The 568,029-nt window shown below is 44.1% G+C and overlaps 19 protein-coding genes across 60 annotated transcripts in view; 11 read left to right on the top strand and 8 right to left on the bottom strand.

Moving 5' to 3' along the window:
* TMEM240 (transmembrane protein 240) overlaps positions 1-18,342 on the top strand; it is a 20,722-nt gene extending 2,380 nt beyond the window's left edge. For all 5 annotated transcript variants that reach the window (XM_042794235.1, XM_042794239.1, XM_042794237.1 and 2 more), the window contains 2 exons: positions 11,387-11,595; positions 14,690-18,342. In XM_042794235.1, the coding sequence (XP_042650169.1) occupies positions 11,387-11,595; positions 14,690-14,838 (358 nt within the window). In that variant the 3' untranslated portion in view covers positions 14,839-18,342. The remainder of the gene's footprint in view (positions 1-11,386; positions 11,596-14,689) is intronic.
* Positions 18,343-28,442: 10,100 nt separating this feature from the next.
* LOC104365575 (ATPase family AAA domain containing 3A) lies at positions 28,443-58,823 on the bottom strand. 2 transcript variants are annotated; one of them, XR_004409232.2, is made up of 17 exons: positions 58,535-58,823; positions 58,199-58,275; positions 57,459-57,560; positions 55,851-55,910; positions 55,412-55,481; positions 53,726-53,891; positions 52,956-53,025; positions 48,895-49,050; positions 48,608-48,664; positions 47,573-47,698; positions 45,137-45,261; positions 42,760-42,811; positions 41,776-41,846; positions 37,332-37,499; positions 36,645-36,753; positions 29,114-29,254; positions 28,749-28,858 (listed from the first exon to the last, which is right to left on the bottom strand). XR_004409232.2 is itself a non-coding variant. In XM_033007540.2 (16 exons), exons 1-16 carry the CDS (start codon positions 58,755-58,757, stop codon positions 28,679-28,681), a joined length of 1,812 nt encoding a protein of 603 aa, XP_032863431.2. In that variant the 5' UTR covers positions 58,758-58,821; the 3' UTR covers positions 28,443-28,678. The 2 variants fall into 2 exon arrangements, 1 of the variants encoding a protein (XP_032863431.2); XM_033007540.2 differs by lacking the exon at positions 29,114-29,254 and having other exon boundaries at positions 28,443-28,858; positions 58,535-58,821.
* A 2,037-nt stretch (positions 58,824-60,860) lies between these two features.
* Positions 60,861-95,106, bottom strand: VWA1 (von Willebrand factor A domain containing 1). 2 transcript variants are annotated; one of them, XM_033007664.2, is made up of 7 exons: positions 94,714-95,106; positions 81,066-81,186; positions 72,254-72,817; positions 66,204-66,482; positions 64,876-65,148; positions 63,861-64,130; positions 60,861-63,188 (listed from the first exon to the last, which is right to left on the bottom strand). In XM_033007664.2, exons 1-7 carry the CDS (start codon positions 94,726-94,728, stop codon positions 63,154-63,156), a joined length of 1,557 nt encoding a protein of 518 aa, XP_032863555.2. In that variant the 5' UTR covers positions 94,729-95,106; the 3' UTR covers positions 60,861-63,153. The 2 variants fall into 2 exon arrangements, with proteins under 2 accessions (XP_032863555.2, XP_032863553.2); XM_033007662.2 differs by having other exon boundaries at positions 60,861-63,194; positions 94,714-95,103.
* A 15,183-nt stretch (positions 95,107-110,289) lies between these two features.
* On the bottom strand, positions 110,290-115,606 carry TMEM88B (transmembrane protein 88B). Its single transcript, XM_009969907.3, has 2 exons — positions 114,535-115,606; positions 110,290-110,903 (listed from the first exon to the last, which is right to left on the bottom strand). The coding sequence occupies exons 1-2, from the start codon at positions 114,802-114,804 to the stop codon at positions 110,634-110,636; spliced, it is 540 nt and encodes a 179-aa protein (XP_009968209.3). The 5' UTR covers positions 114,805-115,606; the 3' UTR covers positions 110,290-110,633.
* A 9,753-nt stretch (positions 115,607-125,359) lies between these two features.
* On the top strand, positions 125,360-129,416 carry MRPL20 (mitochondrial ribosomal protein L20). Its single transcript, XM_042795022.1, has 4 exons — positions 125,360-125,671; positions 126,831-126,941; positions 127,228-127,305; positions 128,890-129,416. Exons 1-4 carry the CDS (start codon positions 125,585-125,587, stop codon positions 129,061-129,063), a joined length of 450 nt encoding a protein of 149 aa, XP_042650956.1. The 5' UTR covers positions 125,360-125,584; the 3' UTR covers positions 129,064-129,416.
* Positions 129,417-129,777: 361 nt separating this feature from the next.
* CCNL2 (cyclin L2) lies at positions 129,778-140,370 on the top strand. 9 transcript variants are annotated; one of them, XM_042794660.1, is made up of 11 exons: positions 129,778-130,153; positions 131,043-131,117; positions 131,391-131,500; positions 131,784-131,904; positions 133,161-133,225; positions 136,048-136,147; positions 136,228-136,332; positions 136,562-136,703; positions 137,441-137,558; positions 137,641-137,733; positions 138,995-140,370. In XM_042794660.1, the coding sequence occupies exons 1-11, from the start codon at positions 129,830-129,832 to the stop codon at positions 139,347-139,349; spliced, it is 1,608 nt and encodes a 535-aa protein (XP_042650594.1). In that variant the 5' UTR covers positions 129,778-129,829; the 3' UTR covers positions 139,350-140,370. The 9 variants fall into 9 exon arrangements, with proteins under 9 accessions (XP_042650594.1, XP_032863525.1, XP_032863526.1 ...); XM_033007634.2 differs by lacking the exon at positions 129,778-130,153 and having other exon boundaries at positions 131,391-131,504; XM_033007635.2 differs by lacking the exons at positions 129,778-130,153; positions 131,043-131,117; positions 131,391-131,500; positions 131,784-131,904; positions 133,161-133,225 and adding an exon at positions 133,975-134,078 and having other exon boundaries at positions 134,336-136,147.
* Positions 140,371-151,167: 10,797 nt separating this feature from the next.
* On the top strand, positions 151,168-162,174 carry LOC104356999 (C-factor). Of its 2 annotated transcripts, none has more exons than XM_042794987.1 (6): positions 151,168-151,413; positions 159,151-159,202; positions 159,493-159,680; positions 160,122-160,277; positions 161,105-161,215; positions 161,428-162,174. In XM_042794987.1, exons 1-6 carry the CDS (start codon positions 151,273-151,275, stop codon positions 161,539-161,541), a joined length of 762 nt encoding a protein of 253 aa, XP_042650921.1. In that variant the 5' UTR covers positions 151,168-151,272; the 3' UTR covers positions 161,542-162,174. The 2 variants fall into 2 exon arrangements, with proteins under 2 accessions (XP_042650921.1, XP_042650920.1); XM_042794986.1 differs by lacking the exon at positions 151,168-151,413 and adding an exon at positions 155,617-155,982.
* A 1,261-nt stretch (positions 162,175-163,435) lies between these two features.
* AURKAIP1 (aurora kinase A interacting protein 1) lies at positions 163,436-166,807 on the top strand. Of its 5 annotated transcripts, none has more exons than XM_042794319.1 (4): positions 163,436-163,502; positions 163,972-164,063; positions 164,543-164,991; positions 165,907-166,807. In XM_042794319.1, exons 2-4 carry the CDS (start codon positions 164,012-164,014, stop codon positions 166,012-166,014), a joined length of 609 nt encoding a protein of 202 aa, XP_042650253.1. In that variant the 5' UTR covers positions 163,436-163,502; positions 163,972-164,011; the 3' UTR covers positions 166,015-166,807. The 5 variants fall into 5 exon arrangements, with proteins under 5 accessions (XP_042650253.1, XP_042650252.1, XP_032863537.1 ...); XM_042794318.1 differs by having other exon boundaries at positions 163,438-163,529; XM_033007646.2 differs by having other exon boundaries at positions 163,438-163,685.
* An 18,539-nt stretch (positions 166,808-185,346) lies between these two features.
* MXRA8 (matrix remodeling associated 8) lies at positions 185,347-204,765 on the top strand. Of its 2 annotated transcripts, XM_009963710.3 has the most exons (10): positions 185,480-185,917; positions 193,184-193,204; positions 193,641-193,949; positions 194,526-194,627; positions 195,891-196,349; positions 200,599-200,757; positions 201,856-201,886; positions 202,874-202,950; positions 203,419-203,496; positions 204,384-204,765. In XM_009963710.3, exons 1-10 carry the CDS (start codon positions 185,869-185,871, stop codon positions 204,407-204,409), a joined length of 1,311 nt encoding a protein of 436 aa, XP_009962012.2. In that variant the 5' UTR covers positions 185,480-185,868; the 3' UTR covers positions 204,410-204,765. The 2 variants fall into 2 exon arrangements, with proteins under 2 accessions (XP_032863543.1, XP_009962012.2); XM_033007652.2 differs by lacking the exon at positions 194,526-194,627 and having other exon boundaries at positions 185,347-185,917.
* An 11,013-nt stretch (positions 204,766-215,778) lies between these two features.
* Positions 215,779-321,501, top strand: DVL1 (dishevelled segment polarity protein 1). Of its 3 annotated transcripts, XM_042794490.1 has the most exons (16): positions 215,780-216,254; positions 254,444-254,513; positions 271,727-271,848; positions 276,787-276,899; positions 293,890-294,028; positions 300,331-300,424; positions 301,413-301,482; positions 302,261-302,400; positions 302,726-302,802; positions 303,278-303,345; positions 304,860-305,009; positions 309,849-309,980; positions 310,961-311,128; positions 311,607-311,813; positions 313,199-313,245; positions 316,885-316,992. In XM_042794490.1, the coding sequence occupies exons 1-15, from the start codon at positions 216,085-216,087 to the stop codon at positions 313,207-313,209; spliced, it is 1,731 nt and encodes a 576-aa protein (XP_042650424.1). In that variant the 5' UTR covers positions 215,780-216,084; the 3' UTR covers positions 313,210-313,245; positions 316,885-316,992. The 3 variants fall into 3 exon arrangements, with proteins under 3 accessions (XP_042650422.1, XP_032863469.2, XP_042650424.1); XM_042794488.1 differs by lacking the exon at positions 313,199-313,245 and having other exon boundaries at positions 215,779-216,254; positions 304,860-304,937; positions 316,885-321,501; XM_033007578.2 differs by lacking the exon at positions 313,199-313,245 and having other exon boundaries at positions 215,779-216,254; positions 316,885-321,501.
* Positions 321,502-327,751: 6,250 nt separating this feature from the next.
* Positions 327,752-333,417, bottom strand: TAS1R3 (taste 1 receptor member 3). The gene is made up of 6 exons (XM_009971075.2): positions 333,239-333,417; positions 331,819-332,119; positions 330,294-331,073; positions 329,679-329,882; positions 329,246-329,366; positions 327,752-328,686 (listed from the first exon to the last, which is right to left on the bottom strand). The coding sequence occupies exons 1-6, from the start codon at positions 333,415-333,417 to the stop codon at positions 327,752-327,754; spliced, it is 2,520 nt and encodes an 839-aa protein (XP_009969377.2).
* A 2,638-nt stretch (positions 333,418-336,055) lies between these two features.
* On the bottom strand, positions 336,056-338,010 carry LOC116965264 (ceramide-1-phosphate transfer protein). Its single transcript, XM_033007597.2, has 2 exons — positions 337,872-338,010; positions 336,056-337,790 (listed from the first exon to the last, which is right to left on the bottom strand). Exons 1-2 carry the CDS (start codon positions 337,982-337,984, stop codon positions 337,268-337,270), a joined length of 636 nt encoding a protein of 211 aa, XP_032863488.2. The 5' UTR covers positions 337,985-338,010; the 3' UTR covers positions 336,056-337,267.
* Positions 337,968-351,012, top strand: INTS11 (integrator complex subunit 11). Of its 2 annotated transcripts, none has more exons than XM_042794162.1 (18): positions 337,968-338,070; positions 338,465-338,642; positions 339,534-339,631; positions 340,580-340,653; positions 340,870-341,098; positions 341,215-341,313; positions 341,399-341,433; positions 342,134-342,272; positions 343,913-343,977; positions 344,626-344,815; positions 345,509-345,592; positions 346,115-346,204; positions 346,765-346,927; positions 347,711-347,818; positions 348,441-348,502; positions 349,367-349,509; positions 349,844-349,973; positions 350,840-351,012. In XM_042794162.1, exons 2-18 carry the CDS (start codon positions 338,615-338,617, stop codon positions 350,903-350,905), a joined length of 1,803 nt encoding a protein of 600 aa, XP_042650096.1. In that variant the 5' UTR covers positions 337,968-338,070; positions 338,465-338,614; the 3' UTR covers positions 350,906-351,012. The 2 variants fall into 2 exon arrangements, with proteins under 2 accessions (XP_042650096.1, XP_032863409.1); XM_033007518.2 differs by lacking the exon at positions 337,968-338,070 and adding an exon at positions 338,095-338,273.
* LOC104366382 (lysophosphatidic acid receptor 6-like) lies at positions 350,924-359,267 on the bottom strand. 5 transcript variants are annotated; one of them, XM_033007519.2, is made up of 7 exons: positions 358,526-359,267; positions 358,234-358,355; positions 357,988-358,130; positions 357,360-357,508; positions 355,398-355,518; positions 353,332-354,599; positions 350,924-352,590 (listed from the first exon to the last, which is right to left on the bottom strand). In XM_033007519.2, the coding sequence occupies exon 6, from the start codon at positions 354,401-354,403 to the stop codon at positions 353,342-353,344; it is 1,062 nt and encodes a 353-aa protein (XP_032863410.1). In that variant the 5' UTR covers positions 354,404-354,599; positions 355,398-355,518; positions 357,360-357,508; positions 357,988-358,130; positions 358,234-358,355; positions 358,526-359,267; the 3' UTR covers positions 350,924-352,590; positions 353,332-353,341. The 5 variants fall into 5 exon arrangements, with proteins under 5 accessions (XP_032863410.1, XP_009971607.2, XP_032863411.1 ...); XM_009973305.3 differs by lacking the exon at positions 355,398-355,518; XM_033007521.2 differs by lacking the exon at positions 350,924-352,590 and adding an exon at positions 352,597-352,885 and having other exon boundaries at positions 353,332-355,518.
* Positions 359,268-359,376: 109 nt separating this feature from the next.
* PUSL1 (pseudouridine synthase like 1) lies at positions 359,377-387,482 on the bottom strand. 7 transcript variants are annotated; one of them, XM_033007525.2, is made up of 8 exons: positions 387,278-387,482; positions 386,018-386,075; positions 378,599-378,786; positions 371,395-371,544; positions 369,017-369,190; positions 364,282-364,336; positions 360,168-360,330; positions 359,377-359,527 (listed from the first exon to the last, which is right to left on the bottom strand). In XM_033007525.2, exons 1-8 carry the CDS (start codon positions 387,334-387,336, stop codon positions 359,496-359,498), a joined length of 879 nt encoding a protein of 292 aa, XP_032863416.1. In that variant the 5' UTR covers positions 387,337-387,482; the 3' UTR covers positions 359,377-359,495. The 7 variants fall into 7 exon arrangements, with proteins under 7 accessions (XP_032863416.1, XP_032863415.1, XP_032863417.1 ...); XM_033007524.2 differs by lacking the exon at positions 359,377-359,527 and adding an exon at positions 361,968-362,140 and having other exon boundaries at positions 360,181-360,330; XM_033007526.2 differs by lacking the exon at positions 359,377-359,527 and adding an exon at positions 361,968-362,140 and having other exon boundaries at positions 360,181-360,330; positions 378,599-378,783.
* Positions 387,483-389,892: 2,410 nt separating this feature from the next.
* On the top strand, positions 389,893-490,994 carry ACAP3 (ArfGAP with coiled-coil, ankyrin repeat and PH domains 3). Of its 6 annotated transcripts, none has more exons than XM_033007505.2 (26): positions 389,897-390,331; positions 432,526-432,583; positions 436,294-436,413; positions 436,926-436,979; positions 449,509-449,567; positions 452,343-452,526; positions 456,733-456,777; positions 457,229-457,324; positions 457,666-457,740; positions 459,042-459,053; positions 467,145-467,257; positions 471,777-471,828; positions 472,299-472,399; positions 472,795-472,906; positions 473,488-473,696; positions 473,986-474,055; positions 474,189-474,283; positions 474,826-475,040; positions 475,650-475,754; positions 476,168-476,269; positions 478,482-478,574; positions 478,708-478,928; positions 479,091-479,200; positions 479,575-479,685; positions 479,793-479,854; positions 489,687-490,994. In XM_033007505.2, the coding sequence occupies exons 1-26, from the start codon at positions 390,285-390,287 to the stop codon at positions 489,791-489,793; spliced, it is 2,628 nt and encodes an 875-aa protein (XP_032863396.2). In that variant the 5' UTR covers positions 389,897-390,284; the 3' UTR covers positions 489,794-490,994. The 6 variants fall into 6 exon arrangements, with proteins under 6 accessions (XP_032863397.2, XP_032863396.2, XP_032863399.2 ...); XM_033007508.2 differs by lacking the exon at positions 489,687-490,994 and adding an exon at positions 486,593-486,871 and having other exon boundaries at positions 389,899-390,331; XM_033007506.2 differs by lacking the exon at positions 459,042-459,053 and having other exon boundaries at positions 389,893-390,331.
* A 3,116-nt stretch (positions 490,995-494,110) lies between these two features.
* On the bottom strand, positions 494,111-512,939 carry SCNN1D (sodium channel epithelial 1 subunit delta). Of its 4 annotated transcripts, XM_033007484.2 has the most exons (14): positions 511,723-511,874; positions 508,228-508,372; positions 504,771-505,099; positions 503,654-503,906; positions 502,013-502,206; positions 499,554-499,657; positions 498,974-499,137; positions 498,289-498,387; positions 497,553-497,670; positions 496,911-496,989; positions 496,215-496,272; positions 495,407-495,462; positions 494,987-495,062; positions 494,111-494,713 (listed from the first exon to the last, which is right to left on the bottom strand). In XM_033007484.2, exons 3-14 carry the CDS (start codon positions 505,082-505,084, stop codon positions 494,300-494,302), a joined length of 1,929 nt encoding a protein of 642 aa, XP_032863375.1. In that variant the 5' UTR covers positions 505,085-505,099; positions 508,228-508,372; positions 511,723-511,874; the 3' UTR covers positions 494,111-494,299. The 4 variants fall into 4 exon arrangements, with proteins under 4 accessions (XP_032863375.1, XP_032863377.1, XP_032863374.1 ...); XM_033007486.2 differs by lacking the exons at positions 508,228-508,372; positions 511,723-511,874 and adding an exon at positions 512,889-512,939; XM_033007483.2 differs by lacking the exon at positions 508,228-508,372.
* Positions 512,940-523,398: 10,459 nt separating this feature from the next.
* On the top strand, positions 523,399-532,887 carry UBE2J2 (ubiquitin conjugating enzyme E2 J2). Its single transcript, XM_033007640.2, has 7 exons — positions 523,399-523,621; positions 525,430-525,560; positions 525,784-525,824; positions 526,616-526,718; positions 526,832-526,970; positions 527,453-527,533; positions 529,446-532,887. The coding sequence occupies exons 2-7, from the start codon at positions 525,430-525,432 to the stop codon at positions 529,728-529,730; spliced, it is 780 nt and encodes a 259-aa protein (XP_032863531.1). The 5' UTR covers positions 523,399-523,621; the 3' UTR covers positions 529,731-532,887.
* A 4,011-nt stretch (positions 532,888-536,898) lies between these two features.
* Positions 536,899-563,572, top strand: C1QTNF12 (C1q and TNF related 12). Its single transcript, XM_009964659.3, has 9 exons — positions 536,899-537,015; positions 537,991-538,250; positions 547,994-548,113; positions 549,290-549,401; positions 549,650-549,831; positions 554,457-554,565; positions 556,128-556,218; positions 560,475-560,553; positions 561,157-563,572. The coding sequence occupies exons 2-9, from the start codon at positions 538,080-538,082 to the stop codon at positions 561,253-561,255; spliced, it is 963 nt and encodes a 320-aa protein (XP_009962961.1). The 5' UTR covers positions 536,899-537,015; positions 537,991-538,079; the 3' UTR covers positions 561,256-563,572.
* The last annotated feature ends 4,457 nt before the right edge of the window (positions 563,573-568,029 follow it).

Below are 568,029 nucleotides of genomic sequence, written 5' to 3'. Positions count from 1 at the left end.
ATTCTGGCTGTGTCTCACCTTCCTCAGCAGCTCCTGCATGAGCACGGGGGGGAGGGGGTGTTTGGTTTTCTGGAAGAAGAGTTTTCTGTGGGCCTGGAAGTCCATTTTCTTTTATGTGCATGCTTGTGTATATGCATCTGTGAGCCCTGGGAAAGCAAGAAACTTTCATTTAAACACTTATTATTTTGCCTTTGTTGTCACTGGACTGTGTTGTTTCTCAGTGTGCTTGTGGTCTGGGTGTTGCAGTTGGTGGTTGTGTGGCTTAAACGAAATGGGGTTTGGAGAACAGAGAGGACCTGTGTCCAGGAAGGAGTGCTGCTGTCTAGGACAGTTTCGCGTTGAGGCTTTATGATCTTTGATCAGCTTTTAATGCTCCGTGGTTTTTCTCCTGAGAGTTGTAAGGGTGCTGGACAGAGGACACTGAGGTAGCTGGTCTGTGCTTTTGTGGAGCGTTTAGTAAGCTGAGAGCGTCGGGGTGGATTCTATGCCAGGAAAAATGCCTTTGCTGTGTACAAGTTTATGACTGGACAAATACCTACCTCTCTTCGTGGCTCTTTGGCGATGCTTAATTCTCCTAAACAACTCAGAGCTTCTCATGTCATGTGTAATTGCCGAGGTGCCCAGCTTGCAACTGGGCTTTGGCTGCTCTCTGTGTTAGAGCCTGGGGGACTGAGTTTTAGGAAGCTGAATTTCTCTCTTCTCTACAGGACTGTTGTCAGGGATCCTTATCCTGCATTCCTGGAGGCCTCGTTTCCCCCCCCCCCCCCAGCCCCCCCCCCCCAGCCTGGTTACTCACTGCTTGCTGGAGAGTTTCTTGTCTGTGGGGGAGTAAAGCAGCACAAGGCTGTGCCAGCTAAAGGACATGCTGGGGGAGCCCTCTCCTGCCCCAGCCAACATTTAGATTGGGCTTTACTCCTCTTTGAGCTTCCTCTGGACCCAGCTGCATCCTGGCTCCCAGGCATCACATCCCTCTGGTGTGGAAGCTGAGCTGGAACTGGGATGTGCATGGCTGAATCAAAGGGAAACAGCTTTGCCCTTCCACTCTGCTTCACTCACCGAAGGTGATCGTTACCTTTCTCTCCACAGTTCCTCCCCAGACTCCTGTGGCAGAACAGCAGTGAAGCTACAAGCAGCACCTCGAGGGCCAAATGCAGCCAGGCCCTGAGCAACCCAGTAAGCAGACCCTAACTACCCGCTCTGTGGGCACTTCAGGCACCTCTGTGTTAAGGCTGATTGGGAAGACTGTGGGCAAGAAATGTCCACAGTGTCTTTGACTTTTTTTTGGCTGGGATTGGATTTTTCTTAGGCAATTTTTTGGAGTTGTCTTGATGTGTTTCACTAGTTTGAGAGTTTTCCTCTGCCCCTTCAACCAATTTATCTTTCTACTTGTCACAGCTGTGTTCAGTGGTGGTGAAAATTGGCTGCTGGTAATAGACTTTAACGTTGTCTTGAGTGACTGAGGGGTGTCAGGTCTCACTGGTGCTGTTGGCAGTGTCCCTTCTGCCCGAGTCGGGGAAGGTGGCAGGGGCACTCCTCTCTTCTCTAACTGTATGTCTGTGGAGATGCTGTTGAGGCAGATAAATTAGCCGTGGCACTCTCCCCAAACATAGTTAGGTCATTTCTTAGAAAGTGCACAAATCAGCTTCCAAATTGTCAAGCATGGATCTGAGGGGAGTCAAAAAGCAGAAGTTTAACAGTTGCCTTTGGTATGTAGAAGCAATGGCTCTTGCCAACAGAAAGAGCGTACTGGTCTCTGCTCCTGGGCATGGGCTCGTTGTGCATGAGCATTGGTTTCAACATGTTCATGTTCTGATGTAGGAGACACTTGCACAAAGCATCCCTAGACTGTGGGACTTTGTGTGGCCTTATGCTAAGGGCTGGTCTGTGATCCTCACCCGTTCTCTGTGAGTTCTGACCTGCTGCCTGAATACTAGTGTTTCAAGCTCTCTGATTTAAAAGGCAGGTGATGCTGAATGTGCCTTGTCCTTTTTGTCAGGTCTCCAAGTGCTCTGCATGCAGGCCTTGAGTACACAGAGCATGAGCCATAAGCAATTCTGCCTTGCACTAGGCAAGGCTGCATCCTGGAGCTTGTTGTGAACAGCGGCACCAGGGACTGATAAAGGCCTCTTAATTTGCCAATAACCAAAGGGAGTCCTTGGTGGAGGGAACTGGCTGCAGTTCAGTGTCTTGTGGGGAGGAATGGTGAAAATGAGTAAATGTTGCAGAAATGGAAGGAAAGGAGGAAATGGAATAAATGAATATTAATGTGTGATAAGCTGAGCTGCTGTGATGATTTTTTCCCTCCTGTCCCAGCCTAGGTTGTAGTGTCAGTTGTCACACCAACTAATTCATTCAGAAATGTTTTCCTTCCACTCTCCTATCCTGGTTATATTCTTCCTCGGGGTATCAGAGTGGAACCCCTCCCCAGGAATGGGCTACCATGTCCAAGCACCCCAGGCTGGACTGTGAGTACCCTAGTCTTGGGCATCCAGGGAACAGCAGGATGTGGTCTCCAGAAGGAATCAGCATCTGCACCGAGCTGACGTCGGTGTGAGGGGCTGGGAACTGTTGCCTTGCTGCTGGTGGCTGTGGACAGCGCGGGCTGACTGTGGGTGTCTCAGGTGCCAGCTCCGTGCTCTGTCCCTCCCAAACCTCTGTCCCACCTCACCCCTGCAAGGCTCCAGGGGAAAAGCCCAGACTTCAGCCTGTGGCTCTCCCTGCTGCTCTTTGATGCCAGATTGCCCTTCCCAGCCAGAAGACTGGGAAGACTGCAGGCAGCCCTGGGCATTTGGCTCCTGGCTCAGAACGCAGCAAGCAGGAGGACCAAAGGCAGATGTGTGTCATTAGTGCATCAGCAGCCCGGATCTCCACCCCCTTGGCAGTGGGATGGGGGCCTGACCATCTTTCCAGCTCTCTCTCCTCACTTGTTTCTCTCTGCACTTTCTGCTCCCTGGGAAGGGTCAGCTGGGACATGGTGAGTCTCCCTCCAGCTCTGGTCTCTGGTGGGAGGCTGGCAGGCAGCAGCATGAGCCATATCCAGGGGTGCCCCAGGATCTGCCCAGATTTTGGTGGCCCTAGGATCATTAGAATCGCCCAGGTGCATGGCTATCAGGGCAGAGTGTTCCTCAAAGAGCTCTTCAGTTTGCATGGAGGCTGTTGCTGGGGTCTCTCCCCACAGGCCACGATGTGTCTTTCCCTGGACTCTGCCTGTTCCCCTCTCCATGGGGGACTGGGCCTAGCAAGAAGGTCTGAGGACAAGTGAAAGGGAGTTCCAGCTTATGGCTCCCTGCCCACTTCTTCCTGAAATGCCTTCTGCCAACCCTTGCCTCGTAGCGAGGGCCTCATTTCCTGCAGTTGGGGACTATACTTGGATTTTTTTCCCCTGTTCCTAAGCGCTCAGTGTGTTAGCAGTGACTGGGGAGAGTCACTGGGGTCAAGACATTTGGGGAAGAAAACCAGACCCATCTTCATGCGCGGCTGCACGCTGGACACTTGGCACTACTAGGGCTGATCTCCACCCTTGCTGTGCACATCCCTGCGGGGTCAGGGTCACCGGGACTGTCTGAGGCTGAAGCTGATGCCTGTCGCTTTACACCAGAAGCAAGGCAGCAATTTGTTGAGACAAGAGTGACCTCGCTCTGCTGGGCCCAGGCAGGTGCTTTTTGGGTGTGTGGTGTCAGAAGGGAGTTGTGGCTTCTTGATGGACACAGGAGAACTGAGGGGGTGCTTGTGAAGGCTGTGCTGTGGGAAGTTTTCAGTGGCTGCAGACACTGGGCCCCACGGCTGGCTGGCTGTGTGGTGCTGGCAGGTAATGTGTCTGGAGTCGCACAGGCAAGCTGTCCTTCTCTCCCGCCCAGTGCAAAGAAACAGGCTGTCGAGGCTGATGCATATTTGCAGTCTAAGTGGCAACGTCCACCGAGCTACTTTTTTCAGTTTGAGTGAGCCTGGGCTGGACAGTCCCTTTGCCACGGGAGCAGTCCTGCTCTGAGAGCTGATATGGACAGTCCTCTGGGGGGTGAGGGGGAGCAGATGTGCTCATCTGTGCAGGCTGGGGGGTCGCTGCCAGGCTGGACTGGCGCTTTCCCACTCATCTGCCCTGCTGACTGCACTAGAGCCAAGGAGGGCAAAGCTGCCAGAACCCCTGAGGCCAGTCAAAGTGCATCTACAGCTGTTTAGTGGGAAAACAGTCCTGCCAGTTGCCTGGGGAGGGAAGCTGGTGTAGTGATGGTGCGCGGAGTGAGAACACCAGCAGAGAGACAGGGCTGGCCCTGGCACCTAGTGCTGATACTGAGCCTGCACAGGCACGCCTGGTATGACAGGGACTGTTCCTCTCTTAACATCTGCCTTCTTGCTGGAGGAAGAAGGGGTGACAGCCACATTTACACTCCTGCTGGCTCCTGTCGATGCCATGCAGGGATGTGCCTGCTGGAGCAGATCCCTGGGGGAGCTTGGCACTTTCTGTCCTCAGCATGTGGAGATATTCAGGCTGTCCAAATTACTACGCTGGGGCCTGCCTGCCTGCAGGCAGCCCAGCCCCTCTGGTCCTGCCTCCTCGGGGTGTACCTGTTCCCAGGAGAGAGCAGGTCTATGGAGGACAGCACAAGTGTGGCACTGCCCCAGTCCGAATGTCTCTGTCCCAGCCAGTAAAGGGTCTTCTCTGGAAGCAGAGAGCTGGCAGCAGCTCAGGAGCTGGGTGATGTCATGCAAAGGAAAATCACCAAAGGGCATCCGTGGAGGCAGGGTGAGTTGGAGAGAACAGATGACACCTGCATGGAGCAAGGACCCGTCAAAACAGCCCGGGGGGGCTTGGAAGTTCCCTGTCTGGGAACAGACAGGGACCTTGGGAGCTCTGGCATGCGTTCTCCTTGCCACTGACCTTCTGAATGACCTTGGGTGAGTCTTCCCCTCCCAGGCAAAGTCTCCCTGTGAGCGGAGTTGGAAAGGACTGAGAGGATTGTCAGCCTTACCTGGATGCCAATACCCTGCAAGCAGAGCTGCGGGCCTGGCCAGCCCTCAAGTCAGTTCTTCCTCTCTGAGGGATATTTGTCCTCACTAGGCTCTGATCCAGCAGGGAAAGGCTCAGGGAAAGGCTTTGCTGGACCTCTCCTGAGCGACTGGTGTGCATGGAGACCTGCAGCGCAATCGGCTGCTTCCCAGGAGAGTGGCTGGGCATGGGGTGGAAACGTGTGAGGTGGCTGCTGGTTGGGGCTCTGCCCTGGTGCTGGGATCACTGGCAGCACCAGTGACTGGGAAAGGGATGGCTGGTGGTGCTGGAGCAGTGTTGTCTTGCGGCAGCATGGGTTTGAATAATGCTGCTCCTTGGACTCTGTCAGAGGGGCCAAACGCTTCCCTCCGTGCCCAGAGGAGGGACAGGCCAATGCTTGTCCCACGCTAGCAGCACTGCTCTCAGGAGATACACAGAAAGTACATTTTTGCTCTGTTTCCTCCTTTCCCAGCCACTCTGGAAATGTCATTGAACCTCTCTGTCCCCAGAGCCTCTGCGGTTGTGCTGGGAGTGCTCATTGCTGGAGGCCTCCAGGCCTTTCCTGGGCTTCTGGCAGCTGCTACAGTGTGAGGGGGCCCAGGCAGATGTCTTCACCTCTGCAGTGGTGCCACCCGCACTGGTCTGCAGACTGGCTTTGCTGGGAATGGTGCTGGGAGGCGCTGGGCTGTTTGGGGAGAGGCTGCAAGGTCAGACAGGGCTGCAGAACAGGGAGGCTCTGCTTGCAGCCCCTGTGTGGGGCATGCCTTGGGGGCTGGCCAGCAAGGCAGGGTAAGCCATGTTCTTCCCTGTTCCCCCCCCCCCCCCCCCCCAAATCCTGCTGCAGCTGGAGATACGGGGAATGGGTCAGTCCAGCCTGGTTGTGGGAGCTGCGACGTGAGCCCGGGAGATGTGACATGTCTGCGACCGACAAAGACTGACACCTTGCCCGGGAGGGAGCTGAGCCGAGCCAGAGCATCGGCACGCAGACATCCCCGGCGAGGGGCGAGTGTAGAGGTGGTGACGGGCTCTTTGCGTTTCAGATGGCAGATCTGTGGCGCTTTTTTAAAGGCTCCCGTGCTGTGCTTTGGCTGCAGCAGCCAGCGCGCACACAAGGTCACTGGAAGGGACAATAGCGCTTCGGGCAGCTCTGTAGAGAAACTTCCTAGCCATGCTGGCCAAGGCTCTGCTCCAGCCACTGCACTGCTTCCCCCGGGAGGGAGGAGAGGAAGTCTTCTCCCTTTATTGCAAAGATTGGGAAAGGGGACAGGGATGCTACAGCTCAACCACACGTGCACAGACACAAACACTGTGCTCCCTTTGCCCAGCAGCTTCAGTTTCTCACCTGAGCCGAGTGCTGTTTATCTGGGGCTGGATCAGCAAATCCAGCTCTCACTTACTTCAGGAGAGCATCTGCTGACAATCGCCAGATCCTCCTGCTTTTGAGGGTGTTTCTGGCCTGAAGCGTGGTTGCATTTCTTTTCCTACAATTACATCTGCTTCCTGTGGAAGCTCCACCACGTCAAGGGTGGTCATGGCTGTTAGGTGTGACTGAATGTGCATGGCACATGAAAGGAGGTGGTGCATGATTAACCTAGTAGGAACAATTTGGCCTGGATCTGTTGTGACAACTGATCCCATCTTGAACTGCCAAGAAATTGGCCCTCAAGTTACTTGGTACATCTTTTTTCTTGTCAATAAACACTGTCAGGACATGGGTTTACCTTTTGAGGACTGCATGTACTTTGTGACAGCTCTCTCACAGCCAAGGGTGCTGTGAACCCCTGAGTCCTCACACCCACGTCAGTTGTTTGACGGCTGGCTAAGGTGATGTAAGGCTGAAGGAGATTTTCGTCTTTTCTCACAGGTCTTTGATGAAACGGGCCCTGTCTGGAGGGTTATGTCAGCCCCTGGAGGGCCACATTTCTGAAAACAAGGTTTGGCCAAAAGCATTTGCTCTGAGGAGCTGCCTGGCCTCCAGCGCTGTCTGCCCTCCCTGGAAGTGCACTGGTGTGGGGATGGTGGTGGTTTGCTGCACCCACATTATGCTCAGCTTAGAGGTGATCCGTTACCTCACTGGATCCAGCCCCCAGAGCCATCCAGGCCACGTTCCAGTTTCCAATTCCCTCGATATGCGGTGGGGACCCTGGACCTTTGTGCACTATTAATAACGTGCTGTGCTGATGTGCCAGTGTCTCCAAATCACTCCTGTAACATCCCCAAGGACTTGAGCTGCAACAGAAAACTTCTGGGGGTCTGTCCCTGTTCTCTTCCCCATCTCAGTGGCACTACTCAGTCCGGCTAAACCAAAACAAAGCATAAAAATCCCTGCAGCCCAGATCTTCCAACTGTTGCAATACCAGGAAAAATTAATCTTCCCTGAGCCTTGCTAAACCTTTTCCAGAAAACTCTGTGGAGTGGAAACCTAGCACTGGCATCTCCGCTGCACAGGAACTACTCAGGTAACTTAGGGTTCCCAAAAGCTGTCTGGAAGGTATCAGTGCAGGGCCTCGGGTGCTTTCTGGTTTCTTTTAAGGAAATTTGCACCTGGGATCCAACTTTGATTTCTAATACTTGGAAAATTAAGTTGCCGAATCCAGATAGGTCAAAGTTTTTGCTCTCTGTTGAATTTTGCCTCACATGAATCACCTTTGGACTTCTTGATGGCTCACTGTACACCAGGACTGACTCCCTTCTCTGAGCATGACCAGCCCACAAGCTGTAGAGGCAAAGGGCTGGCATAGGGATACTGAGGGGACTGAATCCCTCCTTATGGAATGCTGGAAGCCAATGGTCACTTTGACCCACACACAAACAGTGAGAAAGGGTCAACCAGCCACCCTTTCCTGGAGCTTTCTCCCTCCGTTATCTGTCTGAGATGTGCCTTATGGCTTATGGGTATGCAGAGATGTTGCTCCAGTCACGTTAGAGTGGTTGTGTTGAAAACAGTTGTTGACAACTTCAGTTGCATCCCAGAGCTGGTTGTGTTGCCTTTCTGTCTGCTCCACTCCCTCCACAGCCTCTAGTTCTAAATCTAGAGGTCCTTTCCAACCTCAACTGTTCTGTGATTCTGTGGTTTTATGAAAGCTGCAGGGCAGAAATAGGGACTTCACCTCTGAGTCTGGACTCAGGGGACAGTCCCCTGCACATAAAAAGGGAGCTGCAACACAAAAGGAGTGTCAGACCCTTACTGCTACCCCAAGGTGCTGGTCAGCCCTGTGATGGCTACAGGAAGCTGGGAGAGCTGGAGGAGGTCCCACTCCAGCGTGCAGAGTCAGCCAGCACTGAGGAGAGGGACAAGGCAGGGAAGAGGTGACTGTGTCCCTTCCCTCAAGGCTCTGCAAGCAGAGAACAAGAGCTGTGAAGAAAACAGACTGTGTGGTAGGAAAAACCGCTGGTGTGTTGTGTGTGTGTGCACGTGCGAGTGCTACAGGCACATCCCTGCTCCTGAGTCCTGGGGGAAGTTTGGCAGTGGAGGAGTGTACTCCAGGACCCTCTTCTAGTACAGGGCTGAGACTCTCTGCAAAAACCACCTCGTGTGTGGAGACAGGTGTGCACTCACTTCCTAGAAATGGGTCTGACTTTGATGTGTTGGGAAGTTTTGCTTCTCTCGGCCCCAGAAGTGGCTGCGTGTTAGTGATGCTCTGCACGGGGAGGCTTTGGATAGCCCTGTGGGATGTGACACAACGATGCAGAGGAGATACCTACCAGGTCCTGCTGAGGCACTCAAGTTCTTGATCATTTCAAGGAGTTTAGGTTTCTGGAGGTGTTTCTGGACTCAGCCCTTAGGCTGTTTCTGTACTGCAAGAAGCAAAAGGGAGTAAATTAAGGGCCTGCCAGGTAGCCCTGGCAGTGATGAGGAGAGCATGACACATGGGAAGTATGTGTGAGGCTTGCCTTTTCCCCTTCTGCAGAGCTCCTTGGATGTGTTCTTTAAATTAGTGGGAGCCCTCCCATTCATGAATAAGAACTCCCTTTTTGGGACCCCTCCCTCACACACCCTCTACCTTCTAGATTTTCCCTAGCCAAATGAGGGGAAAAAAGAAACCCATCTCTGGTTACAAACCCACCAGTAAAAGGAGGCAAGGTTACTCTGAGCTGCCATCAGAGCTGGCCTGGATGCAGCTCCTTTCTGCTACCCAGCCCGGTTTCATCCCTAGGACTGGGGCCTTTGCTGGGTGCAGATGGGAGCAGTCCTAGAGAGCAGGAGCATGGTTAGATGGGCTTCTCAGCCACACAGCCTTTTCCACCCCCCACATGCCATGGCACCAGGTTGTACACCAGCCCCACATGCCTTGATCTGCCGGGAGCTGGTGCCTCTGGTGCAGGTGGCCTCCATTAAGTCATTGCTGAGATTAGGGCTGTTTTCAGTAGGTTCTTTTGAGTGGAGGTTTGTTTGTGTAAATATTTGGACGTTTCTCAGGCATGATTATTGAGCAACCTGCACCTCATGCATATTCAGAGGCCTCCAGCGATTGCCTCCTCTCCTGCCTGTCGGAGCAGGGCTGGGTCCATGGATGTGGGAGGGCCATGAGTGCTGGTGATGCTGGTGGGGGGAGATGCTGGGGAGATCCCATGCAACTGGGCCCTGACCTTGAGCTGGGAGCACTGGTGATACGTCTGTGCTGCAGTGCCAGGACTGTTGTGGTGGTCTGATTCGTGCCACCTTAGCGGTGCTGGCAGGCACGGTGGGCTGCTGAGCACACCTCGCCGGGGCTGCCTGACCCTTCCTGGGCTCCCCAGCAGCAGTGACAGCGCCAGCCCAGGCAGCTCCTGCTTCTAAATCAGGCAGCGGGAGGAGGTGGGATGGCTAAGCACAGAGCTTGGGCAGCCTCATGGCTCCTGGCTGCTCTCAGGGAAAGTTAAGAGCCATTTAAAGCAGATGCAGAGGCTCCAGGGCAGCTTGCTTCCAGTTTTGCTTTGCATCCTGCATGCCCTGTCACCTGGGATCCTCCTATCCCACATGCTCAGCAAACCTGTCACAGCTGGTCCCCTCCCATTCAGCCCCCACAGACCTGCCTTATTTTTTTCCTACTCTACAACTCCCTCACTCCATCCCTGCCATTTCCCTGCTTTTCCCAAGTTAACCAGGGTCTTTCAAGCAGTTCAGCATCATCCCGTGCTTGATCTCTATCACCTCATTGCACAAATGAACCTAATCGTCTGTCTGGCAGACGGCATGGGGACAGCCTCTCCAGGATCCCTGAGAGACACCGAAGTCTCTGAAAGCTCAAGTCCATGCTTTGCCCCTAAGGACCCCGGCAGCCTGTGGCACACCAGCCCTCCCCGCTGCATGCCGCCGCGCGTGTTGGCAGGCAGGGCATCCGCTGCCCTTCTGTGCTGTGCTGTTTGGGGACAGCATGAAGCTGAGGGCTTTTATTTTTTTTTTTTTTTGGAGACTGGCTACGACACAAAGTCAGGCCAAGCCTCTGGCCGTGTCCCCAGGAAGAGATGAAGGGTGGGATGAGCTGCAGGGTCAGGCCAGGAGCCCTCGCTGAGCCAGGATGCTGCAGGAGGGATTCAGCTGGAGCTGCGTTTATCCCAGGTGGCGTTCGGGGCACTAAAGGCAGGCTTGCTGGCTGCTCCTGTGCTGAGAGAGATTTCTTACTGTCTGCTACAGGCAGTAATTGCTGCCTGTTCCTTGAGGAGGATGAGGGAGACCCTGCTTCCCAAACCACCCCAGTCATGCAGCAGGAGAACCTGAGATGGTTTTAGAGCTTGCATGACTTCTCCAGAAGTGATAGGTTGCAGGGTCTCTGCCTGAGGATGAATTCAAGGCATGCTGTCAGGTACTTCCTCCGTGGTGGTAAACATGTGCTGCTCTAATATGGGATGGGTATGATTCTCATTTCACTCGGAGAGGTGGGGCACCAGGCAGCACGGCACACCTCTGGAGAAGCACCGCGGAGCTGCTAGCAGTGGCAGTGCTGCGGAGCAGAGGACGGCTCTAACGTTCTCTAGGTTATGTTTGCATTTGCAGGGCTGCACAGCCGCCCTCTCAGACTGTGTGTACTCACTGGAGCAGTGTTATTGACCTCTGCCTGTGAACATGAATGCAGTAGTGCCCTTTACATCTCTGGGGGGGTGACCACTCCAACCTCATGCTGTCCTTAATATTATCTTTCAGTTTACAGATGACAAACTTAGGCACATTCCTGGGTCAGGAACATGACACAAGTTCCAGGCGTGGGTTCAGGTTTCTATACTTTTTTACCTCATGCTCTGCCAATTCCTCTGCTGACGAGCTCAAAAAGCCAAGACAGCACTTCTGCTCCCAGGAATGTGGGTAGAAACTTGAAGGAATGGTGTTAAACCAGCCCCTGGCCACAGGAGCCGGTGCTGGGTGGAAATGGTACTCTGCTCTTCTCCACTGATGCTTTTCCTTGTTTCTGTTCTCTGCAACAGGCATCATGTCCATTATGTTATTCCATATGATGGGGATCAGTCAGTGGTGGACTCCTCGGAGAATTACTTTGTGACTGACAATGTAACCAAGCAAGAGATTGATCTGATGCTGGGACTTTTGCTGGGCTTTTGTATAAGCTGGTTTCTGGTGTGGATGGATGGGGTTCTCCATTATGCAGTGCGAGCCTGGAGAACTAGCCGACGGTATGGTAAGTGCAGCCTCACGGGCTCCCTTCTCCTTCCTCAACCCCTTGCCCTATCCTGCGAGGCTGGTGTGGAGGCAGGAGGGCAACAGCCTTGCAGCATTTGGCCCATGTGGATTTGGCACCGGCCTGACCAGCCCTACCCTAGCCCTGGTTATACAATCAGGAACGTTTGCATGGAGGGAGCCAGCTGAGGAGCCTTGAGGGCTCTGCTTTGGAAAGTGTAAAGTATGTGTTGGTGCAAAGGGGTGTTTGATGGAAAGCAACATGTTTACCCGTAGGCAGGCTGGCAGATGGTGGTTGTATGTCTGCACATGTGGGCAGGATATTTTCAGGCCAGACAAAACTTCCCTGAAATCTGGATTTTTTTTAATTTTTTTTTTTTTTTTTTGTGCATATAATTTGCAGCCAGGCACATGCTTATGGAGTGCAGGTCTCTTGTTGGTTGTATAAACTTGTGACAATGTGATGACTATGACAGATGTTTCTATGTTGTGTCGGAGATGCAGCAGCTGAGGTTTCCCCATCCTCATTGCTGTTCCAGATGTGCCAAGATTTTTTCAGTATTGACATCAGCCCCACAGAGAAAAGTGTTAGCCATATGAGTTAGTCTTTGGGCCAGCTAGCTTTGCATCCTGAACTAGCATCCTGAGAGTGACCAAAAGACTTTCCTTCAGAGGGCCTCTCTGCCCCTCTTTGATCTCTCAGCACGGGTATCCCATGGACTTTAATTGTTGGAAGGGGAAAAAAGACAGAAAAGCTATTAAAATATTGAATGATTTGAAATTCCATAACACTGTACCTATAAATCTCAGTCTCTCTAACTCTGACTGATGGTGTCTGTTAAATTACAACTCAGAGGAAGAGGAGAAATGAGCAAGAGAAAGATTTATCTGTAAACCTGCAAGAAATTCTAATTAGGGAAGTGAACTATCTCTTTCTAAAAACTCAAATCAAGATATTAATTTCTTATTAGTCTTCCTAAATCCCCAGCAGCCTGCTTCAGCAGTTTCTGAATCAGGACTCTCTTGAGGCTCTGTTGCTGTCATTTCCCAAGCAGCAGGCTAATCGTCAGAGTTTCCAGTGAGATCGAAGGTAGGAGCCAGTCTGGAGGCTGTGACACCTGGTTTTGATGAGACCACCCGGGGCTGGGATCGCGTTGGTGCTCACGAAGGCAGCGGGGCTGGCAGGAGCCATCCTTGGGCGAGGTGCTAGGGAGAGTACAGCGATATGGTTCTACAGAGCTGCTGCCTTTCTTTATGGAGCCATGAGCTACAGACAGGTTATCTCCACCTAACCTGCCTTCCTCTGAAGGGATACTGCATAGATTTTTATTTGTAGTAATTAAGGCTAATGCTGGTAATTAATTTAGTATTTAAGCCGAACCATCTTTTTTCTTTTTCTTTTTAAAAATTTTTTCCTCCCTGTGTATGCATATTCTAAGGCTTTAAGAAGGGGCTGGCCAATGGTGTAATAGACCGTGCAGATACATTTTTCCTGAAAATGAACGCAGAATTACTTTGCACCCAGTTTTTCCTTCCCATTGCAAGCCCACTGGCAGTGCCCCTTTTGTGATGCAGACAGCTGACACCCTCTTTGGCCTGAGACATGGCCCCTTAGTGCTGTCTTCGCGGTGTTGCACCAGCGACACGGGTCCTGTCTGCTCTTAAACCAGGTTGGCTGTTCCATAGCTGTGTGCTTGCCCTGTTCCTGGATCTGTTAACAAGCACCCTGTGTCCCCACAATCAAATGTGTGGTAGAAGAGACCTTGGAAGCCTCCTTGTCTAATCCAGAGATGAGGTTTCCAGTGTATACTGTGCAATGGGACATGAGGTCTCTTTACTGGAAAGGTTTTGATGTGCACTGAACTGTTCCGTCCAAGGAGAAAACAGTGTGCTTGTGTGCTGTGCTGAGCACATTTCACTAAAGGCAGGCTGGAAAATCATTGGGGGATTTGGAGCAAAATAACGGATGTTGAGCTTCTAGGTATTCCCTGTTCATTTAAATCAACTATGCAAAACTAGTCATTTTAAAGACAGTAAGCAGAAAGGGTACCTATTTCTTTGTTGAACCAGAACCTAAGCTTAAATTTCCTTCTAAGAAAGAAATGGTGCCTATGACTGTGAGAGATAGGGGTAATACAAAACGCTATACTGGTACACAATGTAGAGCTCTCCCTGAAATACGTAAGCACCACTTAACAATGACTCAATGTCACACTGAGGCATGATCAGCTTAAATTTGGGTCTGCTAGAATACCCTATAGCTCCTTTCTCATGGAAGGGATTTCTTAAAATAGAAAATATTCTATAGACACTCAGACATCAGATTGAGATTCACAGTAGCTGCAGTGCTGGTCAGAGCAGTCACGTACCACCTCACACTAGCTGCAACAGTTAATCTGCCGTTCTCTGGGCCTTTCAAATTCTCCTTTGTGGGGTTGGGCAATGTGTATTCCTGGGTGGAATGGCCCAAAGCTCTCACGAAACTGACTGGCAGCTGGAAGATTGCTACAGGGAAAGGTTCATGGGCTGAGATACTGGATACAAAAAATGCCATTGTCCAGCCTGCACTGGCTGTGGGGCAGAAAGGGGCTTGTGCTGATGTTACGTGAAGTTGGCCAGGGTTTCAGAAGACAAGAAAGGAGCCGGGGTTGAACAGGGACTGTACGTGTGCGGCGGCAGTGTGCTGCTGTTTCCCTGGCAGCCCGGTCCCCAGAGCAGCTCCCTGCCAGCTACAGCGATTAGCAGAGATCAGCGTGAGGCTCCTGCTTTTGCTGAATCTTGCCCGTGCTGCTGGCCTGGCATTCAGAGGGCGAGTAAGGCACGAGGAGGTGGTCTGGAGCATGGCACTCATCACAAGGAGCTGGTTCCTACCAAGGGGGAGAAAGGTGGAGTTTACTGGAAGAGGAGTGGTCAGTGCTGGGGCTAAGGCTGGGGAACGTGTGGTCTGAAGGGGAGCCCCAGGGTAGCCTTGCCAAGGCTATTATTAGTGCCTGATTTCTGTGGGGCAGGCCAGGAACAGGGCTAGGCAAGGCAGGAGAACGTGGGTCTCACCATTCCTATAATATCTCATCTTCCTTCTCCTTTCTGCCTTCCAGACAATTCGTGGTCATGGATTCCAAAATTTTGTAACTTAAAGGAGTTCAGAAAACGTCATCACAGGCAGTATGAGGAGGCGACTGGGAACATGGTGCACATCAAACAGAAGCTGTACCATAACGGGCACCCTAGCCCGCGGCACCTCTGAGGAATGCCTTCCCCTCCAGAGACTGCAGTGAGGTTTTAAAAAAGACTTTGCTCTTCTTCCAGGGGAACAGCTACTAGTTTGCTCCTCTGTGGAAGCCAGCCGAGGACACAATTTTACTTATCCATCCTGTGTGTCCCTGTGGCACACCATGATGCACAACTAAGCCAGTCCTGGATGCTACGCAGCCAAGACATTGCACTGTGTTCCACATTTTATTGTCAGACTTGTGTATATATGTAAAAAGCAGACAAACAAAAACGAGAAAAGAGATTTGCATTATACTTTCAACAACACACCCACCCCCCCACCCCCCCCCTTTTTCCTGGCATTCACGGCTGTCCTGCACATCCAGCTACCCTACAGGGAGTGTTGGCCAAGGGTATGGAGGTGGGACAACATGAAGAAGATGCAGTTTTTCATCCAGGAGCTCGAGTCCCTTGTTTCTTTGGTCCCTTGGCTTGGTTTTGCTCTGCTCTGTTCCTTCCGCTGCTAGAATGGTTTGGCTGGTCACAGGTTTGGCTGGGGACTGCTGCCAGCTGGTTGTGAAGGCACAGTGCCCCTTTTGCTTTGGTTCATGTTTTTGGGAGTTGCTGTGGGGGAAGGAAGTCCTGGGAATATGTAACTGATTTGTTGTTTGCATTGCTATACACTGAAACCTGCCTTAAGCAATCCAAGAAATCTTAGTACCAGGGGAACAGTACCATAAGGTATCAGTCCATTTAACAGGTCTGGTGCTGCCTGGTTTACACCACTTTTATACTGGTGGTACCTTGCTGATGTCAGTGCTGTTATTCTTCCCTAATGCTAGAGAGGAGTTGCTCCTGATACGTGGGGAGAAGTGTATCGAGTTGAATGGTGTTAGATCTGACTTGCACCCTGATCATACCCCTCTGCTGCATAAACACCACCCACCCCTTGCCTGGGAGGAAGGGAGCTGCTCTCCCCCTTCTCAGAGGGCGAGCCTGAGGCCCTGATTAATACCCCCTGAGAAACACTGACAACGCAGTGAGAGGGTCCTGTTAACAGTCTCACTCTTCCTGCCCATGAACAGCCACCTCTCTTCTTCTGTTACTGCTCCGAGCTGAAATAGCACTTCAGCAGCAGCCTGGGCTTGGCTTGAGGACCACAGAGAGATGTGGGCCTGAAGCCAAACTCATCTACAGAGTCCAATGTCCCAATAATGGGTTGAATCAAAGTATGAGGATGCCCTAACATGGTTTTGCCTTTGCTTCCCCTGGTCACAGCTTAGGTGTGGGTTTCAGGGTAGCTACCAAGTGTCTGAAACCAACCTCCACACCCAGACACCACCTCCACTTCCAGGCAGAGTTGCCTGAAGGAGTTGATAAAGCCCGTGGTGCACCTGGACAGTGCAGTGGGATCCTGTTCCTCTGGCAGTCATTTTCTGCTGGGGGAGAGAAGCAAATGTGCACAGACTGCCTTGCTTTTGCACATGCTGGGCAGCAGTCAGCAGTGGCCCAAGAGAGACTTCTACTGAGAGGAGTAAGGGAGGGAGATGCTAGCCCCAAGGATTCAAGGTGGTAGCCCTGAAACTCAATCATTTCTCCTTCATTCATCATTTTGTACTGAGTGGGCTTGTGCTTAAATGAGGAAAACATCCAGAACAAAAGGATGATGAATATTATCAGAAACTGCTATTTTCTTCTATGACTTACTTGATTCTGTCAATGGCCTCCAATTGTTTGATCACAATGTCTGTGAAGGGAAAAGGACATCATGATTCCCTGCTCTTCTCCTTCCCCATTCAGCTTTTGTGTCTTAGTTTGTTTTTTTTTTTTCATTGTTTCCTATGCCCAGGATCAGTTCAGTTATTGACAAACCCCAAAGCTGCCCAGAAGCCAAACCTACCCGTTTCTCTGCCATTCCTACCTTTGCTCTTCCCTAGTGCCTCTTGTCTTGGAGCCCCAGTTTCTGCCTGGGCCTAAATACTTGCCCGGTCTATACTTATGTCTGTCTGCTTGACTGTCTGTCATTCAGGACTTCCTATGGTTGTAATGTCTGCAGCCACCTGTTAGTATCTAAAGAAAGACTTTTCCTTAAGCAGCTCCTTTCCAAGCCACATGGCTTTGCAGCCTCCCTCCCTGTATGAGCTTTGGGTGTTTGACTGTGTGGACTCATCCTCAGGCTGCTCACTTCAGAGGAGTCTTACTCTGAGAGCGCCCGATGAGCTCTGGCCAAGCCACAGTTGGGGTTGCCCTTGGGTGACAGCACACCCTTAACTGGCAGCAAGGAATAGGTACCGTGGTGTAAAACAGGTACATGTCATGGACATGTCTTCAGCTGGGACAACATTTTGCAGGGGAGAAAATTCCATCATGATAAGGACAAAGACTGAGTTGCTGGAACTAGTTATGGGAAAAAAAGCACTTTAAATAATCTTTCCACTTGGAACCTGTCACAAGAGAGACTAAAGGCAGTGACCTAAACTCAGACTGAATTGAAAGTCTGGTTCTGCCCTGCTCTAGCAACTGACCTTAGTTGAAATATCATTAAATATGAACCTTACAGCTGCAAAGAGGGAAGTGATGGCTCACATTGATTAAGTCTGATTCACACCAGAATTTCAGAAAAATCTGAGGCTCTGGAAGAGCAAAAAAAAAATTCCTACTTGGTACATAGCCCCATTGTTTAAGAACAGACTTTTCTTTAATCTGCTGTGTCTGCAGCTATTACCTTGTGAGCCTAGCTCTTGTTAACACTTAGTCAAAAATTAAGACAAAATGCATTCTCAGTGCAATTAAATTTATGAGGAATAACTCACTGGTCTTAAATCCAAGGAAACCAGGAATACCCTCATAGAGCAATGTTTGTCCCAGCACACGCTAAACCAGTGGGATTAATCCTGGGGAACTGACTAGGCCTTTATTAAGGATGAGAATTAACTAAGGGGCAAAGTTCCTTCCCATGCAGTAAGGCCAGGTCCTATTCCTGACCCATGAGATCTGGTGCATCCTCTGTGCAGGGGTGATTTCAACGACTGTTTTTCCCAACAGCCAAATGTCTGCCACATCTCCTCTTTGGGGGAATGAGATTACAAGCCCCCACAGAGAAGCAGAAGGTCAAAGAGGCAGCTGGGTGTTGAGTATGGCAGAACCCCAGTACCAGCGATGTCTTGCCCCACGCAGCACATGCTCTCTCTGCTTGACAGCGACACTCCTGTCCCTGTCCCGTCCCCTCAGCTGGCTCTGCTCGAGGTGTGAGCCTTACCAACAATGTCTGACTTCGTGGTCTCTTGTTCCTCTGTCCAAGTGAGGTTGCTCCTGTTGCTCGCAGCTCAGTTGTCTGTAAAGTCTGCTGTTGCACTGTCTTCTTCTCCTGTGCATGTGTTCGTTTTGCTTTTGTCTAGTTGTGAGGGTGTTTTCTCCTTGTTTAATTGTCTGAGATGTACTAGTGTTGACTTGTCTGTTGTTCTCTTGCCTCTGATCCAGTCTTCACACACAAAACAAAACAAAACAAAACAAAACAGAAAAACAACAGATCCAAACAACAACACCACAACCCAAACCCAGCAACAACCCCAAACAAAGAGGGTTCAGTTAGGAGAAAGTGACTTTGGCATCAGGGATTTGACACAACAAGGTCAGGGCTAGGCAGGATGCTGGTCAGAACCTGGGGAAGAGAAAACATGGGGTTGCAAAGCTTACAGCTGGCAGCTGTGTCTGTAATGGCAGCTCTGTAGGGACAAAGGAGGGGGAAGTGTGCACCATGTCTTAGCACTCATCCACCAGATGCTTTGAGGGAGGCTTCTGCAGAATTAGATAGTGGGGGGAATTTTGTGCTGCCTCAGGAGGGGCTATTTTTAGAGCAGACACAGAGCTTAAAACTGTATGTGCCAATTCTTCAGAGCTGGGATTAGCACTGGAAACACTCTCCTGCAGTTTTGGTGCGAGGAGCCTAGGTTTGGCTGCCTGCACACTGAATGGGTATGTGCTGGTGGTTGGGACCCGCTGCAAAGGAGAGGTGTGGAAAGACAGCTGGAGAAAAGCAGAGGCTGATGGAATCCATTGTATCAACCAGTAGCTCCTTCTTAAATTCAAGCTGCCGCTTACCAGCACTGCTGAATAAACCCCTTGCCAGGCAGCGAGATCCCTGAGGCAGCGTAAAGCTAAACCCATTCTCTGCCAACCCTCTTTCCACTTTCTTTCTTCTCCAGAGAGCCACACACTAAACAGCAGGCCTGTCAGATTGGTTGTCTCCTCCAAGTTGTGTCCTAGCTGACATCTGTCCTTCCACCACAGTCAGTGGCTTACAACAGGATGGGTGTGTGGAAGGAAGGGATGAGAAAAGGCCCAATGCACCACAGGTGGAAGTGGTGCTGTGCCAGGGAGGAGCTAGCAGAGCTGCACATCGCTTCGCTTCAGGAATGAGAGGAAAGGAAGAGCCCAAAGCCACCACACACAGGACTTCAGGTGTAGCCCAGAGTAGACGCAGATACTACGCATGCCTTCTTGGGCCTGCTGCTCTGACACAACGAGAAGGATCCTTCTCCTTTGAGGACCAGGTTGGGAAGGTGTCTGCTGTGATTCCATCCATCCATCCCACCTTCCATCCTTCTTTCCTTCCTTCCTTCCTTCCATCCATCCATCCATCCATCCATCCATCCATCCATCCATCCATCCATCCATCCATCCATCCATCCATCCATCCATCCATCCATCCATCCATCCATCCATCCATCCATCCATCCATCCATCCATCCATCCACCGTGCCCTCTCACTGCTCAGCTGGCCCTTGAGCCAGCCAGGGACACATCAACTGGCCCATCCTGGCTGAGGTATCTGGCAGCACCAATCAATAAACAGTAAAAACCCAGAAGAGAGCCCAGAACGCATGTCCCAGACATTCGCAGCACGGTGGGGTGGTTTTAGTTACTCTCATGCTACTCTCTACCTCATTTTCCAGTTGTACTCAGCTGTGAGAAGAGAATCCCTGATAAAAAGGGATACTAAAAAGAGCCACTAAAATGATTAAGGAACTATGAGGAAAGGTTGAGAGCTCTGGAACTATTCAGTCTAGAGAAGAGAAAGTTCAGGGGGAATCAATGTATATAAATACCTGAAAGAAAGGTGCAAAGAAGATGGAGCCAGGCTCTTTTCAGTGATGTCCAGTGACAGGACCAGAGGCAATGAGCACACACTAAAACATGGGAGGTTTTGCTTGAACATCAGGAAACACTTTTTTACTGTGAGGGTGATCGAGAACTTGGACAGGTTGTCAGAATTGTGGAGTCTCCATCCTTGGAGATAGTTAGAAGCCAGCTGGATGTGGTTCTGTGCAGCCTGTTCTAGGTGGCCGTGCTTGAGCAAAGGGGTTGGACCTGGTGACCTCCAGAGGTCCTTCCCAATCTCAACCATTCTGTGAAAAACAAAATGCCGTGCAAATGGTGTCAAGTGAGCTGAAGCCCACTGGCTTTGCAAGAGACCAAGAGTTGCTACTTCAAGACCGCAGTGGGCAGCGCAGCCCAACCATCAGTAGCCTTTGCTTACCTTGGGTAAGGTCCAGGTGAGCCCAGGCAGGAGAAAGCCCCAGGGGAACCAGTGTGAGAAGTCCTGCTCCAAGGGCACTCCCCAGCTCAGGAGAAAGCACGCTGTAAAAGAAACATCTCACTTGTACTGGCTCCCCTGGGAAAGGAAGGGCAATATTCACCTTCCACATTCCCTGGTATGAAGGCTGGAGGCTTGCAGGCGCTAAACGACACAGGGAACCTCCATCTCATGTCAAATTCCACTTTGAGACAGCTTCACAGCAGCAGTGTAACACTCTGTGTGGCATTGATGAAGAGTGTCTGTGTGGGGGTGAGCATGGAGGTAACGAAGGCCCCTTCTGCATTCAGGTGGCTTTGAAGGTAGAAGTAGCCAACAGAAGCACCCAGAGCACCTCTGGATGTGAAAGAATAGAAGTACTTCTATTACTAGAGTACAAACAGAAAGACATCTGGAGCAAATGCAGGGGAAGCAGAGGAGTTGGGAAATACAGGCTGGTGTGAGGAGGAGCTCTGCAGCCTGGCCAGGTGCTCAGGATACTCTTCCAGTTGTATGCGTGTGCGTGCTGGTGTGCGTCTGTGTGGGTACAGCTGTGTGCCATCATGTGTTCACTGCATGGAGCCTATTCCTCTTCTTGAGTACCTCCCATTCATTTGCACACATTTCTTTTCCAGTGGGGTTGCTAGTTTTAGTCCCCTCTTCAAGCTGAGCCCTGGGATTTCCACGGAGGGGTGACACCAGGAGGATGGCTCAATCCTGCGAGGCGCTTAGCACCCTCAGCTCACAATGACTAAGGCAGTGGAAACCCTTGCAGGACAGAGCACAGACTTTAGGAAGATTTTTTTTCAACAATGCTCTGCAGTGAGAATACAAGAACAAAACTTGGAGTGCTGTTTTCCCTGATTGTTAATCCTTCTTTTCTTTTTTCTGCACTCACCCCAGTTTTGCATGCATCAGACAGGAAGAGGTACAACACACGTTGATACTAACAGAGAGAAAGAGATTATACTCTGTTCTGAGTCTAATCATAGAATAATCTCTACTGTGGTTGAAAAGCAATAATGGCTAATTTTTTTATTAAATACACTTGCACAGGCAAATGTCACCTACAGTTTGTGTTCTCCAGCGGCCGTGCTGGGAGCGGTGACAATGCTGTGCTGAAGCTAAGGGGAGCAGCTGAAGGCCGCAGAGAGCTTGGGGGTGGGGGAGGCAATAGAAAAAGCACACTGTGATTTTATTTGGGTCAACGAGTGAGTGTATTTCAGCCATTCCTTCCCTTTCAATACTATGTTTGTATAATAGATAACCAGTTCAGCTCCTGAAACTAAGCCCGTCCTTTGCTGTTTGTCAGTAAAATAGTTTTTTGCATGTTTTGCATCTGAGTGTTTTTTCCAACCTTTTGAACCAAATGATACTCCTGGGGTCAGAGGCAGGGGGCCTGCCAGGGGCAATGTCAGGTCACCAGCTTACAGGCAGGGGTTTAAGGGAGGGAGGTACAAATCCAGCTTGGACAGTGGGGGAAAAAGCTGCACCCAGCCTTGAGCCATGCAGGAGGGCTGTGCAATGTCCCCAAGGTTATCTGACATTATGGGACAGTGTCCCAGATTTTAGCCTGCTGGCCTCCCACTCCCTGGGAACCTCTCAGGTCCAAAACTGATTTAAAAAGATAAATATTCTACAGTTAAAACCAAATTCTGGGTGCAAGCTTCCTCCAGAGAGGAGTGTGAGCCTCTCTTGCCTACTGCCTGCAAGGGCAAGCACGAAAAGCGAGGTGCAGGAAACCCAGGGCTTTGGCAGGGGCAGGGAGAGCTGTGCTCATTTCCCATCCTAGCAGTACCAAAAGCTGGCGCCATGAACCAGTCTTTTAACATGCTGCATTCTGCTCTTTTTCTCTCCTGGAACAGGACCACACATACACAAACAGAGCAAGTCTGACACTGAGTGGGACTTCAGTCCTTATGCGCAAAGATGCTGATGCACGAGTTGTTCTACGAGTCTGGGCAAATCTGGGCACATCTTACTCAGGCTTGGTGGAGACACTACGTGACAGCAGAGCAGCAGTGAAAAAAAAAACCTCAACACCCAAGCAAAGAAACCCCCACAACAAGAATAAAACCCACAGCAGCAGGAGAGAGAGGAAAAAACCAACCAGGCAGCAAGGCAGAGAGAGCTGTTGTCATGGAACTGACTGACAGTTGCAGGCAATGGCATCTCAAATTATGTCTGGGGGTAAAAAATGGCCAGCAACAGAGAGCTGACCTGAGTTCTGTTGAGGTGAGAACAATTAGAGACAGGGCAAGAGCTGGAGAACTGCCTGGGGACTTCTCCGAGCTACCCATGCGCTGCTCCTCTTTGCCAGTCTTACAAAAATAATAATGTCATGTAGCCTGGTAATGCTGCTAGAGCTTCATTCCAGGAGATGCCGTATATCAGAATATATCACCAAGATTTGGTAAGGCTGTGCTACCTCAAGGAATCAGGGGAAAGAGGAGAAAAACCAGCTGGTAAGAAAACAATGTCCCAGGTCATTCAAAGCAAGATCTGACCCATACCTGTCCTTCACCAGGTACCCAACCTCTGCTGTCGGAACTTGGGAGGAAGAGATGATGAGTAAAGCAGCCTGGTGGCACTTACTGAGTATTTAGTTGATTGAAGTCCTTTGGTTCCTCTTTTACTGCAACTCAGATGGGCAAACTTTGCCTTATCCCAGTGCTCGAGTTGGTTGATGTCTGTGGGAGAGATGCTGGCTGAATGACAAGGTCCAGCAGTGTACCAGGAGTCTGAGAGCACTGGCTCAGGGATGCACACCATGCATAGCCTGGAAGTTGCAAGAGAAGCAGGATGGAGAGGTAACCATTGGAAAAAGGCTTTCCTATTGTCATTCTTGGCTTGTGAAATTCTTGTGGGACAGCTGACTCACACTTAGCCATTCAACTCCTAGCTCCTTGCTCCTCAAGGGATGCAGTTACACAGCTGTCCTGCCTCTCAAGACAGGGCAGGACCACATCTGCGTTACCTGCCAACAGCTGACCCGCAGCAGCTGTACTGCCCACACATGCCCCTTTGCTGCTGCAACACCCCCCCTGTTTGTGCAGGGCTGACTAGTAACCCCTGCTCTTGTTGCAGCCACGCGATCTTCCAGCTCCTCACCTGCAGGTGGGTTTGCTCTGGACAATCTCCTGGGTTTGCTCTGGTTTCTTTTGTGAGTCTAGGCTGTAGAGCTGCACTGGCACTGAAGAGCTGCGCATGGCTGAGACGGACCCAAGAGGAGAAAGTGCAGACCTGGCAGGCTGCACACCAGGTGAGCAGAGAGACAAGCCAGACGTTGCAAACTCTGGCATGTTTTTGTCAGGATCCCTCCAACAGATCCCCATTACTTACGTCCACGTGCCAACAGCACTCAGTCACTGGCTGCAGAAGACGGGCTGCTTTCCACAAGTAAAGAACATCCTGGAGCATCAAGGCTTCGCAGGGCAGGCCAGTGACCCGCAGTATAGGCTGGGAGAATTAATCACATTTGCCACTTTTAAAAAAAACAAAAACAAAAAAACAAAAACAAAAACAAACCATAAAGGGAAAATAATAATGTTGCAATAAAATGTAAGCAGCTACAGATAACAGATTATAAGAGTCTCAGTGGTTTCTCCCCCTTCAAAACACAGAGGTTGGCAGAGAAATACTTCCCAGAGAGACTCCTGCCTCCCGTAAGTCTTACAGCACAGGACACACACTGGTGAGAAAGCACATGGCGCTCGCACCCTTGTACTGGCACAGTGGAACTTTTCTCCCAGTGTATCACATTCAAAAGTAAATAATTTAATGGATGGCAACTGAGGACAGATAGATGACCACATTATAAATCTGTCTCCCAGCTGCAACGCTGAAGCACAGAGAAGGCGTTTCAGCTGGCAGTGGCAACGATGGGGAGTGATGGATTGCTTGCTAATCCATCTGCTCTTAGATTTGCTCTCCAATACAAAATACTATTTTAATAAAGTGCTATTAGCTCATAACTCACTCGGTGTCATGGAGAGGAGATAACCTCAGCCTGGGGTTGCCATCCTATATCCCTGCACGGAGTGTTAACAAATAGCTAGCTGGGTGCTACCTCCACAGGGACATCATTCATCCTATGAGCTGACAGCAAACCAAACCCACTGATGAGGCTGGCAGGGGTGACAGAGGCCCTGCATTTAAATCTTTGATGAGGCAGGAGTCGAACAAGGGCTTTTTTTTCGCCTTTCCTGTTGCATTCCACATGAGCAGCAGCAGTGACAGCGACTGGCATGGCTATTCAGCAGGCAGTAGGACGTGTAGTCACCTGGCTGGTGGCTAGGAGCGATGTGCATAGCAAGAGGGACAAGGAATCTCTTTTCAAAGGCAGGATTTAGAGAACTGGTCGCAAGTGTCTGGCACGCATTGAGAGAGCGGGCTCCATCAGTCCAACAGCCCCTGGCATGTGATGCAAAGGAAAGAAGAGTCGTGTGCAAGTGTGAGAGAATGGATGGAGAACTTTATTTCCTGTGGAAATAAAAAATGACACGTCAGCACTGGGAAAAGCATCACCTTCAAGCCCAACAGCTACAGTCGTTCCAGGTTGTGCTAGGACTGGCCAGGTGCAGAACTGCAGGGTGATCCCCATGCCACCACCCAGAACACAAGGGTGTTAAGCTCAAACAATGGGATGATTTAGCTGGAACCTACACCACCAGCTCTCAAAACACTGTCAGGGAAGAACAAACGGCACCAGCTTGTACAAGTAGAAGGCCATGTTGCTCTTTCAATGCGGTGGGAAGAGATGAAAACAAGTGGGTTGGAAGATTGGACTCAAGCAAAACAAGTTGTCCACATCACCTCTGCCACTCCTTACCCACCTTACCTGACAGATGTAGCACCCCCAGGCTCCTCAACCCTGTTGAATCAGGCTCATCTCTGGCTTTTCTGCTCGACCTCCTCAGTTTTTCCCAGCCTGGGTGCCACCTCCCTCTCTTCTTCACAGGTGGGAAGCAAAACATCTACCATTCAGCCAGAGTTTGATAAATGATGTATCCATACTGCTGGGCTGGGTGTAAACAGTCCCTGCTGCCAAGGGTATAAGTGACTGTGGACTTTCAGGCATTGTATTACTAGGGATTTCTCAGAAGAGGACTGGGGTGACGTGCCTGCTCTGGCCAGAGCCACAACTTCTCTGGAAAGGATGATGAAAACTCACTGCGACTTTCAGCCACAGGGATTCTGTCACAACCCCCAGGTAGGGGCTGTGGAGGGAGGTTGTAAACAGAGAGAAGAGAACTAGTGAGCCCTGAAGCCCTCCACTAGCACCAGGGCTGCACAAGAGCCTGCACCACACTGCTAACAAGGCATGAAAAGCACGGATGTGCAAAGCCAACTGAGGATTTTTAAGGGTGAAAGGAGGTTGAGACACACAGGACAAGTTCCATCTGAGTCCTGTTTCTGTATATTGAAATGTCTCTACTAACCTCTCCCCCATGTTTCAAAGGAAAATAAAGAAAACAGATTTCCTTTAGCAGAGAGAACATCATCTTATGGGCTGCCCAAGAAGGGGAAAGAACTCTGCCCCTTGGGATACAAGCAGCACCAGCCTGAGTCACACAACAGCAGTAGCTCAACGCACACCAGGAAGGTGAATTTGTGGTGTCCCACGTGTGTCTGCCCTCCAGCCAGTCCCTTCCATCCGTATGAAGCCGAGGCAACAAAGCTCAGGGAAGGCCTCGTGGCATCCATCACCGAGTGGTCACTGACAGACCTTAAAGACTCACTGAAAAGCACGTCTGTACTCAGGCAAACCCCAGAACCCTTAGGTTAGCCTATGCTTCCCACTGCCTTCCCTGCCACAGCAAGAGGCTACTTCTGGCTAATTGTTCTCCCAAACTGCAATTAATCACTGTTGCATAGCAGAGAGGCAGGGCTCACAGCTGCATTACAAGCACTGTGCTCCCTCTGCTTCCATGTAGAGACCTGATGCAACGTGAAGGAGGAATCGCATGAAACAGCTGAGACAGCAACTGCTGTGCCTTTCACGAGGCTTTACAGCAGGATTCTCTTCCCAGCCATCAGTATCAGCAAAAGTGCAGTCAGGCAGCATAAGGACAAGACAGAAAACCTTTCCCCTCACCCCAGCTCCTTCTGCGCTTCATGGAGATGATTATGGAAGAGAAGGGAAAATTATTGAAGGTGTATGTCACAATGAGAGATTTTAATCACATATCATCACTGTTACCTCACATAACTCATTAGAAAGGGTTTTTTAGCAGAGTCGCTCTGCTTAGCTCCCTTGCATCTCTTGGGACTCAGAAATATAATTCTAGTAAAAATCTAAATAGGAAGGGAAGAGCTGGAAGAGCTAATTCTCTAGTAAATCAGTGAACTAAAGGACATCTGCATCTAGGCTGAAGGAGAAAAAAAGATGGCATTCAAATTTATTTCAGTCATTCCGAAGTTTATACAGCCATTCCTCCCTTTCCTCAACAGCATGCCTCCCCCAGCAACGCACCTTGCAACAAGTGTTAGTGGGGCACACAGGTCTGGGCACACGCTACTGCCGTGGGACACCCGTCCTTAACAGAGGAGCAGCTTCTAAAATGCACCTCCAGACCCTCTCCCTTGGCATCCAGGGGAAAATACCAGAGAACTATCTAGAGAGAAGATGGCAGCAGCCAGGACAGTGAAGGCTTGCAGCCTCAGGAACTACTTCTTCCCTGGTGTCCCCCAGGGCTGCCTGTTGCAGACCCTGGTGAGCAGCCCTGTTCCACTCCCCGGCTCACAAGCTCTTGCCAGGGTGCATCCCTCAAAGCCCAGCAACCACCACCAGTAAAACGGCCAAAGCAGAGACTGCTGTCAGTTCCTGTCGGACAAGAACATCTCAGCAGGGTACTCAAGGGCACGGATTTAGGTCAGGCAAATGTGCTTGCACAGTGTAGTTACAGAAGGGGATTCGGAGCAGAACGCAGAGTTCAAATCCAGTTCAAACTCAGAAATAAAAACCAAGAGATTTTCTGACCTGTCTTTTATATGCACGCAGACAGAACAAATGTCATCTGATCAAGACAGGCTTGTGTTCATGACTTGACAATGAAACATTTCTCAGTTGTTCCAGAAATGCAGCGGAAGACTCATGTAGCAAGAGCAGCTTGATGGCAGCAGCCAGCAGCAAACAAGCCCCACTCATCTCTCTCTTCAGACCTTGCTGGACACCTGTATGCCAGACAGACTTACTGAGCCTTGCCTACTCGCCTCCTTACAGAGAGATCATTTACTTGGGAGGGGAAAAAAATACCTATCTAGGCCTGCTCCCAGACTAGCTGTAGCAGCAAGTACCTGGCTGGAGAAAGCAAACAAAGCACTGTGGTCAGTACAGTCAGAACAGATGCGGCAGAACCTGGGAAGCGGCAGTTCCTGCTGCAGCTCAGCAGTGCCTGAAGCGCTGCCTCGTGCCCCGAGTGCTGCCATAAGGAAGTGCCAGTTGCTTCACTGCAGTTCAAATAACCTTTTGTGATCCAGGGAGCGTGTGCAGTTATTCTACAGCGCTGCACTGGAGGGGCACAAAAGCTCTCGGGCTCGGAACAGACGAGTCACCCTCCAGATCTTTTAGTCCCTTGCAGTGTGGCACTGCAGGCTGGCTCTGCAACCAAGCGCAGAGAAGACAAAAGGCAGCAGCCAGGCACTAGCAGGTGTAGCCACATCCCAGTGCTTATCAGCCAACCCACTGCACAGCTGTAGATTGTCCTCTGTGTTGACCCCAAGTTAACCAGGTGCAGCTGTGAACCACATCAAATACACCTCTGTAAGACAAAGTCTACCCTGAGTCTGTGAAGAGGCGACAACAAGAGGAAGGAGTGATGCCAGACAGAGATCTGAGCAAGGAGGTATATCATGGGCAGGATCTGTGGAAAAAACAGATGAGAAGTATCTCTGCTGGAGCGTAAACCCTACAAAGTTAAATATATGGGAGCAGCAGCCTTAGACAGGCCCTGGGTTCCCATGTCACTGGGACACACCAGAACAGTGTCAAATAGCTGAAAAGGATTTGGAGTTTGGGCCTCTCTAGCAGGACAGGCCATACAGACTAACAGAGCCAGTGGTATTTTAGCAAGGGGGTCCTTTAATACAGTTGCTTCTGCCTTATTTAAAACATTTTGTTTTCCAGTGCACTTTAAAAACATGAAAACAAAGGCAGACTGAGGCCATACCCCCTCCCCTTGCACCAATGGACACATTTCTCTCAACACATGATTCCACCAAACATTTGCCCAAAAGACCCTCCCAGCTTTGTCCCACACCCAATTCCCCACATTCTGGTCTGAAGCCTGCAGACTTCTCACACTGGTGTTCCTTTGGGGAAAGGCAGGAGGGGGTTTCTGCCAGTCCCTTTGCTTGCTTCAGCACCCTCTGTTTTCAGCCACTCCATCTTCTGTTTGTGTTGCTGCACAGCATCTGCTACCCGGGCATCGATCATGGCCTCTGTAAGAACACCGTCCTCTGAGGCGTAAGCTGCAGCCTGGAGAGGCAAAGGCAGGAGAGACATACATTAGTGATGGCAATTCCTGGGATCAGTGTTTCTTCTCCAAGCACCTTTGCCCCCACGCTACCTAGCACAACACCCAGCCTTGTTCTAAGTCAGTGGTGGTACCCAGAGCGTATCGCCTGCATACAGGTTTTCCTTGTACCAGGGCCTGAAATACATCAACTGCCCAAGCACAGAGAAACAGTCACAGCTACACTAAAGTCTTTGTCTCTGAGCTACTTTGCCTACCTGCCTCTGGATTTCCTGGGAGGCAAGATCTTTGCCTTCGGAAGAGCCAAGGCCACCGGTTCGTAAAGCTGCACACAGCCAGTATGGTAAGGCTGCAGTCACACTTGGCTTGTTTAAATTTCCTCTCCTGCTTTAAAAGCCCTGCACATATGAAGCCAATAAAGTAGAGAGTAATAGATGCACATGGTGATTGAATTATTCCATTCAAGACAACAGAAAAATGTTTTAAACACTTACACAGGAGAGTTAACATCAGTGCTAGGGTGAATACGGGCAGTGTGGCACCTCTAAAATGATGTCTGATGTGCACTAATCTTGCTTTCCTCGTGTGTTCTGCTAGGAATCTCCCCTGCACCACTTTGGTGCTGTGTCAGCTCCCACCCCATCTGCCCATGGGACCTTCCTTTTTCTCCTCCTTCCACTCATACTCCAGTTCCTGTCTCCAATTCTGCTTGGTTCATTAACATTTGGTCCTGTTGCTACTTCAATAAGCAATACAAATTTGACCATATTTCCTTGCAGAAAGGACTGAAAACTACTGAAATCCTTGCCAACCAGCCCACAATATTCCCAGTGGCAGCTTAGGGGAAACAGGACTGCGTGCCACTTCCCTTCAGCTGCAGCAAAAGGACCGTCACTTTTCTCCAAACATGCAGGACAGCTAGGACTGCGCTCATGGCCATTTTGCAGATGACAACACAAGCAGCCATACCCTCCAAGGAAGGGAAGGCTGCTCAGGCTGTTAGCTGTACCCATCTCCAAGGTAACAAAGCAACTCCAAGCTACAGATTTCTAAATCTGGTTACTCCCTGTGCAAGTGCTCCTGCAAGCAACTCAGCACTGTGGTTCCCTGAGCAGCTATGCTAGCGAGGGAGCTTGACACCCATTAGTGACACTTCCAGCTTCTCACATCCATGCTGCCTGCCCCAAATTGCCCCAAACTTCTGTCCACAACTCTCCTTCCACAGAGCTGCCACCTGCCAACCCTTCTGTCTTCAGGGCGTTCCCCAAAATCCCAGCTAAGAATATAAAATTTGGCTCTCGTGACAGGCTGAAGCGTGCTTCTAAGGTACCACATACAGGCTCCATAAACCAGTAATGGTGCAAAACATCAATTATATCAAGCAATGAGTTTTACTGCAAAAGCACCACAGAAAGAAATTACAGTGTGACCATTTTATGCATGCACTGTCCAAAGATGGAGATGGAAGAGAAGACAAACCCCAGTACAGTGGATTATACCTGCCTATTAGATTACTGCTGCCTCACTGCAGGAGGAATATTATTTCAAGAAATGAGCAAAAGGTGACCCAAGCTGGTTTTCAGCCTCTAGCCTACTTTCCAGCCCTTACTTTGTAGCCCTTTTTGGGGAACTGGTTAGATCACAAGAGGTCTCATTGCACAAACCAAACGTAACCATCGAGCTGGCAGGTGCTGGTTTTTGCTGCACAAAGCACCAAAACAGATCCTTCCCTGTGCAAAACCCTTGTAATCCTTCCTTAAGGCAGAAGTGACAAGTTTGGCTAATGCTCACACTTCAAGTCAGGAGTAAACACCGGCCGCAGGCAAGGAGTGCAGAGAAATAGAAGGTCTGCAAATAGAGAAATCTCTTTGCATAAAGGGACTTGTCCTCTGTATTCAGCAGCAGAGCAGGAGGCATCCTGAACACAACGAGGCCGTTACTCCCCACAAGCACCAGAGGAGCAACAGTTTCCATAACCCACCTGCTGCCAAAAATATTTATACAACATGTATCACAACATGGCCTGTCTTCTCTCCCTGCTGTATCAGGGGCACGGTGGAAAGGTTCTGTTCAGTTGAAGTCTGCTCTCCCACTCACCCCCATAACCGCCCGCCTCCCCCCCCCCCCCCCCCCCCCCGATTTATTTCTTTATTTTAGGACATGACTGGGGACTTAAAGCTAAAAGGAGCCAGCACCTTTTTGTCAACGCAGCCCTCCAGCCAGGAAGATTTGGGGTTTTAAAATGGAATAAGTGCTTTCCTAGGATGTGCGTTATGTGCCTCCACAGAAGAGAGGATGCCTTCCCTTCCTCCCTGCCACTGCACAGACCATAAATTCAACTGTGGAAACTCCTGCAAAGCTGTGCAGTTCACGCTCTGTTGATTTTCTCAATGACTTTCTATTTATAGAAAGCCTCAGGCCCTAGCTGTCAAGAAAGCAAATGGGAGAAGCAGCTGTCCCTTCTGGGAGTAGCTTGCACACACACACAAAAATGGTACTGAGCTTCATTTGTATTCATACCTCTGCCTTCTGCATGGGCAAATTTTAACCCATTTTCTCCAGTGCAACTATTCATGTTTTGTAACTCAAATCCAATTGTGAAATAATCTGAAAACAAAGTGTTGGAGGAGGATGGGGAGGTAGAGGGATGGAGCACAGATGAAAATGCAGCCTAGGTGACCTACTGTTTCATTTCAGCCAAGAACCATGAGTTATTTTAACTTGGCCAAACTAATCTGTATCCTTTGAATCACATTTATAATGAAACCAGCCTGCCTCAAAAACCCCTGAAACACAAGGAACCCACCCCCACCTACTTCTATCCTTCATCTCAGGCCACTGTAAACATTAAATTCTTCCCATAACGTGGTCAGGCAGATGATTTTTTCTTAAATATAAACAAGGTTCAGGGAGCAAAAAGGTGTTTATGTCAGTGGCACAAAAGGCAAGGAAATGACAGGAAGCTCACCTCTGTTAACACTGGGACATAAAACTCCTGGGAATTCTCTTGAAGTGTTGCCAAAACAATTTTCCAGAGATTACACTTGGAATAGTGAAAGGTTGCTTTTTTGACATCTAAAGCGTATCAATAGGTTTAAGTACAGGATGCAGAACTAGAAAGTCTGCACATTATTATAAACAGATCTGAAGGGAATCTTTAAGTGTGTAAATGCATCTAATCCATGCTATAGTCATAAAGGATTAGATATGGGGAATGAAAAAGCACAAGGACAAAAGGGAATGCTCAGTCTTCCGCAGAAGAGATTAAAATGGATTTCTAGCATGCAGACTATTAGCTGTGCCAGACAGCAATATTTTTCCCAGCGCTAGAGGTTATACCCTCTGCTTTTCTGCATTTTATTTTTTCTGTTTGATAAATTCAGGACAAACTGAGCGAGACTGAAACAACAATGAGCTACAACTTCATGTAAATGACAGCAAATCAACTTCAAGCCTGGCTTATAGTGGAATTAAGTCTATGAAAGCTGCAGCTATTGCTCAAGTTTCTAGTTTAACTGAGATGTTTTTGTTAAAAGCAATATTGGTAGAGCACTCCAAAAACATCTTAATGGGAAATGACTGCGAGGCCCCGGACAGTGTGGCCACGTGCTGCCGTTGTGGGTTACTCTCAGTAACAGCTGACAGCCACGATGGTTTCTCTTCCTACTGCTTCAGAACTTCACTTTTTCCCCAAACGACCTCTGACTTTCCATTCTGGGCATGAGCGATGACCCCAGGCAAGCTAAGCAGAGCTGGTGAGAAGCATAGCATCTCAAAAGTCCATCAAGTCCAAGACAAACACCTCCCTGTGCTCCCTGTCCATTTCCTCCAGCACTCTGGCAGATTCAGGAATAGGAGCAGAAGTAGCAATGCAGATTCCTCACTGCCTTTCCTAGTACCACCCAGGCTTCATGAGTGATGTGATTAGGTTTCATCACATAGAGGGGTCAGGACTAGAATTGCAAGCAACAAGGCTTCAGGCAGCTTGAGGCAGTAGGACAGGCCCTGTGGAACTGAGTAGCACTTCCCCATAGATTAAGCTTGCCCATTCTGCTCCCTCTGCATTTGTGTCTGTTGTCCAGACACTGGTTGAAGTTTTGTTCCAAGATTTGTCTAGAGATTTAATGCATACAGGCAGCAACACTGCAAATGACTGCTGGAGGAATAAACTAATTAAGAAAATATATATACCAAGCTGAGGTGAATTAAGTGACAGGCATGTTGCAATTAAGCCTACACTTTCAGGATTAGCTTCAAGTCACATCAGGGCACTATGCGAAATAGCTGAAAACAAAATGCAAACAAAATGCTCCCATCCAGCTCTGTGCTCCAGCAACCAGCCATTTTCACTAGGGCTTTGTGCTGTATTCTTCCCCAGAATGGGTCAACTGAATTTATTTATTTAAACAGAGACTTCTGGAATATTGCATTTCAGCAGCTGTTGTGATGAGCCTATCTAGAGAAGTATTGGAAGCTTAAATGCCTTGAGACAAAGTTGTTTCAAGTCTGCTTTGAGGACTTCTAAAGAGCACTAGGTTCACCATGTCTGCTGTTTACCAGCTCTGTAAGGTGTTACTAAGATCAGGAACAGAACTGTTAGGAGAAATACCTTGTTTTTTCCCTTTTCTTGGCTCTTCCTGCCCTTCATCTTCAACTCGTACATCATCTCAAACCCTTCCTGCCTGTGTTAACTTGACATAATGCTTTGGGTGGAGAGAGGGGCAAAAACCAAACCAAACCAAAACTGCAAGTAGGGAACTGAGTAGAAAATCCAGACAATCACTTTAACTATAGTTAGAGAAGATGCTCCCCCTAAATCCTCAGGTTAAGACCTTTTGTAGCTTCCTTATAGCTCTGCACATCTAAGGTGGACAAAACTGTAGCTTGCAAACTGATTAAAATTCAAGTGTGCATTCATAAAGGTTATTTCCCACATCAGCCATCTTTGGCATGCAGCATCTTGAATCAAAAGTTCAGCCATACAGGAGTTTAAAAGCCCAACAGATCAAGAGTTAGCAGTCCTGCCTGTGGTATATGACCATCTTATAGCTGTTGCAGCATTTTCTTGAGCCAGTTATGCTGGTTCACGTAGCCCCTACCTACCCGGATCCACTCCCCGAGATGTGGCAGGACAACAGCGTAGCTACGCAGTTAACTTGTCTTGCCAAGCTATTTTTAATTCTGATCAGCTCCCTGACCCAGTTCATAGTACCGCCGTGCAAAGAGGTGTACCAGCACAACGGAAAGAGCAGCAGAAAGGCAGGAATACGAGGCTAACATTGCCAGAAATGCTTGTCAAAGTGCAGCCTTATTCCTTCCCTGATAGGAGAGAACACTCTATCAGCTACAGAGCTACCTATAATAAGCTTGACCCAGTGCCGACCCAGGCTCAACTAACAAGCCAGTTAGCGTCAACCCAGGCCCCAAAACACTGATACCATTCAAGAGATCAACTCAGGTTAAGAGTACTTAAACACCCACTTACAGCGAGGCTTTTAACTGCAGCTGCTGAAGTGCTATACCCTTAACACTTTACATAGGCAAAACCAAAGGCAGGTATTAGCAAGTCTTGCTGCTGTCAAAAGTCAGTGGGCCAAGCCCGGCATAAATAGAGCCTTCTGTAAAGCTCTAGTTCCAGCTCCAAATTCCTTGACCCAATGACTGAAAAAGAACCCTATGGTAGCATTTTGGTTCAACAGCTCTGGCAGGCAGCTCCCAGGGCAGTGTTCAATACAGAAATCTTACCCCTTTTTGGATGTCCTCACAGCCCTGCTAGTGGATGGTGTCTACCCACTCATCTCCTGAGGAAAGAAGTCCACACGTCTGGCTACCAGCTACAAAAAGTCTGCACTAGTTTAACACTGACCTGTGACACATCACACTGCCTTTCTTAATCAACAAGGGATCAGATATGAAGTCCCTTGTTCCAGGACACCAGCAACTTTGGTTTTGATAGAGATGAAGCTTCTTGCAGCACCTACATCAAAACAATTAATATCTTTTTGTTGACCCACTCCTGCATTATTTTTTTTTTTTTAAACCCTTTGACTGATTTACGACAGCAGAGAAGAATGTAGCCTCCTGGTACAATTTTACATAGAACTGTGTTAATAGTTCTGGTGCTATGAGATACATTTTCAAAAGTGATCAGGACCACAACACTAAGGAATTAGTCACCTTCACCTTTCCCTTCTTTCAAGATCACTTTAAGGATAAATGATAAAACCTGAGGTCATTCCTGGGGAGTAATGACAAGCTAGGAGATAAGGGGTGATAAAAAGCAACGCTGATAAAAAGCAAAGGATCATTTATCACAACTTTTTATTACAGGAAATGCCTGGCAGCAAAGCCTTTCACAGACATGGGTAAAGGGGTTCTCTTCTAAATGAAAAGAAATAAATTCTACAATTAGTGGTCTGCTTTCTCTCCTACATCACCGTCACTCAGCTTACGACAAAACACCCTAGGTCTTCATCCTGGCTCTCAAAATCAGAAGACCATAAAGAGCACAGCTGTACTTGAAAAAGCAAAGCCATGACCTGTGAAAGGCAGAACACCCCAAGATTCTGGTCTTTCCTTCAACCTGTCAGCTCTCCAGAACAGTGTCTGAACACATGCTAATTGCACACCAGTGCAGATCATCTAACACCAGCAGCACCCACTACCTCTCTCGGAATCTCAAAGACTTGCCAAGCACCTTGCTAAGCTTCTTGACTGACCTGATTACTAACAACCTGGTATGTTTTCAGGCAGTTAGAAACAAATTAAAAATAAAGATTTATATACATTTTCAGATGACAGCACACATTTTAAAGTAGGTTTCAATAATACAAAGTTCACACAGTAAAATTAACCAGCTGCCTGCTAACATACAAAGAATAAAATAAGGACCAAGAGCACTCAAATGGCTGCTCTGGACCTCAGCTCATGACTACTGCAGTTAAATGGATTAGAAAGGATAAATACTTTCTGCATCTTAAAAGGCGGAAACAGTAGGAGGAGGAATAAAACGCACAAACTTTGTAAAATAAAATGTCTGTGAACTGCTAAACTAAATTTAAAAAAAGCAACTTTGTTTTTACAATACCTGAAAGGAAGCTGCCATTTGTAAGTAACATGACATATAATTTGCAGCATATTCCTTAAATTGGTATTACTAGGTTAGTTTATAAAAATACACAATCCAGTAAGACACTGGCAGCTGTGACAAAGCAAGGTCAAAGTCTGACCTAAAAAAGTGCTTAAGGTTGTTGAGCATGTGAACAATTGGACTCAAAGTGATTGTATTTCTTTTTTCTATATAGGTACCATGCACGTAAAAGTACCTAGCCTTTTCAGTAACATTTTCCAGTTAGTTTTATACCTTCAATTACTCAAGTTGCACTAAAAATGTGTTTAGAACAAAGTAGGGCACAAGGATGTTTTAGTGTCCTAGTGCTGTCATACCTTTGGGCACCAGCATTAAGCATCTTTTCTGCTGAGCTTCTTGAGCTGGAATGTGCATAATGGCCAGCATGATTTGCCCAAACCCATTCCCAACTCACTTGCTTTACGTCAACTCAGTAAGGGATTTCCCATTTGTGATTATAAAAACCGTGCCTATTTATGAGCTGAGGAATTATGCCAATTTCTGACACCCACCCCAGAGCTAGCAGCACTCTACTACTACCGTATGGATGTAACGAAACTTCCAAAGTGAAACAAGATCTGAGACTCCAACATCGAACACTCAAACCTTCCAGAAAGAGAAAATGAACCAAGAAGCCCTGTGATAAAAGCCCTACTTACCTGCCATGCCACAGCAAGCTGAGAGATCTCTCGGCCAGACATGCCCTCTGTCAACCTGGCAATCTCTGAGCACTTCTTCCCATAGTCAAACTGGGCCAGCTTCAAACGTCTAAAAAGCAGAAGGGCAATGTTTGCATGTAGCCATGTGACAGGACAGGAAGGTGAGGGAGTCAGAGGTAGGCTCTGTAAAGAGCAACACTTACAATGAAATCAAAGATCAGATCGGATCAATCTTTCTACAAAGATCCAGCCTGAGTACAGAAGTTGTTCTCCTGGGCAGACAAAGCCCCATTTTGTGTCACAAAGAAACATGCGTACCTGGATCAAGACCAAAAAAGTGCAAGACTGCACAGCACAGAGGGAAACGAGTCACTTGGTATGATTTGTCTCTGTTAAGCCAAGCAAAGACAAGTGCTTGGATATGAGGAGTTCCAGCAGTGTTCCTACTTGAATTATTGTCTCCTGTGCAGTAACTAGTCTCCTAGATTTTAAGGGCACAACAAACCATGGCATGAAATTCTAGGACGGCATCTCATAATAGCAAGAGGCATCTCTCCAACTCTTTCTGTACTACTTTTTAAAATGGGTTTATAGATAGCGTGACAGAATACACAGAAAACGGGATGAAGAAAAACAATAAAAGAAAGGAAATCCTATACGGTGGGAGAGTTCTGCAGGGATACTCACTGTTTACCCTCTGTGGCTGGCTTCAAGACATGCCTATCAAAGTACATTCTCACAAGCCGCTCCCGTTCTTCTAGCTGGGGCAGATTGAAATTCACCATTTCATCTATTCGGTCATTGATAGCCCAGTCAAATTGCTCAGGCTGGTTGCTTGCTAAAACAAGCATAAACCTGGAAGTATGAAACAGAGGAAAGACTGAAAACCCCATAAAAATAAAAATTAACGAACCAGTCTGAACATTGGGAACTGTCATGGCCAGTATCAAAGACATTTCATCACCTGACATGTCTGAAGATTCCTTAGAAACAACTTTGTAACAGCATCTCAAGCTACATACTAAAATGCAGTGCAGTTTAAGCTATTTAGACCCAAAATGTGTTTAACTTGGTACTTAGCGTTCCAATCAATATGAGCCTTCCCCAGTCTGTCCTTGTCATAGGAGCCTAATTCATCACTTTACCCACAATCTCCCTCAAATTAGGAATATCACAAACATTTAACAAGAGTCCAGGGACCTCTAAGTCTGAAACCTTGGAACAAGGCTGGACAACATGGAGAGATGTTCTCTGGCACATACACACCTCCAGCTTAAATCCCAGTTTGGGGAACTGACTTCAAGCTGCTAACTGCACAGCACCCTAGAATCGTGTGGGGCTGCCTTAGTCCTGCTCTGAAGGTATGAATGGCTGCCAAACCGAAAGCCAACAGCATTCCTGAAACCTCAGCCAGCTCAAGGAGCTGCAGAGCATTGAATAGACTCATCCTGGCTTAAGAGGAGTGTACCACTGCTGGGTCTGTGCACAGGCAGGTCATTATTCACCAAAAGCTGACTTGTTTCCTTTAGGCAAAACTGACAACACATTCCTGCTACCATGTCTAATGCATGCAGAAAGAGAGGCATTCACAAGGGGTGCCATGAAACTAGGGTGGCTTGTTGCACCAAGCTTTGCTCCATGGTACAGATGTGCCAGCTTCCAGGTCCTGCTCTCTCCTGATGCATTCTGAAGCCAGAAGCCATTTCTTTTGCTCTGTAATGATGCTTCTTCCCCATGCCAATTCTACTTTAATGCTTTAATTGATGTTGCCAGTTTAATAGTCCATTATAATTTGAAATGGACTTTTAACCACAGCTATTGGAATATCGATGCTCTTGCAGTCTGTTTAAATCCTAGTCTGCAGGGCGCTATGTTCTTTGCTGTCATTTCTGAAGATAACTTCACCAGCCCAAGAGCCACACAGGCTTGAAACCTTTCGTCTTCTACCAACAAGGACTTCCCCCAAGCCCCTGCAGAAACACAGCTTGCATAAAGGACTGACCTGCGACCTGACATTTAGGCCCTGCTCATTTCTGTGGTGAAAGAGCAAGACATGCAGGCACTGTCAGCTACCCAGCAAGAAGCTGCAGAAAATTCTTTGGGAAGTTTAAGCCAGCAATTCGCAATACTTAGTGATGTTGGTGACAATTCACTGGTGAAATAACAGTACTCTTCAGGGTCTCACTGAAACAGCTAGATTTACATGCACTATTAGACTTACTCAAGTGAACTCCCATTCATGGATACAGGACTCCTCATTGCCCAAAGCAGCAATAAGGCTGTTCAGAAATAAAAAGCAGTGCATGAATCACAAGGACGTGTTCAGTCTCCTAGAATGGCTCACAGTTTAAATTAGGGTTGATTTCAACATCTGACAAAATGACAGCTTAACTGTTTTGAGTGGAGGCACAGCACCCACCTGCACTGAACAAGCATGCCCAGAGCTCTGCTAAGGCGATTTAACATCAAGAGAAAGAACTGTCCCCTTACCACCCCCTGCCAGTCACTGGCTTGCAGTGCAATTATAAATCTGGGCAAAAAGATAACTTTCCTGGATCCACAGCAATTAGACATCACAAGTCTGCAAAGGACTATTTCCTAGAAAAAGGGGGAACTATCTAAAGCTAAAATATACATGCTACTATTCTTAAAAGTTGTGCAGTTCCATCTAAACATCTTTATCATCTTTGTAGGTACAGGGCAAAAGACGTTTCTAGAGATCACCCAAGAGGCTCAGAGTGTCTATGGTTTTCACTTGGAAAACTATATTCCTATCTTAAGCACCATTTGCTCTGGGTCTTGCAGAACATACGCATTTTGCCAGTATATATTTATTCTTACAAACAGCAAGTACAACATCATTTAATAATAATTACACTCAACTCAGCATTTATAGAGCAATTCTGTGTATCATTTCAGAAGAGACTCACTATCCTCTCAGAGAGGAAACTAAGGATCTTGCAGAGTTCTTGCAGGCTCAACACTTTCCTTTCTAGCAATTTACTCGTTTTGGAAAGGCACACCTCAGAGACTACTTATAACTCCCCAAAATATGGGCTGAGAAAAACAGCCTGAGAAAGAGATAAGGGATGGGGGAGCAGAGGCCCTCTGAGCCAAGGAATGTCTCTAACACTCACAAGTAACAGAACTATAGTCACGAGGTGAATAATGCGGAGGCTGGAGCTGCTACGGCTGCCCAAATACAAGATGCAGCTGGAGGAGGGGGCCCTGTGGAGGCAGGATGGCTCTGCTTCGGTGCATCTGGTAAAGTTTCATGGGCCATCTGTCCAGTGAGTGACTTTTGCTGCATTATCCACAAAATGCATACTCAAGCTGACATCCCTGAATGTGCTAAATATTACCAAGCTCATGTTACTTACATCATCCCATGAAGCACCTTACTCCTCCCCATACATGTGATATGTAGGTATGTGGGTCGACCTGGGGGACAGACCCAAGGAAAGTGTGTATAAATTGAGGAGGGGGCAAGAAGTGAAATATAGAAAGAAAAAAAGATGTGAAGAAGTGAAGATGATGGATGCATCCCTGATGAACCCAGACTGGTGATGTCTATTCTCCCTCTATTTTCCCTTATTACCATTAAGCAATACAAGGCATACTATATCCCTTGCCATAATTTGTCATATACTTAGCCAATTATTGTGTATCCAGTTAGTACATTGTGGGAAATTAATAGATGTCTGTGCATGGACTTTGAGACTTGTCTCACCGTTTCCACTCTGCTGGGGATTTACGAACCTAAGACACTTGTCTGCCTTGCCTGAGCAGGATGTGACACCTTCCAGGGCGCCTCACTGTGACAGAGAAGGGTACAGAGGACCTACATACAAGCAATTATCAGTTAGAGCTGCACTGGATTTAACAAGTTCAAGAGAGACCCCGAGGACAGAAAATGCCCTCCTGTAGTCCTTAAACAGTGACTTTCTAGAATATTTATTTCAATGTCATGAGGTTACTAGAACAGGTGTTTCACTACAACCTTACTAAGGGACACTTAGAAACTAACCTTCCCACACAAGGGCAGAGACAACTTTTTTTGTTGGCTCAATTTCTTTGTAAGAGAAATTTAACAACTAAGTAAAGTTCACACACACACACACAAAAAGTCAAATCAAAGATTATTTCAAAAAGGTCAAGGAAAGATCATCTCTCTCTATTATGACAGCCAGGAATTGGCTCTCGTTAAACTAAGCAGTGCTCTGCAGAAGTTAGAATTAATTTGACAAAGTGAGCATGGATGGATTGGCAATGAAATTCGCACACATGCATACATCTGTCAAGTCAGCCCTGCAATCATCCATGTTTAGCAAATCTATTAGCAGCCATGGAGGAATCAGCTCTGGGATTCCTGCATTTATGTGCAACGTTGCACACAGACACAGTGAGCACACAGCTCAAGTGAAAGAACTGGGATCAGATTTAAACTCATTTGTCTCAAAGTTTCAAACCCACCCCCAGCACGCACACATGCACAGCATGGAAAGCCGCCACCAAAGCACTGGAGAGGAACAGCAGCTCAAGCAAGCACAAGCTAAAGCATTTTTGAAGAGATTATGAAACACCTAGCCACTGTCAACCCTGCATCCTCTCTTGTGGTATTGATATTCATGGGCCCAATATTGCCCTTGTTTAAACAACTGATCAAGAAAGAGAATGTAGTCATTAAGACAATCAAGATGTTCAAATATCACCCCTGTTTCAGGGAAGAATTTCCCTACAGTGCTGGGAATGAGCCACACAAAGTATGGATGAAACATGAAAGGGAACTGCTCACCACTACATACCATACACAGGGGAAGTCTTGTCCCGAAAGGCAGATCAAGGTCCCTTTTGCACATCTGCTAACACAGGGCAAATGAACACCCTTTTTTCAAACACTGATCTTTACCCTGTATACGGCCTTTCTGAGTACTAATTTCCAGGTCTGAGGAAGAGATAAAGGAGGAGCCATGCAGTATATAAGCTGAAAAGGGGGTACTCTGGGCAGATTTTTCTCAAGTAGCACAGAACATACATTTCCAACTTTCATTTGCACACCACGGGCTCTTTCCAGACTTTCCTCAATTCAGGGAAATATCAACTGCTGTAAGGGCTGAAACTGGATACTTACTTGTTACTGTGCTGCCCTGTTCTGTGCAGGAATGCATTTAAAGTTGCTCTGAGATCTTCACTGATTTTCTCCTGCAAAGATGAAATCCAAAGGAAGATCAACCACTTGGGCACCTAAGACAGGTCACAGCTTTAAGCTGCATTATTAAAAAAGTGAGTTCTGTCATTGTCAGGTATTTGCATTACAGTAGAATCCAAAGCACTGTTATACCTTAGAAAAAAAGGATCAATTTATATACCCAGGAAAAAGGTTAAGAATTAAAGCTTCCAGCAGAGAGATTAAATATTTACCCACAGTCATTCATTGATTCTCTTGATTTTAAACCCAGGTCTCTAACCATTGGCCCAGGTAGCTTTCCCTGCTGAACATGATTTTAACTGGGAAGTCCAATAAGATACTTACAGGAAAATAAGCCATTACAAAGAATTCACTTACACATTTTAAGTAATCTTCTAGTGCTAGCTCTTTTAAATAGACTGCTGGGGTTCAAGTAGCAGGTCCAGATTCAGTGTACAATACGGTGACTGACTTTGAAAACATAAATTGTTTGTACAGGGGAAGATGCTAGTGCAATTTTGTTAATGCAATGAAAAGCAGTTCTGTTATGAAAACCTTCCAAGATAAATATCTACTGGGACAAAACCCAAACTCTGCAGGGTACCAGTGCTGCAGCGTGAACAATCTTCTCTTGTTTTTAAGATACACCTCTTTCTTTCCGACTGCCCAGTTACCTGCAAAGCCTCTAAGATGATGTCACCCATCTTTTGCAAGGAGGAATTCTCAAGTCAGTCTTGAGATGTTCATTCCATTCAGCTGCCAGACACTAATTTAATCTCTCTGCATCACTTAATTAGGTGATTAGTAAGGCACCTGCCAGTTTTAATCTTTTGCCTGTTGAAGCTAGCTGATCAGGTTAAACAAAGCAGCTGCTGGCTGACTAACTCTGCAGCACACACAGATAACAGACATAGACAAAGTACTTACTGTCGCCCTCTTCCGCAGAAACGCATCTGCTTCATCCACAAATAGCAAGAGTCTGCAAAAGGAAAGCACTACACAGTAATAGGAGACAGGTAAGTGAGGCTCAAATGGCTCAAGGATTCTCCTCTCCCACTACCAGGCACCCATAACCAACCAGCTGTAAGCCCAAACGATTGCACAAGCAAATTTATTTCCTAAGGCAACATTTCCATTGCACACACCTGGCCCATCCCAACAGTTAAGAAAGAGGCATTAGCTTAAGAATCCTTAGGCCATAAATTTGACTCCAGGCCTCTGGAGTTTTGTTTCCTGCTGTTCAGAGGCAGACTGAACAGAAGCAATTCTAGGGCACACAACCTTAATCCCCTCCAAATTTTTCAATATAGGTGGGAGTTTTCATGGACATGGTTTGGCAATGGGCTTGTACTTATCAAGGCTGGTATGTTACTGCCATATTGCAGTAGATCTCCGAAATTTAGACCTGGCTCCCCAAGTATTTGTAAGTGCCTATTTTACCATTCCCTCCTATTCAGAGAAATCTGTGCAAGGGTACAAGATAGGCACACAAGCATACAATAAATCCTGGTGACAATGACATCTTCCTGACATTTTTTTTTCCTTATACCATTCTGAAAACCTGAACCCATGGTCCTCCCCTTCAACTTGCTTTGTTATTTTGTGGGGTTTTTCCTTTCCAAACCACACTAGCAATAATATAATGGTTTTACTACCTGTGGAGAAGTGAATTAATAAAGTCAATGAATAATTCACAAAAATAAAATTTATTTATAACCCAAGGCTAGCACTCCTCCCAAGAGACAAAGTGCATAAATATGTTTATCGATATCAAAAACAAGTTGCTCATAAAGCTGTCTCAGCTGGTATTACCTTCTTGCCTAGCTTCAAAACCAGCTTTATTTCAAGGGATTTCAGGGCCTATTAACATCTTTTACTCGACTCCAGTTTTTCTGAAAATATACTCAGCTGCAATCTCTGCAGAGAAGCATCTTCTGTCACAATGGCTTTCAGCTAACAAAGGCAACAGTACTAGCAGCTAACATTGTTGTATATCCAGAATAAAATCTGCTTAAATACTTTGATGTTACTTAGAATACTGATATAAATGGACACATATAACCTTAGCTATTTTATTAAAGTTTTGACCAATCCGAAGTGTATGAAGTTCAAATGCATGGAAGTTTTTATTAGGACAGAGAACAAACCCAGACCCAGGCAGTGCTGTAAAAGAAAATTCTTTAGTGGAAGCATCCAGCACATATCTCTTCTTCATATCTCTTCCAATTTCTTTTTCTAATCTCATTTAAATTCTTACACCTTTCCTTTTACAGCTCCTCAGGGTAGGAAAAGCTTAAAGAGTTTAAATCCTTAGTACATTTACTCTGCAATTTTCTGTGGGGTTTTTTTTTTTTTTTTAAGGGGAAATAGAACCATTTAGATGATGAATGCAACAAGGATTAAAACAGGCACTGCAAGATAATGTCTAGCTAAAGCAATTGGAGAATACATAAATCACCAGCTAGCCACATTTACAGATGACATGAAATCAAAACAGCACCAAAAAAACCCTAAACTGACACCCACTGCAAGTTTTCTATGGAATTTTAACATCCTGGCTGGACAAGCAACTTCTTAGCTACCTCTGGACTGCAAAAATCCATTTGCACTAGTATGGACAAATTAACCACATACTCTTATAAAATCAGGGTGTCAAGATTTAGCCTCAACATGAACGCTTTTCTGCACATAAGAGTTTGCTTTTAAAGGTGACTGAAAAAGCACAGCAGCTTTTCACTTTTACACCTGTCTAACATCAATGCCTTTCACATCTGTCTTCCCCTTATCTTTTATTTCTTATAATTTGCTACTTCTGCTTGAGACTCAAAAGTAAACAAGAAGCCAGATCCAAACACTATCAGAGTCTAAAATCTGAGCAACTGCAACAGGGAACATGATATCCAGAGTGTAAACACCTGGTTACACCTCCATTTGAGCTAAGTCTTCTAACTAATGTCATAAAACTAATCACTCTGAAAGACACACATCCCAGCCTTCAAGTGGGCAGTATCTCTCCATCTGCCTGGTGAGATCAGCAGAGTCAAGCTATGACTGATCTGGAAAATCTGAATTAAAGAAGGATTTGAGAGTAGAAGAGCAAAAGCCTTCAGCCTTTGAAATATTACTAAGCAGCAAGTATTCACTCATTCTAGGAAAACTTTAGGAGATGTTATGTCTGGTTCGTGTTACCTCATCTGTGCAAGAATATCATTCACTAACAGAATCTAGAGGTCCAAACTACATGACTGCATGAGTTTCTCTGAGCAAGAAACCAAATTCAGGATTCAGAGGAATCTCTACTTACCCTCTCCTACTGGTGTTTGCCCAGTCAAAGAGTTTATGCATGGCAGTAACTCCTTCCCGCCCCATGGGGGCAACATCGCCACCCGTCATGATGGCATAATCCATGCCTGAGTGCACAGCTAATTTCTGGAAGGAAACAAAAACCAGGGAGTTATGCACTTTCTTCCACTGCAAGTCCTTGGAAGATGAGGAGGGAAATAAAAGTAGTTTAGTCCTATCAACATGCTTATTTGCAGAGGGTAAGTATAGTCTTAGAGATGAGAACGCTTCTTTAGTCACTTTGGGGCAGCTTTTAGCATTGGTCTGAATGGGAACAAAAGACTGGCCTTATGGCAATGCACTTAATGCTAGAAGGCACTGCTCAGAGTGCTTAGACCTCCATCTTTACCTTGTGTATTGTTTATTTCTTCCACTGCTTTCTTCATGGTCTAGTTTATAACTTCCTCTGTGCAGCAGAACAGGATTCTATTCTCTACTAGATGCTTAACTAATACAACTCAAATAAAATTTAAAATCCTGGAATTGAATGGTCAGTGAACCCAATGAGTATGCAGGCAAAGTAACTGAATTTTCCCTTTGGGTTTTAAAGGCTGCCAGAACTCATTGGTCTGGTGGCTACTAAGCAAAGGGTTTTGATGAAGCTCCTGGGGCATGCTGGAAATACCTTCCAGATGCCTGAAGGTTAAAAAAATACTTTATGATTTTTTTGCTAGGACAGAAAATGCAAGTCTATCCATAAAGCAAGCTTGACAGGATATAGCCAATATTAACCGAGCACATCAGAAGAGCCTATGGCTTGCACTGACCAAAGTGTGCTTAGGCTGTCTTGTCACCGCAGGGCAGAATTACAGCCTTGCCAAAACATCCCTCTATTTCAGCCCAAACAGGACTACCAGGAGCTATATAACATTGTAATTAATCTCCCATCTTAAACCTGCTCTCCATCTCACTGCAACATCTCAGTGGAGAATTAGCCCACAAATGCCTGTATCTGAAAGAACAGGCTTTGCTAGGATTTTAACCCAGTTCCTCCCTCCACTTCAGAAAGCTGTTCACAAAGCAGGCACCAGCGGAGACCTGCTATGGTGACAGACAGCAGGCTGAGTTCACATACCATTAGCTGACCCAGACCTGGCTATCCAGTTCTGCTGAGTCAAGGAAAGTAATCTGAAGGTTAAAATGAACAAGTCAACCCAAGTACATCAGCAACAGCCCCAGCAAATCATGCTTAGCTGAATCCAACCAATTATATGCTGTGCAGCAGGAGGCAGAAAAAAGTTTTGCTCTACCCATTAAAATCACCCAGTTCCTGCTACTAATGCTTAGTGGTTTTTATCAGTCCAAAGCTGGAACTCTGACAGCTGCATCCAAGTGTGTTTACATCTGTCTCAAGAATCCTGCCACACAGCATTACTACTTACCACCAGAGACCCATATATGTCTTAGCTCTGCAGAACTCAGAGAAGGCCACCACACTACGACACGTTGCCTTTTTGGAACAGTAATAATAGCAAAGCGCATTGTCACTGACATTAGCTCAAGTGCAAAAGTCACAGCTCAGAAAACAGCTTCCCAGTGTAGCATTCTCTCCTCTCTAGGGCACAGAGGTCACACTCTTACATCCATCTTCCTTCTGATCAGCTCCAATCTTTTACAGCTACCATCACCATCCCCTTGGAGTTTTTATGCTATTGGGGAGACGTGTTAACATCTAACTTCTGGACTGTTTAATAAACGCCTTGTAAAAGAAGTGAGAAGTGATTGGCAGTGATACACTTCTCTCTTCTCCTTCTGCTGTTGTTGCCATTTCCTAGACCCGTTCCCCTCTAGTGGCTTTAAAAATCCAAACTAAGTGGCATACTGTCAGAGCAGGCAGCAAAAAACTACTGGGATATGGATTTAATGTATGGATAGAGAAAAAAAACAGCACATCGAATCTACCACTGTTAAACAAGTATATGAAGCCTCAGATCTAGTGGACAAGCACTGAAAAGCAAGTCAAATATCAAATCCTGACTCAAATTCATGCAAAAACCATCCTGGTAGTGCAGATACACAGTGAAGCTATACCTACCTCTGCTCTGGGATTAGTAAGCGACAGCAGGAAGGACCCTATTTAGACAACTACGTAAAATTAACAGAGGTGGAAATGAGGCAGCAGGCCAGTGTTGTGATTTCACAAGTCACAGTTGCCAAGTGCATTTTCTAGATGGAAAGGCTCTTCTGCCTACGCTTAGCACTAGAAACCAAGTGACTGTACTAATTTAGAGTTAAAGCAGGCTGGATGCCCTTTCCTCCCTTCCCAACAGGGACGCAAGAACCCAATGTTTATGCAATACTACAACAACAGATTTCAGAACAGGAAGGGTGCCTAGACCCTGAAGTTTTCAGAGCATCCGGCAACATGCAGGTTGTCAGAATCTTGGCAGAGTTTTACCTTGGCAAAGAGTGTCTTTCCAGTGCCAGGGGGACCGTACATAAGGATATTCCTGTATAGGCTTTTGTTCTTTTTTGTATTTCTTGTTGCTATGGCAATGTCTCTCACACGTGCTTCTAACTGTGGCTGCAAGAAAAGGGTTAAACTTAAGGAACAGAAAGTACCAAGAGACCTGCATCTATCAGCTTCACAGACCAGTACCAGCAAGAAGTAGGCAGCACTCCTACAGGCTCAAGCTTTTAAGCCTCAACTTCAGCTGCTTATTACTCAGGACCAGGGTCATTTCTCCTGCTATGTCAGGATTTACTCCATTTAACATTCTGTCCACTTGTCTACAATCCTTTTATAAGAAAAAGCAGCAGTGCAGGAAGCAGTGTGGTAACTACTCTAAGAACAGATAACACCTAAATACTAACTTCTGATTTGATGCCCTGGGAGGGATATGTCAAAATATAAGCAAGTCTTTGCAGTACTAATTCTTTCATGTGAGTCATAAACATTAATGTTCATACTTATTACCGCATTTGTAGAGCTACTGGGAGAAAGCTAATCCTGCAGGAGCATCTTCTCTCAGCAGCATCAAGCAGCACTTAAATTTGCCTGATATCCAGGAATCTAATTCAGAAGCAACCCTAATTAGCAAGTTAAGAACCATTCACGAGATGGGCAAATGCATATGCTTCTCTGGCTTTTTGGTCTACAAGCAGATCTTGGTTCAGTAATCCTTAACAGATTAGATGTGACAAGTGGAACTCTGCGTATTAACATGCCGACTATAGAGGAAAAACTGCAGCAGGGCAAGGACTGAACTAAGACTTCCAACTGCTTTGCAAAGAGGAAAAAAAGGTTAACATAGTGCTTAATGACTGTCACACTGAACACAGGAGCTTATTTATGGTCTCAGCGTCCCAAGGGTGCTATGTCTCCAGAATTACTGGAATTACAGCTTTTGAAGTGAGTGTAAGGAAACAGCCATTCTTATTTAGATTCTAAAGTCATCATTCACAGACCAAGACAGCAAAGTAGAGTACTCACACTGAGAACAACTCCTTCAAGAGCATCCTGAGCCTTGCTGGTAAGACGCTTACCAACCTAGAAAAGACAAATTCAATTACTGGCACGTAAAAATCAACTGCAGTTTTGACAACTCACCTGGACAAAAAGGTCATATGAAATGACAATGAGCTCAGCCCACCTAGGCTATCTCTAGCAGTATGTTTATTCACAAACCCATCAACAGCTCTCTGCCTGACACAAAGAGCTGCAAAAAGAGTTTTGCATCCTCATGGCTGAGTGCAACACAAAGCAAAGCTGAACTTTACCTTGATAGGATGCTTCAGTGCTTCTAGTACAGTAATGCGTGAGGTTTCTCTCACCAGGGAAGGTTTGCCCAAACGTGCTTCTATGTAACGCCCAGCTACTGCCGTGGCATTCTTGGCAGTGTAAACACCCACTGCCAGCAGGGTTAGGCCTGCCACCTGCAAAGAAAAGGGGGAAGGATTAGGAGAAACACTTGGCAAGGCAACGCTTTTTTGTGTAGCAAGCCCTGTGGTGAGGAATTAAGATTCAGGACAAATGCTGACCAATGGGGGTTTATTTGTGGTAAGATGTTTTATCCCTGTTCAGACAGTGAAGGTCCCACATTCCCTATTCACATGGCATTCAGGGCTCTCATAGCTTGCAGCATGAAAAGCAGAGGAAGCACAAGTAATGCATATAGTCACATATCCAGAAGTATGTTCTCCCTGCTCAAAATGTGTGGTTTTTCAGACTGTGTAATAGCACAAATAGTCAAGAAGCTTTGCTACAGGCCAGAGGTCTAAGTCTCCTGTGTAAAAACAGTATCTCCTATAATGCTGAAGTTTTAGCTTCCTGTGTTACAAACAAAACCACATTGGGTAAGTGGAATGGTTTGTGTTTTTTTTTCAGGTACACTGTGCAGGCAGTTAAGAATAAGCCCACATCAACGAGGTGCTGTCTGCTGGACTACCCCCTTCACCACAAGAGAAAACGTATGCCGAATTAAAGATCCCAAGACAAACATCTGAACTGTGGCTGCTACCAAGGCAGTACACACAGCAGGGAACAAAAAGGACTAGCCAGGGTACACCTGCTAAAGGTGAACAGTCATGCCAGACCCAACACAAGAGGAAAACAGGTATTCAAGAGGAACTTCAACACCAAGCCACCACCGTGGGAATTGCCATCACTGCATTAGAGACTGTTCTTTTACAAACTCCAGAACATGAGACGTTCCCATCAATTTGCCAGAGAATCAGAAAGACTCCAGAGCTCTCTGCAGTTTATGGCTGTTTCTCGGTTCAGCACTATGTTGGCTCATATTAAACCAAGAGCCCCGCAGGCAGCTTTTTCCACCACAGCCAGATGTCACAATAGCCAATGAGCTGTGCTGACAATGCTAAAGACAGTACAGGAGGTTGCTAAATAACATTTCAGGATAGGATTTGAAAGCAAGACTTTACAGAAATCTTTAGCATGTATAGGATTGTTTCCTTAATTATCAGAATCTGATAGCACAGGTAAGTAAAGTTTTATAAAACTTTTACAGAAGGTGCACAAACATAAGTCTCCAGTTCCATCTGCCTGAACATATGCAAGTGAGTCAGCTGATTTACCAAAAGTCCTATTCACCTGAAAATACAAGGGAACAAGGGGCATTATTTTTAAACTGAGATATGTTTGGGAAGCAGCCAACTGCTCCACAGTTGTGAAGACAAATAATGAGTTGTGTTCAGCTTACAGCTAGATGCCAATAACTCATATCAGAGCAAGCTCAGACAGACAAGAGCAAGCTGCAGGAGTTGCTTTTAAAGCGAGCAGACTTTTACTACAAGTACAGAACAAGGTCAAAAGCCTCAAAGATAACAAGGATGGTGTTTAATAAACCACGAGACGCCACCCGCTCAGTTTCACTCTGCTTAAATGTGTAACATCACCTTTGCTTTGGATGGAAACGTGAACAGTCCAGAACTGTGAATTCCAGGATGCAAAGAGTAAGATGACCTGATTCATCGCAGTTTACAGGGACTTTAGAACACTGAAGAGACTCCCATCTTTTTAGAAGCCTCTCTCTAAAAACAAGGTACGATGAGAAATGACCTCATGCACTCTTCCACCACCTGCTTTAGCAACAGCCAGTACTAAGCAAAGTTACAGGTTGATACATCAGATCCATACAGGCAGAGATAAGTATTTCAGACTTTTGGACTTCAGTGATGTTCATGTAGATACAGAGAAATACAGCTTTAAGACTGACAGCCCTGTATCAAAACAGCAAAATTACACAACTCTCACATTCACAGAACCCAATTACTATGCCAACTCCACAAATCAGTCTGATTACAGTGCCTATCTGTTTATCATGAAGTAGCTAGCAAAGGCATGAATCCCTGACTGATAAGCAATGTGAATTCCACTAAAAAACCAAAACAAAACAAAACAAAAAAAAACAAAACAAAACAAAAAACTTTGAGCAGAACATTTGGGGTTCTGCTTGGATGGGAATAGGTAGAAAAAGAGCAGTCTTTACAATAGGCAGGAAGAGCTGAAAATGCAGGACTAATTTAGAGTAACCCTAAAATAACTGGCTAATTCTTACCTTATAGTCATTTTTCAAAGCACAGAAAATATGAGTTCCAGCTGTGTTCTTCTTTCCAAAAATATACTTACTTTTTTTTTTTTTTAATCTAAATGTCCCAAATTCACAAGACAAGAGCTTGTCAGAAGCAAAAATGACCATAATGCAAGAAACCGGTATGTGGGTCAACAGACTATGTAGCTAAAAAGCACCAAGCACTAACCTGCAAAAGGCTCTGAATACTGCAGGCATTCCAGGTGCAGCCTACAGATTACAAGAGGATCCACTAAAAGCATGTCTTGCTCTCCCTAGGGCATTCAGGCAAAGTGTCTTTTGTATCAACCCATGTGAATAAAACCAGAGAGTGGAGCAGATGGTGGTGACTGACTTAAAGAAAAATGTCTGTTTTAACAAGTCACGCTACTAAAAATGTATTTTCACTGTAAAGTTTTGCTGTAAGTAGTACACTGAGAAACAACTTTATGTCCATAAGAAGCCACTGCCATGCTCTTTTGTCCTGTGAAAAGATGCTGGTCCAGCTTTTAGTCAACATCTTTAGCACACACAACAGTTCTCCAAGTGCTCTCTAGGCTACTTTAAGATTAGATATAAAGGTGTGAGATAAGCAAGTTTTTGATAATGTCCTGTAAATTCTTGAAGTTTCAGAGACCAGGAGTGCTCCTTTATAACTGAAAATGGTACCCTCAAAGTCCCTGACAGATTGCCATCCACAGGTAAATTCTCAGCAGCTAACTTGGTGGGAAAAATAGCAGCTCGGAGGCAGAATGTATGCAAAAGAGAAATACTGAATTTCTCTCTGTTGCATTAAAATCACGTACCTTAATATTATAAATTAAAAACAAAACAAGCTTTCATGATGCATCTCTTACTATCTTCTGGGGAAGCGGTCTCAGAAATGTTTTACTGTAAGAGGTACATGATCAAAATATTTGAGATCACTGATTTAGAGGGAACAAATCCTTTTTGTGTCCACCAGATCAACTATTACATGTCTCCACTATAATTTCCCTAATATTCCTAAAAAGATGTTTCCAGTTGGTAGTTTAACTGCAAACATATAAAAGACATCAGGGGTGGAGGGAAACGGGGATCAGATCCCTGTTCCCAAAGACCACCACTGGCAAAGAAGCCCTGTAACAGCAGTGTTAAACATTTCATAATACTCTGTTCACCTATATACACTTATAGATGTTCATGCAACGTGATAAGTACAATGAACATCAATCATTCAAAAGCTGAATGAAAACTTGTCAGCTCAGAGCTTTGTCAAACCAGAAATTGCATTCAAGATCTCAAAGGAAAAATCTGCATTTATCTCTAATTGGCTATTAGATAAAACCCTTACTCCCTACATATATGAGCCAGCAAATTCTAGAGCAGCATGTGGGGGAAAAAAAAAAAAAAAAAAATCTGTGAAAAAGACTCATCCACTTTTTTCACATCTGCATCTACTATTTGGGGTAGCTGGCAAGCTTTCAGGTTGTAAAGGTGATGGTGCCTCCAAAGACAATTATATGCTGTTGATCAAAGCCAGAACTTTTATGACCAATGAGAAGTGAATTATCTATATGGCGAAGACAAGAATTAATCTGAATAAAAATCTGAAGGACAGGATCTTCTTAAATGAGGACTGCAGAGAGCATCAAGTGAGCAGCGAATCCCCACCATGGTTTAGTTTGTAAGCAGATCAGAGCAAGGGGTTAGCTTAACACACATCTACAGACAGACTTTTCTGAGAGTTATTGATACATGCCACAATCTTACCGTGGCCGTAACTTTATCCCAGTCTGTTACGAAAGCACGGAATCCTTCCCCAAAGAGCATCCCAGCTGTCCTATGGTAAGCAAACAGCAAGGTAAGCAGAAGAGAAAAGGATTTCAAAGACTGAATTAAAACAATTTATAAGACAATTTCATAGTGATCTTCTTCAGAACCAGTCAAAGATAACTGAGGGCTCACCTGGGAACTGAAACATAAACAAGCATGGCAAATACATTTACAATTATGTGATGTCTACAGGTGATCTGGCATTAAATCCAGAAGAGCATTTGGCATTAAGATAATATCAATTTCTTTAATACATTATTGATGCCAAACTGTAGTAAAAGATATTTAATTCTAAAGCTTTTTTTAATTTAACATCTCACATATTTAAAATTAACAAATGACAAATCTAAATGCCCACCCCTTTGGAGACAGACTGCTTTATACCTTTATGGTATAAAGTTCAGAAACTGAAAGAACTCAGGAGTTTTCAGAGTAATGGAGTCTTAATCTTAGCAAATAAGGTTTAAAGTAATGTTAGAAAAATTGTATAAAATTCACAACTCTAGTTACCATTCAGATGACAATGTAGCAAAACAAGGGCAAGAGGGCTCTTCAACAGAATTCCTAGTGTTCAGAGTACAAGAAACGTACCATCTAACTTTTGATATTCCTCAGAGCTTTTAAGAATAAACAGCAAGATTTCCTACATGATAGGAGAGACCTGCAAAAGCAGCAAGGCAACCCACACCCTTCTGGCTTGCACATACTTGAGGGACTCCAACACAGTTTGGCGATGTTCAGCAGCTTTTAAGCGGATCTGCTCCCGAATGATGTCTGCGTTCTCCCGCTCAGCTTTGGCACGGGCTCTGGCCTCTGCCTCGACACGCAGCATTTCATTCTTATGCCGCAGCTCCATCTCTCGCTCTACAGTAGCTTTAAAAAGAAAAATTGAGAGGACAATCTTTTGGGTTGGCTCAATCCCAGGTAGCAGGCAGGTGAAAGAGATGCATTGCTCCACCCTGGCTTTACAACAGCTGTGCAGTCCCATAGCAGCAGACTTCAAGATCTTAATTCCCTCACACCCTCCCACAGAAGGCAGCAAACCAATACAGTATTACAGAAGATGGACAAGTAATTTTCCTTCTGTGCTCAAAGGGATCACACACCAAATAGGTGGCCTTCTGCAGGTGGCATGCTCTAAGAAAATAATCACACTTCAGTTCTGGAAATTTATTACCAGAAAAATTGCTCAGGAGAAACTTTAGTCAGAGACAAGCTAGACAATAAAGGATAAAGCAACAGAGAAGGAAAAACCACAGTGCTAGGCACTGCTGCTGGTCATCAACATCATTTCAGAGAGGAAGGGTGACACAGTACAGACAATGAAGGACAACCCTGGGCAAGTAACTAAACACAGCGTAACACACACTGCTTGTAAGGAAGAGAAGCAAAATGGAGTGGCCTGCAAAATGCTAACAGGATGTTGTCAGCTCTGTTGCTTCCGACACTGAGCTGTGACAGACATTAAGATTTACATGAATGGAGAATGAATGAGAAACCCAAGAACAGCCCAGGAGATGAGATGAGGACTTCAGAGCCAGCACCCTCTATCTTCAGCATCACTGCAAGAAATCCTGACTGGACCACCCAGCTACTTGATACCCATCCTGATACCTGAAAACTGGACAGGCTTCCTTGACAGTCGTATCTTGGTGCCTATGAGCAGGTGGATACTCCAAGAGTTAAACAACACCCTCCTTCAGGGTCTCACCACTGAGCTTTGTTATAGGTGGCTACAATACTTCCTTCAAAAAGATACCAACGAACACTGAGAATACACTAGATGGCAGCAAGGAACGGACAATAGAGCAGTCCACAGCTGTGTACGAAGCAAACCAGCCTTCAATCCCATCTGGTCATACACAACTTGCCTTACATTTCTGAGACTTGTGCCCTAGTGGAGTCTCACTGGAGCTCTGCAAACCCAGTGATTCTGGCAATTCCACAACAACAAAAAGAAACAAAGTAAGTTTCAGACTAAAACTTCATTAGTCAGCTTTTATTTTCTACAGAAAATAGTGAATGGAGACAGAGTGACACAAAATCAATTGCTCCTCACAGGAGCTATTTTGTTTCTCTCTCCTCCTCAAAACCAGTTCTATTTTAGACCGTTTCAGTATAATATCAGAATTTCAGTTACTATATCAGGAGATGCTGACAGCTCATTGGAAAATCCAAGTACAGGGCAGATGTTTAGGAGTGCAGCCACGTCAAAAACTAATCCTGGAAGCAATTGGTAGTTCTAGTACTACTTGGATTTATGCATTGCTTACCAATATGACATCAACACATGACCCTAATGGAGCATCAACCAATATGGACAAGGAGTTAAAGACAGAGAACTCATATGTCCACCCACTCCGTCACTAGCCTAAGAAAAATTACCAGCTTACCACGCCTCATGGCTTCCTGCTTCTGTACAGATTCTTCCTGCTTCCTCAGATTCTCTTCATTAGCAAGTTGCTACAGGCAGAGGTGAGAGCAGAAGATGCGTTAAAGTTGTAAGAACTCAGTCAAGTAGGTTATTTGTGTAAGCTTAAGTGCTACAAATGCTTTCAAGAAGCTAGTACTCAGATTGAAGTGCACTCTTCCTGTCCCCATCTCCCAGATCAATACTCTAAATCGCATGCTCCTAGCGGCTTTGTCCTAATTCCTGCCTTTTCACTTGCCTGGACAACACTGTTGCTGTCAAGCAAATAGTACAGATGAAGGCAACTGCGCCTAGCATCAGCCCTCTGGGCAGCACAATAGGGCACAGTTCCAGATCACCACTTTGACTTAAGAAAGCTACTACACAGTTCCCGGCCAGCTTAGAGAAGGAAGCTATCATACCTGCTGTCGCATCTGTTCATCATAGCGCTGCCTTGCCAATTTGTCTTGGTATTGGGCTCGCTTCAGAAAGAAAAAGAGCATTCAAAATATAAAAATTAAGCATTTAAGATCGAGCCTAGTCCTGAGGGCACTGAGATTTGGAACATGCAGGGGGAATAAACAAAAACAAAAAACCCCTAGAGGAAACAAAAATAAACCTGGGTTTGAATAGGAACAGGGCAAAGTCCAGGGCAGAACATCCTCAGCTAGCACCAAAAACCCCTCTACACTGAGAAATCTATACAGTCTGACTTCAATTTAAAGTATCATAGATATAAAAACAAAGAACAAGTGTTCCTTGGCCCAGAAAACGAGATTCACTTTACTGGGAAAAACATGTTTTTCATGTTTTAAGACTTATTACTTGGACTGGCGACTGAAAGCAATAGAACTGTCAAGATATGCTGCCTGTCAGATGAGCTCTGTTTCTGATTGATTTTATTGTTCCTCATTAATTTCTCTCAGTGATTTTCCACTGCAACTGGCAAACAAGCCCGTGTCACCTACACTGAACTGAAAGTGGTTTGAGGGCACTGTATCCATCAGCAAAGAAGACTGTACAAGGGATGATATTATTCCCTATTCTAAATACACAAACAGCAGAACAGCTTGTGAGTTATCCCCTCAGCAATCATAAAGCATGGCACTTCAGAAGTAAATCATGATGAAATTTGCTTTTGCTTCAAATGACGCCCTGTGAACTGCGAGAGTTCAAGAGCTAACTCCTGAACAGAGCAGATGACTGTGAAGCCTGCTTCCTGAGCCGGCCCCGTTCAAAGTCCAAACTCTGATGGGATAAAAAGCAACATGTGCCAAATAAGCAGTTTTATCTACCTCCCCAACCTAATCAATTAGAATTAATCAATCACCTATTTCCTGTGCTCTCAAAGTAAAAAGTCACCATATGTGAGCTACTAGCATAAAAGCTAGCTTACATTTCCCTGATTTCATTATTATTGCCACTTCAGTAACTCATGCTAAAACATACCAGAAGCACCAACACTGCTCACAACACAGCCTCTGGTAACTCAGGTTTGCATCACTTCTCCTCTTAAGGTATTTTTTCCTGTCTGAAAGATCAAACTTGGAAGAAACAGTGTTGCAGGCTACTTAGGACTGCAATCTAAATAAGTTACCAGATGTTTCATTGTCCAGGCTAACATATACACTTGATAAGCCAGTAGCCTTCAACCTTTTAACACCACCAGCTGTTAAGACACAAACAAGCATATCTCAGCATGTTCAACAGCACCTTCCTGAAAGCTTCTTTAGAAAAATTGCAAAGAGCACACAGGAAGAGTAACTGCTACTACTGGTTCCTGTGGACATTCAAGAATTTGGTAACAAAAGTTCAAGATAACAAAGCTGCATATAACTACAAATCAAATTCAACATTACAATGCCAGGATAGAAGACAGGCTCAGTCTGTGATTTGCCTGACGTCTATGGCTGCCCATGGTTCCCTTCCCTCTGCCCCCCAAAAGGGGCAATTAATGCATTGCTGTCTTTTCCATAAAGGAGGACACAAACAAGGTCTCCCAACACTTGGCTTCCTCCTTGTTCCCTTACTGCTTGATGTTGTTTCGTTTCTTCACTGAGTGTTTTTCGCCTCTCTTCTGCTTGTACCCGTATCTGCTCATTCTTCAGTTGTTCTATGGCAGCTTCATACTCCTATTAAGATAAAGAGACAATCATCACTAACGAGCTCAACACACTATCCTACAGAGAAATGCTAGTGACAATTTCAAGAAATCCATCTCCACCCTGCAAAGCTGACCAATGACATAAGAAAGCTAAAATATGATCACAAAATAGGATTTTTTAAAAAATCTCATAACTAGCCATTTGAGGATTATATGCCATTTATTTAGGTAATAAAACAAAAAAAAAAACACCAAACAAACCAACCAATACTCAAACAATCCCCAAATTCCTTTATAAAAGAAACGGAAGCCTATCTTTCACTCAACTACTTTACAGTTCCCTGAAGAAACCCCTTATCATTCCCTAAAAATGGTGGTGATATTCTAGGAGTTACAAAACCACTTGGGACATGCAAGCTATAAACAAAACCATAAAATACGCCTGAGAACAGGCGTGATCAGCTTGCACTTCACCTTCTCGAACGACTTTTTTTCTTTTAAAAAGAGAAAGAACTATTATTTGCTGAAGCTAGACAGCTAGGTGAAAAACTTAGCACCCTCTGCAGACTGCAAGAAAATGAGACTTCAGCTTACACCCCCCGCCCCAAAACCTGACAGTTGCCTGAGCTGGGCTGGGGGCACAACAGACGAGGAGTTCCAGCGTACCTTCAGTTTTGTTTGCTGTTCCAGCTGCAAGGTCTGTTCCTGCATCTGGGCAAGGCTAAGAGCATCTTTCGCGTGGCCTGAAACGGGCAGCGGGAAGCGGTTATCGACAGCACCAAGGGCCTTTCCTCCGTGAAGAAAACGCTCCGGCTCTTCCACCCGAGCTGGCGCAGCCCTGACGCCGTGCGCTCAGCCCTTCCTGCCGACGGTCGGGATTCCTCCCAGCACGCCCGTGAGCCGAAGCCAAGAGGCTCACCCCGCTGAGAAGCGGCTCCAGCGCCTCCCTCTCCCCTCCCAGCCCCCTCAGAGGAGGCGCGAACCCCCCAGCCCCTCACGCACGGGACGCGTCCAACTCCCGCGCCGCCTTGGCCGCCCGCTCCAGGCCCGTGGGGTCGAAGTTGCTCCATTTGTCCTTGGGCGGTTGGCGGTCCCCGCCGCTTCCTCCGCCGCCGCTGCCGCCTCCTCCCGGGGCCGGCGGGAGCGAGAGCCCGGCCGAACCCGGCGCCGCGTCCCCACCGCCCGCCGGGGCCGCGCCGCGGTTCAGACCGAACAGCCAGGACATGGCGGCGGACAGTGACGCCGCCGGCACCACGCGGGCGACGCGCCACGCCGCGCCGCGGCCCCCGCGACGAAGAGGAAGGGGCGGCTTCCCATTGGGCCGCCGGGCGGCCGAGGCACGGAGAGTGGGATACGATTGGCTGCGGAGTCAGCGAGTGGGCGGGACCGATGAGCTGGGGACGGCGAGCGGAGAGGGACAGAGAAGGGCGGGCGGAGCGCGACCGTAGCAACGGGGGGGGCGGGGACGGGGGGGGCGGTGTTGCTAAGGGAGAGGGCGGGAAAAAAGAAATCGCTGTGCTCGGGCGTGATCCAGAGCTGTATTTCACCGGCAAATCTGCTCCTAACCGAATTTATTATAACGCGAAAAACGGCGTGAAACAGTTGGAAAAGAGGAGTGGAGGAAAAAGGAAGGAAAGTAACTGTGAAAGGCAGAGACGCCGCTGAGCCTTGCGTGTAAAATCCCGCAGCCTAAAGTGCTGTAAAACGTCGAATACAGCCTAAATCATCTTCAACATTCAGAAGCAGCCCAGGGGCAGTCATTCAGGTGTTTGTTTTTCTTTAAATGTTCATGTTTCTTCCCAAACGCACACTTAGGTCTCTCAAAAAGTTCATTCTTTGGAAAACCAATGTAGTGGCAAAGTATTTAACGTCTGTTACAGGGTAATATCCCAAGCACTCCAGCCCCCCTATTCCTCAAAATAATTAATGCTATTTAATCTGCACTTTTCTAATTTACATTTTTAATTTTTCACCTTGGGTCAAAGACTATATATTGAATGTTTAATAAAGATTTGATTGCAGTACTGCTTAGTACAAAAAGACAAGCACTAAGCAAACATCTATAATTGCACTTGTATGCTATTTTCTGAGCGCATTTCACATCTAGAGCAGAGACTCCCCACTCAGCTTCTACAATGAGCACCAATTTTGTATCAAGTGGAATCTTTTCTTTCCTCTTGGTAGTGGTAAAACATTCCCTGAACCTTCATACCTTTGAGGTGTGTGCTGGCTCATATTTCTTAGTGAAGCTGTCAAAGTTAAGCCTGTTTGTACCAGGTAGTCATCTACTAGAGTAAATTAAATGCCCTTCTGGCTGACAGGAGCCAAGCGCAAATATAACCTCCACATTGCCTTGAGAAATTAGCTAGTGCATCCTAATTATAGTTGTACTTTGACATCTCAGTGAGCCTGGGATTATACAGGGGAAGTCTGCAAGTAGTACACACTTACGAGCAAGTTCCTTCCAAGTGAACAGAAACACTCTAGCAAAATTCTGGAACTGGGGAAGTATCCTGTTTTCCTTCAGAAAAGAACTAGGTGTCTAGATAACAGATTGGCTGAGTGGGATAACCACAACAGTTCCTGACAGATCAATGCCCTCCCAGAAGGTTGTGTTCAGAAAACCCATGGTGTCTTGATAAGGGATAGCAGGAGTCTTTGCGTTACTAAAGAACATGGGAACTGTCTCAGCAGGTCACATGAGCAACTCCAAGTTAAATTTTTAACTATGTAAATAGCCAACATCACATGCATCAGAAGGTGCGAGAGCTCTAAAGAAAACCTGGGAACAGCCCATCTACAAATGAAGCTCCTTATAGTCCCCATGCATGACTTGGCTCCTACTGGGAGCCCTGATGGTTTGTGCTCTCATCCTACATCGGTCTTTGTGTGTCATACCCATAATATTGGTACAGATGGGATGCTTTAATAGCCCTAGAAATCATTAGGCTGTAGTTACCAAAAAAAAAAAAAATTAATTGAACTTACCTGTCCAATTTAAAATTTTCATGTTCATGAGTACTACCAGTTCTGCCAAGATTTAAGGGACATTTACTTTTTGGCTCTTTGTAAAACAATTGTTACTGAATCTGGGAAATTATTCAAACAGATCTATTTCTACTTATATATTTCTGACACTTTTTTGGGGGGGTGGGGGTAAAGTTCCATGTAAACCAGACTATGAAGTCCTGGGTGGAATGATTACTTTTCAGTGATTTAAAATTGAGATGAATACCAGCTTCTCAACCCATACCTCTCATTAGAACAAAAGCTACACTTAGCAGATTTGCCCTTATTGCCATCAAGAATAAAGTAATCATTCAATAGCTCTTGTATTGTATATTTAATTGTCTTCAAAAGGATGCGTTACAATTGGGGGGGGGGGGGATGACACATTAATGTATTAGTAAACTATGCAAGGAGTTGTGCAAAATTAATTTCTGTTCTACAGCAATAATGAACAAGATTATCTTATTGTATGAGAGATTCCAGAGGCTTTATCCTCCCCTCAGCACAGAGTCTCCATTAAGATTAATCAGTCACAAATGCACATTCCAAAGGAGAACACAAATCATATGAAATCTTATTGAGTTAATGAATGACTCATGTCCCTCATTTCCCTTCCTCCTGTACAAGAAGACAGCCCAAGGCAAATTCTCCATAAACCTAGACAAATGCAGCACTCAGGAGACAAGGTCAGTGACAGTGTTCCTCTCGGCTCTGAAAAGAACTGTTTTAAGAAGTCCATAAGCAGAGCTAATGGAGGGTTTGCAGGATGAGTGACACTTTAAGGGGGCCCTCCAACACACACAGCACAGTTTTAAAAAAAAGTTCCACATGTAGGACAAATAAGCAATAAATTTAAAATAGGGGAAGGTGTTCCCACTGATGCTGGGTTTTCTTACCAGAAAAGTATATACATTTCTTTACAGCCCTAAGCCCTGAATTTTGGAACCATGCTTCTCCAATGGCTTTGTCACTAGGCATTAAAATTGTCTGGGGTTTTTGGGTTGTTTTTTTTTTTTTTTTTTGGCAGCTCCCCTTACCAAAGAGTAGCTTAGTGACAGCAAATTCAAGCCTGGGAGCAAAGGGAAGGAATCAAATTTACTCTTCTCCCCTAAAAATCTGATTTTCAAGTGTAGCTCAAGCGTTAGCACTGGGTGAAAGCCCAGGACAAGACACTAAAAATGTGCTATGTGTCTCCAGAGGATAGAGTCTGTAATGATAGTGCTGAAGACTTACTGTCCATAATTAGTCGCAGAAGGGGCTAATTAGTCTCCATATAGCAGCTCTGACAGCAGGACTCACATCCAGTTTGGTGAAACTGATTGCAGGTGTGCCACAGTAATTCAGTGCTCATGATCCAGGCAGTAATACACTGTTGTTGAGAGGGGCATATTTGAATGAGAAACAAAAATAACTGCTTTAGATGGTCTTGCTGTCTGGCTTTTCTTGACTCACTGCTGCTCCTCGAGCTCAGCTGAGGGCTGAGAGCTCTAGAGTAGAGTAAACTGCTGGGGAAACAAATTCTCAAGTTTTTGAGTTTCTTGCTCTCTCAGACTGATACCAAATATCAAGGCAAATGACTTGGGGGAACTGAACCCTTCAAAGTCCATCTAGGATCTGTATGTCATTGCAGCAGATGGATTTAATACCAGTGTCAGTGAGAATGGAACTGTGTTGATGAGACTGAAGAATTCAGTAGGCAGACAGTGAGCAAACTTTTCTTCTAGAGCACTCTGACAGTGCTCATCAGCCCTGGCATGGCATGGCCCTATCATTCCATTTCTCAGAGTCCACCAACCAAGTTCTGCCATAAACCAAAGACCATCTGGGAACACTAAACTGTCTTTGCACTTTATAAAAGGCAGGACGTCTTTTATGAAGTGTCTCTATGTCCTGGCCAAAGGCCAAGTGGATTAACAACCTCTTTTCTTCCTCTTCTCAGAAATCCTGGTGGCTTTAACCTGATCTCCTCTGCGTACTGTACATTTTTGTATTACGTTATTCTTCTTTCTCTTAATGCTTCTCCCTTCCAACCCTGAGATGCTATACTTTTGGGATGCCTGATTTGTGCTACCTGTTGAGGACACTGGACGAGTCGGAGAAAAGCTGCTCTTTGCCAGGTGTGGCAGTTCCAATGGCTGTTGACAGCAGGAATGGATTTGGACACATGCAATCTTTCTCTGAGTGTGGGTGCCCAGATTGAAAGGCCAGGGCAGTAAATAGCCAAGTCTTGAACATGCTCATAAGCTGCAAAAATAAAACTGTATCAACATTTAATAAATAAAGAACAGGCAGTAAGCAAGCAATAGTGAGGATTCATCACTTTGCCTTTTGTTTGTTATTTGTCAGGCATATTTATATAAAAGAGGGTACAGATTTGGGATCTATTAGTTGGATTGGTTGTTCCAGCCAGCCAAGCCAAACCTTTAAGCTTTGGGAGAACTTGGCTGAGGACAGCCTTTAGGCTTGACAACCAGGACACCTCAACAGACAGTGCAGGCTGGGAGATGATCTGTGAACTTTCCGGTTTCCTCCCCTGGCCCCTCCTTTTTGTCCAAGTCTTTGTCCAAGCAAGATTCCTTGCTTTGCCAGGAATCAGTTCACTCCAGAGTCTGTCATGCTCTCTGTCTGTGCTTATATCCTTGGGCCTCTGTAGCTGGGAAGAACACAAAAAGTACAATGTCAGATTTATCCATCCATTCTCCAAATTTGACTAAGACAGAGATCTCATCCCTGTGGTCATCTTCACTATCACTCCAGCCTCTTGCTGGGAAAAAGGCTGTGCTTCTGCACTGTCACACAGGTTTTTAGCTCTTGCTTCGCTTCAGCCTGTCAAAAATCCCTTTGTGTTTCCTGACAGTAATTGGCTTCTGGGTAGTGGAAGGAGGAAAGCAGATGTGTTGTGCCTTAGTAGCTGTGTTTAATAGTTAGCCTGCCCCTGCCACGTTGAAAAGTGAAGGGTAGCCAAGGGTTCAAATTACTTTTAAACAGTGCTTCCAATGCCCATGCCAGCTTTTAGCTGTCTTCCTGACCTTGTTATCCCAAAGTAGTTGCATGACTGTCTCCACCGTGCACTTGTTCTCCTGCCTGCAAACATAATGCCACTAGGAGGAGCATTGCCCTTAAAAATGGGGGGAAAAGCCCATCTTTGGACAATACCTTTTGGGCTGTGATGAAGCCCTATTTGGCAATCTAGCTGATGAGCACAGAGAATTTCAACCATGAGGGCTCCTCTGCGTTGGATCTCCAGCACCTCTGTGCCCCTCAGGACACCTTCTCTTGGCTAAAGTGCTCCACGGTTCTGCCTTGCACCCCAGCTCACCTGGCTGCATGTGCACCATGCGGCACAGCCCTTTGCCCGCCTGGTTCTTGTACATGGGCTTCACACACACTTTGTTAGTAGTGCCTGAAGCCAGGTCTGTGAGGAGCACGCTGTGGATCTGCGGCGAAACGCTGATGACAGATGAAGGGCCAGTTTGCCGCCGGCATCTGACTCTGTAACCAAGGACTTTCCCATCGGCAGAGTCCCAGGAGGCTTTTAGGGTGTTGGGGCCCATGTCTTCAAAGCGAAGGTGCCTCACTTTGGAGCCCTCTGGAGAAAGAAGATTCATGTTAATGTGGGCCATTTGTATGGAGCGGTCCTTACCACCCAGCCCCTTATTCCTCCCAAGGGGATTTTGAGAAAGGGTTGCCAAGCCAGCCTGGTCTTTCTCTGTTGCAGAGATGCAATAGGCTCTCACTCTACATCTCCACACTGGAGGAGCTCAGCCTAATTAGTCCTTAACTTTGTCCTGGTACTAACACAAAATACTTTTGTTGGCGCTGCTAGGCACTGCCTGGGCACCTCCCACACTCTCAGCTGCTGTCATTCTCTGAGCTCCTCACTCTTGAGTCCCACTAAGAGCTAGATTTTGCCTCCTGCAATGTTTTTACAGGTACCTCTTCAGAGCAGAAGCTTCTGCTGATTAAATTTCCACCCCTCTGATGCTACATCACACCAAAGAACAGATACTGAGGAGATAGGAGGGAAAGGCAGTTTTCTTTCTTCTTTCGGGAGATTCAGGGTTCTCCAAGTCTGTTCTGCTTGTGACTGAACCAGCCGCTTGGCAGTACTCACCCTGTAGTAGCAGTCATACTGTGCATGCCTGATTTTCTTTCAGACCTATGCCTTACACATCTGCTACATCCTAATGGCATATCATGTGCTCTTCACCAGTAGCTGCAGCTTTCCTCTTCTCTCATCCCTCCCCAGTAACTGGGCTGAGTTCTTTGGCTTCACCTAGAAGCAGATTATCTGTGCAAAGAAACAGGCACACTTCAGACTGCTGCTCACTCACCTTCCTGAGTGCATGCTTTAGCTGACAGGGATTTCTCCTTTCCAGATTTGTAGACTGCAGTCACTGTCACTAGGTAGGTCGTATTGGGTGCCAGATTCTCCACCACAGTGCTATTGTGCTTGCCATCCACCTCCAGCAGCTTCACTGAGTTCCCCGGGAGTGGTCCATACAGGATCTGATAGCCCATCACACTGTCCAGTATCGGAGCCCAACTAACATGGAAGCTGTGTGGTGCAGACTCTGAGATGAGAACCTCAGCTGGGCTTATTTCCTCTGAAAGCAATGTAAAAAGATGTGAATAAGTATGTAATTCAAGGCATAAGAATGCTGTCAGTGGAGCATAATTGACCTGCACCATACTTGGCTTCCAGGAGATGAAAGAAAATCCATCTAGCAAGTGGATGCTGATAGTCATCCAAGTCAGCACAACCCAGCTCGGCCCTAAGAAAGTGTTTTTTCTACCTGTGCGGCACAGAGCGGGCAAAACTACTCAGCCAAAACTGTCCTTGCAAGCAGAAAATTAATACTGGATTCAAGTTCATCTTGACTTTGTCACCTCTGCTCAGATTTTCCACTTGCCATTTTTTTGCATGTTGCTATCCAGCATAAATCTGAGTTATTCTTCTGGCCCAAATGACTAATCTGCACAGAGGGGCTAGCTTCTGCTCCAAGTGCTGCCCCTCTCCTTCCTCTTACACAGGGATTCCCCATCAGTGGATACACCTGCCTGGAGAAGCAGTGTGGACCTGTTTAAGAGCATTGCTCTCCCATAGCTGCACCTGCAGCATCAGGTAGGAGACAGGGATCTCCTCATTCCCAAAGGAGCTGCTCAATTTATGAATGTCAAAATAGCCTTCATTAAAAAAACCCCAACCATTTGGCAGTAACCCACAGCACTGCTTCTGCCTGACCCCCATACTGGGATAGGGAGTAAGTATGTGCAGCAGCCTGGGCTTTATCCCCAGTGGGCTCTACACCTCAGTCCTATTAAATACTTGCAAGCTGCAGCTCCTGCCACCTTCTCCCAGGGCAGTGGGCTCTGCTTTCCTCCAGATTCATAGATTTTTAAGGTTGGAAGGGCATCTGATGACCATCAGACCTGATCCCCTGTTTTGGGCAGTCCAGAACACCTCTCTAAGGAACGAGCTGCCAGCTGAGTGCCAGCATAAAGAAGCTCATTATGTTCTGTCCTGACCACAACCATCTGCCTCTTCTAATCAGACCATGAGGCTGTGGGATGAAGACCAAGGGCTCTCCTGTTTGCTTTATACATATGAGGCTCAGCACAGTGGCGACTTCCCCTTTGGTCACGATTGTGCAACTTTTACCTGCCAGTGTGGTAACCCTTGTTGTCTGGGGAGGGAAGTAGTGGATGTTGGATTCAGGAATGAGTGCCACCTCGTAAGTAGTTTCTGGTGCAAGGTTGCTTAGCATGTGGCTAGTGTGAGCCCCAGACACTTGCTTTGTCCTCTTCCTTGATAAATCATCTATTGGAGCATACTCTAGGGTGTAGTAGCCAGTTTCTTGGGAGAGGAGTTGAGGCCACATCAGACGGAAGCTGCTTGAGGTGATATCTACTGCATGGAGCCGATTTGCTTGGATAACATCTGGAAGAGAAACAGTAGCAAGAAATCACTACTGACATTAATACACAGAATGACACAGCTAAAATACAGGCCCTCCTGGATGGGAGATGTAGCCTACAACCCTGGATGACAGCTGAAGTCACCTTGGTGTGAAGCCCCCTTCATAGCAATTCAGGAGCACAAAACTAAATCCTTGAAGCCAAGTAGAAAGCTAAAAAATATATAAACCACTTGTCAACTGAGGCAGCAATATTTGGGTTTTCACACCACTCCTACCTCTCAGACAAGACCCTTTTGCTGAACAGAGCTTGCAAAGGAAATGTGTATATCCCAACCGCCATGAGGTGGCATTTTGGCTAAAGTAATTGCTCTTGTATGTCTGCACAACAGGCTTCAGCTCAAGAATACTACTACACCTCGCCTCCTAGGCATCTCCAGCCTCAGACCAGTTTGCCACAAGCCTCCAAGCTGCTCTATAAAGCCCCAGCTTTCCCCCTTCATTCCTTCTGCCTTGTCCTCTGCGCTAAGGCCAAACAGTGCTGGTGATCTGCCGTGACAGAGAGGCATGGCACAGCAAGAACCATGTCCCTGCCCATCCAAGCCTGTCTTGCACCACCAAGAATGAATCTGGAGCAGTCCAGCAAGTTCTGGGCAGCCACCACTGCCTGCCAGATGTGTGGGAGTTACTGTGCCTGGACAAACAGGCAGCTTCCCACAATCAGCAAGGCATTACCATGTACCCAACACAGTGAGCAGCACTGGCGCTGCCTGTGACAAAGCTGGAGACAAAATTTGGGCATCAAGATTCCAAAACTCCTGTGGCCAATTCATCTCGAGCTCCCTACAGAAATCACCTACTAGTGAAACCAAACCACTAAATTTTATCATGTATGTGAAGCAGCCCAGAGTGTGAAGAAATGCATTTCTCCCTGCTCTCTGCCTGTACCCAGTGGCCAAGAAGAAGGGGCAGCAACTGGGGACTGTCCAGCATTTGCTGAGCCAGCTGCATTCATCCCAGCTGAAGTCACTCCCTGCAGTATTTCACAGAGCTTCATTGTTTTGTGACATTCAACATTCAGAGCCACTCTTGTGCTATCTTGCCTCTCTCTCCCACTGCACAGAGGCTTCTCTTCAAGGCTTGTGCTACCTTTGAGTTCTAGACCCCAAATGCCAGACACAAATACCTCTTCTGACACTGCAGTTCCCCCAGCTTCCTCTGCCACCTGACCCTTCCAAAACGTGTGTGGCCTCCAAAGACTATCTTGGGCAGAATCCCACTACTCTGGTCTTTCAGAGGGGTGGAAACGCACAGGACTGTTTCTAGCTCCAAGGAAGTGGCATATGAAGACATAAAGATGCTCCTTTTTGTTTGTTTGGGTTTGTTTGTTTGGTTTTTTTTTTTAAGGATTTTAAAAAACATCCTGAGCCTTAAAGAAGTGCATTTTCTCTGCGCAGTGTCACTCCTGAAACTGTATGATAGCACCCTCCAGCTCAAACTTAAACACTTCACAGAGTACTGTAAGGAGCTCCCACTGGCTGCCCATTCTGTCCAGACCTGCAAGAAAATAGGGGAGTAGCCTTGCACTCTCAGACTTTAACTGAGAAATCAGCTCTCCTCCAAGCTATTCCGAGTCCCTGCCAGCTTCCCATACCAAATCAAGCAGCCTCAGTTTTTCCTCTGAGCTGTTCTTTGGCTCTCCCAGGCAGGCAGGCACATTTCCCTTCTCCATGCCCAGCCCGCTCCCGTCCACGCACGCTGCCAGCCAGCAGCACCAGTCGGAGCTTGGAGGAGGGAGAAGGTGGGAGGCAGCACCCGGGGACCTGGGGCACTGCACCCTTCTGTGAGACCCACAGCTACCAGTGGCCAGGCCACAAAGGAACAGGGAACAGAGGAAAGGCCTCAGTGCCAAAAGTCCTGCCAAGAGCTCAAGGAATGGAAATAAGTGAGTTTGGAAGCAGGGCCCAGGGACACTGTGAAGAAATCAGGCAGAGTGAAGTGACAGGGTGCAACACCTGAGGGACATGCTCATAGCAAATAGCTCTGCCCCTTGTTGCCAGATTACAGATACTTCAGTGTATAAGGAGGGCAATAAGCCCCAGAAAATAGATGTCCATGTTATGCTTCACAGCACCTCCCTGTTCCCAGAGGGAAGCAGCAAGTTATCTCTTGTACTGGTCCCAGGCTGTGCCTTCCTAGCAACACTCAGGCACAGCTTGTGACACACTTTCCCTCCATCTCCTGCCTCCTGGTGACTGGAAACACTGCTTTTCAGCCACAGGTTTGCTGGCATCCTATGAATGTTGCTGAGGTCAAGATTAGACCCGTAGGAATGCTGCTACTTTCTTGCTGTGTGTAAGAAATGCAGCCAGGCAGCAGATGAACCTGCCCTAGCCCTGGGTACATGATCCTCTCTCTGCTGAAGCTTCAGCTAGGACTTGGAACAAATCACTTCTGCTTCGTGCCTCTATTTCCCTACTTTGATACGGATGGAGGGAGGGTTCCGATTCTGGTAGTGGGGAACACACTTCTCCATTACCAGAATGAACATTCAGGGTCTGAGATCACTCCCCCTGGTCGCCTTCTTGCATTCAGTGCTAAGTGATAATGTCAGAGGACTCTAGGCTCGAAGCCTTTGCTGCAGCAGAAGTTATGCAGGACCTTGTTTCAGATCAGAAACGTCTTGCCTTGAAGATGCATGGGAACTGGTTGATGTTTTGTGACTGCTGGGCAGGCGGGCTCCTGCAGAGCTGGGCGCAGAAGACGGTGCCAAAGGATGAAACAAGTCAGCAGTTGTCAGTTCAACTGGCTGAGTGGAGAGCAAGTGGATGCTAGCACAGAACACGATGTCATCTCAAAGGAATGCCTTGGTTTACAAGATTCAAAGGTCCTTCCCCAGAAGGAGAGCACCAAATGCCATATATGGGGTACATAATAGATGAGATGCAATGGAAGAAGCCTGAGCTAGAGTCCCCTTTCCTTCACACTAGGAAAGGCAGAGGTATTTGCCGGGACCCAGCTGTGGCTGTGGCCATATCCAGGCTGGCTGGGAACTGTAGCCTGCTGCATTCTGCAGACTCATCATGTCGGGACCGTGTGCCAAGGAAAAAGAGGGGGAGTGATCATACACATCCATCCACAGTCCCTGTCTTGCACCTTCTGCGTAGTAGCGTTACTGGAACTATTTTGGGTCCACCATGTCTAAGCAGAAGCTGATCTTCTCTGCTCTGACACAGCCAGGTTTTTCAAAAAGGGAACTGAGGCAGAGACATTGCGTGCCTTGCCCTCAGCAGAGCCTGCAGCAGGACAGAAATGTAGTTTGGAAGAGTACAGCACCTTCCTCTTGTCTCCCTGTCCAAGTAGAGGCTGTCTAGGGCTGAAAACCCTTGCTGTGAACTCCAGACTCAGCCCTGACAGTTTGTTATCTTATCTGTCTGCTCAGATCTCTGTTCAAATTTCTGAAGGCAAAGAAAATGCAACTCCCACGTAAGGGTGTCTACCTTTGTATAGTGAGCTACAGTTCTGGAGATTGAACTGTTCCACGGAGGGTTCTCAGCCTACCTGAGACAATAGCAACTTGGTAGCCAGGCACCATTGTGTTGGAGTATCTATGGAGCTGGCATGAAACACCCCATTCCCGGATAGGAGGTGGAGGGAGGAGAGCAACTCTTGACAAAGCTTGTTTGTGCATCTACAAAAGGCTTTTAAAAAACAGTAGCAACAGATGAAGATAAGATAGCAGTGATAATAAAACCAGTCTGGGCCATTCCAGAGTTGGAAAGGCCTAATTTCTGCCTGCCAAGGATCCTGTCTGCCCCTGCTATCCCAGGAGCCAGAAGCAGCAAGGGTGATGATGAGGGCTGCCTCCTCCAAGAAGGGAAGAGTGCACGTATGTGGTTTTATTAAGGCTAACTCAGGTGATGTTACCAATGTCTGGTATTTTGCTTAAAGCACCAGCCCCTGAATTCATGTGGGAACCTCACTTTCCATTAAAATCCCAGGCTAGTAACTTTTAGACCTGGCGAATGCACAGAATACAGCCCTCAGGCACAGCAGAATATGTATTACCTTTGCAGATTTTACAATCGTCAAGATAATCTTGTGCTGCAAGGATATGCATGCGATTTCTCATTTTGGGATGCTATTTTATACCATCTGGATTCAGGATGCACTATAAGCTGAATCAGTTGGCATCTGGTACAGTAGGACTGCTGGTGCTGCCCCATACTCATACTGGAGAGAGGTGGATGATTGGAGGAGAACATAGTCCCTGTGTGTGACTTGTTAAATGATCATGGCTGGAAATAAGAAAGAAATTGCTACATACAGAGAATTCTGTGGAAAGAGTTACTTGGACACTCCAGAGCTAACCAATTCACATACCAGAAGCCAAATGAGGAACTAATACAGGATTTCCAATGGAGAGAGAACCTCCCCAAAATGAATGGAAAGTCTGCAAAGTCATAGTAACTCACTCAGCTTTCCAAACAAATCCAGAAGTATCTGGGAGGCTAAGGCAAATCCCCTGCTCTGCAATCACAGGCACTCCCACCGTGATGGTATTCAAGAGCTGCAAAAAGAACACGTATTGTGCGGTGCAGCGTGCAGATTAGCATGAGATATTCCTCCTGGCTTCCAAATGCCTGTGTTCTGGCCCAGATTATGGCTTTGGGTCTCCTCAGACCCTTTCCTGGATGCTTTAAAAAAACCAAGACTGCTGAAAAATCAAATCTGCTGTCTGTTCCTGCTCTCTGCACAGCAACCGCCACAACCACGCTAGCAACAAAGAGGCAGCAGTTGGCCTGCTAAGCCTAACAAGTTAAGGCTGGGATTTCCTTCCAAGGGCTGTGCTAGCCAAGCCGGGCTATAGATCTGGCAGATGCGGAACACGTTACAACAAGGGATTTATGGAAAAGAAACATTCCTCTCCTATAGTCTCAATGCTGATAGCAAGCACCATCCTTAATTGCTCTTCAGAGAACAGCAACTGCCAGCCTCTTGTAGGCAGGAGTTAGATATCGTGGTATGTACCAGCCACTGTGCCTGTGCATGATGGATGGTATATATAGGAAGTCAGATCTATTCTAGACAAGAGTTTGAGGGGGCTGACAGGGCCAAACCCTTCCCAGGCATACACGTCCTATTTTGTGTATGCAACATGTTCAACACATTTGTGTCCTCCACCTCCATCAGACGGCATGTAGCCAGGCAGCATTTTAGAGAACAAAACTCACCCTGAATGTGAAAATCAAGTTCAAGGGGCTTAGGCACCTTGTTCCCACTGTCAGCAGCCTCTTACTGTAGCTAAATCACTGCCTGTTCAGGAAGCCTTTGGTTAACAATTAACCTGTGGAGGTGGGGGCATTTTCATGATACACTTGAATTGTACGGATGTCTGTGACCTGCATGATTCATTTCAACGTCTTGTGGGTTTCTAAGGAACCCAGATAATATGGTGCCTGAGGCTTCTTCCTTCATTTACAACTGAATAACTCATTACAAACACAAGTTCATCTCACCAACAGGTCTGCAGAAGGGAATTTGTCCCAGTCAGTCATGGAACCTTACAGGGGGAACGGAGATATTTGTCCCAGACCTCATAAAAGCCTTGGTTTATACTTGGACCTATAGCAGTGTGGGACAAAGCACTTCAGTTTGCAAAGGCAGCAGCTGTGGGTCAGGAGGACCATTGGGTTTAGGGAATTCTCACCCTGTCTGCCCTACAGAGCCCAGCATTAACTCATATTCAGTCCTGTTGCCAACTCCCAGCGACCACAACCCAACCCCCCTGTACCTAGGATAGCATCTCGAAGTTCCTCTGTGATGATGGGTAGGTCATCAACATCCACAAAGTGCAGGTGCTTCTCAGGAGGCTGGCTGGCAGCAGCAGAGAGTTCCAGGTAATTCCCCCGTCCAGTGCTGACAATGAAGACTGTTACTCCCATGTCCTTCAGGAGCTGCATGGGTTCAGAGATGTCATCAGTGGAGAAACCATCCGTCACCCAAACCAGTACCTTGGGTACATCTGGCCGGGCACCAGCTTCATTGCTGAAGAGCTTCTCCTTGGCATAGGAGAGCGCTTTGCCTGTGTTAGTGTCGCCCATGAGCTGCTGAGTGTCCCGGATGGCTTTTTGCAGAGTCTCACTAGACAGGTACCGGTCAAATGGGAACTCCATGGTGGGCATCGTGCTGATGTGGATGATGCTGGTCTGGACATCTCTGGGGCCAAAGCTGAAAGGTTGTACAAGGTCCCACATGAATTCCTTGACCTTGGAAAACTCATAGTAGGAGACACTGCCAGAGCTGTCCAGCAGGAAGAGGAGGTCTCCCTCTGAATTGGAAATAGATGGCTGGGGACCTAGCAGGGGAAGAGAGACAGAGGTGCGTTAGTGGAATGATGCACAGGCATCTGCTAGGAAAGCTTGGTTATCTTGTGCCCAATCTCAGAATTCAGTAAGAATTTTGCTGGCTAGGGACCTCAGGATTTTCCTATTATTATTATTATTATTATTATTATTGTTATTGTTATTGTTATTGTTATTGTTATTGTTATTGTTATTTGCAACTAGTGTGAGGGCTCCTGGGCTTTATTTTCAGTCCTGCTGTCAACTGTCTAGGAATTTCTCACCCCATCTCCCTAGCACCCCGTCTTCCCTCACTGGACAGCTTTGCTTAGACTCATCTGTTTGATCACAACTGTCCTTTGCAAACACTTTGAGATGCTAACTCTGAAGTCATAGCCAGAGGTCTGCCTGTGATTGTTCACAGACTAAGTTCTCTTGGCACCTGTTGTTTTAAAGTACATTGCCAAAGAAGCTGCTTCTGTTGTGAACAGAATACTTGTTCCTAAGTATCTAGAGTCCAACAACCTGAATTGGTTACAGGATCACAAAGAGCAAGAGCAAAAAAGTTCATGAGATCCTGTACTGCCCCCCCACTGAATCGCAGGACTGTGACCTGTGTTGGGCGATTTGTCTCCCACTGCTTTCTTTGGGTTCAGTCTCACTTTGGGAGGTCTCAACCACCCAGTGGGATCTAGGCCTTGCCCAAAAGGGTCACAGCATGAACTCAAAGCTCTGTGGTGGAGCTGGAAAGACCTCTTGGAGGCACTGCAGGACAGCAGCCTAGTGCTGCTCTGCCAGGCCATGGGACTCTCTCAGCAGCACACTTCAAACACACCACCTACCCCCCACGTTGGCCAAGAAGGTATGAGAATGCAAAGGGACATTTGGAGCATCTCAGCAATACAGCAGCAGCAGCCCTCAGCACCAGTGGTGTGCTTGGTCCTTCGCTGTGAACAATGGCACGATATCCAAGCACACAAGCGTTGGAGCTGCCCTATTCCACGTACTTGGGTGGGCTGACAGGCAGCAGAGACTCACAGCAAACAGAGCCAACACACCTCGGCCCTGCTGCGTGCAGCTTGCCCTCTGGCTTCCAGAGGAGTTTGGCCTTTTGGAGCTCACTCCTTTTTACATGTTCTGCACCTCACCTCGATCAGCCACCATTCAACAGAGGTGAGGCTGGAGATGCAGCTCACCAGGCTTGCTGTGGTGAGCTATCCAGGAGCAGGAAGAGGAGCTCTCCCTGCCTGCATTGGCTCCCTACTCTCCAGGCTTTGTTGCAGAGTTTGTTTTAAAGTCATGTTTTACACAATTGCAAAGATAAAGACCAAGGAGGAGCAATAGTTACTTTTTTTTTTTTTTCCCATCCTTTCCATTCACATGCATGATCCCTACTGTTCAAGGAGCTCCTTGGACAGTCACAACAGACCCTGTGTCTCCGAGGGAAAAAGCCAGTTATGGGAGAGGAGAGGCAGGCCAAAAGACTGAAAAACTGGGATGAAATAGGCCTGAATTCAGCCGAGTGCCTGACCCCTGAGAAAATACAGCTCCTCATGGAACAAGGGCAGGATGAATGCCTGATATTCCTCTGGTCAGTCAAGATGCATTACAGGTGGGAGCAGAAAATGCCACTGCAGCAGTGAAGGGAAGTAATTTCCCAGAACACTAATCTCACCTCCTCATTCTTAGTCCTGCACAAGGACAGGGGGCTTGAACAGAGCAGGTAGCCAACACAGGCAGGGTACAGGAGATGCCCTAGACCTGACACTGCAGGAGCAACGGGAGCTTTGGCTCCTGAGCACACCCAGTACTTCCACACTGCACTCAGGCAGGATCTGCAAGCACTATGCAGACTTAGGAAACCTCATGACAGTCTTTCCAGTCACATAGTATTAACCCATTACAGATAAACTGAAAGGCCAGGGCAGTGGGAAGAGGCAGGAGCTCAGGCACAGGAATCAGGGCAGAGCTAAAAGTACAACCCTTGAGTCCCAGATCCTGCTCTCACTGCTGCAGAAGAAAATGCCTCCAAGCTACGTCAGCTTGCACTGACACCTCTTGTTACACAACACCAGGCTGATCCCGAGTACTTTCTCCTCCGAGCTGGAGGTGGATATGTTCCAGGAGCTGGGAACATTCCTCATCAGCCTGAACCAGCAGGTCAATCGTGCCCTGTGCCAGGGAGTAGCCTCTGCCATACAGAGCTGCTGCCCTGGGTTACTATGCAGCAGTCCCAGAGAAAGAAGCAAACTGCTGATCGCAAGATGGAGAGCAACTGCCAAGGTCAGGAGCAACCGTGGGGCCTAAAACTACGTACAGGTTTATCACATCTTATGATAATGGCAGTGCCTGGAAGAAAAATGAGCTGTATTTGGAAAAGAATGAAATGATAAAGAAACTTGATGAGAAGCACTGCTGGCTCTGCTGTCCCAGGAGAGGTGGCTTGTTGTCAGAACTGGCTGCCTCTTGATTCAAAGGCTACGGTCCACACCAGCCTGGCAGAAAGCTCCCTGATTTATACCACTTGTTGTCTGGGGTGGAGGGACTCCTCCCTGCATCACTTTTTAAAAGCTAGGCTAATTTGATGTTTTCTTGCTCTTCAGAATACATATTAACCTCCTTTCCCAAATAGTCTGAGGAGCAGCACCTCAAAGGGGCTCTGGAGCAAGATGTCTGGGAAAGGGCTGCACAGACCCATTTGTGCAGAAGAATGCAGTATGTGAGGAAGAACATGCTTCTGAGGGTGTGGCCTGGGATCCCACTCCATTTGACTCATTTTCTTACCATTTCAATTAAACTACTATGTGGGACACACAGATACATAGGGGACTCTTCCTTCTACCACTCTTAGAGCTTGGGAGATTTTCAACAGCTGGAATATTGATAATGAATTTGGAATTCTTTTAACTACCACCCTGCTTTCTGACAGCTTTTATGGTGCAAGAAAGGAGAAAAATCCTTGGACCAGATTTCTGCCTGCCCATTTCGGCTCCTCTATCAGTGAAGGGATCAGGAATGTGGGGTGGCCAAGCAGCTCAGGCTCTGGAGCACAGATTGACTTGGTGCAACACACAGTGCTTGAGTGCTGGAGCCATGTGTGGGAGCCAAAACCACAAGGCAGTAGACAACTGAATGGAAAGGCTCCTGTAAAATTAATTGCTCCGAGGAGACAGCTCATGCAAACAATTCTACCCCTGCAGAAAGCCATGTCAAGGCAGGCCCAGAGACAGCAAAGAGCCTGGCAGAGATGAACAGGGGTTTGCTGAGTCCGCACTGGGGCACTACTATGACAGGCAGATATGAGATGGCAAAAATCAAGAGGAGAGAAAGGACTAGGGCAGGGGAACAGTGAATGGGTACAAGGGGTCTATTACATGTCCTGACAGTGAAACCTAATGATCTGAGCACAGAAAAAATCACGAACCAGCAATAGCACAGGCATTCAGCATACAACACAGGAGGCTCAAGGGGGAAAACTGAAGGTGGAGAAGTGGTTCAGGCTTGAGCCACAGGGGACTTGATCCTCTTTGTCCAGTCTTCATTTGGACAGTCTTTACCCTGCTATTTATTTCCTTACTGAGTACCATTCAGCTGCCTGCCTGTGCAACCAGGGCACAAGTGCCTGTTTCTGTCCCATGGCAGGAGCGTTCATGTCCGTGTGCTCGGGAATGTCGGGGGGATGTAAACTGGAGAAAGGGCCAGGTGTGATGGGAATGCCCACAGGATGGGGGGTAGGAGTGACACGTGTGGGTCAGGACCACACTTATTGCCTGTGTTACACTATAGGTGTGGACTGGAAGAAAGCCAGAGTGCTTGCACACATGGTGCGTAAACATGCAAATAAACATGCTGCCTACAAGCCACTGTGCTGCTACAGAGATCAAGGCAGCACAGGAGCCACTCTACTGTAGTAGGTGCTGGCTGAGATGGCAGAAGCATACCAGATCTCCTGAAACAACAGGAGAAATCAGATGGAACCTTCAGAAATGGAGAACATTAAAGTTACTTGGAGGTGACTAAGCAGGAGATGTGAGGAGGCAGGAGTGGGACCTGCAACCTGCGTGGATTACAGCCAATTCTGCGTGAGCCAGCACAACAGCCCTGTGTTGCAGACACATACACACCCAGCAATGTGGCATTGGGAGCCGAGCAGAAAATAAAAGTGATGTCCAGTAAGCTTTCCTTCTTGCCCATACCAACATGCAATTACCACATCACCCGGTAGAGCTGAACCTGTGACCTACAGCTCCCTGCCACCGGTTCCTAGAGCTCCTTACCTCCTAACGCCGTTCCAGCAGGGCAGAGCAACAGGGGCTTTGTTCAGAGCCTCTGGCTGCATGAAGCAAGCCAAACACACGTAGCCACAGCTCCATGCTTTTGCCTCTACTGGAAGAAGTACAAGCCACTTACTTGGCTGGCAAGCCATAGTGAGAGACCTTGGCAATATGACTGCCACCTCCCAGGAGGAAGTCATTGTTTTTCCCCTCTGCTCCTCACCAGCTTGAGGAGTGTCACTGGTTCCCCAAATGTTGCAACAAACAGCTGTGAAAGTTTCTGACCCTGGCAGGGCAGGGATCAATGGCCAAAGGACATTGCTCACAAGTGGTAAACAAGGTCACATGCACTAGGACTCCGGGAGGGGAAATTCAGAATTCACTGCAAGGGAGCAGATGTAAGGAAAATCCCACTACTGCCAGAACTACCTGCATGAGGGAACACAAGGGGGAAAACCAGCGTGAATACCTGCTCGAATGAGAAGAACATCAGAGGAGAGTCAAGAGCCATGCCCCTGTCAAACTGCGCTCTTGGCTGTACCCTGCAGCTCTGGGGCACCAAGAGAGCCTGACATAATGTTAACATCCTTTAAACACTGGTTTGACCCATCATACTGGGAATATGCTGGAAATAGCTGTGTTAATTAGGAGGCTCTGCAGGAAGATCTTGACACCACAGTGTTCTCCCTGGAGGGTAGAAAGTGTAGGTTAACAACAATTGGTTAACAATTGGTTAACAAAACCAACAGTTACACTGATGAGCAGGTATATATTTTGGAGCTGAAGGGATCGTCTATGGGTGGAGCAGAAGGCTAATCCTTCATACAGGCAAATACCATTACAGTTACCTCTACTTAACACTCAGCCCTGCATAAGATGAAAACAAATTCCTCTCATTTAGATTTTATCCACAGAAAGGATCCATAAAAAAACCCAGACAGAGGATCTCACTACTTCAGGAGCGTGGCAAAGCTTATGCTTTTATGACTGAACACTCCATTGTCCTTCCCTTCAGGTTTAGGTTTTCAATTCCCTCATCTTTCTTCCCGTCTTTGTCCTTCATCCAACACAAACATGCCATCTGTGCCAGAGGTGGGGCTGTGGAGATTCGTTACCAGTAAATCCCTGCATTACGCAAGCGGCTGCTGTTTTCAAGCAGTTTCCTTGCTTCATGGCACAAGAAGCTTGGCTGTCTGGCAAGAGGCCAAATGAAGATTTCTCACTTTCTGTGCAATTCTGAGAGAAGTGGCATCCATCAGCACCTCCCTGCCTCCTCAAATGTCAGGCCTTTGCTTCCGAAGAGCTGAGGAATAACTTTGCAGACCTCATACTATTGCTTCTCCTGTGCTTTACTTAAGTCTAGGGAACAAGGGAGGAGAGATGGCAGGATGCTGTTGTCACTCTTTAGCAGATATGTGGTCAGTAGACACAGATCAGTCATGCAAAGAAGTGTTTGGAAGGGATTGATATGGGAGCAACATGTCACCATGGAGTGACAGGGCTGCCTATTTAAATGCTTGGCTTTTCCAGGAGAAAAACAGCTGGTCAGACTTCCCTGTCTTATACCGAGATGCTGACAGGAGACATCTGCTTCAAGAGTTCCCTGCGCTCTCAGCTGGGACCTGAACACAAACCACATGCCTGATTTACACGGGACTTGGAACTTGTAGAGCATAAAGGATTTAACAGCCAAAAAAGATCATGTCCTGTCTTGGTTAACTGTGCTTGAAATACCATGTTTGTCCTCCCTTCTCACTGTTTGGCCATGCAAGGGAAAAAGTTCTACTATGAGAGGAGCCAGGTTTGGAGGCTGAAGAACGCAGTCCGTGCTTCCCTGGGGCCCCTTGGGATCACAGTGAGAGGCAGGAGGAGAAAGGCACCGCCTCTCCCCGAAAGAGAGGTATCCCACCAAGCCAGCTAGGAGGTGTTTTACACTTAAAACCCTGTCAGAGAGAGGCCTGTGCCATGAGAGATGACTAAATCACCTGCCTAGTTAAGGAGCTGAGCCCCACCAAGGAAAATATACTTGTGTGACTAAAAGCCCAAACTGCCTATGCACGTTCCAGCTCGTCCATGCCACAGATTACAGGCTGTAGGTTGAGAAATGGCCCTTCAGACAAATTCCTCTGGCAGGAAGGAAGCTGGGTTGCCATCTCTTACGATCTTTTCAGGACTTTCACTATCTCTGCTGTTTTACTTAAAAACTCAGAAGTCCTGGAATTGTAGAGTTATGGCAGGTACTGAGCTGTGCTTCAGAGATCAGTAACTGCAGGGCCAGCTACAAAGTGCGTATGGATGGGTTGTGTCTATATTTTTCACTTGCTGCACCCACAGGGACGACAACATCCCCATCATTTTCTGCTGACGCTAGTCCAAGGTAACCAGGTTATAAAAACCTAAGTTTCATTTATCAAAGCCCAAACTATCAAACGGTTGGATTTTACACTGATGCAACAGAGATCTGAATCTGGACCCAAAGAGGAAATTGGTGGAACTGGTCATGCGATGCTCTGCCTTGACTTTGTGCCTTGGTGGACTAGGTCAATAGCCATTGCCTTGAAAAAGCTAATCTTTCCTGAGCATGTAGAAGCACCACTGGCCACCCAATAGCTTCCTCACTTTGTCCACTGCAGCTGAGAATAAAGCCACGATCATTCCCATTCAGTCAAATCTCCAGAAAACAGTCATGAACGTGCATCCCTACCTCTCAAACAGTTCCCCTTGCTGTGTGACCACGGCACTCTACCATAGCACCTCCAGACAAGAGCCCATGCCCAGGAGCCCTGCCAGACTGGCTGTTTGCTCCAGGCTGATTTAGGGAGCACTGGGGAGGAGCCTGGAGGCCCCCACATCAAAGCTGCCGGGGCATGGGCACCTCGCCTACGAGCAGGTTCATTTCCTCTCAGGGTGCTTGGCGGTCTGCAAGCCAAAGTCAGCACAGCAGCAATACAGCACGCACAACTTTGCCTCCGAAGCAAGACACAAACCTTCTGGAAAGCCACAGCTTGCTTTTTCACATGCTCTGAAGGTCTGTGCATTGTTTTTAGCCTGGGCTGGGGAATTGCCACATACACTCCCACAGCAGCAGAAATGCATGACAACAGGAATAACCGCTGCCTGTGTGGACACTGAGCATTGTGACAATGGCAGAGGCAGCAATACCATTCCTGAAACAGCCTGTGTCACGGAGGGACAGAATCCAGTACCCTGTATAAGGGGATCCAAACAATAGCCACAGTCTGAGTCTGAGGACCTCCTCTCTGGACAGACAAGAGGTTTACTTCTCCTTTCACACTGGATAACATTTCTCAGGTGCAGTGAAAACCAGACGCAGCCAGCAGTAGCCCTGGCAGTCAAAGAACAGAACCTTTTTCTAGTTGTGAGCACAAGGCAGAACAAAAGGAATTGCATCAGCTTATCCATCACGATGTGGGCTAAGTCTCCTGCCCAGCACAGCAGTGCAGGAACCAGAAATGAGACATTCATCTCCTCCGCGTCCCTTTCCCCGCTGCTGGCTCTGCGAGACTGACCCAAAATCATTTTCCCTGAACAGTATCCAAGAGAAAGCATTTTAAAGAGGAAATACAAGGATTGAATTACAGAGATTAGCAAGAGAACGAGACAGGTATGGTATCAATTGCTGGTTTTACTTCTCTTAATCAGTGTGCCTCAGTACATAGATAACAGTGAGGAGTCAGGATTTTTTCCATATGATTGCACTAAACTCTGGAAGTTTCTGAAACGGTTTCCTTTCTCCTGCTGGAAGCAAGCAAGATAAAATTTCTTTCTAATATGGAAATTTTAGAAAGGTTTTTTGTTTGGTTTGTCCTTCTGCCAGCAAAGTAATATACAAGTATAACTATACACCTAAAGCAGCAATATAACTTCAGCTTTTATTCTGAAAAGGTTTTATGAGAAGCTCTAAGGACCAAGAGGTATTAAATGGGGGAAAGTAGAAAGGGAACACCTTGCCTTTTCAGGCACTCACCTCTCTCAGGTGTGTTCTGTCCCGCAGCAAACTGCAGCCACAGACCAAGAGAAAGCACTGTCTTGGCCAACATAGCAAAGTCTGGTCCTGGGCAAGCTACCTTAAATCCAAAAGCTCGGCTCTGTGAAGGCAGATGAAAGGCTTAAGATCAGTCATATTACATGCAAGGATCCACCAGATCCCAGGGCGCCACTTTTATGCTGCTCATGCCTTGAGATCCGACTGCTTCTTTACGTGTGCTTTGCTGGGCTGTGGTGTAAGCTCTGGCTCCTGTAGGCAATTTTCCTTCCACCCCCCCCCAACTCCTTTTAAAGTCATAAATCCATCTTGACAGGAATAGCTGGAGGAGAGGCACAAACAGCACCCCTGCTGCTGTTCCTCTCCCGAGTTAAACTTGCCCCAGGAGTGTGGATTCAATTGCAGGCAGCCTGTGTGCAGCTGGGATGGTTTGAAAAATATATCCCTATAGATAAAACTTTGGCCTTGCAAGGTGCTGGCAGCAGTCCAACTACCAGGGGATAAAAAAAAAAAAAAGCAGCTCAGAGAAATCCAAAGCTGCTGTGCTCTGGAATGAACTAGAAGAAGGAAAAACACGTATGTAGAGGAAAGAAAAAGTAGAAAAGCTGGGGAGTGTGCCCTGCCCTGGGAATATTGGCTAATCTTCTGGGAGGAGGCAGGCTGAGCATTCCTCCAGGTCCTAGCGCTACCCAGTGTCCCTAACCCTGCGCTGCCCCACGGCTGGGGCCAAACACGAGGGGCACAAACAAATGCCATGCCTTGCTGCTGTAGCAGAGAGAAGAGCTGGTGCAGAAGTCCCCAAGAAACGCAGAGCCTGCGGGAAGCAGCAGCCACCGAGGCGAGGAGTGCCCGTGTGTACCGGAGGGCACGAAGCAATGTCGTCTGGTGCAGCTGGTACGTGCCCAGTGATTACCTCCCTTCAGTGTGGCGTTAAATACATTCCCAAGTCTGTGACTGCTGAGTCAAAGGGGACTCACATGCCCGAAGATAAACCTGTGACAAATAATTTACTGGATGGAGGGGCAGAACTTGGCGGAGAGCATATACCAAAGACCCCAGGTTCAACCTTCACTGCCATGCAGCCTCTTTATTTCCCTTGTATGCGGGAGACTTTTGCCAGAACAAAAAAATGGACCAGCCCTAGTTTCCCTTCTCATGGCTGTCCTGCTGCCCATGGATCTGCTCGTGGCTCCTACTGATCAGTTAGAGGTGACAACAGTCCCCTTCTCTTTTTTTCACTTCAGGTTTTAACATGTGCTACTTCTGGACAGATCCAATACATTACTAATAGAGAAAAGCTGAAAAGTTACACCCAGTCGTGAAGAGACCAATCAATCCTCATCTCCCTTAACATGCGGAGTGATCAACAAGGCAGGCTAAAACGTAGCAAAGGAGGGATGTTTAGAAGCCTGTGGGATTTATGAAACTGGGGAGCATATTTCCTCCAATTTGATTTTCTCTCTCCTGAGAACTGTAAAAAAGTGAACAGGATTTAGGAGCCAATGAGCTTTACAGGGTGGAAAAAAAGTTGTACCCAAACTCATCAACCAAATGGAAGGTCAAAACAGGCCCAAGAAATCAGATCCAATTGAGAAGCCATGGATTTAGGCAGCTAGTTAAACTTCTTGGGCACTTGTTTGTGTTTCCCCTCCCAGGTTGGGACCCAGCTGCATCTTGAAGGAGCTTTGCAATATCAGGTTATATGATACCTCAATCCCATGCAGCATAACTCTATATGAGTGCAGCCTCACCCGCTGATTCATGCAGGCTGGAATAAGCATTATCCCAGATACTCAAGAAAATTAGATACCCCTGCTCTCATACTGAGAACATGTAACTTGGGAGATCCCCTCGAAGATGGCATCTGGACCCTGGTGCAATAGCTATGGTGACCAAATACTGGTGCTAGCTGGTTTCCCTGACAGATAGAGTGGGGTTTCCTAATGTTACAGCCCACTGAAGTAAGTCTGGGTATTAGCAGCTGAGTTGTGTCTGACCATAAGCACAGCTGGCGTGATCACTGCCTCTTGAAATTAAGAGCAGACTTTTTCCTCCAACTCCCTGTGGTTTGGGCCTGCCCCTGTCAGAGTTGTGCTTATTTAACAGCGCTCATGGGGAAGTCAGTAGGAAGTGCAGGTACTCTAGCAGTGAAGCTGATGGTCTGTAGTCTCATTTGTCAAGCAAGCTTCTAGGGAAAAATTACACAGCAAAGCAAATCACACCATGGTCTAATTCACCGATCTGAGCCAATTCATCGATTCTCATTGCACAAATTCACATTCAATTCAGTTGCTGATGTATTTACCATGATGGCAGCCAAGAAGGCAAAAGGCTTTCCAAACCACTGTTAGGTACTTGTTCAGTCGCATCCTTGTTCTCTGCTGGTGAATACATTCTACTTGCTGTTCTCACACTGCTTGTATTCTGGACCTGGGACATGGAAAGGCTGGGCTGGAGGAAGCAAGTGTTGCCCCACTGCAAACCACCATCTACTTGTCATCAACGAACCTGGACATCCATCTGCTCCTGTCCTACTCTCCTTCTGCCTTATTGAGCTGCTCAGAGAAAACGACTGCAAAGACAGTGGGCTAGAAATGCTATGGGGCTGGTTCCCAGGGCTTCCAGATGCGTGTTCAGGGCCCCTTGACTAGGGCTGGTGGGTGTATGGAGAGTATTTCCTTTCATTACTCACTTCCCAAGGAAGTCTTTCCATGGAAGGGTTGCTCATCTTAGAAAAATTCCCTTTTTTGTCAGTTTATCAATGTTAATGCCATTTACTCTCACACCCTGCAGCCTAGAGAGATTTGAGCCTTTATCTCCCAAGTCCTGCTGGGATAGGTGGAAGCAGGAAAAAACAGCCTGGAAAATAATTAGATCCTACACAATTTTGTTTTATTTTTAAACTTTACTGTAATTGACAGATCCTGTTTCCAGTAAGACTGGTGCATGCGCATGCTGATTCTTTCCCAGTTGCATCCTGCACGCCAAAGCCAGCAGTATCACTCCAGATTTGCTCCTGTTTAAACGTGATCAGAACCCAGCTGCAGATCTCAGCTTAGACTCAGCTCTCTGCCAGTGCTAAACTCTTGTTCTCCACCTGTCATTGACCTTGACTGAAATTCCCTCAGGATGATCATCTTCTTACTAGGTTACAGGACAGCTCAGGAACAATCAGTGATTGTAAAAACAAACAAACAAAAAAAAATTAAAACCACCGCCAACCAATCTACCCCATTTTTATTGTGATATTACTGAGACTCAGACATGTACATGCATATGTCGTGCAGCACAGACCCTCAGTGCTACGATTCAGTGTTCTGCATGTGGGAAGGCTTTGGTGGCGTGCTGCAGCTTCTGTGACATTCTGGGGATGTAAACAATATGCAATTTCTGAAGAGATGCAATATCCTCTCTGAGACAAATTACTACAGCTGGAACAAACAAGCTTTTGGGAACACAGCCTTTTTTCAGCTCTACATAAAAGTTTTTGTTTGGAGGGTTATCTATATATGGCAATTTGGAAATTCCCCATTTGGAAAGGAAACAAAGCAGCTCTGCAGCACTGGAAGAACGACGTGAGGAAAAGCTCTCCCTGGAACTGCAGGAAAGGCTTGTGCAGCCCCACACGGGTGGGCAGCACCCAGAGTGCCCGTGATGCAACCTGACTGCATGGCCCAGGGTCTTGGGCTGAAAGGCAACAGCTCTGCCAGCCCACACTAGCCAGCAGCTCGATTCTGACACGGAGGATGCAGATAGCAACTGAATCACCAGCAACATTCCCAGCCAGCTCCAGGTTTTCCTCCAGACACTGGCCACGCATGGCTCACCTAACTGCCCCACTATGTCACGCACAACTTTTAAACATCTACAGGAGGCATGGCTGGTGGGCATGAACCTGAACTCTGCTGACTCCAGAAATGCCATTCTGACTTACAGCAGAGAGGATCAGGCCCTGCGTTGCCCGTTCTCAGTTAACAGTGTGTCATGCAGTTTCCAGCCTCAAGTCAGCTCTTATTTTTGTTTGACTTGGAAGACAAACTACAAAAATAGACATGTTTACTCCCTGCGTTCACCAGTTTTTTCTCAAAAGTTCCTCAGTGACTAGAAATGACTTCACAGTGAGGCAAGGTCTAGCTTATAGATGATCTCTTTCACCCTAAAGCATCCTAAAAAGTCACCCAGCACAAAAATACAGCCACTTCTGGTGTGAAGTGCAGTAGCTTTTCAAGTATGTGCAGCACTATTACACTAAAGCTTAGGATATGTGAAAAAGTTTGTAGGACAGATCTACTCTGGAATAATGCAACCACACAAATTAGTGTAGTGTTGGAACACTGGGAGAGGCTGCTTCCCATCCTAGCATTGAAGAACCGGTTGCAGTTATCAGGACTGCCTTAAAAATATTCTGGTAACATCCAGCAATAACAAAATACTTCTCCAGAAACAGTGCCATGGGTGGGCGCTCTTGCTGTTTCCCCTCCAGCACGGTATCACGCCAGGACACAGCGTCCTAGTTTTCTCTCACATACATTTGCAGCAGCCTGTATCAAAATGGAAGAATTTATGGAAATAACACACAGGTAGACACAAGCATGTCAGATGTCTAATGCAGAGAGGGGTGAGCTCCTCTGAGCAATTGCCTGCTTGTGCTAGAGGCTTCAGTTCCCTCTCCTCCCAAGCAGCACACAATTTGCTCCTCAGGTTTTATGAAATCTGGACAACGTGTGCTTGAGTGAGCTGTGAAGGAGTCAGCTTGTCACAAAGCATCAGCTCTCAGACACCAAAGTGACTTACAGCCCCCGGAATCCTTCTGAGTTGGGATGGGATGGACCAACAGCCTCAGTACCTCTCCAACTCTATATCCTGGGTTTCTCCTGGTCTCTCCACACACGTCTGCCTGGAGGAATTCCAGACAGTATTGCCACTAGTCAAGGGGCACTGGAAGCTGGACATCTGCCCAGAAAGGAAGACAACCTAGTCCTGAGGGGCCACAAGACAGCCTTCACCTCCTTTGAACTCCAGCTTCCCAGAGGAGTTCCTACAGCAAACCAGCCGCAGCACACCATGCCTCCAGACCTGCCATCCCTTGTGATTTCAAACCTGCATTGAATCTGTGGATAATTTTATTGCAGGCAAAAAATATCAGAGCAAAAGGAAATGGCAATTAATGCTGTTTCAAATTTATCCCAAGAATTAACATCAGTTAGATAAAACAAAGTGGGGAGGGAGCAGTTTGCTGAGCAGGATGCCAATTAGAATCCTGGGGACTGATCTGAGGTAAATTGTGTCTCCTCACTGCAGGTCATTAGTGCCAGGTTGCACCAGCTGTGCACTTGGCATCTCTCATGGGACTGAGTCCCATTTGTCTGGTCCCTTTCTACTTCTCCTGTGCACATTTTCGTCTATGGTTTTGTTCTGCTAATATTCTAGACAACTGTAACAGCACATCAGTTCTTTGCAATGGCATTTAGAAAGAGCATCACAGAGTGACTGAAAAGGCACACAGTTGTTTGAGTCATACCACAGCATTTCGGGGGTGGAGGAGCATTTGTAAGTGAAATGTCTTTTCATTTATAAAGGGCCATTTTTTCCACTTTTCAGTGAGATGATCTAGTGGCTGTCAGTGCTGGAACATGTGAGCAAGCTGCTGAAGAACATCTTGATGAAAAGAGCATCTTGACTGCAAGCAAGTTTTACAGCTAGGTGAGAGGGGGGTTGACACCAGCCAGCAGCAAGAAACTCATGGGTCAAAGTAAGGACAGTTTAATAAGTAAAGCAAAACCACATGCACAAGCAAAGCCAAATAAGGAACTTATTGACTACTTCCCATCAAGAAACAGATGTTTAGCCACTTCATGGAAAGCAGGGCCTCCACACGTGTAAAAGTTACTTGGGAAGACAGATGCTATGACCCCAGAAATCTCCAATTCCCCATTTTCCCTGAACTTTTCTTGCTGAGTACATCACATGTTAAGGAATATCCCTGTTGTTAATTTAGGCCAGATGTCCCAGCTACATCCCTCCCAACTTCTTGCATACTCCCAGCCTACTCAGTGGAGTGGCTAGTAGGCATAGATGGATAAAGAATGCCTCAACACTGTGCAAGCACAGCTCAGCAATAGCCAAAACATCAGTGCATTATCAGTGCTGTTTAAGTGACAGATCCAAAACACAGCACCATACAAGCTGCTGTGAAGAAAATTAACTCTGTTCCAGCCAGACCCAGCAGACTAGGGCAAATCAGGAGACTGCCAAGTGCAATAAAGAGCCTACGCAGGATGTTGAAGCAATGGAAGGTGACGCCTCTGCACCCTTTTCCTCACAGCATTCAGAAGCTGGACTTGGATTCCAAGGTGCCAGGCAGGAAGAGGAGGACTTCAGATCTTGTAACAGAGTAGTTCAGCAAGAAGACTGTCTTCAAGGCAAGTCCAGTGTCCAGAGGGACTGAGAAAGTGCTGGACTTGACCCTCCTCTGCCCATGCAGTCGCCTGCCCAGGAGCAAAGTGCTCTAGCTGCCTCAGAAATGGGCTTGTGACAGCATTGGCAAGGCAGTCCCAGAAGGCAGGTTGCAAATGCTACATGCATAGTGAGCACTGTTCCTTTATCACTGTTTTGGTTTGATCACGTTTAGTGGATATGAGCAAGAACCAGAGGGATAAAGGAGGACTGGAAGTAAGAGACAGGGCCAGCTTCAGCTGGTAGGCCTTGGTGCTGCTGCATTGCTTCAGAGCTGATGTAGAGTTGTGACTCTGCAAACTCCATCACCTGTGAAACCGTTCCAGCACAGCTTATGGAGCAAAGCTGCTGGTATCAAGCTGGTGTATCTGCATGCCAGCTCCCATCAGCAGTCAGTAAAATTGTCCCAGGCCTGAGAAAGTGTGCCCTAAATGAGTTGACCAGTCCAACATTTAGCTGCATCTGATGTAATCCATACATCAGGGCAAGAGATCACATAATTATACTGTAGGGTGTACAGGAACCATGTTTGAATGATATAATGCTCCTATTGTCTTCAGGACAACTGGCCCAGAGCTAACAGCAGCTGCTGCTTCTTTCACATTTGTAAAGGCATTTACAGTCCTTCAAGCAAAAACTGCAGTGATGGACTGGTATGGGGCTTTACACTGTTATTTTTGAGTCAGCCATAAAACCAGACTCGACTGTTGTTAAGAGCCAATACATACAGTTTCATTATGGGCTGAAAGGGATGATATTAGGAAAAGCAGACCTCTTTATGCAGCAGCACTTTGAGTAAGACATGTTTATGATGTAGCTGTGCAGCAGCCTGACTTTCTGAACTGCAGCTGGGCCAGTTTTGTTTACAAGCTCACAGAATTGAAGAGTTCAACCAGCTTCTTGCTTTCACCTTGCCTCAGGGTTCTAAAGTGTTTTAAATTTGTAGGAACAAATGAGATCATTTGCAGAGCTCCAGGAGCAGGTCAAAGAGCAACCTGATACAGAGGGGAAAAAAGCAGGAAGGCTGGATGCCAGGAGTGCAAAGCAGACCCATCTGGATTCAGGGTACCTCAGGCCCAGAGATTTCATTTGCTCCTTGCTCCTGCCTGGCACTATTATAATTCCTTTGATTTACCATAACTGCTCACAGCTAGAGTAGGCTACTCTGCACAGATATGTAGTAGTGAAGGGGTAAAACAGGAGAAACAGTGAAAGGCAATGGAAGTGGCTCATTGCTCACTCAGAGGCTTCTGGGTTTCTCCTTTTGTGAGGTAGATCAGAAATAGCTAACATCTCTGGCCCTGTCTGTCTCAGCTACTGTACAGGCTCCTCTTTTGTGCTCAGCAGGCTGAATTAATAACGGGTGGGTTGTCGTAATGCACCTTCCACCCCACTGCCGGAGATGCTAGTGGCTGTCCACATGCATCAACTTCCCTGCCAAGGAAGAGCTGACAGAGCTCTTCGCTTCACTGCTTCAGTCCTGTGCTTTCAGCTTAGACCAAGAGTAGGAAGAAGAACAGGTGAAGAAACACTAACCTGCCAAATAAATAGAAAAGACACAGGCTCAGCCATCCTCATGTGTACAAAACCACAGACTCCCCCAAAATACACATTGTCTGTGTAGTGATCAACATTAATACTAGGGGATGAAGACACAAAAGTGCAAAACCAATTGACTTCTGGAGCCTGAGTCTTTATAAGAACTGTGTTCTCAATCCCTGCTTTGCAATGACAGTGTTGCCATAATTAAGTGGGTAGAGTTACACATAAAGAGGTAACTCCACAGTGCCAAGAACTGCAAAGAAGTGAGGGTACAAACCTGGGTGGGCCGATGACAGTGCCTAGCAGAGACCCACCAGGTCCTTAGGGCTAGACTCTCTTTCCAAAGACTGGAAAACTTGTGTTATAAGCTTCAGAGCTGCTCAGTCACACAGAGGACTTACAGGAAGAGCGGCTGATTCAGACCACAGAGATTTCTAGATCCTTGCAGAAGCAGCTTCTCCATGCAGCTCATATGACTTCCTTGGACTTAGATGGGCACATGAGCTTAATGGCTCTGAAGAGGTGGGGAACCTTTCATATTTGTCCCCGAGAAACCATGGGCATTTATAAACAAAAAGGAGCAAATTCCTACGGGAGAAGTTATTGCATTCACTCCTGAGCTGCAGAGTCTGGCAAGGAAGTCCAATGTCAGCCTAATATCAGGGTGGAGAGCAGCCCCCATGCTATAGCTTAACCAGAACATGATGCTGCAGCTCTGCAGTGGACACCAATCCCACTGCAGGCCCTGCTCCAAAGCACTCCAACACCTGGCTTCAGCAGGCAGGAAAACACTGAAGGGTTTTCCCTGGAAGTGCCTTTCATTCCAGATCTGACATTTCCAGTCAGTGGTCCCTAAAGAATATAACATCCTTCATATTACTGTGAGATCTGTTCTTTCCCAAAGCCAGGCTGCACTGAAGCCCTTTGGTCAAATCCAAACCAGCATCCTTGCCACTGGGACACACTGGACAGAGAAGTGCAAACAGGACTTGTGGCTGGTTGTACAGGACTCACCAGTGTACTGGGTCATACTCTGCTTTGTATGTGGAATCAGAACCTGAGTGTGTCTAGCAGAGATTCTCTAAGACTTCAGATTTCTGTCTCATTTCCTTCACGAGTCAGGATTTTACTGCCTTTTTTCCCAGCTGGACCCAGACTGTAGTTTTATTTTGCTTGCCAGCAACCAGAGTAGCTCTGAAAATTGGACCCGCTTCTAAGCAGGACAAATGAGGTCTGGATGCAGTGGTCAATTTTTAACCAAAGGCTAATCTTTGGAGTGGATCGTTTTCCTTATTGCTTGACTTTTATCCCCTATGTCTATCCTGTTAGGAAAGCCCTGACAATTGAGAAATGCCAAATTTAAGAGGACCTCCTTAGAATCAGGTTTCCTGAGGAATTTCCAGCTATGCAATAAGTTGCTATTTCCCCTTGAACAGCAAGATCTCAGCCCTGAGAACTCTCAGCCACTCTCAATAATGGTATTCTCTTAACATGTCAGCCTGGGAGAGGGAAGACAATTTGGAGCGTCCTGCAAGGCACACACACACACGAGAGCAAGACATGGCAGAGAAAGCATTCTGCACGCCTCCATAGGAGGCAGGAGCATTTGGGCAGTGTTCCTGGGCTCATTAGTCTCAGGGTATCTAAGGGAGTAGCCAGTAAAGAAACAACCAAGCCAAAGGATATCAGCTTCTCTCCCTGAGGAGGCTGGATTGTTATCTATTTTGCTTATTTCAGCTTCTGTACCCAATTTCTTTGAATTGTACCAGTAATTGTTGAGACATTATTTATAGCCCAATACCCCATGCAGCTCTGCAGGCTCTGACAGACTGCTGTGTGGTTTCTGAAGGTCTGAGTTAACTCTATCATGACTTATAGCAGCTTACGTGGACAACAGCACTGTTCCATCCATCTCTGGCTCACATTTCTGACAGTGGCAAGTAGTGGTTGCATAAAAGCTATCAGGGCAGTAGTCCCCCCTGCACAAGCTCATCCCCCAGTGCTGCAACCCAGTCATGGCAGTGAGTAGAGCAAAAGAGCCGCACATGATAGGCTCTGTTCCTATCAGCAAAGTGGCTGTATTTCAGGTGTGCTCTATTTTTAGAGGTTTGTCTAAATCTACTGAGTTCTTAGCTTTGGGGGCTGGGGGGGGAAGCAGACAAAGACATTGATGAATGGGCCTCTGAGCACCCATCAGACCTGCATCCAGTCACAACAGGAAAGGGAAGCAGTATGTGGTTTGTGCGTTCCTATCGGGAGAGACCGCCTGGCCCCCACTTCAAGCACAGCTGTGTGAGTGCTGGCCAAGCGATGCTCTCTGCTCCCAGCCTGGAACTCAGGAGAGAATGAGGCTGATTTTCCATCAGCCTCAATACTTGGGTGACAGTTAGAACCTCTCCACTCCTAGTCCTGCAGGCCTCCTTTTCTGTTGGGGCAGGGGAGCAGAGGCGCTGGTCTTCTTATTTTTACCCTCATGCCAGCAGCCTTTGAGATGAGAGAAGCTTAGTTTCGGAATAAGGGTAGTCTGAAAACTGGCATCCTGGGATGGAACAGGGTCAGCACATGTGTGGGTAGAGCAGAGAAGCATAAACTGGACCAGTCTGGGATTTCCAGAGTCCCACTGCAAGGTCATTTCTTGGGTCGAGGCTGCCAGAACGGAGCTGACCTTCAGTTGCAGGATTTAGAGATTAGAGATTGCCTCTAAGGTAGGCTTTGCTGAGGGCTCAATTTTCATTTGAAGCTTTTCACCCCCTCTCAATAATAAGGCAAAAACAACTAAACAGGAACAAGGCTTCAGGCACAAAAAACAATCACCGTTTTTGTCTGAACCCAAGGCAGCTGGGGAGTGAGTGGGAGGAAAGGGAATGACTCTGCGCTGTCAGCGGGGCTCCTCCAGCCCAGCTGACCTTGGCTAGCTCGTTCTGTGCTCTTCTAACACTTGGAAACTTGTCCCCCCATTCTGGTTAGTGTCAGAGTGGGGATTTTTTCTCCAGCCTCCACACCAGCCCCTGAAAGCCCTTGGTTTATGACTATTCTCCCTGCATATACTCTGGTTCTCATTTTCACAAGGCATAGCACAGGATGAGCTCTGAGTTTCTCCTTCAGGGCACTGATTCTTCATTTTCCATATGTTCAGCAAGTTCTAGAGATGTAGATCTCTCGTGGATCCAGGCTTTGGTGCATACAAGCCACAGACAGGATAAGACAATTAACATAGCAAATACTGGAGAAAAGTACTACCTTCTGTCACATTAAAGCCACCACCACACTGAGCAGGTGGACATCAGAGTCAAGCATAAAACCACACAACAGGCTACCACCTTCCCCTACCCCATCGCCATCTCCCACAGGCTTTCCATGTGAGAGTCTGGCTTTTCTGGCACAAAAGAGCAGAGCCAGTCAGGCTTCTGGAGCAAAAGAAGGCGCTTGCAAGCTCAGCAGGGAAAGCATGGAGAGCAGCACACACTCTGCCCCCCGGGGCAAGGCTGCCATCCCCCACACAAACCAACACTCAGGAGCTGGCAAGTCTCACATGTCCTTTTTTTGCCACCACAGATTCAGTTTGAGGTCAGTCATTTTATAAGTTAAGAGGGCGGAAGAGGACGGCTGGGATTTCCAAGGTCTGCACGGTAGGTTTCCTTCTGCAGGCTGAAGGTAAACTTGCTGCTGAGAGTCAGAGACCATTTCCACCTGATGTAGGCAGAAACCTAACTGCATCTGACACAGCGTGGCAGTCAACATGTAGGGGCCTATAGGGGACATCAGCCTGTGTTATTCAACTTGAACTCACTGGAAAGAGCTATACTACAAGTAATGAGAGGGGTGGGGGGAAAAAATACTTCCTACCATCAGCGAGCTGCAGTTTACAGTTGAAAGAAGGCAGGTGGGGCATGGGGTCCTAGATTAGAAATCCTGTTGCATAAACAAGCCTGAAGGAAGCAGAGAGTTCAGCTGGGAAATGCTATGCCTGACAGCTATCCTTTCCTCACTGCAAGTCCTGCCAGCCTTATACGCCTCCCACATCAGACTGGGGAAATAACTGCAATTCCAGTAGTCCATAAAGAAAGAGGTCACTTGACGCATGCAAAGCAATCAAAACAATTCCCATCTATTTTGGGGATAAGAGACTTTTGTTCTAGAGCTGAGTGCTGTAATGCCTGACCCAATGATGAAAGAACAAGAACAAAAATATTTCCCTGCAAATAAGTGATACTATTAGACAGAAATATCCTCTCTCCTCTCCACCCTTCCATGGAGACACAGGCTCTCTCTGCAGAGATTAATTTGTTTCCTCAGTCAAGAAAGAAGAAAGGTGATGTGAATGCAGAGTCCCATCCAGCCATCCACCAATGGAAATATCATACAAGTTCTCTCTCTGCAAATATTTAACCAAAGCTTCTCTCGTTTAGCAAGCAAGCAGGCTCTATCCTTAGAGTTTCAGATCTCACACCCAGGCCTGGTCTCTGCTCTTTGGCTTCCCACAGCAGAGATGGTCAGCACAGAGGGCCGCACTGTGGGCTTCTCAGGAATACTCTCCATAAACCACCAGTTCTGTATATAGGTCTATTCATGCTTAATTTAAGGGCAGAGGATAATTGTCATTGTTCACCAGTTTTCTGATGACTTTCGGAAGCTTGTAAACACTTGGGCATACATCATGTAAACACTTGGATATCAAGCCCGTTGGAAGAACTAGAATTGGGATTGCAACCCAAGGCAGTGGAGTACTTTGCCAAGCTCGCTGCTCTCAGTTAAAAATGCTGGTAATTTATTTACATTTCCAGGGCTTTCTGGTTTAGTATTTCATATTGGTAGAATTATCCGGCCCTAGTCTATAATTAGATCTTGCATATAGTCAGCTTTAGCAGACAATGACCTAAAGCTCTGCCACTAGATAACACTATCTGCCATGCCTTGAAATCGGGACATGAAGAACTAGAAAAACACTGAAGATATGTCTCACTAGGCTAGTCAGTAAATATATGATCAGAGCCACCCCAAATTACCCTGAAATAAGTGTACTTATCTTAGCAGTCTCCCTGGGTGAGCACTGACTCACTCCTTTAGGCTTTTCAAATAAATACACCTTGCCTTCTACCCCATCACCTGCTCAAGTTACCCAAGGACAGCCCCCATCAGCTGTCTTTAGAAGGTAGTTCTTACCCGCATCTGTTTCAACAGATGCATGAAGCAGCATCAAGTAGGACTAAGTAACAGATTTATGCTGGTATCTGGATCTGTGACTACACTCCTCACTTTCCTACAGGAGAGGAAAGAGGAATCGATCAAATAAGAAGCATTACTCAAGTTGAAAAGGAAGTCCATTGTGGGGTTTCTAACCAGAGTAGCCTTGTGGAAATCTGCCGCTGCAGTAAATCCCTAGAGAACAGTCCTAAAAACTCCCCAATAACATGACAGGTCACTGGGAATGCTGCTAAACATTCAGAGAAATAGCACATCAGAAACAGGAACAGAGAAACAGCTAAACATACACTAACACAGACCTGCATCTCTATTAATGCTTATACTCAAATCCTGGTCTTTAGTGAAAATGTGAACATTTGCAGTTCAGGCTACTCCTCCCCTTCCCAGCTGCAGTACTAAACCAAATAAGAAATTAAGTAATACTTACCACTTCCACAGTCATTTTCACTCCCAGTTTTCAAAAGATGAGGATAACCAAAGCTGCATATATATAGATGGGACACAGGGCAGAAAAAAGGGAGGAAGTAATCACCCTGCACATCCAGCTGGTAATCTCAGGTGGTGCTACTGCTGTTCGAGAGAAGTGGCTGGGAAGCTTGGTTCAAATTGGGCTGCTCCAAGTGCGGGGCCTGCTCTAATCCCTTGTCCTGCCTGCATGTCTATCATGCAGAGGAAGTCCAGCAGATCCTGTTTAGCAGAGTTCTCCCACACATGGGGCTTTTTCTGCCTCTGCACCACTTCCTGGCACCTGCCAAGGATATTGCTGCTCTGATACTTTCCCCATGAAAGGCACTCAGAAGTCAGGCACTCAGAAGTCAGTTAGAGCTTTGCCTTTCAAGTGTTCTCTTTCCTCATCTCTGTGAGAGGCCATTGCAAGCTTCTCAGGAATGGAAATGATGCATGAAGCATGACAGAGAGGTTTCACAGAGGGGTAAACAAGAAAAACAGATGCAGAATGGAACTGTGAAACTGAAAAAAAAAAAAAAAAAAAAAAAGGCCTTTTGATTGCAGTCTTCCCTCGAGGTTGTTTATGTTATTGCTTGCATCATTATGCATGTGGGCTACCTAGACCTTTTCTCCTTGCACAGAATTGCCCACAAATCTCCAAAGCAGTGGTGAAATTCTGGGAGTTCTTCACTCTTCTCTCCTGGGCCTTCAGACTAGTCTATGGCTCGATGTAAGGAGACACCCATTGCCGCAGTTTTCAGCAGCCTTTGCTTGATGGAGAAGCCAGTAAAAATACAGTCATTTCACCCCTATACATTAGATGTCTGACCTTAACTAGAATCAAACATTTTCCATGATTTTAGATCAAAAAGGAGACACTCAGTTTTAGTGCAGTGATTCCTGGATTCTTTTTTGTTACAGTTGTTCATTAATCAGTGATGACAAGACTTTCCTGTGTTGCAGTTTTGGAAGGAACATGAAGGCTCGAGACTGAGCCTATGTCATGTATGCTGCAGTAAGTAACCCAAATCCTTTGTAGCAGACATAACCATGGTAAAGAGGATGCCAGCAGGAGTGCAAAGACGTGTGTCCTATGGTAGACGATGGTAAGGCACCCTGCACCTGAGGGGTCTTAAGCCCAAAGCTTTTCATTTCTGGTTGTGAATGATCTAGACAGTGGGAGGAACTCCAATAGTTACCTCACGGAAATGTCTTGTGCCAGAGAAACAATTGGCCAGGCTTTGGAGAGAATTTTTCTTGTCTCCAGAATGTTCACGGGGTTTTTCTGAACAGCCATATCCAGCAGGATTGACAGTGAGATGGTGCATCTGCTCTGAACAGCCACTGCCCTGGGGTACAGACAGTTACAGAGGAGAACAACCTCTACTGTCTGTGTCAGCCTCAGGCCCAATTGCTGCTGTATATCGTTCTAGTCTTTCTTGGGACAAGAAAGGGGACTTGCTGGTCTCAAGGTTTTCCTTCTAACCGTTGTTAGTTGGAGTCTGAGTTACTGTGAAATGGTTCAGAATATTGCTCTAGAGAAGCATTTCCTTCTTCTGGAATAGGAGTTGCTCTGTGCATAATAGCCATTGAAGTGCCAGCATCCACCCCAGCATCTTTCCCAATTCAGGTTCACAGTGGCAGGAGAATCTGCTGCTGTAGCACTCAGCATTTTTCGGTGATTGCAAAGCACTCAGCATGCTGTAAAATACAATGTACTGGTTCCAGACAAGATTGCAGTGTACGGTATCCTTCTGCTACCAACACCAACAGCCTATAAGGAGAGGCAGCTGGGGGCACCAATATTGTTGCCCTGGAATTTGACCTTTATTGAAGCCCACAAATCCAGTGTAAATATTCCCTTTTTTGCATTAAACTCCTGTGTTGAAAAGCTGGCAACTATGCTGGGATGAGGGTTAACTTTCCATCATTGACAACCATGGCCCAAAGTACTCTTTCTGGTGGAAATGAGGGAATTGTGCTGCTGCAACATTGGTACTCCAGGAAATCTCAAACTGTATTTTTCCAGCTCACATGCAATAACAAACCCTGTTCTTGATCACTGCTATCTTGATGAGACAACCCCAAAGATGCATCATATCCTTTGGCTACCACATTTGTGTGGATAAAATTATGGCAAGGAGCAACAAGAAGTTAAACAATCAAGGCAAACATCAAAAACCCCCATCAACAGAAGGCCCTTGATCAGAGAAACCAAGCAGTTGAGGCGAGTTCCACCCACAGTACCTTTGCAAATCCTGAGGAAACCTGATTTGCCAAGCACTAACAGGAATGGTCTAGTCCATGCAGACAGGCAGGCACGGAGCCATGCCTAGCTACTGAGAAGAAATGAGAAAAATAACAAAGTTTTCCACACGCTTACTCAACTGCACATCATCCTTAATTGCAACAAGGCAAAAGGGTTTTCTGTCTCACCCCTGCTCACTCTATTTATGTAGGATAATGGCGTATTGCATTATTAATAAGAAGGAAATCAGAAGGCTGAATGAACTCTTTCCCTGTAACCTGAACTAAAAACCTCTTGTGGTCTGAAGACGTCTGACTGATTTATTTCCTCTCTATGCTTCTTGTTTTTTTTTTTTTTTTTTTTTTCTCTGGATTTCTAAGTATCTGGAGTCCAGTTGTGACTAGAAAGCAAATGCCAGAATATCACAAGCAGAGTGTGTGCCTGGCGCATTTGGCTCAGATGGAGTCAGGGAGCAATAGCAAATTAAATGGCAACTCTGTCCAGCCGCAGTGTGAAGTGCAGCTGGTGCCTGCAAGAAATGTGGGCTTTGTAAAAGCATCTGCCCCCCAAAGCTGATAAAATTCCACCCTCCCCGTCCACAGGTCAAGACCTCTTGAGGGGCATGGTAGTGTGAGAAAGGAAAGCCATCTCCAAGATGAAATAAGAGCTATCCAAAAGCAGTCTGCAGAAAACTGGTTGCATCTCTTCCCCCCTTCCCATGTACTGTTGTGGTAAAGCCTGAGTCTGGCAGGAAAGCCAGTCCCTGCATGGGCTGCATGGCTGAGCTCATTTCAAGAGATAAGGACATTTATTTTCCAGCTGGACTCAGCTAACAGTAGCTCATTTGAAACAGTGAGTGCTGTGTGAGCAGAGGGACTCTGTTTACATCTCAGCAGCAGACTTAGCTTTTGCAGATGATTTAGGAAGGCTGAAGGATCCAGGATGGCTGAAAAGGTGGGACTCTGAATGTAGGGGCTGGTAGCCAACGTGGGAGCACAGTCACCAGAGCTAAAATAGAAACCAACATGCCAAAATCCCTCTGCTACCACTGGCCTCATGGACAGGCTGGGTCACAGCAGTCTGAGGGCTTCCTAAAGCGACTGGTGTGGGGGGGCTGAACTAGGCCCCCATTTCCTTTTTCATGGCAAGTATTTCTCCATTTTTACCAGCACTCCCTCTAAGCTCAGCCACTGACCAGCTGCAGTGGCCTTGAGGAAGTTTCCTCTGCGTCCTCCATGATGCAGAGCTCTTACAATTCTTTGCTCTCCACACGTGCAGTAAATATTGTTGCAGACCAGGGACTGTATTTTTTGCTGATAAACAAATGGGTCAAATCAAAACTGTATTGGGAAGAGTTAGTCATGCTGCTTGAATATCTCTCCCTCCATGTACATCCACACACACAGATCCACATGCAGCATGAGTGAGATATGCAGCCTCGAAGGAGCCCTGTTTAATGCTGGTGCACGTGGTACCACATTTCTAGGTAGGGACAGTGTCTTCAAACTGGATAATAAACGCTTCTGTAACTGCAGGAATGGGCTATGAACAGTCTACTCTGGAACACTGGCTCAGCAGGTCTTTCCAAAATATGCTAAGCAGACCCCCAGCCTCAGCATCGCAACTGGTGCTGAAACAGCCTGGATCAGTGCGCGGAAGCTAGTGAAGGAATCAGGAGGACTTTTCAGGAACCAGGCAGATATTCTTGGCTTTCAGCAACAAGAGGCTTATGTCAGGGAGGAAGTCTGCTCCCCTGGTTTCTATTTTTATTTCTGCTCATCTGTTTAGGGTCCAGGGCTTGGTTTCCTTAGCTCTATACTCCGCACTTGGGAAACAATGAAAGCAGGCACAAGTGAGACTGGCGGCATCTGAAGCAAACCAGACAGCACCACTGTTTTTCTGGTTGGTTTGTTTGGGATTTTTTTTTGCCTTGCTTCTTATCTCTCCCCGAGGTTCACACAAACCATTGAAAATCAGGTCCAGCCCTGCACATCCTGTCTGCTTGATACCTGCTGGAGGATTGCCCACTGAGTCTCAGGGGGCAGAAGCACGCCAGTATCTTCTGGTTGGACCCAGCGTACTTCCCAGTATGGTTTGCTTGACCTTTATGATGCTGAGCCCACCAGTTGTGCTGACAGTGGAACAAATTGCTTCATGCAGAGATGTGCTGTCTGACAAACAAGCCTCAGAGACAGGATGTCAAAACAAGCTCTAGCACCTAAAAGGGCTGGGCATGGCTTTTCAGCTCCCCGCTAAATATCCAGTAAGACAGCTTGTGTCAGTAGATCTGGTCAAAGGCTGAGGGTTCCAGAACTTGACAAGTATATGCTAAAACACCACAGGAAAAGAAAAAGGGCACATTCATTTCCCCTTCCTCCTCCCCAGATGTCTGTCACAAAAAGTTACCTTCAATGGTATTAAAGGTGGGCCACAGCTGCTCTGTGCCTATGGGAAATCCTCAACAGCCTTTAATTGTATTCTGCTCAGTCTCACGCCCTGGAGATGCCAGGGATTTGCTAAGCGCCCCTCTAGCAGCAAGGCTTTTATGAACATCAGATCCCAAGTGCAGATTGCATTCATAGTGACACCCACTAGAGCCAACTGTGTTCCCATGTTTTCTTCTGCAGACAAGGGACTCGGAGCCAGCTCCCTTCACACTCTTGGCCACCTGCCCTTTCAGTTCCCAAGCTGGGCCGGTTACTTTCTCATTACAGTTTTCACTGTGTTACCTAAAACCATCTTCCTTACGCAGGTTCTCCTTTACACTCATTGGAGGGAGACAAGATAGGTGCAGGGGCTGGGAAGTCGTGATTATCCCCTTGCACTGATAATCACATCAGCCGCCAGCCTGCGCAGATGGGCAGAACAATGTTATTGGGATTGCAACACTTCACAAAGGCTTTAACATACTTCAGCAGCCTCCTGCTTGGTGCCATGCAGATGAAAAAGTGTTGACAAAAGAGTACTTTTAGCACATTGGTTTATTAACCCAGCTACTGAAGAGCAGGAGCAGAGCAGTGCTTTCAGGTGAGCAGGAGGAATTTGCCTTCCTGTTCAGCGCCACATCCCTGCTGCCACGGAGTTACAGGCAGAGCCAGTGTCTTTGGAAGATGCATGATGGCTGGCTGGGTAGCTGCATACAACTCCTTAAATGCTCACCAGCTGGCATGGCTCAACAGGCAATTCAGAGTTAGGATGCTCTTTAAGAGCCAGAGCCCCTTTCAGGAGCTCTCAGTCATCTCACTGAATGCAGGGAATGTCCTAAGTAAACATCCTTTTGTTCCTCCTTGCAGTTGGCTCAGGAAAGAGGAGTCCTTAGGCCTGGGTTCAGGGAAGGAATCCAAGGACAGGTCCCCTGGGCAGCGCTGCCAGCAAACCAGCATTCCTGGAGCGCAGCTTTAGGTTCCACTTCATTTGGTGTCACTAGTGTAGATGCTGCGAGTGTCCCTCGTCCTTCCCTCCACAGTTACTCCTTACTGTGTGGCTTACACAGTTACTCCTTGCTGTGTGGCTAGGGAGGAGCTGGCTTAAAAAATTGCCTGGGTTTGAATTTCTTCTGGCATTCAAGTGCACCCACCCACAGCATGGTCTGGTCCCGCCACATTGCAGGCCGTCCCGCTTGCCCTCATCAACTGCCAGCATTTCCATGAACTCATGTACTGGCAGAGAGGATAAGTGCAAAGCAAAAACCGTGACAGTGTCAACAACCCTTGCAGTGCTGAGCATCCAGTGTGGACAATTCATGGCTCTTCTCATGAAAAGTGGCTCATTTTGTTGGTCGGATAAATGTCCCTATTTTTCCCACTGAGAGCAGGCCCCAGTCAAGGCTTGGAGAATGGGGTGTAGATCCTCTGCTTGGGTTGCCACCACACAACCCAGGAGCGTTGCCCAGCCTGCCTTTGCCTTGCTCTTTCACATGGGAATGATGGCAACCCCTAACAAACTTGCTGCCACAGATAGGCAGAGTGATTATTCCCATCAGCAGCTCTGTGGGAGTTGAATTCATATTCAGCCGCAGGAAGTGGTTAGGCCAAGGTCAAAGGGAAAGCAATGACGACTGGCTTGGGAAGTGACTGCTGGCAGTTACAGAAAATGTGTGTATTGTGCCAGGACACACTGATCCCCTTGAATTTTCTTTTGTGAAATGACACTAGTTTCCAGCAAAAGATCATAGGCTCATACCATCATATACTCCCTCCTCCTTCGCATTCTTCAGCTCTCACCAGCTAAGTAGGACCAGATCTGGCCAAAACTCCAGTGACAGACCCTGTTATCCAGAAATGGCCTTGCCTAGGCAGGAGGGATTCAACCCAGAACCAATGCCAAGGTGTGTGGAGCCTGCAAGATGGCCAAGGCTTGAACTGAAACACTGATCCAGCCTGCGTGCTCAGTGCCACTTTCCCATGGCTTTGTGGGTTCCCAGTCTGGACATAAATCACTATGAAACCGGTTGTGGCTTGGCTTCCTGGCATCCGTGGTGCTGGCTGTAGACACAGGTAGCAAACAGCACAGTGTCCAGGCCCTGCTCTCCCAAATCAAAAGGTCTCGCTCTGGTCTGGATGCACCAGAGAGCACTTGCCTGTTCCAGACTCAGCCCCACAGCACCATCTTGAGGCCTGGGCACACGAGACAACAGCAGCTCCTCTAGGCATAGAACAAGCTCCATCATGCAAACAATATATGAAATTAGGGGAAAGTCCATCCTGGAAGATAACACACAGCTAAAGGGGGACCAAAAATCCAGAGGGCAATCCATGAAGACTCAAATGGGTGAGAACTTCTGGTGCATAGAGGTGCCAGGCAAGATTCTAGAACACAGCAGAGACCTCCAGAACCCTTGGCATTTTCTGCACCCAGCCTGGCTGGGCCATGGGAACCTGGCTATTAACACTGTTCCTCAAGCAGGGAAACAAAGACACTGAGTTACTTGGGGCAATATTTTCTTGTACTTAATTCCCTGAAAAAAAGATTTGCTTTTCAGAAACACTTAGGTGTTGGTGATGCCCAGGTACTTCCTTTCTCTAGTCTGTCAGTTTTAAAGTTAAATCTTGATTTCTGGTCATCACAGAATCCAACAGCCTCTTTTAGACTTTTTTTCCAGTTTGTGTTTTTAATGTGCAGACCTCTGAACAGAGGTGAGTCATGGTAATTGGTAGGGTTTTTCTAAATTGCAACCTCTAAGCCTCAGAGACCTGGGAAGCACTATCTACAATGTCTAGTTGATGTACCCTTCCAGACTTTTTGTGTTACTATTGTTTTGGGTTTTTTGCATAAAGTTTATATATTTTCACATTCTTCTGTATCACTGAAAACAACAAGCCCTTTGGCAATGACAGATGGCTTCAGAGTGGTATTAGCATTTTAACAAACACTTGAAAACGTATATAGTTTCTCTGTTTCCTTCTGCCATTTAGAGCTTCCTGGGATGGGGAGAAACCCTGGGCATTTTTGCTGGGAGCAACTAGTTTGATGTAGGTGGCAGCATTGGTGTGCCAGAAACCCATATTAAATTATCATTTTAATTCTCACCTTTGCCCCTTTCATTTGCACAACAGCTCTCACAGTTGGCACCCAGGCAATCCCAGAGGAGTATTCCCAGGAGAGGGCTGCTGTCTGTGACCCATTCTGCAGACATTTATGTACTAGGAAGAGCAGCGGACAGTGAAGAAGCCCTTGGCAGACACACCCTGATTATTCTTTCTTTAATTGCTTCCATTCATTCTAACCAAATTTTCCAGCAGAGCTGGAAACAATCATCAGTGACTAGTTAGCTCAATGAGAGAGAAGGGAGGTGAAAGAGGACAATGGAAATTTCCCCAGAGACATTCAAGTTACAATTAAGCAGTTAGCAACACAAATATAGAGAGCAAAAGAAATTGTCCAGAACATATGTCACTGGAATTATATTACTATGCAGATCCCTGGCAAATTAGCCTAGAGAGTTATTCACAGAAAACTAAGCACATGGATTATTAAACTGCCTGTGGTGAGATTGAGAGCAATAGCCAATCTCCTAAGAACACTTTGCAAGAGACTAGTAAATGTTACTCTTACGAAGAACCAGAACCCCTCCGGGTGTGTGCTTGCAATTTGCACTGAATTTGGTTCCTTTTCACGCAGTTTGCTGTGCCCTGGGTGGGGAAGAACTATCCCCAGAAGAAACCCAGGGCCCCAGTCCCTTCCCTGCGTGACATGATGCATGGCTGTAACTGGGATCATTCTCACAGCTGGACTCACTGCCTGTGCCGCTCCCAGTGCTGGCAGAGCAGCTCTTGGGAGCAGGTAGGATGCTCACTTTGCAGCCTGACTCAGGCAATAGCACAGATGGGGCTGCAGCCAGGCAGCCGTAGCCTTACCCTGGGATCAACCAGTCTGCGGCCAGCTTCCTCTCATGGTACGTGCAGCAGGTTCCAGCTTCCTTTCTGCTAGCCTCCCCCAAAGGAGGAATTCAGCATCCTTCCAATAAATGCTATGTTGTCCTTGGCTCTGAAAGAAGATCCTCCCAATTTCAGCTCAGCTTGACAGATGGTTCTTATTTCCACTGCCCCCAGCTGAGTTCTCCAATAAGTGAAGGCATCAGAGGACCAGTACCCAGCTGAAAGCACTGGGAAATAGCTTAAACATTTCAACTAGAATTTTTGCTGGACTCAGAGGCTTCAGCTGGCAAATGCAGGGAGGCAAGGAACTGGTTATTCAGTTGCTGGTTTTCGCTTGCTTAGAATTTCCTCATGTTTAGTATAAGTTCTGCATTCCCTTGGGCTGAAGCATGCTCTCATTTACCCTGCTGCAAACTGGAGTGTCTCCGCTGATTTCAATAATGCTAGGCTAGATTTATGCTTGTGTGTGAGAAGAATTTGTTCTTTTTTTCAGGAGAGCCTCAACTTATTCATCACTAGCTCTTACACATGGTACAAATCAGAGAAATTCCTTAATAAGCTTGTATGTTGAGAGAAGCTCTTCCTCTTGCTGCTTGTGGAAACCTGCTAGCATTCACTTGTATTAAATCCATACATAATCTGTATATAAAGCTTCCATAAACATTTATCCACAGTGATGCTGAGTCCCATGACAAAGTCTGCCCATGGAAGTGGAGGGGTGAGGTACTCAGCTCAGCATTGTCAAGTTGGACAGACTGTAACACCACTGTCTCATGAGAAGGAAATTTTTACAAAGTAGGACTCATTCGCTCCCTTGCAGCTATATTGCCTTGCTCTTTTACCTTCCATAAAGATCACTTAAGGAAGCTGTCTCATATCATTCATACTAAGAATAAATTCTGCTATGGCTTAAGGTAAGTTGCCTGCTTGGCACCAACTGTCAGCCCTTGCAGTTCTTTCTGGCTGATTTTCTATCCTAGGAATTCACACTGCAGAAATTAAATGCTCCTGAGAATGTTGGTTCATTTTGCAAAGCACAGAGTAATGTTTTCAGCATGTCATTCCAGATATTTTTCATAGCCTTGAAGAGCTCTTCATATCATACCAGGCTGCCTGGGTCATACTCACAAGTGATGAAGAACTCACAAGATGATGTTCATATTTAAAAGGAGAAGTTTGTCCTAAGGACAGCAAATGACTTAATGACTGGAAGGCAGGGCAGGAGAGCTGTTTGCCCTTCAGCAATGGCCAATTCAAAAACTTTGGAGTCTCTTATCAGACCAGATGCATGATCAAAAAGGGAAAAAGAACATGAAAATCATGTGAATAGGAGTGGAAGGGACCTCAAGAGTCTGCTTCTCAACCCCAGAAGAAACCCAATGCCACCCACACATATGTACAATTAGTTCTTTAAAACACTGGTGGTCTTTCTAGGTAACTCCACCCTCCTCCCCATTCTCCAAGTGCACTGAGACTATTCTGGAGCACGAGAGGTTGCTGTCCCTGCAGCTGTGTGCCTGAGAGCATCCCAGCCTTGCGGCCTCCCTCATGCAAAGCCAGATCCAATATTATAGTAGGTGCATCTACTTTTAAAAGCGCTGCTACTGCACAGTACTGGCTGCAAATACCACTTTTGCCTAAAAATTAATGACATGTGCTCACAGCACTGCTCATTTACCAGGCCCTCATGCTATTTTCCAAGGGCTGCCCAGCAGTTAGGTGCCTGATGTTTGCCCAACACACTCAGGAACGCTGGCAAAGCCAGATGGGTGTGTGGGCTGATGAGGAAACCTGTATTGCTATAGCAGCTGGGCCCTGGGCTGCAGGACTCCTGAAACCTTGTCCAGGTGTATGAAAGCTGGTCCTTAGGTGCTCCAGCTGACTCTGTGGCAAAGCCATTTAGGAGCCGTGTGAGCAGTTGGTAACAAATTAAGATGAAAAGGATAATAAATGAAATATTCCATACTGGTAACCAAGAATACCTCTCTGTGTTGAAAAAGCCACCTGGAAGGGTGAAAGGGAGGCACATGAGCAGCATCAACAGTCCTAATGAACACCTTAGTCATATTAGCAACAAGAGACAGGTGAAAGCCTGTAAAAGGCCCCATATATTTTGCTCAGCTGCATGATTCTCCCTTGTGTACATTTTTGTGTGTGTGTGTGGATTTAGGAATCCAGCTCTGCATTAGCACCTGGTCTACCGCATGTTCCCAGGCACAGCATAGGAGCTGCCATGCAACTGTGCCTCTTCTATTTTCCCCTTTGCTAGAACAGCTTCTTCCATCCCTGATGTGAAGGACTAAGTCATAATTAATCCCACTGAGACATGGCATCTTTCTAGTGATTTCATCAGCTTTGGATCTGGACTGATCAGCGATGACAGAGGAGCAGCGAAGCACAAATAAACACTCTACCTGACCTAAGTCTTGTTGGATGGAAATACATTTTAGTGTCTTCTGAGGTACATCAGTACCAGGTTAGTGCCATGGCTTTGAATCATGCAGGGAAATTAAATGCATGCATAGCCAGACTTTAAAAAACCCAGTTAAAATACATTTCTTTCTGTCTTCCTTCAGCACCCTGCGAAGCAGAGCTCTGAACTCTGCACTGGGCTGGGCACTCACAAAACAAAGCCCTGTCTGAGCACTTAGAAGAAGCAGGCATCGCTTGGTAGCAGCCTTTCCCCCCGACATCTGTGAGTACAGCCCCTGCCTGGCACATCAGCCCTGCAGAAAGCAGGCTGGCACAGCTGCCCCCAGGCTTTGATCCAAGGCTGAGGATATTAAGGATGTCTCTGTACTCTCTACAGGAAATTTAGGATCAAACCAGTTTCGCATCAGAGCTACGGCCCTGCTTGCAATGCATTGTTGTGCTCTCCGCCCGTGCCAGGACACCGTGAGGTACAGCCTGAACCATCTGACTTGCTATCTGTTCTGCTACAGAGAGGAAGGGTGCTTTCAGGTAGATTAATTTCCTCTTTTTTATTAAAACTCTCTGTAAAGTAAAATACCAAATTAAATCAATTTTTGTTTTATTAGGAAGGCTGTTGCTAATAATTCTTAATTTTTTCTGCAGAGACAGCAATGGGAATGGTTTACTACAATACCTGCACCATAGCTAGGTTTAAGAATATGTTCCTAGTGAAAGCAGTTGGATTAAACAACAGGTAAGCAAAACGAACAACAGCTCGTATCAAATATCTGCACAGTCAGAAAACATTGTCTCCAGGTAAAACCTTGTTATGCTATAGCACAATACCGCCTTTTCATGAAACAGAACGTTCTTCTGGTTTTCCTCAGTCCTGTCAGAAACATGACTATTTCTCTTCTTTTAACTCTTCAAGAGACAGAGACTGACAGCAGAGTATAGGGAGGAAACTAAAGGTCACATCAAAAGGGAAGAAAGACAACGAACACAGTTGGCAGTATGATCAATTGCAATTTCTTTTTTTCTCTTTTGATGGATGTTTCCCTTCTCATGGGCTGAAGCACAACGAGAGATGATCATGTGTTCCTGACTCTAAGTTGGCTCTTTACTAGTTGAAGGACTGTTTTATTAGCCCTGTAGACCAGACCACATTGCTGATGCCTTCTCCATACTTTTCCCTCCTCTGTGTCTTTCCCACCATATTCCAAGTACATCAAAGGGGGAATACAGCTATCCTCCAGGATTCTGTCACTGCACAGATGTAAATGCACTGCAACCTGCTGTCAAAGCACTTTCTGAAAAAGCACCACTTAGAACACAGTTGCTCCTGTCACCCCTGGGGGGCAATCACAGCAGAAAGTGGTCCCAGGCAGATGAGGGCCTATCTATCAGATGGGCTGCAGGACACACAAAAGTCAGCAATGTTTATTTGAGCTTGGATCTTTAATTTTATGGAAGGATAATTAAGAGACAGAAAATTTAGTGTTTCAGGGATCTTTTAGGGGGTGGTATTTGTAAACACTGTACACAATAGTCTGCAAGATTCTCTAGGAAGACATACAGAGGCATGTGTCACCCTCATCATGTTTTACATTGGTTTTGCTAGGAGACAATCAGCTAATCCACTGCTATCTGCATCCCACAGTGAAGTGGGAATGTAGAATTACTGCCTTTGCCAGCCACTTAATCTGTCAGCTTCAGAGCACTGGCAGAAGATAAACTTTCTCTTCTTACTGCTTCAAAACACACAAAAATGTAACAGCAATCATGAAAGCCTGGTGCTTCAGAATAGACATCCTTTTAGGGAATGACAGAAGTCTCTAGTTTAAAGGGAAGAAGCTCAAACCAATTACTTGCTGCACTTTTATTTCCCTTTTCAAGGCAGGCAGTCCATTATACTCATACAACAGGCTAAGCAAATGCTAATGCATTCTTGCTCTCCTGAATGGCATCAGAACAATTTGGTCAGCACTTTCATCCTGGAAAATCTTAAGAGCACCGGAAAAGCATTAAAAAGCAAACTCTATATTCCTTCAACCATTCAGGTTCTGCAATGGAACAATCTTGTTCATTCTTCTTTGTTACACAGAAACATTAAGCAACAGCTAGAACTGTAAATGAAAATTATCAGATCAGTTGCACCTGAAGTATTGTGGAGGTGGTTTGTTGAGGCTTTGGTTTAATGCAACTGCCAAGATGGGATAAATAGCAATGAAGGCTGGCAGAATGACTCAGCCAAACACACACACGGAGCCAGTGAAGTGGATATATTGCACTGCTGCCCATCTGTTCGCAGCACAGAGCTGCCTGCTTCTGGAGTCCGAAGCTAAGACTGTGACCATCACAAGGTAATGTGATGGCCAAAGCCCAAACCAGTGGCTCCAGTCTCTCAAATCAAGGGGTCCAGCAACAGCGCTCTGCTTACCTCCAGCTGTCCCCGTGTTGTTCTTGTCTGTTTTAGTGGCTGGACTGAGTGTCCCACTGTCCACGTACTGTGTGTTTCCTGCCAATTCAACTCACCTTCACCCATAGCAACCACTGGTTATTCCTCTGGGTGGGACTAGGGCTCTGCAGGCTAGATAGACCAGAAAAAAAACAGTCCTCAAAAAAAAGAGAAATTACATTTTCACTTACAGTGATATGTACTGTGGTACCATGGCACCACATGCCTGTTTCTGATGCAGCCAGTGCTTTGAGACAGAACAGACAGAAACTCCCTCAGTGCAGATTTGGCATGATCTTTATTTATACGTAGCACTTGAAATGGTTATATTTGGGAAACAGGGGAACAACAGCCAGTGGGAGTACACAATTTGCAGTGATCCATACCACACAGACCCCACTGACTGAACACTACAGAGTTCCACAGTGATTTGAAAGGGAAGAATCATGCAACATGCTACCATGCTCCTCCCTACCTGCCATACATTCTCACATATGCTGTCCTTTTCACTCAGCTGCAATTTACAGCATGTCATATGACAGAAGATCTGTGGTATTACTGAAGTCGAGGGAGATCCAGTTGACTTAACTAAGCGTCAGTTCAGGCCCTGTGGGAGTTGTGCAGAATCACTAGAGGGAACACAGCCGGGGTTTCCCTTCGCTGCAGGTTTGGACACACAGCCCCTCTCTAGGGAGCAGGTTGCAGTTGCCCCACACACCGCTCTGGGTAGTGCAGATCCCATATTCAGCACATCAGGCTCCCCAGACACCATCTTGCTGCAATACTTGCATTTTCATGAGGGCCAGTCAGTCTCTAGCCCACTCAGTCCTTGTTTCATACAGAGAATAGAACACAGTGCCAGTGCTGAAATGGCTCCTAGGTCCTCCAGATGTCCAGCCTTATTGGAGCACCAAAAGATTCATAGCATCCAGCAGTCAGTTTGAGCCTTTCCTGTTCTCCACTCAACTGCAGCACTAGCCCTAAATCTAGGTATCTGTGACCCACAGAAAAGAAGACATTATATACTCTCCTTCGCAGGCCTAAGCTCTTGGCCCAGATCTGGGAGAACTTGTAGTGCTCAGCAGCCACCATAAGTCTTCAGCCCCTCCTGCCAGGAATCCTAAAACTGACCTGAGCCCTCAGCCAGATTTAGCCCCAGATGAAACAATCTGACCACAGGATAAAGGACAAGGAGCTATTTTCTGGTTAATAACCATCAGTCACTACCAGAGAAGCACATTTCAGATCAGCAGCTGGCCGGGAAAAGACACAAAGGTCAGCATTTGTTTCCATAGCCAACTCAGTGACCTGACTCAGGAACAATTAAAGGAACATAAACACTGCTACAGACTACAGGAAAGAGGGATTGCTAAATGGGGGAAGAATATCCGATGTATAGGAAAGTGGTGGCATCACAGGGGCAGTAACCTACAGACACCTTTGCAAGAGGTTAGAAACACTGGCAGTCCAACACTTGGGAAAACCACAGTTGCTTCCTCTTGGCTGGTTGCTTTGAAGGCTGCCTTTCCCAAAGAGACCTCTCCAAGGCAGGTAGCAAAATCAGCGGCCACTCCCACCAGTTTAATCTTCTACACAGGTACTCCGTGTCCCATTTGACAGCATGTTGTGCCTCACGACTGGAAACAGTGCTGTGCTCTGAATACAATGGGCACTGGGAGGAGTCTTGCAGAGCCGCGGAGGAATGACACGCCAAGATAGATTCAATGTGGGTGATAGAGCATCATATATTGTATCCCTTTATTGGTCCAGGGTACATATATTTATACAGACAACGATAATTATTATGCCTACTAGTCACTAGCTGGTTGGCTTAAGCTCTAAAGGTCGTATTCGCATGGTCCACCTACTTGCAGTTAGCTAACAGCACAAGCTTCTCATAACACTAAATTTCTCATGCCACGATTTCTAATTCCTCTTAACCTGTTTTCGACACACCACGGTACACAAGGCCGAAGCGTCCTTGACATTCTTCATGTATCAGCAGCTGCGAGCAGCTGCAGGCAAACCCTAGTGGGGCCTAGCATCAGCAAGGCCCAGCATCAGCCCCTAGAACAGGCTCTGATCATACAACTGCTCGATGGGCTCATGACCCTTGTCTCTGAGCCATTCTCCAACAGAGTCCCTGTTCTTTTCAGGGCTGAACGTTGTCTTTACCATCAAGGACTTGTGTTCTCTGTATTTCCTTCATGGTGGGCAGAATCCTACCCACTTACAAAGCTGTAGGAGATGGCTCCTTAACGCATCTTCCTTCCTCTCACACCTAGGTACTACACAGCCTTCATCTGCAGAGACCTCAGGATGGTGATTCTGGGAGGTGATGGTGGGGAGGGACAGGGCAAGGGGAAAAGGATGCTGGCTAGGGCAGGTCCCCTTGTGCTGCAAACTCACACCCAGGCCTTGACTTGAGTGTTCCACCCCTTGGCACAGCTGCACAGGCCTCCTTCCTCATACCAGCGCCACTTCACCCCCTTGTACACAGCCCTGCTGTATGGCTGGAAGCACATGAAGAGACGGAGCCTCCTTGCCAGGCTGCAGTAGATAGCCATGGCCACCACAATGAGAGGGGACATGATGACGAAGCCAAGGATAATGAGGGCAGAAGAGCTGTTGTCATCCAAGATGCTTTTGCAGTAACGGGCAGCTGAGTGCAACACCTGTGGGAAGAGTGAGATAGAGCTCGTCACAGACCTGGTGGTGGGTAGGAGTAGTGACCAAAGTACCCTTGAGTTTGTAGTGCTTTCACAGAATAACACACCTCTTCCCTCTCTCCGAGATGAGCTTGGAAATCTTCAGGCTACACTATATGAATGACAACGCATTTTAATCAAGCTTTCAATTGTTCCAGCATTACTGAGACAAGAGCACTGCACACTGATCCTGAAGCAGGAAATACAAATTTTTATTAAAGCATCAGAATAGTACAGTTTAGCGTTTGATAGTCAGAAGCCACATAAAAAGGCCTTCTGCTGCTACATCAATGTGGGTGGCACAGCACACTGGAAATTATAACAAAGTAAATAAAATACAGCAAGATGTTAGATTCTGCAGACAGAGGTTGGTCATTCCATAGCTACCCACCGGCTGGAGACTATCCAGATTCCTGCCCTGGAACAGACCCACTTATATTCTAGTCTGTCTTCTAAAGTACACACTGTACTCACTCCTGCCTCCTAGCATCTCTCTGCACTGCTAAGGCTGCCAGAAAAGCCCATTCACCCCATGTTGCTGCAAAGCATCCGGCACACTAACTGGGCCTTGCTGAGTGGTATTTCAAGCCCTCCTTTCATCCTGGTAGCAGGAGATCCAAATCAAGCCACTCAGTTCTGCATTAACAAATGCTACAGGCAATCTCCATGTCCCATAGCCTCCTTTTCTTTTTCTGTATTCCTTCAGCAGTACAAGAAACACAACCCATCAACCCACTAAAAAAAAAAAAAAAAAGAAAATCTATCTATCTAATGGATTTGCAGTGCAGAAATCAGCCTCTGGCTACTAGGAAGGCATTGAAAAGTAGTAGCCCAAAGACAAAGGACTGCTCTTGTCAAGATGTGCTGCTGCAATCCCTCTCTATGCCTATTAAAGTCTGTGTTAAAAGACTCCTTACAGACAACAGCAACACCATTGCTTTCACTTCTGATGCACTTAGTTGTACTCAAAAACTTCTTACATTTCCTCAAAACCTTCAACTGGAGAGCATGGCGTGTGCAGAGGAGAACAAAGGCTTTACAGGCAACCTAGTAAATCTACCCTGGAAAGCTTCATGCCTTACAGAATCAGTATCCACACTGCACTTGGAGGCAGAGGAATCATTTTACCAAAGCAATGGCCCACATAGCACTTCCTCCCAAAGCAAATTTATCAGGTTATTTCTTGTGAAGACGTACTCTTCAATAGAACAACAGTCATTCTATTCACCTGCCCTTTTGTATGTGAAAATCCTAACAGCCATGGACTGTAAGAGGAGTGCTGCAGCCCACAATGAAGCAGCACTGCATGATTATTCAAGTAGCCATTTTTTCTCTCTGCAGGCCCTCCAGAGGTTCACTCCAACTAGCAGCAGCACTTGTGTTTGCCCTGTTCTAACAAACAGTTACCATGACAGATGTCTCCCTGTTCATTAGTTTGCAGGATCAGGAAAAGCTTTTCAATAACAGCAGCTACAAGCAGTCATTATTTCAGGGCAGTAAAAATCAAAGCCAAACTCCACAGACCAGTAAATACATCAGTACTGAGAAAACAGGAACATCACAGTCCCTTTGTTGGGGAGCTTTGAGACAGGGAGCTGTGGGCTGACTACTCATGTTGGTGGGACGCCAGCTGAAAAATACAATGCAGTGGCTGTATTGGAAAGTTACAGCACATCCCCCAAAGCTATAAATGCTTGCAGTCAACAGCATGTCTTAGCATGCTGCTGTGTCCCACGGTTTAGATGCCTCAAGTGAGCAAACTAAGATTCCACCTACAGAACAAGCACCTTTACCACACATACACAGCTCCTCAGCGTAAATATCACTGGCATTAAAAGTGCTGTCAAAGGAGCAATTCTCCCAGAGCTGAGTGACTTCTGGGAAACATGATTTTACACTTCAGCTAGGCAGAGGGGGTCTCTCCTCCTTCACTGTGGAGGGAGACCCCCTATATCTATGAACAGGTCCAGAGAAGTCAGAAGAGCCTTACTGGGTTAAACTGGGCAAATGGCTGACCCCTGCTACACAGTTGGATCTCTTCCTACCACCCATGCTAGGATATGCTCACTCAGAAGTCCCAAGGACTTGGGTGATTAGATAGGATGCACAGATTTCATTAAAAGGAAGGGGAAAAGCTTTCTTCTTTTGATATTTCTCAGGTAAATACATCAGTTTGAGAATATTTAAATAATCTTCCCTTTAGATCAGATTCTGTGGAATGGGGACACCAAGCGCATCTGTATTTTCAGACAATTCTCCCTTCTGGGAGAAGGTGTGGGTTTTTTCCCCAAAGTAGAAAGTAAAGGAACTCTTCTAACTTAGGATAATCAGCAAGAGAAGTCATACTGAGCTGGACTAACAGTTACTGCCTGTGAGGAAAACAGGATAACTACTTTTTCACATCCATACTTAGTCAAGTGATTCTGAAAATATTTATAGAAATATACCAAGAAGAAATTTATAAGTACAGAAATGATGACATCCAGAGGACATCAACCAACTGGAACTGACATGCACACAGCCAGAGCCCTTACTGACAAAACAGACTAATTTCTTGGTGTGAGAAACTGTACAGCACATTTGGGAACACAACTGAATGTTAGATTGGCATAAGAAGGGGATTATATATTCTGTTAGACTTTATTAGTTCTATAATTAGTCATTAGACAGATCAAATATAACAAACACTGTAGAGGACTGACTTCAATGAAAAGTAACAAACCCTATCAGAGCCCACACAGGACTTGAGTGAAATACGGAAGAGTTTGGGTTGGCAGCACTCAGTAACAGAGGTCACAGAAAAGAGATAAATATTGTGACATTAAAATGCAAACAGCAACTCTGTCAAGCCAGGGAGTGTATTCACCTGACCTCACATAGCTGCTTGTTATTTTCATGGGAATACAGCTTTATTGCCCAATCAAGCTTTCATTTCTCACAATATTAGAAGAAGGAGTAAAAATGTATCTTGCTCATTCCTACCAGCACTCAGGCGTACCCACAAGATTGGCATCTCATGCAAGCTTGCTGTGAAATGCTGTAGATTTATCTCTGATCACTTTAAGCAACTGTACAAAGTGCAGTGCACAGGCAAACAAGACCACAGGGTCCCTTTCTATCTCAGTCCCCTGCACGTTCTGTCAGTGTTCTCCCTGACTCTCCAGTGAGCCTTTCTGTGCTAACCCACTGACACCGAATGTATGGGTGCCAACCAACTGCTTCAAGGCAGTAAGTCCAGAAACAATAAAGCCTGTACTTCTCTAGACAAATGCACATGCCAGCCTTGCCTACAGCTGTGCCACAGGCACCAAGGAGGGACCGCTCTGCTGTACAACCAAGAGCCTGCAGGTCAGCACAAACTGCCATAAACCTGTTCTTCTAAGCCCAGTCTATACACATACCTTATGAGAAAATCTCTCCCACACACCTTATGAGAAGATCTATACATGTACACATCCCTTATGAAAACAAAGCCAAAGACTGGGGAAGCTATCCTTGCCTTTACAGCCACTGTTCCCATGGGCTAAAATAAAACCCTTATGGATGGCCCTGCCTTAGAGGTGGCTGCTAGCAGCCAAATGCAGCAAGGCTTACTTACCCGAGAGTGGCACTGGAAGCCAAAGTAAACCACCACAATGGTAGGAAGCAGCACAATGGTGAAGATAACAAACAGCAGAAGCAAATTCGTTAAAAAAACCAGGGAGTTCATGGTGCCTACTACCAGGGTCCATGCCAAGCAGCACCAGGCACTCCGTGGCTCCCTGGGAAGGAGCTGGTCATCAATGTCATACGGTGGGAGGCTAGGAATCATCTGAGACTTCTCTGAGAGGTTTTCTGCTCCAAAGTCCTCAGTGTCCTGGCCAGACATTCTTCAAAATGATTGCTAATCAACCCACTCTCCTATCCAAAATAGGGTTTTTTTGCTTTTGGCAACAGAACTAAGTAATTTGCAGAGGCTTTTTCTGCCTCTTCCACACATGGACAAGAACACTTAACCAGAGATCATAATGAAGCAATATAGGAAAGGCCTCTTGTCCACCTGCTACCCCAGGACCTGGCCAGCACAGGTTGCTTCCTCTCAGAATGTTTTCCAGCAGTGTTCCAACCTCAGTTTCAAGGTATTCAAGGTAAATGTGGCTGCTCCAAGTCTGGCAATAGCTATTATTTTGCTTCTGAATCCATAGTACTCCTGAATTTGTTGTTCTTCCTAGGGTGATGATCCCACAAGGTCTCAAACAGTTGTTGTCTTCGCTTTGATAGGCTGCTAGGTTCCAGAGAGTGCCTAGCGTTAGTATCCTCCTGCACCTTTGAGTACTGTTGCTTGCTGAGGGTATCGGTCTTAGGCACTTTCAGGTAGTTCCTTGACTTCAAATCATCTTTCCATGCTCTTCACCTTGCACCCACGTAAATATTTCTGCTCAACTCTCATCCAAATGAAGCGACCAGTGAAGATAACGAAGAGCAGCTGTTTCTCCACTCTGCCTTGCTGGAGTTCTTGCCCACACCTTGCAGAGCTGGAAGCAAAGACTGGAGCAGCGTGTGGTTCCCCTGCTCTCAGCTGCCTGCAGTCACAGGCACTCAAATACAAGCAGTGTCTTCCTTTCTGAGCTGACTCTCAGAGCTTTGCAACACTGCTCTGTTTACAGAGTAGATTCTGAAGCTGCTTTCTGTGCTAGCCAATCCTTTACATCTGCCTCACTACTGAAATGATTTAGCACACAGCACCCAAGAGCCATGCTCAAACCATATATCCCCAGGCCAAGACAGTCCTTTTTCAATTTTAATTATTCTGCCTCTGATTAATTTTCTACAATTTCTCTCTAGATCAAAAAAACCTTAGAGAAACTGATAAAAACCACTATATACCTCAGAAATCTTTTGTTCTCTGCAGTCATCACTGTTATTGTTTGCAGAACATACTGATATTCTTGTAATGAAGGTACAGCAATTATTAATTATTTCATCTGCCTCATATTATCAATATTATTTAAGAATTTCAGTGATATCTGCACATTTATGTAGACTTTTACATACATTCATATATGCATGATCATAGTACTGCAGGAGGGAGAAAACTTCCTTAACTCCAGAGGAAACTGAGGTAGCACAGGTCTTACCAGAAGGCACAGCTCATCTATGGCACAAGTCAGGGAAAGAATCCATGAGTCCTGTGTTCCACATGATAATGTTTCTCTCAGAAAATTCTGCCCTAGAAAAAGGTTATCAGAAAAAAAGAGGTTCACACAATGCTAAGTGTAAAGTGATTTTGTAATACAGATGAGTGCTAGCTTTCCTTCATTAAATGCTTCTGTTACAAAAGAAAAGTGTATTTTGGGTGCCCATCCCCCTGCCATTGTTGGGTCTTTTGGTATGTTTATCTACCTTAGTTACTGGCCAGCTGTAGCAATATGTACAGCAGAATTAAAGCTAAGACAGTTTTCTCCAAGGACTAGGACAGACCTGCTCATGCAGCATTTACTGATGGCCCATTACAAGAGCTCTACCAGATGATAAGTTAGGGCTAGCAGACCTCGGGGCAGCTGCATCGCAAACGTACCATGGCTTAGCAGCTTCTCAAAGTCATGCCACAAGGAAAGGTGATGAAAGCAACACAAATGCAATATCCAGCCTCAGTATTCATCACTCACGGGTGAAGCACAGCTATCAATTCCTGGTATTGCTTTTAAGCGAAGTTAGGCTCCATCGTGCCAGGCACTCCATACACACTGACTGAGCGCACAGCATATCTCACTCTGCATATGTAGAGTAAAAGGGTTCCCCAGGCTTCTTTCAAAGCTTGAATTTGGATGTAGATTTTCAAGTCCCAGGCCACTATTTCGATGAGGAGGCACACAAATGTTACATTAGTAATTTTCCTGACTGCAGAAAGTAAAATATCACCCTACAAAGATACAAGCCCATGGAGCCAGAAGGATTGCCTTCTAATTGAAATAGAATACAACTGAGCAGAGTCTGTCCTCTTGCTGCTGAGAGGACCTTCTCACCCTGGGCTGGAAAAGTGTTACACACTTCTTGTAGAAAGCAAGCAGTGAGACAAATTGAGACTATCTGCAATCTGCCACATATAATCAATAACAAAACATAAGCTTTAAAATTTAAATTAGCTGAAGGGCTGTGATGAGCAATTCTGGTGAGAAGGAAGCCTTTTGAAACAAATAAGTAGTTTTTAAACAACCCAACAATGTCCGTACTTGTTATGCAGTTCCCCATCTATGAAAATTATTAGTTGCTCCACATTTACCATTTTTTTTCCTATGGCTCTTCTCGTAGAGCCTCTTAAGCATCCAAAAGGGTCTCACAAATTTCAGCTCTATCAGCATCAGGCAGTAAAATTTCATCTGGCTAACCTGTACCAGATCACAAGTCATTTGTATCACTCTCACTAACAGCAGAAATAACTCATAACTATGTGGGGCACTTAGTTCTGTGCTTACCATTGACAAATCCTAAAGCCCATCAGAAAAAATACAAAGTTTCAGACACAGGAGGCTGCTGGGAGCTTGGCAATAATTAAGTTCTTGCTGCTCCCTAAAGAGATAGGAGCCCACAGGACCCAACCAAGGTGAAAACAGTAGACTCAAGAGACAGTGGTCAGATGTAACTAAGATCCCAGATCTTCAGGAAAGTCCAAGGACAATCTAGAAAGTCAGTCTACAGATTTAAAAAAAAAACAAAACACCACAAACCCAACAGAACAAGGTCCAGAAGCTGCCTTGGCTATAACCCAGGCAGCCCCAGAAACAAGTACACCTACACCAGCAGCACAGGCAGAAGGATGCTCCCAGGCCTGATCTTAAATGGGCCCCAGGCAGAGGGTGTGGATGGAAACCTCAGCTGAGTCTTATCAGGACCCTAACACCCCACCTCCTCCCCAGCCCTTAGAGCCCACTTCCTTTTAAGAACCAAACCAGATGAATTAATCAAAAAAATTCTATTAATTTGCTGGAGACACACATCTTGCTTCTATTGTCAGCCAGCTCCCTGGGGAACCAGGCTATATAGCCAGAAAGCACACAGAGGTGTGGGAAGAGTTATGTCAATATTTTATTACAGTGCAGTGATCTGCTTAAGAGCCTAGGAAAGTTGCAAAACCAGGCTGGTATTCTGCAGCACTCAGAATTAATAGCTTTGCTGTGGAGATAATGGTGTCAGACTCTTAGTTTTTGAGCTGTGGCTCTCCTGCATTTCTGCTTTGAGTTGTGAAAGATCTTTTAAGACCAGATTGTGGCGATGATGATGAAAAGTTTATTATTTATGCAAAATTCAAGCTTCTTTGTGATGTTCCGGGAAGGAGAACATAAAAATGGGAGCCAGTATCTCTCATATAATTCTGTTTATTTACCTAGTGGCACAAGAGTAATTTTTTTTTTTTTAAATATGACAGAGAGCAAATAGCAAGAGGGTTTTTTTTTTTTTTGCACAAAAGGCTAGTCCCTTTGTAGCAAGCACTCTGCCCAAAAAGCTTCTCTCGAAGCTCTGCTCTCAGGGCTTTCTCCAGCTGTGTCTTTCACACTTCTTCCCTGAAGCACATTTTCTTAGGAATGTCTTCTGCATGTCTCCTAGGCACAATAGCCAGACAATAGCAAGGAAAATTTCTTTGCCTCTATTTTGAGTGAGAGCTATTGGTTTCACCTGACATTCATCCCAAATGGATAAATGGTGGCTATGCTCCTGGATATGTTTCATTGTTTGGTGTTTCCTGATTGTAGGGAAAAAGAAAATATGGTAGAGGGGAAAAACCCTCTCACCCAGGGATCAATAGAGGAGGGAGACAGCAGCACTCAGGAACTGGACAGACCCATTCTCCACCCAGAGCAGAGGGAAGCTGCACTTTTCCTCACCAGGGACTGGTGCTAATAACTTAAATTAGATTTCTCTTAAGTAACTTTATTTCCTCTAGCTCTAGCACTGAAGGTGACACTGAATTTAATTAATTTGTTTTGTTTCATATTATTTAGTCTTTCTGCTGAGTTCTCTCACAGTGAAGGGAAAAAAAAAAAAAAAAAAGCTGATGTGTTAACAGAGGAGAAGAAGGTTAAAAATAGACTCTGAGACTGCCAGCAGACTGTATCCTGATTTGTTCCAGAAGGAATATATTGGTAAATAAGAGAACACATTAATTTGTAGCACAGATGAAAGTCAACATCTGTCTGTATTGAACTCAGCTGCCCTTGAAGAAGCAGGGTAGGGAAAAGAAGTGTGGAATTCTGAGAGCAATTACCCTCTGTTGGGTAGCAGGCACACAGAGTTTCTGGTACTGGACTGACCAAAGCTCTTTGTCTGCTGCCAGTCTCCCAGCCACAGAGCAGAGTCCTGGACCCCCTGAGCCTCTCCACAGAGAACTGAACCCAGAAGCGCAGAATTGAGTAGGAGGGGTTGAAGGAGCCATGGCATATACTGAACTTCACCATAGAATACTGCCCTGAGGAATCCTATTTTCTTCCGTTGAAATACTATTCTTGTGTTTGGCTACCCCACCTAGCTAGAGTGATAAAGAACATCTTGGGTACCACAGTGTGCTGCATGCTCTCATCACAGGGAATAATGGGTTTCCTTGTTTTTCAAAGTGAAAAATAGATCTAAAACCTACTTCTTTAAACTGATTATAAATTAATTTGCCGCAGCTCTGCATTGTAAGTCAAAATGCAATAGATAACTGTCTCCTAAATACGAAGATATTCCTCTACTTTTTAATTTTTCAATGTCAAGCATCAAAATATTTTTGAAAGGTATACTAACTAACCCAAATGTTTAAAATTTATTTCAAAAGCACTTCAGCTGTCAGATCAATTTCAATTTTAACAAGACCATAAACCCCAGCAGTATCTCTGTTTGGACAGCCACTTTCCTGGCAGAGGGGGAACAAACTGTGAAAATTTGTTAGTAATAAATGCATGAGAGAGAGAGAGACATTAAAAAATACAGAGAGAGACAACCTTTAAAACAGTCATCAGAGTATGAAAAGTCCATTTTCATCTTGTTCCACCCATTTCCTTCACTGCACTCTCAGGCTGAATGGCTCCTAGGGGAGAATGCAGGGCAGCAGCCTTCCCTCAAGCTGCAAAATGTGAAATCTCTTCACAAATCTATCCAGACATCCAGAGGGAAATAACTATTAAATCCATCCTGCTTTCAGTTGTTGCACAGGCCAGCTACAGTGCCAATAAAGCCCTGAATCTGTGCAGGAAATCAGATGGCACTGGATGTAATAAATGTGACAAATGGCATGGAAGCTACTGAAAGGTTTCAGTATTTACTAGGCCTGTCTAAAAAACACTGATTTAAATATGGAATATTTTTCAAGCTTGACTTTTGCCTTGTAAGTGGAGAAAGAACAAGACATGAGCACACACACACACAAAAAAAAAAACAAAACCCCCCACAAAAAGACCCCAACAAACCCCAAAACTCTAAGAAGTAGAATCAATGTTAGGCTTAAATCAGGGAAAGATTGTGAACTCAGTGATGGGCAACTAAAAATTCAACCCCAAAATCACTTCAGCTGTGTTGTGCTTCCATAAATAACAGGGTTTGGCTGGTCTATGCAGCTTGCCATTCTGTAATTTTTTCCTCACACAGCATTGCATTTCTACCAGAGCCCAACAGAAGGATCACCTACAGACTGAATTTCTGTGCTGGCATTCAATCTACACAAGCCTGTTGCAGATGAAGCCAATCCTGATAATTTTCTAAGGGGGTGTGTGTGATTCTCAGACCTTGAAGAGCACAGAACAACCTGAACTCCATCCCTCCTGGCTGTATTTTGTCTACCTGTTCCCACAAAGCTTTGTCAAAGTCAGCCCTGGGGAGTGGAGCTTCCCTTTGGGAGTCAGGCGTGATGAAGCACATGTAGATGAAACCTCCTTCCCCACATCTGTGCTTTCCCATACAAAAATCATTCTTCAACATTAAACTCCCATTAAAACAAACAAACAAGAAAAACCCCAATGAAACTATCAATAATTCTGCTACTGAAAACAGCTTCGAATAGCTAGGCTGATAGAGTTATATGGATCCCAGGAATTTTTTACCACTTACATTCTTTTTAAGCATTTTCTAATATTCTTTTCAGATTCAGTATGATCTGTTTCATGATATTCAGAAGTTCTGCCAAGCTCACAGGCTTCCTGCTGATTTGTGTGACTGTTCCATCTTAAAGATACATGCTTCAGTTAGGAGAAGGGATAGGAAAAGGAAACTGAAACAGCTTGATATTTATTGAAACAATAAAATATTAAGTCTGCATTCCTTTCTCTTCCAGACGGCTTTTACATTCAAAAATTTTTAAAAATCTAGGTTTTGACTGCAAATATCAGTATAAAAACAAGCTGTGTGCCAAAATTCAAATTAGATTTTAGCAACAGCTTTTGGAATATTAATTTTAGAATAATACTCATTTATATGAAATCTAACAACAGTAAGAAGCATAAAAAGAATACTAGTACAGGCAGATATTCAGGTATTTGTGAGCGCTGATGTTACTAGAAGTTGCTGGAGAAGTTATAAATGATTAACTCTTCAGTAGCACTTTTTTCTGTAGAAGGCAGCTTGGACACATTATTTTACCATAGCTTCCCTAATGGAAAACTTCAAAAGCCCAACTGGCAATCAGTGGCAGCCTAAGCCTGAATTATACTCGGGGTGTGAATTGGTCAGAAAATAATGACTAGCTGGAGATCACAGGTTGTCAGTGCCTTTCATTCACGCAGTGAGGGCTCCTGAATGGATCTCTTATGGAACAAAAATAATCCATAGAAGACGAAAGGTTAGCAGCCAGCTGCTGGCTTCCATGGTTATAAAAGCCATCCAAAAGCTAAAAAAAATTTATCTCTTCTTCCACCAAAAAAGAAATTCATGTATTTAAGTGTCAACAAAGAAGACTTCAAGATCACTGCGCAGCCTGCTATAAATGGCTAGATTCAGAAAACGAGGCTAAAAAATGAAACATGCTGTTACAAAGCATAAAAATCTATTGCATTGCTTCCACTGAACACTTAAGTAAGGCATCATGATAAACAATCACATGTACCATTATCAATGTGTTCAGTTTTATCATCTTTTTTCTTATGTGGCCAAAATCTGACTTTATATACTTCAGAATAAATAAACTACCTAAAAAGATGGAGATTCACAGGAAGTAAATATAGTAGGTAAATAAGGAGTAAAAATTATATTGGGTAGAGCTGATCAATCCTCATTGCTTCATTAATAAATTTTTATCAGTGGTGTTTTTCATCTGTTGCTTTCCCAATACGGAACAGAAAACATTACTTGTACTACTAAAAGTGACAGGTCTTTTCAATATAACTGTTCAAAGTTGTTGGGTTTTTTCTAATTATTATAATTTAATAAAAGTAATGAAGGCATTGCTGAAGCTCTTAGGAGCTTCAAGCATGTCCTGCTCACTCCAGGCGAGTTGTCCTCACTCCCCTATTTTCAAAATCTGAACCCCAAATAACTTTCACACCGATCAAACTGCAGCACTTAGCACCAAATCTTAATTTGCGTTCACTGGTGAATGACCCAGCCCAACCCCACTCGTGGCCTGCCCTCACCCAGCCCCAGCCCCACGGGCACATGGCTCCTGCACGCTAGGTTCCCCTCCCAGGGGGCTCACAGCTTTGCACGGCAGCGCTGCTTCCCAGATGAAGCTCCCCAACCGCTGCCATCTGGCCGTACCCCGGTTTTATCAAGTCAGGGCTCAGCCCTGATGCCTGTGTCGCTTGCATCCCATCTCCTCTCCACAGCCCTAGACCAGGTCTCTCACCCCACTCTGCCACCGTCCTCCACACCAAGCCCATGGCTCATCTGCATTTTGGGGCACCGTGAAGCTCGCTGCAGGACAGGGGAAGGAGCCAGAAACAGCTCTGACAAGCACCGGAGGAGCTTGAATAAGGAGCTGTTCTAACAAGGTACGTCCCATCACCAGTCTTTGTCCTTGTGCCAGTTTTATTCCTTTGTAAATACAAAGGGGTTTTACCATCTGTTGGTGAGCACATGGTGGCGTGGTAAAAAACAAAGCTTAAGTAGTCATAAAAGTGCCATAAATTCCAAAAAGGCTCTGCTAAACCCAGTGAAACTCTCCAAAGTTCTTCTGCTATAATGAAAACACATTTTAATCTGTGGGAGGTATGAAAATTGTGTTCTTTAAATGTATTTTCCCACACATTCTAATGATTCTTCTAATAAGCAAGTGAACTTCATGTCAAACAAACCCCAGTGACAGTAAGAAAGATTCCCGAAGCCTCTGATTCTGTGAAATTTCCAGTTCCTTAACAAGTACCTGCCCATAAGTGAGAAAGATGTCTTGATTATGGTCCAAGTTATGGAGCAATTCTAAAAGAAGCATCATTGCTTTGAGATGCTGAAACTGGTCATGATTAAACACGATCAGGCAAATTCATTACTTCTCTGACAGCAGAGACTCTTGCTGCTAAGAAATAATTTTCCCACTGCCTATAATGACAGCACCATCTTGTGGTTTGTGACAGTTCATAAATTTTCATTTTACATCTCACAGTCTCTTACAGGAAGTACTGTAAGACATACCTACCCAGCATGGAACTCTTGCAGTCACTGAGAACAACATAAAAACTTTTCACACTGCTTTAGCATTGCTAGTTTCAGTACTGCTAGCAATACAGCCCAGTAGCACAGAGATGGATACCAAACTGTGACTGGAGTTGAGGCCCAGTGTTCACAGAACTTTATCAACAGCTCCAGTACGTCGCAGGACAAAGAACAGTGCAAAATAGCAAAGCTGTTCCCTCCTCCTGTCTCTACGGACACATGGATTATCATTTCACTGAAAGCACTTTACTGAGCAAACTTCGCTACCTGCCATGACTAAAGAATTAAAGGTTGAGCCTTTGAATACTAATAGCAGGTTACCACGGGATACCTGCAAACTAAGATTATTAGAAAATAGATATTTGTGGAATAGAATTATTAAGATCAATTTAAGATGCTTTAACCATTTAACAATTGTGCTGCAGAACAAATACTGATCTTTTGAGGAATACTTGGAATAACTGTAGGATAAGGCACTCATACGTAATCTTACTGGAGATGGTTTGGCCTTGTAGTGGCAGGTAACATAAAGAAGCTGCAAATTAGCAACAAAACCTGAGCAGGCCAGCCTTGAAGGACAAGATGTACGTGACCACAGGACTGAGTTTGCGCAGAAGTAAGGGTCAACTGGCGAACACAGTGGAGAAGACTACGAGCCTTCATCTTAAGACACCTGACGACCACCCGAAGACTCCAACTGACATGCACAAGAGACATTAACATATGCTAAATGAGTTCCCAGAAAAGTTATGAATATGATAAAAATGCAATGAATATGTATGATTAAGGTAGTATAAATGCTTGTTGATTTCACTCTCACACACACACATTAGGAGGCGCTCTCCCCTGTGTGTCCGGTGCTGTAACAAAGAATGCCTGCTTTCTAAAACTCCAAAATTGAGTCTTACAGAGTGAATTAATTACCACTTTCCAGTAACAGATGTAACAGTGTTTTAGGCTGCTGAGACAGGTCACTGATTATCACTATGCCTGCAGTTTAACAGGAACATCACCATAACCCTTCTTTGACTACAGCTCTTGCCTAGCATCATTTGGTCTGTTGCAGTTGCATTTACCTTTGAAAGCTTTCAGCACCTCACACCCAAGCCACCGATGGACTGAATCTGTTGTTATCTTTGACTGGGAAAGAGCTCTGGAGCTCAAGGCACCGAAGCCTGTTTCTCTGCCCAGCAGCTCTTGTAGTCGTGATTCTGCTGACAGCTGTCGCCCAGCTGAGGCTTTTGGCAGCGCTGTACAGGCAGGACCGCAGCCCACGTTACTGGGACACCGGGGCTCAAGGGAGCTCAGTGTCCCCCAAGAATGCAACCAGCACCCCGAGCTCCCTGGGTGCTGCCTAACACAAGCACCATCAACCAAGAGGCTGCTGCTGCTGCTGCACAGACCGGTGCCCTGGCCAGGATCCACCACGTGAAACAGCAACAGGGGATAACAGGTGAGCACTATGCAATTCACTGCTGAATTTCACCCCACTTCTCTTCCCCTGACCTACTCTCCTCTCTCCTTTCAGCGTTCCTGGCATCTCTGAATGGAAGGCTTCATTGCTGGTTTGCCCCCATGGGCAAAAATGTTTGGACACGGTGACACAACGCAACACAGAATGAATGCATCCCATCAGGTAAATTATCGGTGTGGCACGGCGCAGGGCAAGTGCCGCCAAGTCTGCTACACACCTCTTCACCGAGCTGGGTGGAATGGACAACTCCACGCAGCTCAGTTCCTTCTTATTCAGGGAACTTCGGCAAAAAGCGCCCTGAATACAACCCCATTACACCGTGTATCAACTAACCGCTTCCTTGCGGAGCTGCTCCTCCAGCGGGGTGCGGATCTGGCCCATTTTGAGCAGCTGCACCGCGGCCGGCTAAATAACCACGTTTGTAGTAATGTGACAGGGTTTACACCAGACGTGGGGAAGGCGGGGGGGGGCAGAAATACCCCAGCACGGCTCCCAAAACTGCGCGGGTCGGCCCAAGGACCGCGGAAGGGCTCCTGGTCCCCGCCCCGGAAGGCGCCGCGTTGCCGCGGAGCGGGCGCGGAAGATGGTGCTGCTGAGCGGGCCGCGCTGGATCCGCAGCCGCCTCACCGACCGCTTCTGGAGGGTGCAGGAGGTGCTTAAATATGCGCGGGTGAGTATGGCCGCTCCCCGCGGAGCCCGGGCCGCGGCGGCAGCTCCTTCCTCCGCCGCCGGGGGCGGGGGGCCGGGGCGGGGGGCCGCGGGGCCGCAGTCAAGCGGCGAGAGAAAGAGCGGCGGTGGGTCCTCGGAACGTGGAGGGTCGGTGGAGTTGTCTCACGTTAATTTAGCATTTTCCACGTATGTAAATTTGTCTGTATGTGATTAAAGCTGGGGGCCGTAAAACGCGCCTGGTTTTTGTGCCGTCATGCACATGTGTGCGTGTGGATGAGTATGAATAAAAGTGAGAAGCCTGTGGCGGAAGAAATAAAAGCACCGCGGGAGGAGCAGAGTGTAAATACAGCATGTTGCAGACTGGTGTTGGCGGTGGGGTTTTGTTGGTTTTTAACTGGGCAAAGGAGCGGGGGGTGGGGGGAAGACAATTAACCTTGCCCTTCAAGTGCATTTTAAAAGGTGAACGAAACTGCTCCACGACATGATTTCAACAGAAGTTCAAGCCATTGTACTTAGGCTCGGGAATAACCTTTTTCAAGGGCAGACTATTAGTATCCTGGGAGGTAGTACATCTTGCTGTAGTATTGAGATGGAAAATGTTGAAGTGACAGTATCTTGGTCTGCCCACAGTACCAGTAGAAGTTATGTTTTTCTCCAACTCTGCAACACTGGCTACTTCTTCACGTTAGATGGATGTCAGACCTCCTTCACTGTGCTTTCCGTTTGGGCAACTACAATGTTTTTGACATGCCAGAGGCTCCTGTCCCATCCCTGTATTCATACTGACAAAACTGAGAGGGCAGCTCAGGAAGGAGAATAAACGCATGAATTCAGGAGCTGGCTGAAAGCACTGAAGATGATTTTATGGTTGCCTTCCCTCTGGAACCACAGCCTAAAATGAGGTCTGGTTTTGGCTCCTTCCTGCTAGATTGAAATGTTTCAGCCTGCTCCTAACTTTTCAGCCTCAGATTTCCCATGCTGTAAAACAAGGAAAAAATATTTTCATTATATGCCAACTAAAGGCTTAGCTGATATTTGTAAAGCATTTTGTGATCTTTGTTATGAAGAGTTGTGAAATGCAAATGAGTATATATTAGTGTTACTGAAGGGTTTTGCAGCCTGAACGATAACTGAACAAGAACATCTTGGTTTTGTTTCAGCATTTTCGTGGAAGGAAGAACCGCTGCTATAAGCTGGCTGTACGAAGTGTTCGGAGAGCTTTTGTGAAGTCCACAAAGGCTAGAAGAGAGAAGAAGAGATTCCTAAGAGCGGTAAAGGGCAAAATGTTAGATGTAAACCTTAAAATGGGAGAAGAGCAGAACTGAAATAGCCATTTTCCTTACTGGGGGGTTCTCTCCAAATATTTTACCAGTGGGTAAAAAATATGAGTTTAAAGTAACCATAGTTGCTCACATTCTGAAGTTCATACATGTATATGTTGCACTGGGAAGACTGTAGGTCTGGAAATGTATTTACTAAATGTGAGCAGATCAGCATGACAAAAGGTTGACTTTTAAAGTATTTTATTGTCCAATATGTTAATTTTTACACTTTTAGCTTTGGATCACTAGGATTGAAGCAGCTTCTCTTGAACATGGTTTGAAATACCCAGCTTTCATAAGCAATCTACTTAAGGTAAGGATGCTGCTTGAAGAATAATTACTTTGAAACAATAAATTGGAGAAAATACCTGATAGAGGTCTTCTGAAATTCCAGGCAAATTAATTTCTTAAAACTCTGAAATCTTTCATGTAGTCTGACAAACACATCAAAGAGTTCCTGGTTACTATCTAAGAAAGCAACTGCAGGGAATTGAAGCTGCAGCCTCCACTGGCCAGTCTTTAAAGAATAATGGTGGGGACTTCTAAACTGGAGCCTGAGCAGGCAATAGTGGCACAGGGCGTGGTGGAGGCCTGAAAAGCTCCTTCTGTCAGACTGAACTTGGTCCAATACTGTCTTGCTTCCTAGTTCTAGTAATGAAAGGCCTTCTGCATATGAAAGGAGTTTGATTTACTTCAGGAACTAAGTCCTGCTTTAAACCTGTTTCTCTTCCTTGTATACATAATCCCCTTTTATCCTGGAGTATGTTTTTGCTCTATACCTCGTTCTGTCCCCAAAACTTTCACTGTGCATCTTAAGAACGTGACTTGTAAAATGGTTTTACACTTGTTGCTACTGCAGGTGTTAAGTGACGGCTGCCTTCCCTTTTATGTCAATAAATATACAAATACAAAGCTTGGATTAGCAAAAACAACCCTAAGAAACTCTTTTCATTACTAGATTTGTGTTTTGGTGAACATGGACAAGGCAGAGAGTTAGTGCTATTCCCCCTTGTTCTTAAACAAGCTGGAGAATTAGTTTTAATTTGTTGATACTAGAACTGTAAAATTAAAACTTCTTTCTCTTGGTTGTGATCATAATAAGAAGGTAGTGTTTCAGCTTCCTAAAGTGGAACTACATATAAATTTACAGCATATTTCAAAATATTTTATCTGGGTTTCAAATAAATAGATAACTTTCTAGGGTTTCTGACACATTTCCTGTAAAGTAATGGAGTTCCTGAAATGTATACGCTCTATCTCCTGGTTACTAATTTGCATACTGTAACCAAAACAATCAAGCTCTGCCTAAAAGCTAACTCTTTTTTCTTTTTTTTCTTTTTTTTTTGTCCCCATCAAGTTGCCTGTCCCTTTGATTCTTGTGTCAGAGCAGTATATTTTTGTAAGGTTCTCCGTTAAAAGATCCAAAAGCAGCAAACTGTTTTATATAATACCTCCCTATTAGAATATGCAGTTAACTATGCAATATCTAGCATTGTTAAGAGTAACCGATTCTTCAGACTTTCTTTCTGTATTCCAGGACAAATTTTAAAATACCAAACAGATTCTAGCACAACAGGTAAACTTGACTATGTCTGAGAACTGAAACAAATGCCATGGATTAATCTGTAACACGTGGCCTTCCATGAAATAAGAGATTCTTCTTCAGTTCTTGGTTTCTACCAGAAAGACTTTGAGAAAGTCAGTAAACACATTTTATACCATGGCTTAATGAGACAATCCATGACCAAGTAGTCATGTCTGACAGTTCTCTAATAGTTCCAAAATTGTACAGCATAGAAAGAAGGTAATTTGCATTAAGACCTCAGGGAATCATTAAGCATTGTAGTGTTGTTCCTAAAAATTACAGTACTTAACCAACAAATTTTCCTGCATTTAGTCCCAGGTGGAGCTGAATAGGAAAATGATTGCCGATTTGGCTATTTATGAGCCAAAGACATTTAAGTCCCTAGCTGCCTTAGCCCAGAGGAGGAGACAAGAAGGCTTCCTTGCTGCCCTGGGAGATGGAAAAGAACCAGAGGGGATATTTTCACGTATTGTACACCACTACTGATATTAAGACCCTGCAGATACGCATTATAAACCAGAACTTGTATTGCAAAGTAAACTCACATGCTGACTGCTGCTGAGATTGTAGCTGTGGAAAAAAATTCTCTAAGGATGGTTCTGGCAGGAAGAAGAGGTGGGTCGGGGCGCGAAGCTTGCGCCTTGATGACATTTTTTGTTCCCCTGTATTGTTGTAATGGAAAGACGTCGAGTTAGAAACTACAGTTTGCAGTTAGCAGTGGCACATCAGGCCTGTAGAAGTTCCAGTGTTAAAGACACCTACAGTACATACATGCTTTCTGTTCTCTTCAGGACTTTGTAATAAAGATCCTATTTTGGTAACTGCTACCGGAAAACCAATTTTGAGTGGTGACTTCTGGCGCTGAGGCGGGGGACCCAGGCTGGGGAGGATGTCGGCAACACCCAGCCCAGACCCAGCAGCTGCCCGGGGATGGGGTTGGGAGCGGGGCTGCCCCTCACGCCGAGGTGGGGTGGGCTGGGAGCGGCTCCCGCCTAGGTGCTGAGGGCGGCGGAAGTCCCGCCCCCCATCCTCCAACGCCCTGTTCAAATTCCCAACCGGTGCGTCACAGCCGCTCCGTTCAAGCCCCGGGGGGGGCGGGCCGGCGTCAGACGGAGCTGAGGCTGAGCCAATCGGCGGCCGCCGCTTCGGCGCGTCCCACCAATAGGGAGGGGAGGGAAAGGAGGGGGCGGTGTCGGCCGGTGGGGAAGGAGAGCTGAGGCAGGCCAGGCAACGGCGGCGGCACCTCCACAAAATGGCGGCGGGGTCGGGCAGCGCGGCGGCCGTGGGAGCGGTGGGAGGGAGCGGCCTGGCAGGGCCTCAGGCTGCTGGCGCTCCGGCGGCGGGATCGGTCCCGGCGGGGAGCGGGGCGCCGGTGCCGGGCCCCGGGGCGGTGCTGATCGGGGACCGCCTGTACTCGGGGGTGCTCATCACGCTGGAGAACTGCCTGCTGCCTGAGCACACGCTGCGTTTCACCCCGTCCATGAGCAGCGGCCTTGACCCGGACACCGAGACCGAGTTGCGCGTCACCGGCTGCGAGCTCATTCAGGCGGCTGGTATCCTGCTCCGTCTGCCGCAGGTGGGGCTGGGCCGCGGCCTGGCTGGGTGCGGGCCCGGGCCCGGGCCTTCTCGCTGCCCGCCGCCCGGGAGCCTTGTTGGCGGGGCCGCAGGCCGCTGGGCCGCCCTCCGGGGTTAGGGCTGTGGGGAGAACCGGGGAGCTGCTCCTTTCTGGCTGGGGCCTGGGCCGCGGGGCCTGCGGCCTTCCCCGCCCGGCCGGCAGCAGGAAACGGGTGATGTAACCGCCTGCCCCCGCCGCCTCTCCGGCCAGGGCGGGGGATAGCGCGCTCCTTTTCTATTTAGTTATTTATTTTCTTAAAGATCGGGGCTTGTGGAAAGAAGGATTTCTTAATTGTAGTGACCTCGGAAAGGTTTGGTTTCCTGGCGAGCTCAGATATAGCAAACAGTCTGGTCGTTCTCCAGGTGTAAAACTTTCCAGCCATCTTCTAGCAATCGGATCTCAGCTGCTCAAATTGTGCTATGCAGATCATAATATCATTAGATTCCCCCCTTCCTTCCTCCCCGAAAAAGTAAAATTTTTCTGGCATACTGTCATAACTTGCAGTTTTATTGGTTTCTAGTGTTTGGGTTGAGGTTTTTTAATTTTTTAATTTATTTTGGAGCATGCTTTTATGTCTCATAAAAGAAGATTGCGATTTAACATATGTATTTGGCTTGCAGGCAGTGATTGTGGTGTTGGTACAATTTTGGGCAATTTAAATTGTTACGGGTATTTGTTTAATTAGGTAGGGGTGCTTGGTTTTTTTAGCTACCCCTGAACTTACTCCCATACTTAAATATAGCTTAGCTAATCTTTTGGGTCTTAAATCTGTTGGAATAATTCTAGGTAATTTCTCTTTGAAACTGATAGTTGTTTTGTTAATAACTGTTGTGGTTATTTTTCTTTTTAGGTGGCTATGGCTACAGGACAGGTGCTATTTCAACGTTTTTTTTATACCAAGTCTTTTGTGAAGCATTCCATGGAGGTGAGAAAATATTAAAAGATGTATATAGCTATGAATGCTATTTGATCTGTTTTGGCAAGTTGTCATCTTAGATGTGATCAGAGTGTTAGTAACTATCCATTTTACTCATCAATCAACATAATTTTACAAAGCTACACAGTACTGATTTTGTCAGATTTTTAGTATTTTCTTGTTCTATCAGCATTTTCTCTTGTTACCCCTCCTTAAGCTGTTGGAGGAGATCAGTTCCTGATTTGAGCAAAACATCAGTATCTTGCAATACTTATATTTCAGCATGTGTCAATGGCCTGTGTTCATCTGGCATCCAAAATTGAAGAAGCCCCAAGACGCATAAGGGATGTAATTAATGTGTTCCATCGCCTTAGACATCTACGGGAAAAAAAGTAAGTTTAGACTTTGAAATAATCTGAAATATTAGTGTTGTATTTTAATTATTAAACTTCATGGGTCGATGATAGTATCATTCCCTGTTTCGTAAATCAGAATCAGGGAACATCTTGAAGAGATCTCGTGAAGGAGAAAAGTGAGTTGACCCGTTTTATTAAGTAAATATTTTTGGTGTTATAATTAGTGATGTCTTGTTTTTACACGAACGCAACTTAACCTGCATATGAGTACTCTTTGAGGTTAAGATTATCTTCTTCAGAATTTGAAATTGTCTTGCAGAAAACCTGTGCCTCTAATACTGGATCAGGAATATGTGAACTTGAAGAATCAAATTATTAAGGCAGAAAGAAGAGTGTTAAAGGAGTTGGGATTTTGTGTTCATGTAAAGCACCCTCATAAGGTTTGTACCCTATAAGTTAACTTTATCCTCAATGTTTTATACGCTGTAAATTCTTTGAGCAGACTGCCTAACTGCATGGAAGCTGTATGGTTTGAACATGATAACACTAGTTAATTCAGTGAAGCTGGCTTATTGTGATCCCAATGTCTTCTTTCTCATTTAAGAGATGCTTACTAGTTGGTCTTGTATCACTGCTGAATGACGACTGGAGGTGGATGCAGATGCTAAGTATTCCTTGAAGTCAAATTACATAAGTAGGTAGCTCTGGTGTTAGAAAATGTCAACTAAACAGAGATTCTTAAGCAGAAAGGAATTTGCAGACCTGAGGTTGTGATAGCCTGTTATCAGAAACAGTCATGATCATTCCTTGTGGAAACTTGCTGAGGTAATTAAACCCATATGAGCTAGTTAGCGATGTTACTTATGTTCTAAAAAGTACACTCAGATGTGAAGGGCTTGACTAGAAATGAGACAATTCTCAAATGTTTAAATATCACGTGTCAGGCTAAGATGATACTTGAAAGATGCAACTACTGCAAATGTTTAAGTTGTTGCTTTAGTACCATTAACTCTATGCCTTAAGTAGCTAAGTGCCGTAAAAGAACCTTCTACTTCTGTGCCAGCTGAACTTGGGATCTTGCTCTTTCTTCCTCTAAACTACTATTGTCTTAAAAGTCTTTTTTAAAGCCTGCTTGACTTTCGGAATTCACTCCTGTTATAAGTACCCTTGAGGGCAATTGTACTTGTTTGTTAATTGGTATGAAATTTTGCTATTAAGAGTAGTCTTTTTATCTGCATCCTTGTTTTCCTTTCAAACCTAAGAAAAAAATCCTAGAACTGAACAAACCAGCGACCCACAACATGTTAGATCTGTTCTCTGCAAGTCTTGTTATACTTCTGTTACTGCTTATCGCAGCTAGCAATGTTTTCTCCCAAGTTACAGCTAAAAGGAATCATGGGTTACATATAAGAAAATACCTAGCTTGAAAACAGTTGAAGACAAGACATCTAGATGAATAGCATGATGCCTGAGCTCAGAAGACGGAGAGCTAGGAAGGTCAGATCTGGTTGAGTGTCCTGCTTTTGCATTGGGGAGCAGAAGCTGTGTGGATATACACTGGGGATGTTACAAACACTCTCATGTGGAGTGTTTTAGAACTTGAAAGAGAATTACAGATGCCTCATGGATGTCCCTCTGAAATAAATAGGTGGCTCTCAAGATTCTTGTTAATAACTCAATAACCCGTATCTTCCAGATAATCGTTATGTACCTTCAGGTATTAGAATGTGAACGTAACCAACACCTGGTCCAGACTTCATGGTAAGTTGATTTTCTTTGTTATAAGAGACCAGCAGGGGCAGTAGCAGAAATATGTCACTTGAGGCACTCTGGGCAACATTGCTCAGAAATGATTGTGGGCCACACCAGAGAGCTCCAGTGTTCCTTGGCGTGCCCCAAACTACTACCCAAATGCCTCTTAAGTTAGAGGCACTGTTTTAATGGTAAGGTAGCTTTCCACCCTGACTTCTCACTTCCCTCCTCTCTGCTTTCACTTTTCAGCTGAAGGGAAAATGTTGAGTAGGTTATAGTGTTTCCTTGTTCTTTTGTTCTTCAGAGAAAACTATGTATAGTTAAAGTCTGTTACCAGTGCTGGGAAATGGCTTTTTCCCAGGGCTTGAACTTGATTACAGGTGTATCAAAAACTCAGCACAGATAAATTTCTTTTATCTGTATGGATAATACAAGATGTCAGCTTCTAAGACTGGATAAACTCAATGTTTTCACATTTGCCAAGAAATGTCCTCTGCCTTGTTGCTCTTATTACGATAAATACTTGCTTGGGGATGGGAAGCTTATGTAAAATTCCAGGTCTTAAACTTAACAAATAGATAATGCTTTTAAACAATAATGCTTTTGAACAATACTGTGGTTTACAAACCTTTAGTGAATCCAAAGATCATATTTCTGCTGACTGAACTGTCTGGTACTGTGACCTGTGTGTAGAGAACCAGTTTTGACTTTTCTTTTCTGTACTCTTTTAATCAAAGGGTAGCCTCTGAGGGTAAGTGACTAAGACTTCTCCTCTGCTGCCCAAGCGCTATGGTGCAGGGATAGCTGCCGTCTTCAGTCAAACCAAAGCAGGCTCTACAAAGAGAAGGCTGACTCTAGACAGGTGGTATATACATGATAGTATAGTAACTGGCCAACTGCTTCTTGTGCTTATACTTTTTGACTTTTATTTTCATTGTGCATTTTGACTGTTGTATATTTTATAACCTGACTGTTGAAGTCCTGAAAGATTTTTAAGGTTATATTTCTATAACTGTTAAAATGATGTATTCTTAAATGATAAAGCAAATTAAGGTGGGATTTAAGTCTTAAAGGGCTGAATTAACAAAAGCTGAAATCCAATTTCCATTTGTAAACTAGTTAGAAAACATTTGAGTACGTGTGTGAAGCTTGGAGTCAAATGTAATACTTGGAGGAACTTCCTGCTACCAGATTTCTCAGTACCATTGCATGAAGTACTCGAATGTGAGTTATGGACTACTCATTACCAGTTTTCTACTTGTTATGAAAGGAGGGGCAGGTGAGGAGGAGGGAGGAAATTACCCCCATTGAGAAATGGTTCAGATGTTAAAATAACATATTTGTGTGCTGATGCTTGTTGCTTCCAGTACCTGAAAAGTAGTGGATACCCAATATAATTGTTTTCTGAAATGTGTGTTTTTACAACATTACCTTTTTCTTAAAATACTGTGGCAAGGATTCATTTCCCCATGTGTCTGATTCTGAGCCCACAGGGAAAATATGCAGAGTCCAAACTTGGAAGCAGGAATGTTTTTCAGTTTGGCAAATTAGAAAAAGGCTGTATGACTTCCAGATGTTCGAAGTGCCCCTTTTCTTTATCACTACTTTTGCCAAAAGGTTTGTGCTCTCTTTGTGGTGGGACAAGAAAAGCAGATTTTGAAGTTCTGTTCTCCCAGAAAGAAGAGCTGATGTTTAACGTTGCCTCTCTGGGGTAACAGTTGCTCTATGTATAAACTGGAATGAAAGACAACAGGGGCAGGTGGGAGTTAAGTGCTTTTGGGATCCAAGTTCCTTTTGTCTGTCCTGTGTAAACTGGTTACAGGTGCCTTGACTGTGTTCTCTGGTTTGGATGTCTTGGGGGTTAGTGAATCCTTGTATGATGGGTACCCACGTGGTTAATTACTACTTTCAGAAAGCGTATTATTTTGAGAATTTTCTATTGAGTGTGGTTTTAGCCTTACTCTATCTAATGCTTTGCTTGACATATGTGCTCAAAATCTTTTAAGCACATCAGCTGGCAGATTCAGAGGAAGTTATTGTGTATATTTAAGATTTAGAAGAATAATGCTTAAGTGTACTGACTGGAATATATGTAATATTTTACAGTTTTCTCATTCTGTGAATATTCATTTTAAGCAACCTTACTGAAATGGGACAGTTTGGAAACCATATTTCATGTGCCAAAGAGGAGATCTGCCTGAATACTGAGTATTCTCCTGAATTGATGTTCCCAAACACCCCGATTTCTTCTATGGCTGCTTTTTGCATCAAAAAGAATTCTGGTCTGGATGGAAAGTAATGCTTCTGGAGGAAAAAGGACCCCTTAAATCTCTTGTGGAAGCTGATGCGTATGGAAGTGGACTGCATTTTCATGGGAGGACTACTACAGGAGCTGCACATTTCAGCAAACCATCTGGGTTCAGCCCTATTGCAGAGAAACATGTGAACCTAAAAGTCTATAACTGAGTATTTCAGATTATATTGTATGTTGTCTTGATGAAAATAACTTGTCTATTGCATGAGAGCAGGCCAGTAGAGATCCAGAAGGAAAAGTGAAGTTAAAATTGGTTCTCTTTTCACAACTGAATTTTCAGCAGCCAGTCAGTCAATCAAACTTAATTTCTGTCACACATCTCTCCCCTTGTGGGAATTTTTTTTTTTTTTTGTAGTAACATTATTCAACTTTCCTTTAGATTTACAGGAGTATAATGTTGAAGTCTAGTAACTGAATGCAGAAAGAAATAGTTCTTGTAGAAGTAAAAACAAAAACCCAAAAAACCACCGAACAACTTTGCAGTGCCATGTAACTTTGTTGATATCCTGTCTTTCAGGAATTACATGAATGATAGCTTGAGAACAGATGTCTTTGTAAGATTCCAGCCAGAGAGCATTGCTTGTGCATGTATTTACCTCGCAGCCAGGACGCTGGAGGTGAGCACACAGTTCCATTGATTGGAAGTTTGTTAGGTGTTCTAGTAGAAGCAGGAAACTGAACCTGTCTTCCTTTTCAGATTCCACTTCCTAATCGTCCACACTGGTTTTTACTCTTTGGTGCAACAGAGGAAGAAATTCAAGAAATCTGCTTAAAGATTTTGCAACTTTATACTCGGAAAAAGGTTTGCTGCTTTTTCATATTGTGAGCATTCATTAAAAGCTGCAGCTTAGAATGTGACTTGGAAAACCTTAGCCCGTTTGAAACTAGCTGCAAGCCTGCTACATTAAGTGGAACAGGATAGTAGTCACAGTGTCTGGCTCTCTAGATTTTTACTCCCCACCCCCTGTAAGGAGTAAGCAGAAATTCTAGTTTACTAAGTTTTGTGGTAAGCGATGCTCCTCTGTTCACAGGTTGATTTATCTGATCTGGAAAGTAAAGTAGAAAAGAAGAAATTAGCTATTGAAGAGGCAAAAGCACAAGCTAAAGGTCTGGTACCTGAGGGAGCACCAAGTTTAGATAACACATCAGGATTTTCCCCTATCCCAAAAAATGGTAAGTAGTGGATAACTTGTTTTTAACAAGTTTTTGTCTTTCTCATCTTAAATACATATTTACCCTTTTGGGATGCATATAGGGTGGTTTGGGTTTTGTTTTTTAAGATGGCTTGATGCAACTATTCAAAAGGCAGAGTTTGAATAGCATTGCAACTTTGTAATTTCTTGAAACAGAAAAAAGCTCAAATCAAATTAGTTTAAAATTAAGGCTAGTTTAAACTCATGTAGTACAGGAACTTGCTTTTATATGGTTTTGGCAATAAACTCGAACAAATATGTGTAGTTGACATGTTATGCTGAAGCAGTTTGAAAGCATAGGGATGCTTTTCATAGGAACTCTGTCAGGTGGAGTATTTTTGGGTGACAAGTGGGGAATATTTTCCTGCATAGTTGGTCAAAAGGCTCCAGTCTGGTGCATGTCTTGCCTAGAAAATGACATTTACCATATTCCTCACTTTATCTTGAAAAAGATGCTGAATATCTGGCAAGAAAAGGAAGTGGCTGTTCTGCCTTGGCAGAAGTGTTTCAGATCAGCTTCTAGTTTCTGTGAATTTCTTCAGCTCTGCTTCTTGTGGGTGGATGTGCATGCATGTGTGTGTGCACATACATGCAAACTACATGTATACAGTACTGATTATTACAAAGATAATGAAATAGGGTGACAGGAGAGTTTGGTCCTTCTTTCAGTCACTACCCATACTTTCAAAATAAGGTAACAAAGGTTTGTTTTTGTAGAGTCTCCAAAAGAGGTTAAAGGAAATAAACCTTCACCGCTACCTGTTCAGGCAATGAAGAATGCTAAAAGGAAAACAGAGGGAGCAAAAAGAATGAGTTCCAATAGTCCAGTAAATGGGTAAGGCTTTCATTAATAAAGAAGCTTATTTTTTTTCCCATGACTACAAGCAAAATAACTTACTGTTTATTGTCTCTTGCAGCATTCAGAAGGGAAGAGAAAGCAGAAGTCGAAGTGGAAGTCGAGATCAAAGTTATTCAAGATCACCATCCAGATCTGCATCCCCTAAGCACAGGTATATACTATTGTAAAAGAAGGGTATGCTGTGAGAAGCTCCCAGACCAAAATCTCACTGAGTAGGGCTTTGGTAGTTTCTCAACAAGAGGTGCTGTGAAATAACATAGCAGTATGTGCTACTAGTTAAAACTCCAGAAAGGTTATGGCTAAGAGTTGTACTCTCTTGGCTCAGGGGTGAAGGGGGTTGCAGTGCCTCACCTTGTCACACCTGTGCCAAATGGGCTGACAGGAGAGCGTCGGCATCTGGGGACACTTTGGAATGTCAGCCTGGTACCGGTGATAGAAGGCCCACCAAGCGGCAGGGTTGGTTTGTTGGTTTGAGCTTTTTATGTTTAAAGCTGGGTGCTTGGGACTACAACCTTTAATGAATTACATTTTTACTGAACTGTACTGGAGTAGTTAATCCATATTCTGCAACAGATGAACTCCTAACTCCAGCCTTAGTCTCACTGGCGATTGCTCCTGTAAAACCTTAATTTATGAAATACAAAATGATCCTGTTTTGTATCTAGTTGAGAGTAGTAGATTCATGCCCTGCAGTCAGCGTAAGCTTGACTTTTTACTCGGCAGCCTATCCCGTTGGGTTTGGGTGTGTACTGATATAAGTATGGCTTTGTATTACTGTGTATGTGTGATTAAAATTCTTCAGTGTTGAATTCCAAATTGCATTTTAGCAATTATCTGAATTTAATGAAACATCTTTAATATCTGCTTTCTGTACTGCCTCTGACTTTGAAGTTCAGCATACAAACGTGATACCCATGGAGGGGAAGTCAGACAGGAAGGGAACATTAACTCCAAACTTGGGTGTTTTGGTGACACTATTGCTGTAACTGAAGCAGAAGTATCTTTACCTTTGTCTTATTGCTGGCAGCACTGTGAATCTGGCAGTTACTCTTAGCTATTCATGCATGTTTTCCAAGTAGTGAAGGAAGAAATTCTAAAAGTGAAACATGACTACTATACATGGATATGAGCTTCTAAAAATCAGTATTTCTACAGTAACCAGATATGATCAAGTCTAAGACCTGAGATTAGTTTTCACGGGATACTGAACAAGAGAACATGGAATCAAGTGCCTGGTCTCAAACTGTGCTTGCACTCCTTGGCTCTATTACTGAGAAGCATTTGTCTATATGGTACTTTTTAAAGTGTGTATGTATGTATTGTGGCTACATTTGGGCTCTAACAGTAATGTAGAGTCATTCTATTTAATATTAAGAAAATCCTATGTTTTCTCTCCTTTTCTTTTTCCATAGGAAAAGTGAAAGTTACTCCACATCAAGCGGTTCCAAGTCCCACAGCCGTTCTAGGAGCCGCAGTGACTCTCCTCCAAGACAGTTCAACCACAGTTCTAGCTACAAAGGTTCCAAGGTGAGAAGTTACAAGAAATCAAAAGACTACAAATACTCAACACACAAACCACGGAAATCACGCAGCAGGAGTTCCTCACGTTCCAGGAGCCGATCCCGGGAGCGCTCTGACCATTCGGGGAAGTACAAGAAGAAGAGTCACTACTATAGAAATCACAGGCATGAGCGTTCGCGCTCCTATGAGCGGGCGAGTCATCGCTATGACCGAGACCATCCTGGCCACAGTAGACACAGGCGATGAATAAAGCAAAAAAGTTCTTTCCTTTGGAATTTAAGCAGTGGAGCTCCTTCCGCATTTGGTCTTTGCAGCATAGGGTTAACTCTGGCTTGTAAACCACCTAGCTTGAGTAATGTCCACTCTGCTGGCAATTCTGTACTTACTATCATGAATCCAAAGGAAAGATACTAACAGGACGGGATGATGTGAAAGCCTGAATCTGATAGATGTCTTGGTGACTGTTCTGCTGGAGGGTGGTCACCTAGTAACACTGCAGAACTTGTCTCTGGATGCTCCTATGCCTGCTCTTTAGTAATTTTGCGTACCGTAGTGCAGTGGAGTGGGACTTGGGACTTCCAGTTCTGCAAGCAGGATGTCCATTGCTCAGCCGCTGGCATACTGTGCTGAACAGTCCTTCCCTGTGGAACTAGAAGGCTCAAGACAGTTCATAAAACCCATTGGAGTGGCTTGGTGCTAACAAAGCTGTCTTTTCATACTGACTCAGACTATGTTGTACAAATGTAAGGTGACTTTTTTTAGAACTGTTGCCTATATTAGGTTATATATGTGTATATATATTTTGCAGTGTTACAGTACAGTATGGGAATACGGCCTTACTAGCCTTTACACTTTATCCACAATGTAAATAAGCATTTGTTTAATACAGTGGAAGATATATACAGAAAATTCAAAACTTGAATTCTATCAAAAGACTTGTGTAGAAAATTCTGATAAATGTGAAAGTATTTAGCTCTGTGTATTGAGAGTAGTATATTTTTATCTGTGCAATGCTGTGTGCAGGCCACCAGCTCATAAGACATTTCCTATATATACATTTTAAGTGGTTTGAAATTCTTTACTCAGGATCTTTGACACTCTGAAGAATTAGTAGTTTGTCAATCTGCATGCTTGTTGAAGAACAGAGCATTTAAAAAAAAAAAAATAGCAAAAACCCCACAGCCCAGTAGTATCAGTTCTAATGGTATATCTGAGCTGTTACTCTCATGCTCCCTAATTGCATTAAAGTATTTGATTTTCTATTACATTTACTTGAAAGTAGTTTCTTATGAGCTGTACCACTGTGCTTACTCATAAGGAAGGAAATTTGGTGCTGAATGAAGAGATTATCAAATTGTGGTAGATTGAAGAGTAGCCCAAGTTGTTATACCCTGAGTATACGTGTAGGAGATACACTGGGACCATCCTGGAAGAGCAGGCAGATGTACAGTGTGAAGTAGGGTGCTGTTTGTGAGCCTTTCAAGCTCTGGGAGTGGGTCTTACTAGAACCACTGCTAGTTAAACTCCCTCGGCCTGCTCTGGGGGAAGCAAGATGCATGAGGCTTTTTGTGGTCAGGCTTGTAGGTGCCACAGTGACTCTTACAACGCTGCTTCTAAATCCAAATCAATCTCATGGCAGTTTTCCTAAGTTTTAATATGGGGGCAAGGCAGCTGAAAGGATTTGCACTCAGCCTTCCTATAGCCAACCTCTAGTCTACCAATCTCCTGAGCTGGATGTTGTGTAGGATTAGTCTGTGTAATTACCAGTGGACGTATTTGTGAATTTGACTAATCTTAGTTTGAACTAAGTGCTGCTTTTGACCTCCAGCTCCCTCTGACATTCTGTTCCATAACAGGAAGTACATTACACAACATGGTTACCTGTTCTAAATGCATCATCACTGGATACTGGCAGTTGGTGCCCTTATTTCCTAGGTAGGGGGCAAGCTAGGTATTTCCTGGTCACCTTGCAGTAACCATCGTTGGTTTGTAGTTCTTTACCATATACCATAGTTCTGATTACATCTTGGACGAAAAAAAGACAACAGATAGAAGGAAGGTTCCTTGGAGCTTCAGCAGAGTACTGCTGGGGAATGTAAGTAAATCTGAATCAGCAACCTATTTGCCTTAACTTGACCTTTGCACACAGGTAGAACTAATTATTTCATACTCTGTGCTAAATAATTGAGTCAGAGTATGAAAGGAGCTCAGACATCACGTGATACAAAAAGAGACTGATCTACCTAACTGAACAACCTGAAGTCACACCATTGGCTAGAAAGTTCCCATTTTCAGTCTTTTTCATTTTTACTACCTCGATGTTACGTGGAGCAGGTCAACCTCACACACTTAGTAATTCCAGTTCTAAAAGGTAGTGTTTCTGAATCTCCCCTTTTTCAGTTTGTAACTGCTAACCCTTGTCCTATGCCCACCCCCCTGACCCAGAGTCCCTCCCCACCTTTCCTGTCCCCCCTTTAAGCCCTGGGAGGCCGCTCGAAGGTCTCCCCGGAACCTTCTCTTCTCCAGGCTGAACCCCCCCAACTCTCTCAGCCCGGCCTCCCAGGGGAGCTGCTCCAGCCCCCCCAGCATCTTCGTGGCCTCCTCTGGCCCCGCTCGAGCAGCTCCGTGTCCTTCTGCTGTTGGGGGCCCCGAGCTGGCCCCAGCACTGCAGGGGGGTCTCCCCAGAGCGGAGCAGAGGGGGAGAATCCCCTCCCTGGCCCTGCTGCCCCCCCCTGCTCTGGCTGCAGCCCAGGGCACGAGGGGGTTCTGGGCTGCGAGCGCACGGTGCTGGCTCACGGGCAGTTTTCCCCCCACCAGCACCCCCAGTCCCTCTCCTTGGGGCTGCTCTCCAGCCCCTCCTCGCCCAGCCTGGGTTTGCGCTGGGGATTGCCCCGGCCCCTGGGCAGGGCCTTGACCTTGGCCTTGTTGCACTCCATGAGGTTTGCCCGGGCCCCCCTCTCCAGCCTGCCCAGGTCCCTCGGGATGGCATCCCTGCCCTCCCGCGTGTCCCCGCACCACACAGCTCGGGGTCGTGGGTGAACTTGCTGAGGGTGCATCGATCCCACTGTCCGTGTCACCAACAAAGGTGTTAAACAGCGCCGGGCCCAGCCCCGGCCCCTGAGGAACGGCGCTCGTCACTGCTCTGCCCTTGGCCATCGAGCCGTTGACCACAAGTCTTTGAGTGTGACCATCCAGCCAATTCCTTCACCGAGTGTCCATCCATCAGATCCACGACTCTCCAATTTACAGACAAGGGTGTTGTGTGGAACAGTGTCAGATGCTTTGCACAAGCCCAGGCAGGTGAAGTCTGTTGCTCTTCTCTTACCCACCAGCGCTGTAACCCCATTGTAGAAGGGCACCAAATACATCAGGCACGATTTGACCTTGGTGAAGCCACGTTGGCCATCACCAATCACCTCATTTTCCATGTGCCCTAGCAGAGTTTCCAGGACTGGAGGAGATCTTTCATTCTGCTCTGGATGCTTCTGGAGTTGCCTCTTGTCCGGTTGCTGAGGTAAGCAGCACATGGGGAGGCCGGCTTCAAAGCTACACCCTCCCCCAGGAAGACGTTAAGAGGAATTACTTTAGTTAAGTCTCAGTTCTGCTGGCTACAGACATGACCTTCCTCCAGTGCAAGTAGCGTGGATAAGGATAAAGGTAAGACCCAGGCTATGTACATGTTTCTACAAGAACGTAATGTCCCTTGGCATAAAAATTGGCATCTGCGTTCGATAAACTGCTGTGCTTATGTACAGTGCTGAATAAATAGTAATCTCCTTTCTAGTACATTTGTTAAAATCTGGAGAGGAAAAAACAAGGGAGAAAGTGTGTATATTTTTACATTACAGTGTTTTGGTTCCAAAACTAAAGGAATTATATCACAGGATTAAAAGACATCCTGTTCTAGGAGAGAACAATCTGTCTTTACCAGCAAAAAGCCCAATACAGATAGCTGCACAGGATGTCTTGGCAGGGAGGTGGGTTTGGGAGATGCAGAGGAGCGAGAGGAAGCATAAGATCTGTTGAAACACGGGGGCTGATGCGCTGGGTGGGAGCAGCTGCCCCTCTGTTCAGCAGACGTGTGCCCCTGTGCAGGCAAGCCTCGTATTGTTTGACTTTGCTCAGAAAGTCCAAGATTAAAGAGTTATCACATGTAGTTGGTAACTCTGGGGGAATTTACAAACAAGTGGTTTCGCAGCATTTACTCTGCTAAGAAATGTGGTATCTGTCATAGTTCACAGCTAGCCATTACAGGGCTTAGTAACCTGTTCCAAATTTTACACAACCCCCAGCCATTCTTCAGCCAACGCAAGCAGCACTAGAAACAGAGGTGATTTTTGTGGTGGTGGGGGTTTTTTGATTTTGTTTGTTTGTTTGTTGGTTTGGTTTGGGGTGTTTTGTTTGTTACAATATATCTGTGCTAGGGGCTTGTCTTTAATTTTTGTGTGTATACCCAATAGTTTCCTTGTGCTTTGGGTACCAGCTGAATCTCGTGAACAGTGATGGCTCCGGTCCTCCTCACCCCTACAGTGATGAATGAGCCGCACAGGTAATGACTATGGCTGATCTCTGGGGGACGACAGAACTGCAGTTCCTGAGAACCTGGCCTCTTGGCACATGGAAAAGAGAAATATGCTACGTGTCAGTTCTTGAGGTGTGAAGATGTTTCAAAGTGGAAGAACATCTGTGATGGTTTTGATGTGAGCCAGCCACAGGGAACTGTTGAGACAACTCAGGGAAGTAAGCACTGACAACAAGCAAGCCAGAAGTCCCATTAATGGAGCTGACAGATTATTTTCTTCTCTTTTCTTGGCACCAGTTTGCATTTGTTCACTTAATCTTTTGTAAGCACAGCTCCTGTGGTAGGTGTCAAGTGGATGTGATTGGGCACAACACTGCAAGAGCCTGGCAAAAAAAGAAATCAGCCCAGTCTTTGGAGAAAATGTTAAGAAATACTGTCTCAAGCAATTCCTTCGTTCCTCACATATGCTTAGCGCCCTATTACAATGCAATTTTTTCTCTCTACATCTGATTAAGTGTCAGTTGCTTTTCCCAATGTTTCCTACAGAGCTGAAAGGAACAGGGCTGCTTTTTGTCTTACTAGAAAAACATCCTTCACCTTGGGGTCATCTGATGGGGTAGCAGTTGGAAACCACTGGTGTCTGGCACAACTGTGGTGGTTCATGTGAAATGATGTGATGAGACAGTCTGGACCGTCACCATGACTTGGAAAATCACCTGTCAGCCAGGCAGTCAGTCCTGTGCATGAGCTCTTGAGGAAGAGCTTGCTTTCTGAACCTTTTAGTTCTCTAATTTCTACTCCTTTTCATAAGAAGCGGAGCTGAATATATAATAAATGATGTATAATCCAGCTCAGACATTATTTCATTATTTCCTGAAGGATCAGCTGCTCTTTTCTAGATAGTAGGGTTTGATCTAGTGCCTATTTCAGGAGTCTGGAGAAGTGGTGCAGGCCTGCATTATGATTATCCTTGAATCCAGACACAGTCTAAGTCCTTGTAGTCAGAAAATATGACAACCTCTGACCTGACTATTTCCTCCAGCTGAAACCTGTGCATAGTAGTTTCATTGTATTCATAGTACTGAGACCCATCTTTCCTTCAGCTCCCGCCAGCTACCAACACTAGGGACTGTATCACAGATCATGCAATATTTAGAATTTGTTTCTAACCTGTAGTCCTACTGGGTAAGAAGTTGTGAGAGAATCTAAGTTTTCATTTTAAGAAAACAGAAAAAAATTTAGTTCTCATGGTTACAAAGATTACAAAAATCTGTGTGTAGCAGGCTGAGCAAACAGAAGACAAGGAGCTTAGGTTTACCTAAAATAAATTACAAGAGCATTTTTATGTACATCCATGCACATACAAGTCTCAGCTCTTAAGGTGAGTTATGACTTCTCTTTTCTGAATATCTGGAGACTGCAGCATGGCTCTCGCTGATCTGAACGTCTCTCAGGTTACTCCTCTGTGATCTCTCTGTATTTGGTGCTCACATGTAATTCCTTCTGCCTGGAGAGAGTTTCTCTCACTGGCTAGAAGCTTCCTGAAACCTCTGACTTAGAAGACACTACAGTCTTGGCCAGGCTATGGTTCTCTTGCCTCAGATAAAGCCTTCTCCCTGCTCTGGCAATGCAGCCTAGGCCTCCTTTCTTCATGGGAGACAATCCTCCAGGCTCCCTGGCTCATGTTTCCTCAACAATGGATTCCACAGCTATAAATCCAGTGTGCAGCTAGAAGGTCACACCTTCAGATCTCTATTTGCTCTGTATCAGCAGAGGGTCAGCCAACAAAGCTTTCCGTTATCGGGTGAAAGCCTAAAGAGTTATTTCCTCAAATACGGAACGTCATCTAGCTCCATGTGTGCCAGGGAGGTGGTGACCAAGAGGGAAAGATCCCCCCACATTGGGTGAGCCAGAGATAGGAAGCCAGTGGTTGACACAATCAAAGAATAACTGAATGAACAACAGAGCTTGGAATTTTTGAGATCAGATGAGAAAAGCAAGTTTCAAGTCCCTGTTAGACATTTGGAAGGAAGGATTTCATAGGGATTTACCATGAGCTTCAGTGTGGACATCGCCTCCACGCAGAACTGCGTGCTGGGCCCTTTGCACCTCTGGAAAATCAACGTGGTGGGAAAAGGGAGGGAGGTTCAACTTCTGTCAGAATCTGTCCACCTCCATTGCCAAGCTCACTCTGTGTGCCGTGGGAGTCCAGCCAGAAGTTTGGGAGTCCATTGCCACCTCTGAAGCCCGCTTCAGAAGATCTAAGAGGGCCAGGTCTTTAGTACCAGAACTGATCACGGCTTTGGTTTAGGGCAGAGTATTTTGCGCACCTCTGTTTGTGAAGGGTGGCTATTCTTTTCGTGTTTGACTTCCTAAAGTCTGCTCAAACTGACTTCTGCTGACCTGAAGGCTGCGGATTGGTGATTCAAAACCATTTAGTTAGAGGGAGTGTCTGTTTTAAACCTTATTTTGCTTGTTTTGCCTACAGATTATCACTCTATTAATGATTTATAGTTCCACAAACACTATAAATATCCTGATATTCTGATATATTCTTGAGTGGAAAAAGTGCCAGAGATCTGCAAAAAAAAAAAAATAATAGCCTTGCAGCATATCCTGCAGAAAGACAAACCTAAGCTAAAGAGGAGCTGAATGAATGGAGCTCACTTAAAAACAGAAACTGCAAGTAGCAATTATTTAAGAGTATTGCTTCATGCAAAATAAAAGGAGTATTTTCTCCATTGTCCTGCCACGTAATTCCGTAATTCCGCTCCAAGGGTTGCCAAGCAACCTTTGTTTTATTGTCTTTAAATGTGCATGAGAAATTACTAAGCAAAGCAGTTCTGCCTCTGGTGTACCCAACTCAACTCAGGGTGAGCTGAACAGCATAAAAAATTGCCTGATTAGACTGTGGTTAACAGTGTGCTGAAATCTGGACTTTACTTCAAGAGTTAGACAAAAGTAGGCCTGGAGGAACTAGCTGCTAGTACACAGAACTTGGTTAAAAGCTGCAACAAACAGAGCAGTAAGAGCTGGGAAGGCGATGACGGGGGCTGGTGGGAGAGAATCCTCTTCCACGAGACCCCGTTGCTGTTCGCCATCTCCAGCACAGCAGGGAGCTCTGGGCAATGTTTCTCTTGTACACGCCTTACGATGTCTTGTGACATCCTCCTCTAGCTAGACTGTTTCTTCCCCTTTGAGCAGTGCTCTGAATTCCAGACAAGACAAGTACCCTGTGCACCAAGTCCCAGCTGCGCTGTGCTGATGACGAGACTCCCTTTGACTTCAGCAGGATTTGATCCTTTTTGTTCTGCTCAGCACAAAAGCTGCTGCCAGAAAAATGCTCCAAATGGCTCAATAAAGAGGTGCTGCCACTGACAGGAGCCAGCCTAGAGGAGGAACCCAGTACGGAATACCGGAGAAATTGAAGTCAAATAGCGGTGAAATAGAGTTAAAAAGCAACAGTTATAGATTTAATCTGCAGTTGGCCACAATCACATTGGATGGCGAGTGCAGCACCTCGCAATAAAGCACCTCACGGGTGTCTCCAAGGTCTCAGGTCAGCAAAGTTGTGCTGTGATTACGTCAATCCCGACTGCAGCCCTCCCGCGCCGTGGCAGGGCTGCCACAGGCTCTTTGGCGCTTGTGGACCCGCATGTAGGCACCAACACACGCCCAGAGGCTGTTGCGCTGTGGGCTTCGCTCATGTGCAAAATTCCAGCTATGCCTGGCAGCACTGGTGCTCGTATGTGCTGACAGCAAGGACTGAATAAATTACAAGCACAAAGAGGTCGACGAAGCAGTCTTATGCCTGACAGGGATTTAAAAAAAAAAAAAAAAATTCTCCAAAACCAACAAAATGCTGTCTGTAATGCGCAAAGAGAATGGTTCTGAAATTAGCACAGTACACAGGGGAAGGAAGGTAATTGATTAAACCACTCGGAAGGGAGCGTTAGTGTTTGTGAGACACAGAGAGATTTCTGTGAATGAAGCTTTATTTGGAAAAAAGGAGAAAAACACAGGTATCACTATACAGGGCAACCTTACTGCTGGCTTGTTGCCACATCTGATCTTTGCACAAAGATGAGCTTTTCCCACTAGGTTTAGAGAACAGTAGAGTGTAATTCAGTGGATTCACTTTAAATAAAGGGTGATGGATCCACACATTCATTTTTACATACGGCAGAGCAATAATCAGACTTTTATTTGATCGTCTTTCTGCTCTGGAGCCCCTTGATATTAGCCACTGATTTCTGTGTATGTGTGTGAGCACTAACAGGTTATATGCATGGCTGAATATGTACTCCTTCCAAACACCCCCGGTGTGCGAAATCAGCCTCCTGCCTGCAAGGCAGAGCCAAGCTTTGGTGAGTGAGTGCCACCCATGGCTGTGGGGGCGACCAGCCCCCAGGCAATGCGATTTCCAAAGCTGCTGAACCTTGAGAGAATGGAGGGGTTGGAGGCCCTTCCTAAGGGCCCTGTTGTGGACTATCACTCACAGTTGATCCCTCCATGGCATGTGAGTTCCTTTCAGTTTTTAGAGCCCTTTTCCTTACAAAAACAATGCCACGGAGCCAGCGGAGGACATGATATGGAAATATCAAGAAGGATGTTCATACTGCTTGAGAACTTGGATACCAAAGCTGGGGAATTCCCTCCCTTTCCTGTAGAGCTGATGGGTAAAGACAGGCATTCAAATTCCAGTTAGAATTCTCCAAACCCTGCAGTGCACGAGTCTGTCTCTCTCAGAACTACACAGGAATAGCAGCTGCCCAAACCTAGGCAGTGTGAACACATTCTTGCTTGCTTTCCCAAGCTGACATAGTTGTAAAGCCAGGAGTTGAGGTATAATTCTCTATAAACACCGGAGCCTTGCTTGGGCCCTGGGAGAAACGGACTGGCCTGGTTATACTTCACAAGCAATAGGTGGCCCTTGTGTCCAGCGGTGCCTCCAGCCTCCTCTGCTCCCCCACTAACAGCTCGTAAGAAGCCAGTGTGACTTCAGAATGAATGCAGCTAACCCAGCCTCGAAGGACAGGGAGAATTTCTGCGGGAATAAGTCAGGGAGAGCATAGCGAAAGGCAACGACATTTTCAACATCTCAGCAGTCCTCAGGGAGCTGATGCAAAGCCTATTCAAAGCAGCAGAAATCTTTCCCTCACCTGCCTTACCTGTCCCTGTGATGGCACTCCTTGGCATTGTAGGACTTGGCTTCCCTTGGTGAGCAGGAAGGACGGCAGCCCCAAGTCCACGCTCTCCCCTCCAATGTGCTTTTCTTTCAGGTGGCCTCAGCAAGGTGTCACGCAACGCAGCTTCTCACTTTCACAGCAGGGAAAAAGGGCCAACCTGTCTGAGTCCTTCCGCAGGGAATACGTTAAACCCACCAGTTTGCACTCGGTAGCTGAGGGGTGGTGTTTGGCCGTGTGTGCGCTCTGCGCTCGTCGTAGATGCGATGTGAAACACGGCAGCTTAAACAAGAGACGTCTGTGCCAATGCATGCTATCTCCTGTTTGTCACAGGGAAGGAATATATTTATGGGCACTCACCACAGCCCTGGTGAAAAGCTGTAATAAATTGGTTGGAGCCCAGCGTGGAGACAATGGTCCTTGTTTCCAGGTGATGTATCACGCCTGCACAGGGCCGAGTGGGGCCGGGATGATTTTCACACAAAGGCCTGGCTGCTTGTCTGCAACTGCAAATGAGCAAAAAACTATTGGAAGACCGACGTGGCCTTTTCCTTTTTGGTGTGAGTCATACAGCAGGTGAAGTGCAATCACTGGGTGTTGTTCCCTGACCTACGGCTCAGTGGCCTCAAGACAAATCATTTCACCTCTGTTCCCCAGCAGTGAAGTGGAACCAGCTACTCTTGCCACTTCTGTTACATATTTTCAGACCTATCAGGGAAAGGAGCAATTTATGATGAATATTGCCTTTACAGTTTGTTTGCAAAGTGCTGTGTATGTTTATGATGCCATAAAAAGGCAACGTAACACACAATTAAACATGACATACTTTGTATTTAAAACTTTGGCAATGGGCAAACATGTTGTATCTGCTAAACCTTGGACTCAGCATCTGGCTGAATATTAAGAACCTACTGAAGCATTTGGCACTTGGGAGCAGGCCGGGGACTGTTCTGTGGATAGAGACTCAGCATATCAGAAATAAGCATCACAGTCACGACTTTCTACACAAAGATCATGACAAAAACACTGATCAAGATGCCACATCACTGGTCAGCGTTGCTTCCAGTCGACACTTTTTGTGTCTAAGGGTCTGAGATATGAGAAGTGACTGCAATTATCTTGTCTTCTTCATCTCGCCCTGGGAGTGTGATGTGGATGTCAAATCGTCTTTCGAGCGATCCAGCAGTAATGGATGTTTTCAGATATGCAGATCCTGTACAGTATTTGGAGCTACTGCAATTGTTTAGAAATAAAGAAGCCAACAAAAGGGCAATGGGGCAGACTCATCAGATGTTTAGGGCTTTTCCACAGAATTTGAACAGATTCCCAAATCTCTTTGCGCTTTAGTTTCCTGAATACAAGCAGAGAGGCTATTCTTGACCTAGGTCAGGATGAAGTTAATGTTTTAAAAGCTTACTGATCTTTTAATATAGAAAATAAATAGCAATATAGTACTAACAATTAAAATGCAACTAAAACCTTTATACCTACATATACAAATTTATGAGTGTGTGCAGATCAATAATTACCTGGGAAAGCACACACAAGCGCTACGGGTGGTATGTGTGAGGAGCAGCTAAAGCACAGAGGTCTGTAGCAATTTCCAGCAACAGGTCACCAACAACATGGGGTGAATAGTAAAGTAAAGCTCATAAGAGCCAAAAAAGGCAGCTTGATCTGCGCCTCTGGCAGCAACTTGGGGAGTCCAGAAATGTGGGTTCAGTTCCTGCCTCTGCTTCATCACCCTATTAAAGAAATTCTATCTTTTCTTCTACCCACTCCTAGATACTGGGGGGAGCAATTTCACCACTGTCCATTTATATCAGCCTTATGAATAAGAATTACTTCTCATGGGGCAGCCATGCGATGCCCAACTTACCTGTGCACAACTTTAGCCGTGCTCGGGGCAGTCAGAGGGTTCTGTTTTTTTCCCTGCAGCAGTTTGTGAAACAGGGCTTTCAGGTAACTGTACAGAGACCGAGTTAGCTTGTGATCCGGGTGAGAGAGGGAAAAACAAATTTCTCTTCCCCTGTTGCGAAGTCAATCGTTCTCTGACCACACTCTTCCGCGGGGCGGGAGCGGGGGGGACGCTACGGCCGCAAACTCGGGCAAACATCCCACCTCGGGCCGCTCCCGCCGGCCCAAAGCCCCGAGGAGCTGCCTCCCTCGATGGGCGCTTTCGGCTGCGGCCGCCGCTCCGTTTCCCCCCCAGTTCCCCTCCGCTGGAGCCGGGGCGGCTGCCCCGGGCCCCGCCGGGAGAGCGGGAGCCGAGCCCCCGGGCGGCGAGGGGCCGTGGGCGGCCGGGAGGTGCTTCGGCGGCGGCCAGAGGCAGCGGGGCCGGGCGGGGCGGCGGGGGCGGGATCGGGGCGGTGGTGGTGGTGCCGGCTCCTCGCCACGCAGGTTAAGAGCTTGCGTGGGGACCGCGGCGGGAGCAGAGCGAGGAGTGGGGAGCCGAGGCAGCATGGCCCAGCCGCGCTGCCGCTCCGTGCTCATCACCGGCTGCAGCCGCGGCATCGGGCTGGGGCTGGTGCGGGGGCTCGCAGCCGCCAGTCCCTCCCCGGATTTCGTCTTTGCGACCTGTCGATACCCCGAGAAGGCGCAGGTAAGCGGGCCGGGGGGGGGGGGGGGGGGGCGAGGGGGGCGTGCTGCCAGCCCCCTCCGCTCTGGGGGTGCCGGAGCTCTCCGTCCCCAAGCTCCTTTGGAGAGGAGCGTGGCTGGAGGTGCAGCGCGGAGCACGTGTCCTGGCAGTGCTAGCCCGGGGCGGGGAGCGGGGGGGGGAATGGAAAAGGCACTTTTGGAAGCGCAGAACAGGTCGAGCATCTCCACCACCAAGCGCTGGTGTCCCGGCAGCAAGTGCCGGGGGTGGGGTGGGAGCTGGGGGCTGAGCTCGGGCCCGGGCTGGGCGGCCGGCTCGGACAGAGCCGCTGCCCTGCGGGGCTGCGGGGCTAAAGGTGGGATGAGCAGGAGCTCTCGCTCTTCGGCTATTCCTGTGCTCTCCCGAGAGGCGAGCTGGGAGCTGCAGCATCTCCCGCGCTCCTGCCAGCCGCTTCCTCGAGTCCCCGAGTTTCTTGCTGGATTTGCAGCTGGAGATAAGGCTGTCCTGGCCTTCCCCGCAGGGGTAATCCAGCCCCCAGAAGCCTTCCCAGGGAAACCCAGTAAAACTTTCCTTATCTCTTCTACGTGGTGTGTCTGTCTCTTCCCTTTCTCTGCTGGACTTGTAGTAAGTGAGAAGGGCCAAATGAATGATGAATTAAACACTCTTCTTAGTGCCCTTATTGGCTGGGTAGGGAGCAGAGCCTTCTGCTGAAAACATAGTAGCTTTTGTTACATGCTGCTGGTGAATTCACTCGCAGCCCTTTCCCCTTTCAGCCAGCATTCCCACTGCTCCAGCGCTGCAGCAATGTGTTCTTTGGAGTTCTATCCCTGGACTGTTATAAATGACTGTCAGACAAATGAAAGTAACTCCCCAAGCCTTTGGGAGGCAAATCGATAATGAGGGTTATCACTCTGCTCACTTTGTGGCCACTGGTGTCCCCTGTTGCATCTCCAGTCTGATCCTGACCCCCCTCACCAAAGCAGAATGCTGCTGGGGCCGCACTGCAACACACGCAGGTATCGCCCTTTTCCTTTCCTAGGAAAGCTCTAGTGCTCCAGAGCTGCAAGAACCTGAGCTCTCGGATGACCATCTCAAATCCCTGTGTTTTTGCCACAGGCATTCGGTAGGAGAATTGATCACAAAAGCCCTACTTCTGCAGCTCCCCTATTTCAAGCACAGCACAAGGCTGCCTTAACAAAAGGCAAATTGCCTGGCATGGGCTGAGGTAAACAGAGCTTGTATGTCTCTTCTCTTATGGTGGTTTTTATTCTTTTCAGTGCAAACTGTGATCACACCATGCTAGTGATAAACAGAATGTAGCAACTTTTGTTTACTGCTTAGCTACACAAAAACTTTAAAAGATGGTGCTGAGACTCCCCCTTCGAGGCTGGGAGTACAGGCTTGGTCAGGGAACGCCTCCAGCCTGACCACGCGGTTCTCCAGTAGCACTGTGCTGTTCTGTAGGTACTTGCAAAACTGAAGGAAAACGTCTTAATTTTGTTTCTTGTTGTCAAAAAAATCTCTCCATCACAAAGGCACATTTAGGATATTTCTGAATCGAATTGCTGAGAAACAGTCCAGCAAGACTGAAATCTGGTGCACAGACTGCCTTTCAGAGCCACTGGTTCCTGCAGCTTCCCCCCTCAGCCCCCCTTCTGCACTGCATGAGCTCCTGAACAGGTATTCACTACCATTCTGTTTGCTTTTAACTCCTGTTACAAGATCTGGCATTCGTCCCAGATGTATTTCCTGTTAGTGATTGCACAACAGTTCGGTGTAGTAGTGGTACAGGAAACCAGCAGAGACATACGACCTGTTGTTAGATAGAAATCTCCCTGCTTAGTTGTTTGTTCTAAAGCTGCTTTAGCTGGTGCTGAGGGAGGTTCTCTTTTTCACTAATTGGCCCCTGTGTTCAGCAATGATTTCGCATTATAATGGTCTTGGATCAATTACATGGAGAAGCGAAATGGTTCCTTCAATAGGAAGAGCTTCCTAGGAAACATTACACGGGTGTATCTTAACACAACTTGTGAGGGTTTTTACATGGCCAGTACTTAAAAATCTTGAGCAAAAAGGCTGGTAAACCTGCACAAGAAGATGAAATAGCCTTCAAATAGTGCAGTGTGCCTGGGAAGAGGCTGGGTCACTCCTCGCTTGCAGCAGCAGAAACCTGGAAAGGCTGCTGGCACTCATGTAGGCAGGAAGCTGGCCCGGAGCCACATTCCAGTACCCCGAGTGGTGATCCTGCAGGCCACATGGGATGCATCCTAAGCTTTTTTTTTGCTTTTTTTTTTTTTTTTTTTTTTTTTTTTGGTGGGGGACACACACACACAAGATTTGTCCTTGGTGGATCAGGGTGGGTTTTTGTTCTTTGTAAGGACCTCTAGGCCATGTGCTGTGCTTTGGCAGTACATCAATAGAAACCTCTGCAGCCAGCTGAAAGCATATTTCTAACAGATGGGTTTGGAAACTCCACAAGGGAGGGAAATCTTTACCAAAGGTATTGTAGTCTCACTAGTATTATCTGACCCATCTGCAATGCATGAAGTTGGCACAAAACTTTGTGACCTTCTGAGGTGTGTTTCCACCACGCTGCTAGTCCTTCTGGCTGGCAGAGGGGCAAGCACCGACGTGCTGGAGCCTCTAGCAATGGGACTCAGCACCATATACAACTATCTCAAAGCTTGGATCCAACTTGGCAATGTTGCTTGAGTGTGGTATGGTAAGGAAAGGCAAAGGTTCAGTGATTTTTTTTTTTTTTTTTTTTTCCCCAGAGAGAAAACTTTGCCTTCACTGACTTTCCAGTCAAATCTTGAAAACCCAGAGTTCAGGTTCCTGCACTCCATAGGCTGGCACCGCAGACTTGTCTTAGTGCATATGAAAGGGCTCTGCCCATCTAAGACCTGTTTGTTGACCATGCAGACTGAGCTGTAAAGTTGAGTGACTTGTTCTTTCTCTGCACACCTGAGGTGTCAGTGCTTGTTTTTTCTCTTGACAGTGATTCAAGCGGTCTAATTTTGTTTCCTCCCGCTTTGCTTTGTGATACGTGACCGTATGAAAAATCTTGCTTAATATGAGTGCGCTGACCGCCCAATTCTTCTCTGGGATTACAGGATGAATTTGGAGAACAGCAACTTCAGACAGTTCTCTTAAATTCTGCTCTCATCTGGTTTGGTAGATTAGCATTTTCCTGCTGCAGAATGCAGAGAGGGGAAGAAGGATGGGAAGAGCTTAAATCAAAAGCCTTTTAAAAATAACCTTCCAGTTTTTAGAGGAAAAGTGATTAAATATGCTTAGCTACTGGCAAATTCAGCACCCATTTTGGGGACAATAGTCAGCAGCAATTCCCAGGTAGCTGAGAGTTATCCCGAGAATCTCTTGGCAGAGTATGCTGTTGTTACAGAGATGACTGCATACTTTGGAGTTCTCCAAACAACGGACAGACAAGAGCCCCTAAGGACCTGACTTTAGAAAGAGATGCCGGAGAACAGTCTGACTCTGCTTTCCTCTGCTTCCTACAGAAAGCAGCCCATCTCCCGTAACTTGCTAACCCTGGGATAATGCTGAACAGCTGCAAGCTTTTGCATGTGAGTCTGTGCTGGCAGAAGTTGTAATAACTTGAGTTCTTGTGTTGAATAGCTCCTAGGTGGCCTCCACAGAACATTTGCCTAACAAATGGCCTTTAGATCACATGATAACATGCAGCAGGCCTGCAGGCACATCTAGATAACCGCTGCCCCTCCTTGAAAAGTACCCTACTAGACTCCTTCAGCCACACTTTGATTCTGATCTGCCTTTGCTTGGGCTGCTCCAGCAATGGAAGAGAGTGGAAGCAGTTACAAATCTTTTGCAAAACAATCCTGACGTCCTGTCTTTGCGCTCCAGATGGACAAAACCACAGTACAGTTATTATGAGGCACCCTGTATGGCTCATGAACCCATCTGTAATTCTTCCCCCACCTCCTGCTTTTCTTTCTTGCTCTTTCTTACCCCGTCCTGCTTCCCCATAAAAGGGGAAAAAAACTCTGGCCTCAAGCCTAGGACTACACCTAATGATGGTGTAGCCCCTGTAGTCTGTCCTCTGACTCGCTGAGGTCTGGAAGGAAGAGATGGCTTTCTGGGGAAGTGAGGTAGCTGAAGGGATGCAAACAGCCACGGTGTAACTGTGTTCACAGTGCTCCCTGAACTCAGCGCAGCTCTCCTGGGCTGTGCGGAGAGCTGAATGTGGGACCTCAGGACAGGAGCATCTCTTGTTCCTCCTGCTTTCCACGCAAGCCCAAGTTTGTTCCCAGGTGAACAAGAAAGTGTTCAGTCCCTCGCTGCTCAAGAGTCCTCTGCGGGGCTCTGGAAGGCTTCCAGGGCTTAATGTGCTGGTTCCCTTCCTCTGAAGTAGGAGATAGTGTTACTAACAGTGCTGTGTCTGTTCCCTTGTCAGACACAGAGCTCTCACTGAAGTGCTTCTGCACACTGCCTCTGTCAGGTTTTGGTTTTGTTTTTTTTTTTCTCTGCTACATGCCACGTGGTCTGCTATTGGGAAGACCAGCTGGGCAATCTCTGGAGCAGTGCTCTAGCAAGGTAGGTGTGTTACATCAGGCAAAGGGGGCTTTCTTGAAGACTTTCTAATTTTGGGTTATTGCAGTGTTGGGTTTTTTTCTGCACTTACAGCATTAAGGGCTGGCTCTTCTTGAGTCAGAGAGGACTGTGGATTTGGGGCGGTCTGCAGCAGCTTGGTGTAAGCTATTACACAATCAAACAGTAAGTTGGCTGTACATTGTGATACTGAATAGCCTGTCTGAGAGACATGGGCAAATATGTTACATCTCTGACTTTGTCCTGAGTGCAAGCAGGATGATGTGAAAGGATACCCAAGCTGCCTTTGCCTGACAAAGCTGTCTACAGGCTATATTAGTTTGGCTTGATTGCTTCCAACTGGCCTAGTAAATCTTGCTAAAAGACAAAGACAACATAACTTTCCTGGTTGAAATCTAGCAATAAATATCCTGTGTACTGATGAATCCGTATCTGGAGACTTGAATGCCAGAGGATCTTGTTTAAATTGGAGTAGGCTGACTTTGTTAATCGTAATTAAAATCGGCAAGCTGGAAACAACAGATGCTAATCAGAGTTTAAATTTTTCTTGGAATCCCTAGGAGATGATTCTCAGGGGTAACTATTGAGGTGCGGAGCACTTCTAGAGCTACTATGCTGAACACAGTATTCGGGGGGTTGTGTTGTGGGGTTTTGTCGGTTTTCTTTGTCTTGTTTGTTTTAAAATTGGCTATCACAGTACTCGAACTAAAAATGACTTAGCCTGGGATATGTTGGCTGTACCTACTGTCTTTCAATGAAACCGTGTAAACTGAGAGTAAAATACAAGCTGCGCTTCGAACAGCAGTGCCAGTGAGCTCACTTGTTCTGGTGTACACACTGCCATCATGGGCTGCGCTGGCCCTGTGAGACTGTGCTCCGAGCTCTTGTCTTCCCATGGACTTAACCCATTTGTCCTGGGTGCAGTGCCTCTGCGTTAGCATGCTGACATTAAAAAAGTCAGCACAAGTCTGCTGCTGCAAAAAAAAACACCAGACAACTTCGGTGGTGTAGGTTTGGTTTTTCTGTTGTTTTGTTTTGGTGGAGGTTTTTTTGTTTTGTTTTTAATGGGGGAAGAACAAAGCGTTTGACAGATGACCACAGTGAGTTTCAGGAAAGCTTATCCCTTCAGCGGGGAGACAATAACTAGTATATGCATGCATTGCAGTAATACTTTCAGAGTTCTCTGGACACAGGCGGCTTTTGATCTCTTTAATCAAAACTACTTGAGGTGGGTGAAGCAGCATACATGGCTGGTGGCTTCAAACTGCTGTATCTGATTGCACTGCCATGAACTTGTCTCAGTCCTTCTCTCCACATGTTCCTTCTAGTCACAGCAGGGAAAAGAATAGGCTTTTCTGCATTTTTAGGTTTACTAACTAGATTTTTCAGCTTGTGTTTATATTAGGTGGAGTAACATTCTTGAAGACCAAAGCTGTCTAAGTTAGCTTTGTGCCTGGAAGTTGCTTATGAGAAACTTAAACCACTGAAGTGGGAGTCACTTGTTAACTAAGTAATTAACTAAATGGAAAACCCATTGAATTTTAAATCTGATTTGCATGCAGTAATTGTCATTTTATACTGTTTACGTTCTGGAGAAGGCTTAATGCTACAGTGTTTGTAGTTCTTAATTGAACATATTGCTTACTCATTTCAGAAGCCTCCCAGTTGCTGTCACAACACAAAACATCTCTGGCCTTTCAGCAAAAGTTAGTAGCTTGTTTCTGTCAGAGAGTAAAGCAATCTGACTATAAATAAATGAATAAACCTTGAGAAGCCAGAACACTTCTGGAGTTTATTATCAAGTAAGTGATGCTGTCAAACTAAAGTCCAGTAGATGGTCCAAAGCCACATAATTATTGCAGGCCTTGACATGGCAGAACTATTTCTGACTATCAGTAAACAAGATAGCATGTTCTGGGCCTTTAATCTGTTGAAACCTGTCCCATTAAGCCCTATCCAAGGAAAGGAATGTCTTCTGATTTTGTGCTTCTGACTTCTTCCCCATCCTTCCCCCTCCCCTTAATAGCCTTAACTGCAGTTGTAGACTGTCCTCAGTGGGAGAACAAATTTTCTAAACAAGCCTGAAGAGAATCCTGCAGAGTATGAACTGAGATAAAAGATGTAATATATTATAGTTTTGACAGAGGACATGAAGTCCCTAAGTGTCTCCAAGTGGCAAAGAAGTACTCTTTCAAAATCAGCCCTCCTGACCTCTATTCCCAAAGGGTTCCTAAAGAATTGGATTTGCTTGAGCTGGAACATTTGGCCAGGGTTGCTCAGTCTCCTAAACGTGGCTGGGAGTATGTAATCCATCTGTTACATTTGGCCACACTTCCCACTTGGCTACATGGCACAGAAACCTCAGTATTCCAGCTGGGCCTATAAATCCAATTTGGACACCTTTTGTCCAGCACCGTCACCAGTATAGTACTGATTTTCTCCAAGAACACTAGTCATTCCTCTACTGAGAGGTAGTAGACAGGTGACTGAATTACAGCTCTCTAGCAGAGAGAGAATTGTTCTTGTGGACAGTTGTTGTGTATGTAACAACTTCATGTGTGCTTTACCTTCAGTTACAAGAATTGAAGCTAATGAGTGCTGAGAAACAGAATTTCCACAAGAAAATTGCTAGGAAACTTCTCCTGCAAACAGTAATTCCAAATAGCTTTTCTTAGGCATTCCCATTGCCCTGAACTGATGTCTAGCACTAGCTGAGCTTCAGGAGAATTTTCCTTTTCTTACGGAAGGGGGAATTACTGGCTTGGAATGCAGTCTGAGCACCAGGTCTGCTGTGGAACTGGCAGTGGTAGTCACTTGATGGAAGACCTTTGGTTCCCCTGCAAACACAGCCTCAAGTTGTACACACTGAGGACTAACTCTGTAATCTGGCCCGCTGGTATCTTAACTAGGCAGGTGAAGAGTCCAGTTTCTTGGAGAAGCTGATCTTGCTTTCAGGAAAGCTGCTCAGGAGGATGGAAAACAAAGTAGTATCACTGCCTTCAGTTCAATTACGAAAATAAATGGCAGTTACAGTTCTGGAGGTGCAGATCTCAAATTGTTTTATGTAATAGCCATGGAGATATATATATCTCCCTATACTTACCTGTATCTATATATATAAAAAAGATAACCCAAAGAATTTCTTCTTCCTAGGAACTCCAGCAGCTTAGCAAGCAATACAGCAATATCAAGCTCCTCCAACTGGGTGAGTAAAGGGCTTGTACAGAAGTATGTTCAACTAAATCAGGTGAGTGCATCTTAAGAAACTGGTCTCCTGGGTGATCAATAACTGTACATGAACTCTAGCAGCTGAAAACAATCACCCTTATCTTAAGATAACACTGGGGAAACATACTTCATGTAGTTTTCTGTGCATTGTCACCTCTGTGTGCTACGTGAATGTCCCCATTCAGACCAATGCCTTACCTTTGGTTTAGGATGTGTTGTATAGCGACAGACCAGTTCACTGTGGCTATTCTTGGCTCCTCTGCACAGATGTGGTCTGTGAAAACAGCATCAAGAAAGTAGTCAAGGAGGTGGAAGAAATCGTGGGAGACAAAGGTTTGAACTGCCTCATTAACAATGCTGGCATCAATGTACTTGCTTCCTTGGAAGAAGTCACAGCAGAGACAATGCTCACCATTTATGAAACCAATACAGTTGCCCAGCTGATGGTCACCAAGGTAGGAATTGGGAGGAATGTGCTTAATCTATGGTACTGTAAGATGATTTTCCACTAGTGATCTGGACATGTAACCCAAGTGTTTGTCACCTTGGGACTGCACAGATACAGGTCTGATATCTAACTGCATGCCTAGAGAGCAGCAAGAGATCCTTTCTATCAAGGATCTTCCTCTTTATTTAAATCCATCTGGTATAAGGTCAGTTTAGTGAACAGGCTGGGCTACGAGGTGGGCAGAAGAGACTGAAGGTCCTTGCTACTTACAGCTGGCTGTTATAGAAAGGTTTCCTATGGTCAGCTTGTCTGGGGAGCCATCACCATTCTGTGCCAGTGGCAGGGAGTTTTACTGCAGTTCTTCATACGGCAGAACCTGAGAGCCTGGCTTGCCTCGAATGGTCTAAGAGCAAGTTGACCAAATTAAAACAAACTCTTGTTTTCACAGGCATTTCTACCCCTTCTGAGGAAGGCAGCCCAGTTGAGCACAGGAATGGGCTGCCATAGAGCTGCAATTATCAATATGTCCTCTCTTGCTGCCTCCATGCAACTCGTCCAGGCAAATGAGATGTTCCTCAAGGTCTACCCTTACAGGATAGCAAAGGTTTGTAGGCTTCCCTGGGCTGTGCTCACCGGGTGAGGGCCGGTTGTGAGTCAAGGACCACTCTGAGCTTAAGACGATGATGTGAGGTGTGCAGCATGTCCTTGGACAGGCTGACACAGGAACTGTTCTTGTTCTTCATGTGTGTGGAAATGGGATCTGTGGAAGCTGTACATCTGGAGCAAGCATGCCCACTTTTTAAGAACAGGATCAGGAGTGCTCCATCACTACTCTGATGTACATCCATTTCAGAGGGACTTGGCATTCAGGGAAGAACTGATGCCATCAAGCATGTGTCTTATCAGCTGTGTTCCTCTTCAGGATATATACATGATAATGCTAGTTAGCGAGAGGTAGAGTTTTAAGTTTGTTACATCCCGAGACTGAGTTTGTATGAATAGTCAAGATTAGACATACAGTTTCTCCTACACCGCCTACTCATAAGCTGTCAATATACTTGTTTTCCATGTTCAGAATTAAAAAACTGAATGTTTGTGTACTGATTATTGCAGAAAAACAGAGTCCTTATGTCAATATTATCTTCCCCACAGCTCCTTAGGGATTTCAAATGCTACTTTATCTTCCTTCATAACTTAGTTTCATCTTTGGGCAGTGACCTTATGGCAACAGAGCTTTCACAATGCTTCTTTTAAGAGATATTTCTGAGAATGAGGCCTCACTAAGTCTGGATAAATTACTGTGACACTGTTACTGCCCCTTCTTTTGTCAAGAGACAGCATGGTGGAAGGGAAGTGCCAATTAGCTTGGCTTAAGGTCTCGCTCAAGGTCTGTAAAACTAGCACACTAATAGATGGTTTCCACTCTTGTAGACTGCACTGAATATGATCACCAGGTGTCTTGCTGCAGACTTGAAATCGGATGGAATTCTCTGTATTTCTCTGCATCCAGGATGGCTTCAGACAGACATGGGTGGAAACATGGTAAGTGACAGCTCTCTGAAAATGTCAAAGTATGACTCCCTTGTCCCAACCGTTGAGCAAGAACCCACTGTACAGTATACACTTCCATGTGTTGCAGAGGCACACTATGAAACATGAAAATACATCCCACTTGATTCTTGTAACTCCTTAAATGCATTTGATTCTCTTCTGTAGGATATTCTTAATAATAATCTAAGCTTGATTTGCTTTAGGCTCCCATGCAGGTGCAAGAGGCTATCCCAGGTATTCTCTCTGTTCTGGACCGTCTTGGTGAAAAAGAAAATGGTTCCTTCCTGGACTGGCAAGGGGAAACTCTACCATGGTAGAAGTGCACAGTATAGTACAGAAACAGCATGTCAGTCACTATTTAACTTGTGCCACTAATGTCTGTGTCTCTAGGGTTTTCTTACACGCTAGTCGAAATAGCCAGTCTGATATCCAGCCTCTCTCTAGGTGTATTTGAAAAGTGAGACGGCTGACTATTCTACTTGGTATTGCTACTGCTCTGTTCTAATGCTTCCTGCAAATACTACTGTGCCCTTAGTGATGGGCATCTCCTGGAACCATGTGAAATAGATTTAAAACTGCATGTTGAATCCAGGGGCTGGTTCCTCTTCACTTCCAAAACCAAAGTGGGCCTCACTCTCTGCAGAAGTAAATGAGCTGACCTCAGAGTAAGGCCAGTATAGGCTGTCAGATTCCAGTACATTCAATCTGCTGGAGAAATGTCTCTGGAAAAGATCCTTTGGTTTCATTCAATCCTAACTGAGCCACGGCTGAAATTACCCAGCTCTAAAATAGGTGAATTTGGTACTTCTGTAAATTCCTCCGCAACCTCTGAGTGTTCCCAGACACTTGCTTTGTTCCCAGTGGGTGACTAACATTCTGATATGGGGGTAGGAATGTTGTTTTGTACATAAACTTCTGAAGTGTCTTCAATAAAGTCTTGTTTAAACAAATAGCCTGTTTACTGAACTACTTCCATTTATTTCTCTGTATGTAGCTTTCTCTTCCCTGACCAGAGAACTGTGCTTCTACCTTGCAGGAAGAAACTTGAACCATTCCTGTCTCCTTTTGGCTAGATGGGTTTAACATGGTGGGGTGTACCTGAAACTGAGGCAGACCCTTGTTCTGGTCTGAAATACTAAAAGCAGCAAGTGAAAAGATCTCTGTGTTCTGGCTGAGGTAGGGATAAAAGCAAAAAGTTCTTTGAAGTCTGGGATTGGCTTCAACATTGCTCCCTCATGCCAGCTGATGCGGCACTTTCATGCTGTGCCAAGGCAGTGGGTTCCTGTACCAAGTAAGAAAAACGAACCAACAGCCGGGTAAGTGGGAGAGGCAGGTGTGGCTGTTCCTGGGCAGCAGCCACAGCAAGACCTGCCCTCGGCTGTAGCGGAGGGTGTGGGAGCACCCGGTGTCTCGCTGCCTTCTGTGGTCCCCACACGGGCAGGAGTATGAAGTTGCACGCTAACAACTGCTCATTACGCCATGCTTCTGTGATAAAAAGAAAACACAGGGCTTTGTGATGAGCTGAAAGCCACTGGCTTCCCATCTCAAACTGGCTGTGGGATCAGCACAAATCTGATAGTTGAGGGGCAAGCTCACTAGGTGAACTGTTTACTTTGAATCAGATGTTGGATGCTGGGTGGGGGAAATGGAGTTGGCGTGCGTTCTGCAGCCCTCTGCGGGGAGCGCTGATGGAAACAGTCCCTGCTCCGTGAGATGGGGGTAGCAGGAGAAAAACAGACGGCTGCAGGCGAGGAGAGGGCCTGTTTGCAAAAGACTGGAAAGCGCTTCACTTCCCGGCATGCACCGAAGCGGCTGGAGGCCACTGCCCGAGGCCTCGCTCCCGCCTGACCCGCTGTGAGGGCGCAGCGGGGGCCTGCGCCGCCTCCTCCGGCCGTGCCGCGGGCGAGTACCTTCACCCCACCAAACGCCCGCCCATGGCAAACCCTCCTCACGCTTTGCCGGGACAACCACCCTCTCCCGGAGCTCGCTTCCCACTCAGGGCCGGTTGCTAAAGGCGGCGGACCCCGGGCCAGGCCGCGGGGCAGGAGGAGACGGGAAATGGCGGGCGGGCGGGGGGGAGGAACGACAGCAGCGGCGGCAGCGCGGCCGGGCTTCACGGCGCATGCGTGGCCGCGCCGGCGGACGCCGATAGGGGGTGCCGCGCTGGGTGTTGGGGCGCCGGAAGTTCCGGCGGGAGGGGAGGGAGGGTGAGTGATGGCGGCAGCGAGCTCTAGGGCCGGGCCGGATCGGATCGGGTCTCCGTCCCCGTCAACGCCGTGTGGGCCGTGCTTCGGGCAGCGAGGCGGTGACCGGGCTGCGGAGAAGGAGAGGGGAGGAGAGAAAGGGGAGAAACTGCCCGCCGGCCCGCCTTGGCAACGGCGCGGCGTTAGGCCTGCGCGGCTGTTCCTCACGGCCTGAGGGCAGCGGGCGCCTTTTCTTGCGCTCCGGTTCTGTGGTGGCGGTAACGGCTTCGCGCGGGGCTGGGCAGAAGTGTGCTGGGGGGTCGGGCTGAAGTCGCCTTATTTTTAAACCTGCGATAGCCGGAGCTTTATTAATCACCTCTGCAACTCCGCTACCCCAGGGCTTGTGGGCCAGGCCCCTAGAGCACAGTCAGCCTGTTGGTAAAATGAAGAGGGTGCTTAGAGCGTCTCAGCCCATCTTTTGGGGGTTTTGGGTTAAATTTAGAAGTAGGTTTGTTTTTTTTTAGTGTAAACGTTTGCCTCATTGAATAAATGTTTTTATTTTAGCAGTCGTTACTGGCTCTGACAGTGAACAAAGCGAAACAATATGTTAATATCACAGCTGGCTTCCCAGTTATTGAAGGCTTCACGAATTGCAGGTAAACAGATGTGTGACCTGGGTTTTTCTTCTGGGGTAATCAGACTCCCAGAGATTTCTTTGTTCAGCAAGCAGTGCAAGAGTGGTGAGGCTGTTGTTGACTGAGCAGTTGTCAAATGATACTGTCTCTGATCTGTTCTGTCAGAATTGTGTAGCTCTGATTTGACCTTTTAAGCTTGAGAGGGGATTCCTTAGCAGCAGAAAAGCTTGATACAGCAAACAGTTCCTAGCCATTCCAAATTACACTTACATAGTTTACACAGTAAAATATAATTTTAGCTGATGGCATTACAGCAACATAGTTAAACTAAAATGTAAAAATATTTCCTTGATTTTGTGATGGGACTGTAACTTATAAGCAGCTTCCTTTTTAGATTATTCTGGCTACAGTTGTCTAGTGGTTTGAGAGCTGGGCAGAGCTGTTCTTAAGATACTGTTTGAAAATTCTGCCTCTGAAGTGAAATTCTTTTCTTTTCAAAGGCCACCTTTTGCCAAGGTCAGTGTCATCCTTTCTTTGCTGTCGTTCTACATCTGCACACTACAGCACACAGCCATCTAACAAGAGTGGAGCCCAGCCTCAGCAGTGGTATGCTCTGGACCCTGAACTGGAAGAGATGCTCATCCCCAGAAAACTTTCCATCAGCCCCTTAGAAAGCTGGCTGACGGTTAGATACTCCCTTCCTAAAGCAGAAGTCCTTAATGCTCAGGAAGAAGTGGGCTGTGAACCTCTCCAGCAATATGACTGTCCCCCGTCTGAGGGGGGAGCTGGTGTGGAGGAAGGAGAAGGAACATTTAGCAACACACTTCAGTGTAAGAACGTTCTGAAGATTCGCAGAAGGAAAATGAATCGGCACAAGTACAAAAAGCTGCTAAAGCGAAGAAAGTTTGTACGGAAGAGGATAAAAGAAGGTCGCAAGAAGAAACGTCAGGTAAGCTCAGGGTAGAGAGAGCTTGACATAAATATGCCCACTCAAACTGGCCTCTCAGGTATTGGATTGTGTTTTTAGGTGGATTTGATTTGGGGAAAAATGGCAGCAGATCGGAGAGCCTTAACAAATTCAGTATTTGCTGGTACAATAGCTTTTTCTGGTTTGTGTTTGACCTGTACATCTTCAGTTCTAATTTAGAATATTTCTATGGTTGTAAGCATATGTGTGGCATCATTTTTCTTGCGTGACAGTAACTTACATGGCTAATGGAGAAGAATTTTAGCATTTGTGTGAAAGATTAATTCATGTGTCTGTGTTACATCAGGGAGACTGGTTTAATTTCTTTCCTGTCTTGCCAATATCCTCAGGTGCTTTCTCTTGTATTTTTCTGTATAGAAACCTTTTAGTTTCCTTAATAGAAGGGGTGAGGGAAGATATTGGCCTTCATTCAAACTGTACGTGTTCTCATTCAGTGCTGCTTTTCAGTAGTCTGTTAGGTTTGCTATGATATAGTTTAGTTCATTCTTTGGTAATTTTCACCTTGCCTAGATGCAACCTGGGATTAATTGTAATTCCATTTCTTCAGATTTGTAGCAAGCAGTGTTGAACGCTTTCTGATGAGTAAATCCTCCTAATTTTCTTACAGTTTTGTTTTCTGTCTTCTCAGTTTTCCTCACACAGGACTTCATAAATAATGCTACCAAGATCTTGTGCATTTTAATGTATTTTCTGCAGTAACACTACTTATTTTGACATTTAGAACAAGCTGCCTACTTTAAAAGCATTTGTTTCCTTTATGTGTGCTATACCTAGATTCTCCTTGGGACACCTGGGTGGTGGCTGAATACTTGAGTGTTGCTTCTGAGCAATGTCACTTTTTTTTTTTTTTTTTTTTTTTTCTTTTTTCCATTTCAGATGAAATTTGAGAAAGATTTGGAGCGCATCTGGAAAAGAGCTGGTTTGAAAAATCCTCCTGCGGGATGGCAAACACCCAAGATATTTCTGAAAAGTTCAAAGCGATAAAAACACTTGTAATGAGTTTTAGCCTGTAATTGTAATAAAAAAAATATTTAAGTATGCCAATTACTTTTAACCTTTTTCTGAGTGGGATGAAATTAGTAGGAGAAAACTTTCAGTCTTGGTGAGCTTTTTTCCAAGGACAAACCTGACAGCAATGTGCTTTTCCTCCTTGAAAGAATGGTGTGAGCCCTTGGATAGTGATTTGGCACTGCCGTGCACAGCCCTGTGCTGCTGCTCCCAACCAGCAAAGGTGTCCTGGACTGCAGCTGCATTTCTGAAGTTACTATTTAAGGTTAGACTGAACTAACTGTATGAGAAGAACAATTGGTTGTGGGAGATGGGATAACTGAAAGAATTCTTCTGATTGCAAGTCTAACTATAGAAGACACAAGCATTTTGAAAAGTTCAAAATCGCATTCTTTCCTTGTCTTACTATAGAAGGGCTGGTGTTTACTAAGAGTTATGGTGAAATATGAATTGGATTGGAATTCCATAGAATACATCTGCAAAAGCTTTAATTCTCACTTACCTGAAGCCATACTGTTATCTGCAATAGGCATTGCATGAGTATCCTTAAAAGGCATACTTATTTTTTCTGTTCTGTTTTGTGCTAATAAAAAATGTGGGTTTTTTTTATTCTACAATTGACCCCTGTTCATACAGAACATCTAGGTATTGGTAACAGTAGAAGTTCAGAGCTAAATATTCATTAACTACAAAAACTGTTTTGTGCTTGAGACAACCTTGATGTAATTGGTTTTACATGATTGAAGAGTTGTGAAAGCTGTGAAAAATACAAATGTGTTTTGTTTTTTTTAAGACCCTGACAGAGGACTTTATATCTGAGTTCTGTTTTGGGTTCTGCTTTTGATTTTTCTGCTTGAGACAGTTAACTTCTGTTCTGTGTGATGTCATTCTTCAGTGTCTGTATTCCAGCAGATAGATGGGATGGACTGACCTCAGAAAAAGGAAGGGAAAAAAAATGAGCTTCCTTAGGCTCATCATTCTGCAGCTTACAGGGGAGCTACCCTGAAAATGCATTCTCTTTTGTCTGCTAGGAGCAGGACACTTGACTAAACCGAAAGACAAAAATCATCTGTGGAACTCATTGCTACAGGGTAATCTTGCTGCAGGAAGGACAGCTGACTCCTCACAGTGAACGTGTCCAAGGTTCTGTGCGTGGCTCTGCTGCTCTTGTCACTAGATGGCAGTAAATCCAAAGCCTCTGGAACTCTAGCCATTATGTAGAAGCTAGCTGGATCTTTATGTTGGTATTTTAAGGAAAGGGTACACCCACATTTAAAAATTGATTAATCATGCTAGAGAACTGTTGGCATTTTGAGAACTGTATTGAAGTCCTGTAGAAACATGTGGTTAGCACATTTCAATAGTTCTTTTTTCCAAACCATATTTTAACAGTAAGCAACTTTGATCAAATATTAAAAAGATGTTCCGTCCTTTTTATGCTTTAAATAGACACCAGTTGCTTTTAACTGAGACCAGTAGGACTCTTTCATTCAGCCCGTTGTCAGGATTTCAACAAAGAGGAGGATGTCTAGCCATGAGCCTTAGAAACTCGCCAAGCAACAGAAGATTGAGTGTTAATTCAGGCTTACAGGTTTGTTAAATATGCAGAGTGCATCTAGGCGTTTCTAAAATATCAATACGCATTCCCTGCACAAGGATGCATAGATAAAAGGCTGGGCATGGGAGGATTAGCACCTTTGAAGTTAGGTCCATGTCTTTTTTCCCCAGTCACATTTGTACTAAGAGTCTTTATGCCAGCATTGTTGGTCTCTGTCAGCCCTACAGCTTCTTTTACTGACTCTTAGTCCAAGCTTGCTTTTTTGTTTTTTTTTTTTTTTTTTGTCTGGGAAAAAATGATAATCAGTTTGCATATTTCTAGGAGATTGCTGGCTGCTGAAGAGTTGGGATATCTTTGGAATTGCACAGAGCAAAAGACTGTAAAAGACAGCAGTATCATGCCCTGCTCATTTACCAGTGTTGTACCTCTGATTCCAGTGTTGAGGTTTGTTCTTCCTCAATTTTGTCTTAATCCTATAACTTGTATTTTTGTTCTCTGTTGTAGTCTAAATCTATTAACTGACCAATGGTATGTTACCCATTTTTATCCTCTAATGGTTAGGTTGGTCTTATCTCTCCCTAGTTTGACATAAATCCTCTCTAGTTCTTGGGGAGCATCATGGTGGGGCTGTAGATCACAAACAAGCCAACTGTACTCATGTCTGCTGGGATCACGCAGGCAGAGAACTTTGTATGTTGTTCTCCTAGATCAGCACCACCACCTTGCTCTCTAACTTGTTTTTACATTGGGATAGTAACTAGAAAAGAGAAATACTGAAATAGTGGGAATTGCAAAGGATAATCATTTGGTACCTTCTGATGTTCCAGTGCAAGTGAGTTCTTGTACTATGGCAACATTCGTGTTATATTAGGGTACTTGGGTGGTGAATTGCAAGTCTCCACGGAGTAAAGTAGCTTATTAAATAGTATGCTCTCTGAGTAGTAGTCCAAATTGTAGTCTGCCAAGAGTAGTCATTAGTTTTACATCTATTAGACATAATTACACAACCATGTGTAGAAGTCTGGAACTACCATGTAATTTAGAAAAGTGTCTGTAAACCATCCACGGCAGTTACTGCCAGTCTTAGTCGTATAAATGCTATGTTCCTTTTTGTCATAGTACCTCAAAGCATGTCTCAGGATTTGTATTTTTTTTTGTGGCATATATTGCAAAGGCTCTGCCTTTTGTGGTACTAATCAGATAATTCATACCAGCGTTGTATCAACTTGCTTTAACTCTTTTGACTGCAGGATGCAATTTTAAATTTGCACTTTGCTAAACAGAGAATCAGATAGACAAAAGCTGCACCTACTTTTCTGTAGGGGGAGCATGAGTACATAATATACTATTCACAAAGCTTTACGATGAGTTGCTCTTCCTTTCCAAAATACATGCATACCAATGTACCTGCACACTTAGTAAATGTATATGTGTATATGTAGCTGTGTCAGCAAAAAAAAAAAAATAGGCTGCAAACAGGAAAGGTTTGACTTTTATAATTCTCAAAATATTTAAGACTTAAAGATTTCTCCTTTATCTCATTATTCTGCTGTTCTGAGAGGAAATGGCTGAAAGTCAGCAGGAGGTTGCTAGATGAATTCCTGTTCTTTATTACAGAGACTGGATTTACCCAGTGGGATAGTGATTTTTGTGTTTGAAACTGCCTGACAGTCACTGGTCTGGAAAGGTCCCTCAAAATTGGAATATAAAACCAATTCCACTCATGCTTACATCTCTAATTCTTGGATTTAATGCACTTAAATACAGACAGCAAGCTCAGTTAGCTGAACAGAACATCCAGTTTGGTAGTTTTATCACAGTGATCAGGTTTGAATTTTGTTCTGAATTTTGTTTCTCTTAGCCAAAGCATCATGTTGCAAACTCAGAGGGTGTTCTCCCTTTTGATAAGGTCAAAACCCAGCAGTGTGGTGGTAGTGGACTTCTGACATAGAAACAGTATTTCTGCCACATCTCTCTAATGCTAGCAAATAATGTCTGCTGGCAAACTTAAGATTTTTAGTTGTCTTCTTGACCTGGATAGCAAAGTTTCTTACTAGAGTAGGAATGAATTAATTTTTAGGAGTCTTCTCTAGAAAATGTGATGTTCAGTTGCATCAGTGTGGATTCTTCAAGTTTTTTAGAGGCTTCTGGACATAACAGTTCTGTCATCCACACAAATATTAATCCAATATAATTTACAAATAACTTACAGCTGAGAATCAGGCCTGATTGTATATGGGAAAGGGAGCAGTGCAGAAGAACTGCTTGCTGCACGTTTTCCTCAACTACTGTGTTGTCTAACAATCCCAGATAGGTTTGCTTGGCTCAGGGTTAGGAAAGGCTGGATCCACTGCCAGGACTCTGCATAGCTGGACAATTGCTTAGTGGTCCACAGTGGTAGAGATGAGGTATTGTCAGTGACAAGAGACTTTTAGAAATAATGTTGAAGCAGGAGATTTGTGATACTGATGGGGAGTAGAAAATTTATTTCAATTACCTTTTATAAAGATAGCAGCCACCCTATTTCAGTGCAAATGAGGAAGCCAAGAAGGTTGGTCCCTTTGGTAACAAGGATTGAATCCCCAAATGGGTGGAAAGTAGAAACATTTAAAGTGTGTCTAAATTGTGACAGTTTAGTAGTTCGGCTTTATCACTTCATGCACAAACAGCAGTTAACCACAGCACCTCTGATGGTCTGGAGTCTACAGAAGAGATTTGAGCTCTATGTGGCAGCCCCTTGCTCCAGTTCTCCGCAGGAACAGGCTTCTTGGTAATTGTCTGCTGTAGTTTTGGCTCACTTCGAATTGATTCTATTCAACTTTGAGTTTCTTGTAGGAAAAGGGAAGGTCCAGCTGTCAATGCAAGATGTTCCTTTCCTTTGGAAATCTTGTGCTTACCCTACAAAGCATGTTGGATAGTCTGCTAGCTCTTAAGGCAGCTCTGAGGTCATGCAATGAGTATGAGTGCATGGATGCCCCCTCCATGCTGTCCTTGGCACAGACAGAAGGACAGTCTGCTGGCTGTCTGGGAGGGAGTCATGTGGAGAGGAAATGGAGTGGAATGTAATGATGGCTTCTCCAGCTCCTGCTCGTGAGACCAGACCTGAAGCTGATTCAAACCAGGAGCTCCACAGGTTGTAACGGGACCAAAGACTTTACACTGAAGGAAACCACTGATCTGAATTGAGGGTGTTTGTAGACATGCAAAAGTTTTGAGTATCCTGAAATCCTAAAGCATGGGGAGCCTGGAAAAAAATTTATGTTGCTATTACCGAGACAGTCAGATTTTGTTAGGCTGATAGACTGTCACCTTGAAAAGGATCCAGGGTCCAGACTGAAATAGTTCATTCAGAGGGTTTTCAATTAGGATTTCATGGGAACAGGCACATGTGTGTTGAAGTCCTGAGGACAGGCTGTGGGTTGCTCAGTAAACCTGGCTGCACACAACTGTAGCAGCGAGTGTAAAGATTATATACTGTTGTATTGGCCCTTGACAGGTAGTGTGTCTAAGAACCTGTGTTTTTGGAGTTTTGTGGTTTTGGGGTTTTGTTTTGGTTTTTTTGGGGTGTCATTTTTTTTGTGGTGGTGTTGGTTTTGGGGTGGGCTTGTTAGTTTGATGGGTTTTGTGTTTGTTTTTTTTTTTGTTGTCGTTGTTTGGGTTTTTGGTTGTGTGGTGGTTTGGGTTTTTTTTGTTTGTTTGGTGGGTCTTTGTTTTAGTTTTTGGAGGTTTTTTTACATTAGAGGGAAGGGTTAGTGCCTTCTCCTTTGTTGCAGGAGGATTTATCTTTATACCATAACTCTGGCACTGGAAGCCCAAATTGATTTTCTGTTTGTATTGTGGGAACTGTTGTTCATTCTTCCATTAGTAAATTCAAGACCAATCTTAAAAGGAATACATGTTACCCCATGTCAGGGAACGTTTATGAGCAGCTGGTGTACAAAACACACATTTCAGGGGTTAATAGGACCTTGCTCCTGTTACCTGACTACCATTGCCCAATAATTCCTGAGCAGAAATAATGTGTACCTTTACTCTGGTGAGCTAGTACCCATATTAAATGGGACACTTTCATATTAAAAACTGTCAAAATGTTACCTAGGATAAGTTGGTGTATGTACATTGGCTTCAGTACCTCTGACTTGGTCCTTCTTAAAATATGAAGCCAGCTCTACTGCAGTGGGTGTGAACCTTAATCCATCTATTCCAATATTAATAAACCATACTTGTTTACACTAGCTGAAAATCTGGCTGAGGTCATTTTACTGATCTTGCAAACAGCACCTGTGGATAACTAAAATGACATCTTTTCTTTTCACCATTCATGCTGTTCTGCTGTTGGCATTTCTGTTTTGGACTGTGAAAACATCCTGGTTTGGGTTCGCTTGGGCTGAGCTTGGTTGATACTCTCCAAAAATAACAGCACTTTGTACTTAACCTGGAGCTTTGCATTTGTAGAACTTAAATGGTTTTGAAAAGTGGGTTTTGCTTTTCATACTGATTTTTAAATTAGAAAAAAAAAAAATCAGTAACTGTAGCTTTTGTAACATCTGAGCCAGCTTTAAGCAGTATGCTGGCTTTCCCATGGAAGTACCTATTCTTGCTTGCCTTTCCTTATAAAACAGAGGAACAAAACTGAAACAAGTAGTTCTGTGAGTTAGAGAATTTAAGACGACCATCTGATATGTCACTCCTGGGTCAATCTGCCAAAATAAGACTGAAATTTTAACTCTTGCTCACTGCACGGGCACTAATGCATCTTTCCTCTGTTACGCTAGTTAAAAAACTTGTAAGAACTATAAAACTGAGACTGCAGCTCTCAAATGCAGCTGAAATTGGCTATTGCATTTCAAAATAACAGGAAGAAGGAGGAGGTTGAATGGACAGTGGGATCATATAACTGCATGTGCCTTGTTTCCTTATAAAATGTGGCTAATATTTTCTTTAAAGTAGAAAAATAACATGAAATATTGGTCAAAAATGAGTTGTTTCACTTGTTCAATAAACAAGACTTGGTGTTGATGAGGCAGGTCTTGTGCTGAGGGAGTGTCATTGCCTTTGGTATATCTAGGTCTAGAGAAAACACTCCCAGAGCCTGTCAGCAGCTGCAAGCACTTCAGAGTCCTATAAGCACTTGCAAAGTGATTTTTGTTAAGGCAAGGATGTGGAGTCCTGAGCAAGGAGTCGGCACATCAGGTAAGATACTAATAGCTTGGAATATGTCAGGTTTATGTTAAGAGAATTAACAGTTCAGGGCAGGATGCTTCTGGCTGAGCTTTATCACCAACCATTGAGGAACTGGTTAAACTTGAAGAATGAGTAGTCATAGGAGAAAGCACCAAAGAGAAGAAACAGTAGAAGAAACTACAAGTTACAGTCAGCAATGTGACTATGTGTAAGCAGCACCACGTTACTCAGCAGCTCCATTCCCTGGGTGCTTTTGAGTCAGAGCCCTTTACTGACAGAGCAGCTAGTTGCTTATGGAACAGCCAGCTGGGCTCTGGCCAGCAGCAGGATCAGCAGGTACATCCTGAAGGCAGAAGCTGTGACTGGTCACCCAGGCTTAGCAGGCCTTGAGTTGGCTTCCCTGACCATTTGTATTGTTTCAGTTACTGTCCAGAAGATGTTGCTGCATATGAATTTTTCTGTTGATTTCCCTGGGTCTCAATGTGCACCCTCCAGAGAACTCTCAGTGCCGGATTTTCCTGTCTTCGTGATGCAGGAGAATGGCCCGTATTAGTACTGGCATCCTGCCACCTGTGAGAACTTCTGCTCCAGGCTCATCGGAAGGTAGGACAGAGCTAAAAGTGTCCTACTTTCTGATAACATCCATCCCTTGGGTTGGGTTGTAGCCCTCGGAAAGACAGGAAAGGCTTTCTCTCACAAGTAATTTATGCAAAAAACCTGGGACTGTGACAAGAAAGTGAGCGGAAAATAACAATCTTGCTATCTGCGCCCAGGGTGCAACACCTTTTCCTTGAGTGATTTCTAATTATGGAATGGAGCTGGGGAGCAGAAAGCAGAGCAAATAAAAATACATGCATGTAGCTTTCAGTATAGGGACAGCTGCTTCTGGAGTAGGGCTGCTCAGTTAAAGTAATTTGACCATTTCCACATCGTAGTGATGGAGCAATATGCATCACTGCATTTGGTGTCAGGGGGCTGCTCCCCAACTCGGAGTGGGAACTCTAAATGAGCTTTACAGGTTTTTTGGGTGGTTTTGTGTTTTATTTTCCCCCCTCTTCTTGAGATGATTTCTGCTACCTAAGCATATGCAGGCTGTTGAGGGGGCAACAGGTTCCAGGGCTCTGCAGAGCTCTACAAGCTTGTGCTGTTCTGCACAGCTGGGAGAAGCTGGACTGGGAGAGAGCAGTACAAAGCATGTATGCCATAAACTGGGCACTGGTACAAATCGGCTCCAGGCAAAGCTTTCTGTTGTGTGCCTGCCTGGGAATTAACGTTCGCAGTCAGATTTCAGGTAATTGCTTGGAGAGAGGAATGAGATCTGCTCTGCTGAGCCCAGGGGAAGCTGTGCTTTTCCATTCTGAAGGGCTACTGCAAAAAGCCTAAAGCCACTTTCTTTGCTGCATATTCCAGCCCTGGAATAGGTCAGAATCAGTTTACATGTGCTCATAACTTCAGCTGGATCCTCCTGAGCGATCATTTCTTAATGTAGCTCAGTGTCAGTGTGTCTCAGGGTCCTGTAAGCTGCACTGAAGGGGTGTGGTATGTTTGATGTCAGAAGCGTTTTTCCTTTTGTCTTGGGTGTTCAAGAGACTTAGCAATGTTCTTTAAAAAAGACAAAACCAAACAAGTGCAGTTTTCCCCTGTAAGTATCAGCTCTGTCACAATTAAGAAGGGAACTCGTGCAATGATGGAAGCTGTGACTTCTACTAAAGGGCAGAACTAGGTGCTTGAGTCTTTGGCAGTAATTGAGTAATTTGGGAGTAATTTCACAGTATCAGGTTAGAAGGGGTATGTGGAGCAGGGTCTCCACGTTTCTATCCTTTCTTTCCTCTGTCCTAAACTATTATATAGTGGATTTTGTTTTGTGAAGCACCTGCCATTTTCGTCTACATTTTTGTCATGGGTGAATGTGATAATTTTGAAGAGTGCTTTGGTGTTTTGGGTTAAGGCACTACGGAAATGTTCCTTCAGTTTCACTAGAAAGTGGTAATGGGTAATACTGGCTCCGAGTGCTTCGGAGGGACGCTTCTGCTTACTGTTCTGCACAGTATTCGGGATACTTGCCCCTCTACTCTCTTATTCAAGTACCATGTTATTTTATGAAGCCAAGTAGTACCAAAGGAGCCACCGCCTTTGCTGTGGTTCTGTCAAGAGCGCCTCATTATCTGTGACTATAAAGAGCCAAGTTTCTGTAAATTTACAGGATCTGTTTGTTGTTTTTTTTTTTTTTTTTTTTTTTTTTTTGTTTTGTTTTTGTTTTTGTTTTTTTTCAGCTAAACCATTCCCTCTGGAGCTGTCTGAAGGTAATTGTGCTAGAATCACCATGCTGGGGTATTGCACTCTTCCATAACTCCTCAAGGGCCACTTGGAGAGCCGGCAGTTTTTACAAGAAAAATTAGGCAGAGTTGCATGCTTTTCAAGCATTCTTCATAAATCACACTTTTCAGAGGATGCACTAACTTCAAAATACTGTTAATTTCTTCATTAATGGCTGGCTACTCTCTTAGTGTTTGATTAATGAGCAGGTAAAAAAGCACCTCAGAGCTATTGGCTGGTTTAATAGAAGAAAGGGGTAGTAATGATGCTTATTAGAGTAAGAAATCATCAGAGACTAGAGAACAATCTGGGATGATTTTTTTATTTAAGATAAACTAAAAAATGAGGCACCAGGAGCTTCTGAGCTCTGACATGTTTCCTTTGTGATGTTTGGCAAGAAACTAACAAATTTTGTTTCTCATTTCCTTCTCTTTCTTAAAGGGGATGAAGATCCTTTTCTACTCAAGAGGGTGGTAGAAAGTTAAATTTAGTACTGTAGTATAATATTCAGATCTCTGGATAGAAGAAGCAATGCTAGTTCAAGGAAATAGATTTGTATGCAGAAATAGAACACTTGATTTCTATAGGAGACAAAGCAAGCAGCACCCTGTTTTCTTTAGCTGAAGTTAGAGGGTTGCCAGAGTCCTCTTGGATTGATCTAGAGCAAATACACAATTCGCATAGGCTACCCTTAAAAGTTGGCCAGGCTTCATATTTGTGTGTCTAAATTTGGAAGCAGGATTATATTGCATTATACAAAGCAACCTCTTTTCAGCCAAAGTATTTTTATTTTAAATGAAATAGACTGCAAACCTGAGGTAAATAATAAAACTCTCTGGGAGTCAACCTTTGAGCACCCTTTTCAGAGCCAACCTATTAATTTTTCCACTCTTTCCCAGTCATTTCTGATCTCAAGATGCTGTGCCTGGAATCGCACTGCTTAATTATTTTAGGCGGGTGCAACAGCTGGGCTGCAATTAGTGTGAGGAATGGAGTTTCCCTTCAAAAGCACATAGTACCAGAACACTGTTGCCATGTACAGAGAGACCGAAAGATGTGGTTTGAGGCACAATGCTGATGGTCAGAAAGGGGACTCAAAATGTCATCTCAGCTAAATGTGCCTGTTCCCTGAGTACTCTCAGAACTTTTTGGTTCTTCGCAGAAATAAACAGTGCTGTGCACTTGTGGTTTAAGCTTTTCCCACGTTTGAAAACATGACCTAGTGCTGCCTGCCTGTGAGATTGCTGGAAAACTGCTCTGGACAAGGCTGTTTAGTCCTCTCCACTAGCACTGAATCAGTGCTGTTAGTGGGTGATTATTGCTTTTAACTTTGTTGTTCTGGCATGGAATCTTAGCAGGTTATTTGTGAGAAACAAACAGAAATAGGGAATTAGGCAGTAAAAATTATGGTGTCAAAGCCTGTTTAAGTATATGCGAATTTTCCTCCTCATTCCTTCAGAGTGCTTTTAGGTTCAGACCTGGATGTTCTTGCATCTGATAAGAGCGAGCAGACACACAGGGCTTCTTGGTGATGTATCTTGCAATCGGAGCCTAAAAGCGCTGTAAGTTCTGTAACCCTGCCAGCCTCGTGCTGATGAGTGTCCCATCACAACGTTTTGGCAGTACAGCCAGACTGCTCATATGTCACTCTACCCGTGGTCAGCATGCAAGGAGCGAGGTTCTGGTTGTGTTGTGTTCACAGCCAGCCAGGACTATGGTGTGGTCAGGCTGCTAGGCATGCTCAAGGGCCATGTGAGTCAGCAGGAGTACTGGACAGAGATGCAGAGTTTCTGGTTGCTGTTCTTCAGTGGCCCTTGGTCCAGCTACTTCCCTCTCATCCTCAGAACTGACCTGCCTTGTGTAGAATTAACAACTTCCATGTAAACTGCCTTGCAATCTGGAATGACAAAGTGCACAAAGTGTAGGCCTCTCTTTTCCAAAGGAGTGTTGCTGAACTGAAAGATGGGACCTAGGTCTGCCTGCCTGGTGCCTTTTTTCTGAAATTTAGTAAGTGGATGAGTAACAGCCAGGTGGAAAGTCACAGTTTGAGCTGCTGCCTTCTCTCACATTTCTTAAGACAAACACACTGGCTGAGTAAACGTTCAAAGTGATGATTTGATCCCTCAGTTATTTCCTCCTGAACCTCGGTGCTGTCTGTCGTCTGCCAAATTGGACCAATACGAGGTATCTATCCCCTAGAGCAGAGCCTGGTGGTTTCAGTGTGGATTTGAAAAACTAAAATGCTGTAGAACCACAGCTCCCATGGGAGTGAGTCAGTCCCCTGTCATAGGTTGGATGCCCTTCTGTCTCTTGATATTCAGGCACTGTTGATATTCAGAAGTTAATTTGGGGGGATCATTTGTCTGTATAGGTTTAGAAGTTTGGGGAGCACTCAGTTGCAAGTGGTAGCTTGTCAGGAGCCATGAAAGAAAGTCCCCTGCTTCCTAGCAGCACAGAGTTCCTGGCTGCTACTGTGAACCTGAGAGGAGGATTAACAGGTTCATAGACATGGATAGAGCCAACTCCTGAAGTTGTGATTGATAGGAACTCCGATTCAGATTTGCATAGTTTTCCCTCTCTTCAGGAACTTCTTGGTTCATGTAGTGATTTAGAGCTCATACCTGCTTTTTTTTTTTAAAAAAAAAAAAAAATTCTATGTGTTGAAGACACTGCTGGCTCTCAGAATAGACTAGAAGATAAACACTTAATATTTTAAGAAAAGTAAAATTTTAAAAATATAATTTCACTGTGGTCACCTGAAAAGAAGCAGCAGGTAGTAATGACTCTTGTTTGCCCTAGGGAATCAGAATACTAGAAAAATCTGAGGGGCAAGAAGTATGCACCAGGCCATGGTAAAGTTAAAAATCAGGGTTCTGTCCAAACAATGCCTGAGTTCCATGTATCCTTGAAGCTTTCCAGAGCTGAAAGACAGGAGAGAGATTTTGTCTAACTCTGCCCTTTGCTCTGCTTCCTTGTCAGTCTTACATACTCAGTGAGTCTTCACGCAGTGCCAGGGCTTCCTCGTCTCCCTGCGAGGACAGAGGCATCTTAGTCTAGGGAGTAAGGGACTACCGGGCTGACATGCAGCTGGGCTGGGCTGGATTCCTAATTCTGCCCCTGATCCACTGTGTAAATTCGGGTGAGTCATTTCCTTTGGTGTTTGTAAGTCTCCCTCCTGCTCCTGTCTGTTTAGACTACAAACTCTTCCTCTGAAAAGCTGCCTGTGCTGTATAAAAAGCCTGCCTATGTGGAACAAATAAACACAAGTGTGATACCTCCAATAAAAATACCCTTGCAAACGTGAATGAGGGACCAGGAAAAAACCCTCATTCAATGTGTTTTTAGGTTGGCAATTTTTAAAGACATGTTAATTGAAACAATCATGGCAAGATACTTAATTCTTTTTTTCTTCAACTAAAACTAAATTGTCTTGTAGAGAACTGACTTTCCAGATTTCCCTTTCTACAAGCTTTGTTTTATGCCAAAGATATTAAATTTTAATGTATTAAGAGAAAACTGTGATTTACACCTGCTTTGTGGATGTCAGTGAGATGCTTCTTTGTGTCTCTATTTCCATTCCTGATTTGCTTGCTGCTTGTTGTTTTCTCATTTCTCATTGGTCAGTTGTTTGTTTTTTTTTTTTTTTAGGGAGAGGACTTTGATTCTGCATGTACCTTCTCTACCAGAGAGATCTACCAGGGATTGTGATAATGGTTGGCGCCTATGGATGTAATGAAATACAGTAATAATTTTTTCCTAGATATCTGAGAAAATGCTGGCTACACATGTGGAACTCCCTCTCTCTGGCGAGCCTGGATATAAGATCACAGCCCATTATTACTGTCATCTAATGGAACTACTCCTCTAGCTGTAGTAGGAGGCACTGCTATAGTGCAGGGGAGTGTAGATTTAAACCCCAATTAAGATTTGTGAACTAAAAATGAGTTCAAAAGAAAGTAATAGAGGAGATAGAGGCTAGTACTCAAGTGTTCCCTTGATCAGATACCCTAGACAAAGTCTTTGCTTGCTGAAATTAAGGAGGTTGTGCTTAAATACCATTTAGACAAACAAAACAAGACAAAAACCACAAACAACCACCTCAGTGAGAACATTTATTGATCTATTAGGACTTAACCACCTTAACAGCCTCACTGCATCTGATTCAGGTACTTATTTGGAACCATGTGGAATTTTATGCTGATTTTAAAGAACTGTTCTTACTATCAAAAATATTTATTATTTATGGGGTTTTGACAGTGGTCTTCACAGGTTATCAATGGCATGATACATTATGTTTAGGCAAATCTGTTCAGTACCAGAAAAATTATCGGTGAAGCACAGCTGGGTGAGATCTACAGAAAAGACAATGTGAAGAGAAGGAGACTCTGTATTCTCTTTTAATAATAAAAAAAAAAAAAAAAAAAAAAGGGTAACTGAATTTCACCATTACCTAAAGCTCTCTAGTGGTAGGATTAATGATCTGATGGGTATTTGTGGAACACAAGGTTTTATGAGGAAGACTCTTAGCAAGTGTAAACTGACATAGGTCCATGGTAGTTAGTATAAGCTCGCTGATTTATACCTTCTAAGCATGCGCCTCTGATTTTTTTGGCACATAAATCCATTTGGCTTTTCTACCCACACTGAACCCAGCTTTTTGGATTTCATGTTGTGGAAAAATCACCAAAATGCATTTTTATCTTGGAAAAAATAATCTTCAGGCTTCAGTCTGGGAAAAAAAAAAAAACAAAAAAAAACCCAAACAAAACAACAAACCACCACCCTGTGTTGGTTTCCTGGGCAATTTCTCTGTTTTTGTAACTGGTTTCTATTAATGGTTTTGAGATGAATCCCAGGAATCTGAAGCTGATTGCTTTCCAACAAAAGGGGGTGTTTAAGTATAGTGCCATCCAAAGATGCTAGACGACAGGAACCACTGAGCTGTAGAGACGCCCTACGGCAAAAGATGCAGACAGAGATCTCTGACCTGTTACAAGCACAGCAGTGCTGGAAGAACACATAAACACACACATGCATGCATATTAATCGATTCAGTAAGACAGCAGTCTGCTTGGATGTTACAGTTTAGATCCTTTCTGCATTTCTAAGTCTTTGCTAGTCAAGCTGCAAAGCCCAGTGCGTTAGGTAGAAGATCAAGAACCTCTTAAGATTCCATCTAACTAAATATCTTGCATACCTGGACATTCATATTAATTAATTTATGCTCCAGTGCCTTTGGCCCATAGGGAAGTAGAGCTTTCCAGCGGGAGATCTGAGGCAGGAAGAAGTTGAGGAATTGCCTGCAGAGGACAGCCCCCAAGTGACACTCGCTGTTCTGGGCAACCCTCTTACTTTGCTTCAGGAGTGCTTGGGCATAGCACAGCTTAGACCATTGCTGTGACAACCACTGTGGTGTGGTTTTGTAGGCGACACCTTTCTCTTTGCTGGAAATGGGTTGTCCCAGGGGTATTATAAACTGTTGCTGTGATATTGGTTTATACATATGTAGCATAAAGGGTGTCAGAGATCTGTTATTCTCATATGCTAGGCATGTGTGTTTGCCTCAGCTGCTGGTTCGGTGACTGCATCACGGGCTGGGGTTCACAGTGGACTCCAATGAAATACAGCAAAGCAGAAAAACATCTGGCCAGACCCTCAACTTGTCTTCTGAATATGCTCTTCAGAGAAGGCAAATCAGGGGCTTTTATGGCTAGGGAACAAACATTGTAATGCTGGGCCTGTAAGAGGTACGTGGCTTGTTACATCACTGAAATAATGACAGGCTTCACTTGACACCCCTGTTATTGTGGTTGGGTTTCAGTTTTGTCCTTTTAGTTCACAGCTCTTACTGCAAGTTGGATTATTTCAGGCTTGCTTAGGGGATTCATTGCAGCTGAAAGATTTATTTTAATGAGAAAAGCTTTGCAACCAAATGAAGTCTCCTGGGAAACGCATACCCTCTGGTAATTCACATGGTTCTGTGTTACATTGCTCTTTTCTATCAGCAGGCAGCTCTGAAGGCTCTCCCTGCCCACACCAGACCTTCCTTAGAGAGGGGGAGTGAATATGGGTGTGTATTTATCCCTCTGAGTGTTACAGGTTGATCATAGTACTGGCCCAACAGGGGTTGTTTGAGCAATTCCCACTAGTAGGTAAATAGTGTCAGTGTACATGAACCCTGACCTGCAGTACTCCTGCCTTTCTCTTTTGCTGTTTCCATGCTTTGCATGGAAACATTGCTCTATTTCTGCTTATGTTTTTGGTTTTGCAGGATCCTTGCCACCTTTGCCACTGTACCTATGAAGTAGAGCTCTTTATTCCCAAGCTTTAGCATTCCCTACTACTCTTCAGTTCTAGGAATTATCCTTGCTTCTGCTCATGGGTAGGTATTTTCTCCTTTCCTTTGATCATGGCAGAGTGCTATGGGTCCTGTATTTAAAGATCTAAAAAACTTGTTGGTAATAAGCATGGAGTGTTGACAAGTCCTGTACATAAGGCCTTGTACTATAATTTGTGTCTCTGTGTCAACAGAATATTAATCCTGGCATTCCTTTTTAATATATTACATATATTTATAGCTGTGAAAATGGGGCAGAAGTGGCCACTTCCACTCCTGCTTCCCAGGGTTAATGGTTCTCTAAATTGTAATAAAAGGCTGGAGGGTACTTCTTAACATCAGACCTTCCTAATCTGATACTTGCTCAGTTTTTCTAGACTGGTGGTCTTCAATTTAGATTTATTGGGAGGTCTTTCAGTGCAGCCTGCAGCTATGAAAACCAAAATTGTTAAAATGGAAGAGAAGGGGAAGAAGAAACTTCCTGGCAGACATGGCTTGCCTATTATTGTTTCCCATGAGCCGGTTAATCTTGTGACCCCTGCCCTGTCTTTGGGCAGGGCTTTTTTCCACCTAAATCACTAGCATTTCATATCTAAAAACAGATAATAAATATCTATTTCATATTTTAAATAGGGGTGACTCTGGAAGCATGGGAGCCTTCATTCTCCCTGATAGCCTGATCTGTGATGAGGATGGCAGGTGCAGAGCTCCAGGAAGCCAAAGCACTTGTGTTGGTGCTGTAAAGTTCCTTTCCCTTGTGTGGATGAGGTTGCTTGCTTTGGACAGGATTTGTGATCAGGGTAGACAGCTGTATATGCCAGAGTGGGCAGCTAAGGGATGCTTCTTGTTTTGAGAGCCAATACCCAAAATACCTCTGGGGGCGAGGAAGGAGAAAGACTAGGGAACACTGGTCAGGTCAGCTTCCATGGAGAACAGTTAAAAATTCAGCTCCTGACCAGGTAAAGTGTTGACACAGCTGCCCTTCCAGGATCTCTTTGGACTAGCAAAGCTTTAGAAAGACAGGGCTGACTAGAGACTGTGCAGAATTAGAGTGAGGAAAAGGCAAGTATCTGTGAAATAGCCTCCTGTGTCCCATTCCTCCTCTCATTGTGTACCCCAGAGAAGCTGTTGCTCTTTCCTTCCAGTGGGTACTTTTCTTTAGCAGACTTCAGTGGGTTCAGCCTGAACTTGGCTTCTTTCAGTCAGGAAATAGCCAAATCATGACAGCAGCAACCACAGCAATCAGCATCCATCCCAGAAGTCATGCAAGAAACAGCCAGTAACCTCTTCAGTGCCAAAGCTAGGAGGCGGAAAGGTGGAAAAACAACCTGGAATTGCAGCCTGGAAGGTTCTGCCTGTGGTTGAGAGAAACCAAGGGAAGGAGAGGTTTCTGTTTTTGCTGTCTGCGCAATGGGAACAGCTTCTTGCCTCCCAGCCAAACATTTTCCAGACTCTGCTCTGATGACGCAGCTGAACAAAAGGCTGTCAGATTTGAGCCTTTTGTCTGGCTCCCTGGCCTGACAGAGACAGCAGGAAAGGCTCCTTCTTCCACTTGAGTTCTGGCTCAGCAACAGGCCAGCACCTCAGCTGCTGCAGATCAGCATTGTCTTTGTTGTGATGCCTGAGAATCTGGCAGCAGGTTTTCACTTTAGGGAGATGGTGTGGGGGGAGCTTTCGCTTGCAGGAAGGTGGTTATGGAATTGGGCTAATGCAAATATCTGAGGCTTGCAAAGACAACCTGATGCTTTTGCCTGAGGGTTACAGTTGGGCTGGACACGTGAGCATACAGGCTATCAACATAGCTCAGCTGATGAGTGTGGGAGCCTGGACTGTGAGTGACTGTATGTCTCTAATTACCCACAAACTTCCCCAAGTTTGCAGTGAAATTTTGTGTGGTTTTTATCGACAGATTATTTTAGAAATTTTCACTAGAAACAAACCAGCGGTTATCTGTATCTGTTTCGGACAGTGTGAAGACCTGCTGGAGTTAACTCAGCTTTTTTTTTCATGCTCAAATTATTTAATAATAGCTCCAGTTTCTTGGAATTTCTTTGGAAGTGTCTGGTTCTGGCTGCCGATGGAGACAGGATACTGAACTAGATGAAGGTCTGATTTGATTTAGTCTGGATGTTTCCAAAGTTTTCCTTGTTGCAGGGTATAATTATTTAGATGTTTATTTAGGTTTTGTTATAATGGCCTCTTCTTTCCTGAAACACAGGCCCCTCTGAGGCATAGGAAATCTATCTTCTGGTATACTAGATGGTACAGAAAAATGTCAGAAGGAAAAATTCAAGTGGGGCAATTAAGTTTATCTCCATGGATTGTCACGAGAAGGCTACTAGCTTGTATTTTTAAGCTCTGCTATGAGAATCCCATATATATTTAGCTCTGTTCTATAGATGGACATTTAAGAATTATAAATTTTAATTCCCTTTCACACATTTTCCACTTGATGACTAATTCATATTGTTAAATCCACTAAACACTGTTCACCATAAACAACAATAATCTAACAACAGGGTGCAAACAAACAGAAAGCTTTACCATATTTTCTTTTTTAACATAGATTAGCAGCAGGTACATTATTTCCTGACTTTATACTCAGGTAATTTTCCTGCAAGGCTTGTATTAAAAGACTTAATTCAATCACCTACATGGATTAGGTTGTTGGGCCTACCCAAGGCCAGATTCAGATGGAGCCGTGTTCCAAGTCTAAAGCAACATTTACACCTCCTGTACCCACAGCTGAAGGTGCTTTATGGAACAAGGTGTTGAATCCTCAGTCAGTGTCTTCTACCATCTCATCCCACTTGAAAATAAAATAAATGTTTTTCCTGGAAATTAATTGCTTTTTTCAGAACTCAGACTTGGATTAATGTGGAAGAAAAATGTCTTAATGGTTGTAGGGTCAGCAGAGGAGATTTAAACCAGTTTAGGCTCTGTTCTAAATGGTTCCCCCAGCAGTCTGATTAAACTGTTCCCACTACCTGTGAAGGTTTCTGCCCTCTTCAGGTTAGGATGCTAAAATTACAGCTGTTTAAAGGGTGGGATTAGGGCATGATTCATTCCATGCCTGGTTAGCCCTGCCATTTTAAGGAGTCTGTCCCCTCTGAACATCCTGCAGTATCTAAAGAAGTAATCCCGTAAACTGAAAAAAATTACTGTCTCTGTTCTGCAGATGCAAACCAAAGCAATCTGAACTTTAACTGGTCTGTGAGTGTGTACACAGAAAGGGTGTATGTAGATTTTTCTTTTGTGAAGCAGTGTTTGGAGTTTAAGAATTTAGTGCTTCTTTCTCTGCTGTTTGTCACTGTTTTCAGTAACTGCGTTAATACTCCCAACCATTATGGGACACAGTGAAGTGGGTTATATAAACACAGTTAAATACATCAGTAAAGGCTTTAGGAACTGGTTAATGTAATTTAATAGTCTTTCCCTTGAGCAAAGACTGCTGAAAGTTCAGTTGTTGCTTGATGTTGTTGCTGTGTCTTAGCACTGCTGTCAGGGCTGGTATTACCTTAGAGTATGCAAAGGAGAAGAGGAGCAGTGTAGCAGGTCTTCTGTGGTTGAGGTTACTGCAATGTGTTGGCTGTTTGTCTTGGTGCCAGCCAAGCAACTACGAGTTCAGTTCTTGTATGAAGGGCTGAAATCACAAGTTCTAAATCTGACCCAGCTTCTTATGTTCTGGCTTCTGTGATAGGGAAACCTGTTCCCCACATTGCAGTATTCTGGGGCTTTTACTTGCACTCTGGGCTCTTTTGCCTGCACTGCCCTAAGCTCCCACGTATTCAGTCGTTGTCATTATTACCCTTTTGCTAAGGTAGCTGCTATTAAGCCCTTGCTTACAAATCACAGGACAGAGTAAATATTGTTTTCTAGGTTGTATTTGGAGACTTGAGCTTCAAGTAAAACCATATGAGGAGACGAAGATCAAAAAAACACTGAAGGCAACAGAATAAATCCAGTCTCAAGCAGACAGCTGGATGAGTGTCAAACAAAGGAAGGAACAGCTGGATCAAGTAAAGCACAAGGAAAATTAGTTCCATCCCTAGGGGGAGGGAGAAAGATTGTTTCGCGAGACCAGAGCTGTGTGGGACCAACTTTACCCGATAAAACTTTTACATCAAAGTCAGGGGCAGATCAGAAGGTCCCAGAGGGAGGGGAAAGAAAAGAGTGGGTGTTCGTAGTAATTGTGCAGAAAGCGTTAGGGAAAGGAGGGAGGTGGAGTGTGAGTGCAGGGGGGAGAGCAGAGTGGGGAGGTGGGGGATTGGCAGACGTAGGTGGAGTAATTCTGCAGAATATGAGCTGCTGTCCACAGCTTTCTGGATGTAAATTGATGAGGTCATAGTGTTTTCCAGCTAAAAAAAAAAAAGTTAAAAAAAAAAGTCTTCAACTTGTTTTTCAAGAGAGACGAAAACACGGAGAAGCTGAAGAAATGGAGCAACTAGCAAAACTCCTTCTGTGGCAAATTTTGCTTCAGCAAAGTAAGCTCCTAGCTGATCGGCATGTTACTTGTTTTTATTTCAGCAGCAGAGGATGGGGCTGGAGGTTAGCTAGAAGATTTTGAGCTGTTACCTTTGTAAGATTTTGTTCGGATTCCTAAGTTAGCTGTGTTTTCGTCTGTGAGGGGAGGGAATCATGGATTTCTTATGCTTTTTGGAGAGGAAAAGGGAAAGAATGGAGAAATGTTTGAGGTTGTTTAAGTGATACTCTATTCAGCATGTTTGTGCAATCTATTTTTTCCTACCAGTTACCTTGACCAGCAAATTCATAAACAATAAGCTTGAATGTGAGAACAGTGAAGCTTGCATAGTTACATTTACATGTTTCAAGGTTATTTTATACTTTTGGAGATGCAGAAATAGCTGGTAAGTGTGTGTGTGTGTGAGAGTGTTCAGGATCGAGGAAAAAAATCAAGTGTGGTTTGTTGGGTTGTGGTTTGGTGTTTTTTTTTTTTTTTTTCTGTCAGCATAAAGACATAGGAATTCAGTTTTAAGTAAGGTGCAAGAAAAGGATGAGGACAAGTCTGATGAGTTTACAATAAGAGAACAGCTTGTACCTTTCCCTTGACCACAGAGCTTTCTGTAAGAGCTGAAAACAGATTCAGGGTCCTGAGAGCCTGGACCCAAGCTAAGCGGAGAAACCCCAGTAAGGCTTGGATGGCAGGAGAAGATTTGAGGATTAATTGCAAAACCCCAGCAAATCCACACGTAGCAGCACTTTGGGCTCTAAGGAAGGCACCTGTGAGCAAAGGACCAATTACAGTTCTAAGAACAGTATGGAGAGACTTCATTCAGGGTGCTGACAGTAGGAAGTGAGGAGCATGAGTGTTTTGGGGACTGGTGACCCCCTTGCTCTTCACAGCTCTGTTAATGAAAGGCTGTGGCTGGCCACCTGAGCCTCTCAAAATTCCTTAGTATGTAGATGGAGCAAGCTGAGAAGTTCTCAGTTTGGTCCCTAATTAATCTGGTTCCCATGTCACCATGTCATCTCCAGTTTTGCAATGCCTTAAGGCAAGGTTTAGGAATTGGCAACATATGGGATCAGTCATAGGGGAAGAAGGGTTAAAGTGGCTCAGAAAACTAGTGTGTGGGAGTGGGTTAATCCTGGAGAAGGAGGAGAGGCCATATATTGTATTTCAGAAGCAGCAACCAGTCCAGCTACTCCCCAGTGTGGTTTAGCATGTTGGTAGAGCTTGGGGGAGCACCCAGGGCAGGAATAGCAGGTTGGGTTGCTTTAGAGCAGTGGGGGAGCTTCGTAGAGACAACAGTGTCCCATCTATGGATGGATGATCTCTGACAGACTTTTTTCAGGTGTATTTTGGAGCCCTGATGCTTGAGTCCTGCTATGCCCACACAAATCAGGTTCTAACATGATGAGTGAAGATGGGAAGGGGAGAAGGGAGGAAATCTGTGCCGTTCTGTATTTGCTGAAATGATCCCTTCTGGAGAGGAACCCCACCCTCAAGTGTTAATGTCTTGCAGGGAGGAACAGCACTGTGTTTGGAATGGCTCTACAAACTATTCTGTGGGCCTAGAGCCAGCATGAAGTACACAAAGCAGAGAAGGGTTTCTAAAACTGAGCTAATATCTGAGCTGTCTGTGAGAAAGTTAGGGCAAATCTGAGGGATCCTGATTGTGCAGTGGCCAAGATGGCGATTACTTTTTAGTACAGACAGAAGGCTTTTTCCTTTCTGCCAAGGCAGCACATTCTTGCTTTTCACCCATCCAGGGGCATGTTCCTACCTGCAGTGAGGTGTTGGAATTGTTGGGACTAGAAGGGTAGTTAAGGGCTCTCCAGTCCTGACATCCTTTTTGAAAGCAGAAGACTGCTGTTGAGAGTTGGCCCAGGAAGTCTTTAAAAATAAACAAACATAGAGACTTAGATAAAAGCTCAGTTCAGAGCCTGGCTGGACCCTCAGTTGGCTTTGTAAGGGAAGCCTTGTTTTACTGAAAAGCTTAGTCTTGCAGTCCTAGGCCAGCAGGGGCAGTTGGTGAGTAGGAGATGTCTAGGTGGAACTGTATCGCTCACTATCTCCCTCCTTTGCCTCTTCAAGATGGGCCCAGATGTTATTCCTGATTACTGGTCAGTGGCTTTTAAAATAATGTCTACCAGAAGAAAGCTGAGGTCATTTGTGTAGCAGTCACCGTGATGTTACTGCATCCTAAACCCTTATGGCCTCTTTGAGGCTGGGTCAGCTCCCTAAAGAGTCAGGACGGAGCCACTGCCATTCTCCAGAAGGATTTGGAAACAGCTTGGTAGCACAGGCTGCTGTTTTTACAGTAATTGTGTAATGGCTCTACAGAGACCATTAAATCTGCTGCACAGACAATGGGATTTATGGGAGAAATAAGGAATCTGACATATACGGATTTTGTGATGAACATGTCCTTTCTCTAGGACTAGACCACCCCTCTGTGTCCCTAACATAAAGGTGATGTCGCTTCCTTTTTCAAAAGAAAAAAGAAGCTGAGACTGACCAAGAGTTATCAGGGAAGGTCTGCAAAGGAATAATGAGCTGAGCTTACTTAGGGAAGCAGAGTGTCAACCTCACAGGCTGTTGTTTCAACCCACACACCTGGTGGGTTATGACACTCGTTTCTCCAGTGACTTTATAGTTTTTCTTTCCTGCTCACCACTACAACCTGGACTTCAGTGATGCTTACTTCCTGGTAAGACACTACTCCAGGCAGCTTATCCTTGCTCTGCTGACATCAATGGCAAGGCTCATCCTGAGTTCAGCAGAAGCACTGCAGGTAGAGCTGGTGTTGTCATGTCCTGTGGAGCGTATATGCCACTTGGTACTCAGGCTACCACTTACGATGTTTGCAGTTTCCTTTTCTGCTCTGGTAGTCTTTCATCCTCCAGTATGAGACAGGAACTTCGTGGGTTTATTAGTTCATGCATCTACCTGTGACACAGATCCTCCACCAGCAGCTACCTCCAGGAGGAGAGAAATGGTGTTACTGTTCAGGGAAGACTCAAAGGACAGTTTTCTGTTTGACCTGCTCCAAAGACACTGCCTAGAGAGCTCTGAGTATGTAAGATGTCTTTCAGAGCCTGAAGTTTTTACTTCTAGTTTGCCTGCAGTTTTTCTGGCTTAATTCTTTACTTGAAAAGTGGATGGGATTCAAGAAGTAAGAGCTGGCTCTGCCTTTTACAAGGGATTAGGAAATGCTTTTGCAGACTGCTTTCCTATTCCTGTGTTGTGGGACCAGCAGAATACCTCTGGGGTCCTGCTGAGAGGCATGCTGAGTCTGCAGAGAACGTTCCAGGGGACAGCGCATAGATGTCTTTTTGTTGTTTTTTTGTGGGTACATCACACAGAGAGGACAAAGTGATTATCCATTACATGGAATTTGAAATCTTAAAAGGAAAGCTACAGTGAGTTCTGTGTTGACAACTGTTAAGGTATTTGGTGGTTTTGAAGCTCCAGATCCTGAAGTCCTGTGATTACAAAAGTGAGAGCTTTCACTAGCAGGTTGGAAAGTGTGACTCGCCAAAATAACTGCCTCCAGTTTGCCCCAATCCTGTAGTTTGTAAGCTGTCAATTTTGCTGGGTTATGGATATATCTGCCTTTGTTCAGTAGCTGCCATGTTATACAAACAGTAACTTTAAAGAGCATGGCTGGGGGACATCTCTTGTTTGCTCTGCTTGTCTTGCATAGCAGAGCTAGGTCTCCTAGAGGGAGAAGACTGAAAAGAGAAAAAGGCTTATTCCTTCGTTAACTACTGCTCTGTGTTCAGGTTATTGAAGGTCAGTTGTTTTAAATTCCATTTTCTCCAGGCATACAAGAGATCAGAGACATTCCAGGCTCCTTAGATTTCTAAGTGATCTCATTTACAGCCATGTCAAATAAGTTTGAGTCTTATCCATGATCTGATGTATGTGTGCAGACTTCCAGTATTGCTGGTATCTTACCTTAGGGCAGGCTTCAGACCCAAAGCTTCTGTCCAGAATCTGTGTGTGTGCATGTGAGTGTGCACAGACATGCAGTGAAAAACCCTTTCTCTTCCACTTCTTGTCTCTGTGCAGAACTCCAACACAGTACTTGACTGCCTTCATCTTGGATGGGTTTTGTTCTCGTGCATAATGTCACTGTAATCCTGGGCTGTTCAGCTTTGTGTGGCAACACTCAGCCAGTCAAGCAGAAGCTTTAAGAGTGAAGGAAAAAATAATCTGTCAAAACCCATAAGACATCATATTTTTTAATCTAAAATCTGTGACATTGCAGACAGCTTCACCGCTTCTGTGTTTTACAGAGTGTTTGGATGTGTGCTGGAGCAATGCGTGTAGCTGGCTGCTGGGGCTGCAGCAGCTTTGCCTGGCAAAAGGCCCCTGTGGGTGGGATGGAAAGTTAGGACCTGGGTGGTCCCTACCATGCTCATAGGGCCAGCTAAAAGACACAAAAACAGGGGTTAGTGCTATTGTCTGTCAGTTTAGGGCTGCAACAGGCAGCTGAGCAGACCATATTGGAAGGCTTAGGTGGATACTGTTGTCAGTTATTAGATTTATGATGCTGCATTTGGGCTCAGTGTTTTTTACATTAACTTGCAAGAGGAAAAGATAAAAGTACATGCATTCCTCTTGCTGAGCCAGGAGAGGATGTTTCTGCAGCACCAAATCAATTTGCTGTTAATGAGCAGTAATGCAAGACTCTGAAAGCACTGGCTGTGCAGCGGGCCAGCTCACAGGCACCACTCCCTAGCCTGCGAGCCGCTGCTCCTGTCGTGCCACTGTTGTTCCCTGACCACAGGGCTAACGCCCCCAGTTCGGACACGCGGGCATTGCTTTGTCACACTGATACAAGTGGATGCTTCTGTGCTGAGCGCTGGTTGTCCTGTTGCAAGTGGGACTGATTTCTCTTAGAGAAGGTTGGTTTGGTGCTGTAGAAGAGCTTTGTATCATTCCTTTGCTGTCCTAAGATAAATCTAAGTCCTGGCTTCTAGAGACAGAGCCTGGCATTAACATATTTAACCATCAGGCATTTTGCAGCCTGTTAGGATGGAAAATGATGGAATTACAGTGTCTTGTGTATGATGTCTCTTTCTTCTATCCAGAGCAGTACAGACTGTCCAAGATTTTTTTTTTTCTTTGTAATGCTGAGGTTATAAGTGTAGAAGAAATAACTTACATTCGGAGTGTCTTTGAGCTGGCAGTTCAACAGCCAGTGCTGCTCATTTTTGTTCTTCGTGTCACTGCCCAGTGTTTTTTGATAGGAAAAGGAAAGGAAGCAGAGTTTATTCTCAGCCCGTGCACTGGGGGTGTAGTTAAAATAGCCCCGGTCTGGTGTTAATTTATTCTCTTTTGAAATGCATAAATTCCAGTGCTGAAAAAAAATATAGCCTTTGTTTGGAGGGCATTGTGCCTATGACATTAGCAGGACAAAGCATCTAATGATCTTGCTGGAACCCACTTGGGCTTGACTGGTTAGAGAAATGAATTATGTCATTGTGTTGGGAATCTGAATCGTGCTCTCAAACCATGATGCCAGGAGACCTCCTTAGACCCCTCCTACACAAAAAACAGGAGGGGTTGGACCAGAGAAATGCAGAAATAAAGTCATTAGTTCATTTCTTGCAAAGTTCTTCCTGCATAGATCTGAGTCACATGTGTCAGAGAGAGTTGCAGCTGCATCTAGAGGATTACAGTGTTAACTGTGCAGACCAGGAATGTGAGCAGGAGGGAGTGTGGGGGGTGCACGGTCCCAAAGCCAGGATGTGTTTGACAACAGCATGTGTCACGAGTGTGAAGCGGTGCAGCCAAGTCATATCACTCCGCATTTGACAGGTAGACCAGCATACTTCAGAGTTCCAGAATTCCCTCAATGCATTCATCCCACCATCAATTTTATAGGAGTTTGATTTGGAGTCTTGGAAATGAAAGTTACCTTTTGGCCCTCAATCTAGTGCATCAGCAGTGTGGATCCACTTCCCTCTACTCGGGCAGCTCTAACCTCCAGCAGATGAGCTGGGGTCAGCTCTGCCTCCAAGTCTATTCAGGCCTTTGCCCTAGCAGAGAAAGCTGACAGAGATGTGGGTGTCTTCTGGGGAAGAGATGGAAATGAAATGGTCACATTCATTTCACAATGGTCAAACAGCATAAAAATGAACATGGTTTTAACTGGTCACATCTGGGTAGTAGCCCTCTACTCCGCTCTGGTGAGACCTCACCTGTACTGTGTCCAGCTCTGGAGTCCTCGGCATAGGAAAGACAGGGACCTGTTGGAGTGGGGCCAGAGGAGGCCACAAAATTTCTCAGAGGGATGGAACACCTCTCCTGAGAGGACAGGCTGAGAAAGTTGGGGTTGTTCAGCCAGGAGAAGAGAAGGCTCTGGGGACACCTTCTTGTGGCCTTTCAATACTTATAAGAAAGATGGGGACAGACTTTTTAGTAGGGCTTGCTTTGATAGGATAAGGGGTAATGGTTTTAAACTAAAAGGAGATAGATTCAGACTAGGTAGAACGAAGAAATTTTTTACACTGAGGGTGGTAAAACATCAGCACAGGTTGCCCAGAGAGTCGATAGATGCCCCATCCCTGGAAACACTGAAGGCCAGGTTGGACGGGGCTCTGAGCACCCCGATCTAGTTGAAGATGTCCCTGCTCATTGCAGGGGCGGTGGACTAGATGATCTTTAAAGGTCTCTTCCAACCCAAACTATTCTATGATTCTGTGAACTGTTCTTACCCTGTTGTTTCTGCTGGTGCCTTGTTATTTATGCAGGACCAATATCAGATCCTAAGATAATACTGGTGCCTCCCTTCCCCCCTGACTGCTCCTGCCTCCTTGGGTTCTTGTTTTTGTCTTACACAACATTTGTTAAATAGTTTCCTCTTGGGCAGAAGAGGCCTTTCATACAGTTCTGGTGGGTGATGGATTGACAGGTACCTTTGATGTAACATTTGAATAGCATGGTGGGGAAAACTCTGTGGCTATAGATGGTATGAAATAAAGACATGGGCTGTATGAAATTCAGTTGCAGGCTAAGCATATCCCACGTTGCTTTTAAGCTTAAGTTTGCTGGGTCAGGCACTGTCTTTTGCTGTAAGTGTACAGTGTCTGCTGCAGCACGGACCAACCAAGGTCTGAGCCTCTGGGCTTAACCACAATACACATATTTAATAAGTATATTAACAGGGAGGGGAGGAATTAATGGAATAATGACAGAGGAGGTAGCTGAGCATATTTGTAGTTTTTGCTTCCTTTTGTTGTCAGTAACAGTTGTTTTTTTTTTTCTCATTTGACAGGTTCTGTTTATTTATATTCAGGTGAGTGACATCTCTGTAATCTGCCTGTTTTTGTGATCATGAGAAGAAACGAGATGTACCCTATTTTCTGTGACGTGCAATGGGGGTTTCATTTCTAACTTCCATGGGCGTGAACCATACATCCCATGAACTAGTGTCTCTACATTTTGATTAAACTGGGGGTTAAGCTTAGGAGGGGTATGTAGGACAGATCAAATCTACAATCCTGATAACAGACATCATAGACATTGCTTTCACTGAATGAAATCACTGTTTTGAAGTGGCTTTCTGTTGTATTTTTCCATTAGAGAGCTTTGTGTTGATCTCGAAGGTTACTTTCTTTTGTGTGGAAGGTGTGCAGAGATTCTAGGACAGGTGTGAGTTCTACTCTAGTGTCGTCTTCCCATGCCATTAATCTGGTAACTCTATTTTTTGTTCTTTTTCTCCTGGCTCTCAGTCCCAGCTGATGCCTCAAACCCAGACAGCGTTGTAGTGTCAGTGTTAAATATCAGTGCTACATTGGGGTCACAGGCTGTTCTGCCCTGCAAGAGTTACCGCATGGTGTGGACCCAGGACCGTCTGAATGACCGCCAGCGTGTGGTCCACTGGGATGTGTACAGCAACTACTACGGAGATAACAAGATGGAGAGGCTATGTGACATGTACTCAGCTGGAGATCAACGTGTGTACAGCTTCTACAACCAAGGGAGGATATTCATGCCCCAGAATGCATTTACAGATGGCAACTTCTCCTTGGTGATCAAAGGTACTAATCAGCACCTTTTCTTCCTATGCTGTCTGCAGAATGGAGGATTCATGATTAAACTAACTTTGTGTTTTTCAGTGAAAATGACTATTTTGCAAAGCATTTCCCATAAATAAATAAATATCGGTCTAATTAGGTTCTCTGAAGCACTGGAAAAGTGTTTTATTTCCCTTTGTAAGAGTCCCATTTGAAAAGAGAATTGGTAACAGCTCATTGCCTGAAAGCCACTTGGGCTTCTTGTGGGCCTCTGACTGTATTTCAGTTCCTGAACTATAAGCCCAAGATTGTCATTCTTCCTATGCCTGCTCTTAGCTAAACGTAAATTAGCTTTCTCTTTCCATCTGTTAATACAAATACATCCCACACAAGAGCAAATAAACGGAACAATTTATTATATTAGGTGAAATGATTCTTCTCTGTTTATCTCACCCTGGTGATAAGGGTGAGTTGGAAATAAGCAATATAGAGGTCCTTTTGCAACCATACAAGCATCTGGGAAACAGTGTAAATGACAAAAGTAATTACTGCCTCAGTATAAAACATTCAACTCTTCCCCTCTCTTCCCTGTTGTATTAGATGTTGCAGAGAGTGATGAAGGCACATATTCTTGTAATCTTCACCATCACTACTGCCACTTATACGAAACTGTGAAAATCCAACTAGCTATCACCAAGAAAGGTAGGTGTGGCAGACAGCTTGGTGTTCCTTTCTGCAAGGGACCTGGGCTGGCAACTGGAGTCCAGTGACCTCCAGGACTTTGTTGAATTCACAGTGGGGCTTGTGTGCTGCTTCACGGTAGGCCTTACATGCTGTTTTGCTAGTGTCAGAGAAGAGTAGTGTGGATACAGGGCTTTGTCCATGCCTTCTCAGTTGCAGGGTCAGGGCACAGATGCCACAAAAGGCTTGGAAAGCATCGGGAGACAGGGATGTTCACTATTCTGTTTGGTATCAGATTAGATTCCCTGTGTTTCATAAATTTTATTCAATGTGTGTATGTCTGAACCTCTCTCCTTTCTTGTCATGTGCCAAACAATGCATGGAGCCTGTAAAGTTCAATGTTTAATCTAGGCAGCCTGATTAGCTAACTGTCCTGTTACTGCTCCAGCAGAACATCCCTAGTAACAATCCTTCACGTAGGTTAACCACAAAGATGTGCCTTGTACATTGGTCAGTGAGCTTACCATGAGAGGTCTGTAGTTAAAAAGCCTCCTCAAGTTACCACACCTTAACTGCAGCTCTAAAAGCAAACTTCTAAGGGCTGTTGGTAACTGCAGTGTGTGCCACACATGCATCACTGCCATGTCAACCTTTGTATAATGCTCAAGTCAAACTACTGGGGCTGACTGTGCTGGGAAGTTGCTGAAGTGCTGATGGGATAGTAGAGAACTATTCTGCTGCTGTTCTCACAGCTTCTATGCAACAAAAACACCCAGGCAGGCCTGTAAGCCCCAGTCTGCTCATCTGTGTTTTGGTTCTTCTGTTATTTCTTTTCAAGAACGAAATACAAAATAATGCTTCTTGAACTGCTTCAGTAATTAGTGCATTTATGGATAGAAAAGCATTTCCTGCTTGGAGAACTGGGATACAGCATATTGGAGATGAAATCTGTTATTCTCGTTCCATTCTTAGTCTGTAGAGAGAATATACTTCCTGCTTTCTGAAACAAGAGATTAACTCAGTTATAAGAAGAAGGAAGTGGTCTTGCTTAATGCACTGACTTAGAATGTAGAAGATAAAGGCGCATTTCTTTACTAACTGCTGAAGTAAGTGTGAACGAGGTGCACATACTACCCCTGTGGCACTTCAAGATCTTTGGAGGGGGTGCATTATAGGATTGCAGGGTCTGAAAGCAATCTTAGGTGTGCCTAGCTTTCCTTAAGAATAGGACAAGTGTGTAAAGATGCACGTACCAAGGTTACACAACCTGTGTTGTCTCCACAGCTGAGGATGCAAACCAGTACTGGGATGGGGAAAAACCTGTGATTGTTGCCCTAGAAGGCAGCACGGTGATGCTCCCCTGTGTGAACCATAACCACATCTGGACCGAACGGCACAGTGAAGAGGAACAACAAGTGGTCCACTGGGACAGGCAGCCCCCCGGGGTTCCCCACGACCGGGCTGACCGCCTCATTGACCTGTACGCCTCTGGTGAGCGCCGTTCTTACGGACCTCTCTTCATCCGTCAGAAGATGAACATCACTGACACAGCCTTCGCCCTGGGTGACTTTTCCCTGCGGATTTCAGAGCTGGAAAGTGCAGATGAAGGCACTTACTCCTGCCACCTACACCATCACTACTGTGGCCTGCATGAGCGCAGGATCTACCAAGTCTTTGTGACGGAACCAGTGAGAGAGAAGAAGGTGGTGAACCTCACAACTCACAACATTGCCCCAGCCATAGGTAAGTGGCCTCTGGAAGTAGCTCTCCTGATTGAGCAAGAGACAAGTATCTACAGTTGCACCTTTGAGCTCTAAAGAGCTCAGTAAGCCACAGGACAGGAATATAACACATTACTTACTCCTCATCATCACCATCTCAGGAGGCCTTTGCTCCAAATGCCAGAATGTCCTTGCCTTTCCTGTCCCTCCACATCTTGATGCCAGCAGGAGGGAACATGGTCAAGGCAAACCTGCACCCCGCAGAAGTACGGTAGACACCACCGAAGTGAAGGTGTCCCCTGGAGCAACACTGAGGTTTCCTTTATGAAGGTTTCTCATGTTTGAGCCAGGGGTTATTCCTGCCTTTAGGGTTAGAAGAATAGAGGAGGTCTTGCCTCCCTCCTACAAGTATATGGCTCTGGTGTATGGGCTTGGCTGTTTCTGAGCTATTTCCATTTCAGTGGTATACCCGGAACTGCCGCTTTAGCAATACTAGTGAGGATCTAGTAGAGCTGCTTTAACCTTGTGCTGACCAAAAGTAGAGTGTCCCACCCATCAGGGTTAATCACCCTGCTTGCAGTTCTGTAGTAATATCATCTCCAGCTTCTGTTTTCTTTGCTCCGGGGCAATTTTGCAGCCTGTTCTGCTCTGCAATGCTGACATGCCCTGAGGCAAACAAGCTGTTTTTCTAACAGGCTCACTTTCTTGATTGCTTTTATGGAACAGGAGAAAGTGTGGGGCTTGGGTTGATTCTGCTCTGCCTTTGCTGTTACATGTCACTATTCTCACTGGTGTAGATCATAAGTCTTTCTCTCCCATTTGCAAAGGGGTTTGGACTGTGCAAGATGCCAGACTGTGCAGAATCAAGCACCAGGAATTTTCCTCCACCCTTCAGCTTTTTTCTTTTTTTTTTTTTTCTTAAAGCAATTTTCATATTTTCCGCTGTAGTGAGCAGTGATCTGACAGCCTGTCCAAACTCAAAACCATCATACTTAGTTCAGGCAAAGACTTAAAATAAAAATCCCAAGTTTAATATTTTTTTAAGTCTTTTGGGCATAGTTCATTATTAACATTTTAAAATATTCATTGTGGTTTAATATTTATTGGCTGCTTAATACAGAATTTTGACAGGCTTCATACATTTTTAAATAGGTCTATTCTTCTCTACCAATTGGCTTTTTCAAGTCACAGAAACCTAAACCTCCCCCCTGGGACTGAGGTTGGTGTCCAGAAAACCCCGGCAGTACTAAGGAGAGGTGGCTGTTGGGGCTGAGGTGACATGGGGGCCAGGACATATAAATATCAGTCTCCCTGCCTGCATCCCTCCTGCTGCCCTTGAGCCCCATCCAGATCACATTGTGCAGATGGAAACTGGATCTTGTTTTCAGAGTTGCCCACCCAGGAGTTTATTCTTCTCTTTCCTGGATGTTGTCCTGCATGTTGCTGGATAGTTACCTACCTGCTCAGAAGTTACAGAGAACCTACAAGTAATTTAACCTGCCAGGGCTGTCTTAGTTTGGCAGTAGTGCCCTCAGTGCAGGAGGAACTTGCCTTCCTGAGAAAAGTTATTTCCATTGTCAAAAAAAAAAGGCCTTAGAAGATCTTTGTCCCCTATGGGCAGTGAATGCTCAGCTGGTCTGAGAGAACCACACAGAAAAATGTGCTGAGTCGATGAGAATGTGAAAGAAGCTGAGACATCCGGAGTGCCTTTTTCAAACCCACTGCTGATGAGGAGCCTGCTGGGACATGCCCTATTTGTGTACAGCAGGAAAGGCTGAGATACTGCCCCATTCCGTGAAAAACTGTGTAGAGCTCTTCTGGGGATATAACATAAAGCCAAAATGAAGCATCAAGAGATAACAAAAGCAAAACAATGAGCTTTTTCAGCAGGCAGCTATAGTTTCTGGCATAGCTCCAAGGCCCGGAGCCATTTCCAGACAGGAAACTTCATCCTGTTTTGAATATAAGCATAAGCTCAATTTTGCTCTCAGTCCCAGCAGCCGTAAATGTGGTGTATATGTGTACTAATCCAGTGCATTTTCACTCTGCATTTGCTTTGAAGTAAGTGATTGGAGAATGTCATCTGTTGTGTCTTGTGCTTATTGCTAAACTGTGCTCAATCCTTTGCCAGCCTTGAAAAGAAAATGGGCCACATAGCCAGCATTTGTGAGCTCACATGGTGGAGAGCTCTCCATTTTTCCCAGGAGAAGAATCTGACCCTTGACACTTTGGTAAACTAATGTAAAGGCACCTCTGTTGTAACTTTTTTTCCCCCCTCACCATTAGCACTTCTTTTCCAGTAGTTAAACCAGATCACGTGAGTGAATTGGAGGCAGATGGGTATGTCCTGTTGAGATGCACTGCAAGATCAGATCTTGGTTATGGAATAAATCTTCATCACCTCAGCTTAAATTCCAGTATAACACTAGGATGAGGAGGAGAGTCTGCATTACCTTGGTGATACTATTCTAGGCACTGACATTCATCTCCTGGGTGTGACCGAGTCAGCTGTTACTCTGAGCCTCAGTTTCCCCAATAATAAAATGGGAGATATTCTACCACCTTCCTGGTGATGCACTTTGAAGTCCACCAGTGATGATTTGTCAAAACACTAGTATGACAACTATTTTTTAGTATTACTTGATTAAGTCAAGGGGGCCCAAAGTTACTGAATCTCTGTTTCCACTGTTTGTGTTACAGTGGCCTCTCCAATGTTGACTGATGTTTAACTCAGCTCCTACCCTATCTAGCAGTATTGTGGGAAAGCAAAAATCCAGGAATAGAATGCATTTCTGTTTGCTGACTTCTGGCTCAACAGCAAATTATGGCTACTGTCTCATTATGGCAGCTGCTGGAGAAGCCTTTCATGATCCAGAGATTTGTTAGAGTAGAACTGTCATGGATACTGTTTGCAGCTTTGCAAGTGGGTTTTCTGGTTTGGTATTTTTTAACTCAGCAGTGGTGAAAAACACATGCTAGTTTTCAGCACTAGAGCCAGCAAGCACACGGCATCTAGCAATGCCAGTAAAAAGTGGAGTGTTGCTGGAGTGGAGGGCTGGGCTGCACCAACAGAGTGCATGGTAAAACCTCTCAATTTTCTAGGACTGCTCTTAGCATTAGCAGACGATTGTCTCTGGTTTCAAAGTGTTTATTTCAATCCACTGTCGTTTTACTTCATTTTATTGTTGCTGAGTCAGTGCTTTTAAATACTGGAAACAAGCTACCTGACAAACTGGAACCAGTCACTATGCCAGCAGTTCCGAAAATGTCAACATTTCTCACATTAGAACACATCTGTGAAATGGTACTGTGGCTTTTGGGATATTTTCCCCCATCTTTCCCCTTATTCCCTCTGACTGATTTACAGGGTTAAACACCCAAGAGAATAGTAGGCCAGAACCCCATACTGGTTCTTGCCTGGTGCTCTGTGAATGTTCCCTGTGAGGGGGAGAAGGTGTCACCTTCAGCTCTGTTTTGAAGAGAAAAGCCTCCCCCAGCACAGTGTGTCTTATGGGTTTTGCTGTCTGTGCCTTGGCTGGATTTGTCCACTTCTCTGACTATTGCAAGCAGTGAATTCGCTTCCTCTTCGTATGTGTAAAACATTGACCTATTTATTTGAGAGCTACAAAAATGTTCCACGTCAAAGTTTTGAGTTACCCTTCTCTGTGCTACGGAACTGAAATGCTGCTGCACCCACAAATGGAATGGAATCTTGGCTTTTCTTTGTGGGTTTTTATTTTATTTATTTTATTGATTTTTATTTTATTTAAAAGGAAACTCATTCTTTGGCATTGAAAATTCCTTCCACTCTGTAAATTATAACCCTTGGCAGGGATGGACTGCTTCATATTTTAGCTGTCTGGAGCTGAAGCAACGTGGTGTGTGTGTTGTAAGGGACCCAGAGGAGGGTTGTGTTACCCTACAGAAAGACTTGGGGCTGCCTACTGTGGCGGCTTTGTGGACTTCCCCTCTGCAATAAACAGGAACACACTGATAGCCCCACAGCTGGAAGGGAATGGGCAGCAGTCACTGTTAATACTTCATGCTCCAGGGAAGTATAATGGTCTTGTGAAGAGCACAAGCATCTTCCATCTGACAAAGGTGCAGTATGTTGTAAATTAGGCAGCTGTTTTCTGTTTACTTCATGTAGTTCAGAAGAGTTTCTCACTGAACGTGCTTTTTGGGTCCCCATACGGGCCCATGTGTGAACGTGCTTTGCTTTGGATGCCAATTACAATTATCAGTCTGTTTTCCTTCTCCTCTGTCATCAGATCCAAATGTTGTCAGGGGCCACAATGTAATAAATGTCATCATCCCTGAGAGCCGGGTGCACTTCTTCCAGCAGCTGGGCTACATCCTGGCAACTCTGCTGCTCTTCATTGTCCTCCTCATCATTGTGGTCCTCGTCACCCGCAAGCACCGGCAGAGAGGTAAGTGCTAGAAAAGACCAGCCCTGTAGTGCTTATAAGGATATCTTATGACAGCAGAGCTGATTCTGCAAATAATTACTGCAAAGCACGATGCTGAAGGCAGTCATCCTCTTCTGGAAAACCAGCAACCTACACAGTGGGGAGTCTTTGCAGGTGCTGATGCCAAGAGAGATTCATTAGTGTCGTATAAAAATTTCCAGGCCTTGATTTGCTGAGTTGCTCGGTTGTAAGGGAGAAGAAAATTAGAACTGCTAGATAGCTGTTCTTTACAAGTGGAATTTATTTAAAGCAGAAAGCTCACATGCATCCCTTAGGAACCAAGATGTCTAAGTCCTTGCTGGATTCCCTGTGCTGGGTGACTCTCTGTGTGTAATTAGATAAATGGACACTGAGATCTTTTGGTGACTTCCACACAAATAGTTTTGGATGACACACAAAAAAGCAAATACCAGGGAATGTCTGTCTTCTGGTATGTTCCTTGCAGTATCACATTCATCCTTGTTTATATGTCAGGAGGTTAGCACCAGTACAAAATGGGGTTTGTGTAACTCCATTGACTAAAGTGGAGTTACTCTGCAATCAGAGAGGGGACAGAGTCCTGGCCCTTGAATAGAAAAGAAGAGCCTGAAATCATCACTCCTTGCAGGTTGGGATGAGACAGGAGTGTTGTTAGATACCTGGCATGTGAGAAGCTGTTGAAAACCAGCATCTGGAGGATGTGGTGGATGCAGGCCTAGGCAATGAGCTGGGAATGGGCAAGTCCAGCACCAGCACACAAGATGACAGGCTTGCTTAATATTTTTGTAATAAATGGGAGCTGGAAATTAATGAAATACGGCGATGCCTGTATTTTCTCATGGCTGGCCATCCACAGACTTGGGAAAACGACTGGGAAGCTGGTGAGTAAAGGAAAGGGAAGCTCCTTGTGTCAGTGGAACACCCATGAATTCTCATGTATTGGAGGGACTGTGAAAGGGACCATTGTAAGCATTGCAAATGAGGAGCACTGCAAATAAGCACTAGGTGTTAGCACTGTTATCTGGGAGGGCTTGGCTGGACTGGGTATGACTGCTCATTCTGTTTCTTCTCCCTGTTTAGGTTATGAATACAATGTGAAGAAATATGGAGAGTAAGTATAATTTTAGGGTCTATTATCTAGGATTAGAATGCATACAAATAAACTTACGGGCCCCAACCCTCAGCTCTCATTGAGAGCCTAAAACAGCTGAGGATCTGGTTAATAAGAGTCTAGCTATGTGAAGCATAGGCTGTTTGACAGACTGAATTCATTGCTCTCCACCAATTCTTTTGCAGCTTTACGCTCTAGTCATTATTAGTTCAGTGTGCCCAAGAGTATACACTTGCATAACGATTGCATTTCAGGGAGCAACTTCCATGCTGTCAAAGTATGGAAGGAGAGATTGGTTTGTAGGGCTGATTTGGCACTTGCATTTCCTCTTGTTATACTTTGGGATCTGATTCACAGAACATGTTTCTTTGAGATGTCATTAGGAGTTAGCGGTAATACACAGATCTACTGTAAACCCTGCTGTGAGATGAGGCCAAGATTGTGTAGCTGGGTTTCTTTATGTTTTATTATATATTATTAAAGTGAAAGAGACGGGGAAGTTCCGGTACAGATTGACTTCGCATTCTTCTAAGCTCTGGACAAACCTGTGGGGAAAAAAGAACCAACTAGCCAGAGATCTCAAGGTCTTAATAGAAAAGACAGTAAAAGGAAAAGAGAGGAGAACTGCATTCACTAGTAAGCAGTATGACCTTCTGAATTCTGCTTAATAGTTCAGGGGCAAAGACAGGAAAAGCACCAATGTACCATGGCTGCCAATGCTGTTATCTATCCGTCATGCTTTCTCCAGGGAAGCCTTGTAGAAGCTGGATAGGATTCTGTAAGGATTGCTGTGAAAATCACCAGTACTTAGTAGGGAATTAAATCTTCCATGGATTTTTTTCAACTTTTCTCCAGGTATATATCAAATAAACACTGTAAATTAAATGCTCTGAAGTAACATTAGAAAAGCTATTGTGAAAAAGTATGAAGGGAACCAGTTGTTAATGTGTGTGACAATACCATTTTTCCCTGTTATTCCTTTTTCAGGAAGGATGTAAATCTTAAAGAATTTACAGTTGACACAACAGATCTGACTCAATATAAAAGTGAAGACATCAGGCTGGGTATGCATCAACTAGCAACCATTCTCCAAACCAGGTCAAAACTTGTTATAACTGAGGGTTTTCTAATGGCATTTAGCTGCCCATTTTGAAGTGACTTAACCTCCTGATTTTAAATGACAGCTTTGAGAATCTCAGCCCACAGGTCAGTGCAGGCAGGGCAACTGCAGCTGGAGAGGGCAGAGCTCACTTTTGAGTTTAACTAGAGGCTGATTGATGAGGTTGGTCAGTAAGTAGCTTAGGGGCAAAGACAGGAGAAGCACCCATGTACCATGGCTGCCAATGCTGTTATCTATAGTCATGCTTTCTCTGGGGAACTCCAGTAACTCTGTAAGTTACTCCTAGAGATCTGGAGATGCCAGACCTAGAGTACTTCAAGCAAGGACTGATCACATGTCCACCTTGCCTGTAAAGCTTTGTTTTCTTTTAATGTTCTAATGGCTGTCCAAATCATACTCCTCCCTTACACAGATTACAAAAACAACATCCTGAAGGAGAAGGCTGAGCAAGCCAGAAGCTTCCCAGCAAAGAACATTGATTTAGACAAAGGTAATAATGACTTGCTTCACCCTAATTGGTGGCTGTAAGAACCTTCTGATGGGTTGAAGGAGGGAGGAGGGAAGAACACAGTTCTGAGCTAACCAAGCCACAGCTGAATGAGGAATGATAAACATCATGACAACTGACAGCAGGAATAAGAAGCTAGTTCCCTTCCTATCCTTTCATCATGGAGCCACAAGATGCAAGCAGTGATTAGGCTTTTAAAAACTTTTGGCATGGCACAAGTAGAATTTTTCTTTATTGGAAAAAGAATGCCTTGCAGGGCTGGAATAGTGCATTCTGTACTGTAACCTCAGAGGGAGATGTATCTCAAAAATGTCCTGGCATGGTGTTTGAGAAGAAAACACTGTGCAAAATAGAGTATTTAGAATTGAATTAATTTATGGGTAATGGGCAGTCACTTACTTCATCCAACTAAAGCAAACAACTCTCCCTCCCTAGGGGCTGAATCTCCTTTTGCTTATCCAGTATTAATCCTGAGTATTACACTTCAGTTTGTAGAGTCACACTTATGTCAGGCAGTGCTTGTGAAAAGTTGTTAGGTTTTGTGACTCCTTTCCGATGAATTTAGAATATAATAAATGTGACTGAAAGGAAATCAAGAAGGGAATGGTCTGGAGACTCTGAGTTGCCTTAGACCTGCTATTCTTGATGGAGTTCTCATGGTATTTTTGCTTACATTCAGCAGAGGTGATCTGTGCAATAATTTATACACAGTGTATCTCACTGTGGGCTTTGTGAAGAGGGTATTGGGGAAGTGGTTGACTGAAAACGGTCACTTGTCACTGTATAGCTAAGTCCATATTACAGCATGCTGCTCTGGGTGGTTTGAAATCTTGCTTCAGGTACTGACCTCTGTTTCAATTTGCTTTCAGATTTCAGGAAGGAATATTGTAAATGAAGACACTCCCAAGCTGCTGGCTGGACCAGAAGCTTCAATCAAAGATAGATAAATGGAAGAGATGCCTTTTCTTAATATCATGTTCCTCCAGTTACCATAGATTTTGTCACATAGACTTTGTCCCCAGTGAGCACAAGGGTATTTGCAAATGCTTCTTGAAAGAGTTAGACCGACTGTCCTGTGTGTACTTTTGGTGGGTTTGGGTTGCCTTTTCTTCTTCTGTCTCCCAATCCTTCATTTCCCTTTTCTTTCTTGATATTATTGTTGGGTTTATGCATCAATGAATTTTATGAGCTGAATCAGCAGACCTTTTGCTTTGATGTTACTGCCTTAAATAAACCAACCTGCATCACTAATCTTGAGCCATCATTATATCAGGCATTTTCCCATGTACTGTATTCATCAGAAAAATAATAGCAAAGCCTGATTGTGATCTCTCATTGGCTGGCATAAGTCAGTGTCACATAGCACTTTACATATTCCAGGTGAAGTAGAAAGAGTACACCCCTTCACAAATGACAATGTAAATACCTCATTTTATGAGTGGGGAAATGTCAATATGCTCATTTTACAGGGGAAAGGGAGGCACACAAATGCCCAAGGGCAGGGTTGGGATCAGGTCCAATGAGCTCTGGAAGTCTAACGTTGTATTTCTCACTCTAAGCTTGTTTGTTGATTGTTTTGTTTGTTTGTTTCAGTGCAGACCAAATCATATTTGGCATGAAAAGACACTTTCAGCTGAAGTTGATGGAGTTACAGTGCTGTAATACCAGTCTCAGTTAGAGCAGAACCAGAAATATTATGGAGAGGGCTAAACTCCTGTGTGGAATCTGGAATGTGTTTTTCCTGCAGTCCTTGGGTGGATCCAGGCCACACAGAACTTGTGTGTGCATCAAAACGAAGGTATGATTACAGCACAGGTAGACAGATTGTTAAAAGGAATAGTTTCTCATGAGCAGCCTATGAGGAACAAGAGTAACAACATATTCAACTAAATAGCCTGTCAGGAATTTTCATGGGCCAGAGTCTCGGAAGGGAGAAAAAGAGGGAGATAAGCCTATTCTTGTGCATTTCGGCATCGTTTTGGGGAGCAGATACCTGAGATAGTGGGGCTGTGGGCTGAAGGGGAGTTGTACATATGAATGGTGTGTCAGGTGGGAATGTAAAAAAATTGGAAGTCAGTAATTCAGTGTTGTAATCCAAGTAAATTAAAGCATCAGGAAAGCTGGAGAATGTTAACAGTTCTACACAGCTCCTGACTACTTGGGCTATTCTGTGGCACTATTCCCAAACTAGGCACACCTGTGGACCTTCTGGCACAGAAAAGGTCTTTCCTACTGTTGTGAGCGTGACAACAGTGGCTTGTGTTCTTGTTGAGTGAGGGTGAAGGTGGCCAAGGATTGCCAGCTTACTCACTGGTGATCTGAAGAGAATAGCAGAGGGAGGGATTGCGCATGGGCTTGGTGACCAAATGGAAGTGGGATAGGTTCTCCAGGATGTTGCAGGTGGTGGATGTGTGAAGAAGAGCTTGTGTGGAACTACTGTGAGGGTGAGAGAGGATGTGAGGGTGGTGTGGTTTCAGTCTTGAAGTAGCGCTCTGCTTACAACTGGTATCTCAGTGTGGATTTCTTCCTGCGGCTGGAGAATCCTGAGGTCTCTTCAGGTGGTGAAGTAGCTGTGGTCCAAGGAAAGCATCTCAGTCTACCAGCTAAACAATTGGGAATGTGACCTGCTGCCTGGTATGGTATATGTCTTGGCTGTTGTTTTGGACACCCTCGCCACTTATCCAGGAACATGTCAGTGCTGTCTAATAGGGGCACAAGCTTGGTCAGTCTGGAAAGAGATGTTGTTGTGGCTGGGTGAAGCTGCCCACTGCAGGAGCACACGTACTGTGAAGGTCCAGTGCTGTTTTGGGAACTATCCAATGCTATGGGCTTCCCTCCTGTAGGAATCAAGGTCACGTCCTATACCTGCCCCTTTCTTTCCACCCCTACCAACTTGGGTGTCTTGTCTGACTGATGCCAATATTCTTTGATGTCTCAATCCCATTTCAGACCCCCTCTCCCTCCTTTCACAAACACCACTGACCTCTGCTGTTGTGTGACAGCACTCAGTAACACTCTCAGAGGTATATTACACTGGGTGTGATGGTTGCTGAGTTGCAGCTACTTACACTGAAGCTGAGCTCAGCTCCATAGTTCTGCCAAAAGTGTGGTGGGTGAGGCCTCCTGTGTCCCAGAAGGAGCTGTATTGTTTATTCAGAAGCTAGGATGTCAGCACTTCAGTGCACATTTTTTATAGGAGTGGAAAGCGGACCCTGTCAATTTTTATAGATATTAATACTTCTCATTGTTAATGATGACCATGTTAAAGTATAAATACATTTGGGACCCTTATTTTTAATGCCTTCAAATATTAAAAATACTAATAATAGAATATAACAGCAGAGGTGGAGGCGAGCCTTCCCAAGCTGCAGCTGGGCAGTTCCTTATCTTTTAGTTTGCTTAGCGTTTCCACTGCTCTCTAGACAGTTTTTGTGCCTGTGATTAACTGCTTTTATCTTCACTTAAGATTCACCCCTACAAAAGTGCTCAGATTGGGCAGAGCCATGACTCGTGGAGCGGAGGGTCTGGGCTTGGGCCCAGGTCCCTGTTTGCCTGCCTTTCCCCCAGAGTAGGCTGCCTTTGGCTGGACCTGATTGAAACTCAAGCTGCATTCCTGCAGGTGTGCAAGGCTGCACTGGTTATTCCATCAGGGTGGCACAGCATCAAGTAATTGTCATTAATGTCTTTCTCCCTCCCTTTCATGTCTGAGTCAAAGGTTGGAGATCTTTACTTGCCAGTTCAAATGGCTTAGCACAGCTCATATAGACACCAGCTCAAAGTGGGGTTACTCATAAACTCCAGAGGCATTTCAATATTTTATTTGACTTCTAGGCTGCAAAATAGCTTAAGGGAAAAAAATTAATACGTTCTCTAAAACAGGCACTAGGAAGAGCTTTATGAGTTCCTCATCCTTGCTTTGATCGCTAATTTGAATTTGGATAATGGTCAGACATGCCACTACAACTACACTGATCAAGATGGGAGTCTAAAATAAGATTATGGCCCTTTTTTTTCAGGAGAGGCATATGTTGTGTGATTGGACTGATTATCGGAACAGTGGCTTTCAAAAGCAGCTTGCATCCAGTGTGTAATTTAGTACGTTAAAATACTGGAAGAAAGAAATCCAGACAAGACTACTGCATAACCAGTTGTATTTTCAAATTGTTGAAAAAAGAGAGAAAGAAAACTGAATGCTAAACTGAAGAGTTTTGCTTGTTTATTTCTTAATACAGAGGAATTATCAAAGGCTATTTGCCCTTAAATACTGTTGAGAAGCCATTTAGGTTCTTTACATATGCATTTTGTACTCTGTCAGTCTTTGGCATTGGCATGAAGTCTATGTAGCTGATGTTGCACATGAAAATTAGAAGGTTCAACTTGCAATTAACCACGTGGCTGGGGCAGGACCACTGTCTTCTGTTGCCACTCTGCCGTGGACTCAGTGCAATTCTAGACAGGTTGATTTTCTCTCTTTTTCTCATCTCAGCCTTTCTTTCACTAAGATGTGACAGTAACTTGCCTCTCACGGAGAAACAAATTTTTAATGTGTGTAGCACTTTGGTAAATGTGCTTTGCCCGAGTTACTCAAAGTTCTCATTATACTAATAGAACGCTGCATCTTGATAGATTTCTTTAGCTGTCACTTTCCAGGCTCTTGGCAGGCTTTGCTTCATAGTCATCTTGGTTTCCTGAGACAGGCATTTGATATTCAGTTAGTTAAAATAATAATAATTACTAATATTTTTATATAGCAATAACTCTAGCTCAATGAGGGCAGAGAAATTAAAGTCGCTTTTAGGGTGATTTATGGACTGTAAGCCCTTGTTGTGGAACAAGGAAAGGGTGCATGGCAGTGACCTTAAAAGAGGTTAAAACTGAGACTAGAACTAGAGCCCCCTCTTTTCAGCTCTGTGCACACTCTGCTTCCTCTCCAGACTGAGAGGAGGATTTGTTCCATAAAGCTTGTTTTTTTCTTTGTTGTTACAGAATTTTCATTATTATCATTGTTACTTAACTTTTACCATTTATCATTGTTGTGTAACTCTCCTAACATTTAAGAAATAAAGGAGAATATAATGGAGTTTCAAGTTAAGGTTGATTTTATTTCCTGTTCTTTGGAGATGCTATTTAAGCTATTAGCCAGCATTAGCTAATTCTTCCCAATAACTGTGCAGTGTGTTTCTTCTCTGAGCATCCTAAAGTGCTTGAAAAAGTGCAGATTGGATGCAATAAGTTATTCCAGTGATTTCAATATGGTTTCCACATGGGACATCATCATTTGACTTGGTCATGGGGCCCACAGACAGATTTTAGCTCTCCAAAAGTGTTGTATAATGAACAGATCTGCAGCTGTAGATGGAGTTCAAACCATCTATGAGAGATGAAGGCTGGCAGCTCCTTCATAGTACATAATTGTGCAGGTTCAGAGGGGAAGATAACATATCCTGCTGGAATATTTAACTGCACAGTTTTATACTTCACTCCCAGCCTAAATTCCTATTTTCCTTGCAGAACTAACACCTTACAAAGTTCCTGCTGCGCATTCTGCTCTTGGAGGGCTTCCACCCACTGAGTAGTATCCCAGCTGGCATGACAGAGTTCTTCCAGGGACACTGATGGAAACAGCTTGTATTGCTCCTTGGATGGACAGTGCAGGTGCAAGAATTTGAAGGATCAAAGCAGGATATGAAACTAAAAAGTGGCAAAGTAGTACATTTAGCAAACTAAGATTATTGACCCTCTTGTCTAGCTCTGGTGAAACTATTATCTTCTCTCTTACCTGGTTGGAAATTATACTACAGCCAGTCTCCTGCCATTTCATACCACTTCTTCACCAGGGTGAATAGCCCTGTGATGACTGCTTCTGCTTTCTCAAATAACCAGAGGGAAAAAAACAAAACAAAACAAACAAACAAAAAAACCCTACCAAACCCCAAAAAACAGGTTAAAAGGGTTGGGAGTTGAAGATAGCAGGAAGTGGATGGGGAGTAGTTCCTTCTCATTGGGCTCTGCTGTTGCTGAGAATGAATGAGGAGTTCTTGCCACGTACAATAAAGATGTTGTCCAAAGTACCCTTTCTGGTACTGTTATGGGACTTTACTGATCAGCCATTGCTATAACCTGTAAGTGAGATTCTTCATGGTGAGGAGAAGCCAAACAAGAACTACTGAAAAAGATATACTTTGGGCAAAGTGAGATCATCCTGGAGCTGATGCCAGTCCTACTGGGAACATCTGAGTCAACAGCATTTTTCTAAGATTGAAAAGTACCTTTTATTTATTTATTTATTTTTTAAATGCCACAGGCAAACTAGTGTACCGCACTGTAACAAAAAAAAAAAAAAAAATCAAATTATACTGTTGATGTTGGGAGCCAGAGATGCCACTGTTTTGCTGGACTGAAGTGACACATGTTGGATTGGATTTCTGTATTTGTTCTTTGTTGGGGGAATATGAAGCTTGAGTGGAGCTTTTTTGAGAGCTTTGGAAATACAAATCCCGTGTTTGCAAGCCTGCTTATTTCTACTTGCCTGACACTATGCATGTATAAATTGCCTGGTTCCCTTTTGAACCCAGTGTGGCTTTTTTTTTTTTTTTTTTTAACACGTGGGGGAAGCTGCAAAAAAGACAGCTGCAATTATCTGGAAGAGTGAGGTCTTACTGCATAGCCTTAGCTAGCGCTGGGCATCATTAATGCTTTAAGCCCTGTTCCTTTCTGCTGGCACACTGGGTCTCTGCTGGCAGGCTACAGCCCAGGCACTGCTGGTTATTTGTTGCTGGGCATCTTGTTACTTTTCTGTCTCTGTAGGCAATGGATCTGATTTTCCAGGAAAGCATCTGGGAACAAGGAAAAGCTAATTTAGCAACCACAGGGCCTGCTTTGCAGACCACTGAAATTAAATATTTTCATTGTCTTCAACTTGTCTGAAATGAAGTCCAGATTGTGCCTGTTTCTTCTCTGCCTCCCAGTCCGGGGAGAGTCTTACCAGTAGAGAGGGACTTGTTAGTCATTAACAGAACAAATTTATGGAAGCAGCACTTGGGGATCTGAGAGAAGTAGGATGAAGATCCAGATAGACATTCCCAAGCAAAAAACTCCACTGTTTCCTTGAGGTCAAATATTTAAATGTGTATGTGGCCCTCTGCAGATCAGCTGCTCTGAAGACAATTGCTGCAGGGAAATTTTTCAAGTGTGGCTCTCCCCTTTTTATAAAAAGTGCTGCAGCTCTTAAGAAGAGGTAGGGGAACCAGAAAATGACTGAGGAAAGAAAATAGGTTGAGTCATGATGAATAGGAGCTGGGATCAACCCACTGAACTCATTGATGAGGTGGGCATTGCATGAAAGTGTTTGAAAATGCTTGAGACTGCCAAAAGCATACGTGTGCAGTAGTGGCTGGTTCTTCATGATTGGCACTAAGAAGGCTCCAAAAAAAGTGTGGGAGTGCTGAGTTTTCATAGCTGGAGCACTGGTGTTCTAACCCACAGCATTTTGTGTATGTGGTTCAGCAGCAAGAGAGGTCTCACCTGGAAAGCATCACTTCCTCCTTTCGCGGTCAGAGCTTTTTGCCCAGACACCAGTGTCTTGTGAAAATTTCCCTCTGAAGACCCATCTACAGCAAACGTGATGAAGGAAAAGGTACTTCATCAAAACCAGCTTGATGTCACTCAGTGCTTTGAAGTGCTCGACCTGTTGCCTTTTGCAAATAACGTTTCACATCTTTCCAGACTCATCTCCACTGTTTTGATTGTTGCTTTAAAGTGCAGTTGAGTTCCCAGACAGAAGTTGGCAGCATTTTTGCAGCAGGGGTAGGGAGGTTGATGCCATTCTGTACAAGTATCTGATTTCCACTTGAGGTTTGCTGTTGCTGGGAGACCTTGAAAGGACAGGAAGTAGTATGTTCAGTGTGATAATTCTTCCAGCACTACAGGATCCCACTGTAACAGAACTGAGCTGCATCAGACTTTCAGTGGCAGTAATTGAATAGTCATTAATAGACTCAAGTTAGATGAAACAGAGACTGAAATTGGAGGAGACACTCTTAATTCCTGTGAATCCCATAAGCTGTGTGCATCGCTAACAACATTGGTTAATGTTTTCCATTACATTCTTCTAATTTCTTTTTAGCAGTCCCTGTGGAGCACCAACATGACCGTTGTCCTCTATTCTCTTTTCCCCTCCCATGTGAAGTACACAGTGCCTCATCTTATAGACCTGTAGGGCAATCCTCCTCCATAACACACATTCCTTGATCAAGACGGTTTTTGGAAATGTCACTGAAAATGTCCTCTGTCATTTCCCCCCAGGTTTATTTGTATTTGAATCCAGTGGCAATGAATGCCCCGGGGAGCCTTGCCCAGGAGGCTGGAGAGCAGATGGCTGGACTGCAAGTCTTTTGCTTCCCTCTAGCGTTTAATGCCTTTATTTTCTTGTAAACTCTCAGGACTGATTTCTGCCATGACCTGACTGCCCAGGGTCTGCTGCACATAGAGGAAGAATAAAAGGGGGGAAAAAAAAAAAAAAAAAAAGGCAACTCTTTTAGTGTAAACCGATTTGGATTGCATCCTGCTGATGTATACCAGCTTGGTCCAAAATCCATTTCTCCTTTTATTTTTAAACAATTTTGGAGAAAATACTTTAGAATAGGAATATAAGGGTTTGTCCTACTGATGGGACTCTAGCAACCCAGATTTTGTGTCCCTAGGTCACTACTGTGATTCCAGTCTGGAAGGAATCTTCCCTGGCTAATGGGTGGTGTCAGTTTAGTTTCTAATATGTCTGTACCACTGGCCTCCTTGTAGGTACCATCAGTCCTACAAGTGGCATGGGTAGCTGGCAGCAAAGGCTGGGAAGCTTGCAGTGATGCCAGCCACATTGGTCCTGCTGTGTTGCTGAAACAAATGAAAACAGAAGTCTTAATTTCCCAGGGTTGGGTATCAAAATAAAAGTACTCGTAGTGAAACCCGTTTTCACTGACATGAATGGCAAAATTTCTAGAAACTGACTCTTGAGAAGAAGAAATTCTCCAAGTGAAAGATGATTTTGTTCTTTTACAAATAAATTCTTGCAGTTGGATAAAAAATACCCATGAAAACTCAAAGTGGGTCCCAAGTCACAGCTTTGATTAGTGTCAGAGTACGCAGAGCTTTGTTTTTTGTCATATCTCTTTAAACAAATACTTATTTGCTAAGCACCCAGAGTGTGATGAGCTTTTTGAATTCACCGAGACAAGTAACAACCATCACTATAATTCAAGGGATGGCTTTAAAAAAGTGTTTGCTTATTCTTTGTGTGGTAATGAAGTACACTGCTATATAAATGAAGGAAAAGGTGAGTGGTTTTTATGCCTCAGGACACTATCTGCTCCCTGCAGGGGTCAGCAAGACTATTTGCTCTATCACAGAGAACACAGCACTAATAGCAAGAGATTTTATGCCTTATATTTATTTTCCATTGAAGTGTTAAGGTCCGAGCTCTGCAAGAAGCAAGATATTAGCCCTGATGGACTAGTGGTTTGCTAAGGTGGTATATTCTGCATTCCTATGTCCCTTCTTTAATTGGATTAGCTTGTGGTTTGTCTATAACATGAAAGTGGTTATCTCCTCTCCTGTGCTTTACGGGGACACAGAAAGCTTTTTGTGAGTCATAGATCTAGTCTTATCATGTCTGTTCCAAGGTAGTCATCTGACAAATATACAACTCTTTGTATTTTCAGTTGTCAAAAGTAAAAGCAAAGCTAACCAAGCAAGGACATAGCTTTTTTCAGATTTAGTCTTTGTGTGGATACCACCTGGGTCTCAGGAATTCAGGAGGTCATTACGTATGAACTGAAGAGACCAAAGGGTTGGATGCTAATATTTTGCCTGAGTTTTATACTGCAAAAACTCAGTATCACAGAAAATATAGTTTGTAATAGAGTTATCTTACAGACCTGCTAAAGGAAGCCTTCCTCATTCTTGCACAGAGATTCTTGTGTGTGGTAGAACTGATGGATTCATGGCATACTTTCCATGCCAAGAATACTCTCAGGTGCTTGCAGAACCACAGCATGTGTCTACATGTGCAGGCAGGACAGAAAGTTGGATGCATAGTTTTACAGAAATCTTCAGTACTTTATGCCTTACCCTTTCAATTTTGCAATTCTGATGGAGAAATGACTAATCATCAGTAGCTACCACTCTCGGAAAGTACTCTTTGAAGTGTACTAAGTTGCTCATTCCAGACTTAAGACAGTACCAAATCATTTGCTACATGGTGGAGACTAAGGCCATACATTTACTTTGCTGTTTATCTTATGTTTTTTGGTGATCATTCAGTTTTTAGCAGTGGTGAGTGGTATGAATGTCAGCAGATGAGCAATGCCACTGGAGTCGGAGAGTCCCAGTGAATGTGATTTTGTAATTGCTTCACTATACCAGAAATGACAGCAGATAATTGATGATGTTTTGTTTTTTCAATATTGTTAAATCTGACAGAGTTGTGGATTAACCGTGTTTTTGGTGGAGAGGTACTCAGATCTGGCTCTGCATAGGAGAATTTGGCTCTGGAAGTGGTATTGCAGCATTCATGTGGTAGTGTGCTGGTAGGATCTGAGAACTGGTAATGATTAAACTTTCAGAAAATTGAAAATAATAAGCAGCAGCAATGTTAACAGACCTTTTGGCAGCCTCTAATGCAGTTGGCTCCTCTGTTTCATGCGGGTAGAAGAATCATTCTACTGCCACAGGTAATTCAGTCACTGAGCTGTGATTTACCCATTCACAGAAAGCAGCTGACTATTCTGAGAAGTGAATGTCCTTTCTTTGAAAAAGGAAAAAGAGAGAATGTCATTAGCTTGGGATTTTCCTGAAGAAGTATTTTTTAATGAACAAAAGATTCCTTGAGACCTAAGCACACTGTTCGGAAATCTTCATTTTCTGGCTGTCATTTCTGGGGATTTCTAGCAATAAAGGTGACCGCTTCCCAAATATGTTACCTGCAAAATATGGCACTCTAAAGATTATTCTCTGGACTCTGTGCTCCAAAATGTGCCTATCTCACCTGGCAGCATTGAACAGTGACTCTTGCTGTTCTGTGAAATTCAAAAGATGATAGGTGTAAAGCTTGCTCTGTGCCAAGCACCTCCATGGGCTCTGTGCCCAACAGGCTTCCACTGAAGCAGCTATTAAAAGCAATTTCTCCTGAGCCACGAATGTGTCTCTGCTCTCTTATTAGCATAAGCTGCGGAGAAGCCAACTGCACTGTGGAAAATTTCATGATCTGCAGAGAATCCATGAGCTCATTTCTTAAACAGAACCCATATCTATTCTCATGAAACACAAAAGGCATCGACCTGCTTTGGGAAGGTAGTCTGAATTCTTGAGATACCTGACATACAGTTGTCTGCCTGCCAGTATAATGCTGTGAGTAGTTGGTCAGTTCTCTGCCTTGCTTGTGTCTCATACAAATACACTGGAGAGGATGTCTTGCATCCTATGAAGGCTGCTGGGTTAGAAGAGAAAGCTTTACTAACTGAGTATACATATAGTAAGGTACCTCCCTTTTCCTGCTGTCATGTGAATAAGGATACTGACCCCCTCTGTACAGTGCCCAGGGGTCTGTACCTGGAAAGTGTTTGCTAATTCCTGGAAGGAGAAAATAAGGAGAGAGCTGCAAGGGAGCTAGCAGTGTTTATGTAACCCCTGGGTTTAGGGGGATGCCAAGTGTTTTTCTTAGCCAAGGACTGTGATGCTTATACAAACAGAGCATCTTGTGTGGGTTGCACCCGTGTAAATCACTGCCGACATCAAAAGTACCCAAAATGGTATTTGGGCACCTAAGCGGTTTGGGTGTGAAAGGTGATTTTTAGGGCAAGGAGCGAGCGCTTCACGCTTTCGCTCCTTCTCCTCCTTCCCTGGGACTGGATGGAACTGGTGCCACGAGGTGGTTTAAAATCAGCCCCGCCGGGTTTCCCGGAGCGGCGTGAGGCAGAGGGGCCGGTGCTCCCCGCCCGCCGCTGTAACCGAGCCTCACCAGGGCCCGGCCCTGTCTCACCGGGACTCCGCCGTTCCTCCCCGGGGCCCTGTGGTGCCTCACCGCGACCTCCCCGGGGCCCTGCGGTGCCTCCCCGGGCCCGGCCGCGTCTCCCCGGTGAGGCACGGTGGTGGTGCGTTGCCGCCGCGCCGACAGAGGGCGCTGTGCGGGAGCACGGCGGGCAGAGCGGCGGTGGCGGGAGGAGGAGGAGGAGGAGGAGGAGGAAGAGGGCGGACAGGCCCGGCCGCCCCGCGCCCCCTCTGCCCCCCCCCCCCCCCCCCCCCCCCGCCGCCATCCCGGGGCCGGGGCCCCGCTGCCCATGCTGCTCGGCGGGGGGCGGCCAGTGGCGGCCGGAGGATGCAGGCGGGGCGGGAGGCGGCGGGCTGCCGTTCCCGGGTCGGGCAGCTAGAGAGCAGTGCAGGGAGCGGAATCCCGGCCGAGGAGCCCCTGCGCGGCAGCGGAGCTCCCTTCCTGTCGGGGGCGGCTCTGGGCTGGAGGCCGTGAGAGGAGCCGAGCGGCGGCGGAGGCCCGGGCCGGCTCCCCTCCGCTCCCTCTCTCCCATGGCGGAGACTAAAATCATCTACCACATAGACGAGGAGGAGACCCCTTATCTGGTGAAGCTGCCCGTCCCGCCGGAAAAAGTCACTCTGGCCGATTTCAAAAATGTCCTCAGCAACCGGCCCGTGCACAGCTACAAGTTCTTCTTCAAGTCTATGGACCAGGATTTCGGGTGAGCGGCTGCGGGGCGGGGGGTTAACCCAGGGCGGTGGCGGTCCCTGCCCCTCCTCTCCTCCCCGCGCCCCTTCCCGCTGGCTGAGGGGAGGGCTTCCAGCTTGCCCCGGCCCCGGCCGGCAGACACCTGCTCGGCTGCCGGTGCCGCCTGCCCGGGGGCTCCGCCGCGGTTCCCCCCCGCTCCCGCAGCCTGTGAAGGGGCCGGGGCGTTGGGCAGCGCGGCGGCGTGCGGCGCGGCCCGCCCGGCGTTAGGCACCGGGGAGGGGGGGGGGGGAAGCCGCCGGTACCGCCGCTAACATGGCGGCCCGGCGAGCACCGGGTGCTGCCGCCGCCTTCCTCGCTCGGCCCGGGGGAGCTGACAGCCCCGGGCCGAGGCGGCCTCTCGGTTTGTGTTTGGGTGATTTCCCCCTTGGCTCCCCTGGCGCTCTGGGCGATGACTGGGGGCTCCCTCGGTCGCTCCCGGAGCCCTGTCACCGGGCGGGGGGACACACCGGCAGCCACCGGCCGTAGCTGTCACCGTGTCGGGGCGAGGCTTGTGGCAGGAGCGCTTGGGCAGGGCGGAGATTTCTGAGGAGGCAAGGAGGGTCAGGCTGCAGATGTGCTGGAAGAAAGGTGAAGCCTTGGGCGAGCAGAGAAAATGGGCTGAAAATGGGGCTGCGGTTCTGGGGCTGCGTTCGGACGGCGGGTGTCAAACGGTCGGTGGTCGGAGGGGCCGCTTCTCCAAAGGGCCTGTGCCCTGCTCACCGGTGCTAACACGTCCCGCTGACTGGGAGTGTGGGAGGAGGCAGTGGCCAGCCTTCCGAGCAACCTTTGTGATCGGGTAGGCCAGGTTTCCGACCGGAGCCAGGAGATATTTGACGTCGTTCTGGTCTCTGCACACAAATGTGCATTGCATGCCACCAGGCTTATTTACAGCCATAATAAAAGGAACAAATAAAAATCTGTTTGACAGTTTGCCAAACAGTAACTTTCAAAATGTATTAATCCTTTTGCAGCAAATCACTTCTCTTTGTACTCACATCTGTCACTGGCAAGACAATTTTACATATTCAAGTGTCTTGCCAGTAAAAAAGCAGGTTTGTGGGAAACTAATATGGACCTGCCTCTGAAATAACACCATGGTTGAGGTGCAAATTTCACATTTGGTGAGATATATCATCCCAAGCATCCTTTTACATATTGCATAGCCTCTTTCTTATCCATGAGACCTGAAGCCTTTAATGTTAATTGTGTTTTTATCCATGTTGGAATGTGGATATTGTTTGTTGACACGTATTTCTTATGTGGCGAGTTGTTAGTATTGGCGTGTTACTGTAGGAGGGTTCGTGTATTGACTTCTTGTTTTTCTGGATTGTGAAAACATTTTTTTTGGGAAACAACTATGCAAACTGTTTTCAAAATAAGGTCTTTGAAATTGTCTATTCATAAATTTTTCTCCTTCACCCTCAAATGATGGGGGCATGTCCCCTGCAGTTGTATAAATTCAAGCTCGTAAGTTTTTGTGGTGCAACCTCAATAAAGGATGTTGGATTTGTTGAGACAGCATGTGCGTTCATTCCCACTGCTACAGAAATTTAGTACTAGAAAACGTAAACTGTGCTGAGGCATGTTGAGCATACTAGGAAGATCTCTAACATGTTTGGACTGTTCTTGATCTTTGACTGAGTAACTGTAACATAAACCCTACATGGATTCTCTTACTAGTCTCGAAACTGTAAATTCTGTCTCTCTCATCTAAACAATAGTCTCAAATATGACTGAATGCATTAGGGTGGCAATCCATTGTTTTGAGGCAACTAGAAGTAACTCTATAGATAGTGACTCTTGTAAGCCAATAAGCTGTCAGTCAGATTTTTGTTTGCCTTTGTTTTGGCAACCAAATTTTTGTTCCTCTCTGAATTTGAAATACTTATGAAAAATAGGGATTTAGAAGAAAACTTCTATGAATTTTGGCTGTCTTAGCAAGTGTTAATAGTAAATAGGGGATTTTTTTCATCATCTTGTTTTCAGACTTTTTTTAATTGTTGTTGTGAATAGGTAATTATAGATGCAGTTGCCACTAACCATAACAAAATTGTGTATCTAATTTCTACCTTATGTGCTTGAAAATGTCCTCCAAATAAATTCTTTTCTGTGTGTTCTGTAAGTGGTACTTAGACTTAAACTACAGTACCATTTTGGTTTTAAATGTAGTGTTCTACAGTTCTAGTCTTCTGTTCTTCACATTGCTGCTCGATGGCTGCGTGGAGCTGTGATTTGGCATGGTGACCGCCGCTTGGCAGGGCGGTTTGTAAATCCCAATGTGGAGTGAAAAGTACTTCTTGTGTTGGGAAAGCAAATGTTTTCCTGGAGAAGTGGAGCCTCCTTGAGAAGCCAGCGATCAAGAACTGACTTCGCAATACTGCACATGTTGTTGTAATTAAGGCACGGCCTTTCCTGGATCCTGAAATAATGTAATAAATAATTGTGTTCAGAAACAGTGGATGTGTAGAATTGTTTCCAACCGTGAAAGATAGAGTTGCTGAGGATTGGAATAGAGCTGGGTTGGGGACATTGGAGCCATGTCAAGCTGTGTTATGAAATTAAGCAGTTATGTGCTTTGGGTACCTGTGCTGAGTTACCAGCCTGCTTTCAGCTTTGCTTCTTGGAAGGTGCAGGAGAAGAAAAGTGTAGGAGTGGTGTATTTCCTTCTGAACTTTGGTTACAGTTTAATTTACTACTTTGCCTTTTAGTCTTATTGTTACACTATCAGTAAAGCCGTGGAAAACAGATACAATGTGGAAACTTCATCTTGATTTTCCTGACAGGGTTACTTTGACATAAAACCACTTTTCCCTGTGCCATTTCATTCTCAAGGGTGACTCCTGTGCTAACTCGCAATGGAATGGACCTGTCTTTATTCTGAAAGCCCAGGCTTTCCTGCTGACTCCATCTGTAGATATGATACTGTTTTTAAGATGCAGGCTGTCTACCTGTTCTGACTTTAAGACTCAAAACTTGGAAGTGCCTTGTAGCTTCTGTTTTTATTCTAGTTGGTGAGAAATTAAGCAGGGACATTACAGGATCTGACTTGTTGATGTGGTAGTATCTACCAGCAATGAAATTTAGAAAAGGTGAAATTTGTGACATGTGTTTTATAGACAAGGAGCTGTGTCATCAGCTTACTTAGTTGCGTACAGTGACTGAATCTTTCCTCTCAGGAGAAGAGCTCTGAGGTCACTTCCAATCACTGAAATTGTTGATTCTAAGGTTACAGCCACACACCCCCTTGCAGTAACGTATAATGCATTTTTGTTGAATCTTTGATGATTGAAAAATGACAAATAATGAATACATCTAAAAATAAAGCTATAATTTGTGATGTCTGGGCATCATGACTGAAACTCTGACAGCTGCATAAACGGTGCTCGATCCAAATGATTCATAATGAATCTGTTTGACAGATTTTGTAAGAGGAATTCCTATCTGTCTGCCCTTAAATATTGGGTATTTCCAGAGCTTTTCTTGTAAAATGCTATCACTAACTTCCCAAAATACTAAATTATAAATGTTTATGATCCAGACATTCCCATAAGTTATGTGTTTTTGTCATGTAATTATGCTCTACAATAACCTCCTTTGAGATTCCCTGTTACTCTTTCACCTCTGGTCAGGATAGGATGCTGTGCTGTGACATGATAATAGCAGGAGAGATTCAGAGGAAGAACGGTACCATCTTCACTATGCGGTCTGTACAAAAGCTCACACTAACAAATGTACTCTCTCCTGCACTGTTCTGGCTTCCTTTGCTCTGTTCCCTGAACATGTCACTGGGGCAGGAAGGGCTGATGGTGTCTGTCAGTACTGCAGGATAGGAAGAGCAAGCCAGTCTTCAGCTCTGCAATCTTCATCCATCGAATACCAGAGTGTGTCTGTTCTGCCATCCTTCTGGGTGAGGTTCAAGTCCTCATTCTTTCCATTGTGTGAACTAATACTCTTTTGATTATACTTCTTTAGGGAGTACTTTGAGGAGTGGCTTTTTAGGCATTCCTTTGGTATCAGCAAAAGAACTTCCTTTTAAACTGCACTTTTAGGTGCATCTGTTTCTTGAGCAGAAGTTGATTTTCTTGGTATTTGGTGTGTTGAAAACTAGCAAGCAATTGTGATTTAAAGCGGAAGGAATCTGGTTTGGGATTGGGATTATGATCTGAGCGGGGCAATTTTTGATAGAAGAGGAGCATGAGAAGCACTGTTTTGTGTCTTTTCTCATGGAAGCATTGTACCATTTCTGTTTTCAACCTTGCCCTAAGAGGTGTCCTACTGTAGAAACAGGAGTCCTAGTTGACAAATGTCTAGCTATGGAGATGCAGAATAATTTCATAATTGAGAAAATGACAAGATATTGAAAAAAAAAAAACACTCTAAAAATATTTTTATGGGGACAAATTAAAGTAGGAGTTGCTTATTTATCAATGAGTCTTAGACAACTGATGTTTAAAATTCCATTTGGACATTGGACATATATCATTTGGAAAACAGAAAGCTGATTTGTATGTCATATTTGCAGAATTTCAGGTTCATTGAATATAACTATGAAAGCTGTTGTAAAAATCCAGCAAACAAAGGAACATTGGACAAAACCATGGAAAGCTTATTTCTGCCTATTCTCCGTCAACCGGGTGCCACAGAGTTCTAGACTCGGAGCTAGCCAAATTCAAGAGAAAATTTTTGGGTTGAATTCTGTGCTTGGAAAACTGTTTCCATGCATATTCAGGCATAAGGCAGCATAGTGGACAAAAGTGCCTTGCAGGTGGACTCTGCTGTGCTATGTAGTAGTAAGAGCATAGTTTGGGGTTGTTTTTTTTCTTTTTTTTGGTAGTTATTGCAACAAAGATTTTAATGAGGTATTTTTGCTGGTGTTTTTAAGGAGATCCTCTCAAGACTAAAGAGCAACATGAAAGCATGCCTACCTCCATACTTGTTTGAAAACTGAACAAGCAGGTGACAGGCTGATATAGGTCAGTTACAGGTAGGAGTCTGTCTTTTTTGAAACAGAATGAAATGAAAGCAAGTGATTCATATTTGCATTAGAAAATACGGAGCTGGTAGAATCATGTGTAGAGGGGGCATGTACTAAAAATAACAGTTTAGGAAAATGATCTTTCCAGCTCTGTGACAGGGATTGATACCTCAGTGAGTCTGTATGGATCAGAACTAGGCAAGGGGATGTTGAGGCAACTACTATGATCAAAGCTCTGGTAACGATTTTAGCTGTATAAATGGAAAGTTTCAGAAATACTATGCAGACTGCAAGACCTAAATGTAGGTTGGATATGAGGGTCTAGAGAGCAGTCAGAGAATTGCAGTCAGAGAATTCAAGACAATATCCAGGTTACTGGCCTGAATGATGGGCAGGTAGATGAGCAGATAAGAGGTGTGCCATATAACTTTTGGCCTTGAAATATAAGCAAGATTATCTTTACAAAGCAACCATGTAGAATCTCCGAGTGCTTGTTTTCCCGCGTGCATCTCTGTCTCCTCCCTGTTTAGTCTATTCTACCCTCAGTGTTACAGAGGGAGCAGGGTGTTTTTAGGAGAGGCGAATGAGTAAGGAAGTAGTTCCATGGGGGTAGAACTAGCGAAAGCAGGCTTCCTGGAGATTTGTGTCCTTTCAGTGTTGACCCTCTGTATTGTATTTTCTCCTTATCTCAGGCTGCTTCAACAGTTAGTAGATATTCAGAGATCTGAGATACGATTAGACTGAGAAAAAAGCAGCAGTTTACTTGGATACAAGGTTAAAAAGGGTTGGGGCTTCAACTGGTAATGCAATCACATAATTTAGCATATAGATCTTTGCAAATGCCCATGGCATGTTTACAGAAAATATCTTTTGGATAGCGAGCATGGTTGAACAGATGGAGCAACAAATGGGTTTCTTTTAAAGATTTTTTTTTTTTTTTTTTTTTAAATCCTGTACCCTTTTTGGCCAGGTTTGCCTGTCTGTAGGCTAGAAAGGAATGATTGCATAATAGTCAAAGCTGTCTTCAGGTCAGGCTGGGACAGCTGTTCCCTGGGATGTAAACAGGCACGGCTGACCATGAAAATGAATGCAAGGCATGTTACAGCCCATGGCTGAGATTCATGACCCTTCTCTTCTGCTGCTGGAGCTTTGCTTTAGGATGCTATAGCAGGGTAGGTGGCAGCACTGAAGCTCTGTTTGGGACTGATCCAAAGCCTGGTGAAGTCACCAAGAGTCTTTCTCTGACATGCACTGAATTTTGAGCCAGTTTCCAGATGAACTATTCTGTCCCGTGAACAATAGTGATTCAAATGTGTAACTTGCAGTGGGAGGAGAATGCTTTTTAATGAAGGCTTTCCTCAAAAAACCCCACAGGTGGTTAAGTAGATTGATTTGAGAAGGTACTTGGATTTTTATTAGTTCTTCCAGACAGGTAATAAAACTGAGTATGGTGGATCTGACTTTACAGTTCAGTGGGTTGGTCGTGGTTCCTTCCAGCTTTCATTCCACTCAGCATGGTCTGTTGCACACTTAAATGCTGTAAATATTGTAGAAGTCTTGGTCTGCTGTTGGTGGAGGAGCTCAAAATCGAAGGCCAAGTTTCAGCTTGGTTCAATCAGATAAATCTGGAATAACATTCTGAAAATAGGGATTACTAAGAGCAAGTCCTAGGTCTGGGTATCTGGATCAACAGCAACCACATAGAGGCCTTTGGGGGGAAGGACAATTCTTAAGACTGGAAGGGAGAGTTCATTAATACCTGCACAAGGTTCGAGTACTGTTACCTAGTGGAAGAAAATGGATAGTTGCATAGTTAAAGCACTGAATTGAGACTTGGGAAATAGAAAAAAAATTGTATTCAGCCACAGATTTAGGCTTGGACTCAGCAAAGTACTCAGACACGCTGAAGTGTAGTGCTGAATTGAGGCCTGTGTTAGCTGCTTGCTTAATGAGAATAGCCTTTATTTCTCCTAGCTTTTTCCCATTTTCTCTGCTGAAATGTATAAACTTTCTGGAGACTGTGCATCTTACTACTAATGTTTATACAGCATCTAGCACTGGTGCTTTTCTGTTTGCTGACATCAGAAAGCACTATTGTAGTACAAATAATAAAAATATGTATAAGAAAACCAGCCTAACAGACCTCGAAGCTCATACTTTTTAACCACGCTAGGTTAGCTTACACATATTTTGCCAAGCTGATTCTGATAGCTGTCTACAGTACAAGTCACTGCTTATTTTAACATCCCAACTGTAATATAATCTAAATATTTAAAACAACCACTTTTTCTACTGGAACCTGAGGACTGCTCAGTTCTGAGGGTGGAGTATGTTATATTTATTAAAAGCTAATGCTATGAAAACATGCTAAAGGGATACATCAGGTTTGGTCTGCTTCCTGTGGCTAGTGATCTGCAGTGGGACAAGTTAGAAAAACAAGTTTACTACTGTTCATTTAATGAACACCTCCACATAGTGTATGCACAGTTTTGTTTCTTTTTTTTTTTTTTTTCCAGGTAGACTTGTTTTGGCTTAAGAATACACACAGAGGCTGTACAGCTGTTGGAAATATTAACCATCTCTATAGGATTCAAGTTCAGCAACTTATCTGTGGGCTTGCTGTATCTCTAATTAAAATTTGCCTGTGAAGTAGGTTGAATTAAATGGGCTTTATTTAATAATAATTTTTGAAAGTTTATCACCATTCTAGCCTGCCACAGGAGAGTGAAACAGGAGGAGATCCAGATGCACCGGGAGGAGATCCACATTCAGTGCTCTGAAACCAACCATAAATAGTGATGGAATAGTTTAAAATTTTGAATTAAGGAATTCATTTGCATACAGTATTAAAGCCTGTCAAGATCTCCATGTTATATTTGAGAGTAGTGCAGCAGGCTCCCTCCACTTGGATTCTGCTTTCCTTCAAGCACGAGTCTGGCATTTTCAAAAATAGCCTTGTTCACACTTGCATTTCAGATTCCACTTTAAATGCAGCCTGATAGGTGTTGCTGTGACTGTGTGCAACCTGGTCAGTTTTCCATCTCATTAGTACTTTCAGAGAATTGTTCAGGAGCACCAACCATTTATTTCAGCTGTTGTGCCACAGTGTTAGGTGGAAAGGTTGACAAGGTGGTGTTCATGAAACAGTGATTTTTCTGTAAATGGCATCACTGCTAGAATTGTCTCCCTGTTCTTCTGGTCTTTATTTTCTTTAGGAATCATGACATATTTCAGTTTGGATGTCTTGATAATTAATTACTTTGTTTCTCTTTTTTCACAACAGTTTGGGTTTGTGTCTATTTGACTGATTAGGTACGTTGTTGTGCTTGATATGATCAACACTAGATTTTCTGCCTTCATCTCTATATGAAATTCTTTGAAATGGTGTTTTTTTCCCCCTTAAGTTCTGGCTAATTCTCATTGTCTGTTCTTTGTTACTGTCATTCTTTCCTTGTAAATAGACATGGAGAAAGGGTATCCATCAGTGTCTTTATGCAGCTGATACTTGCCTTGAGACTACTACACTAGACCTCAAGTAACTTGCAGTATATTATAGTCTCCCCATTGCTATCTTGACTGCTTTGTGATTGGTAGGGATCTGATTTGCTATTAGAATTTCTTTGCAAGGGCTCAGTTTTTTAATGTTTCTGTTGATTGAGTAGCTAGCCCACTGTCTTCATTGCTACTTGGTCCAATTTTAACATCTCCAGGGTAAATGTGTAGGATGATTACTTGCAATTACAGGAGTGAGCTGTGTTTACAGCCCCTTTGAAATAGGGAAGGTTCAAGTTTCTATTCCACCTTTGGTCATGTTAAATCACAATATGGATATCAGCTGGTGTTTGCAAAGTGGCAAGCCTTTTTTATTTTAAATTTACTTAAAAATTCTACAACACAGAGGTTGATTTTTATTTCTGTGTTTATGGTAAGCTAAAAAGGAGCAGCATTACCCTTGAAACTTTCAGCAGTGTTGTAGTCCAGCCCTATATAAAGCCAGTTGAGATCAAGTATCTTAAAGCCATTAAACCCTGATCTTAGCAGGTATGTACCGCTCAAAGTGCTTCACATTATGGGAAGGAAAATTCAATAGAATCAGCTGATTGTTCCAATTAATGATGCTGACTCAATATAACTCTTTACATATGTAATATTGCAGTTCATTCTGTCTATCTTTTTGGTTCCTTAAAATGCTGCGAATTCTGGATTTTATCTGGAAAGAAATGAAGAGAGAGAAAGCAAAGTGACAAGTATTAAACTTACCGAGTAAAGGCAGTATCTATAAGAGTTTTATTGATGTTTTCAGTCTGTGTGGGAAAAGGAAGATGGTTTGGTATTTCTGTGTGACTTGACCATCTCTTTTGCGAGTGCTGGAGGTATAGTCAGCCTTTGTCCTTCCTGCATTCACCAGATAATCCTGAGGTGAGTGAGTAAGTTCTGAGTCTTTCTTTTGCTGACATCTATGGTAACTGAAGCAGCACTGAATACTACACGCTGAGACACCCAAAGAGAACTTGAGAAGAAGGCTCAAAAACGTGTCAATGTGCTTTCAGTGACTGGCTGCTACAGGTAGACTTAAATTATTCTTTGCTCCTTGAAATCTGGCTTGTACTATCAGGACTCATCCTGTTGTATAAGGAGCAAGCTGTGCTGTTGCCGATCCCTTGTTTGAATGTTTTGGATAGCTTGACCATACTGAATAATGGAGATAAGGTGAATGGCCTCCGATAAAAACGGACACAGCGCTGAGTTGAGACAGATTAGTATTACTTGATTGTATAGTTACTTTTTTTAAAAGACTTGCTCATGACTCATGGTTACTCTCTATTTATCCTATTGTTTGCATTAAGGATTTCCCTGTAGTTTTCTAAAGCTGAAGTCTCTATATTACATTGTACTGAGCAGAAATCCTTTCAGATGCAGTTTAATGGCTAATTACTTATGATATCTGGGATTGAATCTTTTCTTTGGCTATGTTATGTATAAAGAAAACAGGTGCCTCATCTTTTGCTAAATATCTGCTTTATGTGCTCTAATTGTGTCATTACATGGCAGTAATTAACATAGTCCTGCAAGGGATGCTTATGTGAGTTGCAGATGAATCCTCTTCTCTGGTAGTCTTGAGTAAGTGTCAGAGTACTGTGGCCTTCAGTAGCCAGTATTTGAAATCCCTCTACGTGCAGCTAATGAGAAAAACACATGTAAATTCATTTATAGTGCAGCAATTTGTTAAGAGTTTTGCAAAATATAGTATATGCAACCCTAGTTCCAAAGAACTGACTGTTTTCAGACAAGATAAAATGTGTAGGTGGATTGGAAAAATTACAAGGGGGAGGAAAGCATTCCTGGCAATCTTTAATATCAGTTTTACTGTTGTTTAATCTGCTTTTATTCACTTGGTTGGGGTGCTGAATCTGGACAGACGATTAAACTCATCTGTTTTTCTTGTCCCAGCAAAATGTGTTGTTTTTTCATAATCATTTAGGGTAGGTCTAATTCTACTTCCAGTGAAGCTAGAGGAAAACCACTTCTGAAAATCTCACCATTAGTGTTCAGAAGTGCAGCCTTGCTTTGCTTATCCAAGAATTGCAAGAAGGGAGGGGGGGTTTGCCTTATTTTTCTTCTGTTTAAAGATTTAGCAGTGAATGCAGGCAATGTTGCTTTTAAATTGGTCTGCATTGTTAGTTTAGCTCACAAGATTAGTATTGCTGTTGGAAGCCTAATAGTAATTGAATCAAAATGTCTGTATAAGAGCATGTTGCTGACAGTAAAATATATGACAGTTGTAAAAATGTCCTTTCTCAATAGAACAGTGCTCGATCTGTCTTGGTCTTCAGTTCTCTAAGCATATACCTGTATTGTCCAAAGTAGTCTTGTGGCGGTTGCCTTGAAGGGGTACCACGTAAGCATTCTCTGGAATTGTGGTATGGTTCTTTCCCTGATACAATGGATCCTGTGAAAAAGCAGGACTGAAAAAGAATCAGCCCTACGTTAGCATGACTGTAAGTGTAAGCCTTTCCTTCTGCATGCTGCAATGCCATGATACAGAGACTTCCCTTAGGTTAGCTTCAAACACGCTGAAATCTCCTACGTGGTACAGAACTGTGTTAGATGTAGTCCATCAATAGCTGGTTAAAGTACTTTGGAAGGTATTTTCTCATAATGATTTTAGCTGGCCTAAAAATCAATGTGTTAAAAAAGGCAAACTCATAAGAGAGATTCTCAAGTTGATAGTAACATCTGATTATTTTTTTTCCCCTTCAGTTCATGGCAGCTCCTACTGTTTTCTGACCCTCTTTTACTTTGAGAGTATATAAAAAAGAGAATTCCTCTCCTCACACACCCTCCAAAAATTGGCAGATAGATGATACTGTTCTGGAGGAAAAAATGAAGAGGTCATGACTGCTTTCCAGAAAACCTACAAATCTGAGAGCTGCATCCAGATGTCTCCTGTGAAAATCCTTTTAAGTATTAAATTTTGCTTGTTTTCCCAAACATGATAATAACCTCGAGGTGAAAGATACTGCTTAGGCTGACACCTGCATCCGTTTGTGGATGGGTAACTGTCTTTTCTAGCAGAAATACAGTGTCTTATGAAAATGGATAAGCCATTTTTTGGTCATCCTTGTTTCTACAGGGAAGAAAGGAGTATCTGTAATCATCTTTATTTTTGCAGGATGTTTTTGTCTGATTGCTTTGTCCTCTACATGTGTGTTTGTGTGAGAACACAATGTAGTGAAAATACACTCCTGTCTGAGCTGAAAAATACAGAGGTTCTAGCCTTTTATGTCTCCAGCTTATAGCAGAGATCATAGAGGTGAACTCGTTTGTCATCTTGGGGCTTTCTTTCAAGGAGTCTGTTAATTTTACTGCTACTGTTTCATCTGTTTTTTGTCTTTTGGCAATAACAGAAATACTTGTGTGTTTTGGAGCCTGGTGGTCGTCTTCATGGAACTCTGAGTGAATGTCTCTGTGGCCAAGTAGGTGATGGGAGTGGGGCTGTTCCTGTGGCCGGGTTGCTGTGGTACCCAGGCATCAGTTCATACAGCACATGGAAACTGATGACACACAGAGCTTTTAAGCCCTGATTTAGTCAAACACTTGAATGCTTATTATTTTAAGTTAAATCTCAGAAGAAAATCCATTCATATGTAGTAATGTGCTTACACAGGTGTTCATTACTGTTTGTCTTGCTCATAGGTCCCAACAGGGGCCTGATTCAAACCCCTTAATGGTACCTAGAAATAGTTAATAGTTAATTCTGATGGGCTTTGGGACAGACTCTTCTGACCAATATATTTTTCCAGGTTTTCTTGGATACTAAAAGCTGTTTGGGTGGAATTGCTTCCATAGGTTCCCTTTTGTGGGATTGCAAGTACTCCTGAAAACAATTTGAGATGCTCTAAGCTCTAAGGCCCTAGAGTTTGGGTATAAATATGTATAGTATATAAATGACCCCATATTTGGAAGCTTTTCTTTGCAAGAAGAAAATGCCTGGTTAGAGAAGATGGAATGCTGAGAATGCATGTGTTTAAGGGAAGAATGGTTGGTCATGGCCAGTTCAGTGCAGCTGGCTCTTTGGAGCTGAGTTTTAGAATCAATAAAGAACAGTGAGCTGGGTCTTGAAAACACTGCTTCAGAAGTACAGTCTTCCTGTTCTGTTGACTTAAGGAAAAAATATATCTGCACCTAAGCCAGCTTTCTTCTGTCAGCTCCACTAACGTGGCTGGGTGAGTTCTTCCACATTGAGTATCACTGTTAAAGTAGTGAGCAGTGGGGATATGGTATGAACATAAAGCGCTCTGGATCTTCTGTTAGCCTTCAACTGTGTTTCAGCATCAGTCAGAGCTAAGAGAAGATTTTAAGTGTACATCATATGTGCAGGAAAAGCTTTGATGTACAGACTCTGCTTTTTCCATCTTATTACTGCTTGCCTTTTAGCAAAGGACGTTTGGATTGGCCTGTTGCTAGAATGCCATTTTCTAAAGGAATTAAGCATCAATTCATGGTTTAATGAGCGTGTTGGGGAAGGGGGAGGATGTCACTGGTGATTTTGCTGATGCTGTTTTGGGGTCCCAGTTCTCAGAGATGACAACTGGAGGCTTGTCCTCCAATTTCTGCTGTAGAGTTTAATCAGTTGAGACAAGTTGCTGAGCAAATACAGAGGAATTTACAGTGCTTGAGGAAGGAACGACCTAAATAGTTGCCCTGTGATTCTGTTGTGGCTTATTTCCATGTGAAATGTAAGTAACTGAGGGAATAATGATAATTTTTGGATATTTCAGTGGCCGTGGTAAGATAAAGTATGAAAAGCATTTGGGAGGATATTCAAAGCACACAAAACATGATATTCTGCATTCAGTTATTGGAGTGGAACACTTGAGGATAAGAGAGCCCCTTCACCTTATACCATTGAGTTGCTATGGATCATTTGGCTATTGGGTTTATTTTTACCTGTTTCATCATTTCTGAAGAAGTTAACATCTCCTTTTTGAACAGTACTCTAGCTCTTTTTTAATCAAGCAGGTGAAGTGAGGATCAACATTCTTGGCTTTGGCAATAATACAGTTGGTGAAGACCATGCATGCCTAATCAGTATGAGGGTTTCTGATTTGGTTGGGGGGTGTGCATGTGTCTGCTGCAGGCAGAGGGTGACTGTGATGCTGAAAGGGAATCAGCTGGTTACTAAGTGGAATGTGCCTGATGGCTCTCTTCACAGGACTGTGATATGGGAGGTAGATACTGAGGCCCCTCAAGTTTTGTAAGGATGGCATTTTCACAGCAACTTGCAGTCTCAGTTGCAATGACTGAGGTATGGAGTCTGTCCAGTGTTCTGGAAAGCTGCTAGGTTTGCATAATTCTGTTTTTAAGATATTTCTGATTTTGGGAGAAGTGTTCTGTAGAGGTAGTTCAGCAATTTGTGAGGAGCCGTCCTAAAAGGGAGCCTCCAGATTTTTTTTCATTTATTTATTTTTAACATGCCTTTGCATTTCTGAGTTCTGAGGTGTAGATGTGAGACGTAGATGCATTTGGAAAGTTCTCAGTAAGTGTGCAAATACTGTTTGTTAACAGCTGTCTTACTATGGGGAACTGGGACAAGAGCTTGTGTTTTAACAACTGTTGGGCTGTTGAAACCGAACATTCATCACATAAAGTTTAAGAGGAACAGATTTGAAAATTGTCTCAAAATAAGAGTCTTTTTAGTTGTATCTATCTGAAACCTGCAATATTTAAATGACTAATCTCCGCCTTCCGTCTGGAATGTGAAGAGAAGAATGACTGTGTGGGTTGAGGCACTGGTTTGGGATTTGAGGTCTGAGTTCAATTTTCCCTCTTCCAGCTACTCTGTATTTGACCTTGAGTAAGTGATGTAGACCCTGATATTACAACCAGTTAAACTTGTGCCTAGCTTAATTTATGTACATGAGTTGTGCCTTTGGAGGATCCTGTAAACATGTTAAAATTACATGCCTAGAAAACTTGTAAATAGGGGCTTTTATTTTGAGGTTTCAGTTCTGATTTGTAAAAACTTCTAAATCAGAGTAAAGCCCTAGCTTGCTGCAGACTAGCATAAATGTTGAGAGTTTGCATTTGCCACGAATTTGCACTGGTATACTTCTGTATCTTATCAGATTTCTCTTTCCTTTTGTTTTGCTGAGTTGCACAGAGATTCTTTCTCCCCTCCCTGCCCATTACTTTTTGGCAGTCACTGTAGTAGAAGTTTCTTGCAATGACCAGCTTCAGTGATTGTTTCATTTGTACCCACGTAATATTTTTCCACTGAATTTACTATTATGGTTGAATTATTAAAATTATATAAATAAATAAAAATAATTTGCCAGTGAAGAAGGAATGTAACTACTAAAAGAGTGGGTTTGCAAGACTTTTTGGGGCTGCTTTTTAAATATATTTATTTCCAGTTGTGATTTATGACCTATTTTAACTATAGACCAAAATTGAAAAAAGGTATAGTAAATGGAATAAAACTAATTGAGCCAGAGACTTTCCTGGTACAGAGATGAGGAGGGAGTGAGGATGCATGACAAACTTTTTCTTTATTTGAAACAGAATATGCAAAGTGTCTGACACTAATTATATTTTGCTCTTTCTGAGGAAGAAATCTGCACAGTGGTAGCAAGTGATGGCAAGATATGAGTGCTGCAGAAAACATGAATATTTAGGAATCTCTAGACCAACCACATTGCTTCTAACTAGAGGTACTAGTTAAACTGTTGAATTCAAGGGAGAGGTTGGATTTCTGATGTCATGGGGAAAAGTGGAGATAGTTAGTCATTAGAGATTGTTGAGTAAGTGCAATTCTTGCTGACATGCTTGACAAGTTCCTTATTTCAGTCTGCAGTGGTTTAACCCCAGCTGGCAACAGCCCCACGCAGCAGCTCGCTTACTTCCCCATGGGTGGGATGGGGAAGAGAACAGAAAGGGTAAAAGTGAGAAAACGTGTGGGTTGAGATAAAGTCAGTTTAATAGGTAAAGCAGAAGCTGCACACAGAAGCAAAGCAAAACCAGGAATTAATTTCCCACTCCCCCTGGGCAGGCAGGGGCTCAGCCATCCCCAGGCCAGCCGGGCTCCATCACACGTCACAGTGACTCGGGCAGACAAACGCCATCACTCCGAATGTCCCCCCCTTCCTTCTTCCTCCCCTGAGTTTATAGCTGAGCATGATGTCCTATGGCATGGGATATCCCTGGGGTCAGCTGTCCCAGCCATGTCCCCTCCCAACCCCTTGTGTCCCCCCAGCCTGCTCGCTGGTGGGGTGGGGTGAGGAGCAGAAAAGGCCTTGATTCTGTGTAAGCACTACTCAGCAATAACTGAAACATCCCTGTGTTATCAACACTGTTTCCAGCACAAATCTAAAACACAGCCCCCTACTAGCAACTAGGAAGAAAATTAACTCTACCCCAGTCAAAACCAGCACATGCAAAAATCCTCACAGGCTTCAATGGTACTGGAAACTAATCCTGAAATGGTACAGAATGTGCTGTTCAAAGAGTTCTGATGATTTGGAATAAAGGTAAACTAAATAATGGTCCTGGAGCCGGTGTGAATGTGGAGCTGGAGCATGGGTAAGAGCTCTTCAGTGCTTTACTTGCTTCTTGATGACTCTTGCACAGCATGTCCTGATCAACTTTGAGTGCAGATAGCAAAAGTTTTCAATGCAGAGTGAATTTATTTGTTGTTCTTAGTGCTGTTTCAGGTCTCTGGCTTGTAAGAATTACCTATGGGGTAAATGGAAATCCTGTTCCTCATGTGATATTAGATAGATGCATCTGAAGTAGAGCAATCAAATAGTTAATGTTAAAAAGCCTGCCTCTCCTGTCTCTGAAATTGTCCCAGCAGGGGTGCATTTCATGGTTGACATTAGCCATGCTGTTCCAGCTCCTGCTTCTTTCACATCCTACCTTTCATCCCCCCTCCCTCCTTACTTTTTTTAAATACATCTCTTATTCAACGTGGTTAATAAGCAAATTTGTCATTTGCTTATTTTTGTCTTTGCTAACAGTCCCTCCAGCCTCCCGTTTGGACCAAATTAACAGTAAGCCAGTGAATTGAAGATAATGCTACTGTGAATTATCATTTGCTGCAGGGCAGCTTTGCATTTGTAGTGCCAAGCTGACTTTAGTTTGTGTGACTAAAACCAGGCAGTGCAAGAAGAACTGGGATTTTCATTCCTGACAGGAGGGGCTCATGTGTGCTGAAGGGTAGTGACGGAGCTTTAGGAGGCGTCTCCTTGACAGATTCCTTTTGTGGGGACATCCTCGGCTGGTCTGTCCTGGCCTTGTCCTGTGGGTTGCTGCACGAACTGCACTTGCTCTTTACATTGGTAAAAAGGCAGCTGAGACAAATACAGCACAGTTACTTATTGTTGCTTGTACAGTGAGGGATCCTTTGTGAAGATGGGTGTTGTTTTGTGTAAGTTCCTAGTAAGAAAGCAGTCCTTGTTCTGAAGAATTTACATTGCAGCTAAGCAAAAAGAAATAAGCATAAAACCAGGCAGCACTGGAGCGTTTTTTATGGGTTTTTTTTTTTTGTTTTTTTTTTTTTTTTTGAATGAGATGATCATGGTACAGTAAATAATGGGTTTAAAGTAAAACTTGTTGAAAAGAGAGAGGTTTGATTCCCACCTTTGCATATTTTGTATGCACACAGATTATCTCTCTTTAGGAGGGGAAAAAAGGGGTGAATATTCCTATTATCCTAGTGGCATAACATGAGCTTTCTTTAGAAGAATCACTTCTGAGGTGGCTGAGCAGGCTCCATGAGCACCAGCCCTTACAAATGTAGCAGTCCTTCCAGCTATGTTTTCTGTATTTGGATTATTCAGCATAAACCATTCTGCTAGAGCAGTGGCTGCTCTCTGGGTCCATGAGGTTTTTTGACTCATTCTTTTTGTAGAGGCCGTAGCCATGTATAGATCTTAGATGCACAAAGAGAAGAGAAGTAGGTTTGTGTTTGTCTCTCAGGCTCTGTGAATCAGACACTCTGAGAGATGTCAAATTGTGAGCTGTGCAGGTTCAGCTGTTCTGTTGTACTTTGCTTGCATTCCTACCCCTGACAGCTAGAGAGAAAGGGAAGTGTTAGGTAGAACTTCTTCCAATGCTTGGCAAATTGGCTTCTATTGACTAAAAGCTTTTTCAGACTGTCTTAATTATCATGTTGAGACAAATGCGATAGGTGTGATCATATAAATAAAGCAGTTGGAGTAAACACTCTAGTTTTTTCATCCAGTCAGTAAAGAAGTTCCATTGTGCTATGGTTCCCACTGTTAATTACTGAGCACCAGTAAAGCTTTTCAGCTGGGTGAGGGCAGTCTAGAGAATCAAGACCAAAGTACAGTCTACTGTATTTAGGAGCAAGGGTATCTGGATAATATCCCAGTCATGTCTCTGGAATATTAAAAGTTTTTTCAATCTGGCTAAATATTGATGTACTAAACTGAAATACATCCCCTCCTCACACAAATAAAATAACAAAATGTCAGAAAGGAGAGAAATCCATTACAGTATAACACATGTATCCTTTTTAAGACCTCTATCTTTTTAACAGAGCTATCATTTTTCTTTACATGAAATAAAAGTTAAAGTAATAGAAAATGAGTGAGTAGAAATTATAATCGCTCTCTGTGCCCAAGGTCTAGGACCGTGGCCTGGGACACACTGGATAGAAGAACAAATTCAGGACATAATTATCTAGCCAAGCCTGGCAAACTGACTAAAGGTTGATTCCAACGATTGCTTCTGGATGCAATTGGTTTTGACAACCTTGAGTCTATCATTGTCATTCCAATAAAATGCGTTGCTTCAAATTAAGCAAAATAAGACCTTTCTTCTTTTTTATAGTGCTAGAAACTCTTGGGTCTTATTGTTCCTTTCTCCTTTTATCCTGAGAGATTCTAGGAGCAATAGCAGTGGTGATTTGTCTCTGGATTTCAAGCTGACAAGAAGCTTTACAATGTGTCAGTTAATAATCGGGGCACTGTGAACTCTCAGCAGCAGATTGAATATCATAATCAGAGCTCTATATGTCTGATTTCTTTGGAGTAATGTCATACAAATCAGGAAATGGCTTTATAACTCTACACAAATGGGACATTCTTGAGAGCATTCATGACCTTAGGGAACTGCTAATGTTGAGTGATGGTGGCTTTTTGAGTGGGCTTCTATGTTGGAAAATAATGCTATGGATGTTGGATTGCGGGAGCAGTTGGTTCAACTTCCAATGCCTCTGAGTTTAGTAGGAGACAGATCACTGCTTTCCTTTGCCCTGTTGTTGGTAGCCTCAACAGACAGGCAGAGGTTGAATCTGTCTCTGAAAATGTGTCTATTTGCAATGAGAGGTTCCTCTGGGGATTGAAGGATTGAAGTGTATCATCTGTACTTGCTTGCTGGGTGAGTGGAAGGTTTCATTCTCCAGGGTTAGGAGTCTGTTTAAACTTTGAGTTGGTAGTTTTCTTCTTCCTGGAAAGTCTCCTCTCATTCACTCCAGTCAGTATCTCTTTGCTGTTTTGTCCTTATAGGACACAGGATGTCACATTGTCCTCATTTCAGCAGTGTCCCATGCATCTAAAAAAGGGTATGTGAGACAGACATGTCCAGTGCTGCATGTGTTGAATAAATGTCTTTCTGATTTTCAGTACTTATTTTAAGAGATTGGCTCAGATATTTCCTTCTTTACAATTTGATTTTGTTCCTTAAATCTTAAGCATTTGAGTGTAAGTTGTAGATGCTTGTGAAGCCAACGGCACTGCTGGCAAGTAGTTGAGACCTTTACTCTATTAGAGGCACAGTACTAAATGTTACCAACTCTCTCCAGTTCATGGAAACCTGTCTTTTAAAAATGGCATTTGCTCTTAAAAACCTATTTTAAGTAGTCACAGAACTATCTTGACTTTTCCTTCTCAAGACTGCCGATTTCTCTCATTCGTATATTTTTGTTCTTTAAAATATTTTCTTTTTACTTACAGCAGCCAGGCACAATAAATAAAAACAATAGAGACATGCACATCTGTCAGATCATGAACTCTTAAAACATTATTTTCTCTAAGGATAGTAAGTATAGAAATCTAAATGCAAAACAAAAACAGCTCTTGAAAATATATTATTCCTTTCCTAATATGATTCACTCTCCTGAGTGTTAAACTGTAGGTGCAGATGTCAGACAGCACTCCAAAACGTGTTCTATGGAGACAGTGTACAAAAGATGAACTTTTATTAAACCTGTGTTATCAAAAGAAGCTGCGTCTCTAGGGGTGGAGGCACAGTGCTACTGGCGAACAGTGTCTGCTGGGGCAAAGTAAAGTAACTATAATTTTTGAGAATCTGACAGTACCTCCTTTTGTTACCGTGTTTTCTTATGGACAGATTTCCTTTTGAATATAGTGACTCAGGACATGGTCAGAAGGTAATGTCTGTGTGAAAAAGTTGTAACTGAGGTATTGCCAAGGTATCTTAAACTGTTAGCCCTCTTTAAGATTCTGTAAAAGAGATAGTTGTTTAATGTGTATTTCTGATTTCTCCACCAGAGAGATTGACTTTTAAAAGGATTTTTGGTGGCTTATTGGACACTTTTTTTAAAAACCACAGTTAGACCTTTACCTGTGGATAAGGTACTCAGCATGTTTTTGGGCATATTTAAACAACCTGTCTATGTTTCAAAGTTTAATTCCCATCCCCACCTCCCCCTGCTTCTCATCCATGCTGTCTCCTTTTAATAGCTTCTTTTTCTTTCTTTAGGCTCCAGGGATCACTAATTAAGAAATCAGCCTTTAGTTGGTAGGATACCCATTGGCAACTGCGGCAGTTACAGAGCTGCTAGTCTTCCCGAGTCTCTGACAAAAAATGAATAAAGATAGGAATGCAGCTGTAACAGAAGAATGGACAGATTACAAAACCACTGGGATTGGGTCTCTTCTTATCTGTCTCTGCCAAACAGCAGGATATATGTCTCAGTGAAATCAGAATTAGGAAATGACAAAGTAGAGTTTTACTCTTGAGAGATGCTATCAGTATCCTTCTGCAAAGATAGGGTTTGGGAAGTTGAAGAAGCTATTCAGGGTTTATGGTGTGGATTGGTTGAGTTGGAGCTGTTCAACCACTTTTTACTGTGTTTGTAACAAAACCAGCAACAACATCAAACTTTACATATTCCCATGTTATTATCTGTTGATTGTTGAGTCAACTGAAAGTCTGACCTGTGAAAAACTGCTTTGACTCTTGAATTGTTGCTCAGTTGGCATATATGATTTTGGTGCTTGTGAACACTATGATGTGAATTTGAGCTCTTCTCGTTAGTTTGAACTTGATATGGCAAACAGCTTTTGCTTCTCTAATAAGATTTGGAAGAAATCTTTTGCAGTCCTGCTCTGTGTCTCAAGCTGAGTGTCATGCAGCCTGATACAAATACATAGGCTGGCTGCATCTGCCTTTTCAACAAAGGTTGTTCCTGGTGCTCTGCCTGTTCTCTAGGGAGAGGGTAGCAATCCCAGCTAAGCAAGTGGGGCCAGTGCATGCCTTTTTGTAGTCAGAGGCCCAATGGCTTATGAAGTTCCCATGACAAAAAAATATTGAGTTTGATGAAAGATGGGTGAAGCAATTCTAACAACTAGTAATAGGGAGAACTTAAAATTTCTTCCCAATTTCAAACCCAGCCTTTTTCTTGGAGTGATGAATGCATTCATCAAACATTTCCTAGCGATGCAGCACGTCATTTCTCAGTGCATGCAGCTAGTCAAAATGGATTCTAGACACCATTTGAGCATGGTGAAGAAGCTATGCTCTGCACCCAGAGGTGGCTTTCCAGTGTTTATGCTCGTAGTTCCCTAGGAAGGTAGGTTATACTGGCTTGTGATTTATATTAGTAAATTAGAAAGGCTGTCAGTTATGTTGTTTGTGGCTCCATCTCAGGCATACTGTCCAGTGTCAGTATGTACAAACCTGCAAGGTTCAGGATGTTTCCTTTAAAAGATGGGGCTACCCGGGGCAATATCTGTTGATCTAAAATCTGTGGGACATTCAGATTTCCCTGTGATGTGTTCCCCAGCCAAAGCAGATAATAACTCAGAGCTCTGTTAGTTCCCTCAAGAGCTGTGTTGCCACCGGCAGTACCACAAGTCGCTAAAGAGAACCAGAGGGGTGTTTGTGTGTGTATCTTCCAGTCTGGACAAACGAATCACTGAATCCAGAAGGAACCAACAGACTGTCAAAGTGCACTTTGCAAATACTGTAACAATCTTCTCAGTGAAGCTTGTAAAATTAAGGCAATAAAGGCAAGGGGGACTGCTTGTTACAAATTGAAAATATTAATTTCCTCTGAATAGACATTGCTTGCATTTTGTTTCTCTTTTAGTTCCTGGTGAAATGCCATGCTCGTAAGAGTGACAGAGTCTCTTTAGAAGGCTGACTGTGGCTAAGGTGATTACCTAGCACTTGGAAGACCTGGGTTCAGTTGTCAACCCTGCCACACAGTTTTCTGCCTCATCTTACCATCTGCCAGAAAAGATGCAATAAGTCTTTCATCTTGTGTTTTAGATGATAGTTTTCCCTGCAGAAGGCTTATCTCATTCTGTATGGTGTCAGGATAATGAGGGTCTGCTTTCTGTTTCAGAGGGATTTAAATGTTGCTTAATTAAAAAAAAAAATTAAAAGTAGTAATTGGGCCCTGTGTTTCCCCCCTCTCTTCCACACTAATGCACTGGTAAATTAAGACAGAGGTTCTGTTGGATTCTGTACTTAAATCTACAAATACTCATTTAGAAGTCAAATGCACTTGAGCTTGTGCAGGTTTGGAATGACAGGTTTGCATTTTGCTTGCTCTTCCTTTGCATATGGAAAAAGTTCATTTCTCTCCCTGTGATGCATAAAACCTGAGCACCTTTTATCTGAACTCTTTCTCTGAGCAGCCTCTTAGGTTGCTGAAATGACTCTTAAAGAGTGGGAGGTGGGAAACCAAACAGGCAGAGCTAGGCAGGTAAAAAGCTTATACCGCCTATGTTAATAGGGGCCCCTCCCGGAACAATCTGCCTTTGTGCTTTACCAGCTGCTAAGTAATAGTTATATAAGTGCAGTATTTGGAGGAGCACCATTTCTTAGTGCATGCATGTCAGCTCTTGGCAAGCCCGCTCCCTGTCTTTTGAAGAGTACTTTGGCTGAATGGTTCAGTGCTTTAGACCTACCCAATTTTTATTTTTCTTAAATGGACGGCCTTAAGAGCTCTTGGCAAATGCTTCTTGCTGTACTTGTGAGGAGCAAGGACTTGGTCATCTGATGGGAAAGCCTGTGTTGCACCTGGAGAAATAGTGAAATACAGCATTGTGGGCACTTTTTGTTGCAGATTTTTTTTTTTTCTTTTCTTAAATCTATGTCCTTCAGTACTGCTATACAGTCTCATAAGGATGCATGGAACAACAATAGTTGGAACAAATATTTCTTTATAAAGAACTCAAAAGCCTGTGTCAATACTAATGTGAGTCCCTGAGCACTGCAACTTTCTTTTTGCTTGTGGTTCTTCAGTAGAGTAGTAAATAAACAACCATATCTCTCTTCCCCTTACCAGTATCTTCCAGTTCTAATCTGAAGGGGCCACTCAGGAAATGAGGGAGGTTCATTTAGTGATGTTTATACAGACAGCTGTCTTTTACTGGAGGACTTCAGTTTTCCCAAAGCAACACTTCTCTTAATTTGGTTTTACAAGGATATTGAATACATCAGTCCATGCAATTAGTGCTATCACTCTGCTATTTTTCTAAATTACATAGTATATAGTTCTGTAAAATGCATTATAGTGTAGCTTGGAATAGCGAACTCATGTCTAAATATTAACATGGGGCTGGGGGGTTGCGCATGCTATCAACAACTTGTTTCACTTCTCCGCTGGAATACTTTTCTGATGGTGAAAACAAAAATTTTTGACTTATAGTGAAAATCTCTAAAGAGGGATCTCATCCCATAAGGGTTTGAATCCAAAGACCACCTGTTTCTTAATTTGTATCTGATTTGGGATTTTGTGGCAAGCTGGAGATCTCTCTTTCAGTGCCTAAGCAAACTTGTAGGTCCAGTTATACTTTGAAGTTGAAGTGTGGGTGGAATTTATTACTAGGTCTGAATGCAAGAGGTCTGAACCCAGCTTTTCATTATGTTAGAAGTTTGTCTTGCAGTGTTGCTATCCCAGGGAAATGGTAGAGGGCTGTACCTGTACTTTCCCTACACCAGTAGCATGTTGTTCCTCCTGGGAGACTGAACTTCGAAGGGGTGTAGACAAGGACAATTTTATCTTGTGATCTGGATTTCAAAATACTTTGTCCACAGAGACTGTCCAGGCTGTGTGCTGAACAGCTGAAGCAGCCATGAAGTGGATTCACGTTACACCCCTCCTGGGTTGTCTGTGAGACTTGATGAAGATTCCGGGAGCTGCATGTTAATCTCTGTATGATGCAGGACACTTTTTAAGCCTGTACAAAGAACTGTGTAGGGAAGGCTTCTGGTGGCTTCCCACAGAAAAAAAGGGATACGTGGTCTTTTAGGATTTTCTATGTAAATCTGTGGGAGAGTTGATATTTTGCATGTGCTTTGAAAGTAGACAGAGATGGTAGTCTCCACCTCTGTGCCTGTGTTTTATATGGGTCTCGAGGCAACAGGCGCTATCACATTCATTACAACATACATCTAACTTGTCATGGGCTGTGAATTATACTTCTGGAAGCTGGAGTAGTATAGACCAAAAGACCTTATTAAAATAAACTAAATAATTTTCACCACATCAGTGACCAGAATTATGCCATTTAATTAAAATATGTCTAGACAAATAACCTAAGGGGAGAGAGATATTATCTGTAATAAGTGTTTGAGGTTTCTGCATAGGGACCATACTAAATAAATTTATGAATAGCTTCTCTCCGAAGTATCTGCAGTCTTGTAGTGCTGTAGCCATTTCTGGATAATATGGTTGTTTCTCGTGTAACTAGATTGGCATTCATTTCTTTGTTAGCAATTATTTTAAGCCATCTGTAAATAATATTTCTGCGAGGTATTGATTAATACTTGTGGCTATTTTTTAACCTAGCTTTATTATTATAATGAAGTACTTTTAAGAGAACACAAAAGGAACATTTCGCAGAGGAGTAAGAATTGATTCTTATCATGACTGCTCTAGTGTATGTTTAGCTTTTCTTGTTTTGTGTTGTTTGGCAGCTGATACTGTATCTGTCATGGTTGTGTGACACCTGTATTGAAAATGAATTGAATAGTTGTAATAAGAGGTCTGGCACTGCTACCATATCCAGTAGTTACTTAGAATGGTAGAAATAAACTCACTTTACTTCTGGTTCATTAGGAAGAATGCTCTACTTTCTAAGGCTGTATGTTGAACTTGTTTCTTTCATACTTTCATTGTGAAGGACTGAAAGTCATTCTGACCAAAAAGTGCAGAGGAAGAACACATTTTCAGGCAGCTCATTCTCCTTCTGCTGTCTTTCAGAGAGTGATTTCAATGCGTGTAGCTAGTGGACCTCTCCAGAACAGTGCTTTGTTCCATACTGAGAGTCAGGGACTTGATGGAATATGTGTGATTAGGGTCACAGGCATAGTCCTTTGGCTTGCTCCTGGAATTTATTGCTCTTGAATTGATTTCTGAAGGACAACTTAGCCAAGGTCATCACTTTATTAGTTTGACATTGCATCTGCCCTTCACAATCTTAAAGGAAGATCTCTTCTTCTTCCTTGTTCTATCAGCAGAATGGGCACCGATTTCCTTAACATGGCATATGCTGAAGGTGGACATCTACATTTTTTGCAAAATTAATATACGCAGTTACTAATTTTCTAAAATGAGGACCTGACTGTATCTGGGATTTTTGTTATACCATGCATTGATATCCAGAGACTAGGTTTTTAGATGAAAATATTGTTATCTTTAAAATGGTGTTTGGGTGAAGACATGAAAAAGAAAAATTGATGTCACATTTTTAAGGACAGGTATTTTGCATGTTTTTTTACCACATGTTGTGAGATTGTGCTGGTGCCACTAATGCCAGAATAATTGCAGTGGAAAGACAGTTAAGCGGAATGCCTTGGTTTGTGTGTGATCGTGCCAGTATTATAGGTGACAGGAATTGGATTGTACTGAGATTAAAGTAACATGTTTCTGTACGTGGATATTTTTTTCCCTTTAGAATAGAAAATAGAATTAAAAGGTTACAATATATTATTGGTCATATTGCCTTTGAAAATGGCTTGCTTGACATCTAATGATGCAAATAAAGTGTGCTGGCAATAGTCTTTAGCTTGATAAGCTGTTTTTTCTGTTGAATTGTAAATGCGGTGTAAGAACATGTGACTTTGGGTTGCTTCAGCACAAAAACTCAATATGCTGTCTAGCATTAGTTGCCTCATTTATTTGCTTTTATAGATGCACGCATGTGATGGCGTTGGGGTTGTCATGTCTGCACGTTCTTTCAGTTGAGAGAAACAACGGCTGTTCTTGTGGTCCCTTCTTTCTGTGGCTGCAATGTGATGTATGTAAATGTCAGCCTTTCCACTGAAAATACTGAGGCCCTGAAGAGCTTACAAGTTGCAGATTTACTGGTAATCTTGCTATGAAACAAGGTCTTAACTCAGGGCAAAAATAACTGTCTGGGCACTTGGCCATTGTGAATTGTGTACAAATACACAAAGATAAGAGACATCTGCTCTCTGTGGGCTCAGTTCCTACTGGTGGTCAATATTTTGAATAAGAATAATGGGTTGTTGCATAGTAGTCTTATGGGATTTTGGAACAGGACCTATGACACAATGGTCTGGATATCACTCGTTATATTTTCATAACATCCTTCTGAAGTATTTACTGTTGCTGTCCTCCAAGTTGCCCCCCTTTGTCAGTTAGCTCTGCCTCCGTCAGATCCATCCCTGTGCTGAAGCTGATACGTCATTTAAGACTGAGTCAGGTGGAACGTGGTCTTTGTGCTTGTGTTTGACTCAGGAGTGAATTCCACCTTCAAAAGTTAGTGTTGGGAATTTGGGGATGTCATTTGCTAGAAACCCCATTGTATCAGACCCACAAGTGCCGCGAGGCAAGTTTGTTGGACTTTTTCTACTGGATGTGCAGGTGCATTGTCCTGTAATTCCATCCTTATTCTGAAATTGTTACCTTTCCACCCAGGTCCTTTCTGCTATTCAACTTGTCAGATGTCTTTTACTCAGCGTCTGCTTGAGTTACACACTTTTATAACCTCAGCAGCTACTGGCACTGGGTGCAGTGATTCCTTGGAGTGACCCGGTAACTGGCCCTCAATTCAGCTACTGAAATCAGTCAGCAGCAGGGACAGAGCTGTGCTGCTCCATCTGGCTGTAAGTCATGTCTCCTGCCCTCCCTCATCCGTCTGCGTGTTCAGACTGCCCTTTCTGCCTGACTGTTAGAGAAGAGTTTTCTATAGGTACGAGGCACGGGATGAGGGGCTGTCTGTGTGTCCTTTTGGATGTGTGCTAGCAAAGAGTGTATCTGTCTTGATTTGAATCCTGTTAGTGTGGGAAGACCTTGAAATAATTTGTGGCAGCATGGGCTTAAGTGTGGTCTGGCAGCCGGAGGAAGTACCAGAGTCCTCGTGTAATCTGTGGACTGTAATGAAGCTTGTGTAACTACAGTACTACTGTTGTCACTGCTTGAGCTAACTGTTAAAACTAACTTGGATTTAGTACCTTGAAATGCTTCTTTGTCCATTTTGATATTGAGCAGATGAATTTCAGGCGTAAGCTGATGCATCCACACTTCTGGCTGGAGGTTCAGGAACAGTGGCTGCAAAGTGATGCTTTTTGCATGTTGATGAATTAAAGTTATGTTATCCCAAAACATCCTTAGGAATGATGTGAAATCTTGGGCATTCACGGAGCTCTTAATGCTTCCCAAGTAACTTCAAAAGGACTGGAAGCATGGCTAAAAGGACATACTATTAGAGTCGATTTGTGCTGAGGGAGGCTATATTACCAAAATCAGTCTTCCCTTTGCAGAAAACCAGAGATTTTATTGATAGTATATGATAGGTGGAGTGGCCAGTAAAGTTACAGTTTCTGCAGCCTCTCTTGCTGTTTGTCAGCAGGGCTGGGAGCTGTTGATGATCAGCTAAAGGCGGCATGAACCTTGCCTTTCAATTCTCGGCTTCAGAACTGCCTTGGAGAATGGCACTTGGACTCTGTATTAGAAACCGCAACATCTCAATGAATTGGTATGTAGCTCTCCGTGTGCAAGGTCATGACCTGTCTTCAGCCTGCAGAGGCTTAGGTTTTCAACTGGCTGCATCTCTGCCTTGACTTTGTGTGAATGTCATCACTAAGTGCTATTTTGAGAGTGTCCTGCTCTGGAGTTTTGAAGATAATTGCACCCTGGGGAAAGCAAAATCAGAGCCAGCTGTTTCCAATGGACATTCCACAACCAACTTGCTGCTGGCAGTAGCTTCTCTTTTACAGTGTTTTTCCTAGGTTAAGAACTATTTAATTTTATGGGGGCTTGTTAATATTTATTGTTTTGTAACTAAGACATTGGACTGGGACCTGGAAATCTGGGTTCGGGTCATAATTATGCTGACCTGTCCCTTCGTATTGTGACTCCCTTTTCATGGCAGAGATGATAATATATGTCTGTCCCTTGGGACAGTTGCAAGAATAGATTCATTAACACCTGTGAGATTGTAATATAGTCACATAAATAATTTACTAAATAACATGGGGAGTGTATAGAGGACAAAGGGAAATAATAGAAAAGACAGAAGACAGTGTGGCTAAAATGCTTTACTTGTTATGGACAGTTTGGCCAATTCTATTTTAAGAGAGTAGATGGTTTTGATGAAAACAAATGGTAATAAGGTCTTAGGACTCCAAAAGTCAATGATTTGCTTGGCTTCTCTGTGCACATAATTAAGAGTAACCTTTTTTCTGCTAGGTTAGCTGATCATGGAGTGGAGGATAACACTATGCACAATTGGGGCTATTAACGCTAAAATCAAAATAGACTAATTTTTATAGATATCAACTTATAATGCCATAAATGCTTGTATTTTAGTGGGATTTTCACACCTTGAGCATCTGCACAGCCACTGGAATATTGATAATTAAGGAGTAGAGAAGCAAATTGTATTCCCTATATGCCATTGCTCTTTAAAATATTTATGACTGACTGTTAAAATACTTGATTGGAAGCCATTCCTCACAAAGTGCACTGTATTTGGAGACCCTTTCAAGATAATGGGTAGAAGTTCTGGCGAGGGTCTGTAGCCTGGCACAAGTCGGGCTGTGCTGCACTTAACTGAAATGGAAGGATGAGACAGATCTGGGCTGGGATCCCAAGTACCAGTTGGTTCAAAACACATGGAACCTTTTAGTATGAGTCACTGTGTGAGACTGTTGCACTTGGTAAGGACTGATAGGCTTTTAAAAGTGCTTTGAGTGTGATGCAAATGGCTAAATTGGTTTGCTGTAGATCAACATTTCCCTGGTTCACAGTCGAGGCAGCTGTAACGCAAGTAAACTCTGCTTTCCTCCCTCCCGCACATGCTCCCATTGTTCTTTTTGGATTCATGTTCAGGGATCTTGCTTAAGCAGAACTCTGGGCTTCTCTAACCAAGCAATGAGGCTTTCTGCTGCTCGAATGTCAAACTTAAATATCCGTCAAGGAACTTTCAAACATGAAGGTCCCATAATTCTTCTGTAGTAAGAGGGAGTGTAATAGGCCAAGTGACCTCCTCAGGGTCATACAGTGGGTTGGTGCCAGAGTGGAGCCTGAGCAAATTTAGTTGTCCTGGAGTCCCAACTTATTGCTGTAAAAAGTGAAGCTTTATGTTTGAATCGAAGGGCAGATTCAGGCTGATTCTCTCCTAGGGAATACAGTAGTTCTTACTTCATTCATGTGCTTAAGCTTAGGTCAGTATCTGGTGTAGGACCTAACTTTTACAGTATCTTGCAGTTCTCCTGAAAGGTGATAAATTATGCCCACTGTTGAAGAAGGCTGGCATGACAAACTACACGATGTGCCTTCAGGAATAAAGGTGGAGTGGAGAAAACAGGGAAGAGGCAGTTATGTGGGCAAAAGTGTTTAGTGTGGTGTTGAAGATCAGATGTGGCAGAGGATAACTGGTATATAAATACATGAATGCATTCACTGTTAATTGCAGGCAGAATCACTAAGACTGTGGGTTTAGATTTTTAAAAGTGTTAAGAATAGTGTGAGACAGAGTAACAGCTAATTACATCAATGAGGAAAAAGAGAGTGTTTCTTAATGCATTTATCATCTGTGCAAGAAGGGGTAATGTCCCTGACACCCATTGCACACAGTTTCTTGCTACAGCTCCTATAGAGTTTATAAGACAGAGATAATGTGTGTGGTGGAAGGACAGGAGATTAACCTCAAGCTGGGGAGCACTGTCACAAGAGCTGACTTTAGTAAATGGCTTTATGCAGAAAAGATGTTGAACTTGTGAAGCTGAGGCTCAGCTGTTTTGTTAAGAGAGCTCTCGCATGCATTGAAGCTAGATATCTTTGTTTGAAGAGGGTTTTGTTCCACAGTTGGGTGTGTCATATCATAACTGTGGGTAGCATGTTCGTATTCATTTTTGACAAATTTATGTAGGACTTGGCATACAAAAGTGCATATATGGAAAGGCAGAGCATTGCCAGTGTTGTTTATGAATAACAACCTAAAAAGGAGAACGCTGGTTCCACTCTGGCTCAGTGTTTTTTTGAGGAGTGATTGGCATGAGCCTTCCCTAGAGAAGCACTGTAGGTCTGCCTCAGAACACGGCACCACCGTTTGCTGCTCACTAGCTCAGTGGGGTGCAGACAAGATCTAAGGCTTTCATGCAGCACAGGCGGCTGCGGATCTTTTGTGTGAGCAGAGCCCTTCTGTGCTGCACTGCATTATGGTGTTTATCTGCTTGGCAAAAAGATTTCTCTTCTCCTCTCCTCTGTCTTGTTTCCAGAATAAACATTATATCCTGGCCAAGCCTCACCTGCAAATTCAGTGGCTGGCTTTATTTTCATTAATTTCTCAGAGTTGGAAAGCTGGCTAAAGGCTCTTTGTGTTGCGACCTCAGCTACAAAAGGCCTAAAGTTTTAATTCTGCATTAAAGATTCAAACTGAAATGTTAATCAACTTCAGAGAGACTATTTTTAGAGCTGCAGCCTTGGATTCCAGTTGAGTAGTTGCAATGTCATGTGATCAGAAGGGTGAGAGGTTTTTTTCTTTCTGTGCATGTCAGCTGTTTGTTGCTGGGTTTGCTGTGCACATTCTGCAATTTAAACTGCCCTTAAAGGTACCACATGTCTTTATTTATTTTAATTAGGTTTTCCTAAAAATGGCGGTCCTCTGTCAATTGCTTTTGTGTTGTAATAAACAAGTCTGATCTTCAGAGATGTTCATATTCTTCATGGAAGTTTGGCCTGATACTGCCAGGCAAAATGCAGGGGGTAGATGGACAAGTCTGAATCTTCTACGGAAAGGTCTTCTCTTGAAGAGCTTTAGAAATATTTTTTTATGGCTAGTGAAGTCAGAGAGTTTCTATGAAGCAGCTAGCTAGCATCAGAGATGTGTAACACTGCTGCAGTTCTGACTGCTACTCCAATGTGCAAATATCTGTTAAACCACATTAGAAGTTGGGAGCTTCCAAAGCAAAAGTTGCAGAAGCAGTTAGTAAAATCTTACAGATAGCTTCCCTTAGTGTTAAATCATTATAGATGTGGATTTATGATTACTTACGGTTTTACTGATTTCAACAGCTCTTTGGAAAACTGCTGCTTCATAAGTATAATCAAGTTGCACAAAGAGGCTGTGGAACCTCTGTCCTTGGAGATAATCGAAACTTGACTGGACAAGTCCCTGAGCAACCTAAACCTGATGGGAACAGGACGGTGGACTAGATGACCCCTGGATTTTTCTTCCAACCTACATGATTCTGTGAATCAAAACTGACATCTGAATGATCTCTCACCAGCCTTTGTGGTGACAGGAGTTTTTGAAGATATGTATAGAACAAATGGCTTAATTACTTTGCCTTCTCTCTAAGGATCTCCAAACAAGATATAAAAAGTAATGAATGAAGCTTCTCTCCCCTTTCTCCCAGCAGTAAAGGAGAATAAGAAAGAGTTAAGACTTGATTATGATCACAGTGACAGAATGGGATTAATCTGGTGATAAAGTATATTAGGATGTGCACTTTGTGGCATAGTACACATTAATTCAGAATGAATCTGTAGGGGCCATACTCAACCTGCATTTCCCCTCTGTGTGGCCTTGGAGGATTGGGCCTGCAACTGGTGAATCAAGCAAAGGAGAATTTCCTTCTTAACCTAATTTTTCTGAGTAGAAACAAAAAATCATCTAGCTAATTCTGGAGATTGTCTCTCGCAGGTGTGCATGATGCAATCAAAATGCAAGTGTATGCAACACTATCAAACCCAGTGTTTAATATCCAATTGCCTAAATGCTTATGAATCAGAGAGTCATTAGAGGTTTGTGGGGTTCACTTGGTATTCTTAATATGGAGTCAGCACATATTCTGAGGCACCAAACAGTTTGGAGAGGGATGAGAGTGAGGGTAACCCTAAACAACCCTTGGTCTTTGGGCTAAAATCCTCTCTGGAGGAAAACAAGAAGTCAGGATACTGGGAGGGTAACCGGGAGTGCAAACCTATGATAGAAACAGGTGAGAGGCGATCAAGACTGGTTTGGGTAAATGCACAAATACCTATTTGTGCAGAATAGGGCGGTAGCAAAGTCAGAGGATCCAGACACAATTCCAGGAAGCAAGAGGAAGGAGGGGCTGTTACCAGCAGTGATTGTTTCGTGTAGTAATTAGTTCTTAAATCTCCTCTAAGTCAAATAAAGCAGAGGATGTGAGCTTCTGAGAACTATTCTCCCCTCCCCTTCCCCGCACATCCACACCCTTTTTTGCACATACTCTTTCTAAGTGAAGATCATATTGATGTGAGATTGAATAGTGGGGAACTTGCTGACAATGCAGAGCAGCTTGGGGGTATTCAAGAGCGTGGGGTCTTTTTCATGATTTGTCACTGATGTACTGTGTGACTTTGGGTGAGTTGTTCCCCGTGTTCTTCTTTTATCATTCTTTTACCTGGTAGATGCATTTGAAGGGTGAACTAAAGGATCTAATATCTTGTGCATCTGGATTTTTCTGGAGTACGGTGAAGAGGAAAATATTACAAGTCTCTGAACACTGAAGAAAATTCTGTAGTTAAATTGTTGGTGTGCTGGCAGACTGTCCCTTCCCTCCCCTTTGCAAAGGAGAATTGTGTACAGCTGGAACACAGCGAGGCAATACGGGGTAGACCTGCTTCTGGGAGGTACTGTGACCCAGGTTACCTGGAATTGACTGGTTTGTTCTGTTACCATTTGGTGTTCGTTAAGTGGTAGGTTTGTAAATGGCTTTGTGAGTAGGTGTTTATTTGCTCTCTTCTCTCTGACCTGGAGTGGCTCATAACCTGGGTTAAGCGGAAGATTGTGTGTGCTGGAATAGAGACTGCATGCGTTCCAACCTTGCCAGCAATTACAGAGGCACAGTGTTGCCAGGAGACAGGATGTGACCTAGGAAACAAATATCCCCTCTTCTGAAGGGAAGCTTGAAGTCTGTGAGAGCAGGGAATGTGTTTCTTGCTATCAGATGGTCTTTGTTCTTATTACGAAACAGTAAGTCCGTTAAAAATTGTGTTTGAGAGCACTGATGTATCTCCACAGTGGACCACATCCAGTACCAACAGACTTTTCTTCACCTCAGCAGGAGGTCTCTGGCAAATCAAATGCATCACATCTTCTTCCTTTCCATGCTAGCTTGGTTTGGATCTAGGTTGTGAACCCATTACTTAGGGCCTTATCTACCCTGGCCTCAAGCTGTTGCGTATATTAGTTCCTGATGGACCGTGTGTGTTCCAAAAGCAGACAACAGCATGGATCTCCCTCTGCCCTTGCTTCTAAGTTCTAGTAGAGCAAAAGACGTCCTTTTGAATACAAAGTTGTCCTCAGACTGAAGCATGTGGCTGCAACCGTTCATATCCCTTTCTTGCCATTGCTTCTCCTTCCTGAGAATTGAAAGGAACTGCCTCTCACTACAAATAATGATTTGTAAAACAGTGATATTTTAAATTAGTGGCTGCTGCTGGCTTTGATGTTCTTGGCGCTGTTGATTTCTACCCAAAGCAAGCTGGGAATTACAGTCTGTTATTCTCTTGCCTCATAGCTCAAGGCTATATTTAGTAGTTCAAGTTGCAACAGATCTGGAAGTTGTTCCCTTTAGCTGCAGCAGAAGGCTAATGCTGTGATCGAGAGTGTTGTTTTGTAAGTGGTGACTTCAGTGTGCAAGTTTTCCGTCACGATCACAACTGAACCAGTCGGTGCAGTATTGCAGGGATATCTTGACTGTCACTGTATGTGTCAATTTTAGAAAGACCCCCAAGCCTTTTTGCTGGAGAGAACCTCACAATCTGTATGTTTTTAGTGCTTGACTTTTACCTGAATCTTAGATCTTGGTGCAGAACTTGTGCATGTGATTCCTGGGATGCAGTAAGTGGCATTTCCTTTTGGGGGGGAAGATACTGTCATTTAAAACATGCAGCTGTCAAGATAAAATTATTGCAGCACCTTTATTTGCTGATTCTGCAATTGGATCTTTGCTGAGTGTTCTCTCCAGGACTCTCTGAAATACAAAAGATAATGTCTGAATTTGTGTCAGGCCATTGGGGCTGGAGATCCATGCAAATGTTGAAATCTTCTGACTGCACACAGAGTTTGCAGCTCCAGAATTACAGGTCTGAGAGCTTCATTGAATTGTCAAAGGTTTTTAAAGCACTGAGGATCTGTTGATTTCAATGGAGTTGTCTCTTTAGAGTCTGGGTATAAATGACTGAAAATAATAATGAAATCATGAGATGTTTCCTATTGCTGAAAGGTGAAGGGAGGACAAATGCATCAGGAGTTAAATGAATATTTTAAATTTTTTTTCTTTCCAATCATAGGGAAGGGGTAAAGATTGCCTAATGTACTGCTAGCCATTGACAGTGCAAATAAATGTGGAGAAAGAAGAGAATGCTCACTCCTTCTTTAAAAAAATGTATTAAAATGTGAAAATGTAGGTAATAGTGGTGGTGTTATTTATTCCTAATTTTCCAAAAGTATGATGAAAAGAAACTCATTGTCCATTTGTTCTTTTGTTCTCCTCTCCTCTCTTCTCCTTCCTAACCATTTTTTTCCCCTCATAGTGTGATACTGTTTCATGTGTAGTCAGTTGCTTTGTGGCTATTGTGTTGGGTTTTTGTTTGTTTGTTTGTTTGTTTGTTTTGTTTGTTTTGTTTTTTTTTTTGTTTTTTGTTTTTTGTTTTTTTACACAGCAACAAGAAAGATGAAAACATAAATAAAGGAAAATGTGGTTGTGGAACCACAGATATTTATTGAATTTGACTGGACTTCAGGTTGGCTTTTTTGAAGCTTAGAGATTGTCAAAACCAAATTGTCTCTGTTCTCCTGTGTAGGGACTTGAGGCCAGAAATCTACTTCTGCTACAAATATACTGTTTGATTTGGTATAAACGTACCATCCTATCTCCCTCTGCCCCTATTTAGACAGTCCCCACTCTGAAGAGCTTTCCTGTGTGTTTGTATAGTGACTTGTTCAAAAGGTTCCCAATTTTGGTTGGACCCCTTTGGTAACAAAACGGATGTCTTGAGTATTCACATCCATATGTAGTAATAAATCCTTACATTTAGGACCAAACCTGGTGTTTTTGCAGCTGAGTGACTTTCTGTTAGTTAGCTCAGTTCCTTCAAGCTGTATGTTAAAAAAAATAAAAACCAAAGAAAAACCCCAGCCAATTCTCCCTGACCTGGACACCCACCTTTGTGAATATCCCTGGCTCTTCAGAATCATGAAACAAACCCTTTCTTGGACAAGTGACTCCCAGGACTCAGTAGAAATACTCTGTTGGTCTCGGCTGTCTTACAGCTTTAGTTTATTTGGGTCTAGGCAGAAATAGGAGAGCTCTGCATTTAAAGGAAGCCACTGGCATGTGAACGTTGATGCTATTCCTCTAACTCTGATAAATAGAGTACTAGGGATTAAGTGAATTAAGGTAAACTCTGTCCTGGACTACTTCTTTCTTGAAATAAGAGACTAAAATGGGTTGAAACGTCTTGCAAGCAAGCTGTGTTGTGTGGGAGTACTTCTGTACATGAGGCTGCCTGAAACAGGAATTTGACAAGTCCTGCATTTGAATGCTTGCATTTCAGCCCTATTTGAGCCTTTGCTTCTAGGATTAGAAGAATCCACAAGAATCTTGCTACAAGAAAGGCAGCAGTAGCATTTGAAGAGATGTTTGTGCAGGGCTTCAGGTTTCAATAATTGCTATATAAGATGTGTGGTATAGTCTGAGATTCTCGGTGCTGCTGGGCCTGGGGCTGCCTTGCTTCTGCCAGATGCTGGGCTTAGTGTGTGCTCCAATATGCAGATTAAAAAAAAAAAAAAAAGGCTCGAAAGGAAGCTTGTCCTTAAGGTCTACTCTCTAGGCAGCAGTCATTCATGTCCTATTGGGGAAGTGAGGAGATGAGAGTCCTTTATAATGGTGACTCTGTGGGCTCCTGTTTTGAAGAGTGATGTCATTCTTACTCTTAATCAGAGAAACCAACTGGGGAGATAACTGCTCTGCATTTCATGTGTATCTCCTTACTAGAGATAACCAGACCAAAGTGTTGTAATAGATAGCGGGGACCATTTCTGTCCTGTCTTGTGGGTCATCATCAACAAGAGAGAATCCATCACAGCACTGATTCAGAAGTGCTTCATTTTACACAGGAACTACTGAACTGTAACAATGAAGCAGCTCAGCTGCTTTACCAAATCCTATAGTCAGGTTTTCAGAATTAGCAGAGTTCAATGGTTCTGATTTAAAATTAAGTAATAAAGCACGTGTTGAAACTGAGGCACCACTCAGGCTGGTTTCTGAAACGGTGATTCTTTTAAAATTTCTCATTTGACGGTCTCTTCAGAAGCCACCAGCAATGTCTATTTCTTCTCTAAAGACAAAAAATGCTGTCTGAGTGACCGTGGCCTTGTATAAATGAGGGAGGTTTGCTAAGGAAGCTGATGCAAATGCAGGGTTTTCTTAATCTTTGCTGCTTTAAATTGAAACTCTCCAGCTTAAAGCAGTCCTAAAAAATACAGTTTAAAGTGCCTTGCTGAAAGATGACATTTGTAATTGGTTTGTAGAGTTAGAAGCTGCTCACTGGGGGCTTGTTGTGAAGAGTGCTTCAAGGGAGTAACTAATTACTCCCGGTAGTACTGAACCACTAGTTGGTTTTGAACCTGCTCTTTTCATCTGGATGAATCTAAAGGAAGAGACTCTGGTGTAGTCAACAGTGCCCTTGTTTCCAGATCCTGGATGGGATTGAGAGAGGCCGTCTAGAGTCCGCTCAGCTGTGCAGGCTACTTGGTCCAGGAGTTACACGAGAACTGGAGGCTTACCTGGCCTTCAGCAGACCTGATAAAGATCTTGCTGACTTAAAATGTGATTATTTTCTAAGAGGATGAGTGAGCACTAAATTGTTTGAAGAATTCAGAATATTTTTTTGTTGCTGGAAGTACATGTATGTGGTTATGACTGGCTAATTTGATGAATATGAGGTTGTTAAATGGGGGCTGTGTTGGTTGCTGTGCTAGTTAGAAGAACAGAAACATCTGAAGTAACTTCAGTTGCTGCTGAATTAGAAGCTTGGAATTAAGTCTAATGAAATGGGAACATTTCTGTTTTCTCAATAGTTGTGTCATTTATATTTGGCTATGACCAATCTTAAACTGCTGAAACAAATGCCGATTCTGAGATACTGAGTCACAGTGTCTTCAGAATTGAAAACCTTATGAAAACCCTTATGCTAGTAAAACAAATTGCTCATTTTATTCTCCTTAATTATAAGGGCTTGAAGCCTTCAGAACGGCTCCTAGCTGAATGCTCTATTGGCACGGCATCTGTTTAAAAAGGAATGGCTAAGTGGGGGGGACTTGAAGCCGGAGCTGCACCTCAGTATGTGGCCGTGTCAGCGCTTCCCCTGACAGGGGCCAGCCCTCAGCCTTGCTAACCAGTTTGAAACAGGGAGCAAGAGGGGTGTGTGGCTAGCGAGAGTGGGAAGAGAGCTTGAGTTAATGAAGCTTGAGATGCTTATCTGACATACAGGAGATGAGGGTTCAGTATGAAGCTTGACCACAATGCCTTGGGGGGAAGGTGCTGTGTCTGGGCTCCAAATCCAGTCTTGGAAATTGAGGTCATAGTCTTTTCTTTGCTGACATAGTAGCCTCAACTTGTGATCTCTGCCACAGAGATGGCACAGCACAGTAGGATTTTAATCACCATCAAATCTTTAAAAATTATGGTGAGGTGTAAAAAATTCTAGGTGAGATTGCGCCTACCAATTTGTTATGGTTGTTTGCAGAGGTACGGTTCTACCCTTTATTTTTACTTGCTCCCTTCATTCTAATAGTCACATATTCTTTAAACATAGAAGACTTACTGATACCAACATTTTAGTAAAAATTTGTATTTTTCCTGGACCATTTAAGAAAACCACTGTCCCTTGTGATCTGATATAATTTCAAACTCTTGATTTTTTTCCTATTGTTTGTTTGTTTGTTTTTTTTTTCCAGGGTGGTAAAGGAGGAGATCTCAGATGACAATGCAAAGCTACCTTGCTTCAATGGAAGAGTGGTGTCCTGGGTACGTTGGCTCATGTGTCTGTATGCATATGGTGTTTGATACAGCGGGCACAGTAGTTAGTACATGGATCCTGATTTTTGGAAGTGTCTTGAACTCAAATTACACAGAAGCAAAGGTTTCGTTTTTCATTATATCTGTAACATCCTGTTATTAAGAAATCTATTTTAAAAATTAGAGTGAAATCCACAAGGGTGTGCAGGGCCAAAAAGGTGGTTTAAACATGAAAACTTTAAAGTTAGTAACATGTTGTGTTGTATCTTCTTTCCCACTGTTGTCTCTCTTCCTTGCCTTCTAAGTTTTACTGAATCTGATGGAGGGCTCTCAATTAATGCTGTAAAACCTCACAAATAAGGCTAGACTTCTAAAAACATATACTTGCTTACATCTTGTTGAAACCTATAAGAGCCAAGCTCAAATAATTGTTTAAAAAAAAAAATTAAAAATTTGTCCCACAACATAGGGTTAAATGTAGCAGGCAGCTTGCTGTCAGTAGGAGGGTAGAAGCACACTTTTGTCTGTTACACAGTTAATAGTCTGAGTTCTGCCAAATCATTGAGTTTTAATACTGTCACTAAATAGCCAAACCAACTTATTCAAAACCAGCTAAACGTGATATTCTAGGGGATTTTGGTTATGTTATTTTAATTTCAATGTATCAGTATTGTGGTGGTGCCTAGAAGGTTTAAATGAGGTTTAAATCTCTGAGCTAAACATTGTGCCTGCATTCAGTAAAAAGACACAAAAATTTATAGCTGTAGAAAAATAAGCAGGGCAGAGGAATTTGGGCTGTAATTTGTCCAGTTATGGAAGAATTCACTGATCCAGCTGTTCATCCCTGTTACTGTGCTGCTCAGCAGGTCACATCTCCCTTATTCTTTCTCATGTCTGTTTTTCATATGTTTATTTCTCCAGTATGCCATAATATTTGTTTGTCACCTAACTACAGTTATTAATTACTCTCTCCTAACTGTTGCACAGCCCTTCAGGTTGCTTCCCATTTAATGAACAGGTGACCTGCACTCCATGCTGAGCTGAGTGCTGAACAGCAGCATACAGTTTGTGTTGTTACTCTAATAGTTGGTTGCTTCTCCACATGCCTAGTTCTTTAGCCATGTTATGATCTACTTAGTGGAGATGCCATAGAAGTCTGTTGCTCCCCAGGATTACTGTATGAAATATAGTAATTCCCATTTTCAGATTATGTTTGGGTCACAGATAAACCCAGAGATAAATTTGGTGTTTGGTCATTTCATGAACATATTTCTCTGCCTGGGAATAGGAGGTTTACCACTGTTAATGTTGATTAAAATGGTTGTGCAACTTTAGGCAGAAAAGAGGGCACTAGTACTTGGGAGCTTAAACCAAAAAAAGCGTTTGGGACATAGTCTGTGATTTTAATTAATACTCTTTCAAGCTGACCTTACCATCTTGGGTATCAGAAACACAATAGAAGACAAAGAGAATTGTCTGTTTCCTCCAGAATTCAGGTTTGTCTCGAGTATGAAATGACTTTTGTTAAGGGCTTGGCTTCAACAACTGATACAAGTAGGGTTAGAAATCATAATACCATGATGTGAGAACTCTGCTGAAGTAACTAGAGATGTTGGACAGCCTTTCAGCATCGGATATATGTTTGCAGTCTTCCTACTTCTGGTAGAATGAAGGTAAGCAAGAAAGTAGTAGTAGTTAAGTAGGTTTACAAGAGTTTTTTCCAACTGTACAGTTAGGACAACTGGGTCTACTTGGATTCTCAGCTGGAATGAACTGCCATGTTTCCCATCTATTTCTTCAGTCCTATGCTGATTTTAGGAGTTGAAGGTTTTGCATACATGTTTGCAACCAGTACCCCTAAAATAGTTACACAGAAGTTACACAGAATAAGGAAATTTGTCTGGGCCTTTCATATAATTGTGCTGGGTAGCTTAAAGTTTCCAAGCCTGGCTTCTTCCAAACAGGATTATGTGTGCTTCCACTAGAATCATAGAATTGTATAATGGTTTGTGTGGGAAAGGACCTTAAAGATGATCTAGTTCCAAACCCCTTGCCATGGATCCAGGATCTGCTTCATGATCTTGCTGGGCACAGAGGTGAGACTGACTGGCCTGTGGTTCCCTGGGTCTTCCTTTTTGCCCTTTTTAAAAAGGAGGTTATGCTTTCCCTTTCCCAGTCAGCAGGAACCTCACCGACTGTCACAGCTTCTCAAATATGATGGATAATGGCTTAGCCACTTCATCCGCCTGTTCCCTCAGGATCCATGGATGCATCATATCAGGTCCCATGAACTTGTGCACCTTCAGGTTCCTCAGATGGTTTCGAAATCAAATCTAGTATTGATTGCATGCTGTTGCCCACAGTAGAGTGCATGCACTCATTCTATTGTTGCGTAAGAAAAGTGTAATGTATCTTTTAAACATCATTGATCGGGAGATTGTTCTTAAGTAATGGTGCCTTGTGGTCTGTCAGATACAGCCCCTGTTGGGTTCTAAGCAGCTGAAGATGATCATTTGAGGGCAAGGGCTGGCAAATGAGTTAAGGTCAGCTGTATCATACAATATTATCACTTCTTTCTGCTCTGTTGATTGATTTTAATTTTAAGGTGCTCAGACTCTGGCAACTGTTTAGTCCCAACAGGTTCTTAGTATTAGGCAAGCAAAGCACATAGTTTTCTAATGCATGAACTTAACCTTAGTCCTCCTACACACCCAAATGTGTACAGAATATTAAGCGCTTACTTGATTCTGTATTAAAGTAAGGTATTAAAAATTGGAAGAATGTTCTTCCTTCAGTCTGTACTCTCTTAAAAGTTAGCTGTTTTGTCACTAGGAAATGCATTCAGAAGGAAAAGATACTTTTTTTTTGTAGGACCTCCATACCTTGTGTTTGGCCTTTGTGCTCCAACCTTTTGACTTGGCAGCAATACCTGAGTAATAACCAGTGTGACTTTCAAAGCTGTTTCTAGAATTTAGCCGCGTATTTCAACCCAGCAGTGGGTATTAGGCAACTAAATGCCTTGGCTTGAAAATCAATGAGTGTTTCAAAGCAAAGTTACGCTGATATAAACCTGCACTGCTGGGCCAGTGCTCAAGGGAAAGAAATGAGCACAACAGAGATCTGCCTTCTTGCCTTCACAAAGGAAGGAAGATCCCCATGTGTTGTGTTCCATGGAGGAATAAATTGGTTGTCAAAAGAAGCATTCGTTCTCCAGAATAAACCCACTGGCATTAGAGAATAAAATTAATATTTAAACAAACAAATAGGTCTTTGAGACCTGATGGTCTACCTAGAATACTGTGGGAGACAGCACGAGATTTTGTCTTAATGAGGTTGTTGGCCTTCATCCATTTTTTTGTGGGAACTGAACATATGATGGTGTTTTCTAAGTCATGGCTGAACATACGTGCTAATGGCCACTGGTGTGGTATGAAGTTCTTTTTTCTTTGAAGGGCTGGAGATGGCTGAAGGGCTCACTGCTGCTGAATATGCTACTTTCAGGATGCACTTGAGCTACGAATGTTGGTGGTGCTGTTTTTGTCTTCAGTCCAGGGATTACTGTGGGCTATATTATGGTGTTCTAACAGTATGGGAATAGATTGTACAAAAAGGGATTTCTTGTGTAATTGAGAAGTTGAAGAGAGCATCCTGAAAGCTTCAGATAAAAAAAGGCTATGAAAATGTCATTTTTGTTGCCATAACGTGAGAGCAGTGTCTGTTTTAAAAGCAAAGGGGTTAGAAATAAATAGTAGCTCTTATCAGGAGAGCAAATTAATCCTGAGAACCCCTTTTCTCCTTCTCAGTATGTAACATTTGCACTGTATTTACTCCTCAGTGTCATTTCCTCCCTGTTTTTTTCTCCTTTCTCCCATGCTGCTGAACTGATAAATATTAATTCAGACAACAGGCTGATATTCAGATTGCTCTCTGCATCACTGAATTGGGTTTCTTCTTCCCAGTACATTCAGGAGCATGGAAGTGTTTGTTTTATCTATGAGGTCTAGTTAAAGAATGTATCTTTTGCATTGGTGATTCAATACACTGATGATTCATTCTGAACATGTATACAGTATTCGGGCTCTTTTGTGCAGCAAAATATGACTGAGGTTGTTCCAACAAGGGCCAGCATTCTTGGAGTTTAAGTAAAAACAAACCCCCAACCCCAAACTATTCCACATGAATAAGCATGTGGATTATTTCATTCCCCCTTACATCCCAATTCTTTAACCTCTTCTTCCTTCCCTCTCCCAACCAAAAACCCAAGGGCATTTGATCTCAAGTTGAGACCTGAATTCTTTTCCCAGCTTCTTAAATAATATGAAATATGAAAATATATGCCTTTTCTGTTTTCCTGCTGATAAACAGGAGAATATGAAGAACAGTAAGATCAGAACAATATATATATGTACACACACTAGAGTTAAATGTTCTAATTCTGTGATTGTTACTCTTTTAATTTCAGAGAAACATTATAATTTCTGAAATGCATTTTAAGAATGAATTCAATTTATTGTGACTCCTGTTCCAGTATAAGTTGCTGGCTGCTTTCCAAACGTAGAAGAATACAGAATCCTTGCTCCAAGAATTTGTACCTTGTTTCAGATCTTCCCACCCATTCCTATTTTTTACATTACAGTTTTGCTTGGAGGCTGCAACCAAGACCAGTGTGTCCACTCTTGTCTTTCTCCTCGTGCCGTGCAATCTGCACGGGCATGGTGGGAGACATGGTTGCTGATCCAGGCACCTAAATGTTGTATTTTCTTTGTATTTGCTTCTTCCTTATTATGGGTGGGAACTGAGACACAGAAGTTTATGTGGGTTTTTTCTTCTCCTTCAAGGTCATGTAGAAAGTCTTCTGCAACTGGCAGCAGATATCTCTCATAGTCTGATTACTTCATCTTAAAATCTTCCTTCTTGCCAGTTTTTAAAAAGGAGTGTACAGACAAGTTTAAGTTGAAGGTAGCTTTTTAAAGAACGGAACATTTTATTTTCCTGAACCTTTGATGGTGGACAGCAAGTTGACTGTGAGCCAGCAATGGGCCTTTGCAGGAACGAAGGTGGGCAGCATCCCGCACTGCATCGGGAGGGGCATTGCCAGCATTGTGGCAGAGGTGATCCTTCCCCTCTAGTCAGCACTAGTGAGGACCCACCTGAAGTGCAGCGTCCAGGAGACCTGGACACCCTGGAACAAGTCTAGAAAAGGGCCTCGAAGATGGTTAAGGGACAAGAGCATCTTGTATACAAGGAGAGCTGGGACGAGCAGAGTTGGGACTGTTTAACCTCAAGAAGAGAAGACATGAGGAGATCTTATCAAAACCTGATGTGGGGAGTAAAGCAAATGGAGCTAGTCTTAACAGCACTAGGGTTAGGACAAGAGACAGTAGGCACAAGTTAAAATAAAGGAAATTCCATTCAAGCATAAACAACCCTTTTTTACTCTGAGGGTGGCAAACCACAGCTTGCCCAGAGATGTGCTGTCTTCATGCTTGGAGATACCTCAAACCTGACTGAACAAGGTCCTTAGCAGTTTGTTCTTGCTGACCCTGTGCTGAGCAGGGTGGTTGCACTAGACAGTCTCCAGAGGTCCATTGCAATGTCAACTGTTCGCTGAATGGATTTACTGCTTTTTCTCTAGCTTCTCTGATACTTGCATCATGCTCTTCAATGATAGGACTAAGGCAGTTTCCCATCTACCTTTAATAGACAATCTAAAGACAAATTTGGTTTTCCTAGGGCAGAACACAATCCCTCCTTCATTTCTTATATCTTTTCTTTGGGAGAAGAATGAGTTTAATTTGCCTTTCTTCCTTAGGTGAAATAACATTAGTTAGATGATAAGTAGTGAAATAGTTTTTCTTCTTAATACCAACCCGGGAACTTACCACACAAGAATCAGTTAGGTCTGAGTCAGTTGCCAAGTCTCTAATAGTGAGAATGGTGCTATTGCAAAGATCTAAAAGCAAAATTTAGATGTGTGGCTTAAATGAATCATTTCAGAGAATTGGTACTGTAGAGCCTTTTGTGAGTGCTGTGCCAGCATAGGCTCTTCACAGACTCCGCTGCTCAGCAGCAGATGACATAATGTGTTATAAACCTATCTCCTTCAGCTGAGGGAGAGACTGTTGCAGGTAGTATGGATAGATATATTGCTTCAAAAGAGTCTTTCCTCCCTTCCCACCCATCAGCTTCTTTCTAAATGTATATGCATATCCCACTAGTTTGGATTCAGTTCATAGCTCTTTCCTCAGAGATCATAGAGTGCACCTTTTGCAGATGATGTTGACAAGGGCTTCTGTTCAATCTGCTGAACAATCAGCTGAAACATCTGTGTCTGACCCACATTACGAATTGCAAATTACTTTTTCCACACTAACACCCATAAAATTGCAGTGCTTATCTGCCTCTATTTGCTGCTAATTACTGGAGGAGTTTTATGTAAATCTTACTGTAAGTTAATTGTTCACAGTTTTGAACCCTTTAATATCCTGTTCACTGGAATTTAACAGATAATTGCATACATATCTTTCAGGGCTAGCAAAGTTAGTTTTTACCTTTTGGAAAAAATGTGTTTTGGGCAGGGCTGTTTCCTTGTCTAGTTTTTAACGTAATGAGCCCGAGCTTTCTTTGTCTCCCCTGTTATAAAATGTGCATCAGCTGGTAACAGACGGTTTGGGATTACTTCCACAAAAGCATCTGTGATAATTGTTGTCCTCACTATAAATTACTGCAATGTATAGGTGTGTACTTTGTATTGAGACAACATATTTAAAGTTGGAACATTAAGTGCACACGATATAGTTTAGCTGTATCTTCCCCCACAAGTCCTCTCCTGCCTGATACTGTGGCTACTTTGAAGTTTACAAGATGACTGACATCTAGAAATTTGAGATTTTCACCTTTTATAGTAACATTTGAATCCTTCTGTTAGTCGTAGGTAGGAACTTTGATCTTGGTGTCATATGCAGGACTGATTTCCATAAGGGAAAATGTTCAAGGGAGGATCTGCAAGTCTTTAGTTGTTACTTACTTTTGCTGCCCTGAGAACTCAACATACAGCTAGATTAGTATTGAATTAGAAACACTGCTCCTAATTAGCTATTTAAAACTCCTCCCCACCCCTTCTGTGCCCTGCTTGTTTTTCTCCTCTGCATCTTAGATCTTGTCCTTTTGATTTCAGGGTGGTGTTTTCATTTTTGTTGTTGTTGTTGTTTTATTTTTTTTGTTTGGTTTTTTGTTTGTTTGGTTTGGTTTTGTGTGTGGGGGGGTGTTGTTTTTTTTTTTTTTTTAAAGACTAAATAATTTGGGACAGAGGGCTACTACTTACAGGATTCCTTTTCAGTGTCTGACCTTTTAGGATTTTCAACAGTATAGAGACTAACACTAATTGTATGGCAGAGTTCTTAATCTACTAGTTATTACTGTAAATGCATTTACACAAACACACCTTCTGCAAGAAATAGCTGACACATGCTTGCTCTGCTAACACATGTGGAAAAATAGCTTGTAGGGAAGAGAATACCTTACCTTCAGGCTTTTTGCAAAAGCTTAAAATGTTTTTCTGTTCTCTTTGCACGGTCCAGGGACAGCCTCCCAGTGGAAGCTGGGAACGTGGAAAGAATTGGCTTGTGGTTGCTGCCAGATTGGAGCCAGCCGAGTGGCCTCCGCCAGCAGTTTGCACAAAGTCGGTTGGCTGTTATCTGTGTTTTTTAGGAAGAGGTTTGCAACATCTGGGAACAATTCCCTGACTGGCTGTGGGGAATGTGCACTATTTCCTATTGGCTGGCAGTGATGTCATAGCCTTGTGTGAGTCTTTTTTTTGTTCTTTTTTTCCCCTATTATCAGGGTGCCAACAGATAATACTTGTCCTGTTTGTACATAAGCTTTTTGGACACTGTATTTGCGATTGCAATTAAAATTGTTGAGTAGAACCATTTAGTCTTCTACCATACAAGGCAACACAGGAGCTTCGGGATTGTTAAATGATCTTTGGCAAAGTTCATTGTTGCCTTTCGGCACAGAACTGAGGCAGTGAATGAAAATCCCCACAAGCAGATTCTTCTTGATTTCTTATATGTAAAATGACTGATTTCAGGACCTGCTTCTTCTCTTCACAGATACATATATTCTCATTCATCTGCTGATAGACTGAATTATCACAGAGGAAAAAAATAGAGCTTTGCATGAAATCTGACCCAAAGTGAAGACAATATTAAGAAATATTGTATCATCTTCCGTAATGTTTAGAGCTTATTTATAAGGGAGGTGGCATCACTGAAAGTGTTCCTCAGCTTTAAGGTACCTTATTGGGGAAGGATCCGTGGCAGTCTGATAAAGTCCCTGCTGACTGGAGAAGGGGAAATATAACCCCAATTTTTAAAAAGAAGAAAAAAGGAATACCCAGGGAACCATGGGCCAGTCAGTCTCACCTCTGTGCCCAGCAAGATCATGGAGTGGATCGTCCTGGAAACTCTGCTAGGGCACATGGAAAATGAGGTGATTGGTGATGGCCAACGTGGCTTCACCAAGGTCAAATCGTGCCTGATGTATTTGGTGCCCTTCTACAATGGGGTTACAGCGCTGGTGGGTAAGAGAAGAGCAACAGACTTCACCTGCCTGGGCTTGTGCAAAGCATCTGACGCTGTTCCACACAACACCCTGGTCTGTAAATTGGAGAGTCGTGGATCTGATGGATGGACACTCGGTGAAGGAATTGGCTGGATGGTCACACTCAAAGAGTTGTGGTCAACGGCTCGATGGCCAAGGGCAGAGCAGTGACGAGCGCCGTTCCTCAGGGGCCGGGGCTGGGCCCGGCGCTGTTTAACACCTTTGTTGGTGACACGGACAGTGGGATCGATGCACCCTCAGCAAGTTCACCCACGACCCCGAGCTTTGTGGTGCGGGGACACGCGGGAGGGCAGGGATGCCATCCCGAGGGACCTGGGCAGGCTGGAGAGGGGGGCCCGGGCAAACCTCATGGAGTGCAACAAGGCCAAGGGCAAGGCCCTGCCCAGGGGCCGGGGCAATCCCCAGCACAAACCCAGGCTGGGCGAGGAGCGGCTGGAGAGCAGCCCCAAGGAGAGGGACTGGGGGTGCTGGTGGGGGGAAAACTGCCCGTGAGCCAGCACCGTGCGCTCGCAGCCCAGAACCCACCCGTGCCCTGGGCTGCAGCCAGAGCAGGGGGGGCAGCAGGGCCAGGGAGGGGATTCTCCCCCTCTGCTCCGCTCTGGGGAGACCCCCCTGCAGTGCTGGGGCCAGCTCGGGGGCCCCCAACAGCAGAAGGACACAGGAGCTGCTCGAGCGGGGCCAGAGGAGGCCACGAAGATGCTGGGGGGGCTGGAGCAGCTCCCCTGGGAGGCCGGGCTGAGAGAGTTGGGGGGGTTCAGCCTGGAGAAGAGAAGGTTCCGGGGAGACCTTCGAGCGGCCTCCCAGGGCTTAAAGGGGGGACAGGAAAGGTGGGGGGGGACTCTGGATCAGGGGGTGGGGGTAGGACGAGGAGTGACAGGTTTAAACTGAAAGAGGGGAGATTTAGGTTAGATCTAAGGCAGAAATTGTTCCCTGTGTGTGGGGTGAGGCGCTGGCCCAGGGTGCCCAGAGCAGCTGTGGCTGCCCCCTCCCTGGAAGGGTTCAAGGCCAGGTTGGACGGGGCTGGGAGCCCCCTGGGCTGGGGGAAGGGGTCCCTGCCCGGGGCAGGGGGTTGGAACTACGTGGTCCCTTCCAACCCAACCCATTCTGTGATTCTATGATTTTATGATCAGAGTCCTTGTATGGGAGAACAAAATTCCTTTAAAGGGTGGCTGGTGCTGGAGTGCTAGGATCTCTATGAGAAAGAGATGGGGAAAAAGCAAACAGGTTAACATGAAGAAAAAGTAAAAGAATATGCTGAGTAAGGAAGCTTCAAGGCTCTACAGTCTTATGGGATTCTCTTTGCTAATTAATATTGGGTGGTTCTGGTCTGATACACACAAAAATCCTCAAGTTAGATTTAATCCAGGTTTGAATTGAAAGATGCTGTCATATTTCTAACTGCGATCAGCACCAGGCGGAGGAAAGGCCTGGAAGGAAATCTTACTTCCTCAGTCATGTGGCAGAAATAGTTGCTATCATTTGCAGAAACATCGGTACACTCTACTCGGGTCTCTGCATTGCTCTGATGTACACTGGTACCTGTCTTTAGCTGGGGTGAGAAATGTGTAAGCTCTCAGAGAAAGACACCAGCCTGCTGAAAAAATCTGGAAGAGTGAGACATGGAAATAGGATTATAGGATTGCAGATCCTTTTTTTCCCCTCCCATTCTTACTCCACGTGTTTTCCAAGAGGCAGGTAATCCTGTGTTTAAAGAGAACTTGGTGCTAAGTGTCAGACAGTGAAACTGAATTTGTTTTACAGCTAGCCTGCTGAACTGTGCCATAAACAAACACCTGAGATACTTAACAGAATCTGGGACTAATCTGAGATACTGTATTTCATGAAGATACAATATCTTAACAGAATCTGGGACTAATCTGAGATACTGTATTTCATGAAGATACAATATCTTCTTTAAATGACAGAAGGTGGCAGATGATAAAATCACAGAATTAGCAATTTTATTTTGAAACTCAGTCTGCATCTTTCTGGCTCTGAACACTGAAGAAGGTCACCCTTTACCTGGCAGCCACAGATTTCTTCAAGTTGTTCCTTTTAGCTTATTAACAGGTTCCAATTTCCAGGCTATATAAGCTTGATCCTGTGTTCTCTGAGTATCTGTGGTCCATGGTTGGAGCAAACCCCAAACAAATGTACTGTAGTTTTCAGGAGGAAAAGAGGGGGAAGCCTAATCTACCCGGCATAGACAATTTCTCATTACAAAAATAAACATCATGTTCCTGATAGGCTTTTGCAGGCCTTCTGGCAATGTGGAGTCCTGTTGCCTTTGACAGAATTCCTGGTGGAATAAAAGGCCTCATCAGTAAGTCCTTTTGTGCAATTGGTCCTTTGAGAGCTGCTTTCGTGTGGATAATGGGCCACGTCTCAGAAGCTTTGACTTGGGATTTGAGATGTCTGTGACTTTATAGGAAATAATTACTTTCAGCTCGTAGATGAATGTGGCTGTGCTGAAGTTGCTGTCAAAAATACAAATGGCTCGTTTGGGGTATTTCTTTAGTTACTGTTAGCAGTCCCTCACCTCTCCCTGAGCTAAGAGAAATACCAAGAGCTGCTGCTACTCTCAGTAATAGTGAGAATTTAAATATTGTAGTTTTCGTGCTGGTAGACTAATAAATATTTAGCCAGATGAGAATATGAGACCAGAGTTTACCAGCGTTTGCTCCTTACACTTCCCATAGTGGTTCTTGTTGTCTGGTGTCTTCAGCCATGAACGTTGAACAGACTGATTCCTTGAGCTGGCTTAATGCCTGTGTGTTTGTTAAGATGTCTGCTGATTGTTGAACTCTATAAAAGGCAGTGCTTGCCATAATTAAGTGAAAAACATAAGCAAGTGTGGTGGAGAGGAGGAAAAAGAGAAACCGAGCTACAGAGAGGGGAAGCAATTGATCCAAGGACTCCCTGAAATGGGAAGAAAATGAGGCTCTCCTGTTGCTGTAACCATTCACTGCTGGGTGTTACTGTTTGGCTCTGAGTGGGGAGCTCAAGTTTTGCTTGCATTTGAGTCCAGCCATCTTCCTATTAATTGCTCTTCAATCACTTGTTTACAACACGCAGAATGGACTGGTGTGAAGTTTGCTTTTGTGCCTGTACTGGGGCCTTTAGATTGCAAGTCTAGTTGCTGAAGTGAGCAGTGTTGATACAAACAGTGAACTGAACGCTTCTGCAAATGAGTTCCAAGATGATTGTTTCTTAGCAGATGTCTAGCAACGCTGGGTAACCTCCTCTAGCACAGAAAGAAACGTGCACATTTTGTCAGCATGAATAGGCTGCGTGTTTTGTTACTGCAGTGTAGAATAGTGAACTTGCACAGCACACTGTTATTTGTAGTCATGAATTGGAAGTGGCTGTGTGGGAATCACTGGGAATATCAGAAGAACATAAGAGTCTTTTCTAACATACCAGGGTCGATATGCTTTCTCCACTTCTGGGAAAGATTTAGTAGCGAGTGTGATGGTGGCACCTCAGTTGAAAAAACAAACAGCATTCAGTATGATGGAATGAACTGAATCAACAGTTGCAATTAGTTCCACACTTCTTTATTAACTTCCTCCATGTGCACGGCACAGAAGGCATCCACGTTTCACCCTGAAATGCCGTCCTTTGGGGTGGAACCCGACAACTGTTTTACAGCCCACAGGCATGCTCTTGAACAGCACACAGTACCAACACAGTGCAAGTAAAGAAATGGATTAAAATGCTACTGCCAGTCAAAACTGCAGGGGAAGCTTGATGGGTGAAATATAATTATCGGGGCTGGCTTCTGGCCAGGAAGCCGGGGTTAACACGGCTTTTCTTGCGGAAACACAGCGAGAAGTCTGTAATGTGGCAGTCCAATAGTGCATTACCTTCTCCGTTCAAAGTGATATAATCTTGGAGCATTTTATTCCTACCATAGGTTGTCAAAGAAAAGGACACAATTTATCCTAAAGCTGATAGGTTATTTAATGACTTAGAGAGTGTCACTCACTGTTGGAAGAAATGAGGAACTCCCATCAAGCACGGCAGAGCAGGGTGCAGCAATTCTGTATGTAGCCAGGGCAGTGACATGTGAATTCTGTTAACAAGTGTACACCCCCACAGAATTCTTCCCCTTCTGCAGTCACAGTCAAACCCTCATCAAATCAAAGGCATTTTGTGAGGTGCCTGGAAAGAGGTGGAGCTGCCAACTCACCCAGCTGAGTCCAGTATTCCATTGCGTTAGGTGTTACACTACCTTTCTGATCCTTTTGACATTTGGGAAAAATCAGCTAGACATTACAGTCTTAATAATCTTGCTGCATATGTCATCTTCTAGGGCAGATTTTCACTTCTAGCACAGCGAATGTTTTTCTAATGCTCTTTTGTGGTGTTTTTGTTAATTTGGTCTGCAGCGATCAATTTATGAAAGCTCTGATGGAGGGTGCTTCACTTGTAACCAGACAGAGATCTGGACAGTCTGTGTTTTGTTTTAACAACACAATTGCTTCAAGCTCTCTTGCTTAAATCCCTGAAGTCAGGAGCTCCCAGGTCCTGGTTATCATAAGAGTAAGATCATATTAGGCAACCTATTTAAACTGTAACACTCTTGGAGTTTATTTAGTTATTTGTTTGTTTGTTTATTTATTTATTATTCTTCAGGGGCAAAATTTCACCCCAACGATGTTTCTAAATGCCAGTAAGTGTAGTTTGTGTGGAAATGCCTGAGCCAGGCTACAACTAGCAGTACAGCCAGTGCAGTGGGGATCTTAACTTGGGAAGGTAAACGTGAGAAGTTCTGCACTGGCCATTGCGTTATCGTGGCAGTTGTGCTTATGATTTGCTACTTGAAATCTGAAAGACCTTTATCTAGGATTAAGAAGCTACTTGGAAACAGGAGATATTGCTACTATCTTTTATTGGGTTTGAATATATCTTGAGTTCACTATATCTGGTAGTGAACTGATTCGAGTTTAAAGTCGTGTATTTCCTGAATGCAGCCGCAAGATTAGTATGGGTAATTTCTGCAGCCCCCTTCCCTTTATAATGGTAATGGCATAGTCTGAGGCTGTTTGTGACTAATCCCACCGAAGGTCAATAAGAAGTGGGTATCCAGTGCTTTATCCTTCAGGAAATCACAGCCCAGGGGCGATATTCACAGAGTTACTTTGCTGCAGTGGATTTGCTTCTGCTCAGCAGCAGTCCCGAGATGATCTGCAACCTCGATCAGTACAGCGGGTTTGCCTTCATAGTGGGGCCTGCATTGCCAAGACTTCTTCCTCCAGGAGCAGGGAGATACTAAAGAACAAATATCCTGAAATATGGAAAGGATTTGTCTTGTTGGCTCATCTCTCTTTTTGCAGAAAGATCATCTTTGAGACAGGTGTTGCCATCAGCAGAAAGGCTTAAAGAAGGAATGTGTTTTCCTGCTTTCAGATAACTTAGGTCAGATGCTTATTTGCATAGCTTGATACAATTTAAAATGTGAAGGCTGAGGGGATGTATAGATCTTGCCTACACTAATTTTTTTTGTGGTTTTTTTTTTTCCCTCTTCTTTTTATCCCTTGATTTGATTTTGTTAGTGAAAGCACTTGCACAGAGATTCCTCAGGGCTGAGACATTCTTGCATCTCCATAATGCCAACATGCTTTCTAAACATCTCCCATTAACTTCCTCACCTGAAAGAAAGAAACCTTAATTATCAAGTTATTAGGAAAGCTCATGTTATTTTTCCCTTCAGTGTTTCCTCTGTTGCTATTGCTTTGGTGATAAGAGTTTAAATAATGCAGCTGACTCCATGTGGTGCTGGAGAACTGTTTTGTCTTCAGGCGGTTCCTTTTTGACAGTCTGTGTGTGTTTGCCTTCTCATATTTATGGTATGTGCTCCTAAGAGTAATACACTGCATTTCTGAATGCTAGTCCCCTCCTATCCTGTTCTCTCTCCTTCTCCATCCCCTTCTTTAGCAGCTAATGTCTGTCTGATGATTATATAGAATTAGTCCTTGATAAATTAACCAATTATAGCTGGAATTTCTTCTATAGGGCTAGTTCTTCCACAGCTAAAAATAGAAGGAAGCTGAGACCTTGTTGCCTCTTAGTGAAAGGTAATAATCTATATCGTTATTTGAGCATTTATTTAATTAAAGTCTGTAATAATATTGTTTAAAGAGACTAGGCAAAGTGATTAGATGGCTCAGGGGATTGGTAATAGGATATAAATCTTTTCTCTAGGTCACTAGTTCAAGTCTAACTTCTGTTGGCAGTGGCCAGAAAGTGTTGTGTGTGGTCTGTGGACTGTTGAAATACATGGATCGTTTTTAGCTTCCTTTCTGACTGGGAGGAGGTTTTTCCCTCCATTCTTGCAAAAACATTCAAAATATAGTAAGGAAAGTACGGAATTAGGTTAGGATTTGCTTTCAGGACTGCTGTAGACCGCCCGAATGAGGCGGAGCAAGTTCCTTCATTTTGCCTTGGTTTATTCTCAGTGCGGTGGTATCAGCGATGCTGCCTCCCTGCCTTTTTCTTGGCCTTGTCTGTCTGAAGTGTCGGCAGTCCTTGGTGGGGTTTGTCTGCACAGGATGCCCAGATGAATGGGAGATAAATTTTGGTACTAAAAATCTAAAACTTTTTGTACTAATCATCTAAAATACTGACCAAGTCTTTCAGTTCGTGGAATCCTGTTTTAGTTTTGGGCAAAACTTCTCATGTTGGTCATCTGCCTTCCTGGTTTGAATAGTAGAGGACTGGAATCTCTTTTTCCACTTAATCTAGCAAGTGAAGTTGAATTAGAACTGGAACTGCTGGTTGGCAATCACCACGCTGTGTTTGCAGAGATAAATTAAAGGAACCTTGGATCAGTGCATATTGTTTTTCTATAGTGGTGTTTTATCAAGTGCATGGTGGTTCTACCCTAGGTTTTAAGTTGCATATAAGCATGTTAATTATTTTAATCTCAGTTGTGCAAAATCAGTAGTATCCTGTCTTTCTGGGTTAAGAAACTGAAGCACAAATGCTCATTTTCTTAGAAAAGATTTGTTGAATCATTGGTAGAGAAGGGACCTGCTCTGTCTGGTTCCTGGGTGTACACTTCAGCCAGGAGTTTTTTCCAGCACTAGTAAGATTTAAAAAAAACCAAACCAAACCAATGTGGAAAGCCAGTTTCACTTAGATGTACAAAAGGATCCTTGAACAGAAAGCATCCATGTCTGTCTTTTTTTTTTTTTTTTAATACAGAAAAATAGAAACTAGGTAGATAAGTGGATAGAATCAGATCTTAGTTAAATATAGGATTTTCTGTCAATCCGTATATTACCAGGAGTGTGGGATAGGGAGAGAGACTTATTCTTCTTTTTCTTGTCTGTTTATTTGCTGATTAAAGATGTCACACTAGCTATACCGAATGGAGATAGTCTTTCTGTCGTGAATTTATTGGAAGTAAGATTGAGTATCGTAAGCCTCCTGTGTACCGTGACCATGCCTATGATCCGTTACCTGGGAGCATCCCTATTAATGATTGAGGATGTTGATAGGAAATAGAAATAATACATGCTAGTGTAAGTTGTTATATGGAGAATTTACACCCTGCCTTGTAACGGGACTGGAATATATAATTCCCAAACACACCAGGCTATGTATAGATGCTCGGTGTTTGTAATGAGAAGATTGATTATTGCAGCGTATCTTCTATTACCTATTTCCATGTGAGCGCTGTGTTGAGTGCTCTGCAGCCTTTCCTTCTACCCTGGTTGCCAGGTTGTCAAGCACCTTCAGCTTCTATGAATGTAAATGTCCCTGTCAGAGGAGTTTTGAAGGTAATTGTTACTACAGTGTAGTTTTGTAAAAGTTTTCGGGTCATTATGATTTATAGAAGAGTGCATACTGAATATCCTGGTTTTCATGGCATGATTGGAAAATTACTTTTCTTATCTCCATCTCTAACTTAAGGGAACATTAAGAAACAAAATGGGCACAAGAGATACCAGTATGATGAACATCAGGAATCTGGTCCTCCTCCTGAAGTATATGGCTGTTGAGATTCAGTGGATTTTGGTTTTAATTCAGACTCTTAATAGGGATGGCGGCAACTCTGAGGTTTGGTGATTGGTCCAGACCAGATCATAAATTTTCAGGGGTTTTGAAGGTCTTTGTATAAGAAGTTATACCGTGTGTGGTCTGTCATACTGTCAAGTTTCAGCATTTGCTTTTTATTTTTGTCATGACAAAACCAGACTGAGACTGCAGCCTTACAATGTGCGTGCATTTTGCAAGGAATGCTGACAACTTGCACGCTTAGGTGACTCAGAGAATGCTGTAACAACAAGTTACAAGAAAAATTGCACTCCCTGCCTGGTGTGCTTGTTTGTTCTGAGTTCAGAAAAATTCTGTGGTGCTTGCAGGAATTTTGTGCATATCCTAGCTGATGATGTTTTCATGTTGAGATTGAATGTAACCTGATTTAATGAACGTTTGGCAGGAATCCATGCACCTAGACACTAAGCACTTCCTTTCCTCTAGTTTCCCCTAGATCTCACAGAATATTTAGCAAAGCAGTGGTTGAAGACCTTGTGTCAGAGTGGAGAAATCTGTACAAGTGTATGTAATTCTCTTCTTTCTCTTGACAGCTGGTCCTGGCTGAAAGCTCCCACTCTGACACAGGCTCCCAGTGCACTGAGAGCCACACAGACCTTCCGCCGCCCATTGAGAGAACAGGCGGCATTGGAGACTCCCGGCCTCCATCATTCCAGTAAGAGCAAGTTGTCTTTTTTTTTTTTTTATTTTAAACAAAAAAATGCAATTCCTGATTGTTTCTTCCCCACACTTCTCCCTGCTGCTGCAAACGAGCTATTTATTGTTATTGTTAGAAAAATAATATACTTATTAGAACGGAGGAATTAAAAGGGGGATGGGAAGAAAAAACACCTGTCATTGTTAGAATGGAATATATGTCCTGCATATCTCATTTTGAAACCCACTCTAGAAGAGTTAAATAACAAGGGAGCCCAAAATGCTTTTGTTAGTGTACAGATGACAACTTTTTATTACTGAGTTATACATAATTATGTAGTATTCAGGGCCAGAAGAACAGTGATATCAAGAGCAAAAATTTCCATAAGGAATAATGCCTCCTCCATGCACACGCAGAGGCTAGTGGCTTGAAGTGTATATAGTCAGACTGGGAGTCATCTGGTTTAATGGTAGCCTTGTTATTACTATCATGTGTACAGAGCCAATGTATATCCTTAGAATACCTTCATTTTCCTGGAGGCTCTCTGATTTTACACAAGGAGGACTTAAAGCAGGACTTGGTTCTAGCTGTGATCTTACTATATGTTTGGAAAAGGAAATGTGGTCTTGATTTGCCCTGTGTCATGTGTTTCCATTGCTTTCTGGGATATCTATTGCCTGGAAGAGCCCTTAGTGTTGTGTATGTCTTTTACAGATAAATGCCTTCTAGAGGGGATAAGAAATTGTGGGAAATACTAACCCTGCCTGACTCTGTGTGTCTCGCAAGGGCTTTACTGCCCTCGTGTGTTTATGAATTGCTTTATGTTGGCTGGGAGAGGCCTGTATGAGTGCAGTCACGTGGCCTGCAAATATAACTAGTTCTTTGTCTTCCGGAGCTACACCTACATGTAATAGCTGCAAGATCAAACTTTATTTAAAAAAATAATTGCACTGTAAGTTAGGCACAAGTCTGTGTCTGGAACCACTGCTAATACCTGTATGTACTCAGACCGATGAAATGTAGGCTGTGCTCTGCTGATGCACCTGCCGTCTTCTATACTATTCTAAAAATCTTGTCTGTATCTTCATGCCATCAGTCAGCACACTGCTGCGACTGATGGTGTCTTTATATTACACAGCAACAGTGGAAATCCTCAGAGAGGTGAAGTAACTTCTGAGTCAGGAGCAGCAAGACGGGAGGTTGTTCTTTCTGGCCGTGTTCTTATTCCTAGATAAACCACCTTCCTTTTTTCTCTCTCCCTCACCCCTTTTTTCTTTCTTGTTTTAAACTGCAGTGGAGATTCTGGCCTGTGGGGAGGTCTTCTGGACTAAAACGTGTTCTCCCGTAATACCTTTTTTGAATTTCTTCACAATTGAATGTCTTAACAATTTGCAGTGGTTTTTGCTGTTGTGTTTTATTTTTTCAGTCCAGAAGAGAGCCTAATGATGACCTAGGTTTATTTCCATAAAACATGGCAGAATCTCAGTTATTTGGCTTGAAGCCCTTAATTCTGTTTTGCTATTAGAATTTAACTTTGAAACATACCCACTCCAGGTTTAAAGATTCCAAGTGATAAAGAATCCACTGTATTTTGAAATTACTTGTTTCGCTTGGATAAACTAAGTTGAGCTGCTCAAGTCTTTCATTGTAAGGCGTGGCTTCCAGAACTTGAATCATGACTGCAGTTCTCTTTTGATCACTTACAATTCTCCAGCAATTTTTGAAAATTGCGTTTCTTGTGATTTTTGGTGTTGTGATTCTGCAATAGTGTGTTCGGTGCCATTTCTTCATACCGTCTCCTTGAATAGTATTTCCATTTAAAAGATGAATAGTGCAACCCTGTAACTTTCACGACTGTAACTTCAGTATTGCTGTATACTCACATATTACCTCCCCTTCTGTAAGTGGGATTTAACATTCTTTGTTCTTAAATCCCTGAGATTTTTTAAAAATTCTTTTCAAACTACCAGAGATCTGTCATGTCCTGCCTTCCTTCTTCAGTGTTGATTGGGGCCTTATTTATATAAGAAGCCCCTGCTGAGCTGGGTGTTGTATAATTGTACAAACAGAAGCTGGACAACAAAGAATACAAGAAATGGGTGAAGCAGAGGAGTCAGCAGGCAACACCATCCAAGGGAATGAGATCCTTATCAGAGGTGAAGATGCTGCCTGACAGGATTGGTATTTCGCTTCGTCATTGATGAAATCCAAAGAAAACATATTTTTTCCTTCCCGGATGAGGATTCTGAAGTTCATCTTGTATTCCATGCTTTGCTGCTTCTGTTTAGTGGTTGCCAAATCCATGTTCATCTGAATGGGTGAGGCTCCTCCTGGTTTAGTGGTGGAGGTGCATGAGTTGAGATTAGTGACCTCAAAGCTACCTTTCTCACACAGCTCTTGGGTATGTGCACTGCAAATGGAATTGAATTTAATTGACTCAGCAATGAGAGAGGAAACAAGCCAGCAGTGAGGTTCCTTTTGCACCCTTTCTTAGGGTGTAAACCTGCTTTTGTAGGCGAGTTTAGCCTGGGAAGTGATCTAGAAGTGGAAAGAATCAGCAGGAGTCACTAGATGGTGCTGCTGAGATGTCCGAGAGCCTCACAGGGTGACCTTGGAACTGCCACCCTCTTTCCCTTTTCAGTAGTACTGGACTGAAACAAGAATTGCAAACGTACTTGTGACAACACTTAAATACACACTTGCATTTTGATAGCTTCTTTAGGGCTTAAAATGTCCAGGCAAAAGTCTTCTTGCGTAAGAACCTTGATTTCCTAATTTGTGCTGAGGGCATGTCAGTACATTTCATCAATGCAAAGAAAGTGTGTGGCTGTGCAGAAGGCTTTTCAGCAGTCCTCTTAAATGTAACACTATACAGATGTACTTACACATAGGCCAGTTCTGGGTCCAGCTCCCACAGAAGCCCATGGAACCAGTTGGTTAGATCATTGGTAGTTTAATTCCCTGTAAAAATGTGCATGGCAGTGTACTGCAGCCTCATGGAATTCTAGGAGAAATGGACTCTGATGCATTGCTGTAAGTACAGTAATGGCCATTATGCACTCTGTATGCATAAGTAGGACCTGTCAGGCATAAATAGCAGGTTCAAAGGGCAGATGTGAATTGGGACTCCTTTTTAAGTGGATGGTATTTATGGGACAGAGGAAGAGTATGACCAGTAACATCCTCAGTGAATTCTTTCACAGCAGAGCATTAGCTCATGTCAGATCATGCACTATTATATTTTCAGGAGCTTCAGATCAGTTTCCACAATTTAGTCCATTAAAATGAGCTATGGTTTTTGCCAGCACTCTAAGAGGCTTTTCTTATTTCCTTCCATGTGAACACTTCAAGGAAACTTATTAAATGTAAGAATAGCAGAGATACAGAAAACAGATTGACCTGAGGGGAAAAGTAAATAGCTAAGCTAGTTCTGTTCAGCAGGAGAAAAAAGAGCATTGCCATCTTCCCCTTTGCTCCAGCCAACTCTGCTTTAACATGACTGATTTTTTTTCCTCAGCAGAGATCTTAAAACAGATGGTTGCAAACAAGTGGGCTTACATATTCAGTGTTCTGTCTTACAGCCACTGCTCTTGGCTAGCTGCCTTGCCTTGTCTGTTGGAGTTAGAAGTGAAAGCCAGTCTGGTTTATATGAGCTGAGAAATGGTAATTCCTCAATGCTTGGAAGTTGGAACTGTCACTGCTGCTTGTTTAGATTCATCCCAGAAAGTGGCCCTAAACCATGGGCACAATTCTCTGTTGCTTCTTTGAAATCTTGTTCTGGCTAATTGTAGTAGTGTGAAAGTGACTCTCAGTAGAGCCCTCACAAAAGCAGTGTGGAAGAAATCTGACTACTGAGGTCGTCATCAAGTTTTTTCTGCTTTTTGCCCAAAGCTCACAGGCTCATAAGGGTCCTTCCCTGGGATTTACTAGATTAGTATTTTGCTGGTATATCTGTGTAGCTTTCAAACAGTTGAGTACATGAGGAAAGGACCTGGGGTCTATTTGTACATTTCACAGACATGCACTTAATTATTGTGAGCTTTGCTGTGACTTGCAAGACTTCAACCTTCAAGGTCAGTGCCCAATATTAAAAGTGGTCACAGTGAGCTACAGCTTCTGCCCTTTGGCTATCATCACGCTGCATATCGAGCTTGGGTTATTGTCAGGAAAACAAACCTGTTCAGGGTGAACAAGCACTTAAGGAAATGAGCTGAAACACTGGGTTTGGTTTAAAAAAATATATATTGGGATGTTGTAGAAAAGGTAACTTAATTCACAGGCTTGGGAATAATACCCAGATAGAGCATGTCATCTGTTGGCATTTCTAGAGGAGCTTATACATACTTGTATATATTTCTTGGATTTGTGATCTTCAGAATGAGCACAGGAGGGTTTGAGAGATGCATAGGAATCTGGAGGCAGAGATGAGTGTTAGGGCCAACAAGTTTAGTTCTTCCAAAAAACAGCATTACCTGTTTGTTCTTGTGTTCAGCAGGTATGCTGCAAATTTGTGATGTTAAAGCTTTCATGATGAGACTGTGCTAAAATCCTGTTTCCTTTGCAAGTGTGTTAGCAGCTAAAGCTCTCTTGTAGTCAGTTGTCATCTCAGCGCATGCTAAAATGATCCCGTTTCTTAGCACATCAGTAGACTTTTTTTTTTCCTATGGAGATTTCATGCGATAGTCCTGTGGCAGCTTTTTCCATGTCATGATGATATTACTTGTGCGAAGAGCACTGTGTCTCAGGGCATTGGTGCTGAACTGTCTTCACCCTTCAGGGTAGCTTTGGGGTGAGCAGAGCAGTCTGGGGGAGCTTGCAATGCTGCAGCAAAGCTGCTGCTAATCTGCCTAATAGTTTTCTGGCTTCTAAGCCAACATTCTCATGACTGCAACTGTTTTGATCAAAAAAGAAAAAAAGAGATGACTCCACTGTTTCTTCCCATTTGTTCTCTAACAGCCCAAATGCTGCCAGCAGCCGGGATGGCCTGGACAATGAAACAGGAACAGAGTCAGTTATTAGCCACCGGCGAGACAGACATCGACGGAGAAATAGAGAAGGGCATGAGGATGGTGAGTCCTATTTAATTTTTCCCCTTTTTCATTTAGAAAGAACAAATTTTCTGATAATCTTTCAGAGTAACAACTACTTTTGCATGAGTATTGCAGAAGAGAAGTGTGTCTGCCTTCTTGTGTGCTTTCAGGGGGGTATTATTATTTTAATGGAATAATTTGATAATTGCTTTGAAACTCTTTGAAGCTCAGCATTTTCTAAGAGATCTGGACAACCTACAGTAAAGTGGCAGATAGATTATTTTTGACAATATACAGAACTTTCTGTAGTATTAGAAGATGATTAACTTGGAGAGGAATAACAACACCCAGTGGTGAGCTCCGTACTGTCATGGCTAAGCTGCTTCCATTATTCAAGCTTGCTCATTTAAAGGTAGAACACGTTATCTGTGTGATATGCTGGGAGTTTGCAGTGTAGACAGTTTGAGAGTCTTGGGTTTTTAACATTGCAAGGTCTGAGCCAAAATTCTCTGAAATAATTTCTGTTGATTTCTCTAGGATTGGACAGTGGTAGTGTTTTATGCTGGTATAACTACAGCACATTGGCTCTGAAGATCTTTTTCTATACATAAATATACCCAAAATACACTTAAACTACAGAGCTTCATCTCTGGCCTCTAGTCTGTACATCAAAGTAAGCTTGTTTTTTCATTTGTTGCCAGACAAGAATTTCCAGGCTTAATTAGGAATTAATAGGTGCCACCCTTTGAGTTTAAAATGGTCCAGAATATGGAATACTTGGGCCCAAGAGATGCCATCACAGGCTTTATTCACAGCTCCACCCACTAAAATATTTGCCTCCAGTTAGAAAACCCTAAGTCATATATACACTGTGGGTTAGAAGCAGGTGCCTTTTTGCTCATTTAACCCTTCAAACTTGTAACTGACTCAGAGTGAATGAAAATTACTCAGTGGGTAGAGCAGAGAGCTATCTTTGTGTGATCCTGACAGCGAATGCCTTTGGGAAGTCCCAGAAAGAGGCAGAATTTTCTAGTAGTGTGGTGTTAGAAACTTGTTACAAGAAGAATGTTAAATGGTGATTTGTTTTTAACATTAAACTACTGCCAGTGCGTATTTTGCCATGGACATTTGTGGCAAAAGAGCCGGTGGTTGAATGGCTGGTCTAGGACCATGGTCTAGATTTCTCATATGATACTGTTCAAGCACAGGAGTTTCTGCCTTCTGGTGGTCTGAAACTACTTCATACTTTTCCCTTTAAATAAATGGGATAAAATGTCCTAATTCTCCTGTCAGTCTAGGTTGTGCTCAGGCAAGAACATACCTCTCAGTAACACAAACATTACTTGTTCTCAAAACAGTGTAGGCCTCCTATCTGAAATAGGCTATACATATGAGCAAGAGGTGTGTTTTGTTAACATGCATAAAGCAAGGACAACTGCTGTATCATTTTGGTCTCATGACATGTATTATTTTTAATGTCCACGGTGTTTCTGTGGTCATAATAATATTTTATTTAAAAACCCCAAACCACCAGCGTGTTATTTTCAGTTGAAAGCATGTCTCCAAAATGCACAGTTCAGCACTATATCCTGAACTGCCTCTTAAAAAGATTAAAGGAAGTGAAATTCCCTTATCCTGGAGAAGGATTTGAAGGCTTCTTCATAACAGCGATCACACATTAGCAGAGCAATTCTTTTGGATCTTCATGTCTACTTTGTCTGGACCACAGTGGGATGTAAAATGGGGGAGCAGTCATGGGAAAAGGGGGACGAAGGTGGAGGAAGGGCAGCAAGGTTGTGACACCTTGTTCACAGCTATTTCAAGGGCAGAAGCTGTGTGCTCGCTTGTCATTACGAAATAGTGGTAAATCCTCCTTTCCCTGCAGAAAGAAGGAAATGCAGTTAGAGTGTTTGATCTTATGCTGTAGAGACTTGTTTAAATAATACCAAAATTACAGCTCTAGTAGTTCGCAGAGAGACAGGATGAGGGATCCTCACCAGAGCACTGCATTACTCATAGGTTTGTTCCAGAGGTATTCTTATGCAGAGTATCCAAGACATACCCACAGTACTGACAGCTCACCAAGCTGTACAATAACACACACCATGTAGTGTTTGTAACTGTTTGAGCTCACCATTGCTGTAAAGTGAATGAAAGAGAATTACCCACACTGACAATATCCCTGGATACTCTGCAAAGGGAGAGAAGTGCTCATTCCACAAGAAAAAACAAACAGTGTATTATAGCCTTCATTTCAAACAAGGTGAAGTGAGAAAAAGTGCTAATGAGTCATTTGGGAACTGCACAGATGTAGACACATTGAGCTAAAGCCTGTACAGGTCGAGCAAGTTTATTCCACTGATCCCCGATCAATGTGGAACTGAGAGGTTCAACAGAGCGAGGTTCTCATTCTGATTTGGGAAAACCCCAGGGCAGGAAACAGAAGGGAAACAAGACAAAGATCTGTTGGGAATGTAGGTAAAATGAAAACATCCCAAAGTAAATGTAAGTAGAAAAGCAGAAATCTAACTGTCAGTCTGGCATTTGGGCACCACCACTGTTTTCAGAGTATACCAGAAACTTCCTTTTATGTTGGCCACTAGTTTTTACTTCAGTGCCCCCCAAGCCCTCATTGTACAGCTCCGTCATGAGTAGATGAGAATTTCATCTTAATCTCCCAAATGGATTTAAGTTTTAGCTTTTAGAAAGATTGAAATAATGCTCAGAAATGAGCTAAGTAGACACCATTAATTGTAGGCAACCTTTTATTCCTTCTTGTTAAGGGTTAAACCCACAAACCTGTCTTTGCTGCCCGGTCATTTTACATAGCAATGGAATCCTTAAAGCATAATCTTCCCTGTCTGTCTTACACCACAGGTTTTAATTCATAAAAAGACAAGTTTAATGCTCAAATAAAAATAAGTTCTCACACAGATCTGTGATCATTACTGGGAGTAACGGTGTGAGAAAGGGATAAGAATTAGTTGGCAGGAAGCCAAAGGGTTAAGCATTTTTGTGTGTCTGTGCATGAAGACAGTGTATGAATTAAAAAATGTTTATTGCCTGCTTGTTTCCTCTTTGTTTTGCAGTGACAGCTATTCAGAATGCTCACAGGGCAAAGTATTATATGGGGACCTCAGAACAGACAGATGCTTTGCCCTGAAAAGCCAGTAGTGGAGATATCTGAGACAAAAGCTGGCAGGGAAAACAGGCATGGGAAAAAGGGAGTTTTTCTCTCTAGTTACTGTTGATATTAGGAAAAAAATAAAAAGGTTTATAATTCCTTAAAGAATTAAAACAGCATCTTTGTCATTTCTGTCCTAATCTCCATTTTAATTTGTAAAAATTGTTTCCTAATTGTGCAACAGACTGGAAAACTTTGTCATAGTTCAGTTGACAGCCTGTGCTTGAACTGCAACAGGCTTCTTAGAGGCATTCAGTTTTGATTTAAAGAATCTAGGTGATGGTAAACTAACCAGATTAAAAGTGTGGTATCATGAGCAAATTGATCACATATGCTAGCCTGTATGCCTTACTTCATCATTGCAGGATTACTCATCATAGAAAAACTATTTCTGCTGAATTGCTAATGAGCAATTATAGACATACATACAGAGGCCCTTATAGGTATTGATGGCATACCAGAAGATGTGGGACACAGCTGTAATCTGACAAAGTTCTCACACTTCTTTCCATTGAGAAGGCAGAAAGATTTTGTAGCACAGAGTCTGTGATTTACTAAACCAGGGATTTACTCTGGTAACAACACAGGCTTGGGCATTTGCAAGCTCTTCAATTGATTTTCCTTGAATTATGCTATTTCAAGTGCGGAGGCAATGAATAGCCGTGGATGCTCTTGTGCTTGTATTTTCCCTGATTTCAAAAATATACCCACAATGAGAATGTGACAGGCTGAGTAACATAATGAAACTCCTTCGTTCATCAATGTGCATTTGAAGGTGTGTGACATTTCAGATACAAGCACTAAGAAAATCATGAGGGAAAATAATCTGGAAAATTTAAAGTGCATTTATACTTTTCTTGGTGAAATGTCTGCCAGAGATAGGGAGAAAAGTGAGAAGAGATGTATTTTCAAAGAGGAACTTTGTTACTGGTTTTAATCTATCCTACGCCAATATCTAGAAGCCTTTCTCTGGTAGCACTGTACAGCTGATGAAATCAGGAAACAGAAGTGACTCAACTGAACAAATTCTGCCTAGCATGAGTTTTCCTATTAAATGGAGAATGGGAAGAAAGCGAGCCAGAGGGGCAGTTTCCAATGCATTTGTAATTTCCTTCCTTACTTACTGTAGATGTCCAAACACGTAACATCAGCAGAGCCTGCTCCCAGCCTCATCAGCCACAGAATGCTCTTGGTTTTGTTGCTGGCCCTTTCATCACTTAGGCGCTTGCTTAACTTTAAGGAAGTATGCTTAAATCCAAGTGATTTTGGTCAACCTCAATTATGTGCTCAAATTCTGTGCTGAACTGAATGTCTTAGAGGTGCTGGGGGAAGCTGCTTTCTGGACTTTGCTCCTGGATGTGATTTACAGCTGTGTGAAATCCAAGGAAAGCTTTATCCTTACGTCATTCCTCTGCCAGAGCTTTGGTTGTTTGTGCACCAACCTGTTACCTGTAGCAAGAGCGCTTGTTTATGGGGTCTCCATCTTTTCATCTTACTGTGTTCCTTTTTAGTAATTATTAGTAGACCATTCTCTGCTAATGGGAGCCGGAATGGCGTATGGTGTCATATATGCAAAGCACATGCTAATTCTCATCCACGGATGCTCAGTAAAGCTGGGGAAACAATGAAGGATCAACAAGCAGAGATTAAATTTTTCTCCAGGGAATTGCCTGAGTTTAAATTTGCTGTATTATTCTCATGCTTCAAGTATGAGATTTCACATCAAGAGTGCAAGTGGCAAGACCTTTTGCTCTGATACTGCTGTTATGTTCTCAGTGAGGTTGATAAAGTGAACTAGCTGAGAAAGAGGAGACCTGTGAGTTGGGCATGGATACAGTTACCTTGTGTGTGTGTGTGTGTGTATTTTAAGGTATAATGTTTATTATATTGTGGAGGCTACATATGCAGAGAAATTATTTTTTTCTTGAAGAAGCTTTTGTATGAATTGGGGAATACATCTTTTCCTGATCACCTTTCACACTAATTGGTAGCAAATCTATCTCTGGTGTTAGCTTCATAGAAAATTAGTCTGGAAGAGTTGAGCTGTCAGTATGTCAGTGCTCCACTTTCCCTCTTAAAGCAACAAAAGTCCTTGATGCTTTGGAAAGCTGACAAAGTCCTATTAAGTGAAAGTAGAGTGAGGATCTTAATTAGAAATGTGGGAGGTCTGCCTGGCACATGTTCTTGGGACCCCTTGCTGTCTAGAACAAAGGTCCCATGTGTAATTTCCTGAGGAGGAGTGGGAAAGGGGACTGGAGGCTCTAATTAGGGAGGTAATTAAGGGACAAGTTTTCTTTGGCATCGGAGAATGTTTTATAGCTATTGCTCGGTTTCTGACAAGTCTGCAGATGTCAAGTGTTGACACTAGTGTTTCAACACTGAGTTTGCTGTGGGGTGAACTTAACTATTGTGCAGCCAGCTGAAAAATGCTGGATAATGACCTACACTCTGAGAAGCTCTTAATGTGGGCACACTTGTAGATCCTCAAGTGTTTGGGAAGAGGAGTTGTTGCAGATTTCCAGTCATTGCTGCAGTGTATGTATTCTTTACCACAGTGTGTGCCTAGGAATCTCAACAGTAAGGGCTGGGAGTACAAAACCATTGCAATGAGAACTTTAACAGTGGTAGCTGAACCCAGCGATTGTTGCTCTTTAAAGACTCTGTCATGTGTAAAGGACTATGAGGTGGCTGGTGAGCCCTGGAAGTTCTGAAGTGATGAGATGGCGGTGCGTGGGATACTGGCAGTGTAGGACTGTGGGCCTGGGAGAGCAGGAGCTTTGTTACTGGTTGTAATTTGTCCTATGGTGATGTCTAGAAGCTTTTCTCTGGTAGGACTGCAGAGTGATTAGAGAGGCTGTTTAAGGGTTCCAGAGGACTTCACACACAAGACAAGTCGGGGTGTGAGGATACAGCATGCAGATGGGTACAAGCATAAAGCAGGAGTGGACAATGTAGTACTCATCGTTCTACCCTACTTACATAGCAGAGACTGTAACCCCTGCATGTAGCAGTGAGCTGCAAAGGTGGGGTTGCAAGGCTTCACTGAAAAAGTGGTAACATATTTCCTGTTAATAATTGGGAAAGACTTTCTGCATTGGCGGGGATTGGAAGCTCTTGTTTTTTCTCTTAACTGGGAGCTTGGCTATGACTTCTTCCTGAGACACTCTCACTTTTGTTCTCTGCAGTGTCCCAGAACCCTCTTTGCAACTTCCTTGAGCAGATGCTGCTCTACTCTTTTCGGCTTTCAAGGCTTATTTGATTTAGTACTTTGATGTGCTTTTGTCCCTCAGGCAGGGTCTACGCTGCTGTTGATAAAAGTCAAGGAGGACATATTTTAACCTCCGAGGCTATGCTTTATTCTAATCTCTGTGACACATTGAAAGGCTTTTGTCAGACAGCCTCAGTGAACTCTGTCATCCTCTAATGGAAAAACAGGAGCAGGGGGTCAGCAGGGCAGAAAGTCCCCGGTTATTAGTGGGACAGGCATTGAACCAGAGCAGAGAATGATTCTTGTTTAGACTGAGGACTGGGGTACCTGCGAGTATTTTATGAATAAGCCCCTTATAATCATGGTCTGTGAAAGTATTCAATTATAATCATGGTTTCCGGCTGCCCAAGTCCCCCCAACAATGTTGCCTAAATAAAAAAAACTTAGAAAAGGGAATTTTAATTGGATAGAGAGATTACAAAAACTGGATGGATTTAAATGCACATCTTAATTACACAGGGAACCTCTCCTGTGAATTCAAGGCTTCCTGGTGCTGTTTGAGAGGTATAAAACATTGTTAAAATTGAAGTGTATTTGCACACTGGTAAAGCCGCTTTCATCTATTGGAGCCGTGTACAGGAGCTTTTCTATAGAAGAAGGTCTAGTTCAAACAGGAAACCTGTAAAGTGGAAGCCATATTTTCTGTTTAAAATTTAGGAGAAGATATAGCTAGAAAAAGGAAAGGGAAAAAATGTAAACAGGAGGCATTATTAGTATAGGCAGCTCTTCAGATCTAATATATAAACCAGGTGCATTTTAGTTGGTATATCTAGAAATATGGATGTTGATCTCAACTGTCAGTGCCTCTTCAGATCTGCAAATTGAGACTAAAAGCCCTTCTCTTTACCTCACATCTGTTCACCCATTCCAGTTCCAGCTGAATCCAGCTGTGCACTGGCTTTTAGGGAAACAATGAAGTGACCCTTTTACAGTGCTCAAAGAACAGTTCACTTCCATTTTTTGTTCATATTGAATGATATGAGAAAAGCCATAAATTGAAGTTTTAATTTCCACAGGTAGGCCAACACCTTGCTAATCAGAGGCCTTTAAAAACAGATATTTGTATAATAAATATATTTAATTATTATAATAACACAATAATAGTAATAGTATGTTTGTATTTTATATAACTAAGTCACTATAGAAAAGTTAAGTTAAAGAGCAAGAGGGGGGGAAAACTGGATTTAGATGCGGGTTTTTCCTTTGGGGTCTTTCCTTTGCATCTCAGTAGCAGGACCGAGTTTGGTTGCTTGGATGTGGCCTGCAGAAGAGCACTTAGGAAGTGACACCATGTTTCAAGAGGCACAAATTTAAGGTCCTTTTCCATTTCCTTCTGTATCTTTGTGTTAGCAGTGTTTCGGTGGTTGTTTTGGCTGTTTGGAGTGGACTTAAAAGTGCCAATGGATTTCTGCTGATGTGGAAATCGGCTCTGACTGCAGCGCTCCAGGTGCAGTCCTGCTGCAGGCAGCAAAATCGCTTCTCATATTGAGTCAGGGCAGACAGGCAAAACATATATATTACTGCCATCATTCATCCACCTCAACTTGTCTGTGCCTTTTACTTTCTTTGTACCTAATGCTTTTGAAGAATCCAAGGACTGTAAAATACTGTATAAATCTGTCTTGTCTTCCAAGTGGTGTATGATGCCTGCTGCTGTAATCTGATTTCCCTGGCAGTGCTTTACACGTGAGAAATTTGCTTTCCTTCCCAATTAGAAGACAGATGGGACAGGACAAAGTTTTTGTTTGCATATTCTTTCTGGTGGGTCTCATGAACCTACAAGACATCCCTAAATCACAGGCTTTGTGTTTTCTTTGTATACTGGAAACACGATATTCTGCAACTCCAGATCCCGTGCCAGTAGGGCTGTCCCTTTTATTTTGCTATTTTTACGGGCAGCCTTGCTTCCACTGGAATAATTTGTCCCAAGTCATTCAAGGAGTAGATGTAGCTTGCCCACCCCCTGAAGGCATTCATTTGCGGGGGAGGGCTTTGCTTCTGTGAGCGGTTTCCAGTCTCGATGGAAGAACTCGAAGGTCGGTGCCTGCAGGCAGCTGAGGTAACGCGGGAGCCCGCATTTGCGATCCCCGTGGTCGTGATCCCCACAGCCTTCTCCCTGGTAACTGCCCCGGGCTGAGGGGAGCCGGGGGGGTCCCGGAGCCAGCCGCGATCGGGGGGGCTCAGCGGCAGAGCGAGCAGGGAGCTGTGGCGTGAGTATCGCCTGGGGGGCTGCAGAGGGATCGTGCTGCCTGGAGAAGGTGCCCTCAGGGGGGGAAGGATCAGTGTCCTCTGTGTGGCTGAAGATGACTGTAGTCTGAGCGGGAGACCAGGGGGAGAGAAGATTATTTCAACGTTACAGAAGGTGAACTTTTCCAGGAGTGAAGGTACACTTTCAGAATGCTATTACTTCGTGAAGCATTAAAACTTCACATAAAGCCATTAAAACACACTGATTCATTCCTACCCAAGTAATCTGTACTACTGGGACAGTCTCCGAGTTGGATGACAAAGCTGACCTGCATGATGTTAGAGAACATTTACTTTCTGAAGAGCTCAGGTCAAAATCTTGAACAAATACAGTAAATATGTTTTAAATTTAGCATTTGAGGTATTAATTTAGCATCTGCGGTAACACAGTATGAGAATGCTGAGACCATTGTAATATTAAACCTTGTTGTCGTTAATAACACTAAAAGCAAACATTAATTTAGACAAAGCATCATCATCTTGTATTTGTCCTAATTTCTTAGGCTTATGAGGAACAACTGGCAAGAAAGGCTAATGAAAAACTCTCAGGGAAGTGGGGAGTTGAAAAAGGTTTATGACACATTTGTAATATCGCTTGGAAGGATCATCTTTTTAAATGTCCTATCTTAACAAATTAATGCCATATTGTATGTATTTGGTTTGTGTTTGTCCTGAAGACCCGGTCAAAGAATGCAAAACTGTTTCTGAAGTGTTTGAAAGGCAGAACCTTGAGAGCAGCTGAGTTATTGCAATCCTTATTAAATTGCGCAGAAGCTGCAAATGTTCACAGTTTCCCAAGTTTTTGTCCTTCTGTAAGTAGTTAATGATTCAAAAAGCACTACTTCTGTGCTGTGGTATTGAAGTGTACACACTAGTAATGCCAGGGCATGTGGTTTGAAAGAGTATTTGAGGTACATGAAAGAAAGTTCTGTCAGTGGTAAGTTAAGCGCACATTTCACCAGAATGAACAGAAGCCTCTGCTTGATACCAAGGCATGGTCTGTCCCTGGTTCTAAGTGAAGACCTTAAAATGCACATCTCCGCGAACCTCAGCGAGACATGACCACTTACACATATGAGATAGGACATTGGTTTCTGTCGTGTGGCTGTGGTTTGCCACGTGCCACATTGACTGATTCTGTGAAACTTGTCTGCATTACCATTTTTAATGATGATGCTCATATTTAGGCCTTGTAAAATTTTACAGTGATGATGCTTTAAGTGGTTTGTGTCCTGACAGAACAATCCATCTGCCTTAGACTTTTTCTAAAACAATTGGAGTTGCTGTATCATCAGCATTTACATCAGATTAAAACTGAGAAACATTTTGCTCTTGGTAAAGATGCTAGAAGCAAATGGAATGTAATGATGAGGAACACACATATCTGTTTGTTTGGTTGTTTTTTTTATTCTTGGGTGAAAAATTCCTTTACCTCTATCTCCAAAAAAGAGAAATTTTATGAGGGACTGGAAAACCATGTATTTAGATCTGAGATATATTTCTGTAATACATTAAAATAAGAGATAATTTAAAAGATGCCTTAAATCAGTATAATCTCTAGTAGCCTGACTGTAATTTAAAAAGTAATTATGCAAATTTCAAAGGTCTATTTATGTGTGGTTTATTGGGATAAAGACAGCTATGTCATATTATAGGATCCCACTAGAAATGTGGCTATAAAAGGATTTGGCATTTCAGAACTGCTCCATGAAAAAGAGTGACTTGTATCCAGCAGATGTGATTACCGAGTGTGTCGTGGAAATGGCAGAGTGACAAATGGCAAAGTCAATGCAAATGATTTTTGTTCTATTTCCTCAGTCCTTCAAGATACACTGCTTACCCGATGTGCTGCCTCTTGGGCACAGGCTTCCTTGGGATTATGTCATGGAGGAAGAGCATGCAAAAATACATATATTTTTCATAATCTTTGAGTCTTCAGGAATGGAATTTTCCAGTGTCCCAGCAGGAGCCCTCAACTGGCTCTTTTTTCCTCTCACACTGTGTGTGAAAAATAACTACTTGTGGGAAGCTCCGAGTACATCTGGATATGTTTGTTGGACTTGGACAGAGTGATAGTCACAGCGCACACTGGGGATTTCCTTAAGTGGGCACAGCGTGGGCAGGGAAATGGTCACTCCCACAATTTTGAAGTGTTTTGGTAGGAGCCAGCCACAGCAGGAGAGGCAACAGGAGCTCCACTCCCAGCAGCATTCCCCTCTGAGACCCACTCCCAGTAGGAGATATTGTCACAAGTGGTGTCACCACCTGATGAGGCCATTGGAACCAGTCAGATGCTATCCAGAAGCACAACCCCGCATGTATCGCTGTAGGTATTAACATTAATTTCAACTGAAGTTTCTAAGCAGTCAGTGTCCTGATTTTGTGCAGGGAAACTGAGGTACTCAGTGTGAAAATGAGATAACACACACTGGATCTAAAGGGCATGTGAAAGTTTGGGTGGTTATTATTTGGTCTGGGGAGTTTATGTCCATACTAATGTATTGCAGCATTGATAAAATCCTTGGCTGGATGCTCCCCAGTCTCTTGAGTTTGGATCCTGCCATGTTGGACACATTGCTCTTGGGTGTTCCTTGGGATTTATAGGCTGCAGCACTGACCGTCCTTGATTTCTCGGGCCCAAGCTCTGTTACCTTTGCACAGAAATGGGACCTTGCATCTCCATTGCCTGAGGCCTTCAGGACTGTTATTGGTAATGTAGACTCTCAAGTGAATTTTATGGCACAGTTTGCAGCATTCCAGCTGTGTGAGTCCTCAGAGTTAATAGTGCATCCCTTCCGGGACAGCCAGTCATTCAGACATACCTCGTATACAGGCTATGGCACTGTATCAGACTGCAATTTCTTTATTCTTTAGTTAACACAGAAAATATACAGGCTTGAGGGGAAAATACCTATGGATGCCATTTCCACACCCTGGCTTCATCTGTATTCCTGATTGTTCTCTTGATGCTGGAAAATCCTTACTAAGCACTAAGCATCACTTGTCTTAAACTTTCTGTCTTGCTTTAGTTGAAAAGCAAATGAGTGAAAGTTCAGTGTTTGCACTGCCAAATGCTGGTGACCCAGCAGCGTGACAGAGGCACTGCTACATCACTGAAAGGTGGAGTGCTAAAGAAAACACTCCAACAGCATGTTTTTGCAGAGCATGTTTAAGGCAGCCTTCAGCTGGTTAAAAATTGTCTGGTCTTAAAATTGTCCTCTGTGTGAAAATTCCCTTCCCCCAAGAACAGGCACAGAGCATTGATGTGGGCCATTAATTCTTCATAATGATTGTGAACTGAACAAGTTTATGCGTGGGCTAAATTATTCACCTGATAATGAATGAGGAAGCTGTTTGAGGCTCAGTATAGACATGAGATTAGCAGTCCTCTTCCATCTGATGGGAACATAAGACCTAGCTTCAAGTTTATAGTTTTGGAAACAACAGCAAACATGTACTCTGGGGAAATTTAAACTATAGGATGTTCTGGGAAGCCAAAAGGTTTCAGCTCCTGTCAATGATTATGTAGACTGCAAAGTAATCATAGTGTGTTGTATGTGCCTGCTGTGCTGTAATCCTTCATGTGTTTTAGGCCAAGCAGGAGAGGAAGAACATTTCTTATAAGAACAATACAATGGAGTCAGAAAGCTATTCGAGCCGATATATATATCTATTGTATTTGAGCATTTAGTTCTAACTGGGTGACAGCTGAATTACTTTATTCTTTAGTGCCGTAAATATAAAGTTAAATTTTGAAGGAAGCTTGCTTAGAGGCAGCATGAGAATGGTCTTTTAGGATGCTAGCAGGAAGCAGGTTCAGATCTCAAGTTGGGAAGTTTCTTACTGGTAGTGAAAAAACATGCAACTGCTGACTGTGCTGTCCAGTGGTTAGAGATGTGAAAACCAAATCAGCAGAGTTAGGCAAATGACTTTGAATTGCAGATCTGCAAAATGCTCATAGAATTTTTAAGGACAAAAATTTTCTGAATAAATAACCCACAATGGATGAGACGTGACACTTTGAAATGTGTCCTGGTTTCCTAGCAATCCCCGTTGCCAGCTGTGCAAGGTCTGGCTGAGAGCCTGGAGATTGCAGTCTGTAATATCTACCTTTAATGCTCCTTAATTGATGACATTCAGAATTCTCAGAAGAGAAGTGAATGCAGGATAGAGTTTGAGTGGAAAAGGTCTGTAAGAGTGCAAGCTTTTAGACCACCCACTTGGAATGGAATGAAGAATCTGTATTGTCTAGTGATCGTGACCTGCAATGGGAGACACGACTGGTGATTTCTAGTGGGCACTTGAGACAACCCGCCTATTGATGACCAGAGGCTCCCTCCCTCCCTCCCTCCCCAGCTGTAGAAACAGACTAGTTTTGCAGAGAAAGATTGTAAAATCATGCTGGCAACTTTCTGGACTGCATACTTAATAATAGTCAAAGCCAAATGTAAATTACATATCTCTGATGAGAGAAGCATGCTGCCCAATTTTGCTTCCTATTTATACCAGTTAAATGTGAATAAAATCCAGGTCATTGTTTTCTGTAATCTACTACCCACCCAGTCAGAGCTGGGGAAGCTTCTTCTGACAGGGGCTTGTTTTTAATATCAGGGCTCTGTTTAATATCAGCTTCTCCAAATCAAATCAACATTATCACCCAACATTGATGTGATTACTTTTATAAGTTGCAAGTGATGAATAGCAGAGGAAGGCAGGAAAAACAAGCACAGTAATAAAAAAGAAGGGATTTTTCAAGTGGAGAAATGTCAGTTTTTCCCATGGTTGATATTTTGACTTCCATCCATTCTAGCTTCTCTACTACTCCTCTATGAAAACCAGAAATTTAAAACTCAGAAGGGGAAAATACATTTGTTGTAAATTGTGTGCCAGCTAGTAAAGATTTGCTGTCACTTCCTATTGAAGTCAGAAAGGAAATGTCAGTGGAAGCAAAACTATGGACTAATCAGCAACCAGCATGAAGTTGCTTGGGACTGTGTTGGATTTACATTTAGTGAGAGTCTTTGACCATCATAACTCAAAATCACGAACCTTTTGCCACAAACCATTGTACGTATGTCACCACCTTTTCCTGGCTGCTATTCCCTCTTCAGGAAAACTGTGCAGAGCTTGTACGGGCGATAGTGTCGCATGCGTTCTGGTAGTCCAACATACTGATTTGTTGGTGACAATATTCTTGCAAGCCCACAATTGCTCCTGAAATTAGGTGTGTTTAGAAGGGAGACAAGGGGTTCATGTAATCGGAGTATGGAATGCTTTGCTTGCTTGAAAGTTATCTGGCTGCTAGACAGTGGTGCCAATGTCAATTGTTAGCTTTCCAGTACTGTTTCCAATGAATGCATATTTGGGATATGCAATCTGCTGGAATAAGAGGCTTTAATTTGCTCCACAGTTTCTGATGTTTCACTGTGTAGAAACAAAAAATAAATGGAGAAGGTGGCTGGACTTGATTTTATACTTCAGCTGAGGCTGAAGAGATTGAGTTGAATTTGTCCAATGCTTGTGATTAGCACCCAGGTTTCCAGATCTAGTGAAATATTTTGAACTCTATGCTGCACTATTTAAAGACTTAAAAACTGAATTTGTAGCACAAGAGAAGGAGGAATTTTAAGTGTTCAAGTCTGAGACGTTCTCCTTAGTCTTAAAAGACACAACTCTGCCTGTCTAAAGTCTGTTAATTTGCTGAAAAATGATGTTTTCTCAGCTTTAGAATGTGGATGTCTTCCCTTCTCCCTTTTTTTTTTTTTCCTGTTTTGTTATGGATGAAAGCAACTATGAAAGAAAAACAAAGCCTGCATGAGTACCTGGGTTGAATATTCAGGGACTCTGTAGACTGAAATAATTGACCTTGACTCTCAAAGGTCAGTTACCTGTTCCTGATGAGAAGAAACAGTGCAATATAGTCTTTACCTCCTCAGTAACAAAACCGTAAACAGCTGTATCTGTAACACCAGCTGTTAGTGTCAGCTTAGATGGAGTATAATTTGGCTAGCCTCTGTGTTTCTTTTTATCTGTATATGTCTGGTATATGCAACCATAATTGGCTGCTCCTTAGATTTTAGTTTAAAGGCAGAGCTAGAAGACTGTTCAAGTGTGGATGTGGGATTCCCGAAGGTGCTTTATTTTCACCCAATCATCTGTGGTACTGAAAGAAGCACGTTAATAGTCAATTCCCAGTTTATATTATACTGTAGAGTTTGAGGAAACCGATGAACACTCATTTGTTAAGACAGAACTGAAAGTTGAGGCCTTTAAATGCTTTCTTCCCACTGTGTCTATGAAGAGTTGTCATTCTGAAGTCTTGAGTTGTTGACAAGCTGATGAATAGTTTTTCACTGAGATCTAGTGTTACCACCCAATACTGGGAGCAGTTATGGTAGTTGTGTTGACCTAATTATGGGAGGAGAGGATTTCTGTACTGTAGAATGTGCAGTCTAAAAAACTCCAGCAAATGCTGTTCTGTCTCCATTTTGCACATGGGGAAGTGAGAGATGGAAGGAAATGCTAGGAGCAAAGAACTCTGGAGGCAGAGCCTGACATTGAAACCTGATAAGCTTCATTTTTTTAGCACCACACAGCCTTAGACTTTGAGGCAGTTGCTAGAGGACAGCCATCAGTACCTGACTCATTACTAATAGTATCTGCTAGTTTCAGAAGAGGGTTCAAAGTTTGAATAAATGATTTAAACTCAACTACCCTCCAGCATATGGCAGGATGAAAACCAAGTATCACTTCTGAGCAGGGTGGTGAAAGGTTTGTACTGTTCAAGCTTCAATTCAAACCAAAGCTTGGTGCTATTGCAAGAGGGAAGGAGCTTTGGTTTTGCTCTGTGACTTGAAAGAAGATGTGGTCTTTTTGGGTAGCCAGCTTAAGTGTTTTCACAGCCATTTTGTATGCCTGTAGATGTGCCTAGAAGCTGGGTGATCAAATGGGATATGGAAATGACATAGGAGAATTGTTACAGCCATATGCTTCAATTATTTTGCTTTGCAGAAATGAATGGTTTAGATATATGTATATCTAAAATTGAGATGAGATCTTATATGTTACCTTTTATTGAATCTCTTCAAACCCCTTATGGATGTAAATAATTAGGCCCACGTTCCTCAGGCAGGAAGAAAACAAATCAGTTTTTTTTATTTCGCTGCTGAGCAATTTGAAACAGAGGAGTGAAGTCTGGGCACGGTGAACTTCACAGCCAGGTATTTAGGGTGGCTCTTAGTTTTTCAAACTGTGTTACTTTAATAGTTAACAAGGACTGTCAATTAACTTTCAATGTGTACAGTTGCACAGCACCATGTATTATTTCTACTGCAGACATTCTTCATTTGTGAAGGTTTTCTGTTCTATAATTGAAGAGCAGATCCCTTGGACCTGGGGGGGAGTTGTGAGTTTGGAGAGTGTGTTTTAAAATAACAGTCTTTTACATTTATTTCTTGACCAGGTGCCTTATCAGGTTGCACCTTTCTTGTTTCAGGGAAAGGAACGTTCTTGGCAAAATAGAGCACTTACAGGTTGTGGGTCTTCTAATGAGAGATCCCTGAAAGGAAACAGGCAGGGGAGTTTGCTTTGCAGAGAAAAATCCACAATATAGCTCTAGAAGATGATGAATCACTGCTGCCTTCAAGTAAATGGCATTCGTACTGAGGGAATTATCTGCAGGGGTGTTTGGGTGACAAATCGCACAGCTAGGGATTAGTAAGAAATCGTTCTGAAGCATCTTATGCATGTGGAATGGTCAAGACAATGTAACTTAGATACACCTGTACTGCCCAGACAAGGTGGTGTAGATATGGGGACAGGAACGCTTAGGCAGTTTGAGGGGAAGCTGGTTTTATGGGTGAGCTATTAATAGAATTCATCAAGGCATGTTGTTTAACGTTTTCTGTGCTGCTAGGCCTATCCATACCAAACTCAAATTGCATTATCTTCTGCTTTTCCAGGATCTTCATATGTACCTTCCTATTGACATCAACTTCTCATGGCCATTCTAATCAATGTTCTGATACCATTATATAGTACTTCTTCATGCCTGCTACTTCTGCCTCGATCCACTTATGGCTTGTCTATGAACTAAGCCACAGACAAATGAAAAAGTTGGGAAATAGGTGGGTAGGCATGCGGGCCAGCCAGGGCAGTAGGCTTTCCAGCTGTTGAATGAAATCAGGCTCTGCAAACAGCTTGGTTTTGGCATCAGAATCCTCCTGCAGAGTTGTCTGCAGCTGTCAGTGAATGTTGTGCTACTCACAGTGCCACTTCTTCCTTGCTTTTCCTCTGTGTTGAGTAATACTTCATTTATTTTGTTTTTACAGTCCCTCGGATCAATGGCCATCCGAAACTGGACAGACACCGTGAGCACCCTCCTGGTTATGACAGCTCTTCTACCATGATGAGTAGTGAGCTGGAATCCAGCAGCTTCATTGACTCTGATGATGATGACAACACAAGCAGGTAGAGCACTGGCATAGTGATGGAGCTGTTGAATACTGTTTGCATCTGTTTCCCAGCCACTTGACTGTATTTCTGGGCTTTCCTGAAAAATACTGACTGGCAAGATGAGAAGATTTATATCTTTATATTTCTTCCCCCCCATTTTTTTTTTAAAATTTCCTTTCTTTTGTTTTTTCTGCTACATATGATTTGAGCACTGATAAATTGTCAGTAACGTCATGTTGTGTATAATCACTGCTCTGAGAAACAAGCTAAGTTACTGGGGTCACTATCCAAGCTGCCTATAGCCACTGTTCCAACTAAGAGGAAGATTCTGTTCCTGTTCTTTCCTTTTAATAGCAAGATTGGCCACGTTTTAAGATAAAAGCAATGTGCAACTCTCTAATCATTAATAAAGTAATGGTGTTAATATTGTAACAGAATAACTTCAGCATAGATTCCTAATAAGTATGTACTTCACTAAAGCTGAATTGTAAAGGAATTCCTATGTAATTGCATAGTCTGAGACCTGTGAGTAGTACAGGAATTCATCAAGGTTAATGCTATTGCAAAGGCAAGCTGTGATGCCATATATTTATGACTTCTTAATTATTTTTTTCTCTTTGTTCAGACAGAGAGAATGTGAATTATTCCTTGGGTTTTGCAAAAAAGCGTTCCATTTCAAGACAACCTTGTTAATCTTAAAGATATTTTTGTTCTGTAAAAGGTTTATAAGCCAATACGCTTCTCAGATTCAAAATACCTATTATAAAGATGTAAAATCAATCAAATCTAATTTTTTTTCCTTTCCTGGCTACAGCGACACCATTCTCTGAACACTGTCTCTAGAGCTGTTGTTCATCCAAATAAGCTACGAAAACCCATTATAGATTTCTATTAATTGTCAGAGAACAAGAAGATTACAGATCTCCAGTTGTTCCTAGAGATTTGTAGCTAAAGTAAATAAGATGCAATGTGATATTCTTAAATTCTAGGGAGAATAGAAGCAACAAAGAGCAACTGGTTATGGAGATACTTAATCATTTGGTATGTTTACAGATTATTAGCTTACTGAACTCAGTGGATCTGTTTGGTCTTGCAGTTAGTTGTAGCTTAAAAATCTGCTGAAGAACAGCAGTTTCTTCAAATTCTGTTTAAAGGCTGTATGTTTCCAGAGGGCTGAAAGGGTAACTAAATGAGCATTCAAGATTTGGTCCTGAAGTTTCAAGAACTTATTTTGCAGTTACAGTGAAATTGCCAACACCTGAAGATGCAGAAAATTAGCCTTCTGGCTGCTTTGTACTTCACCTGGGTATTCATGTGCATAAAGGGTTGGCAAGATCAGTAGTTAACCTGAATGTACTGTAAGCCTTCTTAAAGCCTTTAGGGCTTCTAACCCTCTTTCCCTCCCTAAAAAATCAAGCCCACAGAAACAACCACCACCCTGCAGCTGATTTTGTTTCTTGTAAATAAATTAATCATTTCCATGGCAGCAAGATATGCAGTAGGGCAGGATTAGCACACTCAGGGTGGCCACTGAAGCACATTATGCTAGACGCAGCTAAATCTTTCTATATTAATAAAGTAAAGCTTCCTGCGTCCAACCTGAGAAGAAAGAGAGTCTTCGAAGCTGCTGCGCAGAGCTTTTCCTTTCCAGGCTAGGGCAGAAGCTTTCTGCACACAGAGTAGCTGCCAGGCCAGCTAGTCAGGAAGAACGACTAAATGGAATGCTCTAAGGTATGCTGTTGTGTGATGATGTTCTCAAGCAGATGAGAGATTGTGCTGGCAGGGAGAAGTTTTCTTTAGAGTCAAATACAGCCAAGTAGAAAATCGAGCATGCTCCAGATCTGCTGGAGACAGCGGCCTGGGGAAAAAGAGGTTGAAGGGGGTAAGTGTTTAATAACAGCGGATGAACTCTGGTGTCAGAACCTGCATTGTAAAGGAGATTGTACGTGGAAAAGGTCACTGAGAGAAGAAATCAGATGTAAAGGATGGGTTATGGTCTTGGGAGTGTAGAGGTTGTAAGGTTGAGGATGCTTTTCTAAGAGTGTGTGTTTGACTTTGGTTTATTTTATTTGTAACTTGTAGCGGTGCAGCAGAGTTGGTTGGTTTCCTGTCCAGGGAAGTTCTGTTACATTTACTTAGAGAGAGAGAATAACTCTTTGTTTCAGTGAATTAATTTGTTCACAGATGTGACAAGACAGTACAGAACCCTTCAAGTGGTTTAAGTGCAATAATTTATTTCCTTTCTTTTCAAAGTATTATATAATTGAACATTAGTTTTATTTGCAGCTGGTAGGTGGTATTTTGAGTACAGATTGACGTAGGGAGCTCATGATAAACTTTTCAGTAAGAGTCTTATTTCTGTCTTCTGTTAAGCAAATAAAGGTCTAGCAGATATGACATCTGTAGCTATAGGATTATTGTCAGCAACTTGCAATTAGTATTCTCAGTTCAATATAGCTAAAATAATGCACTGCAGAAAAATCGATTACATTTCTTTCTCATTTAAAAAATTAACATTAGCCCTTTCCAACTATAAGGATAAGCTTTCTTTAACAAATTGTTACCTTTTTTTTCCTTCAGGGAATGTAGGTTGGACAAATTATTATTGTTATTATTTTTAAAAATCTCTTCTGTGGCACTTATTAGCCTTTCTGTTAGAGGTGCAGTCAGGGTTTTGGCCAATAGCTAGTGCAGGAAATCGGTAGTTATGATTCCAGGTTGGTTTTCATCTTTGCACTTTATTTTTCCCCAAAACTCAAATATACCATCTTGTTTTGCTCATCAAGTTATAATAATAACTTTTACTCATTTCTGGCGATCCTTCAGAGATCAAAATATTGCTTTTCAATAGAATAGGTTTCAGCTGCTATTTAGCATCCAGGTACTCACAGAATATGAGATACGCCGTGTTTATGAATGTTTCAGCAAGGATGCATTAATGCTATGGATTTAAAAGACATTACAAGAAGAAATTATGAAATGCACCCTAGCTACATGAAAATAGGTATAGGCTTGACTCCTTTTCAAGAAATTGCAGAGACTGTGAAACCGGCTGTTCACAAATATGCTTTCACACAGTGTGGGAGTCTTGCCGAAACAAGCGTTCTTGCTTTCTACTTACACATTGGCTTATTAAGGCAACTTAAGTCATTGTCCAGCTTCCCCCAAGAAGAGATGAAAAACTGAGTTGAGTGAGCTCTCCATTTATGGTTTCTCCAGCGTAACAAGTAACATTTTCTGATGTTTGTCTGTATGGAAGCTGATGTTTAAGCACACAAAAATGTTTCTGCAGTGCCTACTGATCATCAATTTTGTGCAACTAATGAGAGGCTGTTTTAGCTCAAGTAGTTACTTCTCTGAAATATTGTCTGTCCTCTTGAACTCAACCTGAACTATGGCTTTTCTTTATCCCTTCTAAGGACTCAGAGTCTGAGAGGAATTTTCTAGCTATACTCAGTGCTGGCAAAAGGTATTTTTGTCCAGTCCAAGTTTAGAAAACCAGACTAAAATCTGGAAATAATAATTCTTTGTTTTTCTGAGCAAAACCATATTGATATACACTAGAGCAGGAGGAAGAAATTGGCATAGCCAGTCAACCCTGACAGCAGATATTATATGCTGTCTGTGATCAGGAAAAATACTGACAGAGGAAGTATACTAACATGCATTGGAATGTACTTTTAAGTTGCTTGCTTCTTGGGATGTAAAGTGCCATGAAGTAGCACCAGACTACTGCCAAGACTGCTTGAGACAAAGAAATTCAGTGAACTGTCTGCTGAAACTGTACTGTTTCTATCCCTCATTTCCATACCTTGCTATCCAGATAAAATATCCATTGTCTGGAAAGTGGAGGAAGAACTTTGTTACTGGGTGAATTCCCATTCTGGTCTCCTGCTGCAGGCAGGTGTAGCTTTCAGTATAGTTTTTCTCTCCATTTTCTTTCTCTGCTATATCAACATTGCTAACTTAAAATTTCTTTTTACAGTAGCTAATGTTAGATGGAAGCATTACCCCTTTCAGGAACGTAGTAATAATGATGTGTATGAATTGAATGAATTCTCTTATCCACAGTAGCTATTAGAGGATGCCATTCTAAAAAGATTGGTGACAGGAAGTATTGCATACTTGTTAAGTGATGCACACTGGGATAAAGTCAAAAAATATGATATGGCAGTAGGTGAAATATGAGTGTAAACAATGAAAATCAATTGCCTGGATGCTGTGAATGACTTTGAAGTATGATTATAGTAGCCAAAAGGACAGATACAATTTTAAGGTTTTGGCATTTCTGTTGTGGACTAGCTCAGCTGTCTCCAAAACTAGTGGAAAGTCTTGCCTCGTTGTGTGAAGGAGCAGGGCTTTCACACCCCCTTGTTCTGTCTGCAGCAGGGAATAGAGCCTGTGATCAGAGGGTTTGTTTGCAGATCGGAGCACTGAATTCATCCTCTAGCCATTGGAAGAAGGGCACTCACATCTCTCTCATAGCCTTTGAAGTTATCTTTTTGCTTGACTTGTGTTTGTGCAGAAAAGCTCCCTCAGTCTTTTGCCTTTTTTCTCTTTGCTGTCCTTCTCAAAGAGCAGGCAGGTGCACTGTGACGTGAGCAAAATGCCTTGCCTTTCTTCAGATTCTCCTAAACTGTTGTGTGCTGGAAAGTTTTAGCTGAATCCTACTAATGAAATGTTCTGGGAGAGAAGAGAATGAAATTGGAGAGGACATAGGAAGAAGGAGAATATTGGTAGTAAAATGTAAGAGGAGGATTTTGTGTCAGTCTTTGCCAGTACTTTCAAGAAGAGTGGTGAATGTTGAACAAGTCCAATTTTGGGAGCCCTGCATCTGAGAGACTTCTTTATTTTTCCTGTTGAAAAGGTAAAGCCTCAGAAAACCAGGTGCTGTGGGCTGTTTCCCCAGATCAAGAATTATCAAATTTTTGATCTCTTGAAAATACCACCTCTTTGGTCTTTAAATTAATTTGCTTTGCTGGGAGGGGAAAAAAGGAGTGTGTGAGGTTAACATGCCTGAAATAGTTTTGTGGACTCAGAGAGAATGTCAAGAGATTCACACCCTATGAGCAGTTCCATCATCTGTAATACTCAGTTTAGTATGCTTGACTGTAACACACCTACTTTATGCAAGATGGGTTTCCCAGTGTGGTGGGTTGTAATCTCATGGCAGCAAATTCCTTTTTGAAGTTGCTGGTATCAAGTTTTGCTTGAGGTATTCTAGCATTCCTGCATGTGGCTGGAACTTTGAAGACAGGGTCATGGAGACTGGGGAAAAAGACAGGCACTGTTTTCTTTGTGACAGTGCCAGTTCAATTATTTGTGTTGTATAGGGTTGGATTTTTTTTTTAATCTTGGTTAAGGATAGAGCATTACTGTGTCTTTTCTTGCCATTCTTAACATAATAAATAGAGGCGAGATGTCTCTGCGATTTTACGCTGGTATCTCTGAAAATCTAGGCTTTGTTCTAGGCTTCTGAAATTAATTTGGGCAAATCCATTTGTCTTTCTGTGCCTCAGTCCACTATCTGTAAAATGAGAATGATGAACCTTCTTAACTATTAGGGAGATCTTAAGGATTTATATGGCACATTTAGATTCTACAGGTTTGAAGAGCCTGAAAAAAAACCCACAGCAAAATAAAACTAACATAATATGTAAAGATGAATCGTATTCACTACTTATCTGTCACTATTTGGTAGAAGCTGTTATTAATTCCTACTTTATTTCATTGAATTCAAGACCCAACTTTAAGTTCCTGTTAACAGGGTAGATCGCAGCAGAAGAAAATAACAGCATTGTGACAAGACTCACAAAAATGAACATTAAGAGATTTTCCAGGTTGTTTGTTGTTCTCTCAGAGCGGAGATTAAAATCACTGTTTAATGTATGGCTGTTCTTGTAGTGTGCCTTTTTCTTTGATGGACCTGGAATCAGAACCACCTTATAAAGTAGTGGAAGACGGCTACTTCTGACCTTTGGGTGGTTAAATCAGGGTGATACCTTCCTGTTGAGATGGGGGTTGCATTCAGGCTTGCTCCCAAAAGAAAGCAAGCCAGTAAATTATACTCTTTAATCCATGCTGTAGTTTAGCTGGTATCTTCTCTGCACTCCTAGGCAGAGGCTAAAATACAGCACACACTGGGGTTGGGCAGCTTTTTGGCAGCAAGCAGAGCACTACGTTGTAAGCTAGCTGATGGTGTCTGTACAATTTACATTGTCCTGCATCTGTAGGAATCAGCCTTTTTGTGTCAGGGTGCAGAGATATGCAAATGGCTCAGCTTTACAGAGTTGACATTTGCTCTCAATTTCCCTCAGGTTGAGTAGCTCCACTGAGCAAAGTACTTCATCCCGGCTCATACGGAAGCATAAACGCAGGAGGAGGAAACAAAGGATGCGGCAGATTGACAGGGTAAGGTTGGCATCATAACTTTGCAAGGAGGTGAACCATGATTTTTGAGTGTAGCGTGTGAATTAGGAAGGGATCCAGAACAGGTCCGTGCCCTGTTGAATTCATTGGAAAGGCTCCCTTTGGCTTCAATCCCTAACATCTGAAGCTCTTCAGCACTAGAGTCACGACTCTCTCCTCTCCCTTTCCCCTTTTACCGTTAAGTGATTGCATTTCTTATTGTCTCTTTCAAGACCAGCCTCTGCAGGAGAGCCTCCATTCTGCTGCTGGCTGTCTGTGGTGTTAGACACCTGATGTACTAACTGCTGAGCCTTGCATTCTGCTGAAAGGAGAAATCCACGTTTATAGGAAATCACAACTCTTTTCTCTTGCCCTTTTCTGTGCTAGTCCTATGGTAGCAGAATGAGGATGGTCCAAATGACATGTTTCTTGAAGTAACTGAATTGTTCTATAAATATCAGTCTCCACAGATTAAAGAATAAGTATGCATACATTTTATCACAAGAACTGGAGTAATGTTTTAGAAGATATTTGATAAGCACATTTGTATTTTATTTTGAAGACGGAGGGGGTGTCTGTCTACTCACTTCCTGAATGATCATGTGTTGTTCACTCCTCTCTTTAAGGAGAAGCTGTGGATGTAATAATTCACACTACACAGGGCACTTTAGTATTTAAATGTCTTCCTGTCAGTCATGTAGTCAGGATGCAGAAATGATTCAATGTGAAGTTCAGTTGAGAAACCTCAATACAGGAACTTGCTCTGTGTGTTTTGTAAATGATCTTTGGAGAAAGTGCAACTTGTGTTCAGATTTTTTTTCCTTACAGATTCTAAATGAAGAATAATTTTGAGGAGGCCATAATGGTCTCTGGATACCTTCCAGATGGAAACCTATTAATCAGTTCCTGATAAATTAATCCTCAATAGTTATTTTTGTTGTCTTATTCTGAACCATTTAAAACCTTGAGAATTTTCTGTTGTATTTTGCAGTCATCTTCGTTCAGCAGCATCACTGATTCTACTATGTCCCTAAATATCATCACTGTCACACTCAACATGGGTAAGAGGATGAGCAATGTTTTTATGATAAATTTCAAATGATACAGATGTATTTTGGAGTCAGTAGAAAGTTCCTTGATTTGAAAGGATGCCAGTTGAGCTACAGGGAATGGCATCTGAGAGCTGCTGCTCTGTCAGCTGTGCCTGGGCTCCCAGTCGAGTACTGGATAGTTCTGAGCCACTTGCACAAGCAGATCAGTATTCTTCCCAAGAGGCCTAGGAAAGGAGCTGGAACTCCAGGATATGGAGTTGTGCTCTTATTTCTAGGAATGGTAAGGGGTCAGACATTGTTAGGAGCAAGAGTAGAAGGGCACTGGAGGTTTGCATTTCAGCTGCTCATGCATTTCATTGTTCAGCCAGATAGAAGTGTGCAGGACTGCCAGTTCAGCACCTTTCAGTAGCACCAAATTCTTCCTGCCACTCTGATGTGTGGAAAAAACATTGCCTAATGCTGATTGGGTGACTAATTTCTAGGTGTAGACATGTCTTTTCAATATCATTTCTCTTGCTGATTTTTTTAATGTAACTTTTCAGTGTCCCACATGAAAAAATCATGTCTTTAGCAGCATTTCCCTGCTGCCTTTCCCTGAACGTGCCAGGCAGACAGACGCCAATAGGGTAACCCGAGATAATTGTAAGTCAAACATGGCCTAGCTGATGTGTTGAGAGAACTGATTTTTCAAGACTGAAGTAGTCTGGTGTTAGCTCTTCACTATCATTCCAATCACTTTGTTTGCTTTTTTTTTCCCTCCCCCACCCTCCACTTTCTATCTGTATAGAAAAGTATAACTTCCTGGGAATCAGCATTGTAGGACAGAGCAATGACCGGGGTGATGGTGGCATTTACATTGGCTCTATTATGAAAGGAGGGGCTGTGGCAGCAGATGGCCGAATTGAACCAGGAGACATGCTTCTGCAGGTTGGTCTGTGTCCGAAAATATGTGCTGCTGGCTTATACCATTGGTGGCTTAGTCCAGTCATCCCACCAGATCCATGGACTTGGAAATCAGTTAACAGAATTAATTCATGCTCAGAGAAATGTGTCACAAAGACTATTATCACTTAAATCTGTAATTCTTTGCGAACTCTGCTGGATAGTTGATGTGCACTGAGAAACAATATTTCTGCAGCTGCTTAAAGGAATGGAAACAGTTACAAGGCAAAAGAAATTTGGAAACAAATAATTAAAATGTCTTTAACTTTTCTGTTGCAAAGCCTGACCTCTGCTTTTTGCAATGTTTCAGGTGAATGATGTCAATTTTGAGAACATGAGCAATGATGATGCAGTACGAGTTTTACGGGAAATAGTCTCCAAACCAGGGTGAGCATATTACAAAATCTCTTGCTACTTATCCTGCACATGCAGTAACTGGTATTGGGCGAACCTCAGAGAAATCACCATTTTGATCTCAATAAGCAACCAGTGTGACTGCTGATCTCAACTGTGAACTTCTAGGTGTAAATGATGAATAGGTGAGACTGGTTCCACTGTGCCAGCCAAAACCAGCACAAACTAGGAGTTGCCTGGTTTCAGTAGCACTATTTGTTTAGATGATGAGAATTTTAATATCTCAAGAGCTGATCATTCAACAGATTTCACCATGATCTATGCAAAACCAGAAACATCCTGATACTGGTTCATACTGAGAACACTTTGATAAGCATCTCAAAAGCATTCTCAGAATGTACTTTGCAACTGTTGGATAGGAATAAATTTGTTTCAGCGTTCATTGTTGCAGTTACAACTTCTGTAGGGAAAGTTAAGAGTAACCCTTACTTGTTTTCTTTTTTCCTAGACCTATCAGCCTAACAGTAGCCAAATGCTGGGACCCTACTCCCAGGAGTTATTTCACCATCCCCAGGGGTGAGTACATATTTGTGCTCTTTGCTGGGTTTCTGTGGAGCCCTCAAGGTCTGGAATATTTTCAGCTGTTTTGGCGTCTAATAGATTTCTGTCCCCTATGAGTTCAGTACTTTTAAGTTTGGTTATATTGTTTGTTTGCTTTTTGTTTTGGGGAGCAGGGTTTTAAGATACTCTTTCTGAGACTCCAATGCCTACTGAATTCATGGGAGTTTTCCTTTTAGTTCACATGGCTTTGAACCAAGCTCTTAACCTTTTGATGGGTATATCCTTGTGATCTTAAACTTCTAATTGATGGAAAGTTTGGAGAATAACTATATTTTAGTGGTAAAAAACCTCATTTTGTCACATATACACTTAGAATTTAAACTGCATATTTTAAAAATTTTGAGACAAACAATATTGTTTGCTGTACATAAAGCCTCTTGAAAACAATCTCGTTTCAAAACTTCTGGCTTAGTAAACCTTTCAGTAGCGATAAAAGATCTGTGCTCATGTGACAGACACAGCTGCCTCCTACTGGCAAGTGCCCAGTTTAGATACTGAAACCAGCTTGTCCCCAGTCCTTCCAAGACGAGGATAGCACTGTCCATTGGAACGAATGCAATGGACTCGTGCAGACTGTGGGAGCTCACTCAGTGAAGTCCTTAGGAAAATCAACATAATCAAAAATCACATACTTCAGATTTTCTACAGGGAGAGCTTGTGTATCAGTTTGCCCTTTGTTCAGTGAAGGTGCATGTGTTATTATCCAAGGCAAACAGCAGTATATCTGTGGTGTATCTGTCCTAGGCTAAACTGGTTCCAGTAATGTGTGGGTTACTTAGTGGAAATATCTAACATAGGCAGAGCTCTCTTACATAATTTCTGGTTCTATGGCAATGGAACAACAGCCACTATAATTCAGAAGAAAAGAAGAAATCCAGATTATGGGGAAAATTGAGTAACATTCCCAGCTTTAAAAATTACTTGCTCTGAGGCTTTTCTTAAGGCCTGAGTGTAATTTTCACTCTTCTCTGACACCAGTCTCTTCACATGGTCTTTATATGTCTTGTCTATTTATTTAGCAAGACTATTCCAGTCCTAAAAATTTCATTATGGTTGCTGAAAACACTGAGAGGGGAATTCCATGATGCCTGATCTCTGCAAATACAGAGCTCGAGTTACTGTTCTAATTCACGTCAGCAGAAGACTCACCTGCTGTCTGAGTGGTTATTTTGGATTCCAGACTGGACTGGTAGCTTCTTACCACAAGGGAATATATTTTACTCCTACTGCAGTTACAGGAAAAGGAGTGTCATGGTCTTCTCCCGTTAAGCTGGTGCAGCAATTGCTGGAGGAAACCAGCTACTGCTGACAAGGTGCTTTTCGTTCCCTTGTGGTGGGGCTATCTCAGTTGTACTATCAGAATGGCCAGGACTTGTGCACCCCAGAAAGTTCCTCCTTACTCTAGGTCTTAGAGTTTACTGCAAATCTGATTCCAGTTGTCTTTTTCTCCCCTTCTGGTTGTTTTGCAGCTGAACCAGTGAGGCCAATTGACCCTGCAGCGTGGATCTCTCATACCACAGCCATGACGGGAGCGTACCCCCGTTACGGTATGAGCCCCTCCATGAGCATCACCACATCTACCAGCTCCTCACTAACAAGCTCAATTCCCGATTCGGAAAGTAAGTCACACTGCGGCCAGCACAGGGCAGGCGTCTTCTGCTCGGGGCCAGCAGTGCAGAGCTGTGCGCAAAACCGACCCCAGCCACAAGCACGATGAAAACGACAGCCGCCACCGAACTCTCGAATGCTTTCTTAAATTTGTAATTCTTATGGGGAGCATAAAACCTTTTTCCTAAGGTCAGAAGTTAACTCAGTGGTGTTTTATCAGGGTTCTCATTCAGGAAGAGGTGGCTCCTGGTCCCTTTTAAAGTTACAAGGCAGGCCTCCAACTTTATCCCCTCAGGTGAATGTGAGAGCTTCCTCTTTGCATTTGACTTCTTCTTAATAAATTTAAATAATTTACTTCAGATAGATGTCACTGGATAATAATGTTAGTATATCACTTAGGAAGTCTTCCACTGATATTTGCATAGCTTTCTTTTATACTTTTTTATACTTTTAGAATTTATTGAACAAGGCAAAAAACAAACATAATGTCCCACGTGAAATTATGGTTAGAGTTCAGCCTTCTTTCCTGGTTTGTCTATTTGTCGCAGTCTCTAAACTAGCCATATTCATGTAACCAACAAGTTATCTTGGAAATTTTTGTTTAAAGAATATAAACTCTTCCTTTCTTTTACTCTTCCTGTGCTTTCTGATGTAAGCATGGGATAAAAGCTAGCATTTGGGTTGAAATACAAGGCAGCAAGGCAAGACAAATAAATGAGGAGCATGTGTCTCTGAGAACACTGTCCACTGAAGTCCTAGTTCAGGAAACTGTTCATAATTAAAACACTTCTATTTACTTGACATGAAAGTTTTGAGGTACTTTACACCTCTAGTTTGTTTTTGTTTCCTGTAATATTAATATGGAAGAATTTCTCTAGAGATGCAACCTTTCTATCAGATTTGTTCATCTGTAGCAAGATTTATTATATTTGTTTATATAAACATAGAAATCTTGAAGTGGCTTTAAAGTTCTGAGGAGATTATCTTATTTGTGGAACAATGCTACCTCAGTATGCATTCATTGAAAGCCAGATAAACACTTGCATATTTAACAAGGGATGCTTAAGTGTCTGCCAGATCTGGAGTCTAAATTTAGGACTGAATAACTTTTTTCATTTTTGTTAAGATTTTTTCCAGCGAGAAAGGGAGGATTTAATTTAGGAAAAAAACAACAAAACAAAACGAACAAGAGAAACAACATGTTGAGAATTTTAAAGATCAACATGGTGTTGGTGATTAGTGACAGAATCTTCCCTGGGCAAATGCATGGCTGACGCATGAAAGTTGCGTTTGCAGAGGCCACTTAAGTCCTATCAGACTACATAGGTGTCTGCCTCTTTCTCCTACCATCTCTCAGATTTTATAAGCACATGGTTCTAGAATTACACCTCCCCTTGAATTGAAAGGGCAGTTATCCTTTCTGTAGGTGTAGTTGCTCAGTGCCTCTTTAGATAGTAGGCAGCACCACTGAAGGGGAAATACATCCACAGTAGAAAGCAAGTGAACCACTTACCTGATGACTGCTTTATCTTGAGATGTGTTTTCAGCCTTACAGGTACTAAAGATTGCTGAAATCAAATGTATCTGCTGATTGCTGTCAAACAAGAGTCTGTTACTCTGCATTCCTCTTGAACTATTCATGTATCGTGTGCCTTGATATCTAGTGATGTGATTGGGAAGTGTGGAACATAGACGCCCTCTCAGTCATACTTTCAAAATAAAGGTTATTTGGGAGCAGAACCACATTTCTGGAGACAGCTTCTCATTTCTATGCCAGTGACTTACAGTGTTTCCTTTCCTGAATGCAAGAAAACACAGAGTACCCCTGAACTTTGTTGTGACCTTCTGCTTAACACTCCTTCCTTCACTTCAGTCCTGTTACACCCCCCTCCCCAAACAGCAGGCAGCACCTCAGGGCCCTAGGTACAGAGAGTGCCTGTTGTGTTGTGTGAACCTTTTTGTCAGGAAAGACAAAATTGGGGAGGAACAGAGGAGGAGAGGGAGAGGCAAGGAGAAACTGTGCGCTGACATCTCAAAGAACGAAGAGCTTCATGCAAAATGGGGCTTTCTGACTTTCCTATGAGGCAAGAGTCACTGGTGTTTGAAGCAAATATACTATCTGTTCTACAGTATCTGGCCATTAGAGTGGAAGCAGTGAATTAACGGAGTCCTCTTAGACAAGTCTGTTTCATGGTTCCTTGCTTTAAGTATTGTGAATGTCTGCTGTTTTACTCTGTATAACAAGGCCAGGATAATGTAAATGGACTGAATAACTGCTTTCTTTCTGGCTAGCACTCCTTCGCTCTCTAGCCTCTGGGTCAAAAGTGAAGTTCTAATATCTGAAGCATTTGCACAGCCACCATCACATCAGTGCTAGTGATGGAAGTAGCTGAAATTTTGGGGCCATACAAATCACCACCACACAGTAGGAATTACTCTGTGTTAGCTCCGTTAGCTCTGTGTTTTCTCAGGTGCATTTCTTCAAAAGCAGGACTATGCAAACCAAGGCAGACTGAGGTGTTTCATAATAATTATTGCTTTAAAAATTATCTTGTTCTCCAGCAGTGTTCTGGCTGATGCAGGAGAATATTCTCTCACAGTGGTTTGTGAGTGTTGGACTCACTGTCCCAGTCAATGCGAACTCTGCTCCTTGTTTACTCTGCTAAAGGTAGATTTTTCCAGCCCCTCTTCTGCCACTACAGGACCCCTTTCTGCAAAGCAGTTCTGTCCCATTCCATGAGATTAACTTCAATTGTTTCAATATTTCTTGGAAGCCTGACTGTTTCAAAATGCAGTCCACTGAAATTGTTGGAAAGTTCTCTTTTTCTCTTGCATGGACTTCAGAGGATTTTGAATTGAGACTTCAAACTATTTCTGCTTAATAATATTCAGCCTGAGGTACTGTGTAATTTCCTGGGGCCTTTTTGTTTGGGCAGATGTGTACTTCCTTATTCAAATAAGAATACTAAGCCAGTGGTGGTATCACATGTGGTAGGACTTCATTTTCCTGGAGCATACACCTCTTTTATTACCAGGATCTGCTAATGGGAAAAAAAAAATGCCACTCAAAGCCAATAACCAAAGCCCTGAGAAAGCGCTTTGCAGTAGATCTGGTTCCCCAGAAAGGAATTACTGCCTGTGCTGTTCCTCAGATTTGCACCTACCTGTGCAGGTAGTCAGGCCCACAGTTGATAGAGTTCAGACCAAAATGGGTGCATTTTAGATGCATCTTAGAATTTTTCATATTTGTACAGCAACTAGCAAACTTAGAAAATATTGATGATCTTTTGGCCAGTGTTGTTCTTTATATGCAAATCACAGGTCTCCAAGAAAATACAATTTATTGTTCCCCACATACTTTACTTGAATATTGGTTTGTTGTTTTTTTTTCCCCCAAACAAACATGTTGCTTTTTGCCACTAACCAAACTAACTTAAAGCAAAAGCAAAATTTTAGTGTTTATTTGAACTTTGTAAGTATTGAAAACCGCATGCATAGATGATCTGAGATATTTTCATGCATATTAGCAGTGCATGTATTGAAAGAAGCATTTTCAGTTTTCATTGTTTCATGCTTGTTACACCTTTTATCAACATTTTGGGTTCCTGGAAAAGGACAAAATTGGTTCCCTTGTGCTTTTGAAAGGTGGGTGATGCGGGGAGCTGGGAGAAGGGAGGGGAGGAGGGTTTCTGAATTTCTGCTGGAGAAGGGTCTGAACTACAAATGCAGGACATGTGCTCGATGTGAATTTTCTAGGGCTGAGAAGATGGGAGCAGGAAGGGGGGACTGGGTGCCGTATACAAAGAACATAGTCATCTTATGTGTAGACAGGATGATTGTGTTCTGCACAGATCACAAGAAGGCTGGTGGACTCTTGGACCCAGATTCATCCCACTGGGCTTTCAATATTAGATGCCACTTTGCCTCTGTGTATGGTAGAGAAGTCGTTTCTAAAGGAACTAGATTCCTACAGTAGGCACCTCAGTTCAGCAGGGTGAATCTCAGCCCTCTTGTTCTGGTTGTATTATAAAAATTGATCAGGAAAGTACGAAGCCTCTGATGAGCCACCTCTGCCCATAAGAGCGTGTGAAATAGGAATGGAGCAGTGACTGCTGAGGCATGTGGGAGTAGCATTTTTTTAAAGTGTTCATCGAGAAAGATGCAGGGCAAAGTAATGCTGGGTTAGGTGACTTGTTAACTTGTAAGGCTGCCATCACTGGGATCCTGGAAAGTTTTTTTTTTTTGAAGGAAACCACTAGACTTTATCCTGATGATGGAAGCTTTCTCTTCTAATTTCAATTCTCCCCCATTCTGCTGATGTCCAGATCTTAAAAAAACAAGTGGACATTGATTGAGACACGGCTATCATCTTTCTCCATGTGGATGAGTATTATTCCTGACAATTAAACCAAAAGTTAAGGAATAAGCCAAACTCCCTTATCCTACAGAGTGTTGCATGCACAGCACTGGACTGTTGGTGGGTAGGGGCTGCTCGTGGCAGATTGAAATGGAAAGCAATAGTCATAGAACTCCTCGGGTTTCCTTTTCTGCAAATCTCAGTGCAGTGTGGATTGAAAGAGTGCAGTGGTGATCAATAGCTGGTTTATGAAGTCAAGACATGTAGGGACTCAGCATTTTAGGGACTAAACTGTTTGCACTGAGCACAATCTGAAGAATTGGTGTGAATGATATAATTTATGCCATTGATGAGGGTGCATTTGGGAACCTTTGTCTTTTTTTGCATCTGTTGGTAAAGCTGGTCTTGAAACGTTTCATCCAAATTGGGAGCTGAGAAGTTCTTTTCAGACTCAGTTCATTTCAAAGAAGCATGTAACCTTTCTTCCTTTTAGAATTAGAAGAATCTCCCTTAACTGTGAAGAGTGACATGGCTACTATTGTCAAGGTTATGCAGCTACCAGACTCAGGCCTTGAAATTCGTGACAGGATGTGGTTAAAAATTACCATCTCCAATGCAGTGATAGGTAAGCAGATCAAAGGAATACTGGGAAAAAAAAAAACAAAAACAAAACAAAACAAAAAAAAAAAACAAAACAAAACAAAAAAAAAAAAAAAAAAAAAAAAAAAACACAACCAAAAACCACAGTGGCTTTTTGGAAATAAATTGAAGAAACTATATGAACTTTTTCTTTTTTCCCCCTGTCTATGATCTCTTACATTCCCTTGACTTGGTATTCGTGAACAACTCTGTGACAGGAAAGAACTAATAGTTCTTGTTTGAGCCTGGACAGCCAAATATACTGCACATTCCTCATGCTCACACCCAGCTGGTCCTCAACCCTTACTTGTTATATCTCAGGTTTTCCATGTAACTACTTGTGGCTCTAGCAATCTGCCCAAATTCAGCAGAGCAACAATCCTTGTAATTCCAGTTCCAGACAGCCACACAACCTTAATAAAACATCTTAATTACATTTAAAATTACCACAACTAGTCTACCTTTGATTCTGACTATCCTGTGACCTGAACTGTGCTAACATTTAGTCAATCTAGGCTGTAGTTACTTTTTGCTGAGAAAGGGGTTGGAACCCAGGTCTTCTGACAGCATACCATCTGCCTCTTGAGGCAGATGACTCTCCCAATCACTTCTGTTCTGTAAATCCTGTGTCATTTTCATGACTGCAGCTCAGAACAGGTTGAACAGTGTAACTCAAATTTTCTGTGTGCATATTTGGTGTCACTGTTAATGTAGTGTTCAACAGAATGTAAGGTAATTCCTTACTTTCCTTGTTGATGTGTGGTGGTAACTAATTTAGCAGTTAGGCTGAATCGTGAAAATAACATTTCAAGCTCTTTCCAGCAAGACTGCTACATATTCATATTTGCATTCAATACCTGGAACAGTAGTACTAGTAGGCTATGTGATAATGTAAAGATTAAAAAAACAGAAAAGATCATTTTGGCTTGGATGATCCTGTGTCTCCTCTTCCTATTCTCATTTTAGGAGCAGATGTGGTTGACTGGCTTTACACACATGTGGAAGGCTTCAAAGACCGACGGGAGGCTAGAAAATATGCCAGCAGCATGTTAAAACATGGCTACCTCAGGCACACTGTGAACAAAATCACCTTCTCGGAACAGTGCTATTATGTCTTTGGAGACCTCTGTGGCAGTAAGTTCCCCGTCTGTGAAGGGCAAAGCTGCATGTGTCTTGTCACAGCGGAGGTGCTTTGAAACAGGCCATTGTTCTGAAGTTGTGTGGCAAGAGATCGACACTTCCTCTTAGACCAAGCAATTAGACCACTTGGAAGAGAAGGATGAACTTATCAAAGAGGGCATTGCACTGAGGCTCGAGAAAGCAGGATTTATTTCTGGTGATGCCACAGACTTCCTGCTTGTCAATCACACTCAGTTTCCAATCTGTAAAATGGGGATGATTCCTCTTTGACTTACGGAAACTCTGCAAACTTACCTTGGTACTCAGTGGTAAATACTGACGTCTGCCCTACCCTGTGTGATTTTTAGAGTGAGCTCTGGTGGCTGAATCCCTCCAGCTCCTCGCCGCACTAGGTGCTGTGTCAGCCAGTGTTAATGTGCAAGAGTCATCTGCGAGGTAAGAACACAGTCTTCAGCTTTTCTCTCTTTTCCAGATATGGCTGCACTGAACCTTAACAACGGTTCTAGCGGAGCCTCGGATCAGGATACCCTTGCTCCACTTCCACATCCTGCTGCTCCCTGGCCGTTAGGCCAAGGATACCCATATCAGTATCCTCTGCCCCCTCCATGTTTTCCACCAGCATACCAAGACCCAGGCTTTAGTTATGGTAGTGGCAGTGCAGGGAGCCAGCAAAGTGAAGGTAAGATGGTTAATCTGGTATTTATTTCTGCAGCTGTCATTACCCCTAACCATTTGCTTGAGTTCCTTTGTACTGTCTGTGCTCCTGTCTTGTGGTTTTGTATGCTACCTGCATGGATTTGGTGTGACCGCACTTAATCACAACTGTTCGTGTATGTGATGGAGTGGGTTAGCCTTTCAGCTCTGTATTGAAACTGCCAGTGATGTTTTAACTGAGTCAGTAGAATAGAACAGAATACATGCTGTTTACAGTTACGCTGTAGTTCTGCTCTCCATGCAAAATGCCAGTGGGGAACTAGAGCCAAGCTCTTTGTCATGTCCATGGTGGCATGGGCATCTGTATTTTTCTTACCCAAAAGCACCACATGGTAATCTACTGCTTAGATAATGCTGATCAGGCCAACATTAATGATTCAATTGTCCACCCTGTTAAAACAGATAAACTATTGCCCCCCCCTTTTAGAGGTCAGAGCCATTGCCAACAGTGGGGCTGCAGTCACTTGATATTGCTAGAAATTAGGCCATTTCGTTGCTGATGGAACTGGGATTAGAACCAAGGTGCTCTTGGCTTTCACTTCAATGCTGAGTATGAAAGGAAAATCATTCTTTTTGCTTGTGAGACAAGCGTGAGGTGGCCAGCCAGATGGTTTACAGGGCTGAAACACTGCTCACAGGGAGGAGAGTCTATTTTGTAATATATGGTAGGGAAAAAAAGATAACACTGCATGGATTAAAAACCTGACCTCCTCCTTTCCTGCCCTACAATAATTCTGTGGTTCATTTTTATACCTTAGTAAATAAAAATTACATATTTTTTGGCTGAACAGATTTTTTTTTTAATTTTTTTTTTAAAAATCACTTCCAGAGTGAGTGTTGCTTTTGGAAATGCTGCCAGTAAAGAAAGGATGAGGATTCTCTGTGTTTTTATGGCGAACATCCAATAACTTGGATGTAACTTCCTGCTTACCGCAGCCAGTTAGATTTTGCAAAATTATACAAAAGAATTTTATAACAGGAACTTGCTCACAAGATTTTAGCACTATTGCTTCCAACCTTATCTCAAAATCGGAAGTGTCTGTGGGGAAGCTCACAGTGGTATCCAGAGGTTTTAGAACTGCAAATTGATTGTGCTGGGAAGAATGTGATTATTTTTTTGGACAGTAGTTCTGTGGGCAGTAGACTATTAGATCTCTGCTGCTGGAATAGGAAAGGTATGGTATTTTATCCATGCGACCTGTGTTACTGGCTAAAGACAGACTTATGAAAGGTGCCAAGGTGGTTAATTTTGAAGGGTTTCAACACTTTCCTTGTTCTTCTTTTGGAAACTACACTTCTGTGTTGTTTCTTGTTTTGTAACTGTTATTCCCTTGTTTTGTTCTGAGCAAGCATTAGACTGAAGGATTCATAGAGGAATGGCTGACTCTAGGGGATTGGTAAGCTTCAAATGCCTCCATAATAATAATGAATTCACAGCATGATCATTTAGACTCTTGTGATCCAAATGTTTAGCTGTATTTTTTCTTTTTTTCCTTTTTTTTCCCTTTTTTTTTTTTTTTTCTTTTTAATTATCTTGGACGCTCAACCTGTCTCAATGCACAGTAGTCCAATAGTGTGGCATTAGCACATCAACCTGCCTGGCCCCTGTGTGACTGTGCTGCAGCAGCTACAGAGGGAATGGCACCAGGTACCTCACTGCCAGCTCAGATGGGGAAATCCTATCACTGGTCTCTTCACTGCTCTTCATAAGATAAATAAAGAAATAATCCCAGCTCCTAATTTATTAGTCTGATGTTACCCATATGGATTGGATTTATCTACCAGTGCCCTTCCATTGCTCATTTACTGAAAGATGCTTGAGCACTGTCCAGATGTCTCAGGCAGGTATTAAGAGGACTGGGACACAGGTTGCGCTGGTCACTGTCAACGGTGTTAGAATTGGGTTTCTTGTGAAGTCTCTCTTAGGTGTGATGTTGGTCATAACCGAATTCATCTGGTGAACAAAAGCACTGTTCCAGAGCCCTGTGAATGTCACATGTTTTTGAGATGAATGCAGTGTATTTGCTGATGATGACAGACAAAAGCCTAAGATTTGGGTCAAGAGACAAGCTGAGACTGGGTTCTGGCAAGCAACAGATCGGGAGGAGGATCTAGCAAAGTTTTATGTGGTGTTGCAGTTCTGTTCAAGGCTCTGTTCCAATTTAAGTTGCTGCTTATTTCATGAGCCATATCATCTGTCCCTGCTTCTGGTACCAAGGGCTTAAGTTCTTTTTAAAGGCTTGGGCAGGTTTGCTGTAGCGAATGGCACTGGTGTGAGGACCAGCTCCTCTGCAACACATCATCTCTGTTACTGTAGTGTTTAGATCAGAGTCACGTCCCTGTTCTGGTAGATACTTGCTGTACAGACGGATAGTGAGAGATCATCAGGTTACAGTCTGAAGAGATGAAAGAAATAAGAAGGATGGATTTGTTCAAGCTCACAGGATGTCAGTTGAGACAGGAGCAATAGAAGGGTCTTCAGAGCCTCTATACACTGTGGAGACTCTCCTGCCCCTGTCCAGGAGAATTCATGTGGCAACTTCTGTTCCCATTAAATGAAGTATTGAGGCAGCTGGAGACTCAGTGGCTTTAGGGGGTGGAAGTCTGGTGTCCAGCAGTAATAGAGAGTTAAGGCTGATAATATATCGTGGCAATGCTGAGTGCAGCTTTTCTAGGCATTTGAAATGCAGATTCTTTAAATCCATTTTATGACACGGGTTTAAAGTCGGCCTGAGATGGAAACAAGCACTGCTGTGGTTGTGTCAAGTTAGCAGCATTTCACACCTCTGCTTTAGGTTGGGCTGCGTGTCTCCAAGACAGGCCAGTCCCTAGCTGCCAAGGTGACACTCCTGTTAGATTACATTTAAACTCAAGGTTTAAGACGACTTTCTGATTTTTCTGTGATGGGATTTAAAGGCATGTCAGGGAAAGAGTGAACCTCAGCATGACCAGAGGAGAATGGCTGTGCTGCTGATTATTCTTAGATAGAGTGCTGTAATGGTAGATGGTTTCTGTTTCCTCTCTGCTATGTAATCAGCTTGATGTGCAGCTGCAGAAAGCGAGGTTCTTCTGTGATAAGAAGTCTGCATCAGCCACTTGACTTCCTGGAGTCCTGGCAGATCAGCTAGAGCAGCTACTCCAGATGTACTGAAGTCAGGACTAGCAACATGAAGGACTGGCACAAGGCAGTCTCAGTCCTACTGACTGTAGGAGACCTTTCATGATCAGGAAGATCCTTTCAGTGCAGCTTGCTCCCTCCCCTGCACGATCTTTACTCAGCCACAAGCTATGGAACTGGCAATGAATTCTTGTGTGTGGGGAGCTCTCATCAAGAAATAATGGCTTTGGGTAAGGTTTGCAGGGTTTGGATGAGTGACAACAGACTGCATCATGAGATAAAGGCAGAGGCATATTAACTGTGAAAAGGTTACAATAAAATATCAATTTTCGTCCACTGTGAACTATGTGCCACAGTGGAGAGCTTACAAAGATGCTTCTTGGAGATAATCTCTGTGTTGTTCTTTGGAGCAAAGGTTGTAACAGTCAACCTGCTAACAAGTAGTTTCTCTTCTCTTACTTGTTTTTACAAGATTGTTATGAACCATTTGAAATGACAGCTTAGGCAGCACCTTGCCTCTTCAAAAAGCTCACCTTAATGAATCTTTGTAGGACTTGGTGAAGGCAGCTGAACCCATGTTAATATCTCCATTTACAGGTGAAGGAAAACTGAGGCACAAAGCAGGACAGTGTTTTTCCCAGAGCAGAGAAGAGCTGGTAGGGGTTACAGTCAGCAAATACCACTTCAGAGTCCCGGGCTCAGAACACTAACTTCAAGTCCAGTGATTTTGTATTTTGTGTTTTCCATCTATCCCCAACTTTTCTTGCACTCTGTAGGGGAATCTAGCCTGTCCACTATACACACCAGGTCAGGCTAGTTTTCCTGTCTCTTCTATTTGCCTGCTCTGAACATCAGTTGGAGCAGACAGAAAGTGACGATCATTTGCAGTTCAGGATAGGAGCAGCTCAGAATCATTCTGGTTTTCCTGTTTCAGTGACTCAGTGGCTCATTCAGACTTAAAAACTAGTCCCCTATTCTGCTGGCTGGGGATCCTTTTTGGCAAGCCAGTCTTGCACCAGTATGGCATGAACTTAATAAGATATCCTCTGGGTTGGTTTGTTGGGGTTTTTTAAAGAATAATTAACTTGGAAATATCTCGGGATATCATCCTAGCCTATCTCTCATAGAAACAGAGCATGATCTTCACCTTTCATGTAAAATCAGTTCTGAAGTTTAGTGAAGCTTGTATGTAGGAACAGCTCAGCTTACGCACCGGTAGCAGTGCTTTGTTTTTCTGAGTTGATTTTAGTGGCCTCTGCTGGGAACATCCTGCATGTTACCCATTCATCTTAAAGCAGTTCAACGAGTAACTGTTTTTTGAAGAATGCTGCAACAACCGAACACTGTAGTGATGAATTTTAAAACAATCTACCCACTGAAGCCAGCAAAAGGACATCTGTTAACCTCGGGTGATTTGACCCTGGGTATGAGTATGCCCAGTGTGACCAAGGATGATAGAGAAGGCACATGAGTTTCTTTAGGAAGAGTTTTTGCCGGTAGAAAATAGCAAAGACAGGCAGTTACAGTTAGATTTAACCTCATTTGCTTGAATCAAACCCCAAATTCCTGCTTCTTCCCTCTGTTTTTGCTCCTCCCCTCTCTCTGGTCAGTGGGGCGGCAGCGGAGTGGATGGTGTTCAGTTCTAGGCTGGCTGCTGCTTTCACTGTGCAAGCTCTAAGGTGTCTATGTGTACCTGTGCATGGCTCAACCTTGTCAGCTTTGTTCTTTCTACCGACTGTCATTGCTAAATCCCATAAGCCACCGACAGCACGTTCAGGCCTGGTTTTTGTCATCACTGTTCCCATTACAATGGCCATACCCGGACCTGTGGGTTTCGGTAGGAGCTGACGTGGGAGACGGGCAACGGGTGTGAGCTGACTCTGCTTTTCTGTGTGTCCTTTTCACTGGTGGGCTTTAGGAAGCAAAAGCAGCGGCTCGAACCGAAGCAACAGCGAGAACAGCAGGAGAGCTCTTGGCAGAGAGAAGGACCGCAAGTCGGCTGGCAGCGGCAGCGAGTCTGACCACACTGCCCGCAGCGGGGGCGGCACCAGCGTCGTGCGTCGGGAGAGGCCGGTCAGCCAGCTCAGCCACCGGAGCCACGTCTCTGCCACCCACAGCGAGAGGAGCCACCACAGCCACCATTCGTACGGGCCCCCAGGAGTCCCACCCCTCTACAGTCTCCCCAAGCTGGGCTCCAAAGTCTACGGGACGAGCGGACCCCCCGGAGGGCCCCCCGTGAGGGAACTGAGCTCTGTTCCTCCAGAGCTGACGGGGAGCCGGCAGTCCTTCCAGAAGGCTATGGGCAACCCTTGTGAATTCTTTGTCGACATCATGTGAGAGGAAGTGCCTTCAGACTCTGCTTGGGGAAGGGCCGGGGGTGGGTGGGCGATTTGGTCCTTGTCAAACACTTACTGGAAGAACCTTGGCTGTCTTGCATGTCACACCTTCCTGGTTTGCAATTGTGTTGGAGAAAAATCAACAAAGCAAAACAAAAAATACAACATCCCCCACCCAAAAATGAACAAAAAAAAATCTCCTGGGATTGTTAAATATCAGCAAATTGATGGCATCTTTTATCCTTTTTTTTCCGCCCCCCCTCCTGTTTTTGATTGTGAATGGCTGGTGTATATTCACATCTTAATGAGCTTTGGTAATTGTGGCACCTACTTCAATGCAATTAGTGTATCTTTTTGGCTGATTCATGAACTATTATTTCACATGACTTCTAAATTTCCAATAATGCATAGTAGCACTTTTATTTTTCCCTGCTTTTTCTTTTACAAGACAAAACTGACCGTTGGCTAGTATCTGTGATACTGCCTTGTAATGCTATTTCTTGGATGCATCAGTCAGCGCTCTAAGCAGACGTGGCACCTGCAAGTGTACAGACAACATGTGCTTGGAAAGGAGCAGGCTCAAACCAATTCCCAGCAGAAGGCAAAGTTGTGGCTACCTTCTTCTGCTGACTAGGGAGTAGTATGAATCAATCTTTCTTTCTTTCTTTTTTTTTTTTTTTTTTTTTTGATATTATTCTATCAAGGGAGTGGTGGAGTCTTGCTACTGTGTGTGTTCATTGTGCAGAACTTGTAAAGTTATTTCATTTAGTATCATGATAGTGACTTTGTAGCTGCAGTCCATTCCTGGGCATTTCAGTCACATCCCTGCTGACAGATGTGTCTGTTTCTTCTGGTTATAATGCGCACTTGCTTACAGGTTTTAAAAGTTGTTTTCACAGAAATAGGACAATTGCTGCTATGCAATTCTGTTAGTATAGCTGCAGCTTTTTCCTTCTGAAGGGAATATTTATCCCATTCTAGCAGACGTGTACGTAAATCCTGGCTCCCACTGGGACATTTTGATTCCTTTTTATCACCTACTTTTCCGTTCTTAATTTCTGAGCAGTATCTTTCTCTTTTTTTGAAATAGAAACCTGGAGATGTCTAATCCCAATTGCAGTGTTACCCAAGGGAACGTGTTCTGAATACAGATGGGGGCTAGCTGTTAGCAGAGAGGTGAGAGGGTGTTTTGAGAACAGTTCATAAATGGTACAACGAATGAATCTTTATACCTGATAGAGTGAGACCCATGCTAAAGCTCCTGCTGGGGAGCTTTGACTTAAGCAACTGCTGTTGTCTATCCCCAAGATTGCATCACTGTGTATTTTTTGCTCTAAGGCTATGGACGCTTGATAAAGTGTGTTCAGGAACCTTCACTGATGTTTAAGAAGCTTTTTTAAAGTATCTGAATGAGGGCATGGTAAGAGCACACCCACACTCTGTTATGGTGGCTCATTTAATGGGAAATATATGTTAAGCTGCAGTCAGTGGCATTTGACCATGGGACCGTGCCTCCGCTAAATCCTCTTTTGTGAGATACGTGCTTCTGGCAGGGTTTAGGCAGGTGCTTTAAAATCAGTCTTTACTGTATATAAGCATTTTCTTCACTGGTAAGAAGCTTCTTTTTGTTATGTTCCACGGGTAGTGTGAATATCCAATATAAATGTCAAAATGTCTTTCTCACGATATACATGTAGTTTCATGTTCCTTTGTCACCCTGAAAAATTACTCTTCAAACTGTCCATTTTGTATGTTGTTCATTCTGATAGATTTTTCACTACTTCTTTTCTTATTACAGCTCTGTGTGTAAACACATCCCTTTTACAAAAGTCAGAGTAACATTTTTGAATGTCTGTTAATTGGAGACTTAAGTCTTACTAGCAAAAGGGAGCCAGGCATTTAGGAAACTGTCACTCAGACTCCAGTTACTGGGCTTCTAAACTAGTGGAGTAGTTTTTGACGGTTTTCTTTACAAAAATCTCCCCAAAAGCTACACAACATTTCTGAAAGAAGTGCTTTTGTCATAATCCACTTGATGGGCTAGCATGGATTGCGAAGTTGGTGATGGCTTGTTCAAAAGAATGGCACTACCTATAGCTTGACTGTGCAACAATATCCTTTCTTTTCCTTTCCTCCTCCCAGTAACATGGCAAAGATGCTAACTAAACTCAGTAAATTATTTTGAAAGATAGATATTTAAAGCAATGAAATAAATCACGGTAAAAGAATTCTGCAATTCTGCTATGTCTCCAGGAGACACTGTTATGGAGTCTGACTTTACTGACAATCACTAGTGGTTCTCCTTTTAAATTAGTTTTAACTTTTCTGATCTCTGATACATTATGATTTTTCTGGCCCACTTTGTCTTAGGGCAGAATTTACAGAGCTGGAGGAAAAGACTGTCATTTTAATAAGATATTTCCAACAGGGATTAAAGCTGCGGGCTGAGCTTTCACCCAGATGGAAGAAACGTGCTTAATTTCCTTATGTCTTTTCAAGAGTTGCAGTTTATACACCTGCTTTTTTTTTTTTTTTTTTTTGTCTTGTTGTTATGCTGTTGGCAGAAACTGTTCTGTGTCTTGCTGGTCTTTGCTGCTACGTTGAAACGACTGTGTTATATACCTGTGTGTTTGTGGGTAACTCTGGAAGGAGGCTGACAGGCGGTAACATAGGTGTGGGAAAGCATTTGTCTGCTGAGGAAATCAGGCTGCTAAATCCAGCCTGAGCTGGCTTCACCCACAAACAGGCATCCGTTTCAGGCAAATAATGAGTGCGCTGAATGTACTGACAGATGTGTTAGTTGGTTAATACTGTATAGCATGTGGAACCTGCTATTTACAGAGAGCAGTAGGAGAATGTAAATGACCCTTCTGTGAACAGTGCAATACATAATGGCCACTGTGTGTTATACAAAAGCTTGATTTCCCCGCCTTGTAGTGTACAGTGGAGAGGCTGGTTTGAGTGACTGGAAAGTTAGGGCTGAAACATTGCTAGCTCCTAATTTTCTGAAGTGAATGAAGACAGGAGATTTCCCAGATCCCATCCTTGGCTTTCAATGCATGTGCATGTGTCTTTGCAAGAAGGGGGCCTTGGGGCCGAACTGTGCAACTTTCTCCTCTTGGGTACAGTACTGCCTGCAGAAGGAAGTGCCACTGACACCAATGCAGCTACTTATGCCGGGAAGTACTGTGCCAGGTAGAAGAAAGTTCAAAGGCTGGAGTCCTGCAGAACTGTCTGTTTCTTTCACCGGGGCTTGAAATTTTTCTCTGATTTTAGTGTCAAGTAACTGGCACTGCCTGGGCTCTAGCATGTATGACCTATGCCTCTGACTACAGGGAGAAGCTATGGGTTTGCTATATAGGGCATCAAAACAACCTCATCACAGGAGCTTTAAATAGTTGACATTTTTATTCTGGAAGTGAGACCCTCAACATCTGCCTGTGCTCTGCAGCTGAGCTTAATGTTCATGCATACCTGCCAACAGCTTTTAACAAGGACTACCAGATATGTTTGGAAGATCATAGACATGATGAGGAAGATCATAGAAATGATGAGTTTGGGATGATGTCTCCTATCCAAAGGAGGTAGTATCTGTAGGGGTAGCGTACCCACCCAGTATATTAACTCCAAGGAGTGAGTTTTTTGGCAAATAGTCTTAAAAGCACTGCTATTGTCTTTTACCTCCTGTTAATAAATCTACTTTTCAAAGGTAACAGTCCCCTGGACACTTTATCCAAAGGTATATTGGATGGCAAGCAATGATGCACAGACATTGACTTTTGATACTATTTTTGTTCTATTCAAATGGGCAGTCCCATCTTGAGACTTGACAGCTCATGAGTTGATGTAATTGTTTTTGTTTTGCATTTAACTGGATTGTAATAAGATTGACTTAAAATTATTAATTCTAATCAGTGATTAGAAATACATGTAAAGAATTTTCTGTACAGTAGAGGAACAAAGTTACATGATTTTAAATAATGAAAACCCAGACTATCACCTGTTCTAGAATTGGTTCTACTCAAAGAGTGACCTCTTACTAGCATGGACTGCACTGTTCCTGTTAAATGTCTATTGCATAATTGAATTCTTTTTTGTAGATATTGTATTAAAACCCAAGTGTCTGTATAGTTAATATATAGCTGCTTATGTGTAAATGCTATTTTAAACACTAAAAAGCTTTTAATTTTATGTGATAACTTCAGTGTATGTCTTCAGTTCTTTGCACTACTGCTTTACATTTTTTCATGAATGTTGAAATACTGGTTGAATCTTACCCTTTTTTTTTTTTTTTTTTTTTTCCCCACCACACTGAAGTTTTGTCCTCTCAACAGAAGATTGTCCAGGAGCTAATTATAGGCAGCTGGGAGTTCTGTGATTTAATGGTACTTTAGAGGTGCTTACAGTTCAAAGTATGACAGGAACCCTGTAAATGTTCACTGCTAAACTGTGTCACAGATGAAGTGCAGAGGCCTGACTCTTCCATGCAGGTTAATGACATCTGACTGGAAACACAAGACCCTGCCATTCATCAGAAGCGCTGTAGCTTTGAGCTAGTGACTAATATATTGGTGCAGAAGTTGTGCTTTCCCCTTAAATTGCCCTACCTCTTAATCACTGAGCTTCTCCCTGTCACACCTTGGCAGGAGTAGGTATACAGGAAAGGCTGAAGAAAGTTTGTGGAAGTAAAAGGCAGCTGGAAGATACGTGCTGTTCCAAAGGCATGAGCTGGAACAAGTTTTCCTGCCTGCAGACCCACGGGATGAATCTGCTTGTAGAATCCATCAATGTATTCAGCTGTTTCATGTGAATATTCCCTTTTTTGAGACTCTGCGCATAAACTCCAGCAGAGACAAGCTAGGATCATTAGGACACCACTTTGCAGACTAACTGGTAAGCTTTAAACCACAGTGTATTGGGCACTCGACATAAGGACACCCAGCTTCCCTGTAAGGTCTGAGTGGTTCATGTACAAACAACAACCACAGCTTGATGAGACAGATTCCCTCAGCTGGCAGAGATCAAGTAGCAAAGGGAGAGACAGAGTTGGAGGCACCCCTTGTAAATGGTGCAGTTCTGCAGCAGATTTATAAGAGCCTATGAGAAAGTCTTGCAGAGTTTCTGATGTTCTCCCTTTCAACCCGTACTTGCTTACATAGGATGCAAAATGGCCTAGCCAGCATTTTCCTAGTTAGGTGAATATTAAATGACCAGAATTTTGGACGTGCTCTTGTAGCCTTTTACTGCAGGGCCTGATGGGCTCCAGCTGACCTAGTATGAATTGTCTGCAGGTGAGTGGAACTGTTGAACAATTTAATCAGCTACTTCTCCCTTCCTCCCTCTTCCCCTGCCCCTTTTCCCCTGAAGGAAAAGAAAAATCAGTCTATCATGGCTCTTGCTCTGCTGCCAGAAAGAGATAGCTCTAGAGGTAAATTTGATTTTTTTCCTTCTCTATTTCTGGAATGATGATCAAAAGTTACTTGATGCTTCTCTGATATGAAATCACAGCATTGAAGTGAGGAGTACTGCTGAGATTCTCAGGTACAACAATATGCTCATGAAGACTTGCTGCAGTCTCCAGAAACAAGGACTTCCAGTCTTCAGGTCAGATTTTTGCTATTTTTAATCATAGTGAGGATTACTTTTGTCAAATGTTTCACATTTTTTTCTCAAATTTTATATGCAGGTGTCTAGGAAGAGAGAATTTTATATGCAGGTGGTCACAAAAATCTAGGACAGCTAGCTCTGCAGTGCACCAAAAAGTTCTTTTTTTAAGAATGAAAATATTCCCTAGTTTAGATTAATTTTGCAGGTTCTTTAATTGAACTAAATTGATGAGTTAACTTCCAACACCACATAGTGGATAGATGGAAAAACTTCAGTCTAGAGCTTGTCAGTGTGGGTGGGGAAAAGAAAAGATCTTAATGATGTGACTTGGTATTTACTTGCTACTGTTTGGTAGTAATGTGAAATAATGTGGAAGTTTTTTTCCATTTTCACCTTTCATGGTTTGCCACTTTATACTGACAGAACTTTTTGCAACAGGGGTGTAGAATAAAGATTGTTTAAAGGGTAAAAATATTACTGTGAATAGCCTTTACTACTATTTCTGTTTGAGAAAGTACTTGTTCTTGGCTAGTTGCTTAATTTCAGTAATGTGAAATCAGTTTTTTAACAATTGCATACGTTTACCAGGTTTCTGAAAAGATAAGTGTGATGGCATTGGTTAAAAAGCGCTCAATCAAGTTGTGTCCTTTGCTTTTGAACTGAAGGAGAGATATTTTCATTATTCCTCCATGATACCGCATGATAAAAGATAAATTTTTCTACTGTATTGCATCTGCACTGTTAGGAAAAGTAACAGTAGAGCAGTACCCGCCACTTTTCTTGACATGTAGAAGTACTGTCTAATATTTAATAATAACTATTGGCTGATATTTGGTAGTGCAGTATACCTAATTAGTCACCTCATATTACAATAGTACACATGGTAACCTTTGTGATATATAAGTGGACGTTGAGACAGTGATGGTTATTACTCTGATGCTGTGTAGTCCAGGATACTGTCTGTCTTTCCTTGCGTGGTGTCTGCTCTGGGCTGCTGGTTTCTCTCCAGCCTTTTGGAAGTACAGAGGTGTATAATAAATGTATACTCACATTTGTTACAAAAATATAATGTGGAACCAAGGTATTATAGTAAGGACCAAAAGTGCCAGACGTCCTTTTAGCTCTGAAAATATTTAAGACAAAAAGGAAATTGTGCTGCTGAGACTCTGTTAGGCAGGGATAATGATCCTGCAGATGAGCAGAGCAGACTCAGTTCATCAGCTTGTATCACATGTGTACACAGCTGCATCCAGTTAGCTCTAGTAAGTCATAGTAAACACTTTGAAATACCTAGAAAGTCTGGACAAGCAAAGCAACTGCAGCTTCTGTACAGCAGTGTTGCGAGGCTGACAAGTGCTTTCTGATCCACGAACGTGCACGGTGAAGCGTAGCAACGTTATCTCAGCACCAAAAGTAGCTGGCAGAAGACACACTGGCAATAGCAGCAATTTAGCCTCCTTTGCCCTGGATTATAGTCCTTTGATTATGTGGACCCAACAGTTTCAGATGGCAAGAGGAGAAATAAAATACAGCAGTTGCACTGGGACAGAGGAGGGAATAGGCCTTGCCCCTCAGATTGGTCAGGGTCTGCAGTTCCAAGTGCTTTTTCAAAGACTTCAAGGTTTGTGGTGATCTCTAGAGCTGCAGTCAGCTTTGTCATGCTCTGTGTACTGCGGTGTTGGTTTTACAGCGACTTGAAGTTGGCAGGGTGGACCTGCAGGACAGAGGAATTTCCACACCTGCAAGAACAGACAGGAATAACACTTGTAGTTGAACTAGTCCTACTAGCCTATTAAAAATGTTTCAGTACAGACATATTCTCCCAGCAGGAGGAGGGTAGGGCTTTCTGTAGTTTTCCTGTGTTTAGAAAGCTGTTATACATATTTACAGTTATACAGTTTAGGCAGGAGGCCTAAAAAGCTCCAGTATATGTGATGCTGACAGATCCATTTGCCCTTCATCTGTTACTTGTCCTGTGTCCAGGTACTGAAGATGTCAGTAGCTTTGGCACTCTTGTATTTCTGAGGAGCAAGTGAAGGGGAAGTGATGCACAAGTCCTGCTGCTTTGAGCCTCTGCTCTCATGGGTTTCATTTTCTGGCGTACTTGGGCTTCTGCCAACACCTGCCATGTCCTCCTTCTGCATTATGGGCACTCTTAGCAGCAGCTTACTTCATCAGCTCTGGTAGCATTCTGTTCTTCCAGCAGAGTAGCTTATTCCCTGTCTTCCACTATTTTCTGCTAGAGTTTGACTGCAAGGTTTTAGCATTCTGTACTTTCAGAGACCTTGCATTTCATGTCCCTACAGAATTTGAAAGCACTACTTGCTCAGTTCATAGCAGGATGTTTTAAGAACAGTTCTGAACAGCAAAGCACGTTGCAGACAGAGAAATGGACCTTACTTCTGTAAACCAAAATACTTTTGTTGAGGGCAGAGAAAGAGACTGGTGCTTCACAGAGAACTCCAGAGATGTCTTACAATTTCCATCATAGGTGGCAAGTGAATTCTCATGCTAAGATTAAGCCTGGTCTCCAAGTGGGGCAGCTGCCCAAGGGAATGACACAGCCCTGGAGAAGAATGAATCTTTCCCTACTTGTTCTCTGCAATGTAAAAGAGGAGGAAGCTCCCATTCACATTGGTGATGCTTCCTCTCCTCCCCTGCAGTAAGAACCTGACAGGTAGCAGATGAAGCTTCCAACTCTCACTGGTGTTCTGCTGTAGCTCACCGCAAATCCTGCTGTTAACTGTTACCTGGCTGCTGTTTGAGCTCAAAACTAGACAGAGTGTATTCAATAGAGGCAGCCTGTTGGAAAAGGGTTTAAAAACTGTGCAACCCATTTGTTCTGCCATTGATCTGATCAGTAGGAATACCAAAAATGAAGTCCGAGTCAACTGAAAGAACAAACTGGCTCAAGTGCAAATGCCCAAGTAGCAAGTAAAGACAGACCTAGGAATGTTTCTGTAACAGCTTACGCAATTCAACAGAAGTTTGTCTCCACCTGCAAAGCTCCTCAGTCCACTGCATATTTGGTTGCTTTAAAGGCAGTCAGATAGCTGCCTACATTTAAGTTAAATTAGGTTTTGCTTTTGGCAGTGATAAGAGTTGGGTCGAAGCCTTTTGCCCTAGTGATTCTAGAAGTAGCACTTTTTTTAAGTGCCTGCTAATACACTGTGTGGGGGTGAGCTGCTCTCTTAAATGGTGCTGCTGCTGTTAGCCATGTGTAGGCCACCAGCAGCCCAGCTGGTGGCATTTGCTAGTCCCCTCGGTGTTAACAGGGTTCAGCTGGTGGCACATTCAATTCCCTCTCCTTCCTGTGAGAGGTCTTATGTGGGGGTGGACATATGAGCTGAGCCTGAACTTGAGGCAGGAACTTGGAGGGTTTTGTGGTTTTAGGGTAAGTACTCCAGCAATATATTCATGATGGTCTAGAGGGACTACGCGTGTGCATTGTTGTCACGCAGCCTAGCCAGGCGCCGTCAGTAACAGCTCTAGTGCAGAAAGTGCCTGCTGTGGGTTGGAACTGCAAATCGTTTCCCTGGCTTTAAGCAGTCTTTACGCCCTAACTGATTCGTGACACTTTCAGGAAAAGAGAGATGTCCAGTGTTGGGTGGAAGGGCCAGTTCCATTGCTAGGAAATGTAAAAGTAGTTGCAGAGAACAGTAATGGAAATAAGGAGTGTTCTCTGTCTTTGTTCAGATTTGATTCTAGTAATTCATCTATGTGGAAAGTCCTGTCTAGAGGTTGTATCTGTGGCTAACAGGCAATGAGGGGAGTCTGGCTGATACAAGCACATAGACTGGCAATTAGGGATGATTTTTGCATCCAAAAATAGGCTTGTGAAATTCTTGATATACAATACTCCCTAGTGGCAAAGAGCTTGCAAGATTTACAGGGGGTATATATGTTTCATTGAACCTCCATGCTCAGCACTTTAGAGGATCATAATTTCTTCAGTAACTTATGTGTAAACCTTTCATGTATATAATATAAATTAGATATTAAATGGTTAGTTAGCAAGCACCTTTTGTGACGGAGTTAGTCTGTGGGGCTTTTTGTGTATTTCTTTGTCACGCCTTCTGAAACCATCATTATTACCTGTTCTTGTAAATCAGATGCTTAATGGGGCAAACTACTAGCCTTTCTGGGTATGAGAATTCTCCTGCTGTTCAGCGAACAGGGACCATGAAACATGTATGAATACAGGTCTTATTTCTCAAAGCATTTCATTTATTTTGTCCCCTTTGCAGAATGTCCCGCCAGCTAAGAAAAGTTTCTCCGTAGTCATCTTTGCATGGTTTTTGAGATGAGAGGAGCTTTTTGCTATCACTTTGGATGTGTGATTTGCACACTATTTGTTTCCATTTGTCTTGTCCTTATTTCCATGTTCTTTGCAAACACATGTTAATGAAACACAAATGAGTCAATTGAAATTTGAATGGGTAATATACTCTTTATATCATGCATACATCTGCCTTTACATATCAGAATGTTTTCTATAGGTTTTGTGACAAAGTAGTCAAGAAAATTAAAAACAAAATTTTTTCCATCTAAAACATTACTTAGCAGAAATTGAAAACATTGACTTTGGAAAGGTCAGCTTTTTGTTTCACGAAAATGATATCAAAACTGAAATTCATAATGTAAAAGAAATGTGAAATTATGATGATTATTTAAGCTTTTGCAGCTTAAAAATTCTGCTCCTAGTGTTCATCCTACCGGATAAGGCTGTATTTTATATGGTGATTGTGTCTGGGACCATAGCTTATAGAGTCATCATAAACAGAATGATCTCAATAAAATACAGCCAGCTTCTATTGAGGAGCAGGTGACAATGGATCTGGTTTATTGTCTGTTTATCGAGTCCTCCTCTGGCTCCTCTTGGATGGAATTCTGGAAATAATCCACTGTGTTTAGATCAGGCTTAAACAAGATGATGTAGCATTTAGGGATATAGTAGATCCCCAAGATACCCAGACTGGTTGTCAAAACGGCACCAATCTGAGTAACAGGCCTGAGGACTGTCTTCAGTGTGGCAAATATAGCAATGAAGAAGATCCAGATGATGAAGTAGATTAGGATGGTAAACGTGATCCCCCTGGCAATATTGTACTTCTTACCAGAAGTCTGTACCATGAACGTGCACAGGAGGCAGACAAAGGCCAAGCAGCCGTTGTAGCCGTGCATCAGGGCAAAGGCAAACCAGGACTCCGTGTTACACACGAGCAGAACTTCGGTGGGCAGGGACTGGTAGTCAGACACCAGGTAGTCAGGGCCCAAGCGAAGATAGCAGAAACAGAGCAAGCCCTCGGTGAGGAGGCACAAGGCAACAAGGAGCCAGGCCCTCCCCTGGGTTAGCCAGGACAAGAAGGTGGGGGCACAGCCAGGGAACTCTGTCACCAGGGCGATCTCAAGGGACTTGATGAGGAAGGTAGAGAAACAACCACTGAGGCACAGGGCGTAGGCTATCTGCTGGATCATACAGAGATGGTTACTGGGCTTTCCTATATAGAGACAGCAGCTGAGAGACAGCAGCATGAGTGTGAACAAAGCAAAGAGGTTCAGTTTACCCCCAGAAGCCTGCACGAGGGGAGTCTCAAGGTTCTTTAAAAAGAGCACTGCTGTCACACAAGTCAGGGATATGGTGATGGCCATCAACATCAGCAAGGCGATGGTGGGCAGCTCGTTCCAAAAGACGTATCTCTCGCTGCGGGTGTAACATTGCGTGCTGCGGGCGGGGGACCACTGGTGCTCCAGGCAGGGAGTGCAGGTGGAGCTGTCTGCAAAGCAGCAGTGAGCAGCTGGTGACCACCTCGCAGTGGAGGGCTGCTACCCTGCTGCAGGCAGTCCTTGAGGATGGATCAGTCGTCAGTTAGGTCGCTGGTTTGGGTGCTGCTCCCCCCCTTTCCTAAGTGTATTGTTTCTCCAAAGTTTGTGATAGTTCAATCTCCTTTTCCCCCTCTACTTCTCCACCCTCCCCAAAAAAGGTTCTACATATTTCTTGGTTCTGTTTCCCTTCCCCAGGAAGGATGACCAGCTTCCAAAAGATACTAGAATTTCATCACCTCCCTCTCCAACCTTTTGAGATAAAACATTTGCATTGGCCTTATGCATTCTCTTTGGGATCAACAGAGGAAGGTCCCCCACTGAAGATCTATAGAGTAAAACTGAGCACAATGCACATCAGAACAAAAGAACAAAAGGGAGGCAAATACTCTGCACTGGCAGTGCTTCATGGAGGAAGAGCTCACAACTGGTTGTTACCAGCTCTGTGAACCTGTGTGACCTTAACCAGCAGATAGACATAATACAGACAGTTAAAGCCATTGAATTTCTCACCTTTAGTGCTCCAGAAGGTGTTTTCTGGACAATCTGTACAGTCATAGCAGCAGAGGTGGAATCCTTTTATTTGCCTGAATTGTCCTGGTTTACAGTGTCTGAAGCACTCTGATGTAGGCTCCTAGCCAAAAGGAAGAATGAATGTCAGCCAGGCACTGTCAGGAGAAGCACTATATCACCAAACAAATTAGAAGAAATTGTCTGTGCTGGGATCAAACCTGTGTCTGAATCATAAACAGTCCTGGGAATACCTTTTTGTAGTTTTGCACAATGGAGATGGATTACATGTTTGCAGAGGAGCAAGAACTGGGTAGGTCCCATGCAAATCTTGCAGGAGTAGCATGCAAGCTAAGAGCTCCTTAGGAACAGTCCCGATGAAGTGGCAAAAAAGTTTATTTTGTGATTGTTTATGCTTTTACCCGCCATCTTTTACCTTTTGATCTGCAGTGTGAAACCGAATCTGGGACTTATTGATGTACAAGGACTTTTCATAGTCGCCCACAGGGAGATACGTAAGGGTGCCGTTTTTCCAGGACCACAATAGAAGCTTGTAGCCGGTGTTTGTGCCATGGGATTGATCAAACCTAAATCTTTGGCCATTCACCTTGAACGGGAGAGTATTCATGAAGTGCAGCAGCTGTGGAGAAAATTAACATTAACAGTAAATGCTGGTACGGTTGATGTTCTTGCTCAGAGGATGATAATGCAGTGAGCTAATTTCAGGCTGAAATCAGTTGTCCCTTACGTGGGCTGAGATAGTGGCTATCGGCCTTCTGGCTGTATTATCAACTGCTCTATCTGTGGTGTCAAGCCCAATGAGTGGGAGCCAGAATGTATCCCCAGAGAGGGGGAATGCAGCCTCTCCGAGCAGCAGCGGAGGGGGTGCGGGGTGCTGGGGTAGGGGTTGACTGGCTGCGGGAATCGCCGGGGTGGTATCGCTACCGGGGCAGGAGCACGGTGCAACGGAACCCCCCGTCTCTGGCTGTGTGCAGCTCTGCTGCATAGATTGGATGAAAAATTGCTGTTTGTCCCCCTGACCTTCACCTACCTGCCAAGATCTGATGGGTGCTTTGGGACACGCTTGGTGGGTGCACCCCAGGGCCCTGTGCAGTGCGTGAGCCACGCTGTAGACTGCGACGTACACTGGTTGTACGAGTGAGCGGCTTAGTGTGAACGAGACGTCGCGCAGCGAGATGCGGTCGCACTGTTGGCAGTGTATGTCCAGTATGTCGGAGTTCATGAGGTGGTTGAATTCTCTAGACTCCTGGCAAAACTTATCCTGCTGAACAGAGGTAAAGAGGTCGGCAACGTATTTCTGGAAGCCAGGGACTGTGCCTGCTTTCGTAATAAAGCCTAAGACTGTCCCAATGCTCTGAATATTTGGGATGGAGGCAGCTATGTCAGACAACATCCAGGTTTCAGTGCCAATCCAGACTTTCTTACTCAGCCCCATCCTGATGCTGTATTCCAACAGGGCCTGGACTGGCTGACTAAAGGCAAAAAGGACAATGATGTTGACTTCAGTCTTGTTAATTAACTTAATGGTATCTTCCAGTTGTTTTTTGGCTTTGGGGTCTGCAAGGTCTGTAGGAATTAGCCCCTCGAACGCAATGCAGATGCTGTGGCTTCCAGCTGTGCTTAAGAAGAGCTCCTGGGCTCCTCGGCCATATTCATCATCACTTCCAATGGTGGCAATCCAGTTCCATCCAAACTTGTTCAGTAGCAGGGCCACAGCTTCCACCAAGTTCTTATCACTGGGAACAGTACGGTAGAAGGATGGGTACAACTCCGTGTTGCTGAGCTTCTCACTGCTGGCTTTATAGCTGATCTGCAAGTTAGAGAAGAGAGAAAGTGAGGCAAAGAGTAAAGTTGAGGGAAGTGTTCAGAATCCAGATCACTGTCCACCTTCTTTGCTTAGTTTCAGTGCACTAAATCTTCAAAAATGCTGGGTCAGGATAGTGGGAAGGAAGAACTCATCTAAAGGGATAAGTCCATCATGGCTGCGTTTACCAAGAAAACCATAAACTGGCCCGTCACTTCGCTCTGGTAGCACTGTCCCTCGTGGCTATCTCTTTGCACTGCCATTTGTGTCCATCATCACAGCACCAGCCCTTATCATTAATGACAGTGATAATTAGATACTTTCTGAAAAGGGCGACACACCCAAGATTCAGTAATATCTTAGCTCAGGACTAAATTTACCTGACCGTTATAGCTCGCTCTTTTGTGGTAACTGAGTACTTAGTCACAGATGTATTTTCATGGGATTCTCCTGGTTTACACTGGGAGCTCTGTTATTCCAATTTTACATAGATCACGGAGCTGCCCAAGTTTTACCCCTTGTCTCTCTGGGAAGTTTAGATACTGGAGTGTGTTCCAGGAGGGAAGTTTAATGACCTACCCAAAATCACTCAGGAAGTCTGTGGCAGATGAAAGACTGGAATCTGTGCATTAACAGTCCTGGTTCGAAGACCTAGAGTGTGGTGGTGTTGATCCAAACCCTTCCCACACCTAAAAGGATAAATCTTACTTCTCCAGTGAGTTTTTTTTTTTTGTTTTTTTTTTTTTTTTACCTGTGGGATCAGGAAGAAGCTGAATAGTTTGGCTGTTACCAGGCAGAGATCTGACTTATGCGGCCCAATCACAGCAGTCACACGAGGCTGGTAGTCGGTGTAGTTGCACAGTACTCCAATGCCCGTTGTGCCGTTTCGGGTCAGAAATAACAAGCTGGTCTGTAAGGCCACCACTGGCTCAAAGCAGGTGTCATACATGTCATAGCCCAGCTTTACTCCCGGGAGAAGTGAAGTGGAATTGTTGATTTGATCGATAGCAAACTTCATTCCAAGAGCCCATATTAGTCCATCTACATATAACCTGCAATAAGAGGAGACAGGGAATGACATGGCCTATCTGCACTGCTATGGTAGTGATCATCTTATTCCACATACTTTGACTTTTTAGCATCCTGCCTGTTGCCAAGCTGGATATACACGGCCCTGTCAGCAGAGCATCCCTGTACCCATAGCCTTTGTTGATTTTTGTACTGTGAGTAGAGAGGCTCTGAACACCTTTCAAATCTAGTTAATCTTGTCTGTCAGCAAATATATCCCCTGTGCTTCACAGGAGAAGAAACAGAGGTATAGAGAGACCAGTATGTTTTGCTGTGAGGGTCAAGACTCAGATGACCTCCTGCTTAGCTTTGTGTACTTCAGCCATGAAGCCAGTGGTTCCCCAAGTGCTGTGCATGCTAATTCAGGAGAGATGTCCTTCCTGGAATTTCCCTCTGCTTTATAGCTCAGTGCACTGGGCATATTCCCTGCCTTACCGCCTGTGAAGATGGAAAAACTTTTGGACCATGCTTTTCTGTGCCTTATTGCTGCCAAAGAAGCAGGTAGGACACTAGCATGTCTTTTCTTTCTCCTCACAAATTGCTGGAAGTAGCCTGTAATGGGATGGTGTGACCCACCTTGGTGTAACTGAGTAGGATATACTGATCGCGCACTGGCAAGCCTACACAAGCCAGGTGATTTTGTTTTTTTGCTTTGCCTTGTGCACAGTACTGAGTGTCCTTTTACCTCATAAAAGGCAATAGCATCATCTCAAAATGCATTATCTGGCTGCAGAGCGCAGTGTATGCTTCTTGTTCCACCTGAAAGCAAAAGCAACGCTTACACCCTTGTGTGTTAGATTCAAAACATTAAGGAAGCCCACTACCAGTACCACTAAAAGTTTTCATCAAAATGGGATTGGTTGCATCTGAAGTTTGATTGCATAGTAACATCAAAACACAAAAACATTTTCCATTTCATGATCAGAAACTGATGGCAGAGCGCACCAGTGCTCCAGCACCTGGGAGCTAATCTGTGTTTCCATCTTGCCTTTAATGTTTGATGGTGACACCATCAGTTGCTATCAGGCCTGTTCTTTTCCTTTCTTTTCCCAGCCCAGGTGACCAAAATTAACACATACTAATGAAGCTAATATTCCTCTTACCTTTCACACATGATTAACGTGGGCTCTGATCGTGCTGTCAGGTTTATGGTGTCCATTCCGAAAGGGAACAAGCCTCCTATGATATAATCACCAGGCCTTCTAAACTGAGCTGATAGGCACGTGGGTTTGAGGGCTGCTGCATAACCAAAGCTCAAGCACAGCAGCAGGTCAGGGACCATTATTTGTCTAATTTGGGGAAAATGCTTCAAAGAAATCGCCAAGCTAATATGGGAGAGGGAAAAGGGATCCAGTCTCATCGGTTCCTGGGAAGCCTCTTTAAGCAGAACTCAGAGAGATGGAAATAACCGGGAAGAATTTGTTTAGCAAAATCCATTAAATGTGTAACTTAATGCTTAGTGGGCAGTAGTCAAATACACAGCAATATCCTATGAGTGCATTTGGTTGCAAACCACTGGCCTGATTTTGGTTGCCTTTACTCAGTGAGTAGCCTTTACTTGGAGTGACTTACTGAATTCATTGCCACAGCTCTGGAAATTGGACTTCCTGTAGGATAGGTGGTAAATTCGGGTGCCCCACCCTCATTTGGACACGTCTTTTGCATTAACTGTCCCCCAGCCCCAACCAAACAAGAAACAACATCTTTAATGGAATGTTTTTGTAGAAACTGTCCCTGCTCACAGTTTTCACAAACAACTGTGTGTGTGACTTGTCTGATGCAGGGAGCAGATCTTAGTCAGTGCAGGCTGCTCATCTAAAGCATCGCCAAGGAGAATGCGGAATCCAACACGCTGAAGCGTGACCTGTGGCGAACGGTGCGTGTTACCGTAACACAACCATTGCCTTCCCAACGGAGGCTGAGGAGGAGAGCATTTACTTGCTCACCAGCATTGCTTCCTGCTGTTATCTGAGGTTCCCCCAGCTGTCTCTGACCCAAGCATTCACTTGCACGCTCCCTACTTAGAAGCAGCCCGCCCTTGAAAGAATGCCACACAGTTTATTTTTAGATGAACTTCAGAATAATAGTGTTGAGCTGCCTGAACTAGAGGCTAATGGTAACAGACTTACACAGCAGTAATTTTTTTTTTTTTTTTTTTTTTTTAATTCAAGGTCATCTCATCATGGAGATAACCAAATCTTCCTCAGTGCATCGCAAGAACTTGCCTGGGGCAGGCCATTCCTGGATTGCAAGGTTGGTGAGCCATTACTCAGCTATACTGTTATTTTTAGGAAGTTGGTTTTGGGCGATCTAGATTTTTCTCACGCTGAGGTATGATGTTAACTTCAGTTTAAAAAATTTGGTTTAGGTACAAGTTCCACAACATAGTAATTTAGGTTGTGTCATGGTTTGCATTTTTTCTGTCAGGTTTGAATTTTTGAAAACAGGATAGCTCTGAATTGGAAGGTTCAATTTACTGCATTTTACTGGCTGCTTATATATTTATATTGTATTGTAAGAACTGCTTATACTGCCAAAGTGGTACCCCACTTTTCCTGCAAAGCTAAAATATTTTTCCATGTATGAAGAGAAGCCAGGTACACTGTAGAAACCTAAGTGTAGGAGTACTTCAGGCAAGCAACAGTTGTAGTTTTCTATAGCCATGTTACATAAATATGTTTATACTGACATACTTTTAAGGATGCCTTCCCCTTAATGGAATATTTAAGTGTTAGTTTTAACTACTTTTTAAAAGTTCTAAATACAAATTAAACTGTACAGAGGGGGGAAGAAAGTCTCAATGGTGTAGAAGTCACAGGCAATTATTTACTCCCATTTATACTTTGACATGAAATCATGTGTGCTTACTGTAGCATAGGAGACAGTTTATGTGATGGAGTTTTGTGTAAAATATCCAAACTCCCTCTAGTGGATCTGGATGCTGTTGCAGCTTTCAAGTACACCAGTCACTGTAGGTGAAGGTTTTACTCTTCTGAATTTGGCCCCATTAGTGAAAACTGCCAGACTCTGAACTTGCCCAGCACCAAGTGCAGGACCTTAGTTTTATTCACTGGAGTGGTAACTAACTGGAGCTGTTAAAAAGGTTCTCATCGTTTGGAGACAGAGCAGGATACCAGGAAAATAAAATTACCATTAGGCAATACCTTGTTTAAATGAGAGCACGGAGACTGATGGAAAGGTGCACTTTGCACAAAATGATTGGTTTTAGACTTACAACAATCTTTTTCCCCTACTGAGAAAGTTTGATACTTTAATGGCAAAAATCAAGTTCATCTTCAACATCAATGTTTATCTCATAAAAGGAATAGTTGAGAATGAATGTGAGAAGGGATAAAAAGTAATTTTCCCATGTGGTCATACTACCCCTTCTGCATTAAACCTCAAGAGATCTAAAACATTTTGTCACTTGACACACAATGTTATTTGATGTATTTTTTTGCATTTAATACACTACACAGATGAAATGCCCATCTGTATCAGACTGCAAGGCAGATCCAGTATTTTGTAGATTGTAACATGGAACTGCTCCATTTTGATATATGGATTTATCCTACGGAACTGTGTAATCCTTTTAAGGTGGCCTTAGCAGAAAGGGAGTGATATTTGTGTTTTCACAGCATAGCAACTAAACCTCCATTTAGGATGTTCAAGGAAATTCCATTTCCTATCTTCAGGCAAAAGACAGTTGACGGATGTGAGTAATCAGAATAGGAGCTCAGTAAACAGCATCTAACTCCATCTGGGTTACTCCTGACAGTTGGTTCCCATCTGATCACCAGGTAAATGAAAGAGATTCTGCTAGTGAAAAACAATATATGAATAGGCAACGCTGTATGTCATGTTCCTTCCAACACCACACAACCAGAAAGCATTCCTAGAAAGGATACTCTTCAAAAGCATGTTGTTCAGATAATTTAATGTCCAGTCGGTCTGATCTCCATGAGGTAATAGTGATTTCCTGAATCATGTAGTATTACATTAGGCCAAAATGCTTCCTCTCTGACATACAATCAAAACATGTTATAGCCTGTGGGGTTCTCCCTCCTCCCCCCCAATATTCACATCACCCTAAATACAACATAGTGCTTTTTCAGCTTTCAAAAAGTTAAGTAAACTTCTTTTTACATACTTTGGTGTGTATAGATACAGTAATTTGCAAGAGAAGCCATAAGCCTCACAAAGTAGTGATTTACAGTGCAAGTTCCGATTTCTCCCCAGTGAGAGAAGTCATTTTTGTAGGCATTTGACACATTCATTAAAAAAAAATATAAATAATGAAATCACAATTTAGAAACAGGGCTGGAAAACAGATAAGGTGCAGCCTTAGCTGGATATATAGGACTGTGCAGTACACACTAAAAACTGTTCCACATACCAAGACACACAAAGCATGGATTACTGGGCAGGGGAAGCTACACCGAAGGGTCCTGCTTTAATGTGCCAGGGTCCAAAGGAAGAACGGTCTCTTACAGCAGTGACATACAGCACCATTTCCTTTCCAATTCTAGGGGACACAGAAGTAGCAGTAGTGATCAAATGAGTCCGTGACCACAAGGAAAGGAGCTTTTTTTCAGACACGTTACTTGGGATTATATTTTCAACGTTAAAGCATAATAGAGGGCAACCCCCCCGATCTATTCAAGGGAACAGCTTGTAAACAGAAGCAGCAAAGTGAGCTCACATGTAATGTGAATGGGTTCAGATGCCCCATCTGAAAGTTGTGCTCTCACATGAGATCCTAAAGTCTGGTGTAAACACACGGAAGCTGCCCAGGTTGCAGAGTTTGGCTTAAAAAAGAAATGAAACTCACCCTCCCAGCCTAGCTGGAGAGGTGAATCTAGGAAGAAGAGGAGCTAAGAGTGTTTTTTCTCTTACTGTAGAGCTGGGGTTACACACACACACACAGATATATGTATATATAAAAAAAAGGTACATTTTTTTTCTTTAAGTGAGGCATCCTGAATAGCTTTGCCAACTGTCAGCTCCATACTGGAAAGGGAGAGCGACCGCAGATGGAGAACCAGTCGCTTGTGCACCTGTGGAAACGCATGGTTTTCACCCAGTTCATCCTGCTTCTGTCAGGAGGTGGCGTGGCTCCGACACCCCTCCTGTCAAGGAAGGTCGAGCAGCTGATGCTGGCTGAAGAGCTCCTGGGTGATGCCATATACATCACAGATATAGGGTAAGGCCTCCCCCAGCATAGCGACCGCTTCCTCGGGCGTCCCCACGTTCATGGTGTCGAGGAAGGCGTTTCGGGATGGCAGCGCGCAGAAGGCCACCGTGGCTGCCTTGCGGACAACCCAGGGGTGGTAGGTAGCCAGGGAAGCGTTGTAGGAGTCCGTGCAGATGACAGAGGTGCGGGAATCCTCCCGGCCGGTTCTCAGCCCCTCCAGGAAGAGCTGCAGCCAGCGCAGGGCTCTGTGGAGGCGCAGGATGGTGCGGCAGCCGGAATCGGGGCGCCCCGAGTGCCGCCCCACAGCCACCAGCCCGCTGGCCAGCTCGTACTCCACCATCGACTGCAGCGACACGTAATTCTCCCGCTGCTCGCCGCGGCAGTAGTTCTCCATGATCTGTACCTTGGCCACCGCGTCTTTAGAGATGAAGGAGAAGATGGCCCCCAGGCTGTGGAGGAACCTGGAGAGGGTGGGAAATGCAGTGGCGTTAGCGGGCGGCAGCCGCGCCGGGACCCCCGGGGCTGCCGGCGCGGACACTCACCGGATAAGCCCCCGCCAGCCGCGGAGGTAGGGCCCGAGCAGCACCTCCCGCCGTTCCGTCACGCAGGTCTGGAAAGCAGCGAGGACTTCCCGCAGGCTGAAGGCGTCCGCCATCGCGCCCGCCCCTCAGCCGCGGGCTCTGCCGGGAGGGCGGCTGCGCATGCGCGGCGGCTCTGAGGCGGAGGAGGAGGAGGAAGGCGGTGAGGGCCGCGGGGCTCCGCTCCGGCGGCGGGCGGGATGGGCGCGGGTCGCGGCGCTGAGGGCTCTCGGAACGGCGGGGCCGGCCCTGCCTGAGCCTCAGGCGGGATTTCCCCTCAGGAAGGCGGGCGGCATCGCCTCCCCTCAGCGCCGGGCGCGGCGAGGCTGCGGCTTGGAAATGTGGCGTTGTGTGCGGGGTGAAGGGGTAAATAGTGGCGGCCGAAGGGCTGGGCCGCGCCCCCGGGGCAGAGGGAGCCGTTCCTGCCCCGGCCTTCCCCCTGCGTCATGGCCGTTGGCTGCTCCGCCTTCCTTTCGCCGCGCTGGTGCTTCTCGGAAGGCCTCAATTTCCAGTTACTGTTTCATCTGACTTGTGTTTTCTGGCTGTCTTCCCTCTAGGACGAAGCTGGGCCGGTGCATAAGTCTTCTGCATGTTACTGAAAAATAGTTGAAATGGCAGCTGTAAAAAAGTCTAAATCTTTTTGTGGCACCCATTAGACTGTTTCTGGAACAATTTGCCATGAAGTTTGAGATTTAGACTTTGTTAAAATGCCTGAAATAAAAGTCACTCCCTTGGGTAAGTCCAACCTAAACCAGTGCTGAAATAGAAAGGCTGAAAACTTTGGAATGCAAAGTAATATGTGTTATACTGCTGGAGAAGTATGTGCCTTTCCATGCTGCAAAAACCGGCCGTGGTGGCATGCTGTGATATTTACTGTTGTGCAGCGTCCTGACTTGCTTCTTGTCAGTATGTCATTGTCCTCCTTTTTGTCTTTCAAGCAATTGACTTGAACAGTCTGATAACTGTTTTGATTACAGGATTCATTAATACATACTGGTAAAGGTGTTGTAGTATGTACATTATAGATAATTAGTTCACTTGACACTGCTAAAGATGTATAGGTGGCAAATTTTTCTCTTTTTATTGATAGCACAGAAACTGTTGAGATTCGTTTATGCACTGAGAGGGCAGAGGATGTGCCAGGCAGAACTGCTTTATCCTGATGGATAGTTTTCAGGCTTGGTGTGGCCTTAACTGGATCTTAACAAAGGTTTGCGCTTTCACAGCGAGGCAGAGTACCTGTGCGGGTCTAGAGCCCTGGGAATTTTGAGTTCCATGCTAATCCTTGCCAGATTAGAGATTATGTTGCTTTTACTTGAAATTGTGTAGCTGTGATTGCACAGCCGTGGGCAGAAGAACTGCCGATGGGTTTGGATGCAGTGCTGTATTTACAGCAGTTCTGCAGCTGCAGCTGGAAAGCCCTCTCCTAAGCTCAGAGGAGGAGGGGGTAAGTCAGTTCACATTTGCTTACCCTCTGACAGATCTTCTTGCTTGGAAGAAAGGATGTGGTCTTTTCCTGCATAAGAAAAGGGCTGAGAAGTTTATACAGACCTTTAAATGCTCTTTTGAAGTGCTTGTAAATATTCCCAACATGTCTTTTTTGTCTGTCTTTTTGCTTGGGTCCAGGAGCTGGCCAGGATGTGGGGCGCAGCTGTATCCTCGTGTCTATTGCTGGGAAAAATGTCATGCTCGACTGTGGGATGCACATGGGCTACAACGATGACGTGAGTATGGTGGAGAAGCCTGAGCGTTGTGTAGAGATGCCTGGCCTTTCCCAGCAGGGCTCCTTGTATTTGAACATTGTGTGACTTATCTTACACGATGTAGGGGTGATACTAGCTAGGTGTGCATCATTGGGTGCATATATCGGCCACTGCTGGAGTTGGATTATGGCAGAGAACAAACTACTATTGCCCCTTCAGAATCTTACCTTCCTGTGCAAGAAACATGTCTCTTCAATTATTCCTGGTCTATGAAGTGCCACCATCCAGCCATTCTTTCTCTGGGTTGTGGACTCCAAAAAACTACTAAGCAAGCTGGCGAATGCTCCATTCCTGCTGGTTTTGGTCTTTCTGTATTTCATGTGGGCAGGCGTCTTCTATGCTTTAAAATATTAATCCTGTCATTAGCTAGACTGCTCTTGACATGATGCTGATTTGGGGCAGTTAATTGCTTGGGGGATCCACACCACGCATCTCTGATGCTTTAGAGAGAAAGCTAGGAAATACTCCTGATGTTTGGTCACCTGATGCTAGTAGGAAAGGAATAATGGCAAAAATGTTCTGTAAAATAGAGTTAAAGCGTGACACAGAGGAAATGTGCCGTTACAGAAAGGGTTTTAATGCGTGGGGATAAGCTAAAATGCATTGGTCACCTGTTTTACTTTGAAGATAAACTTGGCTGTAATTTATTTATTTACAAGGTCAGTTTTCTGGTCTGCTCTCTGGCAGCCCTCCCATCCATTTTCTCTTTGACTCTTTCTGCACATAAATGCTGATGGTGTTGCCTGCAGTTCTTGCTGCTGACAGTAGTGCTGTCTGCTGCCTTATTGCAGTTTTGCCTTGAGGTGGGTTACAGCACGTTTTCAGTGCTTTGGGTCATACACACCACTGTTTCGTTGCATTAGTGGCTTTGTTTTGTAATGGATTGCCTGTTTTTACATGTCTTTGCAGAGGCGCTTTCCTGACTTCTCTTACATCACTCAGAATGGAAGGCTGACTGACTTTCTAGACTGTGTGATCATCAGGTGAGGAAGCTTCCTGCCTTGTCAGAGCTCAGGTGGGACACTGGGAAAGCTTTGCATGCTGACCCTAGCAACCCAAACGTGTTGTAAATTCATCATTCATATTTTGGCTAGTTTCCTCTGTCATGCAGTTCTTTAGAAATCTGAAGCAAGATATGAGAACCAGGCAAGTTTAAATTCTTGTGCAGCATCTTCTTTATCCTTTGTGTCTTTTTGCAGCCACTTCCATTTGGACCACTGTGGAGCTTTACCGTATTTCAGTGAAATGGTCGGTTATGATGGGCCCATTTACATGACACATCCTACCAAGGCCATCTGTCCCATCCTCCTGGAGGACTATAGGAAAATAACTGTAGATAAGAAAGGGGAAACTAACTTCTTCACTTCCCAAATGATTAAAGACTGTATGAAAAAAGTGGTGGCTGTGCATCTTCACCAGACAGTTCAGGTAAATGATCATTTCTGCGTGCTCTTGGATCAGAGCAACTGGACTGTTGTGGAAGGCAGAGCAGATTTAGTTTTTGAGAAGGTGTGTGCTAATGCGGTGTTTGCCTGTTCGTGCAGGTGGACGAGGAGCTGGAGATCAAGGCGTACTATGCAGGCCACGTGCTGGGAGCAGCCATGTTCCAGATTAAGGTCGGATGCGAGTCAGTTGTGTACACTGTAAGTACAGACAACAATATTTATAGATTTTAATGGCCTGTCCTGTTATTTTGAGAATATTAACAGATTTCTCTTCTTCCATTAGGGTGATTATAACATGACACCAGACAGACATTTAGGGTAAGTAGGAAGCTGAGTTTCTATGAATGTTATATATTTCTGACAGGAGTATTTTCTCACAGCTTCTGTTAATACTAGGGGCTAATCAGCACTGATTCTTTGTTCCAAGACTGGAATGTTTAACAAGGGCTTTTCTGGAAAGATGAAGGCAGTCTTGAATTATGAGAATGAACAGATTTACATGGATTCTTCCAGATAGACCTTAATGGAATCATCTTCTGTATACTCCTATTAATCTGTTTTTAAGGCTACGTAATAATTGGATTTCATTTGAAGTGTTTTATTGTCATGGTATCTTCTCAATGTATTTGCTTTCTAAGTGCCAATCACAAGTTTTAACGTTCTGTTTATTTTTACTGGCACATATGAGAGATTTTTAATACTTTTGCTATTTAGAATAATATGTTAATGCATTTAAAACAAGTAATAGACTGGTGAAAAATTGCTTTTCAAAATTTGTAGTCTCTATTTGGAGCTGGATTAATTTAAAGAAAGCATGGCTGGCACAGAGGGGGGTCCCGTTGCTGCCACAGAACTCTTGGGGGACTTTGAGCAAGCTGATGCACATCTGTGTACCTGCTTTCCTATCTGCAAATGGAGACAGTGATGTTCTCCACCCGTCTTGGGGAGCTGCAGATCAGAAATGCTAGATACCATCTCTTAAGTGGATGGGTTCTTTTTAAAATTCCTTTTGTTTTAGTGCTGCCTGGATTGATAAGTGTCGTCCAGATTTATTAATAAGTGAATCCACCTATGCCACAACTATCAGAGATTCCAAACGCTGCAGAGAAAGAGACTTCTTGAAGAAAGTTCATGAGACTGTAGAAAGAGGAGGGAAGGTACGGTGTTTTGATAATCTAAGTGATGTGGTTTTTCCTCTATGAAGCTCTTTTGGGCTCTCTAGTGCTGTGTAACTGTTACTAAACTCAGGCACCTATGTATGGCCACTACCTGAAACTAAAGGCATTTTTATATTCCTCCATTTGTACTTTAAAAGATGGAATATTAAACACTGAAATTATGCTAAGAAGAAAACCAAACTGTGAGTTAATGAAACAGTACAGGAAATACTATGCTTACAGTCTGCAAACATGGAGGATAAAGGCAAAATTAACTTGATTTGCACCTTGTATACTGAAGCATCCTCTTAGTCATGTAAATTAAGAAACTGAGGCTAACTGTTCAGTTACTGCTTTTAAAGTTGATCGGTCTGCTCAGTGTCCTGCCTTGCGCTGTCTGTTACCATAAAACCCCTCCACACGCGTGGCATACGTGTGCTTGCCTTTCCCTCAAGGATGCCTCAGTACCTCGTTTGTGGCTTCCACTTGCCTGGCTGTTTTGCTTGGGTAGGCCTGTTCCAGTCCAGTGTGATTTGCTGTCAGCAACTTCAGCCAGCCACATTACAGATGGAACATACGACGACAGCATTGTGACGTGGCTCTTAGACCGTTAATGTTTTAGAATTTCAGTCTTTTCCATTTCTTAGAGCTTAGTCCCATCTTTGCTAATACAGAAATTTTTTTGAGATTCTCTTTGTCATTAACACCACATTCAGAGCATGCCTAGGAAAAGACACTATAAAAAGAGACGTTTTAATCCCTCAGAAAATGTAACTAGAAGTGGAAATTTGGAACACAGGAAAGTTTTACTGATTTCGCTGTAGCTAAGGATCTGGTGCAGGTTCCTAGGACTTAGATCATTTACCTTGATTAAATGGAAAGTTAGTGTGGCTGTTGATTGTACATGTAGAACTTGAACTGCATTTTGGTTAAAAGTTACAGTAGTTTGTCAGCTGTGACCTCAAGCCCTGTATTTTACTGTTCTTGTCTTAGTAGGGACAAAATGTAGGTTTGCTTGTGGAAAAGAGGGTGAGGCTCTTGGTAATGGATGTGGTTTGCCAAACAATTCCATTAAGAAGTAGATGGTGGCTTTCCCACTGACTCTGCAAAGCGAATGGGTAGCAATGTGAGTAGCAGTGTACTCTGCTGCCAGGTGCCAGCACCTAACTGAGGAGAACATTGGAAATGGAAACAGCTGTATATTCTTTCCTCCAGTGTTGCCTTACTTTGGGAGGGGGAGGAAGGTCACAATTGCCCCAGCACAGAAAGAGATCAAGGACAGAAACACTCATCCAAGTGTCCATTTCCATAAATAATGCCAGAATTGTTGCTGTCAGCAACTTGTTTTCATATTATCCAGGAGAGAACAGAACTGAATATATTCACACACACCATGCCCTGCCAGAGACTCTCCTCAGCATGTACAGACTGAGGCCTCAGCCATGTGGATAGGTGCTTGTCAAATATCTGTGCCTTCCATTCCAAAACTGCAGAAGAACTCATTCCTGTGGAAAGACAGACGAGCAAAAGAATATCAGAAAGCGAGAGGGAACCGAGGGCTTGTTCGGAAGTGATACTGCTGCAGTGCCATTGATGTGCTGTTTGGGTTTCACAAATTGTAACTCATACCTCATTTTCAGGTTCTTATCCCAGTTTTTGCCCTTGGACGTGCTCAGGAACTTTGCATTTTATTGGAAACCTTCTGGTGAGTGCAGTCTCTTCCGTGCATGTACCACCTCCTTTTTGTCCTCCTCACATTGTGGTCCTGGCAGGCTTCTGTGATTCTTTTGTTTGTTTAGTACAATTATTTTCGTTAGTGTTCCTCTGCATGTCAGCCCACGCTGGCAGTTGTGAAATTACTTCTGTGTATTCTCCATTGTTATTGACTCTGAGCAATAAACTAACGCTTTCCTTACCCGGAGTCATGCTCCACTCTTCCCCCGAACACTCAGAATCAATTGTCCTTTTAAAAATGTGATTGTGTCTTTGCCACATGGTAAAACTGTTTTCATGGGAGGGGGAGGAAAGATGAACAAGTGTTAAATGTACGTGTAAGTCTTGTGTGGAAATGTTTTTGATAATATCAAATGATACCGCTTTTATTTATTTCTGATAGCAGAATGATTAATATTTGTAATGGAGGGAAGTTGTCTGTAGTGGGTGAGAAGGAGAACTGGCATTAGTCCACTTCTACTTTGTTAATGCACAGCGATGTAGCACTGTCATAGTACTGACAGTAGCTCATTGAGAGTAGGGTATGCACAGAAAATCTTTGGAGACTACATAGCTTTGTGGGCTTTCAGCACAGATAGCCAGGATCCTAATTTGGTCTCTGGAATGCTGCTTTCTACAGGGAAAGAATGAATTTGAAGGCTCCAATTTACTTTTCCACGGGACTGACAGAGAAGGCCAATCATTATTATAAGCTCTTCATCACCTGGACTAATCAGAAAATTCGGAAAACATTTGTGCAGAGGAACATGTTTGAATTCAAGCACATCAAAGCATTTGATCGGGCCTTTGCAGACAACCCAGGGCCGATGGTAAGTGGGCACTAACCAGGTAACAGAGCAGAGGGCAGTGTCAGGGGGCTGTTCTTGTACCCCTCAGTCCCTGTCTGAAGGCAAACAGGCAGTCTGCAAAAGCTGAGAGTCCTCTACCCCATTAATGTCAGCATCCCATCTAAAACCTGTGTGGCCAGGCCCTCCGAATGCTTTTATCTGTGTCGCTATTAAAGATTTATCTTTATTTCAGTAAAGGTAAAATGCCCAGAGAATATAAAAAAGGAATTGATTGCATGTTCATGTAATCGGTATCTCTGGGCCTGATGCAAACCACAGATTTTAGAGTATATTCTTCTGACTTGTCAGGAGACAGATCCTTTACAACACAAACTCTTATTACTGATTTTATTTCTGACTGGTTTATTGAGCAGTAGCTGAAAGAGGAATGAATCTGTTGAGCATGACAGTACTGTTATAAAACTGTTCAAAGTTTTTATCAGACACTGTGAATGCTCACAAAAATTTCCTACAACGGGAGTTCATCTTAGGTGAAAATTAGACAGGGTGGGAAAAATACAATAGCAAAAATCCCTATTAGAGCTTTGATGCAGTAAGTGTGCTGCAATGTCTATTAGTGGATACCCTTGACAGTTTTAGGCTGTTTGTATGCTATAAGTAATGGAAAAAACCCTGGTATTCTGTGGTGATTCTTGTCATGTCTTTGAATTCTAGGTTGTGTTTGCAACCCCTGGTATGCTTCATGCTGGACAGTCCCTTCAAATCTTCAGAAAATGGGCAGGGAATGAAAAGAATATGGTAAGAAATTCTGTTTCCTTGAGTGCTGTTTTGTGTTAATGCAATAGCAGTACTGATGAGTCGTAAGAACAAAGGTTGCAGGAAAGCTTTTCCTGAGCCTCTGGAGTTAAATGACGTGAGTCCTCTAGTCGGCCAACCCTGGGCAGAGCTCTTTCAAGCTCTGAATTTTCTTTGCTGTGTGTAACAGGTCTCAGACAGGAGGGTTGTGAGAGTTTTATTTTCAGAAGTGCTTTCATTAATTTGAAGCTGCTTCAAAGACAGTTGTAACTAGCCTTTAATTCTTTAGTGGTGTGTAGATTGCAACAGTTTGCTCTCGTTTCATTTTTTGCCTGTTTGGGAGTTGGGTGCTCACAAGCTGCAGAATAAAGCGAGCAGCTTTCCAGCAAGGGGTGGTCGTATGTAGGATGGGAAGAACACACGCTTATATCAGCATTGTGAATTTGTGGCTACTTTTATGTAAACAGCTACTATCCTCTACACGGGCCCTGTGCAGGTTGTAGATTTTTCTGGTTTCCTTCTCAGGTCATCATGCCCGGCTATTGTGTGCAGGGAACTGTAGGCCATAAGATTCTGAGTGGACAGCGCAAGCTGGAAATGGAAGGAAGACAAATAGTAAGTTTTATTTTAAAGGAGGAGAATCATTTGGGGGAAGTTCTTCAGAACTTGAGGTGGTACTTAGACACTGTGTATGTCCAGTGAGAATATGCCACCTACAACATTGAAAATACCCAAGTAATATTTCCTTTGGAGTTGGGCTAGGTTTTTTCCCCCCGCCCTTTGCATTAGCGACAGCGTGTCTTTTTCTGTCATAACACTTTGTCAGAGGCATATTTATAATGTTTAATAACCAGGCCCCACTAGTCAGATGGGGATATTAAAAAACTGATAACCAACTGTCTGCAAGTACTGATTTGTTTTGGCAAATGTGTGACAAGGGTTTGCTCTGAACTGGGGCGGTTTGGTCGTGCAAGTTTGGAAGTTTTTCTGCACAGCATCATATTTGGTCTCTGCTGATAAGCAGCTCTCCCCAACCCCATTTTCAGTAGAGGTGTTCTGCTTCTCCTTCAAACTAAATACAGAGGAGCTGGGGGCTGCCTGGGGGTGGTGTACAACCTGGAGTAAGCCTGAGCAATGCCTGAATCCCAAAGCCTGTGCTTTCTGCTCCTCCACAGCTGGAAGTAAAGATGCAGGTGGAATACATGTCCTTCAGCGCCCACGCGGATGCCAAGGGAATAATGCAGCTGATTCGCCAGGCTGAGCCACGAAATGTTCTCCTGGTCCACGGTGAAGCAAAGAAAATGGAGTTTCTGAAGCAAAAGATAGAACAGGAATTTCGTACGTATAGTGTTGGTGCTGAGAAGGGAATGGCTGTAGAAGCAAGGACATTAAAAGTTCACATACTTAGCCCCCCTGGAGCTCAGCACAGAGTGAGGCATTGCAAAATTTACAGGACCGGTCATCCTTAAGAAACTAGTATCCATAACATCCTAACATGTTAAACCTATTTCATTGTAATGCTCATTTGGACTTGAGGTACAAGTTGGTTTGTTACATTTGTATTGTTACAGTTCAGCACTTACTGAATTTATATTTCTTTAGACTCCTATAAGAAACTGAGGCAGCAGGGTGCATCTGAAATTGTAAGTTAGCAACTTCAGTTAAGGGGAATGAGCTCCAGACAAAAAATAATTAATTCCTTAGAAACAGCTGACTCTTAAGTGATGAGTGGAGAAAGCACAGACTCCATGGTGGATGGTTACTTACTGTCTGCAGGTTTCTTCGCAATAATTTGTTATCAACATCAGAGTGTGGGCAGTTTTGTTGCAGTCTTACCTTTTTACCCCTCACAAGGCGGTAAGGATAGCTGGGCCAGTAGGTGTTGCCCCAGCGGGGTTTTGATGGTTTGGGAAGGTTGTTGGCTGTAAGTCTGAGCAGCAGTTCCACTTCTCAGCCTCTTCCAAATCCCTGGTACTGAGTTTCTGTTAATTGCTGTTAAACTTTGCTTCCTGTCCTGAAGCCCCGCAGTAGGATTCTGCCCAAACCACAGCCCCAGCTGCCCCAGGGCTGGAGGTGCTGTGGCAGCAGCCGCCCTTCTGACGGCGGTTGTTCTCACTGCAGATGTCAGCTGCTACATGCCTGCGAACGGAGAGACCACCACAATATTCACCAATCCCAGCATTCCTGTGGACATATCCCTGGGACTCCTGAAGAGAGAAACAGCAATAGGTGAGATGCTTTCAACCAAAAATGTCCTCTTTGGGGCCCTGCTCCTGGGTGGTGCCGTACTTGTATCAGGTGGGGATGGTGCTGCAGGGCCACGAGCAGCAATGGTGAAGTAAAGCGGTGGTTCCTGGGAAGGAGCAGGTTTTTCCAGCATTTAGTAGCTGAGAGGGCTTCCTGGGACATGAAGCAGCTGCTGTGCTCTGAGTGGATAGTCAGTAATGTTTAAAAGCAAATACACATACTACCTTGCTTGCTACTCCTTGCTCTTTCACTGTGAAAACAAAATTCATGTATGCTTTTACTGGCTAGGTCTGAAAACGGGAATTACTTTTATAAACCAATTTAAGAAAAATCTAAAACCTCTCACATCAGGAAGTGGTATGGGAAGAGAGGCAGTTGTTCTCTATTCCTAAGCATGCTTTCTTACATGTCTAGAGTTGTGATAATGGTTTAAGCACGGGGCACTTTGACAGCCAGGAGAACAGAGCTGTAAAAGCTTAGTCTCTCTACCTCAGCTGGGACTCAGAAATCCAATTTATTAAATCCTATAGCAGTTGTCTTGTGTGAAAAGTAAGCCCAGCATTGTTACTGATGTCATCTTTCTCTTCCCTTGGCCTTGGTTTAGGTCTCTTACCAGATGTCAAGAAGCCAAAGCTAATGCATGGCACATTAATTATGAAGGATAATGTAAGTAAAAAAGTTCTTATACCTGTTTTGTGTTCTCTGTACAAGTGTGCTGTCATCATTCATACGCGAGTATGAATGGTGAACAAGGAACTAAAATAAAAATAGGCAGGCCCAGATTATTGGAAGGATCCCAGTAACACCACACCTGGGAAGATTAATCTGTAAGACAGATTCTTTTTAGTTTATCAATTGTTTTGATTGATAATCTTCACTAGTCCCACAACTTCAGAATTTGTGGCTTGTGTCCCTGAGCAGGGTGGTGTGATACAATTTCTACTGGTCAGTCTTGTGACTGTTCACAGATAAAGACTCAGGATAAATTTGAAGAGCTGCTTCTGTTCCAGGGTGTCTCTTGCTCTGGCTCCCTGCAACCTACTCTGTGCAGCTACAGCCATTCTGAGGTGACTGGTTTTCAGCCTGTGAATCCAAGGTCTTTCTGATTCACTGTGCCTGCAGAAATCAAAAGAATCAAGGAGCAGCCTGTTGGTGGCAGACCTCGGTTTGTTGGCCAAGGAGGGAAAGGTGCCAAGGGAGGAGTTCTTACTCTCTCACCTCGTGTTTCTAGTTAAACAAGCCATTCCTCCTCCTAAAGAGGTTAAACCAACTTCCATTTTGAGAAATAAAGAATTGGTACGATTATTTAGGTGGACATTTTGCCACCATTTTACCTCTACCTTTACTCCATCATACACTCGTCCCTAGCTGTTGCGGCAGTGGTTTCAGGGGTTGAAGGGGAATGATCCTACCTGCTGAAGCTGTGCAGTGATGAACAAAGACCTGTGTGCAGCTCACCACAAAGGGGGAATGAAACTTCAGAAAGCCCAGAAAAATAGCTTAGAATAGATTTGTCCTTCTCCTCTGCAGAGCTTCCGGCTGGTGTCACCCGAGCAGGCTTTGAAGGAGCTGGGCCTGGCAGAACATCAGCTGCGTTTCACCTGCCGCGTTCACATTCAGGATCCACGGAAAGAACACGAGACAGTGCTTCGTGTCTATAACCACCTCAAAGGGTCAGCCCCTGCTTAGCTGTGGTTTTCCCCCTGGGGATGGACTCGAGGTTATCATTCTTAATAGAGGAAGTACAAGTCCCCCCTCCTTTCTGGCCTTCCAGGCCAGCCCCAGAGTTAAGAGAAAATTCTCTGCAGCCCAGAAAACACAACTGCTCTAGATTTCAGTCTGCGTAGCTGATGTCACTGGAGCAGGGGTTTACGCTGCAGTTAGAGCTGGACTGAGTAGCAACATGCTGGAGTTTGGGATTCAGAGATACAGGGGGGTGGGTGACCCACCCTTCAGCCTGTATGCATGTTCCGTCCCAAATAAATCCTCTATCTTCTCTCTTACCAGGATCCTGAAAGATTATTCAGTGCAGCATCTCCCCGATGGTTCTATAACAGTCGAGTCCATTCTTATCCAAGCCACGGCCCACTCAGAGGATCAAGGAACCAAAGTTCTGCTCGTATCCTGGACTTACCAGGTAGGAATACCTGAAGACACACTTCTCAGGCAACTCTGGTCTTAACTCCATCCAGTCCCAGCCTGTCCTACGCAGGAGGGTGCTGTGGTAAGGGGGAGTCTGCAGCGCTCTGGTTTTGAAGTAGTTTGACCAGGAGAAGATGAGGTGAGTCGCTGCCCTTTTCTTTACCATTTTAGGTTTAGTACAAATGATTTTAAAGGAGCTCTACTGAGTCCGTTTTCTCTGGGACCACTGAACTCAAGGCAACTGATCTGGAGTAATTACACTTACTACAATTACAGTTAATTCCAATTACATCTGTGTTTTGAGGACACTACCATATCCAGCTTCTAAACTTTCAGCTGTATCACTCACTGCCATGCAGAGCATGGAGATATTTTACATTGTATTTTCTGGGTGTAAAACAACAAGCAGAAAACCAGCCAACACAAAACTGTGGTAAGATTAGACATAGTCATGAGGTTTTTTTTCCTTTCAAAAGTATAGTTTCTAGGGCCGTATTTTTAAATGCTTTCTTTACAGCAAGGAAATGTCTTCTTGAGGGCAAAGCAAAAAAGATACTAAAAAAAAAAAATCAATGGTTCTTTATGCTTTGCTTTCAAGAAAAATGGTAATTTTCCTCAAGAATGACACCTCAGGTCCAGACACCTACTTTGACAAGTGGGAGTTTTACACAAGTATTTTGAAAGAACAGCCAGAAACGTGTTTGTGCGAAGGGGACTGGTTTCTAATTTTGAACCCTGCCGATATTAGATACTGCTGAATTGAATTTCAGTCTATTTCTAGGTACCTGAGACAAATTTACTGTCCCAAATGGGAAAGTCAAGTCAAAGATTGCTTTCATCTTGTGTCTCTTTATTCTCTAGGATGAAGAGCTGGGCAGCTATCTCACATCCCTTCTGAAAAAAGGACTGCCACAGAGCACAGCGTGAGCACCAGGCACCGTGGTGTTTCAGAGAGATTTAGATTTTATTTTGTTTACATTGTCAATGTGTTTTTCTGGTTTTGTTTTAACAAAGGAATTACAGTGTTTGTCCAATTCCTGCAGTGACAGTGTCTACCCTTCACCACCTTCCCCCTCGGAAGCCCGACCGGGGCCCAGTGCAGCCTGTTCTTAAAGTATCCCAGGAACAAGGTTTCTGTTGCTTACCCAGTAAGGTGAAGTATATTCAGCATTCTTCCCCTTCCCCAGTTCATTTCCCTTAAAACCTCAGCAGTGCTGCGTGATACAAGGAGCTTTCAAAGCTGCACAATGAAAATGCAAGAGTATAAAGCCCCAAAGGTGCTATTTACCCAGCAACATAACATCTATTTAATTATCCATACTTCCCTCAGTGACAGCTGTCAAGGCTGCAGAAAAGCTGCATTCCTGGATAGAGTCTCTAACAAAAATTTTCTTCCTTTGTCCAGAACATAAAAATAGTGCTTAGTTGGAAAGAACAGTCCTGGGAAGCTTTTCCATAGCCTATAAAATGGGACAAAAATAGCAGTCTCACGAAAGGTAAAAGATTCATTTGTGCTAATACTCCCTCCGAGGCTTTCCTCATCTCCATTTTACAAGTGCAAGGATTTGCACTTGTCTTACCAAGCCCTGTCAAGCAGAGGAACACAGGAATTATCGTTCTTTTCAATATTTTAGAAGAGTTTGTGCAGGTTTTCCCACTGATATTTAAAAATTCATCCAAGCTACAAGCAAAGTCCGGGAAGGGAGAGGTCTGTGACTGACCCATCAGCGGTAACAGGTGTCTACTTCAGTGTGATTCAACCTGCAGGTCGCTGTACCTCCTGCAAGCCAGAGCCCCGCTGCCTCCCAAGGTCTCTCAGTAATTTTGGATCTGCTCGGTGTTTGCATTCTGCGTCCACCTCCAGTTGCTGCAGTGGTGTATTGATGGGCTTGAACTGATCAGTACAGACCATCGTCATCCAGGGGGTTTTTTCCACACACCAGGACCCCGCTGCACCCCCACAGCCCTGCTGCTGCTTTTCCAGGCCTCTTGCCTCCTGTCCTCAGAGTCAGCTGGGGCATCGGCTGCTGTCAGAAAATTGGCTCAACAGGGGCAGAAGCTGCACCAGCCACTGTGCAAGGAGAAGCTACTACATCAGAGACATGCTCCTTTCCCTCCCTACACCATCCTGCCACAATAATCCCGCCCCCTCCCTCCTCTAAGGCTGCAACAGTTCTTGTTCAGAGTCCAGTAACAGCCTAACCTGGGCCCCCCACCCCTGCTGCAGAGCCCCCAGTCCAAGTGTGACTTTTCACCTGCATTTTCTCTATTTGGAAATGGAAATCCCAGCTGGGCACCTCGCCCTGCCTGGACAAACCTTGGTCCTGTTAAACCAGCCCTGTGCCAAGTCTCTTCCCTTCTCAGCTGCTCAGCAGTCCTGCATGCCACAGGCCGGTAGCAGATACGCGCTTTATAAAGTTTGGGGGTGGCGTGGGAAGGAACAGCAAGGCTGGGTATCTGTTACCAAAATCACCTCTGAAGCAAACTGTTGGCAGGTTTGTCAGCCAGGCCCGTGGTTTTCTGGTGACTCCGGTAACCCACAAATGATAAATTCTGTCTAAAGTCTCATGTTTCACAGAGTGGAAAACGCAGTTCTCAGAAGAGGCGTGGTTCTGTTAATACAAGAGGAGGGGTGAAACAGGTCAGATTAGTGTGTTTATATCACAAAACGTGACTGAAGAGGGCTGCATAATGCAAGGAGCTGGGTCAGCTCCTACAGTAACTTCCCTTCTGACTGGTGAGAGAAGGTTGCTGACCACTGGTCCTGCACAGGGCTAACTGACAGAGAAATGCTGGGATCTATTCTCTAAGATGCCATGAATAGATGTCCAGCTTGAATCCAGCCTGTACTGAGATCCTCCTCAGGAAGCCAGTCAAGGGATTCCCAAGAAGGGAGAACTTCTTTACCTGTGGAATGGCAGCAGAAGGCAGTTTGTGAGCCCAGCTGGCTCCAGTGTGCCGCCCCTAGGGAGAACACGCAGGACCCTGCCAAAATAGGGAAAAGCCAAGCAGGGAGAGCCCTGAGCCTCTCAGCTTCCAGCCTTTGTGTCCATTAGGAGCCTGGATTCTTTCACATCACTCTTCCCCGGGCTGTCCCGCTTCTCAGAAGAGCCCCGTGTTCTAACAACCCCGAAGTTAAAAGGAGTAAAACATCACTGTACCTGGGCACAGCATGACTCACCATGAGCTATTTGGGGCTGTCAGAGAATACAGCTGCCCCAGGGACTGGCCTAGGTGGCTAATGAAAATACAGAGCTGCTAGGCACTGATGGAGCAGCCACCGTATGAAAAAAGGGTGGGTTTCACAGGTTTGTTTGCAAAGAAACAGTTGGGAAGATGAATACTGTACTTACTTTAGGTAGATCAGTTGACTCCATCTCTGTTTTTTTTCTTTCCATGTCTCTGGTGTAGTTTATACACGTAGGAGAACTCCCCAGATTTCTGGTCACAGATTGTGTACACCACTTTAGACCTGAATCTGAGCTTGAAGTTGAAGCGCCACTGCTTGGTGGAAGAGGTGAAGTAGTACAAGAGAGGGTTAAGGCAACAGTTGAAACTCACGAGGGCCAAGGTGATCCTTCGCATTTTGTAGATCAAGTTGGTAAATGACTTATTCTGGATGACCTGGATTCTCATTAGAAAGTGGAGCAAGTGAGTGAGATGATACGGGAGAAAGCACAAAGTACAAATGGCCAGGATGATGTAGATGGTGCTCAGGGCCTTCCTCTTGCGATTGCTGTGTTTGATCTGGGAGATCCTCTTAGCTATAAGAGGGTAGCTGATCAGAATGATGGAAAACGGGATCACAAACCCAAAAACTAAAGCCAGAATGTTATAAGGCGCCATGCGGTAAGTCCAGCTACTTGTAGCAAAGTTCTCAAAACATGCTGTCACGTTCCTCACGCCGCTGTTGTGGAGGGGACCTCCGAGGATCAGTGGGACCATGACACTCAGAGCGACCACCCAAAGGACCGCGACCACCATCACGTAATGGGTGACTTTGATCTGGATGTACGTGAAGGGGTGCAACACCGCAATGTAACGGTCAACGCAGATGCAGGTGAAGAAGGCAATGCTCAGGCAGATGTTGGCGTAGTACAGAGTCCCAGTTATCCTACAAGCCATGTCACCAAAGAGCCAGTTGTTCTGATGCAGGTGGTAATGAATTTTAAAAGGCAACACACAAACAAACAAGGTGTCTGCCAGAGCTAGATTAATCATGTACACATAGGAATGAGAAGTGTGCTTGACTCTGCAGGACAGGAGGTACAGAGCTACAAGATTCTCTACCAGTCCCAGCACGAAGACGATGCTGTAGATGACAGTAAACAAGGAATACTGGAAGTCTGCTTCCAAACTGAGCTCTGAACTGGCATTGGTGACCGTCTCATTGGAGACTCCCACAGTCCAGGAGATACCTGCCATGATTTCTTCTGGAGCGCAGGGATAGCCAACGTGGGATAAAAGTCTTAAGCCGTCCCTTAGCTCGGGATGTTCTTGAGGTTTATTTAGTCTCAAGTGGGTAAGAGCTAAAGCTACACAGCTGAGCGCTGTCGAGCCTGGTGAAGTCTGGGGCTCCGAGGTCCGTCCTTGGTACAGTCAGATGGAAAGCAGTGCCCCTCTAAGGGAAAATAAATCATTTAACACTCAAGCATCTGAAGCTTACACAGCAGACAGAGTATTTAATGGCATTAAAATCACACAGGGTGACAATACTGAAACAGGGATAGCAATTCCCCCCAAGCCAAGAGAGACCTGTAGAAGGCTAGAGCTTTGGGGAAGGATGGGCCAGCAATTGAGGCAGTATGGGAGAACTGTAGCAGTGATCCACCTTTGGAGCCCTGTAATTAACTCCCCATTCCTAAGCCCTACCAAAATTCCCGTGTCATTGCTGAGAGATGGATGATATTATCCTGTCCTTAAAACGCTGCCGTGAAGGGATTGTGCAGGCTTCCCAGGAAAAGAGAAAAGCAGTAGTGGCAAAAAATACAAGCAGGACTGCTTTTTCAGCTACTCCAGCAAGAGAGTTAACCCAGTACTCTGCACGACTGAACTGCAGTTTCATGAAGAGCGTGTGTGGAACCTTCCTGTTAAAATCAAGAAATGGTACTTAAAGCATGGAACCGAAACAAGTAGTTGGCATCCCCACCAGGCTGTTCACCACCAGCAGCACCATCCCCAGCCCTGTTTGGCAGGGCCCAGGGTGGATTGTCAGTAGTACGGTACATTATGTAGTATGTACATACTGTAGTACGTACAACCGTAATGGCAGTAGATGGAAGGGTTCAGCACTTCAGCCAAGACAGGTCAGGTCTCTGAATACCTGAAATCTGGGTAACTAAGCCAAACAGAGACACCGAAACAGAAGCCCTTAAAGACAGTGGAGAAATTAAACCCAGCTACAGTGTGCACCACATACCTAAAGTCGAGCCATTGAAAGCACAAAAATACAAAGCTGGTTGGGTACTTTCCAAAGGAAACTCTGAAATCACACTTCCTCCTAACAGTTTGTGTAATGAAGTCAAAAGCACTTGAGATAACTGGAAGATTACAAAGGAAAAAAATGGTTTCACTTTAAGTAGGCAAGCTTACATGGTATCTGCTGACATGGATCTTTCACCTAATAGCAAAGGGTTTGCACACACACAGGAAAATGAACACAAAACCAGGCCTGGCTCAGCCACAACTTTAAGCAGCACGGGACTTGAAACAATCTTTATCTCAGAGTTTCGCCAGAGCAAAAGCCACTGAACTATTTTTTTAAGAAAAGAAAGCGCCTATATTTTCTAGGTTCAAAGTATAGTGTTGCAACCAGGGGAAGAGAAGGCGGAGGCCCGTACCGTCGTTTTTCCGAAGAGCAGGCCCGTTGTCCCGGGCGCTGCAGAGGCCAGACGCGCCTTTCTGTGCGCTGGGTGCTGACCGACGGCTGCGCGACGGCACCCCGGGCCCTGGCGCAGGGCCGCCCCGCTCACACCCCCGGCACAGTGCTGCCACAGCCTTGGGAAGGGGCAGAAGCTGCCTGCACCACCCTACTCCACTCGTAACTGGGGTTTTTTTCAGTGCCTGTGGCCTCACTCGGTGCCCCACAGCCCTCTCCACCTGAAGCAGGATCCCGCTCTGCCCTGCGGCCGGGAGGCACAGAGCCGCCCACGCCCGGCCCTGCTCAGCAAGTGACACCAACCCATTTAAGCCCAACTACAGCAGGACTAAGGAACAGTGGAAGGGGCTGGGGGGAGTAATAAATCACTGACATGGAATATTTTACAAGTCGGTCTCCTACCCAGTCCCAAACAGCTACGTACCCACTGCAGGACCCCATCGACCTGTCTGAAAAACATTTTCCTTTCCTGTGACAGGTAATACAAGTGACAGTCTATGACTAAACGTATATTTTCCAAGCACATAGCCACTTTCAGCCCTTGCAATAATGTAACATTTACTTATCGACCATTTTAAAAGTATGGAGTCTGATCGAATTCCAAATTCAGCTTTGCTTCCCCAGAATTGTTTATTGGGTTTTTTTTGGGGGGAGGGGGTTGGAAGTGTTGTTGTTTCTTCCAGAGAGCCAAAAAGCACCACCAAACTGTTTCTGAACAAAGTTACTTGATTTACCAAACCACAGAAAAGCACGCTTTTGTTTCCACTGTTTCCACTGGATTTTGAGTTCATTAAATTATTAGAAATGTATTCATGTAAAACCAAGCTCGAGTCTTTGAACTCTGGTCAGGCACAAGGTTTCTCTGGTTTTAGTTTTAAAGCATCACTGTCAAACAATCAAAGACAGATCTCCCCATATATTGGATGTCCAAATTGAACCAACCAAAAAGAATTAGTAATGCAACAATATAAAGAGGAAAAGAATGTTAAATACCCCTCAATAATAAGTAACAAGTATTAATGACAGACATGAAAAAAATATTCAGACTAGGAGTGTGTACAGAAGTTCTCTATTGATGGTACATTTTATCATGCTAAGAGCACGTTCTTTAATTAAACGTCTTTACGTTATTGTTAACAGTTGCTCTGGGATTTAAAAAACAAATCAAAAACCCACACCAGTTCTTTGTTGTAAGTGCAGAGTTAGCCAGTTAGGCTACTTCAAGATTACTCTCTGGATGGCTGACCCGGGGTTACTCAGCTACGGGATTTGATAACGAGCCTGTAAGCGCCATAGGTTTTTATAGTAACCAGAAGTTAGGAAACATTTGCAGAAACATCAACAGCGGGTAGTCTTGCACTGTGACTACTAAAAAATGAAGAGCTGTGATACCTGAGCCTGCAGGAGCAGTTAGCTTGATTAACACCCAAACAGCGTTAGTATTTGGTTTGGTGCTCTGCCCTGGCAAGACTCGTAATAAATTTAGTTAGAAAGTTAACGTACCGGAGCTCAGATGATCGTCCCTCTTGCAGAACCTGCGGGCGAGTACACCGGCCTCTGCACTGTGAGGTCAGTGCTGAGCTCCCCCGTGCAGAGCTGTGACACCAGAGCACACTGCCCTGCGAGATGCTGCCGAGCTCTCCCCCATCGCTCTGCAGAGAAAAACCACAGGAAGCGAAGATGAAAAGCCGTCACTCCGGTCCCAGACAGAGCACGGGCACCACCGGTGAAGCATCCCCCGCCCAGAACTGGGGAGAGGGCACAGCACGCAGCCAGCACTCCTGCAGGCTTTAGTTCTCTCCAGGTATCCCCTGCACGAGGGAGGTGTGATCCTCCCAGCCAGAGCCACCCCTGAGCAGCTCAGCCCATCCTGCCCACCAGGTCCAGCAGCCTGCAGAGCAAGACTGGCCTCCCCGGAACCATGTACCAGAGCTTCAGCCTGAGACACGCTGAAATGGGTCTGTAGCTGCACTCTCACTTCCCCTCAAAGCAGGGGAAGAGCAAGACTTCAGTGCCATTCCTGGCAAACCACTGTCTGAAAACATATGGGCATGTTAAGGTTTGGAACACAGACGGACAAGCCTCAGTGCTTGTGTTGAAAAATCACTGCAGCACGTTACAGCATCCCCACCTCTGGGTACTCGTCCAACAAGGCTGTTCCAGAAAAGCACAGACAGGTCGCACGCTAGCGACACAGCAGCTTCAGCTCTCCTTTTCCACGGCACAGACCCAGGACTGCTCCAGAGTTCTGTCATCGTCTTTGGGAATGAGTCCCTGCGGGAACAAAGTCAGCATGTTCCACGGGAAGGGCGAGAGGAACCACAAGTATCTTGACCTTCCCATGCTGCCAAAAGTAGGTCTCTGGGAAAACGGGTACCTGGCACAGGGTGAAGAGCTGTGTCACTTCTCTCGAGGGGACACCTAGGAACGGGCTGTCCTCGTGTCCTGTATCGGGGCCGCTCACCAGCTCGATCCCCACTGCCAGCGGCAAGGGTGGCCCTAAGAGAGGACAGAAGGAACTGCTGCCTCCCCTGCGACCCTCCACCATGCAAACAGAGACTGGAAACTCCACAGTCTCTCACGAGATAATTAAGATTCTTCCTTTATTTATCTGAATGCGATAGTCTCTATCGTTTTGAATCGCCACATAACAAAGAACATCCTCTTACCAGATCAAGTGGGCTGCCTGCTCTCACAAACTGGCATTCTCTGTAATTCTCCTCTTCTCATGAATAAAGGGGAGATTAATTATGGCGGTACCAGGCATCTCAGCTGCACATTGATTCCCCTGCAGGAGTGTTTAAACCAGGTATTGTTTTTTCTGTGAACTTCAAAAATCAGAATTTTAATCCTCTTTCCTGTAATCTGGCACTAGCAGAGTTACATTTTGTAGCCAAAACAGACAGAGATTCTGGTGTCATTCATGAGAAAAAAAAAAAAAAAAAACCACAAGTTACCCAAAATAAAAAAAAAAAAAAAAGAAAAAGAAAAAAAAGAGAAAGAGAAGTGTCATCTCTGCTCCCTGCCCTGTGGTTCACATGCCCTCAGATCACTCCAGACTCAGGCGTGCTCTGAGCACCAGCCACAACTTTGTACCAGGGAACAGGATAACGTGGAGCCACTGCAGCTCAGGGAGAGTGGCTGTCCACCAGGAGAGGCAATGGCGAGCGCTTTCAAAGGCTGGTTTTGCAAGTCACTGCATCAAACAGCAACAGTTGTCCCTCGCACTACGCTGTACAGAGGCAGGGTTACAGAGGAGAGGGGCACTGAGGAAATGCTACGTTCTCCTCTGTTCTAAGCCTGCATCCCTCCGCCCCCCACACACCACAGAACAGAGGAAAAAAAAACCAACCAATCCCCAAAACCCAAGCCTCACTCCTTCCTCCTCCTGTTTGACAGACAGGCACCAGAGTATCAGAAAAAAGAAAAAAAATGTTATCTGAAAGCATCATGGAGTTGTTCTTCCTTTCTCCTTGGCAGTCTCAGAGGGCAACAACAAATGATAGGAAGATGCCCACAGTCACAGTCAATGATTTTTATTGAGACAAGACCGTGCACTGTGTAAAGAACGCTCGGCAAACCTCCATCACACATCCACAACAACAGTCCTTTCAGACACGGCTGTATCTCACAGAGCTGCTATTCTCCTGGGGCAACTGTAGTGTCCAAATCTGAGAGGAAAAAAAAAACAAAACAAACCAAAACCCATTGATTTAGGGAAAAAGATGGCACTGAAGCCATCTGAAAGCACCTCCTCCATGATATCCATTTGCCATCTTCTGCAAATTTGCCCCTCTGGCCCCCTTTCTTTTTAAGCTAAAAAACATAAATAGTTGAGATCAGCTGCTGTTAAATCAAGAGAGACGCCACATAAGCAACAGGATGAGCTGTTCTCCATCCTTCAGTCTGTACAATCCTCTCATCAACACCAAGTGAGCAGAAATGGATCTGTAGGCACCCAGACACCACAGAGTTGGTCTTTATGCATGGTCAGGGACAGAACAAGAATTTAAAGTATCATTCACGTGAGATCTCAAAGTCATCGTTACTACAACTTCTCTTTTACTACCCTGCAGGTAAGAGGAGGAAATCTACTGGGGAATAAAAAAATACACATTTTTTCCACAGCAACTGCTATAAACAACACCTCTACAGTCCGGCCCATCCACTGTGATGTGGGCGTCAAAGCCGTGAGCCATAGGTCAGATGGCACAGAAAGGAAGACTGTGGGTGTCACTGCTCCCTTCAGTATCAGATGTGACTCCTACAAAAAAAAAAAAAAAAAAAAGCCATTCCCTGCATTCACCTTACCTGCTTCATTATATTCCACTGATTTTAGAAAAAGTCCAGATGGCGGAGCCATGGCACTTGGTGGAAAAGCCCGTGAATCTTTTATCTCCAGTAACTCCTTTATATGATTAGGTGTTAACTTTCCCTGGCCGACTGCAACTAGAGCCCCAACCATTCTTCGGACCTGGGAAAACAGAGAACACAGCTTAGGAGCTGCCGTTGTAAAAACTAAAGGGATGAGGAAGTTGTGTCGAGAGTCCTGCCCTCGCGCTATCAGCAGTCCTGTCCTGTTTAACAGCCCACAGTTACTACCAATGGCAAGTCAAGCTAGAATCTTAATCAGCTTGTTCAATGCCTGTCACCCAGGAAAGAATATCACCATGATTTCTTAATATTAGCCTGGTCCTGAATATAGGCACATCATGATTATTAAACTCACAGTTCTCAGAAAGCCTAATTTCTGGTCTTCCTCTACTGTTCCTATCAGTTGTTCCCCGTGCCACACACTTTGCTCCTAGTCCAGCTGGGCGTTAAGAAAGAAGCAAGCATTTCCCCACATAAAGAATGTTTTGACCCTTGTTTTAGGTGCCACTGGAATATCCCAAATCTCAGACTGGCCTATCAGGGTTCAAGCCAGTCCTGGCTGCCCCTCGCATACCTTTGGTACCACACACCTCCAGGGAGCATTTCCAGCAATCACTTTATTTCTTCAGAAAGATCATATTCCCTCAGTCCCTGAGCACACCCCAGCAGTCCCAGTCACCCCCCAGTTTGCAGAGGAATGGCACTCCTTCCCCTTTTAGCAAGGATTGCACGGGCTGCCTAGGTTCTGCACCAGTTGGGGTGACACTACAACATGCAGCAGCTAAGCTTGTCTGCAACGTGCAGAGGCACAGCGTCTTCTAGTGAGCAAAGCTGGTGGTAGGGAAGGGAAAAGAACTAGTAAAACTACCCAGCTTTCTTTAAGTCTTCCCTCCCTACAACTACAGATTCATAAGAATGAGATGAGGACCCATAACACAATGATCTCCAGGTACACAGCCTTGGAGCAAGGCTTGTCCTCATCACATGTGGGAAGAAAGCTGAGCAGAGGATGGTTTCTGTTTCAGAAACAGCAGCAGCACCCACACATCTGTCTGTGGCAGGAAGCTCACAGGTTCTTAATACATAAGCAACACTGTTTGCAGGTGGGGGGTGATGGGGTTGCTTCTCTCTCAGAATGCCAAAAGGAAAAAAATCCTAAGTAGGACAGCCCCCTCAGACAATATCCCCCCCAGTTCAGTACACTGGTATTTCAAACCCCTCTGCATGTCACAACTTCCCTCCCTCCACTCTCAGCAATTCCAGACCTAGTGGGTTAGCACAAATTTCACACCGCAGTGCTCACCTCCTGCATAAACACCCCTCACACTCCCGCATCCTCTTGGCTAAAAAACACCCTTTCCTCTACACCCCTAGAAGACATGCAGTTCCAGGAGGGCCAAGACTTGTATCTGCCAATGCCACCCGCACACCAAATGCTGGTTCCCCGTGACTAGCTAGCTATGACATCCCTGTGTGGTGGGTGCATTTCTCTCCACCCCTTTTGTGAGCTGAGGGGATCCTTCTGAAGGCAGAGGACTGACCACTAATCCTCCTGGTACTTATGTTGAGGCAGCATCAGGAAGCTGATGTTGAGGAATAACTGATGAGTAAGAGTCCCTCAACTTGTGCCAGAAGTATTTTCGGCAAGGCACTCCTAGAGAGAATTTTATCCTGAGACTAGCACGCAGGTGACTACCTGCTTCCCATAGGCATCAAAAAAGCTTGTGCAAGAAATACCTGGGGATGCTCCAGGGAAATGTCTGGGGAAACAAAGGACGAAGAGAGAGAAGGGCAGTCCTTTTCAGGCTTTTGTTCAGCAAGAGATGAAGCTCAGGAAAAGTTAGGCCCTGTCCCAGTGCCACTGGAGTGAACAGGCTTGTATGAACAGTCCCATCATGAGAAATGCCTCTCTGAGGGGAAAGAAATAGCACAACACGGTGAGCCCAGTGGCGTCCAGCTAGGCAAGAGCTGAGCCCCCTCCCAGACCCTGCCAGCACTTTGCCTGGGCTCGCCCGCGCTCACGTGTGCAGGACAGCACACACTGCCTCGGGGAACGTGCTGCAGATTCACTGGGCCCAAGTCTTATTTGACAGAGGAGCCACACCAAAACTCAGCCCTTGCCACAGGCTGATCCCAAGGCCCCCATCTGCACCATCTCCTAGTCGCTCTTCTCTGTCCACACCGAACAACTGTCCTCCAGTCTCAAATTTTACAGGCAACAGCAGCACCAGCCCACGTGGAGGAAACTGGTCAAGCAGATGCTGTCCTGATTCACCTTCTCACGCTGCTGCCAGAACACTTCCCCACTTATGCAGGCATGATCAGTCATTTGGCCTAAATAAAATTCGTTCTATTAATGACCTTTCAAAGTGCATCAAGCTCTCCGAAAACTTAGATGTAGTGCTGTAATGAAGCATTGGACTAAGTTTCTGATCCATTAACATTTATAAAAGAAGAAAACAAAGTCCACTAAGCAACCTGATCATGTTTATCACTGTTAATGAGAAAGGTCCAACAAGGCAAGATACATTTATCCAAAGGCAAACACTGTCTCTGCCCACGTGTTCTGATCTTAAACTGCACTGTGGAGCGCCAATAGCCTGCCTTTAAGCAGATGCAGGAAGAAGCACAGATCCTTGACTTATGTTATTTTATCCATCCCTCACTAGAGGTCATTGTATGCTGTGACTTTAGCTTTGATGTCTCCACACTTGGAGTTAGCTAGTGTAAATGCAGACTAATGGCACACATCTGAAATAGTTGTGTGCTTGGTGCCCCCCTCTTCTGCATGCTGTTCAGCAAAAATATATACATACAGTTTCTGGGGCCGTTTAACCCTTTTCTCTAATAAAAACATCCCAATATCCATATTTATCATAGCAGCTATACAAGGTGAGATACGAATTCCAGCTAGTCTAGTCTCTTCTTTACGGTGGAGGGCAGGAGCAGATGCTCAGGTAGCAGGGTGCAAGTTCATCGTGTACAGCCTGTTCCTGCTTCGCCACAGCCTGCCTGCCCGCTGTAAGGCAGCTGCTGTAAAGGAGGTTCAGAGAGGGCATTAAGCTGAGTATTACGGGTAAATGTTCCCCCTGCAAGAGTGTCACTGAGTAGCATTTCTGTTCCAATGCACTAAATGGGTTACCAGCACTTTCTCCTTGTCAGAAGAGCATCTGATGAAGCAAATCCCTGCTGTATATCAGGCCCTTCTCAAGCATGTTGTTGTTCTTCCCTTGCTCATATCCAGACACCCACTGTCAGAGAGCTTACAGAGCATTACTTGGCACAAGATGAAAACAAATTTGGTTTGTCAAAACAGAATAAAAAAATAGCTGCTTGCTGTTCCCACAAAACACCCCCTCCCTCCTCCAAAAAACAAGCCCTCTCTTGCCTATTCTCTGTCTCCAGAGTGTGACCATGGCCAGGATAGGCAGACTGAGAACAGCCAACTCTTTCCTAATGAGGTGATCCATTAAGTTGTGGAGGGAGCTGTCTCCCCTGAGGATAGCAGCAAAAACCCCACTGGAGTTATTTCAAAGAAAACGCAGTGAAGACTAGACAGCATGGCAGAGGGAAAAATCCTGCAGTCATGCCTGCATAGCTGAATCAGGTCTTCCCATCTCTCCTTTATGCAACACTGAGAATTACTTCATGCTCCAAAGCCAGAAAGTAAAATTCCAGGCAGTCTTTGCTGGGCCCAGTGCCATTCGGCAGAGCAAGAACATATGTCTGTTGGTTTTACCACTCAGACTGCAAAGACAAAGATTGCAGAAAACAAAACTTTCCATCCTCCCACACGATTCTGTGACTTCGGACATTCATTTTAGACACAAACTTAAGACATGCCGGTTCTACCAGATCAAACAAAGAACACAGAACCTCAGCCCTCTGACGCTCGGTCCCTGTGTGTGTCACACAGCTCTAACACCAGCTCTGCAACACAGGTGGCACTAAACAGGGATGCAACGTTGTTAAACTGGTCAGTAGTTATATAGCGATAGTGACACTGGTTCTTGAAAGCAAAGTATGTGCTGAACACAGCACCAAACAGTACCTGTCGGTAAAGGAATGATCTGCCTCTGAACTTCAACTCCCAAAATTCCAGTCCCCTAAAGAAAGGAACAAAAACAGTGCGTTCAAAAATCACATTTCAAATGACTCTTCTACCCACAAGTATAAATCACAGGTGAATGTGAGGAGAATGATTAAGAAGTTGCACAGCCCCCAATTAACTTCAAACAGCATCATGAGCTTTTGAACACCAGACTGCTCGTTTGCTACTCAGATGTAGACATTTTCGAGGGTGAAACAATTCCTTCCTGGTTTGTATGTACATAGTTTTATGGGGCTTGATCTTCCTGGTGCTTTACACCATTCAAATAAAAGGAAAGTCTTCTAAGGTACTACTGATTTGAGGAACGCAGTGTGATGCCTCCTGGAGAAAGGAAGAAACAACCAAACATAGCAAAGCGACTCGACCATTCCATTTGGAGCTGGCTTGAGAGAGCCATGTTGTCCTTTACAGGCTTTGCAGAATGAATTTCAACACTCAGCAAAGCCTACTGTGACATCCACGTGCTACTGGAAAGGCCAGGACAAGCAAGTCAGGACACAGACGTGCCTGAGGAATCCAGCTGCAGCATCAGAACACAGGCAGTGACAAAGAAGCACTACAGGCTAAGAGTGAGCAGAGCAAGGAAAGGCAGATGAATATTTGGGGATGAATGGATGCTACTATGCAAGAAGACATCCTTTCCCCTCACTGAATCCATCTGATCATACAGATACCATTTGCCAGGAAGTTTTACGGTTGTAACCAATATTGCTTACAAGAACTCTACTGAGGCTAACTATTCCAACCCTTCACTGACACTTGCATCTGCTGCTAAATCTTTACAACTTGCTTTCTAATTTTTTTTTGTGTTTTTGCTGATGTTCCAGTACCAGCTGTAACACTAAAACCCAATGCAAACTTGCTCTCAGGAAGAATCCTGCAGGGAAGAATCTATATGTGCATTTCCTTCCTACAGATAAAAAGTCTGATATGCACATTGGATATATATAAAAACAGATGCACACTCATGTATCAGACATCAGATATGCCAACAGAGCACAAAAAATGTGCAGGTTTTCAACTTCAGTACCTGCATCCCTGAACTTCCATGCTTCCGAGCAAACATAGAAGTCACTTTGATAAAAGTAACAACAAAATAACAACAAAAAAATAAAACTCACTAACAGTTTACAAGTGCTCCTTATATCCCACAGTATTCCTACGGCAAAAAGAGACAAAGCTTACCTTGAATAGTCCAGAAAAGCAGATTTTTATATGCAAACCCTCTCCTCTCCTCCTTTGCAATGAGCCCAGTAACTGGGTATCAAAGGGCTGTGGAGATTCGCATCAGGTGTGAGAAGAGCACAGCTGCAACAGATTTGTCTGGAGGGTCCTGATGGACAGGCTGGGTTTGCTGGAAACACCTGAGTAACAGGAAAGGGGCTGCCCGTCCCCTGGGAGAGGGGACAGCTCTTGGGAGCCATGGGACAAAGGTGAAGCAGGGACAATGTGATTCACGGGCCCGCACGGGGCAGGATGAGAAACTGTCATTGTAGGGAGCAGCCACAAGCTGTTTTCTCACAGGTTTTACAGAGAAATTACTGCTTTTAGCCCTCCCTATCGTGTATGTTGGCATATGCAAAGGCAGCTCCTGCCTCCGGATTCCTCTTTATGTCAGGAAATGACAGTGTTTCTGTCACTCATGCATGGCCTGCTCTGCCCCCAGCTCGGCACGCATGGCAGACAGACACGTGCACTGCTACACACATGTGCAAACACCCAGCACATCGAGGTCGTAACTCAGATCACATCTTCAGCAAAGCATGAGAGACAGATTTTTTTTTTTTTAATAGGGACAAGTCTCCCTCTCATCAAATTGCATGCACCTTCTTCAGCCAGGATTCTTCTGTCTTGGCTGTCTTGACAACATAGATTAAGCTACCAAAGATGGGTCCAGATACTGAGGAAAAACATCTTGTAGACTTTGAAAGAGAACAAGATACTTTCCATTAAGACTGAAACTTTGTTTTTCTTGTCAATCTTACAGATAACTTTGCTTACCAGCAAAAAAATCCAGCTGTCTTTTTCAACTTGGCAGCAGAAGCCAGCACCTTGCAATGAATAATACATATTCTGCTTGAGAACAGGTGACAGAGCAAGCACTCCCCAGGAATAAGCGATGGGGCTAAGTCTCTGCACACATCCTTAGCATTCAAAAGCACTGTGTATGGATGGAACACCAACCCCACTTCCACTGTTGCTGAGCAACTGAGTTTGATGGAAGGAATCATTTTAACAGTTAGCCTTTTAAACAGACAAGTGGTCAATTCAGAAGACTGGTTTAAGCTCCGAAAGGAAGGAAAGCATGAGAAAGAAAAGCTGCATTATTTGACTAAGAGACCATGGTTTATCATTCCATGTATTCCTCCCTCTGAAACAGAAAATAAACCTCCTTAGATTAGGCTTAAAAAAAAAAAAAAAAAAAAAAAAAATCTATTTATAAGCTTTTACTGCTATCCCTTTTATTGCAGGAACAGTTAATTTTGCTACTGCAGTGAAGAAATACAGATGCACTTCAAGCATATTTGCTGTCCTATTTGCAGAACAGGCAAACAAACACTGAGCTCCATGACTTTAACTGTTCCCACAGGGAGAGTTTTACAGATTAAAAGTAACTTGGACACTGTAATTAAAAAACCCCAAACACAGAAACAAAAAAACCCAACAATACCTAGCCTGTCAAAGACCCAAACCCCATAACTTTTTTCTCTAAATCAGAAAAATCATGGTTATTACTAACAAAATATTCTAAGACAGTGAAATGCCATTTTAATGCATTGAAACTAGGCTTCTTAAAGCCACCCCCTTCAGCCTAAATATTCATTAAATCAATTAATATCGACACATTATAAAAATGACTCACTATAAAACACAAGTTTGCCTACATGTGTCACCAAAAGCAAAAATATTCCATCACAAACCAGCTCGATGCTTTTGATCCAGTTTTCAGTTTGCTCTCTCTCTCTTGTGAGCTGTTTTTGGCCTCGTGTGGGATGGGTTTATGCAGCAAGTTATGCAAAGAATGGCAATTTCCTTCTTTTACATTAAAATTGAAGACATAAAAAAAGATCTGATCTGTATTAAATCTCAGAGATCGGTCAACTGACAGTCGCAGGTCTGGATTTGGAAGGTAACCCGGGCCATACTGCACTCACAGGTGATTGACGAGACTGTTAGTGATTATTTGCAGGTGAGCTCGGGACTCTGCCATTTAGACTACTACACATCAGAAAGGACAAGACAATCTTGTGGCTGAAGCATTTCACTGTTACTCGTGTCCCCAAGCATATGCACGCTTGTCAGAGGGAGGCCATGCTCTCCATTCAACAACAGCAACCCAATAATAGAGGGCAGGAATGCAGCCACATGTCAGCATCCACTTTCCTCTCCAGCCTTCCCTCTCCCATGGGATGGTGCTTCTTAGCTGCACGAAGGTGGGAAGTGTTTACATCTGGCACTAACTGCCCAAGTCCTTGCACTTATACAGCAGAGAGTAACAGAGGAAGTGCCATACCCCACTTTATACCCGTATCTCTTTATAATGTGGCTGTGTATTGACAGGCACCGATGCTGAACAGGAAAAGCAGGAATCAGAGACGGTGGGAGGAACTGAAAGACCAGGGTTATTCAGAGCATACAGATCTCTCTCCGGTTTTGCAGATCCTTTTCAGTTTTTATCTTGCACTACTGCTGGCAAAATACACTGTGCTAAGACATGGAGAAGGAAACAGTGGGCTATCTGCAACCTGCAGTGAGGTTCCACCAAGGCTCAGAGCGTGGCACTTACTGTTACAGACAGCTCAGCAGGTACTCAAATCTAGTGGAGGGTCTCAGGGGGAAAACTACAAAGAAAAGGGTTTTCTCCTAATCAGGAAGCAGGAAAACATGGTTTGGAGACAGACAACAGCAAGGTTTACTTTCAAGCTGAAACACAGCAGCCACCTATCTGTGAAAGAAGCCAGCATGAAAGCAAAAGCCATGTTCAGATGATAAATACCCATGATCATTCTGGGGGAAACTTCAGTTTCTGCTAGAGAGAATATATCCAGCCACTTAATTTCAATACTTGCAAGACCTGGTCCTGAAAGAACCTGACACTCAACAATCTTTTGTTTATGTAATAACTGAGGAACATTGGACTTTCCATCAACATCCCCTGGGAAGACAAGTAGGAGTTACCGGGTGTGAGCTGAGTGGATCTGCATAGCTATACCAGCAACCTAGGTGCTGGGTGTTTTTTTTTCCTTCTATTTGCAGCCTTTAGGCAAAGCTAGGACAGAAGTGGGGGGGTGGGGGGGTGGAAATTCCCATCCCCCGGCAGAGCTGATCTTTAGCAACCAAAATTAATGTAAATGCTGGAGGGACCTCATAGGACTTGCTCTGTGCCAGATTCCATCCACCAGTTTATAACGTCCTGTCTTTTAACATACAAACAACTGTACCAGCTTCCCTGCCCTCATTCCTGCTCATCTTTCTCCCTGGGGAGGACAGGGAAAGAAATGTCCCTTCCAAGCTGCCAGTAGGCAGAAATCTGCTGACACCGTCACAGGACTGTGAAGGCAATGCACAGCAAACAGGAGGTCAGCTCTGAAAGTGGTGCTGGAAAGCAGCTTTTCAGGCAAAGCAAGCATTAGCTGATGAGAGCAGCTCCTCAGCTGAGCATCCAGGCTCTCACCTGTGTTCATAGTGGTGGGACAGGAAACCAGAAGAGGGTTGGATGTCTGCCTGGAACATGGTTCTGACCGGACACTGGAACGGTGTTTCAGAGTTAAGTGAGCGAAAGGTGCTGAAGTCGTGGGTTCCCACCAGGAACTGTGCTGCATCCCTCATGGCAGGCACGTTCAGGGAGCTGAAGAGAAACATGCAGAGCGAAAGGAAAGGAGCATCAGGTGAGACCAAGTATGTTAGGTGGGTCAAAGTCCAATTAATTGATGAGAAACTTACACCTGGCGCACAGATTTAACACTGCAGCACTGTGGAAACACATTTTACAAGATGGAGTTTGTTTTGTAATGGCCCAAACCACAAACCAAGATGCCAAGTGGCCTGAGGTCTGAAGGTATTCAAAATCCCAGGCTAGATGAGGGGTTGGCAAGTACATGCCTTTATCCTGCTGTGCTTCTTATAACAGTTCAATTTAAATAACTCTAGTCAAATCGCTGGCTAGAGCACAGGACAAGAGAACCAAAATCCTCTGCAGTATCTGGATCTCATAAACTGAAAAAGATGTTGCCAGGTAAGAAAATATCAAACACTGTGATGGTTTTCCAAACCTTAGATTTGCAACAGCCAGAAGATGAAATTAGGAAGTAACAGGAATGGAATGAGTGAGCAAACTGGCAGGAGGAAGCCAGTGTAAACCCAAGGTGGAGATGCAGAAAAAAGGGCCAAGGGTAAAACTCAGAATGTCACATGTCATTCAGATTTCTTCAGCTGAAGTATCTAGGTCTGTTCAAAATAGTCTCAAGAAAAGGAATTTAGAGACATTTACTGATATATTTGCTAAATAGATGCTTATTTTTATTCTATTTTTGTAAATTTCTCGTAAGAAAAGCCTGAGCAAGAATGCATGACCCAGGGCCTAAGTTTTTCAGATCTTAACAGAAGTCAAAACGTTTCTGAAGAAAACAAACAAAATCAAGATGAGATTTCCCCAACATCATTAAATTTTTTCACAGTGTTCAAGAAAAATGACTATCACTTACAGAAGTGCTGATGACACCTAGTTGGTAATTCAGACGCCTACAGAAGTTTAATGTGTATTATGTGTTTTATACACCAGATGTGCTCAGTAGTGCACACACTGTGAGTGTCTCCATTACTAGCAGTCCAAATATCCCACATGTTAGTAAGACACCTCTCATTCAGAATTGCTAATATGCTCACCCTATCCTTTATGTGGTATTGCCATTTGAGAAAATTAACTGCAGTGTCTGGACTAAATTAAATGCTACTTCATAAAGCTTGAGATTAAGGCATATTGTGCACATAACATCTAATTTTGCAATTTCATATTTATTTTTCCCTTCCATAGCCCACAGAAAAAGTCAGCAATTTAATGTTAGGACAATGGCATCTTCATTCCTCTGCTAGGACAGTTGAGATTACTTTTTTTTCCATTACCCACAATTGTTATTCCAATAGTGGTGATGAAATTACCACAACTGGCCACCAACCTGTTTTTCTATAACCTTGTGGAAAACTCTGGTCTTGAATGTATGTTTATCTCAGTACAACATAAACTAAAAGGACAATAACAAATTATCGTCTGGGTTTTGTTTGTTTTTTCCTCACCCACTGTTTATCATGTCCTAAGGTTTTGTTTTTTTTTTTTTTTTTTTAAAGTGGCACTGAATTTGTTTTTATTCCCTTGCATATACAAGCACTGATGTGTTATGACTCAGTGGCCACTTCAAGAACACAAGTGAGTACTAAGCTAGATACATTGGTTTGTTATTGCAGGGTAGCACAGTGTCATTGACTCTCCCTACTCAAACATACAAGCACTCAGACAGGGAATGAGATTTACATGCAGTTGCTACCAGAAATCAGACTAGGGGGGGAAAAAAAAAAAAAATTCTGTCTTTGTTCTTGCCTGCCTGCATGGTCACACCTAAAACTCTTAAGATCTGCCATGCAATGTGTCTGTGCCTGTCTGCACCCTATCAGAGCACTGTGCCTTCAGCCAGCTGTTTGAATGGGTTTGCTGTATGAATTGGCAAGGTCACCTGAGGAAACGCCCATCACTTCCTTGAGGAGGGACACAGAAAGCTCTTGATGGACTCTACCCCCAGTCATGGAGTATTTCAGCAGTGCTAAACATGTTTATCACAGGTACAGCTGAGAGTACAATTAGAGAGAGCGGTAAGTCTCAGGTCTCAGTGAACGTAACAGTGCAGTTGCACTGATTTCAGCCGGGAAATCTTGTCAATACGAACCGGGAATCTGGTCTCACTTGTGGAAATTGCCCCCTCCCCACTTCCCCCAAAAGCCAAGCCTTTCCTGAGTGTTGAGGAGAGAGCTCCCCAGGGAGATTTAATGGAACACACTTACCCTCCCGCAGGAGCCCAGCAAAGATCCCTTTCGAACACTGGTATTTCAGAATAATGAGCGCAACCCATCAACAGCCGATAAACGTAGGTTCTTGACAGTGCAGAGAAGCGTGCATGGAAGCTATCGCTCACTCGATAGGCATTCAAAATGCTGTTTGGACAGAAGAGAATGAGTGAAATGGGGGGGAAATGTCATGCAGTAATTCAAAAGCTTTTGCCTGGTCACCACATAGATGGGAACTGACACATGTAATGGCTTCTTTGAGAAACTGCACTTGCAATTAATTAAATATCATTCCCTCCTGATAGCCAGTGATTAACCAGTGAGTGAGGATTCACACCTGTAAACTGCTACAGACATCTGTCAACTAGAAGAACGCAGAAGAGCCTTGGCAACACCCCTGTCATCAAACACCCTGACAAACTGACTGTGGGTCATCTATTGATATGTTTTGGGGACACTCACACCATCACAAAAGGCTAAGACCAAGCAGTTCTTCAGCTGAGAAATGACAACTAATAGTATGTATTCTCTGTTGCATAGTGAAACCAGCCCATCACCCAGCCCATCAAATTGTATTGTGTATTTGGCTGAGGGCACATGTGCTCCTAGCCATGCCTACGGTGAGAGGCAGCAATTTCCCAAAGCAAGCTGACTCCCACCACCTCCAGCTGAGGTGCACATCTTATGAACACTGTCCTCCCACTTTTGCAGAATCATGGTCCCAAACACGAGTGGGAAGGACTCCTCCAACAGCAGATACCTCTCTGCTCACTCTCAAAAGCAGCTCACTGTAGCAGATGGAGACAGTTGAAACTAGGTCACTCCCTTCTCACCTCCCCCCACAACCTCCAAGACAAATAGGACTTTGCTGCAGCAATGAAAAGATGCATCCCACCATCGCCTAAATCGAGTCCATCTGAAAACAGCAGAATGCTGCATGCAGCAGACGAGGGAACCCTCACATTTCACGTGTGCAGAAAATGGCTTTTGGGAATATTCATGTCTACTCGTCTTCCACTGGCTCCGGGCAGTTAACTCAAGAAGCAGCTTTCCAGGCAGCTGAACTCCCATGTTTTCTTCTACAAGCAACAGGGAGAAATTGCCTTATTTCTCTAAACTGATGCCACCTTTACCATCAAACACAGACAGCTTGGTAGCCAGAAGGGACAGTACAAGGCTGTCAGAGGGAAACACCCTTCCCTCTGGCAGGAGAGAAAACAGCTTCCCTGTGCTTCTGCACCTCCCCCAAAGCGTTATCACTGATTTGAAAACATGTCAGCACCAGTTTTCACTGGATTTGATTCTCCCTTATCCTGGACTACTGGCTACTCACCATACTGCAGGGAGTCACTACTACATAGGCATAACCTCTCTGCAAGTGTTACTTGAGAGGATGCCTCTCCTTAGGTTTTTCTCCTGCTGTGTGCCTTTCTGTCTTTGGAGTTTGGTGTAGTGAAGAGATGGGACCCAGGGCAGCCAAAAAATATGATACCATTTGAGACCAAGTAATAGACAAACCTATTTATTTACTTTAAAAAGGTTGGTGCTTAAGGGATTTCTGCCAGCTCAAGTGCTTCTGTCTCACATCCCTTAACTGCAAAGGCTCAGACCACAGAAGAAGAAATTACAAGCTGAGCCACAGGCCTCCGCAAAGATTTGCAATAACAAGCCCAGGAGATCACTCCACTGCTGTAAACTCTCAGTAGAAATGCAAACTACATCCTCCAGGCCTGCAATGGAGTTTGAATCTAGGACCTCCAGCCTCTTCTAAACACAATAATGTAATTATTACATTTATTTTTCTCTGTCTACATGCTTCCACAAACATTTCATCTATCTTGAGCTTCTCTTATTAACACTTACGTGATTTTTATTAAATAACCATCCTTTTACTCCCTCTGATAGCGTGATTCTTTCAGAAAAGCCTATTTATGCTCACATGATTCTTTGACGCAGGCACCCTGTCCTGTCTCTCCTAGCAGACACAATTGCTACCATAGGCTTTTTCTAGATGGGGAAGTCTTTCCAGCTTTTATTCCAGCGGCTACACTGCAGGACTTGTTAAGATCCCATTTTTTGAAAGACTGCCAGTAAATAAAGACTCATGGCATTCTTTACCTTTTCAACAGAGCCTGAGTGTCAGAGGACGTTGAAGGTAAAAAAGCCCAAAGCCATCTACCTCGAAATGGCAATATATTAGATACAAAGATGTCCTCCCCTCTCTCCACTGACAACAGAAACTAAATGCCAATTTGCAGGAGGTGGGAGGAATCCCGCCTCTGCCTTGTTGTCACTCAGACAGCTTTTATTGTGTGCTTACAAAACTAAAACCAGAAATAGAAGGTGTGAGTCTACTGTATTACCATCCCTACTTCAGGACGAAGTCCTCCTAAAGTTACCCCATCTATGAAATATATTCTGATCTTTGTGGACAAGATCCTTTCAAATATACTTTGCAAATCTAAAAGATGGATCAGTTGACAGAAGAGGCACATCATGCTACAAAGGAGGTTATTACTGCTGATGATACAGTTGGCCAGCTTGGAATCTTGTTTCCTTTCCAAGCTCTATCAACAATAATGTGTTCTCATAAAGATCTTTCTCTCCATCACCCCCTGCTTGCAACCACATGAAAGTGCTGAGTTTTCTCTTCAGCATCAGGAGAGAATTCTTCTTGGGAAAGTAGTATTTACAGAGGGAGGAGATGGTTGCTGAATACACTTAGACTCATGCCTGTCACCAAGCTCTTTAATAGAAAGCAGCTGAACCATTTTTAAAAGGTTCAGCCCAAGGGAGGAAGTAGAGCTGATAAACTCTTAACTGATCAGGACTGTATTGCATTTTACCAGAAGCTATCACCTCCTGATATATACCTGTCAGTTCTTAGCACAGGACAAAAATTCTTCCCGTCAGCAAGTTCCCACTGCTGCCTCCTTCAGGAGATGCTCTCTAACTTAAACCTTCTTCAGCAGCAATCCTGTTCGCTGTAGGACTGATCAGTCAAGGTATCACAAAGCTAGCTGTAACTCTGTATCTGTAGGACTACTAGTAGTGAAAGTGGTATGGTCACAACCTAGTTTTAGCTCTCTAGGACAACTTATTCCATTAAGGCTAGATAACACAACTCACAAGTTACAAGCCTAAACCCAGGGGGGAAAGACTGAGATTCAGTGGTTGGTGACACATAGAGCAGACTGGTTGGTTATTGCAGTGGTACCTTCTGGCTGCAAAATCAGCTAGTTTTGACTCCCAAACAACTGCTTTAGTCCTTTAAGGAAGGAAATCAAAGCTATGACCTACTTCATGTTCCCTGTTACTGTTAGAACATCCAGAAAGGGTTTGATTTCCAGGGTGTACAGATTCTGACCTAGTTTTCAGTCTGCACAAAAATAACAACCAAAACTCCATGTAAGTAAATCCCATTTCAGAATTTTTTTTTTTAATTGACACAGCAGTCTGAAAAGAAATCATCTCCAGCCCCACCCCACAGCAGCTGCATTAGACTTTACACATATGTCAAAGAAGGTGAAAGCTCTCAAGGGACAGTAACTTGCAGATGTTAAACGTGCAACTTAGCCAGTTTGAGAGAACTGCTTTGTGTTCTGGCCTCTCACTGCAGAGGAATTGAGCTGCTACATTAAGAGGCCAACGGAGGAACTAGATTTGTAAGTGTAAAACTGTCAATCCTATATTATCATGCTAATATGCAATCTCAGGTTTAGGATGCGTGATCTGACTTATTAGTGGATGGTTGGCTGTGAGCTGGGTAGTAGAAGCAATGAAATCAGTATTTGCTTTTCTTTCTGGTACCCACTGTGAAGCCTTTGCTTTCAGAGAAAGCCTCAACCAACTCTGCAAACTGCTAAAACACATTTTTGCAAATAAGGTGTGAGGGGAGAGAAATTTCCCTTACAGATTGCTGTGGGCTGACAGTCATGCATTTCTAATGGCAGTCACATTCTGTATCAAGCCAAAGCAGCATCACTGTCATCTCATGCTGCCCTTAGCCTGAGCTCACCCACTCCAAGACATCACAAGAGGGTCTCGCAGAGGGACAGCAACAGCTAAGCTAACACAGACAGTCAGAAGACTGTTACTATCAAAAGGGAAAAGCAGTGTGGCTTTATGCTGTTCCCAAAATTGTCTGAGGGCTGTCAAAGGAACTGTAAACGTCCAAGGGAAAAAGGTCAGTTAAAACAACATAATAAACAGCCACTAACAGGAACTATGTGCCTCTAGCAATAAGGCGCTCTCTGCCTTCCTGCCCTCTTTTCCTGAGCTCAGATTCCAAGGATTTTACTTCCTCTTCCCCTGCTGATGGCTCCCCTGGAGCTTGTTCAGAGGTAAAAGAATGCAGCTGGCTCTGAGACAGCTGCTGCAGCTTCTGCTCCAGCCACTGACTGAGCTGAGAGCCCACAGATAAAAAGGTCCCACTGTATTTAGATAAATGCAAAGCATCACTGACATACAACTCTGGAAGCGCTGCAGGAAAACACTGCAAAACCCAATCCCGAGGCCATGGGAGCTACAGGCACTAAACCCTTCTTTGGCACAGGCCTACAGAAGGCACATAGGCGGGATTCCAGTCACAATGTACCTTGTTACAGCAGCAGATGTCAAGTCACCACTGTCTCACACACACTCATGACTAACAGCATAGGTTGGAAGTTATTCCCTGGAATCAATATGCCCTCTAGACATGACATAATAGAACTCTGGAGGCCAAGTCACTCCACCTAATACTGCTCCATGCACAGCACACAGTCTAGGGAATGGCCACTGGACCAGAAGCTGACCCGTTCAGTCCATCTCTGAGTCACACTGAGTCACTGCAAGGTCTGGAGCGAGTTGTGTCAGGGACTGCTGAACAACAGAGCACTTAGGTTACTCCAAGCAAGCTACTGCTGGAACAAGCGGCTGATTAACCTGTGTTTCACACAACGTTAATGCAGATGGGGGAGTTTCTGCAACCTAGCCAGACTCCGCCCAGCACTGCAGGTGTCACTGCTATGTCCAGGATACACTGGAATGTCTCAAACTCTAGTGACCTCTGTGGATTAGCTGCCTATCTCTATTGCCAATCAGAAGCAGACAATCTGCTTCGCTCCTTCTAGTAACAGTGGCAGACACCTTGGAGAGTCTGATCCCAGGGGCCTAGTTTCTAGAGGTACTGAATGCCCACCAATGTGATCACAGCTAGAGAACACCCTGTCACCTGGGATTGCTTTCTTTAGGTTCCTTCCTTTGTTTAAAGTTTGAGTGTTTGCAATATGCTTTGAAAAAGACAAAACAGTTGATTGAATTGCAGATCAGCACTTTCTGCAGAGCATGACACGGCTTCAGCCAATTCATACTAACTCGCTCTTCACTTTATACAGCATATGGAACATGCATGAAAGACCTCCTGGGAAAAAAGTGACACAGACATTCACCTCTCCCTCAGACCTCAAACTATTTGAGCACCTGCACTTTCAGAACTGGATTCACTGTTCCCCAAGTCCTGGAGAACTAGAATCCTCCCTTACAAAATGAAGAACAGATGCAAGTATGATGTCAGTCCTCAAATCCCAGGCCTTGCTATGTCAGCATTTGGGTTGGGCCCTGTTTTGCAAAGATGAGATTAGAAAGTAGAGGAGACTGGGTAAAGTGGGAAGGAGGAGTTTACTTCATAGTAATGTTGCTATTCTTACAACAGTGCCTTCACTGGGGTGGGGAGGGATGGGCTTTTTTGTCCTGGGCTCTTGCTCTGGCATGGGGAATTTGACTCCATAATCTTCCTTTATGTTCACACCACCAGACATCAGAAAGACTGCAGTAACGTGAAAGAGATCAACCTGGGCCTCTGAGTAATTACCAGTTAGCATCTTGCATCAAAGTTCTTTTGCTCACCTACATACCTCCTATAAATTACCAATCTTCTTGCACAACACTCTGAAGTGCTTTGACACACTCTTCAGTAGGGTACCGCACTGAGATTCAAGTCCTATTGTGCCAAATGCAGTACAAAGACAGTCTGTGCCTTGAAGAGTTTTTAAGACAAAGTAACACAAGAAAGAAGAGAGCGCAGCAAAGCAACTGCTGGCAAACGGCATGTTGATTCTGCAACATAGCACAGATTCAGCTTTTAATCTAAAAACCCCAATGTTTCATTGAATTTACACTTTAACCATAAAAACGCACCCATGTCTGGGTAAGAACACAGAAACTGTTTGACAGCTGACAGAGAAATTGCACAACAGCTTGGGAAGAAAAGCAAAGAACATGAAATTCAATCCATCTTTTGAAGAAATCACAGGGTGTAGCAATTATGTAGTTGATGCAAATTCCTAACAGAAACTGTTGGCTTAATGATAATTTTTTTTCCGCCTTTGAGGGTGGGCATTTAGACCTAGGTCTCATGCAGAATAAGCTCACTCTGAAATTCTGCAAGAAGTAGTAACCCTAACAAGAAAGAAGAAAATAGGAAGAAGCAATGGCTGTTCTGCTCTCTGTATTGTTGTATCAAGTTCCTTGCTACATTCATATGCAACTCTCCCTCATCATTAACAGTCTGGTATAGTATGGAAAGGACTTTATCTATCCCACTGAGTAAAACATCAAGTCTTGCTACAAAAATATTAAACTGAGGCTTTTGATGTAACTTCTCTAAACCATGTCAAGCATAGCCTTGGTCTAGCAGGGAAGAAAAGAGGCTGATCACACAGGAAGGGAGGAATAGACGATGCTAACACTAACAGCAATTTCGTTTGCTTGTTTGTTCTTCATCTTTTTGCACAGATATGGGTGAGAGGCAATACGGCAGCCAGGTTTTTGTTAATTGGATAAACAGAGAAAATTAGGGAGTTTGGGGAATAAAGCGACACTGAAAGTTAACATACTAATGTTCTGGCTTGTGTGTGACACTAGTCATCCCAGTGGATTCAATACTTATATGGTGACCCCCAATCTCTCACAACTCCTCTTGTTTTAGGGGTACCAGCATAGATGATCTAACAACAACAACAACAATGGTGGAACAAGACTGATTTTTCATGTGCCAGGGATCTGGTAGTAACAGAAATGCACATGTGCAATGGAGTGGTTTGCCAACACATGTAATGGGAAAATACATCTTGTGGGTGAAGATGGGAGAACACTGCCACATTTTGTCCTTTCTCCAAAAAAGGCAAAATAAAAAGGTTTTAACTTGCCACAAACTTACCGGATTGGCTCAGGATTCAGGTAGCGATTAAGACCACGGATGAGCTGTTTCTCATCAAAATCTGGCTTCCCCGGTGCCCTCTGGATGTCAAGGTGAGCAGAGTTGCAGAGTGCATGGACACCAGCATCTGTTCGGCTGGAGATGTGGAACTTGATGGGAACAACAGGTTTTAGGTTCTGCGCTGCCTTCTGAAAACCAACACAAGATGTATTCATGAATAGTGGACTCACTTTGAGCTAGCTAGGAAAAAACATCCTCCTTCTTGCTAATTACAGGTCTCCTTATTGCCCACACAGAGAAGTAATTGGAAGTTTTACTGTGGGCTGCAAAGAAGAGGATGGGGAGGAGCCTGGGGGACGTTTAGCACCAGTGGATTCTCACCTTTTGTCCTGAAATCACCTCAAACAGATCATCCAAAATACCATGTAAGCTTTCTTGCATGTACAAAATAAAGTAAAAACAACAAAAAAAAATTAATCTCCTTAATCTTTACTTTATATTCTTGAGTGGGTGGGAAAGAGGGCAGAGAATCACCCATTTAAACCCAGACACCACCCCTGCAATTTACTGCTAAGAACCAGACTCAGATTGCTTCAGCAGCTCTTAAAGAGCTGCAGAACCCAAGACTTAAAGGGATGAAAACTGCACAGCAAGGATGTCTGAATGACATCAGCCAAGACGCCTGAAGGAGCTCCGGCTGCATCCTCTGCTTCCAGTGCAGGCCAGAAGTGTGTAAAACACTGTGGCTTACTGCTGCAGGCAGAAGTTCTTTTCCATCCACAATGGGAGCAGGGCTACAGAGGGCAACATGCTTCCATTAATTGTTGAGAGCAGAGGAGGGGCCAGGGGACCAGACCACTAGTAGCATAGCACTGAGGTAATGCATTTATTAGTCCCCCTGAGAAATATAAATAGATCTAAGAATCAAGACATAGCTCTCATAAAACACGCCAGTAGTTGCGGAGCTGACACTGAGCCATCCCAGCAGGTACAAATAACCACAGGACAAACACACACCACTGGCTGTCACAAGAAGGCATTTTCTTATATTCGCTGCTTCCACAGTCACCTCAATGCAGGGCTTGGCTAATTCTCGAGAGTACCGTTTTCTTCAGGAGCTAGAGCTGCCCTCATACCCAGGTGCGGTCTCACTCATGCCAAGATCTCTGCCATAGCAAGACTAAAGCAGGAAATGACAAATATTACTTACATCATCACAGAATTCAAGCTTATTAGAACCAAAAGGCCCTAAAATTACACTGCAGCTGAAAAACTTTAAAAATTAGTGAGCAAGCTATATTGCAACAAGCTGAAACTTACTATTCTTAATGCAAGGGGAAGGACAGCAATTGAGATCCTCTAGGTTCTGCATATAGATTTTGGCACAGATTCGTTGGAGAATCCACCTGCAGATAAGATTGTTGTTTCCCTTTCCCAACTGTTCCTCTCCACACAGCTGGCTTTTATCCCTACCCTGTTTCTGCATTTCCATTCATCCCACTAACAAAGGGCTGGAAAAACAACTGGGTGAATTACTACAAGCTCCTGCTGTGAAAGTAAATAAAAACCTGCTAAATGAGTCATTAATACTAATACAGTGTATTTTAATAAAGATGCACACACAAAAGAGATGCTAATATGGTTAATTAGATGCTATATATTTAAGGGTCTGTATAGACTGGCTCAAGTTTAGCAAAGCCAGGGTGGGTTTTGTTAAGGGACAAACACTGGTAGGTCAGGAAGTTATTGGAATACCTACGTTTCTAATACAATGTTAAAACCATAGTAGGTCTTACCTACAGTAAGGTTTTAAAGTAGGTTACTGGAGCACTGCAAAATACAACTTTTTTCTTTGTGACGACAGGCCCTTAGACAGAAAATCCAATGTATTTTGTTACAGGGAATGAGTGAAGCATATCTGAAAGACTGAAAAACAACAACAACAAAAAAAGCAGAAAACCAGATGAATGACTAGAAATTTCCTTCTCTTTCCCATCTCCACCTCTGAGTAGTGAATCCAGTAGTGGCCTTTATTAGATTTTAATTTGGTACCAAGAGTCAATAAAGTTTGAACTGCTGACTCACAAATACCTTCCAGACTCCTGCTATTTGTGCAGACAGGATTCTGGGCTCTCAGAAACATACTGTTAAAATGCATAGGGAGGCAAGGAAAAAATGTAACTGAGCTGCAGGGGGAAGGCCTGGGAAACAGAACAAAAATGACCCTAGCCTTTTCCCCTTCCTAATCCTTCTATGTGGAGTTCACATGTGGTTATAATTAACAATGAAAATCTTTATTTATCACCCTTAAGCAGAGAGAAGCAGACAGAAATTAAATAGCTTTCTGCAGTAGACCTTGCCTTGTGCCTCAGCAATTTGTCTTAAATCCGAAGCTGAATTTAAGAGCAAAGTTTCTGCAAAGATGGGTTTGGGTTTTGCAGGCTCCTCCCTTCCTCCACCTTCTCCCCCTCCTTTCTTATCAGGCAAAAACCAGCCAGTGGGAACACAGCTGAGAGGGGAGAGAGGGAATGTGGAAAACATCTTCCTTTCTTGTTATGGGCTTGGAGAAGTTTGGATGCAGGACTCCTTTGGATCTCACACTGCATCTGAACAAAGCTGGATAATAACACATTGAATTTCTCCTTTGCCAGTGGGAGTTGAGCCCTGTCAGAGAGCAGACTGGAGAGGAAGAGAAGATTGCAGACTCCAAGGCAAATCTGGTTGCATCTCCTGCTCAGGGCAGCCAGTGAATCCACAAAGGTGCAGGACTGAATGAAAGGTTCATCAAATGGTGTTTTCACAACTGCACTTCTCTAACACAATTTTTTTCCCAGGCACACCTCTCCGGAGAGATGACTGAAGGATGGATGGATGTGCTGGGCATCCAAGGAGGAATGTGACCACCATCTATAACAAATCTGTTTTGAAAGCTGAAAGTTTCGTTTGTGGATTCTTCTTCCAGCCTAACAGACATGCAACTGATATTATACTATCAATCGCTGCCTCCAGTTTTAATATTTCATTTATGTCCCACCCTAATTAATCTCCTTAAAGAGAGACTTTCTGAAAAGCTGAACTTCTTTGCAGGCAATTCAGAAATGACCCCTTCACCTATGCAAATGTCTCATATCTGTACCATTCAGATATCCTTTGAGCCTACAGGCAGCGGATGGTTTCCTCCTTTGGTGCCTGTACACTTTAATCTGTTAATATCACCCACACTGAATTTCAAAAAAGATGAATTATTTACATTTAGTAACTGCTTGGGTAGCAACCAGTTTTTCCTGCCCTTTCAGGAAAAAAAAAAAAAAAAAAAAAAAGTCCCTAAACAAGTAGGCCTTTCATTTGTGGAATCCAAAAGGCTTTACTGCTATTAATCCAGATCCCTACCCTTCTGGGTATCATCTGGATTTCTATGGGGGGAAATTGAGGCAGAAGTTAAGAACTTTATCCATGTCCACCCAGCTAAAAAGCAATAGAAGAGACACAGGAGTAAGGGAGCTGGGTTGTCCTCCTGTGTGCTCAGAGTTCACAGGTCTCTGCTCCCTTTAACCACAGAGCACACAAATACCCTTCTCTTCAGCAATTGTTACAAACACTGAAATCTTGGCCTGGCACCTGCTGGAGACCTTTCATTGAGCCAGTTCTCAGTCATTTTCATTTAGCCTTTACTTCCCAAGTCACAGCCTTTCCAGACGACCATATTCCTGGAGCAACAACAAGCGTCCCAGAGTGTCACTTTATACTTCTAGCACCGTGCATACCAGTGATGCAGGGGAAAGTATTACTTGCACTTAGCAGGTCTGTTCTGCTACCAGGTTTAATTCACTAAGCACTTCCATATTATGAATTATGCTGAAATTTCCACTGTTGTGTGCCAGAATGATATGGATCCACATTCCAGATTGCTATTATTACTTGCAGCTCAGTTCTCACTGCATACAAATGCTGGAGAGACAAGATGAAGAGGCCCATTAATGTATAGCACCTATGGCAGGGAAGCAAAAGTTCATCCACTTCTCTCCCTGAAGTCTACCAGCCATCGACCTCTGCAGAGCATCTGGGAACCACAAAAGGAACATGCAAAATCAACTGTGCCTCAGTGTGTTCAAGAGAATCTGTGCATTAGGAATGTTTTTGGGAAAAAAAAAAAAGTGTCTATTTCCATTTCACAACAGCTGGATTGCTTACTGTTTTCATCATGCATAATGGTATTAGTTGCACAGACACAAGGGATTGCACTGCATTGCCAGGGATGCCGCACAATTTATAAATTGCTGTGTTCTAATAAATAATACCATGCAAGCTTCTGGTTGCAAGTCATCACAGCCTCACCGACTCAACGGGTGCTATGTCAACAGAAACTAATTAAAAATCTTACTTATTTTTAGTGGAATAGATAAAAGTTGAAGTGAAAGCCAGGAAGAAAAATCTGAGAAAGTGGCTTCTGCTGAAGGAAAGGGCTTCCAAAGCAATTTCCTATGCCGCTGAAATTATTAACCAAATGGGTTGAAGGTGACAGTTCTCTTGGACCATTTTCCTTTCTTTTTTTTTGGGGGGGGGAGGGAGTGGAGGGGAGGGTAGGGAGGGGGGTGAGAAGAGGGTAGGCATGAGGTTGTACCAAATCTGCCTGGCATAGTAAGGAGTTTGTATATGTTCTCTTTCTCTCCTCTCCTACTCCCCCTTTTCCTTTCATGAAGGATAATATCTGGCCTTAGCACAAGGCTGCTGGCCAAAACAGAGCTTCGTGTGGGGAAGATTTGTTTTGGGCAGCATTCACCAGCACGATGGGAAACAGCACACTCAGGACATGATTCAAACCAAATATGAAAGGGAACTTAATTCTGTATATCCTAGCAGGCCTTGCATATGGTGCCTGTTAGCACAAGCAACAGCTACTCACTTTAGCAAGAGGTGCTACACAGGAGATCTTTCACAGGAGGAACATTTGTAAGAACTGAGACTAGTGGATAAAGTCCTGCATCTGGTAAGTTTTCACAAGGAACTGGAGGGAGCCAAGTCACAGGACTCAAGCTTCCCCATCTGGGCAACCAAGGTTTGGAATTTTGTTTCGAAGCCCTCACTAGCAAGCTGAGCTTCCAAGTACTTCAACACAAATACGCTGTCTCCGAGAAAGAAAGAAAGTGTGGCCTGCAAAGCCCATCCTCCTCAAAGATATATTAAAAGCTCCTTCAAATATCTACATCTGTCCCTGAACTAAAACAAGTCTCCATTTCCTCCAGACAGTCCCAGGATTCTGTTACATAGCAGTACTGAGGACTACAAAAGCTTCCATGTCCTGTATGATACAGCGCTTTAGAGTGACAAAGTGTTGTAGTCAGGCCTTCTGCTCAGCCTCAGTCCAGCACTTTTACCTTATCAGAGGGCTGCAGGACACTCACAAACCAGTCCATGACACTTTTAATTAAACAGTTGTTGAAACATAAGGTATATACCTCATAGGTATATGAAACATAAGGTATATACCTCTTGCCTGTAACTGCAAACAAATGTCTGAACATATTTAGAATACAATAAGGATCTCATTACAGATTTAATTTTGCCCTTCCTTTCAGTTGCCTTCCTGGCTTTGGAAAGCTGTGAAGTTCAAGGCTGCACAGAAATGGAGGAAGGAAGATAAATTCCTACAGGCCCCAGAAGTTTTCTATTAAAGCTGTTTTAAGACTTCCCATGTGGTTCTAATAGACACAGCCCTGCTCAGCAGTGCCCAGCATCAATACCACCACATGAAAGCAAAGCACATATCCCAGAACTGGCCTGCAAAGTGCTGATACTGTGAAAAGATAACACCAAATAAGTTTATCTTTTTCTTTTTTTCTTCTTCTTTTCTTCTTTAATCACCCATCCTACCCATTCGCCTGTTAAAACAAAGTTCCTTGGATAATGCAAAACAACTGCTGGGCTCACCCGAAGTCCGGCGCCTGGGGCTGAGACGCTGGATGGTTCAGAGGATTAGATAAATGAGATAGAAAGTCCTTTGGGGCTCTTCTTCCAAGATCTGCACAATATTTATACACTTTCTCCACAATGGTGTCAGGCAAGAAGGCATACAAATACACCCTGAGAACTCTTACTCAAACCATAATTCATCACACTTTCCTTCTGCAGACTGCTCCACATGAGCATGCAAGAACTAACCACCCTCACTCAGTAAACCATGACACAGTGTGGAAACGGCTCGGCCATGGTCACAGAGGGGCTGGGTAGGACAGCAAGCCTGCTCCCAGACGTGCTCTTCATTCTTCACGAGACCGGGACTGTAGCTAATGCAGGCAGAGCACAGGCTGTCACAAGCAGAGTGGGCACACCACCTTCAAACTGCTACAGTTTGTAATCTCAGGTTAGACAGTCTGACTGAAAATGAGAACTGGATGACAAAAGTTGGCTATTAATACATAGGCGTGAGCTGACCTAAAGCAGTTTAAACCTCTTCAATCTCTTCTCTCCTAAAGACACAAGCTTCATTTTGAACTTTATGATGCTTCTAAGTAAAAAATAACTCCACTTCCTTTTAATTCCTGCCCTGCACAGGAACATGGGATTCACCAGCATTGCTTGAATAAATGCAGCTCAATAGCAGCTTGTAATTAATTACAATTGGGTTACACAAACATCCAGGTGTGCTGACCATTTACCCTATGTAAGTGACCCACTTTCTACTCGTTGATGTAACAGTGGGTCTTTTGCACCTGTTGCACACCCACTACAAACCCGAACAACAGTTGGGTCCTGAAAGCCATTCCTACATTCTGGAAAATCCCTGGGAGCAGCGCAGGAACAACAGTGATGATGGGATCATACCTTTTTTTCCCCAGCATATTAGAAGAATTCCAGAAGAATGCAAACTAAGCTTTTTTTTTTTTTTTTTTTTTTTTTTTTACTCTGGAACAATAGATATCCTGCTGTGCTTTGTTCCAAAAGCATCTATCGGAGACATCCTTTCCCGGGAGGATGCAGCATCTAGTTTTTAAATCTGTAACACACTTAGACACAAACTAAAAGCAGAGCAGCTAAGCCTACTCAGAATGGAAGCAGTTCTAAGAACAAGTGGAGGCAAAGCCACAATTGCTAATGAAGCTCAGCACCTGAGCAGGGTCTCTCAATCAGAGTTCTGGACCCAGACGCCCCCATTTTAAGTCTCACTGGAGGGTTCACATCTTTTTCAGGATCAGGATCTTAATATCTCTGACCTCACCCTAGCCTATTTCTCCCACCTATACACTGTCATAACTTATAAAGCACTTTGATTGCTTTGAGTATTATAGTGTTTAGCACTATGTAAGTGTCTTTTATTCAATATCAATCTAAAAATATTATTTATCCTTGATAATATCTGCAGCTCAACAATGGAACCCTAGAAGTTTCATTTTAATGACAATATGATTAGCAAGGACCTACCTCCAAATAATTCTGGACTCCAATCACTGACTGATTAGTCGAAGTCTCCATAACCCCACTGCAGAGCAAAACAAATACAATAGTTATCAATGTGTCAAGACCCAAGGACTTAACATAGAGTCCACCAACACACGCAGAAGTTAATGGGGGACAGTCATCAAACTGTTTGCTATTGAGCAACCTGGATCGTTTTACAGAATTTGCAGGGACCAAACACTCTGATGAATGGACAGGAAAAAAGATGCAGCGGTTATCTGCAAGAAAGGAGGCTGGAAATAAAAATCATCCTTCAAACATTATTCTATGGACTAGTCCTTCAGATGGAGCCTGACAGGAAGATAAGGCAGGCAAATTACACTAGAAAAGAGTTTGCATATAAAACTATTTCAGGGCCAGGAGTTGGTTGCCAGTTGCAGGTCACTTTCTTGCAGGCCCTGTGGATGTCATAAAGGGACTAAAAAACCATGAAGATGGTTTGTGTTGAGCTTCCTTCTCTACTACAGAAGTCACAGCTATTCACAAAACCTGCAGAAGTGCAGATATATGTCCCGAGGCTAAACCCAACTTATCTGTAACTACTTGGAGTAATTTAGGTCAGTACCCACAGTGACACAGACTGTGCGCTGCAAAATAATTGTGGGTTCTGGCATATGATGGTATTATTCTATAAAATCCCCATGAAGATAGGCACAATTCCATGAGTTGATGCTGTGCAAATTCTCCCACACACTCTTTTTAATATAAACAAGCACAGCTACACACATGGGATGTTTAGGGCCAGGGGAAACCCAACCTCAGCTATCTTGCAGGACTCACAGCCCACAGATCACTTTGCCTGCATCTCTCGAGCAGCACAGGCATCCGAACCACTGAGAACTAGCTACACCACAACGGCTGCAGGGAATACAGTATATGGGATACAATACTTGAGCCCCACCAGCTCCAGATCACAAGTTTGCTGCCTTCTCGGTCCTTTTTCTCTTTACCCACTTTACGCACTTCCTGCCCAAACCACCCCCATTTCGAGCACTTCCACACAACAGCAGAAAGCAGAGTCCAGCTCCCCACCCGCTCTCGCCTACTCTGCAAGAGATTTTTCCCTCACCAAAACCACCGCACTCACCCATCCTTTCTCCAGCCGCCTCCTCAGAGTTCCCCCATCACCACCCATGGCGAACTCTCCCCCCGCCCCCCCCCTCCCCCCCCCCGGGCTGGTTTACTTCCACCGCACGTGGATGACCAGGCAGCTGAGCCACCTACCTATATTTAGTGCCAAAATACTGAAAGAGCACTAGGTAGCGGGCTGGGGTAGAAACCATCTTTGCTGCCTACGCCGCTGCGGCGCAGGCCCTAGGGCCGGCTCCGCTCGGCGCGGCGGGGCCCCGGGGCAGGTTCCAGCGGCCTTCCCGCCCTCCTGCGCCGAGCCGCTTCCCCCGGGCCCGCTTCCCCCCGCCGGCTTCCCCCGGGCCCGCTTCCCCCCGCCGGCTTCCCCCGGGCCCGCTTCCCCCCGCCGGCTTCCCCCGGGCCCGCTTCCCCCCGCCGGCTTCCCCCGGGCCCGCTTCCCCCCGCCGGCTTCCCCCGGGCCCGCTTCCCCCCGCCGGCTTCCCGCGGCCGGCCCGCCCAGCACCGCCCGCTTCCGCCGCCGCGCAGGGTGGGCCCCGCCAAGGCCCGCGGTGGCTGTGGCGGCGGGGCCTGGCTCCGCGCTGCGGCTGGGCCTCAGAGCCCGGGGCTCGCCTGGCCAGCGCCCCGGGCCGGCGGGGGAGGCGAACGGCAGCGGGTCAGAGCCCCGCGCGGTGTGTGTGTGGGGGTGATACGGGGCTCTGCACCTCCCTTCTTCCAGTCCCTCGGTCACCTCATGCTGTGCTCAGAGGTTTTTCCTTTTTCCTAGAGGGAAACCTAGTGACTGAGGCAAAGGCACGCAGCCAGCGCTTGTGAGGGGATAAACCCCTCTGGAAACCTGTGCTTCGTCTCCTCGGCTGCTCTCCAGCCATCTTTTGGCAAGTGGCTTTGCCTTACCATTTGCCATTAGAAACCACCTGAGCTGGACTGATTGTTTTTATTTTTTTGTTGAGTTTCTACCGGGAATTGATCCTGTGGGCTATTCCTAGTGCAGTTCTGAGGGCTTTGGTTGCCCCTGACTCAGAGAAGCATGTCCAAAAACTAAGACTCAAAATGCCAGAGCAGGAATATAGCAAAGGAAAAAAAAAAAAAAAAAAAAAAAAAAAAAAAAAAAAAAAAAAAAAAAAAAAAAGGGGGTTTAATGGGGCCAAAACCTTACAGGGCGAAGACTAGAGCACCGCACTTACTGTGGCAAGTGGCCTTCCCTACTCTCTTTCCCTGCATTAGGGTTACGTGTGAGTTTGGGACTGTTGACTCAAAGAATCTGATGTTCCCAAAACTACAGGGAACTTACCCTGCATGAAACAGCTCCTGACTCAATAGCCATGTCAAAGTCCCCACTAAAAAACAGCACAGTTATTTCAGGCGAACCTGTGTTCATTTATTTCAGCCTGGCTAGGGAAAGACGTATGCAGGCTACCACTTGCTAAGAGTAAATAACAGCTACAGCGACAAACATAGGCTAAGATAATGATGATAAACAAAGGCTGCAGATGTTCTTCATGACTATGTTCTGTATTTTAAAACCTTTATTAATCTTTCTAAAATACTGAATGGCAGTATCTGTATGTACAATAGATAGCCTAAAACCGGTATAAACAATCATCCAATTCATTAGCAAAACAGGGAGAGCAACAGAAAAATCCCTGGCTCCCTCATACACATCTGAGATCTGTTTTGAATGGAAAAATCCAACCAGCTTTCAACTCACACAATGGCATCCAGACTGTATTATAATGAAAGTGATGAATCTCAGCTTTAAAGAGGATGGTAATTTCTAATCCCTGAGCCGGTGCATACACACACAGGCAGAAACATCCACACACTTTCATCTGTGTTGGAAGAACCAACGAAAATGTTGTATTGATTTGACCTTTATGAAACCACATAAAACAGAGGCCACAAGAGGTCACTTTGCCCCTTTTTCTGGACCGAGGTGATTAGCGGGTCTAACTCCTTTTCCTGCCTTCCTCAGAACCCCCCAGCATCTCATAATTGTGTTAAATAAGTCTGACTTTTGCTCACAGAAAGATACTCTTGACTGTGCCTGACAAAGCAAGCAGGTCTGAGGACTCAGATGAAAAGGGGAGCCTGGCTTAGAGTTGAATCTTAGCTGTAGTTAGTGTATGGAAATGGCATTGAACATCTTATTTCATCTCATGTCATCACTTCTGTCCATGACTGAGGTGAGGCCTCATCGTGACATTTTGCTATGGATTCGGTTGCCCCTGGCTCGATGTCTGACTTTTGGTTTTAGTTTAGGTCCATATTACACAGGATGGATATTCTTAAAATGTGGAGATTTACACTTCAGGCCTGTCTCTCAGTTTGAAGCTCACATAAAACTTGCAGTGAATGGTGCAGTTTATACTGTGCTGTCTGTGGTGCTCCATGGGTGGAGGATCAGAATTAAGCCCACTGTGATTAGTCTCGTTTATCCATGCCACATTACATTCCTCTGTCCTGCAGAAAAGGTGATCTGTTCAGCTGGACCCACAAGCCCTGATGTCTCCCCTCCTTGGCTGATTACACCGGCTTCCGAGGAGTAACTTTAGATTTACTGCGTGGCTGGTGGCAGCAGCAAATCCACGGCGGGCAGAAAATTAAAAACTAGATTAGGTAGTAACAGGATTGATGCCAATGCTTTTTGACACTGCCGGTATCTAATTGCTCGGTGCATCCCGGATGGTCTGATTTTGTTTTGGCCTGCAGTGCACACAACCAGGTGGCAACCCTACGTGCCGATGACCGCCTGCCCCTCCAGCTCCTCGCTCAGCCACGCTGGTAGCCTGAGCTGGCGGCCACTGCCACACCCACGAACGCACGCTTCCACGCGTGTCTTCCGCGATCCCATCCTCACCTAAAAGCAGAGCGGGAGAAGGGGAAGGGACTCGCGTTTCCCCGCCCCACCGGCCAGCCCGCGAGGGCACGGACCCAGCCGGCGACCCCGGGCGGAGGAGAAAAGGAGGGGGCACCCACGGACTGACGTCTCAGCCCCTCCGCGGGAGGCTCCGCGCCGGCTCCGCGCCAGCCGGGCCCTTCGCTCCGCGGGGGCGGCGGGCGCGGGGGGGCGGGCGCTCGCTCGCCCGTGGCTGCCGGCGGGCGATGCGCTTCCTCCGCTGAGCGAGCCGCGGGCCGAGCCGGCAGGATGACGGTGGAGTTCGAGGAGTGTATTAAGGATTCGCCCCGGTTCCGGTAAGCGAAGCCCCCCACCCTCCCCAAAAAAAAGCCTTTACCCCCTTCCCTGCGGCGGAGCAGCGGGGCGCCGCTCCGCTAAGCGCTTTAGGCGGCGGGGGGTCGCGGTAAGCCGGGGCGGGGGGGGGTGGGTACCGGCTCCGATGGGGCTGTGGGGAGCGGGGAGCCGGGCCAGGCTGAGCCCCGGCCCCGCTGGAGACTGGGACTGGGATTGGGCTGGGACTGGGGGCCCAGCGCTCTCGGCCGGGGCTGGCCGGGCCGCAGGCGTTGCCCTCCCGGGCGCGGCATCCTCGTCTCTGTTACCCCGCTCGGTTCGGGTGCTTTGCAACTGAAAAAAAAAAAAAAAAAAAAAAACCAAACCAAACAAACAAAAAACAAAATTAAAAAAAATACAAATTGTAGCAGCCAGCCGCCAACCAGCGCTGGATCCCATTCGTAACTGGGTAAACTGGCATCACCCTACGGGGAGCGGCTGGACAGTGCTGATTTAAACCGCCCGGAGAGCCAGTGCTAAGAAATACAGTCGTTTTCCATGCGGTCACATTCCCAGCTCTCGGAGGGTGGATTTTTTTAGCGGTCTTGAAGGAATCCGGGCTATGACAACAAAGACTCCTGTCTCGGCTGTGCTGCATTTAAATCAGGCCGTTTCAGAAATGCCCAGGGCTGGAGAGGAGCCTTCACATTCTGGGTACAGATGCTGCATTGTGCCCGGAGCATCCTGGCTAGGTGTTCGGACGGGGGAGGATGTCCTGATGCTACAAAGGGAAGATCAGGGCTTCCATCGCTAACAGTCTCCTGCTGGTTTCAATACTGTGCCTGGCTGGGGACTGAGGGAAAGAAAGACAATAGCCTGCAGAGGCAAGTTGGTTCGCTGTGTGTACAGGGGAAAGAGTTATCAAGGGGTCTCCCTGCAGACATTTCTTGTTGCTCCTCCTTAGAACCTTTTAGTTTATTAAACAGAACAGTTTGCATTTTCCTGTAAGTGCATTTAAAAATAATTTCCTGGAAGGCAAGGTTCATATGAAAGGCTGCACTGGTCTGTTGCTGTGGCTACTCTGAACAATTGTCATTTTGTGTATGTGTGTGTATGGTTGTGTACAGCTGCAGGTAACGCAAATACCTGGGCACATGCATCTTCTTTATCTCTGCACATGGGAATACGCAGGGCTGTGGAGAGGGTCTTCCTCCACATGTTTTAATTTTAGTTGCGTGGTGAGATCCTGCTCTTTCATGTTCCAGAGCTGGTTCAGAAAATGTAATGGACAGTGTCATGGGAGATGACAGGCCGGTCTTATTTGCGTGCCTGGGTGGCATTGGAATCATGGGAGATTTCCATCTGGAAAAAGTTAGATGCACGAACAGGTTTGCAGAAGGTATGAAGCTCCTTCTTTAAATCTCCGCTCACTTAGCATGAATTAGAATTTATCCGCCCCCTTTTTTTCTTTTTTGACTGTCATTTTATCCTATTGTGCTGCAGAGCATGTGAACTGTTCAGTAGCATCCTTCCAGAGCAGTGACTTCACTGTGCAGATGTCTCGTTCCACATGGCAGTGACCCTTTTCCTGGTGACGTCAAGATTGATTGATATGATTATTTATTTATTTTGCCTTTAGTGTGTGTGGGCTTCAGGCCAAGTTTCTTAGTATGCAGGCAACATCATTCTACTCTGTCTGCTCCATCCATAAAAACAAAACCACTCTCAGAGCACTGTGTTGGACCTTTATCAAAAGCCAGTTATTTAAGCATGGAATTATGAACTATTTCCCAAATGGCCAGACACAGTCTGCCTGTTAAAGGGAGAACAAGAGATTAGACTAGAGAAATAAGCCTGTGTATTTCAGGAGGTCTGAAATATATGTGTCAGTGGAATATGTAAACTGTGAACACCTCAGATTCTGAGAAAATACTGACATTAGCAAGCCTACAGAAAAAAAAAAAAACAAACAAAACCAAAACCAAAACAAAATATAATTCTTTAGACAAGGAGGTTTTAGCCTCCTTCTATACTTTTCTTCCTCTCAACTCTTTAATTAGTTCTTCTGTTACAATTATTTGTTAGTAATACAAGAGAATCTTTAGTTGCCTCTGAGGGACAGCACCTCTTCCATAGTGCATGGCAGAGATGCTTACTAACATGTCCCTAAAATCTTATAACGATAAAAGAGGTAGAATGCCATACAAGCGAAACTATATACAAAAATATAGATAAAAATGTGGTGACAGAAGGTAGCATATAATCCACTTCCTCAACAGGGACTGAGACAGCAGTAGGTGAAGTCACTTGCCATAGGAAACATATGTGGAAGAGGCAAAAATTTCATCCAGATTTCCTATACCAGTCTCTTAGCTAGGAATCACCCTCCCCTTCCTGCTGGCACCCACTGCTGCACAGAGCCCCTTTGCACTGCCCAGTGAGGGGTTGTGCCATGTTTTACAATTGGCTTATTCTCCTCAACAGTGAGCTTTTGCGATAATCAAATTGTTTTCTGTTTGTTATACAGAGGGAGGGGAAAAAAAACCTCCAAAAAAGCATTGCACAGGCATAAACAAACACCATATTGAGCATCCCATAATAAGGCTACCAAACTAGTCCACTTTACCAATCAAATCCAACTACATGTCAAAACACTCCAAATCAATAGTCAATATACACTCAATCCATCATTGCCTTCTATTTTATAGGGACCAGTTTCTACAAAGAAAACTTTTATTTTTGATTAAAAAAATCGTTACTTAAATACATCTAGATCTTTAGATTGCTAGATAAGCCTTATTTCTGTAAGGCATCTTGTAGAGACATGTATATTCAATTCCAGTAAACAAGTATAATTACCTTGAAAGACCAGTTCTAGCATGTTTGAATACAACCCCAATAGATATTGTGGCTTTCATCTCCCTGACATGCAGAGCCTTCTGTTTAACTAGCAGTAGTCTGGGAAATCTAGGAACACGTTTCTGACTTGTTCCACTCAGTCACGGAAGCCAGTGGTCTGGAGTGATGCAAAGAAGAGCCCATTACTGCCCTTACCCTTGCAGATTTGTTAAGTGACAATGCTAGATGAGTAAATTTGGCTCGTTCTTGCAAAATGGAAGTCCTTGGGCATACTGCCAGCTCCCACGGCTTACCCCCTGACTTATTCCCTCCTCACTCAGGGAAGACTCGCTCAGTACTATGGGATGGGTAAGGGGTATCGTTACTCATTCTGGGTATAAATGCACTTGAGGAACAATCAGGAGAATAAGGAAAGAGTAGGAACAAATTGCAGAGGTTGGACCTGGCTGCAGCACTCTGTGGGTCACAGAAAACCCCAAATGCCTCTGTGGTAACTCCCACAAGGAAGGGAAATAAGCGGTTATTTCCTTACTAATATTGCTATTGTAGTCGTTGTTGCTATTAACTAACCCTATTAATCAGACTTGTTGTGAGGTCAGGGTTACCCGCTCCAGCGTGGGCTGCATGTCAGTGGGGTGAGCCAGGAGGTGCTGTGCTCTGACTGTAGCCTGATGACTCCGATCAGGAGGAGCCCTTACAGCTACCGTGACCTACGGGAACACGCAGCTGACAGCATCTCTCCATATCTGTCGCAGCTCCAGGCCACCGTGGGACCTCTCTGCTGCTTAGCAGGAAAGGGAGACCCGCAGCTGAGGCGTAGGCTATCCAAGGGCATGTGCATGCCCAGATCTGAGGGGTGCCAGTCTTCACCTCCCCCGTGCCTTGCAGCCTCTTGGCTGGCTGTAACGCAGCAGTTCAGGAACTAGCAGGACTCCCTGGAGCAGCACTGTCATCAGGCAGTGACCCAGGGACGCCGGCAGAGATGTTTGTTCTAGCAGTGTGCAGCACTGTCGGCACATTATTGCGGCTCTCACTAGGCCCAGAAAAATGCAGGCATGTAGTTCTAGCTCCATGAAAGATGCAAGAAAAAAAAAATAATTGTCACTTGCCAGAGGAAAAGGAAGTGGAAAAACAGGTACATTTAGAAAATATTTTCTAACTCTTCCTAGGGTGTTTCAAACAGAATGGGAAGCATTAAAACCCATAGTCAAACTAATCTTGCTAAGTCTGATAACAGATTGAATTAGATGAGTTTAAAGCTAGCATAACCAGTTTTAATGCATCCATGCTGTGTGAACGTGTGTTAGTGAAAATCTCTGCAAAAAAAGTCTCTGGTGGCTTCTGTGTGATCTGTGTCAATTGACACTGCACACTGTTGACACGCAGTTTGAGGTAAGCCAAACTCATTAGCTTAACTTACTTAAAAGCAAATCTAAATTATATCCAGAATAGTCAAGGGAAGAATCTTCATCTGTTTGACTAAATCAGTTTAACAAAAAGAGCACATGCATTGATTTGAAATTGTTTTTTGTTACACAAGTCTTCTTATGTAAGCAAGATCCCTGATACTGATTGCAGTTGCATGAAGGTACGCCTACACAGAGAGCTTCTTTTTGAATCAGAGACTAATGAGTACAGTTGCCATCACCTGCTGGTTTAGCTGCACGAGAGAGAAGATATTATCCCCAAAGCAGCGTGATATTATCTGTATCAATCATAATACTTGTCTTTATCTATTTATTTTATTTCTTAACTCTTTATCATTGCAGTTCTGAAGTCAAAGAGTCTGAAATATGTAAAGGGGGAAGTCAAAGCAAAGATGTCACCATATAGTTACTACTTCTTACAGTACCAGCTGTGAGATGCTCTCCTAGTTACAGCAGTCCATCCTGTCCGTCCAGCCCCTAAGTATCTATACATTGGGGTGGTGCTTTCTGAATGCAGTGAGACTTCGTTTCCTGTCCTGGCTTCCAGCCTCCCTTTTTCAGCATCACTTTAAAGTGACCTCAAGTCAGTAATACAGAACCAAATCTGCCCTTTCCTGGGGTTGTATTGGGACATGGTTAATGGGAGGGTGGGGGGGTGGTCCATCCCTGTCCTATCAGGTTGGCTTCTCCCCCCACAGATGTATTTGTTGCAGTTTGGATGTGATGTGACAGACTGAGGCTGTAGCTGTGACAGCTTCACCTTCCTTTGCGATCAAGGCTGCATTACATTTCAGTAGCTCTTGTGTCGGGTGAATCCCATTCTCAGTAGATCACAGCAGGACCCTTGCATGGCACAGGTTTTTTTTCCACCATAGGTGCTATCACAGAAGCATATGGAAGCAGAAGTCGCTTCACTTGAGGATCTGTCATCAAAACTAGCATGTGAATCCTGAAGTACTTAAGAAGAAGCTGGAGTCTGTGTTACTGTCGGCAGAGCTGAAGGCATTTATTCAATGTGTAGTCAGGGAAATCCCCTGGTATGAGAGAACTGACTGGGTGACGTCTGACTTGAGATGTCTGGCTTGGCTTCATAAATGGTATTTTATGACAAATTTTTGGCAAGCAGTTTCCTTAGTAACTTTGAATTGTGAACTGCATAAGTAGGGTATCCCAAAGAACCAAGGTTCTGAAGCTAAAACCCCACGATCTATCCCAACTCTCCAAATCAGAAAAGAATTTTTAAATTATTTTTGATTTCCTCAAGATAAAACTGCCTGGACTTAGAAGCTGTGAGTTTGCAGTGGGTGATATTAAACTCTGAAATATAGTCTCTTGGGTTGCTTATGGGAGCTATAGCTCAGTTTCATGGTGTGGCATATGGACAAGGGAAATTTTGATATTTCATAATTTGACAATTGACTTTGTTACCAGAATAGCACTCTTGTAACAAACCTTGCTTTGTGATAGTATGTACTCTGTAAGGACATCTGCAAACTTTGGTATGTTTCTAGTTGTCTGACAGATCAGTTTCTGAGTTGGAAGTTGCTTGCTTTAATTTTCAGTAGCTGCTCCTCTCTGTTGTCTTTCTGCTGGCTGGGATGTATGTGGCTACATGGTGATGAAAATCATCTCTTTTGTCAGTGATAGGCTACTGACATTTTTCTCTCTCCATGGCTCTTCTTCTGGTTGCCATGAGATAAGTGTAAGGAGAAAGCTATCCAACATGAATGATTTTGCAGAAGTTTTGCAAAGTGTAAAACTCTGGCTGTCCCATACTAAGGGTGAGGCTGGACTGCTTTCCCTCAAAGGCTTCCAGAGGGCAACACCACAAGGAACCGTAGGCCTTGTCCTGTTAGGCTGGCCAGAAGCCACTGAGAAAAGCCACGGTCAGGGTTTTGCTAGTTGCTAGTTTTCTAGCTGTAATAAAGGATGTAAGAGGGTTGGAAGTTAGATGAAAAAGCTTGCTAAAAGGGAAAAAACAAAAGAGCTATAACATTGTGGTGGAAGAGGGTAATTAGACCCAAAGTAATGCGGCTGAGAAATGCTGATGGTAGCTTATCTGTGCTATTGAAATTATCTGTGGGAGAGTCATCCATTCCTCCTCGGAGAATGCCACATGTCTTGATAATTGTGCTTTGCTGGTTGTCTTGGCACCATGCAGTGTCTCTGGATTCCAACCCCGGTCCTCGAAGGACTGCAGCATGGCCAAGTGAGCACGTAGGATAAGAGTTCAATGAAACGTTATTTGACGTCACCTCATTCATGTGGACTCTAGACGGGCTCCTGTTGAAATGTGTGCAACTGCAAAACCAGCGAGCTTTGCGTTGTCGGGATAAGTCAGAGTCCATTGTCACTCATGCTGCTGAAGCTTGGGAAGCTGTCAAGGTGCCACAAATCCAGTTTCATGGTGATGGGAAACGATGGTGTTGAGCCCTCATCTAAAAGGAACCCAGGGTGTCTGCAGGCTAGAGTGGAGAACGGGGAGTCCAGGGGCTGAGGGCCATGGCTTGCTTTGGCACTCAACAATTGTGTGACTGAGGAAAGTCCCTTTTATTCATTTCAACAGCTCCTCTGTTTAATTTTCCTTCGCTTAGGGAGAGGGACAAGATGAAAGGGTTACACTGTGTATCTGAGTCAAGAGCCTGTGGAATAATTAATGTTTGTGATGACAAAGCACCTTCATTCACATGATGCCTTCAGCACTGAGTGATTAATCATTCGTTTCTGGTGATCCTATTAGGTAGGAAAGTATAGCATTCTAGCACTGGGCTCTGAGGGAAGGAGGGCTGGAAGGGAGGGCAACGTACTGCCGCCGCACACACCATGGACCTCTCCCAGCCTGTGTGAGAGAAGCCATCCATTTGCTTTAATTTCCTTATGCCTCCCAGAGACAGGAAGGCGGTGCAGACTCCTGGAGTCGGGCTGGGTTTTTTTGGTCTCAGTGGCATCATCAAGGCTTCTCCCCAGTCTGCTCAGGGAGAAGGGATGCAACAGCATGGTGGGGAATCCTTTGCCGGGAGGAGCTTAGACTGGGTGTCTGGCAGCTTTCTCTGGCCGGCCCCCCCTGTGCCAGACATCCTGAGGTGGGAGCTTTTTGCACTTTATCAATGTTATCACTGACATAGCCTCTATTAATCTGGCCACTTTTGCAAAGTTTTGTACTGTCAGTAGGGCACTTCAGCTTTGACCTATAATCACTGGATAAGGAATAAAGCACTGTCTTACCTGCTAATGCACAGATCAGGGCATTGTAATTTCCACTACAACTCCTGAGTTAGTTAAATATACGCTGGGGGATCTTGCAGGTCCCTTTCTCCAGTTAACAGTATTGTCAGATTTGTAGGGCACATATCCTGGGGGTTACTAACTCAGGTACAGTGAGTTGAGAGACCGTATTCAAGTCACATAGTGGACATAAAGAGGCTGAAGACTTTCAGTTTGGTATTAGGGATTAACAGGGTAACAGATGAACTCACGATGGAAAGTGTGTGCATTGGATTGTTTGAGGTTGGGGACAACATGAAGCCTGAGACCCGTAATCAGAGCTACAAGAATGACTTTGGGTCTGGATGCAGCTGTCTCTAGGCTGCGTCCGTTCTGTCTCACATAGTTTGTCAGGTCAAACCTGCCTGCCTAGACTCTGTTTAGATACACGGGGCTGGTGAGAAAGCCAGTTTCCTCACCACCTAGCAGTTTCCTGTAACCATTGCAAAATAAATTTGTTAATTCCTGCACCTAAAAGCTACCTGAAACTACTAACCCCATAAAGCCTTGACTCTTAAGTGTCCTAAACTGCTCTGTTCTCAAGGGACAGTGGAAGAGCAGGGTTGGGAGGGAGTAATGAAAATCAGGCACAGGAGCTTTAGAATCTCAAGCTTTTTGAAATGGCAATGGTCCCTTTAAAACCTGGTTTCCTAACACTATGAAATTTCAGCCACAGTATTATTTTTTTTTGCAGCAGGAAGGCCAGTGGAACCATGAGTTTTTCTGGCTTCCTAAGCACTGGCTTTGCTTAAAAAGCAGGCTACTGCTAGTGCTGTAAGTTCAGTTATCTGGGATAAAGAAAAGAGCCCTAGAAACAGACTTGCAATCCAAGTGTGGTTGAGTTTTGAGGACAGGACAGAATGTTTCCCTGGAGCCAAGAGTGCTTGCTTGCTTGTTTGCTTGCAGTTCTGCTCTACATCGGGACTGTATTCTGATTTCAAACATTTACAGTCATTCCTGACTGCTATTTCCCAAGTGTTTGAGTGTTTGTTACACACACAGATTGTTAGTTCTTCCCATAATTAATGTGGTTCCTACCTAATGCAAAGCTTACTTTAAAAATGAGGGCGGAGGAAAGGAAGTGAAAAAAAAGATTTGGCTCAGTGCTAGCATGATGCCATGCTAACTTATCCTGTGGGGAAAGGAAGGGGAACCAACCAGAATTTGTTTCCTCTTTGACCAGCAATTGCAGACTTGGAGGGAGAGGGGGAAACAGGCATCACGACCAGTATGGAAGGTTGAGATTTTTACCTGCCAGTAGCTTTCTAATTGCTGCTTTATCTTCTCTGAGGCACTGCGGAGCCTGCTCTGTTAAGATCTTGGAATGAGCAAGCCAAGGAATTGGAGCTGCATGGAGTATGTTGGAGGACTAGGGAGCTGTACACCTCAGGCCCAGGCCAAGGGGATGGACTGCACAGTGTAACTGCAGCCCCAGCAAGATGTCTGTGTCTTCCAGGCTGCACGGAGGTGAATTCCATCTCTACTCCCCAGTCCACAGCAGCTAGAATGGAAGCGGCCAACCTTTCTCTCTGTAGGACCCCATAGGATAGGAAGCAGAACTGGGATAATGAACAATTATTCCTGTGGACTGCAAGGAGGGTGGAGGCTGATTTCCTGCACCTCCACTGCATCCATGCCTAGCTGCAGCCGGGCTGGCCCTCAGCCCAGAAGGAGCTGCCCAAAAATGCAGTCACGACACCCGTCATGGCTGGCCACGTACCAGTAAGGAAAAAGCATCATACTTAATGTTCTGCCCATTGTTGTGTGAGCTGCTAGAAGAAAGGGAGAAGTGTTTCTACTTCTGTAGCAACAGTTGAAAAAAGAGGACAGAGTATACTGGAGACTCCATTCCTCTAGAAGGCTTAGAGAAGAGTCTTTATGTGTTTCCTCCTGCACATGCTTGGTGGTGAGGAAGCTGGCTTTGCCACCAGTCCCGTGCATATGAACAGAGCCTAGGCATGCATGTGTCTGCCCTGACAAACTGGGTGAGACAACACCAACACAGGTCAAAGAAGTAGTGAGTAAACCACGCATGTTGCTGCAGGAGCTGATTACTCCTCTGAGTCACTGCTCCCAAAAGAAGATGAGGCAGGAGAATTGACCCTGCACAAACCTTTTGGCAAAATGTTCCATTCTTTTCACTTGCTGGGGTACATGTTTTGGTTTACTGGAGAGGGTTTGTTTTAAAGCAGTGCATCTACAGACCTTTTTATTTTTGTATGTTGTTCTCTCCTCTGGCCCCTTATTTTGTAAAGATGGGAATTCAGTTCAGAGACTTTGATTTATAGGAAGGAAGAAAGGACCAGAAAAAATTAGTGGAAAGGTTATATGTTTGTTCTCAACAGCCCATACCAATCCACCGAATAAAAAGTTAACCAAATGCAGTGTGGTACTTTTACAGAGGAATATGTAAACAGCCCCCCAACACAGGACATTCTTGTCTTGCTTCACCTTATCTGCAGAAGTTTATTTTGCTTATGTGCCAGGTCTCTTCTTGAGGGAGATGGAGAATATGCTGTTGTTCAGATGTAGTTAACCATCACTTAATTCACTGTGGAATAACACACACACATGCTCATGGGCTCTGAGAATAATAGTTCTAGTACAGAACTTTTACTGGGTATAGCGAGGGAATGGCTAAAAAGCAAAGCAATAGATTCATTACAGCAGATTAAAGGGATGATGTCAGAACTCATGGGTGGCACATCCCAGAGTGAAGTGCTCGTTCATTCCTTAAATAAGCGTAAAGTGGCACACTCTAAACAGATTATATAATATCAGAGAGTGAGATAATCCGTTCTCTGCATACCCAGTCTGCTTCATCATACTACGGCAGGGCTTAATAATTTCCATACTCCTTATTAAATGATGCTGCTAATAGAAAGAGCATGTGTGAACATGTGTGTAAATGCACATGTGCACATGCAGATTTTCCATACACCTGCCTGTTGATAAGGCAAGAGGATATTTTGTGGGAATAAAATCTAGCTGTCTGGCTTGCATGTACATGCATTCAGATGCAGAGAGTTACAGACATATAGCTTGTAGTCCTTTCTCAGCATCCAAGCAGCTGTGCCAGTCTTTATTTAACAGTACATAGAGGAGACTGACATATGGTTTTGTCTGCTAAATCTCTGACCATTGGGCTAAAAATAGAGTATATTACAAGTTTAAATTTTGCAGACATGGTCCGCATATATTGCTATGGTAAAGTATCTCCATGGACATAGGCAGCAGCTAAAGGAGATTTGTCTGTACACCTATGACAAAGAAATGTTAGGTTATGCAAGTATACACACTTGTGGCTTGCTTTGAAGCCATTTTATGCCCATGCACTTGAGAAGAACACCAGTTTAAACACCATCATGGTCCTGCTACATTTGCAGTGTTGATGTAATGCAGAAATCTCCAGAACTACTTTGGAGAATGGCTATTTAAGCATGTCTGTTGTTCCTGCTCCATTCTAGCTCAGTGAAACAATGCTGTTTCCCATAGCTCAGTTTCTTTTCAGAATATCACCCCTTTGTTCTTCTGATAAACCCAGTTTTTGGCAGGAAGTATGGATTTGTCCCCTCACCATGACCTCACTCCAGGATGTAGGAAACAGCCACTGTGATAGAACTGACATAGCAAGAGGCCCCTTTTCCTTCCCTTGCCCTTCCCTTCCCTTTCCTTTCCCTTTCCTTCCCCTTCCCATTCCCTTTCCCCTTCTCCACCCCACACTTCCCACACACTTCTTCCCACATTTCCCACACACTTCTCTTCCCATGCAGTTCCCACTTTTCTTTCTTGCACCATCTGGAGGCTGGCACTTCAGATGGTGCTCTCAGATTTGCAAACAGCCTACCTGAAGGTTGGAGGAAGGCAAGGCAGCAAGTTGATGTTTGTAGAAAGGCGCCTGCCTTAAGTATTCAAAGAGTGTAATAAAACCAGTTCTGCTGGATTGAGTTTAGGAGTTTGAAATAACGCAAGCTCTTGATGTACCACTGACTCATCTGAATTCAGAGATAATGCATAAAACTATGGGACAATGAGAAACTAGTAAACAGTTTCTCATTGGAAAACTCCAAGCCGATATATATGTTGATGGGATGGGAAAAGGCTTCTCTCAGAAGTCAACATGCTATAACATCTAGCCTTATGGACTTTAATCTTTGCTTGTGTTCAACACAATTATTCATAGCTTAGTACTCCATACTTCTCTTTTACCTGCAGTTCTGAACTGTGTGAGTTGAGATGAGATGTGTGAGATGCCATGAAACCAAGAAGAAGTAGAGGTTTCTAGCTAAATTTTCGGTATGGAGGATGAGTATCTGTGAATCCTACAGGGCTGAACCCAGTTGTTCAGACCCTTGACTTTGTGTAACAATTCTTTTTCTACTGCTGAGGCCTGGTTACTACAATGCCAACTTTGTTCTCCCTTGCCTGGGCCACATCATTCAGTACAGAGGATGTATTAATTTTTACTCCAAGCAGCACTGGTCCCTGTTTCCTGCCCAGCAATTCTCTCTACCTCCAGCATTTTGGCTTTTTGCATGTGCTTGGGAATTTCCTTGTTGTATATGAGCCTAACCATCCTATCTCCAGAGCAGGGTCCAAGACAACAATTGGGTATGCAGCAGGACAGTAAGGTTCATCCTGCAAGGATGATTTACTAGCTCAAAGGGATGTGACAGTCCATTGTATGGCCACAGAGAGCAAATAAGCAATCTGTAGCTGGTTAAAGTCCTGCTAGCTGCACTCAAAGGAATGTTATTTTCTAAAGCTTGATGACTGAGACACTAATCCTTTACATGAGAATTAGTTCCCCAACCCTAGCCACATCACAACAGTTCTGTTCCCTCTGGAGAGGTGTAAGAGAAAGTCAGAGCTAGAAAAATGGCACCATACCCAACTCTTGAGAGTAATAAATACAAGCAAGAGATGAGTAGTGTCTAGGATTTCCCTAGGGATTCATATTTCCTGCTGTAAGCTTCCATAGAGCACCAGTTGAAGTAGCACAGCTATAAACTCTTATCCCTTTAGGAAAGATTGTGTTACTTCTAGTATCAGTACTCTACAGGAAAAAAATCAACCAAACAAACAAAACAAGCCCAAAACCAAGAAACAGTTGTTTCGTGGCACTGGGACACAGCAAAAAACATTTGGTACTTCTGGGAGGATCCAAGCGACACCCAGCTCTCCCAGGGCAAAGGAAGGGGCACGGACCCTCCCTTACTGCCCCTAGGTCAGTCAGCATTTTCAGCACTTCTGCTGCCAGTGAGGGCAAGACCTTTGCTGTGTTTGGCAGGACACGACACAGGAAAAGCCTTTCAGACAGAGACAAAGGGAGCATAGAGGTTGGGGAGCTCCAGTTCTGAGCCAAGGCCCAGGGGAGGGAGAGAAAAAAGAAGCAAGGAGCATTTAGTGCTGAAGGAGATCCCTGCTGGGGGAGGGTGGATTGAGCTGAACTATGGACTAAGGGAAGTCTCAACAAAGCCTGCTGGAAGTTGTCCAGCTCTGTTGATAAACGGATGCTGCTGAGTTCACTTGGGGAGAAGATAGAACTGTTTGATACAAGTTTTCTGATAAATTCATTTTGTTTGTGAAAAAAAGTAAACAGATGTCATCTGAGGAGTTGTGTGTCCACATAATGTTTCTTTTTTCAGGTCAGGAAAGAATATTCCTGTATTCAGGAAACGAAATACAGGATTATTCTGCTGTGCAGTTTCCATATTGCCACTGCAAAAGTTCAATCCTTGTGATCGAGGAAGGGAAATGCCTTCTGATGAGCAGACAAGCAATCCCTGCTCTGAAGTTGCTTGGCAAGCTGGGTCAAGGTGTGCAGGAAAGAAAAAAGTATTACTCACGGGAAAGTGCAAATGACCCCCCTGATGAAATGTTGAGGGTGGCGAATGTTCGGTCATTAGCATGCCTGTTACTGGGCATGTGTCTCACTGGAGTCCTGTTTGTGGAACTTGTCAGATAGACAAACTAGCTTGAGAGGATCAAATAAGGCAAGTTACCTCTCTGTGGGAGACATGGCAGGCCCAGGTCAGCACAAAGCACAAGCCAGAGGTTTGGCTCAGGAGAAGTCATCTTCTGGCTGCATGGTGCAGTTGGGTTGACAGGTGTGTTGTGGTGTCTGCTGCCTTGTCTAGTTTGCTCATGTTGAGTCTCTGGATGATATATTCTTCTCCAGAACTCAAAGCCCTCTCTTGCATCCTTCTTCTGAGTGATATTCCAGGAACTGAACAGCACAGAATGACTCTCAGAAAGGCCTGGAGAATAGCAAACTGCAGGAGTGCAGTTGTCCATGCAGATTTCAGATGCAGAGACCTGTATCTCTTCCTGGACTTTTCTCAAAGTGTATTAGAGATGTGGTGCTAAGATGTACTGCACATTGAACCAAAGAGGTTGAATCTTGCAGCCGTGTCATTCTTCTGCAAAGCAAATATTCAAAACTGAAAGGGTGCTAGAGATCCGTTCAGTCTGATAATCAGACGAATTACTAGCTATCAGCAGAAATAGTGCTATGCTCTGATGAGCTAGAGATGGAAGTTGCTGTGGGGTAGTTAACAGATGATCTTTGTCAGGTGCTCGGCCAATTCATCAGCATTAGTGCACATGGCTGGCCCGTGAAATGGTCTGCATGGAGAATCCATTGCTTTGGGGTGCTCAGCTCAGCATTTTAGCTAGGAAATGATTCAGTGAACTGAAGGGGACAAGAACAGCATTGAACAAGAAATGGGTAGTCCTGACTGCTCTGGGAAGTGGAGAACCCCCTTTGCCCTTAGGATGGTGCCTTTTTAAAGTCAACTGTCTGATTTACTGTCAGTCAGAAGGTAGAATCCCCAAGAGGTCGATGTTCCTTACTGGTTTTACCATAGTTTGCACAGACATCTGCATAATGCTGATCTGAAACCACCAAAAAGGCTGTGTAGAGAAGAGACACTACCCTAGGGAAGCAGTTTAGTTCAGTACTATTTCCTGACCTGATCTACCTATCCTCACCAAGTCAGTTTTCTAATGGGATTTTCCTTTTCACACAAACTGAAATAGCAGTATTGGAAGATTAACAGTATTATGACATTGTTGGGCTGCTTCCCTTTTCCCTCAAGATTTGAGAAGCTGCTTGAGTACTATGGGCAGAAGTAGGAAATAGTTTGCTGCACCTTCTGTCAGAATTTCCCCCCATAGGCTGTAGTGATGAGTGGTGAAAAGTAAACTGCCTTCTGTACAGCATTTCCTCTCTGCTTTACGTACACGTTATGATCTGCAGATCAATCAGGGTTGGATGGTGAGAGATCCAGTTTCTCAACTTGCTATTGTCTTCTTGAACATTTGGCTGTGGGTTCCAAAAGAGAAGCTGGGGGAAACCTGTTATCATGAGATACATTACATAAGGAGTGCATTAAAAGAGCTAAGGAAGGATTTAATCTTTAAGCCACTAAATTCTAGAGTAATTTGGGGTGGAAGAGACCTCTGGAAGTCACTTAATCCAATGCCCTTCTCAAATCAGGTCCAGCTAGACCAGGTTCCTTAGTGCCTTGATTCAGCATACAGAATACCTTGATACAGGAGCTCAGACTAGCTATCAGAAAGTAGTGATGGAGAATTCAGTGTATGGGAAGAGTACTTGGTAAACTCAAATACTTTAATAAATTCCAATTTATTAAGAGAAGAAATGCTGGAAAAAGCCTGTACTTGCATATATCAAGCAGAGTGCATAAAAGGCATATCTGTCATTGTATGTCTCCTGAAGAGAGATATCAGTTTTTCCTAAATATTAATGTACAGTTTTAAAGTCAGTGGAACACCATGCAAGCAAAATATGAAGTCTTATTCATCTTGCTTCAAAACTGTGTCTAAACATACACCTCCAGCCTCTCGGTGGAAGGATGAGAGCTATAAACTGACATTTAACACATTTCAGACAAAGACATAGATATTTCTGTAGCTGTGCAAAACATGTGCAAAATATTATGAACAGTATTACCAAAGCTAGAGCTAAGCTAAGTTTAGGCATGTAATCTCTTCACCTATGAGAAAATATATTGGAAGCGAGTTTAGGGGTTGTATACCTACATCTAGCCTCCATGGAAAACATGAGAAAATAGAACCCCAACTACCAGCAAAACCTCTGTATTCATGTACCAGTGAGAAACAGATTTGAGCAATCTGTTTTTCATGTCTTGATGTACTTTCCCTATTTTAATTGTTTATCTACTTGGAGGTTCTCGTAGTGTTCAAAAGCTGTGCTGAGACCACCTCTGACTGCTCTTAGCAGTGGAACAGCAAGCTGATGTCACTTGCTGGCTGCACTAGCTTGCTCTTAGCAAACTAGTAATCCAAACCCCGTCTTGCAGCAAGACAAGCCAGCAATCTCTAACTGTACTGCCCATTGGGACTTTATAAGGAGTGAAGTCTGCTAGCTACTTGTAGTTCTGTAGCAGGAAAGGAGCTGAAGCTGATAGATTTGATGACAGGTTCAAGTGTTTGAGCAATCATTGGACTCAAAAAGGGAAAAGAAATTTTTCAGTGGGGCCTTTGAAAAAAACAAATGAGAATAAAACAGTGAGGACAGAGATGAGGACCCTGCATCTCAGAATCATTTCAGTGTCACTTACATCATCTGAGCTTCTGCTGCCCTACCTCAGTTTTTTACTGCAGAAAACTCTCTTGTGCTCTCGGGATCAAAAAACATTGACACGGCCTTCCACATCTGCATCATGCTTATAGCCATCTGTAGAGAGATTTTAGTCAAGATTAGAAATACAGCTTATTCCATTATCCTCAAACAAATATAGGAGACTCAAACCACTAAAATCAGCTCTTCTGTTGCCATTTCTCCATTAAGCAATTGGTACAGTTTATCCCAAAGATAGATGCATTTTAATGATGAGTAAAATCCCCTCCACGCTCCTTAGGTCACAAGAGTGACAGTAAATGAATTACTCTTTGCAAAACAAAATGTGAACCTCAGATAAGGTAATAAAAGCATTTCAGTGTTTTTTTCATGTGATTTAAATGTCTGTGGCTTTAAAATTACTTGCATAATCTGTTTTGACCTAGGTTTCTTCCACTTACTCAAACATAGTGTAGGTCTCAGATTGAGCCAGCAATTTTCACAGGGAGGAGAGATCAGCAGGGCTGAAGGAAATGGAGTGCTATATGGTTCACTGAAAAGGGAAGCAAGGGGAAGTACACATCTACCTTATAGTAAGAGCTGATGATCTGAGAACAAAATGGCTGCTGGCTGCACAAAAGTAGTTAAAAAGAACAGGTAGCAGAAAACATTATTGCTCCAGTGAGTACAAGTGGATCAGGCTGGTGTATGGAATTAGCATAACACTTACTATAAATAGATTTATCTGGGCCAGAGTAAATCTCAGCCATTTTGACCAGAATGATGAGTCACTTCTAAATGAAGCAGCTCCTTGCTGTGTTCAACCACAAAGATGTGCTTCAGCCTAAACCACAGTCCTCAGGGTTGATGGGAGGAAGATAGAGCAGGTCCTGTCACAAAGCCAGGCAATTCACTTCCCACTACCTGGCCGCAGACCGGGTTGATCACGCTGAGGATGCAGAGCTGTAACAGACTCTTTGCAAAGCAAAACTGAACCAGCCACAGTTCCCTGTGTGACCTAAGCTCCCAGGAGAAGTGCGAATGCTTCTTAGGGGCCAATGGCAGCTGTGTTGTCGTGACCAGGCGGGTCACACTGGCCTTGCAGGGTCGCTTTGGGGCACTCCAAACTGGAGGCTTCAAGAGCCAAAGGTAGCACTTCACAGACCAAGCACTACTCCCTCACTTCCCTCCAAACACAAACTCTTCTCAGCTTTTTCTGGGTCCCGCAGCCAGCTTTCCCCCCTCCGATGGCCTGGCTCCTAGCAGGGTCCTTAGGCGGAGCTGAGAGCTCTGCCCAGAGCGACACTTGGGGAAGTTTAACCCTCTCCTGATAAAAGCTTTTAAATTATTATTGTTTCATTACAGAAGAGGCATTGCGGGGCTGGAATGAAATGAAGAATATAGATATACATGTATATATGTATTCCCTTGAAAGAGAGGAAGACTTTTAGTTGCCCCGACCCTCAATTTCCCTCCATTCTTTGGAGCAGGACCTCTCCCAACCAAGGTGAAGGTGTGGGTTAGTGCTTACCTTATGACTGGTGTTACTGGTTCCCTGTTCCCTTTCCCCAGCCCCTCAGCCCATTCTAGTGTTTGGCCTTTTGCAAGTTCTATCTGGATGTTATGCTTTTCTTCTAATTTATGGTTTCCTGTGGGCTTGTAGGAATGTGAGGCAGGAGTTGCGTTCCACTTTGTCACTTCTGAGCAGAAAGGGAAACAGAGATTAGTGGCAACAGGTCTTGAGTTTTGTGGAGGTTTGCAGACTGATAGGAAAGCTTTGGGAAGGATCAGAGCTACTCTGTGGTGACAGGCCAGAGATTGGCTGCCTTGCTGAGGTGCTGAAAGCGCAGTGGGCCACAGACCAGGCGGAGATCATTGCAGCCATTGTTCCCATTCAACAATAGCATAGACACAGGTGCTATCAAATACAAAGAGCAGCCATCTATTTCTTACTCCAGATGATTTTTATTTTAGATAATCTGAATATGCAGAAACCCTCCACAAAATAGAGCAAAGGCCATGGTTAAGGCTTGGCAAGCAAGCACAGTGACCCTTCCGCTGCAGATCTGAGAATAAACTATTCACTGCACAAAGAGAGCCTTAGTAATGTGAAGATAAAGAGCATAGAAACCAGGATACTGTGTGTTATTCCTGCATATCCTCCAGGAACATGTGGTGGCTTTGTAGCGCTGTTGGATCATCCCTGCGTCTGGGATGGAGGCAAAGTCCTGTTAGAGCATTAGCCTGCGAGATGGTTCAGCATACAAACTGCCAGGTCAAAGCCCCTTCCTCTGGTTCTGGGTTGGGTGGAAGGCTGAATTTAGTGCCTTCTGGGTTGGTTGGTGTGTCACCATTTCTGAGGAGGTTTTGTCAGTTGTTTTCCAAGTCAGGCTTGTGTGATCTCAGTGATCGAGAATCCAGGGCTGTGGCTTGGCCTTGACTCAGCCTCAAATCAAAACCAGGCACTCCTCCCCGCATGAACTCTGTCTCCTTGGCCTGCTCCTTTCCAGGACATCTCATTCAGGGCTCTGCATTCTCATTTTCCCTGTGCAGCGAGAGGATGTTGGCTGCATGGAGGACGCTGACAAGATTTCCACTGTTGCATACCTCAATCTGTCAGACCTCTTGGGCTCTCCGCCTTTCGGGCAAGCGTGGGGAATACTTGCAAACAGGGGTCTTCATAGACTTCTTAATGAGCTGTCTGTGGGTCAGGGTCTCTAAACACAACCTGCCTGCTATTAGAGGCCATAAACTTTTCCCTTGCCACCACTCACCATACAGAGTACAGCCCAGAAGTGTGGCAGGTAGCCGTGTCTGAACAGCATCCTTGGCCTGGCGTGTGGTTAGCCTGCGGATCACTGTCAGAATGACCATACTGGTTAGCATTACAGGTGGATATCCAGCTTGTAGTTACGTCTTGCCAGCAGCTTGTATTAGTTGAACATAGATGTGGTTTTATTTAACCCAGTGCATAGTTACACTCCCTCTCTTTGAGCAAGGCACTTGGTAAAATGTTTCCTTTGTTAATCTGCTGTGTAAGTCTGCAACAGAATTTTCAGACTAGAAATGCTCATGTGTGGATGAAAAGGCTTTTTTAATCAATGTACTGATAGGCAGTGGTCCTGCTTCGCAAAGCAAATGAGGTCTTCATTAATTAAATCAGAAGCAGTTGTATCTCCATTCTAGTGGACAGAGATGTTCACTTACATCATGGCTGATATAAATGACACTACAATGCCCACCGCCTCTCTGACAGGAGAATGTGAGTGACTGTGCAAGCATCTTCAAGGTGCTGTGAATTCACTGCTGGGGGATGCCTGTCTGAAGGAGGCAGGAACTCTGCTGGGGATGACATCCTTTAATTCCAGATGCTCAGCCAGTTGAGAGCAGAGGTGGGCCAAGATATGGCACACAGTGAGCTGGGAAGCCCTGTCTGCAGGATTAGTGCCAACAGCTGGAGTGTTTTGGCTCCAGTTGTTACTATACGGGCAGAGAAGAGAGCTCAGTGGTCAGCAAGGACTTGCAAGCATGTAGTAAAATGCTATTTCATTTCCAAAATGAGGATGATGCAGCACTATCATCTGATATTACGTTGGGGTTGACAATTCTTCCCACCTTTGGCTTTTCTCCTGTTTTCTTGTATTCTTACTTAAAGGCCAAAATCCAGATGTGCTAGGCATAAGATAGGCAGAGAGGGGGCTGCTTCTCAGCGTTGCCTGAACTGTTTCACCACGCTGCATGTGGATGCTTACTGTTGGGTGCATCGTGGACTAACTGCAGGCTTGAGGACACCTGGCTTTCTTCTCAGCTTCCAGCCTTGTTGCAAGACACATTACTTCCAGCTTACTTTTGATGATTACCTTTAATTTTTTTAACAGAGGTTTTGAGTTATATATATCTGACAGGCAGTGTGACATACTAGAGGGATCAGGTGGATCAATTCTATTCTTGATTTGGGTGTTGACCTTTTGTTTTGACTTCCTTGAGTCACATTACCTCTCCTGTGCCTCTCTTTTCTTGCTTTTTACCAGTGTTATTTACTTAAACTCACTGGAAGTTTGACAGTCTCTTCTTGTGACATTGCATAAAATCAAATATATAGAAGTTTCAGTACACTTGGAGAATGCAGGTGCTACTGCAAGTAATGCCAGCAATAGCATCCTTTTATTTCCTTATTTTTCTATGGGTGTGGCTTCTGTATGTATTTTGTAAGCATTAAGTAGTAGCCAAAATGAGTGCAGAAAAACGTAGCCCATGGCTTGACTAGTGATGTAAAGATATTAATAACCATGCACACAAAGGAAATGATTAAGGAGTAGGCAGTGTTCCTAATTGAATGCTTCTTCGCCATTCATGGAAGGAAGGGTGTGAAATCTTTCTTATGCTTGCCAGCTCTTATTACAGAAATCGGTCATTAGCATGATTTGTGCGACAGGTTAGTCTGCAATGTGGAGCCAATTCACAGGGCAGGGCTGGGCTTTCTTTGGAGCTGTGTGAATAGCTAGGACTGCAAGTTTGCAGGAATTTCTGTAATTTTTTTTCCAATTTTTACTTCAGAAGTGGAATGGTTTGAAAAATTGGTTGAAGAAACTCCTGTGATGTGAAATTCCAAAGCAATTTTTCATTTGAAAACTCTCATTCCATTTCCAGCTGGGTTCAGATCTGATTGTGAAACTTAGAAGTCAAAGGAGCTCAGTTTCAAAGTGGTGGGATATTGGTCCATCTTTTCCTTCCAGAATGGAATATTCCCAGTCTCAACACTGTCCCATGAAATGTTTCACTCTGATAAATCAGCACTTCCCAATGCCAAGGCATTCTTTCAGGAAATACCTTTTTCTCCAGAAAATTCCCAGGCAGCTCTACATTTAGTGTAACTGCAGAAATTCTGTGCCATCCCAGGCTGCAGTGCAGTGCGTTAGCTCTTGGCCCTAATGATTGCATAAGCAAATCCTTTGATGTGTAATCACTCCTACTCAGCCCTGAGCTGGAGAACCTGTTTCCCAGGGAAGGGAAGCATTTGTTAAAACACATCAGTTATATCCCATGCTTTTCAGAAGTTTCTTCAGCCTTTCCTGTCAGATTAGTGCATCGCTGTATTATCCAGACCTTGTAAATAAGCATCAACAGAGTTCTTCCTACAATTCTTTGTTAGGCGGAGAATTAACCTTATTTTAGAGCTGATGATCCGAGACTAGAATTTTAATGACACTTCAGTGCCTATGGAAGTACATGGGTGGCTTGTGAAATTTTTGAAAATCCCTTAAATCCCAATATCAAGTGGACACTGGCTGAAGTATATAAAATATCATATAAAAACAATGACAAAGATAATTCTAGCTAGTTGTTCTTCTGGATTTTGCACTGAAACAGAGTAGAGCCTTCTGATGGCATGGTGATGGCAACATAGGGAAGTGGAGAGTCCCATAGGTGTCTCAATAGTTGTCTTTCAGAATAGGTATCTGGAGAGACAGAGGGATGCATTCCATGTACTATGCAGCTAAAAGCACTGAATAACTGGGCTTTTGGTCATGTAAGTCTGTCCTCACACCAGGGTCAGTGTTTTTAAAGAGTTTGAAAAGTTTAAGTTAAACCAAATTAAACAGCATGAGACCAAACGAGAGCATTAAAATTTGCCATTGTATATCAGTGTAACTCCCAGTGGCTTCTGCAATGGTAATTAAATACCAGGCCAGATTTTGGTTGTGTTTACATTTGTGGAAGTTTGCTGAATTTATTGGGCTAGTATAAATGGAGGAGATTTAGACTAGTGGGGGTGGAAGTGAATGTCCTAAAAGAAAGCCAGAACATTCACAAAAACAAGTCTCATTCAGTCTTGAGTTTGCTTTGTGGTTTCCTTGTGAATCAGAGAAGAAAAAGGGAGTGGGAGGAGGGGAGAGAAAAGATGTTCAGAACCCAATCCAAAACCAACCCCCTTCTCTCCCCCCAGCCAATATCTCTCATACAAGACATTTGTTTCTTCTGGCAATAGGAGGAAACCTTTCCAGACATTGTCCTCTGAGAACTGCTCAGTATTTGCAGTTAAAAGGGCAGTGCACATGTAAAATATGTGTGCACTAAGAAAGAGAAAGAAGAATAACTGTTATTGTAACACAAAGGACAGGTTGTTTTATTTTTTTGGCCCCAGGAGTTCATGCTGCGTCACATACAACGTTTGATTTCATGGAGCATTTCCTGATCTGCAGGACTTTAACTGCCTAAAGTACCAGACCCCCTCAGTTAATTCCTGCAGTGACCCTGATTTCTCTGTTGATGGAGGACATGATGAAGACTTAACACTTTAGGGCTGCACACATATCCCCGAGTCCTAAAAACACTGGATAAGAAGAGCAATTGTTTTCTTATCTGTCTTCATGAATCAGTAACAACATTTCTTCCCACTCTACTATGAGAGGCCAAGCTGATTTCTTAATCCCCATCCTACCTCTTCAGCCTCAACCGGGAGGACGGAGCTTCTGGCACTGAAATGAGTTTCCTTGCAAAGTGTGCTGCCTGCAAGCTGTTCTTAGGTGCCAGCTTGGAACATATCCAGGAGATACGTTGAGCCAGCCAGCCCATGTGTAGTGTTCATATAGAACACGTCACACTCGGGGAGGAACTTGGATAATGCGATTGTTCTGAACATGCAGAGTGGGGCTTGGTGAGGCCTGAGATGATGCAGCCTGAACGTGTTCCCTGACAGATTCGCATTAAAAGCAAAGTGTGGGCCAGTAAGAACACAGTGCCCGTGGAGCTAGCGATGTTGCATGTCTTGAGAGCTTCATGTCAAGGCTGGGGACTGCTCTGGAAAATAAGCTTTCAGCCAGCACACTTTTTTAAATGGCCTCTATAGTCTTACGAGTCAAAAGAGCCTTATTGGCCTTTGAATGCAGCAAGCTCTAATGTATTAAGCAAAGCCCCGTTAGTGCTGTGGAAAGATTGGGAGGGTTGGGACACAACCTGTTTTAGCAGATATAAAAGGAAGCTAATCAACTAATACAAAGACACCTAAGAATGACATACTGTCCATTACCCTGGGATCTGTGGCATGGCTTGTTTTAAACTGTGCTGTGTGTAAACCGCTCAATAGGATTATTTTGGAGGCCACACTAATTGAGGGATTATTCAATGAAAATGGTAGATGGTCTCTCTGCCTTAGATAATGGGACACTGCTCCTTCTTTGGCTGGGATAGAGATTCAAGGACTGTGTCTCTGACAGAAATTTGCTTTGAAACTGGTGGTTTTAGCGGGAAGCTATATGCCAAGGAGACTGGTGCATCATGCGGACTTGAAACATGGGTAGTTTGGATCTGCTGTGCAGGACTTCCCAGTGGGTTGTGGGGTTTTTAAAGTCAGATTTACTGTTGTCTTCCATGCACCACGGGTCCACCTCTGTCAATGAAAGCTGTTGTGCTGAGATGAGCTTGAAACTTAGTTTTACTGCAAAGGCGATGTCAAAAGAGTGGCAGGGCAGGGTGTACATAAAACGGGCATCACTTTCTTCCCAGGAGAGTGTAGTTCTGAATATTGCTGCTCTCAGGGGCAAGAGAGTTCCTTCCTTCTGGAAACAGAGGAACATTTGACATTGGCAAATGTTGGCAAGGTAGAATCAATGGATGAGATTTGTGTTTCGTGGCTTGAGACAGAGGAGGAGGGTGCTCTGCTCTGCTCTGCTGCTGGCCTGAGATGACAGTGTGACATTCATCCTCACACACATCCCTGTCTGGAGGCTGGAGGAATGCACTGACCCCCACGCAGTGCTCATTCACTGCCCCCCCAGTGGGGTGGGGGGAAGAGAATAGGAAGGGTGAAAGTGAGAAAACTTAAGGGTTGAGATAAGGACTGTTTAATAATTGAAATTAAAAAAAAAAAAATAACAAAGAGAGAAAATAACAAAGAGTGAAATAAAACCCAAGAAAGACAAGTGATGCAAATGAAAACAATTGCTTACCACCAACTGACTGATGCCAGCCCCTGATCAGTGGCCCCCCGGCTAACCTCCCCCAAGTTTATTGCTGAGCATGATGTCCTGTGGCATGGGATACCCCTGGAGTCAGCTGGGGTCAGCTGTCCCACGTGTACCCTCCCAAATTCTTGCTCACCCCCAGCCTGCTCGCTGGTGGGGTGGGATGAAGAGCAGAGAAGTCCTTGACTCTGTGTAAGCACTACCCAGCAATAACTAAAACATCCCTGTGTTACCAACACTGTTTCCAGCACAGATCTAAAACACAGCCTCATACTAGCTACTAGGAAGAAAATTAACTCTACCCCAGCCAAAACCAGCACGGTGCTTTAGACCTACCTGTGCTCTGAGGGAGTGGGGACCACCACCCCATCCCCCTGCGGCTGCTGTTTGTAGGAGAGGTGTTCCCAGTGAGCTAGAACTAGTCTTGGAGTGACCAACTGGAAATTTCTGGTTTGGGTAATGCAAGTATGGCTGGACAGCCCTAACTGTCCCTGCTGCTTGCACACTGCAAATCTGTGAATTCCCATGTCATTTTGCCATTGATTTTGATCATTTTGTTTATCCTAGCGGCTTTCTTCAGATTGCCCTGTTTAACTAGTATCACAGCACTTCCCCACTTACAGGAGGGTTTGAGCAGCAGGGCCAAAGGCACTTGAACCTCTGGCAGGTAGATTTTCGAAATGACTCAGTATGATGAGCAAGAAACACTTTCAAAAGGCTGGTCGAAGGTATCACAGTGAGGAGTGCCAAATGCTGACTACTTCTTGCAAACCGGACTCCTTTTGGGGTTCACAAAGGAGAATTCTAGGGGTTCTGTGAGGGTCTGGGCCCTGTAATTCCAGCAGAATGGGGCGACTGCAGGCTCAGATGCCGGTGAGAGCTGGGAAGGTCACCCCTGCCAGTGGGGCTGCACTGACAACGGTGCTGTGCTGGGAAATGTAAAGCAAAAACCCAGCACTGAAAAGGCCAGTGAGGCTCAGCTTTGGCAGAGGGTCGGGAAATCTCGCAGAGCAGGGAGAATTGTGGCGAGCCGGCCAAGGGGAACACAGCTCCAGTGTTGGGGCACACAATGGAGTTCCTGTGGTGGCAGCCACAAGGGAGGGCATTGTCTGTGGCCCCAAGTGTGCCTGGGCTCCACGTGCAGACCCATTAGCAGCTAATGAGTTCAAAATTCACCATCAAGGCAGAGGACAAGTAGCAATCAGTGCAAGATGATACTATGCCCGTAGAATAGGCCCTGTGTGGTTGTCTGTTCCGGAGCTAATGGGAACAAGAGATGAAGTGTGCGTGTGTGTTTGTGCTTCGGAGGTCAGGGTGACATTTATCACTGCCATTGCAGCAAAGGGACACCTGCCACTGGCAAACTGGAACGTTTGCCTCCCTCTGCATTTGTGTGTGAGACTTTCTTGTCACAGTCCCTCTTTCTCTCTCTTTTGGCACTTCAGAGACTGTCAAGGGATGAGAAGGGTTCAGAGCCAGGCCAGGTGCAGGATCAGTGCCCACGGTCCTGAAACACAGAGGCAGAGGAAGCAAAGGCCTGATCTGGTGAAGCCTCATGGCAAACCTCTCTGTGGCTGCATGGATGCAGAACCAGTGCTGGAGGCTTGTATTCCCAGCTGGTGTAAATCAGCAGTGCTTCACATCGACTTTGTGTGAATGGAAATCCTGACCCTGGAGAGACAGCAAAAGCACTTTTCTCCTGCTTTCTTGCACTTCCCTTTGCTAATCTACCCTTGCCTCTCTGCATCGTTTTCCTGGCCCCCCTCCCTGACTTGCAGCATCTCCTGTTATTGCCAATGTGCCTTTTCTCTTCACCCTTCTCCAGCTCTCATCGATCTCTCTGAAACGCTTTTGTATTCCAGCTCTAGATTTCAAACAAGCAGGCTCTGCATCTTCTGCCAAACTGTGTGTGTGTGCATTGTGGTTATGCATGTGTGTGGGAGAATGAATATTTAGGAATAAAACAAAGTTTTCTCTACAGCAATAACCATCATAGACTAAACAAAATCTTGCACACATCTGCAGTCCAGCTATTTCTGGTTTGAGGCAGAAGGCTTGTGCAGTGTGGCAGCGTCCACCTAACATCTGCCAGTGGTGCTTTTTTTCCAAAACAACTTTTCTGTGGAATTCTAGAGAGTCCTAGTCCCTGAGTCTACCTGTCACTCCATACTGCTACCAGCAAGGTGCAAGGCTGCACTACTTTGCATAAACCAAATTTGTTTTCTAACCCAAAATGTGTTTAACCCCTACTCATGTCAGAAGATTCTCCTCTATGTTCTTAAGTTATGAGTTTGATGTAGATCAGTCACAAGGCATGCAGCCTTCATTTTCAGGGTCTAATTCATCACTTGTGCAGGTAAACATTTAGTATGTGATTTAAGGCCTCCATTTAATAGGTAGACATTTAACAGTCAATTCTGCAATTCATCACCCACCTACTGTCACTATACATGCCGATTCTGCATATGTCCTGCCTCCTGGTTTAGTATTAAGGATGATATTTGTGGCAGGAGTGGGGGTGTGTGTGTCTCAGTGTTTTATGCTAGAAGATCCAGCCTGTCTGCTTTCACTTGCTGGCCAAATTCACCTCTCATGCCATAGCAATCATTCTGTTAGGTTGATGAGGATTAGGAGTTGATAATTAGTTAGTGTTACTTAATTTTTGTAAAGTTGCAGCTTCTGGTAACAAGTGATCACATGGGACTCAGAGAAATCAAAGACTTAATGGTTCCAGAGAAGAGCCCAGTAGCCAAACACAAATAAAAAGTATTTTGTGCTTCTTATTTTAAGATGTGTCGTGCATTTGAAAGTGTGTCTTCTGGAGTCATGAGTTCCACGGACAAGGACATCTGTGGTGTCCTTGCATTAGGCAGTACCAGAAGAGAAAGACATAGTGGTCATGCAGACCTCCAAAATACCTCATCCTCAGTTTTGTGCCTGGCTTTACTGTTTGTTTGTTTGTTTGTTTGTTTGCTTAAAATCATAGTGAACATATTTTTATTTAGAGAAATTTAGCAACCTGCAGTTCGACCTAGTGTGGTTTGGGGCAACATCTCTTTTCCTCATTTCATCTAGGCTAGCCTGGGATGCTCAGTTGTGATGAAAACACTTGCTTTTTGTAGCTGGCATTTTTGTGGAACTCCAGTTTGTTGTACTCTGCACCAAATTGCTCTTTAATGCTATGTAATACAGATGGAGCAAGCCTACAAAAAACTATGAGTACTTCACATACCTAGCTTAGCAAAAGTCTCTCCATGTCTTCTGTCTCTTAACCTTGGGACAGTGATGCACCTAGGGGTTTAAGTGTAGCAGCATGTAACTTTAACTCCCTAGTTCATTCCTTGCTGGGGATATCTCTGGATCTAGTTTGTCCTGCTAGCTATACCAGTGCAACTGGTTTTACAAAGACATTTCTTCACTATGATTCTTGTTCCAACTCAGCAAGCTGGGTGAAGCATGTGCTTAGCACTAGGCATGTATGTGAAATCCCATTGAATTTGGTGGGAGTGAGAGACAGGTTTAACATCAAGTATCTGCTTGAGGACTTTGCATATGCATGCCCTTTAAAACCTAACTGGCTCCAGGACTTTTCCTCTAAACCTTGAGGTTAACCCACCTTCAGTAGCTTTCTCACTGGTGACCTATTGCCACCAGAGCACAAAACAGTGCCCTGGGAGTAAGTACTGTCACACCAGTCACTGAATTACTGTGTAAGCACCTGTGAGTGTTTATTCTCCCTGCCTCAGCCTTTCCATGTGGAGCGTGAGGCTATTTTGCCTTTACTCACCTGCACTGAAGCTGTGTGGTGAGACCTCAAGCGTCAAAAGCAAACTTTTTCCTCAGTGAGTCTCTCTCCTCCAGGTCTCATGGTGCTTTGCCAAGGATCCTGACACTTGCCTGTGCCTTGTGATTTTTCTCACTGCCAGAGCCAGCCTACTGCAAGAACTCTACTGTCTGGGGCAATAGCTTCATGGATGCTCTGAGCGAGGCATGCACGCAAGGCAAGCAGAGTCCCAGTTCTGTGAAGACCAGTATCTCATGAGATTTCAGCACCAGAAGCCAGTTCTTTAGACAGAAATCAGGAAGGAGAACAATGTTTTCTAGTAAAGTTGGACTTTTCTCCTTAACCTGATTAAGCAAGAGCAGTTCTGAATATGTCACTGGTGACTTGGCCAGATGAGCCTCTTTGGCATTCACTGTATGACTGTGTATAACAAGACCTGGATCTCAGCCCTTTGTTCCCTTCAAGCCTGACTGTTCTCTGCAAGCCAGCAGCCTTGTCCGAGTCAGCACAATGGAGCAATATAGCCTGCACTCTGTCCTGAAGCCAGCTCCCTTGTATGGTTCATACATATGCTCTCCATTTGGAATTGAGCTATGACTCCATGTTTTGACTCTTGTGAAAGACTAAGCTTCCTCTTTCTTCACTGTGCACTGCTGTTGGGGGGCTATTGCACCAAAGAGATGAGAAACTGGAAGTTCACACATTTCGCAGGAATGGTGGACTTATTAAAAAATCCTGATTTAATGAGGGGATGGAAAACGGGTAGAAATTCTCACTGTGAGGATGGTTAGTAATATGTGAGTGTCCGTGCACTCAGACATGGTAAGTTGAGGAACACTACCACTGTAGTTCATACCACTTCCCTGGAAGGGTCAGAAAGGAGCTCTTTTCTCCTCTTCTCCACTGACAACTGAACTGATGTGTTACAGGAATTTCTTTCACTTGCAGACAGGTCACTGTTGGCGTGAGAAGACTGAGCTTTGCCACCCTCTGTAGTGATCCCTCTTTTCACACTGCACGGCAGTAAGTCACCTAGGAATTGCAAGCAACACTGCACTTTCCTGGATGGAAGTTGAAGCATCACAGGGTGTTTCAAACCTTGTTTTGCACCTGGCAAGCATTCTGCCTCCACTCAGGCAGCAGAGACCTCATTTTGGGGATAGAAAAAGAGAGAATAATCCCTGGTCTGGTCTTGCTAACACTTTGAAACACTGAGTGGAAGTAGGAAAGGGACAGTTCTGAAACATAAGTAGCTATATATTCTCTACTTACGTGAATGCTGCTAACTTGGAAGCCAGAGAGCAAAAGCATCACATGTGCCAGTTTCCAGAATAATTACTCAAAATCTAGGTCAGTGTTTGCACTGTGTCGAGCATTTATGCTTGGGAAGGCTATTGACTTGTCAGCACTGGGGATGTGTTAATAAATCTCTGGCAATATTAACACTAATCTGTTCACAGTATCTTTGATCTGAAGGTCTCTGAATGTGCTGCAGTTGTCAATAAGTGAAGCTCACAGTACTGCTTTGTGAAAGCAGCTCCATTTTACAGATGGGGAAGCCAAGGCTGGGAGCGATTATGAGTTATTTTTGATGACATGACTGAGTCATTGCCAGAGGTAAGGATACAACCCAGGAGCGCTGGCTCCCAGACTCCTGCTCCGAGTCACTAGACAGCACTCTGCCCAGCCTAGTTAGACCCACCCTTGGAATATGGTATTCCAAGGCATTAACTCCAGCTGCAGCAAGACTTCTCTGCTGAGTTGTAATCACAGCAGTGATATACATACCAAAGAACCAGATAAACATTTACTTTTCCTTTGTGTGAGAGTGCTGCAGCCAGCGGGGACTGCAGGAACTCCCTCCCCCACTGCACACAGACAGAAAGCAGGGAGCTTGCAGTGAGGGATAAAAGGGAATAAATAACAAGGGGACAAGGGAACAAGCTGCGTTTCTGATGAATATAAAGGAATCAAATGAACCTGCTCAGAAGCTTGATAAGAATGGGTGAGAGCAGGTAGCAGGAGGCTCAGGGGCTGATGGAGGGGCATTTTCTCTGACGTCACTTTCTCCTGATCCAGACTGCCATCAGTAAAACCAGGAACCCTCACAAGGATGAGAACGATGAGATTTCATCCTTCTGGTGCTAAATGCAGAGTTTTGCCCTTGATCCACAGAAAGAGAAATGAAGCTTGTGTTTTGAGAACTTGCTGCTCTGGAATAGAATTGAATAGTTATTGAAGTCATTGGTCTTCTACCCAACTGAGTTGTAATCTAGTTTGTCCTGATTTGCTGTTGACAAAAGAACAATAGACCCTAAGGCCCAAGGGAGTCAACATCAGCTGAACTGGTTCCTCTCAGGAAGGAAAGAGGGACCAGTGAGAGACAACTGGGGACAGTGCTGTTCATGTGCTGAGACTAATTTGTGCGCATCAGATTCAAGACTATGAAGCCAGATCCATTCAGTAAACTTAATCCCAGGCAACAACTGAATAGTAATACATTGGATCTGACATTTCTTGATTGCTTTCAGTTTTCAGTTACCCAGGCTGCTGCTTTTTTTCTGTGCTCCCCCCACCATGTGGAGGGCCTTCTGAAGAGGATGACTGGAGGTGTGGAAGAGCAAGGGCTAAGGATCAGCATACATGGGATCGGTGGAAATATAATGGGAAAGTCTGGTTTGATTACAAATTGTTATGCAACAGAGTTTGCAAGAGGTGGTGGCTGCTGATTTTTGGAACGGACAGCATGATAGGGCTGTGCCTGGCCCACGTGTGAGTAGCTAGGGTGAAGGGCTGGTTAGGAGACGTAATAGAGAAGAAGCAAAGGAGAAGCAGATGGCAGCAGCACTTGCTACTCCAACCATCAGCCAGGGAGCCACTAAAGCCTCAGGTGCACCTTAATCCCAAATTAACACACTTTAGCTCTAGGCATCCCACTGCTGTGTGTGTAATTGGGGGAGGGCAGTGTCTTTTGTCTGGTGTGTATGGCAGGGGCGGGTTAGTGCTGGGTATAATAAGAGCCACACTTAGCTGACAGAGCAACAGGATTTAGGGGGCTGGGGATGGGAAGGTTTTCTGCAGATGGAGTCTGTTTCCCACATATTGTTCCTGGCTTCCAGTTGGTTTCACTCCCCACCATCCCTCTTCCTGGTTCTAGGTTGGCTCTTCCATCAGGAGTCCAGTTTAAGACTGGGACCAGGACTAAGTGAATTTTGTATTTACTTGCTTTTTGAAGTTCATCAAGATGAGTCCCCTTTCTTGTGCCTCAATTTTCCCACCTAAGCTATACAATGTGTGTGAAGCATGTGAGCATATAAGGCTCCATTCACGTTTTCAGGGAGCTTTTGGTTTCAGGAATGGCTGGCATTGATGGAGTACGTATTCTCATCCAGGGTAGCTCTTCAGTCCCTTCTCAGATCCCTCTGGGAGGTACTCCTGTGGGACTGTGCTTGCTGAGCCTCGCAGAGCCAGCACCAACAAGGTGGTTCAAATCTCCAGTATTTTAACAAGTCATGTGTATGTCTGAAATGACAGTTTACTGGCATGACTGCTCTTCTGCCTTGAGTATGAGAACTACAAACTTGCTGTGGCTGTAGCCTTGAGAAGGCATCTCACCTAGACACTCTTTGCTTTCCAGTCCACACTCCAGCAGAAGTGGGATGCTGAACTGGTACTTAATGAAGCTATCCAGTTTCTTTACTCCTTAGAACTTACACTATCCTGTATTCTCTGCTCATTATCCTCAGAAACCTCTGGCTATGCTTAACTATCTTGCAGCCGGTCCCATGCTATTTCCATAAGCAAATGCAAAAAGCCATGCAAATCAAGCTTTCATTTGGAATGGGAAGCCATAGCAATTGCAGGATCTGGTTGTTATGGATATTGTCACCATGGAGCTGTTGCCATGGTGCGATCTGCTCACATTGACAGAGAGATGCAAAGTATACTTACTCTTTTGAAGAAAGGAGGAAGAACAGTAGATACTAGAGGGCACAGAAGCTTTCAGATAGGTATTTAGGGAGGTTAATAACTCCTTTGTTTTAGAGTTTTGCTGACTCTGCTGTCTATGTCAGGTTCCTTATTTTTCTCATTTGTGTCTTACAGTAGCAGCCAAAAAAAAGAAGTGAAAATAATGTACTTGCTATAGGGTCATCCCCAGGAGCATTTCACTATGCAACGAAAGCAGTGCTTTTCTCTCTTGCAGAAGAAATCCAAAGAGTGGCCACTAATAATCAGTGCTTGGCTTTTACCTCATCTCAGTTTAAACCTCCAGAAATACAGTATCTTGCAGAAGACAAGGATATGGAGGTGGAAGTTAAAATCCTATCTTCCTCTGCAGGCCCCTTTGCCTTGAAGAAACACAGTCACCTTATTTTAATTTCTAGAGAAAGTCTGTGCTCCTTTGGAAGGTAGTTTGGCAGCTGTTAGTGACCTTGTCAGGCTGCTGATGGTTCTGGATGAAGGAGTTGACTGAGAAATGACTTGTGTCTGTGCCAAACATCCTTGTCTAGCTGGGGCAGAGCTAATCTCACCAAGGCAAATGCTGGTTTCATTGCATTTCAAATAGAACACAGACAGATTTCATAAATAATAACAACTCTGCTTTGCACACCTACAGTTCCTGAGTCTCTGAACATTTTGTCACTACTGTTTATTAAATCCTCCAAACAATCCTGCGAGAGAGGGAAGGATTAATTTTTCTGTCTTTTAATAGTGATAATGGGGCAGAGAGGCTGTGGTGAGTGATGTCTCATGGATGCTGTGGCCATCAGGAATAGGATCCAGGAGTTGCTGTTTCCTGTCTGAGCTCTGGAAAGCCCATGCTTCGTTCTGTCCCACACCATTAAACTAAGGGAGTCCCTCAACATCCCTATAGTGACACGTAATGTAGGGCCCTTAGCAGCCTGGTTTGGAACTATATTAAACAGATCTGAATGCTCCGGGTGGCTAAATAACATTGTCTTTGATCTGAATATGCCTGTGGCTCACTTCCAAACACATTAGGCTCATGAGGCAGTCCTTTTCCTGGCCACAGAAGATGTTTCTGTGGAGGAGTTGTCACTGCAAGATGGAGATTACTTATTTTCCTGGATTTGACAGTCTTTCTATTTTTTTTTTTTTTTTCCTGCTGCTAGCAAAGTGGGGTTTATGCACACATGCGTGCAGCTATTGCTGGTGCAAGGTGGGATTCTAGGAATTACCCAACCCACTCAACATGTTGACCAGGTGTAGCACGAAGTGTAAAATCACTACTTTGAATGGGGTGCTCCTGTTTCATGTATGACTTCTCCAAGGCAAGAGAGATTTGACACGGAGCAAGCCTGTGTGCTTCCCAGCTAGCAGCTGGAAACAGCTGGCCTGCAGGTGGGGCAGAGTTCAAGGGCTACAGCTTCTCCTCTCCAACGTCGGGAGAGCTTTGTGCACAGCAATACAGATAGCTTGTAAGGGAGTGGTAACACGATGTAGCAGTTAGATCCCATATGTAAGAGTCACAAATCAGCCTGAGTTAGAATTGGCACCAGTGGAGGTAGAGGGAGGGAGGAAGGCTCTCTGGAAACAGCCCTGCTCCTGCTGAGCTAGGGGATGTCTTCACCTTGACTGCGGTGGGAGTTGGCTTGGACCCCACATGTCCTGCTGATACCCCTCGGTGCAGGACCAGTTTGTGGCCCCAAAGAGATGTGCCTACATTTGGTGGGCACTTTTGAAGGCAACAGCCTTCGAGGTGCTTTTTACATGCTGGCTGTAAAAATGCAGCTTTGTGGTAGATGGTGAGTGAGGTAGCCTTTGTATCTAAATGTGCCTTAGGAACAAATGAGCCCTTTACTTGACCAGTTTAACAACCTGTAATCTGGTGACTGCATGCAGAAAATAGCCCTGTGTTTTTTCCGAACTTCAATGCTGAAAAAAAATCTTAGTCTTTGTATTCTTGTGCCTCAGTTTCGCTGCCAGAAGAGTAAAGAAAACCAAATGCACTTCCCAAGGATAAAGAAGAACATGTGTAATTAAGTCAGCTATGTGAGTTCCTTTGACAGCTGCAAGCATAAGTAGTTGCTATTATAGCAGCTAATAACTTGGAATTACATTTTATGGTATTTTAGTTCTCTTCTTCATATAGTTGCCAAACGTAACCAAGATTTTTTAGGTCATTTTATTACTTTTTAATACCAAGTTTGGTGTTGGATTTCTGCTGTACTTGCCTTCATGTAGAATACATGTGTGTTTGTGTCAAAGGCACTCAGTTAACAAAAAATTTCAAGAAAACCATGACCACTATTCCACTGTGAAGAAAAAGAAATGTGAAAAATCCAGATAGGCCTCTCTGAGAAATGTCTGTTGATCACTTCATGCCTAAGATGGTTAGTAATATGATATTGTTTAATGCTAAGGTTTATTAATCAAACACATGACTGTTCTTTGCTATAGTCAGCTTGTCACCTGAGGATCCTGTAGAGCTTGCCAAACATGGATTAATCACCAAATGCTCATAGTGTTACTGTGAGGCAAATGTTTATCAATTTAGCAATGGGGAAGTCAAGGCTAAGAGATTATTTATGTGGCAGCTAATAACAGCTTTGTTCAGCCTGATCATTGCTCCAGTCATCATAAACCATCTCTTTTGTAAGCGCTGGGTCCTGCACTTGGGTCACCGCAAACCCTTGGCATTGCTACAGGCTTGGGACAGAGTGCTGGAAAGCTGCCCGGCGGAGAAGGACCTGGGGGTGTTGGTTGGGAGCCGGCTGAATATGAGCCAGCAGTGTGCCCAGGTGGCCAAGAAGGCCAACGGCATCCTGGTTTGTGTCAGAAATAGCGTGGCCAGGACTCGGGCAGGGATTGTCCCCCTGTACTCGGCACTGGTGAGGCTGCACCTCAAATACTACAAGAAAGACATTGAGGTGCTGGAGTGTGTCCAAAGAAGAGCAATGAAGCTGGTGAAGTGTCTAGAGAACAGGTCTTATGAGGAGCGGTTAAGGGAACTGGGGTTGTTTAGTCTGGAGAAAAGGAGGCTCAAGGGAGACCTTATCGCTCTCTACAACTACCTGAAAGGAGGTTGTAGTGAGGTGGATGCCGTCGGCCTCTTCTCCCAACCAACAAATGATAGGACAAAAGGAAATGGTCTCAAGTTGCACCAGGGGAGGTTTAGATTGGATAATAGGAAAAATTTTCTCACTGAAAGGGTTATCAAGCATTGGAACCAGCTGCCCAGGGCAGTGGTTGAGTCACCACCCCTGGAGGTATTTAAAAGATGTGTAGATATGGCACTCAGGGACATGGTTTAATGGTGGATTTGGCAGTGCTAGATTAACAGTTGGACTCAATGATTTTTAAGGGTCTTTTCCAACCTAAACAATTCTATCATTCTGCTATTACTCAGCAGAGTCAGAAGCAAATGGTGACTAATGATAATCTAACTGAAAAAGGAGCCTTGTGTTTGACCTATCACAGTCAGTGCCCTTCAGTCAGGATGACATTTCCCCTCTGGTCTTGTCTGTCCTTCTCTACCAGCTGCGTCCTAACTGCACCCCAAGCACAGCTTATAAAATGCAGTTCTAGGCACCCACACAATTACACTCAGCTTCAGCTTGTAGTGATGCCAGCAACTTGATTTCTGCATCAGTTTGCCAGTGGGACTTTCTTGCTTTGATCACTTTTTGGATGCGGGCAATTATTCTCTTGGTGCTTGGCTAGGACTGCCTAATGGAAGTTTGTAGAACTAAATCACAAGAGGGGAAAGGCAGATGTGTTCTTGTCACAGACCCTGTTCTCTGAGAGCAGTATAGCTTATTATTCTTGTCTCCATAGGATATAAAAATGCTCTGGGAAGATTTTTGTCACATACAAACCATGCTTCTGAATGACTTCTTTAAAGTACAAAGAAAAATTCACAACACAAAACCCTCTGGACTGTGGGGAATTGCTGATTTCTCTGAGCAGGGAAACTCAAGCCTTGTCTCTTTAGTTGGAAGGGCTCTGCTTTGCGCTGAACGACTTGCAGATGAGGTTGTGGATTGTTTTCTCTCCCCTCATGACAGAAATAGCCCAAGGGCTGGAAAAGCATTAGCAGGAAGAGCACAGCATCAGGAAATGCGAAGGGCACCTAGCCAGGACATGACTATAGCTTTTAGCTGCCCAGCAATTGGGACATTGCTTTTTTGGGTGAAGGGATTCAATTCCCTCCTGTCAGAATCCCTTGGTTTCCTAGGCAGATGCCTCCACCTGAGTGAGCGTGTGAGCCCTAAGTGTTGAGCATCCCTGCATACACACTACAGCTGGTACTTGCGTCTGGGTTTTCTGCTTGTGTCAGAAGTCATGAGTGCTGTGGGCATGACAAACATGTTGGTTCAGCAGGGATCATATGTGCCCCTTGCCATACCTGTCTATCTCACTTCTGTATTCCTTCAGGATGGAGCAGTGGAGCTCAGCAGTGCTGAGGTGGCATTACTCATCCCTGTGGAGTTATTCCAGGTTCTCAGCTTGCTTGTGTAACTGAAAGGGTTTTGCCTTTTATCTATGACACACTGGTGGAGCAGTGGGAGGATTTAAATTTGGGGATGAAACTGGCAGAGATTTAGCCCAGTACTTGTGTTCTGCAGTGAGCAGTTGCACTGAAACCTACTATTTCTCTAGGGAAGCATGATCAGTAGACTCTGGAACTGCATTGGTGAGCAGCATAAGGACATTTTGAATCCTAAAAGCCCAGGGATGAACTTAGGCATGTTGTACCCTTGAAGGATGGGAAATCAGGTGTTAAAAAATCTGGTATATTTTTTTTTCCCCAAGCTTTCTACCTCTTTGGAGAAAATGTGCTGGGCCTGTCGAGAAGGATCTTGGTTAATGCTGCTTTAGCTCATGACTGGCTTGTTTGCAATGTGCTGGGATAGCCCAGATCACCATGAAGTACGCTGGCATTCACACACATCGTTCTGGGGTGGGACAGGGGTGAGTTTGTAAGCAAGGGGAGTTTACTTCTAGAATTTTCTCCCTGTTTTCTCCCTTGACATCACAAGCCCTGTGGTGACATCATTTGGTCAGAGAGGAGGAGGAGGCAGGGAAGAAGGGGGAACTTGAACTGCTTCTGTTTTTGCACAGTGCTGCTCTGCTCCAACCTTCTCCCAGCCCTTGAAGAACTTACATCCCTTTTTAAGAAGCAAAGGGCCAGAGCTGCAGAAAGAAAAGTCCCTGGCCAACAAGACTAGGTGTATGGGAAAAGACACTGCAGGCTAGGAGTTAGGCACTTGATTGAGGACTGAGGTCCTTTGTCTTCCACTTAGCTTATCCAAGATGAATGCATGGCTGCACTATCCCTAAACACATCTCAGCCTCGTAATTCATCTCCCCAAGGACTTCATTCAGATATAAAAGCACCATGTAACTGGAAATGATGGATAAATGTTCACCCTTGCTTCCTGTAATGAAGCTGGAACTCTATTACAATCCTGGAACTGCACAGGTCCCTGAGATCGCTGTCCTGGAAATCAAACGCTTGGAGCCTTTTATATCAAGTCCATGCACCAAATATAAAACTCAGGTTTCATGGTCTCCTAGCCATAATCAGATGTATTCATACCTTAGTGGATACCAGACCCACAATGTCTTCCTCCTCCACACAGAGTCCAAATATATCAACTCCTTTTCTTAGGTTATGATAAAAATGAGGAGTAAATTATAGATGCTCTCTCCACCTTCTGGCAGGAAATAGGCTGCTAGACCGCCTTGCTACACCAGCCGCTAGCTGATGTCTGCAGATTAAACAATGGCTGCCGTTGCCTTCCTGAAAAGAAAAGCATCCCCAGAAATCTCAGATCTCTTTTTTTTTAGCTGGTTATTATGTCCAGCTATCAGAAGCACAAAGAAACCAAGTGGAAAAATTGAATCTGGCAGTAAGAGTGTGATGCATGAAGGCACACGACTTCCAAACCCAGAGAACAAAAATAGCTGCAAGAGAAAAGATATGCCTGAAAGAAGCTCTTTAATTATTCCTTTTCTTTCAAAAGCTTTGCCCCTGGCACAGCCAGGCTACCATCTCTATAGGGCGGCCATATGTGTTGCAGTAAAGCTTGAGCAGTGCAGTATTAGAGAGAAAGAAGCATCTTTTTTGGCTGTGTTTTCAAAGAGCTGGTAGCAGATCGATTGTGGCCAGAGCCCTGGGCACAAGGGAGTCTGTGCTTTCATGAGTCACCAGGATTTCATTTTCAGTCCGGTGAAGGAGTTTAGATTTCTGCTTGGATGCTAGTGGCTGCTCCCAGAGGGCTGCTCAAGGAAGCGGTTGGAAGAAGTGTTGGAGGAAAGCAAAGGACGGACTACCCAGCACTTACTTGTTCAGTCTGCTGGAGAAAGTGCCTTGGCTGTCGCTATGGCACAGAGGACTGAAATCATGATGGAGCACTGTTGCTGCTACAGAAATGCTACAGAAAATGCTACAGAACTGCAAAGTCATTTATTTAGCTGTGCTGACACTGCAGTAACCAGCACCCTGGGGAATCTGTTTTTCAGGACACTGACAGAACAACACCCAGTCTTCTAGAAGCCACCCATTCTCTTCTGCCAGCACTTGCAAGCTGACGCTTTTGAAGCTTATGAGGAACACTGATAATATTGCAAAGCTTTGGAATATTCTTGTGGGTGTTGTTTGTGCTGAAGATGGCCATACTGACATCTGAGTTTTCTGTAATTAGGGAGCAGAGATTTGGTTATATATCCTTCTCTGGAATGAAATCAATAGCAATTGTACGAAACCTTCCTTTTGGCTGAGATGTTGTTCAAAGGAACACTGCAGCCAGACTGAAAAGTAAAGAAATTCCTAAACACTAATAACCAACCAAATGTAATTTGCAAGCCAGTGAAAAGACCACCGTTAATTAAATACATCTGCTAAAATAACCTTTTCTGAACTGTCAAAAGGTCTTTACAGTAAGATCTGTTTATTTAATTTTCCTTTGGGCAAGTCCCTTGCTGGCAGTAGCATGGGTACCAGTTGTACACAGAACAATCAGGAAGAAAAGGGGTGCCAGGGCAAGTGAGCACTGCAACACAGTAAGGGAACAGAGTATGACATCTCTTTGCACTGAAGCAGGGACCCTCATTCTCTAACGGCATCAGTCTGTCATCTGACCCTTCTGTTAGAGTTTGCAATGTCCCTTTTGGCTTGAGTGAGCAGACGGGAGAACAGGAATTGCAGCGGGGCTTTCTCTAGTAGGTGCTTGGCTGGTACAACCTAAGCCACCATCTATCAGTAGCATTGCAGCTTCACGTTATAGGAGTCCCTGAGTCAGGCTAGAGCTTGGAAAGACAGTAGTGGCAATGCTGTGGGCTGGACATGGATTCATGTTAGTAATTTTCCATAATGTCTTTATTGTGTTTCCTTCTTTTCTGAGTGCCTGTGGCAGGACAGAGTGGTATTTGTGGAAAGCAAAGGCTGGCATTACAGTGTCATCCCAAGGCAAGGCTTGCTCTTAAAAGTGCAAAAAAGTAAATAGATGCACTATACTCTGTGTTTCTGCTTTTATCATAGAAAATTTTACTTGCTTGCAAACCTGCAGTGACTGGTTGCATCCCTTTGTATAAGAGAAACCGAGAGCCCTGCAACTGCAGCGAAGTCAGGCCTTGGGACTCTGCAGAAAAGTAATCCTTGCTGGGGACTTGTGTCAATGAGTTCCTACACAGATATGACCTACACACAAAGACTTGCTCCTATCATGGTGGGTGCAGATTTAGTTTCTAGCTATCTGCAGTTTTGAGGAACTTCTGGTCAAAAAGGCTATTTTGAATATGCATAGTTTCTTGCTGTCTTGCCTGCTCTGTCCTGGTTTCTTGCCATGATCATTACAGGTACAGGAGGTGGCCAGGGATCAAGTACACTCCTGAGCAGCCGTGCTCTATTACTGCAACTTCAGAGAGCCCAGGGCTTGCTCTGTTCGGAAGCAGAGTGCTCAGCTGCCCTCCTGTTTTGGTTGCTCGGGGTGGCTCTAGGTGGAGCATGTCTGTGAAATCTGTGTCTGAAGTTTTGGCCCCACCATCTTTTGTTTTGGGTGTCATGGCAGGGAAAAGGCTATCTAGTTGTCAGGGGCCTAGGAAGAGAGAAGTGATGTGTGGTGTGAGGCAAGGTGTAAAAAATGTGCCTAATTTAAAGTGCTCAGCAGATAGCAAGCTTTTTGTAAGTACATATTTCTCCTCGCATGGTAGGAAGTAGAGAAGCCAATTGTAGGCAGTAATTGTATTTTCTTGCATCCGGTATTTTTGAATGAAATCAGATTCCAGGCTGTCTTCTACGGTATATAATGGCGATTAATAGCCTAGCCTGTTTCCTCTGGATTTGATGTTCAGCTTATGTTAAGATGTAGAGAGTATTGTTTGCTGAGATGACATCAAAAGCTCTTGGATGAAGGGAATAGAGACACATCTTTTCCTCACACAGCATTGGCAGGGTTTTGGTGCTTCTCACTGCTCACAGAGCTGAAGAACATCACAGCTCATTTACGAACAGCAGACCTACCCCTTTTCTCCTTCAAACTCAGTTGTTAAAATAAACCAGATGAGAAAAAGGCAGCAGTGGAGTCACAAGTGGCCTGTAAATAGCCAGCATTCCCCTTCTGCCCTCCCTGGCAGGGAGCAGCATGGTCAAACCACAGGCTAGGAGGAGTTTTTAATGGAAAGGGACAGTGATGGAGGAGACACTCCTCTGCTTGTAAGTAATATCATCTGGGAACAAGAGCAGTAGAAGGGAGGACAGGAGTCTCTGAAGGAAAGTTATGGCTGTTATGTCACGGTTCTTGAATATGCAGCCAATTTAGATTCAACAAGACAGTTATTAGACCCCCAGCCTTTGAAGCCACAGCAAATGTTGGCTGTCTCATAGCTTACAGGTGGGGACTGTGCTCACCTGTGTAAGATATTATGCATATTTCCCATTGAAGGATGCTTAGAATAGATGTTACTGAGTGTGCTGTGCTACCTTGGTTATGTATAATCTTTGTAAGGTATGTACAAGTACCATGCTGTTGGCCTGACCCCTTCCTCAGCTTGGCAAAAATTTAGATTAAGACCCCAGCTTTGTGACCTTTTGGGCTTTCTTCTTAAATTTATCCCTTTTTCTCTTAGAAGCATGTCCCTTAGTGAAGGCAGTCACAGTCTTCATCATTCACTAATTCACTGAAGATACCAAGAGCCTCAGAGGCACAGAGTTACCGCATACTCTAACGGTTCTTTCAGGACTTTTGCTGTTCCCTTGGGTCTGTGGGTGTCCAGTCCTTTTGCTGAGGTAGCAGTATTGATTCATGTGGCTCTAAGTCACATCTCTCCCCTACTGTTCTTTCAGCTGGCACATGTTCAGTGCTAGATTTTTTAAAGCCTGAGTGTAATATTTCAGGAACCAACCTTTTAAATTACAAGCCCACAAACTTAAGCAGCTCTTTGCAGTGAAATTTGGATTGCATATCCTTGGTGCATAAGGGTGGTGTGAGGCTTACCACATTTCCAGGTGTGTGGTTAAAGAAAGAACTGCCCAAGTATAGACATCAAATAGCAGTGAGCAGCTCTGCAAGGGAATGTGCTCACGTTTACAGCGCTTACTGTTGGATTTTGGCCTCAAAAAAGTCATTTCATATCACATGCCTGAGCCTGGGAATGCCTCTTGCGAATGGCTGATGTCATGTTACTATTTCATTTTGTGAGGGAGGCCTGGTGACCTTTGCAGCTGGATTCTAATAGCCTCTTACTGTCACATCTGTCCAGTGACGTGGAAAGAAAACAGATCGGATAATCATGGAGCAGATTTATCTGTGTGCAAGCAAAGCCCCACGTGTGTGAAAGAGACTTATGGTGTCAAAAGGACAAAAGAATCAAGATGTGTGCCTGCTTGAGTGATGGTTCCTAAGGTTCAAAGGGCGTAGTTTGCTGTGTGGCTGCACTTCAGGCACAGTTATAGCCTCAAAAATGGGTTTTGGTGGTACTGAAGCAAGCAATCTGTGCTTGATGTGAATGGGTGGCTAAGGTGTGATGATGGTTATTTCTGTGTCACTTAGCATTACTACCAGTTAACAACATTGCCTGCAGGATCAGAACAAGGCCACTGAATGAGTTTGCTGTGTATGACTACCACAGCACACTTGAATTTCCCCATGACACCAACAGAGGTAGCATAATCTCCCTCTCTTTTCCCAGCCCTGTGGAGTTAATTCCTGATGAGGTGTGATCCTAATCCCGAGTAAGTCCTGAGTTTATGTAGCAGCAGGAAACTCCAAAGTGGGAAGTGTGAATCCTTCCTCCTGATCATCATAAGCAATCAGTTAATTATTTCTTTTTGCTGTTGTCATTGCAGGGCAACCATTGATGAAGTGGAAACAGATGTGGTGGAGATAGAGGCAAAGCTTGACAAGGTAAGATGGGGCAACTTAGCTTATTGGTTTGAAGAGGGACTGGTTAGTTCCTGCTTAGGAATATGGTCCTACCAGTCCTCTCTGAAAAGTGAGCCCACCTCAGGCTGTCAGGAAACTAATGTATAATATACATGGGGTTTGTCAACAGGACCATGTCTCCCTCTGCTGACAGGTACCTGTCAGGGCTCCTTTGTGGCTGCCAAAGGAGTTGGGACAAGAGGTCCAGACGGGCTCCTAATGCTGACTGATGGCCTTCTTGTTCTGGTCCTGGGTCTCAGGGGACTGACACTTCTTCTTCTGCTGTGGCAAGTTGTTTGGGTGCTGTCTGTGGATGTCTCCACCACCTTGCTGCTGGTATTAGGCTGTGTGGGGTAGGAGCCATGACGTGTCCACACAGCATGGGCACCACTTGTCAGCTCAGGGGGGTAAGGAGACACGTGCAGGTAAACAAGGGGCCAAATTCACAGTGGTGATCATGACTGCTGTCTGATGTTCAGCCAGGCTATGTGCCACAGCTGTAATCTGAGACTGGAAATATCCTCTCAGGGACCAGTTTGGCCATTTTGCATATACGCTGGTGATTCTCTACATCCTATTGGTAGTTTGGATCTAAGTCAAAGGCTTTATGATGGAAGGCGGCTTTTCCACCCCCACTCCTACTGATGTCTGAGACATCAGCCAAATTGTTTCTAAATGAGAACAGAGAGAAATGAAGAGGAGCCAGAAGAGCTATTGGCTTTTTATCTGCGAGATTTCCCAAAGCTACCAAGGAATAAAACTCCTTCATTTGATGGAGAAATGGGCTTTGTTGAAGTCACAAGCCTTAGGCAAAGCTATGTCCTATAAAACCTATTTACTAATCAAGCTGCTTGAAATGGTTATCTGCACAAATTAACTAGTCTCACTGTTGAAAGCAGCAAAGGAATTTGGGTTATCTGTTTTCCTCTAAGTTAAGGCTGTAAAGACAAAGCATGGGGTGAAAGTTGCTCTGATTCTAGCAGAACTGCTGTCAGTGCTGCCTGTAGTTAGACGACTTGGTGTGGCAGGAACAGCCTTTTACTGTTCAGTGCTTTGTTGCAACTCCATTTGAGCTCCTTTGGGTGATGACCACATTAAAACAATAGTCTCATGCAATTTTGGTCTTCCCCTGACAGCAATTATGGGGTGATATTCTGGTAGTGCAAAGTGGGTAGACATTTCATTCTATTTGCATGCATCATTTCCCCTGTCTGCTGCAGAGATGACCAGTCATGCAAAGTGCTGGCTCAGTCACTGTCAGCGACAGGCTGATCAGGCCTGGGTCCTGGGCAGGTGAGGCCGGAGTTTGCATCTGAAGAGCCACTGAAGTTCAGATTAGTTTCTCTGAGGATAACTTTGGACAAGATGTAGTCACCCCCCTTCCTAATATATCATCAGCTTTTCTAGGGCTTGATGTAAGTGTTGTTCAGTGGCACCCAAAGAGCTGGCATGACTAGTTCTTAAAGAGCAGCAAGCTGGCAATGACTGACTCTGTTTCTCTGTCTTTTACTGTGCCCCTGAGAACTTACTTTATAAATGATTAGGCTTTTAACACTTATTCAAAATGGAGGTAAAGGGTAGTGTAAATGATTGATCCAAGGGAACACCAGAGATTTGGGCTTCATTGCTATTTCAAAAAGATTTCCTTCATTCTGTCCTGTGTTCCATCTGTGAAGCTATCATTGCTCCCTTTGGGAGTGTGCTTGTGCTGAATGGCCTTCAGCTACTAGTAACACAGCCTTGGCCACGAGTGTTTGCACAGAGGCACGCTAGAAACCGCCACGTTGCAGAATAGGCTGGATTTCCTTTCCAGAGGATCTGTCCAAAGCCCTAGTGTACGTCTGGCCTCCAGATGTGACAGGAATTGCATCTGTTTGCTTTTCTTCTCCAGGCTTGGATGGGATAGTACAAGTCTGCTAGCATCCAATGCTGTTCTGTCAAATTGCGTGGACAGGAGAGGATGTGAGTGTGAAAGAGTGAAAACTGTATATACTATCTATACACAGATATACCACGTGTGACTACATATATATTTATACATTCAGATATACTTATATATTTTGACAGAACTGCAGACAGAGGCAAGCAAGCTTGTTCTGCAATGCTTGCATATAGATCAGCCCCCAAAGCCTTGTGGCTGCATAAATAAAACAAGCACCAGGCCCCAAACCAGCACACCGTGCTTCAGTGGGGCTTTGACATGAAGTCAAACTTGAGAGCTACTCATTCCTAGCCTGTAGGTGAGGCTGGTTGACAGGGAAAGCTTTCTAAAGACATTTTTCGTTAGTAAGATTAATATTCCTAGAACGCTTCTGGATTTTGAGAATGGAAAACTTCAGTTCCAACTGGTGTTTGTTATTAGCAGCTAAAGTTTTTTACTTAGCTGAAAAGCATAGAACAGTGATAATTAAAAAAAAAAAAACAAAACAAAACCCAAATTAAAAAAAAAAAAAAAAACAAAATAAAAAAATTCTGCTCAGTGGCCAGCCGTTACTGTTGCAAATCTCTTGGGCCTTTGGTTTATGGATTTATCTTAAGTTGTTTAACATAACCTTTTACAAGGAGCTTTGGCTGAAAGAAGATAGGCTAAATGCCAGGAATTCTGGCTAAGCTAATGTTCCAGTCTTTACAGCCAGTTTCAGGCATGCTAAGGCAGTTTACTGTAGCTAGGAAGTCTGGGAATGTTCCCTGCAGCTGTTAAATTATCAAAAGTTAATAAAGGCTGTCTGGAGATGTATGCCTGTGCTACAGCAAACTAATTCCAAAGTGAGGAAGCCACCCGATTTTGCTGCAAGTTCCAGGTAACTTCATTGGCAACCTCACTATAATAAGGCTGCTGATGAGAATCAGAGCATCTGTGGCTTGCTTAAATTTGTTAACATTTCTCTGAACAAAGCTCTCTCCAGATCCATAAGAAAGACTGTACTGAGTCACAGGCTGTCCAGAGGTGTGTGCTGTAATCCCACATGCTGCACCAGCAAAGTTTCCTTGGGGTGCAGAATTGTGGGAGTTGATTCATAGTTACCTACAGTCTTGATGGTTTAACCTGTGTATGAGGGAACATAGATTTTCACTGCCTGCACACCGCAGACACAGCTTAAGCGGTCCTGATTAGCTGGTTTATGGAAGACATGATATAAAAACACCAGGCTGCTGAATGCCGGCTCACCTTTATTCCAAAGTAAGAGCAAGGCAAGTCTCCACAAGTATACAGAACAGCCGGCTGGGCTCAGAGGCTCAGCAGTCCCAAAGAGCAGCATACTGCCAGCAGGGAGATGCTGGACAGTTTATCACTTCCACCCAGCACCAAGGAGTCTTACCACTCCCCAGTCAATCTGTGTGATCAGGTTCCTTTTATTGCAGTCCTGATGCCTCAGGATAGAGTGAACAGTAGAAACCCACTGGAAAAATGGGCTGCCTCGATTCATCTGTCCTCAGGGGGTAGCCTGGAACTGTTTTTCATAAGTGACAAGCAAAATGTTGACAGAATGACATACCCCAAAAAGTGTGATTTGCATCCCGTTCCTGCCACGTGCAGTGAGGGTTGCTAGCGTAGCCACACCAGGAAGGTGGCTGGCATCCTGTCCTAAAGGTCTGGGCCTGTGGTGTTGGTGCAAGTTAAAACCAGCCTGGTTGCAATTTGTTTTGATGTGATCAGCTGTCCATCTGCTCACACCTCTCTCCTCGTGCAGCTGGTGAAGCTATGCAGTGGGATGATTGAAGCAGGCAAAGCCTACATCACCACGAACAAGCACTTTGTCAGCGGAGTCCGGGACTTGTCGCAGCAGTGCAAGAAGGATGAAATGATTTCTGTAAGTCATCCTATGGGATGGAGCATGGGACACAGTGAGGGCTGGGGGGTGTTAAGCTTCCTGATGCTGTGAATGAACCATATGTCCAAGACCCTTACTCTGTTTAAGTAGCCAGTTAGTATGAGATTTTATTTTTGGAGGAATACAGAGACCATCTGATAATGCAGTGCTGAAAGATCAGAGTGAGATTCATTGTTTGCAGGGAGAATTGGACTTTTAAGAAGCCACAGTGCTGGCAAGGTTGTTGGAATCTAGGTCAGTAAGCATCAGTTATTTAGGAAATGCGGGTAACCAGCCTACACAAGCGACAGCTGACATGTTGATTTTGGCACTAAGCTGGAAAGGACAGGGAGCCTGTGGCTTCAATGTCAGACATTTTTGAAATGCCACCTTGCCAAATGGCAGAGTGGCTCTTCAATTGCTTAATGAGGGTCTCTCTCAGCCGTTGAACCCCTGGGAATGAAGGGCAGCTGCTTCTATTCACTGCCAGTTCTCTTTACCTTTTTTTGCAGGAGTGCCTCGACAAATTTGGAGACAGTCTGCAGGAAATGATTAACTATCACATGGTAAGATGCTGCTTCCTCTTGTCTTTTTGTGTGCTGATGGCAACCACTTTCTCAAGGCACTGATTAATGGTCTCTTGTGTTTGACTGCACAACGGTGGGGTCCATGAAAGCATTGTCCTTCAGGTTCCAGTCCCTGCACATTGTGTACCAAGAGAGCAGCAAAGGGCTGGGAGTTATTGTTGCCTCTTGCAACAATATTGAATTGGATTACCGGTGAGTCTGTGTACTCATAATGATCAGCCCTGATGCATCACATACGCTAGGAAATGAGATTTCCACAGGCTTGCAGAGGAGGTACCACTTAGTGAAAAGGTATGCACTGTTGCATAGGTGCCTTTTGTCTCATTTCAGATCAGAGATGTACAATGAATATGTAGCAGGGTGATGTTGGAGACCCCTTCATCAAAGGAAGAGGAGAGCTCACAAAGGTCCCACACTCCAGATGCCTTGTTCTTCTTTTTGGATAGCACAGGATTTTGTAGTGAGGACAGACAGGGTCCTGAGGAGCTCTGACAGCTCAGGATTCTAGCTGTTAACAGCTTGCACATATAATCTTGTTGCATGTATAATCTATTTGCTGCAGATTTGGAATACACTCTGAAGCTTTTAATTCAGATTTGTGACATTGGGACACTGGCAAGGGTGTGAATGGATCAGACCAAAAGGACTGCATTGTTCAGCTGATGCTGGAGCAGACTTGGGGAGTTGTGTGCAGCTCTGTGTTTAAGGATAACACAGGACATATTAATGCTACACTGAGGTCAAAAGAAGGAAATGCCCAGACAATGGCTATTCTCCTGAGCTGACAGTATCTCATTAACAGAGCCCAAGGAATTAGAATCTGCCCTTTCTTCATCCCAAATACGGCATCTGTAAACCTCGTAGAAGAAGAAGGTGCTTCATGCTTGGTGGCACCATGCCAGGCCCACAATTCTAAGTCTGTAACTCAGTAGGAGCTTAAAGCACAAGTGCTTTGAAGTGAAGGAAGCTTCAGGGTGTCAGCACTGGACTGACCCACTTTTGTACCACGATGCCCCTGTCAAAGTACATTAGGCACGATGCTTGCTTTTGGTATGTAAGTTAGCCGTGTGCAGCTGGAGAAGAAGCTGCATCAAGTCCCATTTAATTATTTCATGAAGCAAGTGGGAAGACTTTCCTAGTAAAAAATGATAGGGAAAAGAGGTACTGTAGACACAGCTCTCCTAGGACTGTTAGTATTTGGGAACAAACAACTATATGACAATGCTGTTTTTGGGGAGAGAGTGAATGAACCAGCGTGAGCATCAGAGAAAAGGTGTGTTTGTGTCAAAGCACAGAAAGTCAAACCCTGATTTTCTGATGCTGCTCAAATTCCCTCTGAAAACATAAGGCCCTTCTGCCAAGGAGCATATGAACCCCTGAGAGGCTACCCCCTCATTCCAGGGATCACATCACAGCTGCACTGATAGGGGCTGGGCTGAGGAGTGCGTGCGGCCCAGCCACGAGGAAGCAGCCCTGGCCAGAAACCTCTAGATGCAGAATGCTGTCTGCTCCGCTACGCCAGCTGTGCAGCTTCCCCTGGATCCCTGGTCTCTGCCAAAAGTGGCACTTCTGGGATTGCTCTTGCCTCAGCCAACTAATAAGCAGGAGGACCCTTCCCAGAGCTGTCAAATCCCCGGCTGATGTGGTATAACCCTTCCCATGCACCCCACCCTGTTCAGCAAGGGCGAGCTCTCTGCTACGTGTGACTCAGGCGTTGCAAAAGGCACTATTTCCCTACCACCAGCTGCATGCACAAGGGGAAACGTGCCTAAATCCTCCCTCCTCCCAGCCTTTGGAGAGCACCCTTATCCCTTGGTGCACAGCAGTGTGAATCCTTCTCCAGGAAATGGCTTTGGAATGACTGCTGCATCTTGGGTCCTCTCCGACGGCTGTTCAATTAGCTGAGTTATTTTTAGTGCCTTCTGCTGTCTCCTTTGTGTGTGCCTGTGCGTGTGTGTGTATGTGTATCTTGGCTCATCTGTGTCTGAGGATCTCAGCTACAAAACAGTTGTCAGTGCTTACTCTAGGAATGTGGCCAGGACAGTATGTACAACTGGAACAACTTAAAAAGAAGGGAAAATATCCCCAAAAATCAGTTGGAAAAGCTTGTTCTATAACTTTATTGCTAAAGCACAGGGCCCGGAGATGCCTTGGTTCTAGTTCAGCAAAATTCAAGCATAAAACCTTCTTGAATATAGAAGATGAACACACTGAGCTCCAGAGCATTCCCACCTTCCTTTTAATGCACAAGGAGGAAAAATCATCAAAGCAACCTTAGAGGACAGATGACGAAAGAGAGTGTTGAGTTCAGAAGAGCTGGAGTCAGTGTCCTCTGCCTTTTTTTGTTCGCTTAGCCACATACATTTGGGCTAATGCCTTACTCATGTCAAAGCAGGGATAGAAGTTAGAAACCTCAATACCTTTATGGGTCTGGACTATTGTACATTTATGTCTCAGCTTCCATATCTGCAAGAAGCATTTCAAGTGCTTTCCTGTCTCTGAGGGGCTATTGGGAAGACACACAGACTAATGACTAACAGAAGCTCTGCTAATTCATGCCAAGTAAATACTAGGATTGTCAGAAAGATGAATCAACACCTCAAGTAATAGAATTCTTGCCCAAACTGTAGAAAGGGATGAAACCAAGGAAGGTTGACAGACAGAAGAAGAGGATAGGTTTAATACTGAGGTTAGAGGTACAGGGATTCAAATTCTGTTGAGTGACACAGACTTCTAGGAGATTACACTGATATAATTGGAAACAGTGTTGGGCCCCTCTCTGATAATGAAGTTTGAGTAAGATGTACTCTGAGAGAGCAGCACTGCTCCATGGGGAACAGTGTCTGTGCAGGATTTCAACCACAGTCAACGGGCTACTTAGCAAACAGTGCAGGGAGCAGTTCTGTGTTGTCCCTTCCCCGTTCAGATCTGTGCTTCTTGCTTTGTCTTGGGGAGAGAAGGCAAAGCAATCAAATTATAAAGCTGTTTGTCCCTTGCAGAACCAAGTGCAGCAGTGCAGAAAGCACTCACACCTCTGGGTTAGTTCCGAGTTAGGAGACTGGCTTCCCTCTGGAGTTGCTTTAGCAGTTTTATGACCTCTTCCAGCCAGCAGAGACTGGCCATACCACAGCGAGAGGCAGTTCTGCCACCTCTCTTGTCTTCTCTCCGTTTTTAACCTTTTCCAGCACCCTTGGCATTCCTCCCTAGTGCTGGCTCAGGGGGTCACACAGGTGCAGAGGGCACTGGTCTGTGTCCAAATGAGCCAGGTTTTAGCTAGTTAAAGCCATTTCACAATGCAACCACGCAAACAGAGCAAACTCCTGACTGCAGTGCTAACTTGTGCTGGCTGAAAAGGCTCATGAAGCTGTGCTCTGGGGCTTCCCTGGACTGTACTCTGGAGGTGACTGCCTCTTCCCATTAAGTATTTAAGAAGTTTGGGCTCCTGGCTTTGGCTGGTCATGTTGACTGCCTGACGTGGCTTGCTTGGGCAGCTGTTTTTCTGGGCGTGGCTTTGTAGGGGAGACAGGAAAGGTTAGATGGCTCGGACAAACTGAAGTAGGCAATAATGACTAAGAGGTCCAGGAACTAATGCCTTTAGCTGGTTGTGTTTGATTTGACTAGTGAGCTGGAGAATGGCACTGTCCTAGCACCCCAGAAGACGTGTTTCTGTAACATGCCAACTGCTTAGCTGGGAGGCTGATTTTGCTTGCTCCTCTAGGGAAAATGGCCTTTCAACGTCTTGAGCGATTGGCTTCCTAGGATGTTCTGTTCAGAAACGTATGCTTAGTGACTTGAAAAAGAGCTTCCTACTGATGTTACAATGCTGACCTCTTGAGGCATCACTGCAGCTGCACATGTCGGTAGCAGCAACAGCAGAAGAGCCAAAGGTCCTGTTGGCTGCCACGTCGCCCCGGAGTCAGATTCAAGGCAGGATGCTGTGCATGTGTTTCTCTTGGTGGCTGCAGTGTGTCTGGGTGAATATTGCATTTTTCTTTAGGGGGCTGTCATTTCCCTCTCCTAACAATCACCTACAGCGTGTAGGTCTGCTGAATTCCTGTACTCAACTTTTCTAACAGCAATTCAGTGGTCCGATTCCCAGTTGTACTGATGCTACAATAGATATGTAAGGGATAAGAATCCCCAGCCTCAGTCATCTGAGACCCAAAATTTCAGTTTGTGTGGGAGGAAAATACCTGATGAGGAATGGCTGTGACTGCTCCCCGTGTTGCAGAAGCAAAATGCCCCACATTTCCCTGTTGACTCTAGGAGTCCTGCAGTTGTCAGCTGTGCTACGAATTTAAAAGCATCAGCTATTACTTCCAGTCCTTGTAAAAGTACATTGTTTAGGGTAAATGGCTCTTTACCAAACACAGGCAGGGCAGAGGTACAGGGTCTCAGAGGTATTTAGTTCTCCAAGTACCACTGGACTCAGTGAAATTGAGGCACTTGGACACCTTTGCAGTGTTAGCTTGCACTTCTCACCCACAAGTGAAAATGAAATCTTGCTCCTGAAAAATTCCTTGTACCTGAGATCCTGAGGGAGTGAGGTGTCTTCCCCTCACTGTGTAAACGCTTCAGTGTCCCAGAGCACTTCCCTCCAACAAATGTTATGATCTGTCCCATTATTTGTGCTGTTCTGTTTCTCCCCTACCTGGCAGGAGCCTTTGCCCCAACACAGAATGAGCTGACATTCTGCAGGAACTCCCCTGCCCATTCTCTGGCAAGTGCAGTTTTGCAGCACGGGGCAGAGCTGAACTGTCTGAAGGATGCTGTGTCACATCACCTTGTCAGGCAAGCTTCCATTTGCTGGTTAGAGGTGCACGATCCATGACAGCGAGTTTCCAGCTACCTCAGTGAGACCTCTGAGCAGCGGGTGGCAGACAGGGACGCCAGAGCCTTGCAGCAGCCTTCCTGCACAGCTTCCCAGAGTGAACCATTTCCTTTCACAGGAGCCTGAGTGGCACGAACTGGAATTTTGCTCCAGGGCCTGAAGTCTCCCCTGTGACCCCTCCTCCTCACTACATACCACACTGGAGCAAATAAATTTTGACTGTGGCTTGCCAAGATCTTCTGTACTGGAAACATTCCTTGCTTGTCTGCAGGCAGATGCTGTGCTGTCAGCTCCAAAACCTCTGTGTTTGCCTCTTTCCTTCCTCCTTATCACCCTCCCTAAAACATGAAACAGATTGAAAGGCATAGCAACCTACCAGATGACTATATGTGAGAAAACAACCTTTCCCTCTTTTTCAGACTCTGATGAATGTAAGTGCAGGAGTGTAGCAAGGTTTCCCCACAGGTAGAGAAGCATAAAGTTGCCATCAGTTCTAGAGTGGCTGATAAGTATGGTCTATTGGATTTACACTATGACACTAGGCAACGGTATTTGGAATTACAGCAGTGCAGAATCTCTCTTTATTTTTTTCACCCCGTTGCCAAAGACTGTTAAACCCTAGACTTGAAGTGGATTTTGTTCCCCCAAAATTCTGATTAGGTCAATGTTCCCTGCGCTGCTTTTAGGTACAGTGCAGTTCTTTCTAGTGCAATCACGTACCTAATCAGCACTGGTGAAGGCAGGGTTAATCCTCTCCATAACCCTTTAAAGCAGACACAACTGGCTATGCTCCCCACCAACCTCTTGGTGCTGACTAGCTGTCCAGATTAAGAGATGTACAATTTATAGATAGTTCAAAGCTGTCAGCATCCAGTTCCAAGGAAGTAGGGAAGGGGAGGCTCCAGGTTACACTGGGGCAAGAGGCAGTGAGTATGGGATGCAATAATCCCTGGTTCTGTGAAAGAATGAGAGGCAGTTTTCCCACCAGCCTATTGCCCTACACGTGCCTTGGAAGGAAATACCAGAATCTGAAGCACATCCTTGTCACATTTACACATCAAGGCTCTTTGCCATACAGTTCCCTCTCTCTGTGTGATCAGAAAGATAAGTGAAAAGATGCGAGTGAAAGTGCTGAGCCCCTTAAGTGCATCTTCAGCAGCACCAGGTATTTTCCAGCTCAGAAGATCTAACATTAACATTGCCCTCATCAGTACTACTCCAGCCAGCACTGTGCTGAGCTTCATTAAGTCCTAAGCTTTCCTGTCTGCCATAAATCACTGTAGCTACGTCACAGGAATCCTCCGGCAGGAGCAGTAGCAGTTTGCAGGGGAGATTTAGCCATGCTGAGCGAGCCAGGAAGCATTTCCTGCTGACCAGAAGCCACCCAAGCTGTGATGAGTCAGCGAGGCAGATGGCAGATGTCATGGGTGGAGGATTGTGGTGGAGTTCAGGGGCAGGGGAGAAGGAAGCGAGAGTGGAGAGTGCTCCCAAGCTCCCTGTTCTCCACAGGGTTGGGTGGACCACCTGCATTTTCTGACAGCACTTGGGATGGGTCCAGGTGCATCAAGCTGCCACAGTACGGGATATCATTTGTGGATGCAGAATTACCACCTGACAGGGGACATGCTTTGTGTCATCTCATGGCTTCACAGTTTTTGCCATTGTGTCCTAGTGCAATGGCATTATACTAGTCCAAAAGACTTCAGAGCTGCTGCCCTTGAAGTTTGATACCAGTCTAGCAGTTAACGCTAGCAGCTCAGTGCTGCATTCTGGATTTCAGAGACTAGGTTTTTGTCAGTTTATAGAATATTTTAGGATTTCTGCTTTCTAGTTAGGGGAGAGAAGCAGCTTCAATAATATGTAAGGGGCAGGAACAAATGTCCTTTCACTTAAGCACAAACTGAAGCTCTTGAACTCTTTGTGAGAGGGACTCAACTTCATCTTGGTTCAAAAGTTAGGCTTAGACTATGTTGGCATCCGACATGTAATAGAAGTACTGTTGTTGGCTTGTTTTCCAGAGCACAAATCCTCAAGTGATCTGTATTACAAAGGCATCACAGATGGAATTCTGTTCATGGGTGGCATTTGTGTGGTGGGCCACATGCAAGAGATGTAGGACCAAATCATATAGCCAGACACGAATAAAAGTTATTTAAGCATTCCCTGCCAAACAAAGGATGCCTGAATTCTGCCTGGCCCTCCTGCTCCTTAGTTACTACGTTCAGTGGCTAGAAGCTGCAATGAAAGAGAAGTAAACTTGAGGAATATGAAATCAGGGAAAAAATGTATAGTATGCTGTCATTGTTGCGTTCTATTTTGTTATTTGAACATCTGCAGGGGTATTTACATGCTCTTTCCAAAGCTCTGTCACACACACCCTGAGCTCAGCTTGCACAGACATGCCATAGAACAAGAAAGCACCCAGGTCTTGGAAAAGCACCTTGCAACTCTGCAAGCAGGACAGGTAGTTGAAGAGAAGAGGAAGAGGTGGAGAGGCCAGGACAGACTAACAAAGCCACTGCAGTCCTAACAGTGCTGTGTTTAATCAGCACAAGGGGCTTATTGGCAGAACGGGCCAATTTTGGGGAGCAGGGTGTCTGGTGGGAAGGCTGACGTAAAGATTATGGATGATCAGCTTCTGCAGGCTGGGGACGGGGGTCCCTTTTGTTCCCCAGCAGATGCTCAGAGATAGCCAACAGAGTTATATCTGGTCAGCCTTGTACCTGCCCCTGCCCCCCCAGCCTGTCTGTAGCTGCTGCTCTCAGAGACGCGCTGAAGGGCCCTACTTTATGAAATTGCTGGTGGGACAGGGTTCCTGAGACTGGATAAAAGGATCAGGCTCTGATTCCCAGGCCACCAGACAACCAACCCTCATTTAAATGCAACATAAACCAGTCCCCAGACTGTTTCTGGGGATATCGGGGACAACAAGGCCTCCAGAGTGGCCATGAGGGAGATAAGCATAGAGATGTGACTCATCCAGCTCAGGAGCACAGAGGCTGGGGTGGTGGCTTGGAGGAGCTGGAGCAAGGAGAGCTGCCTTTGTCCATATGTCTGGCAGCTGCAGAGGAAGCTCCACACCCTCCCATCTCATCAGCTGGAGCCAGTTGTTGCAGGAGAATGGCTGATTCACCTAGTGACCTTGATCTCTCAGGCTATGGCTCTCAGTACACTAATAGACCTTAACGGGGGCCCTGACCAGCTTCACCTGGGGCCTCCGCCCAAGGACTCCATTTAAGCTCTGCCCGAGGCCTTCAGTGTTGGTTTGAGCTGTGCTGTAGCAGCACAGGTCTCTAGCTCAGCTACAACCATACCTAGCTATGGACCCTGGTCATCCCAATTTACGGATGGATTTTTCTAGGTTAATGCTGGCCCTGCCTTGTCACCATGGATCTGCTTGGCAATCTCTGGGCCTGACCATCGTACATGGACAGACTTCCCAGCTTGGCTTTGGACGTGCCTCATCACTACAAACTTACCTGATGATCTTGGCTCTTGGTTGAATCTGGCCGCCATCTCTGAACCTGCCTTGCTTTCTTGCTGTGGTGGGGTGGAGTGTTGGCTAATGAGGCCCCTGCCCTGCCAGCTGCATTATCCCCCCTCAGCTCCTGGTCCAATGGCCTCTGCTGCTCCCTGACAAATTCACACCACAAATGCTGTTGCCTACCTTTAATCTCTCTTCAAGCGCTACTCCCATGTGCAGCGATGATGTCCTACTTCTGAACTTCATGCATGTAAATGCTGAGAGAAGCAGTTCACAGCCAGGCAATCTCACTTTTTAGCTTCTGCTTTGCTTTGGAGCCTGGTGGGACCTCCTCTTCTCTTGTAAGCTCTGCAGGGAGTCGTGTGGGAGTGCTGTAGCAATGGCATCCCTTTGGATCTCTGATGTCTTGTGTCTTGATTTTAGGCTTGTAGTTCCAGGAATAACATCCTGGGCCGCTGAACTTTCTTTCATTTCTTGGGGGCATGAAATTCCTAAGCCCCATGTCAAACACAGGTTTGGATTTATCTTGTTGCTTCAGAAGCCCATGCTGGGAAAGTGAAATGTAGGATCTAGCCTTTTGCTGCTGTTGGGTGAGAGCTGTGTTAACTCCCTTCCTTCATGCTGACCCTCCTGAGGCACAGATGTGTGTGAGTCATAAGCTGGACTTCTCATGTCTTGGTGGAAGCTAAGAGAGAGGGTGGGGTGATATTCGGTCTGGAAAATCTTAAAACAAATTATTTGTTCCAAGTATGTCTGGGAAAGGAGAAAAAGCCAAGAGATGATTTTGTATTTGAAACCCTAGCTCTTAAAACTCTATTTGTTTTGCGTTGAAAATTGAATTGAGGACCCACTTGAAAATATTCCCCTGGTGATCTTGCCTGGCAAAATTAATGAAGAAGCAATAAAAGTAATGCTGGTATCATATGATGCTCCTCAGCAGAGATGCTGCTGGCAGGAAAGGCACATTCATTACCTGGTATCTCCTCAGAAAGCAGTTGGCAATCCCTGCCCCAGACTTGCACCGTATGAATCGGTGCAGAATGGAAGGAGGGGCATCATCACAGTGCAGGGGGGCTCAGTGGGTGAATAATGGGAGCAGAAGGGAAGAGTATCGACAGAGCAGGAGATGTATGTATGTATGTATATTTATATGTATGGCCTGCCTTCCTCATTTGTGCACTTTTCCTGTTCTGGTACAGATACATTTAAATTAAAATTCTACATAAAATGTCCCTGTGCCACAGGCATAGGGATACTGCTTATGTGATTATCACAAGTTCAATTCCCTCTCAGTAAACAACTTGAGTAAGGAGCAATTTTATGAGCTCTGATTTTTAGACCTGGACTGAATCCTTAGTTCATCTTCCTAGGCAGTGTGTGAACAAGCCCATGCTGTGGCAGAAGAGCATTGTGCAGAGGCCTGGAAGTGCCCCGCTGTGTTAGTGCCTCCCTGTTACAGGCAGAGACCATCTGTAAATGCTTCACTTGGGCTGTTCAAAGCATCTGTCCTTTTTCCAGCCAGCACTGGTATGCAGAGCCTTTTGGGCTACCACAAAAGGGCCAGGGCAGTATCCTACTGCTGGGGTGATCTGCCTGGCCTGGGACCTTGCTCGGTTTGTCCTGTGTACTGAATGCTCAGCAGATTTCCCAGATGTAGGTGCAGGTGAGAACCAGGTGGCTTTCTTGCTGCTTGCCTATCCCTGCCTGGTATCACGAGCGGAGGGAAGTGTTGTCAGTGCCCAAGCATCACTTGGGGAAGCTGCTCCATGGGGAACGTTGAAGGCCGAAGCCTCTTGCAGCGCCGTTGGAGAGAGCGAATGGATGCCAAGAGCAGTAAATAATTTACATTGGTAAAAACACAAATCTGGGTGGTCTTGGAGTTTTCTTTCTTTCCCCCTTGATTTGCGTCTGTTCATATTTAGAGACTGTTCATGGCTGTTTATACTCAGCTAGTCCTGGCATGCTTCTTGCTTTGTCTTTGGCTGCAGCAGTGCACATAATGAATGTGCTTGAGGCTCTGCAGCCAATGCTGCTGCTTCTATGCAGAGTGCTTTGCATTCTGTTTGGAGTAGCACACCTGGGTAGTGTCAAAAGCATGACTTGTTTATCTCCTAACAGGAGATGTTAGGTAGGGAGAACATCTGTGTGTGTATGAGTGTTGGCACTGGAAGGAAGGGTCAGGAATGAACCAGAGTGGGTTTGCTAGTAGATTACTATGGGGCATGAGGAGGTTGAAGCCTGTGACCACCTCAGAGTGTGTGTGACATGTCAGATCTCTGCAGCGCCTGCCAAGGTCTTTAGTGTCGTGGTCAGAGTAATGCTCAGGCTGGGAGTTCTGATCCTTTTCCAGTGCAGGGAGGTGGTTTTAGTTTTGTTCTTGTATGTCACTATCCTCCATTTTTAATTGGAAATTAATTAATTATCAATCTTTCCCAAGTCAAGTCTGTTTTTCCTGTGATGGTAACTGGTGAGTGATCTCCCTGTATTTATCTCAACCTATGAGCTTTTTAATCTTACTTTCTCCCCCTATCTTGCTGAGGAGGGGTAGTGAGAGAGTGTGGCTTGGTGGGCACCTGGCAGCCAGACAAGGTTAACCCACCACCTCCTCACAAAAAGCTGCTGCTTTAGGCAATTCCAGCTCTTCTGCACTGTAAATGGTCTAAGGTGACTGTTCCTGCCTCTTGGAAGAAGCCAGGAGACCCAGAGGTGCTTACCACTTTGGGGTTCTTACCTGAACTGCCCAGTGAAGTGAAGAAGGTGGCCAGAAAAGGAGAGGTGGTGGGTGGGTTGTCAAAGGAAGCTGGCCAAAACACTTCCCACTGAAAATCCAAGCTTGCCACAAAGAGGAGGAGAAAAAAGGCAAACTGGAAAAAGCTGTTTGTTTTAATCTGAAGGGCTTCATACAGTCTGCTTGCTGAGAGAAGGTGCCTTGAGAAAGTCCTCTGTCAGCCTCACATTCCCTGGTTGAGAACAATCCCTCATGCTCTGTGGGCTCAGGCAGCCTCTGCTGAAAGGGCTTTGGTCATTCCAGGAGAGGAAACAAGGCCAAATGCTGGATTGGGAAATGCTGCTCCTTGTGACTGCATCCTCAGGAAGACAGACATGGTTACAATTGTGTGTTCCAGGACCTCTCTAGGTTAGCTTGGCTGCTCAGGACACTGTTAAATTGGAGCAAGTGAGCCAGGGTTACTCATGCCAAACAGCTGTAGTGATGCCAGACCCCAGCTCTGTGATGTTTTGGGGCATCATTAAGTTTTGGGCCAGTGCCCAGGCCTTGTGTTCCTGATGGTGGAATGAAATGTAGTCCCTGCCCATTCTTTGTGGGCGACTCTTGCTAGGTGCAGTGTGGCCAATGGCTTTTTCCTGTAACCCTGGGATGATGTGTTATTCCTGCTGCAGTTGCTATGTGGTCTTGGGAGCCTCTGCCCATTTGGTCCCAATTAGCCAAAATGCTGCGTCATCCCAATGCATGTCTGAATTATGGAGTTATTTGTAGTCATGTCTGTCAGAGAGGGATGGGAAGGGTGCTGAGCAGACACCACGGTTAGTCATCTAGCAGAGGGCATGGGGAGAACATCTTTTAAAAGAAGATGGGGAGGGCTGGAAATGAGATGAGCAGACTGTGTAGAGTAATGGGCTTGAGACCATTTTTTTGTGAGTGATAGGAGAGTAGAATTTAAAAGACTTGTAGGAACTAAGTCTCTATACCGTATGCCTGGACCTCTCATCCATGTTCTCCAGCGTGTGGCTGGCTGTGATGTACCTTCAGTGATTGTTCTGGTCTCCTTCTCCAAGTGGTGTAGTGTTGAGGTGACAGTGCCCTCCTCTGGCAAAATGAGACATTCGAGACTCAGGAGAGAGCTCCAAATGGGAACTGTGAAGGCAACTGCTCCTACAAATGCTCCTATTAAGAAAGCGTGTTGCTAGCATAGGGCTCTCTGAGACTCAGAGCCCTGGCACAGGCTGTGGAGCCTGCAGTGCAGGAATTCTGCACTTGTAAGGGAGTGCTGCAGCTACAGAATAAAGCTATTATCCACTGTGACAGCCATCAAGTAATGGACACCACTAAGCCTTCAGCAATGCTGAGTCCCTCATGCTGAAGCTCCTAGAGAGTGTTCATAGATTTTTCTGACTCTTCAGTGTTTCCATGTTGCAAAAATATTTGATATTATTTTCCCTCTCTTTTCTTTCAGATCCTGTTTGACCAGGCTCAGAGGTCAGTCCGGCAGCAGCTGCACAATTTTGTGAAAGAGTGAGTACTTGTTTTGTCAGGTTGGTCTTCAGTTTCTTGAACTTCCATTGCACCTGCCCTGTGTGCACTGGAAACAGAACTGCAACCCCTGCACAACTACTGAAGCTTAGAACAGAAGGGACACTGAAGGGCAGAGGAAAGGATCTAGCCTGTGTGGTGGCTGTTGCTGTCGTCTTGCTATGCTATCATTTAGTTGCTCTGTCAGCCAGATGTCTTCATCCTGTTCCCAGCTCATAGTTAAAGCTGGACATGAGGCATACTTCCAGATCAGAGCATCATCCCAAAGTCTGGTAACGTTCATCTGCAGAGCTGATCCTCTGGGTCAAACACATCCCAGGGTTCAGAACCTTGTAGAGCAGGGCCAGCTCTGCATCTTATGTGATCTTATGTTCAATGTGGAGTTTCCTTAGTGGTGTAAACCAGTGCATGCTCGCAGAAGGAAAGAACTTTGCAGGCAAATGACTTTGGGGACCTGCTGAATCATTGTGTTCTTAGCTCCCCATGTGCAGCAGAGCTGGGCCCAGGAAGTTAATTGGATGAAGACGGTCTGTACCTTCGATCAAGTCTCTCGGCAGGCTGTCCCTGCCATTGCTGCATGAGCATGTTGCCTCCTAGTGTCTCTTTTCCCCAGGGCAGGTACCTAGCACAGCACAGGATCCCACATCAGCTGAATATAGGTCAGAGAGGCAACAGAGGCTTTCAGCTAAGCAGGAGCTGGTTGCTATGGGAACTGGTAATTGGCTGTGAATCGCTCAGCATCTGTGTGGTTTGATGGAGGGAGGGGGTCCCTAGCTGACCCCCGTTCCTCATCCCTATCTTCTTGCCTAGCATTCACCCTACCCCCACTTTCTCTCTAATCATTTCTCTGATGATCTCACATTTAATCTGTTTAAGGCTGGCATTCGAAGGGGGAATTTCACCTTCATTTTGGGTCTGTCATCCTTTCAGCATCTTTGCAACTTACTCTGCTTTGCACTTCTATTGCTCAATCTCTGCACTTGCAGGCCCTGGTGCTTTGATATTTGCATTGCTTCTGCTTTTGGTTGGAAAATAAATCCTAAACTGATGATGGGAACAAAGAAACGATGGGAACTGTGCCCTTGCAAGGTGATTCATACACATCTGAGAGGGCAACAGTTACCCTCTAACCTGCCCTTCCTGTCCCAAGCTGTGAAAGTCGTTGCCTTATTCATTTAAGTGGCACACACAGGGGAGGTCAGCTTGCCTTGCCCGTGCTGTCAGTAGCCAAATGCTCTGTGACTGCCATAGCACGTTACCAAGCCACAGGCCTTGCTGAGGAAGAGGGTTTTATTAACTAACTCTTGTGATTACAGTTGTGCTGCTGCAGCCTCGCTTAAAGCTAGCTGAGAATTTCCAGCAGTATCACATGCCTCCAAGCTCCTGCTCCTTTCCACTGGGGATATGCACAGATAAGGAATCCGCTCTCTCCTAAGATGAATCAAAGGCTGTGTAAAATCCTCAGAGCCCTTTGCTGCAAGTGACCCAAAAATGCAAAAAGTGACCCTGTTATTTGCCTGTGAATGGAGCTAGATGGCCCTGTAACTCAGCAGCCCTGAGTAGTGAAGGCAATGTGAAGAAGCAACAACCACCAGAACAGTGATCTGATCATCTCTGTTCATTTATTCTTACTATACCTGCCCATGGTAGATAGCCTTGGCCAGAGGCTGATCCATCCATAAGTATCTGCAGCTTCACATGGTTTGCCACAGGGCAGAGTTCAGCATTTACTGTCTGTCATGTTCAACTGAGGCTCTTCGTCTTCCCTAGGGCAAAGAATAAGTGAATGCTACTTACTTACTAACAGTTTTTAACTACTTCATAACAATTTATAATTGAGGTAAACATCTCCCCTGGACAGAAAATAAGTGTTATATTACAACTGCTGTAAATTAGCATTGCTGCTTTCGACTCCTGATGAACCAAGGGTCACTTTTAAGAGCTGATCTTCAGGAATTGCTGTTGTCTTTGTGGTCATGCCACTCAAATCAAGTCCTGCCTAAATGGTACCTGCTATTTAATTAAAAAACTAACCAAACAAACTCCAAAAAATCTGCCTGTCATGTCTTTATAGCTTCTGCCCTGCCCCTGCAAAGCAGACCCTTGATCCCATGTGAGGTCTCCAGGCATAAATAAAACTTTGAATGTTCATATTTTGGATCGTGTATTTCCCAATGCAAATGTTAATAAATGTGCCTATTATACAAGGGAAAGAAAATAGTCAAATGTCTGGATTTTACAATCAGGCAAGACAGAATCAGCTAGAGATGCACATGAATGGTCTGGGTGCCCTAGTTGAATGCCCTGTCCCAAATTTGAAAAGTAGCTGGTTTTACTCTTTTCACAAAGTGAAATATGAAGCATGTGATTTCACAGGTATGTTCTGAAATGTTCTGCTCACCACTTATTCTGAGGACAATTGTGGACTATCTTTAGGGCTAGATGCCATCTGGCCTGGCTTTCTGGATGCTGTCCTTGGAGAATTTCCTGAAGGTTTTGAAGGCAGTATGTAAGGTCCAGTATCTTTCCTTACCAACTGCCTCTAAAGAAAGACTCTCTGGAGTTAATCTGGAGTCAGTCCAGCTGGACATGGTGGTGCTTGGTGGGATGGGTTAGTATCCCAATGGCATCTGGATCGGGATCTCTGAGTGATCACAGTGTACCTGGATGAACCTCTGCATACTCTGCTGATATCAGAGATGTTCTGGCTACTCTGTAACATATGTTTCTCACCATCTCATCTTCTTTGGGTTCCAGCGATGTCCGGAAGTTCAAGGAAACCAAGAAGCAGTTTGACAAGGTGCGAGAGGACATGGAGATTTCTCTGGTGAAGAATGCCCAGGCACCTCGGCACAAGCCTCATGAAGTGGAGGAGGCGACAGGCACCTTGACCATAACCAGAAAATGTTTCCGGCATCTGGCCCTAGACTATGTATTGCAGGTTGGTGTCTGTGCCCCCAGCTCTGACTGGATTTCCCAATACAGAACAAGACATCCCAGGCAAATTTCTAAATAATCTACTGTAGGGAATTAATTTGAGGGATGAGAGAGGGCAAGTAGGGTCTTAGAACTAGGTTCAAAAGGCTACTGGATTACTAATCCCTTGTACATTTTGCCCTCTGCCCCCTGAGGCAGGGAGTCCTTAGGACTGGTGTTACGGAGCATGAAACCACTAAGGTTTCTCTAGTTCAGGCACTGGTGTAGTTGTACTGCTGTATACCCATGTATGGCTTAGAAAAGCTCTGTAGTGCAGTGGGTCCCAGGGTTCTTTGAGCTGCCTTTTGGCATAATCCAGCCTGTCTATCTGAAAGAATAGGCTGTGCTGGGATGAGAGGACCTTCACTGGTGGGGCTGTGAGTTCTGTAGCTGATCACACCTGCTTGAAATGGTCACAGATATAAGCGGTATAAGAGAGGGGAGGCTCTTCCCCAAATCTTTAGTTGCTTTGATCTTCATAACTCTTCATAGAGTCTGGCAAAACAGTGTCATGAAACTACTGGAAGTGAGGGACTGGATACAATGCTGTCAGGTGTTCTCTGCAAATCATTGTCTGCTTCTACATGTAGAACATATCCTTAAGGGCAAATGTCTGGATCTGTGTGCACATGTGAGCATCCATGTGTGCGTACTTGTGTTCATGCTTGAAACTCCAGATGGATGTGTGTGCATGTATAAATATGCATATGATGGATGGATGTACATATATGTATGTGCACAGTTCATGCCTGCATATGTTCCAACAGTGGAAATTCCAGTTGAATATAAGGCAAGAAAGTTTTCAGAGTTATACAGCACTGGAACAGGGACTCAAAGAGATTCATAGTCGCTGGAACCAGGCTTTGAGCAACTTCATCTAATTTTGAAGTCAGTCTTGCTTTGCCTAGGCAATTGGGCAGATAACTTCTGGAGGTCCCTTTCAATCTGTATGATGCTCTTAGTCTGTGTGGAAATATGTGCTTACCTATGGTTATTCCTTTGCATGGCATTGGCATGACTCTTCATGTCTATGACATGTTCTCCTTCCTTAAAATGTATCCGAGGAGGGTACCTCCTCATAAAATGTACCTCAGTGTACCTGAGGAGGGAAATCTTAATATTTTTTTCAGTAAGAGAAATTAAATACACTGAACTTCTCTTCCCAGTAGGAGATTTCCTGCAGGAGCGCTCACTCACTGCACCCAGAATGGACAAAGCTTTTTCTTTGAATCATTCATAGGCTTCATGTCAAGTCTGTCCTTCCAGACTCTGGGTGTATTAAGCAGACAAATTCAGTGTGAATATTGATCCATGTGTGGCTCCACTAGCTGTTACCCCTGCAGCACTGAACTAGGACCATCTGCCAGCATGTTCTGTCTGATCGTGGGGTAGTCTCTGATGTCACATACTCTGGCAGCTGTGGGTAGAAAGGCAATGCTTTCCCCTTAAAGTATAAATCATGCATGTTATTGATCCTCCTTAAGGACTGCCATTTTTTCATCTAGGGCTTAGACATGAATGCAACTGTATTTGCTGTCAAGGTCACACTATAGTAAGCTCCCTCCATTTCTCCCACTGACGAAGAGGAAGATTTCCTTTAATGTGCTGATATTGGGGAAGGTTTCCCTGTTGGTTCACTGCAAGGTACCAATCTAAACCCATCAATTTTGAAGTGCATAGTCATGAACTTGTCCAGGCATCCATTGGTATTTAATTAAAGATATAGTGAGGAGTGTTATCACTTTATTCTTTCATATCTGCAAGTAGATCTTTTCCTGACCCTGAATGTCCACACAACTGAAGGGCACCCCCTCTTAATGAATTAAAACTATGTCCTAATTGCAGTAAGTTAAGCTCTCCCACCACAAAGCCCAACTCAGATACCTGGGCAAAGGGACAACTTGGCTCACAGCAAAAATCAAGTCCCAGAATTTGCCATGGTGGAATCAGCTGTGGAGGCCACTGTACTGGCAGAAAAGCCCTAGTTGGTCCTCATGTAAATGCTGCAGAAGATCTTCCAAAGAGCATCCTCCATTTCTTCTCCAGCCTCCAGAGAGACAGATCCTGTTCTGTGAATCTGTTGCACTTTTGGCATCTTGCAGAACTCTTCACCGCCTTTGGCTTTGTCGACAGTTCTGAAGTTGCCATGGTCAGACTTGAAGGGTTACCCACACACCTTGAAGAGAGCCAAAAGGGCCAGGACCCAGTAAAGCACAGTTTAGGGCAAGAGTTTTCACTGCAACGTAGCACATTTCCTTTATCAAAGTGGATGGTTTGTGGCTATAAATGGCCAGGAGGAGTTACTGCTGTGGAGTGAAACTGTTGGTAGAAAGCAGCGTTACTAGTTCCAGGGTTTTTTTGGTTATTTGTTTGTTTTTCCCCTAAACATAGTAGCCTGGGTGTGGAAAGGAGGGATCTGGTAGGCTGGGGATTTGTCTGAACTACTTTGTCTCCCCTCCTGTGTTGCTGGAGCTGCTGACCAGGTTGCCCAGTACAGAAGCAGGAGGCTGACTGTGGCATGCCTCTGTTCCAAGCAGAACTGTGGCAGGCACTGGCAAGCTGCCCTTTGGTAACTTCTACCTAGTTTTAAGTTCAGTTACTGCAAGCATAGTGCTTCTAAAGAAACCAGTGTTGCTTTTATAACTGAGTTATTAACACACTGGAACCTATTTTCTGTCATGGTAGCACGTTATTCGTGACACTGACAGCTGAAGCCCCACGAAACCTTCTGCTACATTTGACAGTTTCTTTGGTGCTAATTGCAGCACTTGTAAGACTTCCCAGTGTAGCTCATGGGGTCTGTGGGCAAGCTATTATGTACTATGTGCCATCCATTTTTTACTTTTGAAATTATATTCTCCTGGGTCAGTTCTCAGCCTCTTATTTATTTTTTATTATTTTTAAATCTCATGGATATTTTTCACTTCCAGATCCGTGGCCCAGTATCAGAGAAACATACTAGGTCTCACAGTGTTTGCCTTTGTCGCCAGTTAAAGGAGATTTGGAACAGTTTTATCTTCATTTCCAAGAGATGCTGATGGTTGTAGTCTTACTGGTAGAGTGATGAACATCAGAAATGAATACTGCCTTTCTTGTTCTTCCTACATACCTCATAGTCCTGGTTACTCCAGTCTTCCTGTTCTTCCTTTCAGGGTAAAGATTGCTTTTCACTCCAAGGCATGCTGTAGCTGTGTAATTGCATGGAGTAGGAGTTAGCACTCATTTTCCCAGTGGCATAGGACAATACTGGAGAGAGAAAGAGTCAGGACATAGCACCTTGTTGTATTGTGCCTGAGGTTTTATGGTAGGGATTTTGGGTGGGACTTCCCTGGTCAAAGATGCAGGCAGTCAACTGTGAGGTGTCAAAGATGAGCTTCTACGACCACTCTGCCAAGCGCCTTCTGGAGGACTCAAGGAATGGCCAGGTTCTCCCCTCCTCACAGTAAATGCTCTAACCTGATTCTTCTGCAGCAGCAGGGTGCATTTCTGAAGCAATGCTATCTTGCTGTTGCAAGAGGTACTGTGGTTCTTTCCTGTCCAGGGAGGAGGTGTAAGCCTGATTGTGCTGGAAGGGCCTTTTCTTCCACCCAGGGAGCCCAAACGCATCAGGGCTGGCACAGAAAATCCTGATCTACTGCTGCTTTTGTGTGGAAGGCATGCGATGGTCTCTGGGGCAGTCAGCCATGCACTTTTCTCCAAGAAAAATGGATGTGCAAAAGGTGTGCACGCTGAAAACGTAAGCCCCCCCACAGGTACCACAGTTTCCTGGCTGGCTTCGTTATGATTACTGAAAAAAACTGTAATGCTACACTGGTACCTCTCAGCCTGCTAAGAGAAATCAAAGCAGTGACCTGATAGATTAAGCATCTCCTTCATGTGATACCAAATTGCACTCTGGGGTCACTGTTTGTTGTCAGCTTATGTACAGACATCTAGCAGTGCCCTTCATCAGTAGCAGCCCAGGTCAGAAAATGCATCTATGCTATTTCCCTTTTTATTCTACCTGGAACTCACCAGAACTGCCTTTTCAGAAATTCTCTTTATGGATCTGTTCTTGAATAGTTTGTGGCTTGCTGCTGGGGGTGTTGCAGCAGGTCGTTCATACTTGGATCTCCATGCCAGACTGCTTCATGCTGCTGATGCTGAGAGTCTTATCTTGATTCCTTCACAGATCAATGTCCTGCAGGCCAAGAAGAAGTTTGAAATCCTGGATGCGGTAAGGGCTCTTTGTGTTCTCTGTGGCTGCTCTCAGTGACTCAATGAAAGGCAGCCCTCTCCATTTCAGGTTGCATGGGTCGACATACTGACTCCTTGGTCTGCCCTGGAGATACTGTCTGGGACTGCTCTGGGGGCTGCAGGTATGCTAACAAGAGGGGGAATGAAGGACCAGCAGGATACTCCGTAGGCCAGAACTGGAGAGGACTTTCAGGGGTGAAGGACACTGCTTCTACTGCATTGTGCACACAACAGGGGTTACCTGCCAGTGTGGAAGGATTTGTGAGAGGAAGAAAGGAGAAGAGGGAGAGGCATCTAATGGATCGATCGCTTTGGGAAGGGAAAGGGTTAGACCTTGAAGAGACTTGTTTGTACGTAATAAGGGAAAAGGACTTTTCACACTCACTTTACCCCAGAATCTGGTCTGACCCTGTTGTTGTTTCCCTCCCCAGATGCTGTCCTTCATGCATGCCCAGTACACCTTTTTCCAGCAGGGCTATAGTCTTCTCCATGAACTGGATCCCTACATGAAGAAACTAGCCACAGAGGTGAGAGGACAGGGAATATGGTTGATTCAGTCTGCCTGTTTGCAACCCTTCACCCCGAAAGGACATCCTCTTTCCCGTTCAGCTACCACACTTGGTAATCGGGGAGCGGTCAGAGTGTCGCGCTTGTTGGATGTTGGATGAGCCATGCTGCACTACATGGTGACAGCCAAGAGCTGTGGTTACTTTCAGTGCACACCCAAACACATCCCTTTTCTCTCTTGTGGGGACTTAGGATGTTAGCTGAGGCTGATGTAATCCCAAAGCAGGGAAGCTGAGCTGGACAGTGGCTCATAAACCTCCTCACTGACTTTTATACCTGGTGTTCTTCTCCCTGCCTTTAGCTGGACCAGCTGGTGATTGATTCTGCAGTGGAGAAGAGGGAGATGGAGCACAAGCATGCACTGATACAGCAGAGGGTGAGTCCTGGGGCTGCAGCTTGGTGCAGGCAGCACTTCTCTCCATCAGTGTAATTGTCTGGATCACAGAGGCAACTGCCATCTGATGAGGGGCCTCGCTGGGTCAGTCCTTCACAGCCTGGAGCAGTAGCAGCAGAAGTTGTTGAGATGAGAGTAATAACCTTGTGGATGCTGGGACGTCTATGTGGTAGGTAGTCCTGACCAAATGCAGAGTATTCAGCTACTGACACATCCAAGTGCACAAGGGAGAGGGACACAGACGGGACCCCGTGGGTCAGGGTACCTGAGTCGTTTTCCCAGCTCTGTCACTGACCTGCTCTCCCTTTGAGCAAGCCTTCTTTGCTACTGAGGATGTGGAGAGATTTAAAGGTTCATGTTCTTTAAATGGCTCAGAGACAGAGGAGTGGATGTAGTTGTTTGTAATCCCCAGTGAAAACAACTTGACTGCATAGCAGAGCCGCTTTTGGGGAGAGGTTAGAGCACTTCTCTCCCACCCTTTCTTCTCTTTTCTTCTCTCCTCCAGTCTCGCATCCTTCCTCTGGCTGAGCAAGCTGGATTTTATCTGACAAGCCCCATGATCTCTACATCCTGCAGTATTAGCATGTACCTTCTGACCCTTCTCCCTGCCTCTGGTTGCTTTGCCCCATGGTGAGCCGGCAGCGTTCCTGGCTGCCCAGCCCAACCAGATGTCCAGGGTTCCTGTTCAGTCATCCAGCAGACGTATGAGTGGATGCACTCCTTTGGTACCCACAGACAGGACTTGCTGCAGGGCCTTTTCTTCCTTTGTAGGGAGCTCACACTGCACTGAAGTGATGTTAATGGGTCATGGGGGGAGAGAGAGCAGGACTCTGTACTGCTGTTGAGAGAGGAGTGTGCTGCAGTGAACTTCTTTCGTGCAAGTCTGCTCCAAACTGCAGTTCGGATGAGTCTTGCTTGGCTCCTGTGACATGACATGGCTACAGCCTTGAGCAGTGTAACTTTGGGAAGGTCCATGGGGACCCAAGCAATAGAGCTGCCCATGTCAAGCAAGCTGTTGTTTTCAGCTGAGCTATGGTAACCCAGTGTGCGTGCCTTCTCACCTGCTGTAATTGGGAGTAACCACCATGAACTGGTGAGATAATAGGACTTATTATCAAACAAGTCTGAGCCTTCAGGAAGGAGGCATCTTTAGTTAATGTGAGCTCTGATTTTCCAGACCATTTTTCTGGGAATGACTCCAAATTCAAGGCTTGCAGAAATCTCAACTAATTTGTTTTTTCTTTTCCTTCTCCTCTTCATGGATTGCTGACCTGCCCCTGCAGACCCTCCTGCAGGTGAGTACCCACATGTCTTTCATTCTTCTGACATCTTAATTTCTCAGAATTAGCACTTTACTGCTCTGGACGTTTACTAAGTTCTGCCTTTGAAAGGAAAACAAATAAACCTTGCTGTAGCATTAGTGCTGTAACCTGAACACTGGAGATTTAATTTTAAAGCCCAGTTTCAAGTGAGTTTGGTTTCATCCTCATCAAAGTTGTTTTCAGTCCTGTGCTAAAATAAGATTTCAGTTCTCTCTGCTCTGGACGGTGGTCAGTCTTGGCTTGGAGTTCAGTATTGCAGTGGCAGCAGTACGTGGCTGGCACTTAAAGCATGTTTGGTGCCTGGCAGGAGCCTTTGAGGACCATGGATCTGGCAGGAGGTGAATTGGCTGCACAGGCTCATAACAGAGGGTGTTAGTGGACTTTAAACACACACACACACACACACACTCTGTGGGCACAGTAAGAGGGAGTTTCAGAGAGCCCTGAGAAATAGCTGTTCATGAACCAACCCCTGAGTAGGAATTGCTAAGGAGTCTATATCTGGCAGGCACTTGTGTAGATCAATATTTCTTAACAGGAGGACTCTAAGTGGCTGTTGTTTTCTTCCTAATGCTCTCTCTCAAAAATGTCGTAAGCCATGAAATGGAAACATAACCAGATTTGAAAGCTAATGACAGACATTCCCTGTGAATATGTGCATATGCTCCCTTTGGTTAAGTGTTCTGAGGGAGGGGTAAATCCATTTGTGAACTCTGAGTTCCCCTGGGACTCTGCTGGAGCGATGACTTCATTCAAGGGAACATGGAAAATCTCTCAAGCGCAGTGCATTTCAGTTAAATCTCTTTACGTGGCTTTGCTGACTGGACTAGCAGGGAATGAAGCAGAGGTCAGGTTCCAAGAGGGAGAACAAGCAATTAGTCTTCATCAAGATACATACGCATAGAGCTGTGGTGCTCTGTGTGCATGAGCTTGTAAGAGAGCTGAACATCACTACTGCAATTTAGGACTTAAAGCTTCTGCTTTTCAGCTGCTCTGAGTCAGAGTCGCTTCTCCCTTTGCAGTGGAGCGTGGCACTCTGCATCTGGTGAGCGTCTCACTATCTCCAAAGGGAGCAGAGCACACATTTGATTAAATGTCTTTATGCTGAGCCCAGAATACCCTCTGGTCTCTTGAAAAATTTTGAGATTTAGTTGTGCTTAATTAGAGAGCGGTGGTAGAAGGATCCTTTTTCCTCAACACAGTGTCTTCCCAAACAGCCTGCTAAGGCATGGCAGAAAGGGAGGGAATCCAGTTTAGATAATACATTTTGAAGTGTTCTTGGGGTGGGGGAGCTGTGCGGATTCTAAAGACGGGATTGAATTGTCTTTGGACAGATTTATAAAGCACAGAGGGCAGCCTTCTAAGAGCCGAGTTTGTAAGGAAGTGTTCTGTGGCATTTTGCTTTATTATTCTTTTAATGAAAATAAATTTGGTAGGAGAGAGAAACTCAGCACAAATCTTGACTGTTTTCTTTGATACTGTAATTTAGGTGCCTTTTTCCTGTGCCACCCTTTCCTCATCTTCCCTCATGGGAACATCTGCCACATTTGGGTCAGATTCCTAAGGCATTTCAAGCTGTCATTTTAACCACTTCCCTCTCTGACTTCCAAGCTCCAAAACCTTAAAGATCTCAATTTGCGGCTTCACACTTCATATGAAAATCATGCTCACTTACACAAAAAGGGTTCCAGTAAAATCAGCAAGAGGAAAGGAAGAGTCGCAATTTTTATGAGCTACAATAAATATTTGAGTTATCCTCCTGTTGTGCAAAGAGAGAGGAGAACTTCGGTGTGAAGGCTGGGGGTGCCTTTCTTCTGAATGTGTGTGGAATGCATGTGTGCAAGGACTGCAGTATGGAACACATTTCTTCAAAGGCTGAGGAAACAGTCTTGTAGCTTCCCACACTTCTCTTGTGTGTTGAACTAAACTGTCTAAAACCACACATGTAATGAGTTTGTATATTTTTGTGTGGGCTCCATTTCTTCAGATGGATGCATGAAGACACACAGGGCCTGGTGTAGGTTGGAGCAATTTATGGGAAAAATTTTGGAGAACTTAGTACTCAAACACACAGGCCTAGGAATTTTTTCCAATGGGAAATGAGTAGAGAAATGGTAATGTTTAAACTAGTCCTCCCTCGCAGATCCTGGCCTTCCCGAATCCTTCCACTGCACCAAAACTGACCGGCTGGTCTCTGAAAGTGGAAGAAATCAGAGCTGTATCAAAGCCCCTTTGCAGCCTTGTACCTATTCCCCAGTCTGGAGTGGTGGGGGAGGCAATTGTGCTGCTGGGCAGGGAGGGCAAATTTGCATGGGCAGGGAGGTTGGAGTGCCAAGGCAGAGCTCTGCCTCATTTCGTCCAGCTGGTAGATAACAAACCAGGGGCCAGATGGCACTTCAGCACCCTGATTTCGGTGGCTGCAGTGGAGTAGGGCTGGAATTACTGGCCAAAGGGTGGCTCTGCTCCAAGAGGCTGGGGGAAACAGATCCTGCTCACAGCAGACAAGCCGGGCTCTGTTAAGGTCAGGGAGGCATTTGGTGAGCATCTTCCTGTCAACTTTGCTCTGTGTTAGATGTCTCCCACTCCCTTCTGTGCCTCCATGGCAGCTGTATGATAATTAGCCCTTGCTCTAAGCTGATTGACTGTGAATAGGAGGCAGGAGGAGGGGGTAAGCAGGTGGTCCCCAGAGGCCAGCAGCCTTCCTTCGGCTAGTGCCCCTTGCCTTGGCAGAAGCCGACGGCAGAGCTTAAAGCTTCCCAAAACGGAGTAGGAGGGGTAAAGGAGAAGGGGCTGAAAAAGAAATCCCTCCTTCCCTGCCAGCCCACGGTGCTTAGCAGAGATGCTACTCTAGAGAGCGAGCAGAGAGAGAGGACACAGAGCTGCTCCCTGCTCTCTAGTCAAAGCAGCAAAACCTCCCTTGCAGCTGGCATCATGAAGATTTTCGGCAGGCTTGAATACCTCCTGGTAAGGAGACTCCTGCAGGGTTGGTTTGACTTGGGGAGAAAGTTTAGGGGGCACTTTTCCTTGGGGGAGCAAGGATTGTGCCTGTAGGACTTTGCTGATGTGACCCAAAAGCAATTACAGCTTTATTACTGCAGGAGAGCAAATGTGTTTGGTTCTGTTTCTGGGATGGAAAAGCTCTGGGGCAGGGCACAGATCTCTCTGCATCATCTGCTGGCAAGCTGCAGAGCAGGGAGATCATTTGGCATTAGGAAATTCGAGAAACAAAAGGTCTGTAAATGGGATTTGGCTGGACTGAATGAAAGCTGTCTGTGCAGAACGGGAATGTAGGTGGGGGAGTCCTCCTCCAAATTCCATCTGCCTCTGAGCATCTTGGATTGTACACAGTATATATGCAGAGGTAAAAATAGCCAGATAGAGAAAAGGTTGAAATAATATTCAGGCATCAGAAGAGAACAGAATGTGCATGCACCAGTGTCTGTGTGGAAGGGGTGTGTGTGCATCTTGAGGGAATGTGAAAATTCCTCTGATTTATGTGATCTTTAGAATCAAATAGCCAAACTAGTCACATACAGATTATAACTCATCTCCAGGGGAAGTTCTTTTCAATGCATGGATGTATACATAATGTTACTGGAGTGTGCATAATATTATTGTTAAATACTGGGCATCACTGGTTACTGAAGAGGGCACTTTTGGATAAAGCCTTTGTCTTCTATGAGGGAAAGCATGTATTGCATGTGTTGTCGCTTATCCTAAATGGTATGGGTTGAAAATAAAACAACATGGAGGGTTGGTAGTAAGATATGTTTCTCTGAGTATCTAAAAACTCCTGGACTTGAAAGGATTCACTGGTGATGATTGCCTAGTTTTGGTAGTGTTTTCTATCAGTAGAAATCAAAACATTATACAGAAAAGGATAGTATCATTATTTCCACATTGAATTGATACACTGAGGGAGTAATGCTATGGCTTTTCAGGGAGGGCCATTGCCATAGTGATTGTATTTTAAAGAATTTTAAGAAAGTCTTGGTATTTTAGAGAAAGGTTCTATCTGCTCTCAGCCAGGTGTTGTGCTCTTTGGGATAGGAATGAACCTATAAACAAGACTTTCCTGCTTTAGTGGGTATGCTCTTAGGCAGGGCTCCTTACTTAGAAGACTTCCCCCCCCAAGGATTCCAGGCTGATGAGGGGCATCTTCAGTCTTCATATTAAGTCTGTTCACTGAAGCTAGAGAGTTTTTTAATTTCATCAGGCATTTTTCTCTGCATGAAAAGCTGGCTTCACAGGAGCAATTGGAAGAACTTGTCTGGCCTCTGCAATGCAAACAGTCTTTCTCTGTGCATGCTGTGTGGAGATGGACAAGGGAGTTCTTAACTGAGTGGGCCATGAGGCAACCTTCAAATAGGGATTTTTTTTTTTTCTTTCACAGGTCTGTTTGTGCCTGTCCTGGGCATTTGCTTTCCATTTTCTGGTTTGGAAGTGTCCTCATTAATGTGCTTTTTTACATCCCTATGGATATGTCTCATGGAATGTGTTACTTCATTGTTGCTTCAGCAGCATTCAGTGTGCTCCCATGGAAACTATTGTGATGTCATTTATAAAAGAATATCTGTTCCCAGGCAGCCTCGTGTATAAACTCAGAGTGACAGGACTGAGAAGGGAAGGGGACAGTGAGACAAGATTGGTGTGATTTACTGGAAGTCAGTGAAGGAAAGGGGGAAGCAGATGATAGCAGAGACCTGGTTTCATGTTTTGGGAGACGTCCGATTTATTTTACCAATGTGCGATCCAACGTGTCACTGCTGTCGCTAATCTTGACTGCATATGCAGTTGTAGTCAAAGCCATTCAGATCACAATCCTGGGAAGCCTTTTCAGTGTGAAGCATTTTTTCATATTGCAGAGACAGTGAGCTGCTAAATGCAGACTTAATAAATCAGTCCAAATTCATTTAGAGCAGACTTGCCTACTCCGTGTATGTTGCAATGCTGGGAAGATTTTGGTAAAAGGTAGTTTATTAAAACTGTTCATTAAAATATCATGTATAGCAGGAAATGGAAGAAAAGGGGACAAGAGAAAGCAGACATGTGCACTCTCTTATCGTGCTTTGTCAAGGGTAAGATTTGAATCAAGAAAGTTACTTTGAATGTTGTAGAATGGGTGACATGTTCCTCCTCCACCAGCACCTCCCAGACATTGCAGCTTGGCCTACAAGGCTGGAAGGCTTTTCTTTCCTAATTCTGTGTGGAGTCAGACAGCCCAGAGATGGGCTGCATCCCTTCTAAGAGTCACAGAGAGACTTACTGATGTTGCACTTGGCAGGAGCAGTGTCCATCAGCCAGGACCCTTTGACTTATTTCCCAGAATTAACGGGATCAAAATCTTTTTGCGTCAATGAATAGAACAGATACAAGGACACATTAAGGGCAGGTCTGCCAGTTAAGGGGGTTCGCTGTTGCACATTTGTGTATCCAGCTGTGGCCACACACTACCATGTTTCAACACCATTGGCAAGGTGATGATCTCACACGGTATCTAAGCTAGGTTTGATCTGGAATCAGGTGGCAACAGATGTTCTCGTAGCTCTTTTTCCAGAAATTGTCCTCTCTTTTCAATGGCTGTGATAAGAAAGTTCCCTCTATGGGCTACAGCAAGAAGATGTGCCAAGGAATCCATAGTTTAAGCTCTCTCTAGTGTGCTGGAAGTTTCACAATTGCACTTGCCATGATTTTGCCTGTCAGCTACCCGAGCCATTTCTGTACATTCCCCTTTTTGCCTTTGCTTGGCAGTGAAAGGAAAAACAATACTGATCAAGGGGGTAATTTCTGGATTTTTTTTTTTTCCACCCTCCCCTTTCCTTTAGTTCATTTGTCTTTCACGCTCTCAATAACTTTGTAGCAAAGACTTCAGGTGCTTCCAAGCAGAGTGCAGTGGAAGGGAACAAAGTATCCCTGGGGATCCGTCTGCTGTGTGCCCTGGTCCCTCCCTACTTTGTACCTACTTTACAAATTTGTATCTACTTTACAAATCCAGCTTACAGCTCTGGTCAGTGTATTCTGCCCTCAAGTGCTCTGCAGTAGTTCTGTTGATAGCAGTGAAGTTGCTCAGGAATTACACCAACAGAAATATGAGCAGAATTTGGCCTGAGGATGTTTCCTAACCAATGAGAGAACAGGGAGGAAAAATATCTTCAAAGTAATGCAAACACAAACCATTCTTCCCAGCAACACATTTCTATGTTTGGACGTCAGCCAGATGGCTCTCTGTCTTAGCTGTATATGCACTTGGTGTTTTTGTGTATTATTTTCTCTTTCTAAGACGAGGCTTGGTGCAGGTTAGAATTCTTTCAAAGACTTTCAAGCAATGACTCTGTGTGCCTTCAGCTGTTCTGCTTTAGCCATTCAATTTATAGAGAGGTGTAACACAATACAGACTCAATGAGGTTAAATTCACACCTGGTTTGACTCCACTGGTTTTTAGTGGATTTACTCTAGTGACGCATATGGCCCATCTGTTCCTCCTGCACTCATCAGCAATATATCCTTCTTACCATCACATTGCTTGGTTATATAAGGACAGCTGAAGAAGTCAGGTGATTATATTTAGACCCTACTCCTTATTTTTACCTCTTCTTCAAAGGGACATCTAAGTGGTCATTTTTAAGATGTGCTTGGAAAGGTTTTGCCCTATACCTGCTGTGCACTTTTCAACAAGGTCCAGACTTTTGGATGTTTGCAATATTTATTATAAAACAGTGCAGCTTCTCATCAAATTTATAGACTTGTCACTTTTGAGCAGCTCTGCAAAAATCACACATTCGAATATCTGTGAGTTAGAGGAAAATTCCCTCTAGCCTTTGTTTGTGATATGTACATGAAAGACATCTGCAGATGAGGAACCCCATGGGATTCGCCCTCTAATGGCAAGAAAATTTGGGGCTGAGGAGACATCTCTTAATTGGGTGCCTTACAGCAGTTCCTAGTGTCTAATTGGGCATCATGCTGTCTTTCCAAGGAATGACTCAGTCCTGTCCCGTTATATCTCCTCCTTCTGTATCAGTATTATTCTTATTATGACACCTCCCAGGCAAGCTTGCATCTCTGAACATGAAAATAACTCATCTTAATGAGAGTGAAGTGCATGTTGCCTAGCAACACAGCATCACAAGGGTCTTCATATGCTGAGCTAGGAAAGGCACTTAACTTAATGGGGCTGTTTTCACTGCACTGTTGTGTCTTTGAATCAAGTTGTACAGGGAGAAATATTTGCTCTGGAGAGGGAGGGAGGTGTAGGTAGAATGCATCATTAGAGTGGAATCTGTGCAAAGAGACAACGTGCCTTAGTTCCCCAGGTTAGAGGGGAAAGTCAGGTTTCATGACCCAGTTGCTCTTGGGAAGGAGGCAGACCTTTGCCCAGAGAGAAGGAGCCCATATTCTGTGAGAGCAGCTGAAATTCTCTCTGCTCTGTGTCTTGCTCAGCAGCTGTCAGAATCCACGAGATCCCTCTGATGAATCAGTGCCAAACCTGACAAATCAGCTCTGACTGGTAGCGTAGCATAGAGAATTGAATGAGTGCAGATTGGAGATGGCATATGATGATAGCTAATGAAAATGGAATTGATAAGTCTTCCCTTCCAGAAATCATCATGCCTGCTTTCCTTGTGTGAAAAGGCTGGCGTTCGTTCTGTTCCTGGCCCCCTGCAGAACAGAGAGGTAGTGGCAGCCTCACGAGCTCACTTGACCAGTGAGAAATGCGTCTATTGCTTTATTTTGCACTGCAGACTGCCCCAGATATTGGGAATTTTTACCCCTCATGATGATAAGCTACCAGCCTTTCTCCTTAGCAGCTACCCGAGACGGGAAGTACAGCATGTGTAGTACTTTCCTGCAAACAACAGGGACAGACAAGTTTACTAGAATGAGGATAATTCATGGCTGCAGCCCACTAAGGCACAGGGGTATGCTGTGACAGACAGCTCTCCCTGAACCTTAGGATTTTGACCTGGATGTTTTTTCTCTTCCTGATGTTTTGATTAGGCTCATCTCTGTCTTGGTCCTAGAGAGTGCAGTCATGTTACAGTCTCAGTCTCTCTCTATTTGCAGGACTTCTCTTATGATGACTCGAAGGTGGAGTTTAATGTTGATGCCCCAAATGGAGTGGTGATGGAAGGCTACCTCTTCAAGAGAGCTAGCAATGCTTTCAAAACATGGAATCGGTGAGTAATAACTCATAGTTCATTTGATATTTGGTCTAAGACTCTGAACACAGCTAATGCTGCCTGCACAGGAGCACACATTCACTTTTAGTGAAATCTTAGTGATGGTTATCATCATTGGAAGGATTCTGGGCTAAGTAGTTAAAAGCTAAATAGTTAAAATAGCTAAAATGAGGTTGGTTTGATAGTTTCTGCATACAGAGACTTTTCTTTCAGGAGCATTTTGCACGTGGGTTGAGGGAGTTAGTCCTTATTCTCTATTCAGCACTGGTGAGGCTGTGTCTGGACTACTGTGTCCAGTTCTGGGCTCCCCAGCACAAGAAAGGTATGAACTCACTGGAGGTGGGTCCAGTGAAGGGCCATGAAGAAGATTAAGGGGCTTGGAACATCTCTCATATAAGGAGAGGCTGAGAGAGCTGGAACTGCTCAGCCTGGAGAAGAGAAGGCTCAGAGGGGATGTGATCTTATCAATGTGTACGAATTCCTGATGATAGGGAATGAAGAAGAGGGAGCCAGACTTCTCAGAACTGCCTAGTGACAGGACAAGAGCAATGCGCACATATTAAAAATGTGAAATTTCATCTGAACAAAAGAAGCTGCTTTTTTCCTGTGAGGATGCTGAGGCAGTGGAGCAAGTTGCCTGGAGAGGCTGTGAAGTCTCCATCTGTGGAAATACTAAAAAAATCCACCTGGGCACAGTCTTGGACAACCTGCTCTAGCTGGCCCTGCTTGAGCAGGACGGTTGGACTAGATGATCTGAAGAGGTCCCTTTCAACTGAAGTGACTGTGATTCTGCTGAGAACCTGTCAGCTGCAAGTAAGATCAGAACTTGAAGCCATGTTAGCATAACTGCCTCTGAGTAAGTCCTCCTGAGAGAAACAGTGTCTCAAGAGAGATTAATGGAGCCTTATCATAATCTGGCTATGTGGCACCAAGTCAGCTCAGAGCAAAAGAGGAGTAAGCGTCTGCTTCATTGCAATGATGTTTTAAGACCACATAAATTTTCTGTCAGCTCATTATAACTCAGGTGCTGAGCTTGCAAAGGCACTTGCTTTGCAGGTCTTTGATGTCAGTGTGTTGGAGACATGTACATTAATTGGTAAGAGAGCTAGGTTCTGTGTAGTTTATGGAAGTGACTATTATTTTCCTGTTTAAAAGCAGATATACTTTCTGTGAAGCTGTATATTCCTCTTACACTGCATCATGGAATGAGCCAGCTGATGTTTTGCTGCATCTTAGTAAATGCCAGGGGAAAAAAAAAAAAAAAAAAGAAGACTGCCTTCCACAAAAGGAAGAATGACCAGGTTCCATGCAGGGAGGGTAGGGCACAATGCAGCTCGAGTCTTGCCTTAGAAAAGCTGTAAATTTATAACAATTAAGAGAAATACCCTAACATAGCAGGATATGCTGTGAGTATTAGACCTGTCTATTTTGGGATGGGGAGATGTATGAGAGTGGAAATATCAGCTGTGCTGCTGGGAGCTGAGAAATGGCTTTCTGTGCACTGACCCTGCTCTTAATAATTTATAAATATTTCATCTGATAGGTCACAGGGATTGCCAGGCTCATATGCCTCCTGCACTAGTCAGGAGTCTGCAGCTGCCAGAGGCCTTGGGAAGTGGAAGCAAAGGTTTCATGTTCTAACCTTGCTCAATATTTGTGTGTTTAGTTTCCCTTGAGATACTCAATGGGTTTCATACAGGGTTGTGCTAAAGGATTCAAACCCTTCCAGTGAGCTTCTAATGCATGAGATCAATGACTGACTGACCTGTGCTTACTCCTCTCACATAACAGGGGAATGATACAATATTGAGAGATCTTTTACTTGGCTATGGGATACATTGTCATAGAATCACAGACTGGTTTCTGTTAGAAGGGACCTTAAAGACCATCATGGCCCAACCCCCCTGCCCTGGGCAGGGCCCCCTTCCCCCAGCCCAGGGTGCTCCCAGCCCCGTCCAACCTGGCCTTGAACCCTTCCAGGGAGGGGGCAGCCACAGCTGCTCTGGGCACCCTGGGCCAGCGCCTCACCCCCCCCCCCCCAGGGAACAATTTCTGCCTTAGATCTGACCTAAATCTCCTCTCTTTCAGTTTAAAACTGTTACCCCTTGTCCTATCACTACATACGTTCAAAGTATGCACCACAGCAAGGCTGAAATGAGCTGCTGTTAGATTTTTGGAATGAATAAACACTAAATGGTTCAGTGAACAGTTTGTGGTATGCACAAAACCTGTCTGTGTTTGTTTGGAAAAAAGATTTGAAATTATTAGAGACCTGTGAACTGGATAAGTGATTCCTTCTCTCTGAAGCTTCCCCTAGTACTAAGGAGATTCCAGTCAAATTTAGTATAACTCTGTTACCCCTCAGGCTCTCTGGTCACATGACAGTTAAGCACTAAGTTTGCACTTGGAGGAACCAGAAACCACAACAGCAGCTACAACACAGTGCATCATGGTGTTTGATTTCAGTGCTCACAAGCTGTTGCACTGGGAAGGTATTTTAGCTGAATTTTTATCAACCTTTTAGGATTTCCTGCTTGGTGTTTCCTAAGCAAAGTATAGCCTCGGTCCATAGCATGTCTGCTTTTACTGATACCACATGTTTTTGCAGAGAAGAAGGTCATTACAAAGTGTGTCAGGTTAATGTCAAGACCTGTGCTTGACTCTTGTGATAGAAAGGAACAATTCCAGCCAACTCCTTTCTCCTAGCAATGACCCTGGCTGTGAATTCAAGGGTCACTCCAAAGGGCACTTGTCCTGGAGGGAACATGACCCTCTGCAACTTTCTGGTTTTCCTGATGGCTGAAGTAACATTAGAGTCAAGGGCTCCAATTTTTCCCTGTCCCCCAAATCCCAGCAATCTTCCCTGTATCCTACATCCCAGTCATACACGGTCTGTATCCTCCCCACAGCCATCTCTGGCTCCTCAGTCCCACCCACTCTTAGCCATATCTACCCACATCTTAGCTATTCAGAGCTCCTGTAGCCTACTCATCACCTTCTCGCTGTCGCTTAGCTATTCACTGTTAGTGCCTCCCCCTCATGTGAGCAGGAGGGGGGCAGGCAGAGAAAACACCAAAATCCATACTTCAGGATATCGGGCCAGGAGCCAGCACCAGGCAGAAATGTGTGGTGGTGAGCAGGAGAGCATGGCTGCAAGGAGCAGAGACCAGAACCTGAAAGAGACAAACATTCCGCTTGGCTTCATGTGACGGCAGAGCTCCTTGAGCATGGACTGCTGCTGTCACAGCAGCTCAGAGTGATGCAGAACTGTATCAGCTCATCAAAATGGGCTCCCACATAGATGGGATGGACTCCAGTTACCTGTATTTTCCCATTTCTCCACACACGTCAAGTCCTCTTGTTGTCTCTTATCTGTTTAATATTTCAGCAATGACAAAAGAAAGAGAATCCTCTCTCATCTCATTTTTCCCAGGGCACCTAGTTCTTTTGCAAACAGAGTATGTAATACATGCTCAAAATAACATCTTTCTTCAAGCCTCTTTATGCTCAGGTATTCCAGTACCTTCTTCCTGAAGCTTAGTGATGGCCATGGCTTCCATTACTTTCCATGAAGATGATCAGATTGCTAAATCTTAGGCTGTATCTTGGAATGAGGAAGTGACTTGAGGGGGTTGGATTTAGCACTGAAGATTAAGACACCAGGGAATTACCTCCGCTATCGGCATCACGTGGACCTTCTGTCACTTGTGTTTTAATGGCAAGCTCCTAGCTGGTGATTTGTTGGCTCCTAAGAAAGCAGACTCCCTTCACACACATCTGTCCATGCTTTGGCATTGTTTGGCCTCCCATAGGCTGTGGTGGGTAGCATGTCCTATATAAACACCAAGGCGTGCAACTCATTTGTATTATTTTCTCCAACATGATTTGTACAGCTGCCAATTAGCAGGGTTGTCTGAGATGGATTTATTTTTTCCCACCTGGAAGTTTTTTCATGATGTCAAGGAATTTCTGGCTTGCTTTAGGACAGTCTGCTTGGAGAGGCAGCAGGCACACTGCATCTGACCTGGCATGTGCAAGTAATCTAATTTCACCAGTAAATGTCAAGTATGCCCACTGTGCACATATGCAAGTGCAAGTATGCCCTAACCAGTGCAACATGTCCCACGGGCATTGGATTTACTACCTGCCCCAGGACCAGTGTACACACACAGACTTCTGCCCCAGAAATCACAGGCAGCATTATGGGACTGCCCTACTCCTTTGTTTCCTCTTCCTGTCTTCCCTTCCTTCTTGCTATACATTAAGATATCTAGGACACTTGCCATCGTAGCATCTTGGTGCCAGGAGTCATCCCCTGAGGCTGTAAATCCTTTGTTTGTTCTCCAAGGCAGGGCACTGGAGAGGAGTGTGAGCTTTTGTGACATTACTTTCCAGCTTCTTGGAATAAATTACACTCTCTAAACAGGGAGATATCCTGCTCTGCCACAGAACAAACTGTTTCTCTGTAGCTCTGCTGTTTGCTTATTCTGATGTCTGTCTGTCTGTCTTTCCTCAGGAGGTGGTTCTCCATTCAGAACAGTCAGCTGGTGTACCAGAAAAAGCTAAAGGTCAGTGAGGCTATGCCAGGTAACACTGACAGATTAGCCAACTTGTCTGGTATCCTGCTTTGCTGGGGACTTCTGCGCTGTGGTGGGGAAGTGGGGTGGGACGAGTGGGGAGGGGAATTGGATCAGAGGGACAGCAAGCCTGTTCAAGCATTATTGTGCTCCAGAGTTAGATTGTACTAAGAACTGAGTGGCAGCAGATGGGGGGGTTGTGGTGACCCAAATATTCCTGTTGAGTAGAGGAAGTTGGTGGAGTCCCCAGTACGCCTGCCCCTCCATGTGCGTGTTGTCCCATGCTTTGTGTTTGTGTAACCCCTTCCTATTGCCCTGGAGTTATCTGGTGGTGGGCTGGCTCTGCTCTTTCTGGATTCAGTGGATGCTAACCAGCAGGCCTTTGGAAGGAGTTTTCTAAGAGGCCTGTTTACAACTCACATTGAGGGAGCCAACAAAGCTACCTGTTCTCACCCTTTCAGGATGTCCTCACAGTAGTGGTGGAAGACCTGCGGCTCTGTACTGTCAAGCCATGTGAAGACATAGAGAGAAGGTTTTGCTTTGAAGTCGTCTCACCTACCAAGTAAGTTTGGTGGCCAGACTGTGTATGGAACTGCAAGAGATTAGATTTGAGCAGATGCTGCCCTGGGCTATTGAATGTGGACTGGGAGGTACCATTGCCTGTACTTCAGAGTCCCTAGGAGGTTCATCAGACATCAGCATAAGTCAGATCTAGGCTACACGTGCATAATATGCATATAGACAGTGAAAATGGCAATGGTCAGACCTGCCTGGAGTTTTTGAAGCAGGAACACCTCTGCCAGTGCAAGCTTGTAGGATTAATTTTTGCCCCTTTGCCTGTCAAATCAAGGTGGTGCCCCTATTGGAATATTTATGCTGAGGATGAAGTGGAACAATTTTGACCAAAACGTGCACCCTGTCCTTTTGCTCTTTCCAACTCATTTCTTTCTTTCACAGGAGCTGCATGCTGCAGGCTGACTCGGAGAAGCTGCGTCAGGCCTGGATTCAGGCTGTTCAAGCTAGCATTGCTTCTGCATACCGGGAGAGTCCTGACAGCTACTATATTGAAGTGAGCAAAGGGGTGATGAAAGATCCATAATACTGTCTTGGAGCCCTGATAGTGGGCTTTTGGGCTGTGGCGGGTCTAGTGTATGTGGGTGGATCATTTGGAAATACTCTTCTGCCCTCCAGGAAGGGAGCTGATGTCAGTGCTGACTCAAAGGCAACATTTGTTCACCAACCAAAGTCACGCTTAAAAAGCTGGGCTGGGGGAAAGGCAAGGCTTTAAATCAGTGTTGTCCTGACATCTTCACTTTCTTGCTGTCACTCTGGGTTGATGATCGCCAAGAATTATGTTCCCCTGGGAAGAGCTGGCTCCCTAGCTGGGGCAAGTGCAAACAAGGCACCATGACAGCAAGTAGTTTGCCAGACAATGGTCTGCGTGCTGCCTGTGCTCACAGAGCAGAGATGGGGTGCAGAGCTCTCTTGTGGCAATAATTGAGATTAATGAGGCTTTACCTGTTCCCTTCTTGGACTAGCCCTAGTTTATTCTTCTTCAGATAATTCTTCCTGTCAATGCCTCTGCTATGCAAAGCTCTGGTTCACCCTGCAGTGCTTTGCAGAATCCCAGAACCTTTTTTTTCCCTGCAGAGACTGGACCGGACTGCTTCCCCATCAACTAGCAGCATTGATTCTGCTACTGACTCCCGGGAGCGCAGTGTGAAAGGAGAGACCATCTTGCAGAGAGTGCAGAGCATCCCTGGGAATGACCAGTGCTGTGACTGTGGTCAGCCAGATCCTCGCTGGGCCAGCATCAACCTGGGCATTCTGCTGTGCATCGAGTGCTCCGGCATCCACAGGTACTGCGTGCACGTGTGCTCTGTGCTGCCAGCCAGCAATGGGTTGCAAGCTCCTGGAAAAAACAGTGGAGCCTGAATTACAACTGACTATGATGTTTGTACAGAGAGATTCAAAAGTAATTGCTTGTTGTGGCACCAGTATGTGCATATGCATAGAGCTCTCTGCTATAGCTATGTCTGTATAGATAAATATGTAAGAACTGGATTGATCTTGTTCATCTTATGATGCCTGAGAAGTTCTGTTTTGAGACATGTAACCATTTCAGTTTTCCTCCTTTTGGCTAAATAGGAGTCTGGGTGTTCACTGCTCCAAGGTCAGATCTCTCACACTGGACTCCTGGGAGCCAGAGCTACTGAAAGTGAGTGTTGGCTTTTACCAGCAAGAGATGGACAAGTGGTGGGCATGGGGGGAGTCATACTTGGTGGCAGGCTAGACAAGAGAGAAGGTAGCTCCTCACCTGAGGATTTCACTCCTTCCCTATTGTATTGCAGCTGATGTGCGAGCTGGGGAACAGTACTATGAATCAGATTTATGAGGCACAGTGTGAAGAGTTGGGACTTAAGAAACCAACAGCAGGGAGCTCCAGGTGAGTCTGAGTGCACACACTGGTCCTCTCAGTCCTGTGGAAAGCTATCCATCCACACAGCAAACCCAGTACCCTAAGCTCTCCAGAAAGTCAGATTAATAATGTGACTGGCCCTTTACTGAGGGCCAAAACTACCTCAGGTACACCTGTCTTGACCTCTGTAGCTAGCCTGGGCTTGACTCTCAAAAAGGTCAGTGGGGCATTACCATCCAGAAATCTGGTGAAATATGCTTGGGAACTGGGGCTTGCTGGGTTTACACCTGCCCTGACACCTTTCAAATGCATGTAACTGAAACACATGGTGTTGCTTAGGGCTGAGCATCTCATTCCACTCAGCTACACCCTGCACTTCATAGTTTTGCTTTGAAATGGGAGATATTTTTAGGTTGGAGAAACTCTCCCATCTTAATACACAGGCCTCAGTGATTTTTAGGACTCAAATCCAGGCTGTTAAAATGACCCAGAGCAGCTCCATCTCCTTGTGGCTAGCTGCTTTGGGCAAATTATGTGACCCTGTGCACAGCTTTATGCTATTCTCTTAGGCAGGACAAAGAAGCCTGGATCAAGGTGAAGTATGTGGAGAAGAAATTCCTGAAGAAGCTGCCAAACGGGGAGACTCTAACAGAGAATGAACGAAAACCTCGGCGCTGGAGTGTGAAGAAGTGCCAGAGACACAACAGCACCACGAAAGCACCCACGGCTCGTCGAAAGTACCGCCACGAAGCAGGCAATGCATCACCAGCCATGTTGTCATCAGGTGGGAACCTCACAGGCCCCACTCCCCACGCAGAACTGTGTTGGCCTGCCCACCACCCTTTGTAGGTGTGCACACGACCGCCCTAATAACATGTGTGGCCCTGTCTTTCTCTAGGACCTGCAAGCCTGCCAGAGGTATATGCAAAAATGCTGTTGCCACAGGCTGTGTTGACACACATCTTTAGAGCCATTTCCTAACATTTTCCATCCATTTAAGGAGGTTCTTTTGGCTAATGGAGGAGATTATTACACTAGGGTTTTCCAGCAACTTCTAAGCTTGCTTTGTGCATTTTCTTTTGTATTCCAGCCTCCTGCTTTTTAATAAGTTTCAGATCCTTTTATTTTTACCTGCCTGGTCTGTAAGAGAGGCCATGCTTATGAAGGGTTCTGGCTGCTCAGAATGCTCTGGGATGACTTGGTCTGCAGTGTATCACCAGCTTTGGTCAGCTCTTTGTTGTATTTTGATGGTGTACGTGGGCATGAGTATGGCACTGGACACGTCTGGGGCACATTGGACATGCAAGCTCAGCCTGTATAAATACAGCTGTAGTACTGTCTCTCATTTGCACGTTATTAACTCTGTCTTTCAAAATCTCTCTGTGTGAAATAGCAGCTACACTGGAGAGGAAATTCCGTCGAGATTCCCTTTTCTGCCCCGATGAGCTGGACTCTCTCTTCTCCTACTTCGACACCGGTGCTGGCTCCGGCCCACGCAGTAAGTACAAAGAAAGAAAGTGTCTCTGCTCCTGGCACGCTTTACCTCCCAGCTCTTCTAGGGCATGTGCGTTGCACCAGACCTAAGGCAAGGCATTGGCCTCACTGGCGAGAGGGTAAATGTTTCAGAAGAGTGATGGGGAGTTAGTTGCACAAACTCCAACTCATTGCTCTTTTATTGCACTTATTATTTTAATATCCTATCCAGTCAGTCCCTGGTGTTTGCATTCTGGTGGATGGGATTTTTTCCCAACATCTTTTACTCCCAGGCTATGCATTCCACTGGCTTTTTTTCTGGTTTTAGTTTTGGCTTTTAATTTTTTTTTCCTTTTTTAGCAAGTCTTACTGCGGACAATTTTTCTTTTTGTGTTTGTGACGATGAACTCCCCTCATATTCCGTCCACCTTCCTCTAGGTGCCAGCCACATCTCTATGCAGCATCCGCTAGCAGGTGGCCCATGGAGTGGCAGTGGCATTGGTCCCGGTGGGAGCGGTACGCCGTTCCTCCTGGACGGAGGTAAGGTGGCGCTCTGGCAGCTAGCAGCAAGAGAGACATCCAAATTTTACTTGTTCCAAACCAAACTTCAGAGGCAATTATGTATTTTCTTTCAGCCAAATGATTGGAACCCATACGTTACCGGTCCCTTGTGGGAAAGACAGGCTGACAGGCTTTCCAAGGGCAGAAAGCTTCCGAGGGTTCCCAGCAGTCAGGTTACTACATCTGAAAGGAACAACTGTCCCTCAGATGAGATAAAGGATCCAATCCCGTACAGGTGGGATCTCATGGCAAATAGGAAATAAGAAGTGTTTGCTTCAAATGCCCCACATCTGTCACAGACTGGTTGCGTGGTCCATTATTGTACTTAGCTGAGGAGTGATAACTTTTTAAAACTTACTAGCTCAGTTTCTTGTTATTGTATGAACGTATGAGAAATATTTAAGGTCCTGAGTCAGCACAGCAGAAAATCACAGACTTTCCTATAAGTACATGTTATCTCTTGAAATCAATGAAGAAGGTTCTTCAGTGCTTGTCTGAATCAGTGCCTTAAAGGCTATTCCAGTTTCAAGGAATTTAGCGTTTATTAGTCAAGAGAAACAATACTTGGGAGATGCAGGACTTCAGAGATGCTCAACAGCCTTACCTTGCTCCTGTAGAAGAAAATAGGAGTTTTGTCACTGAGAACAGAACTGGGAATTTGACCTATTAATATTCATGGGATATGAGCCAGGTTCTCCTTTCTTGCTTTGTTGTAAATCTGAAGTAGTGCCATGCGGCCTCACTGGAGTCCCTCTTTACTTGTACTGACATAATGGAAAGCATAGTCTCACCAAGCAGTGTGTTTGCTTTCTACAAAAAACAGCAATGATTTTTCTGACAGCAAATCCAACAAAAGATAGGCATGATATGTGCCACTTTAAACCTTTCCTGTTGTAGCCTCATTATCTCCTTTGGCTGTTGAACAGTGCTGAAGGATTACTCATGAGCCCTTATTTCAGGACCACTGATTTAGAGATTGTTCTTTATCTGGGACCTAGCTGTAGCTGCTCTGAAGATTTCAATGGACAGACTTTAAGGTTAAGGTGTCTTGTTCTGTTATGGTTTTCAAGGCTTGGATCTTTAGTGCTTGCAGGCTTTCCTACTATTACTCTTTGGAAAAACTACTTGGCTCATATTTTAGAAACATTTTGTCAGTTACAAGCTGGCTTGTTTTTCTTTCTAATCACAGTCGTTTGAGGGTAGGTCTTGGGGTAGATCACGGAGACTTAACCTCTTGAGTTCTGAAAGGACAGATGCCCCCAGCCCTTACAGTTATTGGGAAGTTAAAGCAGCAAGAAGCTGAATCCAGCCAGAGTTCCCAAGGAAGCCGGGCATCCCTCAGGGCAAAAGTGATGTGGCATTCCCGTTCCCGCAGGGACAGTTTCTGCATGTGCTTCTTCCTTCCTTTCTGTCATTTTCATGACTGCTTTTGGGTGCAAACTGGAAAAGGTACAGAGTTTCTCTGCCACTGACACATTGTGTGTTCTTGGACAAGTTGCTTCATCTCTTCATGACTCCATTGCTTGTATGTAGTCAATTGTCTTGTAACATTCACCAGCTAAGCAGGGAAGGTGGGAGGCACTGTGGGGAAAGGGAAGGGATGTCTGTGAAGGTGAATGTGCCAAGAGACAATGGTTTTTAAGAGTTTGGCTTGAGATACACACTGTTGATATTATTTGGCCCAGTCATGGTCGATAATCTGTCAGAAGCAATGCATTGGCAAGTGCCCCAGTGACAACTGAAAAGCTCTGAGGAGAGCATGGATAGAGTGAAAACTGAGATTATTAGTGGTAAAAGCAGAGTGGTGTCTTCATTTTCTTATGACACTGCATAACCTGCTGCAAAGCTGTCTCTGCTGCTGCTCCGCTCCAGTCTCCGTCACGGCGTCCCTCATGGATTGCAGCAAGGGATGTCCTCAGCAGTCCAAAATACCATGGCAATGTTGGAGCATCCCTGCATGAAGGGCAGCGTGGGGACACGGACACCATAAGGCTTTGCAATTTTTCCTTGGGCAGTTTTATTGAGTGGGGCGAAATGGGCTAGCAGTCCCCCTCTCCCTTGCCAGCAGTGCCCGGTGCAATGTGTGTGTGACATTCTGCGCAGCCCTTTTCCCCTGTGGTCTCAGCTGTGCCTGGTACTGGAATGCCAGTGTATTAAATTGGGCTTGGTTTGTCTTCTGTTGGCCCTGCAGGTCTGAGCAGTGACAGTGGACTTGGAGGAAGCACAGATGGCAGCACTGATATCCTGGTGTTTGGCTCTGTGGTGGACAGTGTGACAGAGGAAGGTGGGTGTCACAGGCTGCTGAAGTGTGGGGAGGTGGCTAGTGGATGGTCAGGACTGTCTGGTGCCAAGAACCATAAGAAACTGGAAATGTGAAGCTTTTGGGTCATCTCTCTCCATCCTTTTCTGCCTCTTAGAGTGCGAGGTGTCAGAGGAGTCGAGCGGTGAGGCAGAGATTGAACAGGAGGCATCAGATTTGGAGGACCTGAGGGAGCTGCATCCTGGCTTGTTGATCTACAAGGCAGCACAAGCCCGAAACCTGCCTCTGATGGCAGAAGCACTTGCCCATGGTGCCGAGATCAACTGGGTGAATGATGAAGATGAAAACAAAACTCCTCTGATTCAAGCTGTGATGGGGGTACGTTGTGCTAGTGGCTGGGAGGCCACATTTGGGAATGTGAGGTCTCGACTCTAGTTCAGAGTGCACCAGAAATGGGCAGCTTCCAGCCTAGTACTTGCTCATGCATCCTCTTGATACTGCTGGCTGGATTTATTTAGAAATATCCCTTTACCTTGCTAGGGCTCCTTGATAGCCTGTGAATTCCTGCTGCAGAATGGGGCAGATGTTAACCAAAGAGATATCCGAGGCCGAGCTCCCTTGCATCACGCCACGTACCTGGGACATACTGGGTAAGTTCTTTGCACGTTGCTGTGACGTACTCCACCACCCTTGGGATTGAGATTCACTGTTAACGCTCACAGGGTGAGGCGGGCAGGGGAGCTGGGTTTTGGTGAATTGGTTATTTGCAAAACATGCCTTTTTACTATCACATCAACAACGTGATTGTCTTAAGGGTAATTACCCCCCCGTGATGATATGTGGGGGGCAGTTGGGCCCCTGTACACCCACCCCTCTCTCCATGCCACTGCAGGACTTCCTGATTTAGACCAATATAAGTGAAGCTGTGCCTGCCTGTGGGAGGACAGTGCCCTCTGCCCGTTTTGGCTGAGGGGTGGAGGAGCTGGAATTTCTGCCCTGACGGTCTTTTCTTTCCCTTCTACAGTCAGGTCTGCTTGTTCCTCAAGCGAGGGGCAAATCAGCATGCGGTGGATGGCGATGGGCAGGACCCGCTCAATATTGCTGTCCAGGCAGCCAACGCAGACATAGTCACCTTGTAAGTGCAGCCAGGACTTCCCAGCGCGCACGTACAGGGACGCTGCCTGTAAATAGGGAAGGAATAACCAAACCTCTCTCCCTTGTGCTTTCTCTGTTTTGCTCTAGGCTGCGTCTGGCTCGAATGAATGAGGAAATGCGAGAAGCAGAGGGTCCCTTTGGACAACCAGGTCAATATCCCAGCAACAGCCCTACTGAGCTGCAATACAGGAAGTGTATACAGGAATTCATCAGCCTTAATATAGATGAGTGTTAGTGACAACTCCCCCACCTCCCCTTTTGCTGTCTTGAAGTTGGGCTGAATTTCTAGAAGCCCTGAGAGCCCCATCCTTGGTATATTGGTGTTTCTTGCAGATTGGTCTGTTTTTGATGCCTGCACATATAAGTTGAGATGCACACAGGAAGGAAAAGGGGTCTTTCCTGTTAGCATTAAGTTCTCATGCTTGGCTACCGGATGGTTGATTATGTGTAGGAGACTCCTAGGGCATAACCACAGACCATGGCATGTAGACTTGAGTGTGTGAAAAGTATGGGAGACGAGTTTAGCATTTAAAAAAAAAAAAAAAAAAAAAAAAAAAAAGGAAAGAGAAAAGGAAACCCTCTATCACCAGGAGAAACCCACCAACAATACGATCAGATGAACCTGTCTCTGCTTCAGTGTCAGTGTAGTTACTGTGCACTGAGTTCTCGTCTGAACAGTTTGTTTGGAAGGGATTCTGACGTGGAGCCCTCTGTCCTGGCAGCGTGACCAGCAGCCTGCTCTCTCATGGAACTGCTGCAGTGTCTGGGAGCTGCTGGGGCCAGTTTAGAAAACTAAAAGATGACCTCTAAGTCAGGAACAGACTGTTTTGCGGGGCAGAGATATTTTGCTCCCGAAGGCACAACAGAAGGGGTAGGATTGAGAGTGATGGCTACTCACCTTAATTGCTCTCAGGACTATACCAGCCACGCTCCCCTTTTTTTGCCTTTGGTATTTAGCTGGTCAAAGCCATAGCTCACTTGCTTCCTGGGCCAAGATGCAATCTGCACAGTGTTACGGAAGCGGCAGTGCTAATTTTTTGAGGCTGGGAGAAGCTTGTCGCTGGCGATGGGCTTTGTGTCAGGGAAGAAAAGCCACATCCAACTCCCACTGCCTAAATGTCTGGCTGCACGATGCAATTTGACTTTGGTCCAGTTTGTTTCTTGGTCACTTCAGATTTCTGACTTAGCATCTCTGTGAAAGAGACTTCTACTTGCATGTGTACCCCTCTGTGCTCTCCCCCCGCACGCTGAAGCATGTGAGTAGGGCATCTCAGCAGCTGGCCCAGGGGCTTTTGAGTTCCCCAATTCCAATGACCGGCAGAATCTTCTTTTTGTTTCTTCCCTCCTTCTTGTATTATTCTTTGCTGGGAGTGGGGGAACGTGTTTCTACTTAGAGCACTTTGTTGCTATGTTTATGGTCTGTGTTACAGGGATCATGCTACGGCAGCTCTGCCGAGGTGCTGCAGCCATGTAATCCTGTCTCGGGAGAGCTTGCAGAGCACAAGTACCACTGGCACGTTGTCCTCGGGCTGGCAGTTTGGATGCCAAGCTGAGGTGTGCTCCTGTAAGAGCCTCTTCAAAATGCCCTGAACTGCAAGTGACATCTGAGTTTTTCAGGACTAGTGGGTGGCAGTCCACGACTGGTATTTAGCCTGCCTGGGCACCTAGGCTGCTGGCTCTGGGGTTGGGCCATAGTGCCTTATGGATAGTGCTGGGATCTTGAAGGGATCAGGATCTCTCAAGGAATGCAAGAATACCAGGCAGAGTTCCCCATCCTCCTGCATCACATCAGCAGTGAGACACAATCATGCTATTTTTCATCCAATACATGTTTGAACAACTTTACTTTTTTTTTTTTTTTTTTTTGTGCATACTGGCTGCTGTTGTGCTGCAGCCCTTAGTGGATGAAACCTTTGCAGGTTTGTTTCTGTTGATATAATTGTGTCCTCAGATACTGAAGCGACAGAGATCCAGCTCTTCACACAAGATACTGCCCTCAGAGACTGAATCAACAGCACTCAGTGTTCACCCACATGTCTAAAAGTGGAACAACAAAGAAACTCCACTTAGTGTGTCTCTAGTAGGGTCCTCTCAGTTCAAGAGAGAGTCCCTGCTTCCTTAGGGAAGTGCTATCGCAAGTTTTTGCTGCAGCCAGACCACAGTTTTCTGGGTCTTGAAGTCCATCTTTGTCTTGTCACTTCCTCATTCTTGTTCCCTTTGGAGCTTTGGGATGCTCAGCACCGAGTGCTGTTTTGATCTCGATCCCAGCTGTCTGAAATGGTCCTGGTGACTGCGCTGAAACTGCTGCGGAGCAACAGCTGTGCAAAATCTGGCCCCAGGGCCTTTTGCGCTTCCCTAAATAATAAATGATCTCCTTCCACCAATTTTGGAAAAGAAAAATTAACAAGATTGGCCCCATCAGCCTTTTTAACATTGTCAGTGCCTTTCACGGCACTTTCTCCATCGCCCTGCTCCCAGGAGGCCAGTGAACCTGCCGACTCAGCACGCTGATGGCTTGCAGGGGGGAGCGCACTGTGCAGACTTGTGTTCTGCCTACTTCAGTGCCTGGTCTGGAACTTTCCTGTAGTCTTTGACCAGGCAGTGCTCCCTCTGAACTCTTCTCTGAGGAGAAGCTGTAGGACCCGCCCTTAAGAGTTGGCAGAGGGCAGGTCACTTGGTCTGTACTCTTATTCTGCTCAGCTCTGGCACCCTCAGGATTGATTCAGGTCTGCGTGTGGGATGAGGCAGTGTGGCATAAAATGCCATCATCGCTGCAGTTCGGCTTCAGAGGAGCGCTAGGATATAGAAATCCTTACAAATTTCTTTGAGGTAGGGCCAGTTCTGATTGTAGCTTCCACATGTGTTCTGACTGTATCATACACTGCTTAAGTGATATCAAATGAAGGCAGATGTGCACCGTGTGTAGCTGTTGCTGCAGTGCTGCTACATGGTCTCCTTCTGTTGGCATTTGATATGCCCCAGGTTAAATATCTTTCTTCCTGATACCTGTGTGAAGGTACAGCCAGCATCGCTGCCCACTCAGTGGCATTACAGAAGGTTCCCATCTTTACAGCCTCACAGAGCTTCATCTTTTGGTCCTTTGCATTGGACTTTGTCTTCTTCCTGATCCGAGTCACCCTAGATTTAAATGGGCTTCCCCACGGAGCAGGGTGGTGCCTTCACTTGTGTGCCAGTTGACACCCCTTCCTTGTCAGCTGAGCCCTTGTACCCTGCAACTGGTGGTAGAGTTACTGTCAGTCTGAGTGGGGTCAGGAGCAAATCTGTAGTCTTACAAGACAGTGCGAAATGCCCTGCAGAGCTCAGATGTCGGGTCAAGTGGGTGGTGCTGAGCCTGCTTGCGACACAGCAAAGCCCTGAAGCACTTCGGCAGGATGGTGCTGTGCCTCTGGTTACATCGCCCAGGTCGCCCCGCGGCCTCCCGATGGCACTTGGGGTGCTGAAATCCAGCCAAGAGCTCACTCTGCTTCCCGGGCTAGGAACTGAGAGAGTCTGTGATGAATTCTCTTTGCTAATCCTATCCCATTTTATACCGATCTGCATCGATTTAGACATTGGTCAGTCCCCTCAAGCTGTGCCCTTTCCTGGAGGAAGGCCACACTGAATCAAAGCTGGCATCTTTCAGGGTACTTCTGAGATCTTGACAGTGAAAGAGATGTTTCACCACTGCCATGGTCCTACTCCGTTAATGAATTGCAGCATGGTCATTGTCTAGCAATGTTTTTTACATGTACAGCAACTTAAAACACCCCAAATGGTTTTACCAGCTTTTTATGAGAAAACAGAAATATGACTGATCCTTTCTGTAAGCCAGTGAGAACTGGAGACATGGCTTCCACTTTGGGTCATTTTATTTCACAGTTGGCATTAGTGGCTCATGAGAACAATACAAAAATCATGTACACTTAGGTGCATTGAAGCTCCAACTCACTGCTGAAGTACATGAAGTTAAAGTGTATGTAAATACTGATGCAAAAAGCAGTGTCTTGCAAGACAATTTATCTATTTAACATGTATTGGTACTTTATTTAGATTCAATGTATAAAGCAACTTTGTGCACTTTTCCTACATACAGTATTGGGGGGGGTTTATGTTCTTTTGTTATGGATTTTGTGCTGTCTTTTTTAATCAGTGAAATTGTTAAATATTTAATTTATTATTGATGTGCCCAGAGGACTAGTGCAATTTTTATTCAATACAGTTTGTCTGTATTTAATGTCAGGATTTTTTTGTAGCATTGTTAGGGAATATTTTTCAAAGCCTACCTTTTTTCCCCCCATGTTTCCTTTCTTCCCCCCTCACCCCTGCCTTTTCTATTTTCATTATACAGATTATGAGGCATTAAATGCCTCTAGTTTGAAATGTAATCAAACACTTTAGTACATCCTGCAGTTTCTAACACAAAAAGGTTCTCCAGGAAAAAAATGCTAAGGAGGCACTTCTCAATGTTTTCTGTGTTTATTTGATTTTTTTTTTTTTTTTTGATTGGGGTGTGTGTTTGTGTGTGCGCTTAGAAGTTTGGAGAGGAGAGTGGAGAAGTTGTACAGAAAATTTGTTTTCAGCAAAGTAAATGGCCAGCCAGGCTACAGGGAAGACTAGATATGGAACACTTTCATTTTTCTCTTCTTCAAATACAGCTGTATTTGTGTTGTACAATCTTGTTTGAAATATCTAATGCCAAAACTACTCTCTTTCCATTCTTCCTTTCTTTTCAATGAGTGCGTATGTTATCTATATGACAGTAACTTGGTTGCAACCACAGTTAACATGAGGAGATTTGCCTTTGTCTAGAAAGCAACATGCCAGGCATTGTCAAAACACAAATGGACCCGAACCATTGCCAGCCACGCAGATTCTGTCATCTTTTGAGTTTTTGAGATCTGGGTGAATATTTACATACCTGTCCTAGCTTTTGTTTGACTTGACCCAAACCCTGTAACCAAGTGCCTGGACAGGTAGTCTAGGTTTGAATCTTTGGGGTCTGCCACATGTCTCTGATTCCAAATGGGATGAGTTCAGGTTGCTGGAAAGTTGAAATGATACCGTCTGTGTTCCCTCTCCACATGTCATCCAGGAAAGCCTCAGGTTATTTTAATATTATTGTCTCTGAGATGGTCTCTGCAGCGTGAAATTTCTTTGAGCAGTCTAGAGGAAAAACATGGAATTGTAAGAATTTATGTCTTTCAAGGAAAAGGTTTGACAAGCTGAGACTGTGATCAGCATAAAATAGATAAGTAACATCTCAGACCAGAAAAATGGCCATTATTTATGCAAGAGAAAAACAGGACCTCCTAAAGAAATGCACTGATTAACTTATTGTCCAGTGGCCACAACACAGCTGTCCTCTACTGCTAAACTGCTGTGTTGTTCCTGTGCTGCTCAACTGTCCCTGAACCCACTTCTCTCTCCTCACTGCCCGAGCATTATTGCTTTCAACCAAAGACAAACCAGGATGAACGGATTAAGTGTGATATTAAACCATTGGTTAGCTGATGACAAAGGTCTGTGTGAGCGTGCGTGTGTGTGAGTGGGCTGCTGTTGCATGGAGAAGCGGGGCATGGGGAAGAAGTGACTGAGCAGGAGAAGGGAGAGTGGGAGTTCAGAAGAAATAAGATTTTTTTTTTTTTTTTTGAGATTCCAAAATACAGAGTGCTGTTTCCATAGGAATGTGATTCGTATCAGTCTGCCTGCTGGTTCCTCAGCCTTGTAGGGAATTTGGGCTGGGGTACATCCCTCTGAGCCGCGTACCCAGGGCTGTGTCAGGGCGGAGAGAGGGCAGCTGGACAGTTACGGGGGGGAATCAGGGATAGAGGTGGGGGTGAGTAGCCAAGGTAGTTCCCACGGCACACGAGGACCACGTGCGTTTCTCGTGCAGCAGGTGAGGTGGCTAGAGGGGCTAGCGGACGGAGGAGCACTTGCTCCACAAACGCATCTCAGCACTTAGCCCCTTCCTCGCAGCGAGGCCGGGAAGGAGCACGTTGAGTTCGTAGGTCCTTGTGCTGGTAACGCGTTGGGGGGGGGGGGGGGGCCAGGCCCTTGCCTCTGTAGACCCATCTCAGCTGACTTCCAGACGTCACGTCCCTCCAGCGGCACGCGAACGTGTCCGTGTGGATTCCCCATCCTGGGAGCCCGCTCCGTGGGACCTGTGACTGCTGAATCACAGAGACAGAGGAAGCCTCTCTAGCTGTAGGGTTACACGGGCTGGCGGCCTGGAGTGACAGCCTCTGAGATGAGAAAGCCCAGCCAGCCTCTTCCTGGCTGGGGCTCCCGTACCTTCCTATCTAAACAGCACAGAGAGAAAGAAGTTCGTTAGCCAAGTCAAAGCTGCTATGTGTGGTTGATTAACACGGCTCTGTTACACACTGAATGGCTGGGCTGCTGTACAGGGGCTGACACTTGCTGTAAATACGCTATAACCTATTAACTTCCTTCACTTGCCTGCTTTCAGTACAACTTTGTAACATGTTTTTTAATTCCCCCTTTCCCTACACAGCCTGTACTGACTGTAACTATGGAACCAGATATTCTGTATGTTATTATCTTTGTACAATTTTAAAACTGTTGCTGTGGTGTCTGCCTTTTTTTTTTCCCTCCCTTCTCTTCTAGTGTCTCTTGAAACACTGTTAATAAAAATCTAGATAAACTCCTTCCCTCCTCCTTCTTTGGCTTGTTTTTTTTTATGCAGGGTTTCTTGCCTTGTTGCCTGTATTAACTGGATCTGGAAAACCACCCCCTTTTAACCTGTTTTCCTTCTCCTCTGCAACCCCCAGCTTGAATTTTATGGCAGTGAATAGACTGGAATGCCACATAAATACTCTGCATTTTTGTTTGGGTTTCTGTGACACTGTCTTGTGATAATGTGATTTCAGGGTGCTTTGGAAGAAGGCTGGGGTAAAGGTGGCAGATTCAGATCACACCCCCCCAACCCACCCATTCATGTTTCTTCAGAGTACCTGAATCAGTTAATGCTTGATATGTTACGAGCTCTGCTGATGGCTATCCTGTAAAAGGAGACCTTGCACTAGATGAAAATACCAATCTGCTGCACATGGACCACCCTTTCCCACATATCACAGTGCAATCCTTCCCCCGTTGGTTTCTCTCATACTGTGTGTCTGTGGCAGAAAAATAAAAGAAGAAGAAGAAAAGAAAGACTGGCCCAGCCTCATGATTTCTATCATACTTAGCTTGGAAAGCAAATGCAGAAAAACAAAATTGTGGAATAACCTCTGTTTTGTCCTGCAGGGACGAACAGGTCCAAATTAATGAATCTGGGTAGGCTGGTGAACTCAGTGAAGGAGTGAAATAGGAAGGATACTTTGAAATCAGGAGCATTACAGTCATTTAAGGCATTTATGGAAGGAGAGCTGCATGGGCTTACAGTAAATTTATAAGCACAGATCTTGGGAGGCACATGGCTTGCTCCCCACCCTGTCACTGACTCCTGCCACCCCTTTATTTTACTACCTTTCTATTTTCTGTCTAAAATTCAGACTGTGGTCTCACCCAGCCTCACAAGGATAAATACACTGAAGTCTGAAATGCAATTACAGAAACCCAGATCTCCAAAAGACTGCCTCTTTCTTCAGTTAATGAGGATTAAATGCTTAAATATCTTCAAAAATCTGGGACTAATACTTTACAATCACAGTAGGATTTTTGTAATTGGAGTTCTATCTATGTGTTGCCATAACATATTTTACCAGTATGCAGGAGGATTAGTGATCTCACTGAACAAGGGTATATTCATGCTTTTACCGACATGGTCAGGCTACTGGCAGGAGGTAATAACAATTCTGTCCCACTACCCAAGTTCCACTTTGATGCCATCCCAGTGCCGAAACTAAGTCAGGATCAAAGAAGAAAAGTAGCAGCTGTTACCTGGTCTCTACACTAGAACTCAGCTAGTTCAGCACTTACCTAGTGCTGCCAGGTATGCTTAACAATTCAACAGCAGGCTCATTCTAAATACACCCGGGAGAGTTGAGTCTTTATTATCCTGGTTTCTATATAGTGTATAAGGGTGGATTTTTTTTTTTTCTTCTCCCAGAAAGGGACTACGTTTTATTTAGGGAAGGTGGGGAGGAGTAGGCGGTGGGGGAGCAGATGGAAATGCTGGGAAGCTGGGGTGCTGCACGCAGAGAAGGAAAGTCAGCGTGGGTCACGGACGGCCTGTCACTGGTGGGAGGGGACAGGCTGCAAGACAAAAGTCACTGTAGCATTGGGATGTTATTTGTATGCACAGGACAGCACTGGCGGGGGAAGTGGAAATGGGCTGAGTCCCACTGGTTAAGGAAGGGCTCAAGTGACTGTAATCAGAAGCTAACAGGTAGGTCAAGCTGGTTTTGTGGCAGGCACAAACCCAAATGTTTCCTGAACATTGCTGTGCCTGAAAATCAACAGGTCCTGATCAAAGCCTGCCTGACAATGAGGCTCATGTTAATAAGCCTTTGCCACCTGCCTGTAGATAATGCTGAAGACTATTATTCTCAAGTCTTTTTGGGCTGGACACTCTTCATGTGCCGAAAAGAGACACTTCTCGCGTCCCAGTGTGCTCACCCGTGAGCTGGGGTGGAAGGGGACACCGTGTTCACAGAGGGACCCGTCCTGCGAGCTTGCATGGAGGGAGCAGCTGGAGGAATGCTTCTTGGAGATGCCTCCGGGGCAGGGAGCGCTGCCAGGCCGGCCAGGGCAGCCTCTGAGCCTCCTCAGTCCACTCGCAGCCAGCTGGACACACTCACCCTCAAACCCTTCTCTTCAGCTGAGTTTGTGAAGCAAGATGAAGTTGTGCTGGATCCTGCTATCAACTTGGCTTTGTGGAACCGAGATTCTGTATTACCTTTTCTCTTCCCTCAGCACCGCACCACTATTGACAGAGGATGTGCCTCGGAGCTATGCAGCTCATAGCAGCTGTGGCTCTACCCTCTCAGTGCCTCTCCAGGACACGTCTTCTGTCAAACAAAGGGCACAGGAGCTCTGGATGAAAGACTAAAGGGAGCTGCACCTCTGTAGGTGAATACCTGGGATCTTTCACTTATCTTTTCCCCTGTGGCTACATGGGTTCATCATCAGGTAAAAATGAGCTCACTAGCCCAATCCGTGGCAAAAATTGCCCTAGAACGTCAAGCAGCAAACATGCAAGCAGAGATATCATTAATGGGATGCGGGTGCCTAATTATCTCTGGAATTGCAGCATAAAACTGAAACCGTTCCTGCATCAAGGGAGATTCTATCATAGAACCACTGCTGGGACAGCTGAACTCTTTGCCTTCATCAGTAGTTTGAACAGGGCCTTGAGTCAGCTGTCATGGAGAATTGTTATTATCTGATAGTGCCCTTCAACAGGTTGTTGTTTTATTCCAGTACAGGTGGACTGATATTGTACCTGCTCTGAAGTCTGGCTGCTAGAAGAGAAGCCAGACAACTAGTAAATCATCTTATCTCTGTTCCTGGCTGAACAGTGTTCCCAGCAAACTAATATCAAACCCTGTGTTCTCGAATGCATGAAGCTCTGCTGCTGCACAAGTGGCACAACAAAAGACCTTTGCATTTCAGAGCACTCAGCTTCCACAGTAGCTCTGTCCTTCAAGTCTTAAAAGTCTCTCTACTGTCTCTTGGGCTTTGGAAAAAAGTACCAGTAATATAAAGAGGGAGGAATTATCTCAAATATGATTATGGAGCAAGAGTCCTGAGAGCATATTTACATATGCAAGCTCATGAATAATCCTGTTCCTATTAACAAAGAATGGAAAGCCAAAACAGAACCTTCTGAGGAAGTGCAAGGCTCACAAGCTGGGCTCTGTCTCTGTATCACAAGTAGAGCTGTTTCTTACATCCAGATGCAAGTTGTGAGTTCCAAGTGAAAATGGCCCGGTGCACCATGATTTCCATGGGTGGGAAGTAACAAAGCAAAGGCAGAGTAAAAATATTGGGACTAATGACTCTTCCTGTGTATTTTTGCAGGAGATGCTACCTACCTGGACATCTTCCGGGAGTTCTCTCACATGGCTTCGAACAACCCAGAGAAACTCAAAAGGAGGAGCCTACACTTCAGCCACTCCTGCAGATAGCCCCCTCCCTCCCTCTGCCAAGACCTTCTGCTGGAAGGTTCTGCTCGGAGCTGCCTCAGCTCTGTGACCGCAGAACGGCACAAACAGGCACCCTGAGCTCAGCTACTGAAGAAAGATGTTCTCTGTTCAGACATGCTTCTACTAGAAACCTGTGTTTTCCCTGGTGTCTGCTCTTGAGCCCTGACCAGGAAGGTGACAGGGGTAATTCCAGAATAGGTACATATTCAGGCTGTAGGCTTAGGTCCCACGCCTTGCAGTACCTCAATGCAGTTTATAATGAATTAAGCTGATCTTTTAGCTCTCAATGCCATTTCTACCTTGTTACTTCTGGGAAAATCTCCCCTTTCTGGGTGTATGCAAACACTATGATACTGCAACAGTGCCTGCCCCTAAAATGAAGTGCAGGTAAGTGGTCCTGACCATCGAATAAGCCAGGAGGAGACGAGGAAGCGCTCCGAAAACTGAAGAAAGGTGAATGTCGCAGAGTTTTAGTGGCGGCGGCGCCGGAGGCGGGTGGCTCACTCAGTCCCAGACAGCACTGGCCACCAGCCGCGCTCTGAGCTGTTGCCCGCTTCCCGCAGCAGCGGCGGGATGCGAATCCCCGTGGCACGAGGCCCTGCAGACGCCGACCCCCCGTCCACAGCACCCGGCTACCACTAAGCCCCAGGGGTCCCAGTCCCCACCAGCCCCCTGCAAAACACTTGGCAAAACACTTCGTTTTGCTGCGTAACCCACCTCTTAAGATACGCCCACCACTGAGTGCTTTGAGACATTTAGTTTAACATGGATCAGGGAATAAAACACCGATTCCATGGGAGACTTTACAAGCAATACCGAAACCAGAATCTAGCTCTTTCCCTCAGGGTCTCTCTATCTCCTGCTAGTTGTGCATCTCACTGTTAGGAGAGTTGTACTCTTCTGTAAGGCACGGCTTTCAGTATTATTTTTGTAATTTTTATTGTTATATGTCATAGTTATCAAAAATAATAAAGGGTTATGTGTGGACTATACAGGTATAGGCACCATGACATAATAAAGTGCATCGTCAGAATGATATATATGAACTATGACATGCTGAAATGTAATATATCTTACGGCAGAAGAAATGTATTTTTTTGAAAAGGTGGGAGTGAAAAAATCTCACATGCAAACATTATCTATGAACTGAGAATAAAGACAGGATTTTTTTTTTAAATTCACACATATTTCCTCATTCTTTCTGATTCTAGATCTTTAAAAGTCACTTTAGGATGAGAAGCTTTAAAGTATGAAATTTATTTGACACAGATTTATGGCTTGAAAAGAGGAAGCGAAATGAACTTTTCTCCAAAGAGACACAGGATTCTAGCTCTCTTGGTAGCCCTTCTGTTTTATCTGATTAAGTCATGCTCTGATTTCATTAATGCTATTAATTAAACACATTAGCAATATGGCAGCTTAATAGACACACAGCACAACACTAGCAATGTGGCAGCCTAATAGACATGTCAGCCCTTCTGACAAGGTGTTTCTCCTAAGAGACAAGCCTCTGAGCATCTCCCTAACTGGGCGACAGAGTGCAGCTTCCACAAGCTGTCACAGCTTCTGGGACCCAAGGGGAGATGCCACTGAGTGAGCACGGAGCTGCACGGTGGGACATGCAGGCAGTGAAAGGGCTGGGCTCCCCTGCCCTTGCCCAGTCAAGGGCTTCAGGATGATGGGCTTGCAGGAAAGCAGCTGCTTCTTGGACTGCTGGCAGCCTTCTGGTCACATTTGCAGAAGAGCTTGCCCTGCAGCTTGCGGCAGGAAAGGCGCTTGAAACAACCAGCTTCAGTGGAAGGTGTCCCTGCCTGGGCAGGGGGGTTGGAACTAGGTGATCATTAAGGTCCCTTCCAACGCAAACCAGTCTGTGATTCTGTGATTTCCTTCTGCCTAGCTTTAATTTCTATCAGAGTGACAGCCATCATAGAAGCTTTCCATTGAGGAGGAACAATAGTCTGGCAGCTAGAGGAGGGTGCTGGGACTCTGGATTTAAACCTTTCTGTGGCACTGCTGTGTGATTCTGAGGATACCAGTGTCTCCCATTTGTGCCTCAGTTTTTGCTCCACACTGGAAATGCACAGCTCAGATATAAGGACCTCCAAATAGGACACATATTTCAGTAATGATATCACAAGCACTAAAGTATGACCCTAATGAAGAATTTGTATGGCTGATTTCCCAACTATAGCAGGCTATGGGAATGTTCTGTAATAAAGAGGTAGCAACTAAACTGAAAATTAGTCCACACCCTCAGAGAAGATTGCTCTAAGCTACCTTCAAACTGGATACCTATCACTTATGCTTCCACTAGCTTAGAAACCATTATTTTATTCTACTAAAGGTGGCACAAGCAGATGTGAAGCAAATTTTCCCCGTGTCCCCCTTCCATAGTGAAGCCCGCACCCTTTTGCTCTTCCAGTCTTGTGTCTCTGTACTACCAGTAGACACTCCCTGCCCACTCGCATACCGTGCTGCCAAGGCATCTCCCTCCTGGCTTGCAACACCCCTTGCTCTTCTGGGTCTGCACATATATGAGCCGAAGCACACACCCCTGCTCACAGATCCATCTCCTGTATTGCCACACCCCTCTTGTTCCAAATCTGACCACGAGACAAGACAGTGCCACTTTTTCCTTGGTCCTTCACTCCTCTGTCCCCAAACTGACTCCTCCTGGGAGTTATATTACACGATGCAGAATTCTGCAGTGTTGCTTTTTTTTTTTTTTTTTTTTTTTAATGCATTGGGACCGGTGTAAAGATTTTTGCATCAATTTGCTGTTAGCAAACCTTTAGCCTGCTCAGTTAGTCCCAGTGGTAACAAGTCTGGGAGTTTTGAGAGCGAGGTGTGTGTGTGTATGTACACAGGGATGTGTGTACACCTAAGGCATCGTAATCTTTCAGTAATCACTGAATGGCATCCACCTGACTTTTGCATTCCCAGGGCTTCCCCAGGTGTTCTGCTAAGAAGTCAGATTCCTTTTCTCTCTTTCTTGTCCTTGGTGCTTGTTTTCTTCATGGTATCCTTTCTCAACAGGGTCACTCGGACTACAGTATCACATAAATTCACTTTTGTCAGTCAGTAAAGCAGCTGTATTTCCCACTGCAGAAGACCCAGAGAAAAAGCTGAATCACCCACTGCAGTGGAGCCCTTATGTTCCTGTTATTGTAACTTGGCTGGTATACTACAGCACAATTCATCTGGGTTTGGTCTACATCTCTGAAGATTCACCTTGTGAATGAAAAAAAAAAAAAAGAAAGAAAAATATCAAGTGAATCAAGTGAAAAAAAGTGGGACGTTCAAATGCATTTTGGTGCTTGGCTTCCAAGGATGTCACCAGCAAACTGAAGGCTACTGAAGATCCCACCTCCATGTCTAGAACCAAAACTCTGCTCATGATTTGGCCCCATGCATTTAGGCTTCTGCAAGTAAGGTCTGGACAATGTGAAAAAGACTATTCCAGAGCCAACACTTAGAAGTAACAACTGGGCAGTAGCAACCCCAAGTATCAGTTGAAGGCAAAATGAAGTCAAACTAAACCCCCAGTCATAGTCTGTATTCAGAGCATTTTATTATTTAAAAAAGTTACAAAACAAAGCTCACTGATTCCTTGTTAACTCTTGTTTTCTACAGAAAATCATAAACAAGATAATAACAGAGAAAAATGCTCCTGTGCAAACATCATAATCAAAAATAAATGTGTTATTTTATGTACACATAAGTTACTGTCAAATATTAACATTAAAACATCTCTATTTATAAATGAACTGCAACAAAAACGCAGCATTGTTTTCATCTTCTAAATAAATCAGATGCTTTGTCTGTGACATAAAAAAAGTTATCAGCCCCATTTCTTCTCTTTCCTTTCTCTAAAATAGTAAATCTCATTTGAAATAATCTGGGTTAAGTCTAAAAGCATCTCAGCAGCAGCATTCTGTGCATTGTCCTCAAAATGCAACAGTAAGAGGTTAAAGACAGAGAGGTGCCTTGGAAGCAAAGCTGTAATCAGAACTCCACGCTCTGTCATCCTCAAGACAGCACTGACTGATATGAGCACACACTCAGCCTCTGCTGGAAATCTTTTCATTAACAGCCAGGCTGGCTTTTCTCTTGAGTACGTTTGTGAAATGTAGATGGGCCTGTCTGAAGCCACAGGCTGATTTCCTCACAGGGGTTTAAAAGTTAAAAGCTGTGAAAAGGCTTTTATGAGGACTCCACAGCTGCCCCAGAGAGTAGAAGTACAGTTCTCCCCTCCCCAGATACTCATTAGGAACAAAAGAACATTGCATGATGCCTGAATCCAGGACACATGAATGGTTTAATAATGAACTTGTAATAGCTGGAGGAGGATTGCCAAGCTCAGCAGTGTGGTGTTTAGGTGCTCACAGATTGTGGGTCCCAAACATTTCCATTTGCAGCCTTTCTGACAGCACCGGAGCATTCGGGGAGTTTCAAGCCTCCCACTTCTCTGTGCACACAAACATGTCCTCAGCCATTCCGTTCCTCTTCCAAAGAGCTGTCCTTCATGTATCTAAAACCATTAAGCACCACACCTGGGCAATGCTCGGGCATCTCCACCTTGCTGGAGAGTGGGTGAAGATGCAGGTCACTCTTGCTGTCCATGGCAACAGTCACTCCAGAAGGGTGAGTATGAGCAGAATCATCACCTTTTCCAGCTTCTTCTTGCACAACTCGGTAGTTTTCTAGGGTCAAGCTCACGCTGGGGATGGTAGGAGTGTGAGCTACTGTCAATGTCTTCTTTGACCTGAACCTTTGGTAGCAGAAGAGGAGAGACAAGACCAGTGTATCTATAAGCAGCTCAAACATTTCAACTACCGACAACACTGAGGATCCAAACCAGAGGCTCCATTGGCTTCCCATGCTGGACAGAAGCAGATTCTCCTGAGGAAAGAATCAAAAGGTTGTGTTTATCAAGCACAGCAGAGCTCTGGGAACATGAAACTATTGCATATTGCCAGCCGGTCAGTGAGCTGCTTGCCATTTGGGGAGTAATTTTGTGTAACTGTGTAAATGTGAAATTGTCAGGTCTCTTCCTTAAGAAGAATAATCCCATCTCATTTGGGGGGGCTGTAAATAATCTTCCCTCCAACCACACACAGCACACCATAACTAAGGACAGGTAACAGTGTTTTGAGCTGATGTAGTGCAACCTACTGAGAGTAAAGGAGACTCGTTCACAGACTGGTAGTTCAGTTGCTGGTAGAAGATAGTCACCTTGGCAATATCCTTCCTGTATGGGAGAAAGGGAGCAGTTAGCAACGATGGGATGTCCACATGTCATTTACCTGGTGCAAGGTACTTGCCAGCATTCTGGTCTCGGTTTGACATGCTGATTGCTAGGCAATAGGTCTCACCACTCACTCAAGCTTCCTTCCTGAGGGTGTTTAACACGAGCTTGGAGAAAGGTTACAGAAGTGACTGTCTTACAGAGTGGTGAAGAAAGATGGGAAATTTATTGGATGACCCTGTACATTTTTCTCTTGTCCTTCCTTTCCAGTTTAACATCTACAGATTCTGCAGGGGTGAAGAGTTAATTCATAGTTTTAACAGGAGTACCTTCTCACAGTGACTAACCTGTTGCTGGTAGAGTTATATCCATTCTGGTGCCTTAGAGCTTGGCGGATCCAGTCCTGTGGCAGAGTATATGTATGTTATGTCTTCTGAGATTTTTGTGTGTTTAATATTTTGTAAATGCAGATTTAATGAGCAATAAAATGGCTATTGCAAATAATAAAAAAGGATGTGGTTGATCGCTTTATAACATATAGTGATAGCTATCAAGTAGTAGCTATATTTGCCACACTGATATTTTAGGTGTGTATAGTATTCTGGTTCTTAAATTCTGCCTTTAATGGCAGTCCCACCAAATAATTTCCTCTTTTAAAATGTATTGGTTGTATTTACCTCTACATTATCACCTATTTCACATGAATTAAGTACCTGGTCATACAGCCTGAATGCCCATTTAACATCAGAACATGAGAAATGGCAAGAGGTCATCTATTGACTCACAGAGTTTCCATCGCAGCCCTGCAGCAACTCACAAACAGTAATAAGTGAGTTGTTACACCACAACACCCACTGGAAGCAGAAAGTCATTAACACCATTTTGTAGGTGGGAACTAAGGCACTGAGGTGAATTGCTTAAGGTCACAAGGAAGTTTGGATGAGAACTGGAGTTGGATGTACCTCTTTAGCATCTTAGTCTGGCATCTTAACTGCAGGGTCTTTCCCTTGGGCCCAGGTTTTGGACCAGTTTGCTTTATTTGCCATTTCCACTGCTGCTGCCTGAGTCACTGTTTTCACCCTTAACTTTAATGCTCCAAGAGCCACAGTAAATACAGTATCCCCTCTGAACAGAGCAGTTGTCTGTGTGGGCTACCTGAGACTTCGCTGATGGCCATTTAGCTGTCCCAGCAGACACCTTGTACAGTGATTCCCTGATAAGATAAAAATGGAGATTATGATTGTGATGACTCTTGGTATTTAAAAAAGAATACATGAAGGAGTTTAACAATGCTAACCACTTGCCCCAGACAGTCCTGGGGACAGCTCTTGAGAACTTTGGAAAAAGGTTTGTAATTCAGCTTAGAAAAAAACCCCAGAGGTTTCCTGAAAACTGTTCAGGTCAGGAGGAAAACTAGAATGGTTTAAAAATCCTGATGTTCTCTTTGATACATTCAAACCCAAAATATTTGATATTTTGCTTTAAAATTATGTCTTTCCATTTTGAATTAGACCTACAATAAAAAAGCTGAACCAAGAAAAATAATATAGATTGAAAAATTATACAAACAGTGTGGTTTAGTCTTAATAAAACATTTCGGTGTAACTAAAACAATTCCCCCTTTCTGCTGTCATGCACACACAAAGTTCTTAATTAATCTGCCTAGTGCTGTCATGTTTTTCCTTTCCCAGCACTGGGGTTCAAACATCAGACTGAGGTCTCCAGTTCAGAGAATGCCAAAATTCAGATGGCCAGTTGGTTCATAAAATTTCCACTAAGTTGCCTACATTTCCACTGGTGTAATTTTCCTCTGCAAGGTGGCATTTTTTGTGCTCTGCTTTTGTGACCTACCGGCAAGGCTTGGGGCACTGATCAAAACAATTCAGGTGATGATTTCTGAGCCTGTTGTACAGCTGGTAAAAGCAGTGACCTGGTGAAAGAAATGGGAGGAACACACTCAGACACTTCCTCAGGAAATGGAAGGCTACCAAATGGAAAGCTACCAAAACCTCTGTCCTCACTTGGCCTTCCCGAGCGTACAGCACTCTGTCAGAGGCCTGGTTTGCCGCACTCTCACTTTGGAATGGTTCCAGATGGCTGAGCTAATCACCTGTGTGCAATGCAGGTGCCTTCTCTGGAAGGATCTGCTGAGGACAGGATAACCAGGAAACCAAGAGAAGCTGTTCAAGGCTTTGTCTTACACCGGTACAGCCACCAATATTGGTAACATGAAATAGCGTGACCTTATATTAATGTCCTTAATAAAGGGATGCTCAATACCATCAAGATTTTTTTATGCACTAACCTGATATCCATACAAGTATACAGAAAGGTGTTTGCCATCTGTCTGGGTTCAGTGATGTAAGGAAATAGTTTAAGCAGGAAATAGGCACAAAGTAGAAGGGCAGTAATCTAAGGAGTCATGTAACCAGTGACTATTGTAGGAAGGTGTTCCCTTCCGACAAGGACAAGACAGCAGTTTTTTGCTCTTACCCCATGCAGGCTGCTTATTGTAGTCACAGTATTCAGCACCGGGAGGCAGTGGGTAGTAGTAATAGCCACAGCCACATTTTCGAACCATTATGTGCTGAAAGCAGGAATGCAAACAAGCCTGGAACATAAAGAAGGCATAAAAGATTGGATAAGCCAGAAATTCTCAAGTGCCCAAATCTACAGTCTGTAGCATGCAGGTGCTAGGAGACAATGTACAGATTTTGTTACTGCAAAGAGACACCAGCCATTACTAGAGCATGATGATGCAAAAGGTTTTCACTTTTCATTCCTTGTTTTTACCTCTGAAAACAGTATTGAACCCAGTGAGGCAGAATTTCCCACAGCTCTCTTTTTTATTATGCCCAGGAACATCTCAGTTAAACAGCCCAAACATCTTGAGCCAGGAGCAACTACTTGTGCAAATAAAGATCTGATGGCTCAAGAATGTCCTACTAGAGCAGTCCAGCTGCCTCGACTGGCTCACTGTCTGATCTTGCTTGTGTTACAAGGTGGGAAGAGCCCCAGTGTCTGGGACTGAGTATCCCCCACTCAGTAAAACACATTCCACGTTATAACACCCTGTTTGTGAGCTTCTCTTCAGAGGGACATGAATCTCTCTGTTACCTCCAGCAATGAACCCGCTGATTTGTAAAAGCTCTGGAGCGTAAGGTATGACTTGTTTGCTATTCATCCACTCTGATTAAGCTGGGGCCTCAGCCAGCCACTCTCACAATACCTGCAGGGTGTAGGAGTTGTTGTAGAGGAGTTTAACATTCACATCATTGCCATTAGTCGTGCATTTCCCATAATTGCCACCCAGGCGATTCACCTCATCCTGTGGACACAGAAAAGAGGCCTGAGTGATTAGGAGCTTTAATTGGACCTAGCCATCACCATCTAAACTTAACTGGATAAAGCATCATCCAAAGGACAGGAAGTGTAGTAATATATGTGAGCAGCTGAGCTATACATTGCTAATAAAACATATACAGTAACAGGGTAAAGGTAGGAGAGCGCACGTGGTCAGTCACTACGGTTCAGCTGACAAGTGGTAACTCATCATGCCAAAATAAGTAAATCACTTCTGAATGTTTGTTCTCATCCTAATATACACATGCAGCCCTCTGTGTAGAGCTGGAAGGAGGTATAAGAAGTATAAGGGCCTCAGTGTTAAACAAATCAGGCTCCAATGTATTGGGGACCAAAAGGCCACTAGCACGTTTGGAATGATTTGGTTTTACACATGGGAACCCGAGCACAGTGAAGAGAGAAGAGGGGCTTGTATAAATACACATCCACAGTCAAGAAGTGAACACAAGAGTCCCACAAGTCCATCGTATGAGTCAGTCTCAGTGCTCAGCTCCTCACAACTTTCCGCAATCAGAAGGAAGAGAAACAATGCTCCTGAGGTGGTGGCTAACCTGCTGAATGCCTATGGTAGTTGCAATGCCTGGTCTGATGTCAAAGCCTTCATGCTCAAGGAATGGTGTCTGATTGTGGTTGTGTATCATCACTTTCACACCCGCTACTGTAGACAAGAGTGGGATGTGATCCTTCTGCTCTGCTCTCAGGATAAGGGAAAGTCCTGTAAACCAAAATGAAGGGAAGCATACAACAACTTATTTGGGCCAAAATAGGAACACCACTACGTCTTGAATGCTCAGCACTGATCCAATTGCTGTCTTAGCTTACAGAAGAGCCATTCTTTTTCCTTAGAGACCTGGTGAGTGATCAGGGAGTAACTGCACCAGCCTATTCCAAAATTGTAATAATATTCTGCTTGAAAACTAAAATAATATTCTGCTTACTACAAGTTAAGATATGACTGGTATGGCTATCATGTACATGCAACTAGTGAATCAAGCAAATACAGTATATAATTTATGCCACCACACTAGAAGAGAGGGCTACAGGTCAGTAAGTCATGTATAGAAGATATATCTAATCCATAGCCAAATTATATTAACTTTAGTTTTTCCCACCCTTTTCCAAAAAACATACCGTAAGGAATTCCTGGTTTTGTAGCTGTCCAAAAAGAGTCTGTTCCCTTGCTGTTAAAAGTATAGCAGCTTCCAAAGACTGGGTGGTGAAAGTGAACATAGTCACTGAAACCAAGAGAGATTTTGATGGGATTTAATTATGAGTGTAGCAATTCCTTTACTTCTACATAGGTTGTGTTTGGTGTATGTGTGTGTGTGTATGGTCAGAAGTGCCTATGGGAAAGAGCTGTTAACTCACTGGAGACAAGGAAAAAAATCAGGTGCACAGGGGTTCACTGCTCACCCAAGGTTACAGCCAGAGCAGCAAACACAGGAGTAAAATTCAGAGTTCTGACTTGCTTTTTCTTCCATCAAGTAGACTAATTTTTTCTCTGCTTGTTACAACAACCAAGCAGGTTGATGTTCTGTGCTCTAATCAATAGGAGAAACACCACTACTGTGCCCTAAACAACAGAAAAAATAGATTTTCTCTTTCCTCGTTTTCTTAAAAATCGTACCACTTATGATCATGTTGAACTTCCCTGGCCAAGTCAGCCTTCACATTCCACCAGCTTGTAGGAGTTCTCAAGAAGAGTTGGGTGAACACACATACAAAAGTGACAATGCTCACCATCAAGTGCACAGACAGAACTATATTACATGAAAGCATCAGAAACACTAAGTGCAGAAGAATGTAAGAGTCAGTTGCCTCCAGGAAAGGTAAACCAGGACCTTGTCTTGTAAAATTATCTACAACAAACTTTGTGGCCCCCCTGTCCTCTTTGTTGAAAGTGCTCAGAAAAACACTTAGATTTGCCTTCTGCTTATTTTGTGTCACAGATGAGTGCACTGATGTTAACTTCAGTCATCAGCTGAAAACAAGCAGGCCAGCAAATGGCTCGTGTGCCTGAGGCACAGCACTGCCTTTGGTGGTGTACGTCAGTTGTATTTGGAAGAGCTTCCAACAGTGGAGACCATAGGCATGCAGGAAAAACAAAGTACACCTTTGCCTTTGGTGTATGCATCAGGCTCACTTCTTTGCCTCTAGGGACAGAAGGATGCAAAAAGACCATCTGACCCTTTTAGTATTAACTGAGTTCTTGTGGCATAATTGAGAATAATCCTTGTGTTCAGGGGCCAAGTGCTACAGTAGAGTCGTTAGAGCTCTCTTCCATTTCTCATTAATTGCTACAGCAAAAAGATATCACACTTTTATCCATTGGATATCTGAGGATTCCTGCTCTTTTCCTCCCATGCAAGTAGACATTCATCATTTGCCATTCAATACAGTTGATGAATGATTGTACCAGTAAAGGTTTAATTCCTGATGAATTTAGGTTTCTCCGACACCCTAAGACACTAAATCACAGTCACAGAGGTTAAACATGGCAGAACACTAATTTCTAGGTTCCTATCATCATGCTCTGATCATGAAAGGGTGTTCTTCCTTTCAGTCAGATATCCAACAAGGGCTAAGCCTGGCAGTATGCCATGAGGTGTAGTGCCTGCACTGCCTGAAAGTATAGGCTCAATTTCGATCTCCCAAGTCCTTGAGTTTTGCTGAAATCACAATTAGTGCTTCAAGAATCATATCACAGAATCATGGAATGGTTTCTGTTGGAAGGGACCTTAAAGACCATCAAGGCCCAACCCCCCCGCCCTGGGCAGGGCCCCCTTCCCCCAGCCCAGGGGGCTCCCAGCCCCGTCCAACCTGGCCTTGAACCCTTCCAGGGAGGGGGCAGCCACAGCTGCTCTGGGCACCCTGGGCCAGCGCCTCACCCCCCGCACAGGGGAGAATTTCTTCTTTGTATCTAATCTAAATCTGCCCTCTTTCAGTTTAAAACCATCACCCCTCGTCCTACCCCCACCCCCTGATCCAGAGTCCCTCCCCACCTTTCCTGTCCCCCCTTTAAGCCCTGGGAGGCCGCTCGAAGGTCTCCCCGGAGCCTTCTCTTCTCCAGGCTGAACCCCCCCAATTCTCTCAGCCCGGCCTCCCAGGGGAGCTGCTCCAGCCCCCCCAGCATCTTCGTGGCCTCCTCTGGCCCCGCTCGAGCAGCTCCATGTCCTTCTGCTGTTGGGGGCCCCGAGCTGGCCCCAGCACCGCAGGGGGGTCTCCCCAGAGCGGAGCAGAGGGGGAGAATCCCCTCCCTGGCCCTGCTGCCCCCCCTGCTCTGGCTGCAGCCCAGGGCACGGGGGGGTTCTGGGCTGCGAGCGCACGGTGCTGGCTCACAGGCAGTTTTCCCCCCACCAGCACCCCCAGTCCCTCTCCTTGGGGCTGCTCTCCAGCCGCTCCTCGCCCAGCCTGGGTTTGTGCTGGGGATTGCCCCGGCCCCTGGACAGGGCCTTGCCCTTGGCCTTGTTGCACTCCATGAGGTTTGCCCGGGCCCCCCTCTCCATCCTGCCCAGGTCCCTCGGGATGGCATCCCTGCCCTCCCACGTGTCCCCGCACCACACAGCTCAGCGTTGTCAGAAGTAACATACGTGGGTCTGCAGGGCTCCCCATCATACTGACAGGAGTAGACCATATCTTCTATTTGTTCCTCATGATCAGAAATGTTGATTATAACTGGTAGCTGCGACATGATATTCATGTAGTGAAATCTGTACCATTCAAGAATTGCATCCATCCCAGATGAATAGGTCTTGTAGAAGCAATTCCCACCTGTGGCATTGCACTGGAAGAAAAGAAGGGAGGGAGCCATTCAGCACAGCCAGGACTTGGCAGCCTAACGGTAACAGAGATCAGGGGATAAAAACAATATGGGCTAACAGGTACAAGGGGAACATCTATTTTTTCACAAAGTGAAGTCTCTGATCATTTTAGTTATCACAGAATGGCTGATGTTGGAAGGGACCTCTGGAGGTCATCTTGTTATGTGCTAAGCATTTTCTCTCCTTGAAGCTGAACTAGGTGTGCTACTTCAACTCAGGGGAATGAATGCAGGGGAGGAGAGGTAGAAGAAGAGAGCAGACAAGCAAACTCAGTTACCTTGGGGGAAGGAAGGACAGGGCTGGTGGGAATTCTCTACAACACGTGAATCATAAACCAAGTCCTGAGATGCTCGCTTTGTTCTTACTCAGGCCTTAGACAGGTGAACACCCACAGATTCTGGTGAAAGTGTGACTGGTGAAGGACTTCAGAATAGGGCAGGACGATAATAATCAGGCAAAAATTGCTGGCCTTTCAAGCCACATCAATCTCTCTCTCAGCGTCTGCTCTTAGATCTACGCTAACCCTGGTTTTGATATGAAGAATCCGAAGCATTTGCATTCTTCATCAAAGTCACAGATACACATTTATTGTATTCATCCTCTTGATTTGTTATTGTCGTCTTTTACTTCATCTGCAACATTTCTAGTGCCCTATTTCTTGTGCAACATTTCTAGTACCACAGCATTTAGATACCGAGGGAATTCTTGCAAGTTGTTTCTCTGTTATTTCTAGGCTCACCTGCTAAGTCTAGATGTTTTGTGTATTTTGAGAAAGGGGGACAATGATTCCCATATCCTGCTGCTACTGAACTGGTCACTGCCAGGACAATTTTACAAGTGGGTAGGCTGTGTAAGATCCTTGATGTTGCTATTATTTCACTTCACAAGACTCCTATCAATCAGCATAAACTGTTAGAGTCAGGGATGAACTCTCCTGAAACATCCTCCAAACTGTCATTACACAGCACAGAAACTACCTATTTTTTCACTCATTTTTTGAATGTACCTTGTGAGATCTTTGTCAGGGCCCTGAGTACCTTAACGACCCTGAGCAGCCTCACCTGAGGCATCCACCCACACCCTCTGCCCATGTGCCCAGGAGCTCATTTAAGCTCAGCCTGGGGTCTTGAGTTTCTCTTTGGGCTGTGGTGTAGGGCTGCTACTTTCCAGCTCCTGTTGTGCTCCTGCCTTACTGTGGACCCTGTTGATCCTGTGGCTTCATGGCCTTATCTTAAACCTGCCTCATCACCAGGAGCTTGCCTGATGACCCAGGCTCATGGTTGGAACTGGCCACCATCAGTGAGCTTTCCCTGCTTGCTTGCTCAGGTACCGTGGGATGGGCTCCCCCTCTGCCCCTGGTCCCTCGTGTCTGCACCCAGGTTTAAAACCTCAAAGAGGATGCGCACTTACCAGCCTGAAGCCCACACTGGAATGCTTCTTCCCTGACCTGCTATTGTGGTCAGACATTCTCAAGAGTGAGAAGTTTTGGCTCAGCTTGAAGGTGGATCTGCTGAGATTGCCTATGCTTGACAAGTCTTTTATGTGGATGTTTTTCTCATTCATGTGGAATAAGCTGGCTGACGTGTTGATGCCATACAAAAAAGCGATTGATTCCTCTGCCATGTGGTCCAACTGAACCAAATGTTCACTAACCAGTTCAAACCTGCAAGGAACAGAAATATTAGCTATTTGTGAATATCCATGTTTCTACTTCTAAAGCGCTTTATTTTAGGTATCCTCGCAGTATCTATGGAAAGGGTATTCTCCGGGTCTCTGCAGACCTTGATGTCTGTGTGAGAAAAGTCAGCAATTATGGTGCCTGTGCTTAGCATACCTAACTTCCATAAATTAATTTATTAGGCGCTCAAGTAGCTGAAATTCCAGTTGCTGAATTCTCCACTGAAAACCTCAGAACTTGTAGCTGTGCAGCATCAGCTGCACAGACTGGCCTTCCTGTTGGTCAGTTAGATAATTATTCTGCGGAAATGACATAATTCATTCACTATGTAATTTGAAACTTCTCAATAACTTGCCACTACTGTGTGAGCCTTGTTTGACAAGCAGAGCCACACAGACTTCCACAGAAGTTATATTGTTCCCTTAAAGCCCTTCTGTGGTACAAAAAACCAAGCAGAATTGGCTCCAGCATTCATCATTCCAGAGATCAGTACTTCAGTTAGGAATGAATATGCATAGCAGCCATGTTTTTCAGGGAAAGACTGTTTTTATCACAGCACAGAATCAGTTAGCAGCTTGAACTAAGTTACAAGGCAGAGTTCCCTCTATCCTGACTCAGTGCATGAAATAAACTGCTACATGCTGTTGCACAATTCCAACAAGATCTTATCTTAAAACCAGTTTGGAAATAACAACAGTCCCTTTCCACCTCTCTGAGGCAGAGACACCTCTCTACCAGCCTTCCTCTACCTTCAGCCTCCTCCAGGCTGCAGTCATAAGGTTGCTGACCCTTCCTGAACCCTCGTGACTGTAAAGACGTGACTACAGCTGAAGGGAAAGCCCAGGTTACCTGTATGGGTCCAGATTGCAGATGGTAATTGCTGGAAACATCTTGGGCTCTGAGTGCATTGACATGGTCAGGACAACTGGGTAGGCCCAGTACTGGCTGAACATAAGTGCAAATTGCCAGTATAACATGCCAAAACTGGCAAGTAAAAGCAGAGTCCAAAAAGCTGTTTTCATCCTATTGCTGTCTGAGCATACAAGGCGGATGGTGCCATGGATTGTTGTGTTCTTACAGAAGAACTCAAACATATCCTTGAAGGAATCATAAAACTCAATCAAGCCTTCTTTCTTTTCTTCTCTTGCCACTTCCTGCTCCATCCTCTAAGTATGTTTCTGTTGAATGAAAAAGAATCTTATTAGCTTGTTAGACTAGGACCATCCTGTGGACTCTTTCAAACATGGTGCCAATGAGTTTGTTATGAGCAAAAGCTGAAAATAACTGTGAGCTGAGACTCACCTGTCTTTCTAGAGTTTGGACACCAGGAAGTAGCAGAGAGGTCAAATGTTCTGCATACTGCTGCCAAAGTACTCGAGGCATTATACCATGCTTACACTATGACTTCTCTGTTAGTACGGATATGCAAAGTTAACGTGACTAATACACAAGCTGCAGAGTCTTCTTCTTTCTAAGAACACTAAGGACCAACATTTAATTCTGAAACATGTGTCACTGGGCATTAATATAGATCTGTAACTAATTAATTATTATGTATCTATTGCTAGGGAAATATGCTGGCCTATAGGCTCGAAACAAGAATGTCTCAGAACTAGCAATATGGCTTCATCCTTATGTCAAGGAATCGGGATAAATCCAACTTTCAAGTGAATGAAAAGGACAGATTAGGATCTGGTTTTAATTTTTGTTGTATGATCTGTCATTCTGCAGAATGGAGGTAAACAGGGTTAATTTCTGCAATCCCTAAAACAGAGCCACTTCCAAGATGAAATATAGTAGGTATTTCATAGCTCAGATGAGCAGAATCAGATATTTAGGAAAGAAAGTGGAGAAAAACAGCACTTCAGTTGAAACCACAGAGAGGATTATTCAAATTAGGATGTGGATAAAGAATTGCAGACACTACTTATAATAAAATGCTCTCGGGTTGCTTCTGAAGACCACAGAAATATTAATTACTGCTATTACAGAAATTTTGCCACCTATCTCTTACATAAATAGTTTCTTCCAGAAATCTAAAAATCTTTTCCTTCTCTCAATTTTACAGGAGTGAAAAGGAATAACAGACACTGAATATTACCCAGGAAGCATGCCATAACTGGAAATCAAAATCCTTATCTCCTTTGTCACAGTAAGTAAAACACCCACTATGCTACTCTAGATAATTTCAGACTATGCTGATGGAAGTGTGAACATTATTTATGCTCATATGTTTTAGCCAGCACAGACCAAGGACATCTTAAGTTTTAGTACCAGTTTGGGACATTGGACTAATGTTGACATACTTCCATTTACTGAACATGACACCAAGTCCTGTAACATGTGAGTTTCCAGCATTACAGCACTCTCTGAATCACCCTACTTATTATGCTATTAAGAGAAGTTTAGTGAGTACAACACTTTGGTCCAACCTCAACTCCAAGTAAAAAATCTTATAAATACAGTAAGTAACTGAGCTTGAAGACCAGATAAGGAGCGCAAAAAATAGCTAAAGAATTGTTGCAAATGGGCTACGTGATAATGAAGTGAAAGCTTAGGCCCTTTACTGAGTTACGGACCTGGAAGTGTTTGGTGGTGGCTCGGTCTGAGGTGCCAGGGAGGTTCCCACACCTCAGCTGATACACACTAGTGCCCCGACCTGTGGTGCTTTGTCCTCAACTAGGTCTCTCCATTTTAAATGCATGACTTTATTTCAAACGTCCTTGGAATAGGCCGCTTCATATGAAATGATATCGTAGAGTTACAAGCTGCTAAACCAGTCTCTTCAATGTACCCATTCATGTCAGAAAGATGAGGAATAATCCGTAAACAGTGAAGAGCTCTCCAAAAGCTGTATGCCAGATTAGCTTTAAAATAGTCAGCAAAAGTGTATTATCTGACAAGAAAACCCTAGTTTATCACAAGTTCTTTTCCCTGAAGACTGTAACCCATGCCATGTTTGTATTTTCTAAGATATTAACAATAATACAAAATTAACCCAAAGACATGCACCTCCTTTATACTTTTATAATTAAACATGACAAACGATTTTTCAAATTTCTTAGATATACTTGCCACTGAGCAATACAGTAAGCCCAAGGAAAGTGAAATGTTAAAAAAAGGGCATGAACAATTACAAGAAAACATGTGTGATAAAGAATTAAAGTGGGAAATGAGCAATTCCATTTTTCCTGCGAGGAAATACTGGTTTTCTGCAGTCCATACACAGTTAAACTGTTACTCCCACACAGACTACACAGAGCCAGAGTACCATGAACCACTGTTACAAATTTTATCAGACAACCTTATAGCTGAAGGCTTACTTCTGAATGCTTCTTCAGTCAAAAAGGACTATCCATGGCAAAGTCCAGAAATGATTCCATGGTAGTCTTGCTACTCTCTATTGTTACACATTTTTCAGATTAAATTGTTGTTAAATTGTATGTTCAACCTTTATCTTATTCAGTTCTTTCTTTCTCATTTTATTTAGATAAGAATAAATGAAAATAAGTCTGCAGTGCATGTTAATGTATCAAATGAGTCTTCAAATATTTATGGCATTTTAAGACAGAAATTAAAATTGTGTGAGACTAAAAGAGGAAAATTTAGTTACTGTTGTATTAATCTCACTATACAGCCTTGCTCTAATGAGAAAAAGTAGAATAAAAGTTAATAGGTACTAAAAGTGAATGAGAAATCAAATCTATCAAACACACTTTTTCTATGTATAATTTTGAATCTAAAAAACACCTGTAAACATTCAAACCATGACTTTCAGAGATGACCCACAGTTTTCAAACATTCTGACTGGGCTTTTAAGGCTATGGCTAGTTCATACCATTTGAATCTGCATTCTTAAAATAACTAGAATGAAAAAGCATATGATAATGCAAAAAAACCCCAGAGGGAATCTTTCAAAACACGCATGCGTACAGGCAACAGAACATCCTCTCACCACTGGTTTCCCAGATCAGTCTACCACTGACTTATTTAACATAGCAATTGCAGTCAGGGACTCAACAAAACATTGACCAGTTGCCTGTCTTGTCTGTGGTAAGTGCCTGGAGAGAGGCTGCAGGTTATAAGAAAGTCAGTGGAAGTTATACAACTGTGGCAAACAAGTATATGTTCACATATTACCACAGCAGCTCAGTACTCAACACATAATAAACACTTATGTGTGAATGTCATGTAGTCAAATATTTAACCATGTGTATAGGTATTTATATCTACATATCAATCACACATATATACAGAAATTCACAGTAAAACAACTAAGACCAAATTGCAAAACAGCCCACTGTACCTTGGCAGAAACTCTATCTTTGAGTGTTTAAAGTAGTCACTAAACTCAGCCTTCGGCTTTATCCTGAGCAGAAGACAAGTCAAGTCTTGGTCCAAAGCTTTCAGATTTCCTTTTCTAACTGAAGATACATTGGGAGCTGTCCAGCCTATATGGATCAAATCGATGACATCAAAAGGGGCAGGACTTAAGAAACAGATCATGGAAATTATTCAAAGCATGATCCAGGGAATAATAGGAAGTGAATGAACTGGACAAACAAGTTAACATTAAGGTTACACTTGAGTTAAAGTTGGTTTGAGTGGTGGTGTGTTTGCTTTTTTTTTTTTTTTTTCAATGGCTAGAATAGCTTTTTAGCCATAATTTCTACAAACACCCAGGTAAGTAACCATGGATCCTGTAAGGTTGTTTCTGCTTTGAACTTTCCCATCAAGGAACTAGCTTTCTGCCTTCTTTCCATGGTTTCCGGAGGCTTGCATGATCACTAGTAATTGAAGCCATTAAGGTTTCCACAGGTGTGCTTGAGGAATTACATACCTCAGTGTAATCTGAAATGATCAGCTACTCAGTCTAAGGCACACGTGGCAGTAGATTTCTTCCTGCTTCTCCAATAATATTGCTCATTCGTAGTGGGCTATCCCATACCCATTATAGAATTTAATTCTTCAGATGTTGAGACTTGAATAGACTAAAACAACCATGATACTCAATATAAATCAGAACACCCTGGTTTTGTAACACCGCTTAGTTAAGACTTGCAAAAGTCTGCATAAGTAATGCAGAAGTAGATTTGGAATTCTGGGACTGCTAAAACACAAGCACTTCAGATTGCTTGCATAATTAGTACTGACATCTGCTCAGCTGGAAAACAGCTCTGCAATGATTTTGCAAGATGCTTGTTATATGAAAATATTAATACTCTGGATATGAATAATGTTTAGAGTTCCAAATCAGACCAGCAAAGCTCCTGCCTGCCTTTTAAAATTGTCTGGAACTGGATTTTCTATTACATTGGAAGTTGCGAAAAACTGTCATTTGCAAAGACAATTGAAATTTCTTTTGAAATTGAATTGAGAAAGAAGGGAAAACATACTCTTCTGATTTTGATTGATTTCAATCCTGGTTATATCTTTAACGATTGTGTTGTGCTGGATTTTGTCTTAGGAAAATAAAACATGTAGAATGTTCATCTCAGATTTTAAAACAACTATTCTAAAAGATGCGAATCCTATTAAACAGTTGCTATTAATGTGTTTTACCCTTCTTTACCTTTGGTATTAGAAGGAAATGTCACAAAAAAATATTTGGAAAATGTTTAAAACTTTTTAAAATCCAGTATTTTGGGCTATCAAAATTAAACTTCTGATTTAAAAGAATCCAATTGGCTCTTGAATGAACAGCTACAGCACAGCCACTTGTCACTGACTGATGAAGAGATAAGTAGTTAAATTCTCATTAAAAAACTCAGAATGCTGAAAACCTAATTCTGTCATGTCCATTTATTTGTCCCCCACCCTTCTTTCTCTCTTCATTTTATATTGTGCAATACAAAATGGCAACAATAAATCCTTGACAATGAAATTATTGCACAATGAACATACACAAGACAAATTCTGTTGCTTCATTATGGCTTCAGGCCTCAGTGTAGAGATTCTCTGGCAACACATCAGAACAATACCTTCTGAGACAGCCATGAATTTTTCCTGCAGGAAATGGAGAAGAACTGGATATGCAGACAACGCTGTCCCTCAAGCAAGATAGCATTTCTGTTTGCACTTGCTCATTTGTCATCCTGTATCCTGAACTGGCAGGAGAGGGGAAGAGAACTCTTTTGCTGGTTAAGTAGTAAGTTGATGTTTCTTTCAAAATACAGAAACAGATTAAGTAGATAACGTTCATGAGAAAGTCCTTAGGGTTGCAAAAAGGCTATGCTAGAATTATTTTCAGTTTGGCAGAAAATGTTTATTAGTCCTCATAGTACTGTAATGGAGGGAAGGAGTAAGTATACTCCATGCCTGTGTAGCAGCAGCAAGTGTCAATGGTTGCATACACGCTTTACAGAGAAAGATTCTTCCCACACTGTAAGTTTTCAAAACCCTTTCCCTGAATTGCAATTTGTTCCCCAGTTGAGATGAGTGGAATCACGCTTCATTTAGTTGACAAAGACAGTACAGGTAAGCAAAATAAAGGAATTCTGTCATTTTGCTTTAAAGCTTTTACATTGCTGTCACATATTAAAGGAACTGTCCAAACTCCACTCTTGACCCTTGGCTCTACACTAGCTTTGATTATTGTGCATACTCAGTATGGATGATAATACAATTCTCACCTATTTGATAGACTGCTGAAACAGAAATGAAAATCAGGCTGTACAGACATGCCTTTGAATGTGTGCCTGTCTTAATCTCAGCACCAGCTCAGAGGAACAGAAGAGAGGTACCAAGAGTATCCTGCAGGCAGTGAGGAGAGACTTTAGCTACTTCATATAGGCAAAATCATTACTCAGTGAACTAATGTTCCTTGTGCAATGGACTCAGGCACTTAGGGAAATCTACTACTAGACAATCATCTTTTTATCTTTGAATACTTCCTTAGAGCTGGTGCATGTGGAAAAAGTTTTGCTCTCTATAAAGCAAATCTCTTTCATGACACTGACTGGTTATTATTGGACACTAAGCAGATGAACAGCACCGACAATGGTCAGCATGTAGAACGTTCTGTGTGTCTGCTTATTACATTTGCTGTTACAGTCTTGAGTGAAAGAGTCAGATTAAACTGGAGAAACTTAGTAATGCTCTCTAGCTAGCCCATCTTGCTCTGACTGGCTAGTCCTCTAGAGCTCAAATATTAATATTTTGTCTAATATAATTTTAAATGTCCAAAACAAGAGGTGCCACAGTGTCTGGACTTCTCGTGGGAACACTGAATTGCAGTGTGGTGAGTCTGACCAGACAGATAAGAGTGCTTTTCTTAATCATGTAAATCACACTCTTTTTGGCTTATACAGAAATGAGAGAGGACACTTTAGCTACTCATTCATGAAGACTCTCCCAGCTGGTTGAAAATTGCTTGTACTGAGAGGCCTAAACCAACTTAGCAACCTAAAATGACACATCAAAATCCCCCCACTTCTAGCAGCTTTCTCTGCTGCCATACCACACTGTAAACTTCACTGTAATTTGCTGTCCACTAACCACACAAACTGTCTTTCTGTTATTAACTTTCTCCCTTGTAGCATTTGTTTCATATTATCGTGCTCTCTCACACTTAAGTGTTTCATTACTTTCTATCATTCCTCAACTCGCCTGTGTTTTCTGGAGATTCCCCACTTTTTTCTCTATATTGTTCTTCAGTCTGTGAGCAGAGAAAAGCAGCCTTTGGCATCCACTTCCTCTAGCAGTGGAAGGGATACAGAGCAGATCCTGTACCCTTCTCCTTCAGCAGGCTTTGTAGATCTACAGTTTAATCTTGATTTTTAGCAAATCTTTCTTTACTCACGTCACTTGATCCTGCATGAATGGCGTTTATTCTCCTGGAATGCTCCAGGTTACTCTGTCAAACCATCTTCCCACATTTTCTCTCATTACACAGGACACAGCATTCCAACCCAGTTTTCCTCTTGCTGAAATCAGTGTGACTCGTCTCCTGGTTTTGTGGAAACTCCCTCACAGTGCTTTCTTCATGGCCACTGGATGAGCCAGTCTACTCCTCCTCCCACTCCAAGGGAGACAAACTCCTGTGGGCAACCATAGAAAAAGGAAACTCCCAGTGTTTCCTCTTTGCTTTTGTTGGTTGGCTGTGCTGTGTATGGACTTGAAGTGGCGTGCATCAGGCTCTGCCTCCTGTACTTTTGCCCAGTATCTACTAGCTAGAACCACTTTGTTGTCTTTTCAAAGCAGAACACAAAATTGTTTCTCTGCTGTCCTACTGGAGAAAGGAGCAGTACTCCGTGGTATTATGGAAGTGCTGACAGCTTGTTCAGTCCTATGCAAGAGGCAGAACAAAGGCAGTCCCTGGAGAGCTTCCAAACATTGCTTAATATCTCCTCTTGATCCTGCCCCAAATGTTCCTGAACTGACTGATTTTCAGGTGTTTTCCTCATCTCCTGGAATCTCTGTGTTGAAGCTCTGATCACCAAAATTTCTTCTGGGAATCCCAACATTTATTGCTTTGCTTGTGTGATGTTTTAAGCCATGGCTGAGGGGATCTATGTCTTGAAACCACAGTGAGATATGCCTGCAGAAATAGGGTAGCATTGGTGTTCCTTGGCATCCCTTTTGCACCGGTGTGCAGTCAGCCAAAGCAGCTTCAAGTGCTGCAGAGGCTGCCAAACCTGCTCAAGGAAGCAGGTAAACACTGCTTAACTTGTGCTGAGCTCCCTGGTGCTCTGGTTTTATCATCAGCAGTGCCTGAGTTAGCAAGGCTAAGGCTAGCTGGCACATCCTTACAAAACCCAGAAATCACAGCAATGAGCACATGCATATTCTGCTAGTCACCAGCCATTTAAATATTTCTTAATTACACCCCTTGTTATGAAGAGGCCCCGTGTAACCCCTGCTTTTCATTAAGCCTCCACCAGAGGCGCAGAGGGTTAAAAATGCAGCCTCAGTAGCAAAATCCTGCTTGCTTCCAGTATGACCAAGCATTCATTTCCACTCACTCACCTTTCTGAGTAAGACGTCTGCAGCTGCTCCTGTCATCCCTCTGGGATAACACCTACTTTTTGTTTCTCTTCCTGTTCTCTGTTCTTGGTTCTTTAGTCACAGACCTTCACAGATGTTCTACTCGTTCAGACCTGTCAACCCCTTGGCCAATTTCAAAGACTCACAGGCTGGTGAAATTCTGCTTGCTAGTGGATTTTTTTTTTTGTCCTACTCCAGCTCAGACGCAGTATCTGTAGGAATGCTGATGCAATTAGGACTGTCAGAGGTTGAACATCAGTAAAAGCTTCTTGTTCTGTGGACATGCAAAATGCAACCATTTTGGAATCACACATACCATAACTCCAGCATAAACGAAGCCTAAATCTCCCCAAGCAGTTGTCCAGCTCCTGGAGAAAGTGGTAAATACTACTTGTGGCTCCAGTCTTCTGGCAACAGGCAAGCAGATCTCCCCTGGCGATCCCTACTCCTCTTGGTAACCAGGAGAGAGATTGCAATGCAATGCTTGGTAGCAATTCATTGGGGTTAATCAATCCAGTAACTTCAGGATTTCCTATTGCGAACTAGAACAGATGTCAACAAGAGGAAGAGGTACTACAGTATGGCAACTAGGAAGGAGAGGAATGAAGAAACCGGGAACAAACTGCGCAAGGGCAAAACAGTCATTAGCAAATCGGTAACTGAAACTAGCTATTACATAAGTGGCTGTGTCAGCTGTCATCCCTCTTTAGACGCATGATTTTTGGGTTAAATCCAGGTGCAACACCTTATTTTCTATCAGTAGCCTTTGAAGGATTCCTTCACCTTCTCATAGAACAGCTCTATCCATGTCTGGAGTTGGTAATTGCAAAGTCATGGCCCCACTGCCCCAATGGCAAATGTACAAACAGCTCTATACAGGTCACCAGTGCTGAAAACTTTAAAAAGCATAGTAATGATCTTCTCAATGCAGGTAAACCCTCAGGGAAGCATTGTTGCTGAAGAGAAGACCTGGCTTTAAAAAAGAGATCATTTTGTAACCTTTAAATGATGCCAAAGGCGATCCAAAATGCTAGGCCCACATAGGGATTGCATAGATGACTTATTTTTGATTCATTCAAACTTGCAGAAGATTATCTGGGAGATCCACGAATATCCTTGTGCTCTGGGACTGTTTGCTCTCATGTTTGGGGTGTGCTTATTCACATGGAAAGCACCGTACTTAGCTAGTAAGCCCTAAGATTTGCTATTAATCACTTGTTTTTTCATTTTTTTCATTCCCGGGAAAGCTTTACTAGCCAATCAAAAGAGCAGCAACGCTGCCATGTGACTCCCATGACCCGTACCTCACCATGAGTAATGTGAGTGAATAGTCCACCTGGACAGCACAAATATTCCTGGTTTGACCTGTCTGTTCAGCATTAACAGAAACCCTCCACAGAAGTCCCCAAGCAGCCCCCAAAAGTTAGATCAGGTGTTTTGTAACCAAAAGGAGCTAAACTGGCTTAGTGATGTTTTCTCACTGAATTTACCCCATCAGTACCATACAAAACCCAAATAAAGGCAGAAGTCTACAAACTCTTCACAACCATTTGTTCAAAGTCTGTCTTGTTTGATGGAGGGTCCCTGCTTGCCAAGGAAATTTTGTCCAGTCTATCTAGCACATTTTAAACAAACAAAAACTCCAACCAAAACAAAAACCAAATGCAACAAGAAGATATTCAATTTTCCTTATCCACCACAACCACAAAAGCAATGGCAATAAATACAAAACTCCACCCACCGACAAAGGTAGAGTCTGCCACAGCATGGACAAAGAAATACCAACTTGAAAGCCTTAAACTCTTGAACTTTTCTCTTCTCTTGCTGTGCAATCTTGGGCAAATCTTTCTGCCTCTCTGTTGCTTCATCTCTGAAGCAGACATAATGACACTTTGCAGCATTGTTGAGAGGGTTAATTGGTGTTTGTATAAAGCTTTGGTGATGTAAGCTGCCATGTAAGCATGATGATGACTATTGCTTTGATACTGCTTGTTAATTGCAACAGGATGGGTTGTAGTCATGATACAGTATTTAAAAGTATGTTTTTAAGAGATATTCCTAGATCTCATCTGATATTTTAAGATGGTCAGTACTCACTCCTGTATCAGACAAACAGGTGACAGAATGCTTTGTGCATTTAACAATCCTACAGATAGTTTCAAACAATGTGCAAGGAGCGCTGCCTACATCAAATCCCATATATTTTGGCCTTTAGCTTTCAGCTTCACTAAATGGGCTCCTTGCAGTGCCCATTGCTTAACATAATAGACTTTCTTCTCACTTCATCAGCATAAGAGGATAAGATCTTGAGATTATTTTCACTTCTAGACCTATTTGTCATAAAGAGGTGTATAGATCAAGAACACTTGTAATTTGCATTTGCCATGCAGGCCATTTAATATGCCTCCAGAAGTGAATGTACATCATGAGGGCTTACATCTTTTAACTGATACTCTTTCTGAAATTCTGTCTCTTCCTTGAGAGAATGCATTCACTCATCACACAAGGACACTGACAATTAGGCCTACAGTAATGTATTTTGTATTAGTTAATTTTGGAAAGTGTCTTAGCATAAAATACCCTCATTACCCCTGGCATTTTTGACTGGAGTCTTCCAGCAGGTTTTGGCAACAAGTATCTTCATATTCTATTCCATTAAAAACCTGAACATAGACTTTGACTTAATTGATCAGCAGCAATTACCTGTGAAACTCAGTTCAAGACATTCCCTGCTTCCCCGTGCCCTGCATTGCCACTGCAGCTAGGTTAGTTCTTTGTCAAAGAATACTGTATACTACACATATCTGTGTACTAAAGATTAAACACAACAGTAAAGCTACAAAGAGGGTAAGATCGGGGGTTTTTGCTGTTGGGATGAACAAAAGCAGAATACCTTTGATCTATCACAGACTTCAGAATATGCTCTGAGCAACCCTCAGGAGAAGACTCTCTAGGACACATTGTCATGAATATTCAGTGTAAACTGTGAGATGGAACATCATTCTGTTATTCTGGGTGCCATAAGAAATCATGCTGCCTTGCTCTCATTTCTGATATTCTGTTTGGCATATATTTATTATTAAGTTCCAGTGACTATGCTAGCAGACATAAATTCTAAGCATCATTTGTACCAGTAGTTCCAAAAAGTTTCCCCCCTCTTCTTCAAAGATTTGGTTTCCTGCACGGCTGCAGCACCTTCAAAAGCTTGCATCAGTAAGTGAACTGTTTATTTGCACCTGAACTGATCAGAATATGGCTGTAAGGGACTGCATGTGCTCCTACACTGTCTGCTCCAACCATTCTGGTGGCATTCAGTGCATGCCCACTTCTCTTCATGGACATAAAGGAAAAAACAGGTCAGGAGGTGGAGTGGGAGAGCAAGGATTTGCAGCATGGGCTAAGTTTAGCAGGTACTCTGTGTTGCTTAGTAAGCTCTATAAAGGAAACATGTTATCCTTGAAAGGTTCAGTTCTTCCTGTCAGCACTGGAGACAATTCCTCCAGGTCAAGGCAGAGGCATGTTTGTCAAAGACATTTAGCAAAGCAGCCCATTCAATGAGGTTAATTTCGTGTCTCACCAGAGGAAACCAAACCACTGGTCAGCTTGGCCAGGATCTTCCTGTAGGGCTAAATTAATATTTTAAACAAGTAAGAAAAAATATTTTGTCAGAAAAACTTGCTATGAAAATATGAATGATGTCTGTGAAGAGTGATTATCTATAGAGATCTCTGCACGGATTACCTGACTTTAAAGGAAGTTCAGCAGTAAAGAAGCCACAGCCATTAAAATGGCTTCTGAAGGCATACATCCATCTTGCAAGGTAATAGCTTAATAACGTTCTAATTCTAGGCATGCCATACTTTGGCTATAAAGAGCAATGTAATCATACAAATGTCAAATACTAAAGAAGAGCATGCGGAAGCAGTGAGAGGCTCTGAGTGAAAGTGATGAACAGTAAGGAGAAACTGGTATGTCATACTATTTGTCTTTGCATCTTAAGATGATGTCATTAGAAGGCCACTTATAGCCACTGATGGCTGTGTACCAATTATCGTTTGGGAAACACAGGATGAGAGGTAAATGGGAACTGGATCCTGGTGATGGAGCTCCTTACCTAGTATCTGTGGAATAAGTAAGGAAGAGGACTGACCTTTCCTCTTTCTGACTCAGAAACATGCCAGTATTATTTTCTAAGTAATACTATCTCCTTGTCATTCATCATAAAGGAGGTCACACCCGACCTTAGCCAGGCAGGAGAGGAAATCAAAGGGAAAAAAGCTCTGGTTTCAGCAAGTTTATCAGTGCTTAGGTTAAATTGTCTGTAATTTTACATTTGGGCCACCTAAGGCTGTCTGATTGCCTGCTGCCTCTCCAATTCAGGCAGTAGAAAATGAAGTAAATCACAAAAAACTATGATGCCTGGAAATGTTAATCTGGCCTATAAATGAGCAACATTGATCATTATCATAACATCAGTGATTATGGAAAACAAAGATTATGATTCATGTTTGGCACTTGCTGATGTGGAACCTTTAGTGCAGAGAGCTCAAAATAGGTGACACTCACCAAATGATTAAGCGTGCATGCTTCCAGTAAAGCTAGATATATAGTATTTCCCTTTCTTTATACAAGAAGAAAAACGGAACTTCAGAAAAACTGAATGATTTCCTCATGATCAGCAATGAATCAGTGAGACTCAGGAATCATGATAGCCCTTCTCCAAAACTTGAGATAATCACCGATGTTGAATATATTTGTGAACAAGTTGTCGGTTTCTATTAAAAAAAAATATGAGGATCAGTTTCCTAGAGAATCAAAGAGTTTGGGGAATTCTACAAAATAATTCCACTAGAAAATAATATACAATACTTCTGTAATACTATGAAACAAACATGCACTATAGTGGCAAAACATTCACTGATGAAAAGTTAATCAGTAAAAGCCAGTATGGTAGTTAAAGCAAAAAAAAAACCTCAAAAGGACAAAGAACCAAAAATAAGAAAAGCAAATACACAATACCTCTAAATCGCCTTCTGGCCAAAAATTAAAAGAGAGACAATTTGGCAGCACTTTATGAGAAAACCAAACCAAAAAACCCTACATTGTTTCATCCATCAATGAAATGGAACTACTTTTAGATGGGAAAGCAGCAAGATGTTTTAATGCAAATGACATTGATCATAGTTTTGACCTGGAAGTGATGCATCTCATATGCACTTGAAACTGGAAGGGAATTCAGGAAGGCAAGGTATAATTACTTGAACTAAATCTGGCCAAGACATTAGCATTAATGTCCCGTACTCTCATAAAAACATCTCTGAAGGATTATTGGTCAAGGATAACTCTTGGTTTGAATGCCAGCTCAGGCAGTGGAAAACACGTGATCAGTTAGTGCTTTGTTACAAACATGACCCTGGGACAGCGATTTAGTTTCTTAGTGTCACCATTCTCATCTGCACACAGGCAGGTACAATTGCACAACATTCAGATACCAGTGATGGAGATTCACTATAGATTGAACAGCAAATACCTTTCTGTCTTTAGTAAGGTTCAGGATTCCAAATTTTTGTTGAAAGCCCCTCCCAAAAAAGGAAAAGCCAAATCAAACCAAACCTTGTAAAAGTACTGCATTCCCCCAAAATGAAGAAATATACTTTAAAAAGTTAAGAGCAAATACAGTTCAGTGATATTAATGTCTAAACACAGTACAAAACCAAAATCCTAAGACCTTTCAGATAACAGTGTCTGGAACACACATTTTTCCTAGCATAAATGAAAAATGGGAGCTCCTTGTAACTGTGCCTCATCTTTGCCAAACATCAACAATAGCCATGCTAATAAATGGTGCTCCTTTGTTCAAGAAGATCTCTACCTTCCTGAGCTAAATTAGCTGTTACTCATGGGATGAATTCTTCAAGGTGATTGTTCAGCTGCTACTTCTTCCTTAACAACATCCTAAAGATTCATTCTTTCCTTCCCCATGGCTTTGCAAAAGTTCAGCCCCTTGCCTGACTTCCATTCCATCTTCCAGACCATTCAGATCAAGATTGCCACAGTTCCCTTTGTTCTGAGGCCCTTGAGTACTTTTTCCCCATTTATTCTCTCCTTTTGCGTTCCATCCAAGCTTCTTGACCCTCTGTCCAACTCCACCCTCACTTTTATTGTGCTTGGTAATCTCCACCCACATCTCTCCTGATTGGGTGTAACACTCCCAAGCCTCCTTTACTGATCCTTGTGGCTTTTGCTTGCTCCGAATCTTGGTTGTATCTTTGGTACTGGAGCAAGCTGCCAGGCAGGATTTGCCCAGCACCTTCAGTTCCCTGAGACCCCGTTCTAGGAGGGGAGTCAGGCATGAGAGACCACATAACACTCCTGCAGTTATTCACTGGGCAATGATTTCTTCAACGCATCTTGTGCTAGTAGGCAGTAAACTCTTCAGTTAGCAAATTCTGCCTTTGTACATCCCAAGTATTTACACGGTGCCAGTCAGCAGCAGCTTTAGACAGCAAACAAAATTAACAGATCAGTAGTTTCACTAGGATACATGTCAGGGAACACATTATATGGACGTGTAAAGTAAGAGAGTGGATTATAACTGACTGATCTTCCAATTCCACAGGCTACGGAGACTGAAAACCTAGTAAAGGGCCTAGGGGGTAGTTCTCTGTGTTCAGAGTAGGAGTAAAGATTCCTGTTTTTTTCACTACCTAAACTGAGAGACCTATCTTGGTTATCTGAAGCAGCAATGGGTTCAATGGTCAACCCATGAGATAACTAAAGAAAAAAACCTGCCCATGGAGTACATATGAGTTATGCAGTTAGGTGCTCTCCTGATCCCACTGTAACATGGCTGTTGGCAACAGAATTTGGAGAAATTGCTTCCCCAAGGATCTATCAAATGTTTTTCTGGGATACGAGAACTTTCCATTTCATCAGCATCCTCAGTTCTGAGCAGCCTTGAGGCATGGCTTTTCTTCCAAGTGTTCTCTGTCTTTCTGGACAATCTAAACAGAGACACTCAGAAGCCACAGCATTGCCACATTTACTGGACAAGATTACATTTGAGTACATGTGAACACTAATTAACCCTCACTACATTCCTTGGGGTGCATCTTCTTTCTCAAATTATTTCTTCATCCACCAAGGTCAGCCTCAAAATACTCATTTGATTGCATATGTTCAGCAGTGCAGGAAATATTACTTTCATCTGATGAAAAAACTAAAGCAAAGGACTTACCCAAAGGCACCCATAAATAGAACAAATTCTGATTCCTGTTATTTGTATCTGCCCTGAAAATGTGCAATGCTTTTCTTATGATTACAATTAAAGGGAAATTTTCTACAGTGCAAAAGTCAGACAGCTATATATTTTTAAAGAATAATACAAAAATATGCCTTCAAGACATGATAGCAGTACACCAGAGATACTTTACAGAAAGAGGAAATTCTATAGTGTGATTCATTTGCATGTTGGAAAACAACTGGGAAGAAAGAAACGACTGTGAGAGAGGTCTCATTCTGCACTATCATTAGTGTTGAGAATAGCATACCAGAGAGATGAATGGAATGTTAATGACAACACACTTATGCATGAAATACTTCGGGGTTGGAGAACATTAGAGAGAATGACAGAGGTGTAAATATGAGCTCTGGAATCCCTTCAGCATTCTGGGACCTTTATTACAGTCTCCAGGTTCACATGTTTCTCACAGTTCTAGACTTAGGTGACTTAGTAGGAATTCCAGTGTAAACACAAAAGAAGACAAAATGCTGTAGCAGAGGAAAAAAAGGCAATTGTCCTCAAGTCAAAGGGTATAAAACTAGGTATTATATTGCGTGAGTTGCCATGGGGAATTTATTAGGTGAAACACATGTAGGCTAACACAGCATTCTAATAATACCTTGTATTTATACAGTGCTTTAAATCTTGAAGTATAGAAATAATTTATAATAAAGAGTTCCTTTTGTTCTGCAAAACCTTCAAACATTTGTAAACTGTGAACTCAGATTAGCTATAAGGATAAGTAAGCGTAAGAGATTAAAACAAAACAGATCAACTATTTCTTCTGTTTTGAAGTAAACCATTTTTCCTTAAAACATTTAATGGCACCAAAATCAAAACAGGTCAAAGAAAAGGATACAGTTTGATAAACTTCACTAACTCAAGAAGTTCTGATGTGGCCATATTCGGACATATGAACACTTTGTCAATGAAAGATCCCATTATTGTGGCTGAAGCCTGAGGTAATCATGGAAAATATTTGACATCTGAAATGAAACTACCATGAAATTAAAATTTTTACACCCTTCAGCAAACTGAAAATATTTTTATTTGTTAAGTTTCTCTTTTTATATATATATATATACATATATATATATATAAATCCCTATAATTTTCCTACTTCTAGAAAAATATTTCTTGTCCACATTTGAAGCTTAAGTAGCAAAAATTGTTACAACTCTCAGTGGGGTTCTGTAAGGCAAAACAACACTTCAGTTTGCTGTACAACTGTAGCTCTCTCTGGGGTCTAATATAACAGTCATTTTGCATCAACAACCCTGCCTAAGTGCTTAGGATATAAATGAAAACTACATACTCCCACTTAAAAATGAACAGGCATGCTTGAATGAGATATTCTATGAGCACACGATATTTTGCAATCTCCAGTTTGTAGAAATAAAGTGAAATTTAAAGCGTATAGGTGGTTTCAAATTTGGTTTTCGTCTATAGGTACTGACATCATGACCATTTATTTTTTTTTCCTCCCCTTGTTGCTGCTGATTAACCTCCACAAACCCATGACAGGGAGTGCAAGTTTGGAACAGCAGCCTGTGCTATTCTGGCATCAGAACTAAGTTCTTAAAAAGTACGTGGACTGCCACTGCCCTCTGTTGGGTACCAGTGCAGGAGTGTTCGAGTAGATCAGAACCGTGGTCATTGCAGGAACTACTCACATGGAAGATGCCTGCATCTTTTGAAAGAGTAAGAAAAATTCTGGCCTTTGTTGCAGTCATGCAGCCCCACCTATAAGTCTGTTGCAAACTCTTTGGGCAACTCAATAATTTTCTTTTCTGCCTTTTCATTTCACCTGAGGCAATAAAGGAAAATTATTAGCCCAGTGACAAAGGTAGTTTCCCTTACTCTAGTACATATGCTGATAGTTAATGAATAAAATACAGTGTCTATGCTCTGCACCTAAAGCAATAAACACGGATGTATAAATCAGGAGCCAATCTCTTATGTTTTTTGTTTGTTTGTTTGTTTGTTTGTTTGTTTGTTTTTGTTTTTGTTTTTTTTTTAATTAAATCTTGGATAACCAAAATGCACAAATTCCCTTTCACAAACATTATCAGAGTTTCGAATTTCAAAAGCCCTGAAAAAAAAGTATTGGGAGTGAACAGCAAATGCTTCCCAGCTGGGATACAATTCAGTATATAGGTGACAACTGAAATACCAAAGCATTAGAAGTTAACCACAAATAGGTTATTTCTTAGTCTTTTGAAGATGAATTTTTAATCAGTTGGTGATTTTTGCGTGTGAACAAATACAGTAGGAAATACAAGTATTCAGATTCAATACAGCTGAAACTCATTCTGGAGCTGGCCTCAAATCACCAGAAATTAGCATGATCCTGCCAATAAAGGCTTGAGTGAAATCCTTAGAAAAGGACCATCATGACTGACATTTGCTAAATCCTGTCTTGCACAAAGTTGCCTATAAATACGATTTATGTTAACTTAGTCCACATGCTTATGGTGTCAAGAATGATGTTAAGGCCAAGTGGAATTTTGTGTTTCATGAAACGCTCCACAGTACCCGTGCTGTCAAAATGTTTACTCTTTCAAGCGTGGGCACTGCACCTGATCCCTTAAGGGTATGGGCTGGACAATTGTGGCAGGAGGTGAGTGGAAGATTTACGACAGAACTCTGTGTTCACTTTGATGGAGCACGATTTCGCAGCATTTTCTCAAGATGGTCTGGCTATATGGTCTGAAATTAAGAGTGAGCAGACTGTTACATTTCGCATCCTAAGTGAGTAACTTGATTTACTCTTCTTAAACATTACCGAAGCAACAAATGCATGAATATGATACAAAATGATTTGCTTTATTTTTATGGGCCTGCTAGTGACACGCTGGAACAAAAAATATTGCCTGTGAATGACTGAAAATGAATTCGCATTCATTTTATGAACAATGGGAATTTTAAGAAAAAATATTCAGAAGAGTAATTGCAAAACCGCCATGTAAACAAATTCTTGGTTTTTTTTTCAGGCAAGAAAACAGCTAATAATCCTGAGACCCTTCCGAAATATAAATCTTATGTCAAGTCGTAACAGCCGACTGCCGATGTCCAAGCACACCGGAATTCTGTTATCTCTATTCCTTTCCTCTCCAGCCTCACCTACTACCAGTCCCGGCAGCAGGAACAGCGACCGCCATTTTGGGTGCCGGAAGCGGAAGTCACCTGGGGGGTGTGACGCACGCGCGCCCCGGAAGCTGCGCTGGCCCCGCCTCGCCGGGCCGCCATCTTGGCGAGGAGCCGCAGCGGGGAGGCGTGGGGGGCGGTTGCGGCCCTGCCCTGCCCGCTTTTTCTTTCTGTCGTTCCCTTTCTTTCTCCTTCCTCCTTTCCTTCCTTCCCTCCCTCGCTCGGCCTCCGGCTGCGGGCGGGTGGGGCGTCCCGGCGGCGGAGGGGCCTGTTCTAGCAGGGAGAGGTGAGTGGGGCCTGGGCCGGCGGGGCGAGCCCGTGAGGGAGCGCAGGGCTGTCTGTCTCCCTTCCCCTGTGTGTCCCCCCATCCCCGGCCTGACGGGGCCCATGCCGGGCAGCTGGCTCGCTGTGGGCTGTCAGCTCCCCCGTTATCCTCTTGTTTCGGTCCCTGCGCTCTCGGCCCCTGTCCTCCGGCGCGGAGCGGTCAGCGGCAGGGCCGGGGTCACGCTTTCCCGCGGAAAGAGGCGCTGGTTCCCCGTCCCACGGGGCACACGCGTGGAGGGGCCGGGGACGTGGGGTTGCCCTTCCTTGCTTCCCTGATCTGGGAGCAGGGCTCGGGCGGTTGGTGCTGTTGGTGCTGGGCTGTCTCAGCACTGGCGAGCTGCTTTCTTTCTTGCTTCTGGTAACTTGTGTTGTCGAGATGGGAAAATGGGTTTGCGGTCGTAGCTTCTGCAAGTGTTGCCGGTTATTTTCTGCGTTTAAGATACAAGCATTCTTTCAGATGGGGCTTTGAGGGGTGTTAAAACCCCAATAACTATACTTAGTGCTGTAAAATATTGCAGTGTATCTTTGCAGTCCATTGTGAGGGGTGCTATTGCAAGGATTTAGAAAATTGCGTTAAATTAAAAAAGATATTTAATCTGTGTTTTAAAGTCAAAGCTGACCTCTTTAGAGAAAACCTCTTAATTTTATGATTTCAAGAGGTGAGACTTCCTTCAATAAAAAAATACTCTATTTTTCAAACAGTGATTTACAGTAATTCTGACAAAAGCTAGGTTAAATGCATTTATTTTGAGTAGAGTTTGAGTATTTGACCACATACAATTGTTGCTCGTGCTTTAAATTTTATTTCTCTAATAAATTGTGGTTGGCCATCTGTTTGAAGTAAAGGAATAGAAAGGGTCATAGGCATTTAATATATTTTTGTGTCAAATGCTGCTATCATCTGGTAAGCATTGTCTTATTTCTTTATACAAGCTGCTTGTACAATCTTTCCTTTTTGTTCTTGCTTGAATTTCCATGTATAAAGCCAAGTAACTTTCGAAATTTCTTGAGGGGAAAGCAAGTTAACTAGCAGTTGTTAATTGGTATGTGTTCTGTAGGTGCATTGTAAATGCTAATGATTTCTTTGTCTTGTAAGCAGCATGGAATTCTCTTTCTTCACACTGGCTTTTCTCATTTTGGATGAGGCCTTTGTTTATCTAGAAGAGAATAATCTGGCTCAGAGGTTCCCTTCTGGAAATTCAACTGACTTTTAAGCAAGCAGCAGATTTAATTTAAAATCCTTCACATCGAAGTCAGTAATAAGGTTATTGTGGGGTTTTTTGTTGTTTAGTTCAAATAACTGGATGTGTAGAAACACCAAACAAATTCCAATCATGGGCAAATTTACATAATAGATACTAAGCTGAATAGGGAAATGAACTACTCAAAAAGACTAAGTCCTTTAAAACAGTGTCATAATGATGTGTGTTCAGCCTAAACCCAGGACTAGTAATTTAAGAGTTCAAGTGGGTTCTATAGTGCAGCATATTTTCATGACAGCAATTCACAGTGGTATTTGAACGGCAGTATTCAAGAAGGAGTATTTTCCCATTTTGGCAATATACAGAGTCTCTTAGGAGTATGTTAGTTGGTTAAGATTCTGCATGGTTCTTGCTGCTTAAAAGTTATGGTAATTTAATTTATATTAAAAAAAATACTCTGTAAAGTAGATTTTGCAAAATCTGGAGCTGTGTTCAATGAAGCATGATAGCTCTGCATCTATTAATATTGTTTTGAAATTATAATTTTATTTTTTTTTAAAAAAACTAGATGAGCAACAACAGTAATAAGAGAGCACCAACAACAGCAACACAGAGACTTAAACAAGACTACCTTCGAATTAAGAAAGATCCAGTGCCTTATATCTGTGCAGAGCCCCTCCCATCCAATATCCTTGAATGGTAAGAATTAGAATGAACTGTTCACTCACAGGTGGAGAGAACAAGATTTTCCAGGTCATCAGGTCTGACTCCCTCAGTCCTACGGATTATATGGGAATCTTGGTTTTGGGAGGTGGAGTATGAAAATTTTGCTGAAGTGATACCCATCTTCATTTTTGTAGAGAAATTGGTGACTGATTGTGTGATGGCTTTCATAATGTTTAAATTTCATTCTTTGTCTTAGGCACTATGTTGTACGGGGACCTGAAATGACTCCCTATGAAGGTAAAAGTTAGCACGTAGCAAAAGTGTGTGTGTACTTTGTTGTGATTGATGTGCCAGAGTAACTACATGCATGTTTGAATGGGCAAAATATAACTTCTGTAAATAGCTCTAAAAACTGTTAGTGCATTTTCAAAGCTGTCTGTGACTTGACTGATAGCTTGTTGAAAAGAGGTGGTGGTACTGCTGCCTATTAGTAACTTTTTTGTTATAAAGTATTCTAACAAAACCACATTTAGGGTAAAGATAGATAATTTTCTATTAAGTAACTGCTAAAGGTCTTGGAGGATATAAATCATTCCAAGATAACTTCAGAAAATCCTGGTTTGTTACCACAAGTGTTCTCAGTGAACTGAGACACATATTGTCTTTATGTTTCTCCCTTTCTCCAGAGGAACTCATAAAAGCCTTATTAATTTGTTGCAGTCACGTATTTCACAGTGTCTTCTGGAGCCTCTCACAAAATGCTTTTTGAAATCAGATTCTTCATAGGATTATGTTTGCAGTTAGCTGTGCTTCTGGAAAACTAACCCATTTGTATTATATTAAATATACTTTGGCTGGTCTTACAGACTTGACAACAAAGTACAATTTGTAATATGCAAGTGAGAGAGTTGCCTCTAAGTCTACTGCAGGTGTGGATTATGATTCCTGTGTTTTAGAAGCACAAGACGATGAGCTTCATCTCTTTAGTATGAGGGGGAGAAGGAGGGTTTTATTTGGCCCATTTTGAGTAGCAGCTTTGGACTTCATCTCTGTGCAAAATAAGTAATTCATTTCTTTATGTAATGCAGGTGGCTATTATCATGGGAAACTAATATTCCCCAGAGAATTTCCTTTTAAACCTCCTAGTATTTATATGATTACACCTAATGGAAGGTTTAAGTGTAATACAAGGTAAGGATTTTCTTCTAACACTTAAGCAATTAACACCATTTTAGCGATATGTATACTGTGTAATAATTGTAATGGCAAAAATAAAACACACTGCCTGTCTTATCCTTTCGGAGGTTGTGTCTTTCAATCACTGATTTCCACCCGGATACATGGAATCCAGCTTGGTCAGTCTCAACGATCTTGACGGGCCTTCTTAGCTTTATGGTGGAAAAGGGCCCCACACTGGGCAGCATAGAGACGTCAGAGTTCACAGTAAGCTCCAGACTGTGTGATGTACCTTTTGTCAGCTTAGGGAATGTTGAACATGATCTCAAAGTTAAAACAGCAGGAGCAGCTGGCATTTTGATATCTCAGAAATGAATATGTTGTTGCCTACTGCGGTTTGAGTCAGTTTAAGGTAGCGTGGGGTGGGGAGAGGGTGTCTTAAACAAATTAAAATCCCTTTTAGTAAACAGTATGGTTAGGACTTTCTCCTTCCTTCCTTCCTTCCTCTTGAAGTGTCTGCCAAGCAGGCACAGTAGTACAGGATGCTAATCCCATAAAATGAAGAATTGAGAACATAATTTATGTCTAGGAATGTCTGTTGTAGTAATTAATATTCATAAGTATGAAGTTTTAAATGTTAGAAACTAGTTGGCTGGTGGTCTGTACCATTCTTGTGGGAAATAATCAGATGTTGAAGTATAGTAACTTTGTTTATACGTGACTGCTAATAATTGTTGTTTCCTCCACAGAAAAGACAGCTTGCTGCACAAAGTTTAGCATTTAATTTAAAAGATAAAGTCTTCTGTGAGCTCTTCCCTGAAGTGGTGGAGGTAAGGGAATTCATCTGTGCAATAATTGGGTTTCCTGTAGTTCTTCAGCTTTTCTGTGTAGATCTGTAAACTGTTTAGGATCTTTCTCAGAGAGTAGCTGCTTTTGGCATTCTTGGAAGCTTTTTAAGAGGTGCTTTTGCTATGTGTAAGAATTAAAAACTTGAATCTTGAAATTGAATTGTTTTTCTGTTGCACAAAGATCGTTGTATAGAGAACTAAATATCTGTGTTTGGGGTTGATATCAAAGCCTTGCCCGAGCTGCACATGCAGCAGATGCGGTTGCGGTCCCGATGTTTTAGAATTGTATACTGTGGGTTTTTGAGTTTGGGTAGGACTAATTTTGTATATCTGGACTTGGTCCCTCAATATCCTAGATTTTTTTTCTTAGTTCTCCTTTAAGATCAGAGACTGTTACATTCTTTCTGCATAACTTCTGAGAATGGGTGATATCTTAGGGTATATATCTTCCTTGCACAGCACTAACCCTGTAGGTGTGTTGATACACAGTTTATATTGTCATGTATAGGTAGCAAGTATATAGAAATTTCCTTGTGTAAGATTCTGAAAATGGTTACCCTTCAGCCAGACAACAGTTAGATAGATGATATAGGTTTAAGAAAGAAAAAAAGTATCTTGTTTCATTCAGACCTCTGGATTCTCTAGGCAGTTTCCACAGATGATGCTTGGATTTAAAAGGTCTTGCCTGTTATGAATGAAGGATGCTACTTTCTTCACTCCTGTCTCAAGGTGGTTCCTTCCCTGTAACTTTGTAGTGAAGGAATTCAGTTCTTTTAGCCTACTGTTGAGACTCGGAGAATTAATTTTCAGCCTTACCATATGAAAGAGAAGAGTCTTCTGTTAGGGACTGTTTCATGAGTCTGGAGTTACAATACTGTAATGCTGATGCTCATTGTAATTTGGAATTCTAGGCATAAAATTTATTATGTCAGGCAAACTGTTTTGAGTTGTACAGATTTCACCAAACTGCAAGTCTTAATTAGTGCATAAATAATATATACTATAGAAGAGTAGGGAAAAATATATAGAAGAGCTTTTTTCCAGCTGTTTTCTTAAGCATGAGATATGTGTTTTTGTTAGAGAGAACCTGAGGTCATAAACATATGAGCCCAGCTAGTGAACTAAACATTGTCCACAGACAGAAATGGCCTTTCTGGGCAGAGTTGTGAGTGCTTATGGAACTTCAGGTTTGATTCATCTATTATTACTCCTAAAGGTATTCACAAGACTAGTTTAAAAAGCATTCTCCCTCTTTGTCTCCTTTTGCTACAGCCTTCTGGGAAAAGTTTTATTTCCATTTCCTCTCTTCCTCATGCAGATACAAATCTGAACTGAAGGTTTTAATTGTGTTTTCTGATCAGTTACAAGAATGGCAGAGAATTGGAAATACTTTCTGCAGTACTGTTTTGCCAGTACTTAAATCATTGGGAAACTCTGAAGGCAATAATAGATAACTGCTGTTGTGTTTCAAGCACAAGCAGATTTTTAACATGTAATATTTGTAGTCCTCATCCTTCTAAGATTCTATGATTGCTTTCTTCATTCTTTTAATGTCTTGTGTTCAGAACAAGCTGGACATGCAAGATGTTTGGTGCAAGAATTTCTCATTTCTGAAAAAAGGCTTCTGGGAAAACGTACATGTGAACTAAAAATAAACTCGGTCAAATAATTATTAGCGTCAACTACTGAATGAGGTCACTTTGGAAGAAGTTGGGGAGACTGTACAAATGTTATGTAGTGCAGTTAATTCAGTTTAAAAGACCTAAAATACAAAGAAGTGTACCATATCCTTTTCCTAAAGTTATATAAGAGCTTGAGTTTTGAAATCTTAAGACACCCAATAACTTCACTGCTTTCGCTTCCAGCTATTCATTGTTCTTTTTCCTTTCTCCAGGAGATTAAACAAAAACAGAAAGCACAAGAAGAGCTCAATAACAGACCTCCATCCCTCCCTTTACCAGATGTTGTCCCTGATGGGGAAGCGCACTATGGTCAGAATGGAATACCCCTTCTTAATGGGCACGTACCGTTGGCACCTGCCAATCATCCAGGTCTCCAACAGGCCAATCGTAACCATGGACTTTTAGGCGGAGCTTTGGCGAACTTGTTCGTTATAGTTGGTTTTGCAGCTTTTGCCTACACAGTCAAATATGTACTGAGAAGCATAGCGCAAGAATGAGGATAATAAAAGAAATCCAAGACCAAATTAGTGGTAGTTGCAGAATGAGTGGGACTCTTTGGGCATCTGACTCTGACACTGGGATAAAGATTTGTTTTACCAAGTTGCAGGTAAAACTTTGGTTGGCTCATGGGTTATGTTTGGGAAATGGAGTAGTTTCGATTAGTCAGAAAACTAAAAGAAGTTCTGCTCGCAGATCCTTTCGTTCTCACTACTATCTAGTAGTGGCTCACCAACAAGTCAAAGCATTATTGATGAGACACTAACATTTCTAGTGCTTTGATTTTTATAACAGTTCTCCATCTGTTATTTGAAATTTGAAAATCTTAAGCAAATAAGGCTTTTTACTTCATTGAACAATTTTTAAAATTTCACAATTTATGTACACTGTACTTTATTTTCATTAGGGAAGAGTCTGTACAAGTGTTGAAATGATTCCAGTAGAGATTTCATGTGGACTTGGTAAGGGTTTGGTTAATGTGAACATTGATGCTACAGAAGATTGCTGGTTTCTTTTTTAAAATAGAATGAACATCATTGCATATCTAGTCAGTAGTGATTAGATGAGTGGGAAAATAACACCATGTGTGTTAAAGTGTGTTGTCTAAATTGTCATAATATCACTGAAGGTTTATTTGAGTTACAGGAGGTGCAGTTATCAGCCCTTAGGAATGATTAGCAAGAAAAACCATTTGAATCAGTCTTCAGCAGGATACCCATGTCCAGTATTGTTTAGGATTTGTTCACTTACAGATTTACATTTTGGGAGATGTTATATTTGAAAGCTGTAATACTTAATTTTGATCACAAGGTGCCACTGTTGAAAAAAGAAAAATAATAAAACTGCACACACCAATGGAGACTTGATTGTGTATTCAGAAAATCTTCTCTGGATTTCTCGGGCTTTGGTAAATGATGTAACCCTAGCCCTTGTGAAGATAAAAAGACAAATGAGTCTGAATAACAAACCAGCTTCTTCAGTTAGCTGAATTAATCTGGAGTGTCACTAGCTGAAGGAGACCCTTAAAATTAGTTCTTCTTGCTTACTTGAAGATTTGCATAAACTCTTAAAAAAAACACCACCAAAAGCCAAACCCCAAACCCTTCTAATTCATCTGAGATTCTAGAAGCTTTTTGCTTTTACGTTTAAGTTCATCACGCTTTCCTACTGATGACTGAAATACCAATGTTTGTTCATGGGATTACAGGACTCTGGATAAACACTAAAGCTCCTGGGGTAGTTCAAAAGTCAGTCTGAAATTACTTTTTTAACTTGGTTTGCTTGATATTTTTTTTTTTTCCCCCTCTGCTTAATTTTATTAAAATGCTGTTTCATCAGAGGCAAACTTCCTGTGCCTTCCATAATTGACAGTGATGCCTAGTCATCTGGGAAAGAACACACTCACTGTTAATGGTACAACAAACTGTCAAAGGTGATAACAGAGTAAAAAGCTCTGCATTTCACTGCATAGTCTTATTTTAAGTATTGCGAAGAGCCCAAATAAATATTACCTCATGTATCTAAGAATGTTTTCAAAACTGTTTTATTTTCCCTTTCAGATTTGTTCTGTCTCTCTGCTTCTTGGTATCTCAAATTCTGAGGAAAAATGTATTGTTAACCCATGAGCCATGCAGCTTAGAGCATCAATAAATGTGACCAATTCTCTGCAATAGGTAGGAATTACCAAAACTAGCAGAACAACTAAAGAAATCTTAAAGCAGTTCTTACTGAGGTAAGGAAGGGAAGGAGATGTGTGGAGATGGAATTTGGAAAAGGCTGGATTTTAAAATGTATTTATAAATATCTGATTTTTTTAAAAATTTTGTTGTCTTACCAAATCTTATTTATAACTTTTTTAATTTACCTCTTATGTGCTTAATCAGCTCTTGTAAAAAGAGAAGCACCACTTGTATCTATCTAGGAGCAATTATGTTCTGTCGGTCTGGGGTGTGCTGGAAAGGAAGGGGGAGTGTCATGTCTTTCCTGCAGTGATAGGATTTTCAACATGGCTTGTCAGACTGCGATTTTTTTTTTTTTTTTTTTTTTTTTCCTCAAAGCATATGGACCTGTAGCTGAAGCTGTTCTGCTTCATAGATCTTAGTATTCAAACATGTTTGTGTTCTCGCAATGCCTTTTATTACCATTGATGTCGCCTACAGACAGAAGCTTATGATTGGTTATCTGTGTTTATCTTCTTATCTTATGGAAGCTTTTTTTGTCCACAAAAACGAAGACAAAGGCAAGGAGACCTTGGGCATGGGGTGTTTGCATCTTCTGTGAAATCTACTTTACTAAGGTAAAAGAACTGGTAAAATCCGGAGATACTGATTAAAAGGCATTTTTATTATGTGACAAGAAGTTGGCCTTAAGCTACACCCAAGCACTTGAAAGTGGGTCTCTTGTTTTTTGTAAGTGCCACAATTGGAAACAAAAAAAACTTTGGTTAAACCCTGGACATGCTGCATTTTTTTCGGAGGATTGGTTGTATTTAAAAAACACAGCTTCCAGTTGCAGTTTCTCTTCAGTACCCTGGATTCAGAGAAAGACTTGACAGTCATTTCAGGTGCCATTTGTTGAAAGCTGGGAGCAATAGCTGACTGAACCCTTGCATTTACGGCTTACGAGATTTTCATACATCTCTTTGCTCCTTGCCTTTGGTAACGGAAGATTTATTCCCTTTTGTGTATGTTTTACTGTTTTGTGTTTTTTAAAAGAGTTTATAATAGTATGCAGTATCTGGTCTTTTTGTTACCAAAGTCATTAGATGGAGTAAACCATTCTTTGCCATGCAAAAATATTATCATGCCCTGAAGCAGTGCACTACTTAATGTAATAAAACTAAAAGCTGTCCCTCGGTATATGATACTGGAACAAGTGTCTGGCCCTTCACTTTCATGCTGCAATTTCATAGATTTCTGTAAGATTGTTATACGCCCATGGTAGGGAATTTTTGCAGCTTCAATCAGAAGACATCTCAGTGGTCACCTGTAAAGATCTCTTGATTTTTAAAATCCTGGATCTGTGTGTAGCCATAAGTTTTCTCCCCCCAAGATTTCAAGGTCACAGAAGATACCTGACTTCAAGCATGTACTGAGGAGTAGAAATGACTGCATTGTAAAGTTGTTTGTTCATAATAAACATTCATTATAAAATTTATATTTTCTGTGGGACTGTTTTTGGGAATCAGTGGGAAGAAACCTAACTGGGTATGTATGGACTAGAAAACCAAAACTGCTTCTCTCCCACCTCCAGATTTTATTATTTTCCTCAAGTTATTTTGGTATCCCTTACATCTGTGGTAAAACACTTCCAGGAAGACTTACAGGCAGTAACTTTTTAGATCTTTTGTTTGATAATACAGTTTCTCTACAGAGAGGTGTTTGTTCTATAATGTCATAAATGTCACAACTGTCATTGTAGTGCAGTACCTGTTTTCAGTACCTCCTCAGACGTAGGAGCCACTCTGAGATGCTGTTCTGCTCTTTACCAACAGTGAAGATTTCTCTGAAGAAAAAAAAGTAGATTGGAACCTTGCTACTAAGTCAGCAGTTGCTGTTTGAGTACGTTTTGACTTTGTTCTGCTGCTATTCCCTTAACATCTGGATTGCTAGTTCTGTGATAATCTAGACACTTTGATTGTCTATGTATCTAGATAGTTTCAGTTCTGTGTAAAGCAGTAAATGTTACTCAGAGGTTGTCTTCACTTTTTCCTTTAAGAATCTGATTCTGGACTGGCATTCCAGCTCTGTGTGTGGAGCCAAAACATCAGTGTTTGTAATAGCAATTTCTTTATAACCTGATGGAAGTGAGGCTTTCTTGCTTGACTGACATCTGCCAGGGCTGAGCTGTGTCCTAGTTTGTTTTCTGAAATGATGCATTTTCCTTAATAATGCTAGTATATCTGCCTTTTTTTCTTACTCAGAACAGTTCTTGTGCCTGGAGATCTTCACTCCATTGTGTAGACTTAGTGCTTTTCATTTTGTCTGCTGCCCTGCTTCAGGTTTTTTTTAGTGCTTGTGATAGTCAGTAACTAGTCAGATAAGGATAGCCAGGTTGCTGTATTTTAGATCCATCTGTCATACTGGATTCTTGCTTGTGCCCTGCCCCTACCCTAGACAAATTCAGTAGGGGAGGTAAAAACTCCCAAACACCTATTGCATTTGCACAGGTACTTGGATCTGAAAATGGTGGTGTGTATCTAGCCAAGTATTAAATGGGAAACTCCCATATCCAGAAAGCCAAAAAAATGAGATGCCTCTTGCCCATCTGGTGGATTCTCCAACTTGCTTTAAATGTCTAAGCAGTCAGCAAGCAGCAAGCTGTCTTGTCTTCAGAAGAGCCAGCTCGTAATTTGTAATTAGAATTTTTACATGTGCTTCAAGAGGTATTTTTTGAATGTCTCTGGATTATTTGTGCTAATGACTTGATCTATTAGTGGCTTATATTGCAACCCAGTCACAGAAAGATAGTGTACAAGGTGATGCTTTTTTTTTTTTTGCTGCCTAGCAAAGGCCAGATCTTACTTAAAGCAGATCCCCTCTGTTTTCAGTGGAAAAATTGCCAACATGCGTGCAAAACAGAGGCTGTCGAAAATGAACTCAAAGCATTCACTTCTCATGTTATTGAAAAGACTTTTCTGGTTTATTAGGAACCTTTTATTAGCAGTAACAGCTTTGCCCCAGCAAGGTTATTTCACACGTTGGTCACTCTGAAGAGCCAGCTGCAAGAGAAACCTTCGCAGCGTTTGTGCGTTTTGCCAGGCATCTCAGTGTTTCCGTGGATTTGCCACGAGATGGCGTAGCGATCCCGCGTGGGTCGTGGGCGACCGGTTGTCCCACGGTTGGGACGGTGGCTGTGCTGGGGAAGAGCCGAGCGAGAGGCTTTGCGACGTGGCTCCACGGGGGGACTTTGCAGAAGAGCAACTGAAGGGGCCATAAGCTCTGGGTCTGGCTTCCCAAAGCTGCTCTTTTCGTCTGATGATGTGTTTAGGTTTGTTCTAACAGCTTTTGTGTATTAACCCAATCAACAGCTTGAGTTTCTATCAGATTAGCATTGGGAAACTTCACATTTAAAGCTAAAGGATCTGTTGTAGGAGTTCTCCAGACCTTTACCTGCCATGGAGCAGGGTGTGTGTGGGGGGGTATCAGTGAATGGTAACTCACATTCAACTGTATTGGCTCAGAAAATCACATCTCGGTACCAAGCCTTAGGAATTGTTCAATATATCTGCAATGGGCAACTGAGAAAATCCTAGCTTTTGACATTTTGCTCTTTGCATATTGTTCTTAGCATATTTAGGTAAAATCTGTTTTGCGTAAAAGGTGAATTGTGTAAGTAGAGATTGAGAGATCAAGTCACAGTTTCTTGTCTGACTCTTCAGTTTCCTCTCTAGCTTTACACACGCTTCTTACAGTGTTTGCAAACACTGTAGTTGGAATCTTGTATACGGTTTTGAAATGTCAATGTGGCTTCTTATATCTTACCTACTTCAAAATTTTCCTCCTGCAGAATTGATACTGTTACATTCTTAACTACTCCCACTATTGCTGCAATGGTGCTGAGCTCAGAGAAGAAACTATTTGTCTTTTCAGCCACTTTGAGATACTTGGCTTGCTGTGCTATGAAGTGCAATGTCAGCCTATTCCCATTTTTTTTGCAAATGGGGGTTGAATGCTGTTCACGTATTGGCAAGACTCGGGTGATTTGGAACTGCTCTAACTCAGATGTGAGAACAGCAGCAGCAAAGGTGTGCAGTTTTTTACAGATAATACAAATGCTGACTTGCAGGTTGGAGGAGAGGTAACAACTGTGCTGACACTTGTTTCAGCCTGACCTAGAGAAAAGTATATAGTCGGGAGTTAGCTACAGTCGGTTTGTCCTCCTGGACCATCAAGTAACTTTGCCTTGTGCTTTCAAATGTAGTTAGGATTCATTTCCCCCAAATCTGAGGATATAATCTTGGGATTTGGCTCTTGGGATGGGAAAGGAGATGTCGCAGGCAGACAGATGCAGCCTGCACCAGCAGACCAAAAAAGTGATTGCCCCATTCCAGCCTTGAATGTCACTTCTTGCCATGGTGTGTGGATCTGTCAAGCTGTTTAGCTGCAGTATGACAGATTGTCCTATTAATGTGTCATCAAGTGCACTTTTACAAATTCATGGCTTGTCTACAACTAACCTGAAAAAAAGAGGCTTAAGTATGAGAAGGCGCCAAAGAAAGTTAAATATTATTAACAAATAAAGTCTGCCACGTAGTTTTGATGGAATGTGAGCTAGTTGGGGGAGGGGTGATATGCAGTTAACTATTTAGCTTCTGTGTAACTGCCCTTCTTACTCTCTCTTCTTTTTCCCAATCACCATTTCTCTCCAAAGATGCTGTAAAAACCCCAAATCTGTGTTCTACTTCCTGCACTCTTATTGTTCATGCCTCAGTTTCCCTGAGCCATAGATAATAGGGCTGTTGTTCCTGATCCACCCTGACTGCTTTTAAAGACCAATGAAGAACTGTGCTGGCATTATTACTTAGATTACAGAATGCATGGTAAAGGTGTTGTTAAAAGAAAGCAAATCTGTTGCTTGCTGACTGCACAAGGGACTTAAAATTATGTGATCTTCAACCTTTTCTCATTCTTGGACTTTCTCATGGTACAATCTCAGAAATTTTTGCATCACTATATTTCTAGAAGGAATAGGAATATTTGTTCTAGGTGGTGGGGTACTAGACAAAGATTTGCACACTGTCCAAGTACTTCAGGTTCTCCCTTATGACATGTTTTTAGGAGAGATATAACCTTTGGTTTTCTGTTATTTTCAATAATCAGCCCACCCTCCTGTAAAGAAATCGGAAAGCCCCCACTGAGGCAGCCTCTAATGAGAGCTAGGGGAAAATGTTGTGTGGAACACAGCTAACTAGAGTGTAAAGCAAGAGTACTGATGTATCAATGTGTGGTGCGACGCTGAGTGCATATTCCAAGCCACATATTTTTAGTTCTACCACACATGTACAGTTTTACAAACTTCCCAGAAAAATGGTGATTTCTCTGAGATAATGAAGGGGAGGTACAGAATAGGGCTGAGGGGAGGGAGCAGGGAATGGGCATTGATTTAAATCTGCCTGGCACACGGGCCAGCTCCACTTATCAGTGAGTCTAATAGGAATGTGAAGAGAATAGGCTTGACAGCTCATTAGAATGTGATCCCTCCTCCTTTTTTTTTTTCTTTTTTTTTTCCCCTTTCTTGAAGTTGATGGAAACTCATTCAGGAAAGAAGTACTTATTTGCTGAGGTAAAGCAAAAGCTGAGGAGGGTTTTGCCAGTGTGCAGCAGGGGAAAGGAGCAGCGACAAAAATCAGACGTGATCTCCACTCAGAGGTACCTGAAATCTTGGCTAGTGTGAGGGGAGATGAGGATGAAAAAGACATGAGATTCTACATCCTGATAACTGCTTGCGGCATCAAGACTTACAGTTCATCGTGTCATTGAAAAAAAGTGAAGATAAACTCAGCTAAAAAGGGAGAGAAGCTAGACTTGGGAAAACTTTATCTTTTCCTAATGGACCTAGGTACATCCTCAGATTCTTTGCTTCTCCCTGTTTCAACTTCTATGATATGAGAAATTTATTTTCTCCTTAGAAGGCTGAGTACATGGCTGAGCTGTGATGCTTTCAGCCCCTTTAGAAGAGCAGTGGCTGTAGCAACCTTGGATTACAGTTCCCCAGCATCCTGAAAGGAAAGGATGAGGACTTGTCACTGAGGAAAGGGAAGAATCATTCAAGAGAGAATGGATGGAACATATTCAAGCCTGCTTTGAACTGAGCACAATGCTTCAAATGACAGAAAGTGAAATCTCCTGTTGAAGAGGAACAACCAAACAACCCCCCTAATGAGTTTTCGTTGTCAGCTCTGGCCTGAGGAACTGTTGCCCTGAGCAATTTGACTTCTCTAGGTTTCATAGTTGAGTGCATTTTAAACGAGTCTGAAGACCTATTGGGGGGGGGGGGGGAGTGACACTTCAAGGTGGGTGGCAGGACTTTCCAGGGCCTCTTGTATTTATGTAAGCTTCAAGAGGCTGAATGGACTTACCTCTTTCTTCGAGTGAATCCAGATTTTCAAACAAGTTTATCTATACCATTTCCATGTGTCCTGCTTGAACAGAGATCTCTCCAGCAACCAACGCATCCATGCATGCTGCTCATTTGACATTGCATAGCCCAGAGGATCATCTTTAATAGTTCTAACCCTTTTATTTTTTATTTTTTTAGAGAGAAGTCTGTGTCTATTCCTATTATTCGTGGTGAAGGTTTTTGTGCTTGGAGAGTGCCCTTCCTGACTTGGCCCCTCCCTTTTCAAAATGAAGGGGTGCACCTGGGTATTTGTGGCAACTTTACTTTGTCAGCAGTTTTGCCTCTTCAGAGTTACGGCAGCAAAGAGAGAGAGAAAGATGAAGAAAGAACCTAATCAGTATACAGAGCCTTTCAATGCTACCCTCTCAAACAGCGAAGAACTGCACGGGCATCCCAAGGTAGGTGTTTATGTGTTGTCAGTGCTTGGTAGAACTTATTTCTGGCAGTAATGTGATGCTGGTTTCTTTTTCCAATGATTGAGGCAATCTTGCCACATTCTATTTAATTTTAAATAGAAACATTCTCTCTTTTTCCTTTGCATGAATGATTTTCTAGCTTACTGAAGCAAACACCGGAATGCTGCAATTTATGATTATAATTTATTTTAGAATACGCATGACTGAAGTTCCAGTCCCATAGAGGCTGATTAAGTGTAAAGACATTTTGGGAGTTCTCGTGTATGAACATTATCCTGTTCAGAAACAACCTGTTAAAAAAAAGTAAAGTGGGCTATCACAGTGCAGTAATGATATTGGAATATTAATGTATCTCTTGCAAGCAAGTCCTTTGCTCTCTGAAATGTTATTTCAAAACTTTCTTAGGCAAATACAACAGTATAAACATCTGAGCATGCCTGAGCTTTCTCTATACTGCACCTTCCACCAGAGAGGCTGTGGTGATTGAAAATTACAGATGAGAAATTGTTGGTGTAGTCAGATCTGTTTAAAGTGATGGTGGCTCTTGTAGGAAAGGGTTCAGGAGGGTGCTAACTGTGCATAAACGTCAAGTGCAAGACTGTGTGTATGATACCTCCATGGCTGTAGCTGATGACTAGCTAGGCTTAGTGAGTGAATTTTGCAGGGTAGGATCCTTCCAGTTATATGTTTGGGAGAAACACCCCAGGCTGAAAGCTGCAAAATATTTCCAGACAATTTATCAGAGCCTCCAGAATTCTTTAAGATGAAAATTTGCATGGAATGCTTGGGAGTAGGAGCGGGGGTTAGGGAGTTAAAAGCAGGTCCTAGGATTAGGAGCAGGATGAAATGGAAGGGAGACTACAACACTAAGAAAGAAGGGAGTCTCCGCTGTCACACAGCCCCTTCTTTCTCTCTCTCCCCTGCTCACACAAAAATGTCTCTTGTTTCAAATGGAGGTGACCTCTAAAACATGACTTTGATCACAAGCATTAGGGATGGCAGTCACTATAGCAATAGAGGAACAAACCTGTCAAAAATTGGGGCATGGCAGAGGGGGCAAGTTCGAACAATTGGGCTGACATTCTAAATATCCTATTCAATGCTATTGTGAGAGTAATTGGTTAAGGTTGGGCAAGTCTGGGAAACAGTCCTCTATATAAAAAAAGCTGGCTGCTGTACTGAAAATTTTCATTAGGGGACTGTAAGCAATGTTTCTTCAGCTAATATTTTGTTGTGTATTGCAGGGCTCTGTCAGGACAGGTTGTATACATGCTAAATTCTTGAGGTGCCTATAATCCATCACTTTCTTCTTCTCTTTCTAGAGCTGCTTCATTCTGCTTTTACAGAAGGGGACAGATACATACCTGGTGCAACTAAATTTCAGTCTATTCTGGAATTAATTTGACTTGATGTGAAATGTATTGGACTGAAAGCAGAATATATTCTGATTGCAAAAGCCAGCAGAAACTGGTCCTGGTTAATTCTGATATAGTCATATATACATTATTGCTAGAAGAAAAACAGTACTCATTTGGAGGCTAGTGGGCATTCATTAAAACAGACATTGTTTGGAAGCTGCAGTTTCTGTGTTGAAATATTTTGCTTTAAAATATCCATGGCAAAGGTTTGGCTGCAGTAAGAGCTGGCGAGTTCAGTGAAGGCAGGTTCTGTTTAATAAGGATAGGACGAAACCAAATCTTTGATGTAAGAACTTATGAGCTCTGCTTGATATCCACTCCCAAATTTTTCAGTGTGAACTTTTTTCCTTGGAATCTGTTTAAGGCTGAAGTCCAGGCTCTAGTTATTGCTTCTAAATATAATGGGTGACTGTACTGTATTTTATATTTATATAGCACCTGCCCACGCTAAGGGATTATTTTACACATACTATAAATGCAATTGCTTAAGGATTGCCACCATTTCTGGGGTAAATGACAGTTGCCATTTACAGCAAAGCATCACAATTTGTATTCACTAAGGGAAGAAGTAAAGTAATAGTGAAGCTATCCTTACTAAACCTATCAAACTAAAGGAATCTTGAAAGCAGTTCTCTGTGGAAGACTCATCTCTTTTAGCCTTGAAGGTATTTTTGTGAGCAGTTTTGTTTCATGAAAGGATGCCCTGCACAGGAAAATGAAACAACAGCAGTGTCCTGTTTCATTTCTCTACAGCACATAACAGGAAAAATGGAATTTTTGTGGCCTCGTGCAGTAAAAATTAAGGCTATGTTTACCTTGGAAGACTCTATGGCCAGCTGGTAGGTTTATCAAAGTAGAAGGAGCAAAGAATGAAATATTATCTGAGAGCAGTGATTTTTATTCATACTGTTGAAAAGGTAGATGTGTTTTCCTTCTAATGAAGCAAAACAATTTTGGACAAATTTCTCATGAGAATTCTTTTCAAATAGGAGTGGAGAAATCTCCCCTTTAACTTTCACAGTGCAGAAGCCATGTGGTGAAACCTCTACCTAAAGAGGGAAACAGAAGTCTCAAATCTCCTGTTAAACTTGATATTTCCTTGGAAATAGTAAGTGTATTGTGTTGTTTTGTTGAAGTTTTTCTTCAGTCTTATCTTTTCTGAGTTGCTGTCAGTGTCACGTGCTTGCCAAGCACATGAGATTTTTCTTCTCTAACATAGATGGACTAAGAGAGAGGGCAGAACATGACTGATGGATACAAAGGTCTTAATCTGAGTAGCTGCAGCTGCTACCTGCCAGGCTTACCTTCCCCTTTCCAGGCATAGATTTTGTCTTGCAAGATGTGATACTATACTAACGGGGCTTTGGCAGTAGTAGATTGTCCAGCAGTTATATAGAGTTGACACTGATCAGGAGTTACCATTTGATACTTGAGTAGAGGGAATAAAGATGGAGTCAGATTCTTAGTGCCCAGTGAAAGGACAAGAGGCAGTGGGTATGAGTTGAAATACAGGAAATTCCACTTAAATATAAGAAAACAAAGCATATTTACTGTGAGGATGGTCAAACACTGGAAAATGCTGGACAGAGAGGTTGTGGAGTCTCCATCCTTGGAGACAGTCAAAACCTGACTGCACGTGGTGCAGAGTGATTTGCTCTAGTTCACCTGCTTAGAGCAGGGGGTTGAACTAAATCTGTGGATGCCCCTTCAAACTTCAGCTGTTCTGTGAGCTGCTTTTAGGGGTAGTTAGCAACCCAATGAAATTTCAGGAATGATTTGAGGTCAACAGGATTTTACCTTCAGTGGAATTTCTAAATAATGTAATGTTTTAAATTTAGTTATCCACTACATAGCCAAGAAGTCCTTGAAATGTTATTTCCTTTGTGATCCTTCTGACTCTGTCAGATACCTAGGGCTAGATCTACCTGGTTTATTACTTAAATCTCTCTGAATCTTTCTTTGGGGCCTTTTGCTTCCACTTGAAAACAGCAGCTGGTTCAATGACATTGAACAGGTTTCCTTCCTCCTCTGTAAAGAGATTTCAGTCTTAGCCCGAAGTGGGTGATTGCATGTGTAATCGAGAAAAGTATTTTTGGGCTTGGCAAATGTTAAAGCCATGGGAGAAATGGGACTGTGACCTACCTGTAGTAGATGATGCTATCTTTCATGTTTTGTGTCTGTCATTGTTGTCAGTCTTGCTGTGGCACGTTATGGACAAGAAGGGCTATAAGAAATAACATGCTTCCTCGCAATCCCTTATTGCCCATGTAAAATAATGTTGGATTCATACTTCTGACTCAGCATATAAAGTAACTCAGTGCTTGGTCTCATTTCTCAGATTTTTAAAGTTCGTTATTAAATTATATAGTTCTACTTTAGATGAGGTTTTGTGTTCCAGATGCATTGTGCTAAACCTGTTTGTTTAATTCCTTACCTTTTTTGTGGCATCCCTAAAGCCAGAACTGTACTGGTAGAACCAGGGGTTGCACTGGTTAACACCGCAGTGCAGCTAACACAGCAAGAAACATCATGTCCTTTTCTCACCCACAGTAGCTCTTTCTCATATGAACTGTTCCATTAGATTCATTAAATTCATTATGGGTGTGACCACTGAAGGTAGTTTGTGTTTAAGTGGAAGGGAGAAGCTTTCTGAGCTAGCCATTTAGAGGAGTGAAGTATAATTTTTCAATCACAAAACATAGTAGGAATTTAGGTAGGAATTCCATTTCAGATTTGGCTAAGATACCAAGCCTAACACTTCTGCTCTAGGGAAAATTCTTGAGATCTATAAAAACCACAAGTGGTCAGGACCTTGGTTTTACATCTCATTAATAACCAAGAGTCTGTATAACCATAAGTTATTAGCAGCTGACATAGGATTTTTCATGCTAAAGAAAAAAAAAAAAAAAACAAAAACAAACTAAAGAGTGGTCTGTCACTTTTTAACCTGTTCCAAGTAAAATACACTACTGAAATAAATAATTTGCTCCTAATTTCATAACGAAGCTGACAGTACTCTTGCTGGTGTAAATCAGGTGTAATAACAGAAATTTCTGGTTTAAGATAATTGACATGCTTAGTCAGGTCCATTTTGTGTCTAGCAACTGCTCAACTATTAAGCAAAGAATTCTTAAATATAATTCCATCACAGATGGACAAATACGTAGATAACTGAGCAAAACTTACAGGGCAGTAACATCAGGCATAACTGGAATGGTTAGGTATATGTTCTTGGACACACATGTCTGGCTAATTGCAGGTAGGAAGGATGCTGTCCTACAAAACTGTAACCTTCTCATGCTTTTTTTCCATCCTGTCGCACCCTCAGAAATGCTTAGGTGTGCCTGAGAACGCTTTGAGATGCTTTCAGGTGTACAGACTTGCTCACAGGTAGTGCTGACATTTTTCTTTTATCCGTCCAGACTCTGAAACTACTTTTGTCCATTTCACTTTGGTTTTTAGCAGAGATGCAGACTGGATCTCAGTATCCTTGAATTTCAGGAAAGTTCAGACACAGTTCAGATATTTCTCAGGATCCAAACTCTGCTACTTGACAGTAGATTTCTGCTAGTAGTTTCTTCCATGCTGGCTGAGTCTTGGCCAGAGACTGTGTGTGTCTCTGGGCGGTGCATGCTGTTCTGTGAGTTAGAGCCAGAAAGAACCGCAGGTTCTGCTTGTGTACAGCAGTCTAAATTACAGTTCAACTTGTCTTTTATTGATAGGGAAGTTAGGGAGAGAGTGGGCTAATTTCTCATCAGTGTCATAAACTGGTTCTGAAGTGATAGGTGCCATTGTATTTGGATTCCAAAGTAACATTAAAAGACCTGATTGAAAGTTCATTAAAAATTGCTGGCAAGGCTTCTGTTGCTTTTGGAGGTACTGTTTCAAGTGTTAAGGAGTAAGCCTGATTTCAGTGTAGTTAGCATGAGGATTCCTCCCGACTCCTGTAGGTTAGCTTTCCTCTGCAAACAGCACCCCAGGAGGGACAAGTCCCCTTCGCTGGGATTCCAAGGGTGTTCTCAGTCCTGACTGATACCTGGGTTGGCTGCAAGGTCTCACTGGCTGCTGGAGGCTGCTGCTGCCAAGAAAAATAGAGGCTTGCATGCTTATTGCTGGGATTGCTCATGCATGCCATAGTAATTAAATAATAATACCACAAGGATGGAACATTCATTTTAACTGTCAATCATCCTTGTGCTGGAGAAACTGGGGAGTGCCATGACTGTCTTGTAGAGGGATTTGTAATTTAAGCAAGCCACTGGAGAGGTATGGGATTTTTTTTATTATTTTTTTTTTTTTAAACTTCAGGACTTTTTCGTTTATTTTTCTGGGATGTGCCATCTGGACTTCTTTTTTCTCCCTGACAAGATGTCTGCTCTGGCCTGTTTCTTTACAGCTGGAGCTCCAGAAAGGCTGAGAACATCTGTTTGCCTTCACAGTTAATGGTCAGAGTCTGTCCATGATTGCTGGCTTCTGCTTCTAGCTGGCCTGTTTCCTCATTTTTGCAGTGGAGGGGAGTTTATGCCTGTCTTGCAGCCTGGTGGAAACCAGGAATATTTGAATAGTCTTTTCCACATCTGCAGCAAATGCTGCATCCTAGTTCTTAAGACTGGTCTTGTGTTTGCTGTGTTCTGGAGACTGCACTTCTGAGTTCCTGCCACATGAGCCAGCCCTTTTTGAAGGATTAACTGATTTTATTTCCCTTTTCTCTGCAATCCAGCTGTTATTTTGCTGGCTTCTGTTACAGCACTGAGGGAATACTCTATCCTGCCTGATCTGGGTGCTTCTATTAATAAGTTGTTTCCTTCTGTTTTGTGAACTGCAGTGCAGCTTTACCACAGACCTGTCAGTTCTAGTCACTGGGACAAAAAGGCATCTGCTTCCTTTTGGCAAAGCATGGGTAGGATTTTACCTGCTTTATATTTATATGCTCTCAAACTTAAATGCTCTCAAACACAGTCCTCTGCAGGTGTGACCTCATGTGTGGTGATGCTGCACCCATCTGTTTTCCGATGAAGTGGGGTAGGAAAGAACTAGCTTCTCCCATCAGAAACCATTAAACCTCCATCAAACTCTGATAAATATATTTCATGTTTGTTGTAGAAATAAGATGCACCTTGTGTGCTGTTCTTACGACTTTTGCAAACTTTATGAGTGTTCGCCTCCGGACTTGATGTTTATATGTTACAATAGATGGAGAGGTTTGCACCTTGTTGGCCTGTCTTTGACTTCTTTCTTAAGCTTCACAAAAATCTGCAGTCAAGCAATCTGTGGGAAGATGATGATGTTTTAGTGAGGTGACTACTCTCACAATACCCAGGATTTCCTATGGTGCTCCATTTCCATTACTTTCCAATAGGATTTTGTAAAGCTATGTAAGTTCTGGGTGAGGTGAATAAGAAAAACAAATAATAATTTAGCTAAAACAACCTACTAGAACCCCTTGACTAAACACACAATTTACAGCTGACTGTAAATGTGGTTATAAACATAAAAAGTCTGTTCAAGACTGATTTTGGTACAGAAATAACAAACTCGATTGTTATGAATAGTTTGTCTTGCTCTTGTTTGTTCTACATGCTGAATTTGAGCATTGAGGGGAGTGTGCATAACCATAACTCTCGCTCTGATTAATTACAGAAGAATGCATGAATGATATGGCGAAATGTCTCGGGATATCCTTGCTTTGGCCTAAAGCACAGACACCAGCTACTCTGCAGCCATCTATTTGGAGGGGAGGATAAGTGGACTGCCTGAATAGAGCAATTCAATAGGAGCAGATCTTTCTGTGGGTTGTGTCTGAGCAGTAAATCACCTAAGATTATTTGCTGAATAGAGAAGACAGAGTTGGCTTCACAAAGTTTGAGATGTATCTTAACAAATACCCGTGCTCAGCTCACAACACATCTGATTTCCAGGGAGCTGCTCATATTCTGCTGGTTTGTAAATCATTTGTTGACCCAAGCTGTTTGAAATAAATAGTTGTGATCGCATCAGCTCAGAAATCTATGGACAAGTGCTTTGTACTGTACCCATGTGCCTGGATGCACGCTGGAGAGAGAGCTTTCCATGCTCTGCATCAGCTTAGAAGGACCGACATTCCTTATAACCTCAAGCTGGAACTCCGGCAGACTTCTAAGATTTATTTTAAAACAATTTATGCCGCATGGATTTTTCATAGCAGATCACACAGACTGTGGCCTTTTCTCCTTAAAATGGGCTTGCTCTGATATTTCTAGCTAAAATTTGCATCCTCTATCAAATTCCTGTTGCTCTCAGTGACATATAGTGCAGTTATTGGGACCTCAGCTCTACCTGCATTCTAAAGGTTAATTGTTTTCTACGTGCTTCTGCAGACTATTTGATAAAAGGGACTCTATGCTTATAAGTGGTCCTAGAAATGTTATTTAAACCTAGAAATGTTATTAAAACTTGATATGGTTCTCTGAGAAGTGACAAGTGCTTTGGGGAGCCAAGTGAGACAGGTAATGAGCAAACGTAGATGTATTTGCTGACTCGGATGCATTGGAAGCACCTCGCAAGGTCTCTGCTATTGTTAAGTCTGCTGAGTGTAGATCTATAGTGTCTGAGCTGTGGGAGAACTGTCTAGTGCTGTCACACTAATAGGAGCTCAATACCCAGGGGCAAACACTTTCAGATCTGAAAAGTTCGCAGTTGACTGACTTTGCTTCTATGCTTTTTCTACACCCATCTTGTTTTCTTTCTCCTGAATGGCGATAGATCAATATTGATTTCCCTAAACTTGTAATGGTCTAGGAATCATTTCAAATGTCATTCACCCCACTACTGCCTTGTGTTGCTTTCCTGCTTGAATTCTGGTCTGTACTTGTTCTGTTTTACTAGAAAACAGCTTTCTTGAATGAATTCCAAAAGTTTACAATAGTCATAGGGTGGGGTTTTTGTTTGTTTCAAAGATTTTAAGTTTTCGTTGCAGTTTTTCCTCTGTTTTTTTCATTAATGGCTCTGAATACTTAAGCATGGCTCATGAAACTTTGGGAGGGTGTGTGCTTTTGTCCTCACTGTGATGGACATTTGAGAAGCTGATGTGTCAATAGATTGAAACCTCCATAGTCAACAGTTAATTACTCTTGATAGGAGCGTGACAGGGTATTGGTAAGCAATGATTTCTGGTGCCTCTTTTTAAATTTAAAGTTAGAAATTCGTTCATAGCTTAAGAGCCATGCAACAGGTATGGCTATTTGATTAATTACTTCTTCTTGTCTCTGGGAGGCGAGTAATGGGAGTGAGGGAGACCAATAGGAAGCAGACCCAAATCTGTGAAGACAGGTCCTCTCTTCTGTCCACACTTTGTTTAAAAGGGATCTAGAACTAGGCACCGTGATGTCAAAGCTTTAGATAATTCCTCTGTGGCTACAATATACTTGCAGAGCATAGGAATTAGCAAGGTAGTTAAATTTGCCAATGGACATCTTTTCTGTGGTCAGACATGGGCTTTATTTTTCACTCTGAATTGGTTTGTTTGTTTTGTTGTGGTTTTTTTGTTTGTTTGTTTGTTTGTTTTGTTTGGTTTTTTTTTTTTGTTTTGTTTTGTTTTTTCCCAGTGTGCACATTTGTCACTCTGCAGCCTGTGATTTGAAAGTTATGGAGCATTTCAAGGGTTTTTGTATGTTTTAATTTCTCTCTATTGCTTGATTGACCCAACTGATAAATATCAGATGCCAGTGGTGAACAATCTCTGACATCTGGGCGGGTTTTCTGTAGCCTGTATTAGTACTGTCAGAGGGCTGAGAGTCTCAGCAGCTTGAGAAAGGTCTCTGAGGCATGCTGGTTCCCAGCTCTTGGCTCTTACTGATTTCTTAAGCAAAGGGAGCTGGGAGGCCCTGCAGGTGATAGCATTTTAAGTTATGAGAAGGCATTTTGATGTTTTAAGGGCAGCACCTTCTGGCTTTTGGGACATTACTGCTGGCAGGCTTAGCCTGTAATTTATGAAGAAAAAAATCCCACTTTAATGGGTCTCTTGAAAGGCTGGTGTCTTCCATACACTGTCAGAACTCTGATTGAAGTACTATCCTGCATTTGCAATGCTCCTGTAAATGCAGACAAGAAATGGCTTGGTACTGGATAATCCAAGCTGAATTGCTTGTTACAGAACTGTAAAATCCCATTTGATCCCACCTTCAACGTCCTCTCAAATGCAGTATGTTAGGATCAAGGATGTGGTTTAGGCAGCAGGCAAGAGTCTGGTCTGGCAACTTTGCATTCTCTGAATCCATGTAGTGCCAAAGAGATACAGTGATAGCAGTCTTTGTTCTTGTTTCTCTTTAGATCCTAGAATCTCCAGATCCTCGAATCACAGATCCACGGCGGACCTGGATCTCCTTTGTTCACCGCCCAGACGATGGCAATACCTCTAAAAGGAGATGCAAAGGGAAAGACAAGAAATTAGTAGGTTATTGCTAGATTCCCATCAGCTAATAAATGTGCACTCTGGCTTTCCTTCCTACTGCTGATATGCAAGGTGTTATGTGTGCTCTAGCTTTTGCCTTCTCACCCTAGAGTGTGCTGCATTTTAATTTGGTTTTAAATTCTCAAAGTATTTTGGAGAAGTTTGAGACAGTAACTGCTATATGCTTTGTAAGATAAGGTATGTGAATTCCACTGTCGGCATTAATTTTTGTTTAAACCAGCTGTCCCTTGGACTGAGCCTTTTTTTTTTTTTTTTTTCCTCTGCTCAGTAGAAATAAAATTAATTTTTTTTTTTCTTCCACTAGATAAAGTCCAGGTATCTCAAAGGATATATTAATCAAGGTGTGGACAAGTCATTTATTTCAAATTAATGAATTACTGATCATCTGCTGAGTGATACTTGATCATGTGTACACTTTTAATCTGCTACTTAGACAATTTTGAATGTTTTTAATGAATTCCTTTTATTTCTCAGTGAGCTTGTAAGCAGAAGTGCTTCCATGCAGGCTTACTGCAGTTTAGTTGACGAAACAGGAACTCCCTGGGAACAATATACATCAAAATAGCATTGATAACATTGTTGCATGTTTTTACTGCTAATTTAAAGCTCTAATCTGTGTGTGGCTAACCTTTACAGGTTTTGATTGAACCATTTAATTTTTTTCAGAGAGCTCTATATTGCACCAAACGTTCACGTATGCGATTATTATGTCTGAGCAATATATATTAATAATGTGAAGTGTGGCTAGATGGCTATTCTAGTTAGTGAATAGGCAGAATAAGAAGCTCAAAGACTAGTGTGATACTTCACTGATATGGGAAGATACAGAAGCAGCAAACTTAGTCTTGTGCCTGTTGTGCTTCACACTGTATATTGGAACTTGAAGAACCAGTTAGTGTTTACCTGAGCAAAGTTTATTGTCCCACATAAAGACATGAGTAAATTCCAAGTGCTGGAATTCACAGCTGGCTGGAGATTTAAGATTGAAGAGTTTAAGATTTACTGCATCAGGCCTGTAGTTCAACTGATAGTGTAGGGGGCTGCTCATGTGGCTGACAGCCCTGTAGAACTGGCTCATGGCTGAGAGAATTTTTGGTCTGTTAGTGCAATTGCCTGGTTCCAATTCATGTGTTTTTCTTTGGTTACTTCCTTAGCGTGGCCTTGTTGGGCCCCCAGGACCTCCTGGTCCCCAGGGACCTCCAGGAGCACCTGGTGCTGAAGTCACCCGAGAAGTCCTTCTGCAGGAGTTTAAGGAGATATTAAAAGGTAAACACTGTAAGATCTTTGTGTTTTTGTGATCTGCTTCTTTTGGTAAGCACCATGGCAAATAAAGAGTTGGCTTTGCAAACATTAAAGCGTTCCCCTATCTGGCAATCAAAAATTTGAAAAAATGTTTCCCCAACTGCTTAGTTCAAGTTGAAGAGTTAAGTGCAGAAGTCTAATTGCACAACTGATGGCCTCATAGACTCTTAAACCAGGCATTTATTTTCCTATACTTTTTCTTTTCTTCTCAGAGGCTGTTGAGCGTCGAGCATCCCTGGCTATTTCAGCCCATCCTAGCCAGCTGCCTCCACTCCTGCTCTCCTTGGAGGAAGTTTCACCCCACAAACGTGTAGAGGAGGCATTCCATTGCAAGCTAAAAGGACAAGTCATTGTAGATAAGAAGACCCTGGTAGAACTTCAGAACTTCCAGTCGGTGAGAAGGGATTACAGACCGAACCTGACTCCACAAGAGTCGTTGGGCATAGGCCAGCTGTAGTTCCCCCAGTCTGCAAAGATGCTTCGTGGCTCTCTAGATAAAGGTGTTTCCTGAAGGGGCAAACCTATCCCATAAGCTCGTCTCAGACTTGAATGCTATGAATATAGCACTACCTTTCTTGTGGTTGATGTAAGTAGGATCTCACACAGTGATTTCAGCACTGAAGCTCAACTGCAGTAAGATGGACATTTAGCTTTAGGTCCTCTCCTTCCTGAGAAATGCAAGAGGCAGACTTTCTTCTTCTCTTGCAGCCCAGCTGAATCTTAATATAGTTCTTACTGAAGTTCTGACAGGTCTGTGCAAGAGAGGGCTGTCTCACAGGTCCAAACAACAGTCAGTCTTTTTATTTCAGTTAATGATGGAGAAAGACTTGGCCACATTTGGCATTAATTTGAAGGATCTGTTCTTTTTTTCAGTGCACACCCTGTTTAATTCCAGAGTAACCTTCAGATGTAGAAAAATGTCAGAGGCAGACAGAAGGCAGTGGTTATAGACTTGTGAGTCCAAATAAGAGCCATCATTTTATTAGATGGGCCAGTCCCGATGCTCAAATTCTTTACGTAATGTTTTATAGAAGACTAATAAAAATTACTTTTATAATTTAATTATAGTCAAGTTACAATGACAAGCACACCATCATGGCATGCTGTAGTGCATTATAAGCATGGTTGAAAGCAAGCTATTGAATTTGATATTGAAACTTCTACTGACTATTTCTGAACCAGTTGCAAACAAGACCTTAACTGGAGTGTAAATGTTAGGCAAAGTTACAGCTAAAACCAAATAGTTACTTGGTAACTGAGGAGACTTATTTTAGACTGTGGAGTCACAAAGACTCTAACAGCACAAGGCCTGCAGATATGTGGTTGCTTTTGTGATGTGACGAGAAGAGTTTGAACTGGGAATATGGCTTTCAGTCAGCAGGGTTTGCTAACACTGTCCACCTAGTAAGGTGCTGAGCTTTCTTCCCAGCTTTACTGAGTCCCATTTCTGAAAAATCCTGTCCAGCAGATCCTTTCCTATGTAGTAGATGTGTTGCTAGGACTTCTCACAGCTGCAGGACTAGAGGCAGTGCTTATGCTCTAAATGGGGTGCTTTCCTGGATCTTTCCCAAATACACTTGTGGAAGCCTGGTTTGACAGCTCTGTGGGTGCTGGCACAGAGGCAAGATTGTACTTGAAGTGTGGGCAGGGCTAGAGAGATCTGCTGCCTCATTAATGAGGAGGGAAAATGTGAATAAAGACATCTCAGCAATCAGTGCGTAGGCTGATGCTTCCCATGCTTTGTTATCATATTCATAGCTTCTTTCTAATTGCTTCTGGCCCTGAAGCTGATGTGGGAGGGGTGGCAGGCCTCTGGATGCCAGCTTTTCATTTCAGCTTTGGGACAAGAAGTGTCTGGTTTTGGCTTGTGCTCTGATATAGGGGAATTTAGCAGGGAGGGAGACAGTGGATGCTCTTGCAAAGATGAAAACATTGTCTTTAAACAGTCCAAGGGAGGGGAAAGAGAGAGAATTCCCCTTCATTCTGTTGGTTTAATAATGTGAAGAAGCCAACAGTTTGATGCTTCTCAGTGAGATGATATGAATTGACTCTAATTCCTAAATTTGGACCTTACTCAAAGCATTCTGAGATAGTGGAAAGAACCTGTGCTGAGAAATAGCCAATCACTTCTATACTCTGTCAGTTGAGCATGGTGTCTGAGTCATTCTGACCTTGAGTATTGAGAGAGCATGATGGTTTTCTCATTCTTCCATGATAAATTTCCTCCAAGAACATTCCCTCCCTCTCTTCCTCTTGGTCTCAAAATTCCTTAGTATCTGAAATGAAACTTATAATACTCCTTTCCCCACACCTCTTCCTCCTGTATCTCACACTTTGAGGTTCCTAATGATTGCCTCTTGCAAAAGCTTTCAGAAAGGTACTTTACATAGCAAGAATTGAAGTAACTGCAGACTCTGACAGGCCATGGAAGTGGGATTTATCTGGAGCCCAGGAACGTCACTAGAATTGGATCATTTAAGCTTAAGGTGGCCTACGTGCTTTTCATGGTGAAAGATCCCAGGAGGCGTCCCAGTGTCTCTAGTGCCTTGAAGTCAGGCTACATGTCTACCTTTGGCCATTGAATTTTATTGCTGCTTCAGGAGATTAGTGTATCCCCTGTGCATTGCGGTTGCTGTACAAGCTAGATTATCCTTTTCTTTAATAACAGCTAAATCAATGCATTGCTTTCCACAGTGTTTATCACTGAAAAGGTAAACTGGCAGTTCACATTTCAATTCTCTGGGCATGGTTTCTATTTTCCACCCAGAAGTAAACTATGGAGTGTATGATGGAGATGTGGGGATAGGATATGAACTGAGGAAGAGAAGTTGACCTTGGTTTGTACAGAATGGCTGGACACTTAACTTTTTTGTCTGCTTTTGGTCTGGCTACTGAAATAGCTGTATGAAAGTAGTTGGTTTCTCAGCTATAAATCACTGCAGCGTTTGAAGCAGCCAGGTGAGTATGCTGCTGTGAGGCAGTAGATGCAGCAGGGAACTCTAATTGGCAGGGGGTTTAATGGAATATTTTGCCCAGAGAACCTCTCCCTGCATTGTCTTTTTCTATCACCAAAGAATAACAAAGCCACAGAGGGCATGAAGAAACAGGAATGTTTTATCAGTGATAATTTACTGGTGCCTAAAATTGCCTTCCATGCTCAGCCAGTGGTTTTGGAATTATGTTGCTGATTCTGCTAATAGCTGTAACAAGAAAGGAATGAATTAACTATGCAGTACAGTTTTGCAAATACAGGGCTTAGTTCTTCTCTTTCAGTGAGGTAAATCTAGCATTACCAAAAATGATGGCATAATGGTAGTGCAAGAACGGAATCAATCTCCTTCTGTAGTCTTTATTGTTAGGTTAGCTGTTGTATTCTCTGTGTGCGTATACATAAAGAAAATATAACTCCTTTTGTGTGTATGTATGTGCACATAGGTACGTATCAGTGCACATTGATAAATATAGAGACTTAGAAATCATTGTGTGCAACATAGTTGTTCTGCAGTTCATTATTACTGTTTTCCCATTATACATATATAATCTTATGAGAAATGCCACTGTTGTTGCAATATATTTTCACCAACATATGCACATATAAAACTTTTCTAGTAAAGTTGTATGAAATTTAAGACTACGGCTACATTTTGGTAAAGAAGGACTGGGAATGACTCTTCTGTGAGCCTTGCCTGGGATTTGCTGAATAAAGGCAGGTTAGTCATTTCACTCTTTCTACCATGTAGTCATTCTCTAAACAAACAGCACCAGACCCAAATATTTTCAGCCTTACTTCCTTTCAAAGAGAAAGTGAAATAAATTATTCCTACCCTGCATTGTGAAACCTGGCAATTTCTGGCTGTGATGAACCAGAATGGGGAAGCAATTAAGTTCCCTCTGATACTTGAACAAAGGCATTCCACTACTTTTTTTAGTGTAATAACACCTGTGGCAACACTGCTACAAATTTGTTCATTGTGTCTCAGGCCCCTTTCGCCATCTAGTATTGGAAAGCATACTCAAATGTTGGGCTGTTGAGATTGCTCAGTTATGCATTTGTGCATGCTTTTGGGATATAGCGGTGTGTGTGACTTTACAGAGTCAGATGTGAACAGCTCTTCTGTCCCAGAAGACCAATGTGGGGCAAATCTGTCAGGAGAGCATTCATGAGAACGCATTCACATTGCACAGGATGCCCTTGCGGTGGAAGCAGAGTCTGACTAATGCGCTTTCTTGGCCCATTGAAGCCACTCCTGCTTCTCCCCAGCTCTAGCCAAACTCATATGAGGCAGGCCAAAGCAAACAATAAACATTTCTTGCAGAGTTTATTTTAGTCTGAGTCAGATAATCTGTTGTGAGTTTCTTAAGACTGCTTCCTTGCCATGAGAAGCTGCGTGCTATTTTACTAGGTTTTTGCCTATTCTGTAGAATCCAAGGCCTAGAACAAAGTGAAACTAAATATGGAATCTGTAAGAATCCAGGCAGTTATTCTCTATCAATATCAAAGCCATCTGGCTTAGACCTAAAGGGGGTAGAAAACCTCTGGAGAGCCATATGAGTGTTTCCTCTGTACTTGTATCACAAAAACAGTGTATGGAGTTCCAGGTTTTTAAGACTGGGGACACTGCTTGGCCCCGTATAGGAAGTCTCTGGGAGTAGTAGGGGCCTCTTGACTCAAATAATGGGAGATACTCTATATCAGAACATCAGTGGAGGCTAGAGGCCACTAGGACCAGCAGAGCATAGGGATGAAGTAAGCATAATCTGAGACAAGATGAGTTAGAAGAGTTCAGCAGTGAGCAAAAAGGGCCTCTTCATGTCTCATACTGATAATTTTGTATTTTGTGGACATCAAATGCTAAGAGAGAGCCCATCCGGAAGGTGTGGTCTGGGGAGATAAGGCAGTAGCCTTGCAAATTTTATCAGCTTTGTTCTCATGCACGTAAGCTTGCTCTTTTCCATGGGCAGAGGTCATTTTTGAGAGTGCTGAGGACTTGTTTAGGGTCTGCTTTTCTTATCTTGCAGCCTCTGGCCAAAGGAGCTTTTCTCCGGGGGACAGGATTAAATCTGGCAACAGGACGTTTCACAGCACCCGTGTCTGGCATCTACCAGTTCTCAGCCAATGTCCACATTGGTGAGTGTTGTCCACAGAAAACTTTTCTGTCCTGCTTGAGAGATGCAGGAAGGAGTGAACTCTCTGGGTCCTGTTTGATTTGAAGCATGTGCAATGGAAGCCCTTTGCAGTGAGCACTCCCTTTGGTACCATGACCCAAACCCCTGTCCTTAGAGCTGGTACTTTCACAGACTGGTAGCCACAGCCAGTTGCTCCATGCAAACCCAACAGGTCAGTCCTTATGGGAGATGAGTTTAGGGACCAGATATATTCATGTGTGGAAATCATGGCTTCCATAAAAGATTTAGAAGAAATGAATGTAATGATGTAGAACTGCATCAAGGAAGTTTTAACTGTGTTTTGTCAGCAGTGCATTTGTTCAATGGTTTTAATCATTCAGTGATGAAGTATTTTATAACCCAACACCAGAAGCGTGCTTTCTTAAGAAGTTGTAGTGGGTTAACCCTGCCAGGTACCCATCAAAGCCACTCTATCACTCCCCCTCCTCAGCTGGACGGGAGAGAGAAAATATAACAAAAGGCTCATGGGTCAGGATAAGGACAAGGAGATCACTCACCAATTACCATCATGAGCAAGAGAGACTTGACTTGGGGAAAAATTAATTTAATTTACAGCAAATCATATCAGAGTAGGATAGTAAGAAATAAACCCAAAATCTTAAAACACCTTCCCCCAACCCCTCCCTTCTTCCCAGGCTTAACTTTGCTCCTGATTTTCTCTACCTCTTCCCCACCAGCAGTGCAGGGAGAATGGGAAATGGGGCTTGTGGTCAGTTCATCACCCATTGTTTCTGCTGCTCCTTCCTCCTCAGGGGGAGGACTCTTCACACTCTTCCCCTGCTCCAGCGTGGGGTCCCTCCCATGGGCTGCAGTTGTTCATGAACTGCTCCAGAGTGGGTCCCTTCCACGGGACACAGTCCTTCAGGAACAGACTGTTCCAGCCTGGGTCCTCCACGGGGTCACAAGTCCTGCCAGGAGCCTGCTCCAGCGTGGGCTTCCCACAGGGTCACAGCCTCCTTCAGGCATCCTCCTGCTCCAGCGTGGAGTCCTCCGTGGGTGCAGGTGGAGATCTGCTCCACCGTGGACCTCCCTGGGCTGCAGGGCACAGCCTGCCTCACCATAGTCTTCATCACAGGCTGCAGGGGAATCTCTGCTCTGGCACCTGGGGCATCTCCTCCCCTCCTTTTTCATTGATCTTGGTGTCTGCAGAGTTGTTTCTCTCACATACTCTCACTCCTCTCTTCAGCTACAGTTGCACAGGATTTTTTCCCCCTTCTTAAATATGTTACCCCAGAGGTGCTGCCACTATCACTGATGGGCTTGGCCTTGGCTGGCAGTGGGTCCATCTTGGAGCTGGTTGGCGTTGGCTCTATCAGACATGGGAGAAGCTTCTTGTAGCTTCTCACAGAAGCCCCCCCTGTAGTCCCCAGCTACCAAAACCTTGCCACGCAAATCCAATACAGAAGTCACAAGATTACTGGTGTTTCTGTTAAGCCAAACACCAGCAACTGGTGCTCTGCTATGTTGTGAAAGTGCTTATATTTCTTCCACTGCTTTCCCCAGACCACAGCGAATTGAAGAGTAAAGTCCAACTCCGAGCCAGAGATAATGTCCGAGTGTTGATCTGCATCGAATCTCTGTGCCACCGATACACGTGAGTTGCTACAATGCTGTCTTGGCAATAATTTTTCTCAAATGGGCCACTGTTTCAACCAACTGTGGAAATGAGGTTCACCAACAGTGCATTTTATATGATAAATGCTTGTAGAACTTTTCTGAAGAGAGCGATTCCATCTGGCTCTTAGATTTTTGTGGTTTTTAATTCCAATTTTTAACCTTTCAGTGCTAATTACTTAAAATATTTAAATATTGCATATATTGAGAGAATTGTGGATGACATCAGCTGACACTGGATGTAGCTAAAGGTGCTGAATGCTCAGCTATCCTGATAAACATGCAGAGTGAGAGAATATATTTGGTTTGCAGAGAAACACTTTAATTTTGTGCCAGGGGTTGTTAGCTCAACTTTTATAATTTCAGCTGCATCCAGAATGGATCATAACATCTCACTCCTATTGCCATGGAAGTGTTGATGTGATGAAAAGAATTAATAGGTGGAAAATAGAGGCGAATGGGTCCTGAGGCAGAAAGTGCAGGGCTTGTGTAGAGGTATACGATACCTTCTCAGAGCCCTCGGCTTGCTCAGATAACCATGCTGAATTTTCCTCTGCTGGGATCCACTAGCAAAACTCTGCTAAAGAAACACTTTTGTTAGGCCGTGGCAACCTTGTGTGTTTCTTCTTATGCAATGGGCCACGGCATCAGCATACTGTTGGCTGCTCATTTGTCATGCTTCTGTCATCCTTTCAGCTGCAGCACCTAGGTGCCTTGTGTCTCAGAGGAGGCCAGCTTGCCCAGCAAGGGTTTGGCAAGCTTTGCTTGGAGGAAGGGGCTGGGGAGCCCCTGGGCTGGGCCGAATTGCACCCAGCAGAGGGCAATGCTGCTTGCACAGAGTGGCCACTGCCTCCGCTTGCAGCTCGGCCCTTGTCATGGGAGGAAAAAATGTCTGTGCAAGGTTGTGCAGATTTGCTCTGTCCTGCCCGCAGCTCTCCCAGTGCAGCTGTAGTATCACCCTTGCAACAGCACCACTGAAATATATCCATAAAACAACTCCACAGGCGCAACTTAAAGCCCCCCAAACCATACATTTGCTGCTGGACTGGCTGCTTCAGCCCTCACCTTCACTGCTTTGTGAGTCAGACTGCTGCAAATATGACTGACCTCTCGGCAGGCATTTCTATTTAGAGGCTTTATTGGCAGGTGAATTTGACATGAAGCCTCATGTAATAAATAAACATGAAGTTTGGGTTTCGTTGGCCTCTGGGACAGACTTGATTGGTATCTGAGTACCCATTAGTAACTAGGGTAGGAGGGAGCTCTGTGCCCATTGACTTGATGGGAAGTCAAGGAGCTTACTGACTGGAGCAACTGGCACCTCCTCAGCCTCACAGACTGTTTTAAAACAGTCTTTTATGGTTGCAACGCTTAACGTGAGGCAGTGACAGTCTGGCTGCAGTCACAATGTCAGCAGAAGGAAGGGTGTAACTTCTTGCCCCTTGGAGGAGAATGCCTTATATTCTAATAAGCTGCAGAATTTACAGGACATTTAATTTATGGCACTTGTGAGAATTCCTTTAGGTCATGCTAAGAATGGACCTCAGCCTGATCTTGAAGTCTGGGATGTATGTTGGCAGTGAGTGATTTGGGGACAGCCCAGACCTTTAATCACAGGGCTGGAACAGGTATGAGTAGGGCAGAACGTGATTGTCCTTTTTACAAGCAGCTCTCAGAAATTGCCTTTGCACAGGGCAGATCACCATTCCTGTCCATTACTCTGCATAGCAAAGACCAGTCAGATTCAAGTAATCAGGTTTTTTGCTTTCTTCAGCATTGGTGCTTTTTTCTTTTCACCTACAACAATCTCCTCTTATCTTAGCAATTTCATCAAGAATGGGACACATGTCCCTAGCCCTTGGATTTCCCATGAACAGAGACTGCAAGTTGCACAGAATCTTTTTCTACATGCTTGTGGGATATGGAAAGATACTCCCTGCTGGGATGTGGGAAAATATTACCAGTTGGTGGTGTTGACCTGACAATATTTCAATAAAAGTTTGAGTGAATGAGTGGATGAGATTTATGAAGCCAGGTAAGAGGATTTAAAAGTGAAATTGATCCTGCAGATCTCCAAGACTGAAAAGCTGTTCTCCCATCCTAATCTCCACTCTACATTGTCTTCAGTTACAGAATCATACAGAAAATCTAAATTCCACTTAAATCATTTTGCAAAATAAATGAAAGTTACAGTGGTGAGTTTTTCTTCCTAATGAAGCTCCTAACTTAATTGATTAAGGCATCTGAGAGAGAACAAAGTGTTTTTCTTCTGGAAGGCCCCCTTCTGTCTCCAAGGACAGTGTCTGTCTGTGCCTCTTTCCTTTGCTGTCCATTCAGTCAATCTGACAGTAATATTACGAAAGAATCAATATCGGTCTCTGATCGCTTTCAACATGACTTCAGCCTTGCTTCTTTGTTCTGGTAAATGCAAGCACAAAGAGTTCTCTGAAAAGGAAGCTTCCCTGTGGGCCATGGAAACCACTGTGCCTTCCTCATTGAAGGTCTTTTTAGCTAAAAGCTCCTAGAAAATGGTTGGGGTTCTGGCTGGGATGTGTGGACAACTTTGTCCACATACAGCCCAAGCAGGTTTGTTGGGATGTTTTGAGATGGATTTGCCATCTGAAGAATTTATAGCTACATTCTCCAAAGAACAGTAACAGCAAAAACTTCTTTTTCTTAGATGGAACCGACCCAGGTGTTAATTGTTTAGATAAAGGTCTCTGATGTCTGACTCTCAGTTGCAATTTATGATTGGTTGTCCTGCAAGGCTGTCCTGAGTTGAGTGAGTTGGGCAGCAGTGGGAGCAAAGCAGAATCAGCACTGGCTCTGTGAGAGGCATCTCTCTCTCTCATGATGGGTGAGAGTATGACTGGTCTGTGGCATGGAAGGAAAGTGGGTGGAGGGATGGGAACCTGTCTGGACAGACATTCTGCTGGAAAAGGCTGAGGTGCTACCCGTGCTTGTGGAATTTCCTGGGGATGTCAGCATACACAGTCATTCATTTGAGGGAGCTGAAAGAGCCCTGAGGGCTTTCGGCTGAGAGAGATGGAAACTCAGAGGCAAGGAGACAGTTGGAGTAGAAGAGATTAACGGTGGGAAGTTCCCACCCAAGCGAGGCTCTTGGCAGGGTATGATACACAGACTGAGCTCTTCAATCAAGATGGTGCTAAGTGGCTTCCTCTCTCTGGGCCAAATTGCCGCTACCTTTTATGCATATTATTTCCTTGCAAGGGGGCTGGAAACAGCACGTTTGCACTTGTTAGGTTTCGTCACCACTACTTCATGGAAAAAAGGGAGGAAAGGGGTTGGTTTTCTTGGGAAAACAACTAGATCTGCTACCACTGGCTAGGCAGATTTCAGAAGAACCAGCCAGGCACGGAGCTCTGTGCTTTCTTATTGCTTTGGAACTGAGCTTACATGGGTTGCTCTGATTGTTGATGACTGGGGCACCTCCTTTCACCCTGAACCCTGTACAAAGGAGCTGAGTTAGAGTTCTGTAAATAGAGAATGCCACTGAGAGCAGCTGTCCTACTTCTTGCTACTGCAAGAAGCATGATGGCTATTAGAACATGATATTAGAAAAGAACAGTGCTGAGGGGTGATCTGGACCTCTCCCTTGAATTTTAACTGAAGGACAGCGCTGTTGAGGGGGTTTTTTGACTTGTATGTGACCCTTTATCCAAATGTCCTCCCAAAGCAGAATATGTTCTCTTTTGCACAGGCTGACTACATATGTTGTTAAGGTGAAACAGGTCTTTCACACCTTGAAAATGAATGACCTGTTATTGGCAGAATGCATATAGCTATCTACTTGCAGAATAACAAGAGTATAAGCTATTGTGGTGGCCAATAAACTGGGATAACAGGTGTGCAGATAAATCTAAAGGGCATGTTTAGCACCTGTTCAAGGGTGGGGGATAGAGTTTACAGGCCCTTGAGAAAGGCCTTGGTGAGAGAAGGTGGCTCCCAGATCCTGCCTCTAGCTGAGTTTTGCATTCCCAATCCTGTATGCTCTGGAGGTCTTCCATTAGACTCTACAGTGAGGACAAAGTTGCACTGTTCTCTTTTCAAGGCAGCTGATTACTGCTGGGATCAAATGAACAGGCCACCAGTGTAGTACAGGTGGGCACTAGAACCACCAGGTCCTATTTCTATGGAGATCACAAGACTATTGTTATTCCTGTTGTGACCACCTTAGGTGTTTAACCTGTTTATTTTTCTTTTGCTGCTGTTTAGGTCTTTGGAAGTCATTGCTGGTCTGGAAAGTAACAGCAAAATCTTCACTATCTATGTACACGGCTTACTGCAGCTGCAGGTGAGCCCATGCAGATTGGGAATCACTGTACCAGTTTGCTTGGCAGGGTATGGACTTACTGGCAAGGCTGAATTCTTACCAGGAGGTGGGGAAGTTTTTATTAACCTTCTTTCTAAGGTTGATGAAGTTACATGCCTTACCAGGGGTGACTAGAGAAGGTACGTGGCAGGAACAGGAACAAAAGCCAGACTTGTGCTGCATGTTCTGATCTTAAGCCACAGAAGTAGCCTTCCTTCTAAGAAATTACAGGAAATATTTTTCTTAAATCTCTCCTTTTATTGTCAAGATGGCAATTGTATTTCCCATTTCATTGAAGGGAATCTGAAGCACAGATGCCCACTTGACTAGTCACTCAAAAAGATTATACTGCAGTAAGGATCTAGTTAAGTAATAAGCTTACAACACAGTTTCACTACAGAAAACTTCTTCCAAGTCAAAGATGTAGTGCTGCAGTAAAAATGTTTGGTCAGATTCTGTTCCCAGGAGCCACAGAAAAAGGCAGGAGGCTTCTGTGCTTAGTTCATGGTAGAAGTGCTTTTTCTCCTCCTTTTACTCTGGGATGAAGTATCAGATATTTTCCTTTCCCTCTTGTTCGCTCTGCAGGCTGGCCAGTACACCTCCATATTTGTGGACAACAGTGCTGGAGCTCCCATCACCATTCAGAATGGATCAGATTTCATGGGCATGTTAATGGGTGCATAACATCACCTGCAGCAGCGTGGCAGGGAAGGATGTGAATTCGAGCCTTGCAGTGTATATTTGACTGAAGAAACCTTTACTTTGACTCTTGAAGACCGCTTCCTGTAACTGTTGGCATCTTTTTAAACAAGCAAAGAGCCTTTCCTTTCACAGATACTTCAGCTTGCTTTCAGAAGCTACAGCTTTTCAAGGTCCACACCAATCCATTCATCATAAAAACTATAACTTTTATAGCTCAGAAACAAACTCTGTAATATTTAATTTGTGCTTCACCAGATGCTAACTGAACAATACACTGAGATTTGGAATTTGTTACATTATAACTTTATTTCACAATAGCACTTGTAATCAGCATGTCTCTTGGGATTGACTGTGGGGTGTTTGAGTTTGGAAATGAAGGATTGAGAGGGGAAGTAAAATAGTGACTACATTCTATGTGTTGTGGAGGAAGGAGACAAGGATTTGCCAGCAAAACTGCTTTTTTCATACAATTGTAAATGGTATAGGCCCTCTCTCATGTTCAGAATTGGATATATTTGACAAGAAGTATGTTGAATTCTCAGACAATGCCTGTCTCACAGTCGGGAATCCAAGGTCTGAACTCTTTAATTGTGGTTCGTGATATCTAAGTATTTCCTTGATCTTATTGTTGAAGCTGAATACCTTGCTGCCTGTGCAGTTTTATTGTTATGAAAAGGTAAGGCAAATGACACCGGTTCTAGCATGAAGTACCTTACTTGTGTTCTTATGTTTTAGTAAGATATATATGTGGCTTTGGAATGCATCCCATAAACAGCATCCTCTCAGGTGCCATATAATAATTTTTAAATGTGTCAAATGCATTACACTGGTTGTCAAAAACCTGGCAAAGACAGTGAGGATAGCAGCTTCAGATCAGATATGTCACCTACAAGGTGCTTGTTGAACTGCAGTGAAATAATGAAAGAAAACATGGGGCAAGGCTTACTTCCAACGGGTGGCCTGGATCATAGCGAGTATATCTGAGCTCTGTTTGGAGATTGAAAGTGCTGTCAAAGACTGTCTAGAAAGTCCATTCAGTGAATGTTTTCTGGATTTCTATAAATCTGTTTGCAAATGTAAGCATTTGAGCCCCCAGAGCTGCTCTGCATACAGCTTCAGGCTATAAACTCATTTTAACAAAGTAAAAGGGTATTGATATTTCATGGGGTTAAGGTGTGTTACCCAAGATGTGGTAACATCCTTGTGATTAAAACAACCCATGCTCATCTAGTGTACCTCTGTAGTTTTTCCTGTCAACAGACACCCGGCCCTTTTATTGATTCAGTTTAGCTAAGGAAATGGTTGTATAACAGTGTCATAAATAGACGGTAGCAAGGCTCAAAGTGGAGTCCAAGATACTTGTTCTTGAATGTTTGCAGTGAATGGAAGATATCCCTTATATAGTGTTGTGATTTTTGATCGACTACACTACCTTTGTGCAATGAAAACAAAGACTACTGGGGACAGCAGAAGGCATGAAAAAATTGTCATCTGTTGCTGGGTCCGTTGTTTAGGCTGATCAGTGTATGATGTTTCTACAAGCTCCAGTAACACTGCTGTTGAGGTTGGTGGTATGCAAAGATGTCTTATTTCAAGAGTTGTGGGAAAATCTGCTGTAAAACAGGCATGGCTGAAACTGTTTTCTTCATCTCCGTTATAAATACCTTGAGGCAAGGGTACTAAATGGTATTTTTTCATTTGTGTAGAATATATTAAAGTGATGCCTATTGGAGAAGGAAGGAGAGGGTACAGGGAATAATCAAGTAGTGCTGTTACACAAGTAAACACAGGTAAATTCTACTTTCTGGTCAACAGAATGCATTTTTTTTTAACTGGACCTGTGTGACTGTCTAAATATAGCAGCTATCAATGTTTATATATTAATTCTTGCTCCACAATACATGCCAGAATTCCTATGGATTTTTTTGTAGTACACTTTGGGGAGAATGTACTTTTAAGCATAAACTGGGTGCTCTGCTAGCAGAGGAGAGTCCAAAGCTATTGAAAGGAACAGCAAGTAGCAACAGTAGTCATTCCTGGAGCTTCAGGAAGCACAAACCAGACATGAATATCACTGAACCCTATCAATAAAGATTGGCTGTTTACACTGGGTTTTGATGGAGTAAGTGTAACCAGGGCAAGGGGCCTATATCCCAGCATGTATTACTATACTGTACTTTGTACTGTGTGAATATTTGTAATAAATTGGGCTGTTTCATGCATGACTTACAGCAACATAATCAAAGCGGTGTGACATTCAGCATATGTTGTTATATCTGTAGGTTTATTGAACTGAGTCTCACTGTTCTTGGTAAACCAGAGTTAAAGTATTTATTTTGTTGTAGAACTAAAACTGTTTGTCAGACTTTGTTTTGGGATTTGTGATTTATTTCTCCCCCCCCCCCCCCCTTCTTTGCTGCGCTTTACTCTCAAGATCTTCTTAGGAGATGAATTGTTCTGCCTTTATTCTTCCGTATTTATGCAAGGAGTTCTGTCCTGCCAGGCATTTCCCCAGCGTGCTAGACGCTCTCTGAATGTGTATCAGACAGTCCTGAGGAGCACGCAGCCTGAACGGTGAAGGCTTAGATCTCCCTCGGCAGCAGTAGTGCTTTGCCTGGCGACAGTGTGAGAGAGAGAAGCAAACCCCCATCTCTGGAGTCTGGAAGCCACGTTGCCTCTGCTCCAGCCAGCAGAGAGAGCTGGGGTCAGACTCAGCACTGGGGAAAGAAGCCAAATTAGGAGAGGACATGGATGTCACGGCTCTTGGTTTGTCCCAAGCTCACTGTTACCACTGGAAATCTTGTGGGGTTTTGATCAGCTCTATCCTCAGGACAGAGGGTTGTCCCTTAAGAAGCTTTCCTATGCATCACCAAGGTCTTTTAGCCAACAGACTCTATTTTTATTTATTTTTTATTATTAAGAGTCTTTTAGCTCTGAATGCTGCCAGGCTGCAGTTCTCTTGCATCCTGGGCCTTCAGCCAGCAGCCAGGGCGAGCGTGAGGTTGTCTGCCCAGCAGTAAGCTGGGGCAGAATGGGTTGAAACCGCCAAAAAGCAAGTGGAGTCTGGGCCCCCAGTTCAAGTGCACAAAACTCATGACTAATATGGACACGAGCCTCCTGGCTGGGCTGTGCCTGGGACAAAGACTCTGTAAGGCTTCCGTGCTGTTTGGAGAGTGAGGAGATTAATGGTGTGCGAAGCAAAGTTTCAATGCTCTCCTGTAGTCATAAAATTTATAGTCCAAGAAAATTTAAGAATTTAGGAGGACTGAATTCAGTATGAAGTTGTTTATAACAAAATAAAACCCATGTGCTTGAGCCTATGGTTTAATGGCCAAGTGTGTTAATCCCACCCAGTGGCAATGGCTATTTGTGGCATGCAAGGGGAGAAATCTAAGAGGCACAAATTAAAAGGCCTTTTTTTTTTTTTTTCTGGGTCCTTCCAGCATACTTAGGGCGCTATCTGCACAAGCTGAGGCAGGGGGGATAAGATGGGGGTACTGCACTATTGAGGTCCTAGCAGAATAGGAAACACAAAGAGTTGCTGCATTTTTTTTTTCTTTCAAATTTCTAAGTTTAGGGTTTCAGGGAAACTGGAGGTGAGGAAAAGTACATATCTTCTTACTGGAGCAAGCTTCTTTCTTACCCTCATCTTTTCAGTTCTTCACAGAAATGTTTGCTACAGAATCACCTTCAAAGAGTTTCAAACCTTAATAACTTGCACTTGCAGTCATAACTTTCTTCAGGTTCAAGAGCACTTTCAAAAAGGTTACTGTGAAACCCCACATGGATCACTTAATACTTACTAAAACTTCGCTGTCTTCACCATGCCCTTGCTCACTCATCTGCCTCCCAGCCCCTTCCTCTGCAAAAGCCTCACTCAACCTTTGCAACAATCTACACTGAGCTTTTTGCTGTATATTGTATACAGTTCAGATTCAGACAAAACTTATGCAAATCAGCATGGTTTTGTTAATTTTCTGCACAGATCTCTCTCATGTGAGGGAGATGTGTTCGCAGTCGAGGGTTTTGAGATCTCTTATATGATTTTTTCCTACCAGAGAGCTTCTTGCTTCTAAGATACAGACACTGAATTTGGTACTCCAGTCCCATATGACTCTGAGCTCAATTTTCTCATCGTATACTCCATTGCTCTGGTTACTACACTTCCCTCTTACACAGGCTGCTGTGTAAACAGACTGCTTTGCTGCTTAGCTTATATTTCAGGAATAATAAACCAAACCATCCTAGGATGAGCATTGACTGATAATTTCAATGCCTATAAAAGTGATTATCTTCACTCATAATTCCTTATTCTAGACAGAGTCCAGCTACAAGTTTCCAGTTTCAAGCTACGGATGCCTGCTTAGCGAGATAGTAAATATCAGCCTCGTGCTTCTGGAACATGCCTCTGCCCTTGTCTCAAAGGTCTAGGCTAGGTCGTGTTGCTGGCAGATTTTTTAGCTCCTTCTATGTTGGGTGCCTTCACAAAATGTGCTGATAACTGTGGTTTATGAGCCTGATGGAGGCTGGTGGAAAATCTGGCAAAATGCTAGTGATTCATTCCAAAATATAGGTATTTAGTCTAGTTCAGGGCTTAACTCCAGAACTGCCTTTAGGGTGTGTTTCTGCTGACGTGGGCACTATAAATTTTGTCCTATGAGTTATATTGACACGAGATTGCTGGGTTGTCCTGATCCTCCTGCTTTTCACTACTCCCATGTTTACCACCATGCTAGCTGGCTCAGTAGGACACAGTGCAATGCTGGACCAGCCCTTCACATGTGGAATCAGTGGTGAATTCTTTCTATTTAACTCACATAGGGCCTTGAAGTAGCCCCTGGACAGGCTGTGTTAGAGTTAGGAGCTGAGCAAAGCTGCCTCCACAAGGCCAGGGTTGTCCGGTTTGCACCCTTGCTCTCTCTGCTAACTGCTTCAGACAAATAAAAGCAATCTTCCAGGCACTGAGATTCCAGTTGCAGGCCCTTGGTGAATATTTTCCCTGGCTGGGAGCTGACAGGTTATGAGGTTTTAAGTTCTATTCAAATTTCACGTTTTGTAAATGATTTCGATGCCACACTCCAGACTGACTCCAGGGGTATTTATGTTGGATTAGCAGCAGATTGCCTGCCTTTCCTCACTCCATAGAAGAAAACCCAGCACATGTAAACTCCCCTTGAATGGCGGGCTATTAACTGTCAAGCAAAATGATTAGTTTGTCATATAAAACTCTTGTTATAAATAGGTGCAGGTTATAAATTGGTCCTGAGGACAATGATGAAATCAGAGAGACCCTTTCCAAGCCTCTTCTCTGAGAGAAGCCTGCAAATAGAAGTGGGCAAGAGAATGTTAGTTAAATGCTTAGTCTTCAAGGAAAACGCAAGCATAATTTGAAAACCATTCTGAATCGGTGACCGTATAAACAGCAGAGTAAAATTAGCCCTATATAGGCATTAATACTGTATGATATTTAGAAATTAATACCATGTACTTTACCATCATAACGACTGTGACAGAGAGAGCCCTAACAGCAGACTCCAAAGAGCTGAATCTGTTAAGGTTCCACAGAAAGTTAGCAAAGCTGGTGACCCTGTAAAAATAGAGCTAAGTACCAAGAAGACTTTGGGTCTTTATTGCTTTGTGTCCTGGCTAATATCTATGGAACAGAAGTATCAAACTCTCATTGACTACAGAGCTGACTCTCACTCGGCAACTTTATTTAACGCTCAGGTCAGGCTGGTATCAATGAAGACTAAAAGGACATGATAGGAGGGATTCAGGTGTACCAAAGTACCTGCAGGATAGCTAATTTCCAGCAGAGCTTCTAGGACTCAGTGAAGGGATAGGGAGGCATTTATAATAGCAGTGTTGATGAGCAGGTACTGGATCCCTGTGGAGTGGAGGAGTTGCATCTGCTGGTTAGTCATGTAATTCTACTGTTGGTTTGATGTTTGGGGGGGAAAAAAGTGTTTCTGTGTTACTACTCAGATGACCTCTATCTCCAGGCTTAGAGATGATCTAGTGTTTTTATTTTCTCTGTGGCAAGCAGTTCTGATTTAAAACAGCCTCTAGGCTCCCAGGTAGTCCTGAGAACAGACAAGTCAGGCCATAAGAGTTGGAAATGTCTCCTTCCTAATGGCTATTTGGAAAGTGTGAAATGTCTAGGAGAGCTGCTGGATTATGCTTGTTTTAGCTTCCCTTATCCTGAAAGACAAGATGGAAAGGATGAGCTGCCAGGTAGGACAGTGATCTTATGTGTTTGCTGCTGAGGCCACAATATTCCAGAATAACTGCCTTAGCTATTAATGTAACTTCAGTTTGGAGCTGATTTTGTTGCATCTTGCAGTGGCTTGGCATGCAGGGACCAAACACCCGTGCTTTTATTATGTCTTACATTGAAATTCCAAATCTGAACCCCAGTGTTGAGGCACCTGAGCTGTGTTTGCCTCCAGCATAGTCTCAATTAAGAGGTGTCCGCAGATACAAGACCCTGAGCTGCTTGGACTTACTTCTCCCTAAAACCCACTGTGCCAGGGGCTCATCTGTGGGCAGGGTGTGCCCATGCTGTGCTTTAAGGCAACTTATTTTAATTTAAAGTGAGATTGGGTGCACAGAGACCTGCCTTGCTGCGGTTGGTGTGAGGTGGGCTTTGAGCGTCTAGACGAGGAGGAGGAAGGGAGACAGAAGTACGGGGACGGGATGCGTGCTGGAGGGGAGCTTGGCACCGTGGTTTGAGCAAAGGACTGGAATGAACATGGA

Source organism: Tyto alba, unplaced genomic scaffold (genome assembly GCF_018691265.1).
Source record: "Tyto alba isolate M040663 unplaced genomic scaffold, T.alba_DEE_v4.0 Super-Scaffold_20000042, whole genome shotgun sequence".
Classification (NCBI taxonomy): domain Eukaryota; kingdom Metazoa; phylum Chordata; class Aves; order Strigiformes; family Tytonidae; genus Tyto; species Tyto alba.
Note: the sequence above shows the minus strand (reverse complement) of the source record. Positions and strands in the feature narration are given on the sequence as shown.

Coding starts and splice junctions, on each gene's coding strand:
- C1QTNF12 (XM_009964659.3), top strand. CDS start 538,080: ATGAAGGGGTGCACCTGGGTATTTGTGGCAACTTTACTTTGTCAGCAG. Junction 549,402..549,649: donor GTTTAAGGAGATATTAAAAG/GTAAACACTGTA, acceptor TTTTCTTCTCAG/AGGCTGTTGAGCGTCGAGCA. Junction 554,566..556,127: donor CTCAGCCAATGTCCACATTG/GTGAGTGTTGTC, acceptor TGCTTTCCCCAG/ACCACAGCGAATTGAAGAGT.
- CCNL2 (XM_042794660.1), top strand. CDS start 129,830: ATGGCGGCGGGGTCGGGCAGCGCGGCGGCCGTGGGAGCGGTGGGAGGG. Junction 133,226..136,047: donor CACCTGGTCCAGACTTCATG/GTAAGTTGATTT, acceptor CCTGTCTTTCAG/GAATTACATGAATGATAGCT. Junction 136,704..137,440: donor TTCCCCTATCCCAAAAAATG/GTAAGTAGTGGA, acceptor TTGTTTTTGTAG/AGTCTCCAAAAGAGGTTAAA.
- MXRA8 (XM_009963710.3), top strand. CDS start 185,869: ATGGAGCAACTAGCAAAACTCCTTCTGTGGCAAATTTTGCTTCAGCAA. Junction 185,918..193,183: donor GCAAATTTTGCTTCAGCAAA/GTAAGCTCCTAG, acceptor CTCATTTGACAG/GTTCTGTTTATTTATATTCA. Junction 200,758..201,855: donor CCGCAAGCACCGGCAGAGAG/GTAAGTGCTAGA, acceptor CTCCCTGTTTAG/GTTATGAATACAATGTGAAG.
- VWA1 (XM_033007662.2), bottom strand. Junction 66,483..72,253: donor ACTTCGAGATGCTATCCTAG/GTACAGGGGGGT, acceptor TTTCTCTTCCAG/ATGTTATCCAAGCAAATCGG. Junction 64,131..64,875: donor TAAAGCATGCACTCAGGAAG/GTGAGTGAGCAG, acceptor TTCTTTCTCCAG/AGGGCTCCAAAGTGAGGCAC.
- INTS11 (XM_042794162.1), top strand. CDS start 338,615: ATGCCTGAAATAAAAGTCACTCCCTTGG. Junction 341,314..341,398: donor GCGAGTCAGTTGTGTACACT/GTAAGTACAGAC, acceptor TTCTTCCATTAG/GGTGATTATAACATGACACC. Junction 346,205..346,764: donor AAATGGAAGGAAGACAAATA/GTAAGTTTTATT, acceptor GCTCCTCCACAG/CTGGAAGTAAAGATGCAGGT.
- LOC104366382 (XM_033007519.2), bottom strand. CDS start 354,403: ATGGCAGGTATCTCCTGGACTGTGGGAGTCTCCAATGAGACGGTCACC.
- SCNN1D (XM_033007486.2), bottom strand. CDS start 505,084: ATGGAGCAGGAAGTGGCAAGAGAAGAAAAGAAAGAAGGCTTGATTGAG. Junction 502,207..503,653: donor CCAGTGTGGGCTTCAGGCTG/GTAAGTGCGCAT, acceptor CTTTTCTTCCAG/TGCAATGCCACAGGTGGGAA. Junction 495,063..495,406: donor TATAACTCTACCAGCAACAG/GTTAGTCACTGT, acceptor TCTCCCATACAG/GAAGGATATTGCCAAGGTGA.
- UBE2J2 (XM_033007640.2), top strand. CDS start 525,430: ATGAGCAACAACAGTAATAAGAGAGCACCAACAACAGCAACACAGAGA. Junction 526,971..527,452: donor TAGAGACGTCAGAGTTCACA/GTAAGCTCCAGA, acceptor TTTCCTCCACAG/AAAAGACAGCTTGCTGCACA. Junction 527,534..529,445: donor TCTTCCCTGAAGTGGTGGAG/GTAAGGGAATTC, acceptor TCCTTTCTCCAG/GAGATTAAACAAAAACAGAA.
- DVL1 (XM_033007578.2), top strand. CDS start 216,085: ATGGCGGAGACTAAAATCATCTACCACATAGACGAGGAGGAGACCCCT. Junction 216,255..254,443: donor TCTATGGACCAGGATTTCGG/GTGAGCGGCTGC, acceptor TTTTTTTTCCAG/GGTGGTAAAGGAGGAGATCT. Junction 300,425..301,412: donor GGATGCGGCAGATTGACAGG/GTAAGGTTGGCA, acceptor TGTATTTTGCAG/TCATCTTCGTTCAGCAGCAT.
- LOC104365575 (XM_033007540.2), bottom strand. CDS start 58,757: ATGTCCTGGCTGTTCGGTCTGAACCGCGGCGCGGCCCCGGCGGGCGGT. Junction 58,276..58,534: donor GCGGGAGTTGGACGCGTCCC/GTGCGTGAGGGG, acceptor TGCCCGTTTCAG/GCCACGCGAAAGATGCTCTT. Junction 48,665..48,894: donor CACTGAAGCATCCTATCAAG/GTAAAGTTCAGC, acceptor TGTCTTTTCTAG/GTTGGTAAGCGTCTTACCAG.
- PUSL1 (XM_033007524.2), bottom strand. CDS start 387,336: ATGGTTTCTACCCCAGCCCGCTACCTAGTGCTCTTTCAGTATTTTGGC. Junction 378,787..386,017: donor GAGTCCAGAATTATTTGGAG/GTAGGTCCTTGC, acceptor GTTGGTTTTCAG/AAGGCAGCGCAGAACCTAAA. Junction 369,191..371,394: donor TGCTGGGCTCCTGCGGGAGG/GTAAGTGTGTTC, acceptor GTTTCTCTTCAG/CTCCCTGAACGTGCCTGCCA.
- LOC104356999 (XM_042794986.1), top strand. CDS start 155,773: ATGTGCTGGTTCCCTTCCTCTGAAGTAGGAGATAGTGTTACTAACAGT. Junction 159,681..160,121: donor CCCAGCTGATGGTCACCAAG/GTAGGAATTGGG, acceptor TTGTTTTCACAG/GCATTTCTACCCCTTCTGAG. Junction 160,278..161,104: donor ACCCTTACAGGATAGCAAAG/GTTTGTAGGCTT, acceptor CCACTCTTGTAG/ACTGCACTGAATATGATCAC.
- TAS1R3 (XM_009971075.2), bottom strand. CDS start 333,417: ATGGTCCCTGACCTGCTGCTGTGCTTGAGCTTTGGTTATGCAGCAGCC. Junction 331,074..331,818: donor GCTTCTTCCTGATCCCACAG/GTAAAAAAAAAA, acceptor TCTAACTTGCAG/ATCAGCTATAAAGCCAGCAG. Junction 329,367..329,678: donor TTCACACTGCAGATCAAAAG/GTAAAAGATGGC, acceptor CCTTTTGGCTAG/GAGCCTACATCAGAGTGCTT.
- TMEM88B (XM_009969907.3), bottom strand. CDS start 114,804: ATGTCTGGCCAGGACACTGAGGACTTTGGAGCAGAAAACCTCTCAGAG. Junction 110,904..114,534: donor GCTTCCAGTGCCACTCTCGG/GTAAGTAAGCCT, acceptor CTCTTCCCACAG/GTGTTGCACTCAGCTGCCCG.
- LOC116965264 (XM_033007597.2), bottom strand. CDS start 337,984: ATGGCGGACGCCTTCAGCCTGCGGGAAGTCCTCGCTGCTTTCCAGACC. Junction 337,791..337,871: donor GGCTGGCGGGGGCTTATCCG/GTGAGTGTCCGC, acceptor CACCCTCTCCAG/GTTCCTCCACAGCCTGGGGG.
- AURKAIP1 (XM_042794319.1), top strand. CDS start 164,012: ATGTTAATATCACAGCTGGCTTCCCAGTTATTGAAGGCTTCACGAATT. Junction 164,064..164,542: donor GAAGGCTTCACGAATTGCAG/GTAAACAGATGT, acceptor TTCTTTTCAAAG/GCCACCTTTTGCCAAGGTCA. Junction 164,992..165,906: donor GTCGCAAGAAGAAACGTCAG/GTAAGCTCAGGG, acceptor TTTCCATTTCAG/ATGAAATTTGAGAAAGATTT.
- MRPL20 (XM_042795022.1), top strand. CDS start 125,585: ATGGTGCTGCTGAGCGGGCCGCGCTGGATCCGCAGCCGCCTCACCGAC. Junction 125,672..126,830: donor AGGTGCTTAAATATGCGCGG/GTGAGTATGGCC, acceptor GTTTTGTTTCAG/CATTTTCGTGGAAGGAAGAA. Junction 126,942..127,227: donor AGAAGAGATTCCTAAGAGCG/GTAAAGGGCAAA, acceptor TTACACTTTTAG/CTTTGGATCACTAGGATTGA.
- ACAP3 (XM_033007505.2), top strand. CDS start 390,285: ATGACGGTGGAGTTCGAGGAGTGTATTAAGGATTCGCCCCGGTTCCG. Junction 390,332..432,525: donor AAGGATTCGCCCCGGTTCCG/GTAAGCGAAGCC, acceptor TTGTCATTGCAG/GGCAACCATTGATGAAGTGG. Junction 474,056..474,188: donor GGGAGCCAGAGCTACTGAAA/GTGAGTGTTGGC, acceptor ATTGTATTGCAG/CTGATGTGCGAGCTGGGGAA.